This window comes from Marmota flaviventris, chromosome 1 (genome assembly GCF_047511675.1).
Source record: "Marmota flaviventris isolate mMarFla1 chromosome 1, mMarFla1.hap1, whole genome shotgun sequence".
Classification (NCBI taxonomy): domain Eukaryota; kingdom Metazoa; phylum Chordata; class Mammalia; order Rodentia; family Sciuridae; genus Marmota; species Marmota flaviventris.
The window spans coordinates 112,209,599-112,786,314 of NC_092498.1; the positions used below are offsets into that span (position 1 = coordinate 112,209,599).

The 576,716-nt window shown below is 39.4% G+C and overlaps 4 protein-coding genes, 2 long non-coding RNA genes, 1 other non-coding gene and 1 pseudogene across 20 annotated transcripts; 4 read left to right on the top strand and 4 right to left on the bottom strand.

Annotated features, from left to right (window-relative positions):
* Positions 1-111,163: 111,163 nt before the first annotated feature.
* On the bottom strand, positions 111,164-201,976 carry LOC139706514 (tetratricopeptide repeat protein 28-like). Of its 3 annotated transcripts, none has more exons than XM_071614826.1 (3): positions 201,798-201,976; positions 168,199-168,477; positions 111,164-114,623 (listed from the first exon to the last, which is right to left on the bottom strand). In XM_071614826.1, exons 1-3 carry the CDS (start codon positions 201,897-201,899, stop codon positions 114,564-114,566), a joined length of 441 nt encoding a protein of 146 aa, XP_071470927.1. In that variant the 5' UTR covers positions 201,900-201,976; the 3' UTR covers positions 111,164-114,563. The 3 variants fall into 3 exon arrangements, with proteins under 3 accessions (XP_071470927.1, XP_071470924.1, XP_071470933.1); XM_071614823.1 differs by lacking the exon at positions 111,164-114,623 and adding an exon at positions 153,423-153,618; XM_071614832.1 differs by lacking the exon at positions 111,164-114,623 and adding an exon at positions 163,185-163,318.
* Positions 113,442-120,006, top strand: LOC139706528 (uncharacterized). Of its 2 annotated transcripts, none has more exons than XR_011708145.1 (3): positions 113,442-113,518; positions 116,001-116,091; positions 119,946-120,006. It is a non-coding gene; the product is annotated as an uncharacterized lncRNA (long non-coding RNA). The 2 variants fall into 2 exon arrangements; XR_011708146.1 differs by lacking the exon at positions 113,442-113,518 and adding an exon at positions 115,459-115,513.
* Positions 123,475-137,652, top strand: LOC139706498 (uncharacterized). 3 transcript variants are annotated; one of them, XR_011708124.1, is made up of 7 exons: positions 123,475-123,934; positions 126,741-126,854; positions 127,537-127,608; positions 127,791-127,974; positions 135,598-135,788; positions 136,408-136,458; positions 137,523-137,652. It is a non-coding gene; the product is annotated as an uncharacterized lncRNA (long non-coding RNA). The 3 variants fall into 3 exon arrangements; XR_011708123.1 differs by lacking the exon at positions 127,791-127,974 and having other exon boundaries at positions 123,484-123,934; XR_011708125.1 differs by lacking the exons at positions 127,537-127,608; positions 127,791-127,974 and having other exon boundaries at positions 123,482-123,934.
* On the top strand, positions 146,297-346,012 carry Lancl2 (LanC like glutathione S-transferase 2). Of its 9 annotated transcripts, none has more exons than XM_071614820.1 (11): positions 146,297-146,824; positions 197,693-197,786; positions 223,440-223,588; positions 271,207-271,324; positions 277,120-277,327; positions 278,958-279,105; positions 280,366-280,512; positions 287,429-287,611; positions 295,231-295,407; positions 297,615-297,687; positions 300,885-301,224. In XM_071614820.1, exons 4-11 carry the CDS (start codon positions 271,264-271,266, stop codon positions 300,977-300,979), a joined length of 1,092 nt encoding a protein of 363 aa, XP_071470921.1. In that variant the 5' UTR covers positions 146,297-146,824; positions 197,693-197,786; positions 223,440-223,588; positions 271,207-271,263; the 3' UTR covers positions 300,980-301,224. The 9 variants fall into 9 exon arrangements, with proteins under 9 accessions (XP_071470921.1, XP_071470915.1, XP_071470911.1 ...); XM_071614814.1 differs by lacking the exon at positions 146,297-146,824 and adding an exon at positions 179,102-180,410 and having other exon boundaries at positions 197,693-197,790; XM_071614810.1 differs by lacking the exon at positions 146,297-146,824 and adding an exon at positions 179,102-180,410.
* Positions 206,718-239,016, bottom strand: LOC139706523 (serine/threonine-protein kinase Chk2-like). The gene is given in 14 exon segments (XM_071614840.1): positions 206,718-207,318; positions 209,632-209,712; positions 213,771-213,856; positions 215,007-215,122; positions 215,345-215,508; positions 216,234-216,320; positions 219,335-219,434; positions 221,491-221,552; positions 226,597-226,611; positions 226,613-226,651; positions 230,914-231,022; positions 234,206-234,296; positions 238,633-238,780; positions 238,897-239,016. Coding segments are annotated over 14 exon segments (1,239 nt in total). The 5' UTR covers positions 238,948-239,016; the 3' UTR covers positions 206,718-207,228.
* On the bottom strand, positions 232,329-232,403 carry Trnav-cac (transfer RNA valine (anticodon CAC)). Its single transcript has one exon. It is a non-coding gene; the product is annotated as a tRNA-Val (tRNA).
* On the bottom strand, positions 327,612-425,069 carry Vopp1 (VOPP1 WW domain binding protein). Its single transcript, XM_027956076.2, has 5 exons — positions 424,843-425,069; positions 374,661-374,719; positions 353,488-353,565; positions 347,907-348,043; positions 327,612-330,131 (listed from the first exon to the last, which is right to left on the bottom strand). The coding sequence occupies exons 1-5, from the start codon at positions 424,894-424,896 to the stop codon at positions 329,941-329,943; spliced, it is 519 nt and encodes a 172-aa protein (XP_027811877.1). The 5' UTR covers positions 424,897-425,069; the 3' UTR covers positions 327,612-329,940.
* Positions 425,070-502,259: 77,190 nt separating this feature from the next.
* On the top strand, positions 502,260-528,797 carry LOC114108432 (tripartite motif-containing protein 44-like; annotated as a pseudogene).
* Positions 528,798-576,716: the final 47,919 nt, after the last annotated feature.

A 576,716-nucleotide genomic window follows, 5' to 3' on the forward strand; every position in this document is an offset into this window, starting at 1 on the left:
CTTCCACCATGCCCAATAATTCTAGCTGAAGCTCATGCAGACAAAATTTCAACCTGAAGTATTTTGCCCTTAGGCCAATTATCTTATAAGAGCAATTATAACTATCTGGAGAAAAAAATATTTTCTAAGAAGAATGGAAGTGTCTAAGACAGAGGACTGAGTTGCTCCTCCTGTTTTGTCTTGGGTTTTCCCTTTGGTCAGGGCTTGGATCACCTCTTGAAGGCAAGTACCCAGGCTTTGAGATGTCATTCCTTTCCAGCCAGCGAGAACCTTCCATCTCTCCCAAAAAAGACAATTAAAACTTGGGTGGATACTGGATGCAGCGACTGGGAGTCTGTAATCCCAGCAACTCAGGAGGCAGGGGAGATATTACAAAGATGCCAATTCTCTCTGAATATTACATAAATTGAATCGCATTCAAATGAAAATTCTGGTGGTTATTTTGGGGAGTATGCATTTTATAACTTGGAATCTAGAAAAGAAAATGTACCTCGGTAGCCAGCAACATTTGGAAAACAATTGAGTAGTGATAGCAGTGATATATAAATACACCATTAAACTATAATAATTAAACTGTGCAATGCCAATGTAATCACAGAAAATCATTAATGGAAAAATTTAGAAATTTGGAAATAAAATGTAGTATATCGTACAAGTAATATTTTCAGATAGTGGGGGGATAAAGAACCATTCAATAAATAGTGTTGGAAGAAAACTTACATTCATTTGAAAATTAGAAGTCTCTTTCCTACCTTATTTAAAGCCAAATTCCAGATGAACTAAAAATCTTTAAAAACCAAAACAAGACAAAAAACACAAAGGCAGAATTTATGTGAATATTTCTTAATCTTAGGATGGGAAGGTGATCTAAATAGATTACACAAAACTCCAAAGGCATAAAGAAAAAGATTGACAACATGGCCATCTAATTTTTTTTCTTAGTTTTTAAAGAAATAAATAAATAAATTCAGTAGAAAAATAAAAATGTGTATGAGGAAAAAGGCTTTGAGATATATTGAAAATAGCCTAAAACACAAAGAATTCCAGTGAATCCATAATAAAAGTTCAAACATCCTACTAAAAATAGACAATTTACAGAAAAATACAAATGACTAATAACACTTATGGGTATGTATTCAACCTTAGTAGCAATCAAGATAATACTACACAAAACAGAATAATTCTCTTTGCCACACATTTTGGTGAGAATTTAAATTGTTAAGTTTTTGGAGAACAACTAAAATTTTAAACATATATATCCTTTGATATGGCAATTTCACTTGTAGAAAGAAATTATACTAAAATATTCACACAATTATATACAAAGAGAGATGAATGAGAACATTCATTAAAAATTACATTAATATGACAAAAAGGATTATTTATAATGGGAAGAAAGGGAAATTTTTAGTATCTATCAAGAGGGAAATTATTAAAACATGGAATATCATAGTATGGGATTTTTTTACAGCAGTTAGAAATAATGAGATAAATCCATATGCAAAAGATATATCCTACAATATAGTTTTTATTTTTCTTTTTATGTATGGTACTAAGGATCAAACTTAAGACTTTGTGCATGACCAGCTGGAGCTCTACCCACTGATCTACAGCCCTAGCTCCCCAAAAGCAGGTTTCCAAACAATATTTTTTGTCATTTAAAAAAGCTTATTCTTATATGTATACCTGCATGTGTGTGTGCTTGTGTACATGCACACTTAATCTGGAAACCATCTGGAAATGTTTATGAAAACTCATTAATGGTTGAGACCTCTGATGAGAAGGAGGTGAAATATGAAATAATGGGGTGGCAAGGAGGGAATCTTGCCTTTATATATTTCTTGGTGTTTGAATTCCCGTAACAAGCACAATACTTTTGGAGTTGTAATGGGATAAAATTTAGTAGGTGTCAATTCATAGCTTTTTCCCTTCCCTCCACCCAGAATATTTATCAATTCATTATTTAATTTTCTTTTCCTAATCTCTCTCCCCAGAATGAAATCCTTAGGGCAGTGTCTCTTGGGACAAGCCATCAGTAGAAGAAGAATGCAGTCCTAGGGGAATAGAAGGACAGGAAGGATTTAGGAAGTTAGGAGCATTTGGAGCAGAATGTGTGTTCTTGGGATGACCAAGGATGGCACATGTAGGCACAGGGTCCCTCTAGAGCCAGAGTGTACTGCAGCTTAGGTTGCCATGATAAAATACCAGAGACTGGGTGACTTATCCAGCAGACATTCGTTTCCCACATTTCTTTGAAATTGGAAGTCCAAGATTCACTTCCTACTGAGGACTCTTTTCCAAGTTTGCAGATGGCCACCTTCTTGCTATTTCCTCATATGGCCTTTCCTCTTAAGTGTGAGCTTGGAGAAAGAAAGAGATCACAGCTGCTCCTTGTTGTCTTTTTTTATAAGGACACTAATCCTAATATAAGGACCCCAGCCTCAGGAGCTCATCTACTTCACAAAGACCTTATCTCCAAATATCAACATCAAATACCACTAGGGCTTCAACACATGAATTTTGTGAAGACATGAACATTCAGGTCTTTAACAGAGAGGCTTCTTTGCTATGTGAAAGAGAATAGAAAAATAAATGAGAACTTCAATAAGAGTATATATACTCTGTTGTTTGAATGAGATCTCTAAAATTTCAGTTTCAATCTTGTTTCTTTAAATAAAATGCTCTTCCAATTCTTGGCCATGATGGGTCAAAGTTTCAGCAATCACATTTTAAAATCCAAGAAACAAAACAAAACAAAAAATAGGTGTATTGTTTAAAGTTTGGTTAGAAAGAGTTTCCTTCAATATATTCACTTCAAGTCACTTCAAGTAGCACATCCTAAATCCATTCTCAACCCAGTTTCACAAAAGAATCTAGCCAGGACACATGTAGGAATCTATAATATACAATTAACAATTTCTTTCCTACCCTTTTAGAATTGTGCTAGTTATATACCCCTCCAGGAAGAATAAAGATGATAATCAATTGTTTTCTAGGAATTAATTTTTTTTCTTATACTCTGTTTGAGAAAGGCATTAATTCTTTTTTTGCACCTTGTTTGAGAAAGGCCTGTTGGTATCACAGATGTTTCCAAACCTCTTCCATTACTTTAACCAAAAAGAATACACACAATAATTCAGTGAAGTTCTAATTAGTGCTTGGAACAATCAAAGAGTAATAATTGATAACATGTATTGATTTTTACATAGATCAATGTGATGAGTACATGCTTAAAAGAGAAATTATTTGTCCCATTTTACAGATACAGAAACATTCAAAGTGCAATATTGCACTGCTATTTCAGACACAGTATTATAGGGCGACTGTATTGGTATTATGTCTTTCTAAAAACCTCATTGGGGGAAAGTTGGCAACCTTGCTCTAAAGTCTGCATAGCTGGCATGTTCCTAAAGATCAGCTACCATATCACATGGGCTTCAAACATAAATCAACATCAGAAAACCCCGGGATAGGCTAAGTTCCAGGTCTTCCCAAGTGTTTGCAGACCCACAAAATTATAACCAGCATACAATGAAGAATCTTTAACTCCAAAACATATTTGTTGACCTTCTCTGTGACAAGTTAGTGGTTACCACTATGATACCAAAGGCTAATGTCCAAAACAAAGCTTTACATATATACACACTTGCTCTCTCACACACACACATACACACACTCCAGAAAGATGGTGGGGGAGTCCTGTGTATGGGCCTCTGTACCCTCAGTTGTCAGAGGATTACCAGATTGTCTGAGGACAGCCAGGCTAATGAGCAAGCAAAAGGAGTGGCTTCTTCCATGTTATAGAACAAATAAACAAAAAACTTAACATGGAATCTAAAACAGTATTCTCAATTATAAAAAGTACAGAATGTAGCATGATGATACAGGAACAAAACACTTTAAAAATATAAAAATGTCTCCTTGATGACATCCTCGAAAAGGCCAAACTATGGAGACAATAAAAAGATCAGTGGTTACCAGGGATTAGTGGAAGGAGGCTTGAATAGGCAGAGCCCAGAGAATTTTAAGAGTAGTGAAACTACTCTGTATGACATTATAATGGTGGATGCCTATCTCTATACACTGTCCAAACCCATAGAATGGAGTTTGGACAACACCAACCATGAACCCCAATTTAAATCACAGACTCTGGGTGACGATGATGTGTCAATGTTGGTACATGAGTTGTTACAAATGATAATGGAGGTTGGTAACCTGAAAGGCTGTGCAGGAGTAGGGATGGAAAGCGGGCACATGAAAATCTCTATACTTTCTTCTCAATGTTTTTGTGAATCTAAAACCACTCTTTTTAAATTGTTTTTAAAAGATCTCCTTAAAGGCAAAATATATATATATATATATATATATATATATATATATACATTTTAAACAAATTTTCTTTTGTACTTTGAGGGGAGACTTCTAGAACACTCCTTGCCCTGCTCTTCCCCTCTTCTTATCATGTGGGAGAATTTTACTTCCTCTGACTCCATGAGTTGGCTGGGGTCATGTGACTTGCTCGACCAACAAGCAGTGAAGGAAGTGACATGAAACTTCCAGGAGTTTAAGTACATTGATGTAATTTCCCTAAATTGCAACACAGAACTCCACACTTGCCCTGGTGATAGGGCCTGTTGTGGACATGGACTCAAAAAAAGATCCATTTCAGGCTTCTTTCCACCAATAAATTAAAAATCTATGCCTTGCAGAGTTCATCCTTTAAGACCTAATACACAAGTGCATACAATCCCTTCACTCCACCTAATTCCATTCCATCATATTCCATCAGTCTCTTATTTTCAATTCAAAACCAGGGGTGGTGTTGACTTGAGGTTGTTATCTTTCAATACCCATCCACAAATAGCAATTCTTTGTTTTCCAAAAATAACTTCAAATATCCATTTCGTTCCTTTTTTGTATTTTCCACCATACTCAGGATTGAGCCAGGCTAAAATTATGTTTTCAGTTCTTGCCACTGGGAAGTTGTTTTTTATTCATTTCTCTACAAATATTTCTATACACTTACTATGTGTCAGGATCTGTGCTCAACACTGGCAACTTCATTGGACCAAAGCTCCTTCAAGAGCTGACAGCTTATTTCTGCCGTCTTTCTATTTTCTTTGATGATACATACCATTTTTTTTAAACTCTGAATTTGAAGTCATTAAAGAGTTTCCAGGACACACATGTTGGTTTTTCCAGATGGTCCTCTTTAACTCATATTGAGTCACAACCCTCCTTGGTTTACCTTTGTTCATTTGAAAAGAATTCCACCCTCACCAGGCCTAGTGTTATATAACTAAGCCCCTACTTCCCATTGCTGTTCATCACAAAGCCTAAGAAATACTGACCTTATGTCATCCCTCATGGTAGTCCTCATCTCCTTCAAACTGCACTACCCACAGAAACAATGCCCAAGTTTCTTGGCATGGCCTCACTTCACACACTGCTAAGCTGCTTCACACCACCTAACTTACCACTGTCTGCACCACTCTTACCATCTTTGCTACCTGATCCAGCTCTCACTCATCGACCAAGGCCTAGCATGGGTTTCGTCTTCTTCAATAAGCCACCTCTGGACCGCCAGGTTGGGTTAAGTGCCCATTTTCAAATCTCTCATATCACACTGTGCAAATAACCCAATCAATAAATGGGCCAGGGACCTGAACAGACACTTCTTAGAAGAGGATATACAATCGATCAACAAATACATGAAAAAATGTTCATCATCTCTAGTAATTAGAGAAATGCAAATCAAAACTACTCTAAGATATCATCTCACTCCAGTCAGAACAGCAGATATTATGAAGACAAACAACAATAAGTGTTGGTGAGGAAGTGGGGGGGAAAGGTACACTCATACATTGCTGGTAGGACTGCAAATTGGTGCAGCCAATATGGAAAGCAGTATGGAGATTCCTAGGAAATCTGGGAATGGAACCACCATTTGACCCAGCTATCCCTCTCCTCGGACTATACCCAAAGGACTTAAAATCAGTGTATTACAGGGACACAGGCACATCAATATTTATAGCGGCACAATTCACAATATCTAAACTGTGGAACCAACCTAGATGCCTTTCAGTAGATGAATGAATAAAAAAATGTGGCATATATACACAATGGAATTTTACTCGCAATAAAAGAGAATAAAATCATGGCATTTGCAGGTAAATGGATAGCGTTGGAGAAGATAATGCTAAGTGAAGTTAAACAACCCCCCAAAAACAAATGCCAAATGTTTTCTCTGATACAAGGAGGCTGATTCATAGTTGGGTAGGGAGGGGGAGCATGGGAGGAATAGACAAACTCTAGATAGGGAAGAGGGGTGGGAGGGAAATGGAGGGGGTAGGGGATTAGCAAGGATGGTGGAATATGATAGACATCATAATCCAAAGTACATATATGAAGACAAGAATTGGTGTCAACATACTTTATATACAACCAGAGATAAGAAAAATTGTGCTGTCTATGTGTAATAAGAATTGTAATGCATTCAGCTGTCATTTTTTTAAAATCAATAAATTTTTTTAAAAAAAAACAACACTGTGCCTCTCTATCCCCAAACATCACATTAATATTGAAAATTTCATTGTATGGATTTTTCCTCTTAGTAGAAAAAGGCATCTTGAATCAAGGATTATGCCATTTTTGTCTTTGTTTCTCTAGTACTTAGAATGGTAACTGACACATAGTAAGTGCTCAATAAAGACTTGTGGTGAAATGAACTACATTACATCCCTGCCTATATCATTCTTCTCTTTTTCACATAACAACCAATCTTGCTACTTACATCTGAAATGGGGCAGTACCTAAATTAACTTTCTCCTTCACTGGGAAATTAATTTTGATTGATTAGTTAATTAATTAAAGTAATGAAAATGAGAGCTTATAGCAGAATGAAATGACCAGCAATACTCTAGTTGAAATCCCTTATCAGGAGAGGTTCTGAATCATGTCTCTGTATTATGACCTGTATCAGGAGCACCTCATTCATTTGTTCCCTGCACTCCCTACAAAGGGGAATGATTTCTATTTTTCTCCACCTCTAGCCTTTCATAAATAGTGCAATACTTGTATATATCATTCAATATTTATATCCATATAACAAAAGTTATACATGAATACACCCTTCTTTTTTAAACTAAAATATTACAGATGGCACCAGGCATGTTTTAATATGGAAGGATAATGACTCTGCTTCAGTCATATATCTTTGAGACTTCTCTCTATTGTGACATAAAATTCTAGTTTATTCTTTCTACATATTGTATGGTATTTTAAAATAGAAATTTCCCTGTTGATAGACCTTTGATAGTTTGTTTTCTTTCTTCCACTATTATAAATAATTTTTCAATGAATATTATTTTGCATGCCTCCGATATAGCTCTGTATATTTTCCTCAGGAATATTATAATGAAGATGTGCTTTGACAAATGGTATGGGAATGTTGTACTTTAAATAGACACTGTCAAATTTCCAGAAGAATATGAGAAGACCCATTTCTTTAATCCTTTCCAGTTCTTAATATTATCATATTTTAAAATTAGTCCCCACTCAATGGAGGTTTTGTTTTGTTTTTGGTCTTTGCATATTCTTAGTGAAAGGGGGCATTCTTTTTTGTTTTTCATATAAAAGTATGCTCAATTTATATAAAAATATATAAATATAAAAATTTTAAAATATGTGCTTTATTTTATTTCCCATTTAAGTTTCTTTCATGACTGTTCTATTGTGAAGTCTGTCTCCTTTTTTTACCTATAAAAATCTGTTATGTATTCAGGATTCTTATTTTTAATTTTGTAATCACATATTATAAACTTTGTAAATATTATCTTTGGTTTCTTTGGTAAAAAATAATTTTCATTTTTATATCAAATTCAGTTTTTATTTAAGGTATTTGTATATCTTTTTAGAAGGCCTTCCTTTTCTCTCAGTGACATAATAATATTCTTCCATATTTGTGTCTATCTCCAGGATACTTTCATTTTTAATTTTATGATGTGCACCAGAAACATGCCACCTATGTGCTATCCATACATCCTCCTAATGACACCTATTCTCATATCCCAGGCACAATCCTGGGGTGGCATTTCCCAGTCTAGGTCCCAGCCCAACCAGTTAGTTATCATCGTGGCCATCTGGTCACATCTTCCTTCACAATCTTCTTTGGCTCCCAAAGTCCCCAGTCTGGTGAGAAAAATCTATGGACGCATTCCAGTGCCCTGACTGCTTCAGTCTCTCCATCCCAACTCTAGAACCCCTGTGAAGAAGAGCCTCTGCCACCACCCACAGAGCTGAAAACTGAGAAGCAGCTCTGGGACTGAACTGGAAGAGGTCTACGTGATCCTAGACAGCCCTTAAACATGTTTCTCTGGTGTTTCCTGCTAAAATAATCTATCCCTACATGAATCAGCAGCAGTGGGTGGCAGTGAGGGGGGCTCAAAAATCTTGGCAGGGCCTTCTTCATTCTGGACAACCTTTTATAGAAGACCTCTCACAACCCCATTAGCTGTCAGAGCAGGACTCAGCCACTCCATATTAAAGAATCAATCTGCAAGGCCATGACCCTCTATGTCCCAGGGCCAGAAAAAGACTCCTACACACCTCTTATGACCTGGGAATCCTAATAGGATGTTCCACTTCTTTATAGTCTGGGAAAATTTATACTGCTGAACTTTTTCAACAAGAGAGACACATTTCCTTCTATCCTTGTCTCTTTCCCCACCGTGCATTCTGACCCATTCTCCTGGGCTAGGTGAAATGGGCATAGCACCATTTCATTCCCAGAACAACAAGGACGGGAACAGATCACTTAGAAATGACTCTAGTTGCAAATAAAAGAAAACAGTTTTATTTCAAAGACTTCCAAGCTTTTAACGAGATGGGATTACATTTTCCTACTTCTGAGAAGCTCTGAGATGAGCATCCCAGGGCTGCTGCAGTTACTCAAGGCTGTCTTTCAGCAGGAGACCCCCTTTCTACACTAGCATCCTTACTGTACTATCTTCTGTCAACACACTGGTTTGCAAGATGGTGACTGTGCCCTCAGGTAACAAGTTAAAATTCCAGGCAAGATGGGTTAAGAGGTAAAAAGGAATGGCAAATGAAACTAGTCCTTTTGTATTAGGAAATCTAGAAGATTGGTTGTATATCATTTGCCAGAATCCTGATCATAGTCAATAAGAGCACCAGGACCTTTGTATGGTGGTTATGTTGAAGGTCATGGGATCTTGGTCAACTAAACAATTTGGGTTAATGTTAGTAGAAAATAAAAAAGAAGAAATTTTATTGGGTAGATAATATCCAGGGCACACAGCAAGAAGAGATCTATTGGAAAACAGAATTAAGGCAAAGGGGACATATTCATAAGACTAATGATCAGTGGTCCTGTTACAGCAAGACAGGGTGGCAGATTGAGACTTGCCATCACACAGTGCCCAGGTGGGCTTTTCTGTGTTTCTGGAAAGTTGGAAATGCCAGGGATATTGAAATTCTGCAGTTTTACTGCATTCTGTAACCAATGTAGAGCAGAACCCTGGAAACCTAACAGAAACAGAAAGAGCAGAGTCTAACCCAAGGGAAATGGACTGAAGATCTGGACCAATTTGAATGGATTGAAGTGCAAGGCTAGAAAGTAGTCTCAGATGGAAACTGGAAGGCAACTGGGAAAACAAAGTATAGTTACTTAGAAGTCTAGGCAGTTGTAGCACTAAAGGAAATCTGGAACATCATTGACATACAAGGTATCTGAATTTCACCTAGGTGTATTCCAGCAGTGAGAGAAATGAGTTTTAGAGTGGTAGTAGACTCACTCAATGGTTGAAGTAGAGCCTTCATTGTCTGCCTGTCCCTGACCTTCCCGGAAATGGCCAGACTCATTGTAGCTGTACAAGATTGGTAACAATGGCTGAAGTGGGAAGGCCTGGGGAAGTCTAGTTCACACAGTTCTTACAACTCCTATTTATCTACACTCTAGTTGTCACCTGTGTTAGTCAATTTTCATTGCTGTAACCAAAATACCCAATAAGAAAAATTTAAGGATAAGAAATTTCAGAGGGCCCAGAGTTTCAGAGGTCTCAGTGCATGGTCAGCTGACTCCATTGCTTTGGAGTTTGATTGAAGCAGAGAATCATCATACAAGATTATGGCAGAGGAAAGCTGTTCAGTTCACTGCAGGCAGAAAACAGAGGGAGGGGAGGGGACACACGCATACACACACACAAGGATCTAGGGACAAGATATACCCCCTGAGGGCAGAAAGGGTATACCACCTGTGACCTGCGTCCTCCAACCGTACCCCACCTGCTTACACTTACCCTTCAGTAAGCCATTCAAGTTATCGGTCACTTAATTCCACTCCTGCCGCCTCTCTGCACCAGGTGCTTTGCACATGTTGATACCCCTGAGGAAAGGTGGAGAAGGTCCATTATTTCTTTTTCTAAGCATGTCTACTTCCCATCTCTTGACTTGGGTATTCTCCTTAGTGATACTAGATGTGGATATTCTGATTCATTTTTGTACCATCACCTCCATTTCACATGGGAGCACTTCAACTTTGGGATAAACTAGCAAGTAGAAAATCATTAAAGCCCTGTGAATTTCTTATGCCTCAAGTTCCACACAACCACTGGAATCTAAAGCTCCTTACTTTTTTTGTGTGTTCTCCTTCTAAAGGTATAGCAGCCTTTTACACCAGAAGGGATGGCAAGCACCTTAATGTATTTTAATTTTGTTACCTAATGATGTTCTTTTATGACTTTTCTTTTCATTAAATATTGCAGCTCAGTTTTTACTCTCTATCTCTCAGTCTTTCCAACTTGTTCCAGGAGAGAACATGATGCTAAAGAGTACGATGATCATTTACAGCACAGTGAAAAAAACAAGTCACTATGGTATATATTCTCATTTATTTGGGAACTTACCTTCCTAAGCAACATAGAACCAACAGTATATGTTGGTAAATTATTTGAAATTATTGAGATAAAATAAAAACTACAAGACTGCTAAAAATCAGAGGTACTATCCAGAAGTTGATTTATATTTTACCTTTTTGATCCATCACCCAATTTATAAAGTGAATCATCACCAATATCTTGCATCCTCCTAACATATCTCCCTATAGTACTATCAGATATACTCACTATGCTGAATGTGTATATCATTCTCTTCCTTTTTAAAAATGTAGTTTTATCACAAACAAATGCATTTCTAAGCAGTATATTGCTTTATTTTACTTGATTTTTTTTTATTGCTCTAAAATGAAGTCTTAGTTTAGGTGGTTGGTCATCTGGGGTTGCTTTTTTCATCCCATTTTATATTAGTAAGATTGCAAATGTTTTGTTCAATTCAACTATAATGAGTTGGTTTTTTTTTTTTTTTTTTCAACTTTGTAGTTTATTTTACAATCAGGAAAGAGATCTTGAGAATTACAGATCCTAATCCCTTTGATTTTAGCCTGAGTAGCATTCTGTCCTCCAGAGTGATGGCTCATCTTTTACATGCATGGAGTCAGGCCTCACAGGGAGAAAGTTCCACTCTGCCTGAAAACTGAGGTCTGCTCCTTGTGTGAGGGGTGTTATATGATGTGGGAACAAATCTAATAGGTCATTAAAATGTTATTGCTTGGAAGAGCAATGCAGAAAACAAAAATGGGTCATGTTATTTCCCAAGAATGCTGTTAGACTAGTACTAAGATGGCATTATCATAACCTATATTAAGAGAGAGGATGATCCCATGATTTGACTAGAGGACGACCCAACACAGACAGATCTTGTAATCAACCACTTTTTCCTTAGTTTTGAATTCATATAACTTCAACCTTAAATCCCTTTCTATCTGGTCTCAATAAACGAAATTCAACAACAACAAAAAATTGTTAGTGCTTAAAGCACTATGAGCATGGAGCATCCTTTGGAAGAGGAGCTACATGATCTGGTATAGTCCCAGGGCTGTGAGCCACTCACTGTACATCCTTGAGAGGATCTTTCTCATCTGACCTCAGTTTCCCCATCTGTACAATGAGGAGACTGGACCAGATTTTCTTCACAGGTTCCTTCAACTTAGAAAAAAATCAAGACAGTAGAAACATTACTGGTAAACTCCAGGCCAAGAAAAAGCTTGAAGTCACACGGCCTGTTCTACATGCATATTCATGGTGTTCTCAGCAGCCAGAGATGCCCCATCGTTGTATTAATCTGCTTCACTGAGCCCAAGTTTGGGTTGGAGGTAGACCAAGACTAACTGGCAGGTGATGGGAACTTCAATTTTCCTTTCCTTCCAAAAAAACAACAAAATCCACTGCCTGTGCCCAGCCAATCCACATGCATTTTCCAGTAACAAAGACATTTTGAGGCAGCTTCAAAAGCGTGAGCTTCTGATGACTCTATAGATTCTAAAATGAGAAAGTAAAAGAAATAATCTGCACCTATTTCATAATTAAGGGTAGTTTCATCTCACCAATGGACAAGCAACACATCTTCCTGTCCTTGTGCAAGAAATTCATCTGCGACCTACCATTCACCCACCTGGTAAGACCTTGGGCAAATCCCACATTTCCCTGTACCATAAGGGTTGGGCCACAGAGTCTTTGAGATCTCCCCAAGATCAGTCCATCTGTCTCTGGTAAGAGAAACATAAATAGATACCTATTCAGAGAGATTGAAGTGTACAGGAAAGACATTTAGATCCAAATATTGCATTCTCTGTGTCTAATGGTGTTCCTCAAGCATCTGTTCTATGCCTTTCCAACAACACCATGCCAAGGTCAAGATGTCAGTAAGGTAGTTCCTATTTCACAGATGAGGAGACAGCACCTTGAAGACAGTAGGTTACCTTGTTGATAACACACATATTTGTCACACAAACATGACATATCAGTACTAGGATTTGTATGAGACCTGCTCCAAAATACATACTAGTGTGGTATATTCTGGATGACTATACTTGGTGGGGAAACAAAGTAAAGAAATGGTTTATTTTTCATGGTAGGAAACTGCTTGTCTCAGCACAGCATGCTGTCTGAGGACTGCACTTCCCAGCAAGCCAGCTTTCTCCCATTATCCCCACTATAAATAACATAATTGGAAGGGAAAAAGAGACTAAGGAGTGACTCAATTATGTGTTATAGTTCTAGGGTGAGCTTCAGGCAGAGGATGGGAAAGAGTTTTGATTACTTTTATGTTCTTTGAAGAAAAGAAGGAAGCCAAGTTGGGCTGAACCTGATGTGGCCCTTGTAGTCACTGGAGTGATTTTACCAGCCTATGTTAAATAAACCCCAGACAGTCTGGGTTACTTCTAGTCCTATCTAAAAATATGCAGTGAGTCTATGGAAATGAGCTTTTTAAATTGGACATTTTTTTGGTCAGTGCTGGGGTTGGAATCCAGGACCTCATGTGTACTAGGCAAACACTCTACTACTTAGAATTACCCTCACCTCTGGATTTTAAAAAATGTAGGCACAGTTGTTTTCTTACCAATTCCAGGTAAATATTTTATAGAATGCCTATCAGGCTCTAGTCTGTCACCAAACATTGGGAAAACCTAAACCAGAAGGGACCCCCAAGTTCACATATAGTATTATGTAAAGTGAGATTCTTTTCCTAGAAATGGGGAAGAAGTACAGGTTGGAAAGACACATAGATATTTGAATTTCAATTTGGGGAAATGAATATACGGCCTCATAGGACAATTCAAATCTGGTGAAAAGAAGCAGCCAAGTTATGAGAGCAGAACAATGAACTAGAACCAACAAAAATCAAATGTCATGACTGTTTCCTTCTCCTCTCTCTTTCTTCTCCCTCACTACACTTTGTAAAAGACAAATCAAGGGGTGGAGCAGAGGGAGAAAGAGGTGGTCTCAGGCCAAATGTCTGCCCAGAACAGTGCTAAGCCATCGGCTTCCAGGGTGGTGCTAGACCAGCTCTCCAGGTTTCAGCTGGGATTCTGGAACAAGGCTGAACTTCATTAGCAGACTTTCTGAGGTCAGAAGTGTCTCAGTGAGGGGACAGCACAGCCAGGTGGCTCTGTCCATAAAGGGAAGAGGAGCTAAAAAGGCTGAGCAGCAGATGCTTGTGTCTCACTGAACTACTGCCAAGCTTGCACTTGCTGTGCTGTTAAGTATGGAGAAGCCCATAGTCAACATATCAATCTGCTGTGCCCTCCAGCTGTGAGCCTGAAACATACGCATAATGAAATGCCAGGCAGGAGACTCCTGCTGAAGGGCTTTGCAATAGTACACCTGCATTCAATACAGGTGAAGAAAATCTCCTCTGACTCAAAGCAGAAAGATAACTTCTTGCAATTTTTTTTTTAACCACCTACCTGGACACCTTGGTTTTATCCTTTTCCCATATTTTCCTCTTAATCCTTTCTGACCACACCTGCACATGCCTCTGTCCTTCCACTACTCAAATTTTTCTCTCTTTAAAGGAAAAAAAAATACCCTCCATTGGTGTGACACAGAAGAACAATGGCTTTGGACACATAGAAGCTGGACTCTGGAGTCAACCCCCTGGCAATGTTGTGACTACAGACAACTAATCTAACCCTGCTGCACTCAGTTCTCTTGTATATTAAGTACAGATAATAATGCCATTGGTAAGCGATGTGCCAGAATTGTAGGAATGTTCTATAAGAAGCTTTCTTGTCATAGATCTGCCACTTGCACTTCCCCAGGTTCCGTTCCCAAAACAACTGTACCACTCTTTATTCCCATAATAATCCTGCAATATCTCTCACACCCATCCTTGAGCACAAAAAGAAACAATATCTTGAGCTGAAATGCTTCATGGTTTATAAGCACCTGGAGTTACTGGTTCTGATCATGCTCTAGTCACACACGCAAGATCACAGAGGGTATTCCACTTCATGACCAGCCAACCATGCTACCACTGTGGACAGAATTGGCCTCAAGCCAACCAACTGCAAAAGGCACAACAGCCATGTCTTAGACCCAGCTGCGATGATAAATACATTTTTTTTTGTCATAAAACTGGAGGGTTAGGCTCCAATCTATTATAAGGAAGCAATCATTGACACATATTAGGTTTGTAGTGAACATCAAGTGAGATAGCATACATAAAGAGCCCAGCACAGGACCTAGCACTAGTACTAACTGTGCCAGTAAATGTTATTTTCCTTTTTATATTTTGCCATTACTACTTTATCCTTGCCTGTACAGATGTCAATGAAGAATAAATAATAAAAAAGACAAAATAAGAATAAGATACATTAATCAAATATTTTCCTTATTTTTCTGTATCTGCTATGCCTATTTTACAACTTAGATTCCAGGACAACAGGAATTGTTCCATTTGGTTTGCCAGTAGAGGTTAATGCATTATAAATACCCTATCCAACATTAGAATCAGGAAGAGAAATGACAACAAAGGCTCTCCAAGGGAAACTCTTCTATGTATGCAGCCAGATCTTCTGTTGATTATCTGTGAAAATGAAGTTTTTAGTAGTACATGGGGCCAAAATTCTAAAATAATACAACTATTGATCTCCTGAAACAAAAATGTTGTATCCCAAACTAATTCCATTCCAGGCAAAGGCCAAATGAAACTGAAGGCTGAGAAAATGCCAGGAATGAGAAAGAAGAAAATATTGCTGTGCTACATCACTCTTCAAAGCTGAAATGCAGGGAGAACATATCGCAGGCCCAGAGTCCACTTGGCTTTCAGAGTTTTCTACCAGGGAGCAGATCTAGTGACAAAAAGGGATGGGAGATTAAAAACAAGGTAGAGTAGGCAAGTCTGAAGAAAGAGGTAGGAAAATAAGGCAAAAGGAAGTGGATAAGAACCAGCTTCAAGGGATTTCTCTTGAAGCTGGTCAAATTTCTAACTATTTGAACAACAAAATAAAGGATGATAGTAATAGATTATAACCCACCGAATAAAACTAGAAACCATGAGTCCACATTGTTAAAACAAAAGCATAAGAAAGAAGTAGACATGCTTCCTTAAAGTAGAATGCCAACTAATAATAATATAGAAAAAATACGTTAAATGTCATGTGTTGACATTTACCCTTCAGAAGCAATGATGGGCAAAACACTTAAGGCCACCACTCCTAAGTATAGCCACTTCACTACCACACAGTCACATAGTAAATAAATAAACAACAGTAAATAATGTTGGTTCATTGAAGCATGTTCTGATAAAATAGTAAAAATTATTACTTTCATTAAATCTTTGGAAAAACACCTCATTGGGGTATGATTTACACATAAAATGCTGTACATATTTAATGTATACCTCTTGATGAGTTTGAGGATAAGTAAATACCTGAGAAACCATCACCATTTCCAAGGCCACGAACATATTTGTCACCTCTGAAAGGTTCCTCCCACTGTCTTGATTATTATTATTGCCCTCTTCACTCATTCCCTGACACCCACAATTCTACTTTCTCCTTTTATAAGTTTGACTATTTTAGATAACTGCACATTTAAGTGGAATCATGTAATATTTGTTTTTCTATGCCTGGACTATTTCACTTAGGATGCTGCCATCCAGGTGGATACATGTTGTCACAAATAACAGGATTTCCTTTTTTTAAGAAGTTGAATAATATTCCATTAATGCACATACCACATTTCTTATTCATTTATCCATTCACAAAAATTTAGTTTTTTTCCATATCTTGGCTATTGAGTTATACAAGGATTCACTTTTCTCCAGAACCTAGATAACACTTATCTTTTGATATTTTTTAATAATGGCCATCCTAATTGGTGTAAAGTGACATCTTATTGTGATTTTGAGTTGTGATGATTAGTGGTGTTGAGCATATTTTCATATACTTGGTGGAAATTTGTATGTAGTTTTTGGACAAATGTCTGTTTGCTCTCTCTTCATTCACTAAAGAATGTTTTGATAAAGTGAAATTATTAATTTTACTAAATGTTTTTAATAGCATATAATCTGGTTATTTGCTTTTTTGCTTCTTTAAATTTTGACTTATTGATATATGTCCTGTTTTTAATATTCTGTGTGATGAAATATGAAATATGCATAAAATATGCAGCATGCTGAACTATAATGGTAATCTCAAGGAAAAGTGCTCATGCTGGAGTTGACTTTCAAGTTGGGCTAGTTAGATTTGCTCATGGAACATCCCTTTTCTTGAAAAATGACTGACAATTTTATTAATGCATTCTTCATACTTCAGAATTAGGCAGATATTCTCTCAAAAGAAAAAAAAGCAAACTGAGTCTGGCATTTCATAAAAATAACCATTAGGGAATTTAAGTTTTTAAACAAAAACAAACTTTTCTGAGAACTTATATCTGCCACCATGGCTTGACAGTCTCCCAATAACTAATAACATCTCTGACAAGATTGGTGGTGATGCTACTGTGTAGGGGGTTTTGGGTATGATATAATGAAATATGTCAATATTTGGCATAAGTCAAGGATTCAGTATTTTCCAAATGACCAGTGCATTTTGTTGTAAAATCACATATGATTAAAATATCTGCTTAAATTCTAAGATAAAACAATGGATATTAATCTAAGAGAATAGGAAAATTGAATACTCGTGGTTTCAAATTTCACATTGCAACTAAACTTTAAGAAAATACTATTGGTGAGTTTGGCATAATGTTGAAAAATAATATCTGTAATATTTTTCTCTTTTTTCTGGATTTTCTACAAATATTTCAACCATGAGAGCCTAGAGAAACAGACTAAAAATATTTGTGAAAATGTCAAAAAATAACAGGTTTATCACTAAATTTTCTTTTGAAATAATATTTATCATATATTTTCTTCATTTCTGTTAATATGTAATTGGTTTTTGATTATCTTAAATTAATTAGTAAATAATTTGAAAATGTCTTTTAATTAATTTCTACTTCAGTAGATATTGGTAAATACAAACCATACATAAGCAAATGTTCTTTGGAATCCTTAATGATTTTTAACAATGAAAGTATGTCAGACAACCTTTTTTTTTTTTTGTCCTGAAACCAAAATACTTGACAAGAACAACTTTAGGAGGAAAAGTTTATTTTGGCTCACGCTTTCAGAGGTCTCTGTCCAATGACTGACTCCCTTGCTCTGGGCCCTGAGGTGAGGCAGAACATCATGGTGGAAGGGCACAGCAGAGGAAAGCTGCTGCTCATGGCAATTGGGAGGCAGAGAGAGAAAGGGGAATGGGTGGCAGGGAAGATGAACCCTTCCAGGGCATACCTGCAAGTGATCCACCTCTTCCACCCATGCCCCACCTACTGACAGTTACCACTCAGTCAGTTCATTCAAACTACAATGGACTGCTTAGGTTATAGTTCTTACAACATAATCATCTTACCTGTGAATATCATTGCTTTGGGGAAAAACCTCATATCCAAATCATAATTAAAAGGAATTAAGAAATTAAAATGCTTAAGAATTGTTGCATTGAATGGTAGAAAAAAGACTTTCTTTCTGTCCTGAAGATTTCTCAGAACCAGTAATTTGCTAGTGAACTGGAATTCTGCAAAAGGTGGTCAGGGAGCTCCATTCTCAGACTAATCTGACCACATATTCAACACTGGCAGTGAGATACATCGCTCCACAGACAAGAGTTTCATAGAGGCAAAAGTCTCATCTCTGCCATGAGTTTGGCATGTAACCTCAATCAAATCTAAATTATTTCTAAATCTAACATCCTATAACAATAACATAGCAAAGATCCCACCTGCAAGCACACCTATCACAAGGAAAAGCCAACTATTGGAACCTAACCATATGAGCTATTATATACATGTCCCATGGAATGTAACAAAACATGAAACCTGCACTGTTTCCTCAAATGGATGAAGTTTATCTCTAATCAGTATAATTTGTGCATGGTTTTAAATCACATGATATATATAGTGTGTAACAAATACCTGAGATAATCAATTAATAAGGAGAAAAGACTTATTTTGGCTCACAATCTTAAAGATTTCAGTTCATGATCAATTATCCTTTTCATTTTGGGCCTATGGTGAAGCAGCACATCACAGCTGGGAGTGAGTGTTGGAGAAAACTTCTCACCTCACAACCAGAAAGTGAAAAAAGAGAGAAAAGGAGACCAGGATTCCACAACCTCTTTAAGAGCATACCCTCATGCCACCAATGACCTGAAGCCCTCCCACTAGGTCCACTTCTTTTTTAGTTCTTTTTCTATTGGCACATTATAATTATGCAAAATAGTAGGAATTATTGTGTGATATATTTGTATACACACATAACATAATTCGGTCAATTTTATTGCCTGGTATCTCCTCTTTCCCTCCCTTCCTTCCTCCTCCTGATCTCTATCCTCTATTCTACTGGTACCCCTTCTATCTTCATGAAACACCGCACCCCCGCCCCCCTTTTTTTTCTCTTTAGCTTCCATAGTATGAGAGAAAACATGTAACTGTTGATTTTCTCAGCCTGGCTTATTTTATTTATATGATGTTCTAAGATTTCATCCATTTACCTGCAAATGACATAATTTGGTTCTTTGTAACTAAATAAAACTCCATTGTGGGTGTGTGCACACACATATATGTATGTATATGTATATATATATAATCACATTTTCTTTATCATTCATCCATTCATGGTCACCTAGGTTGGTTTCATTACTTGGCTAATATGAATGGTACTGCAAACATGGGTATTCATGTATTGCTAATAGTATGCTGACTTTAATTATTTTGGATAAATACCAAGGAGTGGTATAGTTGGGTCTTCTGATGGTTACATTCCTAGTCTTTAAAGAAACATCCATACTGATTTCCATTGTGGTTGTACTATTTTACCCATCAAAAGGGTATAATTGCTCCTCCCTCCCTGACATTCTCACCAACATTTATTATTATTTCCATTTTTGTTGAATTAGGCCCCACCTCTTATATGTTCTATCCCTTCCCAATAGTGCTAAGCTGGGGTTCATTCCTTTAATTCATGGGCCTCTGGGGGACATTCCAGATCAAACCTATAGCATATAGAGATACATGAGGAAAAACAATTGTCCCTTACCTGCCTCCTACCCTCAATTCTGTTCTCCCACCCTCAATTCTGTTCTCCCAGGGAAACAATAATCATTTCTGATTGAGTCCTTTCAGTAGTTGCTTGTGTAGTTCCTAACAACAAGCTCGAAGAACAATTTCTGGATTTATCAGCTTTACATATTATCCATTAACTTTCTGCTCTACTAAGGAAGATGGGTTTCCACCCCCAATCTCTCTTCATAACACACACATGTGTTACATACATATATATGCATAGAAGTATGTGTTTATAATATTTTTCAATATATCTTCTGCTTCTTTTGTATCTTTAAATTATATCCTTTTAGCTATTTTTTCATTAATTATACAAATTTATTTCCTTTTTAAAAATATAATCACTGATTCTATTTATCAATCAAAGTTGTAAATTAAATATTTACCAAATTACCGTACTAATTTCTTTTCTGCTCTGATTTATAATTTTGGACTCCTAGCTGTCAGAGATAATGGGTAGTCAGTTGAATATTTAGTGTTTTTCCCCCCACTTAGCATTTTTAAATCTGTTGAAAAAAAATACAGTGAGATAATATTATTCTGATGTGCCACATATATGGACTGGCCACTGAGCTCTTTTTAGATCCCCTTCAGGGATCTTCACACTATCTGTAATCTCCACTCAGGGACATTTACCCAGGACCTCCAGAAGCCCTTCTCTTCTACATCAATGAGAACTTTATGCTTTCAAAGACCAGTGAATTACTGTCTCCCAGAAATATCTCTTCAGAGCTCTTTTAACTTGGATCCACTGATCCACAGCTTCTTCATATTTTAAATTTTTACCTGCTAAAGTCTTGAAGAGAGATACAAGAGATAAAATTCCCCTCATTAGCATGAGTAGCTTCCAAGGTGTTTGCCTTAAGTTCACATGATGGTATGTTTTCATAAAATCTTCAAAAATAAGGTAGTTTAACAGCACTTGGTTAGGATAACAGCTCTTCCCTAGTTCCACTCTATCTTATTTCCTATTTTACCAAGTGCTGGTGGATAGTGCACCAGCACATTGAAATGTGCCCAATGGGAGGCTGGCTGGGGATTCTCTGAATTTAGGTATGACCCACAGGCTTCTCTGGGTAGGGGTGAATTCTTGCTGGGAAACCAGAGAGGAAATGCTTTCCTTCTCCTGTTCATTGTGTCTCCTCGCTCCTAGTCAGGTCTTTCCAGAGCAGGGCCAAAAGTCTTATCCCAGTATGAACGCGTCTGTTTATTATACTATGAAAGAAATAACAAAATTTTGGTCAACCATAAGAAAGAACTGAATATTTTTACTCACCCTATAAAATATTACAGAATTTTTACCATATGAAGAAGCAATCAAAGAGTATGCATGTGAGAAAAAATGTATGATAAAAGTGTAACAGAAATGAGTCAAACAGTAAAAATTTTTCTAGATTTTGTAATGTTTGTACAATTGTTCCCCATTATCCAGGGGCATATGTTCTAACATTCTCTAGTAGATATCTCAAACAGCAAATAGTACCAAACTCTATGTATAACATATTTTCTTGAATATGCCTGGCAGCATTGACACCTGGTATCAGAGTTAATTTGTACTTCCTTGTTTTATGTTCTGGTACCTCCTTTGTATCTTGTGCTTTTTAGCCATTTTAAAAATTTAAAAAAGGGTTACAAACACTTCAATATCATGACAGTCAATCTGATACCTGAGATGACTACTACTAAGTGGGGAAGTAGCATATCCAATATAGATACCTTGAACAAAGGGATGATTTACATCCAGAGCAAGATTTTGTCATCATACTTGGAACAATTTAAAACTTACAAGTTGTTTATTTGATAAATTTTCCATCTAATGTTTTCAAACCACAGTTGATTGGAGGTAACTGAAACCTAAGAAAGCAAAACCATGGATAAGGCGGGGACTACTATATTATTTTTCAGCTTTTTAATATCTGTATTTGGTTGTTATATCTTTTATAATTTTAAATAATATTCACTTCTGTATCTTGGTTAGGATAATAACCTAATTCTATAGGACTAATTTTTAATGATTTTTCTTAACAAGGGCTCCCCAAATTATCTTGGCTTCAAGCCCCACAAACCTGAATCCATCACTGCATTAAAGATACATATTTTGAGACCTTGTAAGTCTAACAATAATATATATTTGATAGATAATGTAGCTGACTAGAGTCTTGGGTTGATTTTTTTTTTCTCACACACCCAAGGCAGTGCCTCATATCCTCAAGCATCCAGTGCTGCTGTTGAGAACATTCTGGTTTGGTTCCCTACCTAGTTGGGTGGAGTAGGGTAGGGACAGGCAGGGTGGATCCATGGCTGGTCCACACCCAAACAGCTCCACTCCTCGTTAAAATATGGAAACTCTTCTATAGGACTCTTTTGTTGGTGCTTTTCTTTTATGTGTGTGACAGGATATGGGAACTTTTCACTTCTAAATGTTCTCTGAATTTTAATTTCTTCTGATAACTCAGATGCCTATATATATCACTTTTGGGTTACAAAATTGTACAAAGCTTTCTTTTGCACAAAGAATATTGTTTGCATTGTTTGAAGCCCTCTGGAGAATAGCCCCAGTCTGCTTTCTAGTTTTATATGACCATTTCAACCATTGCTAAAACCACCCATCACCCACTCCATACTGCAGTTACCAGTTAGCTCACTGTTGCCAGAGCCTGTCCCCTCTGCCTAAAATGCCTGTCTTTTATTTCCTCATCTGTACTGGAGGATTTCACTCACACTGTACCTTCTCTAAAGCTTTCCCAAATTCATACATCCTCCTGCTCCCGACTAAATTCATCTCTCCCTTAGCCATATTCCTATCAAGTTTTGTGTGTGTACCTGTGGAAGTTCTTACCTTTAGATTCACTTATGAAACTACCCCTTCTTATAAGATGAGTTTCTGCAGAAAATAAACTGTTTGAAAAATGGTTTGCACGTTAAATAATAATTTCCCATGGAATTTGAACGATTGGCAGGAGATAAGGTTCTGTAAATAGAATCGCTTTGGGTAAAGAGTTTAAGAGGAGCGAACCAGAGCTATGCAACTTTTTCATGGTCAAGATTTAATTTCATTTTGGCTTTGTTGAGAGATTTTGACTCTCTGAATTTCAGAATCCTTGAAGAGGAGAAACTAAAATAGTAAGAGCCTCTTTACTCTGGTTTTACCATTGAGAGTGGTAAAGCCATCTCCTTTTAGATCGTGACCCAAGCTTAAGATTAAGAGGAGGATCAGGTAAAGAGATCTTTCTACATTCCACTGAGTAAATAGTTGTGCAGATTATAAAAGCAGAGGCTTCCCTGGGCCATCTGAGATCTATGGCTGTCTTTTCTCTCCAGACAATTTCAACAGTTTAGGACAACATATCCTCTATCTCTCCCATACTATTCCCCACGTGATTCTTCACCTCTGCAGCTAAGGAGACTTGGCCTGGCTCCTGGGAATAGAAGAAAGGGCAGAATTTTATGATTTTTATCTAATTTTGTCTTTGTTTTTGTCTAATCAGGAATGAGTAGGAGGCCCAGCAACTACCCTTTTAGAAAAACAAAACATGCTATCAACTTCCCCCAAATCAGAAATATGGAAAAGAATCGACTATATGTTCTTCTTCCACTTAAAACATCTTTGAAACCTCCAATCTTGTGCCTCTTTTGCTTCTCACATATGACAGTCAAGGGCTCCATCAAAGATCAACTATTTTACTGGAGAATGGGGCCAGTAACATGTGAGGCTCAACACGAGATTTGAGAAAGAAAATCAGGGATCTAGCATTCCAACATCCTGAATTGGAAATTTTTTTTTTAATAAAGAGTGGAATTTTTTTTTTTTTTTTTTTTGGTAACAGGGATTGAACTCAGGGGCACTCTACCATGGAGCCACATTTCTGGCCCTATTTTGTATTTTATTTAGAGACAGGGTCTCACCAAGTTGCTTAGCACCTCGTCATTTCTGAGGCTGGCTTTGAATTCACGATCCTCATGCCTCAGCCTCCTGAGCTGCTGGGATTACAGGAGTGTGCCACTATGCCTGGCAACAGTGGAAATTTTTAAGAATCAAATGACCAATTATTTTATTTGCTTATTTTCTTCATTGTGTGAAAAATCATGCAAGTCTTGACAAAGTAAAATTCAAAATAGGCCTCAGATTGTGGAAGTTAAGGTTCTCTTCTGATTGTAAAAATACTTTTTTACTTTAAATTTATTTATTTATTCTAATTTGTTATACATGACAGCAGAATGTATTTCAATTCATAGTACACATATAGAGCACAAGTTCTCATTTCTCTGGTTGTTCACAAAACAGAGTCACACCATTCATGTCTTCATAAATGTATTTAGAGTAGTGATGTCCATCTCATTCCACCATCTTTCTTACCCCCATGCCCCCTCCTTTTCCCTCCCTCCCCTTTGTCCTGTCTAAAATTCCTCCATTCCTCCAATATCCACCCCCCATCCCCATTATGAATCAGCATCCACATATCAGAGAAAACATTGAGCCTTTGGTTTGGGGGGATTGACTTATTTTACTTTAGCATTATATTCTCCAACTCCACCCATTTACCTGCAAATGCCATGATTTTCCTCTCTTTTAATGCTGAATAATTTTCCATTGTGTATATATACCACAGTTTCTTTATCCATTCATCTACTAAAGGGCATCTAGGTTGGTTCTACTATTTAGCTAATGTGAATTGTGCTGCTTTAAACATTGAAGTGGCTTTGTCCCTGTAGTATGCTGTTTTTAAGTCCTTTGTGTATAAACCTAGGAGAGGGACAGCTGGGTCAAATGGTGGTTCCATTCCAAGTTTTCCAAGGAATCTCCATACTGCTTTCCACATTGGCTGCACCAATTTGCAATCCCACCAGCAATGTATGAGTGTACCTTTTCCCCACATCCTCACCAATACTTATTGTTGTTTATATTCTTAGCTGCCATTCTGACTGGAGTGAGATGAAATCTTAGAGTAGTTTTGATGTTCTCTAATTGCTAGAGACGTCGAACATTTTTTCATATGTTTGTTGATTAATTATATATCCTCTTCTGAGAAGTGTCTTTTCAGTTCCTTGGCCCATTTATTGATTGGGTTATTTATTTATTTATTTATTTTGGTGTTAAGGTTTTTGAGTGCTTTATATATTCTACAGATTAGTGCTCTATCTGATGTGTGTGTGGTAAAAAATTTGCTTCCATTCTGTAGGCTCTCTATTCACCTCACTGATTGTTTCTTTGGCTGAGAAAAAGCTTTATAGTTTGAATACATCCCATTTATTGATTCTTGATTTTATTTCTTGTGCTATAGGAGTCTTATTAAGGAAGTTGGGGCCTAATTTGACATGATGAAGACTTGGGCCTAATTTTCTTCTATTAGGAACAGGGTCTCTGATTTAATTCCTAGGTCCTTGATCCACTTTGATTTGAGTTTTGTCCATGGTGAGAGATAGAGGCTTAATTTCATTTTGCTGCATATGGATTTCCAGTTTTCCCAGCACATTTGTTGAACAAGAGGCTATCTTTTCTCCAATGCAAGTTTTTGGCACCTTAGTCTAATGTAAGATAATTGTAATTTTTTGGGTTAGTCTCTGTGTCCTCTATTCTGTACCATTGGTCTACCAGGTTGTTTTGGTGCCAATACCATGCCATTTTTGTTACTATTGCTCAGAGTATAAGGTCTGGTATAGTGGTGCCACCTGCTTCCCTCTTCTTGCTAAGGGTTGCTTTGGCTATTCTGGGTCTCTTATTTTTTCAGATGAATTTCATGACTGCTTTTTCTATTTCTATGAGGAATGTCTTTGAGATTTTGATTGGAATTGCATTAAATCTGTATTGTGTTTTTGGTAGTAAGGTCATTTTGACAATACAAATTCTGCCAGTCCATGAGAGATCTTTCCATCTTCTAAGATCTCCTTTCATTTCTTTCTTTAGCATTTTGTGGTTTTCATTGTCTTTCATATTCTTTCACCTCTTTCGTTAAGTTGATTCCCAAGTATTATTTTTTTCATTTGAGGCTATTGTAAATGGGGTGGTTTTCCTAGTTTCCTTTCAGAGGATTTGTCCCTGATGTACAGAAATGCCTTTGATTTATGGGTGTTGATTTTATATCCTGCTATTTTGCTGAATACATTTATTAGTTCTAGAAGTTTTTCTGGTGGAATTGTTTTGGATCATCTAGGTATAGAATCATTTTGTCAGCAAATAGTGATAGTTTGAATTCTTTATTTTCCCTATCCATAGCCCTTTAATTTCTTTCATATGTCTAATTGCTCTGGCTAGAGTTTCAAGAATTATGTTAAATAGAAGTGGTGAAAGAGGGCATTCCTTTCTTGTTCCAGTTTTTAGAGGGAATGCTTTCAATTTTTCTCCATTTAGAATGATCTTGGCCTGAGACTTAGCATAGATAGCTTTTACAATGTTGAGGTATGGTTCCTGTTATCCCTAGTTTTTCTAGTGTTTTGAACATGAAGGGGTGCTGTATTTTGTCAATTGCTTTTCCTGCATCTATTGAGATGATCATATGATTCTTATCTTTGAGCATATTGATGTGAGGAATTACATTTATTGATTTCCGTATGTTGAACCAAGCTTGCATCCCTGGGATGAACCCTACTTGATTGTGGTGTACTATCTGTTTGATATGTTTTTGTATTCAATTTGCCAGAATTTTATTGAAAATTTTTGCATATATGTTCATTAGTGATATTGATCTGAAATTTTCTTTCTTTGGTGTGTCTTTGTCTGGTTTTGAAATAAAGGTGATATTGGCCTCATAGAATGAGTTTGAAAGTGTTCCCCCTCTTTTTTTTATTTCATGAAATAATTTGAGGAGTATTAGTATTCTTTTTTGAAGGACTTGTATAACTCATCTGTGTATCCATCTGGTCCTGGGCTTTTCTTGGTGGTAGGTTTCTGCTGGTGACTTCTATTTCCTTGCTTGAAATTGATCTATTTAACTTGTGTATATCATCCTCATTCAGTTTGGGAAAACCACATGACTCTAGGAATTTGTCAATACCTTTGATATTTTCTATTGTATTGGAGTACAAATTTTCAAAATAATTTTAATTATCTTTTTATTTCTGTAGTGTCTATCATGATATTTAATTTTTCATCACAGAAGTTAGTAATTTGAATTCTCTCTCCTTCCTTTCATTAGCATGACTAAGGGTTTATCAATTTTATTTATTTTTTCAAAGAACAAGCTTTTATTTGTCAGTTTTTTCCAATCATTTCTTTTGTTTCAATTTCAATGATTTCAGCTCTGATTTTATTTATTTCCTGTCTTCTACTGCTTTTGGTGTTGGTTTGTTCTTCTTTTCCTAGAGCTTTGAGATGTAGTGTTAGGTCATTTATTTGTTGACTTTTTCTTTCTTTAAAGAATGACCTCCATGTAATAAACTTTTCTTGCTGTACTGCCTTATAGTGTCTCAGAGATTTTGATATGTTATATCAGTAGTATCTCTACTCTACTTTTTTCTATTTGCTAAGAGTTGCTTTGTGGCATAATATATGGTCTATTTTAGAGAAGGATCCATGTGCTGCTAAGAAAGTATATTCACTCATTGATGGATGAAATATATATCTGTTAAGTCTAAGTTATTGATTGCATTATTGAGTTTTATAGTTTCTTTGTTCAGCTTTTGTTTGAAGATCTATCCAGTGTTGAAAGAGGTGTGTTAAAGTCACCCAGAATTATTGTGTTGTGGTCTGTTTGACTCTTGAACTTGAGAAGAGTTTGTTTGATGAACATAGATGCTCCATTTTGGGGGGCATATATGTTTATAATTGTTATGTCTTGTTGATGTATGGTTCCCTTAAGCAGTATTAAATGTCCTTCTTTATCTCTTTTGATTAACTTTTGACTTGATGTCTACTTTATTTGATATGAGGATGGAAACCCCTGCTTATTTCCACAGTCCATGTGAATGGTATGTTTTTTCCCAACCTTTCACTTCAATCTGTGGATGTCTTTTCCTATGAGATTAGTCTCTTGAAGGCAGTATATTTTAGGATCTTTCTTTTTTTAAATCTAATCTTCCAATCTGTGTTTTTTGATTGCTGAATGTAGGCCATTAACATTCAGGGTTATTATTGAGACATGATTTGTATTCCCAGCCACTTTTGTTTATTCTTGGTATTTAACTTGACTTTTTTCTCTTTTGATTGGTTTTTCCTTTAATGTAATACCTCCCTTTGCTGATTTTCATTGTTGTTTTTCAATTATTCCTCAAGGAATATTTTGCCAAGGATGTTCTGTAGTGCAGGCTTTCTCATTGTAAACTCTTTTAACTTTTGCTTATCGTGAAAGGTTTTTATTTCATCATCAAATCTAAAGCTTAACTTTGCTGGATATAAGTTTCTTGGTTGGCATCTATTTTCTTTTAGAGCTTGGTATATGTTGTTTCAGGGTCTGGGTTGAAAAATCTGCAGAGATCCTAATTGTTTTTCCCCTATATATAATCTGATTCCTTTCTCTTTTGGCTTTTAAAATTCTATCCTTATTCTGTTTGCTAGGCATTTTTATTGTAATGTGTCTTGGTGTAGACTATTGTAATTTTGTACATTTGGTGTCTTGTAAGCCTCTTGTATTTGATTTTCCAATTCTTTCTTCATGTTTGGAAAGTTTTCTAATATTATTTCATTGAAGAAATTGTGAATTCCTTTGGTTTGAATCTCTGTGCCTTCCTGTATCCCAATAAATCTTAGATTTGGTCTTAAGATATTATCCTCTAATTCTTGGATGTTCTTTTCATGGTTTCTTACCATCTTCACTGTGTGGTCAACTTTATTTTCAAGATTGTGTATTTTTCTTCATTATCTGATGTTCTGTCTTCCAAGTGATCTAATCTATTGATGATGCTTTCTTTTTTTTTTTTTTTTTTTTTTTTTTTTTATTGTTGGCTGTTCAAAACATTACATAGTTCTTGATATATCATATTTCACAATTTGATTCAAGTGGGTTATGAGCTCCCATTTTTACCCCATATACAGATTGCAGAATCACATCAGTTACACATCCATTGATTTACATATTGCCATACTAGTGTCTGTTGTATTCTGCTGTCTTTCCTATCCTCTACTATCCCCCCTCCCCTCCCCTCCCCTCCCCTCCCCTCCCCTCTTCTCTCTCTGCCCCCTTTACTGACATTCGTTTGTCCCCCTTGTATTATTTTTCCCCTTCCCCTCACTTCCTCTTGTATGTACTTTTGTATACCTCTGAGGGTCTCCTTCCATTTCCATGCATTTTCCCTTCTCTCTCCCTTTCCCTCCCACCTCTCATCCCTGTTTAATGTTAATCTTCTTCTCATGCTCTTCGACCCTACTCTGTTCTTAGCTACTCTCCTTATATCAAAGAAGACATTTGACATTTGTTTTTTAGGGATTGGCTAGCTTCACTTAGCATAATCTGCTCTAATGCCATCCATTTCCCTGTAAATTCTATGATTTTGTCATTTTTTAATGCAGAGTAATACTCCATTGTGTATAAATGCCACATTTTTTTTATCCATTCATCCATTGAAGGGCATCTAGGTTGGTTCCACAGTCTAGCTATTGTGAATTGTGCTGCTATGAACATCGATGTAGCAGTGTCCCTGTAGCACGCTCTTTTTAGGTCTTTAGGGAATAGACCGAGAAGGGGAATAGCTGGGTCAAATGGTGGCTCCATTCCCAGCTTTCCAAGAAATCTCCATACTGCTTTCCAAATTGGCTGCACCAATTTGCAGTCCCACCAGCAATGTACAAGTGTACCCTTTTCCCCACATCCTCGCCAGCACTTGTTGTTGTTTGACTTCATAATGGCTGCCAATCTAACTGGAGTGAGATGGTATCTTAGGGTGGTTTTGATTTGCATTTCTCTGACTGCTAGAGATGGTGAGCATTTTTTCATGTACTTGTTGATTGACTGTATGTCCTCCTCTGAGAAGTGTCTGTTCAGGTCCTTGGCCCATTTGTTGATTGGGTTGTTTGTTCTCTTATTGTCTAATTTTTTGAGCTCTTTGTATACTCTGGATATTAGGGCTCTATCTGAAGTGTGAGGAGTAAAGATTTGTTCCCAGGATGTAGGCTCTCTATTTACCTCTCTTATTGTATCTTTTGCTGAGAAAAAACTTTTTAGTTTGAGTAAGTCCCATTTGTTGATTCTAGTTATTAACTTTTGTGCTATGGGTGTCCTATTGAGGAATTTGGAGCCCGACCCCACCGACTGTAGATCGTAGCCAACTTTTTCTTCTATCAGACGGCGCGTCTCTGATTTGATATCAAGCTCCTTGATCCATTTTGAATTAACTTTTGTGCATGGCGAGAGAAAGGGATTCAGTTTCATTTTGTTGCATATGGATTTCCAGTTTTCCCAGCACCATTTGTTGAAGATGCTATCCTTCCTCCATTGCATGCTTTTAGACCCTTTATCAAATATAAAATAGTTGTAGTTTTGTGGATTGGTTTCTGTGTCCTCTATTCTGTACCATTGGTCCACCCGCCTGTTTTGGTACCAGTACCATGCTGTTTTTGTTACTATTGCTCTGTAATATAGTTTGAAGTCTGGTATCGCTATACCGCCTGATTCACACTTCCTGCTTAGCATTGTTTTTGCTATTCTGGGTCTTTTATTTTTCCATATGAATTTCATGATTGCTTTCTCTATTTCTACAAGAAATGCCGTTGGGATTTTGATTGGCATTGCATTAAACCTATAGAGAACTTTTGGTAATATCGCCATTTTGATGATGTTAGTTCTGCCTATCCATGAACAGGGTATATTTTTCCATCTTCTAAGATCTTCTTCTATTTCTCTCTTTAGGGTTCTGTAGTTTTCATTGTATAAGTCTTTCACCTCTTTTGTTAGGTTGATTCCCAAGTATTTTATTTTTTTTGAAGATATTGTGAATGGAGTGGTTGTCCTCATTTCCATTTCAGAGGATTTGTCGCTGATATACAGGAATGCCTTTGATTTATGCGTGTTGATTTTATATCCTGCCACTTTGCTGAATTCATTTATTAGCTCTAATAGTTTCTTTGTAGACCCTTTTGGGTCTGCTAGGTATAGAATCATGTCATCTGCAAATAGTGATAATTTAAGTTCTTCTTTTCCTATTTTGATGCCTTTAATTTCTTTCGTCTGTCTAATTGCTCTGGCCAGTGTTTCGAGAACTATGTTGAACAGAAGTGGTGAGAGAGGGCATCCCTGTCTTGTTCCAGATTTTAGAGGGAATGCCTTCAATTTTTCTCCATTCAGAATGATGCTAGCCTGAGGCTTAGCATAGATTGCTTTTACAATATTGAGGTATGTTCCTGTTATCCCTAGTTTTTCTAGAGTTTTGAACATAAAGGGATGCTGTACTTTGTCGAATGCTTTTTCCGCATCTATCGAGATGATCATATGGTTCTTATTTTTAAGTCTATTGATGTGGTGAATAACATTTATTGATTTCCTTATATTGAACCAGCCTTGCATCCCAGGGATGAATCCTACTTGATCATGGTGCACAATTTTTTTGATGTGCCTTTGTATCCGAGTGGCCAGAATTTTATTGAGGATTTTTGCATCTAGGTTCATTAGAGATATTGGTCTGTAGTTTTCTTTCTTTGAAGTGTCTTTGTCTGGTTTAGGTATCAGGGTGATGTTGGCCTCGTAGAATGAATTTGGAAGTTCTCCCTCTTTTTCTATTTCCCGAAGTAGCTTGAAAAGTATTGGTATTAGTTCCTCTTTAAAGGTTTTGTAAAACTCTGCTGTATACCCATCCGGTCCTGGGCTTTTCTTAGTTGGTAGTCCTTTGATGGTTTCTTCTATTTCCTCAATTGATATTGGTCTGTTTAGGTTGTCTATATCCTCCTGACTCAATCTGGGCAGATCATATGACTTAAGAAATTTATCTATGCCTTCACTATCTTCTAATTTATTGGAGTATAAGGATTCAAAATAATTTTTGATTATCTTCTGTATTTCTGAAGTGTCTGTTGTGATATTGCCTCTTTCATCCCGTATGTTAGTGATTTGAGTTCTCTCTCTTCTTCTCTTCGCTAGCATGGCTAAGGGTCTGTCGATTTTGTTTATTTTTTCAAAGAACCAACTTTTAGTTTTGTCAATTTTTTCAATTGTTTCTTTTGTTTCGATTTCATTGATTTCAGCTCTGATTTTAATTATTTCTTGCCTTCTACTTCTTTTGCTGTTGTTTTGCTCTTCTTTTTCTAGGATTTTGAGATGAAGTATGAGATCATTTATTTGTTGGTTTTTTCTTTTTTTAAGGAATGAACTCCAAGCAATGAATTTTCCTCTTAGAACTGCTTTCAATGTGTCCCATAGATTCCGATATGTTGTGTCTGTGTTTTCATTAATCTCTAAGAATTTTTTAATTTCCTCCTTGATGTCTTCTATAACCCATTGATCATTCAGTAACCTATTGTTCATTCTCCAAGTGATATATTCTTTTTCCTTCCTTCTTTTATCGTTGATTTTCAGTTCCATTCCATTATGATCAGATAGGATGCATGGTATTATCTCTACTCCTTTGTATTGTCTAAGAGTTTCCCTGTGACATAATATATGATCTATTTTTGAGAAGGATCCATGTGCTGCTGAGAAAAAAGTGTAACTGTTTGATGTTGGGTGGTATATTCTATATATGTCAATTAAGTCTAGGTTATTAATTGTGTTATTGAGTTCTATGGTTTCCTTATTCAACTTTTGTTTGGAAGATCTGTCCAGTGGTGAGAGAGGTGTGTTGAAGTCTCCCATGATTATTGTATGGTGGTCTATTAGACTCTTGAACTTGAGAAGAGTTTGTTTGATGAACATAGCTGCACCATTGTTTGGGGCATATATATTTATGATTGTTATGTCTTGTTGGTGTATGGTTCCCTTGAGCAGTATGTAGTGTCCCTCTTTATCCCTTTTGATTAACTTTGGCTTAAAATCTATTTTATTTGATATGAGTATGGATACTCCTGCTTGTTTCCGAAGTCCATATGAGTGATATGATTTTTCCCAACCTTTCACCTTCAGCCTATGTATGTCTTTTCCTATCAAATGCGTCTCCTGTAGGCAGCATATTGTTGGGTCTTGTTTTGTGATCCATTCTACTAGCCTGTGTCTCTTGATTGGTGAGTTTAAGCCATTAACATTTAGGGTTATTATTGAGATATGGGTTGTTCTTCCAGCCATATTTGTTTATTTATGTTACTAAACATGGTTTGTTTTCCACTTTGATTATTTTCCCCCCTTTAGTGTCCTACCTCCCACTGTTGGTTTTCATTGTTATTTTCCATTTCCTCTTCCTGTAATGTTTTGCCAAGGATGTTTTGAAGAGATGGTTTTCTAGCTGCAAATTCTTTTAACTTTTGTTTATCGTGGAAGGTTTTAATTTCATCTTCCATCCTGAAGCTTAATTTCGCTGGAAACACAATTCTTGGTTGGAACCCATTTTCTTTCAGTGTTTGAAATATGTTATTCCAGGATCTTCTAGCTTTCAGAGTCTGTGTTGAAAGATCAGCTGTTATCCTGATTGGCTTACCCCTAAATGTGATCTGCTTCCTTTCTCTTGTAGCTTTTAAAATTCTCTCCTTGTTCTGTATGTTGGGCATCTTCATTATAATGTGTCTAGGTGTGGGTCTCTTATGATTTTGCACATTCGGCGTCCTGTAGGCTTCTAGGATTTGGGGTTCTGTCTCATTCTTCAAGTCTGGGAAGTTTTCTCGAATTATTTCATTGAATAGATTGCTCATTCCTTTGGTTTGAAACTCTGTTCCTTCCTGTATCCCAATGACTCTTAAATTTGGTCTCTTGATGTTATCCCATATTTCTTGGATGTTCTGCTCATGGTTTCTTAACAGTCTTGCTGAGCTGTCTATGTTCTTTTCAAGTTGAAATACTTTATCTTCATTGTCTGATGTTCTGTCTTCTAAGTGTTCTACTCTGCTGGTAGTATTCTCAATTGAGTTTTTAAGTTGGCTTATTGCTTCCTGCATTTCTAGGATTTCTGTTTGTTTGTTTTTTATAACCTCTATTTCCCTGTATAGTTGATCTTTTGCTTCTTGGATTTGTTTATGTAATTCATTGTTGAAGTGATCTTTCATTGTCTGATTTTGCTGTCTGATGTCTTCCTTGAGACTCCAGATCATCTGAAGCATGTATATCCTGAATTCTTTATCTGACATTCCATCAGCTGCAGCTATTACCTCTTCTAAAGTTGAGTTGACCTGCAATGCTTGTGGTCCTTTCTTTCCTTGTCTCTTCATACTGTTCGCGTTCCTTTCTTCTTGGTGAAACTGTTGTGCTATTGAATTTTCCCCCTATATATTTATATTGGTCTTGTATAGTTGCAAAGTCTCCCTCGCAGGCACGGGCGGCGGCTCTGCCCCTCCGCCAATTGGGGCAATGTGCCTACCACGCCGGCAGGCCGCTGGGCCTGCTCTGCCAGTCGGTAGCAGGTCCGCCGTCCTTGCAGGCGCGGGCGGCGGCTCTGTCCCTCTGCGGGCCGCTAGGCTTGTTCTGTCGGTGGTCGCCGTTCTGCCTACTTTGCAGGCGCAGGCAGCGGCACTGCCCCTCTGCAGGCCTCTGGGGCTGTACTGCCAGTGGGTCGCAGGTCCGCCTACTTTGCAGGCGTGGGGGGGGGCGGCTCTACCCTTCCTCAGGCCACTGGGCCTGTTCTGTCTCTCAGTTGCAGGTCTGACCTGTTCTGATGGTGGTCTCAGTTCCGACTACCTTGCAGGCGCGGGGGGGAGGGGGCGGCTCTGCCTCTCAGCAGGCCGCTACTCCTCTTCTGCCGGTGGGTCGCAGGCCCGCCTACCTTGCAGGAGTGATTGGAAGCTCTGTCCCACCGCGGGCCACTGGGCCTTTTCTGTCGGTGGTCACCCTTCCCCTACCTGGCAGGCGAGGGGGGTGGGGGGCGGCTCTGCCCCTCAGCAGGCCGCTGGGCCTGCTCTGTGTTTGGTCCCAGTTCCCTCTACTATGCCAGCGCAGGGGGAGGGGGCAGCTCAGCCTCTCAGCAGGCGGCTGCTCCTCTTCTGCCGGTGGGTCGCAGGCCCGCCTACCTTGCAGGAGTGATTGGAAGCTCTGTCCCGCCGCGGGCCACTGGGCCTTTTCTGTCTGTGGTCACCCTTCCCCTACCTGGCAGGCGAGGGGGGTGTGGGGCGGCTCTGCCCCTCAGCAGGCCGCTGGGCCCGCTCTGTGTTTGGTCCCAGTTCCCTCTACTATGCCGGCGCAGGGGGAGGGGGCGGCTCAGCCTCTCAGCAGGCGGCTGCTCCTCTTCTGCCAGTGGGTCGCAGGCCCGCCTACCTTGCAGGAGTGATTGGAAGCTCTGTCCCGCCGCGGGCCACTGGGCCTTTTCTGTCGGTGGTCACCCTTCCCCTACCTGGCAGGCGAGGGGGGTGGGGGGCGGCTCTGCCCCTCCGCAGGCCGCTGGGCCTGCTCTGTCTTTGGTCCCAGTTCCCTCTACTATGCCGGCACAGGGGGAGGGGGCGGCTCAGCCTCTCAGCAGGCGGCTGCTCCTCTTCTGCCTGTGGGTCGCAGGCCCGCCTACCTTGCAGGAGTGATTGGAAGCTCTGTCCCGCCCTGTGCCACTGGGCCTTTTCTGTCGGTGGTCACCCTTCCCCTACCTGGCAGGCGAGGGGGGTGGGGGGCGGCTCTGCCCCTCAGCAAGCCGCTGGGCCTGCTCTGTCTTTGGTCCCAGCTCCCTCTACTATGCTGGCGCAGGGGGAGGGGGCGGCTCAGCCTCTCAGCAGGCGGCTGCTCCTCTTCTGCCGGTGGGTCGCAGGCCCGCCTACCTTGCAGGAGTGTTTGGAAGCTCTGTCCCGCTGCGGGCCACTGGGCCTTTTCTGTCGGTGGTCACCCTTCCCCTACCTGGCAGGCGAGGGGGGTGGGGGGCGGCTCTGCCCCTCAGCAGGCCGCTGGGCCTGCTCTGTCTTTGGTCCCAGTTCCCTCTACTATGCTGGCGCAGGGGGAGGGGGCGGCTCAGCCTCTCAGCAGGCGGCTGCTCCTCTTCTGCCAGTGGGTCGCAGGCCCGCCTACCTTGCAGGAGTGATTGGAAGCTCTGTCCCGCCCTGGGCCACTGGGCCTTTTCTGTCGGTGGTCACCCTTCCCCTACCTGGCAGGCGAGGGGGGTGGGGGGCGGCTCTGCCCCTCCGCAGGCCGCTGGGCCTGCTCTGTCTTTGGTCCCAGTTCCCTCTACTATGCCGGCACAGGGGGAGGGGGCGGCTCAGCCTCTCAGCAGGCGGCTGCTCCTCTTCTGCCTGTGGGTCGCAGGCCCGCCTACCTTGCAGCTTGATGATGCTTTCTATTGAGTTTTTTTTAATTTCATTTATCGTTTCCTTCATTTCAAGGATTTCTTTTCTTTTTTTTTTTTCTTTCAGAATCCCTTTCTTTCCTAAAGTAGTCTTTGCTACCTGAATTTCCTCCCTTATCTCTCTCTTGGTGTGATCAATTTTTTTGCTTGTATTTGCTCAATTAGGTCATTCTTTAATTTGTAGATCATTTTAATTGTATACATTCTGAACTTCTCTGACATTTCATCACATGCGCTGTTCATGGATTCTATTATTGTAGTATCTTAGTTTGGGGCAATTTCCTCCTTTTTTTTTCATATTATCTATGTGTCTTTCTTTCTTGCAGTGTGAATCTGAGGTATTACAGTTTCTACCCTGTAATCTTATAGTGTCCCTGCAGATTACCTGTACCTCTTCTTGGTTTTAGGCTTCTAGACCCTGGCCAGTGTCCCATGATAAATGCTACTGCAACTAAAGGTGGTGGTGGCAATAGAGTAGATAACACAAGACAGCAGTGGGGTGTCCCAATATGGATGCAACTACTTTCAGAGATGGGGCTGAAAGGATGGGCTGTCAGTTCAGAGATGCAGCTGCCTCCAGGTCTTATATGTTGTCCCAAGGTGGAGCCTACTGCATGGGGAGGGCTATGGCAATGGCTGCAGAGTCCCAAGATGGAGGTGGGGTAGACCTGTGTTCCATTGTGGGTCTGCTAGTAGGTGGGAGTGGTCCTGGGCTGGGGCCTGGGTTCCAACATGGGTCTTCAGGTTGACTGGGACATCCTAGGACTAACCTTGTCCTTGGCTCCCACATGGGTCATTGGGGCTGTCTGAGGCCTGGGTGTGTGCTCCGGGGTGGATCTGCAGGTTGGAAGGGTTGGTCCTGGGTTGGGCCTGGGCTCTGCAGTGGTCTGCTGGTAGGCAGGGTGGTCCTAGGTCTGAGCCTGAGCTCTGGTTCAGATCTGCTTGTGGTGGGGGCAGTCCTGGGCTGTGGCCTGGGCCTTGGCTTCTGCACAGTTCAGCAGGACCATCCTAGACCTGGGCCTAGGCTCCAGGGTGGGCTGGGTGAGTCTGCTGCTCAGTGGGGTGCCTGATTATAATAATATTACGTGTAAGAAAATAGAGAAAACTGGGAGGGGGGAATAGAGTTTAGAAAAATGTTGAATCATCCATCAGGAACCTACATTCTTTCTCTTTAGGTGGCCTGCCTCAGAACACACAGCTAGCATACAGCACCAAGATGGGTACCCTAATTCCAGAAATAATATTATAGGAAAGAAGACAAGGACTAAAAAGGTGTGTCTTGCTCTTAAAAAGGTGGGGGGGGGATTTTCAGAAGCTGTGACCAACATTAAATTCCAAGGAGAATCCTTGTTAGCTCATAGAGTGTAAATGAAGACACAAATGGGAGAATATAAAAGAAATTGTGTGGGAAAGTCAAGGTTTGAAGCAACCTCATTAGAGAGGCCCAGAGAGATTTTTAAGAGGAAATATGAAGTTGCTAACTCCAGGACAGAATTCAGTGGGAAAGCAATAGTTAGAGGGTTCTTAAATGAAGATTCAATCTTGGGTTTGCACTGTATGCCTACAAGATTCCTACAAAGTGAACATGCCTAATTAGTGCTGTGGCATAGGATCTGCTTTGGGGATGAACTAGAATTGCTGCCTCCTGCTTTGTGGGAAACACATGGAGTGTACTGAGGTATATGTGAGGAATATTTCAAGTTTTTATGTTATCCCAAGGCTACTGGTACACAGTGGCAATGAATCTTCATTCATTCATTCGTACTCAAATGGAGAGACCTCACTAGACCTGGTCAAAGAACATGAAGACAAGGGTGAGAAATCTTCCAAACCATATTGTTCACATATTGTGGGTTTCTGCTGTCTGGGAATGGAGTTCCCAGGCCTTGGGCAGCAGGGCATTGTGAATACCCGTGTTCTCTGCCTTCTTCATGGTCCTCTTGTACTAAGAAGGAAGGATGCACAATTCTGAATGACAATAATTGGGTGCCATTAACCATAAAATTAGTGAATGTTTCATTGGAAATATTGGGATGTGGTTTTCCATTGTCATCATCCTAAAAGTCTATTTCCATTTGTGGATCCTCCATGGCTTCCTGTGGGAGATAAGGGGCACATGAGTGTGTGTGGCTTGCAATGCTAGCATTGTAGCAAGCTGAGGTCTGAGAAGATAAACTTGACATAAGGAATTGAATTGAGCCATGTGGGGTGAGCATTCTAAGAAGAAACAATAACATTAGTAAAGATACAGAGTTAGAAAGATAAAGACCAAAATCAAGAGTCAAGATCAAAGTGAGCTGGAAAACGGGTTGAAGTCAGAGACAAGCCTGGAAAGATTTGGGGCTCAGTGGATTAATATGCTCTTCCAGGTACCAGCTCCAATCAGCTGAAAACAACCACCTCAAATGAGTCTCAGATTCTGTGGAAAAGGACAACTTGATTAGTGAATGACGTTTGCCCCAAGGGTGGAGGAAAGAGACATACCAGCATAAATTCCATGTATTCCTTATCACAAATCTAAGACCAGGTTGGAAGGGGCTGATCACACACTGAGAAGTCTGAGGCTGATCTAAAGGGGCTTGTTGTATATCACATACAAAAATACATTTAGTGACTTCTGGGTGTCAGGCTTCTTTTGCCTCAAAATTAGGTGGAGACATTGTTTTCTTATGACACTCTTCTTGACACTACTTGGTCAGAGAAGGTGATGGGGTTGAATACAACCCCTGGATTCTCTTTGCCTGAGGAACAGAAGTGCTGAGCATAGACCAATGTAGCCTGCGGGGAGAAGTCCTTCAGTCCCTTCCCAGGATAGTGAAGGACGGGGCCTGCCCTCAGAACCGGTCAGGAAGGAATGGAAGAAGATGCAGATAAGGAATTGCAGTTTTAAAATTCCTTCAAACAGCCCTCTCCACTCCAACTCTGTAGTTACCTGGAGGTTTCTAACCAGCTTTTAATTTCCAAGTGATCTCAGATATCTAAATGACACTTGGCTCTTTCTTATTTGCCATTCATCCTGTGAAGGAATTGCAGTGCCACTAAGGCTGGGCTGATGGCATGTGAGTGTCACTATCTCTCATTCCCTCAGTGTTCTTTTCAAATTCTTAAAGATTTTCCCTCACGTTCCAACAAGTAAAGCAAGTTTTCTTGCTCCATCTTGACCCATGAATCTTACCTCAGTGACTAAGAATTTTGTTGGTCCTCCAACCCTGTGACCATTTCTCAAGGTACTCAGGAGCTCATGAAAAGCCTTTTTCTGGTGATCACCCTGACACCTCAGGCTTTCTGTAGTGCACATTCAAAATAGACCCCCTAACCCAACAGTGTGACTTTAGAAATGTGATAATTTTAAGTTTTTGTATTTTTAAGAATATTTAAATCAATTTTAAAATACACATAGTGACTCCCAAAGTTCAGCTGCTCCATAAAGCTCATAGCTTTTTTTGTTTTTTAAGGGCACAATAAAAGAAGTGATCTTCTGGCCTCTGATCTCCAATTGGTCCAATAAGGCCTTATGTTTTTGAGTCACATTATTCACAAATATCCTACCAACTTCCTAAAGGCTCATTTTCCTCTGTCCCACATCCCCCAGTCCGTTTCTATCTAAGCCTGCTGTCAGACACCGTGTGGTTCATTTCTCCCAAATTCTGCTACCCACTGTACTTCCCACCCCTCGCTCTGATATTACACATCTGTATCATCTTTCTTAATTTAGCATTACCTGGTCATGTCACTGTCACCTCTCATTCATAGGTGATTTACATTTATACCCCTCCCACCCCTGAAGCCATTTTAGTTTATGTTTCCTAGTGTAAAATCAAAGGAGAACCTATCCAAGAACATAATCCAGGAAATTACTAGCAAGTAAGGGGTGGACTGTGAAAAAGAATGTCAATGAAACATGGTGAGAAGAAAGGTCCAAGAAGTAAGCAAGTGAATTTGCAGAGGTTCAAGAAGGAGTTTGCACTCTGGGTCAAACACCAGAGAGATGTCATGGGCGATAAGAACTGAAAAACGTTGACTGAATCATTTTATTAAGAAGGGATGTCTGGATTCAACCAAAGGTGAACTGGCTCAATGGAAAATTGTCCAGACCACCAGACAGATCGCTTCCAGTATGCAACTGCGCATAATGGAAGAAGCTTAGATTTTTAGATCCATTCAAGTTTGTCTAGAAGATGGTTCTACTACTAGTTCTGTGAACTTGGACAAATAACAACTTCTCTGATCCTTGGTGTCTTCTATAAAACAGATATCCCTGAAAGTAATTGTGAGAATGAAATAAAATAGCACTCAGTATTGATGTCGGCTCTTATTCCTTCCATCTTGTTCTTTTAATTGCATTTGTTCCAGTTTAACATTCTGTCTCACTTGTTCACAGTGCCTTCATGTGGTGACTTTTGTTGGGAACTTCAACAAGGCCCAGAAGAGCCTGCCTTTTTTCTAAGGTACATCCCACAAAGTCAGATGGTTTCAACTGCAAATCCCTGTACCTGCCAATAATGACACTACTTAGCTCTTAGTGCTTGAAGTCCAAAGAAAGGTTGTTATGATTTAAATATTAGGTGTCCCCCAAAAGCTCATGTGTAAGACAATACAAGAAAGTTCAGAGGTGAAATGATTGAGTTATGAGACTCTCAACCTAACCAGTACATTAATCCCCTGATAGGGATTACTGGGTGCTAACTGTAGGCAGGTAGGGGTCACTCAGGAAGAGACTTTAAAGTTTGTATTTTTGTCCTTGGTAAAGGGAACTCTTGCTCACTCTTTCCTGGTGCCATGTTCCGAACTATTTTCCTCCACCACACCCTTCTGCCATGATGTTCTGTCTCACCTTAGGCCCAGAGTAATAGATTTGGCCATCTATGGACTGGGACATTTGAAACTATGAGCCCCAAATAAACTTTCCCCCCTCCTTTTTGTCAGGTTTTTTGGTCACATTGACAAAAAATGCTTACTGAAAAAAGGGGAAACCCTGCCAGCCTCCGGAAAAGCTTGTCCTCAAGTTGTCTTTCTCCTTCTCACCTCTGCTGCCTTCTCTACTGTGTCCTGGTCCCCTGATTCCTCCTCTCCATCCCCCTTTACTGTCTTCTCCACCAGTTCCTCCCTCCCCTCTTGGTCCCTAAAGGGGATCTTGTTTCCATTTCAATACATGACCTTCTCAATTTCTCACTTTACACCGCAGAGATTTTATCCATTCTCATGGCTTCATTTATAACTTCCATATGGAAAATAACCAAATCTGTATCTCAAGCCCTTTTCCCCCCTCCTGAGATCCAAATGTGTGTCTACAACATATAAACTGAACATAATGACCCTTTCCTACTCCTGCTTCTGCCCAAAAGAGAAGAATAAAAGACAACAGCTCTGTATTAACCTAAATCTGCAATTGCCATCTTGGCATCATTTAAATGCATTCCTTTTCCCATATCCATCTACCAAGTCTAGCTGATTCTATGCTGCTTCCAAATCTGTTTCTACTAGATTTAATGTTACTCTTTCTTTCGAACTGGTGGAAAAATTAATGGAAAATGAAGGGGAAGAGAAGAAAATAGGGGGGAAGGAGAAAGAAAAGAATGAGCAAAAAGAAAGAAGACCGGAGATGGGAGAAAAGAGAGAAGGAGGCAAGTTAACCTTCAGGAGAGCCCACTTTGGGGCAGATACCTTATTAAGTAATTCCTGAGATCCAACTTTTCATCGGAAAACCTTGGCTTGGCTAACAGTACTACCTGCAAGCTCAGCTCTTCCAGTTCCAAGTCTAGGCATGACCAGAAAGTGCTCATGATTGAAATTCCTGTGAGCACTCATACACACAAATTGGGTGGAGTGGGGCATGCCAGCTCAGGCTGTGGGGTCAGGTCTCTGACCACTGGGCTCGTAGCAGCTGGACCACATGCATGGCACCAGCCTGGGCTTTCATCCCCACTCCAAGCCCACATTTCAATTACCTGTCAAATATACCAAGGTTGTTGGATACCGGCGCTGAATCCTGCCTCCAACCCAGTTGAAATATCAAAGACCCTCACCTATAAGCAGACCTTCTCAGCTTCTATTTATTTTCCACCTGACAGTGCATCCAAAGACTTTCACACAGTGTCTCATTGTATTCCCACAATAGTTTTATGAGATGGTCAAACAGCAAGGATGAGCAGAGTGGGCTCACCCTAGTCTGTCCATTTTGCCCTGCCCAGGAAGCAATGAACTGTGAAAGGGCATATTTGTTCCAATGAGATAATATTGGAACGATCAATTGCTCTAAAACAGGGAATGCATCCAACTTCTCCCCGCCGTTTTATATCAGTACAGTGGCAGTGTATTTCTGTGCCTGAATAACATAGGAACATGTTATTAATGCTTCGTGTCAATACATATCCTGATATTTCATGTGCCTTTATAAGAGATGGTGCCTTCAAATGCTCAGTAACTATTCTTAACACTATGAATGTAATATCCCCAGATTAAATTTTATCAAATTTTAATATTCTCAATTCCTACACTAAAAGCCAAAGTTCTCAAAACACCAACAGATTAATGGTGCCCTCTGCTGGTAGCACAACGGCGTTTAATCAAAGTCAAGATTGAGAAATAGCAGCATGATGTGTTAGAGAAGCATTAACTGACAAACAGAGATGAATTCCAGGCCCAACGATTTTTTGACAGGGTTTCTGACATCATATAAGTTATTTTCTTTTTGGGTCTCAGTGGTTTATTCAGGAATGAAGAGTTTGAATCATGTGATCCAAAATGCTTCAAGACTCTCACATTCCATCATGACAAGGTGTTCAGTTCAAGCTCTCACCAGGCTTTGGGAAACTCATGTTTTAACAATCTGATGTTTGAAGCACTGAAACCCCTGAACCAACATGCCCATTGGGTTGATAAAATGTGGTGTACTTCAGTTTGACTTTTCAACCTCAACTGAGACTGGAAAGAAATGTAGAGCAGAGGAGACAGAGGTACTTGCCACCACCTCACACCGATATTCTAAACCCTACGTTATGAGTCGTGATGCCACAAGTGTAGGTAACAATGAAAATAACTGGGCTTACTGTTCAACTCAAGGCTGACCTACAATATCTAGCATGCTAGAGGACATGAGATATGTAGAGCGATGACATTGTTAGAGAATCGATCCATGCTTTAATGTCAGACTTTTATCTACCATATATTTATTTCTTATTATATAAGGTTGAAGGAGGAAAAGGTATGATTCTGTCCAATGATTATAGTGAATGGTATTCAACTTTGAGTCCCTAAAATATTATTATATGCTACATCTTGTTGTATACATTAGGGTCTTTTTTCAATTAGAATGCATCTCCTTGACTTGAGAACACTGAAAACAGGATCAAAAGAACTACTGTTCCCATGTAAAGTCATAATCATGTAAGAGTGTCCAGCTTGGGCTCCTGTGCTATTCCTTTGATGGGTTTGTTGATTCTTACACCTGGACCACACTGTCTTGATCACAGTAGCTTTAATATTTTAAACGTGCCTTGAAAGTGGGAAGTGTAAGTCTGCCAATTTTGTTTCTTATTTTTCAAAACGTCTTTGAATATTCTAGGTTCTTTCCAATTGCATGTAAATATAGAAGTATTTTGCTAATTTTTTCAAAAATTTCTGTTGGAATTATGACCTGGACTTCACAATGAATGTATACACCTATTGAAGAATACTGAGACTTCCAATCCACCAAAAAGTATCTTTCTCTTTAATCCCTCTTTAATTTTCCTCATCACCATTTTTACTTTTCTGTAGAAGTCTTACACTCTTTTATTTATTGCAAAGTGTTATATATTTCTGTTGCAGCAAATAGAATTTTAAATTGTATTTTCCAATTGTGTGCTCCTAGCACATTAAATTCACATTGATTTTATATGTTAACTGTATAGCCTGCAATCTTTGATTAGTTTTAATACTGGTTTTTGTAGATTCTTTAAAATTTTTCTATTTAAACAATAGCAAGTCTAGATTATAAATGATTAAAACAAAACCAAGCTATATTCATAAAGTTAAGTCTCTCTATAGAATCTGTGTGAAACCTGGAAAAATAAGAAAATTTTAGATGCCTCTTTAATGCACTAAAATTGTTTTTTACATGGAGAAATGAATAATTTCAATAACTCAAATTTTTGCAGTTAAAAATTGACAAAATATCTGAATTAGTCACTTTTCAAAAGAAGCCATTAGATATGTTTATACCATGGTTAAGGAATCTGCCTTGGGCCAGAATAAAAGAACTGGAGAACATAATTGAGGAAAGAAATATTTTTGCATGATAGATTTTCCTCTATGATTTTGTTTTTTTAATATAAGTTTGTGAACATTATTGTGAACCTGTGTGTGCACTAATTTCTCATCTTGGAATGAAAGAAATTGCATGTGATGACCCAGAATCTGAAGACAGCTTTCCAAACCCAGTTCTGCCACTGATCACATAAGTGTTGGTACATAGGTCCCTTTACCTCCCTGAGTGGGACTGCCCTGGACCAAGGCACACAGATATTAACCTCACATGTTTGGGTCAAATGAGAAATTCATTGTGAAAGTCTTATGCTATAAGTCAGCTTAACCTTGTTAGAGGCTGTAAACAAGTCTGGATGGTGCCTGGCATTTTGCCAGAGGGAGTGGTTTGTGAAGTAATGCCATCGAGTCATTAAGTGTGGAGATTCCTTATTGGTTGACTGCTGTATCTAGTTTATGTTAATTAAGATAAGCTGTGTGGAATGTATATATATATCCCTCTGGTCCTACAATAAACGGCTCCCACTCCTGCTGTATCAATGTACACAAGTTGCTCGTCACCCCCCGGTTATTTTGCTGTAGCCGGACTGCGGCAAACCTCATTCACCAAAGCTTCTTGTAGACACAGTTCACCTACCCATTCATTCATTCTTTCATGAAATATTGAGTTCCTCCTATGTGTCCTGATTTCTGCTAGGCCATGCTGCAGTGATAACCAATACAAACAGAACCCCTGGCCTCATGGTGCTTGTGTAATAATGGAGGATAAATAGATTATTCAAATACTTTTATGATCCTGTAGCACAACCACTTTTCTTCCATGTTCTTCTTTCCTAATCCACTCTAACAGCATGTAGTCATCTCCACAGTGGTGTTGGAGAAAGGGGAAAACTCCCACACCATAGCCACTGGAATAACTTCCTCCATAGCAGCAGAGCAGGAGTTTTTTATTATAGAAATTGTATGAAATTTCCAGTATGTGGTCACATGGTAATAAGAACACAAGAACTTTATTCAACTTAACATTCTTCATAAATTCTTTTGAGATAATATGCCCCCTAATGTCTGTACCCAGGGTGGACTATGTCTACATACCCAGGATACATGGATTTATTCCTCTACCACTAACCCCAGTTTGGTTCCATTCTTCTCATCTCTATTAGGAGAGCACTTTTTTTGTTGCACATAAACTACTAGTGCTCAAGAATCCCAAATGAGGCCCAGTCTTACACACTCAAGGGCCTACTGACCCTTGAGTATCTTTGAGAGAGACCATGTTGAATTTTGAATAGAGAGCCCTTCTCTTACCCTCTCAGCTCATTTAATGCAGGGTCAGAAAATCATCCTCCAGGACATACAACAATCCAGTGGCCTTCACCACACATTTTTGTTTCCAGAGCTGTGACATGGTAATCCTGGAGGACACAGCCTATATTGAAGTCCTAGCCCTTCATGTGACTGTATTAGAGATAGGGCCTCTAATGATTATAATAAGGTTAAATGTTAAAGGAGGTCACCAGGTTAGAGCCCTGATCCAAACAAAATAGGTGTCCTTATAAAAGAGAAGAAGCATCAGAGATCAGATCTCTCTCTCTCTCTCTCTCTCTCTCTCTCTCTCTCTCCCCCTCACCCCATCAAATGAGGTCACATTAAGAAGGTAGCACTCTGCAAACCAAAAGAGAACCCTCACCAGAAACTCAATTCAAGTGGTTTTTTGAATTTGAATTTGTCCATCTTCTAGAATTTAAGAAAATAAATTTCTGTTGTGTAAGCCAGCAAGTCTATGGTATCCTGTTATGACAACCTTAAAAGACTAAGGCAAGCACTGTGAATATCTCTAAGCAGACAAATCCTAGAATGATGCACTTTTGACACTTCAGTTTTCTGGAAAAACCTTGAATTCACATATAAGTAACCTGAACTCCATGTTCTAAAAGAATAGAGACTACTGCCTCTGCAGCACTAGCTCAAGTGGTCAGGTCTATGTTCCATGATGCGTAAAGACTTGCAAGGTAGATTTCAAAATTAGGAGTTCTTTTTCTCTCGCTGAGGAACTCAAGGCTACTATCACCAGCCTTGAAGAAAATTATGTCAGGTGAGGTCTTGGCTCAGATCCCACCTTATCAGCTAGTGTCATGGTTTGGGGTACGTTGAGTGGGCATAGAATGAAGAAATTCTTCCAAATGTGTCGATCATATCAGAGGCTGGGTTTCAGGCAAAAGCCTTCTTCACATCACTGGTCAGCAGAGCAGCCATGCTGGAGATTGCATGGAAAATGGCCTTACTCGTCTCCTAGTGCAAGGGAAGGGCCCATTTCTAGTTTTGTTCACTCTTGTCTTTCTAGAGCTGAGAGCAGTGTCTGCACTGAAGGAGGCTGCCTGGCATTGAACAATGCTTGGCTGTTTTTCTCTTACCACCTGCTATGATTTGGATGTTGTTTGAATGTGTCCTCAAGGGCACATGCACCCCAGCATTGATGTTGGGAGGTGGTGGAACCTTTAAGAGGTGAGACTTAGTGCAAGGTTATTAGGTCACTGGGGACACTATACTTGCAATATAGTTCTCATGGGACCCAAATTCATTCCTGAAAGAGAGGAAAGTTATAAAAGGGCATGGTTCCTACCCAATCTCTGGTTTTCAGTCTTTACATGTGATCTCTCTCACATATTCTTCCACTATGATTCTATCTGCCTGCTGTGATGTGACACAGTTAAGGGGTCCTTACCAAAGGCCAAACCCTGTAGGGCTACCTAATCTTGAACTCTCAGCCTTCAAAATTGTGAGCTAAACACATTTTCTCTTTATAAAGTAACCAACACCAGATATTTTATTATAGTAATGGAAAGGGGGACTCATATATCATCATCACTGCAGCTGAGTTCCAATAAACAGTGACAAACCTTCCCCTTTACTCATACACTACAAGATGATCTGTTTTGAATGCTTGTCATGGTTTTCCAATGCAGTAGTTATCTTCTCATATTCTCATGGAGGCAAATTCTTTATTTCATCTCAACTATTGCTTCACAGAACAGCCATCCTGTCAGGGAAAGGAGTTGATCACAAGTGAAACTTACCTGTATTTCCAGGTATGTAACTTTGGCAAGTTGCTATTGCTGATCAGCCTCCTTCTGCCTTTATAACCATAAGTACCAAGGGTCCCACTACATTGTCCAGTGATTCTATACCATTTCTAGAAGTGTTTTGCTCTCTCACTTACCCTGAAATTTATTTCACAACTTCTCAGTGCTCAAACTTCCCCAAATCCCTCTTTTTCTCACTCTCCTCCAATGACATCGCTTCCTACTTTATTGTGTATATAAAAACAATAATCTTCTACCACTGTATCTGGATCTGGAACCATTGACTCCCTGCACTCTCCAAGGAGTTGTTTTCCTCCTTCCCCAGGCAGTCCCTCCTTTATACTTTGGTGCCTATTCTCTCATCAACTGGAAGACTTTTCTCTTATAATGTTTTTCTTCTTCCTCTGGTATCACCAATTTAACCTTCTCTCTTGAATTATTATCAAAAACACACATGTTCTAATATTTCCCCCATGTGTTAGTCAGATTTTTATCACTAAAACAAAATGCCTGAGATAATTTATTTATAAAGATCAAAGGTTTATTGTGGCTTATAATTTTAGAAGGTCCAGGGTATGATTGGTTGGGCTCATAGCTTTGAGCCTATGGCAAGGCAGCACATCATGGTGGGACCATGAGGCACAGCAAAGCTGCTCCTCTCATGGCTGAGAAATAGAAAGGAGAGAAAAAGGCCAGGATACTACATTCCCTTCAAGGCTATGAACTGAAGATTTCTATCTAGGACCCACCTCTTAAAGGCTCTATCACTTCCCAGTTGTGCCCCCCTGGAAATCAAGCCTTTAATACAGGGACTTTAGGGGAGATTCAAGATCCAAACCATTACTTTTAAAAAATGTTTTGCTTCAGCTCCTGCTGGTTCTCATGCTGCTTCCTCCCTTAGTGACAGCTTCTTTGTGGAAGCCCTTTATTGGCTTCTTACCTTCTAAACAGAGCTGCAGAGCTTGGTTCTCAGTCCTAATCTTTATTCTACTTGTAGTTGCACCTTAAATCTTCTGGTCAGTCCCATGACTTTAATGAGATAGCATGCTCAAGATTATGTCTATTTCCAGCCTCCAAATCTTCCCTGAATTATGAATTCAAATATCTCAATGTCTATATGGAAGTACAATAGGTGTCTAAATTTAATAAAATCCAAAGCTCTTACCAAACCCCCTAAACTCATTAATCTCTCAATTATCCCCATGTCAGCAAATGGCACCTACATTTTTCCCATTTTCTTAAGCCAGAACCCTGGGAATCCTTATAAACTCTTCTCTTCCCATATACCTAGACTTCTTGATGGAATTCATCAGCATGTCATGCTCCCTGATCCTTCACAAATCCTGAATCCTGATCCTCCGTACACGCAGAGATATCCCAATAGGCAGAGACTTGTGACCACCTCACTGAGCTCTTATATGGACTGTTATATACCCTGTGAATACTATGAATCCCAAAGCAGACAAGATGATGAAAGATAATCAGTAACGAATATCAGTCCCACACAGGAGCCTTGCTCAAGATGAAGGGCCACAAAAACTGTATTAACTTCCCCTAAAACACATGAGGGTAAGTAGGAGAGGTAGGACCTGAGCCTTAGAAATTCTGCCCCCCAGATCCTGGGCTCTCAACTACTACTCTAAAATACAAGCAAGGGCACCTAAAGAATCCCCAGCTCACCTGTAAACTGTTAGTCTCAGATGGAAGAAGTTAGCAGTACTCAAAATTCTCTCCACTTCCCCACCCCCCACATCCCCATGTGTTGAAGGCCACACATGGTTATAGGCTGGATATGGTTGTATAAGGTCATTCCAAAATAGGGCTTCCTCAACAATTCTTTTTAAGCCTTCAAAAGAGAAAATCTCTTTTATAGGGATGAGATGCTGTTAAATGTCTGAACCCAAGTAAGTGGCCAATTGGGCAACTGGTCAAGTTGGATTAAGAAGGAAATATAGATAAGAGGACCCTGAAGAAGAGCAAAGTACAGGAGAGCAGTTCCTGAACTAGCATTGGACACCTCTCTTGGACTTCAGGGTCCTGGTCATGTAGCCTGGCGCATGGGAGCAAAATATAAACAGGATCCCTAATCTAGGTCAGAAACTAAGTACCAAAATTGTGTAAACCATAGGTTTCCATTGCAATAACTAGATTTGCTTTGGGAGACTTTAAACTACAGATTTCTAGGCTTGATTGCATCAAAACCTCTCAGATGGCATCTTTTAGAAGCTTTCCAGTTCATTCTGTAGATCATCTAAGTTTAGGAACTACTGCTGCAGAGTGGATCTTAAGGTGTATGAAGAAGGAAGAGGTTATTGAGGCTAGGGTGAAGGTCAATCTCCAGGAAACTCTAGGGATTCCCACCACCTGAAATTCATGTAGAGTTGAATTGTGGAGTCTCCTTCCATCCTGAGCTGTTGGACCTGACCTGTGTAACCAGCTGGACATTGCAAAAATTATTTGTGAGGACAGGTTATAAAAGGTCATTACAGCTCTTTCCTCTCTCTATATCACATGCTTTGACACAAATTGTCAAGGGACCACTCTTCTCTGGTAGATTGGCTGCAACTTCATGAAAGACTCCAAGTCAGAACCACTCAATTAAGCCATTTCTGAATCCCTGACCCACAAAATGGGATAAAATAATACATCTTTATAGCTTTAATCAGCTGAGATTAGGGGTAATTTGTTATGCAGCAAGAGATAACTAAGGTACCTATAGTGATCATGAATGAAATTGGACTCTGAGCCCTGATAATAAGAGAGAAGAGAGAATGGCATTGGGTAAAATAAAAATCTGGGTCAGGAAGAAAATATTTCACTGAAAGTGAAATAGGAAAGAGTATATTTATCTGTGCTCATTTTTTTCTTTTTTCCCTGTGTTCCTCTAGGGTACAGGAAGGCTGTCCTCATTATGCCCAGTAATGAGGAAGGCTGTCACTTCTCCCATCTAAATATAAACCAGGCCCAATCCTATTTAGCTTCAGAGATGTGATTAGGTATGTTCAGGGTGGTATGGTTGTAGACAAGGATGGCACTTCTACATCAAGCTGGACTTGTTCCTCACCCTGTCCATCACTCTCAAAGCTCACATGCACATTAAGACCACCTAGGGAATCTTTGAAAATATTAATCCCTTGGACCACACTCACAAAGACTGATTTAACAGGTCATAGCCTAGACACAGGAATTCTTAAATATTTCCCAGGAAGTTCTAATATACAACTAGCCACTGCTCTAGTCTAAAGGCTTTGGTATCTGACTATAACTGAGGCTAAATGTACATGCAGTGATATCACAGCAAACTGTGGCCCTTTGTTTTAATGTCGGCCTGGTGTTCAGGGGTACTGGGATCATGCTTGCTAAAGTCAGGATATCTTATGAAAGCAATAATCTAAAATAGCCAATGAACATTGCTATTTGGTTATCTACAATTGCATGGTGTAAACCACAATAGCCATTTATTATTATAATAATTACTTATAGTTCTGAAGTTTCACTGGACCCAGTCAATGTTTTTTTCTTAGGTGGTTAGGACTGAAGTCTTTTCTAAGACTTCTACACACACACACACACACACACACACACGTTTGATGGATGATTCTGGCTGTCAGCTGGCTCTTTTGTTGGGATTGTTAGATAACATCTACCTGAAGACTTTCCATGTGACCTGGACTTCCTTGAACAATGGCTGCTGGGTTCTAAAAGTGTCTCAGAAAAACCGTCAAATGCTGTGGCACCTTTCCTAAACCAGTCTTGAAAGTCATGCAACATTACCACATTGTTATCAAGGCAGTCATAAAGGCCCAAGCTCATGGTGTTATGCATTACATTATATCTCTTCAAAATTCACATAGTGGAGCCCTAATGCCCATCATGATGGTATTTGAAAATCAAGCCTTTGGGACTTATGTTCTTAGGTTTAGATGAGATCATGAGAGCAAGGTCCTCATTGTGAGATTAGTGCCTTTATAAAAAGAAAGTTTGTTCCCTCTCTTTCTCTCATATGAGGACACAGCAAGAAGGCTCTGTCTGCAAGCCAGGAAGAGAGCTTTCACCAGAACCTGCCCATGCTGGCATCCTGATCTCTAACTTCTAGGATCCAGAACTGGGAGAAAATAAATTTCTGTTATTTAAGCCACCTAGTCTCTGGCATTTTGTTACTGCAGTCTGAGATTACAGACATAGAGAAGATACCACTTTTTTTTTTTTTTTTTTTTTTTGTACAGGGATTGGACCCAGCAGTGGCTTTAACCACTGAGCTACATCCCTAGATCACCATGCTTTTTTTTTTTTTGACTGGGTCTCACTAAGTTGTTTAGGGCCTTGCTAAATTGCTGAGACTGTCCTTGAACTTGTGACCCTCCTGCCTCAACTTCCTAAGTCACAGGGATTATAGGCATGTACCACCATGCCTGGCCCTTGGGCTCCACCTCTTGATACAAGCATCAAAAAATGTATACATAAGGTTAAAAAAACCACCGAAAATAAAATGACATCAATATACTCTCTTGGAGACAGCAAGACTCATTCCAGTGAGCCTAAAGCTGAGAATTATTTCAGATAGAGAGATGACTAGTAGTATAATTATTTTGTAATCCACAGAGTTCCTAGTATTGTGGCTTTAAAATCTTAGAAATGGAAGCAATTGAGATCCACTTGTTAGTCTCAACAGTGAAGCAATGGGATTAATTTACATTCATTTAAAAAATCCCAGCACATAGCACTCTGCCTGGCACACGAATAAATATTGGTGAACTGATTAATTCAGTTCTCAATGGCTATCTCAGTAATAACCTTGGTGACCATATCAGAAGGCTCTGGACTGAAATTACCTCTACCCTATGTCTGCTGTTGCTGTGCTTATGAGAAATGGATAACATTATGTACTCACCTGCCACCAGATGACAGAGATGGGAGCTGGGGGCAGAGGACTGGGACTGTGAGTAATGATTGGAATTGGCTTTGAGGGGACAGCATGGGAATCTGTGGGGGGGGATTAAGCTGTGGCTGAGATGCTGTGATTGGTTTCAGATGTGGATGACAGGACTCAGCAGGAATGAAATCCAGCCAAATTTCTCAGAGCAGCTTCAGCCCTGCAGCTGCTCTGAGCGGGCTCTGTGATAGAATATCAGCTACTTGTGCAGGGTGCATGGCACAGGGCACTGCTCCCAGGACCTCCAACAACAAGATTTTATAATGCAGACAAGATTTCCACAGGCCACACTTGAAGCAAATAAGTTGTCGCCCCTGGGAAGGCAGATGAGAAAGCAGAGTCAGTAGAAGGAAGTCCTGGGGATGTGAAGAATGTGACAGAGATAATGACTGGAGGCCGCACTCCTCAGGGCAGCAGAGCACTGAGAAATGCCCAATAGGGGCACCTGCTATGGAAAGTGTGGCCTGCAGGATTTGGTCTATGGGTGAAGAGTGAAAGAGTCCCAGAGAAGAATTCCTGAGATAAAGTGGGAGGGAATTATCAAGAAGCAGGAGGTGATTGCCATGAGGATCCTCAAAAGCAAGCCCAAGTAATTACTGCTACCATTTTTAAGTGGCTACTATTTGTCTAGCAAAAAAAAAGCTGAACCCTATAACCATCTAGCAGCTGTGGTTTAGCTATGAGATGTGACAGCACGGTCATTAATCGTTATGGTTTCAATGTGAGGTGTCCTCCAAAAGCTCTTGTGTGAGACAATGCAAGAAGGTTCAGAGGAGAAATGATTGGGTTATAAGAGTCTTAACCCAATAAGTGAATTAATCCCTTGATTCAGATTAACTAAATGGTAATTGAAGTAGTAGGGTGTGGCTGGAGGTGGTGAGAATTGGGGCGGGGCTTTGAGGTATATATTTGTATCTGGCAAGTGGAGACCTCTCTCTGCTTTCTTTCTTTCTTTTTTTAAATTGTTTTTTAGTTGTCAATGGACCTTTATTTTATTTGTTTATATGCGGTGCTGAGAATTGAACCCCATGCCTCACACATGCTAGGCAAGCGCTGTACCACTGAGCCACAACCCCAGCCCCCTCTCTCTGCTTTCTGATCATGATGTGAGCTGCTTCCCACTGCCATACTCTCCCGCCATGATGTTCAACCTCACCCAGAGCCCAGAAGAATGGAGCTGGAGTTCTATGGACTAAGACCTCTTAAACCATGAGCCCCTAAATAAACCTTTTCCTCCTAAAACTGTTCTGGTCAGATCTTTTAGTCACAGAAGTGAAACAGCTATCTAAACCATTAATAAAATATTATATTATTCACTCTCCAGCAACATCTGAAGTGATATTATCTTTATTTTGCTTCTGAAGAAATTGAGTGTATTAGTTTCCTCTGCTGCTATAACAAGTTACCACAAACTGAGTGGCTTATAACAACAGAACTTTATTCTGTTATAGTTCTGGAGGCCACAAGTCTAAAATAATAACATTAGCAAGGTGATGCTCCCTTCAAAGGTTCTTGAGAAGAATCTTGTTTTCCCTCTTCCTAGCTATGGTGCCTCCATCAATCCTGGATGTTCCTCCAGCAATCTATGACACTCCTCATAGACATATCAGTTCAATCTCTGCCCCCATCTTTCATGGTGTTCTTCATGTATCTGCTTCTCTGTGTCTCTTCTTTTATGAAGACATCAGTCATTAGATTTAGGGCCCTCCCTGATTCAGTACAACCTCATTTAACCTAATTAATTATATCTATAAATACCTTATTTCTCAATAAGTTTACCATCTCAGGTTCCAGATGGATAAGAATTTGGGAAGGTCACTATCAACCCATTACTTTGAGTTTTAGAGGGGTAGAAGAAATTATCTAAGTGTAAACAACAGCAAGGTAGATGAAATGAGGTTCAAACCCACAGATTAAAGCTTCTTCCCTTGTCCTAGTAGCCCAAAGTTGTCTCAACAACATATTAACAGCTTTTAAGAACTCCTCCAAGAAATGCCATCATCCCTATCACCGTTTTTGAGGAACAGATTGGGAAGACAACAATTGTGTTATTAATGTTAACTCCTAGAAAATAAGTAATTAAACCATAAGGAAAAATGTAAGTAGCACTGGAGAAAATGAGCCTTTGGGTGGCAAGACTTGTTACCACATGTATATGACCTGATAGGATCCACGCAGCCAGTGTCAAGGGAAATTTTGCTCAGTAACCTGAGACTGTGAGAATGTTCCCAGCCTGCTTAACGGAGCTCATCTAACTTGACATCCCTAGTGCCCCTGTCCCTCTACCCCCACCACCTGCATGGGAAATACCAATTACATCTGCAAAGAGGATATCTCAAATTTTACAGGAGATGTCTGATGCGGGTGCCAATCTCCAGAATTCTGTGTGGATTATAGTGACCCCTGGTGGCTGAAGGAGAAGTGCTGGAGAGAGATCTGAAGCTCCTCTAAAGGCAGAAATCAGGAAGGCAGATGAAGTCTTTGGTGGGCAGTTTGCAACTTCATGAGAGACCCCAGAATCATAAAGAGAGGGAGCTGAGGAAAGGCACGAAACCACAGTTACAGGGCCTTTGTGTTACTGGGACAATGGCTCATGAGCATTGGGTAGGTGATCCCTAACAATAAGTAATCCCTTGGTCCAAAGATTCCACACTGGATTCACAGCAAACTATCCAAAAAACAGAAAAGAAAAAAAAAAAGAACTGAAAACAGAATATGGTTTAAAGGCATAATGATGTAAGATCTAAAATCTTACAGGTGTGGAGAATTGTGGTTACAGGGAGGGGTGGGAAAAGGGAAGATGCTGGTCCAGAAGTACGATTTTTCAGTTAGACAGGAGGAAAACATTTTTGATATATTTTGTATCTCATGGTGACTATAGTTAACAATAATGCATATTTCAAAATTGTTGAATGTGATGATCATTATTATCCAAAGTACATGTATGAAGACATGAATTTGTGTGAGTATGCTATGTATACAACCAGAGATATGAAAAATTGAGCTCTATATATATATATAAGAAGAATTGCAGTGCATTCCACTGTTATATATAAAAAGAAAGAAAGAAAGAAAATGTTAAGAGATTTTAAATGTTCTCACCACCACAAAGAAAAAAAATAAATATGTAAGGTGATGGATAGGTTAATTAGCTTGATTTAATCATTCCATAATGTATACAAATATCATATCATCACATTATACCCCATCAATGTGTACAACTATTATTTCCCAATTAAACAGAAAAAAATTAAATGTTTCTAATGTCTTTTTAAAAAAGACCTGCTTTGTGTCCTCAGTGCCATTGACTTTTATAAGATTACATTGGATTTGTGAGGAGTGAATTGCAGAGGCTGCTTGCTGGACAAATAATTCTCTTTGCTGGGTCTCAGCATTCTCCCCAGAGTCCCCCAATATAGAGGCAGACAGATAAATCCTCAGGCTCCAGCCTTGGCTGTGTCACTGGTTAGCTACCTCAAAACTGGGACCTGGAGTCCCTAATCTGCTATTGGTCTCTTCAGTTGCACAAGGGAAGTAATCATCCTCCCGATCTGACCAAATCATAATGAGGAACAAGCACAGATAAGACAATAATCTGTAAGTGTAACCTAACCCACAGCTCACGTTTCAAAGGACATTTTATTGACTTTTTAAAAACTATTTTAGGTAGCCTTATGCAGGGGAGACTGGTGGAGCTGGTAGTTGGTTCCACCTGAAGGGGCCCAAGGTAAAACATAGAGCAGGTCTTGGGAGCAGGAGTCTGGGGGCTGCATGGATCTGCCCTAGTGCTAGCTGGTAGGCTCTTCTCATTCTCCAAGCCTCACGGCTGTTGTGAGACTCAGAAGAATCTCATATAGCTTCCAGGCATCCCTAAAATGTCTCAGAGGTCTCTATGTGTTCCCCAAATAATTGGGTTTCCCCTAAATTCTGTATTCTGCTGCTACCTTCTATTTTTGTGATTTATCTTCTCAAGGAAATCTTTCTATAGCCCTTTTCTCTCTGAATGCCTCACAGTTTCTCTGGCTGTACCTCATCATTCTAAATGGAATCTCTTAATCCTTCTCCCAAGTGCTTAATTCTCCTAATTAAGCAGGTGAGCTCAGTCCAGCATAGCCCCTACCTAAGGAAGGCACTTTTCTAGGATGCCAGATAGACTGTGATGAGAATTTAAATTTTCACAGCAATGTAGACAGCAGATGGCAGTGGTTCCTACATTGGAATTTTGAGATGGGCTCTTTTTTAGTTAAATCGCAAAGAAAAGTAAGACTCCAACTGAGAGATGTAAAGGAATCTGGCATCCCAGTGCCCTGAAGCTGCAGAGCCAGAACTGGACAGTTCAGCATAGGGAGCAGAAGAGAAGGAAAGATTAAGGAAGAGATAAAAACATAGTAAAGCAAGTGTAAGCTGACTTTAGGCTGCTTACTTTTCTCCTCTAGGGCCTCAGGTATATTCCTAAAGAGCCCTTGTAATGCAATGTCACCTCAGAGCAAGGTTCAGCCTCCAGAGAAAGGCAGACCTGTGTGGTAATTACCTGGCAAGATTTTAGGAGCCTGCCCTTTGTCCCCTTTCCCATACACATCTGACAACTTGGCAGTGTCAATCAAATGTCTCAAAACATGTTTTGTTCATCAGATTCATTCATATGCAGGAGTTTATTCTGAGAAAACAAGTGAACATGTCAACAGGAATGTATGTCTAAGGATATTCATCTCAGAGTTTCTTATAACTGTGAAGATAAATGATGTAAATTATAAGGGAAATACTATGTAGCCAATACAATGATCTTGAGGAATAATGTACATATTTAATGTAATTAAAAAATCAAATCACGGCCCGCCGTCCTGCCCCACCACACCACAGCCTGGAGACCCGGAGCCTGCACCTGTGTGGACAGTTACCTGGCACCTACGCAATGAGCCACCCTGTGCCCATGCTGGGATTCCTTATTCACCAAAGCATGGCTCCACAGTCCAACATCAGGGTACATATAGGCTTGAGGCTGCCACAGCCGTGAAACTGGGATATTGCCACTTCTATCAAGGGACAACAATAAGGACCTGGTAAGATGTCACCAAGGTCCCTGTTGGCCTGACTGTACCAGAGGTTTCTCTACCAGGGGTGCTAACAGTTATCCTGTTGTTGAGGTAACAGGGAGTCTTGCATGGGGTTGTCTCTCTCTTGTTTCTCCTACTAACAGCCAACTTCTTATGATTACCCTCTCACTCGTCATATAATCTAATACCTCCATATTCTCACATCCTACCTCATAAACATTTCAGCCACACACACCCAGTTCCCTCTTCTACCATTTGAAACTGTAAACCATTACGCAAACCTATTGACTATATGGTAGAAGATAATTGAACTCACCATTTCTGATTACAGTGACAAAACTGTAAATGTAAAAATAGAATCTAACTGATATAGGGCTACACATTAGATACATTGAGTGCTGTAATATTGATCTTTCCCTTAAAAGTGAGGTATTAATAACCTATAGGAATACTATAAGACAATAAGACAGAAGCTGTAATACCTTGGATCTACACTGCAAGAGAGGAAGACACATAAACATCATAAAAAAAAAAAGGGAGGAAAGTGCCCCAAACAAACCAGGATACTACAACAGTAGAATCCATAGATAGTGCAGCAGGTGAAATGTCAGAAAAGGAGTTCAGAATATACACAACTAAAATGAATTGAAAATTAAAGAATGACATAAGTGAGTAGATACAGGCAACAATCCATCACTCCAACAAAGAGATAAGAGAACAAATACAGGTGTCCATCAATCACACCAACAAAAAAATAAGAGAGCAAATACAGATTGCAAGAGATTATTTCAAGAAAGGGAGAGAGATACTAAAAAAAAAACACAGAAATTCTTGAAATGAAAAAAACAATAAGCCAATTAAAAAACTCAATATATAGCATCACCAACAGACTAGATCACTTGGAAGACAGGACCTGAGACAATGAAGACAAAATATACAATCTTGAAAATAAAGTTGACCTCACTGTGAAGATGTTAAGAACCATGAACAGAACATCTAAGATTATGGGATACCATCAAAATACCAAATTTAAGATTTATTGGTACAGAGGAAGGTTCAGAGATTCAAACCAAAGGAATGCTCAATCTCTTCAATGAAATAATATCAGAAAATTTCCCAAGCATGAGGAATGAATTGGAAAATCAAATACAAGAGGCCTATAGGACACCAAATGTACAAAATTACAACAGATCTATACAAAGACACATTATAATGAAAATGCTTAGCATACAGAATAAGGATAGAATTTTAAAGATGAAAGAGAGAAAAATCAGATTTCCTATAAGGGAAGACCAATTCAGATCTCAGCAGATTTTTCAACCCGGACTCTCAAAGCCATAAGATCCTGGAACAACATATACCAAGCTCTAAAAGATAATAGATGGGCTGGGGATGTGGCTCAAGCAGTAGCGCGCTCGCCTGGCATGCGTGCGGCCCGGGTTCGGTCCTCAGCACCACATACAAACAAAGATGTTGTGTCCACCGAAAACTAAAAAATAAATATTAAAAAAAATTCTCTCTCTCTCTCTCTCTCTCTCTCTCTCTTTAAAAAAAAGATAATAGATACCAAACAAGAATCTTATATCCAGCAAAATTAAACTTCAAATTTATCAATGAAATAAAAACCTTCCATGATAAACAGAAGTTAAAAGAATTTACAGCAAGAAAGCCTGCACTACAGAACATTCTTGGAAAAAATAGTCCATGAGGAGGAAATGAAAAACAACAATGAAAATCTGCAAAGGGAAGAAATATAATAAAGGAAAAGCAAACCAAAGGAGAAACCAAGTCAAGCTAAATACCAAAAATAAACAAAAATGTCTGGTAATACAAATCATGACTCAATAATAATCCTAAATATTAATGGCCTAAACTCACCAATCAAAAAACATAGTCTGGTAGATTGGATTTAAAAAACATACCCAACAATATGTTGCCTTCAAGAGACTCATCTCATAGGAAAAGATGCCCCCAGACTCAAGGTGAGAGGTTGGGATAAAATATACCATTCACATGGTCTACGTAAACAAGCAGGGGTTTCCATCCTCATATCAAATGGTGCAGACTTCAAGACAATGTTAATCAAAAGGGTTAAAGATGGACATTTCATACTGCTTAAGGGAACCATACATCAACAAGACATAACAATTATAAACATATATGCCCCCCAAAATGGAGCATCTATGTTCATCAAACAAACTTTTCTCAAGTTCAAGAGTCAAATAGACCACAACACAATAATTCTGGGTGACTTTAACACACCTCTTTCACCACTGGATAATCTTCCAAACAAAAACTAAACAAAGAAACTATAGAACTCAATAATACAATCAATAACTTAGACTTAACTGACACATAGAATATATCATCCATCAATGAGAGAATACATTTTCTTCTTAGCAGCACATGGATTCTTCTCTAAAATAGACCACAGATTATGCCACAAAACAAATCTTAGTAAATCCAAAACTAGAGATACTACCCTGTATTCTATGATACAATGGAATGAAATTAGAAATCAATGATAAAATCAAAATAAAATATACTACAACACCTGCAGACTAAATAATATGCTATTGATTGGACAATGGGCTGCAAAAGATATCAAGGAGGAGATTTAAAAATTCCTAGAGGTAAATGAGAACATGAATACAACATATTGAAATCTCTGGGACACTATGAAGGCAGTTCTAAGAGGAAAGTTTATTTCATGGAGTTCATTCCTTCAAAGAAGAAAAATTCAACAAATAAATGACCTAACATTACATCTCAAAGACCTAGGAAAAAAAGAACAAATAAACCCCAAAAGCAGTAGAAGACAGAAAATAATTAAAATCAGAGTTGAAATCAATGAAATTGAAACAAAAGAAACAATTGAAAATTTGACAGAACAAAAGTTGGTTCTTCAAAAAAATAAATAAAATTGATAAACCATTGGCCATGCTAACAAAGAGAGGGAAAGAGAAAACTCAAATTACTAACATCCAATGATAAAAATGAAAATATTAAAATGGACACTACAGAAATACAGAAAATAATTAGAAATTATTTTGAAAATTTGTACTCCAATAAAACAGAAAATATCAAAGACATTGGCAAATTTCTAGAGGCATACAATATACCCAAACTAAATCAGGATGATATACACATTTTAAACAGATCGATTTCAAGCAAGGAAATAGAGGATGCCATCAGAAGCCGACCAACCAAGAAAAGCCCAGGACCGGATGGATACACATCTGAGTTCTACATGACCTTCAAAGAAGAACTAACACCGATATTTCTCAAACTATTTCATGAAATAGAAAAAAAAGAGGGAACACTTCCAAACACATTCTAAGAAGCAAATATCATCCTGATTTCAAAACCAGATGAAGGCACATCAAGGAAAGAAAATTTCAGATCAATATCTCTAATGAACCTAAATGCAAAAATCCTCAATAAAATTCTGGCCAATCAAATACAAAAACATATCAAAAAAGATTGTGCACCATGATCAAGTGGGATTCATCCCAGAGATGCAAGTTTGGTTCAACATACAAAAAATCAATAAATCTAATTCATCACATCAATAGACTCAAAGATAAAAGTCATATTATCATTTCAATAGATGCAGAGAAAGCATTTGATAAAAGACAGTATCCCTTCATGTTCAAAATACTAGAAAAACTAGGGATATCAGGAACATACCTCAATATTGTAAAGGCTATCTATGCTAAGGCCCAGAACAACATCATTCTAAATGGAGAAAAATTGAAAACATCCCCCCCCCAAACTGGAACAAGACAGAGATGCCCTCTTTCACCACATCTCTTTAGCATAGTTCTTAAAACTCTAGCCAGAGGAATTAGACAGATGAAAGAAATTAAAAGGATACAGATAGGAAAAGAACTTAAATTATCACTATTTGCAGTTGATATGATTCTATAACTAGAAGACCCAAAATATTTCAACAAAAATTTCCTAGAACTAATAAAAGAATTCAGCAAAGTAGCTGGATATAAAATAACACCCATAAATAAAAGGCATTTCTGTACATCAGTGACAAATCCGCTGAAAGAGAAACTAGGAAAACTACCTCATTTACAATAGCCTCAAAAACCACTTGGGAGTAAACTTAATAAAAGAGATGAAGAACCTGTACAATGAAAACTAAAGCACGCTAAAGAAAGAAATTAAAGAAGACCTTAGAAGATGGAAAAATCTCCCTCATTCTTGGATAGGTAGAATTAATATTGTTAAAATGACCATACTAACAAAAGCACTATCCAGATTCAATGCAATACCAATCAAATCCCAATAGCATTCCTCATAGAAATAGAAAAGGCAATCATGAAATTCATCTTGAAAAATAAGAGATTCAGAATAGCCAAAGCAATCCTTAGCAAGAAGAGTGAAGCTGGTGGCATTACTATTCCAGACCTTAAACTATACTACTGAGCAATAGTAACAAAAACTGCATGGTGTTGGCACCAAAATAGACCTACAGACGAATGGTACAAAATAGAGGACACAGACACTAACCCACATAACTACAGTTATCTTATACTGGACAAAGGCACCAAAAATGTACATTGGAAAAATGATAGCCCCTTCAACAAATGATGCTGGGAAAACTGGAAATCCACATGTAACAAAATGAAATTAAACCTTGATCTTCACCATGCACAAAAATCAACTCAAAGTGGATCAAGGACCTAGGAATTAAATCAGAGAACTTGCACCTAATGGAAGAAAAAGTATGCCCAAATCTCCATCATGTCAAATTAGGCCCCAACTTCCTTAATAAGACTCCTATAACACAAGAATTAAAACTAAGAATCAATAAATGGAATGAATTCAAACTAAAAAGCTGCTTCTTAGCAAAAGAAACAATCAGTGAGGTGAAGAGAGAGCCTACAGAATGGGAGCAAATCTTTACCACACGCATATCAGATAGAGCACTAATCTCTAGGATATATAAAGCACTCAAAAACATTAACAACAAAATAATAAATAAATAAATAACCCAATCAATAAATGGGCCAAAGAGCTGAAAAGACACTTCTCAGAAGAGGATACACAATCAATCAACAAACATATGAAAAAAATGTTCAACTCTCTAGCAATTAGACAAGTGCAAATCAAAACTACTCTAAGATTTCATCTCACTCCAGTCAGAATGGCAGCTATCAAGAACACAAACAACAATAAGTGTTGGCGAGGATGTGGGGGAAAAGGCACACTCATACATTGCTGGTGGGACTGCAAATTGGTACAGCCATTCTGGAGAGCAGTATGGAGATTCCTTGAAAAACCTGGAATGAAACCACCATTTGACCCAGCTATCCCATTCATAGGTTTATACACAAAGGACTTAAAAACAGCATACTACAGGGACACAGCCATATCAATGTTTATAGCAGCACAATTCACAATAGCTAAATTGTGGAACCAACCCAGATGCCCTTCAGTAGATGAATGGATAGGAAAACTTTCATATGTATACACAATGGAACCCTACTCAGCATTAAAAGATAATAAAATCATGGCATTTGCAGGTAAATGGGTGGAATTGAAGAATATAAGGCTAAGTGAAGCAAGCCAATCCCAAAAAACCAAAGGCTGAATGTTTTCTTTGATATGAGGATACTGACTCAGAATGTCAATGTTGGGGGAGCGTGGGAGGAATGGAGGAACTTTAGATAAGGCAAAGGGAGGGAGGGGGCAGGAGGGTAGGAATGATGGTGGAATGAGTTAGATATCATTGCCCTAAGTACATGAATGAAGACACGAAAGGTGTGAAAATACTTTGTGTACAATCAAGTGACTTGAAAAATTGTGCTCCATATATGTAATGTGAAATGAATTGCATTCTGCCATCATTTATAACAAATTGGAATAAATAAATAATTTAATGAAAAATCAAATCACAAGAATATGTATAATATAATGATATTTTGCATTATTTAAACAAGAGAGAAGCAAAAAGAAAGGAAGGAACAAAGGATTCTATTAAGTAAAAAGTCAATATTGATTAGTTCTAGTTTGTGGTACTATGAGTAATCTCTAATTTGTATGATTAGCATATGTATTGAATTAGTAAATTTATGTTCACAAAAAAGAAAAAAAAAACTGAAAAACTTTTACATATAACAATCTCATACTTTAGATATATTTTAAAGTAAGAAAGCCAAAATAATTTAGATTAAAAATTCTATGAAAAAAAGATGTTTAGGGGAAGTAAGGACATCCCTCCTGGCATCCACAAATCTCTTGCTCTTCTTAGACTGAAAATGTTATTAGGAACTGAGAGCACTAATGTTTTATCTATAATATTGCCCCTTCCTAAATCCTACCTATCTAGTTCAGGAATTATCTGCAGAGATATTCAATTTACCAGTGTTAAAATTATTTGCAAAGCTACTAAAAATTGTTCTAGCACAAAGATTCTGCCCACCACCAGGAAGCAGTGAAGCTGATGAAGAACACATAGAGGAGCATACAGTGCCCAGCAGAGAGCTCTGGCTTGGGTGTGCATCAGCTTCCATGGCAGACAGTGGGTTTGAGATCTTCTCTTTCCTTCAGCTTCTACAGCAAACTATTCAGTTCCATCTTATCAACCCTAGGGGAACCAGGATGCCTTGTGCTTTTATACCCTGGACTCCCAAATCCAAAGTTCCTTGTGTTTTCTCCAGTTCCTCTCAGAAGCTGCACTGATGACTGACCCTATTGTCATCTCAGAATACTATTGGATGAAATACTGTCTTCCCTAATGCTGTTAAGTTAGTGATAAAAATTTAAATGCCTAATTGAAGTAGCAGCAGATGATTGATTTCTTTCCTAGTGCAATGAGAGAATGGAAAGATTCTGAGCAACTGAGGTGAAGAGTTAGCAGAGAAGGATTCAATGAGCTTTGAAAAAGACAGTGCTGATGATATCAGAAGCAAACTTCCATCTCAATTTTGCCTAGGATTTGAGCCATGTTCAGGGATGTTCTGTCAAGCCACTGACTTGCAGCTTTTTGGGAACACTGCTGAGCTGAGCTAAATTATGCATTCTGATAGTACATGATTTACGAAGCTTTGTACTTATCATCTTAGTATTGCAAACTTTGTTATAAAGCAGCATTCAGACAGCTCCTTGGTTGAGTTCTTTAAGCTACCAAAAAGCAGATTTATTTTATCATGCAAAGATAAATTTCAGTTTTGTATCTTGTTAGGAATTTTAGTAAAAATCATCCAGTTATTAAGTCCTTCTAATAAGAACATAATAAAGATATCAAGAAACATTTTTAAATATCAGTTGTGCCCTGGCTGAGGTATTCATCTCTAGATTACATATTTAGATTTATAAAGAGTCAGGTGAAAACTATAGATAATATCCAGTTGGTGGAATTGCATTTCTATCTTATAAACTATGGGTATGACATGGTTAAAATACAAAACTCCTGCATTTACTGAGCAGACCTTGATAGACAGTCCCCCCTTCTCTAACTGTAAGTATGTGCAGTAACTTACCCAGATGAAAACAGTTCAAGAGAAAACAGGTGGCCACATCATTCCTATTATGTTTTAGATATTAGGTGTCCCCCAAAAGCTCATACGTGAGACAATGCAAGAAAGTTTAAAGGTGAAATGATTGGGTTATGAGAGTCTTAATCTAATTAGTGCATTAAGCTCCTGATAGGGATTAACTGGGTGGTAACTATAGGCAGGTAGGGTATGGCTAGAGGAACTGGGTCATTGGCTGTGTGCCTCTGTGGTATATATTTTTTTGTTTCTGGAGAATGGAGCATGCACTAGCATGCTCTCTCTCCCTCCCCTCTCCCTCTGCTTTTTGGTGGCCATGTCCTGACCTGCCTTCTTCTGCCACACTCTTCTGCCTTAGTGTTCTGCCTCTGGGGCCCAGAGTTACAAAGTCAATCATTTATGGACTGAGACCTCTGAAACTATGAGCCCTCCTCTAAAATTGTTCTTGTCAGATCTTTTTTGTCATAGTGGCAAAAAAGCTGACTCAAACAATTTCTTAAAATTTGAACTTAAAGCAGAGGTTCTATTCCAGTGTTTTGCAATTTTTAAGGCAGCCGTTTGAACTGCAGATGCCTCCCAGAGAGTCTGAAATGTTTTTCCATTCCTCCTTCAGAGTGAAGGGATGAAAAAGATTATTTAATAATTGTTGACTTGAAACAACTGAAACCTATATTGAGACCTTCCTATAGCTCATATATTTGTTCCTTTTAGATACACATGATAATAGAATGTAATTTGACATATTATACATACATGGAGTATAACATTTTAATTAGGATCCCATTCTTATGGTTGTACATGATATGGAGTTTCACATGAACATAGGAAAGTTGTGTCCAGTTTATTCTACTGTCTTTCCTATTCCCATTCCCCCTCCCTTCCCTTCATTCCCCTTTTTCTAATCCAATTAACTCTATTCCCCACCCCCATTTTTGGTGTTAGCATCTGCATTTCAGAGACAATATTAGGCCTTGAGGTTTTTGGAATTGGCTTATTTCACTTAGCTTGATTGTCTCCATATCCATCAATTTAGTGGAAAAAGTCATAATTTTATTCTTCTTTATGGCCAAGTAATATTCCATTATGTATTTATACCACATTTTCTTTATCCATTCTTGTTGAAAGGCACCTAGGTTTGTTCCATAGCTTAGCTATTGTTATTGTAGCTTATATATTTATTTGCCCAGGTCCTGGGAAATAATTATTTGTGCATGAACCAGAATTGGTTGAAAATTAATTTGAAACACAGAAGAACACCAGAAAATAACACTAAATGAGAAAAATATCTGAATTATCTCAAGATGAAGGCATTGCCTAAACCATAAAGTAATTCTGCTTGAGTTCACCCACTGTAAGAATGAGGGATTGGTATGATCCTCCTAGTTTCATTTATGTTAAATGTATATTAAATTAGACTTATTTTATTTTTTATTTATTTATTTTTTATTTAACAAAAATGGATTTAATGTAATATTGAATATAAAAATCATTATGGAAGTTGCAATGATTTGGTGTCTACTATAATTCTAAAAGTGTGTATTTTTTTTTATTGTTGGTTGTTCAAAACATTACATAGTTCTTGATATATCATCTTTCACACTTTGCTTCAAGTGGGTTATGAACTCCCATTTTTAGCCCATATACAGATTGCAGAATCACATCAATTACACATCCATTGATTTACATATTGCCATACTAGTGACTGTCATGTTCTGCTACCTTTCCTATCCTCTACTATCCCCCCTCCCCTCCCCTCCCCACCCCTCTTCTCTCTCTACCCCCTCTACTGACTTTCATTTCTCCCCCTTGTATTATTTTTTCCTTTCCCCTCATTTCCTCTTGTATGTTCTTTTGTGTAACCCTGAGGGTCTCCTTCCATTTCCATGCAATTTCCCTTTTCTCTCCCTTTCCCTCCCACCTCTCATCTCTGTTTAATGTTAATCTTCTTCTCATGCTCTTCGTCCCTACTCTGTTCTTAGTTACTCTCCTTATATCAAAGAAGACATTTGGCATTTGTTTTTTAGGGATTGGCTAGCTTCACTTAGCATAATCTGCTCTAGTGCAGCCAATTTGGAAAGCAGTATGGAGATTTCTTGGAAAGCTGGGAATGGAGCCAACATTTGACCCAGCTATTCCCCTTCTTGGTCTATTCCCTAAAGACCTAAAAAGAGCATGCTACAGGGACACTGCTACATCGATGTTCATAGCAGCTCAATTCACAATAGCTAGACTTATTTTATGTAGCCAAGTTAAATTAACTGTTTCAGACACTACATATAACTCATTCCATAGTATGAACACTGTCATCTCAATGATGATGAGAAGGAAAAAAAACAGGAAGAAAAATTAATACATTTTTAGTCCAATTGGCTAAGAAACAAAACAGAAATTTGAATGACAAAAAGGGAATAAAGAGTAATACACTGGGGCTGGGTCATTTTATTTATAAATAAATGAATAAATAAAATAAAGGTCTATCGCAACTAAAAAAATTTATATAAAAGATTAATATACTATTATCAAGATTAAAGAAATAAAAAGGATTACAGGGGAATCTTTGAGTAAAACTATTCAAAAATTAAATATCTTGGGTGAAATAAAAAACAAATTCCCAGAGAGGTACAAAACAACCAAAAGGAAAACAAGAAAAAGATGAAACTCCAAAAGATCTATAATAAGTTACTTCAGTTTTTAAGTAACTTAAAAACTCCCCATAAAGAAAATCCCAAATCCAGGTGTCTTCCCTGGTGCATTCAAGCAAACATTTAAAAGGAATTAACGCTAACCCTTCACAATTTTCCCAAAATCTTTTCCTCTTTCTGTGAGTTCATATTGATCAGATATCAAAACAGACAAGGACAGCATAAGAAAACTACTACGAACCTAAATCCCTTAAGAATATAAATATAACAATCCTCAACAAATTACTAGTAGATTCAAGCAACATATGAAAAGGATTGCACACAATGATCAAGTGACATTTATGACAGGAACACATGGTTGGCTGAACATGTGAAAAGTAATCAATGTAATACTTTATATTCACAGAATGGAAGACAAAGATGCAGAAAAGGCATTGACATGATAAAAACAATCAACAAGAAGAGAGTGAACTTCCTCAACCTAATAGAGGCCAATCACGAAAAGTCCACAACTAACATGATATTTAAATGATGGAAAACTGAATAATTTTCATTGTCTTAGGATTAGGAACAAGACAAAAATGTCTGTTCTTACCAATTCCATTCAACATCTTACTACTGAAGGTGCTAGGCAGGGCAATTAGGCCAGAGAAAGAAAGAAAAGTCATCCAGACTGGAAAAGAAAAGAAAAAAATAAAGTTATCTATTTTAAAAAATAAAGTTATCTATTTAATAAAGTTATCTATTCAAGGAATTCACTATAAACTATTAGAACTAATAAATGAGTTTAGCAAGTTCAGCGAGACAGACTCAAAATGATTGAGATTATCTAGAATATTGGTGTAAAGTAATCTCTTATTTTAATGATAGGTTTGTCTATTTCTTCTTTCTCTGTTATCAGTTTTCATTTCATGTAATTTGAAGCTTCTTATTAGGTCCATTAACATTAGAATTGTTATATCTTCTTGTTGTAATTAAACTTTTCTTATTTTGAAATTATTCTTAAACATCTTTCTTTGCTCTGAAAGATTTTAGATAATATTTTGATAATTATAAAGCTGCTCTTTCATCCCATTGTGTTAATATACTACTTCATTTCCATTCTTTTTACTCTGTGTATTTATATTTAACATTGGTTTCTTACAGACAGCATACAGTTGGATCTGCTTTTCTTTATCCAACCTGGAAAACTTTACCTTTTAACTGGTTCCATTGTCCATTTACATTAATGGGATTCCATATCAAGTACATTAGTAGACATATCTGTCATGATAGGCTTTGGCAACAAATTCTAAAACTTCAGTGGCTTGTCTCAGTATAAGTTCTATATTATTCACTCAGCATTCAAAGCAAACAGCAGGCTCTCCTCTATTCATAGACTCAGGAATCTAAACTCTTCCTCCATATTGTGCTGCCAGCTCAAGCAATACAGGAAAAGAAGGACCTGGAAGAAACATATCTGCTTTCAGCTGCATCTCTCCTCAGGGATCCATAGCCTCAGTTGATGTAACTCCATCATAACTGCAAAGGAGGTTGGGATAGGGAGCTCATGGAATTCTGATGAGTACAAATATCTTTGATAATGTTTTGGAGCCATGGATCAGAAAGGAAATGGGAGACATGTTGAAGGTGGTTTAGGGACCAGGTCCTACAGGAGTAAGAGTTAAGGGAATTGGAGAAAAGTGTTCAAATTTCATAAAGAGAGACTAAAACAAAGGCAATTTTTATAAGATCTTCAACCTTTAAGAAAAATGAAAGTATTTTTCAAGTATCACAAACAAGTGGCTTATAACTTTTCTCTGAACATAAAAGATTTTATTTCAATTTTTCCAAAGTTATTCCTTCAGAAAACAGGACTCAAAGAACTTGAGAGTGAAGTAATATGCACTTCAATTCATAATAGTAACTAAATACCACTTTAAAATTATTAAATATTAAATTTACACAGGAACTTAGAAATCATTCAATTCGATACCCCTATATCACCATCAAAGAAAACACAAATGAATGTTGTACTATATTTTTGGCAGAATGGGCTCTACATTACAAGTCTACTGCACTCTAGGATAGGCTTCTTTCTCTTATAGCATCCTTCAAGACAAAAGTCATAGATCTTCAAAATATTAGAAATTTTACTTCTTGAATTCTGTCATAAAGTTTTTTGAGCAGTGCAGATCTAAGCTCATCCCAGATCTCACCTTTTTTGTTATCTGTACGATCTTAAGGAAAATATTTGACCTCTTTAAACACAGTATTGTAAAAGGGTGTAAAACATGCCTTACCTCCCACTCTCTAAATACTATGGTTGCTCTACAAATTAAATTGACATAAGAAAAATTCATAGGAGAAAATGTTTATAAATTTATTCTATGCTTGGGGCAACACCTCACACCATGCTGGCACACACGAACAAATATAATGAAAGCTAAAAGTTTATATAGGTTTTTCTTGAGGCAACTTAGGGGAGAGTAAATGAGTTTGGGGAAAGATGAATGGCCCTCAGAATAGGTGATAATCCATGACAAATTCTATCTGAGCATGGTATCAACCTCCAGTCTCCTCTCCTGTGATATGAGTTTAATTGTTCCTGATTGATAAAATTCTCAAGGAGAGGATTTAAGGTGACAATTGTTTCCCTTTTGAAGGACCTAGACAGACAAAGGGAGATCAGAGCAAGTTCCTTTCTGCTTTTCCTGTTCCCTGGGTGCTCTCAGTTTGAAGCCCAAGGCAGCAAATTTTGGGTGCCATTGCCTTATCCTCAGTATCCTCTTCTGAAAATGGGAACATCCATCCCATGAGATTGTTGTGCACAATAGATGAAATAAAGTATTTGAAGTATCATTGTAGAGTTAATACTCATTAAATGTTTTTTTCTTTACATATCCTTCTCTTCAAATCAAGGTCTGGCTTTAAAAGAAATCTGTAAAATTATAAAATGTCAGAGTTTGGAAGGGACTGCTAAATCCCCCTGATGCTTGATTTGCGGCTATTGAATCTCAATTGTGATCATACAGCCTGTGCTTAAATATCTTCAGTAGCAAAGGTACTCCTTACCTGCCAAAGCAAACAAATTCATTTGGGGTCAATTTGATTTTGAGATGGTTCTTCCATTGGAATTCTCACCAGTTATTTTAGTGTCAACTCCTTAAGATCCTATAAACAAGCCTTCCATATATAATATCCCTTCAAATATTTGAGGACACATGTTATACTTCCTAAACCTTTTCTTCTGTAGACTAAATATTCTCTAGTCTCTCAATAAGTTCAACATTTTGGCATGTTTTTAGTCTCATCACCAATTTAATTCTTGCTTTTGTGTTCCAGATTATTTATAGTCCTTTAAACATGTGGCTGTCAGAAATAAACACACTGTTCCAGGTGTGGTTAACGGGCACAGAGTGAAGTGTAGCCATTGCCTTCTGCCTTCTAACTTCCAATTTCTATACTTGTGTTAACACAGTCTGAGCTCATTTTAGCTTTTCTTGGCAGTTACCTCACAGTGTGATGACTCACACTGAGACAACTGTTTAATAAATGCACTAAAAGTCTATGTCTATGTAACAGGAGATGTCACAAAGCTACAGATTCCTCATTCAGCATTTGAGCAAGTGGGCATGCAAATTAAGATCAGGACTTTTCTTGCCAGCTTCCACTTATTCCTGAATCTTGATTTTTGTCCCGCAGCTCAATGTAATCTAAAAGTGTGACAACCAAGCCTTCTGTTGACCATATCCCAGGATTAGGATAGGAGACATGATGTTTCTTTTTAGCTCCCTGGAGCAGGTAGGGTTCAAGAAAGAGTCAGGACCTGAAATGACCCATAATAAGAGGGTAGATGGAACTCAGAGGAATGCTGATGCACTAAGCAAATAGAGAGGAAAGCAAAAGACAGACCAATTTGTCCATGAATTTGGCCCCAGATGGCTCTAGTATTTCAAAAGAAGGTAGTGAAATCTTATTTAGGGTATTGTGAAGGCAGGAACTGAGAATCTGACAGGCAAGAAACTAAAGTTTAGGAGAATTGTCCTAAGGTTACAGTTGTTTGGAGTATGGAAAGAACTTAGTTCCTGGAAGAAAAGCTAGCCAGGACAAGGCAGGAAGCACAGTAGAATCCTAGGCCAGACCAACTGAGACTAAGCAGAGCTCTGACAGGCATAGTCATGGGAGCATAGGCTTGGTATTTCCTGATCTGAATCCAAGGGTGATAACTTGCTGATCTGTATACCTAAAGGAGATTGATTATGAGACTGAGAGGAGAGGAGGGGGCAATGCTGGGGATGGATCCAGCAAGAAGTGGTTGCAAGTAATGGAAAGCCAGAAGTTGAAAAATGAATGGGAGTGATTCATGCCATCATTGAAGTCTCCAGTGAAAGTATGGGAGAGAATACAGCCAAGGACAGGCCTGTAACTCACACGTTTGGGAACCCATACCACTCTCATCCTGCAAAGTTTGAATTTTCTTTCTATCTATTTTTGTTCATTTTTCTTTAGGATCTGATTTATTTTAAAGCAACTTTCCCTGAAATGTTTTTCTTGATGCTCATTGGACCTTAATATAGCATTTTAGGAGGATATATGCCAAGACTCTGTATTCAACACTTATGCCACACTGCATTTCATTTAACCGACATGTCCCTCTCATTCAAAAGGGTAATATAGAAAAAAATTTAATGCCTTCATAAATTTTAGTGATAATGTTATCCACTCTGCCAATCTCATAACTGGATTGATAAAGGAAATGAAGCTACTTTGGCATAGTTTTTAACTGAAATTAATGCCAAATTCTAGGCACCTATTGCTGTTGGCATAACCTCTATTAGTTTTGTTTTTTCAATGATTAAAGTTCTATGTGGTCTGAGTTCAGACTGGTTTTCTAAGCATAAATAAGCAATTTATTTTCTTAAATATTCTGCAAATATATAATCTATGCTATATAAAATATCCCTTCATTCCCTATCAAGGTAAATGCTTGTCCATCTTTGATCTTTTTTTTAAATATTTTTTAGTTGTTGATGGATCTTTATTTTATTTATTTGTATGTGGTGCTGAGAATCGAACCCAGTGCCTCACTCATGCTAGGCAAGTGTACTACCACCATGCCACAACCCTAGCCTTTTGATCCTTTTTATATACTCTAAATCCTATAAATTTGAAAGACTCCTGGTCATCATTTGGAGAGTTCAGCAGATTAGTGTCTGAAGTTCCTTTGGGCCAGATCTACAGAGCAAACAGATAATTTATCAATAGATGTCTCAAATTAGCAAAATTTGATCATGTTTAGGCCGAAGCTAATTTTGTTTTGCTTAAGATTTGTGGTACTGCAGATTGAACCCAGAGGCACTGTACCACTAACCTACACTCCCAGCCCTTTTTCACTATTTTTATTTTGAGACAAGTCTTGCTAAGTTGCCAAGCCAGCCTCAAATTTGCAATCCTCCTACCTCAGCTCCTGAGTTGCTGGGATGATAGGTGAGTGCTCACAGAGTCCAATTTTTTGGCTAAAACTTTAACTTATTTGCCAACTTTAACTTAGTTGCCAACTCAACATTGAGAACTTCACATGAAATCAGGATTCTTGACTTCTCTTGAAAATTTGGAAGCTGTCATGCTTCTGGGATTCCCTCATGGAACATTGGTCTGGGATTTAGCAGCTGCCAACTCCTTAGGGCATCATGTAGTTTTGGTTTCAAAGTTTTCCACTCAACCCACTAAATTTATTCACCTTGGCTTCCTGGCCCCTTTTGAAATGAAGTTTGTGATTCCTGATTTTAGGTTTTGCCATATTCTGGTGTATTAGTCAACTTTCTGTCATTGTGATAAATACCTGAGAAAATCGACTTACGAAGAGGAAAGGTTTATTTTGGCTCACGGTTTTGGAGGTTTTATCCCATGGTCAGTTACCCCTATTGCCTTAGGTACCATAGTGAGATAGTAAACACATCACAGTAGAAGTGTTTAGTGAAGCAAAGTTACTAACCATAGAAGCCAGAAAAAGAGACAAGAAGGGTCTGGGTCCCATTGTCCGCTTCAAACACACACCCAAATGACCTAACCTCTCCCACTAGGCCGCACCTGCTGAAGGTTTCATCACCCCCTGATAGCATCATGAACTGGGGACCAAGCCTTCAACACATGGACTCTTTGGGAACATTCAAGATCCACACTATATGACCTGGACTCCGCTTATTCCTTCCAGTAATAATCTTCTTAATCTGAAGCTAAAACTCCCCCAAATGAGAACTAAGACACATAGTTTGAGTTGTGAATAAATGCCTTCATAGCAGGTACCCTTGTTGAGATACTCACAACAACCCTGTGTGGTGACATTATTGTCCATTTTATAGGTGAAGACACATGGCTCAGAGATATCAGCCAACTTGTCCAGAGTCAACTGCCTCTCCACACCTTCTGTTCAGTTCACATTTACTGGACCAAATATTCCCTGCCCCTAGAAATCAGATGGGTTTTCTTCCTTGACCCTCAACATTTTGGGTTGTTTAGGGTTTTAACCCTGTAGACATACTTCCTCCAGGATTGTGAGAGTTGGGTGCCCCTCCTCTCCTTCTTTGTGTTGTTCATTTTTAAATTGGGGCTGAGAAGTCACTCTTCCTGTGACTTCTTGGCTGCCATTCTATATAGGCTTTAAGAAACCAGGAAATCTGTTAAACAATTTTTTTAGACACCCAGTTAGAAAACTTACGAATAAAACTGTCCTGTAAAACCAAGCGCAAAGGGGAAGGGAAAATGAAGTGTGGATGGGAACTGTTATTATTTCTCATGAGTCAGGGAGAAGCTAAATTTACTGTCTGAAGTCAGAGCCTTAGAGGATCACCAGCTGCAATCTGGCAGTGAGTAAGTGGTTTTAGCACTTTCACTTGTCATTACAAATAAACTTGAAATTGAAGGAAAGTGAATAAACATCTCTCAGAAGAGCCTGGTGTCTTTGACCTGGATTTCTAGAACAGGAACTACACATGGATTCCTAAAACCTTATCTAGTCAAACTGAATAAAATTTATACTCAAGGACATGCATGTGGTCAGTAATTCATCAAATATTCACTGAGTGCCTACTTGTGCCAGAAATGGCACTAGATGGAAACCCAGGGCTTCATTCATTTTCTAATATTTATTTGAAGGCTTACTAAATGCAAACCCCACACTGGGCTCTGGGGATGCATACTCTTTTGTAGACAATATTTCAGCAGGAGTCAGATTTTCAACAACAAATTACATTACTCATTAATTATAATTATAAATGCTACAAAAAGAAAACTTAATATGCTTCCCAGACAGTATGTGTTCTCTAACAGCTAGTTTCCCTGGTGAAAGATAATTAAGCTGCCATTTGCAAGAGTTAAAGAGCTCAGCAAAGGGAAGTAAGGGAAAGGGTAAGCCTTCCAGGTCAAAGGAACAGGAAGTGCTAAGACCCTAAGGAGGAAAGGAATCACTGTTTTCTAGACCTGAAAAAGGCAGCAGGTCAAGGGGTGTTCTGGTGACCTTGGCAAAGGTCACACCATGCAGGGATTTGGGGCTTGTTAAGAAGCTTGAGATTTATCTTAAGAGCATTGGGAGACCGTTAGGATTTTCAGCAGGATAGTGGTGTCATATTAGTGTATATAAAGATCAGCATGCAGATCTTTGTAGAAAGGTCAGAGGTATGGCAGGGATGGAGGCAGCGCTCATTGGGCTACTTCAAGCGCAAAGGAAAAATGAGGGTTCAGAGTAGGGTTTCTCAACAGCTGCATTATTGACACTTATGGCTGGGTCAGTCTTCATTGTGAGGGCTGCCCTCAGCATTGTGAGTGTTCAGCATCCCTGGCCTGTGGCTACTGGATGGTAGGGTAGCATTCCTCTCCCAATCATGACTACCAATCACCATCACAGACTGTTGCTTGGGAGGTGTGTTAGCTTTCTGCCACTGTAACAAACACCTGAGATAATCAGTTTACAAAGAGAAAAGATTTATTTGGGTTGGCAATTTCAGAGGTCCCAGTCAATGATTGACCCTATTGCGTCTGGGCTCGTTTCTCTCTAGTCATCACATCACGGTGCAGAGTATATGGAGCGAAACTGCTCACCTTATGGCCAGGAAACAAAATGCAACAAGGAGGGGATGAGGATCCCACTATCCCCTTCAAGGGCATGCCCCCAGTGACCTAAAGACCTCCACTAGGCCTCACGTCTTAAAGTCTCCACTAACTCCCAGTGGTGCCATCCTGGAGACAAAATCTCTAGCACATGTGCCTTGGGGTTCGCTTCATATCCACACCATAGCAGGAGGTAAAGTTGCCTGTGGTTGAGAATTGCTGGTGTAAAGTAGTGAGAAGAGAGGTGATAAAATGTGGGTCAATCCAAGCAGAGAGATTGAAGATCCAATCTACCCCTTTAGAACTCAGTCCTGGAAATGACAGCAGGCACTCCTGGGTGACAGACTTGTATCTCTGCAGTAGAGCATTTTGAACAGCTCCTAACCTGGTACCCCAGGGAAGCAACAGTGTTATACTTCGAAGGTCTGGTTGTATATGAATTTTCACATTATCAAATGTAACACTGCCAGCCTCCCCGGAGTTTTGTATGCCTGTAGTGCAGATTTCAAAACATGAAGAGCAACTTCCACAGTGCTGACACTATTCTAAAGTTCCTGGGAACCCCTTTCAAAGCAAAATTATCCATTGTGTCTCCAGGGACCAAATGTTTATAACAAAGAGCAAGCTGGAGGTAAAACAATCTGGAGGTAAAATTTATTTATGAAACTTCTGAGAAGAAAAATGTAACTTGCTCTTCCCCATTACTCGCCCAAAGTATAAATCATCCCTTCTTATCAGTCCAAAAGATTCTTCTATGGCTTAAATGCTGCCTGTTTTGTCACTTGGTCTTGACTTAATCAAAAAGTTTGGGGAAAGGTATAGATGGAGCAGGGTTGCCAGATGAAATATAGGACACTTAGTTAAATTTAAATATCAGATTGAACAGTGTACACATTTGTAGTACAAGTATGTTCCTAATAATGCATGAGACATGCTTATACTAATGCAGTACTCATTGTTTTACAGAAATCCAAATTTACCTGAATATTCTGTATTTTTATTTACTAAATTTAACAACTCTTAAAGAGCAGTGTGAATTTCACTTTCAACTTCATAAGAGATATTTTTAGTGTATTAATTCAGTTATTTAATATATCTTTTCTTGTTCCTCAGAGTATTTGAGGTGGTTTAATAAAGTTGTATCCTTTTAGATGAGTCAGTTGTCACTTATGGTTCACTTATTTTTACTGAGGAAGAGATGATCCTTGGACAATAGTGAGGATTCTTTTCTAAGGCTGTTGAAGAGAGACCTGTCAGGAAATGACAGTGGTCCTGAGAGTTAGTCTGAGTATTCTTCCGTCCATGGGACCTCTCCCTCATGGCATCTATTTTCCCATTGCAAAACTGGAGTAGAATGTATAACAAACATGATACAGGGCATGGAGGTCTGGCTCACCTTTTAGCCCTCCTGCCTTACCCCTTACTCTTTAATCCTAAAGAAAAAGTCAAACCCCTCACCTCCCACACAGGACTCTCATTCATTTTGATCCTTTAGGATGGATTTTCAGAAGATCAACAGGAGCCATCCTTCAAAGCTCTGGAGTCCTGGCAGACAAGTTGAATGTAATGCAGAGCTAGCAGCTCTTCAAAACTGTAGAATATCATGAAGACTTTGGAGAAATGTGTAATGAGAGAGAGAGAGAGAGAGAGAGATTGAAAGCGGTGCCTTTTCTAATACGTTCACTCTCCCTTATCCTTAGCAGCCTTGGCCCTTCCAAACTTTGGAAACTGCTGAGACATGGGGTAAGAAGTACCACCTGCAATTGAAAAGGTATCTCTCAGGTCCAAACTTTCCCTGGTCTTTCTGGAAAGAGGGTGAGGCAGGGACATGAAAAGCAGGCCTGGCTACCCCATGACAAGAAGACGTGAGCAGGGTCATCAGAGTTGTGCACTCACTAACCCCTGATTCAGGCTCTGGTATAAAGACATGTAGCAAGAAAATCCCCAGAATATCATCTTCAGTCATTCATTAGAAAAGTCTAAATAAACACAAAAACCTGGTGGGCTTCAGGTGGCTCAGAGTTCTGACAGGCCATAATTGCCTGAGGAATTTTTATGACTCACAGCTGTGAGGGATGATAAGAGGGTGTAAATATCCTCTTCATAATAGAGAAACAGAGACCTTGAGGATCCTTCAGATCAGGCCAAAGAATACTAGGAAGATTCACAACAATATTTTTCATTTTCATTTTTATTATTATTTAAAAGTTTAAACATATACAAAATAGAATAGTATAGTGAGTCCTCCTTCAACCAACACTTAACTGCAATAATTTTCAGCTCATGGACAATCTTATTTTATCATTCTCTCTTCTCTTTCCTTTTTCTCATGTTATTCTAAAGTAAATACCAATCATTGTATCACTCATCAAGAATGTTTTAGTATGAATCTCTGACAGATATTTTTTTTCTGAATGCAGTCATGTTGCCAATTTCATACCTAAGAAAAAATTAATTTCCCTAGTAGCATCAAACATCCAGTTTTCAAACATCCAATTTTCTCATAAATGTCATATTTTTTAGTTTCTTGAAACTGTGATCCAAATAGCCTATATGTTCAGATTAGCTTAATGTATATAATACATTATTTTTGCTTTTTTTGTTGTTTGGATAGTTCTGGAGATCCATATAGGGTCTCATGCATGTTAGGCAAGTCTTTTATCATTAGGCTACATCCCTAGCCCTTGAAAAGACATTTTTACAAGCACATTTTTTTTTATAATTTTTTATTGTTGGCTGTTCAAAACATTACATAGTTCTTGATATATCATATTTCACACTTTGATTCAAGTGGGTTATGAGCTCCCATTTTTACCCCATATACACATTGCAGAATCACATCAGTTACACATCCATTGATTTACATATTGCCATACTCGTGTCTGTTGTGTTCTGCTGCCTTTCCTATCCTCTACTATCCCCCCTCCCCTCCCCTCCCCTCCCCTCTTCTCTCTCTGCCCCCTCTACTGACATTCATTTGTCCCCCTTGTATTATTTTTCCCTTTCCCCTCACTTCCTCTTGTATATACTTTTGTATAACTCTGAGGGTCTCCTTCCATTTCCACGCAATTTCCCTTCTCTCTCCCTTTCCCTCCCACCTGTCATCCCTGTTTAATGTTAATCTTCTTCTCATGCTCTTCGACCCTACTCTGTTCTTAGTTACTCTCCTTATATCAAAGAAGACATTTGGCATTTGTTTTTTAGGGATTGGCTAGCTTCACTTAGCATAATCTGCTCTAATGCCATCCATTTCCCTGTAAATTCTATGATTTTGTCATTTTTTAATGCAGAGTAATACTCCATTGTGTATATTTTTTTATCCATTCATCTATTGAAGGGCATCTAGGTTGGTTCCACAGTCTTGCTATTGTGAATTGTGCTGCTATGAACATCGATGTAGCAGTGTCCCTGTAGCATGCTCTTTTTAGGTCTTTAGGGAATAGACCGAGAAGGGGAATAGCTGGGTCAAATGGTGGCTCCATTCCCAGCTTTCCAAGAAATCTCCATACTGCTTTCCAAATTGGCTGCACCAATTTGCAGTCCCACCAGCAATGTACAAGTGTACCCTTTTCCCCACATCCTCGCCAGCACTTGTTGTTGTTTGACTTCATAATGGCTGCCAATCTAACTGGAGTGAGATGGTATCTTAGGGTGGTTTTGATTTGCATTTCTCTGACTGCTAGAGATGGTGAGCATTTTTTCATGTACTTGTTGATTGATTGTATGTCCTCCTCTGAGAAGTGTCTGTTCAGGTCCTTGGCCCATTTGTTGATTGGGTTGTTTGTTCTCTTATTGTCTAATTTTTTGAGTTCTTTGTATACTCTGGATATTAGGGCTCTATCTGAAGTGTGAGGAGTAAAGATTTGTTCCCAGGATGTAGGCTCTCTATTTACCTCTCTTATTGTTTCTTTTGCTGAGAAAAAACTTTTTAGTTTGAGTAAGTCCCATTTGTTGATTCTAGTTATTAACTTTTGTGCTATGGGTGTCCTATTGAGGAATTTGGAGCCTGACCCCACAGTATGTAGATCATAGCCAACGTTTTCTTCTATCAGACGGCGTGTCTCTGATTTGATATCAAGCTCCTTGATCCATTTTGAATTAACTTTTGTGCATGGCGAGAGAAAGGGATTCAGTTTCATTTTGTTGCATATGGATTTCCAGTTTTCCCAGCACCATTTGTTGAAGATGCTATCCTTCCTCCATTGCAAGCTTTTAGCCCCTTTATGAAATATAAGATAGTTGTAGTTTTGTGGATTGGTTTCTGTGTCCTCTATTCTGTACCATTGGTCCACCCGCCTGTTTTGGTACCAGTACCATGCTGTTTTTGTTACTATTGCTCTGTAGTATAGTTTGAAGTCTGGTATCGCTATACCGCCTGATTCACACTTCCTGCTTAGCATTGTTTTTGCTATTCTGGGTCGTTTATTTTTCCATATGAATTTCATGATTGCTTTCTCTATTTCTACAAGAAATGCCGTTGGGATTTTGATTGGCATTGCATTAAACCTATAGAGAACTTTTGGTAATATCGCCATTTTGATGATGTTAGTTCTGCCTATCCATGAACAGGGTATATTTTTCCATCTTCTAAGATCTTCTTCTATTTCTCTCTTTAGGGTTCTGTAGTTTTCATTGTATAAGTCTTTCACCTCTTTTGTTAGGTTGATTCCCAAGTATTTTATTTTTTTTGAAGATATTGTGAATGGAGTGGTTGTCCTCATTTCCATTTCAGAGGATTTGTCGCTGATATACAGGAATGCCTTTGATTTATGCGTGTTGATTTTATATCCTGCCACTTTGCTGAATTCATTTATTAGCTCTAATAGTTTCTTTGTAGACCCTTTTGGGTCTGCTAGGTATAGAATCATGTCATCTGCAAATAGTGATAATTTAAGTTCTTCTTTTCCTATTTTGATGCCTTTAATTTCTTTCGTCTGTCTAATTGCTCTGGCCAGTGTTTCGAGAACTATGTTGAACAGAAGTGGTGAGAGAGGGCATCCCTGTCTTGTTCCAGATTTTAGAGGGAATGCCTTCAATTTTTCTCCATTCAGAATGATGCTAGCCTGAGGCTTAGCATAGATTGCTTTTACAATATTGACGTATGTTCCTGTTATCCCTAGTTTTTCTAGAGTTTTGAACATGAAGGGATGCTGTACTTTGTCGAATGCTTTTTCCGCATCTATCGAGATGATCATATGGTTCTTATTTTTAAGTCTATTGATGTGGTGAATAACATTTATTGATTTCCGTATATTGAACCAGCCTTGCATCCCAGGGATGAATCCTACTTGATCATGGTGCACAATTTTTTTGATATGTTTTTGTATCCGATTCGCCAGAATTTTATTGAGGATTTTTGCATCTAGGTTCATTAGAGATATTGGTCTGTAGTTTTCTTTCTTTGAAGTGTCTTTATCTGGTTTAGGTATCAGGGTGATGTTGGCCTCGTAGAATGAATTTGGAAGTTCTCCCTCTTTTTCTATTTCCTGAAGTAGCTTGAAAAGTATTGGTATTAGTTCCTCTTTAAAGGTTTTGTAAAACTCTGCTGTATACCCATCCGGTCCTGGGCTTTTCTTAGTTGGTAGTCTTTTGATGGTTTCTTCTATTTCCTCAATTGATATTGGTCTGTTTAGGTTGTCTATATCCTCCTGACTCAATCTGGGCAGATCATATGACTTAAGAAATTTATCGATGCCTTCACTATCTTCTAATTTATTGGAGTATAAAGATTCAAAATAATTTTTGATTATCTTCTGTATATCTGAAGTGTCTGTTGTGATATTGCCTTTTTCATCCCGTATGCTAGTAATTTGAGTTCTCTCTCTTCTTCTCTTCGCTAGCATGGCTAAGGGTCTGTCGATTTTGTTTATTTTTTCAAAGAACCAACTTTTAGTTTTGTCAATTTTTTCAATTGTTTCTTTTGTTTCGATTTCATTAATTTCAGCTCTGATTTTAATTATTTCTTGCCTTCTACTTCTTTTGCTGGTGTTTTGCTCTTCTTTTTCTAGGATTTTGAGATGAAGTATGAGATCATTTATTTGTTGTTTTTTTCTTTTTTTAAGGAATGAACTCCAAGCAATGAATTTTCCTCTTAGAACTGCTTTCATTGTGTCCCATAGATTCCGATATGTTGTGTCTGTGTTTTCATTAATCTCTAAGAATTTTTAAATTTCCTCCTTGATGTCTTCTATAACCCATTGATCATTCAGTAACCTATTGTTCATTCTCCAAGTGATGTATTCTTTTTCCTTCCTTCTTTTATCGTTGATTTTCAGTTCCATTCCATTATGATCAGATAGGATGCATGGTATTATCTCTACTCCTTTATATTGTCTAAGAGTTGCCCTGTGACATAATATATGATCTATTTTTGAGAAGGATCCATGTGCTGCTGAGAAAAAAGTGTAACTGCTTGATGTTGGGTGGTATATTCTATACATGTCAGTTAAGTCTAGGTTATTAATTGTGTTATTGAGTTCTATAGTTTCCTTATTCAACTTTTGTTTGGAAGATCTGTCCAGTGGCGAGAGAGGTGTGTTGAAGTCTCCCATGATTATTGTATGGTGGTCTATTAGACTCTTGAACTTGAGAAGAGTTTGTTTGATGAACATAGCTGCACCATTGTTTGGGGCATATATATTTATGATTGTTATGTCTTGTTGGTGTATGGTTCCCTTAAGCAGTATGTAGTGTCCCTCTTTATCCCTTTTGATTAACTTTGGCTTGAAATCTATTTTATTTGATATGAGTATGGACACTCCTGCTTGTTTCCGAAGTCCATATGAGTGATATGATTTTTCCCAACCTTTCACCTTCAGCCTATGTATGTCTTTTCCTATCAAATGCGTCTCCTGTAGGCAGCATATTGTTGGGTCTTGTTTTGTGATCCATTCTACTAGCCTGTGTCTCTTGATTGGTGAGTTTAAGCCATTAACATTTAGGGTTATTATTGAGATATGGGTTGTTCTTCCAGCCATATTTGTTTATTTATGTTACTAAACATGGTTTGTTTTCCTCTTTGATTATTTTTCCCCCCTTTACTGTCCTCCCTCCCACTGTTGGTTTTCATTGTTATTTTCCATTTCCTCTTCCTGTAATGTTTTGCCAAGGATGTTTTGAAGAGATGGTTTTCTAGCTGCAAATTCTTTTAACTTTTGTTTATCGTGGAAGGTTTTAATTTCATCTTCCATCCTGAAGCTTAATTTCACTGGAAACACAATTCTTGGTTGGAACCCATTTTCTTTCAGTGTTTGAAATATGTTATTCCAGGATCTTCTAGCTTTCAGAGTCTGTGTTGAAAGATCAGCTGTTATCCTGATTGGCTTACCCCTAAATGTGATCTGCTTCCTTTCTCTTGTAGCTTTTAAAATTCTCTCCTTATTCTGTATGTTGGGCATCTTCATTATAATGTGTCTAGGTGTGGGTCTCTTATGATTTTGCACATTCGGCGTCCTGTAGGCTTCTAGGATTTGGGATTCTGTCTCATTCTTCAAGTCTGGGAAGTTTTCTCGTATTATTTCATTGAATAGATTGCTCATTCCTTTGGTTTGAAACTCTGTCCCTTCCTGTATCCCAATGACTCTTAAATTTGGTCTCTTGATGTTATCCCATATTTCTTGGATGTTCTGCTCATGGTTTCTTAACAGTCTTGCTGAGCTGTCTATGTTCTTTTCAAGTTGAAATACTTTATCTTCATTGTCTGATGTTCTATCCTCTAAGTGTTCTACTCTGCTGGTAGTATTCTCCATTGAGTTTTTAAGTTGGTTTATTGCTTCCTGCATTTCTAGGATTTCTGTTTGTTTGTTTTTTATAACCTCTATCTCCCTGTATAGTTGATCTTTTGCTTCTTGGATTTGTTTATGTAATTCATTGTTGAAGTGATCTTTCATTGTCTGATTTTTGCTGTCTGATGTCTTCCTTGAGACTTCAGATCATCTGAAGCATGTATATCCTGAATTCTTTATCTGACATTCCATCTGCTGCAGCTATTACCTCTTCTAATGTTGAGTTGACCTGCATTGCTTGTGGACCTTTCTTTCCTTGTCTCTTCATACTGTTCGCGTTCCTTTCTACTTGGTGAAACTGTTGTGCTATTGAATTTTCCCCCTATATATTTATATTGGTCTTGTATAGTTGCAAAGTCTCCCTCGCAGGCACGGGTGGCGGCTCTGCCCCTCCTCCAATTGGGGCAATGTGCCTACCACGCCGGCAGGCCGCTGGGCCTGCTCTGCCGGTCGGTAGCAGGTCCACCTACCTTGCAGGCGCGGGCGGCGGCTCTGTCCCTCTGCGGGCCGCTAGGCTTGTTCTGTCAGTGGTCGCATTTCTGCCTACTTTGCAGGCGCAGGCAGAGGCACTGCCCCTCTGCAGGCCTCTGGGGCTGTTCTGCCAGTGGGTCGCAGGTCCGCCTACCTTGCGGGCGCGGGAGGGGGGGGGCGGCTCTACCCTTCCTCAGGCCACTAGGCCTGTTCTGTCTGTCGGTTGCAGGTCTGGCCTGTTCTGTTGGTGGTCACAGTTCCGTCTACCTTGCCGGCGCAGGGGGAGGGGGCGGCTCTGCCTCTCAGCAGGCCGCTGCTCCTCTTCTGCCATTTGGTCGCAGGCCTGCCTACCTTACAGGAGTGATTGGAAGCTCTGCCCCTCCACGGGCCACTGGGCCTTTTCTGTCGGTGGTCACAGTTCCGCCTACCTGGCAGGCGCGGGGGGTGGGGGGCGGCTCTGCCCCTCAGCAGGCCGCTGCTCCTCTTCTGCCGGTGGGTCACAGGCCCGCCTACCTTGCAGGAGTGATTGGAAGCTCTCTACAAGCACATTTTTAACATTTAAGAAAATCAGAAAGAAATCTCAACAAATTTCAAAGTATTCATATCATAATAACAATATCCTGTGACTATATAGAAAATAAGGTAGAAATAGCTGGCTGCAGTGGCACATGCCCGTAATCCCAGTGCTGGGGAGGCTAAGACTGGAGGATCACAAGTTCAGGCCAGCCTCAGCAATTTAGCAAGGTCCTAAGCAACTTGGTGAGACTCTGTCTCAAAATAGATAAATAAACAAACAAATAAATAAATTTAAAAGGCTGAGGTTGTAGCTAAATTGCCCCTAGCTTGAATACCCAGTGCTTGCCCCCCAAAAGAAGTTAGAAATAAATAAGAAAAAATGCCACATAATTATACTGATTAACAATACACTTATTTGACTCATGGATTAAAGTCCATGGCTCATAATGTTAATATTTATACTATGTAGGAAATTCCTTTCTTTGAAACTATTTAAGCCTAAATTGAAAAATGTTAAACATCAGTTTAAAGGTATGTGAAAGTGCTTCAAGATGTTTTTATGGAAATATGAAAGAAAAGAAAGAAGAAAGGGAGGAAGGCCTCTGCTTTAAAGAACAATTGGCTCCTGCAGGCTGTAGAGCCATGCTAAAAGAGATGACTGCTAACCTGTGGGCTGATCAGCAGCAGGAAAAGAAGATGTGGTAAAGCTGGAGTTACCAGAACAACAGACATACTCCTGCTTGCTGGCATCATCTTTCAGGCCAAGAGCAGCTCCACTGGAAGTGACAAGTGTTTCCTGACTTGATGCCACTTGGTCACTAAAACATAGGTGCATCTCCACTGCCTCCTTCACTTCGTATCCATGAAGTCATGACATACACCCCCATAGCTTCTTCTACTTGCTATTCATACAAATTCGAGTCACTTCTCCATCAGCCATATGATATATAAGAACCCTCTCAAAAGTTAAACAATTTCTAGTGATTCTCAATTTCTGATTCTGTGCTAATTCATTATTCCAGTGGTTCCTTTAAGATAATATAAAACTTTCATTTCAACTTGCACTTTGAGCAGCACTAGCATTTACACTTTGTAAGCACCTATAGCAATGCATTTTTGTCTTAAATGCATTTTGTCAGCCAGTATGGATGAAATTTCTAGCAGAACTTTCAATGGCAGAAAGCATGACCACAGTAATAGAATTAAAGGTTTGACTGGTATTGGCAAGCCAAGGAAACCACATTCAGTCCTGTCTGGTTCCTGAGATTCATCTGACTTTGCTGTATTAACGAATGTGGTGACTGTACTCTTGCAAATTCTAGAATATGAAATATTTCTTTGGGAAATAGGGCTGTCATGACTAAGACTGTGTGCAGTAGCTGAGCAGAGCTCCAATAGGATTGTACAGCATGAAAATACCTCTGGAGTGTCCTGTAACTGCTGTTTTGCAAGGATGGTAGTCTTGTCAGAATAGAATGTGCACTGGTGGGGACAACAGCAGTAACTCAGCATCCACAGCATGAGACAGGCAGTGTTGGCAGCAAGTTCCAGAAAGCCATGATTGGTAAACAGTTACATATGCTAAAACACTCTTTGGACAACAAGATAGTATCGGGTCTTGGACATCTAAATCCAGATCCATCTCCTCTTGCTTTACCAGGCCAAAATAAAATAACAAGAGCAATAAAACTCCAGATTCCAGTAACTATTGATTGTGTTAGCAAGAACAGGAAGCTTTATTCATCTTTTCTCTGTTGTCCTTTTTTAGACCAGTGGCCAAGAAAAAATACTTACATATGAAACTCCAAGTTGTTTGAAAATTTAGTGTAATACAGCAGCTAGTAACTTTTGTTTTGCCTAAAACTGCACTGCTAAAACAAATATCAGGTGATAACCAACCAAGCCACCATGTAAGGTTCACAGATGGACAGCTATGAAGCCATTGGCTAAAGGCCAATAGGACATCTGCTCTGGGTCTGTCACAGAGATTGAGCCAAGACAGTCAGATCTTCAAATTAAATATTTTCAATATTGATTTCATCTTTTATTTACAAAGCATAGCATAAACTAGATGAAGAAGAAAATTTTTCCAAGATAAACAACCTGGAAAAAGGTTTTGCTATTTCCTTTGCAGTTCTGGGGATTGAACTCAGGGGCTCACACATGCCAGGCAAGTGCTCTACCACTGAGCCATATCCCTAGTGCATAAATCATACTATTTTAAACATGGAGTACTGCCGGGGTTCAGCCCCAGCAGGGATCCAGGGTTCCTGAAGGAAAAATGGCATTGGTGAAAGAAGATACGGGGTGACAGGCTGCAACTATTAACTTTAAAGCATACCTATGATTATTGGTAAGCTTTCTTACTTCTAAAGTCCCATTAAAATAGTGAAAGTCTATTACTTAAAAGCCTAGTATTCTGAAGTGCCTCTAAAATATATCTATGTTAATTTTACATTATTCTATTTGTAATTTCCAATGTAATTTTCTTTTTTCATATGACCTATTTAACTGCTTTCTTAAAGAGTTTCTTTGATCTTTGGTCAAAGTACACCAAGTCTTACATCTTTGTATTCTTTAACTAAAGGGCAGGTTCTGCACTTCAACCCATTTGCCATTTATATTAACTATGTGTTTCTCATTTTCATCATGAATTCCTGTGTAAGGCAAAGGAGGATCTGTTAGTGGAGGTGGGGAAATGTATATTGCACGAGTTGTGGCTTTAGAACAGGGGGCTTAGTGTAAATTGTTAAGTTTTTCTTAGGAACCTTGATTTGCAATCTTTTTCCCCATACATATCTTGAGGAATAACACTATTGTTTGTATCCTGAGAGATATTGAAACACATCTTGGGGTGTGTCTTAATTGTATTCTTAGTCTCATTCTGAGAATTTTCCTGAAATCTCAGGCAATACTTATTTTTATTATTGATTGACGTATGCCCTGTTATCCATATCATGAGTATCATAAACAAAACACTTAACATTCCCCATGGTTCCAGTTTCCAGATGGTATGGCCCCACTGCAGCATCCCCTACGCTGTGACCCTGTAAGACAGCGGGTACAGGAACACCTTCACCGGAGTACATACAGGAGACTTCCTTGTTCCCAAGATCAGGAGATTTCCCTTGATGGAAACTTTCATGATTTTATGCCAACTCTATCTGATACATAATGCTTCAACATAAGTCTGAAAGAAGATACTAAGCTAAATTGAGCCAGCAAGTAGCTATTCTATGCCCAAGAGAGGTTCCTGAACATTTAGTTTTACTACAATTATGAAAAAGGAAAAGTATCCTCCAATAAACCAGCTTCTGGCTATCATCATTCTCTTCTCTTTTTATTCTCCCATGATTTCTCTCCAGGATAACATATGCACAGACATTTACAAAGTAATGACTATTGTATGACAAAGTATGCAGACTTCAGGGTGAAATCAAAGACACAGTATAATCAAAAACAGTATAAATCAATAATGTACTCATTATTTTAATCAACTCAGCTCATTAATTGTATTAATTTAACAATTGAGGTCCATTACTTTTTTCTTTAATAATGAAGAGATTCTTTTAAAAATACAATAACATAATAAAAATAATCCAAAGTTATATTGATATAAAAATCAATCATAAGTTTAAGATGTGAAAAATTCGAATGACTACCATCAGTGATGACTACTATATTGTAATACTGAGCATAATATGTATACAAATGCATACACACACATTCATTGAAACATTGGCATTCAAAGGTTAAACATTTTCAGCTTCAGCCATTCCCCATTAACTCTAATTTTCACCTCCACATGGTGCAAATTTCAATCTGCTATGGAGAGAACATCATTAATCTAATGCACATATTGCTGAAGTTCCCACCATGAATGCTCAGACCTCTGGTTGTCATAAGTAATGCACCAGACAATCCAAATTTAACCTATGCGAGTAGATTTATTGGAAAGTTCTATTACATATGAACCCTACACTAAGCTTTTGAACTAAGTGAGTGGGGTTAATATATAGACAATCTTATCAATGTGGTAAGAAACAAAGAAAAACACAGGTAGAACTCATAAGGAAGTGAATGGAAAGTTGGGAATCCAAAAATCAGGGTTACTCTCTCTTTTCTGTCTTAAGGATTTCCTTGCCTCTATTTTTTTTTCTGTGCCTCTCACTCTAAGTTTTTTCTACTTTCTCCTCTTGCACATGCATAAAAATTGCCACCATAGCCCCCAAGGATAAATGAATCTTGGTATTATTACCCCAGAACCTGAGTTTCTTAGTCTTAATTTAAGTATCACTGGAGTATCATCAGATTCGCACAACACATCTTTGACTGTCAGACCAACAACCAAGAGCCAGATTTCAGAAAGACTCCCTGGGAGCCTGTTGTGGGAATCAGGCAAGAAGCAGCGAAGGGCACTCAAAGAGTGAGAGAAACCAAAGTTTATTTTACATAGGCAGGCCCAGAGGAGATCAGCACTCCAGACTGAGAGAACCTCTTACTAGTTTTCCACAACATTTATAGGATATCTAGTGTCACATATTTTCAAGTCTAAAATGATACATGGTTGTGCACAAGGTTTCAACAAACAATATATGATTGTGTGCAAGAGTTTGAGTGTGTTAAGAGAAACTGCTCCTCTTATAAGGCTTCTAACCTTGGGCTGGAGAGTCTTCACAAGGGCTCTCACACTTCAAAGGAAAGTAGTTAGATTCTCTGGAAAGTCCTTTATAATCCAAAAGGTAAGAGAAAATGGTGCTAATTAGATTCCTTGAAAACCAGCTTGTGGGGTGAGACTCTCTTTCCCAAGCATTAATTTTCTTGGAGAGTGTCCTTAGTTTGTTTTTGTATTCGGGCCTGGGTTAGTTACCCACTAAAAGTCCAGTACACACTCAGATCTTGTCTCCTGTTTCTGCCTTCTTGCTTAGATTGGGCCATGGTCATGGATGATGTACAGATCCTTAGGCCTCCAAAATCTGGCACTTTGTCTTTAATATGACATTATCATCCTCTTTCTTTCTTGCCATAAAATGGATGCAATTTTATTTCTAGTGTTTTCCATCCAGGTTGTCTGCCTTGAGTTTATAAACTCTATGCATTAATTTTAAGTCAAGCTCAGAATAAGAAATACCATATGATCTCACTCATATGTGGAATCTTAAAAAGGTTGATCTTATAGAAGTAGAAAGTAGAATGGTATTTGCCAGAGACTTGGGAGAATAATAGGGAGAGGGCTGGGGACAAAGTTGGGTTAGGTAGGATGAATAAACTCTAGTGTTCTATGATACAGTAGGGTGAATACAGTTAATAATAACGCAGTAGATATTTAAATGTACTCACCATAAACAAATAATAAAATTTGTGATATATATGCAAATGAGCCTGAATTGATCATTACCCAAGATATACATAAAACAAAACATCATATTGGTGGATTGGGAATACAACTCAGTGGTAGAACCCTTGTCTGGCAGGCAAAAAGTCATGAATTCAACCGCCAGCACCATAAAACCAAAAGTAAAGCACTACATTGTGTGGGCATATGCCTGTTCTTTTAGTCACATCAGTGAAATAGCTGACTAAAACAGAAATTGATACTAAGAAGTGGGGTTATTGCTGTTACAAATCAGACCATGTGGATCAAAAGCTTTTTGAGTTTTCTGGAATTGGTTGGAGGAATTTTGAAATGTTCACCAGTGTACACTGGAAATGCTTTAGGTCGTTGTAACCAGAGCTTAATGGCTTATTCTGGTGGGAGCTCAGAAAACCAGAATGTCAAAAGGACTTTGAACACTGAAGAGAGGGTTCAAGAGGGTTTAGAGAAAAAGGAGGACACTATTGGTAGTTGGACTACAGGCCATTCTTGTTCTGGCTAAGAAGTTGTCTACATTTTGCCCATGTCCTGAGGTTTTCTGTGAGGCTGATTTAAAAAGTAATGGGCTTCTTTATCTGGCAGAAGAAATTTCTAGGCAGCACAGAATTCAGGAAGTGGCATAGGTATTGCTGGTGGCTTTTAGCCAAGGTTTTTCTAATATTCAGGGGCAGAAAAGCAGAGCAGAAAGATTTGAAAAACTTGGATTTGAAGGAGTCCTGACAGAACACTTACTGCCCATCCAACTAGGAACTGGGTCTTTGTTAAGAAGATTGCTGCTATAGTTTTTATTATTAAGCAATATTACTGGCATTTCAGTGGTTTCTAATCTTTGATATGCAAATGATGAAAAATCTCTTCTGGTCTAGACTTTCGTTTTCCAGATACATGAAATATAATAAAACACAGGAAGAAAATCTCAAGCTTTAATGTTTCAGATTTCATTTGAATTTGACCATTGGCTTGCAATTCAGTGATCTATCCTCTAATCAAATCATTGTCATTGGAGAATCTAGGGTTAAATTAACAAATCAAATAATTGTTCTCATTGATGGATAGTAGATTTTTGTTTTGGAGGGTTTGGACAAACTAGGACCCCTACATAAAGAAGCATTCAGTGCACATATTTTGTCATGGCAATTGAAATGGTTTGTCATTTCTTTCTTTTCTGAAACAATATATTTTTAAAGAAACAATAAAATTTCAATAATAAATTTAAATAGTTAATGAATTTTCAACATACTTCATACAAATTGAAATGTTTCCTAATACAAATAGCTTCTTTCTGTTTCCCTCGCTGGTCATCTTAGTTCTGTACATAAATGTATTGAATTTACTTGTGTCTATATGAATGTGTTTTGTACAATTGAGAAAGAATAAATGCCCTGTATTTGAGGCCATCATTTCCATTTTGCTTTTTTCAAAAGGTAGCATCATGGTATGGGGAAGCTCGACTGCTTCCCCACAAATAAAGAAATATAGCTTGCTTTATATTAATTTTAACAGAGGAATCACACAGAAGCAGTGAATTAAAGCTCATTTTCTGGTATTCAAAGCTCCCATGGATACCCAGAGCATCCTCATGGATTTTTGTTTGTTTATGTTGTGCAGGGATCATATACCAGGGCCTCAAGCATGTTAGCCAAGCACTCTACTACATACATCCCCAGCCTGCTTCCTTCAGTTTTGAGGAAGGCAAAAGCAGGTACAAAACAACTAAGCAAAGAATAGTTGTGATTTGAGGAATTTGTTTCCTTACATGGCAAATGATTCCAAATTTCTTTCTAGCATAGTAGTGGTGCCATCATGCAAATTGATGCCTTTGTGTTTGCTGCTGTCTTATACTTTATCCATCTCTTGAGATGGAATCTATTTGATTTCATTTAGGCCTTATGCCAGTGGTTCACAAAAGTTGGAATTATTAAAGAGACTTCTAAGTGAAGAAAACATTTATAGAGATTGGGCAGGGTTAAGGGACAAAGTGGGTATGCAGAGGCTCACAGAGACCAAGACCAATGGGAAGCTATGTCATTTCAATGCTTGATGTTGCAATGGTATTATCAGAGGCTGGGTGAAAAAGTTCTGGATGACTGTATTCATAGAGCAATACATTCCCTGTAGGACCATACTAAAGCAGGGGAAAAGAAGGCAAAATACATACCCTTACCATTCTCTTCAACTCTCTGTGGCCTATTGTCAGTTATTGCCTCCCATTAGCCAAACCCTTTGGGAAGCCTGAGAACAAGAGAGTATGGGGGACAACATTCATAAAAGCCAGAATCCTGTCACATGCAGAATAAAAGGTGGCATTTTAATTTAAATCTTGAATGTCCCGGAAGACTCACATTTTAAAAGCCTAGTCTCCAACCAATGGTACTATTGGGAGGTGGTAGAATCTTTAGGAGGTAGAGCCTAAGTGGTAGGAAGTTAGTTCATTGTGGACAGGCCTGAAAGGGGATATTGAAACCCCACCCCTTTTCTGTCTCTCTTGGCTCCCCAACTGTCATGAGATGAATAAACCTCTTCCTCTACATGCCCTTGCTATGATGTACTTTGCTGCCACAGACTCCAAGTGAACAGGGCCAAATAACCATTGACTGAAATCTCTAATTTCATGAACCCAATTTTTCTTCCTTATAAGTTGATTATTTTATGTATTTGGGGTATTTTGACACATGTGTTTTTGGGGTATTTTGATGGAAAGCTAACAGATAGAGAATAGTTCAAGGGGTTTGAGATAGTATGGAATAGGATATGACCAGCATTGTCCCTTCTACTAGGCTAATTCAAAGAACCAGGTCATGCTGGATTGCTGTGGAATTGGTTTCTCCTCTATGCTAATCATTAGTGATTTGTCTATTGTCTGAGTCCTAATGGTTCCTTGGAGATGTTGTTTGTTCTGTGCTAGGCTGGGGAGTCCTTGCCCAGGTGGAGCACCTCTATAGCTCTCCCACTTCCACACTCCCCATGTTCACCTTGTAAGTGTCCCCTCTGAGATTCTGCTAACTCCGCAGAGACAACAAGGGAATGAGGATGGGTCTTGTTTTTGAGGGTCTAAAAATTAAATTTAAATTAAAAATTCTAATCCTTCTCAGTAATTTTGGGCAAATACTTTTAGTAAATTTGTTAATTCTGTGCTTTCTTTTTTTTTTTTTTACCAGACTTTAAAGGAATATTATTATTATTATTATTATTATTATTATTTAGTTTAAACAGCAAATACGTTTTGGATCTTTTCTTTATGCAAGTATTCTTTTTAAAAATATTTATTTATTTATTTATCTGTTCTAATTTGTTATACATGACAGCAGAATGCATACCAATTCATAGTATATGTATGGAGCACAATTTTTCATTTCTCTGGTTTTACACAAAATAGAGTCACACCATTCGTGTCTTCATACATGTACCTAGGGTAATGTTGTCCATCTCATTCTACCATCTAAAAGGAATTAATTCTTTGTGACAAAGGCTAGAAATTCAGAGATATCTTTTATTGCAAGTATTTTGTGTTGATTGTTAATTATAATTTAGATAAAAGAAAGATATTTCTTATTTATCTCTTTAATAATCTATGAGAAATTGCATACAGTTTTGCCCAAGAATTCCAAGACTCCAGTATTGTTTAACATTGGTCTAATTTTTGCTATTTTAGTTCTTGCATATTCTTCTGTTCCTTTTTCTAACAGTGTTCTAATTATCCATCCAAATATCAGTTCAAAGAGGCAAAATGCTTAAATTTTTGCTTTATCAAACATCTTTTAATCATCAAATATTTAGCATTTAGAAGCTTTCACAATCATTTTTCATTATTTTCAATTTTGATAAATACAGATATGCATGTTCTGGCTTTTCTATATAAGTACTTCAACATAAGCAGTTTCCTAGCTATGCTGTAGTCTGCTAAGATGTGATTTTGGTGGCTGTGTAATATTTTATCTAATGGAGAATCACCTGTATTTGGGGTAAAATTGGGAGTTCATAACCAACTTGAATCTAATGTATGAAATATGATATGTCAAGAGCTTTGTACTGTTTTGAACAACCAATAAAAAAATATTTTATCTAATGGAAACACTCTAACTTAAGTAGCTCCCCTATTTTTGGACTTTAAGTTATATCCAATTTCCCCATGTTATTACTAACACTTAGAATACACTCTTTGAGTTGCTATTTGCATGTCTAATTATTCCATTATGACTATTCCCAGAAGTACATTGAGTGAATTAAATGACATGAAATTCTGAAGACTTCTGAATCATTTTTCCAAAAGATTTCTTTCAAGATATAATTTTGCTTCTCATCAAATACAGACATAAAGGAGAGAAATCATCCAGCATTCTACATAATAGAGCATTTCTGTGATAGCAGCTTAAAAACCATTTAAAGCCGATGTGAGTAAAAGCTCACTTAAACCATTAAAAAACAAAAATCAAAGTAAATGTTACATGAAACAGCACAACTCTCTTAAAGTGACTTTATTTAGAGTTCCTCTGTCCTTTCTGAATTCTCACAAAGCCTAGTGCTTCCCTGGCTCTTGGTGAATATGAGTGCTCTGGAAGGCTCATGACTTCTCTGGTTATTTACTTGCAATCAAAATGCTTAAGGTCACTGTGCAAAATAGCATCCAGGAAATCTGCTTTCAATAAAATCATGAGCTACATACCCATGTACATGAAAACAATGGACACCCATGTATAAATTTGTGTCTGCTCTCCCTAAAGGCTGCTTCAAGGTGATAAGACTGTTTGGAGCTCCCACGCCAGTGTGTGAGCACAGCAAGAACCCAGGAGAGTGAGCATCACTGTGCCCAGCTTTAACTTGAGGGTACTTTCCAGACCTGGTGAACCTGAGCTTTGATTTTCACAGCTGAATGAAACTTGAGCAGTCACTACCAAACAACTGCAGCTGCAGCATAAAAAAACAAAGAGAAAAGAACCCCAGGCACTGACCAAGGTCTCTTCTGCCCTCCTCTTTCTCTACATGCACACACAGAACCAAAACTGAGCCTGGTGACATTTCAAAGAATTGAAAGGAAACAGGTTTCATTGTCTGGCTACAACATAAAAAAATAATAATTAAAAAAAGGATCCCCCAAATCATACAGTTCTAAACCATAATGAAAATTAGAAAAGAGTGTGAACTGAACTATTTTCAGTATTTAGTATGAATATGCTACATATAAAAACTCTTAGCATTCAGCTAAAACCATGCTTATCAGGAAATTACAAACATTTTTTTTAAAAAAAGCTCAAACATAATGCCTCAATTATAATGATTTATAGAGTAAAAAAAATTGTTTCTTTTAGAAGGAATTGTGTGATCTAGCTAGGAAACATTGCTTTAGGTAATGAATTTCACAGTAAAATTAAGGATGGGTTCTTTATGACAATTTGAAACAAAGTGAAATAGTCCATAACTTATTCCTGCTCACAGAATCAAAAATGCAGGAAATGTCAAGAAAACCTTAAGATAACTGCTATAGTTTGGATCTTGAATGTCCTCTAGAAACCCATATGTCCAAGGCTTGGTCCTAAGCTTGGCATTATTATGAAGTAGTGAAAACTTGAGGAGGTGGGGCTTACCGGGAGGTCACTAGGGGTGTGCCTTCAAAGGGAATTATGGGACACTGGCCTTTTCCTCTCTCTTTTTGCTTCCTGGTCACCATGAGGTGAGGACCTTTGCTCTTCCACATTCTCTCACCATTACATACTGCCTCACTACAGGCTCAAAAGCAACAGGGTAAATCAACCATGGGTACAAATCTCTGAAACTGTGAGTCAAAATAAACCTTTCCTCTTTTCAAGTTGATTGTCTTGGGTATTTTTCATAGTAACATAAAGCTGACTACCAATAACTTTATTCCTAAAAGTTTTTCTCAAAGAATAATTAAATACAACACTTTCAACAATTAAATATACAGTTATGCCAAAAGCCTGCTTTCTTTGGTGTGAAGTGTGGTGAGAATGGTTCATCATTCTAGATGAACAAGTGAATGTATCTATAATTGAGAGAACAAGTGGCAGTGAGAAGAGGGAAGAGAGTGGCACTGGGTTATATAGTCATGGTTATTTTAAAAAATGGAAAATAATTTTCTTAAAGGTTCTTCCACCTCTTGATAGTGACATGCTGGGGAGAAAACCTTTACTACAAGCACCTTGGGGGAACACTTAACATTAAAATTATAACACTAGGTGAATATAGGACGAACTCTGTATGACAAATGGTACACTAAGTCCTCTTACTTAAGGACTGCTTTTTTTCTCTTGAGAATAATTATTTAACAGGTTGTGTCTATCTTTTAGTATAAAAGGATGAAATTTCTTTTTGTCTTTGTAGTCTCTTTAGTGGACTGCCTGTGATATGTATCACAATATGGTTTAACATGAATTCCAGAACAGGACTATTTTTTTCTACTTTAATTTTGTGGAGAGGTTTTCTGGACATTTTTGATTTAATTATATTTCCTCAACACTGGAAATGCTCTACATCTTGATTTGAGTGGTGGTGACATGAGTGCAAACACATAAAAATTCTTCAAGCTTTGTGTACACTATTCTAGATAGATTAGATTTTAAATTAAAAAGAAAATGTCAATTCAAACATTGCATTTGGCTTTTCTACGAGTTGAAGAATGTCCTGGGCAGAAGCCTCACCTTTCCAACCTTGCTTGAGAGTAACTATGGCCAAGACCTAAATAATTTAAGTATGGTTTCCCCCTAAAATCCTCCATCCAAATCTCATGCTTCTATGTCACATTGGTAGAACTCAACTCATATCCAGGAATAGGTCTGAAAAACGTAATTTTAGCTTTGTAACTATACTAGACCCTTAATATCTGTGGGTTCTGCATCGGTGGATTCAACCAGCCATCAATCAAAAATATTTGATCAAAACATTTGCATCTGTAACAAGCTTGTACACTTTTTCCTTGTCATTATTCCCTTAACAGTATGTGTAAAAAATATTTGCATAGGATTTATGCTGTATTATGGTTATAAGTAATCTAGAAATTATTTAAAATATATGGGAGGATGTGTAATAGGTTCTATGCAAATACTTCACCATTTTACAGAAAGGCCTTAATCCTCCACACATTTTTATATTTGCAGGGAACCCAGAAACTGATACCTCATGATTACGGAGGATTGGCTTGCATTTCAAATAGATAGTGGATACAAAAAGATTGAGATAACTGCAAATGACTAAAACATAAGAGGAAAAAAAAAAAGATTTACCTCCCCAGTGTAAAAATATAAATGAAGACAGGTAGAATGGGGGTTTATTGTCCTCAGTTACAAGCAAACTTGCAGAGATCAAGGAATATCAAGAGAGTTTGTCCTTCCAGTTACAAAACTATAGTGGGGCCCAACCAGACAAAAATATACAAGCTTATAAAAATACTGAAGTTGCCACGGATTAGAGCCAAACTGCCAGTATCCTTGGATACTTCAGGAAAAGAAACATTGCCTGCGTATTTGGCTTGGATTCATCTCTGGAGCTTTCTTCAATCTGCAAAGATTAGGACAATGTACCTTGGATGACAAATCATGTAGTGGGACTTTTCCATTTGCCCTAGATTAATGGCCAATATCCAAACCAAGGAAAATAAGATGCTCAGTATCTCCACTACCATCAGCATAAGATATTACCCCAAAAGCTCACGTGTGAGACAATGCAAGATGGTTCAGAGGAGAAATAATTGGGCTGTGAGTCTTAACCTAAACAGTGGATTAATCTCCTGATAGGGATTAACTGAGTGGTAAATGAAGTGGTAGTGTGTGGCTGGAGGAGGAAGAAATTGGGGGCATGGCTTTTAGGTATATATTTGTTTCTGGCAAGTAGACATCTCTCTCTCTCTCTCTCTCTCTCTCTCTCTCTCTCTCTCTCTCTCTCTCTCCCCCCCCTCCTCTCCCCTTCTCTCTATCTCTCTCTCCTTCTCTCTTCCCCACCCCCCAGCTTCTTGATCACCATGTGAGCTGCTTCCCTCCGACTACTGAGGAATGGACCTGTCTATGGACTGAGACTCTGAAATGTAAGCTTCCAAATAAACTTTTCCTTTTCTGCAATTGTTCTGGTCGGGCCTATAAGTCACAGCAGCGAAAAAGCAGATTAAAACAACCCCTAACCTCTGGGTCAGAAAAACAGACTCAATCAAATCCCTCCACTTGCCTCACCAGCAAGAGTAGACCAAGGTGGGGAAGTGATGGTGATCACCAAGTTATCTTGTGATTTTTGCACAACATTGACAGCAAAAGTCTTCTTTCTTCTCCTATGAGGAAGGAGATGCCTTCTTCCCCCACTTACCATCTCCCAAAGCCAAGAGAGGAATCATTTATGGAGACTGAGGTGCCTGAAAGAATTATAGACCTCAATCTGCCTGTTGATGGTTTCTGCAAGTTCCCTAAAGTAACCCAGGCTGGTAGGGTGAGAAGGACCCCCTGTGGGGTGTGCCAGAGAACAGGAAGGAGTTACTTCTTTATCCATCCCAGATCTCTGAAACTTGGTAATGTGAAGGGGAGCTCAATCAATCCAGTGGGCAGCACAGATGCTGGAGGAGAAAAGAAAACCGAGGGTCACACAGGTTTAGGATCAAGTAAGTCAAGCCCACCCTTGAGCAAATGTTGTAGACAGAGAGTGCTGGTGTAGCCAATGGTAGACACAGTAGATTTCAGGGGATACTCAATAATAAAGCATAAGTCAGGGTAAAATTGGACATGGCTCCCTCTCAAATAAAACACATATGCCATATTTACATAGAGAACAGCACAAACATAGAAGCCACCAACATAAAATTGAATAATACAAACCAGTATAAATCCAGAGAGAGAGAGAGGGAAGGGATGGAACAGATGACAGCCACATTCCCACTCCAGGTAAGGAAGACTTGTAACATATAGAGATTTCATTTAATTTTTTTAAAAACACTTTTTTTTTTTGAGGTGCTAGGGCTTGAATCCAGGGCTTCTTACATGCTAGGCAAGCGCACTCTACCATCCCCAGCCCTGAAGGCTTTCTTCAGACTTTATTAAGTCCCCATCTCAAAAAATAAAAAGGGCTGAGGATCTGGCTCCGTGATTAAATACCTCTGGACTCAGACCCTGGTACAAAAAAAAAAAAAAAAAAAACTGTTGAAATCTGAAATGCTCAGTATGGCCTTCTTTCTAGAAGTCTTCACTAACTCCTGCTGCTTTGCATAGACCACACCAGCTGTGCTGCGGTTTCTTGGCCTTGCTTGAAATTTTACTTCTCTGAATCTCTGAGTCCCTTCCCTGTTCTCCGTACTGGGGATTGAATCCATGAATCCATGGGTGCTATACCACTTTTAATTTTGAGACAGTCTTGCTAAGTCCCTGAGGCTGACCTTAAACTTGCCATCCTCCTGCCTCAGCCACAAGAGTGGCTACTTCTGTGTTTCTTCCTTTTCCTTCTCCTTCTCCTTCTTTTTTTAAATGTATTTTTTAGTTGTAGATGGACACCATATCTTTATTTTATTTATTTATTTTTATGTGGTGCTGAGGATCGAACTCAGTGCTTCACGAGTGCTAGGTGAGCTCTGTACCGCTGAGCCCCATCCCCATCCCCTTCTAAGTTTCTTGAACTAACAATTTCCTAAGGCCTACTCTGTGCTGGCCACAGTTCTAATTGCCATACACTTTGGGTGAACACAATACGAATAATTCCTCCCAAGTGTCCAAAGATGAGGCAACTGAGACTGCTGAGATGTGGTGATTGGGATGTGACTTTCCCACCTTGGGTCATGCAAGATGATGTCAGGTTCTGTCCGGGCCCAGGGTTCTGGGGGCTGAGCTGGGCGTGGGTGAACTGCAGCTGTAGGGTGTGGGGTGCAGAGTCAAGAGGAATTGGAGTCTGAGCCCTGGATGAGGAAATCCAGGGAAAGTCCCAAGTGTCAAGTTTAGGAAAATAAATATTAAGCAAGAGTCAGATTAGGAGCCAGGGGTGGGCAGCTCAGAGCAAGATGGGCCAGAAGGCCCAGGAGGAAGGGCCAAAGATTCCCAGAGACATAGGGTCCAAGGGGCAGCCACTGTGTGGTACCCAGAAACCATAATATCAAATCACAAAGGGCAGCAGGAAAAGAGGCTGGTCCAGTATCCTGGGAGTCCCCAGGAGTTAGTGGTGGTGGGCAAGATGGTGGGGGACCACCCCCTCTCATTTCTCTCCTCCCTCCTCCCTCTGGGCACGAAGAGCTCTAAAATTAATCTCAGTTTTACTAAGTAGGAAATAGGTATGCAAAATAGTTTTGGGACATGCAATCTGATCATTCTCATTCTGTTTCCCATTTTTAAACCATATATTTTTTGTGTTGAAGTAACATGTGCCAAGAATTTGTTTTGCTTTTAGTCAAAGCAGATTAAAAAAAAACAAAACTTTTTTTTAACTCCATCTGCTATTATTTTTATTTATTTATTTTTATGTGGTGCTGAGAATCAAACCCAGGGCCTCGCATGTGTGAGGCAAGCGCTCTGCCCCAGCCCCAGCCCCACAGCCCCGCAGCCCCGCTATTGCTATTTTTTGTCAAATGCTTCTGTGGACTTTTTTTTTTCTTTTCTTTTTTAATATTAGAAACTGAACCAAGGGCCTCCAACATGCTAAGTACGTGCTCTGCCACTGAGCTGCACCTGCAGCCCACTATGAACCATTTTTGATCACTGTCTAGAGCCTTCCTGCTCCAATTTGGGCTGCTTGTCCTCTCAGGCTGTGGAACAACCTTCCTGGATCTCATGTCTTCTTCTTTCTTGGGATGCTGCCTTGTTTTCCTGAAGCACATCTAGCCTTTCATTTCCTAAACATCTGCAATGTACCAACTTTTTGTGTGTGTGTGTGGGGGGGGGGGGCTGCTGGGGGTTGAACCCAGGGCCTTTTGCATGAGAGGCAGGCACTCTACCAACTGAGGTATATCCCCAGCCCACAATGTACCAACTTTTTTATTTTATTTTTTTTAGTTGTACACTATACCTTTGTTTTTATTTATTATTTTTATGTGGTGCTGAGGATTGAACCCAGGGCCTCACACGCGTGAGCTGAGTGCTCTACTGCTGAGCCACAACCCCAGCCCATGTACCAACTTTTTAATAGTTCTATTTAGTTATGATTCACGTAACACACAGTTAGTCCATATACAGTATGATTTCTTTTTGTTCTTTCTTTCTTTCTTTTTTCCCTTGTAACAGGTATTGATCTCAGGGGCATTTAACCACCGAGCCATATCCCCAGCCCTTTTTTATTTTTTATTTTGAGACAGAGTCTCCCTAAAATTGTTGAAGCTGGTCTCAAACTTGTGATCCTCCTGCCTTGGCCTCCCGAGTTCCTGGGATTATAGGCATACGCCATTTGGTCAAGTGGGTTTCGTGGCTGTGAAACTATCCACACAAGCAATTTTTTCGAATATTTTCACCACCCAAACAGAAACTTCATATCCTTTTTTTTTCTTGTTTATTTATTTATTTTAGTTCTAGTTGGACACGGTACCTTTATTTTATTTATTTTTATGTGGTGCTGAGGATCGAACCCAGGGCCTTGCATGTGCTAGGTGAGTGCTCTGCCACTGAGCCACGACCCCAGCCCCAAACTTCATATTCTTTAGCCACCATCCCCAACCCCTCTTATCACCCCCAAACCCAGTCCTAGGCAACCCCCTATCTATTGTTTATCTCTATGAATTTACCTTTACAGACATTTCATTATATACCAAATCAAATAATATGTGATTCTTTTGTGAATGGGCTCTTTCACTTTTGTTTTTATTCATGTTTATTTATTTATTGGTGCTGGGGATTGTACCAAGGTCCTCGTGCATGCTGAGCACGAGCTGGATCACTGAGGTATGGTCCAGCCCAGCAAAAAGTTTTCAAGGTTCACGTAGATTATGGCATGTATCAGTACCTCCTTTCTTGTTTATTTTATTTTTGTACTGGGGATTGAAACCACTGTGCTCTACCACTGACCTAGTATCATCCTCAGCCCCCATCTCTTTATATGTTTGATTTTGAGATCAAGTCTTGCTAAATTGCTGAGGCTGAACTTGAAGTTGCTATCCTCCTGCCTCAGCCTCCTGAGTTGCTGGGATTGCAGGCGTGCACCACTCCAGATGGCTGAATTTGACTATTTTCAATACTTTCTGTAAGTGAGATCATGTACTATCTGTCTTTTTGTGGCTGGCTTATTTCACATGGCATAATATCCTCAAGGTTTATCAGAATTTCCTTCCTTTTAGCCAGGCGTGGTGGCACATGCCCATAATCCTAGCAACTCAGAAGTGAGGCAGGAAGATCTCAAGTTCAAGGTCAGCCTTGGCAATTTAGTGAGACCCTGTCTCAAAATTTAAAAAGATAAAAATAAAAAAGGGGGCTGGGGATGTGGCTCAGGGATTAAGCACTCCTGGTTTCAATACCCAATACCAAAATAATACTTGTTGGGGTAGCTGGCACAAAGACCCCCGAGAGACAGCTCTGGGTTCAAGCAAAGTTTATTGACTGAGAATATCTTCCAGGCTACCCTTCTGCAAGACACAGTAGCCTTTGTCACTTGAATGGAAGTTTATATATCTTTTGGACCAGAAACAAGAGCAAGCTAGAATTGACCTTGGGTGCAGGTGGTTGGGTAGCAACAGTTTTTTGTGTGTGTGTTTAGGGACTTTGGTGGGGACAAATACAGGAACAAGGTATCTGAAGTTTCTTGTTCTTGGCAGTTTACAAGTTTTGGTTTGGGGTCAAGATGGAGTTCCAGAACCAAACTGGAGTTACTAATGTCAAGGAACCTAACAATAATAATAATGCTATGAACATGGATGGACAGATATCTTCAGTCCTTGCTTTAAATTCTTTTGAGTATATATTCATCTTTTTTGGGTATGTATCGGTGATTGAACTCAGGGGCACTTAGCCACAGAGCCACATCCCCAGCCCTATTTTGTATTTAGAGACAGGATCTCACTGAGTTGCTTGGTGCCTCACTTTTGCTGAGGCAGGCTTTGAACTCAGTATCCTCCTGCCTCAGCCTCCCAAGCTGCTGGGATCACAGACATGAGCCACCTCAGCCAGCCTCATTCATTTTTTGATTACTGAATAATATTCCATTGTGTAGATAGACCACATTTCATTTATCCATTCTTCTGTTGATGGGCCCTGGGTTGTTTCTGCTTCTTGGCTATTATGAATAAGGTAGAAGGAACATTTGTGTACAAGTTTTTGGGTGACGTGTTCATTCCTTCTGGGCATATGCCTAGGAGTGGAATTTTGGGGTTGTCTGGTAACTCTGTGTTTTGAGTTGGAACTGACAGACTGTTTTCCAAAGCAGAGGTATCATTTTGCTTATTAGTTTTTGTGGTGTTGGGAATGGAATCCAGGGCCTTGCACATGGCAAGCATTTTACCACTGAGCTACACCCTCAGCCTCTGGATGTACCATTTTGAATTGAAGGTTGATTTTAATTCCTCCACATTGTCGCCAACACTTATTATTATGTCTTTTGTATTATGGCCACTCATATAGTATCATCACTAGGCATTTTATTTAGTGAAGTGGTATCTCGTGTTTTTAAAATATTTTTTAATTATTGATGGACCTTTATTTTATTCATTTATTTATATGTGGTGCTGAGAATCTAACCCAGTGCCTCACGCATGCTAGATAGGCGCTCCACCACTGAGCCAGGTCTCACTATCTTAGGGCCTTGCTAATTTGCTGAGGCTGCCTTTGAACTCAGGATCCTTCTGCCTTGGTCTCCCAAGCCGCTAGGATTACAGGTGTGTGCCACTGCCCACGGCAATCCCTTTGTTCTTAATCCCGAGTTTTATCTCCATTCTCTGCCATTTCTGGGGTTCTGCTACAGTTTGGATTTGGAACATCCTCCAAAGTCTTGTTCCTGAGCTTGGCAGTATTTGGAGGTGGTGGAAACTTCAAGAGGTGGGGCCTAGTGGAAGGTCTTTATGGGATGGCTTTGAAGGGGATTGTGGGATCCCATGCTCTTCTTCCTCTCCTTCACTTCCTGACCCTCTGGGGAATGGTTTTGCTCTGCAATATGCTCCTGCCATGACGCTTGGCCACAGGCCTGAAGCCATGGGATCAACCAATCATAGACAGGAAACTCCACAACCATGAGCCAAAATAAACCCAAACATGAGCCAAAATAAACCTTTTCTGTTTATAACTTGATTATCTCAGATGTTTGTTATAGTGAATGGAAGCTGACAAATACAGGTCCCCAAATTGACTCAATTTTTCCCTATTTCAATATGGAAGTTTCTAAGGAACCAAATAATAGACTGAAATCTGTTCACTTTTCACCAGACATATCATACCACGTTATCCCTTAAGACTTTCTACCATGCCTCAAACATGGGTTGCTAGGATTTAGTAAATGAATTCCCAATTAAATTTGAGTCTCATGCAATGATGCAATATGTGGGACAGACTTGCACTAAAAATGATTTGTTTCTCTGAAATTCAAATTGAACTGGATGTCCTGCCCTTTATCTGATAGTCTGACACACACAGCCAGCCTTTCTTGCTCCCTTCACCTGTGCGAGCCCAGTGCCAGGGTCTGGGCGCTAATTTGATCCTTCCAAAGATCCGAGGGGGGTCGTTCCCATCTCAGCATTCCGTGAGCAGGAAGTCCTGCCTTGAGGGTTAAGCAATCTGCTCAAAGTCACATAAGGAACAAGTGGCAGAGGCAGATAGATGAGGCAAGAGCCAGGCAAACGGTTGTGGCAGGATGGAAATCCAGGGCCTCTAACTGCAAAACCGCCACAAGTGACCACTGTGTTAAAGTCCCTCCCAAGAGACAGTGAAACTCAACATCATGCTTTGGGAGGAGGCTCCTTCCATTCAGAGTATAAAAGTTCTCTGAAATAAACTGATATAGAAAAGCCCCACATGGGACTAATAATGCAGCCTCCCCTCCTCCAGAAAGTGCATTCATGAAAACAACTGATGAAGGATGGGAAAACAGTTGAGTGGGGTAACACATTTAAAAATGGGGGCAGATGTAGCTCAGTGGCAGAGTGTCTCACACGTGGGAGGCACTGGGCTTGATCCTCAGCACTATATAAAAATAAAATAAATGTATTGTGTTTATCAACAACTAAAAAAATTTTTTTTAAAGAGAGAGAGAGAGAGGGAGGAGAGAGAATTTTTTAATATTTATTTTTCAGTTTTTGGCGGACACGACATCTTTGTTTGTATGTGGTGTTGAGGATCCAACCCGGGCCGCACGCATGCCAGGCGAGCGCGCTACCCCTTGAGCCACATCCCCAGCCCTAAAAAAAATTTTTTAAATGAATGACCAACATGTATTGAAGCATCACATGGTAAATATATTAAAAAAAAAAAAATTTAAGAGAGAGAGAGAGAATTTTTTTTAATATTTATTTTTTAGTTTTCAGCAGACACAACATCTTTGTTTGTATGTGGTGCTGAGGATCGAACCCGGGCCGCAAGCATGCCAGGCGAGCGCGCTACCGCTTGAGCCACATCCCCAGCCCAATATACTCAAATTTTATATCACTTTTTTTTTTTTTGGTACCAGGGATTGAACCCTAGGGCATTCAACCACCAAGCCACATCCCAGCCCTATTTTGTATTTTATTTAGAGACAGTTGCTTAGGGTCTCACCGTTGTTGAGGCTGGCTTTGAATTCACCATCCTCCTGCCTCAGCCTCCAGAGCCACTGGAATTACAGGCATGCACCACTGTGCCCGGCTACTCAAATTTTATATATCAATTAAAAAAAATTTAAAAGGTGGGGGAACCCACTTGCAACTGAAAAAAAATAATAAAAACAGATTGAGCCTAGATACATTCATCAACTAAAATGCTGACCTCTTTCCAGGACACTTCCTCCCCACCCCCACCCCACCCCCAGCCACAGCACTAGGGGTTGCACCCAGGGCTTCGTGTATGCTAGGTAAATTCTCTGTCACTGAGCTACACATCCAGCCCTTTTAATTTTGTTTTAAGACAGTGTCTCAGCTGGGCACTGTGGCGCTTACCTGTCATTCCAGCAGCTCAGCAGACTGACACAGGAGGATCCCAAGTTCAAAGCCAGCCTCAGCAGTTTAGTGAGGCCCTAAGCAACTTAGCAGACCCTGTCTCAAATAAATAAATAAATAAATAAATAAATAAATAAATAAATAAATAAATAAAAATAGTGTCTCCTTATCTTGACCAGGTGGGTTCCCACCTGTGATCCTCCTCCCTCTGTTTCCTGAGCAGCTGGGGGTTACAGGCTGTGCTCTTGTTAAGTAGAACTCTGCAGGAAAACCTTGGATTTGGATTGGGCATCTGTCCTGGGCCCCTAAGCCCAAGCCAACACGGAATTTCATCCCAGTAATTGAGCTCTGGTTGGTTGTGGAAGATGGGGTGGTCATGACCTAATGGACCTGGAAGCCACTAACTAGTGAATCTGTCACCGTTGACAGGGTGATGGAGGGGCGGTCGCTGACTCAGCTGTTTCCTATTTCGCACCTGTTTTTCTTTTTTTGTTCTGCTGAGCTGGGGTGGACCCAGGCTCAGACCCACCTTCAGCCCCAGCCCCTCTGTTTTTCGACAAAGGCTGAAGATGACCTGTTGGGAGTTCTCAGAACCCCCTCTGTTCCGGGGACTCCCAGCTCACTGATGGTCTGTCTGCTGCACTCGCTCAGGGGAGCTCTACTAAACTGAATTGGTCCAGGGATCTTCCTGTTTGCACCCCAAAGGAGGCTTGTCCCTGGGGAGCAGTGACCCTCCCTTCCCCTCCCCCCCCCCCCCCCCCGCACTGGCCACCGCACTCTGCCTTCCACCTGCGGTTGGTTTTTCTATGGCCTGGTAAAATCCCACACCTCTCCACCAAGAAGGAGAGGGAGGAGGACAAAACGCAACAGGAGGTGAGGTCAGATGCAGCCAGAGGATCCCGCCCAGAAGGAAAACATTCCTGAGGACGAGGTGACTTGCCTCCTCCTGTTCGCAGAGGCCCCGCTCAGCCCGTGGTGGGGTGCCCGGGCGGCGGGTGAGCCCCGGGTTTTCCCTTATCAACAAAGCACCATTCATTGGCGAGGCTGAAAGAGAGGCCCCGCAGCTGGCGTCTCTCTACCAGTGACATTGACATAAAGGCCAAAGTAAATGTCAGCATCCTGGAAACCGCAGCAGGTGCTTCAAATGCAAGAAGAGCAGAGGCTGGGGAGGGGGGGCGGGGCACAGCCACCAGCGGCCAAGTAGCACCTACTCAGAATTCATTTGAAAGGATCACAGAACCTGTGATTTCTGGCTTCTGGAGGCCATCTATCAGGGATCCTTTTCTCTTTCTTTTCGTTTCTTTTTCTTTCTTCTTCTTCTTCTTCTTCTTTTTTTTTTTAACTTAACCATATCCTGGCCCTTTTTTATGTTTTATTTTGAGACAGGTTCTTGCTAAGTTGCTGAGGCTGGCTTTGAACTTGTGATCCTCCTGCCTCAGCCTCTCCCGCAGCTGGGATTACAGGTGTGTGAGCTGCCATGCCTGGCTTCATGAATCCTTCTGCTAAAATTTTTTTTTTAATTGCTGGGTTGTTTTGGACAATTTCTGACATTTTCTAACCAGGTTCTTGGTCAGTATCATCTCCTTAGCATCTACTACATAGTGTGGTTTGGCACATATTAGGTGAACAATAAAAAAATTTTGGAATGAGAGCTGGGCTTTTTGGAATGTCACACACTTGTCCTAGTTACTTGGAAGGTCGAAGCAGGAATGTTGCTTGAGCCCAGGAGTTTTGAGACCTGAACAGCAAAGCAAGACCCCATCTCAAAAACAAATAAACAAACAAACAAAAACAATTAAAAGTAAAACAAAAAAACAAAACAAAACAAAAAAACAGAATTAACCATCTGTTATTACTGGTTCTAAAAGTGGTATCATAAAACCACTGTATTTTGCAGAACTAAAGGGAAAGGGGAAAAAAATAACTAATCAGATAAGAAGTGAGCTCCCATAAGTGCTATACCAGGTTGGTTTATATGCACAACCCACATCCCTAATCATCACAATTACCTTAAAAGTTATCATGTTATTGATTTTATAAATGAGAACACTTATGGTCACAGAGGTACCCTGCTATCTGCCAGAACACAGAGGTCCAAGCCTCTCATTTGGAGATTGAGGAAGCAGAAGCCCAAGCAGTTAGGGATCCTTTTTTTATGTTTTATTTGTTATTTTTAGACATACATGACAGTAGGGTATATTTTGACATATTATACATACATCGAGTACAACCATTCTTGTGGTTGTACACATCAGGGATCTTGACCCAAGTGACAGAGCTAGCCTAGTTAGTGACCTTCCTAGAATGTCCCCAGTTCCAGAAGGCATAGTGTAATGATTCTAGAAGCAAAATGATCATTTGTGTCCAAGTCACAACACAAAAACTTTCCAGGGGCTGGGGTTGTGGCTCAGTGGTACAGCACTTGCCTAGCATGTGTGACGCTTTGGATTCAATTCTCAGCACTGCATATAAATAAATAAAATAAAAGTCCCTTGACAACTAAAAAAAAAAATTTTTTTTTAAATTTTTGTACCAGAGATTGAACTCAGGGGTAGTGGACCACTGAGACACATCCTCAGCCCTATTTTATATTTTGTTTAGAGACAGGATCTCACTGAGTTGCTGAGCACCTCGCTGTTGCTGAGGCTGGCTTTGAACTCAGGATCCTCCTGCCTCAGCCTCCTGAGCTGAGCCACTGGGATTACAGGTATATGCCACTGTGACTGGCCATGAAAAAAACTTCTCAAAGGTTGAGTGTTGTTTAAAATAATAATAATAATAATAATAATAATAATAATAATAATGATGATGATGCAGCCTCCCAGGAAGGTTTTAGGCAAATGAGCCAAGGACTCTAGGGGGCTTCAAATCGGCAGCTCAGTGGGTGGGCAGGAATCCAGCAGGACTTCCAGAAGCCTGATAAGGCTGGTGCTGGAGCCACAGGGACTGGCCAGTGTATCTGGCTGTGTCACTTGTATCCTTTCTGTGCTTCAGATGTGTAAGTCATTAGGAAGGGACCAGGTGCCTGCCAGATGCTCTGTCTGGAGAGACACATTCAGTCCAGAATAATCCCTGAGTGCTCACAAGTGGCTTGGAGGGGACAAAGGCACCTAAGGTGAATGCCCTGTTTCTTTCTCTGAAGAGGTGACAAACCATCCTGGCTGGTTGGCATTGTCCTAATGTAAGTGCTAAAACTCCCCCACCCCAGGAAACCCCTCAGTTCTGTCACCTGTGTGGGTCTTGATGGGAGAGGAAAACATTTATGCAATAGTGACATGGTCCGTAGGGTAGCTTGCCATTCTAGCTTGAACACAGAGAGCCCAGCGGACTCAGGACAAGGGTGTTGTGCCATCCATACCAGAGTTGATAGCAAAAAGAACCAGCACCAGCCCCGCTCCCGGGGCTGGTGGTGGAGCTCAGGGTAGAGCATTTGCCTAGCATGTGTGAAGCCCTGGATTCAATCCCGGCACCATGAAGAAAAGAAAAGAAAAATCAGCGCATGCCTGTCTTCCCAGTGGCTCAGGAGGCTGAGGCAGGAGGATTGTGAGTTCCAAGCCAGCCTCAGCAACTTAGTGAGGTACTAAGCAACTCAGTGAGACCCTGTCTCTAAATAAGTACAGAAAAAGGGCTGGGGATGTGGCTCAGTGGTTAAAAGCCCCTGAGTTCAATCCCTAGTACTGAAAAAGCAAACAAAGAAAAGAAAAACCAGGAATACTAATTCTTCCCTGCAGCCTAGAGATTGAATCCAGGCCTTGTGCATGCTACCAATTACTTTACCCTTGAGCTACATCCCAGTCCTTTTCAGACTTGTTTTGAAACAGGCTTTCACTGTGCTGCCCAGGCTGACCTTGAAATTGAGATCCTCCTGCCTCAGCTTTCCCAGTTGCTGGGATTATAGGCATGTGGCACTATGCCCAGCTTAATGGTTCATGGTTTTTCTTTCTTTTTGACCAGTGTTGGGGATTGAGCCCAGGGCCTTGTTCACACTACTAAGCAGTCTACCACTGGGCTCCATCCCTAGTCCCTGCCTTCTTTATTTAAAATTTGGTTATTTTGTTCATCATGGATTTTTTTGCATTAATTTAAAAATACTGTATCAAGTATTATTTATCTTGATTACTAAATTTTCTGGTTTGCTCCTTAAATCCTGCACCTGTACATCTCACCTGCCTTACCCTCATCCCGGTCCTATAGGGCAGCCCTAAGTGCTGCCCATAAGTCTTTACGACCAGGAACAATTGCTTGGCATTTGTCTGAACACCCACTGACAGGACTCCACAGCCTTCAGCTTTCTTCCTGGTCTCATAACTTCCTGTACTTTCATAACTGGGTGTTGTAGAAATAGGACCAGGAGGGCTGGAGTGTGGCTCAGTGGTATGTGTGAGGCACTGGGTTCGATTCTCAGCATCACCACATATCAATAAATAAAATAAAGATCCTTTGACAACTAAAAAATATTTTTAAAAAAGAAAAGAAAGAAAGAAATAGGACCAGGAAGCTGGATGTGGTGGCGCACACCTGTCATCCCAGCAGCTTGGGAGGCTGAGGCAGGAGGATCGCGAGTTCCAAGCCAGCCTCAGCAAGAATGAGGTGCTAAGTAGCTCAGTGAGACCTGTCTCTAAATATAATATTAAAAGGGCTGGGGATGTGGCTCAGTGGTCAAGTGCCCCTGAATTCAATGCCCGGTACCCCACCCCCAAGGAAAAAAAAAAAAGAAATAGGACCAGGAGGCAGATGAGGTCTGAGACAGTTGGCAGGGGAAGAGGAAGTATCAGAGACAGCAGGCAGTGGGAGACAGATGTAGATCTAGATGAAGTAAACTTCAAGGAATTGGCTTATGTGATTGTGGAAGCTGCAAGTCTGAAGCCTACAGGACAGACCAGCAGGCTAGGATCATCAGCAGAAGAGACAGAAATTCTTCTTTTGGGAGAATTCTCAGTTTTGCTCTGAATGAAGAAGGCCTTTTTGTTTGTTTGTTTGGTACCAAGGATTGAACTCAGGGGCACTCGACCACTGAGCCACATCCCCAGCCCTATTTTGTATTTTATTTAGAGACAGGGTTTCACTGAGTGGCTTAGGGCCTTGCTTTTGCTGAGGCTGGCTTTGAACTCGTGATCCTCCTGCCTCAGCCTCCCCAGCCACTGGGATGACAGGCATGTGCCACCGAGCCCGGCTGAAGAAGGCCGTTTCATGACTGGAAGAGGCCCATTCAGTTACCTCCTTGACTTAAAGTCGACTGATTGTAGGTATTAACCACATCTACAAATTACCTTCATGGCACACTTGAATTAGAATTTAATTGAATAACTGGGACTTATGCCTGGCCAGGTTGACACACAGAACCACCACAGGAAGGAAACTGGTCCGGGGAAGTTGTGTAGATTGCTCAAGATGATCCTGAAAATGTGCTACGGGCAATCACAAGGTCCACCTTCTCCCATGTGACTTGCAATGCTCAGGTCTCTGGAGAAATTCCTGGGGTCTCAGAAGAGCAGGATCCTAATCTCACGGGTGACTGTTCCTTTCATGCCATTGTCAATTTGTGTGCACCTCCTACTAGATTGTGAAACCTTCAAGACAAAGTCCATGTGAGTATCTTTTATTGTCTTTGGAGCTAACACAGAGCCCTCTATGTGGTGGGCATTCAGAGCATACTTGCAGAATTCGGGAATCATTAATAGTTGTTTTTTGTTTTTGCTATACTGGGGATTGAACATCGGGACACTTTACCACTGAGCTACCCCACAGCCCTTCTTTTTTTTATTTTTTATTTTTTTGTAGTTGTAGTTGGGCACAGTACCTTTATTTCATTTGTTTGTTTTTATGTGGTGCTGAGGATCGAACCCAGGGCCTCACACGTGCTAGGCGAGCTCTCTACCACTGTGCCACCGCCCCCACCCTCTGTAAGTCCTTCTAACTCTAACTTCTTGATACCCCCAGGAGGTGGGTCCTACTATTAACCTTGGTTTCTGATAGGAAAAAAAGAGGCTCTGAAAAGTTAAAGATGAGTCTAGGATCACCGAGTTTGTAAGGGGTGAATCTCAAACTTGAACCTCGCAATGAACTCCACCGTCTGGTACCTAACCACCCACTGCACTGCCCAGGTGAACTGCCCCTGAAGCCTGGACCACAGACACAGTCGACTTGGTTTCCTCCACACTGGAGTCAAGAAGGGCGAGGTGCTCATGATGGCATCACTGGGACCAGAGCTCTGGGTCCCACACCCCCTGTCATGGCTACATTCTCCTGCTCCTCTCTCCTGGGAGCTGGCGAGCCCTGCCAGGGCCTCCCTGTGCTATTTACTCAGTGAGGTGTGGACTCGGCCTGGTTTCTGGGCTGTTGTTTGCAAAGTAAATGTCACCGAGGCCCCACCAATCTACACTCCCAACCAAGGAATGGGAACAAAGACCGAGAGGAACATATTTTTGCTGTTTTCAGATGCCCCGACTTGAGTTTTCAGTTTCTGTCTCTTAAAATGAAATCAGGGGCTGGGGGCGGAGCTCAGTGGTAGAGTGCTCCCTTAGCATGTGCAGGGCCCTGAGTTTGATTCCCAGCAGAGAAAGAAGCAGGAAAAAAAAAAAAAAGGAATAAAGAGCAAATTGGGGGTGTACCTGAGAAGGGTCACATCTCAGGAACAGTGGAACTGGCTTCTTTTCATGCCTGTGTAAACTCCAGGGCACTGAGCAAGGTCTAACCAGGGATCTAGATTTGAACCTCCATTCTACCACTGACTAGTTGTGTGACCTTGACCTTGGCCTTAACCTCTCCAGGCCTCATCTCCCTTCTCTGGGAAACAGAGCCAGTTCCTAACTTACAGAAATAAAAGAGAGCCCGGATGGATGTGAGGGTTCAGACAGTACATGGCTCACATCAAGCTTCATTAGCCACTGATCCTAATATTCAGGTCACGCATCCATGTGGGTGTCTCTTTACAAATAAGGATGCTTTAGAGTAAAGCAGACCGAAACAGGGCTTCGTGTTCTCTGCTACTCTGATTTCCTAGCTTCTTCCTGGAAAGGGACTCCAAGAACTTTTAGAAATAGTTCATAAACAAGGGAGATTTTAATCTGCAAAACCAGATGGACTTTCTCTCTTTCTGAAGCAGCTGGAAGCAAACCTGCTCCCTCGGTAGCTCTGCCTTCCTGACCAATTTCCAACCGCAGTTCCTGTTCTGAACCCGGATCTGCAAATAAGAGCATTCATTGGAAGGAAGGTTCAGGGCCTCTGGGATTTCATCAGCTGCCAGCTCTCCCAGGAGACTCGGTGACACCCGTCAAGCCAGTGACCAAGGCCAGAAGGCAAGCGGTTCAAGGCCTACCGCCAGGCAACTTCCTTTTGAGTTTTGAAGCCAAGCAGTACACATCTAAAGAAATGCCAAGGAGGAAATATGGATTTATTGTTGCCAAGCCAATTGGGCTGCAGAGAGAAGAATAATACTGAAAGGTCCACCTTCTGGTTGTGCAAAGCGAAGAGGAGGACAGGGGCAGGGAGCAAGCTTGGGTTCCATCTCAGTCTCCTACCCCAAGAGGTAACCTCCCCTGGGATTCCAGGGAGAGCAACAGTGCTGCCCAGGCCCAGAGACCCAGTGTTCCCTCCCACTGCTCTAGGGAGACCCTCAAAGCAGAGAAGTGGGGACAACGCAGAATTTAAAGCTAAAAGAAGGGGTGGGAGCCAGGTGTGGTGGCACACGCCTGTCATCCCAGCAGCTCAGGAGGCTGAGGCAGGAGGATCACAAGATCAAGGCCAGCCTCAGGAACAGCAAGACCCTAAGCAGCTCAGTGAGACCCTGTCTCTAAATAAAATGCAAAATAGGGCTGGGGATGGGGCTCCGTGGTCCAGTGCCCCTGAGTTCAATCGCCAGTGTCCCCCCCAAAAAAAGAAGCAAGAAGGGTTAGGATAGACTCTCTTTCCCTGTCATACACCTGCCCCGTCCTCTCCTGTTATTATTCTGGGGCTTCATACTTCTCAAAAAATAAATATGAGGGTAGGAAAGGGAAAGAGACAGTTAAAATCAGAATGCAGAAATTCAGAAGGGTCTTACACTGTCTTGGGCACAGTAGCAGGTGTTAAAGGTTTTATATATAATATATGGTCAGTTTCAGGTCATTTTTGGCACCAGATAAACATTATTTCCTTATTGAGATTTTATCCCAGGTGCCAGGTGGCATCTAGCTTTTTTAGCAGGGAAAAGGGAGACAGGAGGGAAAACAGAGCTAAATCCTGTGTAAGCCCTTATCCATCCTTCAAAGTCCACGCAAACACGTCCTCTTTTATGAAGCCTTCCCCGATGGCCCTGTGATGGCTGGGTCTGGTTATTCTGCACCGGAACTGTCTACGGGACTTGTCTTCTAGCTACTCCTCCCGGAGAGCAGCATAAAGGCAGCACCGTGTGCAGGATGAATGCATGACCTCCAACCAAGGCCTGCTGGCTGGGACGCTGATCAGGATGCTGGAAATACCAGTTTATTTACCCTGAACACCAAGTCAGAAAGCACTGAATGTGCAGCCGTGAGCACAGGTGCAGGGGAGCATTCAGGAGAAACTCAGGTCAATACGTCATCTTCCCCCTCCCTTCAGCTCCTGGGGTGTGTGTGGAACACTGGATCAAAGGTAGGGGAGTGGGGCCAGATGCCCTATGAAAAAGAGAAAAAAGGGAGAGAGATTAGGGAAGAGGTCAATATTTAATTTTATTTATTTATTTATTTATGAGTATGGGGGATTGAACCCAGAGGCTCTCAGCCACTGAGCCACATCCCCAGCCATTATTTATATTTTATTTAGAGACAGGGTCTCCCTGAGTTGCTTAGGGCCTTGCTAAATTTCTGAGGCTGGCCTTGAACTCACGATCCTCCTACCTCAGCCTCCTGAGCCACTGACATCCAATATTTTTGAATTAAATTTAGATGAAGCACTTTCAGCAATCCTGAGCAAATCTGGTTTTTTTTTTTTCTTTCTTTCTTTTTGGTAGTACTGGGGATTGAACCCAGGTCTTCTGTTGAGCTACATCCCAGCTCTTTTTATTTATTTATTTATTTTAAAATTTTGAGACAGGGTCTGGTTAAGTTGCTGAGGCTGGCCTTCAACTTGGGATGTTCCTGCCTCAGCCTCCTGAGTGGCTGGGATCACAGGTGTGCGCCCCTGCACCTGGCCAAATCTGATTTTTAAGGGCCCTGCAGAAAATTTTTAATATGCAAAATGTTTATTCCCATCCAAAGCTGTGAACGGGCCAGCTACTTCTTTACCCCTTTATGTTCTAGAAGGTAAGAAAAAAATTATATTCATAGACCACTGGAGTTGCCAAGGAACGAGGTCACCTGGCGGGTGAATCTGAAGGACCCCGTCCTTCTTGCAGGTGTCTGTGGGTTATCAGAGAATCTTCGCCTGTTTCTTCTGCGCTTGCGCCCTCTGTACAGAGCCCCCAAGGAGCCCTTTCCGAGGTTCTGAGCCAGAGGTTCTGAGCCTGCATGTGTTCCAGACACCGACTCGTGCGGTTCCTGTGAGCTGAGGGGCTGTTTCTGAGCAGGTGGATGTCTCAAACAGGGGTTCCTTCTAGTTTCTGTCACCTCCTCTCCATATCTCAGCATTATTTCCCAAAGTGAAGTCAGATGGGGACAGGCCACCTTTGTCCTGGAGCCCTGAATTATAAACATTAAACTCTTTCCTGTATTCCAGGCAGGCTCCTCGGCTGTTTTCACACACATTTCCACCTTTTCCCATAAAAACAAATAACAATGGGGGAAAAAAAGAGTTCTTGAGAAGGTTAATGCCTCACTAAATTGCTGAGGCTGGCCTTCAACTTGCAATCCTCCTACCTCAGCCTCCAGAGTCACTGGGATTACAGATGTGTACCATGGCGCCTGGCTGAAAATGATCATTGTATAAAACAACAGTCTCATTTTAAAAGAAACTTTATTATTTGTCATGCAGGGGATGGAACCCAGGTTTTTGAGCATGCTAGGCACAGAATCGCATTTTAAAACTGCAGATCACAACCTCCTCCTCTTTCCCAGATGTGACAGCCGCCTGGAGCCACCGACCCACAGTGATGGTGCAATCCAAACCCCTCCCCTGGAATCCTGCAGTTGCAGCCACAGGTCACAGGTCTGTGTGTTCAGCAAATGTTTGTAGTCCTCTGCTGGGAATTTTATTTCAGGCCACAGTAACAGGGCAGCTAATTGGCAGCCTGTCTCAGGGTCTGGTCCACCCGGAGGCCAGGCAGGCATTCTGTTCTCAGGTGGGGGAGGGGGCAACTGGAGAAAACTCATCTGGTGTCCATCACTTTGACTTGTTTGCTGCTTCATGGACCTCACCCTTGCTTGGGACCAATGATCAAAATTCATATTTACTTAGACTTTATTTTATTTCATTTCATTTTATTTTTTTGGTGCCTGGGATTTAACCCAGGGGTGCTTAACCACTGAGTCATATCCCCAGTCCTTTTTATATTTTATTTTGAAACAGGGGGTTGCTGCGTTGCTTAGGGCCTTGCTAAATTGCTGAGGCTGGCTTTGAACCTGTGATCCTCCTTCCTCAGCCTCCCCAGCCCCTGGGATTACAGGCAGGCGCCACTGCTCCCAGTTTCATTTTATTTTTTAAAGAAATGAGATCTCACTCTGTTGCCCAAGCTGGCCCCAAACTCCTGGGCTTACGAGATCCTTCTCCCTCAGCTTCTTGAGTAACTGGGACCACAGGGGCACACCACTGTGCGCCACATCCCCAGCCCAACCTTTATTTTTATTTATCTTTTTTATGCAGTGCTGAGGATTGAACCCAGTGTCTCACGTGTGCTTGGCAAGTGCTCTACCACTGAGCCCCAGCCCCAGCCCTGTGCCCCACTTCTTAGACATACTTTAAGAACTCGGGGGCTGGGGATGTGGCTCAAGAGGTAGCGCGCTCGCCTGGCATGTGTGCGGCCGGGGTTCGATCCTCAGCACCACATACAAACAAAGATGTTGTGTCTGCCGAAAACTGAAAAATAAATATTGAAATTCTCTCTCTCTCTCTCTCTCTCTTAAAAAAAAAAAAAGAACTTGGATACACCATTGTTCCACTTAGACTGAGAACCCTCAAAATTCTTGGCTCCTGAATATCTACATATGCAGATGAGACTAATGATAGTTTAAGAAGAGTTTGAAAAAGTTTGTCGGCATTAGGGTGGAATACCTTTGGCAATAAAGTAATAATAACAGTAACAATGATTATAACAGTTATATCATGTGCTTTCTCTATGTCATGCACTGTGCTAAATACATTATCTTATTAGATACTCAATTTTAGCCAGGTGTGGTGGGGCACACCTGTAATCCCAGCTACCTAGGAGCCTGAGGCAGGAGGATCAAAAGTTCAAACCAGCTTTCGAAACTTAGCAAGGCTCTAAACAACTTAGTAAGACCCTGTCAAAAAAAAAAAAAAAAAAAAAGAAAGAAAAAGAAAAAATGCTGGGGATATTGCCCAGTGGTTATGCTCCCTGGCTTCAACCCTTGGTACCAAAACCAAACAAAAATCAAACCAACAACAACAACAAAAAACCCCTCAATCCTCATTTTACAGCCAAGGAAACAGTCTCAGGAAGATTGAGCAACTCATTCAAGGTTATCCAACTAGTGTGTTTTTAACTACAGCTGAAAACCTACCCGAATCCATCATTTCACATTCAAACATTCCCTGCCCCCATCTTGCAGTGACAGACATATGGTGTACGATTGGAAGATGAACAGACGGATGATGGAAGGTCTCTTCCAGGGTCCTCTGGGATTTAGATTCAATTCTACTTCCTCCTCCAACCCTGAAACTTTTCTCTTCTCATATCCCTTTTATTCACCAAACCAGAGTTTGGTCTATATTTACCCAGCTGACTCTTGAAACCACATAAATTCTGGGTGTTTTCATAAAAAAAAATTATGAAAGAACTAAAAAAATATGGTTTGCAGTCTTTTTCCACATGAATATTAGATGTGCAAAGTCAGTTATAAATAAAGGGAAGAATTCTTCTCTTTTTCTCTTTTCCCTATGCTGAGAATCCCTAGGCCACTCTCAGGAAATCCAGTCTCCCTGAAGACAGGTTGTGCAAAACTCCCAGCATTACCTAAGGCAGTGTCTTTGTGGGCTGAGAAGGTAAATTTCAGTCCTTTTGGCTCTTCAGATAAATACTGTTTACTGAAATTAATCACAGAACATTTTTTCCAAAACAAATGCTCTACCCAGAACCTAAGCAATCAAAACCAGTGCCAGATCCTGGAATAGAAAAAAGATATTAAGCTGGGTACCATGGAGCACTCCCATAATCCCAGCAACTCAGGAGGCTAAGTCTGGAGGATTGAAAGTTGGAGGCCAGCTTCAGCAACTTAGTGAGACCCTAAGCAACTTAGTAAGACCCTGTCTGTAAATAAAATATAAAAAAGAGCTCTGGATGTGGCTCCATGGTTAAGTGCTCCTGGGTTTAATCCCCAGTACAAAAAAGGAAAAAAGACATTAGGGAAAACCTGGAGAAATCCACACAAAGGCTGGTTTAATTAATAGCAATGTGTCAGTGTTGATTTCTTGGTTTTTGACAAATGGACGACAATAATGTAAGCTGATAACATTAGGGGACCCTGGAGCTGAGTGAGGGGTATGTGGGAATTCTCTGTACTCACTTAGCAAACTTTTTTCCCCCACTGAGCCATATCCCCAGCCCTTTTAAAAAATTTTAATTTGGGGGCTGGGGTTGTGTGGCAGAGTACTCGCCTAGAATGTGCGGAGCACTGGGTTTGATCCTCAGCACCACATAAAAATAAATAAATAAAAATAAAGGCATTGTGTCCACCTACAACTAAAAAAAATTTTTTTTAACTTTTAAATTTTGAGACAGGGTCTTGCTAAATTGCTGAGGCTGGCCTTGAACTTTTGATCCACCCACCTTAGTTACCTGAGTCACTAGGATTACGGGTGCGTGCCATCACGCCTGGCTCACTTGGCAACATTAGAAAATACTTTAAAAATATTTAATTTGGGGGCTGGAGTTGTGGCTCAGCGGTAGAGCGCTCGCCTAGCACAGGCGGGACTGGGGTTCGATCCTCAGCACCACATGAAAATAAAGGCATTTTTGTGTTGTGTCCATCTACACCTAAAATATATATATATATATATATATATATATATATATATATATATATATATATATAAATATTTAATTTGACATATAACAATTATGAATTTATAGGGTACAGCATGACATTTCAATGCATGCATCTAGTGTGTAATTATCAGGTTGGGGTGATTAAAATACCTATCACCTCCAACATTTATCCTTTCTTTGTGTTGGGAACACTCAAAATCCTCTGTTGGACATTTTGAAATATTCAATTAGCTGTTGTCATCCACAGTTCTCCTTCTGTGCTACAGAACATTTCAAGTTATCCCTCTCATCCAACCGCACCCTACCCATTAACTGTCCTCTCTCCACCCTAGTTTTGCAACTTCTCTGTTTATTTATTTATTTATTTATTTGAGAGAGAGAGAGAGAGAATTTTAATATTTATTTTTTAGTTTTCGGCAGACACAACATCTTTGTTTGTATGTGGTGCTGAGGATCGAACCCGGGCCGCACGCATGCCAGGTGAGCGCGCTACCGCTTGAGCCACATCTCCAGCCCCTTCTCTGTATATTTAAATGATGTCAAAATCAAAACTTTATTTGAAGTTGGGCACAGTGGCACACACCTGTCATCCCAGCGGCTCGGGAGGCTGAGGCAGGAGGATCCTGAGTTCAAAGCCAGCCTCAGCCACAGCGAGGCCCTAAGCAGCTCAGTGAGACCCTGTCTCTAAATAAAATACAGAATAGGGCTGGGGGTGGGGCTCAGGGGTCAAGGGCCCCAGAGTTCAATCCCTGGTGCCAAAAAAAAAAAAACCCAAAAACAAACACACACTTTTGTTTAAAAAATTTCAATACCAGTGAACTGATTTTTTTTCTCCTAGGAGGGAAGAGATGGGAGCCTGGAGCACTTAAACTTCTTTCAAACAAGATAAAACTTGTTTCATTTGCTGCTTTTAAACTTGGAAATAAAGAATAGTTACCAGCAATAGAGTGTGTGCTTCTTAAAAAGACAAAACCCAGCACAGAGCCATTTGAAGCTCTGGTCCTTGCCAAGTGGAGGAGAGAGACAGAGTGACGTCTTCGCAGTTTTCAGGTGAAACTTTTCTATTTGTCGTCGTGCCATTTAGTCCCTGTTTGATTGACTGTACAAGTGACCTGCTGCATTTTGCAGAAACCAGAGGTGGATTGAATTTCTTAGAACCCTAATATGCACAAGGGAACTGCAGGAAGTGTCGCAACATTTTCCAGAAAGGGGTTAGCAGCCACAAGACTGAGGAGAGTGTCTGTCCATATGAGCAGGAGGATTTCTTGCCCGTACACCAGCCATCTCAATGTTACTAAATGGTTCCTAAAGGTCCTTCTTTAAGAAATGCTAAGTCTGGAGATGTAGTTCAGGGGTAGAGAACTTGTCTAATAGGGATAAGGCCCTGGGTTGCATCCCCAGCACTTCAAAGAAAAATAAAATTAGATACTGCTGGGCATGGTGGCACGGGTCTGTAACTCCAATGACTCAGGAGAATTGCAAGTTTGAGACCAGCCTCAGCTACATAGTGAAATCCTATCTCAATTAAAAAGTTAAAAGGACTGGAGATGTAGCTCAGCAGTAAAGTGCCCCTGGTTCGTCCCCAGTATCAATCAATCAATCAGTCAATAAAAACATACTAATAAAATTAAACACAGTAGCCCCAGCAGCTTGGGAGGCTGAGGCAGGAGGATCAAGAGTTCAAAGCCAGCCTCAGCAAAAGTGAGGTCCTAAGCAGCTCAGTGAGAGCCTGTCTCTAAATAATATGCAAAATAGAGCTGGGGATGTGCCTCAGTTGTTGAGGGCTCCTGAGTTCAATCCCCAATACCAAAATATAAAATAAAATAAAATAATTGGGGCTGGGGATACAGCTCTGTTGGTAGTGCTTGCCTTACATGCACAAGGCCCTGGGTTCAATCCTCAGCACCACAAATATTTAAATAAAATAATTAAACACAGTAGAATCACTAGTCCAAAATGACTTTGTCCATTTACAGAAGGTAATGAGGTCCTAGGCAGCTAATCGGTTTCTGCATTTGTGGTACTTGTACCCTGATCATTTAAACGATGATGACATCAAGGGAACGGGAAGTGAAAGGAGCATGTTCAGCACTTCCCGCAAGATCAAGACCCAAATTTCATTCCAGGAGGGAAACAAAAACACCCACCCAGAATTTGCCCTTCGCTCTCTTCTGGATCATTTAAGAGTTTTTTTTTTCTTTCTTTCTCTGTAAGATGTTGCTCTAAACGTTTTCCTCTCTTTTTCCATTTCAATGGGTACATTTAGATCCAGGAACAGTGTGACATGTCCCTACTAGAATCTGCCTCTTCACGAAAGCCTGGGAATGGATAAAACGCGACTCCAAGCAAAAGCGCGGGACACGTGAGCCTTTAACAGTGAATGTCAAAATCAGGGCCCTGGGCTGGGCACTGAGGCATACGCCTGTCCTCCCAGCTACTGAGAGGTTAAGGAGGAGCGCTGCTCTAACCCAGGAGCCTGGGGAAAGTCTGGGCAATGCAGTGAGAGCTTGTCTCAAGACGACGCGGTGGCACACGCCTGTCATCCCCATTAGCTTGAGAGCATCGGCGCCCTTCACGTACACCACTGGTCTTTTGAGTGGGTCTTCTGAGCCCTGGTTTAGCTGGTAGATGGCTTCTGGGTTTTCAGACACATCAAAGATGACTGCAGTAGCTCCCCGCTGCACTGCTCGCTTGGCCTTGCCCAGGACAGTGAGGCATGGTTTGGGGTCCAATTCTGGCTGTTCCAGCTTCACCACTCCTACCCAGCCATACTCATACAAGTCCTCTTCATCATTGTTATTACACAGGCCCAGTGGGTGCATCTGCACCATCTCGCCCTCCGCGCTGAGCGTGGCCCCGGCTCGCGAGAAGCGCCCGTGAGGCCGGTGGTGTAGGTGGTGTAGTCGCCGCTCGGGCTCCACTCGAACAGCACCGCCTCCACGAACGCCGTCTCCTTGGCCCGCGCCGCGCCGGGCCCCGTGGCCGCCAGCAGCAGCCCGAGCAGCGGCGGCAGTGGCGGCGGTGGCGGCAGGCGGTGGCCGCGGGGGCGGCGGCGGCCCGGGGCCCCTGGGCGCCCGCCTGAGCGCGGCCTCATGGTCCTGCGGCGGGAGGGCGCGGACGGCGGGCGCGGCCGGGCATAGTCGCGGGCCGGCGGAGGACCGAGCTAGGGCGGACGCCTCACAGCCCCATCGCGGCGGCAGCGGCTTTGTGGGTCGCAGGCTCCACTCGGTTTCCCCGGCCGTCGCCCCGCGGCCCTTTCATCTGCTCCACGTGAGGGGTTATCCCCGCCCCGGCAGCGTCGTGACCCGCTCTCCCCTCCCTCCCCGCGCTCGGCCCTTGGCTTTGAATTATATATTTACACCTGACTTTAGATAAAAAGGAAAATTTAAAGGTTAAAAAAAACCCCAAAATTCAAAGAAAGCAGCCCAAACATGGGATTTTCTGGCTTCCATAAGGAGAGAAAACACTGTGTACACAGGGTACTTGTCCCTCCCAGCCTGCCCTGTTGAAGCCAGGGAGACACTGGATTTTCAGTGACTGTCCCCTCCAGTGTTCCCATTGGAAGTGCAGGAAGACACACAGGCCTGAATCCCAAAGCTGCCACCGCCTGCAGAAGCCGCTCAGTGGGGAAACTTGCTCCCCAGTAGTTCCCCTTGTGTCTGGCCAGGCCCCTGAGGGACAGCAGACAGCCCTCAGACAGCTCTGGGAAGGGCACGGCCGGAGGGATTCCTGCCATTGCAGGAGCTCCTAGTGGTCAAACTCTCCACCGCCTGCCCCCACCTGAGCAAGACTAGACACAAATGCTAGCTCACACTCTCACTGCGACAGGGGAGGACAGAGTGTCGAGTGCCAGGCCCAGTGAGCGAGATCTTGGCAAGACTCACAGCTGCACACCTGCAGGACCAGTCCTGTGCTGGCCCACAGCCTATCACCTGTCATCGCTTCCCCCTTCAGAGGCCTGGGGGTGACTCCCCTCCGCCCCCAGCCCTGCCGTTCAGGCTCCGCCCTCTGCCCTTCTCCACCCTTGGTGGCACCTGGGGTGCTCTTATTGTGGCCCAAGCCACAGCCCACTTTGTCAGAGATTACCACACCCTCCCCCACCACCACCGCCAGGAGGCATGGGCAGCATGTCCCTGTACTGGAGGTGCAGGTACCCCCAGTTGAACACTGTATGTGTACCCTAGTCCCCAACTGCTCCGGGCCCCAAGACCAGCCCTCTACTTGCCAGCCAGAGGCTGCTCAGCCCTCCACTGTCCTCGCCCCCAACGTCCACTGGACTCCAGCCCACTTGTGCAGCTATTATGAGGCCCACTTGTGCAGCTATTATGAGGCCTCTGGAGAGGAGCGCAGCGGGGATGAGGGGGTGTTGCACCAGCTCGACAGGAGGGATCCCTGCCACTGCCATAGCTGCTGACCCTCAAACCCAATTTCTACAACCCTTCCCAGATGATTGGGCAACCTCACTGGGTCAGCTGGTGGACCAGCGGGATTTAGCTCTGCAGCCCCAGTGCCAGGGCTTCACAGTCACCCCAGGACCCAGGCACACACCAAGTTCACAGTTCAAGGGCCTATCCCGCCTGCATGGGGGGCGGGGTGCGCACACAGCCATTGCATGTGCGAGCATCCCTTTGTGATGCAACCCTTTGTTGCACGTGCCGCCTTATCTACTCAAACCTTTAAAAGCTGGGTCCTGGCCAGGGGTCTGACATTGCCCTTTCGCCTCAAGCCGCGCTGGCAGCAGAAGAAGGACCCTTTGTGCTCAGCTCTGGAATCCCTGAATCCCGTCGTCTTCCCTAACCCTTACTGCTGCCATGGGTACTTCTCAGGGTAAGCTTTGTCCCTCAACCCTGCCCCGGCCCTGGCGGGCACGGACCTGCCAGAAGTGTCCCGAATGAAGTCCAGTCACAGAGTCCCCTGACCTTACCTACAGTGGTTGGCCACTCTGGCCAGCCCCGCGGCACAACTCCCAGGTTGTCCTGCTGCCATCCTGGAACTGCACATCAGCAGTTGAGCAAAGTGCCTCCTTGCTGCTGGTCCCAGGTCCTGGGAGACCTGGACATTACCTCCATCCTCCACATGCCTGGTCTCCTAAGAAGATGATGCTGTCAGCTGCACCTTTCACTAACTCCTGCAGCCTAGACCACCCACTCGGCAAACAGATGCCTTGTATGGCATAGGAGCAGAGAGCCACTGCTTGCCAGCTTGTAGCACCATGGTATACCCGAGAGCCCTGCCCAGGGAAGACTGTGCTCAGTGCCCTTGGAGACAGTGGCCAAGGGTGGATGAGCAAGTGGAAGGCCCTGCATATAGAGAACATCAGAGGGGGAGCCCATATCACTGGAGGAGCACAATATGACTTTAGGCTCCTGGTGGCCCATAGCCACCTGCCTTCCTTTGTGCCCAGGCAGGGAATCTTCTGCACCCAGAGTTCCCAAGTCAGAGCTGAGATATCCTGGGCCTTCTGTATGAGCTCCTGCTCCAAGAGAAAGGCCATCAGAGCTCCTATAGCTCCACTAGAGGTCTCCAAACCCTGGAGAGGAGGGCTCCAGGCCCACCCAACAGCAAGCTGCCCCAGGGTACTCTTCATCCCCAGGGATGGCAGCCATTATGAAGTCAAACAACAATGAGTGCTGGCGAGGATGCGGGGGGAAAAAGGTACACTCAATGGAATATTACTCAGCACTAAAAAATAATAAAATCATGGCATTTGCAGGCAAATGGATGGCATTAGAGCAGATTATGCTAAGTGAAGTTAGCCAGTCCCTAAAAACAAATGCTGAATGTCTTCTCTGATATAAGGGGGGTGACTCAAAATGGGATAGGGAGGAAGAGCATGAGAAGAAGACTACCACTAAATAGGGAAGAGAGGTGGAGGGAAAAAGAGGGAGAAGGGGAGTTCCACGGAAGATGGAAGGAGAACCTCATTGTTATACAGAATACATATATGATGTTGTGATGAGAAAAAGAAAAAAAAAGTGTCACATTAGATTGGATAGAGAGAAAGGATGGGAGAGGAGGGGAGGAGTAGGGGGATAGGAAGGGCAGCAGAATAGAATAGACAATATGATTGATGTATGTGCATTCCATGTATATATTATACATCAAATTGCATTCTACTGTCATGTATGACTAAAAAAAATAAGTAAAAATTTAAAAAAAGGTGGCAGACTGGGGCTGTCTACTGCTGAGGCCCTGTGAGTACTGTTGGGCTTTGGGCCCTGGTGAGAGAGTAGGAAGTTCCTACTGGAGTCAGATGGAGGCCCCAGATGTGGGGGAAAGGGGACTGTGAAGTCATAATGGTGTTCATGAGGGTGGCCCCCAAGGGAGCCCCTGGCTGCAGAGCCAAGCCTGCCAAGGTGCTGGGAGAAGGCCGGGGAGGAAGGGCCAAGCAACAGTTGGCAGGCTGTGGAAGAGGGGGACACAAAGTTTGGAGGTGGGAGGGTGTCTCTGGGAGGAGAGAGCAGCGCCCACCCACTTTGGGCGGGGAGGCAGTGCTGGGGTGGTAAGGCAAGGTCTGGCTGAGGCCCACTGATGCCAGAGGCTTGGCCCCTCCCCAGGTAGAGGGGGCCCACATATGGGCTGGGGTTGGGGGGCATGGTATAGCTGTCCCAGATGGCCTGGGACTCACCCATCAGAAGGCAGTGGATGTGCTGCGGAGCTTTCTGTTTCTCCCAGTTGAGGTCCTCAGTGGTGACTGGACAGGCCAGTTCCAGAAGTGGTGGCAGCCTCAGAGGTCCCCCTATTGATGTGACGGCAAAGGAAACTTTCATTTCTGTGGCCTACCTGTATTCCCCATGGATGAGCATTTCTTCCTTGGCAATGGCTGTCCTGCTCTGCCTACAGCCACCTTCTCACACTGGGCCTTCTTTGCCATCCATTTCCCTGCAAATGCCATGATCTTGTTATTTTTTAGTGCTAAGTAATATTTCATTGTGTATAAATGCCACATTTTTTTAAATCCATTCATCTATTGAAGGGCATCTAGGTTGGTTCCCCATTCTAGCTATTGTGAATTGTGCTGCTATAAACATTGATGTGGCTGTGTCCCTGTAGTATGCTCTTCTTAGGTCTTTTGGGTATAGTCCGAGAAGGGGAATAGCTGGGTCAAATGGTGGTTCCATTCCCAGCTTTCCAAGGAATCTCCATACTGCTTTCCAAATTGGCCGCACCAATTTGCAGTCCCACCAGCAATGTATGAGTGTACCTTCCCCCCACCCCCACCCCTGCATCCTCGCCAGCACTTATTGTTGTTTGACTTCATAATGGCTGCCTTTCTGACTGGAGTGAGATGGTATCTTAGGGTGGTTTTGATTTGCATTTCTCTGATTGCTAGAGATGGTGAGCATTTTTTCATGTATTTGTTAATTGATTGTATGTCCTCTTCTGAGAAGTTTCTGTCCAAGTCCTTGGCCCATTTGTTGATTGGGTTATCTGCTTTTTTGTTGTTTAACTTTTTGAGTTCTTTGTATACTCTAGAGATTAGAGCTCTATCTGATGTTTGAGGGGTAAAAATTGGTTCCCAGGATGTAGGCTCCCTATTCACCTCGCATATTATTTCTCTTGCTGAGAAAAAACTTTTTCAGTTTGAATTCGTCCCATTTGTTGATTCTTGGTTTTAACTCTTGTGCTATAGGAGTCTTATTAAGGAATTTGGGGCCTGCCTCCACGAGATGAAGATGAGGACCAACTTTATCTTCTATTAGACGCAGCATCTCTGGTCTGATTCCTCAGTCTGCCATCTTGAAAGGTACCTAAACACGCTCCCTGAGGGAAGCAGCCCCTCATCCCTGGAGCCACCATCCCACCTGGGGTTTCTGACAGGAAGAAGCCCAGAGCCCCCACCTCTGCCAGCTGTCAGTAGTTTGGACACCTGGGATCTCCAGGTCCAGGGGTAGCTCCATTCCCACCATTGATAGCAGGCCCCCCAGCCTGGGCAGCCCAACCCACTCAGCCCTTGGTGCTGACAGACGTAGAAATCCCACCGTGGGGGCCCGTGCCAGCACCCACACACATTTTGCTGGCAGCCAGGCTGCAAGTCCACTGGAGCAACTAGTCCATCAGCCTCTGCAGCTGCTACTCAGAGGCCAGGGACTGTGAACAGTGTTTGTCCCAAGAACAGGCAGCCCCAGTCAGCATGGGACAACCAAGGTTCATCCCCCTTAATGCTGCCAGTGTCAGTTGCCTCAATTGCAACTTGGAGGACAGATTTGTCCCCAGTTCTTCCGTCTCCCATGGCAGAAATGGGCATCTGCTAAAAAAGTAGAGGGACCCCCAAAACCAGAGAACACCATGGGGCAAGTTTGGGATAGAACAGCTCCAGGGCCTTCCCCTAGGCAGAGCACCACCATGAGGACCAAGGGAGAGAAGGCAAAATACAAACCAGGGTAAGCAACCACTGATGTTTGTGCAATTAATGCTGTCCCCCAAAGCCTGACCGTGCAGAACCCCTGAAGCTTTCCTGGGAGGAACCATCACCACCTTCAGAAAGGCCACCTTGACTTGTAAGTTTGTCCCCATGCAATCCAGGAACCTGGGAGCCCAAACTAGCTCCCGGATCTCATATCTGTCTTTGGGGTTCTGTTCATCTCCTCCCCAAGTGAAGGAAAGAGAAGCATGAGACAGCATTTACAGGGTAAATGTGGCTTCGACATATTCAGCGCCACTAACTAGACCATCCCTATAGTGGTCACTTTACAGGGGACAAAAACCAACTCTGTTCTTGGAGCCACGAGGGCCACTCCTTTAAGTGCCAAAAGGCGCCCCCTTACAGGAACCTTGAATTCCACCTCGGAGCATCAATACCTCCATGAACCAGGCTGCATATATTTACAGAGGGAATCATATCACCCATTTCCCTGGTGGTAAAGGTGAGGCTCTGGGAAAGGACATGAATTATGAGTTAGCCAAGGTCCTGCCTGGAAGAGCTGGGACTGGAATTCTGGAAATCTGGCTCCAGAGCCTCATGTGCAGAACCCTGCAGGGGAGGCCTGATGCCGGGAGCTTGGAAGGGGGGGACCCATCAAGTTGGGGTGGGGGGCTCAGAGAAGAATGAAGAGATGGGTGTGGCTGGGGAATTCGTCCAGAGGGGGAGACCAATAGGAGAGGGAGGGGATCGAGTGAGGGGACTGCATGAGCAAGGCCAGGCAGCGGGAGTGTGTGGGTCAGGCAGAGGAATGACCTGTGAGCAGCTGGGGGTGCAGGGATGGAGGGGGACAGGATTCAGAAGGAAAAGAAGGTTGGGCCACACCATGGAAAGAGCCAGGTCTGGCAGGGAGACACCACCCCTCCCTGCTCCATCCTCCAACTGTCTTTGAGTCTGTGCCTTGAACTTCCCCAAACCCTCCCTTCTCACCACCTCCACTGGCCCTATTCCACCCCTCCCAGCTCTCCCCTCCTCCCTGCCTCGCCCAGAACAAGACAAAAAGCTCAAAGCTGCTGGCCATTTCCATGTAGTTCTTCTCCCTGCACCTTGTCCCCACATCTGTCTTCACTTGAACTCCAAGTCGGCTCTGTAGGGGCAGTGGTGGGTGACACACAGGGTCTCCCTGCTTTAGAGCTGGAGAAACTGAGGCCCAGAGAAGTAATTTCTACTTCTGTTTCAGATCTTGGGCCATCACCCCCTTGAGGAAGCCCTCCCTGCACTCTCTACTACCCTGTCAGGCCTGGTTTTTGGTTATTTGTTCTCAGAGGACCAAGGATTTTTGCTGTAGAGAACTGGCCTCAGGTTGTCACTGTCTGTTCATTCACATGGATTAGTTTATGTCTTTCTATGTCACTTGGCATGCAGGGGACACTGGAGAAACACTGAGCGACTGAATGACAGTTTGGGTTCTTGTGACAAGTAACAAGAAGAGGTGTTAGTAGAACGTGGATGGGGCACCACATGGTCCCCACTTGGGGTATAAAAAGTCTAGGAAGCTTCTATAAGGGGGTGATGACCTGGTTGGAGCTTGAAACCTGAGTTGCTGGTAGCAGCTGGAACATGCAGGATGGTACCTGGCAGGAGGTGAGCCCCTGGCTCCTGTCACCTTCAGGAATCTGGGTTCAAGGTCCAGTGGTCTAGGTAGCTGGGAATGTGGGCCTGTGAAGGCCTCTGCCCCAAGCTCCATAACCCCAGGTGACCTTGAGGCAGGCAGGGTGGCACACCCTTCCTCTGCTCACTCCCCTTTGTCCAGTGGTAGCCAAGGGGCATCTGACTCACCTCCTCTTTGCCCCACTTCCCCACAGTGAGATTTATTTTAAAGTTACCTGAAAATCCCTCCAGCCTTCCTGATTCAGCCACCCTGTCCTCTGTGATTCTCTTGTGAAGGTCAACTGAGGGTCCCTGAAGGACTGCAGCCCATGCACCTCACTGGCTCAGCTCACCCACCCCACCCTGTGGCTCTCCACTCTCCCCCACCAGGTGGCAGAGGCTTCTGGAGGTCTTCCCACCAGGAGTCTAGAACAGGCTTATTTATGTAGAATAAAAAAAATTACGTATTTCATCCCATTTTCCTGGTCTTTGACAAAACAATTCTATTTGCATAAGACTAATAATTCAGTGACCTCCTTAAAGGCCATTTTTCTCTTGATTCTGGCCCATACAGAGGCCATGCTCTGTTACAGTGGGAAAATAATTTTTTCTTGGTCACAGATTTATAGCTATAAGCAGAGCACTCTGTGAAAATTCTTTCTAGTGAGTAGTCTGGGCTTAATATTTCCTATACTTACATATTATGAAGGAGACCTTCCAAACATTGTTGTTCCTCTGTGCACCTCATATCCCTTCTCATTATCTGGACCACAAGCCAATTTCAAATTTCCCCATCCAAGCAAATGGCCTAAGGACAGAGAACTCCCAGATGCTCAAACAACAAGGAAACCAGAGAGCCAGGACAGGGCCTCTGTAGTAGTGAGGAGCCTGACCAGTGAGCCAAGTAAAATGAAAGCCTCCTGCTACCCAACTCTGAGGGCAAAGCTGCCAGGAAGTGAGTGGGAAGGGGACATCATGTCTCTGAGCCTCCACTTTGCCCCAGGATCACAGAGGTCAGGGTGAGACCTGTGCTATGCATCTAAGCAGTCTGCCACCAGGTCCCATGTGGGAGAAGGTGGATGTCATCTTAGCAAAAGAGTTTTCTCTTGGACCCCACAGGAGTGGGTCCTGACCTGGAAGAGGATGGTCTGGTGGCTGGTCCAGCTGAGCTGCCAGGTTGAGAGGCCAGCACAGATGTGCACCTAGATGCAGCCTTGCTCATGATGGTGCTGGTGCCCCGAGGCAAACTTGGGCATTTCTGCTTGGGTGGGCCCTTTGGGGATGGCACTGAAAGGAGAGGCCTAGGTGGCTCCAAGATCATGGTTGCTGTTTGTCCTGTGTAACTTGGTCACCATGGAAATACTCTGGTGGTGGGGGCCACAGAGAGTCAGGCCCAAGCTTGCCTCATAGGTCTGTCTGGTGCTCGAGGGTCCCTCCTCTTAGAAAGGAGATGCTCATTACCCACAGGCTGCTCCCAGGTTCTCTGCTCTCAGGTTCCACTGAGGACACTGCCAAGGGCATAGTCATGCAAGTTGGTCTTTCTGGGGTGGTGCTGGCCCCTCGATTTCTGCTTGGGTGGCCTTTGTGTCAAGCATTAAATGGAGGGGCATTGGTGACTCCCTGCTCATGTTTGCTGCTTGTCTTTTGTCCCTTGGTCACTGGAGGTATTCTGGTTAGAGGTGCTGCAGGTTTTCATGCTCCAGGCTTGCTGTCTGGGCTTGGAGTTTCTCTTCTTTTGGAGCAGATGCTCAGTGCTCCAAAGGCCAGTATCACATCTGGAGGGAGGTCTGTAGTCGTAGAAGCCAGTGATTCCACAGCGTGGACTTTCAAGTGTAGGTGGCCTTTCTGGAAATGGTGTTGGTCCCCTGCATTGATCGTAGGGGTTTCTGCTTCGGATGACTTTGGAGATGGCAGTAAAATTAGAAGCACCCATAGCTAGGGTGTCTTAGCAGGTCCTAAGCTGGACCCATGGTGCCCAAGTCCTGGAAAGTCCCACAAAGGAGAATAAGCCAGGGCAGTCCCTGCCAGAACCTGGACTCTCCAGCCTTTGAACCCAAAGGTGCAGGATGCCAGCCTTGCCTGCCTTGAGTGTAGTAGTTGTCAAGTGCTTCACAGTCGTTGCACAGGAGCATTGCTGGCACAGTCAGGCATTTCATTGAGATGAATCCAAACCAGGGGAACAGGTTTTTGAGCAGTATTGGATGTGGGAATATATAATGTGATTGGCTTTCTAGAAGGTAACCTCATCGCCATGGTTCCTGATGGGCACTGCTGAAAATACAGAACCATCCGGAGGACTGAAAATTTGATGAGTCATTCATTTATTTATTTTTATACCAGATATTGAACCTGGGGTTCTTAACCACTAAGACACATCCTCAGACTTTTTTTAAAAAATATGTTTATTTAGAGACAGAGTCTAGCTAAGTTGCTTCAGACCTCTCTAGTTTGCTGAGGCTAGTTTTGAACTCCATATTTTCCTGTCCCATCTTCCCCAATGCTTGGACTACGGGTGTGTGCCTCCAAGCCCTGCTGGGCCTTTCATTTTGGCCAGATCTGAGCCTCTTAGTACTTTTGTTAGGAAATGGCCAGGAGGAGGGAGAGTGGATCTTAAATGGATGGTTTGTTATTGTAAAGGGCTGGGGATTATAGTTTGAATTAATCTAACAGTCTTCTTAATATTGTCCTGAGCATTGAATTTACCCATATTGACCCTACCTCTCCCCCTGCCCAATGCCACTGTGGATCACTGAGGGTTCTCTATGGTCCGAGTTCAGCCACAACCCTTTTCTTGGTTACTTCTCATAATGACACACCCATGAACTGCATATCTTGACTGGTAACTAAAGCTTTCGTTGGTGCTTTCAAATATGAAACTATAAATTTGTTATCAAGTGACTTGTCTAGAAATCATTTTCTTCCAAATTGTTCCAAAGAGGTCAGACTGGAAGAGGACCTAGTCACTTGCCAGGCTGACCTTCTTCAGGTGTTCCAGCCCCTCAGTGATTTCCATCAGTTCCCCCTCTTTGTAAAATCATGCAATAGACTTGTGTTTGGGGAAGCAGCAGGCTTAGGATTGAAGCAGGAGTTCAATAGAGGTTTTCAGCAGGAGGCTAAGATAGGAGTCCTCAGTGCTTCCCCAGTGAGCTTGCCTTTTAATAGCAGGTAACCCTGGGAATGGGACAGCTATCAACAACTAATAGATATCAGTACTCACATGAAACAGCTGATGTGCTGTGTTCACCAGCCTATTCTTTTTTTTTTTTTGATATTGTTTTTTAGTTGTCAATGGACCTTTATTTTATTTATTTATATGTGGTGCTGAAAATTGAGCCCAGTGCCTCACACATGCTAGGCAAGCACTCTACCACTGACCCAAACCCCAGCCCCATCAGCCTATTCTTTAAGAAGAAAGGATGTTCATAACCTGTTAGTGTCAGGAAAGCCAAAGGATCACATGTACTAGTCTCTGGGGAGTAGTAGCCTTCTAGGGCAGGCTCCCTGACTGTGTGTTAATTAAGTGTCCTGGTCCATGTGGGCAGGATGAAAGTCAACCTCAGTGTGAACTGGGAAGCGCAGAGCTGATGACCAAAGAGAGCTGTTCTTTGATACTGCATTTCCTTCATCTATCGTGTTTAGCATGAGGAAGATTTTTTTTTTCCTTGTGGAAATTGAGTTAATAGGTGTTAAATAAATATCTTAGTTGCTTCTGATGTGGCTGAGGAGCACTTTCAAGTGTTTAAAAAACTGGTTTCTGTATATCATTGTATAGCTAATTGCAATTCTTATGAAACCTTCTCATAGGCTGTTTCTGGTTTTATTGGGATTTTTTTCAGCTGCATTGTGAATTGGATGAAGGACATTTTCCCTTCTTATAAATGGTTTTGTGGAATTTTGAGATTTGGGTTTTTATTCACATTTGAAGTGAATAAATCAACCAGCCTTAAGAACATGACATCTTTCTGATGGATAGAAGCAATTCAAGGAAGAATAAGGATGATGTCTTTTAGAAATGCTATAGGAATATTTGTTTGGGGGTCAATAAATAACATGCTTAGAGTTTAATAAATATTTTGTTATGTCATCGTAGTTTCTACATTTTTGTATTCTAGTAGAATTTTATCTAGTTTTAATATTTGTTTTTGAGCAGACATCTTTATCTTGAGAGATATCATTTAGTGTTACTTTTCAAAATTTGCAGCTGTGTAAATCCAGATGCTTGGTGAAGCTGCTCTAGTGTGAGGAAAGCCTCTCCTGTTAGGCCAGGAACCTGTAAGGCACCATCAGCACATATGAAACCTGCTATGTATTATAAGCAACAGGAAATAGCACAGAAGCTGCAAGTGCATTTAGGTCATTTGGAAGTTGAATTCTTGTCATATCTTTACTTTGCTTAACATATCTTCTCCCCTTTAGTTCTTTCTTATAGTAATTTGAAGCTGATGAATTTACTGGTATTTTCAGGAGAGCATATACAATTAAAATATTTTTCAATTCAGTATCAGTTCAAAGAACTTAGCATCACCTGCCACTCACCTTTGGTGGGAAGGTAATGAGCAGCCACTTAGCTCTGTGTGCACAAGGATGATGGTCCTGAGTCTCCTGGGATGGCTAGCTAAATCTGGAAGTTCCTTAGGAGATGGAAAGACATCAGCTCCTCATGTTCCATTCAACAGTGAGCACAGGGCGCTCAGTGAACATGCATTAGGTTTGTGAGTATCCCCTGCAGGGACTGGTCTCCTATTCCCTTTCCAGACCTCAAAGCTGAATTGTCTGTCTTCTCTCTGCTCCAGTAGCCTCAGCTATTGAGTACTATTGCCTCTGAGATGCTTCTTTGTTCATACTACTGGGATCTTGCCTCCAAAGTTTAGTTGGAAGAATAGGAGGAAACTGTTGCTTTAAACTGCACACAAAACAAAAGGAAGTGGCTTTGCCTTTCCCTAAAGACATGGAGATAGAGAAGTCCGTTTCCGTGGTCGTGGCCATGCTATGGAACAAATTCTTGGCCATTCCACACCATCCTTGCTTCTTATATGTTTTGTGCATCAGTGAATTTTTTAGCCCTAGCATTTTCACCTATGGGAGGCGTGTAGAAACGGAGGCACAGAAATGCCACCTCCTTGCCATTTCATGGGGTCCTCAGGTCTCTGCCGGCTGCCCCACCAACTTTCCCCACAAACCTCTGGAATTTCAGCAGTGCCCTCTGCTGTGGGCCTGTGGAGCCAGACTAAGTTAGACTTCCCGTGACTCAAACTTGGAAGTGATACCCCATGAGGCTTGTTGATTTCTGTTTCTTAGAAACCAGATGCTGATGTGGATCCACTGAGAGAGGAGGGAGCTACAGGCTTTGGGCACAGGATGCTGTGGTGTTTGAAATCCCCTGTAGTGTACCCCATCATACGATCGGAAGAGACATTGGGGCAATTTGATTTCGCACAGGAATTAGAATTCTATGGCAAAGGGGAGGCTATCTCTGAAAATAACCCTCCAGTGGTGCAGAGTGGGGACCATGGCCAAGAGAGGAGCTGACTTTCCCTCTGTCACTGTGGGACTCAGGTCATGGTAAAGTTGGATGTCATCCTTTGTCCCTTAACTTCCTATGTCATGTTATCTGTATATTTGTGCATTAGAGACGCATGACTCCTGGATAAGGGTTTCTCAGGGAGTCCATGTATGTGTGGGCACATGTCCCTGATGACAACCTCTAAAGCAGATGCTAGAATGACCCCTGGGAACATGTTGAGAAGCTATGGAGGCCCTGCAAGGCACAATGACTTCCTCAGGGCCACACACATACCCACAAGAAGGGGAAGGGTCTCAACCAAGCTCTGTCTCCCCAAACCAAGGGAGCTGGCTACACCCGGGCCTGTCTGAGGGCCTGATCCAGGGTGTGTTGGTGTAACTGGGTCCACCTGTGCCTATGTCATGGGAAGAATGCAGCCCAGTGGGCCATTGGAACCATCTTGTGTAAGAAAGGGACTCAGCAAAGGACTTCCTGAGATAGTGACCTCACTTCCTTGGCCATGGAACTCACAGAACTTGGAACCCTGGTAGCTAGGCACTCACAGTCCACAAACAGTCCCAGTCTGCTCACTGGTGTTGAGACAGCAAGCCCAGAGCCATGAGTTCTTGTTGTCTACAGATCTGTGGGTGCTTAAGCCTCAGGGCTTTTCCTGAGTGTGGAGGTGCTGGGTCAGCGCTGTGTCCCAACGACTCTGGCAATTTTTCCCAAGGAGACCAGAAGTGAGACAGGACAGGGCACCACAGGTGTCCATAGTTTAACCCACATTCAGATTCCCCTTTCAAAAGTGCCAGATCTCACCAGGTTAGTGTGTGTGTGTGTGTGTGTGTGTGTGTGATGTCTCCTGAGAATATGGAGGGAAAATATTTTGATTTCCCCTGACGTATGGCCGTGATTCCTTTTGCAAATGGCTACCGTTTTCCTGTTGAAATGTCCCTCTTTGATTGCCCATCCTAGGGAGAAGATGACCAAGGCTCATCAGTGGATGTGTCCTGTCTTGTGGAAACCCTCACAGTACTTCTCTGGGAGCTCGAGGATGGCCTGGTGCCTGCCCTGCAGCAGGGTAACACCCCCTATGTCCATGGGGTTTTGTATTTGTACCAAGATTTGGCCAGTACCCAGAAGGCTCTGGAGCTGCTGGGTAAAAGGTGTGTATGACCTCCAAGCCCTGGCCCATGGCCATCTCCTGGCCTGGTGTTGGGAATGCCGGGCATCACTCTGAAACTCCATCAGCTCTGAGGAAAGTAGGGTTTTTCAGAGAAGAACTCTGCCTGGGTGTTTAGAAATCCAAGTAGGTTGAGCCCTAGGAGTGTTTGCCTCAGAGTGGTCCTGGGACACAGGCTGGCGATGGCTCTGGCCTTTCCCTGGGGGCCTGTCCCCTCCCTGAGAGGAAGTTCTCTGCCTCAGACCTCACTCTTCTGAGGCCTCAGGAAAAGCAGTTTCCACATTTGGGAAGGAGTCTGTGGGTTGCATCTGGGAGGGTTCCAACCTGCCTGTAGACAGAACAGGGACCCCTGGGGTCAACTGAGAGGGTCCTGGCCCTGAGGTAGCCAGGCAGCAGGTGGTTGGGTTCATTCATGGCTCAAATATATATGAAGCACCTACCTTTGGCAGGTACTTGGCCTATCATTTAGGAATCAGTGCAGACAAACTCTCCCAGCCCTCCTGAGCTCCCGTTATTGTCAGTAAGTTAGTCAAGTCCACCAGGCATCTCAACAGATGAGGGACACAGGATATTAGAGGTCACAGCCTCCTGGTATTCTCTAGGTATGGACGCCTCCAGCCATATGTTGAGGAGGAGTACCTTCAAGACAAGAAGTGAGTGGTCTTTGGGCCAAGAGGGAGGGCTGCTGTCTCGAGAGTGGTCACTTGGGGGGCTGTTGTAGAGGATGGCTGGGCAGACCTCAGGGTCTACCCTGTTGTTTCCCAGCAGAGGACAGAGGTCTGGGGCTTACTCTGTAGAAGGAACAAAGCAAGCTGTGGTGGGATTCTGGGTACCCAAGGAAGAGAAGCGTGGCTGGAGCCTCAGAGCCAGGCCCTGTGAGGATCCCTCTCCAGCACAGCCAATCCCAGCCTGGATTGCCCGTGCTTTTTTGTATAGAGACTGGAGAGAAAGTGAGGGGAGAATCCTACCCACACATGTGCCTCACAGTTTTGCCCCCTTTGCTCTGCTGCATGTGACCTGCTTGGACACTCTCTGGGAAGCTCCCCATGCAGGGGGCCTTGGGAGGTTCCAGCTGAAGGAGAGGCCCTTTACATCATTATCTTCCAGTTGGTACAGGTGGTGACCCAAGCTGCCATCCCATTCTTTCAAAGTCAGCCATCTTCCCTGGCAGCTACATAAAATTCACACACACACACAAATGCCAGAGGCAGGGGGTCAAGAAACGATTAGACCAGAAGCCTCCACTTCTCCTAGAATGTTTTCTCGCTGCCCTAGTTCTAAAGTCCTTGAGGGCACCTCCCACGTGTGAGCACCTGCGCATTGTGCCAGATGCCCCACCACAGCTATCCGCCTCCTCCCACTAAAACTGTCTATTTTATTTTTTGTGATGGTGGTTTTTTTTTTAAATGTCTGGGATGGCATTGTAAGTATTTTAGTAACAAACATTTATGTTGACACAATAGTGCTCAATCCATTCACCAGGCTGTGCCACCCCCAGCACTGAATAGCTGAAGATGGAGCCCCCTTAGAGCACAGGGGACCTGTGGGGCCCCTGTGCATGGAGCAGAGATGACTGCCTAAAGGGTGGTGAGGATTTCAGGGCATTTTATCCCCTACTGTGTTCTGTGACGTTAACTAGGTTAGATGTCATGTGACACTACAAACCCTGTTCATATAAGACAGCAAACTTAATATGTGTCTTCTTATTGCTCCACAGATCATGACTCACCTTCTTCTCATTCCCTAAGAAACAATATTGAAGTTAGACCAGTTAATTACTCTGTAATGGACTGAACAGTTGGAATAAAAGGAAGAGTTCCATGTTTTGCATTCCAAATAGAAAGCTGTGCCTTCGGCTGGGCTGTAGCTCGGTGCTTGCCTAGAATGTATGAGGCACTGAGTTCAATCCTTAGCACTACAAAAAAAAAAAAAAAAAAAAAAAAAAAAAAAAAAACTAAACAAAGAAAGGCATGCTGTTGATCTAAAACTATTTAAAAGAGAAAGAAAAAAACAAAGAAAAGAAAAAAAAAAAAAAAAAAGCTGTGCCTCTTGAATAGTTAGTCCCAATGAGAATGCAAGGGAAATGTTCATAAAGAAAATTAAAGTGCTGCTCCAGGGCATATGTGAATGATAAGAAAGCAAAACAGCTGATAGGGATCAAGTTTTCATAGTCTGGAGAACAGATGAAACAAGCCACATTCCCTTAAGCCAAAACCGCATCCAGATAAGGCCAAAACATTAGATTTTTCTGATGCCAAGAGAAGGGAGAAAGCTCCAGAAGAAGTCTGAAGGTGGCAGAATTTGGTTCATGATGTTGGAGGCAAGCGGCCCATCTCCATATAAGACAAGTGCAGGGTGAAGCAGCAAGTGCTGATGTGGAAGCTACAGCAAGTCATGAAGAAGATCTTGCTAAGCTATCTGATGAAGACGCGATATGGTTGAGTTTCTCGGTGTCCCCCAAAAGCTCATGGGTGAGACAATGCAAGAAGGTTTAGAGGGGAAATGATCCTGTTATGAGAGCCTAAAGCCAATTAGTGAATTAATCCCCTGGCAGGATGAACAGGTGGCACAGATAAAATGCAGTGCCCACACCCTCCCCAAGCCTGGAGGTGTAGGCGCCACCTATGGAGGAGTCCAGTTGCAGGGTGGAAGCGAACAGCAGTCATCCTCAACGTTCCACATTAGGGTTCCACATTGGAGGTTCCCAGTAACCAGTGGCATCCCTCTGCGGGCAGGGCATTCATCAGCGAGCCTAGGCTCCCTAAGGCCCTTTGGGGAGTCCAGTTGAATCGGTGGCTGCATGGAAATAGGCGTCCAAATAGGAGCATCCTCATCCATTGGCGGTGGCGGGAGTCTGCTTCCAGTGCAGTGGAGGTGTTGGCAGCATTGCTGGTGGCCAGGTCGGGACTCCAGTGGCCACAGTGTGGAGCGCTGGCTGTGGCGACAGCGACAGCGTAGGGCAGCGGGCCTCAGAGTCAGAGGGCGACCAGAGGATGGGGTGCCCTGTGCTGTGGCTGCCCCAGGCCACTTGTCTTGCTCCTGGCAGGGCCTGCCTGCTCAGGAAGCAGGACACGGCAGGCGGCGGTACCCACACAGCCTCTGAGGACCTTATGCTGCGCACGCAGGTGGCACCTGGCACCGGCCCTGAGCCCCCCGGGTGGCAGCTCGCCCCACCCCGGGTTCGCCCTGCCCCTCCCTGGGTTGCGGCCTCTGCGGGGGGAGTAGGCCCGCTGCCAGCCGGGGCAGCCTTTGGAGAGGACACCCACCCTCCCCAGCGACATCTCTCCTGGGCTGTCGCCACTGAGAGCAGAGGCATTGGGGGGTGGGGCTACAAATCCTCCCCCTCAAAGCGCATCCCTGGGGCGGGACAAGAGTGGAGGGCATAGATGGCAGAGGGAACCCCAAGACGTGCCGTCCTTGGTCTTGGTCTTCTGCCACCCTTAGACAAAGAAATGTACTTTAAAAAAATTAATTAGCTCTAATTAGTTGTACATAACAGCAGAATTCACTTTGGTTCATTGTACAGAAATGGAGCACAGCTTTTCATTCCTCTGGTAGAACACGATGTAGAGTTGCACCATATGTGCAGTCCTGCATGTACCTAGGGTAATGATATCCCTCTCATTCCACCCTCTTTCCTACCCCATGCGCATCCCTCCTATCCTTCCCCTTTGCCCCAAGTTCCTCCATTCTTCCCTTGCCCCCCTCATTATGGATCAGCATCCACTTATCAGGGAGAACATTCAGCCTGTTGTTGTTGAGGATTAGCTTTTTTCACTTACATCATATTCTCCAACTCCATCCACTTACCTGCAAGTGTCATAATTTTATTCTCTTTTAAAGCTAAGATTCCATTGTGCACATATACCACATTTTCTTTATTGATTTAGCTCTTGAAGGACTTCTAGGTTGGTTCCACAGTTTACCTACTGTGACTTGAGCTGCTATAAACATTGATGTGGCTGCATCACTCTAGTATGCTGATTTTAAGTCTTTTGGGTATAGATTGAGGAGTGGAATTTCTGGGTCAAATGGAGGTTCCATTCCATGTTTTTTGAGGAAGCTCCATACTGCTTTCCAGAGTGGTTGCACCAATTTGCAATGCCACTAGCAATGTATGAGTGTGCCTTTCCCCCCACATCCTCACCAACACTTATTGTTGCTTGTATTCTGGTTAACTGCCATTCTGGCTGGAGTAAGATGGTCTTAGAGTAGTTTTGATTTGCATTTCTCTAATTTCTGGTGAAGTTGAACATATTTTCATATATTTGTTGATCGACTGTGTATCTTCTTCTGTGAAGTGTCTGTCCATTTCCTTAGCCCATTTATTGATTGGGTTATTTATTCTTTGGGTGTTGAAGTTTTTGAGTTTTTTATATATCCTGGAAATTAGTGTTTTATCTAATGTGCGTGTAGTAAAGATGTTCTCCCACTCTGTGAGCTCTCTCTTCATATTATTGTTTCCTTTGCTGAGAAGAAGCTTTTAAGTTTGAATCCATCCCATTATTAATTCTTGATTTTATTTCTTAAGTACAGGGTCTCTGGTCTAATTCCTAGGTCCTTGATCTACTTTGAGTGTTTGTGCAAGGTGAGAGATCGTGGTTTAATTTCAGTCTGCTACATATGGATTTACAGTTTCCCCAGCACCATTGTTGAAGAGGCTATCGTTTAGCTAATGTATGTTTTCGGCACCTTTGGCAAGAATGAGATAACTACATTTATGTGGGTTTTTCTCTGTATCTTCTATTTTGGACCATTGGTCTACATGTGTATTTTGGTGCCAATAGCATGCCGTTTTTGTTACTACAGATCTGTAAGTATAGTTTAAGGTTTGATATTGTGATGTCTCCTACTTCACTCTTCTTGCTAAGGATTGCTTTGTCAATAAGGATTTCTCTGTGTCTATTTTTCCAAATGAATTTCATGATTACTTTTTCTATTTCTATGAGGAATGTTATTGGGATTTTAATTGGAATCACATTAAATCTGTATAAGGTTTATGATAGTGTGGCCATTTTGACAATATTAATTCCATGAGGGAGGAATTGGAATCAGGTACCTGCTCAAAAGGGGAGGGATCCGATAGCCATGCCCACCTCAAAATGGCAAGGAATGCTTTCCAAGATGTAGTCGGTGTGCTTCCAGAGCCAGGGTGTCTGGTGATGTCAGGGGAACCGATGGCCTTGTGCTGTGGGGAGGTAGCAGCTGAGTGACCTACGTGGGAGTGGAGCGAGTCTCGGCGGTCTGCAGATGTGTTGGTAGGTGGTTCTGCTAAGGCGCTGGCCAAGTCTTAAGTGAACTGCAACTTTGGCTTTGGGTCCTGCTCGGACACTGAGGCCCTGAGTCCTGCGCGAGGTCACAGCGCTGGTCATTTCTGTAGAGAGAAGCTGTACAGGGGCCTCTAACACTCTCAAGAGATGCAGAATTCCTACTAGGAGAGATCTGGATCACAGAGCAACACAGATGCTGCTTCCCTCTGGTCTGCCATCTTTGAAAGTCTTTTCAATTTCTTTCTTTAGTTTTCATTGTATAGGTCTTTCATCTCTTTTGTTAAATTTATACCCAAATATTTCATTTTTGAGGCTATTGTGAATGGGATAGTTTTCCTAATTTCTCTTTCAGAGGGTTCATCACTAATAGATAGAAATGCATTTGATTTATGAATATTGATTTCATATCCTGTGACATTGCTGAATTTGTTAATATTAGAAGTTTTCTGGTGGAGTTTTTTTTGGATCCTCTATGTGTAGAATCATGTCGTCAGCAAATAGGGATAGTTTGAGTTCTTCTTCCCCTATTCCTATCCCTTTAATTTCTTTCATCTACAGCTCTGTTGTGTAGTCTAAGCTGTAGTGGAGTTTAAACAGCAGTATAGTTTAAACTCTGGCTAGAGTATCAGGGACTATGTAGAGTAGAAGGTGAGAGAGGGCATCCTTGTCCTGTTCCAGTTCTGAGAGGAAATGCTTCCAATCAGAAATGCACTTTGAGGATGAAGAGGTCCTAGTTCCTCTGCTCTCTCCCCCCACAGCCCAGGTGGGATGTCTCTTAGGAAGGTGGGGGTCCTCTCCCAAGGCTGCCCCACCTGGCAGATGGCCTAGTTCCCCTGCAGAGGCCACATCGGGGATGGGGCGAGCAGCCACCCGGCGGGCTCATGGCCAGTGCCAGGCGAGGCAGGTGTGGGCAGCCTAAGGTCCTCAGCAGCCGCCTGGGTATTGCCACCCCCCTCGTGCTGCTTCCTGAACAGGCCGCTCAGCCAGGACCAAGACCCAGGGCCTGGAACAGCCACTGCAGAGGCCATTCCAGCCTCTCGTCGCCCTTCCACTCTGAGGCTCACTGCCCTGCGCCCTCGCTGCCGCCACCAGCCTGGAGCTCTTCACTGTAGCCACCGGACTCCCCACATGGTCGCCAGATGCCACTGCAGCAGGATTCCTGTTACCCCAGCAGGATGAAGATGCTCACCACTGGACGCCTCTGTGTCCTCAGCCCCGTTTCCAGACTCTACTGGTGCTGCCGCCACCGTGCAGCAACCAAACTCCCAAACCCCAGCTGGACTATGATGCTGCCCACCAAGGGCCCAACGTCAATGCCCTTCACCCCCCGCCATGATGCCTGACTCCAGTGCCCCATGCCGGCTCCCGGATGAAGCTGCATGTTGCTGCTGCCACCACCAGACTCCATCATGGACGCAAGACAGCGATACTCAGCACTGGATGCCCACTTCACCCACTGCAGCCAGACTCCTGTGGCACTGCAGGACAGAAATGATCATGGCAACATCCCTCTGTTGTCACCACAGCAGCTTCTGGACTCTTCTGCTGCCACCGCCACTGTGAGTATGCAGCAAGGGATCTCCCAAACTGCAGCTGGATGCCAACACCTCAGCTGTTGCCACCCCCACGCCAACTCTCAACTCCGGACCTCCCTCGCCTGATGCCCTACGCCTGAAGCAGCTACATGTTGCTGCTGCTGCCACCAGATGCTACCACTCCATGAGGCCTCTTCAGTGATTCCATCCCAAAGATGCTGCTGTGCTGCCCAAGACCACAGAAGCTGGGAAGTTGGGCAGTCTCCATCCCAGTCGCCTCATCAGTGCCCACCGGTTGCCGCCTGCCTTTCCTCCCCCAGGACCACCCACCAGTCCTTCTGGGCCCTTGAGCAGGAGTTGTGCTGACTCAGGGAACTCATCCAAGGAAAACAAGTGAGTACTTTAAACAAAGGTTGCAGTCCTCACAGCAGGCAGTGGGCGGGGCTAGGTGGGTCCAGCCTGCTGGTGAGGGGGCAGAGGTGGAGCTACTGGCCTCCTCTGGATCTTGACCCTGTGGGGCAAGCTGGAGAGGGATCTCTGGCTGCTCTGGGAGTCCAGCCTGGAAGCAGCTTCCTAACTCACCCTCACACTCCTCTCTGAAGGGGACTCTGGATTCCAGAGAAAGCCATCTGGGCTCTTGGGCTCTGGGCAGTGGTATGAGCCAGACTGGACAGACTCCACCCACCTGGACTTGGGGAAAAGCCCCCTCTTGGGAAAATACCCTCCTAGAACTACCAAACTTAGTCTGACATTGGCTTCTTCCATGAGATTATCAAGAAAGGAAAAATATGTTACCTAGTTTTGTCTTGCAAAGGGTAGTGTGGGGAGAGGCAAAGGCATCAGAGTTGGTAGAGCTGAATTCACATCCCTTTTAACTGGGTGACCTTGTCCAGGGTCCAGAACTAGGTACAACCTTGGTTTTGCATCTGGTAAAACAAAGATGGTGAGGATGATAAGCTATCACCATCTGTAATAGCTGGAGACCTCATGCGTGGTTCATAAATCTGACTATTCCAATAATTTAAGAAAATGACAAAGAAGGCACACAACCACACAGAAGTACCTTTTCAATAATCCGGGGGTGGCTCTGTGAACGTAAGGCCCATGGAAAGACATAGAACCACTGGAATTCTTCATTGTTACACAGGAGACACACAAGGGGAGTTTCCATAGAACATTTTATCTCAAAAAGGGCAAAGGGGTCCGAATACAAGGGAACAGATGAGTGTAACTCAACCCCAGTGGGTGATGCCTGCACCTGGAGCCATGCCTTGTTATCTGAGCTGGGGTGACGCCCACATTACTGCAACCTGGCACTGCCCTGCCAGACTGAATGCAATAATTGTTCAGAACCCGGTGCATCAGGGCTTAAAGGCGTCTGCATCCAAGGCAGCTCCCGACAATAAGCCATGGGCAAATCAAGTTGTTCTGCACTACCTCACCTTGGGAGCCAGGTAGGCATTCAGCAATATTTCCATGCAGAAATATATTCTCAGACTAAAGGTGACACACCTAGAAGTGCACCTTTGGATGACAACTGACCTGTGAGGTAGGGAGTTGAAATTTACATCATGTTTTTAGAGGAAATAATAATATATGGAAGGTCATAAACCAAAGCATGAAATGTTGGGTCAGGCTCATGGAATTAAAAGCTGTTTTCAAATTTGTTTAAAGTTACATTGAGATAAATCTATGTAGTTCAAACCTTCCAGGATATCCCCCACCTCTGCCGCACACACAGGGAGCAGTGTCCACAACTTTTTTACTCCTCTTTACAGTATCACCAAATGTATGTGTGTGTGTGTGTACACACACACACACACACACAAACACATATATACTCGCACACATATACATAGTGTATTATGTAATATTTTGTTCTTTTTGGTTTGTTTTTAGACTGTCTGTAATAGAATCTCATGTACATTCTTTTGCTCCCCTTCAGCTGACCATCAGGAAGAAGGAAACACCAGAGAAGCTTGAGGATCAGAAGGACACTAGCCCTGCTCTGGTCACCCTGGAAGCTGGCTAGCCTGCACACACCAAAGCTTGAGGAAACAGCAGCCCTGCTTCAGCCACTTGAGGGCTGGCTGATCAATGCAAGGAGGAAAATAAACTAAGCAACAGGACAAATGGACTGTTTCATCCTGTAAGAGGGCTCTCATACTATGGTGCATTGCCACCCCTTACTTCTGTCATATACACAGTCCTTTCCTTGGTCTTTACTACAGGACTGACAACAACCAAACACACAGCTAACCCATAATGGGGGGCGGGGCAAGGGAAGATGGGAGGGACTTTGGATTGGGCAGAGGGGAGTGTGGGAGGGGAGGGGATATGGGAGTGGGAAGGATGGTGGAATGAGGTGGATTGTATTAATCTATGTACATGTATGATTGCAGGAATGGGGTGACTGTGCACTGTGTCTAACCAGAGAAATGAAAAGTTGCCTCCATTTGTGTTTAATAGTCAAAATGCATTCTGCTGTTATATATAACTAATTGAAAAAAATTCATAAAGGACTAAGGCTTAAAAGGAAGTCTGGACACTTTAATGGTCATAAAAATATGTATACTTTTCTTATATAAAATTTAAACTTATTAATTAAATTGAAAAAAAAAAAAAAAAAAAAAACAACTAGCACATGTACTAGTTCAAACCTGAAAGGGCATTAAGGCTTGGGAACCAAGCTCACTCTTTGGAGGATGGTTTTTCTATTCTTGGTGGATTCGAAAGTTTAATTGACATAGTATGGATTATGCTATTGTTTATTGCTTTCATGTTTGTCTCCCTTTTACAATGAAACATTGGGTCAACTACAGAAGCAGCTATTGGGGTGGGGAGGGAGTAACAGAGAGAGAAATAAAGATTACGGCATTATATAAAATGTTAAGCCTAGAAGATAATGATGTTTTTTGATTTAAAGGGTTAAATAATGAGCATAGAGGGGGTAACGATGTACCACAAATACTCCAAATGATGTAGTGTCCAAAAGATCCCCACCTTAATTGTAATATATAAGCCTTTCTCCTAGTAAACAAGATATTTTTAAAAAGTCAACAGGATTTCTAGAGAGCTCATTGTGGTTTAGCTCCTCTTTATTGTAAAGGTCAGGTTTCTCTTTCTTGTAAAAGTTAGGTCTGCAGGGCTGGGGTTGTGGCTCAGTGGTAGAACACTTACCTAGCAGGTGTGAGGCACTGGGTTTGATTCTTACACCACATAAAAATAAAATAAGGTATTGTGCCCATCTACAACTAAAAAAAAAAAAAAAGTTATGTCTGCAATCAAGCTTGTTGATGTACAAAAGTTACTCTTTCTCTTTTCTTAGTAAAATCTTGTGAAACCTCTGTCCAATCTAAAAACATGGAATAAAAAGTAACTATTACGTTAACCATTGTGTTGTGTAACCATTCACTGAGTACAAGAACTGAGATGAGGCCCAGCTCTGCGCTCTCAGTATCTGTGTTGTGAGTGTGAACAGGTGGTCTGCTTTGCCTCCTGGGTAGATGTGCAGCAGAGACTATCTCCAACAGTCTGCAGCTGAGTCCCAGTGGGCTCTGGGGAGGAGCTCCCCAGTGAGAGCAGCTCAGACTTGTACACTCTCCACTGCCATTTGTCTTTCTGAGCATTTGAAAGCTGTGGTTTCCGGTGACTAGTGATTTCTGGTAACGTTTTGAGAAGTGCTAAGCTAGAGAAACGTACCCCCATAATGTGGACCAGAGCCAGGGGAAACAAGAGGCAGGTAGGCTGTGTCGCACCACAGGAGCCATAGTAGACTCTCAGTGAAAGGATGTCCCCATGATGCTCCTTGTTCTACAAGCTCTAGGCATTGGACTCTGCCTTCTGTGGAGGAGCCTCTCCTTGCCCCTTGGTTTAGGCATTGACAGCTGTCCTCCCTGTTGCTGGAGGCACCTGGGATTTTAAGCAACGTGACAGCAAGTGACCTGCGAATGGGAGTAAAGTTTGGAAATACTGAGTTACCCCGCTACAGGGAGATACTTCTTCGAATTTGACAAATCAAATGACAATTGTGCAATTGAGCATAGTGCCCTCACTTCCTGGAGCATCATGAGCCCGATAGAAGGTGGAATCTAGAAAATTCTGTGTGAGAGTCGCGCTGAAAGTGCAAGGTACCAGGGTGCAGGAAACAGAAAGCAGAAGAGCTGGAAGGATCTACGGGCAACTACCCTGTGGAGAGCACATAGACGGGCTCGGTAGGTTTCCCTCTCCACTTTGCCTGGGGAAGAAAGTTTCTGAGGCAGGGTGCTCTCTTTTCTGGCTGGGTTTTTCTGGCACCTGCATTCACCTGCTATGCAAGGGCCAGTGCATGCACTGGGTGCACTGGTGTTTGCAAGGGGTCTTGTTTCAGGGGGCAATGCACTGGAAAGTGAGGCCTGCTCTTTAGCCACATTTTCCAGCCTTAGTTTTCTACTCTACTCCCACCCCTAGGTCTAGGCATCTGGCTCTGGGGCGAGGTGGGGCACCAGCAGCACAACTCCACCTCTCTCTGGAAGACCCTCACCCCAACCCCGGTCTCCAGACTGAATGGTGTCTCTCTTTTCTGGGAAACTTGGCTCCTTTGCTGGAGTGTTCATATCACCTTCTCCCAAACCTTAACAGGCCATTGAGGACTGTCACCTTGAACTCTGGACCACGGGGTATGGTGTGCCAGAAGGACTTTGGTCCCTGCTTGGACAGGGGAGACCTTAAACAGCTTTGAGACAGGGAGCTTGGGGTCTGTGGTTTAGGAGACGGGGTTAGAGAGGCACTAGCCGAGTGTGCAGGTCAGGCTCGTGTGGTCTCCAGGGCACCTCGGGTGCCCCATCCTCCCGGAGATCTGAACTTGAGTGGAGTTGAGGAAATGTGGGGGTGTCACTGAAGAACTGCAGTCTAGGTCCAGAAAGAAAAAGCAAGCACAGTAGTTCCCTGCCCAAAGTTCATAAACTAGAAGAGGAGAAAGATGACCACATTGTCCTCCCAGATGCCATCGAACGTGGCACTGGTAAGCAAGGAGGGGCCAGGAATGTTCCTTAGTCTCTCCTGTCAGTTGGGTGCCACTTTTGTGCAGTTCTACCAGACTTCACACCTCACAGAATTCTCCCACTGTCAAAGGAATAAAGGAATTTAGAGGAAACAACTAACTTGTGAACCCAGACCCAAGGGTTCATGGAGGCCATTGAGTTTAAGGTACTAGGGACTTGGTGGAGTCCAGTCTCCAGCTTATTTTTTTTAAAGGATTGTGTCCCAGATATATGCCTGAAGACTGATTTTGGATGGTGAAAATTGTACCTAGTCATGAGTGTTGGACTGAGATGGCCAAGGACCCAGCCCAGCCCACAAGTTCCCCTAAAGGAGCCTCTTCTACAGGTGCCACTAGTTTCGAGTTCCCCAGTGGTATGAGAAGGCTCCTTAGGCATGTTGGGGGTGGGGAGGCAGGTGTGATTGACTGCTGCTCCTTTTGCTTATTGTGGATGAACCAGAAGTGTCCCTAATAGCAGGGCCAGATGCAGAGGGTGTTGGAATGGGGGCTGGGAGGAAAGGTGACAGCAGTCTACTTCCAGAGACTACAGTATGAAATGAGGGACCATATTCCTCCTGGAAGGGCATGAACCTAAGATGGAGAAATTCAAATGTGTCACTGAGCAGAAGTGAAACTGACTCTCTTGCCCTTCTTGAAATAGAGATGGAGGATCTTTTCTGTCTGGTCGAGAGGAAGGTGACTCATATTTCAGCTGCCCCTGTTGTGTAAGAAATACGAAGAAATGAGGTAAAGGACCCCAATTGTGCCCTAATACTGTGAAGAAAGCTCAGCATGGCAGGAATAGACACGTTTCTCTGCTTTTTTTGGATAATGATGTCCCATTAAAACAGTATTTCTTATCAATTTAAACTGAAACAGTTTTGCTTACTTGGCTTCTTCATTGTTCCTCTACCAGGAGTCAAGACTTCTCCTGTAGCCTCACTGTTTTGGGAGCTGTCAGAGTTCTGTTCCAATGCTTTCTTGGAGGGGCCCAGGCCTAGGGGACCCATCTGAATGAATGCCCAGGTCCCAGGATGTCTTAGGACACAGCTCTGATTTTCCAGGCCCCTCAGAGGGCAGGCGGCTACTTTGTTATAGACTCAGAACCAGCAGCCTGCACAGGCCCAGGGTGGAGCCCTGTAATCCTTCTGCCCAAGAGAAGCTTGCTAATGAAAGTCTGATGCAATCCTTTAGGAAATCATTTGATAATACGTCTCCAATTGTTAGTATTTCATCAACTGCTCCAGTAATTCAAACTCCATCAACCACTCACAGTGTGTGTATATACACTTTGTATACTTAATTTAATTCCGAATGTACAAGAGCAGGTAAAACCTCTTGTTTTAGCTTGAGCCTTGATTTCTACATGTCCAGACTGTTTCTTCCCTTATATGATTTTTTTTTTCTGAGCCAGGGTTTCAGTTCTTATTTTCTGCACTCTGGCTTCATTTCTTTCGGTCTGCTGTGGCCTTCCAACCTGTGTCCAAGCGGTTGTTTCTTTATGTGTGAACCACATCTGTACATAGAATTGAAGTACTTAGCCAGGGGACTCTTGGGCTCCATGAAAATTCGATGAGGTCATTTGAATACCCGAGTCTCAATCTAACAGTGCCGATGTCTTAGAATTATTAAAATAAACATTGGAAAGCAACTTCAATTCTCAGGTATACAGGAATAATTACATAACAGTACGTTTATACTACCTATAAAATTATGCAGCAGTTTGTAAGATTTTATAAACACAGGTAATCATTATTTTCCAAAAGTGATTATATAAGATAGGAAGATTCAAAACTTTCTATTTTAGTTTCTGCAAGTGTGACAGACCTTGGTAAACTCTGCCACTGAAAGCTACCATGTTGGGTATGATGTTAGAGGATAGCAAACTAGGATCGATCCCCAACTGATTTTATAAAGAAACCATAAAAGTTGATGTGAACAAAATCTAGCAATGATGTGAAAGTAGAACATGAAAAAGCAAGGAATATCATAAAAACAAATTATTAACAAACTGAATTTATTATTTAAAAATGAGGACAGAGCCAGCAGGATGTTACAAACCTGTAGTCCCAGCTCCTAGGGAGGCTGAGACCAAATGGTTGCTTGTTGCAAGAAAGGCAAGGCCCGTCAGGACAACATAGTGAGGCCTCATCTCGAAAAAACAAAATGGAAAAAAGAAAACAGAAAAAAGAATGAAAGAAAAGAACAATGAGAGGGCTCATGTCAGCAAAGTGGAGACTAGGAAGCTTCCTCCTTGTGGAAACATCCAAAGCAACAGAAACTGACTGAAGTAAAAGTCAGAGGTTTAGAGCAACCACGCAGATGCCCAATCAAGAAGCAGCCACATTCAAACCTGCAGAGAAGATCCTGATGTTTTTTCTTGCCCCTGCCCTTCCTCTCCCTGGCATGGCAAAGTCTCAGGCTGCAGGGGGCAGCAGCACTGTTTGCAGTCCCTTCCCTTGAAGTGCAGGGCCAGAGCAAACCTGATTGGCAGGGTTCTAACCTGCCTGGGCACTGACTGAAGGATAGGTCTCTGGACCACCTAACTTGGATCTCATTTCATGGGGAAGTGTGCCTTCCACTGCATGTGAAGGTTGTAGGGAGACCACATACCGGTGGATGCCTGGGGCAAGAGATTACAGCTGCAGATGAGCAATCCAAGGCCCATGAGAGGAGCAGAGGGTGGTGAAGATTTGGGGGGGGTAATCAAGACATTCAAAAGCAGCTATTTATTAGGAGGAATTGAGAAAACTCCATGCAGAATAGGCAGAGTGAATGCTTACAATATACCTGAGAAGACTTAAACTTTGACCTCAAGCTGGTCCCTGGGATCAGAATAGGATCAGCTCATCTGTAAAGAGCTGCCCTGGCATAGAGCTGGTCTGCAAAGATTGGGAGACATGGTAGTTTTGTTTTAAATGCCCGATTTTCGGCAGAAGCTCTGCAGGCATGGAAACCAGGGGAACATAGCTCATGCTTATGAAGAAAGTAATTTGGCAGAACCTCTCCCTGAGAAAGGTAAGACCCCTGGACATATTTTTAAAAAAAAGGCTGTAAAAAACAAGTGTCTTTATATCCACGTGGAGAAGAGTAAAATAAGACCCTTTTTCTTGCAACAGAGACACAAATCAACTCAAAATAGATGAAAAACTTGTGCAAGACCAGAAACTGAAAACTAGCACATGAAAACAAAGGAGAAAAGCTCTATGACATTAGTTTGGGCAATGATTTTTTTTTTTTTAATAGGTTCCCCAAAGTGCAGATAACAAAACCTAAGCTAGACGAATGGGACTACATCAAATCGAAATGTTTATCTACAGGAAAGGAAACAATCAAAAGATTGAGATAACCTACCGGGTGGGAGGATGTACTTGGCAGCCACACTCCTGATAAGGGCCTACTATCCAAAATATATAAAGAACTCAACACATTGCGAGCCATCAAATAACCTCGTTATAAAATGAACATAATAGACATTTCTCAAATGAAGACATAAAAAGGGCCAACAGGTACTTAAAACTCTGACAGGTCCCAGAAAAACTGAGGCTACAGGAGAAGTCTTGACTCCTGGTATAGATGAATAACCAAGAAGCTAGGTAAGCACAATCGTTTCAGTTGAAATTTCAAACAGTAATTGTTTTAATGTGACATCTTTATACAAAAAAGCAGAGAAAGATGTGTATTCCTGCCATGCTGAGCATTCTCCATAGTTCAATAGGATGATTATTGTCTTTTCCCTCATGTTTTCGCGTACAACAGTGACTCCATGTCATAGCAGTATATTGTGTTCTTGAAAAATTACTCAGAGAGTAGGTTTTAAGTGTTCTCACCACAAAAAGGCACATCAGTAAAATAAACAATATGTTAATTACCTTAATTGAATCATCCCACAACATACACACATTTTAAAACAACCTTTCCTACATTATATACACATAAATTTTAGTCATCTGTTGAAAAAAGATACAAACAGAATCCCACAACTGTCTTAAATTTGTCCAGAGAGCTAAAGGAAATGTATATTAAGAACTAAAGGAATTCAGGAAAAAACATATAAGTAAAATGACCATGTCAACAAATATTTGAAATTATGAAAAGAAACCCAAAGAAGAAATAGAGCTAAAAAATGCAATAATTGAGTTGAAATGTTTATAAGAAGGGTTCAGGAGCCAATTTGAGTAGAAATTGGAAAGGGGAAAAGATCTGTGAAATTAAAGGCAAGAATTTTTAAAATATAATAACTTTTAAAACATTTGTCCTTTAGATATACATGACAGTAGAGTATATTTTGACATATTATACAGACATGACTATAACTTTCTCTAATTAGGATCCTGTTCTTGTGGTTGTACATGAGGTGGAGTTCACTGGTGGCATATGCATATATGAACATAGGAAAATTAGTCTAATTCCTTTTATTGCTTTCCTATTCCCATCTCCACTACCTTCTTGGGGCGGGGGAGAGCAACCAATAGAAGCAAAAAGCTGGAAAAAATCACAAATATACAGAAATTAAATAGCACACTCCTGAAATGAGAAATGAGAAATCACAAGATAAATTAGTAAATATCTTGAGATAAATGAAAACGAAACACAATATACCAAAATTTAGAGATCTAGTAAGAGTAGTTCTACAGGGAGGCTTTGAATAGTGGTAAACACCTACACTGAAGAAAGATCTCAAGTCAACAGCCTGACATTAGACCTCAGAGACACAGGGAAGAAAAAAAGAAAGAACTAATCACAAGTCAGCAGAAGATGGGAAATTATAAATATTAGAGCAGAAATAAGTGAAATAATGGAATAGAAAATAGAAAACAATAAATGAAAGTTTTTTTTTTTACAAAATTCAGCAAATCTTCAGTTAGATTGATAAGAAAGAAAATGAAAGTACTAAAATCAGAAAGGAAAGAAACAAATTTACTAGTGATTTTCTCAGAAATAAAAGATTATCAGTGAGAACTATGAGCAAGAGTATGTCATCAAATTAGAAAATAGAGATGGAATGGAGAAAATCTTAGAAACACAACCCACGTACACTGAATCAGGAAGAAAAAAATGGATTTCACATGGAAAAAAATCTCACATCTCATTCTTTAAAGGGCAGGTTGTATTAAATTTAAGAATATAAGTAAGAAAGCCATATCAAATCTTTCCTACTAGTATATTTTTAAAAGAATGATGTAAAAGGGAAGGTAATGAGAAATCTTTTCTAAATTGTGTGATTTAGCCTATGTTTTGCCTACATAAACCAAATGTAAGAGTTTTTTAATTATCTAGTAAGCAGGAAAGTCATTAGCAAATGCTGGACTTTTGGTAAGTAAGCCTTTAGAATCACCTCATTTGAAAGGAATGCTTTGCTTAGACCCCATTTGTAAACTTCTAAAATCAGCTTGGCACTACGGTTCATAAATTCACACAAAAGCTGCTCTGATTCTGATGGGATCCACAAAATCCAAACAACAGCCCCTGAGGGATTCAAATGAAATGAGGCTGTGGTTCCACGTCAATTATTAGGCTATAGATTGAGATTGAATATGGTTTTTTAAGTATGATGAGGCATAAAATGTTCTACTTCAATTAAATACTAACCCACAAATTAAAAGTCATTCGTTCCTTGACTTCTTTGGAATAAGAGTAAAAATCCATCCCTCAGAATATAGCAAGTTCACAACCAAACAACTAATTTCAGTTCTTTAAAAAAATTAAAACATTAAGTTGTCAGCCACAATTCTTTCATTTTTCCTTTCAACAAATATTTATTGAAAAAATATATATATATATAGTTATTGAACACTTAAAACACACCAGGTACTTAATATTTTAATCACACTACAACAGTTTACAATTGCCTCAGAACCTTCATATAAAATAACAATATAGGGCTGGGGATGTGGTTCAAGCAGTAGCGCACTCGCCTGGCATGCGTGCGGCCCAGGTTCGATCCTCAACACCACATACAAACAAAGATGTTGTGTCCGCCGAAAACTAAAAAATAAATAATAAAAATATTCTCTCTCTCTCTCTCTCTCTCTCTCTCTAAAAAAAAGCAGTATAAACATTGTCATTCAGCCTCTCTAAGAATGATATATATTCAAGGACATACATCTCAATGAATACATTAATTAAATATAATAAATACTAATATCGAATATACAAAAGTAAATGTAAGGAATATAATCAGAGAAACACTTAAGTGTTTCTCCAATTGTACAGTTCTACAAAGATAATATAAGAGGCTGGGTATTGAATATTTATCATTAATAGCTCAAAATTTATAATCTCTTCAAAGAATACATTATAACAACCCAACCTATCAATCTAGACAAGAATACCAACAGCCATGTAACATACAGCTCTAACCATAGCTGAACACAAGAGGGCGTATGAGACTGGAAATTCTTCATAAAGCCAAAGGCTCAACAATTCACAGCTCTCTCTCTTTTTTTTTTAATACCTTTATTTTATTCATTTATTTTTATGTGGTGCTGAGGATTGAATCCAGTGCTTCACACATGTGAAGCAAGTGCTCTACCACTGAGCCACAACCCCACCCAATTTACAGCTCTTACTAATGCAGGGTCACGTGGATTGATAAAGGATTCTTCCTGCATGTACATGACACATAATATACTAAAAATGTTTCCTTTTCTAAATATACTTTCCAGAAATCAAATCATTGCTTCCCTGAAAACCCAATTACTTATCGAAATTGACTTTAAACTTAAATTTAATATTTTATCATTAAGAAAAATTAAGGGGCTGGGGTTGTAGCTCAGTGGTAGAGCGTTCGCCTAGCACGTGCGAGGCCCTGGGTTCAATCCTCAGCACCACATAAAAAACAAATAAAATAAAGTATTGTGTCCAACTACAACTAAAAAATAAATATTTTTTTAAAAAAAGAAAAGAAAAATTAAGAGGAGCTGGACATAGTAGCGCAGACTTGTAGTGCTAGCCACTTACTAGGCTGAGGCAAGATGATCACTTGAGCACAGGAATTTGAGAACAAAAAAAGTATACACATATGTGTATATAGGTATGTATATATGTGTGTATGTATCTTTGTTTATATATAAACATACACATATATATGTGTACATACATACATGTATCTGTATACAGATATATATACATACATATTCATATACATAAATAAATTACTTTGAGTCAGAAGTTCATATCACTTTTTAGTCTAAATTCTTCTGGAAATACCTCTACAGAAACTGGCCAACTCTTAAAATGTTTATTTTTTAATATCAGAGCTTAACCACTGAATGACTATAGTTATAATAAATGTCTTATAAGGAATAATTTCTGACTTTTAGAAATGTAAGTAAATGCATATCATAATAATATCAGCCATTTAATTCTTGAGCAGTGACTATTCTATCTTTATATTCTAAGAGTTGCCAACTGATCTCAAATGGTAGACAAGAATTGTATTAGTTTACTCCCTCATAAAATAACAAGCCACCACCTAAAATTATATACTAGGATCATAAAATCTATTGGCTGAAACATAATCCAAAATAATTCAGGAGTACAATACACTAATATAAGATTCACAGAATACTATGTATGTATACATGTACACACACACTCTCACACATATACATGTATACATAAGTTCCAAATGTGTACCTCTCTTCATTTTTGCATAGTCCTAATACTGGCTGGACATGTAAAATTATTCTGAATGCCAACTCCTACTCTGTCATATTCTGCCTAACCCCTGCAGAGAAGAGGCACCTGGCATGAGGACTCCAGACAGACACACACAAAAAAACATCACTTATCCCTTCATATTATCAAGCTAAGGAAACAAAAGAAAGATGAATTGGCCGCTAGGATCAAGAATTTCAAAAAGAATCCCAACCATCAGCAAGGAGCTACATATTAGGTAGTGTTATAGTTTAGATATGAGCTGTCTCCCCAAATCTCCTGCTAATGCAGGAACATTCCGAAGTAAAAATGATTGGATTATGAGAGCTGTGATCTGATCAGTTAATCCTGATTTGAATGGACTGACTATGTAGTAACTGTTAGGCAGATGGGTTATGTCTAGAGGAGGGGTCACTGGGGGCACGTCCGGTGGCCCCTTCCTCCTCCCATTCTCACTCTGCTTTCTGACCCCACCAAGAACTAAGCAGCTTTCCTCTACTAGGTCCTTCCCCATGATGCGCTGCCTCAACTTGGACCCAGAGTAATGGAGTCTATGGACTGAAATCTCTGAAATAGTGAACCCCAAATAAACTTCCTCTAAGTTGTTCTTGTCAGTTGCTTTGGGCACAGTGATGAAAAAACTAACTAAAACAGGTAGTATGAGCAAAGACTTACACTCAAAAACAAAGAATTAGGAATACAACATTAGAATAATCAAAGGCAAAGGCACCAACCAAAGAAATAACCATTAGAAGCCAAAGAGTGCTCAAAACCAAGACAATCAAGTAAGTTACTTAAAATGTGGGCAGGTGGTACAGATCTGGTACCTCAAGCTGACTATCTAGAGATTCCTTCTTGTAGGGTAAAATGGATCCTGGACCTGAAAGACGGAGTATCCATAAAGAACATTACTGAAGAAGTCACTGAAATCTGAATGGGATCTGTGGATTAGATAGCAGCATTAAACCAATGTTAGAAGAAGTGATTTTGAGTGATAAGACATCATATCTGCAATTTAATCTCAAATGGTTACAAAAATAACAATAATAATACAAGCAGAGAGACAATTATAGGACACACATGGTAAAATGTCAACAATTGCAGAATCTAGAGGAAAGGCATACAAGAGTCCTTGTACTAATCTTGCAATTTTTCCTCTACTTTCAATTTTTCCTTTTTTTTTTACCATAGTTTGAATTAGAGGCACTTAACTACTGAGCCACATTCACAGCCCTTTTTTTGTATTTTATTTAGAGACAGGGTCTCAATGAGTTGCTTAGCACCTCACTTAGTTGCTGAGGCTGGTCTTGAACTTGAGAACCTCCTGCCTCAGCCTCCAGAGCCTCTGGGATTACAAGGGTGCACCACCACACCTGGCTCAAATTTTAAAAATGAAAAATATTTAAAAAAAATCTTAAATGCTTTGACAATGAATATAGTACATTTTAGGAGAAATATCTAAATTGATAAATGCAAGAAATTATTTCAAAATAAGTTAAAAACTAAAATAGATATAATACTTTCACAATTCAATGTAATACATTTCAAAAAATGTCTAAACTAATAAATACATGAAGCATTCTAACTTTAGTTCTTCAAAGCCTCACCCGACTTTAATTAGCAAGAGATAATAACTTTCTCAAATTAAATTAAAAGGTACTCTTTTCCAGAGAATTAAATGAAGGTAATAATGTAAACATCCTACAAAGTTATCTACAAGTAACTTTTAAAATATGATGTAAAAACAATGCTTTTGAGATCTTTCCTCAAAACTCAAACAGTATAATTAGTACTTCTGAAATAAGCCAATCTGTGTAACAAAAGAATCACTAAATTTAACCTTACTAAATTTTTCCAGTGGCTTTCAGTATTGCTATAACAACACAAACAAAATGAATGTTTCTGTTTTTGTATTAGTAATACTTCAATTTCCAAGATACTAATTTTATTTAAGTATACTGATCATCTACCAATCTTATCACTTTAAAATATTTTTTGGAAAAACTATTTCTTTGCCAGCATTTCTGGAGTTTTTTGTAACTTCTAATCTGAAATGCTTTTTTTGAGACCACTGAAAAACATTTTTATAAAACAATTAGAAATATCTAAGGTAGTTTCCTCTGTTTATTGAGACAGAAAGTGCTACCAAACTTTATAACAGGAGAAAAGACCAATGGAAACCTTTAAAAGTTATATGATCTAATGAATTTTAAATGTCACCCACAAAGCACATATCTGCATTTCAATCAATGCCATTGGCAAGCATAAATGACAAAAAAATATGCAAACAAACTTTTACTTAATTTTAAACAATACATCCAAACTCTTTAGTGATAAATTCATACCATGTAGGAGCCAGAAGTCAAACTTGTTACTTATCGTATATTTATAATATGATCGTTAGGACAGGTCATTCTTAACATGAATAACGACAAACAAACCTGAGCATTTAAATAATTGAGCTGCTATTTCCCGAATTTCCTTAATAGCAAGACTTCCCTTCTTGCCAGACTTCCTGAATCATTTCCTAGGACACAGAATCCATCTTAAAGCAGTTGTTTCTATCCCACAAAAGCCTGGTTTCCAAGGAGATACTGTGGACTCTCACATTACTTCAGGCTGACATTTATGAGAAAAATCCCTGTTGGTAAAATACTGTGACTCTCCTCTTAGATCAACAAAAGTAAAATAAATGTATAAGAAAATAAACAATGAGGAATAGGCTTAAGAAAGAATCACTTCAACAACAAATTGAAAAGCTACCAATCCAATGGTGGCAACTAAAAAACATACTTTTGTTTAAATAACAAAGAAACAAAGACCACTTTGTGTCTTCTTATGTGTACTCAAAAAAAGACAGAAACCTTTCAACCACCTTCCACCTCATGGCTTATCATAGGATTCAGCAGAAGAGAACAGCCTTCCCCAACAGGAGGACCCTTCTCCAGCCAAGGGTGCAAAAGTCACTGAGCCGTCCCCCCACCCCAGACAGACCCTCCAAACAAGCCCTCATCTCTATAAATTTTCTCTTCTTTTTCAATAAAAAAATCAAAAAATATTAAACTGGTATATTTATAACATGAAATAGTGTGTAACCATTAAAAATAATTAGGCACGTAAACTGACAAGAGATAAACGCACTGCAAATCCAACATCTTAAAAGTTTCCCTTTTCTTAAAAAAAGTATGTAGGTGGATATATTTGAATGTACATGGGTGTGTAAAGACATATTACAAAAGGTCTTAAAAAATACTTGTTATGGTTTCAGTATGAGGTGGCCCCCAAAAGCTCTGGTTAACGAAGGAATGTTCAGAGGTGAAGCAATTGGGATTATGAGAGTCCACCTTAGTTCAAATGGACTGACTGGGTGACAACTGCAGGCAGGTGGGGCATGGCTGGAGAGGTGGGTCACTGGGGGCATCCCCTGGAGGGGGCAGGTTCCCACTGGTCCTTTCGCCACTTTTCCTCCACTGGGACTTTCCCCCATGATGTGCTGCCTTGCCCAGAGCAATAGAGTCGGCCATTCAGACTGAGACCTCTAGAACGTGAGCCCCAAATACACTTTTCCTCCTCTAAGTTTTTCTTGTAGGACATCTCGGTCACAGGAATGCAAAAACTTACTAAAATCAATACTAAAACAGGTTAAAAGAGTTAACTTTAAAGACTAAAATGGGGGAAATAAGAAGTAGTAGAAAACAGAGGAATATATTCTTATTTGAAAATATTTTAAAAGTAACTTTGAATTCATTTTGTGACTGGAAAAATGTATAAATTTAATTTATATATTAGCTCAAAAGACCTGAACATGGCTTCAAGTGCATACAAATCATAACTTTATCACAAAATCATTTATTTAAGCATATGAAATAATGGCCTATATTAATAAAAATAAATAATTTATTTTCAAAGACAAACTAGTAATAAAAATTGTTTTAAAGAAATTTATGACAAACTAGCTATTATGTAATTAGCTTATGTTAGTGACAGGGTTCAGGACATGCTACTCCTAAATATGGCACTTTGGCAAATTAAAATTTTTTTGATTTATATATGACAGCAGGATGTATTAAAATTCATATTACACATATAAAGCAAAATGGTGGAATGTGATGGACAACATTATCCAAAGTATGTGTATGAAGACACGAATTGGTATGAATATACTTTGTATACAACCAGAGATATGAAAAATTGTGCAAATTAAATATTTTAAGATGAAGGAATCTGAGAAATCACAGGCACAGGAAGACTTCTCTGACAATCCTCTGAACCAAGTCATAAGGCCTTCTCTACTATGAGGAAAGGATTACCCTTACCTCCAAAGAAGGAGGGACAGTGAGAAAAATCCAAAAAAACAGACCTTAGCTAAATTTCCCCCAGTTTATTATCCTTAGCTCATAGACCCTTTATACTATCATGTCTTTCTATGATTTTTTTGATACTCTTTATCAAACCTAGCATAAAAACACTGGGATTTAACCATTCATTTTATGAAGGCTCCCATACCATATAAAACTTATATTAAATAAACGTGTACACTTTTCTCTTGTTAATCATCTTTTATTGTGGGGAGGGACCCTACAGAGAACTTGGGTAACAGGAAATATATTTTTCCTCTCCTACAATAGAATATAAAGTTCAACTTCAATTTAAGTGGATGTGTCACATTCTTACATATGAAAAATCCTCTTTCTTGATGATCATTCCAAAGGTCTACAAAAAGCTTCTGAATAACTAAATTTTTACCTCCTTAAAAACAAGAACAGAACTAACAAACCTGGGAAAAAGAGGAATTTGATTTCCAAAGTTGCCACTTTATATAACTTAAAATGTCCACTTTTTCATGAAAAAAAATCGTACAAATATAAACAGGTAAATATGGCCCATACACTGGAGAAAAAAATAGTCAACAGAAACTGAAAAAAATCAACATGTTACACTTACTGGACAAATTAAATCAGGAGGCAGAGATGTAACTTAGTGATACAGTAGCTGCCTAGCACATATGAGTTTTATTAAGGAGGGCAAGCGGAGAAGGAGGAGAAGGAGAAAGAAAAAAATCAATCAGCCAAAATGTATACATTCAACGACCTATATATATATATATATATATATATAGTATCTATCTATCTACATATGTATAGAAAGAGAGAACACTGAAGAAAACTGTAAGCATGATGTCTCACCAAATAGAAAATATCAATAAAGAGATATAAATTGTACATATTTTACAAGGAACAAAATAGGAATTATGATATTTTTAAAACATAATAACTGAAAATAAAAATTCACTAGAAGGGATCAATAAATTTCACTAGATAGAAGGCTAAGCAAACTTTAAATAGGTAAATTTCTGAGAAACAAAAACAAAAAGTAGAATATCAAAAATAAACAGAAATTCAAGAGAACAGTATAACAAAATCAAGCTACCAACCTATGCATAACGGGGCTCTGCAAAGAAAAGAGAGTAAGAAAAGGGCAGAATATCTGAAGAAAAAATACCCAAAAACTCCCCAATTTTCATCAAAAACATTATTCATCCAGTAAGCTCAATGAACTCCAGGTGGGATAAACTCAAATCCACATCTAGACTCATGATACTCAAATGGTTAAAAAAAAAAAAAAAAAAAACAGAGAATTTTGAAAGCAGCAAGAGAGAGGTGACTCATCACATACCCAAACAAACAAACAAAAACCCTTATAATATTAACAGTTGATGTCTCATCAGAAACCAAAGGGTCCCTACTAAGATTTAAATACACGACCAGGCCACATTATGTACAACCACAAGAATAGGATCCTAATTAGAATGAGTTATACTCTATTAATGTATAATTTGCCAAAATACATTCTACTATCTTGTATAACTAAAAAGAATTTAAAAAAAAAAAAAACCTAAGGGTCTAAAAGTCAAAGGAATGACAAATTCAAAGAACTGAAAAACAACAATTCTATATCCAACAAAACTATCCTTTAAAAATGAAGAAGGCGGGCATGGTGGCACACGCCCATCGTCCCAGCAGCTTGGGAGGCTGAGGCAGGATGATCGCGAATTCAAAGCCAGCCTCAGCAACAGCAAGGCACAAAGCAACTCAGCGAGGCCCTGTCTCTAAATAAAATACAAAATAGGGCTAGGGTGGCTCAGTGGTTGAGTGACCCTGAGTTCAATCCTCAGTACCCCCCCCAAAAAAAGAAAAATATCAAAAAAATATATTTATATGAAGAAGAGATTGCACAAATGGTGTGACCCTACTTCATGTTCAACCAGAGAAGTGAAAAATTGTACTCCATTTGTGTACAATGAATCGAAGAACATTCTGCTGTCATGTATAACAGATTAGAACAAATAAGTTTAAAAAAATTTTAAATGAAGAAGAAATTGAGATGTTCCTAGGTAATAAAAACAAACTATTTGGGGCTGGGATTGTAGCTCAGCAGTAGAGTGCTTGCCTAGCATGTATGACACACTGGTTCAATCCTCAGCACCACATAAAAGTAAATAAAGAAAATAAAGGTGTTGTGTCCATCTACAACTAAAAAAAATTTTTTTTTAAAACAATTTGTTGCTAGTATGGATGTTCTACAAATAATATTAAAGGAAGTCTTTCAGGCTACACTGAAACACTAGAGAGTCACTTAAATCCACATTAAGAAATAAAGAGGACCTGTAAAGGAAACTGCATAGATAAAAGATAATACAAATATGTTTAGTTTGAAGCTTTGTTTTTCCTCTTATCTGATTTAAAAGAAAATGGCATACCATAAAACTAAGTTGATGGGCTCATAATGTATAAAATGTAATTTTTATGACAATAGTAGGACAAAGGAATGTAGAAGGGAATAGTTATACTGGAGTAAGATTTTTGTATACTATTTAAATTAAAATGATGTAAAGGAAGGAAGAATAGAGCTATATGGAATGTTTTTGCATACCATTTTAAAGTTATATAAATTCATACTACATTGTTTTAAAGTGAAACATTAGTTATAATCCCTAGGCAATCACCAAGAAAACTTAAAATATATACAGTTGTTGGGCATGGTGGCGCACACCTATAATCCCAGCTACTTGGGAGACTGAAGCAGAAGGATCAAAAATTCAAGGCTAGTTTAAGCAACTTAGTGAGACCCTAACCCAAAATAAAAAGTAAAAAGGGCTAGGGGGGGTGTAGCTCAGTGGTAAAGGACTTGCCTTGCAAGTGAAAGGTTCTGGGTTCAATCCCTACCACTGAAAAATACACACACACACACAGAGAGAGAGAAAGAGAGAGAGAGAGAAACAATTGAAATGATATACTAGAAAATATCTATTTAATACAGAAGAAGGAAGCAATGGAAGAACAGAGAGCCAGAGAAGCCATAATATATACAGAAAACTAGAAAAATTGCAGGCATAAATCCATCTCATCAACAGTTACATTAAATACAAATGGATTAAGCATTACAATCAAAAGAAAGAGATTAGCAGAAATGGTTTAAAAAACATGAAGCAACTATATGGTGTCTGCAAGATACTCATTTCAAAAACACAAATAAGTTGGAAAGAAAAATATGGGAAAAGACATACCACACAAAGTAGTAACAAAAAGAGAGTTGAAGTGGCTATATTAATATCAGACAAAATAGATTTTAAGATAAGAATTCTTACTAGAGACAAATCATATTTTGTAATGATGAAAGAATCAATCTTTCAGGGAAACATACATTTACAAAAACCTATGTACCCAACAACCCACCAAAAAATACATGAAGCAAAAACTTACAGAACTAAAGAGGGAAATAGAAAATTCAACAATAATATCTGGAGACTTCAGAACTTCACTTCTAATGATAGGACAATTTATAATGTAAACAAAGAGAGCTGAGTGGACTGTCTTTATTGATCTGGGCTTGTGGTCAACTAGAAGTTAGGTTCTATAATCTGGGACTATCTTATTCACATTTCTGGTATTGGTGTGCTGTTGGCCAGGGAACAGCAGCAGCTGAGTCAGGTGTCTGTGATCATCCAGCAGGCCTTCCTGGGCTTCTTGGAAAAGGAAAAAAAGAGATAAATATTCTAATACATGAAATGACCTAAATGGGGACAAGGACCCTAGTGAAAGAACTCAAAATATCAAGAAGGTGACCTGGGCGGGGTGCAGTGGCATACACCTGTAATCTCAGGGACTTGGGAGGCTGAGGCAGGAGGAACATGAGTTCAAACCCAGCCTCAGCAATTTAGCAAGACTCTTAGTAATTTAGCAAGGCCCTGTCTCAAAATAAAAAACACTAAAAGGGCTGATGATGTGGTTCAGTGGCCAAGCACCCCTGGGTCCAATCCCCAGTAACAAAAACAACCTGAGAAGGTGACCTGGTCCTGGTCCAAGGAGACAGGATGAGTTTGTTGGGAATCCACTGGTCATGAGGAACCTTAGGTCACTGAATGATATCAATTCTGCTTCTAATTATGACTAAGCAAGATCCTACTGGACTCACTCTCACACAGAAAACAACCATAAAATCTAGATGTGATTTTTTAAAAAAGCTCCCTGAATGCAACGGACAGTAAGGGGAGGGCACGTTCTGGAGGAAGGAAGCCATGAAGTGCATTTCCATTTTTTGCAAGGATCACATGCAGTCAGAGGAGGAGCAGTATGATGGGAGTACTGGTAGGGGAAAAAAAGTCTTTCTGGCCTGGGAAACCAGAACAGTGAAGTCCAGGAAACTACAGACTGACCAAGGAGATGGAAAAGTGAGAATGGGATCCCAAAAGGAAAAGAGAAAAAAAAAAAAAAGGATGATACTCAAGTCACATAATGCATGGAACAATCCAAAGCACTTCAACAAACAACAAAGTATCTGAACTGAGATTGAGCTACCACTAAAAGAAACAGTTCATAGTTCTATTCTAAGATAATCATCTGCCAAATAAATCGACCACAATCAAAAACTATGGAAAACCTTCTCAAGAGAAAAAAAAAATCAACTCTAAGAAGTATTCAAATAAGCCAACAAATGGCAGGAAAAGCAAAGAAAAGGGAAGACAAATTTAAAAAGAAATAATAAAACGGTAGATGCAAAATCATCACCACCAATAATTACAGTCAGTGCTAGTGAAAAAAATTCCAATTAAATGGCAGAAATTGACAAAATTTATTTAAGAAGTAAGACATAGCTATATGCTATCCAAAAGAGATGAATTTTGAATATAAGGTCACAGAGATTGAAAATACATGGATAAAAATGATCTACAGAGGTTGGGTTGTGGCTAAGCGGTAGAGTGCTCGTCTAGCACATGCAAGGCCCTGGGTTTGATCCTCAGCACCATATAAAAATAAATAAATAAAATAAAGGTATTGTGTACAACTACAACTAAAAAATAAATATTTTAAAAAATGATCTAGAGGGGCTGGGGTTGTAGCTCAGCGGTAGAGCACTTGGCTCGCACATGTGAGGCACTAGATTCTATCTTCAGCACCACATAAAAATAAATAAAATATTGTGTTCATCTACAATTAAATTTTTTTTTTAAAAAAAATGATCTATAGAGTAAAAGACAAAGAGTAAGTAGAAGAAGGCTAGAGTACTTAATATGAGACAAATAATTTTAAGACAAATATTACTACCAGAGAGATTCTTTATCATCATCTTTCATGAAAATAAAATGATCAATGTATCAAGACATAATAATATGTTATATGTATACATTAATAGTATGGACCTTGAAATATAGAAGCAAGTCTGGCGTTGTGGCGCACACCTATAATCCATGCAACTCCGGAGGCTGAGGTAAGAGGATCACAAGTTCAAAGCCAGCCTCAGCAACTTAGTGAGGCCCTAAACAACTTAGTGAGACCCTGTCTCAAAATAAAAAATAAAAAGGGCCAGGCTTGGTGTCCCAATGACTCAGGAATCTGAGACAGGAGGATTGCAAGTTCAAAGCCAGCTTCAGCAACGGCAAGGCACTAGGCAAACTCAGTGAGACTCTATAGGGCTGGGGATGCGGCTCAGTGGTCAAGTGCCCCTGAGTTCAATCCCTGGTACTACTACTACTACTACTACTACTACTACTACTACTAATAATAATAATAATAATAATAATAAAATGAAAAATTAAAAAGGACTGGGGATGTTGTTCTGTTGTTAAATGCCCCTGGGTCCAATTCCTGGTACAAAAAAATAAGTAAGTGAATAAACAAATAAATGTAAACAAAAAACCCTATTTAAAAAAAGAAAATACATAAAGCAAAACTGACAGTATTGGTGTACATGGTTGGCATATCTGTAATCCCAGTAACTTGGAAGGCTGAGGCAGGAAGATCACAAGTTCAAGGACAGACTGGGCAATTTAGTGAGACACTGTCTCAAAATAAAAAATAAAAAGGGCTGGGAATGTAGCTCAGTGGTAGGGTGCCCAGTACCAGAAAAAAGTAAAATTAATAATATTAAGGTGTTAAATAGAAAATTTCAAAATCTTAGTTGGAGACGTTAACTTTTTATTGCAGCAATTGATAGAATAACTAGGCAAATAAGTCAGCAAAGACACAGAAGTTCATATGAACATTAGCAATCATCTTGACTTAACTGATATCTACAGGACTATACCTGACAACCACAAAATTTATATTCTTTTCAAGTACTATGGTAGACCCTCCAGTATAAACTATATGCTAGGCAATAAAACAAGCCTCAGTAAATTTTTTTTACTGATAAATTTTTTTACTCTTTATGACAATTCATAAGGAAATTTTGATATTTCACAAAGGATATGTTGTTTGAATGTAATGAAATCAAACTAGAAATCAGCAATAACAAAATAACTAAGAAAATACCAATATTTGGAGATTAAACAGCATTTATTAAAAATACCAAGGATTGAACCCAGGGGATGCTTAACCACTAAGCCATGTCCCTAGCCCTTTTTTTGTTTTTGTTTTTTTAATTTTGAGACAGGGCCTCACTAAGTTGCTGGGACTGGCTCTAAACTTGCAATCTTCCTGCCTGCCTCAGCCTCCTGAGCTGCTGGGATTATAGGCATGCACCACCATGCCCAGCTAAACAACAAATTTCTAAATAATCCATGGATCAAAAAGGTTCTTAGAATGAAAATCAGAAAATATTCTTAACTGAATTATAATGAAAATATTATGTTAAAACTTGTGGAATGGCTTGGGGACATAGCTATGTTGGTAAAGAATGCTTGTTTCACATGTACAAGACCCTGGGTTCAATCCCCAGCACCACAAAAAAAAAAAAAAATCTATTGGCCAAATTATATTGTTGTATTATGTGCTTGTATAATATGTAACAACAAATCCCATTATTACCTACAACAATATTCAAAAAAAATTGTGAAAAGAAAAAAAATCTGGGAATAAATAAAAACAAAACATATGTAAGCCTGAACTGTAAAAACTACACAAAGCTACAAAGGGAAATAATAGAAGGCATAATAACATGTTCACAAATTGGAACACTCAAGAATGTTAAGATGGCAGTTCTCTCCAAATTTATCTAAAATTTCAATGCAATAATTTTAACTTCCCAGTAGACTTTTTAAGAAATCAAGTCTGCAACTTTATATAGAAATGTGAAAACATAGAATAGCAAATATAACTGAGAAAAAAAATGAACAAGGTTACAATACCTGATGTTAGACTTTCTGTAAATCTGCAATAACTAAGGCATCATGGTTAGGGCATAAGAATAAATACATAGATCAATGGACTACAACAGAAAATTCAATAATAGTCTATAGGGTCAAATGGCTGGATAGTCCCCAACTTACTTACAATGGTTTAACTTATGATTTTTCAACTTTCTAATGGTACAAAAGTGATATAAATTTGGTAGAAAACAAACTTGGAAATTTGAATTTTGATCTTGTCCCAGGCTAGCAGGAATGGGCTGCAGACCCATGTGCACAAAACAAAGATCATGCAGTAGGGATCATGCAGTAGGATGCCATCTAATGAAGCTGAGCAGGGGCAGTACACCACAGTTCTTATCAGCACACAATCACAAGTGTCTAACCGTCTGCAGTGTGTTGTACAGTGTAGCTAGTGTTTTTTTATATAGAAACTTAATAAATTACATTAGATAGTCAACATTCTATTATACAACAGGATTTAATGTTAGATAATTTTGTCCAACTTAGACCAATGTTTAAGCGTTAAGAGCACATTTAAGGGAGGGTAAGCTAATCTATGATGTCTGGTAGATTAGGTGTATTAAATACATTTTTGATTCATGCTGTTTTCAACCTAGGATGGGTTTATTGTGACATAGCCCTAGTGTAAGTCAAGAAGCATTTATGTGCCCAAAACAAAGATAACAAAGCAGGCACAGTACACCCATAGTCCCAGCTACTTGAGAGTCTGAGACAGATCACTTGAGCCCAGGAGTTTGAGAACAGCCTGGGCAACAAAATGAGGACAAAAAGAAAAAAAAAAAAAAAAAAAAAGTAACAACTCAAGCCTTTCAGTATTCAAGAAAATATAGATAATTACAGTGATTTATTAAAAATATGAAATATCCCTGATTAAATAACATTCTGAAAACAAGTAGGTACTGACAAAATAAAATTAATTAATTTTAAATTTAAGGAGAGAAACATGACCTCTGTACCCCATCCAAAACATCTGCCCAAAAAAGGACGTCAAACAATCCAAATAACTAGAAGGAATCCTATCAAGAGGGTGAGAGAAAAAAATAAAATTCCAAACATACAGAAAAAGAATTAAACTTGGAAAGAGAAAGCATATTTCCAAAGCATTAAAAAGGAATCCAGTCACCAGCATACAAGCTCAATGAAGTCATTCATTCTACATTTTGCTAAAGTACAGATTATTTTACTAATACCTGTACTGAATCAATAAATATTACACTGAACTACAAAAGATTCTGTGAAATTCAATAAACTTCTACCTTTGGCCATTTGGGATTGAGAAGCCGGGCTTTGATTGCGTCATCCAGTGCCTTGTCATACTGCTGGATTTTCATGTAGGCTGCAGATCTATTGCTGTATAAAATGCAGTTCTGAGGGTCAACAGCCAGGGCTTCATTGTACAGGACAATAGCTGTGTGGAAATCGCCATCGTGACAAGCCTGGTTACTCTGACGAACTTTCTCAACAAATTCAGCTTTGCTCAGTACTGGTTCATCAGGACTTCTCCGGCCAATAGTCTTAGCACCAAAAAGAGAAATCTACAAACAAAGAAATTGTCAAACACAGTTCAGATAATCCAGTCAAGTTCCTTGTTTGAACCTCAATAAAACATGGATATTCTTCCCAATCTGCTTTACATTATACTTGACTTTTGTCCCCTGAAATATAGTAAATTTTCCATGAAGCAGCCAACACAGTGCCTTGAATACATACATATATTTGTGTAACAGTTATATACATTCATATTTGTATGAATATTTGTACAAATTTATTGACTTGACAGGATGGAGGAATGAATGGGTTGAATGAATGAATAAATAAATAAATGCAAAAAAAAAACTGAGGTTTTCCTTAGCAATTTAAAGTTAACTAGGGAAAAACCAAAATAAAAACGTACATAGACAACATGATTTCAACATGTTAAGATCGTTCTACTTCAAAAAATAATGAAAGCATAAAATCAAAATACTAACAATGCTAAGCTGTTACTTACTTGATGTAACATTATGGAGCATTTTTTACTTTCTTAAATTTTCTTTCCTATCCAAATGTAAATAATGAGTACATGCAAGTTTAAAAAAAATTAAAGTATCTTAATGTACGATTCAATCTTTTTGGACTGGCAAATTTGGTAACTGAATTTGACTACTACCATGAAATTTCAGCATCAGATTAGGGAGACCACACACAAAAAATTCAGCTGTGAAGTATATCCTGCAATCTGAGATCTGTTTTTCAAAATCCCTAAATTTTCTGTGATTTGATAACAGTGACCTTAAAACCAAAGAGAGTGAATGAGTCGAGTTTTAATTCATTTTTAAAACTGCATTAAGTTTAAAGAGAAGAAATTTAACACAATAGTATCAGGAGAGATATTTCATAATTCTAAGCAAACCTGACCTAAGCAAAAATATTTTTTTAAAAAAGTATAATTTTCTACCCCATGTCTTCATTTAAGACCAAGTTCAATACTGTCCTTCAAAAGAGGATGAATCTGGGTCTGGGGGTTGTGGCTCAGTGGTGGAGCGCCTGCCTAGCACATGTGAGGCACTGGGTTCAATCCTCAGTACCAAACAATACATAAATAAAAGAAAGGTATTGTGTCCATCCAAGTGTGTGAGTGTGTGAGTGAGTGAGTGTGTGTGTGTGTGTGTGTGTGCGTGTGAATTTAAAAAGAGGATGAATCTGATTTGATATAGTACGCCAATGTACACAACATAATAGATTCCTCACCAAAATGTCTATACTAAAAAGAACAATTTCCACAAAGACAGATCTAATCTACATTTGTGACCATTGTTCTTCTCCTCATAAGGATAGTATATCCTAGACTTTCAGGATAATTCAAATTGCTAAAATATTCTAGAAGTTTCAAATATCTGTGTTTAAGGTATATCCTTCAACTTCCTCACACTGGAAGTAGCTAATCAATGATGTATTATTAAAGGTTTTTTAAAAATAATGATCATGAAACATATTGTTTGAAAGTGAATGAACTATGTAATGTTTACTAAACAATAAGGATTTCCCTAAACAGTTTTGATTTTTAATTACTTTATCCCATCGTCAAATCAATGTACAAGACATTGAATACATGTAAAACTGATTTCACTTGGAAAATACAATCATCGTGACTTTGCTTAAGGCCAGAATTAGCCACAAGTTGTAGAAATAAATTCTATTTCTGGGTATCTAAAAAATAACTAGCAAGAGGTCATGAAGATTTTCCCCTATGTTTTCTTCTAGGAGTTTTAGGGTTGAAAGCCTTAGTCTAAATCATCAATCATTTGAGTTGATTTTTGTTTTTGTGTTTATTTTGGTTTTGATACGGGGGATTGAACCCAGGGCTGCTTTATTACTGAGCTACATCCCCAGTCCTTTCAACTTTTTTATTTTTGATCTTGCTAAGTTGCTGAGGGCTCACCAAGTTGCTGAGGCTGACCTTGAACTTTCCATCCTCCTGCCTCAGCCCCTCAAATCACTGGGATTATAGACAAATCCCCATATCCAGCTTGAATTGATTTTTGTACATGGTGTAAGATAAGGATTCAATTTCTCTTTCTTCTTTTTGGCCTGTGGATATCCAGTTTTCCCAGCACCATTTATTGTAGACCATCCTTTCCCCATTGTGTATGAATGTAAAATAAATTGTTATAACTATGGTTTATATGAGCCTTATGATAATCACAAAGCAAAAACCTATAGTAGGTATACAAAAGTTAAAGGAATCAAAGCATACTAAAGAAAATCATCAAATCACAAAAGCAGATAGTGAGAGGAAGAACAAAAGATCTACAAAAGGGCAAGAAAACAACTAACAATACCAAGTTCTTTACCTAACAATAATTATTTTTGATGTCAATGCATTAAATTTTCAAATCAAAACACAGAGTTGTTGAGCAAGTAAAAAGACAAAATCCAACTGTAGGCTGCCCACAAGAGACTCACTCCAGCTTTAAATACAGACTGAAAAGTAAAAACAGAGAAAAAGATATTCCACACAAATGAAAAACAAAAGAGAGCAGCGACTGCTATACAGACAGCAGCAATCATAGACTAAGTCAAAAACTGTTACTGGAAGCAGGGCGCACATTGGGGTCCCAATGGCCCAGAAGGCTAAGGCAGGAAGATCACAAGTTTGAGGAAAGCCTCAGCAACTCTGTGAGACGCTCAGCAACTTCGCAAGATTTTGCCTCAGAATAAAAAATAAAAAGGGCTGTAATTTGGTTCAGTAGTAAAGCCTCTGGGTTCAATAATACCCAGTACTCTTCCTTGGACCCTCCAAAAATAAAAGTAACCGGAGACAAGGTGTTATGGTTTGGATGTGAGGTATGCCCCAAAAGCTCATGTGGGAGACAATACAAGAGAGTTCAAAGGGGAAATGATTGGGTTGTGAGAGCCTTAACCCAATCAGTGAATTTATCCCTGATGGCTGGAGGCAGACAGGGTGTGGCCTTGGGGTATATATTTGTATTTGTCAAGTGGAGATCTCCATGCTGCCTCAACATCATGTGAGCTGCTTCCCTCTGTCACACTCTTCTGCCATGGTGTTCTGCCTCACCTCAAGCCCTGAGGAAGAGAGCTGGCTGTCTATGAACTAAGACCTCTGAAACTGTGAGCCCTAAAATGAACTTTTCCTCCTTTACAATTGTTCTAGACGAATCTTTTAGTCACAGCAGCAAAAAAGCTGACTAAAATACAAGGTTATTATGTAATGATAAAAGAGTCAACTCACCATGAGTGTATAATAATTATAAATATATATGCACCCAACATCAGGGCCCCAAGATATATAAAGCAAATATTAACATTTAAAGAGGAAATAAACAGCAATGAAAAAATAGTAGGGGATTTTAATACCTCACTTTTAATAATGGACAGATCACCTGACAGAAATCAATAAGGAAAATGTTAGATTTGAACTATACCTTAGACCAAATGACCTAACAGACATATAAAATATTCCATCCAAGAACAGCAGAGTACACATCTACTGTTAAAAATATTAATGCAAATGATGTAGGAAAAAAACTTTCCACTTTTATATCAAAAATATAGGTCAATAAAAGAATTAAATTTTAAAATAAAATTATAAAAGTTGCAATAGGGAAAAAATTTAAATATTAAAAAATGTTTTTAAGCTGCCTACAGAGTTATTGTGTCCCAGCAGATTGGTGGCATGCCCCAAATCCTTGGGGGTTAGTACAGAAATGCCATCAGGCCTAATTCACTGAGACATGAATTCAATCATGGTGAAATTGGAAACTGTTAAGCTTTTTGCAAGCAGATTTTGTAATATGTGTCTGTGTGCAGCCTTTCTCCTCAGTCAGAGGGGTTTTACTTACCATGAGTTGTACCCTCCCCTCTCTCCAGCTCTAGTCCCACCTTTCCAAGACCTAGCTATTTCTACCTCAGTGGGTAAGTCATTTACCACTCTGTGCCTCAGTTTACTCAGTAGTTTACCATTAGACTGTGACTCCTTGAGGGACTTTGTCATAATCATTATTATATCCCAGCACCTTGCACCATGCCTGGCCCATGGGAAGTGCTCAGTGAATGTCTGACAGATCAGTGAGTGCATGATTGCAGAATGAGGTGGATAAAACCTGGCTTGTCTGTCACACAGGATTCTGTGAGCATCTGAAGCCTCTCTTGCTTTCAAGGAAAAAAATTGAAGCAACTTGAAATTAAGACCGTGTATAAAAAGATTTACAATAGGGATCCAAAATCAAAATATTACAAAATAGTGGATTCACATACTCTGAGCTCAGCAGCTTTGCCAATCCTGACCTCTGCTGGACACCAGCTCCTCCCCCCACAGTCCCTGCTTTTTAATTTCTATATGCTTGGGGACTGCTAGCCTTGAGGCATCTTCTCCCTCTGACTTAGACAAAAAGTTGTCTTTTGAAATCAGCCAAAGAAAAGCTACAGGGGGCACTGGTCACTGGACTAGTTGGTGATATGGTTTGACAAGATAGGGAACACAGGAGGAACAGCAAGGGTGGGATAAAAATTTCAAAAAAGTTGTGGACATGAAAGTGAGAATTCAGGCAGGAGGTTGTATATGTGTAGGTCAGGTGCTCTTGGAAAGATCTGAGCTCTGTGTAGTAGATTGGGCAGATATTAGTTGACACGTGATCTTGTAAATCATGAGAGTAGAAGAGGTCATCTAAGGAGAATGTAAAGAGGAGAGGCCCAGGAACAGCTGTGTTTAAGGGGAATACAGAAGAAAGAGCCTTTCCTGAGAAGAAATAACAGGGAAATAAAACTAAAGGAGATAGTGTCCCAAAACCAAGGAAGCATTGCCAAAGGTGAGCAGCAATTCCTGACTTGTGAAATGTGATGAATGTTCTGCCTTATACATTGTTCTGAGGGTAAAATGAAATCATGTCAGCAAAAGTCTTATGTAAATTGTAAATGTGTTACATAAATGAAGTAGCTCCGCCACTCCAAAAAAAAAAAAAAAATGTTTTTAAAAAGTTCCAGCAGGAAATATGGAAGAAATTTTTATTACACAGAACCGTGGAAGGTCTAAGTACAACACAAAAAATAACAAAAAAACATAAAAGACCAATACATATAATAATATAAAATAGTTATCTGCATGAAAAAAATAGGTTTAAAAAAAGACCAAAAAGATGAGTAACAAATCAACTTTTTTGGTTTTGTTGGTGCTGGAAATTAAACCCAGGGCCTTATACATGCTAGGAAAACATTTTACCAATTGAGCTATAATCTCAGACCCAACAAATCAACTTGTTAAAAAAAACAACACATAAAGCTGGGCTTGGTGGCACATGCCTACAATCCCACTGACTCAAGAGGCTGAGGCAGGAGGATTGCAAGTTTGAGGACGGCCTCAGCAATTTAGCAAAGATCTACACAATTTAGCAAAACTCGGTCTCAAAAAAAATTAAAAGGGGGGCTGGGGTTGTGGCTCAGCAGCAGAGCGCTCACCTAGCATGTGCGAGTCCTGGGTTCGATCCTCAGCACCACATAAAAATAAACAAGATAAATTGTGTACAAATAAAAAATATTTTTAAAAATTTTTTTTAAATAAAAAGGGTTGAAGATGGTTCGCTGATTAAGTGCCCCTGGGTTCAATTCCCTATACTTAAAAGAAGAAAAAAATAATAAGTAACACATGATAAAGGGCTAGTTTCTTTTATATAGAAAAGACCCCTACAAATCAATGAGAAAAAAGAATCCAATGAGAAAATGGCTAAAGGGTATGAACAGACAGATCAAAAATAAAGAAAGAAAAAAAGGGAGGGAGGAGGAAGGAAGGAAAGAGGAAAGAAAGAAATACATAAGGCTTTTAAACATATTTTTTAAAAATGTATGATCTCAATTTAAAAAATAAATTAAATATCAATGATAGTATATTTTAGCCCTCCTACTAATAAAAAATATTAACAATATACTTTGTTGCTAAGGAGTAAGGAAAAAGTTACATTCACATAACTGGTGGAAGTACAACTGAATATAATTTCTTAAAAGAACAATTTATAATACCTATAAAACGTAAAAGTTGCATATCCTGTGAAGTCTAGAAATTTTTCCACTTCTAAAAATTTATACTATAGAAACACCTGTATATACTAAGTCATCCAGACAAGAATATTTATACAGCATTTAACATGAGGTTAGAAATAACCTGAATGTTAGAAAGTAGAAAAATGGAAAACTTTTAATAGATCCATATAGTTGACACTGTTATGGTTTGGATATGAGGTGTCCCCCAAAAGCTCCTGTGTTAATGCAGGAACGTTTGAAGGTGAAGTGATCGGATTGAGAAAGCTGTAATCTAGTCAGTACATCCTAGTTTAAAAGGACTAATTGGGTGATTAAGCATAGGCAGGTGGAGCATGACCGGAAGAGACAGGTCACTGGGAGTGTACCCTAGAAGGGTTCATATTCTCTGACACCTCTTCCTATCTCTTTCTGCTTCCTGGCCACCATGAGTGGAGCAGCACTCCTCCTCCTCACCCTTGGGCCTCACCTTGGGCCCAGAGCAATGGAGTCAGCCAACCATGAACCAAAACTTTTCAAGGCTGGGGTTGTGGCTCAGAGGTAGAGTAGAGGCACTGGGTTCTAACCTCAGCACCACATAAATATAAAATTCAGATATTGTGCCCGCCTACAACTAAAAAATATTTTTAAAATAAAATAATCTTTTCCTTCTCTAATTGTTCTAGCCAGGTATTTGGTCACAGCATCAAAAAGCTGACTAACCTAGATACTATGAATCCAATCCAATGAATGAGGCAGGTTTTATTTATGGATATGGAAAGAAAAAAAATCAAGATGCAGAAAGGATGTTTAGAATAAGTTATATTTCATGAAAAATTGGAAGTAAATAATGTACACCAGTATACACATTTATGTGCTTAAACAAACATGGATTAAATAGACCAGAAACAATAAACTACTAGACTGCCTCAAAAGAGAATTATTAGAAGACTGAATAGCAGGGTGAAAGGAGACTCTACTTTTGTTTATCTGATATTTCAATAGATGCATGTATTACCTACTTTCTTTAAAATATAAAATCATTCTGAAAACAGAGCATAGCTGGCTTTTTTATTTATCAGTGTACTCATATAGAAGTGTAAGATCTGTTCATTCTCTTAAGAGTATCTGGCTGAGACACTTGCCTTTGGATTTTGGCCCAGAGCTGAACAAGACTAGAGAAAGGGCTTTCATTTTCTAAATCACACAAAGTCACTCTCCACTCACAAGTTAGTCTGCCTAGGGAATAGGCCATTTTCAAATTCACACAAAAGCACCATATGGGTCAATAAAGGTCATATGTTAGTTATCTACTATTAAAACAAAACAGGCGGGCCTAGGATTGTGGCTCAGTGGCAGAGTACTCGCCTAGCATGTGCGAGGCCCTGGGTTCGCCTTGGCACCACATTAAAAAAAAAATAAAGGTAACGTGTCCAACTACAACTAAAAAATAAATATTTTTTTAAAAAAATTTTTTAATTAAAAAAAAAAAACAGGCCAGGTGCAGTGGTAGTCCTAGTTACTCAAAAGAGGCCAAGGCAGGAGCAGGAGGACAGCTTGAGCCCAAGAGTCGAGGCCAGCCTAGCAGGGCCCTATCAAAAAACATTTTTTAAAGCCAGGTGCAGTAGCATACACCTGTGATCCCATTGACTTGTAAGGTTAAGGCAGGAAAATCTCAAGTTCAAGGCCAGCTTGGGGAACTTGGCAAGACCCTCAAAATAAAAAATAAAAGGGGCTGGGAATGTAGCTCAGTGAAAGAGCAACCCTGGGTTCAATCCCCACAAGATAAAAAAGAGAGAGAGATGACATGTACAAATTTCACTAGAGAATTGACCACGGAATAAAGAATTCAATGTACCTTGCTAAACTAAAATATATAATACCAGAAATTAAAAACTATATGAATGGATTTAGATTTAGCAAGATTTTATGCAACAGGATTAATAAAGTAGAAGACAGGTCCATAGAAAATACCCAAACTGAACCACAGAAAATAAAAAGAGAGTGGGTAAGATGAGCATACTAAAGACATAAGTAACATGCTCAAGAAAGAGGTGTAATACATATATGACTGAAATTCTGGAAAGAACGGAGAGACAAGGTAGTAGAACACTGTTTGAGTATCTTTTTTAATGTTTTTATTAGTGCATTAAGGTTATACATAATGGAGTTCATTTTGACATAATACATGCATAAACTCTGAATAACTTGTGACCAAAAATTTTCTAAAACTGATGAAAGACAACAACTTTAAAGCAATATTGAACACATTGCTTTAAGAATTTCATCCAACCCCAAGATAACACAAAGAAAATCACCACTGCACACGTCACAGTCAAACTGCTAAAACACAAAAATAGAGAAAATATTAAAGCCGGGGGAGATGCATTTCCTTCAAATAAGCTATAAGCTGTGTACTCAACAGAAAAGATGGAAACTGAAACAGGACCTAACCTAAAATTCTATACCCAGAGAAAATATTCTTCAAAAACAAAGGTGAAATAGGGACACTTACACATTGTTGGTAGGATACACAATAGTGCAACTGCTGTGGAAACCACCTTGGCAAGTCCTCAAAAGATAAAAGTTATCTTATGACCTATTAAGTGTACTCCAGGACATCTACTGAAATGAACTGAAAATATAAACTACATAAAAACTAGTAGCCAGGTGCGGTGGTGCATGCTTATAATCCCAGCATTTCGGGAGGCAGAAGCAGGAGGATTGCAAATTCAAAGACAGTCTCAGCAACTTAGCAACTCGGCAAAGATACTGTTTCTAAATAAAATATTTAAAAAGGGCCAGGGATGTGGCTCAGTGGTTAAACACCCCTGGGTTCAATCCCTAGTATCAAAAAAAAAACTAGTACACAAATGTTGAGAGACATTACTTATAACAGTCAAAAAGTGAAAACAATCCAAATGTCCATCAACTGATGAATAAACAAAATGTGGCAAAACCATACAATGGAATATTAAATCAACCACAAAAAAATGAAATACCAATATATATTACAACATGTAACCCTGTAAATGTCAATGTGAAGTGGAAGAAGCTCTAGACACAAAGTATGCAGGACTGCACATATTCTATGATTCTCTTTGTGTTAAATATTCATAATAAACAAACCTACAGAGACAGAAGGCAGACTAGTAGTTGCCAGGGGTTAGCAAAAGGGAGAAATGGGGGCCCTGGGATTGTAGCTCAATGGTGGAGCGCTTGCCTAACACACGTGAGGCACTAGGTTCAATCCTCAGCACCACATAAAAAATAAATAAATAAAATAAAGATATTATGTCCACCTAAAACTAAAAATTTTTTTAAATATTTATTTTTTAGTTTTAGGTGGACACAACATCTTTAGTTTATTTTATGAGGTGCTGAAAATCGAACCCAGTGCCTCACGCATGCTAGGCAAGCGCGCCACCACTTGAGCCACATCCCAAGGCCCTAAAAAAACATTTTTAAAAAGGCAGGGGAGGAATGGGGAATGACTCCTAATGGCACAGAATTTCTTTTAAGAGTAAGCCAATGTTTTGGAATTAGATAGTGGTGATTGCTGTATATCACTGTGACTACACTAAAAACCACTGAACTGTACACTTTAACATGGGTGCATTTTGTGATATGTTAAATATATCTCAATTTTAAAAATAAAAGTAAAACAAAACTTGATGAATCAAAAACAGGAATTAACAGTAGGTCTACATTAAAAGAAATATTAAAATAAACAATGAAAGAAAACTATCCCAGGGAGAAACATGGAAATGATTAATACTAGAAAGAATAAATAAAAATGAATATCATATATGCAAAATAATAACTGTAATGTGAAGCTTAAAATATTTATAGCACAATAAGTAGGAGGTGGGAAATAGAGCTAAAGTTCTATATGGTTTCTCAAGCCTTAATATATAGGTAATCACTTGAGGACTGTGTTAAAAGGCAGATTCAGATTCAACACATTCACAGTGGGGCATGAGACTCTGCATTTTATAAAGTCCTGATGATGTAGAACTATATGCCACATTTTATCAAGGTTCTAAGGTTTTACCAGACCCAAGTAAAGAGTAAAATATTAATTTTATTAGACTATATTAAATCAAGGATTTGCATTGTAATATAATCAAGTCAAGGAAATTATGACTGAAAACGTAATTAGCAAGTTAACAGAAAAAATAATAAAATCATATTAAAACTTGATTCATCTAAAAGAAAGTGGAGTAGAAAAAAACAAACATTTTTTAAAAGGGGTTTGCCCTGCAGTGCAACCTAGCCAACAGTGAAAGAAAGATAATAAGATAGGTGGAGGTAGGGAATGGGTCAAATATGTTAAGAAATAAAACTTAAGGCCTTAGGTTAGGCAAATACTCCAGAGCTAGAATACAATAAGATTATTTTTTAATTTTTTTTTTTTTTAGTTGTAGATGGACACAATACCCATGTTTTATTATTTATTTTTTATGTGGTGCTGAGAATCTAACCCAGTGCCTCACACATGCTAGGCAAGCACTCTACCACTAAGCTATAACCCCAGACCCATAATAAGATTATTTATATGCCAGGTAAGCTCCTAGGCACTACAGAATAAAAATCCAGAGAAAAAACAAAGTAAGTGGCTTGTTAAAAATCAATAAATAAAACACTGACTCCATCTGTGAAAATTAGGCTTTAGGCAGTTCTTTATGTCTTGCAAGCCCTGAGCTTCCATAGGGGAAGAAGTCCTCCTACACAGGCTGCACCTAATTAGACCAGTGATCAAAGACCAGTTCAAAGAGTAACTAATCAGAAGGAAGTAAAGTTGGCCATGCAGATAGAAATGGATTTAGGTGTCTAAAGGTAGGGGGGAGGCAATAAGGACTAGCCATGTTGGAGAAAGGGCAGAAGTCAGTGTAAGTGCAGAATAGAAAGTAAAAGTGTGTAAGGTAAGAAAAGTAAATGGGATCCAAATTATTTACCAATATGGCAGCCACCAGGTATATGTGGCTCTTTAAATTTTTATTTTACCAAATTAAAATTAAAGAATCAGTTCCACAGATGTACTAGTCACACTGCAAGTGCACAATAGCCACGCTTGATAGCTAGTGGCTAACAAACTACAGTGCAGATGCAGAAATGTCCATCTTCACAGAAAGTACTATTAGACAGAGCAGGTTTAGAGCTTTATAGGCTGTCAAAAAGAAACAGAGAAGCTACATCATCAGCCTAGACCAGAGGTCATAAGCTCTTACAAGGCCAAATCCTAAAGCAGAACTGCCACTTATCCTTTAATAAATTCCCAGGTCCCAGGACACTAGGCAAGTACTTCTCAAACTCCCTTAAATGATCTTAACAGGCATTCTTGAGAATAGAGGAAAGGCACCCGGGAAGGAAGAGAGGGTGTAAGGATGGCCTTAGGCCTTAGCCTAAACAACTCCATCTTAAAATAAACTGCAGTCTCACCCAGCAAGCCACAGAGCCCTCCGATATGTCAATCAGGCACAGCCCGATAAAAGCAAGTCACTTTCCATAACCCTAACAAGAGTCAGGGTGAAATCACATGTCATTTGTCATAATCCTGATAAGAGATAGAGGGGTCTCAGGGCGGAAACCACCAGACCACATGTCCTCTTTAAGACATAAGATGTCACTAAGAAACCTGGTAACAGCTGATAGGGACCCATAGAGCGAGCAGAAGCTCCCAAAATTTAGTAAAAATAATGGAACAAATGAACGGACACTTAGCTAGCCAATACTGAGGCACACATGCTGGACAGCTTGATGAGGACCTGGACTGACATCCCAACTCTCATCATCATCTGCCTGATCCTCTGTGTTGTCCTCACTGCTCTCAAACTCTACAGCAGTCTCCTGACCCTGGTGAGAAATGAGACTTCTCCTTATAACCGTCTCCTCAGCCAGCCATCAACTCCATACCAGGAGAAGCCTCCATCAGTTCTTGAGAATCCCTGCATTCTGAGTGAGTGCATCTGCTGGACTTAAGGCCTAAGATTTAAGACTTTAGCACTTAAGCTTAGCATGCAGAGGGAATGTCTGTAATAGGTCTGCCATAATTAAGAGTGTTTGAGGTGCTTAGAAATAACTTAGAATTTGTTTGCTTCAAATTAGTTGTGTTTATTGCTTTTATCAGCCTGAATTATTTTGTTTGTAGTGCCCAGCAGTAAGGACTGTCATTTTCTTGATTAAGAACCTATAAAGTAAAATTGTATTAAGTGATTTGAGTGAATAAAACATTAAAAAGGGAATTAGCACATGGACATTCTTTATTTCTCCCCTCGACTGCATATGTTGCACTTGTGACTATCGCGACAGGGAAATGGAAAATACTGGGGAGTGATATTAACCAAATTATATTGTTATATTGTGTGCATGTACAAATATGTAACAACAAATCCCACCATTATACACAAGCCTAATGTACCAATTTTTAAAAAATAGGAAAAACATAGATTTTAAAAAATAGGCATACTGGGCTGGGGTTGTGGCTCAGTGGTAGAGCGTTCACCTAGCACGTGCGAGGCCCTAGATTTGATCCTCAGCACCACATAAAAATAAATAAATAAAATAAAGGTATTGTGTTAACTTCAACTAAAAAATATTTTTTAAAAAAAGGCATCCTTGGGGCTGGTGTTGTTGCTCAATGGTAGAGCGCTTGCCTTGTTGTGTGAGGCACTGAGTTCGATTCTCAGAACCACGTAAAAAATAAATAAGTAAAATAAAGATACTGTGTTCATCTACAACTAAAAAAATATTTTTAAAAAATACGCATCCTTGAAAAGCTACTCCATGGTCAACTTGGAAGGAATTAATGTAAATAATTTGAAATTCCTCACCCACACCTTTAAAAGTTTCATTTCTTAAGATACGAAAGCCTTAGCTGATTCCTGATCAATTCTTGCCAATACTTTATAATAATTTGGAGGAAGATAGATTTGGTTACTGCATGACTTCATTAGAGCCTTTAATATGCTTATATATAGTGTGAGCCTCCAAAAATCAGATAGCATATACAGTGTTTCCCATTAAGAATAATTATTGTGGGGGCTGGGGATGTGGCTCAAGCAGTAGCGCACTCACCTGGTATGCGCAGGGCACTGGGTTGGATCCTCAGCACCACATAAAAATAAAGATGTTGTGTCCACCAAAAACTGAAAAATAAATATTAAAAAAAATTCTCTCTCTCTCTCTCTCTCTCTCTCTCTCTCTCTTAAAAAAAAAGAATAATTATTGTGGGGCTGGGGTTGCAGCTCAGTAGTAGAGTGCTTGCCTAGCATGTGTGAGGCACTGGATTCTCAGCACTGCATATAAATAAATAAAGTCCATTGACAACTGAAAAAAAATTTTTTTAAAAGAATGATTATTGTTATAATCAATGAACAATTAGTATGTGCCTGTCACTATTCTAAGTGTTTTATAGATGTTCACTTGTTTACTATTCAAAATCTCTATGAAGCTGTACTACTGCAAAGGAAGACAAAGGTTAAATAACAAAAAGGGAGGAAGTGAACGTATCAAGGGAATTAACTGTAGGGCTATAATTCAAATCCAGTTTGTCTGGCTCTGAAGTCCCTACTCTTAACCATTTTATACCTCCTCTCAGAATTATTTGAAAACACAATATTTTATGCACTTCTTGGATGCCTATTAAGATCTGATAAAACATTGTCCCTGTAGTTTGGGAAATGATGAAAGACTACTCAGGCCTATCTTTCTTATAGCCTGAACAAGCCATGCTAAAACTATGTCTAAAACTACTTTTGCTCATTTAAAAATGTTCCAGTTCCAGCCAGGTGTGGTGGCACAGGCCTACAATCCCAGAGACTTGCAAAGGTTTGGCAGGATGATCGGAAGTCTGAGGCCAGCCTCAGCAAATGAGCCAGGCTCTAAGCAACTTAGTAAGACCCTGTCTGGAATTTTTTTTTTTAAGTAAATAAAAAGGGCTAAGGATGTAGCACTACAGTAAAGCACCTCCTGGTTCAACCCCCAGTACAAAAAAAAAAAAATTCACTTCCCAGTTTATAGTTTTTATAACACTAAAATTGCATTTATTTGTTAATTCCCACAGTCTCAATCTGTCAATAACAGAACCTACACCACAAATATATACTCACAATCTAAACTAATTTGGAGATTTATCACAACAAAATTCTGATATTCATAACCTCTGCATCTTTACACTATTGATTTTACTTGAGATAGTTATAAATAAATCATTACTATTTTATTTGGTAAATAGCCAGCTTCCTTCTTTTAAGTCTAATGGAGAAAACAGTTTGCTTCATTTACATGTAATAACATATCCAAATATAGAGGGTCAAAATTAATTATTAAAAGTTTAAATTCAATCATTACAAATAAATGCAATTTAAACATGTAACATAGATATGAATACTTTATATCACATGCCATTCGATTTTTAAAAGCATTATCTTCAGCAATTGTGAAAAATAAAAATCCATGAGGGTATTACTGATTTCTGAACTTGGTACTTTCATCCCCTCCTTTGCTGATAGGCTTTGAGAGGGGAACCAGTGAATAAAATCTACTAAAGAACCCTGTTCCTATTTTCATAATGATAAGATCATAACTCTCACACAAATATCAAATGATCCCACATCAAAGACTTTAACTCATCAAAAACTTTCACTCCTTAATGAGTGACCCAGTAAAATACAACAGCCAGTTCAGAGGAGAACTCAAAGGACAACACATGTACAGACAATCAGGAATGCTGAAATTAATTTTTGGATATATGCAAAACTGGCCTTTTTAGGAGAGGAAGAAAATCAATTGCCCCTCCGTATGGAAAGAATCATTTGCATGTCCAGGGACAAGAATCACTTGTATTACTATCCGTTATCTAGGAGCTTCCCTCAATAGTAACTTCTGGGAAATGAGGCTATCACAAATTCCCTTTTCGGGGCAAGTTTAACCCCAGGAAGAAATATGAAAATAATCCTTCCATAAATACCCTTTTATTTCACGGTCCTGGATGAGATGGAGAGATCACTGGTACCTGTATAAACAAGAGATTTCCACAAACTTTCTTATTTCCCTTCAATTCTAAAAACTCATTTGTTTTGTCTAAAGAAACCTATTTCTTCTCACAGAAACTGTATCTCCCTATTCTTTTTTGCCTACTAGTTAGGGATATAAGGCTTTAACTTTATGCATTTAATAAACCAGCTACTTCTTCAGTCAGCTCCCATATGCATACTATAAACCTTTTTTCTCTGTTAATGTCTCATCAGCTTAATTTGCAGACCCCCTTCACTTAATTAAGAGGGTAGAAGTTTTTCCTCTCCTACATCCCCTAAAACACCATATTAATTATTCTGCTTGAGATACTGTTCACTGCTTTCACATCTTTTGTTTGCCTCTATAGCTTCTGTGGTTTAGAACTGTTGTGTGCTAAACTTCTATCCTTGTAAAGTTACCTATTTACAGTAAAAAGAAGATTGATCTACTGATAGACAGATGGATAGATTGATAGACAGACATAGAGATATACACATACACACCAGTCTTTCTCCCTTCCTTCACTGTCCAGTGTTTTCTCAGGATATCCTTTAGGGATTTTTTTTTTCTTTTTTTTTTGAGACAGGTCTCACTATGTTTACGCAGGTTGGTTTCTAACTCCTAGGCTCAAGTGATCCTCCAACCTCAGTCTCCTGAATAGCTGGGATTATAGGCATTCTTAGTATATCCTTAAAAAAAAAAAAAAAGAAGAAGTTATCACAAATTTGTCACTTTAGCCATCTGCAGTGACAGAAAATCCTTAGGTAAGAAGTGGGAAATGTTTCCTAAGCTATTTAAATACCCCAAGTTCCCTCAAATGTTCATCCCTTGTTCTAGCCATGTTTTAAGATGCTCTGTAGTTAACTAATACATTCCTCTAAAAATATGATTTCCAAAAGTAGACTCAAACTCAGAACCAAGAAGCAACAGCTATCAGCTTTCTATATTTTAATACTCTATATTCTTTAATGAATACTACGGCTGTATTCATCAGTGATTGAATATCGTTACTTCTTGTTACAGTTACAACCTCTTTTCCCACAAATTACTGATAAGTAAACTTGTTCACAAATATTAGAACCCAAATGCAGAACCTCATTTATGATTGATGAATTTTGCCTTAATTTGTCAATATATTTTTTAAGAGAGAGAGAGAATTTTAATATTTATTTTTTAGTTTTTCGGCGGACACAACATCTTTGTTTGTATGTGGTGCTGAGGATCGAACCCAGGCCTCACGCATGCCAGGCGAGCACGCTACTGCTTGAGCCACATACCCAGCCCATTGATTTGTCAATATATTCAACTACAGAGCACATACTTCTGTACCAGGCATTTAATAGAGACTGGATGTAAGTGGGTGTGGTGGTACATACCTGTAATCCCAGCATCTCAGGAGGCTGAGACAAGAGGATCACAAGTTCAAAGCCAGCCTCAGCAATTTAGCGAGGCCCTAAGCAACTAGCAAGATCCTGTCTCAAAACAAAAATTAAAAAGGGTTGGAGATATAGCTCAGTGGTAAAACACCCTAGATTCAATCCTGGTACCAAGGGAAAAAAAAAAGACTGGACATAAAAAAAGAAAATAGACATGGTTCCTGTCTTCCAGATCATAGAATATTTTGGTGGTTTCATCATATCATTCTAGTATGTCAGTACTACTTTGAATCCTAATTCTTTCGGTGTAATATCTATCTCATATTTGTGAAAACTATAAATTCAACAAACATGCCTTCATCCAGGAAACAGTATACTATTACATAAGATTCGATTTTTTTAAAATAGAGTCCTGCATCTTGGTGCAGACTTCCTACAAGTTTCTATCACATATCATAATTTATTATGTAATTCAGCTTTACTATCATTAAATCCAAAAGATTCATATTTTCCATAAGATTATCATGAGATAATATATCAAATTACTTAGAAAAAATAAACTATCATCTTAGAATTACTCCTTCAAAAAAAAAAAAAAAAAAAGGAATCACAAGTGTTTAAGTGAACCCACATGGACTCCTACTTATTACCACCTCTATCAGCCAGAATGCAGTCAGAGGACAGAAACCACACCAGTTATTTGAACAAAGAGAATTTAATACAAGATTTTGTTAACTGAATTTCAAGTTTTTCAGTACACGGCTAAAGGGGAAAAAAAAAAAAAAGAACTCTTAGCAATCATAGTCTTGACAACTGCAGGAAGCAACTACCACCCCTAGCACAGGGCTAACAAATGCTTAGAGGAAGAACTCAGGAACTCAAACTCAGACTTCTGGGAAGGCACTGCTCAGCTGGTGCTGATGTCTCAGATTTCCAAGTAGGGGACCAATGTGCCTGTGACCCAGGCCTCTAAAGAGCGGTGCTGGTTGGCGCTAGTGGTCTCTGAAGAACGCTTGATGAAACTGGTCCTTGGAAAAACTGCAAACTGGATCCAGCAACTGCTACAGGAAGGTACTGCTGCTGCAGGGATGAAGAAGTGTTGTTAGGGCAGCAGTCACAGGAATGGCAAGCAGAGCAGAAAAAGCAAGTCCCTCCCTCCTCTTCTAGGCAGTCAATGCCGTTGCAACAGGGAGCAGGTAGCCAAGCAGAAATGTGACTTGTGGAGTCTGGGCCTCAGGATCACAAGGCAGAATAAATAAATGGATCTGGAGCTAAAAGAACAATAATTTAACTAGCAAAACATTCTCTATTCTAAGGTCAGACAAACTGTTTAATAATCTAACACTCTGTGTAAAGGATCACAATCAATGACATCAATCCCTATCTAACATTTAATCACCTCCTCCTACTCTGAAGAGTAAAACAACCACCACATCTAACACTTGCTTAGTACTTACTTCATGCCTGGAACTGTTTAAAACAGTATACATGTATGAATTGATCCAATCCTCACAGCAACACTGTGAAGTAGGCCATAGCAATATTTCCACTTTATAGACAGCAATAAGGTGAAGAAAAATTAAATACCTTATCCAATATTGCAAAGTTGTGAAAGATTTTAGACTAAACCCAGGCAATCACACTCCAGTGCTCATGCTTAGGATCACGACATGTGTTACAATGCCACAATAGGCAATGCTCTCTAAATCTAAAGAAGCCTTTGAAATGCAACTTCAGTTGAACAAAATTTTCTTACATGTTTTTAAAAGTTCATATCTGATGAGGTGCAGTGACACCTGCCTGTAATTCCAGCAATTTGGGAGACGGAGACAGGAAGATTGCAAGTTTGAATACAGCCTCAGCAAGTTGGCAAAAATCTAACTCAAAAATTTTTTTTTAATTTTAAGAAAATGATGGGGGTGTAGCTGAGTGGTAGAGAAACGCTGACTTCAATTTTCAGTATGAAAAAAAAAAAGTTACATCTGTATTTGTAGCCCTATGGAATATCATATTGTCACACACAGACATTTTTCAAGACTTTGCAAAGAATCTGCAATATACTTCTCATGCCCTAAACAATAAAGGAGAAAATGAACAGACGAAAGGCAATGAAATAATCTTCCACTTACAAAATGAAACTACTACCTTCACTACTATCTCACTCAGAAATCAGAAGTAAATCTATTCATGGTAGATGTATGCAGTTTATTTTGAAAAACCATTATTTCTATTGACTGAAGCTCAAAAACATGCTGGGTTGAGAATCTAAAACTAAAAATAGCTAGGCAAGAGGAAAAAAAAGAAGCAGCAGCTAGGTATGGTGGTGTATACCTATAGTCCCAACTGCTGGGGAGGCTGCACAGGGGGATCACTGAAGCCCAGAAGTTTGGGGCCAGTCTGAGCAAAATAATGACACCCTGTGTCTTAAAAAAATAAACTGGGGCTGGGCTTGTGGCTCAGCAGTAGAGTGCTCACCTAGCACATGCAAGGTGCTGGGTTTGATCCTCAGCACCATATAAAAATAAATAAAATAAAGGTATTGTGTCCAACTACAACTAAAACAATATTTTTAAAAATAAATAAATACATAAACTGGGCATGGTGGCACACACCTATAATGCCAGCAACCCAGGAGGCTGAGGCAGGAGGATCACAAGTTCAAGGCTAGCCTCAGCAATTTAGCAAGACCCTAGGCAATTTATCAAGTCAACAACTCAGCTGGAGATGTAGTCCAGTTGTAAGCACCCCTGGGTTCAATCCCAGTTCCCAAAAAGATTTTTAAAATTTTTAAAAATAATTTTAAATAAATAAATATATTAACCAGATGTGGTGGCACAAGCCTATAATCCCAGCTACTCAGGAGGCTGAGGCAGAAGGACTGCAAGCCCCAAGCCAGCCTTGGCAATTTAATAAGACCCTGTCTCAACTATAAAAATAAGTGTCTGGAGGCCTGGATTCAATACAAAGAACTACAAAAAAAGGGGGGCTGAGGATATAGTAGTAGAGCACTTGCAAGAAGTCCTGGGTTCAATACCCAGTACTGAAAAAAAAATTTTATTTAATAGTCCATGAGGACTGTGGATATGGCTCAATGGTAGAATGCTTGCTTAGTATGTATAAGGCTCTGAGTTTGATCCCCATCACTGCAAAAACAACAATAATAAGAAACAGTATCAATACCCATTCTTTTTAAAATTTTATCTTTTAATTTGTTTAAAATACTCTTTTTATAATATTTTTTTAACTTTAGTTGGACACAATACCTTTATTTTTTTTTTTTATTTTTTTTTTATGTGGTGCTGAGGATCAAACCCAGGGTCTCGTGCGAGCTGGGCGAGCGCTCTACCGCTGAGCCCTTGTTTCAAATACTCTTGAATCATCCTAGATTCAAATTCTAGAATACCATACCAACATAATCTTAAAACTCACAAAAACTAGGTATTAACAAAATCCCCACGGGAACTGGCTGTGTCATTTTCCAGCAGTAGGCATTTATAATTGATCACTATTGTTAGTGATCATACAAATCAAAGACTATCTAGTACAATGGTTAAGAGCACAGACTCCAGAGTCAGACTGCCAAATCAAGATCTGGGGCAACTCATCTCCTTAGCTGAGTGATCTTGAGCAAGTTAACTTTTCTGTAGCTCAGTTTCCTTGTGTGTAAAAAGGGGATAATAATAGTATTTACTTCATAAGGTTGTTGTGAGTATTAAATTAGTTGATAATATGAAGTACCAACAGAACCTGACAGAGTATGTTAGCAATAAAAATCTGAAACACACTTATGAAAGTAAGCTGTTCTACACAATACTTTGTAATTTACATGTTCTTCCAAATATGTCTAATAAAAATTTTCATTTTTCATAAAATATATTTAGATTTTGTAGTTAATATATGGAAAAGTTTGTTGTTGTTGTTGTTGTTGTTTGGTACTGGGAATTTAACCAAGGGGCAATTTACCATGGATGGAGCCACATCCCTAGTCCTTTTTATTTCTTATTTTGAGACAGGGTCTCACTAAGTTGCTTAGGGCCTCACTACTAAGTTACTGAGGCTAGTCTTGAACTTGCAATCCTCCTGTTTCAGCCTCCTAAGCTGCTGAGATCACAGATTTGCACCACCATGCTCATTCTGGAACAATGTTTAAATAATTTTCATAAATCTCTATGGAAATTGGAAACAATGAATTTAACAAAACATTATTTGGCAGTGGAGCAACAATCAAAAATTCAGTTTCTACATAAGCTAAAACCACATGGATCTAAGACAAAAGCCAATGCAAAAACATACATACTGAATGGAAGTAACTATGGCTGTGTTTTTAGTGCCTTCTCAGCAAACTGTTCAACCTTCTGCAACATAATTTTCCTCATGATAAGAAACTACACACAAGATCAAATGTCTAACACAAGTGCCTGAATTCACACTGGTAACATGCAAATTCCTGAAGTAAAAGAAAAGTATTCCTAGATGTTTGACCAGTTAATTCCAAAATATAAGTTACAATCCCACCTAAGTGCTTGGCCTTATTACATACATACTCTCTAATATCACACTACATTAATAAAAAAATCAGAAAACTCAGCTCCTACAGAGGGCAAGTCACAGGGAAAGCCTTGTGAAATTGACAGTTTCCTCTGTTCTACGAGAATGTACAATAATCTCATAAGCACAAGAGTTAACATGCTTGTACAAAAAAATGTTCATTTATAGGCCTGTTGCAAGGAAAGCTCAGATATCCTAATGTGTTCACATGACATTTTTTTCAAATTCACAGAAACTTATCCATTTTAATATCAGGTATTTTCTAAATAAATGGTGGATATTTGCTTTCTAGAGACAAATCTTTATTCCACTATTTCTTAAATACACTGTGCCCATTTATTGGCAAAATGTTAATAATTTTATCAAACTGAAGTGATGAGAAAATATAAAGGTTTATTGTTGGATTTACTCTTATTTTTCCATGTGCTTGAAATTTTTTATATGTATATACTCTAAATAAACTACCACAGTTGAATTTAGATTTTAACTTCATAATACAGCCACAGATAACAGGATCAAGAAATTGTTCATTTTATCACTTATTAGTGAAAACAAAACTGAAGAGGGTAAGGCAAACAAAGATTTTATGAGAATACCTTTCATGATGTTTTAAGAATAAGACGTATTCCTTTCATTTTCTAATTCTTTGTATACCACTACTGACATATATATCACACATCATAAAATTCACCCATTTAACCTGGTCAGTTCAGTGGTTTTCGTTGTTTTGCAACCAGTGTCACAATCTAGTTTTAGAATACATTTATCATCCCATGCAAGTTAGCTGTACTCCCAGCCAGCTTAAGGCAAACACTGATCCACTCTCTGTATAGAGCATAGAGGCATATGTATAGGCATATGTTGAATTATCTCACACAAACACAATATGTGATCTTTTGTGATTTTTTTTTTTGACTCAGAATGGTTACAAAGTTCACCTTTGATGTGTCATGTCTCAATCAGTACTTCTTCCTTTTATGGCAAAAATAATATTCCACTATTTAGGTATGCTACATTTTGTTTATTCACTAACAGCTGTGGGCTGCTTCCATATGGGGGTTATTATGAATAACAAAGCAATGAACATTCAGGTACAAGTGTTTGTGTGAACAAATATCTTCATTATCCTCAGATACATACCTAAGATTAAGAATTAATTAATTGGGCTGGGGCTGAGGCTCAGTGGCAGAGCGCATGTCTAACATGCATGAGGCACTGGGTTCGATCCTCAGCACCACACACAAAAAAATAAAGGCATTCTGTCCATCTACAACTACAAAAAACTATTTAAAAAAATAATTAATTAAGATTAGAATTACTGGGTCACATGGTAAGTTCATGCTTAACATTTTGAGCAACTGTCAAATTGTTTTCCAAAGTAGCTGCATCATTTCTCATTCCAGCAATGTATAAGGGGGTCCAATTTCTCCACATCCTCACCAACACTTGCTACTGTCTTTTTCATTTAAACCACCCTAATAGAAGTGAAGTGGTATCTCACTATTTCACATTTTAATTTCCCTATGACTAACGATGCTGCACACTGTTTTATTTGCTTTTTGGTCATTAATATATCTTCTCTGACAAATGTCTATTCAAATTCTTTGTCCATCTTAACTGAGTTGTTCATCTTCCTATCACTAAGTTGTATCCTTTATATATTCTTACAAATATCTTCCCCATTTTCTTAGTTTTCTTTTAATTTTCTTGATTGTACCCTTTTACATTTTTTTCTAAGAATTTAACCTTTATTTGTTTATTTTTATGTGGTGCTGAGGATCAAACCCAGTGCCTCACCTATGCAAGCAACTACTCCACCACTGAGCTACAATCTCAGCCCTCTCCTTTTAATTTTGATTAAATCCAAATTAACCACTTTTTTCTTTGTCTGTACTTTTGGTAAATCTAAAAAATCGATGCCTAACTCAAAATTTATTCCATAAAAATTATTACAGTGTTTCCTTCCAAGAGTTGTATTGATTTTGCTCTTTGTTATTTCTTTTAAGTTAATTTGCAGGGAGGGTTGGGATGGTGCTACAGAATGAACACAGGGCCCCAAGCATGCTAGGCAAGCCTTCTACCACCAAGTACATCCCCACCCTTTCCTAGATTTTATTTTGAGACAGGTCAGCCCAGGCTGACCTCAAAACTTGTGACCCTCCTGCCTCAGCCTCCTGAGTAGCTGATTACAAACATGCACCACTGTGACTGGCTTGAGTTAATATTTGTGCCTGTATGAAGGAAGGGTTCAAATTCATTCTTTTGCAGGTGGATATCAAACCGTACAGAATCATTTGTTCCCCAATTGAATGATTTCTGCACTACAGGATGAACACCCTTAATCTGACACTCCAAGATCTAAACCCTTCTGAGCACCATCATGACAACACACACAAGTGGTAAATTTGACACTTGACCTCACAGCACAACACAGGCATACTAAAAATACTGTATAAAACCCTTCTGTCAACGTGTATAAGCTATATATGAAACCTGAATTACATGTTTAGACTTGTATCCTATCCCTAAGACATCTCATTATGTATATGCAAAAATTCCAAAATCCAGCCAGGTGTGTTGGCAAATACCTGTAATCTCAGCTACTCAGGAGGCTGAGGCAGGAGAATTGCAAGTTTGAGAACAACCTAGGCAACTTAGCAAAACTCAATCTCAAAATTTAAAAAATAAAATAAAAAGGATTGGGGATATACTCATGGTAGAATGCCCCTAGGTTCAATTCCCATTACTTGCGGGTAGGGGGTGTCAACTGACTCTCAGTTCTATTAATCTATGTATTATCCTTATGCCATTAGCACACCATCTTGATTAATGAAAATTTGCAGTAGATTTTGATATTGGAAAGTATGTGTCCTCTAACTATGTTCTTTTTCAGGACTAGTTTGGCTATTCTGGAGAGCATGAATTTTTATATGGATATTAGAATCAGCTTGTCAGTTTCTGCCAAAAAAAAAAAAAGGCAGATGTGAGTTTGATAGGGATTGTATTTAATCTATAAATCATTCCATCTTAATATTAATTCTTGCCCATGAACATGGGCAGTCGAGTAAAATGTATTTCTGTTTTAAAACTAAATTTGTGGGCTGGGATTGTGGCTCAGCAGTAGAGCACTTGCCTAGCACGGGAGGGACCCAGGTTAGATCCTCAGCACTACATAAAAATAAAGGCATTGTGTTGTGTCCACCCACACCTAAAAAATAAATAAAATTTTAAAAAAAACTAAATTCGTGAGCTGTGTACATATCTGTGATTAAAGCATTTGCCTGGCATGTTAAAAGCGCTGGGTTCAATACCCAGCACTACAAAAACAAAAATAAAGACAAAAGACAAAAACTACATTCTTTAAACAACTCAGTCAGCCCAATTGCTAAAAACAAAATAATCAAACACCCTGAAACCTAAGGAACTGAATGCATCCCAGCTTCATTTAATGCCACAGAGTTCAATCACAAAAGAGTAGCCCAATTAAAAAGAGATTCAAATATTTTGTTAGAATCTCTCCTTTAATATAACCAAGCCTGGTGCAGTGGTACATGCATGCAGTCCCAGCTACTCAGGAGGCTCAGGCAGGAGGAGTGCTTGAGACTAGAAGTTGGGGTTCTCCTGGACAAAACAAAGAGATCCATTTCACAAAAAAAGTGGGCTGGGAATGTGGCTCAATTATAAAGTATTTGACTAGCATGTTCCACGATCTGGGTTCAATCCTCAGCACCACAAAAATAATAATTTTAAAAAAACTAATAAAACTAAATATGTAAATCTAATTATCATCCTCTTTTCTTCTCCCATCTCCATTTGCTTCTGCTTTCTACTTATTTGATTATTTTCCAACATCTTTTTCTTTTCACTTACTATATCATTTTTCCCCTTCTCATCTACAAAACTATTTTCTTCTAGTCTATAATCTTCTAAAAATAAGAACTAATCTGTTTTCCATATGTACAATTTGGCAAAATATAAGTAGTGCTAATTCTATTTTCCTTTTATGTAGATTGACAACATTAATCTTAGTAATTTCATCTTTTTTAATATCTTTATTTTATTTATTTGTTCTTATGTGGTGCTGAGGATTGAACTCAGGGCCTCGCACATGCCAGGCAAGTACTCTACCACTGAGCCACAACCCTAGCCCCAGTAATTTCATCTTTATTAAAGTAATATTATTCATGCTATTCTGTAATTGCAAAAATTATTGGTACCAAATTTGGAAGAATATTGATATTGAATGGAAGAAAATATTTGCAAGAATATATTTAAAAAACTCTTACAACTCAATGATGAAAAGGTGAACAACTCAGTTAAAATGGACATGAATTTGAATAATTTATCAAAGATATACAAGTGACCAACAAATTTCTGAACTAGGTCCATAGTTAGCTGAAATAATACCACAGCAATTTTTTAACTACCCCTAGGTCAAACTTAGCTGGCGATAGTATGGAAATTACAAGTACACAATGTGTACATAATGGTGCCTTCCCTTAGTAACATTCAGAGCTCACTTTTTTTTTTCTTTTTACTCCTAAGAAGTTAAGGTCAAGTTTGTTGTATTATTTAGACCAGTTTTCAACTGCAATTTCTAAGTAATCCTAAATATTTACCCACAAAATAAATCATATCTAATAATAAATTATCGACTATTTGTCAAATGGAATCTCAAAAAGTCACAATGTAGATTATTATACATTAACTTCATACTATTAATCATTTAAAATACCATAAGGCATGTGTTTCAGACTAAGATGCTTGCTCCTAAAAGCAGTGTAACTATGAGACAAAAAAGAGGGTTTTAGTAGAGGTCACAGTGAAACCATTCTATGACAACTACTCCCCTATTTCTTCTGTACTACCAACTAGATACTATTACTACCTATTCAATCCTCCCATTACTACTTTTGCTCTAGTAAAAGGGACTTGTCTTTGGTCAGTAGTCAAAGAATTAAAGAATACTTTCTCAAAAATAAGAAATTGCTAATGATTTTCAATGATTAAAACGTTCTTAGTGATAAAAGCCTTATTTCTATTTTTATCTTTGTGATAAAAAAAAAAAACTTTATGTTGTATTGATAAGGCTTTAAGTAATAAAGTAACAAAGCCTTATATTGAACCATTTAGTAGATATCACCAATACTGGAATCTAACCAAAGAATATTTATCTTGAATTCATCAAGTCTTTTTTCCTTTTTTCATACTGGGGTTTAAACCCTGGGGTGATCTACTACCAACCTACAACCCCAACCCTTTTTTATTTTTACTTTGAGACAGGGTCTGAATAAGTGCCCAGGATGACCTCAAATTTGTGATCCTTCTGCCTCAGTCTCCAAGTAGCTGGGTTTATAGGCATCACCACCACAGGCCCCATCAACCCTTATACAGCTTTCAGTTCATAGGCAACAGAAGAACATGATAAATGACACCACAGGGCAGTTACTAGAGAAGCCCAGAAGGAAAGATACTCTGCAGGACAACTGTTTTGGTCTTTCCATTGAGTCTCATGCAATGTGTTGTGAAAAAGGGGACCATGCCAGATTAAGAGACTTGTACATTAATTAAGGCATGGTCTATGATTTAGACAGACCCAACAGCTTTAAAGAACATTTTGGGGTTGACCAGAAATTCTGAATATTGTCTGCACATTTAATAACAGGGAAGTAGGACAAATCACTGACTGAAAAAAAAAAAAGACTCAAGTTTCTTTCTATATTTGCATTGGTATATTATAATTATATATAATGTTGGGATTAGTTGTTACATATTCATAAGATTAGGCAAAGGGGAATGAAGGGAACAAAGGGGGATGGGAACAGGAAACAGTAGAATGAACTGGACATAACTTTCCTATGCTCATGTATGGATACACGACCAGTGTAACTCCGTATCACGTTAAACCTCGAGAATGGGATAAAAATTATAATGGGTTACACCCCGTGTATGTATGTCAAAATACACCCTACTGTCATGTATATCTAAAAACAATTTAAAAAATTAAAATAAACATTTTTTAAATAAAAATCTCAGTTTCAAAAGAGTATCCATATGTGATGCAAACCAGCAATGCCACTTTTAAGTATTCACCCCCTCCCCCAAAAAAGAAACACAAAACAAAGACTGGTAAGTAAATGTTCATAGCACCTCTAGTCACAGCTCCAAAAAATGGAAAACAACCCAAATGTCCATCAATTCATGGGTAGATGGCTCATGAACTGTAGTATACACATATAATAGAGTAATACTGAGTAATGAAATGGAATGATCTATCATTTCTATTGACTGTGGTAGTAACTATACAACTGTATATATGTCTGAATTTGTAGAACCACATACTTTAAATTGGTAACCTCTGTGGCACATAAACTCTACCTAAATACAGCTGATTCTTAAAAAAATTGAACATACTTTGTAGTTTTCTTATTTTATTTAAAATGCCAATGTACTCTTCTGTATGTGTGTTGCTGGGGACTGAACCCAGGGCCTTATGCATATGAGGCAAGCCCTCTACCAACTGAGCTATATCCCAGCCCCTAAAATGCCAGATTTGATGGTTACAATTGTATGTACTCTCGTATGTATAAAAATATTGATAGAGGGCTGGGGTTATGGCTCAGCAGTAGAGTGCTTGCCTCGCATGTACAAGGCCCTGGGTTCAATCCTCAGCACTACATAAAAATAAATATACAAATAAAATAAAGTTAAAAAATATTGATAGAAAGATGCACAGAGAGGAGCTGAGGCTATAGCTCAGTGGTAGAGCGCTTGCCTCGCATGTGTGAGGCACTGGGTTCAATCCTCAGCACACATGAAAATAAATAAAGATACTGTGTGTTCATCCACAACTAAATAAATATTTTTTAAAAAAAGAAAAAAGAAAAGAAAGATGCACGGAGAGAGTTCCAGCGCGGTATGTATTAAGGTACTGATGGCAGTAATCACTGGGTATTGGCAAGTTATGAGTTCTAATGGGAGCATTTTGCTTCTTCCACTTTAGAGTCTTATACAATGTAGTTTTTATAATAGTAAGAAACTTTTTAAAAAAATAACTATCAGCTTTGATTTTTAAACTTAAAGTTTTCTTATATTAACATCCATGGACTATCAATTTGTGGATTTGTAGGTTATCAATATACTTACAATGGTAGTTTTGGAGGTAAATTTTTATTGCTAAAGTAATATTTACAAAATAGATATTTTAGCAAAAGTAAATATTATTTTAGCAATAAAAATTTACCTCCAAAATCACCATATTTACAGAGTAAATATTATTCTCTTTGGTCATAGTGAATACACATTCAATGAACACAATTTGTTCCAAGCATCATATTTGAATCATATTATATCTCTGGTTTCTTCCCTTAAAAATTAACATTCTACCTCAGCTACTATACTGATACCAATTAAAAATACTTGCTCCCTCTCCCCATGCTCTACCAATGAGTTACACCCCCAGCCATTTTTATTTTGAGTCAGAATCTCATTAAGTTGACCAAGCTGGCCTGAACTTGTGATCGTCCTGCCTCAGCCTCCCCAGTAGCTGAAATTACAGGTTTGAACCACTACACCCAACCCAAAATAAAATTACTTCTAAATTTAACTTCACAATAACATCAGCATTTTTTTAAGAATTTTTTTCACAATACCTTTATTCTATTTATTTGTTTTTATGTGGTGCTGAGAATTGAACCCAGGGCTTCACTTGTGCTAGGTAAGTGCTCTACCACTGAGCTACAGCCCCAGGCCAAACATCAGCATTTTTAAGCATTAGCAATAAGTATGGTGGCTCAAGCCTGTCATCTCAGCTACTCCAGAGGCTGAGGGAAGAGAATCACTTGAGTCCATGAGTTCAAAATCAGCTTGAGCTGTTAACATAGCTAGACTTAATTTTTAAATTAAATAAATAAAATAAAATAAAATTTAGCAAAAAGTCAAATGAAACAAGAATTGTAACCATCAAATCTAATTTTAAAAATGCTACTTCAGCTTTTAAGAGAAAAGTGATGGAAAAAAGCACACTAAATAAGAACTGTGGAGTAAAAATGAATAGCTTTGAATCACACTTTTATTATTGTTAATAATATTTGAAAATACAGTATCAAATATCCTATATAGCAGCCTGGATTTATCATGCTTTTATAACACAACTATGTGGTGTGTGTGAGACTTTGTCTTCTATCTATCTCCATCCCTCAAGCACTCACCAGGATTTCTTGGGTTACAGGAAAGTGATGGGGATAGGAAGAGGTTTGTGGGTTTTTTTTTTTTTTTAATATTTATTTTTATTTTTCAGTTTTTGGCGGACACAACATCTTTGTTTGTATGTGGTGCTGAGGATCCAACCCAGGCCGCACGCATGATACTGCTTGAGCCACATCCCCAGCCCGGTTTGTGGGTTTTGTTTGTGGTTTTATTTTTTTCTGGGTTTTGTGTGGTGGAAGGGGGCCAGTGGTTTGGGAGGTTTTCTGTTTGTTTGTTTGTTTGTTTGGGTTATTTTCAGCTTTGTTTTTACCTTTGTGTGTGTGTGGGGGGGGGGTATCCTTAACTGGAGTTAATTACCAGAAGGGAAACAACAAACATCAGATCCCTGACACATGCCAGGCAAGGTTCTAAACAACTACCTACATTCTTTTATTTAACAAGTCTTTGAGATGGATATCACTGTCTCATTGTATGTACGGAGAACACTGAAATGCACAACAGTTCAGCCTTGTGAATACTCATACAACTAGTTAGGAACACAGCCAAACAAAGACATATGAATCTAGATCTGTATTCAGACCATTCTTCTTGTTAATTTTAGGGGAAAGATTTTAAAAAGAAAACTAGAATAAACAACAACTAAATGATGAAGTTAAAAGGTATATCCAGGGCTGGGGCTGGGGTTCAGTGGTAGAGCACTTGCCTATGTATGAGGCACTGGGTTCGAACCTCAGCACCACACAAAAATGAATAAATAAAAGAGATGTTGTGTCCATCTACAAAAAAAAAAAAAAAAAAACACAGTGAATCCAAAGTCAACTGTATTTTTAGCAATGTGCAATATAAAATTTTAAAAATAGTTTCATGGCGGGTTGCAGATTTAATTTGGTTGTAGAGTGCTTGCCTAGTATGTATAAGGTCCTAGATTCCACTCCCAGCATCTCTCTACTCCCCAAAAAAGTTCATGTACAATCCACATCAAACAGAACAAAATATTTTTGAAAATATTGTTAAGTGCAATACTTGCACACTGAAATAACACATCACTATAAAAAATCCAAACTGTCTTTTTTGCAGAAATTGATAAAATGAACCTAAAACTCATATAAAAACATAAAGGACATAGAATGGCTTAACAGTCTTGGAAAAAAAATGTTGGAGGAGTTACAATTAATTTCAAAATCCATCACAAAGCTACAGTAATGAAATCGTGAGGTGCTGGCATAAGGACAGATATATAGATCAACAGAATAGAATTCCGAATTCAGGAAAAAAAAAACTCACATATGGTCAACTGATTTTCAGTAAGGGGTATAAAGACCATTAAATGAGGAAGAGAACAGTCTTTTCAATATATGGTGCTGGGAAAACTGAATATCCATAGGTGAAAAAAATGAATTTTGACCACTAACTCATACCATACACAAAAATTAACTCAAAATGGATCAACAACCTAAATATTGGTTAAAGGCATAAACTCTTAGAAGAAAACATAGGAATATATATTTCATGACCTTGTATTTGACAATGGATTCAGATATGACAGCAAAAGCATGAGCAATAAAAGAAAAAACTGGACTTGGTTGAAATTAAATACATTTTTACATCAAAGAACATTATTTAAAAAATTGAGTCGGGGCCAGGGCTGTGGCTCAGTGGTGAAGCATTCGCCTAGCATGTGTGAAGCACTGGGTTCAATCCTTGGCACCACATAAAAATAAAATAAAGATATTGTGTTCACCTAAAACTAAAAAATAAATATTAAAAAAAAATTGAGTCATGTGTGGTGGTGCACACCTGTAATTCCACTGACTGAGGAGGCTGAGGAAGGAGGCTGAGGCAAGTTCAAAGCCAGCTTCAGCAACTAATTGAGACCCTGTCTCAAAATAAAGAATTAAAAAGGTTTGGAGATGTGGCTCAGTGGTAAAGCACCCTTAGGTTCAATCCACAGTATAAAAAAACAATTACTACCACAATAAAATACCATTTCATACCTATAAGGATGGCTAAAGTTAAAAATACAGACAGTAACAGGTATTGGTCAGCGGTAGAGAAACAGCAACCCTGGTGCATTACTAGCGATGGGATGTAATATGCAGTAGAGCCTCAGAAAACAGTTTGACAGTTGCTCAAAATGCTTAACAGAGTTATGTGACCTAGTAATTCTACTCCTAGAGATACACCAAGAGAAATTACAAAATATGTCCACACTAAGACTTGTACACGTTTATTGCTGCATTATTTAAAGAGCCCAAAATAGGGGGAAAATATATATCCACAGACGAATGTACAAACGATATCTGGTATATCCATTCGAAAGAATATTATTCAGTAATAAAAAGGAATAAAGTTCTATACATGCTACATCATGGTTGAACCTCAAACACTCTGTGCTACATGAAAAAAGAGTCAATCACAGAAGACTATAATAACCCATTATATAAAATTTCCAGAATAGCTAATTTCAGAGACAGTAACATTAGTAAATGGCATAGTCTGGTGGAATGGGCAATAAGGAAAGGACTGCTAATGGGTAAAGAATTTTTTGTAGGGTGACAAAATGTTTTAAAAGTAGATAATGGTGATGGTTACACAACTATGAAAATATTAGAACCACAAAATTACACACAACCACGGTTAATTTTATGGGAGGTAAATTATATCTCAATAAAAGCTTTTTAAAAGATTTTTTAAAGACACTTTAAAAAGACACCCAAATAAGCTACAAAAACAATACACTGGGAGACTACAGCACCAAATTTTTCAATTTTCTCCTTCAGATGCATTCTCAAATCTGAAAGTCAAGTCTTCCTACATTTGCATACTTTGTTCAGTGAACAACAACAAAAACCCTACCTTAGTGAAACCAACTAACTGAAATTCAACTTGATGGAAAAAAATGCCTCTGAAATATAGAACACCTTTATTTTAGCATCGACTCTGAACTAAACATAAATCTGAATTTTGATGCGTCACATAAAAACTAGACATACTCAGAGTTTAAGCAAATTGCCAACTTTCCAGAAAAGATAAACAGTAATTCAGATTTCCTTTGATGCAAATATAAATGTTTACCTGCCTCAAAGGAACAAAATCTTGTAAGCCTAGTGTTCCCAAGTGAAAGAAATACGTATTTTTTAATTCAGAACTTTGTTTTAGAATCAATTTTAACCTAGCTAGGGTATACAGAGTTGATCCTTTATACTAACCAACAAATACCCTGCTCTTGAGTGGAACATACTGAAAACACAGCATTATAACCAGACAAAAGGTGGGAGCTGAGAAAAATCACAGTACACAATAAAAATAACTACTCTCAAGAAGCTCCTGAAAATGCCTCAAGAGTTCCAATGTTGCAAACTCCTTAGTCATTTAGTCTTCCTATAACTATTTACCGAACATATACCATTTGCCAGGCATGGTGCAAGGTACCAGGATGCCACAGTGAGGTATAAACAGAGCAGGTCCCTGGTTGCAGGAAGCTTGTTCTCTACAGCCTGACAAACCTTTCTGATTTCAACTTCAAGAGCCTGCTAAAAATTCAGTCTTGTCCCCTACATTGAGGAGCCAGGGCTCGTGGGCCTGCGGTGGAGCATGCAAGCTGTATTTTTACAAAGTGCTCCCAATTATTCCTCCACTGGACCATCCCACCCATCCTGCAGGAGCCCCACATTCAAAGTCCGCTCAGCAGCCTTCACCTTGACAGGCACCCCAAACACACCTCGAGGACAAGACGGACGGAAGGCTTTCTGGTATCACTCTGGTGAGCCACCAGCAGCTTGTTGCCCTCCCGGGTCGGAGAGCTCACTCCCTCCCAACCTCATCTGAGGCTGGCAGCACCTGAGCCTCCCCAGCGGCAGACACCTGTCTCCAGGAGGATGCAGTCTGCCACTTAAGTGGACCGTGGTCCCAAGGTTCCGCCCCCCGGGGAGGGGTCAAGGAGGCGGCGCGCGGGAGTTAAGCGCGGACTGCATACCGCCGGCCCCGCTCCCGCACACACTCACAACACTCCCGCGGAAACTGAGGCAGGCGGCGGACCGGATCCCGCTGCACAGCGGCTCGCGAAGGGGCTGGAACCCCGACGACGAGGTGGCTTCCGCCTCGCGGGCACTCGTCAGCCGCGGAGGCCCGGCCCGGCTTGCACCGACGGAGTTTCACAAAGAAAGTCTCCCGGCCCGCGCCCCTCACGCACTCACCGGCGCTGGCGCCGGCGGAGACTCGGGCTCCCGCCGCCTGCGGCTCCGGGCCGGAGTCGACGCTGGGGTCGGTTCGGACGCTGGCGGCAGCTGCTGCTCCATCCCCACGGGACCCGGGCCGCGTCCGCCTCGAGCTAACGGTCCCGCCAGCTAGGCGCGCGCACCGCTCCCTCGCGCCGTGTTCCCGCCGTGCCGCGCGCCGCCGAGGCAACCCACAACGCCCCCCCGGACCGCGCACGCGCGCGCACGCGGCTCCCTCGCACACACCGCGCACGCGCGCGCTCGCCGCGCCCCCCCTCCCTCGCGCCCCGCCTGGAGCCTGGAGAAGCCGGTCGCTGTTCCCGGCGTCGCGTTTACCCCCGCCGTGCCTGTCCCGCCCGGGAGGGAGAGCGCGCCGTTCCCGGCTCTGCGCCGCCGCCTGCCGCACTGCGGACCACCCCAGCCAAGCCCATTTCTCCACTGCCTCCAATGTGTCACCCGCATCGCGGGGCCTGGGGCGAGGGTGCGCCCAAGAAGTGCCAGACGAAGGACGCCCTTCGGTTGCTGAGACCCCACTCCTGGAGGTGTGCAGGCACGTGCGCGAATGGAGGTGGCACAGTGAACTCCAGTATCCTGGGGAGAGCCAGACTCTGGAAACCTGAGTTCAAGTCCCGCCTCTTCACTGACCTCGGACATCAGGCTCAAAATCCAGCACCACCCCAAGTGCTTAAGAGGTGGGCTCTCCTTAAAGGGTTCAAGTGCCACCTCCATCTCCCAAACTGGGAGACTGGGCATGTCACCTGACCGACCCAGAGAACCTCGATTTCTACGTGTGCAGCAGATTTCCCAGGGTTGACAAGGCATCCACACCCCTCAGCACTCTGCCTGGCGCACAAGCAGCCTTCGAAGGCTCCGTATTGTAGCTCCTGCCCTATCCGTCCAAGACTCCTAAAAGTTTAATGAAAGGGGTTCTGTCCCAAACTCTGCGGTATAATTAGCTGGGAGTTCACCCAACCTTGGGGCTGCAAGAGACTCTTACTTCCCACATCTTCACTTTCCATACTCTGCCTCAAAACCCTAAAGCTGGCACCAAAACAATAGCAGAGAACATTTTCCCTACTAGAAAAAGAAGTTTTCAAGAGTCTCTTGGAATTTGTAAATGGTTGTGCTTATTTCTCTTGGCATTTTTCAGACACAAGTGACACAAACAACCTGGAGGGGGGAAAAAAGAGAGAAATTTACCTGCTCCCATAATTGGAAAATTCTGGCTGGAGCCTCACTTCTGGCATAGCGGAATCCAGTACCTCAAACCAAACTCAGCCTCTCTGACCTGTTGCAGGTTTCATTTGCTCTCTAATAACTTCATTTCTATACAGTTTCTTTCACTTAAGTAGCTTCATCTACCAAGAAAGCAGGGGCTGTTTCCCAGTACAGGTCGAGTATCCGTAATTCTAAATGCTCAGAGGTGTCTCAGATCTTGGATTTTGGAATATTTGTGTACATATAATGAGATATATTGGAGATGGGACCCAAACCTAAATATGAAATTTGTTTATGCGTCATACATACGTTAAACACAGAGCCTGAAGTTAACATTATACAATATTTTTAGTAGTATTGTGCATGAAACCAAGTTTCATATATGGAATTTTTCATAATCCATCATATCACTGCTCAAAAAGTTTTGGATTTTGGAGCATTTTGAATTTTCAGACTAGGGATGCTTCAACCTGTAGACCCAGCCAGAGTCCCAAGGTTAACTCATCATTGGACCCATTTGAGCTACATGCCCTTCCTGAGCCAATCCATATTGGCTAGAGCTGGATGTATGGGAAGAGATTGAAGTCAGACCCTCCAGAAGGATATAAACAGGAAGGGTAATTGGGAAAAAGGATGCTTCCACCTGAACAGAAGAGGCATTGGGCACAGGGCCAGCACAAACAAGAGATATCCAGGACACCATCAAGTAGGCATGCAGTAGGTCCACCATAGAACCAACTGCCTGTTCTGCAAAAGGGAGTGGCAGTTACTTCCTCCGCCAATGAGAAACGACTCTCCACCTCTCCTCCAACTGCCAATCCCAGGCCCAGCATTTGCCAAGTCTACTTAGTCAAAGGTATCCCAATGACCCCACAAGTGCCCAAGCAAGAACTGAAAGATGATGATGCTTTCAAGAACTGACTACTTACATGGCTATCCTACCTCATGATGGAAGACAACCCTTACCACATAACTGGGCACTTTATGGACCTTATTCCACTGAATCCTCACAAACAGCATCAGAGATGGTTATTCTTACTGAACCCATTTTAAAGATAAGGAAGCCAAAGCTTATCAAGAAACTTAACCAAAATTCCAGCAAATAACTTACCCAAAAGCCAATGTTCTGTAAGCACAATATTGTGCCCATCATGAATGTTGCCATCCCAGCTCCTTTTGCTCATATTTCGAAGTCCTGTACCCATCTCCAGCTAGATGACCAGCTATCAGTTCCATAGCAGAAGGAACTTCTAGGACTTCTTCAGCTTCCACAGTTGTCTCCCCACCTCACCTTGAAGCTCCATGCCATGATTTCATGTAATAGAGGAAAAAATTCTCCTAAAAGGAAATTACAGTGAGGCTAGGAAGAGAAAATCAGTGTCAAGTGGCCCTCATCAGCAGTCAGTGTCTCCCCTTTAGTAAATGTATTAGTCTCCTATGGCTGCTGTAACAAGTTATCACAAACTGCACAGCTCAAAGCAAGACAAAATTACTTATAGTTCTGTAAGTCAGAAGCCTGAAATCAGTTTCAGTTGGTTCAAGTCAAGTTGTAAAGGACCAGTTCCTTCAAAGAGCACTGAAGGGAGAATCCATTGGCTTCCTTTTTCAGTTTCCATGGTTGTTTATAGTCTTTAGACCCCTCCTTCCATTTTCAAAGCACATCAATCCAATCTACGTTCAGTTATCACATCATTCATCTGATTCTGGCTTCTCTTGGGTCCCTCTTAAAAGGATCCTTGTGATGACATTGGGCCCACAGGATAAGACAGGATAATCTCCCCACCTCAAGATCCTTAATCATGTCCATGAAGTCCTTTTTGCAATGTAAAGTAACATTCACAGATTCTGGGGATTAGAATGAGGACACCTATTGAGGGTCATTATTTAGTCTATCATGGCAGGTATCATCAGAGGGAGCCACAATGTGCCCCGGAAACAGGGAAGGGCTGGCTAACTGTGCCCAAGAGGGAAAATGCCCTAAGAAACCTCAACCTCCACATTATTCAAATGAACTAAAACCCATCTAACTTGGCAATCTCAACCTCATTCCTTTCAATATTCAAACCACCTAAATCCCATCAGCCCCCTGCACCAGGCTAGCCAAACCTCAGAATACTTGCATACCTTTCTAATAGAAATTGCCAACCCCACTCCCATCCCTAGTGCCAGGGGCAACAGCTGTGTGCCCTTGACACTGTCCTAGCTGGTAAGTAGCATTCGAACCATGGTATGGCCAGTGAATTACAATATGATCTAGTGTCAACCAGGCAAAATTGAAAAAGCAGCAGAGGAGTTAGGGCTGGGGCTCAGTGGTCAAGCGCTTGCCTCACCTGGGTGAAGCACTGGGTTCGATCCTCAGCACCATATAAAAATAAATAAAGATACTGTGTATTCATCCACAACTAAATAAATATTTTTTTAAAAAAAATAAAAAGTAGGGCTGGGGATGTGGCTCAAGTGGCAACATGCTTGCCTGGCATGCGCGGGGTGCTGGGTTTGATCCTCAGCACCACATTAAAAAAATAATAATGATGTTGTGTCCACCGAAAACTGAAAAATAAATATTAAAAAATTCTCTCTCTTCTCTTTCTCTAAAAAAAAAAGAAAGAAAGAAAGAAAAAGCAGAATCAGAGAGGAAGCAGGCATTAGAAATGCCTGCATTCCTGATGGCTCCAGATCCAGGCATCTGTGACCTCGATACACATCCCCTCCATGAAATGATGTGAGTGGTCTGTTTTCTGCCAAAGATGTTCCAACTTCTACAGATCATAGGGCTGTCCCTGAAGCCAGCCTGGAGGGACTGATCGCACTTGATGGTAAACAAGGATATATGCTCCTTTGGGCAGTTCACTGAACATGCTGACATTTGAGTTTAGACATCAGTTGCTTGTGCATTTTGTCAGCAAGTCACCATCCATGAGTCTGAACATGAAACTAGGAAGATAGACATTAGTTCTGGATTCAGAAAAACCTAGGTTGGGTCCCAGCTCTGCCGCTTATCAGCTGTGTGATTTTGGAAAAGTTACCTTACTTCTCTAAGCCTGGATTCCTTACCTGTAACATGAGGGTGGCTGGGTGACTTAGCTTATATGATCACTGTGAAGACAAGATCAGCCAAGAATAGGGCTTTTTGCACAGGGCCTTCCTAATCATTACTGGGTCAATGTAACATCCCCACATGCCTAAACTCCACTTCTAAAATAAGTCATCCCTAATTCATTTGGGAGAAAAGTTTGACATGCATTAACATGGGACAACCTTCATCTTTCTCTTCCCCTTTTGCTGTGAATATTTGCTGCAGAAATATCAATGAGTATGGTTATGGGACCCCCCCTGGGGTATTACACATAATATACAAGAGAAGTGAATCAGCTGCCTAACCTTGGAAACATTTGAATTTCACAACTTATCTAGTCCCAAGGTTTCAGACTGCGAAGACATGTATCTTTAACACAAAGGATGAGAATTTAAAACTGGCACATGATACATACACCAATGTACCTACCATCTCTTGAAATTTCTGAGTGTGAGTCACTACAAATGCCACCCCCAACCTCCCTGTGCCCCTTTCCCTGTAACTTTCTAAGGGGCCTTTAGAATTTGTATTTAGCTGTCCCTGGCTGAAACCAGGTGACATCCAGAGAAACCGCCTGGTAACAACAACCCAAGTAGGGCTCTAGATGAAAAAGCACACATAACTTTTTTTTTTTTCATTTTATTTCTTTCTTTATTTTGGTGTTGGGAATCAAACGCAGGGCCTTACATTTGCAATGTAAGAATCCAGTCACTGAACCATATCCCACCCCTAACATTTTTTTTTCTTTTAACATTTTTTTAGTTGTAGATGGACACAATATCTTTATTTATTTTTATGTGGTGCTGAGGATAGAACCCAGGGCCTCACACGTGCACGGCAAGTGCCCTACCACTGAGCCCCAGCACCCCCCCCCAACTATTTTTTTTTTAAGAAAAAAAAATTTTTTTTTTTAAATAAAAGGCATTCAACCAAAAAGTTGGTTGAAGCATAAGTACAAAGCCCACATTCCATCAGGTTTTTAATTGAATTAACAGTGATTGTGGAAAAGCAATTATTCCCATAATTAAAATACAAATGATTAAAAAAAAAGATTTAAAGAAAAGGAAGATGACAGCAGAGTGAAAGAAGTACATTTCTTCAGGTTCACTCCAGTGTTCACAGCATAGCCGCACACACAGCCCGGCGCTTCGAGGACTCTGTGTCTTCGGCTTCCCCTTCCAGGGGCCGCTTTTGACTAGTGGAAGGCTGCAAATAAAGAAAAAGGGAGAATGTTTAGAAGAAAATCACCAGCTTCTATTAAAGTTCCCCAATTAGCTATCAGTCAACCAGGGTCACTTCATGTAAAGCGTGGTACCAAGAATAACTGGTGGTCACTGAATCCCCACTGGACTCCAATACACTTATCTAACATTTCTCTTCTTGTGGCTTCCAACCACTTAATGATGTAAGGACAGTTCAACTGCAATTTTGCTTTTATAAGAAATCTTGCCAGGCGTAGTGGAGCGCACCTGTAATCCCAGAAGCTCAGGAGGCTGAGGAAGGAGGATCAGTTGCCTCGGCAACTCAGAGAGACTCTGTCTCTAAATAAAATATATTTTTTTAAAAAAGGCGATGTGGTTCAGTGGTTGAGCGCCCCTGGGTTCAATTCCCATTACAAAAAAAAAAAAAAAGAAAGAAAGAAAGAAAGAAATTTGTAAGGGTATTGTATTTTTTAAGATGTTTATTTATTTATTTTTATGTGGTCTGATGATCGAACCCAATGCCTCACACATGCTAGGAAAGTGCTCTACCACTGAGCCACAACCCCAGGAACACCCACCACCCTTTTTGTTGATATTGGGAATTGAACCCAGAGACACTTAACCACCGAACACTTTTTGTATTTTATTTAGAGACAGAGCCTCACTAAGTTGCTGAGGCTGGCTTTGAACTTCAATCCTCCTGCCTCAGACTCCCAAACCACTGGGATTTACAGATGTGCACCACCATACTCAACTCAATTACAATTTTTTTTCAACTACAATTTTTATATTTTACAATGGTGCATAAGCAAATGCAAACAGTAGAAAGTAAACTTTGAATCTAAATCTAGATATCTTTTTTTTTTTTCAGTTGTAGGTGGATACAATACCTTTATTTTATTTATTTTTATGTGGCACTGAGGATTGAATTCAGTGCCTCACACATGCCAGGCAAGCGCTCTGCCACAGGGCCACCACAACCTCAGGTGCAGACTCTGAACATCTTTTTGTAGGCTAGCAATATTCTCTCTTGATGTGAGGCAACTATAGCTCCTGGTCAGCAAGATCACAAACAGAATCCTATACACTAGTGTGCAACTGTTGCCAAGCTCAGTAGATTTGGAGTATTAAATGGAACTGGGCTTACAGCTTAGTGGTAAAGTATGTGCTTAGCCTACACTAAGGCCCTGCATTTACTCCCTAGCACCAAAACAGAGAGCTACTTGGGAGGCTAAAGCAGAAAAGACAGACAGCTTGAGGCCTTCAGGACAACTTAGTATGACTCTGTCTCAAAATAAAATAAAAAGGGCTAGGGGGTATAGCTCAGTGGTAGAGTACTTGCTTAGCATGTGTGGGGCCCTGGGTTCAATGGTCGATATCACAAAAAGTGAGAAAGACTAAAACCTCTCACTTAGAGCCCCAACTTTTACTCTTTTATGGAAAAGGCAATCTTGCCTTGCTTGCTTCACCATTTATAAAACTGGGAGGGAGAGTGGGAAAAAAGCAGAACTTTTGCAGTGCTTGCAATAGTGCAACCAGTGGTGCCCGTCTATAATCCCAGCGGCTCGGGAGGCTGAGGCAGGAGGATCATGAATTTAAAGCCAGCCTCAGCAAAAAAAAAAAAAAAAAAAAAGTAAGGTGCTAAGCAACTCAGTGAGACCCTGTCTCTAAATAAAATACAAAATAGGGCTAGGGGTTTGGCTCAGTGGACAAGTGCCCCTGAGTTCAACCCCCAGTACCTTAAAAAAAAAAAAAAAAAAAAAAAGGCAGAACTATCATTAACCAAAAGAAAGCTAGACAGGAATGAAGTGATATTTATTTATACTTACAAAGAATTTTAGAAGAATAAAATTATAACCAAGAAATCATCATTTGTCCAAATTTTAAGTTTTCCAACGAATTTAAAATCAAGCCTCTAACAGATGGTTTAGTCTTGCCCTGAGGAGAACTTTCAAGTGACAGGCCCTACGTGTGCTTCACTGACATATTAAGCAATCTTATAAGGATGCTAGAGCAGATCAAGTTGAAACGTAACACCTACTACATAGATCTTTAAGAATGTGAAGCAACTGTCACCCTCAAGACTCTTCAGACCTGGGACTGGGGTTGTAGCTCAGTGGTAGATCATTTGCCTTGCATGCGTGAGGCACTGGGTGTGAATCTCAGCACCACATAAAAATAAATAAAGATACTGTGTCCATCTACAACTAAAAATAAAATATTTAAAAAATAAATAAAAGAGAATCTTTAGACTCATTAGGCTCACTCATCAGCTCTTTAAACCTAGTCTAGATTTATTAATCATTAGTAGGGATACCTGGGTTAGGATCAGGGATAGAGCGATTGATTTATTTTCCTCGGCCAGTAGCTCCTGAAACTTTCTCTTCATGTCCTCATCCTGTGAAGAAATGAAAAACATAAGTAGGCTGTGTCTGGGGAAAAGAAAACTCCTTTAGAAGGACAGGGCAAGGCACCCCTGCAAGGATGGCAAGTGTCTGCTAAGAATCACCCCCTTGCTCAAGTTCCCGAAGTGAAGGGCCCATGGGTGCTCACCTCTGCCTTCTGAGTAGTCTCATGAGCAGTGACAGCTCAGTCAACACTGACTGAATCAAACCCATGGTCCTAAGAGCTCAGTGGGTAAGAGAACCACAGACTCCAGATAACCAGCAGATCCTGAGAGCCAAAGGCTGGGGCTGACTCCATGCAGCTCCCTGAATCCTTCCACATCGCCCCCTTGCCCTGCCATCAGCAAGGCCATTTACCCAGATACCAACCGAACGACGGACTCAGCACCCTAAGAAAATTACCCAGCAGGTGCTATACAAAGTGCCACATGGTCTTGAAGCCCAGTCCCAAGCTCAGCTCTAATGAGAAAGGACAACAATGAACACGACATAGCATTACAGGTGCTTCATGCTGCAGGAGGAAAAGGTGGGGCAGAGAAGGAGTGGGCAAAGAGAACAACTGCCCAGATGTGTGAGGTGTGAGGGTAGCTCTACCTCTCCAGATGCTAAGCTCTATAGGGTTCAAGGATTTGCATTCGAGAGTCTTGATGGGTGGCCTGGTCCGGTTCTCCCCATCTTCGAAAATGCAAAATATGTCAAAGAATGTGGGCTAAGCTCAGCCACTCACCAGTGAAGTGTGCAGTATATAGACCTCAAGCAGTTCGATTCCAAAGCCCCACATACTTTACCAAGCAACCCACCTTCTCCCTACTCTTCCCCGTAAGCCACCAGAGGGAGAGGACGACGGGGTCTCCACCGCTCAGCAGCTGCATGATGCTAGAGGACTACCAACTGCTTCATCTCTTCTCTATCTAGCAACTGGAACTACCACCTGCTTCCATCACTCTGCCTAGTCCCTCAGCCTATCTTGGTAGGGTCATGCTCACCTGGATTCCCCTCTAGACTCTCCCATGGCTAGAGGATGTCACTTCTCACGTACTGTCACTTGCCAAAGCCCATCCATTCTTTCCCCCCATACTGAGTTCACACCACAGCTCCCCCAGGAATGTCCTCCTTACCTCCCTGCAACCTTCATAGCCCACCTTCCTTGTTCCAATCAGAGAACAAATTCTTCCTGAGCATCCCCTAGATACCAGTCACTCTCACAGGCACAGGGGCCTTCCTGGCAGAGGGACCCAGTAAACATTTGAGAATGCTGACACTCACCCCCGACACTGTTGCCAGATCATGCAGGCTTCAGTCCTGTTCACACCAGAGCCCTGTGGGCAGTGGCCCTGCCTCCTCCTGGTTAGCACTGTATTCTGCACCTACCCCCACCCCCACCCCGCCAACAGATACATCACACCACACTGTAGGACTGCAGTCAGCAACTGTGATGCAGACGTCAGCTCCCTAGGCAAGGACTTATCTTATTCCTCTTTATATCCATGCTGCCTAAGAGTATTTGACACAAGAGCTCATTGACTATTCTGAAGGAATAAATGCATGAACCAATGAAATTACAATGGAATAATGGTAGGATTGTGTGTCTCAGCACTACTGTGAGAGGGCGGAGCCTCAGAGAGGTGGTGCCTAGTGGGAGGAGGTTAGGTCATTGGGGGCATTCCCCAAAGAAGACTGTGGAAATCCAGTTTCTTCCTCTTCCTCTCTCATATTTTTCACACCAGCCATGAGACAAACAGGTCACCACCACACACTCCTGCTATGATATGCTGCCTCACCACATGCTCAAAGCAATGGGGCCCCTTTGGTCATGGTCTAAAATCACCAAAACTGTGAGCCAAAATGGACTTTTCCTCTTTTTAAGTCAATTTATCTCAGGTATGTCATAGTAAGAGGCTGCTAACACAAATGCCCTTCTCCTTTAGACCTTCAGTGACCCAAGTCTATTAAGTATATTTACAAGTCATCAATTAGCTTACATAAAAAAGAACCTCATTGTTGACGCAAACTGTAAAGTTTTTTATTATTATTTTATTTTGTTTAGTTTTGTTTTTTGCAATGCTGGGGATTGAAACTAATGCTTCACTTATGCTAAGCAAGGGCTCTACATCCTCAGCCCCCTGGTGGCAGAGTTTATCTGTAAATGTCCTTCCTTTGAGATGTCCACAACCTATTCAAAAGTATTAAATTATCCCTTGAAGTCAAGCAGGAAGGAATCCTCTCAGGCACTCAACATGAGGCAAGAAGAGGACGTGAGGGGGGCTGGGGCTCAGTGGCAGAGCGCTTGCCCAGCATGTGTGAGGCACTGGTTTGATCCTCAGCACCACATAAAAAATAAATTAATAAACAAAGATATTGTATCCCTCTGCAACTAAAAATGTATTAAAGAAGAAGGAAAAATGAGAGATGCTCCCCAAACCAGACACTGCTAATGACAACACAGAGACCACGATTCACATTCCCAGTGTTCAGCCCAGTGCCAAACCCATAAAACCATTTGGCTTCTGAAAAACAGAACTTTCCCAAAATAAAAACCTAACCATCACTAACTGATGTTTTAGATAACCCATCTGCAGCCTTGTCCTCTCCACCTTTGGCTGCAAAAACAAAATGTGGATAAAAGAGTATTGACAGGAGACCCCTGTGGCAGAGTTGAACTTCACCTTCTTAGTTGTAAGTTTTCTTTTGAGACAAAAAGTACAAGAAAAATAGGCTGTGCTGCCTCATAAATTTCAGGCAGATGCAAATCCTGTCCCTAGGACTTGCTGGCCAGCTCTCTATTTTTTTTCCAAGCCCAACACAGCTCCTCCAACCTCTCCACATGGGGACCCCAAGAGTTTCCTTACTAGGATACATGAAAAGAGCCAAGAGGCGTGTTTCTCTTTTTCATCAAAATTAAATCCCTACATCCATAGGCACCCTTTGTTTCCAAACTCCTTTTCTCCAAGGTCCTGCTGTCTCAAATCTGTGTGGTCTATTAAATGCTAAATCATCTGACAGATTTCTTCTGGGGAGATTGCTGTTTCCATGGCAACATCCCAAACACATATATCTGGGCTTTTTTTTTTTCCTCCATTAAGGATTTGTTGTTCTCAACCTGAGCTGGCCTGAGCAAAACTGTTAGGTGTAGAGGGTTGGAAAACAGAATGGGGAACAGCCTTCCCTGAGAGCCTTAAATATAGAGCTGAGGCCAGACTGCCCAAGGAGTTTGTGGACCAGTAATCCCCAAGAGTAACAGTCTATTGCTCGAACTACCTGATTAGTAAGTGCCTAATCCCCACAGAAAACAGATCAAAAGAAAATTAATAGAAAGAGGAATGGCTGTGCTGAATGACGACACAGGAAATGGAAGATCAGACGTCCATCAAAAGTCTGCCTGGCTGGGCACAGTGGTGCAAACCTGTCATCCCAGCAGCTAGGGAGGCTGAGGCAGGAGGATCGCAAGTTCAAAGCCAAACTCAGAAAAAAGCAAGGTGCTAAACAACTCAGTGAGACCCTGTCTCTAAATAAAATACAAAACAGGGCTGGTGATGTGGCTCAGTGGTCAAGTGCACCTGAGTTCAATCCCCGGTACAAAAAGAAAAAAAAAAAAAAACCTCCCCACTGCTGTAGCTAATTCTAACACCAAACATGAATCTGACAAATCCACTAAAGACTTCCAACTCTGGCAACTCTGAATGAGGTCCATGCACGATCTAATGGCAGCCACAGTTCCCAGCAAGAACAGAGAAGTAATGCAGACTTGAAAGACGCAGGTGTCAGCCTGCAATACAGCAAGCCTACTCACCAGGAATAAGAAGTGAGACCCTTCACACCCAATCACATGGAACTGAGAAATGGCTGGATTCTTCCCAGGGAGGCTGTCATCCTCCTTTATTTAAGGTGAAAGATGGCTGGAATGAAGCCTAGCCTAGCTCACCTGTTGGGTGAACCTACAGTTCAACCTAAAACAGACCCAACATTGCAAAGGTTATGTTTCCATCCTCTTCCTCGCCTAGCTCAGGGCTCCCTGTGCATTTCATGCAAGTGGGTACTGCCCCACACCCACCTGAAGCCACGGGTGACTTAAGGCTTCTTCTGTCGTAAACCGCGCCTTTGGATCCACGACCAACAACTTCTTGACGAGATCCAGAGCTAAGGTAACAAGAGAATTGGCAAACTATAGTGAAAAAGGATAAACACATCCAATCAGCAATATTAAGGTATGCAGAATGACAGGCCACCATCCAGAAAGAGATCATTATGGAGTCAGCAGACAGTGGGCAGGACCCCAGGTCCTCCTCCCTGTGTGCAGAGGACTCTAAACACCAGGAATGATGATGATGCTCCCCATCTCCCCCTCTGGAACACAGCTTCTTAGCTCCCTGCTCCCTCTCTTGTTGCTGGACTCAAACTAATTAAACTGACCTTCTACCCAGTTCTGAGATATTCAAAATGCTACAGCCAACTCTCCCTGACACCCCAGGACTGGTAATGAGAGTCCCTCAACCAAAGAGGGGCTCTGTGAAAATCTGGCTTGTCAGAAATAAAGCCTGACTACTCCAGCAAGCAATGAAGGCTGGCTTGTATACTGCAATAATATTATTCCTTAAAGAGCACCCATGCTTAGCACGATCACCTATGTTACACTACTGGATATTTAGTTTTAAGTTTCCACTTTTTCTTCTGAAAATTATAAGGTTACATTTTTAAATTATAAAAATACAAAAAAGTAAGGGGCTGGGGTGGTGGCTCAGTGGTAGAGCACTAGCCTAGCATGTGTGAGACACTGGGTTCGATTCTCAGCAACGCATATAAATGGATAAAATAAAGGTCCATCAACAACTAAAAAAAATTTAAAAATATACAAAGTAACTTACATTGAGCTTTTTATATGGGGCTAACTCAAAGGAAAGTTTGTAACTAAAAAGTTACTTATTCTTTTGCACACTAAAATAGGTACCAGTCACTTGTGTACATTACACTTAGCACTCAGAAAAACCATTTAATTTAAGGTGAGGACTATCAGAGGAGGATCTTTACAAATAAAGAAAATAGAAACTCAGAGAAGTTCAATAACTTGCTGAAGGTCACACAGCTAGGAAACAGTAGACTAGGAACTTGAGCTCAATGTGCTGAATGAACAATTTGATCATTTGTTCTAATTTTCAAATTCTGTAAAAACTAATCAAAACTAGAACAGACTAATAGGAGAAAACACCACAGAGTTTGAAAAGACACTCCCACCAAGAGCATACCCGCATCGTAGTAAACCACATACTCTTAACCCTTTTCGTATCCATACCCTTCTCTGAAACATCTGCCCAGACTTCGGGAATGAAGTTGTATTTTCCACTGGTGATCTGATCCTTCAGTGACACTTGAGTCTTATGCTCAGAGAAAGGTGGATACCCACTAAGGCTTTATATTGGTAGAGAGAAAAAGGGAAAGAAATCAAATGGCATTCTCAGAGGCATTCAGATATACAGATTTCTTGGTTTCAGCATCATGAAAAAGCAGGTTTTTCTTTAAATCAGTGGTCGAAAAGTGACCTAAATGAAACATGACCTTGCTACCTGAATATGGTTAGCTTTCATCTAATTACCTCCAACCAGATTGTGTAGCAATGAAAACTTTTCTTACCAGATAAAAAGAATAACTCCTAAACTCCAGCAGTCCACAGCACGGTTATACCCGGCAGTTCCAATGGAAAGAAGAACCTCGGGAGCCAAGTAAGTGGGGGTACCACATAAAGTTCTCATGAGAGAGGTCTCCCCCAAAATCTTGGACTGCCCAAAATCAGTAATCTAAAATTAAGGACAAAAGGAATAATTTTTAACAATGTCCTAAAATAAAAAGAGTATCATAGTCTGCTGGTCCCACATCAGCTACATCAGCTTTCATTGTGTGCTTCATACCTGAGGTTCATCTGAAGTCTGCAAACTCATGGCTTGCAAGTTCCAGTACTAAATTTTGCTTAAAATCCCTAACTTAAGAACTTCAAGAATTAGGTTTTCCAGTTTACCTATGTTCTTTGTAACCTTATAGAAAGTTTGTGATCCCTATGACAAACACCCGAGGATTCTAGTTAGTTACACTATTCTTCTTAGACCCTAGGCTCTCAAATTTGATTAACTGTGGAATATCTGGGGAGGTTGAAAAAAATTCTTGCACCTGGGTGCCACCCTCAGATTCAGAGATGCAGCCTGGGTCTTTTGAGATATAGTTTATTTTCTTATTTATTTTTAAATTCTAACAGGAGATTCTAAAAGGAAGCTTGAAAAAGAGGTCCAGGCAGGATATGTAATTCATTCATCTGTTTAGACCCCTCTGCACAAAGGTGGATTGTATACAATGGAGCTGATAAATGCTCATTAGACTCCAGAGAGACAGGATATCACCTGATCTCTACAACAAATGCTGAGTGCAAAAATCAGATTCTCAGTCTTTTTTTTTTTTGCTCCCATTTTTCACACGAGGAATTAAAAGACAGTTTCTACCCGAATGCTCACATACAGAACATAACTTTTACCTTTATAAGACAGTCCTCTTCTTGAGATGACAGTAGAACATTCTCTGGCTTTAAATCCCGATGTATAATGCCATTTTCGTGAAGGTACTACACAGAAAGGAAGGCATAGCCCTTAGATTTATATTTTCTAGGAAGTCCTTTTTTTTTTTTTCTAAATGTGAAATCAATTTTGTTGGTCATTTAAAACCTGCCCACATTGAAGAAGATAAAGAAGATAGACTTAAAAAGAAGATAGACTTCAGTGACTTATAAATGGAATTTCAAAAGTACAGTGGGGTCAACACTAGGCACAATTTAGTCAAGGACCTGGTTCCTTTTCTCTCTTTTCTACTACATTATCGTGTGTGTTTGTGTGTGTGTATGTGTGTGCATGCGTGTTTGTGTGTGTGTAGATTTGTCTTAAGAATGTTCTTACCTATGAAAGATGACTACCAGAAAAGAACACTTTCTATCTCATTTAGGAAGAGAAAGAATGGTATCCCATCTCTCTTTAAGGGACAATACAGAATTTTTCCAGAAAACTCTAATTATTCTCGCCTCTGAAATGGGACCAAGCCTATCCTAGAAGAATTACTGAAAAAAGGAATAATACTTCCCTCAGGAAATCACACTCTATCTTTAACGTGAGGTCAACTGCAAAAACTACACTGCTCTTTTTTATGGTGGAGGGAGAATATTAAGAAGTTAATCACAGCATTCAGTAAACTTTCACAATTCTCTAAAAAAACAAAAACAGCAACTGAGACAATAAAGCTTGCATTTCACAATTCAAGAAAACACACATCCTTTCACATTGGCGGAAATATAAGGTATTTAATTCAATAAAACTTAAATGAGTGATATAAAATATTTTGAGAACATACCAAAATAAACATAAAAATTCCATCAAAATGATATATTTACATATATACTAAAAATGTCTCATAGCAATTGCTCCATATACTCAATCCACTGTAATATTCTTTTTTTTTAAACATATTTATTTATTTATTTTTTTAGTTATTGGCAGACACAACATCTTTGTTGGTATGTGGTACTGAGGATTGAACCCGGGCCGCACGCATGCCAGACGAGCGTGCTACCACTTGAGCCACATGCCCAGCCCGTAATATTCTTTTTTAAAAAAAATTTTTGGTAGTTGTAGATGGACAGCATGCCTTTATTTTATTTGCTTATTTTTTTTGTATGCAGCGCTGAGGATCACATGCCAGGCAAGAGCTCTGCCACTGAGCCACAGCCGCAGCCCCTCACTGTAATATTCTTGATCAGTAAATATAAGAAAGGAAAAAACCAATAAGGGAGATAAGCACTAGGTAGGTGACAGCCACCATTAAAAAGACTTTGAGGACTGGTGTGTAACTCAGGGGTAGAGCACTTGTTCCCAGAACAGAAAAACAAAACAAAACAAAAAAAAGGGGGTTGGACAGAGGGGTGGGGGGCTTATGATCATGAACTTCAGCCTGCTCTGGATGTCCCTCTGGGCACTTTCAGTGGGAAATTAACCTGATGAAACCTTCAAGGCCAAACCCAGGTGGACCTATCCCAGAAAAATCTCCCTCAATCCTCACCCAATACAAGAACAGCTCCCAGCCAGACACAGTGGCACACACCTATAATCCCAGGGACTCAGGAGGCTGAGGCAGGAGGATCACAAGTTCAAAGCCAGCCTCAGCAAAAGCGAAGCCCTAAGCAACTCAGAGACCCTGTCTCTAAATAAAACATAAAAAGGGCTGGGGGTGCTGGGGTTGTGCGGCTCAGCAGTAGAGCACCCGCATAGCACATGTGAGGCCCTGGGTTCGATCCTCAGCACCACATAAAAATAAATAAATAAAATAAAGGTAGTGTGTTCCAACTGAAAAAAAGGGTTGGGGATGTGGCTCAGTGGTTAAGTGCCCCTGAGTTAAATTTCCAGTCTCCCTCCCCCATAAGAAATCTGCTCCCTCCACTGCATTTACTACAATGAATAGGAATCTTGGTGGGGAATCACCATAACCAATTCTGCTTGGAAAATGGTGGTATTCCTCAAGGCAAAGTGCCACCAACAGCTTCTCTATCAACACTTTCACTGAATAGAGAAGGCCAGGCACATGCCTCACCCACCTGTCCACTCCCATGACCAAGATGCTGCATCTGGAGGGAACTGAGTAAATGAGCCAGGAAGAGCACGCCCGTCCCCCTCGCCCCAGCTTGCCCACCGGCCCCTCAACTGTGCCCAGTCCCAGTTCACAGGAGGTTTTCTACAAAGATAAGGTAGCCGTAGTTCTATGGTTTAGATATGAAGTGTTATGTGTGAGACAACACAAAAAGTTCAAAGGTGAGAAGATTGGGTCATGAGAGCCTTAACCTAATAATCAACCATTAATCCACTGGTAGGGGTTTACTGGGCGGTACCAGCAGGCAGACAGGGTGTGGCTAGAGCAGGTAAATCGCTGCAGGCATGCCCTGGGTATGTGTTTTGTCCCTGGTGAGCACAGCTCTCTTGGCTTCCACGTCTTGAGCTGTTTGCCTCCTTCACACCTTTTCACCATGATGGCTTGTGGGGTTTTTTTTAATATATATTTTTTACTTGTTGATGGATCTTTATTTATTTACTTGTGGTGCTGAGAATCGAACCCAGTGCCTCACATATGATAGGCAAGTGCTCTACCACCGAGCCTCCAACCCAGCCCTCGCCATGATGTTTTGCCTCACTTTGGGCCAAGAGTAATTGAGCCTGTGTTCTGTGAACTTTGACCTCCGAAACTGTGAGTCCCAAATCAACTTTTCATCCTCTAAACTTGTTCTTGTCAGGTCTTTTAGTCACAGGGTAAAAAATCTGACTAAAACAGGTAGAAATCAATTTCCCTCCAGGAAGACCTCCAGGCTAAAGAGAGGAGACTTGGGGGGTGTTGGTTTTCTAGTTCCCTTCCTTACTGTCTCTTAACTTCACAGCAAGAGCTTTGTCATCTGAGTCAAAGGGGTAGGATGTTTTTTCCAAGAACACAACAAACACAGGATCGCTTCAGAGTTTTAATTCTCAGTCCCTCAGTTTCTCCCTAACCCAGGTAGTAATTGCACCGCACAGAAAGTAGGTTGGCACAATAACTGAGGACTTTTCTCACCTGTACAGCCAAGAGCATCTGGTAAAAATAGAGTTTGCAGGTAGCTTCTTTCAGCCGTTTATTCCCCACCACCCTGTCAAAGAGCTCTCCTCCTTCCATCCTGAAACACAGACAAAGGAAGGTGTTCATTCCTAGAGGAAAACTCACTTGCATGGTATAAAAGACAGAGCAAACTCATTCAGACTAGCACAGAGTTGCCATTTTTATTCACCTTTGACTCACATTATTAGAGCTAATGAGCTAATAAGGTTCATCTACAATCTGATGTCCCCACCAGAAGTAAGGAATATGAAAGAAGGAACGTGCAGTGGGAATTGGTAATACTTGGGATACTTTAAGATCTGATTCACTACCGGAGTGGGCCCAGGAGCCTGCGCGCTTATCACGTACCCTGCGTGATTCGGAGGTGATGAGGAAGAGCAAGCCAGAACTAACAATCAAGTCAACTCGGGTCTAAACCCCAACTCCACTTCTTCCTAGCTGTGGGACTTTGGGCTATTTAATCTCTCTAAGCTTAAAAAGTGGGAGTAACACCACCTGCTGTGATGGTTGGTATAAAATAAATGATTGACATAGGTAAGGCACCTGGCACAGGGCTCAGCAATGTTATTCGAATTCTCTGATTCAGTTTCCTTTTCTTTAAAGTGGGTCTAAAAATGGAAACACACCTGTGACATGTAAGTAACCTGTAAGATTATTATGAAGTCCACAGGAAGTGCTAACCTAGCTTGCAGGTAAGGGCTTAATAAACACCAGCTACTATACTGTACTATTATGACCATTATTCACTGGGTCAACCAGATCCAGTCAGATAACAATCTCCTATTTGGTAACAGCAAATATTCCCTGAAGAACCCTAGGACATTCATCTCTCCCAGGGTTATAATCAGGATTACTGTTTATTTTATTTTATTGTATTTTTTGCAGCACTGGGCATTGAACCCAAGAGCACTCTACCACAGAGCTACCACCCCAGTCGGTTTCATTTTTTTATTTTGAGTCAGGGTCTCGCTAAGTTGCTCTTGCCACTCAATCTGCATAGCCTCCATTTTTCAGCCAAGAACAAAGCATTCCATGCCTGTCACAACAGCTGCTTAAAAAATGTGAATTTATGCAGGAATAGATATAAGACAGGCCTCTTCCAGGAATGACACAGGAAATTATTTTGGTTATACCAAAGAAGATAGGACATTCTAACCACGAAGTAAAGCAGCAAGATAATGAAAGATACTTAGGCACCACCATGCCACCAGATCCCATCACCTTAAGTAGAAAGGACCACCGAAAGCAGATATTTTTAAAGTAATAACATCAACACACGTGGAAGCTGGGCACAGTGGCACACACTTGTAATCCCAGCATCTCAGGAGGCTGAAGCAGGAGGATCACAAGTTGGAAGCCAGCCTCAGCAATTAGGCAAGGCCCTCAGCAACTCAGTGAGAACCTGTCTCAAAATGAAAAATAAAAATGGCTGGGGCTGGGCACGGTAGTGCATCCCTACAATTCCAGCAGCTCAGGAGGCTAAGGCAGGAAGATCGTAAGTTCAAAGCCAGCATCGGCAATAGCAAGGTGCTAAGCAACTCAGTGAGACCCTGTCTCTAAATAAAAATACAAAAAAAGGGCTAGGGGTGTGGCTCAGTGGTTGAGTGCCCCTGAGTTCAATCCCTGGTTCCCACCCTCCCCCCCAAAAAGAGGGGCTGGGAATGCAGCTCAATGCTCTGGGTTCAATCCCCAGACCAAAAAACAGGGACCCCATGTCAAGCGCCCACATGTGCCAGGTACTCTGCAGGGCTTTCCATCCCTCATAGCATGTAAACTTCTCCAAGACTCTGTACTATTATCTGCATTTAACACTAAGAAGATGAAACTCAGAGGGATGAAAGAAACTCACCCATGGGTGGTCAACTAGTCACCTGCAGAGTAGTGTTTAAACCCAGGACTCAGATGCAGGGACTAGAATCCCCTGCTACCTGCCTGTGGAAATACTGCACGACTTCTAGAATTAACACTACCTAGACATGCAAACACACTGTGGATCCCACCACCACATACTTAGGGAGGGTCCCCAGCATGAACAAGGCAAGTCTACATTCAAGTCTATGTTGGCTTTTGAGCATTTAAATGAAAATGTCAAGTTTAAAACATGTACTACTTACAATTCCAAAACAATGTAATAATCTTCTGCATCAAAAAAGTTTTTAATCTTGATGATGCAAGGCTGAAAAAAAAAAAAAAAAGAGAGAGAGAAAGGAAAGAATGAAAACAAGTGAGAAACTCCCAAGAAGGAAACCACAAAAGCCACAGAATTTGAGACATCTGCCCAGGGAGTCGGGGAGCCCAGGCCCAGGCTTTGGGCCCACTGATTCTGGTAGCTTTGAAGTTGGGGGTGGGGGTGTGGAATCTGACAGACGACTCCTCCGTGAGAAAATGGAATAAACAGTCCACACCCTGCCATGTCAGTGAGGAGCAGGTTCATGTTTCACATGAGGATGTCCTACCGAGGAACAAAGGCCAGTCTCTTCCCAGCCTTCCTCCTCCAGCCCTAAAACAGAGGCACTGAAGGAACCGGGTGACACTCTGAAGAGCAATATGAATGAAAAAGCAGGCCAGGTGCAGAGCCAGGCCATGCTGCTAGACAGAGATCACCCAGCTCCAGTTCTAGAAACAAAGGGAGTGTGACCCCATGTGACAAGAGCCTCCCATTGTGCCAAAGAAAGAGGAAAATTCTAGTTTCATAATAATTTTATAAGTTAAATTATTTTTTCCATTATATTTTAGTTGTAGATGGACACAATACCTTTACTTTATTTATTTATTTTTATGGGGTGCTGAGGATGGAACCCAGGGCCTCACACGTGCCAGGCAAGCGCTCCACCACTGAGCCACAATCGCAGCCCCGTAATTTCCTAAGAATTTTTAAGCACACTTGGAGGTAGGGGACAGAGACGCAGTGGATGAGAGCTGTGACCTCTGACCACGGCAGAGAGCACAGAACACTGAGGGCAAGGGAGCAGTACTGTACGTTTTTAAAAGTCCATATTTAATATTATGACTTCATACTTAGCAGAGCTTTTGTTTCACAGTACATAGCCAACTTCAGGTGGCTGTCAACACATGCCTGTATTCCCAGCTAATGGGGAGGTGGAGGTCGTAATCCTGAGCCAAGTTCGAAACAAACCAGTTCCCCACTCCTGTACACTACTTGACTCTACATGAGCAATTTTATTACACAATAATGAAAACACTCAAGGCTGGGGTTGTGGCTCAGTGGTAGAGCATTTGCCTCACATGTGTGAAGCACTGGGTTCAATTCTTGGCACCACATAAACAAACCAATAAAATAAAGGTCCATCAACAACAACAAAAAAAAATTTTTTAAATAAAATACTGACTACTCCTTGTAAGAAAAGAAAGAACAGCTAAAATCTTCATATCCTATAACAGGAAGCCAACAGGCTATTTAAAGTGGATAAACCAAGAGACAATGGTTTATACATATTATGTAGAAACATGGAGGCAGATTCTAGCAAAAAGCCAAGAAAGAGTTTTTAAATATTTATAGAGAGGCGGATTAGAGGAATGAGAAGTTGCTGGTTTGTGCAAAATTATTAATACTATTTGACTCTTTAGATTATGAACTTGTGATGTGTTGGCCAAATTATTTTTTAAAGGAGTAGCAGAAGAAAACTCATAAATGGAGAAGATGACTAGATTAGAAGGGAAAATGGGAACTGCTTGGTTCCTCTTGGCATCAAAATGTGCAGTGCAGCGGGCTACGGTTGTAGCTCAGTGGTGGAGTGCTTGCCTGGCACATATGAGGCCCTGGGTTTAATCCTCAGCACCCCATAAACATGAAGAAAAAAGTAAATAAAATAAAGGTATTGTGTCCATCTACAACTAAATAAATAAACAAATAATGGGCAGGAAATGCTCCAAGAAACTACTAAGAAATATATCAGGGACCTAATCATTTGGGAATGGTTGGGGCCAAGAGCTGACTGAATGTAAAGAGGTCCCCAAAAATCAGAGCAATCAACTGCCTCTAGTCTTTCCTACCCAAGGTCATTGGCTAGGGCTGTCACACATAAAAGTGTCTCTCTAACAGGAACCAAAGACTATTAACCCAGACTTTCCACTTAAGTCACACGGGGAAAAGAGCTCAAGGAATCCAGCTCACGACCTTGATCCCAGCCTGCTCTCTGTGCTGAAAGCTTTAGGAGCAGACCCACAGAAGTCTCACACTGACCTTGTGAGGTGAGTATCCTTATTATCTCCATTACTCAGATGAGCAAACAGTGGCTCTGAAAAGTGGATGACCTGCTCAAAGCCAGGAGGCGGCAGAAATGAGCTGTGAGCTCAGGTCTGTCTCCACACTAGACAGAAGACATGGGGGAAGGGGTGAACTGCTCCATCTTGGCTCAACACTGCCTGGGCCTAGAAGATAGTCTTGGCCCACTAAGTGTTTGACAATTGACCAAATCGGTGTTGGACTCCTAAGGCCAGGTTCTTGGGCCATGAGACATTGTCCCCAAACACCCAAATGTTATCCATGGATCCATGTTGAATTCCCAAGGTTCCAAATGCTCCAGGAAACTGCTAAGAAATATGACAGGGACCTAACTAACTGTTAGTGTTCTAAACAGCACTGGACACTGGATTTGTATATGTTATGTTTGAGGATCATCTGACATCAGAGAAACTCCTCTGAGAATTCTTAGTGTTTATTTTAAGGGTATGTTTGATGCAATCCTACCCCTAGAAAATTAGATGGCTCTGCTCTTCCCCCTACCACCCCCCGCAGGACTGGAGATTGAACCCATAGGTACCTTATCACTGAGCTACATCCCCCACCTTTTCTATTCTTGATTTGAGATAGGGTCTCACTGAGTTGCCAAGGGTGGTCTTTTTTTTTTTTAACCTTTATTTTGTTTATTTATTTTTATGTAGTGCTGAGCAGCAAACCCAGTGCTTCACACATGCTAAGCAAGCGCTCTACCACTGAGCTACAACCCCAGTCCCCCAAGGGTGGTCTTGAACTTGCCATCCTACTGCCTCAGCCTCCCAAGTCACTGGAATTACAAGAGTCACTGGGACTTTAAACATACCCCACATGCCTTAAAGAGAGCTGTGCTCTTTAAAGAGGCTTCCAGGCTCTTGGAAAAAAGACCTGGCAAGCTGGGATTCAACACTATAGTCCCAGCTACTTAGGAGGCCAAGGCAGGAGGATCACTTGAGCCCAGGAGTCAAAGGCCAGGTTGGGCAATATAGAGAGACCCCATGCCCTCCACTCACCACCAAAAAACAAAATTCAAAGAGTACATGGAAGAAGTTACAAAGAAATTATTAAAAGATGGGGCTGGGGTTGGTGGCTCAGTGGTAGAGCACTTGCTCAACACGTGTGAGGCACTGGGTTGAATCCTCAGCACCACATAAAAATAAGAAAGTTAAAATAAAGGTATCGTGTCCATCTGTAACAACAACAACAAAAAATCAAAAATGTTTAAAAAAATTATTAAAAATAGCCAAGCAAGAAGATCAGTCCCTCAGATTCCCACGGGTTACCACTCCTTGCACAGGATTCTCGAGGAGCCTGTGGAAGTATTTTGTCAAGGTAATGATTGTATTCTTGTTCTTGGTTTCTCCCTGTTCTTTGAGGAATTTGGGGAGGTATAAGGAAAGAAATTTTGTTGTTGTTTAGAGAATAAAAACCAGAATAAGATGATCATAGTCAAACAGTAGACAGAATACAGGATTTGTTTCAAGTGCAGGGACTACTGAGCTTATGACATGGATGATGCTCATGAATTAATGAGGAAACTGAAAGAACCAATAAAAAGAAAAGCAGGATCAGACCACATTCTAATTTTTCTTCTCACCTTTTTCAAGTGAGAAACACCTTCCGCTGACACTGAGCCAAAGTCTTCATCGAGACAACGTCATCATTGTACAAAAGAGGGAACTATCCATACCCAAAGAGGCGACTGACACACCACTTTTATCAGATATAAGGATAGGATGTTGTCATTATTTGATTTATCTGGGTCACTCCAAATAAAATGTATTTTAAGGTGTTAAAACTTCAGGTATAACCAGGCACAGTGGCACACACCTATAATTCCAGCTACTCAAGAGGCTAAGGAAACAGGATCACAAGTTCAAGGCCAGCCTGGGAAACTTGGGAAGAGCTTCTCTCAAAATAAAAAATAAAAAGGGCTGAGGATCAGGCCGGGGTTGTGGCTCAGTGGGCAGAGCGCTTGCCTAGTATGCATGAGGCACTGAATTTGATCCCCAGCACCATATAAAAATAAACAAATAAAACAAAGATATGTGTCCATCTACAACTAAACAAAAACAAACAAACAAAAAACCGGCCGGGGATGGAGCTCAATGGCACAATGCTTGCCAAGCATGTGTAAAACTCTTGGGTTGGGCTGGGCATGGTGGTGCACGCCTGTAATTCTGGCAGCTCCGGAACCTGAAGCAGGAGGATCATGAGTTCAAAGCCAGCCTCAGCAAAAGTGAGGCGCTAAGCAACTCAGTGAGACCCTGTCTCTAAATAAAATACAAAATAGGGCTGGGGATGGGGATCAGGGGTTGAGTGCTGCTTGGTTCAATCCCCAGTAACCTAAAATAAATGAAATAAAATAAAGCCATGGGTTCAATCCCCACTACCACCCAAATAAATAAATATTTTAAAAATTCAGGTATTATTAAATTTACTAAAATTAGCATTGTCTTTGCAAACATAATCAGTTGATCAATTCTCTATAAGATAGAATAATTTTATTTTATTTCTCTACAAGAATAACTCAGGGGGCTGGGGCTGTAGCTTAATGGTAAAGCTCCTGCTTTGCATGTGTGAGGCACTGGGTTCGATCCTCAGTACAACACAGAAATAAATAAGGATACTGTGTGTTCATCTACAACTAAAAAATGGAAAAAAAAAAAAGAATAAGTCAGGCTAGGCAGGGTGGCACACATATGCAGTTCAGCACTCATGAGGATGAGGCAGGAGGAAGGTTTGAGCCCAGGAGTTCAAGAGACCAGTGTGGGCAAGAGAAGAAGAAGGAGGAGGAGGAGGAGGAGGAGGAGGAGGAGGAGGAGGAGGAGGAGGAGGAGGAGGAGGAGGAGGAGGAGGAAGAGGAGTAGGAGGAGGAGGAGAAGAAGAAGGAGGAGGAGGAGGAGGAGGAGGAGGAGGATATTCTTCCATATTTAGAGATAAATGAATTTAAATATGAGCCATGTCTTACAGCAATACTTACATGATTTAGTTTTTTTCAAGATTTCTATTTCAGTTTCAACATTGAGAGCTGGATCCTTTAATAAACAGAAAAACATTAGAGTTTACTAATAATAACAATAATGGCCAATATTTTAAAAATGTTACGGTTATACTTAATTGACTGCCTGAGATCCAAACCAGGCTGTATTTAATACAAAGAAACCCAGACCCAAAATACAATGAATTAAATAACTCACCTAAAATCATTCTGCAAAGTGCTTCACAAATTATAAGCATTCAATAAATGCCCAGGCCCTGTGCTAAGCTCTTTATTCATTCGAATCATCTCACATAAGCCTCATAATCCTCAACTGAAGAGGATTCTATAATTACCCCCATCTTACAAATGGAGCAACTAGGGTTCAGAAAAGAGAAGACATGGGCTAGGGCTGTAGCTCAGTGGTAGAGCACTTGTCTTGCATGTGTGAGGCAGTGGGTTCAATCCTCAGCACCACATAAAAATAAATAAAGATATTGTGGGTAATGTCTTCCCTTTATTTTTTATTAAAAAAATAAAGGGAAGACATTACCCATAGTTCCACTGCCAGAGAAATGTGTTTCCATCTGTAACCAGTAGCCAGTAAGCTATACTTATCTCATTAACTATGGAGTTATTTACATTTATAAAAATGATGACAGAGGGGCTGGGGTTGTGGTTTAGCGATAGAGTGCTTGCCTAGCACATGCAAGACGCTGGGTTCAATCCTCAGCACCACGCAAAAATTAATAAATAAAATAAAGGTAGTGTGTCCAACTACAACTAAAAAATATTTTTTAAAAATGATGGGGGCTGGGGCTGTGACTCAGCGGTAGCGCATATGCTTGGCATGTGTGAGGCACTGGGTTCGATTCTCAGCACCATGTATAAATAAATAAAATAAAGATCTATCAACAACTACAAAAAAAAAATTAAAAAAAAAAAAAGATGATGAAAGAGCCGGGTGTGATGGCACACACCTGTAATCCTACTGGCTCAGGAGGATCATGAGCACAAAGCCAGCCTCAGCAACTTAGTGAGCCTTAAGCAACCTAGTGAGACCCTGTCTCAAAATAAAAAGTAAAAATTGGGGTTCAGCCCCTGATAAGAAAAAAAAAAAGAAGAAGAAAATAAAGAAAGAAAGAAAGAAATGAAGTCCATGAAGAAGCAGATGTTCAATTAAACTGTATGAAAAAAATGTCAGGTAAAATTTCTGAGCAGACAAAAGTTCCAACTTCAACCGTAAGCTGACAATGTTCACTGGAGAGAAGCCAGACAGCCCCGGCTATTCAGGAAGCTAAGGCAGGAAGACTGCTGGAGCCCAGGAATTCAAGGCCAACCTGATCAACATGGTGAGACCTTGTCCCATCCCATCCCCCGCAAAATTAGAGAGCAAGTTGAGTTAAATAACCCCACTTCCCAGGTTACACCCTTCACAAGCAAAGAGGATATAAAGTGACATATTTATGTAGAATGGACTTCTGCTAAGAAATCCCAGATGTTTAATTTTTAAAGCCTGCCTCTTCCTGTAATCCATTACTCATTACCACACCAGGGTGTACATACTCTGAAAAGAGAGAGGTCACGAAGAGTCCAATTTGACTCAAAGAATGAAACTAAGAAGTAAAATTTTACTCTCAGTTCTAACAATCTGGTAGATATTTTCTTCTCCCCAAAATGGGAAGCAAATCTAGAATCACAAGGGAAAAGATCCATAACAAAGGGAACACAGAAAGGAAATTCCTCTTGCTATGCAAGAACAGCATTGTCTCCAGGGGAAGAAAAAGATCTTTAAAGAATGTTAAAATATAATACCCAGGGGCTGGGGATAGAGCTCAGTTGGGTAAAGTCCTTGCCTCACATGCACAAGGCCCTAGGTTCAATCCCCAGCACTACAAATAATAATAATAAGACCACCCAGAAACAATTGACCACAAAGAAAAATATTATTAGGGGCTGTTTTTCTATCACTTTGTCCAGTCACATGTGGACAGATCAATCAATGTATTTGGCTACTTCACCTCTACAGTGAATGTGGACTGCAGAAAATGTAATAAAATGAATAGCTACTAGGCTGGGGCTGGGGCTCAGTGGTAGAGCACTTGCCCAGCATGTGTGAGGTACTGGGTTCAATCCTCAGCACCATATAAAAAAATGAATAAATAAAATAAAATTATTTTTTAAAAAAATTTAAATGAATAGCTACTATGGAGAAATAATTTCAATATTTTAAAATTAAAAAATATGAAACTCAGAGCTGGGATATAGCTTCAGAGATAGAGCACTTACCTAGCATGTGTGAGGCATTTGGTTCGATCCCCACCACATAAAAATAAATGAATTAAATAAAGGTATTGTGTTCATCTACAACTAAAATATATCTTTTTAAAAAAAGGAAAAAAAGGGCTGGGGATGTGGCTCAAGCGGTAGTGCGCTCGCCTGACATGCGAGCGGCCCAGGTTCAATCCTCAGCACCACATACAAACAAAGATGTTGTGTCCGCCGAGAACTAGAAAATAAATATTAAAAAAAAATTCTCTCTCTCTCTCTCGCTAAATAAAAAAATAATACATTAAAAAAAAAGGAAAAATAAATTTAAAACTAACCCATAAATAACAAGATACTCACTGGCACATTACCCAAAAGAGCAAACAACTAGGAATTACCTAAATGACCAACCAGAGAAACGACTGAGTAAATCATCATAAGTTGGGACAGCTCCTTCTTTGTGGATGACTTTGACAAAGTCTACAAATCTGTCCCCAGGATCATCCAGAGCACCTTACAGAGTCCTCCTCACAGCCTCCCAACTTCAAGTTAAAGGAGGCAAAGCACATCTGCACATCCCTTGCTGCTCTTCTGCAGACACTGGACAACCCCAGTACCTTCTGGGTCACACAAGGTGGGAAAGGTGTGGGTAAAAAACCAGCCTTGGGTAAACACATACACTGCTACTGCTCTTTGCCTCCTGGTTTTTTATACTTCAAAACTTGGAGTCAGAAAGAAGATCACCAATTTGTAGAATGAGCCACAATGATACATTATTTTGAGGTTGCTGGGGATTTTACATTTTTGACCTCTGTTGTCAAAATCAGTGGTCAGAATGGAGTGTAGCACTCGTGACAGGCTCACACTGAGGTTTTCTGAGGTTTTTATTTTAATTTCTCATTAGAACCCTATAACCCTCAATAATTTTCATTTGTCCTATGAACATAAGAGTTGCTTAATTAGGGGCTGGGATTGTAGCGCAGTGGTACAGTGCTTGCCTTGAACACGCAAGGCCCTGGGTTCGATCCTCAGCACCTCATAACATAAATAAATAAAAATAAAGATATTGTGTCCATGTACAACTAAAAACAAATATTAAAAAAAAAAGAAGAGTAGCTTAATTAACCCTTTGAAAGGACTGCACACCAAAAGTAAAAATCAGGATAGAAGCTGATGAAATGAGCCAGGAGCAATGGCACATGCCTATAATCCCAGAAACTTGGGAGGCTGAGACAGGAGAATTGCAAGTGCAAAGACAGCCTCAACAAGGGCGAGGCCCTGAGCAACTCAGTGACCCTGTCTCTAAATAAAATTCAAAATAGGGCCGGGGATGTGGCTCAGTGGTCGAGTGCCCCCAAGTTCAATCCCTGGCACCAAAAAAAAAAAAAAGTTGATGAAATGAAGAGTCAGTTATCACAAGGGATGAATGTGCTAAGGGAAAAGTCTATGCTATCCTGCATTCATGGAAAAGCAGAATACCCAGCTGAATACTACACAATTGAACCACTGAGAAACATGAATTCATATGAACCAAGAAAGAAGAGAAAGGAAAACTGAAAACAGCTATAAGACTGTAACAGTCACTCTCTAATTTCAAATATGGTAAAAACAATCTTGCAACAACTTTGAACTGGAATAAACAATAAAAAATTATTGGAACAAAATTATCTATAAGTAACAATTTCTAGATTAATCAAAAGATGCTTAAATTTTTCAATGTTCTTTGACAATCACAAATTACTGTCTGAGCAGTCAGTTGTTCCTGAGACTGAAAACAGTCATCTCACAATGATTTGGGGGATGTTATGAAGAAGCTATAAAAAGCTGCAGCTGGGCGCAAGGGCGCACGCCTGTCATCCCAGCATCTCGGGAGGCTGAGGCAGGAGGATCGCAAATTCAAAGCCAGCCTCAGCAACTTAGCCAGACCCTGTGTCAATATAAAAGATAAAAAGGGCTGGGGATGTGGCTCAGCAGTCAAACACCCCTGGGTTCAATCCCAGTATCAAAAAAAAGAAAAAGCAGAGCTACCCAGCCAGAAACCCAGGTACTTACTGCCTCTCTCAAAGAGCCAATAGCAAATTTCCTTTTGCTGATGATCTTTATGGCAACTTTCTTACATGTTTTCCTCTCAAAAGCCAGCTTTACCTCTCCACAAGCACCACTAAAAGGAAAAACAGAGTGATATGGGGGATGTTTTTAATCATGAGACCCACCGTGCCCAAATCTTCCTCTACCATTAGAAGTTAAGATAGTCTGTATAAACAACCCTTTTACTGTCCCTATTTTCAGAGGACACAGTGAAACCTCACCAAGGTGAAAGGTAAGTGGGGCATCCAACCACACTAAGTCAGCTCCAAATACCAGTTCTGAGCTGATACAGAATAAATCTTATTACAGCCCCAAATTGTGAAATGATCAGAAAGACAATAAAAAAAATGAGAAATTTATCTCAGAAGTCAGAGACATCCACTGCAAGAGTCATCGCAGGTCAAAAAGGAACCCCCCAAACAAGAAAACAGAATCTGTACATGAATTACTTTCGTTGGTACATTTCTCTGTCCTCACTATCTGTCTTAAAAGGAAAGTGAGGGGCTGGTGAGCTGGCTCCATGGTAGAGCACTTGTCTAGCATGTGTAAGACCCTGAGTTCCATCCCCAGCACCAGAAGCAAAAAAAAAGAAAAGAAAGTAGAGTTGGGCATAGGTGGCACATGCCTGTAATCTCAGCAATGGAAGGCTGAGGCAGGAGGATCACAGTGTGAGGCCAGCCTCAGAATTAGTAAGACCCGCAGTAACTTAGTGAGGTCTCAAAATAAAAAAGGACTCATGATGTAGCTCAAAGATAAAGCCCTTGGGTATGAGGGCAGGTGTACATAAACAGTTGATTTAGCAAGAACTGCTTTCTACATCAAATTCAAAAGTATTGCACAATTAACCTGCTTGCTCTCCTAAAGGATTTCAAATTAATTGGGATACTACTAATAAGGAAGCAATGCTTATCCAGGATGTCAGGCAACACACTCTTAATCCTAAGTAGGATCAGTTCTCCATAGTCTGGCTCAGCCCAAGGTAACAGCCATCAAAGTATCAATTATCCATTATCTGCCTGAAGTGGATTATTAGACTACTATAACTACCGTTGGTTCTGAAGGAGTGAGGTGAGGGGTTTACCAAGACACTTTTTTGTTTTATTAAATATACATGACAATTTACCAGTTGTTTTATGTCTACAACTTGGTCACATGAAGTATATTCACAATGCTCTGCAACCACCACCATCTAGTTCCAGAACTTTCTCATCAGCCTAAATGAAAACCCCATACCTGTTACACAATGAAGCAGTCACTCCCCATTCTCCCCATCCCCAGCAACCACTAATCTGCTGTCTCCACTGATATGCCTATTCTGAATATGTCACAACGATGAAGTCATATCCTGTGTGGCCTTTATGTATGTATGTATGTATGTATGTTTGGGTACTGGGGATTGAACCCAGGGCCTTGTGCATGTGAGGCAAACACTCCACCAACTGAGCTATATCCACAGTCCCCTGTGTGTGGCCTTTTGTGTCTGGCTTCTTTCACTTAACATATGCTTTCAAGGTTCATCTAGGCCTTGAAACATCTATCAGCAAGTTATTCTTTTTTTCTCTCTCTTTTTTTTTTTTGAGACTGGGTCTCACTATGGTACTCAGGCTAGTCTCAAACCCATAACTCAAGTGATCCTCCCAGGGAGCTAGGACACACACTCAGGCCACACACAGGCATAACATAGCATCGGGCTACTTCCTTCCTTCTTTTTTCCTTTCTTTTCTTTTTTTTTTGGTACTAGAGATCGAACTCAGGGGCACTTGACCACCGAGCCACATCCCCAGCCCTATATTGTATTTTATTTAGAGACAGGGTCTCACGGCTGCTTAGCGCCTCTGTATTGCTGAGGCTGGCTTTGAACTCACAATCCTCCTGCCTCAGCCTCCCTCCCCAAGCTGCTAGGATTACAGGCATGCGCCACTGCCCCCAGCTTCATTCCTTCTTATACCTGAATGATCTACCATTATGTAGAAATACCACATCTGGTTTAACCAGCTATCTTTTGATAGACATCTATTTGGGTGTTTCTACCTTTTGTGAATAGTTCCTTAAACTCTAAGTACAAGCAACAAAAGAAAAATGAAAAAATGAGAATTCATCACTGTGATAAAGCTGTTATAAACATTTGTGTACACGTTTTTGTTTGAACACCTGCCCATAGTGGCCTCAAACTTGTGATCCTCCTGCCATGGCTTCTCAAGACGCTAGGAGACAGGCGTGCGCCACCATGCCTGATCTCAATTTCAACTTCTAGTACAGGAAATATCAGTAGATTTAGGCCACACAAACCAAGCTCTTTGTGCTCCTTAATGGTTTATTTATTATTTTTTAATTATTTTTCAGTGCCTGGAATAAAACCTTGGGCCTCGTTCATGCTAGCTAAGTGTTTCCCTCTGAACCACATTCACAGCCCTTTCCTCAGTAATTTTTAAGAGCATAAAGGGTCTGAATCTGAAAATCTTGAGAACTTTGCCCAAGGTTACATTCAACAGTTGTATTACTTCATGTCCCAAGATGGTACAAATTCTGAACAGTGCAGAAATATACACTGGGGAAAGTGATAGAAATGTTCTATAACTGATTATGGTGATAGTTTCACAACTCTGTGAATATAGTAAAAATCACTAAATGGTACCCTTTATCATGCTGGGAATTGCACCTAGAGTCTCATGCTAAATTGTACAACCAATTTAAAAGGATGAATTAGGCCTGGGGATACGGGCATGGTACTGAACTATGGTGTATCAAGGAGCCCAGGACTACAAAAAAGAAGAAAAAAAAAAAAAGGACAAATTACATGGTATATGAATTATAGTTCATTAAAAGCTGCTTTTAAAAAGTTATCATCAAGCCTGGTGTGGTAGTGCATGCCTGTAATCCTAGTGACTCAGGAGGCTGAGAAGGAGGATCACAAATTTGAGGCCAGCCTCAGCAACTTAGTGAGGCCCTAAGTAACTTAATGAGACCCCTATCTCAAAATAAAAACCTTAAAGGTCTAGGGATGTAGTTCAGTGGTAAAGTATCCCTGAGTTCAATTCCCAGAACCCCCCCAAAAAAGTTGTCAATAAAATTTGTAAGGAAAGAGTTCATTTCAATTGATCATCATCATATCAATCAATAATATACCTATCACAAATAGTTTCCCTACAACTATATTATGAACAGATTATGAATGTCATAAAATCAGGAATGAAAAACTAATGACAAACGTATAGGAAAAAAGTGAACTTCAATTTATATAAGAAAAAAAGTTTACCTTCCAAGAGTTTTTGACATGATGTATTCATCTCTTAATTCCTTAGGATAAACTGACTGATCATCTACAGTCAGATCCAAAAATACAAAAACTAAGGGGATAAAAAGGGCAGAAATGTGCTTATTAATTCATAACAACTAGAAAATTAATTAATTCTAAAATATAGTTATATGGAATAGTAGACAAATGTTTTTGATTATATTTAACACATAACCCTGAAGGAATTATTTAGCTAGGCAAAGGCATGTTATAAAACCCTTGAGAAATGATAATCAAATATCATCCTTCAATGGAAATACACAGCATTGAGCTCACAATAGTATAGGAAACCTATAACATAACGGCTGCTCACATTCATCGACCTCAGAATATTAATTAATTGCACTAATACAAAATACCCATGCAGATTACCATAGGCCCAGAACCAAAAAGCAATTAATTTAAAAACAGGCCAGTACTGACCACACTCATATTATCCTCTCTCAGACATCTCTACCTTGACCTATCTGGTATTTTATGGTACAAACCATCTTGAACCTATTTGTAAAGTTAAATAGCATTGTCTAAACTAATCCCTTTTATTTCTACATTTTTAAGGCTGTATCTCAAAAAATAAAATCACTCATTTAGGGAGATTCGAATGGCAGATTAGAGGATGCATTCCTAGTTGCCCAAGATTCAAGCCGCAGGAGTACTGCTTCTCAAGCGCTTGGGATTAGACCCGGACTTTGTGCGTGTGCTGACAAGCACTCTCACTGAGCTACATCCCCAGGCCTCACATTTTACTCTGCCTTAATATATAATTTATACTAGTTTGTACATAAGAAACACATAACACTACATTTCCACTTGTCCCATCCACACTTTGTAGTATTATCACCGTATATTTTAAAGCTACATGTTGAAATGCCCTCAATATAACATTTGCATTAAAAATAAAACTGTTCATTTAATAATTCAACAATCCCATCAATGCCAAATATGCATTCAGTTATGAGACATCTCATTTCTACAAAGCCACCAATCATAAATTTGTACCTGCCTATAATGTTGTGTTGTTGTATTTTGTTTGTTTTTTAATACTGTTAGTTATGGATGGACACATGCCTTTATTTGGTTTATTTAGTTTTTGATGTGGTGCTGGGGGTCAAACCCAGTGCCTCCTGCATGCTAGACAAGAGCTCTCCCACTGAGCCACAACCCCAGCCCCCTATAATGTTTTCAAAGAGTGAAATTAGTTAAGACCCTTGAGTTTCTGAGATTTCAGGTGAAGGGTTTGGCCCTCCCTACACCAACCTAAAGACCCAGCCTCTGGCACAGACCCCAGTCACCGGAGTGCACGTGATTCCAGGCTGAGGAAAAGACAGTGGAAGCTGACACTTCCCTGATGTCCACCCAGGGATGAATCCCCCTTTATACCTGTGGCTATTTATGAACTTATAGGTTCCAGTGGCATCTGAAATAGGGGAATTTGAGGGATTCTAAGAATGCTTTTCTCCTCAAATGTCAAGGTCTGCTTCAGAGACTACAGTTCCCCACACAAACCAGGAAGGGAAATGCACCCAAGTTTAGCTGGGTTGAGTTTAAGGTTAAGATGGAGAAGTGAGGATTTTAACAGGGAAACAAATCCCCCAACCAAAGGAGGCAGCCTCTACTCAGTGCCTACAGATCCCCAGGTTGCAGGTCTGTAGGCTCGCCACGGCCAACTTTAAAAAAAAAAAAATCTAAATTTTCAAGTTATAAAAATTGGCAAACACCTAATAAAATGTCTGTGAGCCAAGAAATAATAATAAAACAAAATTAGAAATAAAATGCAAAACAAAAAAGGAAGAAAGAAAACATCTGTTGGCTAAATGCAAGTTCACAGAGCACCTGTTTGGTCTACATTATCAGGGCCACCTTTGACCTATATGACCTCTTTGTTCAAATTAGAAAAAAAATGAATCGATCTGTTCTACAACAACCATAGTTAATAATGACATGCTATCTTCTTGAAAATCACTAAAATAGATTTTAAGTATTTTTATCACACACAAAAATGTTAATAACGTGAGGTAATTGTGGGGGTCAATGTGAACTAAGTATATTCACATACTTTTTTTTTTTAACAACCAGAGCTTGAAGCCAGGGGTGCTCAACAACTAAGTCACATCCCTAGCCCTTTTGAATTTTTTTACTTTGAGACAGGTCTCACTAAGTTGCTGAGGCTGGCTTTGAATTTTAAATCCTCCGGCCTCAACCTCCTGAGCTGCTAGGATTACAGGCATGCATAAAAACTGTACATACATATGGGATACCATGTGATGTCTCAATACATATATACACCATGCTGTATACATATACTAAAACATCGTATTGTATGTGACAAATACATACAGTTTTATGTCAAATAAAACAAATTAAAGTTTTTCTCATTATTTAAAAAAGAGAAAAAATTTTAAAAGGTGTCCCTTAGATGACTGGGCAAAACGTGGCACACTGCCTGACCAGAAGAGACCCAATGTTGTCCCAACTGTTCCTCTGCTAAGTGACCAAAAAAAGCAAAAACTGCAGTTGCCCCAACTATAAGAATCAGACAGAACACAAAGTAGTCAGAAACAGGGAAAACTGTCAATCATAAAATGCAGTTTTGGAGACTCGGATAGCTCAGTGTGTGCTTACAAGCACAAGGTCCCAGGATCAACTGCACACACCAAAAATAATTAGATGCACTTTACAATGCTTAATATAGTTACAGTTCCCAGATGTCAGTCTGAAGATGACTGCACAAGAATCACCTTTTTAAGGACTCCCCCCCGACCACCACCACAGTACTAAGAATCAAACCCAGGGATGCTCTACTACAGAGCTACACTCCCAACCTCTCCTTAAATTTTGAGGCAGGGTCTCACTAAGCTGCCCAGACAGGCCTTAAACTTGTGATCCTCCTGCCTCAGTCTCTCCAAGTAGCTGGGGTTACTGGCATGTACAACCATGCCAGGCTTTGTTGAGATTTTTCAAAATATTTTTTTTAGTTGTAAATGGACAAAATACCTTTATTTTATTTATTTGTTTTTATGTGGTGCTGAGGATCAAATCCAGTACCTCACAGGTGCTAGGCAAGTGCTCTACTACTGAGCCACAACCCCAGCTCCTGCTATGATTTTTTAAATATCTAGAACTACTGAATCAGAATCTGTAAGAGTGCTTATGTGAACCTCTATATTTAAACTCTCTCTCTCTCTCGCACACACACACACAAATACATACAAATACTCTCTCTCCAAATCATTCTGCTCTCAGATGGTTTCTGGGAAGTTCTGTGGTTTATTAATTAAAGATTTAAAGTTTTCCTGATCTAGGGCTGTGGCTCAGCGGTAGAGCTCTCACCTAGCATATGTGAGGCCCTAGATTCGATCCACAGCACCACAAAAAATAAAATAAAGATATTGTGTCCATCTACAGTTAAAAAATAAATACTAAAAAAAAAAAAAAAGAGTTTTCCTCTTGCTCCAAGATTTGAAATCACTATGAGCTACTTTTAATTCTGCAGGTCAATTATCAATTTTTCTTATCAATCATTCTTTCCAGACTCTGCCCTAAGTGACAACTGTTTGTTTTAGATATGATATTCATGAAATTTCATAAGTAAATGTTTTTAAAATGTCTTATAAAATTTATAAAATGCTACCTGATAACAATCAACAGCTTCAGTTGCACAAGACAACTATGTGGTATTCAAGAAGGTGGGCTGCGGGTGTAACATACTGGCAGAGTATCTGCATGGACCCTGGGTTTTGATTTCCAGAATCACAAAAGAAAAAAAGAACAGAAAGCTGAGTGCTCTAAATTGAGCTCTTAGAGAAACACTCAGCCTAATGCCTGGCATGTAAAAGGAGCTCAAAGAATGTATGCAGAAATGCATAAATGGAAGAAATGAAGAAAGAAAAGATGGGACCGGAGTTGTGGCTCAGCGGGAGAACACTTGCCTAGTATGTGCGAGGCCCTGGGTTCGATCCTCAGCACCACATAAGAATAAATAAACAAAATAAAGGTATTTTTAAAAGGAAAGAATGAGGGAGGAAGAGAGAGAGGAAGCGAGGGAGGAGAGAGGGAAGGAGGATGAATTAATAGCCTCCAACAACAATAACACATATATCTAAAGCAGATATGGCATAACAATCAATCTAAGAACTGTAATTTATTTTAACCAATAAGATAATTCAATTGACAACACATGGCTTTAAATAAAGCCAATCAAACCTAAGAAAATCTGTCTGGATAGAACTTTTTCATGGTTTAAAAAGGCAACTAGGGCAAAAGAATTAAATCTTGCATGCTAACTGAATTTTACTCACTTAAATGGTGTCCTATAAATTCACAAAATTAATTTTCCTTTTACACAGGAGGGGAAAGAAAATCCAGTAAACATAAGATAATAATGTTACCTTTATTTCTACATAGTGAAAGAGCAATTTCAGAATTGTTACTCAAAGGACGGCGTTTTCCTTTCCCTACAAGCTCTGTGTTTACAAAGGTTCCATTCCCACTGTGATCCTCTAGGTAGGCGATGTAAGAGTTTTTAGGACCCATTTCCTAAAATAGAGAACATTTTATTTCAAAGTTTAACAGCGGGATTTATAGTTGGAAGACATCCAAGAGCAATGACCAGATTACCAGCTCTCCCAAGTACACGAACATTTGCCACTTACCCTGAAAATCCGGAAGTGCTTCTTGCTATACGTCCGGTATTTATTTGTCATTTTCAGCAGTGGTTCATCAAAACAATAGTCACAGCTTTTATCCCTCCCAAACCAGTAGCTGTCATTAACACACTCTGCAATACAAAAGCACATGCTGGAGCTGTTACATTGCAAGTATCAACACCTTTAAAAATTGCCCACAAAATCTACTTGTAGGAAAACAGCCTGAGGTGGCAATCTATAAATTTGATTATCAAAAGTTTATAAGATTAAAAATTCGAGGGGAGGAGCCAGAGGTTATAGCTCAGTAGCACAAGGCATGCTTAGCATACTCAAAGCCCTGGGTCAATCCTCAGCAGGACTCCCCACCCCCCCAAAACAAAATAATTAAAAAACTTTGCATGGGTGGGGAACATTTAATAAGGGATGGCTAATCTATAACCATGAAGCAACATGCAGTCATTAAAACTTAGTAATTTTAATGACTTGGGAAAATACTATATAATAACTTCTGCTCATTCCCGTCCTAAGGCTTCCTACCACATTTAATATAAAAACTATACTCTTCCTTATGGCCCGATTGATGCCCAGGGTCTGGCCTCGCCTCCATTCCAGCCTCACCTTGGATTCCTATTCCTTTGCTGGCTACACCCAGCCCCACTAGCCAGGAGAAATTTGTTCTGTGGCCTTTCCCTAACTACTCAAAAGGCTCATTCCCTATTGCCTTTTGTGTCAGGTCTCAAATATCATCTCTCATTCAGTTTTCTATATAAGCAGCCTCCCATTTCACCACCCACTTGTTAGGATAATGTACCCTGCTTTATTTCACTCTACATACAGGCCATGACTGGAAGTTACCCCCCCTTCCCCTGGGACAACATAAAGCCTAGCGGGCAGCATGAGACTCTTGATAGGAGCATAGCTCCAGCTAGGTGTGATCCTGTCACCTGTAATCCCTGAGACTTGGAGGATTGCAAGTTCGAGGCCAGCCTGGGCAATTTACTGAGACCCTCAGCAATCTGATAAGATCCTCAGCAACTGAGCAAGTCCTGTCCCAAAGTAAAAAATAAAAGGACTAGGGATTGTGGAAAATTATGCCTGGGGGGCTGGGGATGTGGCTCAAGTGGTAGCACACTCGCCTGGCATGCGTGTGGCCCGGGTTCGATCCTCAGCACCACATACAAACAAAGATGTTGTGTCCGCCAAAAACTAAAAAAATAAATATTAAAAATTCTCTCTCTCTCTCTCTCTCTCTCTCAAAAAAAAGAAAATTACGCCTGGGTTCAATCCCCAGTGGTTCAAAAATAAATAAATAAATAAAGCTCCAGCACCTGGGACAATGAGGAAATTATCAGCAATTAATATCACAAAGGACTAACTTCCCCAATGAAGCTATTGATTCTATAAATCAATAAAAGACAAACCTGGAGAAAATGAGTAAAGGATATGAAGAAACAATTTATAAGGAAAAAAATACAAAGGGCACTAACATGAAAAGATGGCCAAGTTAACTCAAAATTGAAACTAAAAATATATTAAGTATCTATGTTTTATCTACTAGATTAATAAAAATCCAAAAGTCTCATGCTACAGTTTTAGCGAGAAGTCTGGAAGAGCAGGTACTTCACACACTGTGATAGACCCAACTTGATCTTTTCTTAAAATTGGGAGCCATCTTGCCACAAAGCCATGAAAAGATAATTTCGGCTTTACTATAAATTACTGCAAATTCTGAACCTGCTTGGAATGCCTGCCCGTGCCTTGAACTCACCCATGCCTGGCTCTCTGACCAAATAGCAGCCCTCTCTGAAACTTTAGTGACACCTCATAAATATTGGCCTTCCCTGGCCAGACAACGACCCTCTCTGAGGCTCTAATGGTCCTCATAAATTCTGATGTTGGGGCCAGCAAAACATGTAAACTACCATTAGTGTGATGCTTGTCAGAGTTCTGTTATCTGTAACGCCCCTTTGTGTAACTTTCTGGGCTATAAAGCTGGGCTGCAGGAAAGCTGGGGTGCTGTCTTGTTCCCGCCGTTTTGGGAGGGAGAGGCAGCCCGGCCAGTTGAAATAATAGGCTTGCTTTAATTTGATTTTAATTGGAGTCAGTGGTCTTTTCTTGCGTCCTGGTCTAACAACTGAACATAGGAAGAACATAATTTATACAAATTATATACAACTGTCTAGCGAGAATAATTTGGAAAGATCTATCAAAATTACACATGCAGTCACTTCACATCCACAAAGATGGCTATAATTAAAAAAAAAAAAAAGCTGGGCACGGTGGCACACGCCTGTTAAACCCAGCAGCATGGGAGGCTGAAGCAGCCCCTTGTGCCAGTATTTGATAATTTTTATCTCTTTAGACTTCTGTGTATTTCAATATCTGTTTCACCTAATTTTGTTGTACAGTTGTTCATATTACTCTTTTTTTAATCCTTTTAATAAATTTGTAAATTTGAGTGTTTTTTTCTTTAGTTGTAGATGGATCCAATACCTTTATTTTATTTATTTTTTCTTAATGCAGTGCTTAGGATTAAACTAGTGCCTCATATGTACTAGGCAAGCGCTCTACCACTGAGCTACAACTCTAGCCCTTGTCTTTTTTGGTACCAGGGATTGAACTCAGGGACACTCAACCACTGAGCCATATCCCCAGCCCTATTTTGTATTTTATTTAGAGAAAGGGTTTCACGGAGTTACTTAGCACCTCACTTTTGCTGAGGCTGGCTTTGAACTCATGATCCTCCTGCCTCAGCCTCTTGAGCCACTGGGATTACAGGCGTGCACCACTGCACCTGCCTCACAGAAGAAATTTTAACAAGTCCAACAGCCCTTTACAATGAATGAATGAATGAATGAATGAATGAAAAAGGAAAGAAAAGAGACGAAAAAACTAGAAATAGAAGAGAGCTTTGTCAACTTGAGAAGGGGCACTCATGAAACACCCAGAGACATCATCACACTTCAGGGTAAAAGACTGCAAGCTTTCCCCTTAACATCAGAAACAAGGCAAGGATATTTGTTCTCACCACTTTGATTCAACATTCTACTAAAAAAGATCAATATACAAAAATCACCTGTACTTCTATATATTAGCAATGAACAAACCTAAAATGCAATTCAGAAAAGAATTCCATTTAAAATAGTAAAAAAGTAATAAAACATCTGGAAACAAATTTAACAAAAGAACTGCAAATCCTATAGTCTGAAAACTACAAAACGCCACTGAAAAATAATTGAAAGACCCATATAAATGTTCACAGAATGGAAGACTTAATATTGATGGCCTGGGGATCTGGCTCAGTGGTAGAGTGCTTACCTAGCATGTGTGAGGCCCTGGGTCAATCTCAGCACCAAGAGGCAAACTGGCTAATCTATTTTTTTAAACCTTGCAACATGTTATTAGATTCCAGAAAAATTGTTCTGTCTGGTGGATTCAGTTCCCTACATGATGTCTATGTAGTCACGTATCCCTGCCAGAAAAATCTGTGAGGCTTAGAAAAGGGGTTTTGTTCTCCTTTAGTCCGTTCTGGGCACAATTTTGATTTTTATGTTATTACATGAGATCAGCCATAATCTCTTTTGAATTTCCACCACCTCAGCAAGCTACACTGATAATCAAGCCTTAAGCACATGAGCTTTGGTGGGACACACTTAACCCACATTGAAACCATAGCACGTGAGCTAGGCAATGTGTCCTAAAACTGAACCCAGATAAAACTAATTATAATAGGACTCAGTATATCAACATTTGGATTACTTTAATGACTTAAAGTGATCAAAAAGCTATGGAAAATTAGAATACATAATAATATGTTAATAACACTAGCAACTACCGTTCAATGAGCATTTACTATATATAAACATGCTATTAAGTTTAAAGTGCTTTTTCTAGTTTAACCCTTATTTAAACTAGAAATGAGGATGAGGATGAGGAAAATGAGGTACAGAGAGTCTAAGTAACTTGCTCAAAGTTATTTAGATTGCTAATAAGTAATAAAGCTACTACTCAGACCAGTTTGACTCCAGAGCTCCACACTCTTTATAATTCCAACTAAGCTCTATTAGAAACATTGAATCTTTTTAAAAAAATTTTATTTCGGTTAGATGGAAACAATACCTTTATTTAATTAATTAATAATTTTTTATGTGGTGCTGAGGATCGACCCCAGTGCCTCACAGGTGCTAGGCAAGCACTTTACCACTGAGCCAAAACCCCAGCCCAGAAACATTGAATCTTATATACTGTGGGCATTTAACTGTTATGCTGATGATGAACCTGAAGAGGACATATAGGGTACTATTGTGCAAACATATCAGGAGCCACTGGATCCTCTCAGTGCTATATTATCAAAAGATGAAAAAGACAACAAGACTTTTTTAAGTGTACTGGGGGAATTTCCTAAGAATAACCCTCTCAGTCTTCAAGTGTTCCAATCATGTTCCTGCCTGTTATCCAAAGGTATAGGTTTAGATTGTTATAATAATAGGAAAAGGTTTTTTAGATTTAACTTAGAAGGCAATTTTTCCTTGGATTTTAATAAATAAGCCTAGCATTATACTAGGAGATAACTTGTCAGTATCAGTCAATAAAATGTCTGAAGGATCTGTGAACCTAAAAAAGCCATGGGCACCCCAGCGATAGTGATAGCAATAAACTTTACATTACTGAAATCCACAAACATCAAACTATAATTTTCCTGTTGCATGCTACTTTATTAATTTAGCTGAGTCATATTATCTCACTGTCTTTGTTTTTGTTTTCATTAAAAACAAAACTGGTTCTGGGGAAAGGGCAAATCCCAAATTTCACAGAGCCCATTAGAGATGAATTGAACCTTAGTAAGTTCTCAATTCTTTTTAAGAACTCAATCTGGATAAGGTCTACAAAAAATAATAATAAAAGACTATAAAGAGAGACTTTCTGCCCAGGCAGTTAGAATGTTTATGATATTCATATTGCATGGGAAATAATACAAGACTAGAAGAAATTATAATCTTATGAGTCACCCCTACCCTGGCTAATTGTTTCCCTGACAGAGGGAGAGGTAAAAGATCTAAAACTGTGTATATGAGGGATTAGTATTCAAAAATTTAACTTCTCACAGGAATATAATATTAACACTCATTAGAATAGACAACACATTAAGGATTTTGCTTATGGAACTCCAACTGGAACCATCTGAACATCGAGTGTTAACAAGAGGCTGTGTCTCCTTGTTAGGATTATGGATAGACTTTCATTTTCTTCTCTGTTCTCTTCCAAATTTTTCTCTATAAACCTCTAAGCATGTATAATCAGGAAAATAAATTAATATAAACAAATAAGCAAGGAAGCAAACATTTTACTTGCTAAAGAGAATTAAATTAGTCTGATTTTAATAGCAGCTGCTGCCATCTACCTGCCAATTTTCCTTCAGAGAAAATTTCCTCATCACAGTTTGGGTCTAATCCAACCAGCATTTAGCAAGTACCTTGTTGTGTTCCTAAGGTTGGGCATTGTGGTGGAAGAAGTGATATTTGTTCTGAGGGGTTTAATCCAACAGGATTTTGACTGTGACACAGCAACCAGCGTGAACACGGTAATCTTCCTTTACCGGTGCTATTATTTCTGAAGTTGGAAAAAGGCACTCACACCTTAGGATATGTAGAGCATAGATAAATATATTTTGCAGAGCAAATATTTATATAAACAATATGAATCATCATGAATTAGTGTGACAGTGCCCTTGTTGCGGCCAATTCTTTCTTGAGGTCACTGTCCTGGAAAATTCCACAGGTTTCAGCCCTAGAAGCCCCAGGAAAACAAACCTTGAAGCAATTGTGGCATCTTCAGGGGTGGGTGGCACAGTAAGAAGATGGAGAATTTTCTGAAGGCAAGAAATGAGAACAAGTCCTTGGATGTCCCATCAGATCTTGGGGCATCCCCACCTAAATGGCATGCCAACGCTTGGCCAAACCTAGGCACAAAAGAAATTGGAAATTTTTGAGGAGGGGCCTAGTGGGAGTTTATGGCATGATCTGTCTTTTCTGCCATCATTCTATCTTGTCCTCTGCCCATCTTGGAGGACTAAGGCTCACAGGTGTCAGGGTCAGAGCACATTTGAGTGAAGACTATTGGTGCCAGTTCCCAAAGTTTTCTTTTTGGTCAATAACCAATAGGTCTATGTCCCAACAAATAAGCCAGGTGTTTTGAGTCTTCATCCAGTACAAGTCAGACAGTCATTTTTTCCACTCATATTGTTAGAACTTTAGATCATAATATCCAACTTTGGATATGTTATGGTTTGGATCTTAAATAAGTCCCCAGCTTATAGTGCTTTTGGAAGGAGGTGAACCTTTAGGTGGTGGGGCCTAATGGAAGGAAGTTAGGACATTGAGTGTGTGCCCTTAAAGAGATATTGGAATCCCAGGTACTTTCTCTTTCTTTTAGCTTTCTGTCCACCATGAGGTGAACATCTTTGCTCCACCATGAGTTCCCAGCCATGGTGTTATACCTTTCTACAGACCTAAAGGAGTGGAGCCTAGGGACCATGGACTGAAACCATTAGCCAAAATAAATCTCTTCTTCTTTTAAGTCATTTATTTATTTTGTCACAATGATGGCTTGCCAACTAACACAGATGCTCTCTAGGTATTGGCCATCAGTCCATCAATCTCTTTTGTGTACAAAACAGCTTTGAGATATAATTACACAGCATATAATTCAACTACTTAAAGTACACTATTTGATGGTCTTTAGTGTATATGCTGAATTGTGCAACTGTCACTATAACCAATTTTAGAACATTTTCATCACTGTAAAAAGAAACCTCATACCTTCTAGCCATCAGTACCCAATCTTTCCCCCCACCCCCCTCAGTCCCAGATAATGAGTACTCTTTCTGTTTTTAGAGATTAGCCTATTTGGGACACATACTATAAGTGGAATTGTAAAATTGCAATCTTTATGACTGATTTCTTTCACACAGCATCATATTTTCAAGGTTCATCAATATTATAGGATGTATCAATATGTCACTCCCCTTTGTGTGGTAAAATAAATATAAAATTCACCATCTTAAATATTTTAAATTGTGCAATTGAGTGGCATTTGTTCTTCACATTGTTATGCAACCATCATTACTGTCTACTCCCAGAATATTTTCATGACTAAAGGAAACCCTTTACACATTAAGGAGTCATGCCCCATTTCCTCCCAATACCTGGAACCCCCTAATGTGGTTTCTGTTCCTACTTATTTAATTATTCTGGACATTTGAATGGGCTCAGATATTATTTGTCCTTTTGTGACTGACTTTCTTCACTAACATGTTTTCAAGGTTCATGTGTGTTGCAGAACACTATTCCTTTTATAAATATATCACATTTTATTTTCCCAGTCATCAGTTGAGGATATGTTGGCTCTTTATACTGTTAGCTACTATAAATAATACTGTTCAACATATTGGCTCAGGAACTGACATCCTTAAATTAAAAAAAAATTGAACATTCATGTACAATTTTTTTGTGGGCATATGTTTTCATTTCTCCTGGGTATCTACCAAGGTATGGAAACTTTCTTCTTTTATAACATTTTCCTTTGGGTCTTTTAAAAGGAAGAACAATTTGTGGCCTACCCTAACAGAACCACTTTTTTTCTCCTTTCATGTAACTTTTTTGGGGGGGCTTTTCTTAGTTATACATGGCAATAGAATCATTCTGATAAAATTCAAGCATGGAATGTATCTTATTCTAAGTAGGACCCTATTCTTGTGGGCTGGCATAATGAGGGGGATTCACTAAAGTAGTTTCCTATGTGTGCATTGGAAAATTACGTTAGATTTATTATACTGTCTTTCCTATTCCTTTCTCCCCTCCCTTCCTTTCATTCTCCTTTGTCTAATCTACTACTCTTCTTCCCCTTCCCCCTTTATTGAAGTTTAGCTATCACATATGGGTGAAAACATCTGACCTCTGGTTTTCTGGGATTGGCTTATTTCACTTAACATGATTGTCTCCAGATTCATCCATGCAATGGTAAATGTCATCAAGTTATCTCTCTTAATAGCTGAGTAATATTCCATAAAAACACACACTGGATAAAAGATAGCCTCTTCAACAAATGGTGCTGGGAAAACTGGAAATCTGTACGTAATAGGATGAAAGTTAACCCCTATCTCTCATCTTGCACAAAAATCAACTCTAAGTGGATCAAAGACCTCGATATTAGATCGGAAATTCTGCACATAGTTAGAAGAAAATGTAGGCCCAATAATTCAACACATTGGCTTGAGAACTGATGTCCTTAACAAGCCTCCTAAAGCACAAGAAGTAAAATCAAAAATCAATAAATGGGATGGCACCAAACTAAAAAGTTTCTTCACAGCAAAGGAAACAATCAAGAGCATGAAGAGAGAGCCTACAGAATGGAGAAAAAATCTTTTCTACCTACACCTCAGATAGAGTGTTAATTTCCATGATGTACAAAGAACTCAGAACCACTTTTTAGTTGGATAATTTAAGGGAACCCACTTTATCCTTTAATTGGCCAGGACAGAATCTCCAGACACTAAAGAAAGTGGCAAACCACTTCATGGGAAGGAAACTGGATCTATGACTCCTGGTTCCCCCAAATTTGCTTTTCCTTGGTAAGCCATCATTACCTTCCTCTGCTGACCCGATGCTGACTGCAGACTGGGTACAGCTTTTCACTTTAATGCTCTGACCCTGGATGGGCTCAATTTCTGTGATATGAATAAAAGCAGTCTGCAATTGTTAAACCAAAACTCTCTAAATTCTCAAAATAAGAAGGGAAATAGATAAAGATACATATACACAAATAATATGATTAAAAGGTACAGCATAGTCCCCTTAAACAGGGATCGATACATGGCTACTGTCCAGCTCAGTTCCAGAATTGCCTTCATGAGGTAGAGGCTATTTTTCCAACTACCCAAGTATGTCCCCTCAGACAAATGAGTTCCTCTACATATGGACGAGAGGATGGGGCTGAGAGAGGCAGGTCCACTCTGTCTACATGACCCAGCTGGAACACTAGCAAGAAAAACATCCACTCATTTAAGGGGAAATCCCACCTATTCATAGAGGGGCCTTGCCTATGGCCTCAGCAGAGGAACAATGCCAAAATACTTCATGATAAGTCTAACATCCCCTGAGAGATGGACATGTGGAAGAGAAGGGAAATGTTTCTGAGTCAATATCTACTTAGAAAGTCAGGTATTCAACCAGATGGCCAGTTCATTCTTTATAATTGGTGGAGCTGTCCCCAATGAATTTTAGCCTGTATCAAAAGAGGCCTATATCTTTGCTTGAAGAAGTCAGGAAATAATCACAGGTGGAGGCAGAAGCGCTGAGTAGAGAAGGTACTTGTTATGAAAAAAAATACTACATCTTTGATAGGAAAGATCTTGCCGTTTTTTTTTTTTTTTTTTTTTTTTTGAGACTGGCTCTTTCTATACCAACTCAGTCTGGCCTCAAACTTTTGATTCTCCTGTATCAGTCTCTCAAGCAATAGAGATTATAGGCATGTGCCATCATACCTGGCTAATATCTCACTTCTTCAACTGCCCACAGGCCCATACTCTCCTCCCCATCTGTTTGGTTGCACTTACTCCCTTGTATCAAGTAAGGGATACCTGATATCCCTCTTTACCAAGTAAGGCAGATTTCACCCCTATAAATAAGGTCATATGAGCAGTAGTAACTTATATTTAACTGGCTCACTGCATGCAAATGACACTCCTCCCAAATATTTATGGGAGTCCTCATAGTGTGTTTCAGATGCTTATAAGCTATTTGTTCCCCAGATGCTGCCTATACTTTGCAGGATACCATACTGACTCTGCTGTTCTGACAGGCATGATCATGAGGCACCAGATCTCTATGAGTTCCCTCAAGCCTGGTGGTCTACAGTAAAATAGAGGAATGCCCAGTTATCCGTGAAGTTTTCTCTTCCTAGGACCCTTCCTCAGTTCAAACTAGGGTCAAAGATGCTGTTTTGTATTCTTTCGTGAGATTGTCCGTCAGATGTGGACATAGGAGGGGACACAGGAAAGCACAGAAAAAAGAATTTTATTAAATGTACTCATAGGTAAGATAGTCAATGCATGCCATGAGAGGGCTATATAAAGGGATCCAAGGAAGTAAGTACAACCAAACAGGTGGGGAGGAGAGTAAGGACCTGTGGGCAAGTGCTAATATTGGGGGTCAAGGTGGAATACACAAACAAAAGGTATGCAGGGATTCCACTGAAATGTCTGGATATTACTACTGTTAGAGAAAAAGTGATTCAATAATAACTGTTAAAACTCAGAGAGGCCTACTTTATTCAGGACTATCTCCATAGGCAAGGGACCATGGCAATGAAGTGTTGCATTGGAGAGAGACTGGACGACTCAATTCTGAACATTGCAAGAGCAAGTGGAGATGTATAGTCAAGTAATAAGGTGGGGGAAAATTACTAAGAGGAACCATCAGGTGGTAAGGAGGAAAAACTGACTGCCATGGTTTGGGTATGAGGTGTGAAGCAAAGACCCTGTTAACAAAGGGCTGTTCAGAGGTGAAATGATCCAATTGTGAAAGTTGTAATCTAATCTGCACATTCTAGTTTGAATGAACTGATTGGGTGTTAACTGTAGGCAGGTGGGGCATGCCTAGAGGAGGTGGGACACTGGGGATATGCCCTGGATGAATTCCATCTTTTCTGTGGCTTCTTTTCCCACCTCTCTCCTCTGTTTCCTGCCTGCCATGAGGTGAGCAACTTGTCTTGCCATGGCCCTTCTGCTTTCATGTTCTGCCTCATGTTGGGCCAATGGAGTTGGCCATCTATGGACCTCTGAAATGGTCAGCCCAAATAAACTTTTTTTTTTTTTTTTTTTACTTCTAATTTGTTCTTGTTCGGTCAGCAACACAAAACCCGTCTAATGGGATGCTGAAGGCAAGCCCTGGTTATCAGCTATCACCTGGGGCATAGTGGATTGCTGATCAGCAATCAAGGGTGATCACATAGTGAGGGTAGGGGGTTCTTGATAAACTGACTTTGCAGAAAGTGGATTTCATAAGGAAGTGCACAAACTAACATAGGAAAAAGTTAGGAACCTGGCCAATGTTTGACCAAGCAAAGTATCTTTGCCACTAGGTCACAGACAAAGAAGGACAAGAAGAATTTGTGGCAAGAGCAGCTTTGTCATGGGTGTACCTGGTCCACTGGTCAGGGGGTTTACAGCTTGTTTGTGGGGATTTTTTTTTTTTTTTGGTGTGGGAGCAGGATATTGAGGCAGGAGAAAAATACAAAATTTTAAACTATGCTGTACAGATTTCACATTGTTCTAACTCAGCCCCACATTGTTGCACGGCACCTGTGCAAACAAATGGGGCTTTGCTCCTGGACCAGAGGGTTGTCTTGATCTCACAGAGGGAAGACAAACTGCAAATAGACTGGGGTTGTAGCAACCTGCAAGTCCCCAGATCTTTTCAGACATGGCTGAAACTCAGCCACAGAGATTCCTCCTGTACCTCAGATTTCCTATCTGAATAAGCCTTAATATCTCTTATATTCTGAAACACTTTAAGATAAACCTGTCCTGAGAGCACACTGCTCTTTTGGTATTCTCCAGGCAGGGTTAAAAAGGACAGCAGGAGTTGTCCCAGAGACCTGCCCAGGTGGGTAACTGGTGTGGGGATAGATGTTATCAGAGCTTCTGGTTTCTAAGTCTTCCATATGAGGATGTGTTTTACATCCACAGCCTTATGGGGTTGGGCAAGAGTGGGAAGCCAGGTCTTTACTCACATCAGCCCACTCTAAAGCCACAGAGGCAGCAGTGATTGGTAAGGTATTCTCTATCATGTCACCATGTACATAATTTCAGAAAAATGTACCCATTATGCTGTGCTGTGATTTTTGCATTTCTCATCCACTAGCTAGACATTCTCAGAAACTTTTTAATCTCTTATGTCCTCATGGCCTAGCACCAATATTTGTTAATTGGAAGAACACTAAAATAAGACTTTTCTCTTAAGGAGGACAAATCATATTGATTTGGTTCTAAATAAATAGCATGAAGAATAAAAGAGAATCAATAAAAGACTGAAGTTAATATATTATAATTATATAAATGCAAAGTTCTATTTGCTTGTGTCCTTTTTTTAATGATACTTATTGTGCTCCAGGGCATTTATAGTAATATCGAAGGGATCTCTCTGGTCAATAAAATATTTCGATGATTAAATATGCTTTCACATTATCTCTTGTTACCAAAGATGTCCATTTTTTTTTCAAAACAAAGAAACTGAAAATAAAACACAAGATTAAAAATAAATAAATAAAGACTGTGGCTCCTCCTCCAAGACAACCCCCCCCTCCCAACAGTGATGAATAGGAGGGACTGTATTCCTCGCCCCTGGAGACTATCCTTGCAGATAGTCTGTTTTGAAATTCTTTTCTTTAGAGGAGATTTTTTTTTCTCTCTCTCTCTCTTTAAAAATATCAAACAAAGCTGCTGTTTGCTATTCCTGTGGCTGGCGCACCACCTGGGGCTGAGGACATGGGCGGCATCGCTGGGCTGGGGAAAATGCAGATTGATGATGGAGCGTCGGGGGATGCGCTTTTCCTTTTCTGCGAACAGCACACTCCTTGAATGACAGCAAATCCTCTACAGGTTTTCCCTGCGGGAACGTGCCTCTCGCGGTTCATTCGGTTTTCTCTAGAAAATCGGCCACCGGAGAGGACCGGGGCGCGGCATTACTGGAGCGGTTCCAGACCCGGGGGCTCCAGCCCAGCCTGCGCGTACCCGCGGACAGGCTCTGCGGGCTACTATCCTGGTCCCAGCAAGACCAGGGCCGGCGGATGGCGTGAGCGTATTCCGAACCGCCGAGGGCTACGGAGGTCCCGCCGAGCCCACTTTTCCCGCCGCAGCGAACAGCAGCCGCGCGGGGCGGAGGCACCACGTGCAGCTCACCGGCTGCATCCAGATGTACAGGCACCCCGCGGTGAAGAAGGCCACCAGGCGAGGCTATAGCGGGTTCCAAGACTCCGCTCATCCAGCCAGCTCACAGTTTCGCGCTTTCTAAAGGAAGCCCTTGGCTCCGGCTGCGGGATCTTCGGTAGGTGACTGGCGCGCGAGACAGCGCTGCTCCAGCCGGAACGCCCCGGCAGGAGGTTTGTCCCCGCCCGCGCGCCGTGCCGCGCGGCACCTAGGGTGGGGAGAGGGCGCGCGGCGGAGATGGGCGAGACCATGTCAAAGAGGTTGAAGTTGCATCTGGGAGGGGAGGCGGAGATGGAGGAGCGCGCGTTCACCAATCCCTTCCCGGACTACGAGGCCGCCCTCGCCGCCGCGGGGCTCACTACCGGAACCTCAGAAGAGTCGGGCTGTGTTCGCACCCAATCCACCACAGATGAGTTCGGCCTTCCTTTCCACCACGACGGCAAGGTGAGTCGGCGGCCCTGCCTCGGGAAAGGCCCGGCGGGGGTGGGGGGGGGGGCGCCAGCGGTGGTAGCGTCCACCCGTCGCGGCCGGCGGCGCGTTGACGTCACCCGCGCGCGTCGCTGCTGGCAGTCCAGGGCTAGGCACAGTGTGGTGTGCATTTGTCGTCCGCCGGCGCCAGCCTGCGGAGCGAGAATGGCCTAGGGGCTGTGAGCTTTTATTGCAGTGGCCACTTCAACGGCAATATACGCCTCCTGGGCTCTCCGGTCTTTAAAACTCTGATGGAGCGCTTTGTTTCCTGGCGCCTAAAAGTGATATTAGGGTACTAGTGGCGATTGGGTATGCAGATTTATGTACCGAAGGAGGCTTGCCTCCTGGCTTCCTTCTCTAAAACTGATGAATTTAATGTCAAAAACCTATTTGCATTTCTCCCTAGCCTGATTGTGTGTGGATGTCATACTTGGTTGGTTCCCCACCCTTGGACCTTACGTCTGACGAATAGTAGCAGAAAAGCATTGTTCATAAAATCAAGTCTTGTCTTTTTTTTTTTTTCCCTGCGTGCCCAGCAATTGAAGACGGGATTAAGAAGAGAAACTTTACTCTGTAAGGTCCTCGCTGGGCCAGAGAATGAAATTAACATAAACAAATTAGCAGAAAGCACATAAATTTATTTCATGTTTTATTGACATAGGAGCCTCATAAGGAAATGAAGACGAAAGTGGCAAAACCAAATGCATTTATATTAGGCCAAACAACAAGAGACAATTATTGGAAGGGAACTAAAATACTGTTTATACGGAGAATAAAGGAATGTGATTATTTTAATAAATATAAAATTCTTCTGTCTTCCACACCCTGTCCCTGGTGATAAGAATGTTTCTCCTGGTATTGGGGCAGGCATCTTTTCCATGGAAGTTTTATCTCCTACTTTCAGGAGGTTTTGAACACCTACCTGCTGTTTCTCAAGTGCTTTTAGCTCAAAATAATCCTTTTGCCAAAATGATGTGTTTTACTGGGACATATTCTGCCACTTTTCTCTGGAATGTGAATACAATTTGTCCATGTTTGGTAAAACCACACATTTACCAGGTTGTCTTTTTCTCTATGTAATTGCAAGGCTCTTTTCACTTCCCTGGCTCCTCATGCATTTTATTTTTGAAAAGGGAGAAGTTGGCCAAAACTAGGAAGGTAAATTTGAAAGAGCCATTGGTCTGAATATGAAATCTAATGACTTCTCTAAGCCTTTTGTCTTACTTGTGATTAAAAGTTGGATAATCATTCCTAACTCAGGGATGTTAGTGATGAATTAAAGAATATAAATTGCCCAGCAGAATGCCTGATCTGCTACCTAGTAGGCTCTGAATAAATGTTAACTGTTTCTTAGCAATTTAAATGCTATGCTTTAGAACTCATATGTCAATATTGTTTTTCTCTGTTTCCTCTCTTTTTCATATGTCTGTTATATTTGTGACTTAGTGTTCAATTTTTTTTACAACAAGTATCTCTAGCAAACACTTTTTTAAATCATTTATAATTAGTTGCTCTTTCAATACTTCGAGGTTTAGTGAAAAATGAAGTGAACTCTTGATAGCTTTTTGATAGGGGCAGGTGAGCATCATTTTCAACCTCACAATAAATAAGATAAATACTGGGACAACTTACAGTACCAAAATTACAAATTTTTATTTTTACACTTTATATTTCAATAACTGTGATTTTGATCTCTGCTTTACACGAAATCAGTTTGTTTAAAAATCCACAAATAATGAATGTGTCTTGTGACCAATTGTCTATGCAATTAAAATAGTAATAAATTGTCTTGGAGACCTATGCCAGTGGTTGTGATTATATACTTAAGGGGAAATGGAAAATGTGTTCTTGAATGTGAAAATGAGAGAACATTGAAGGGAGACAGAAAGGGGGTTAAAAAGGTAGAAAGATTGGTTTTTGGTTATGGGAAAGTCATAAGATAAAATGAATATGAATTAAGCTCCACTGTCTTTTGTATAGACACTTTATCATGGATAAATTTATTATATTTGTATTCTTAAGACATGTTAAGAGGCAATTAAGATAGAAGACATAAAACTATGCATTTGTTTTGATAGACATGAGATTTCCTGAAAATGAATTGTTTCACCCACAAAGATTGTGACTGAATTTCTAACCACTGGAACCTCAAAATGTGATTTTATTTGGAAATAAGGTCATGGCACATACAATTAGTTAAGATGAGGTCATATTAGAATAGGGTAGGTTTTTAATCCAAAATGACTGGAATCTTTTAAGAAGAGAAGTTATAGACACACAAGGAGAGAGAAAATGACTGCGTGACAATGGAGGTGGAATGATGCATCTCCCACACAAGGATTACCAAGGATTGCCAACCACACCAGAAGCTAGAGGTGAGAAGGATGTTTTTGAACTTAGAGCTTTGAGAACAGAGACGATCAATTTCTGTTTTAAGCCACCCAGTTTTGTGGTACTTTGTGACACCCCTAGGAAACTAAAGGCAGGGAGTAATTTGTTAATTTGTAAGTTAAGCATTGCATAAGTTTCTCTTGACAATGTGTGCTATGAGTAAAGATTACATAAAATCTACCAACGCAATTATTTTATTATTAGTATTCTTTAATCATTTACACATTCTCATTTTAGATTAACTGCATATGTATGTGGTATAGTTCTTAAGCCACTCAAACCTGCTTCTTTGAATTATTTCCATAAGTAGGCTTTTATAGCACTTTTTACAGTATTGGCCAAAATATGAAAAACAGTGAATCAAGATAATAGCAGGTTTTAAACAATGGGAGATTTCTATAGCAAATACTCTCAATACTTTACAGTCATTTCCTCCCTAACTTTTACTGGAATTTACTGTGGCCATGGACTTCAAGGGAATTGACTTCAGTTCCAGGAGCTGAATCCTTAGCTGATTTAAGCTAGTAGTTCTTTGACCAGTAGAATCAGCTTTATCTGGCATATTGTCAGGGTTCAATCAGGATAGAAACCACCCAAAGTTTGATTTTTCTCATTATAAATGAGAGTTCTAGAGAATATAGGAATAGTGGAAATAAGGAGCAGCCTCATCCATAGGACCGAGAGAGTGTACAAAGAAAAGGTACCTGTGCTAATAACACAGGGGGTGCTATACTGTGTATAAAATTACCCCCAAATTTAGCCACTTTGTAAATATTTAATGTCTGAGAGTCAGGAATACGGTTTCCACTTAACTAAGTCATTGTAACTTGTTGAGGAAGCTGCAGTCATTTTAAAGCTTAAGTGGGGCTAAGAGAATCTGCTTCCAGGTTTGTTCACATAATAATTGTTGGCAGGGCGCTTTAGTTATTATTTGGAGGCTTCAGTTTCTTACCACACATAAGCCTTGCCGTAGGGCTGTTTTAGGACATAGGGACTGGCTTCCTTCAAGGTGTACAAGAACAAGATGGAAGCTGCTATCTATTTTATAATCTCAGAAGTGACCTATCACACAAATGAAGGGATTATACAAGCATATAAATATTAAGTGGTTTGCAGCCTTGCAGCCAAGAAATGAACTTGTTGGGGGAAGGCATGGCCATTGGCTGGCAGAGAAATGGGTGTGATACTGTACCACTGGAACTTGCTGGAAGTGTACCCTCTGGAACCATGCAATGAATGGTATAGTAAGTGAGAATATACAAGTGATATAATGAAGGCACAAGAAAGAGATTACTTTTGCCCACTGGCACCAGGAAAGGCTTTTCAGATTAAGGTGATATTTTTGAGGTCCTTGAAGATTAAGTAGGACTTGCCAGCCTAAGGTAGAGAACTACAAGAGCAAGGACTTCGGAGATGGATGCAGTACTAAAATAGTAGATTGTCAAGGAGTAAAACATGGCTGGAGAAGAGGGAGCATGAGTGACATGGGAGTTTGAGACAGAAGGTAGAGAGGGGCTGATTTTGATGGATCTGAAGGATTTTAGAACTTTTTCCACAGAAAAATGAAATCAGGAAAACTTTTACTTTGGATCCTTAATTTGGTATAATCTTGAGTTATTGGAATGCTTTATTTTAAAATTTTCTTTAATTTTTCATATTTTTGTTTAAAAGTGGATAATCTTTCTTATAAAAATTTGTTTAACTTTATATTATATAAACATAAGGAAAACAGCACTTTTCAATTGCCCAGAGAAATGTAATTCCTTTTTCTTCTTTCAAAATGAAGAGGTGTATTCCTATAGTTCCAGTTATGTGGGAAGTTGAGGCAGGAAGATCATCTTGAGCCCAGGAGTTGGAGTCTGCCTGAATAACATAGACTCTGTCTCTTAAACACACATGTATATATGTTTTTATACATACATAACAAAATGAACTGTAGTGGTATATGGGTGTAGAGTAGAGGGATAAACTCTATAGCCTTTCTTCTCAAAATGAGGTTTGTGGACCAAGAGCACAAACATTTCCAGAAAACTTGTTAGGAATGTAAATCCCACCTCAGATCTAGTGAGCCACATTTTAACAAGATCACCAGGCCCAGGGGATTCCTAAATGTGAGAAGTAATATTCTTTCTCGCTCTATGACATTGTTGAATTTTCTTTTAATGTGATCTTAACCACCAACCAGTTTTTAATTCCTAATATGGAAAGTTATTGACAGAAGGGTGATGGGAAGATTATGGAGAGGAGGCTAATGAAATAGTAAATTAACATTTCTCATTTTGTGAATAAACTGAAGTATAGAGCAGTTAATTACTTGGATAGACTTATTTGCTACTTTTCTGTCACTTACTTGCTTTTAAGTTGGTGCAGGTTACTTAACTACATTGAAACTTGGCTTTCTTACCTCATCGACTTGTTAAAAGTTTAATTGAAGTTCTTAATATAGTTATAATATGTTTGTTAAAAGCTTGTAGTAATGATAGTTGTAATACCCCATTTTTATATAATTTTTATAATGGTTAATTAAGTTAATACATTTAAAACGTTCAGAACAATGCCTGATATAAGTGGTAATTAGCTATACATAGTTACTGATGCATAGGTAAGTAGAGAGAATTTAGTTAATGGTAGCTATTAACATGCATTTTATATTATAAAATGTGATAATGACAATTTACTTTAAAATTTATATTTTCAGTAGAATACACAAAATATTACATAACCTTTGCTTTTATAAACTTCTTGCAGTTATTAACTTTCTTGGGATTATGACATATTTGCCTTAGAGATTATACATAGGAGATCATCAATAACTTTTTTATGTCACACATCAAACTGGATTGAGATTTGTTTAGGATAGGTAATCTACAATATTTTCTACTCATAATAGAGTTTGAAATAAGAAAAACAGAATCAGACCTGATTACATAAACCAATCCTTATGTTTCTGGAGAATGAACTATTTTTAAACATCTAAGCAAAGAGCATTTTCTTGATACAGATTCAGTTTAGGTAAGGACCTATTTATCATAAATATCACTAGTGAAGGTAGATGTTTCCATAGCCATCTAATTCTTTACTGTAGAAAGATGCAGTTCTCCTGTCCACTTTCCCCTTTCATAATCAGCTTTGAGGTAAGGATTATGGGTTGTTTTATTCATTTTTGTTTAACAGAATGGAGTGTTAGAAAACCAAACCCAAAGCCTTTCAAATGTGTAAGACATCACAGAGCATCTTACTTACAAGTAAGATCCTTAAAGATGTGAGATTATGGAATGTACTTTCTTCTAACAAAAAGTTTTGTAAAACCTTTCCTAAGAAAGATCGACTGGTGTATATACATTAGAAACTTTTTATATATCCTCACATAGAAGATGTGGGTCTTATCTGCAAAACTTGTAGGCAAGTCTTTCTCTCTAGTTTTTTCATCTATTCCATGGTAATGATAGTACTGTTTTTAGTATTATCCAGAGGGTTAAATTAGATGAAGGGTCTTAAGTGCTTATCATATATCAGGAATGTGTGAATTATCTTATTAGTAAGTACTCCTAGTACATTTAAACTGTTATTCATACAGCAAATTTGATTCATGCATAACTGTTCAGAAATTACTGTTGTGTTTTTAGGAGTTATTTACATTAAACATTGATTTTGGAACTTTTTACTAACCTCTAGTTGAAATCTTAATTTTTTAAAAAGTTTATCATCAATCTTTTTTACACTTTCTGTATTTTTATATATGGTAATTGTATTTCTTCAAACCAGCATTAAATTTTCATTAAGAAAATACAGGGAACATTATTATTTTAGAAAAAGAATGATTGCATGTTTCTTACTTTTCAGATAGAACTACTTATTTCTTCAGGAAATACCATGTCTTTCACTAAATACCTTTTTTTTTTTTTTTGGTACCAGAGAGTGAACTCAAGAGTGTTTAATCACTGAGCTACATCCTCAGCTCTTTCTTTTGTATTTTATTTAGAGACAGAGTCTCACTGAGTTGTGGGTCAAAAGGCTACTTTTATTGTCTTCAAAACTTGTAGGCAAGTCTTTCTCTCTTAACTTTAGTTTTTTCATCTATTCCATGGTGATGATAATACTGTTTTCAGTATTATTCAGAGAGTTAAATTAGATGAAGGGTCTTAAGTGCCTGCCATATATCAGGAGTGTGTGAATTATATTATTAGAGCCACACCAAGTTGCTGAGGCTGGCTTTGAACTCTCAATTCTCCTGTCTCAGCCTCCTGTGCCACTGGGATTACAGGTGTGCACTGCACCTGGCTACATTCCTTTTTTATGTCATCTTTGTACTTCATCACAAAACATTACCCTTGCTACTTTCCTCATAGCAAACTCCATAAGATGCATGCTAGATGCTTTTTTTCTCCTTGAAGCTGAATTGTTAACCATGCTGAAGCCATTTGAGGGGTTAAATAAGTTAGTTGTGTTAGTTTTCTATTGATAACATTATAAAAATAATATCATAAATTAACTTTGATTGGGCAAAGGGGAGGGAGGGTAGGGAGGGTGCATGGGGGCAGGAAAGATAGTGGAGTGAGATGGACATCATTACCCTAGATACATGTATGACTGCACATATGGTGTGACGCTACATTGTGTACAACCATAGAAATGTAAAGTTGTGCTGCAGTTGTGTACAATGAATCAAAATGCATTCTGCTGTCATATATACCTAATTAAAATAAATAAATTAATCAATTAAAAAAAAAGAAGGCTGATGATGCTCTGATCCTTGATGCAAGGGCTGGGTAATTAGGTGTTTTCAGCTTATGAAAATTCATTATGTTTGAGTCTGTATGTTTGTAATTCTTCAATTAAAATGAAAAACAAACAAAATTAGCAGCTTAAAATAGCACCTATTTATTTTCTCTGGGTTCTGTAAGTCAGAGTGTAGCTCAGCTGGTTCCTCTGCTCAGAATTTCTCAAGATGTTAGTAGGCCTGTGTTCTTTTCTGGAAGCTCTGAAGGATGGACTGCTTCCAATTTTAGTTCCTGTGGTTGTCCGATTGTGGTGCACATTTCCTTGCTGGCTGTTGGCCATGGTGGTCTCTCCCCTACCCCCCAACCCCATGTTGCCCAAGTCTTCATGATTTCTATGTGGCTTCTCTAGCAACAGTACATTGAGTCTCTTTCATATTTGACATTTTTTTTTCTCATTACCTTCTGTTATAGCTCTCAGTCAGAGCTCTCTGCTTTTAATGACTCATGAGATTGAATTGGTCTCACCTAGATAATTCATTACACTATCTGTTTTAAGGTTTGTAATCTGTTTCAGGTTTCAGGGACTTAGGCATATTTTGGGGTGGCTATATTGTAAAAGTCCTTAGTTTATCAATCTTGAGCTGGATACCTGGGTTCAAACTCTGACTCTGCCACTTCCTATTAGCATCACTTTTGGTAAGTGACTTTTCCTCTCTCCCTGTGCTGCATACTTTCATTTGCAAAATATGTGAATGATTGCCCCTTTACCTTAGTTTTTTTATGATGACAGTGAAGGACAACAACAGACTCAGAGGACATATAGTCTCTTAATGAAGTATAGGATAAAATTGAATGCACACAGCTCTGCAAGGCAAGCTCAGCAGCATTTTCCATTTGAGGAACAAGCTTTCGTGGACTTCCAGTCCATAAAGTGCCCCACTGATGATACTTCCTTATTGAAGTAAGGGTCTCTTAGGACCTATAAGAAACCCCTTCCCAGCCTGACAAAGGTTATTAATGCCTTTCCATCTTCTCTTCACCCTTCTAAATATTCTGGCTACTCGCCTACCTCCAGGAGCAATAATAACCCCAGTAAATTCCTGAATACCCTCTACAAGGGTGAATTGAAGATTATTTTTCAAGATGCACCACTTTCCTAGTTCCTCTAGACTGTAGACACGTTTGAAGTTTTAGTATCATTCTACATATCTTTCTGAATATTTCATGTTGTATGTTGCTAAGTCAAACATTTATTATATGTACTCATAATTATTCTTATGATTGTCTTATTAGATTGGGAACTTGAGAGGGAAGATTCAATCTTATCCAACTTTTTATTCTAGTAATAGTGTCTGGCAATTTGATTATTTTTTTTAAATAACTGAATAAAATAATCTAATTTTAGACTTACAATTTGCTAATGAGCCACATTTTTTATTTCATTTTTCCCCCTCAAGTATTTCCTAGGTGTCTGAAGATTTTATATATATATATATATATATATATATATATATATATATAATATTCAACATTTTATCATATATTAATAAACTATTGTATTACACTTTCTGAGCCTTATGCCAAGATAAAGAAAATTTCAGTAAAACAGTGAATAATTTCAGTAATAGCTTTTTAGCATTCTTATCAGCTATAAATTTTATAAAATTATAAAAATTTGTGAAATCAACTTATTTTTTCCATATTCAATATAAAAAATGGGGTTGGGAGGGAGAGCAAGGGAGATTACCTCTAGATAGAGAATAGGGGTGGGAGGGAAATGCAGGGAGAAGGGGAATAACATGGATGGTGAAAAGACACCCTCATCATTATACAAAATACATGTATGAAGATGTGAATTTGTTGTCAACATTCCTTATATACAATCAGAGATATGACAAATTGTGGTATAAAGGTGTACTAAGAATTATAATGCAAAATAAATAAATAAATAAAAACATAGCTTTTGAACATGGTGATTTTCCATGCCCTTTTTTAAAATCTAGAGATGGGGCAGAGAGATACAGAATATATGCATATGTTCTAGGAAATAAGAAATTTGGAAATAAATTATTTCCCTTAATTATTCTTATGAAGTACATGGCAAAAAGAGCATGGATAATGAGGGATATAATTTCCCCAATTTTTTTTTGAGAACTTAACTGGGTTAAATGTCACCCAGAGTTTGCCTGTCTCTTTCACTTTTTCTCTCTTTCTCCTGCTCCTATCTTCATCTCAGTTTCTTTCTCCATCTCTGTCTCCTTCTTCATCTCCCTCTCCCTTCTTTCTCCTTCTCTCCTTGCTCCAGGAGAAAAAGCTCTCCCATCTGAATTCTAAGATTTATTATCATGAAGAACATTGTGAAGAAGGAAATGGGCACCAGTTATAAGCCACTTTCCTGCCTCTGCACCTTGTCTCTGTGTCTCCTTTATTATTCCTTATAATATCTTGCCATATACATGCATTGTGCATCCTTTGTAATAACAAGTGTAGTGATGCCTTACAAGGAATTTTACAACCAGTGATTAATAGCTACTCCATTATATTTTTGCTTTATAACACATCTGGGCATTTTGTATGGGAAAACAAACCTCCCTTATTAGAATAGAACATTTTCTTTCTGATTGCAATGCCTTTGCAAAGGATCAATCTCAGATAAAATCTCAGTGATAAAACCTCCAAAGTTTTTCCCTTATGCATTTTACAGGTATATTTGTACAATGTGAGTAAGTGAGTGAAGGCTATAGGTCTTGAAAATCTTAAAGGTAAATTGTAAATTCAGATTCCCGCAAAGATTTGTACAATAAGAAGAGAGCATAGGGAGCCCAGGAACTCTGGAATTAATAATCTACTCAAAGCTCCAAGAGTTTTCTCTCCTTTTGCCTTGTGACCTCCAGTGAGCCTTACTTTTCTCATCTAAAAATTGAAAATTAATGGATGATGAAAAGAGTGACTGAACTATGATGTAAGGCCCATAGTGCCAGGTACATAATAAATGTTTAATAATTGTTATAATAATACCATTATTAAATGAGATGAACCAGTTAAATTTCTCTTGGTATAGTAATCTCCATCAAATGCAAATAGAATTTGTAGAATAAAATAGCATTACCTGTTTTCTTTGTTCAGGAGATTTGGATCCAATATAGAGATTAGAAGTCTCTTTTATATAAGATAGTTAGAAAAGGAGGAACTAAAAAAATGTACCTTAAAGTAAAGTACAGTTCTCGGCATGTTGGTATACACCTGTAAACCCAGCTACTAAAGAGGCTGAGGACAGAAGATCATTAGGTTTGAGGCCAGCCTATGCAACTTATTAGCAAGGCCATCTCAAAATAAAAAGGGCTGAGGATGTAGCTCAGTAGTAAAGTGCCTGCTTATATGCGTGGAGCACTGGGTTCAATCCCTAGTACTGGGGGGTGGGAGAGAGCACAGAGCAGAAGAATGATTTTTGCAGTAAAATTTTGGACTATATTAAACAGAATTCACATTAAAAATATACATCATAAATATGAAAAATGAAAACTTAGTAGTGTATGCTTTGGAATAAAGTTCATTACTCAGCCACATATGAATGTGAGTTAGGTTTACATTCACAATAATAAACAGAAAACTCTTATTTAAAAATATCTTGATTAGATTTTATTTGCCTTATAACAAGAAATCTAGAGGTAGGCAATTGATAAGGTCTTGATAAGATTGAATAAGATTAGGGCCAGGATTTCTGCTGTTTATTTTGGTCTTTCTCTCAAATTTTTTCTGTTATAGTACCAGATGGCTGCTGTAGCTTCAGATATCATGTTCAGGTTTTCAGTAGGGAGAGAAAGGAAGAAGTACCTATTCTCTTTCTCTCATTTATCAATAAAAATATCAACTTTTGAGATCTGGGAGATTTGCACTTAGGTCTCATTGGTCAGAACCATGTCATATGACTTACCTTTTTTATAGAAAATCTGGAAGAATAGTAGCTCTTCTGGGGATGGATATATTGTTGTTATGAATATAACCATAATTATTATAATAAGGAGAAAGGGTGTGGGGAATAGATGAACCTACCGTGTAGGTTCTGCCACACCAGGTATTATGAAGAGGTATTACCCACATTTTTTTCTTCATCTGCATCTCTTTGATTATAGCAGAAAACAAACATTAGGACTCGGGAGGCCTAAGTTACTAATTTGAAGTCAGAGTTATCAGTCAGTTGTATGGTGAATCAGACAATTATTCTTTTTGACACATTTTTCAATATTTATTGTTGGAGTATCCTCTAAAAGACCATTGGGAGATAGTGGTACCTTTGAGAGGTGGGGCCTTGTTGAAGAAAGTTAGGTCACTGGGGGGACATGTCCTTGAGGGGGATATTGGGAACCTAGCCACTTTTCTCTCTCTGCTTCTTCAGTTCATAAGGTGAGCAGTTTTGCTCTATCATGGACTCCCACCATGCTATAGCGTACTATCAGATGCTCAGAATGACAGGGCCAAGTGACCATATACTGAAATCTCTGAAACCATAAACCAAAATAAATATTTTTCCTTATAAGTTATTTATCTTGGGTATTTCATTACAGTGATGCAAAGCACCTCAGCTAACTTAACATAGCAACAAAATAAAATACATTTACAAGTATATTATCAAATAATAGGAATTGGCAAATCTTGAAAAATTTTTAGTAAGCAAGGTTTGGTAAAATGGAGTCTCTTTATATTACATCACCTCTGAAATATCATTGATATTGAATTTATTGGTGTGCTATCTTTATCATTTTTTTTGCGAGTAAGCATATTTGTAAAGACGTTTATAAAGTTGCTGTTTGTGTTAGATTTTTAGCTTACCTTTTAAAATAAGAGAATGTATTTTACCACCATGATTGAGTAGGAATTGTTGTAATTTACTACTCTAAATAACATTTAATTAAGAAAGATAATTTTGAAAGCTAATATTATGTTTTAGATACTGAGTAGAATCCATAGTCTACTTGCACATTTTAATCTTTTGCAAATGATAAATATGATAAGGAGGAAAAAAGCATACTCAATACCTACATGATAGTTGAAATATATACTTATTAATGTAAATCGTCTTTGACAAAATTAGTTGGCTGTAACCACCTCAGCTAATACTTACTGAAGATTAAAAATGTGGGCAGGGATGGGGATTTTAAAAGAATTGCAGGCATACATCATTTTATCATAGTTCATCGATAATGGTATTTTTAGCACATTGAAGATTTGTGGGAATCCTGCATTGAGCAAATCTAGCTATACCATTTTCCAACATGTGTTCACTTCATTTTTCTGTGTCACATTTTAGATATTCTCATAGTATTTCAAACTTTTTCATCATTATTGCATGTTTTATGATGATTGTTGAGACCTTTGATATTTCATCATTATTGCATGTTTTATGATGATTGTTGAGACCTTTGATATTACTATTGTAATTGTTTGAGACACCATGAAATGTGCCAGTATAAGATGGCAAACTTAAGTGTATGTTCTGACTGCTCTACCGGCCATTCCCCTATTTCTTTCATTTTATTTAGACTTCTGTATTGTCTGAGACACAAAAAATATTGAAATTAGACCAATTTGTAATCCTACAGTGGTCTCTAAACTGATTTAAACTGAAATTTGTGTGACTCTTACAGTGAATGAAAGAGTCACACATCTTTCAGTTTAAATCAGAAGCTAGAAATTATTAGATTTAGTGATGAAGGTGTTTCAAAAGCCAAGACAGACCCAAAGCTAGGTCTCTTCTGCAAAACAGTAGCCAAAGGAAAAGTTCTTGAAGGAAATTAAAAGTGCTTCTCCATTGAACACAGAAATTATAATAAAGTGGTAATGGAGAAAGTTTTAGTGAACAGGACTGCCACAATATTCCCTAAAGCTAAAACCTAATTCAGCGCAAAGCCCTAAATCTTTTCAGTTCTGTGAAGATCGAGAGAGGGAAGGAAACTACAGAAGAAATCTTTGAAACTAGCATAGGTTGGTTCATAAGAGGCCATCTCCATATAATAAAAGTGCAAAATGAAGTAGCAAGTGCTAATGTAGATACTGTGAAAAATCATCCAGAATATTTAGCTCAGATAGTTGATGAAGGTAAGGTTACATCCAACCACAGATTTTCAAGGCAAACAAAATAGCCTTCTCTTGGAAGAAAATGCCATCTAGGATTTTCAGAGCTAGAGAGCAGAAGTCAATGCTCCACTTAAAGCTTCAAAGGACAGGCTGAGACTCTTATTAGGGGCTCATGCAGCTGGTGGCTTTATGTTAAAGCTTATGCTCATTTACCATTCTGAAAATCCTAGAGCCTTTATGAATTAGTTATGCCAAATCTACTTTGTGTTCTGTAAATGGAACAACAGAGCCTGGACAATAGCACATCTGTTTCTGATATGATTTACTGACCTTGGGAACAACTGCTCAGAAAAGAAAAAATCATTTTAAAATACTAATACTTATGGATAGCACAGTACAGGTGTGCACCACCACACCATGGTCACCCTAGAGCTGTTATGGAGATGTACATGAGACTGTTTTCATGCCTGCTAACACAACATTCATTCTCCAGTCCATAGATCAAAGAAATTTCAACTTTCGAGTCTTATTATTTAAGAAATATATTTTGTAAGGCTGTAGCTGACATGGATAGTGATTCCTCTAATGGAACTGGGTAAAGTAAATTGAAAACTTTCTAGAAAGGATTGTTCATTTCAGATACCATTGAGAGCATTTGTGTAATGAGGTCAAACTATGAACATTTTGGGGGTGGGGCACCTGGCCACTGAGCCACATCCCCATCCCTGTATTGTATTTTATTTAGACACAGTCTCACTGAGTTGCTTAGCTCCTCACTGTTGCTGAGGCTGGCTTTGAATTCATGATTCCCCTGCTTCAGCCCCCTGAGCTGTTGGGATTACAGGTGTGCACCACCGCACCTGGCCAAGCTATAAATATTAACAGGAGTTTGGAAGAAGCTAATTTTCACCCTTATGGGTGACTGTGAGGGATTCAAGACTTCAGTGGAGGACTGTGAATGTGGTAAAATAGAAAGAGAACTAGAAGCAGAGTCTGAAGATGTGACTAAGTTGCTGCAACCTCATTATAGAACTTAGAGTTGCTTTGTATGGATGACCAAAGACTGGTTTCTTGAAATGGAATCTTCTCCTTGTGAAGATGCTCTGAGCATTGCTGAAGGGACAAGAAAAGATTTAGAATACATAAACTTAGTGTTAAACAGTGGCAGGATTTGAGAGGATTAACTACAGTTTTGAAAAAAGTTCTACTGTAGGTAAAATGCTGCTAAACAACATCACTTGTTACTTAAAAATTTTTCATGAAAGAATTGGTGGCTATCAAAGACAAGGGGGAAGTGAGATGAGTCAGAGAAGGGATCCCTAAATTTTGTCTAAATGTACCTCTAACCAAATTTTGATTACAGACTTAAAGATATTTAGCTAAAGACAGAAGATCTGAACTGATATAGAGCTGCTGCCCAAGAAACAGAATTTGCAATTCAACACTAGTGGAATAACAGACTACAAATTTGCATTCTAGTTGCCATACAAAATTACCTGCTCTATGAAGAACCAAAAAATTAGGGGAGAAAAATAATTTTCTCTTTGGGAGTGCTTAGTTGGGATAGACAAAAGACAGATTAACAAAAGAAAAACAGAGGCTTTTTAATTTGTACAGTGTATTTTCCATATGAATGGGAGGTACCCAGGGAATGAGTAAATCTCAGATTTGGCTTAGAAATCTGTTTATATTGCATCTCTAACTAAAAACAGTAAATTTTTAGAGAATACAGAAAATGAAGGAAAAGAAATTTGAATTTTCATGCATGCTAATTGCAGGAAGGCAAATAAATGAAAATTTATTATATTGATTTCTCTGGTGACTTCTCCAGGCTGATTGGTGTCTAAAGTTGTCTTTACTTGTTGAAAAGGGAAGACTGACATTTTTGTAAATTTATGTCCTGCTTTTAGGCCAGTGGGGGAATGCAGAAAGCTGTTCTTGTATTGCTCCTTCTGAGTTGTCTTCAACTCAGAGTAAATAATTCTTATGTCAAAAAGACATGTTTTAGGGTGGCATATTCTACTCTTCTACAATAGAAACACATTTTCAGGAGAAAAGAAAATTTGCTGAAACCAACCTTGAAATGAACCAGATAGTGAAACTAGCAGACAGGATTTTAAAGTGAGTATTGTAACTGTCTTCCACAAAGCACAGCAAAAATTCTTTCAGTGAATAAAAAGACAGGAAAAATCAGCAGGGAAATGGAAAGGCAAAAAACAACATTATGGGTAGTCTAGAATTAATATAGACAAATCTGAAATTTAAAAGCTACTGGATGGATTTAGAGGAAAAAAGTGACTGAACTTAAAAATAGATCAATAGACATTTATCCATTTGTGAAAAGTAAAGAAAATATTGAAGAGATAAAAAGCAACAGGGCTTCAAGGACTTATTAGATTATATGAAGCAATCTAACATAATTGAAATCATAGAAGGAAAGCAGAGGAAGGATGGGAAATAAAAATAATCTGAAGAAATAGTGGGAGAGAATTTATAAATTCAATGAAAGATTAAAATTTGAAGAGCAAATCTTGAATAGAGCAGGGAAAAACAACACATTATGTATAGATAATTGATTAATGATGATTAATTAATTAATATGATTAATGGCTGATTTCTAGTTAGAAAATCATGGAGAACAGAGGAGAGTGAAAAAAAAAAACATAAAAGTACTAATAGAAACTGTCATCTAGAATTCTTTATTCAGTGAAAACATCCTTCAAGAATGAAGGTAAAATATATTTTCAGATTAAAAAAAAAAAGAATTCAAGACCCCTGAGAGAACTTGTAATTGCAAACCCGTTCATTGAAATAGTGACATTTAAGAGGATATAGGTAAAAAAAAAAATTTTCTACTCTTTTATCTCTGAATTTGTTTACAAAACAGGTTGTACGTGAAAATTGCATTATTATCTTGTAGGATTCATTGCTCATGTATTGGTAATACAGATATCAGCTGTAACAGAATAACTTGGGGTAGGACCTAAACCTATAAGATTCAGAGTTTCCGCATTTTACATGAAGTGGCACATTACTAACTGCAAATGGATTGTGAAAAGGTGTGGATATCTCTTGTATCCTCTAGAGCAACAATTTAAACTAATTTTCCTGCTAAAAGTTCAGCAGGAATATTAAAATACCTTTCTAAAAGTATTCAAACAATCCAAAAAGCAGGAGAAACAATAACATAAACAAAAATCAAACAAACTGAAGAAGTTAAGAATGTGCCATCTCAAAATATGCTGAATTGGTATATTGATTATTTCAAGCTGAAATTACTTGAGAAACTGTAAGTTCCATTTGGCATCTCTTTTCCTACATGCAGCAAGCCATAAATATTCTTTGGGGAGAGAAATCTTTGTGCCAAGGCAGGAAAATAGTTTTTTATCACCAGACATTGGTGTGTTAGTCAACTTTCTGCTTCTGGGACAAAATACCTGAGATTATCAACTTATTACAAAGAAAGCTTTATTTTGGCTTCTGGTTTCAGAGATTTTAGTCAATGGTCAATTGGCCTCTGTGCTTTTGGGCCTCTGGTGATGTAGCACATAGTGACAGGGAACATGTGGTAGAGCAAAGCTGCTCACCTTATGGTGCTAAGGTTGCAAAGAGAGAAGGGAAGGGGCTGGGAATCCCAAATGCCCTTTCAATGGAATGCCCTCAATGGCCTAATTTCCTTCCACTAAGCTCCACTTACTAAAGATTCCACCACCTCCAAATAGCACCACAAGCTAGTGACTAAGCCTTAGCATATGGGTTTTGGGGAGATATTTAAGATCTGTGATTGGGACCGTAATGAAGCCAAATAAATAATTTTATTGAGTTAACCCTTATTTTACACTAGATTTTACATCCCTTTCATAAATCACTTAGTGACATTCTGGAATTTACTATTTGTAGTTCAGAGATAAGTCTTTTCTTCCTTTGCAAATTATTGTTGTCTAAAAATAATAAAAACATTGATTTGAACATTTTCTTAGGACTTCACTCTGTTGTAAAATTCCCATGTAATATGCTTTTTTCTTGCTAATTAGCTCTTGTTTTAATTCAGTTCCTAAATCCAGCCAAAGAGCCCACATAAGAACTAAAGAGTGATAGAAGGGAATTCTCACTCCCTACCAAAAAAAAAAAAAAAAAAAATAGCTAACGCTGTGCTATCCAAGATATTTACTTTAACTCTGAATACAGAGAGACTGAAAATAAATGGACAGCAAAAGTAATCATCAATAAGAAAACTGATGTGACTATAATATCACATAGGATAGATTTTATGACAAGAAGATAAAGAGGGTATTAGGTTTTAAATATTTACCTTTCATTAGTTTTGTTCTGAGTGTACACAAAAATTTCTTGGATCAGAGATTTTTTTTTGTTTACCAGACAGCACATAGCAGGTGGTTCCCTGTGACTCAGTTCTTAATGGCGGGGGTGATGCAGTGAAAGTGGGGTCTGCTGTCCTACATGCACAGAGTTGTATTACAGGCAAGAATGAAGAAAAAATAAATTTTCTGCACTTTTTATAAAGGGGAAAGAGGCAATGTCTACCCTTCCCCTTCTAGGAGAATCTTATTATAAATGTCTTACTCTAACCCTTTGGAATGTACACTAATTTCTATATGAAAAAGACCAGCCCGTTGTCCAGTTTTACCTTTTCTCATCCCTTTTTGAGATGTAAACATATATTTCCAGGGGTTAGCCACTTGGAATTTTCATTACATATACAGTGGCAAATTAATTCTTAGTGTTTGATTCCAGAATCCCAAATTTCAGTAAAATTTGCTTTGACACCTCTAATTGTGCAATACAGGTTCTTTTCTATAGTCCTACAATAGGAGCATTTCATTATGAAAGTGAGTCAATTTTTTAGGAAGATTTAATAGTCAAATTTGTGTATGCCACATAACAACTTCAAAATACACGAAAGAAAAATAATCATAAAAGACAGAAATGAAATTCTATAATCATAAACTGTTTTTAAGACCCTTCAGCAATTGATATAGCAAATAGACTTTTAAAAATCAACAAAAGTATAAGAGATTCTACTATGTATTTAAGAATGTTGTATATTTCTCTTGGGAATGACTGCCAGAAATGAAAAAAATACCTGTTTCCTTTGTTCTTAGCAGCCTTAGAATTTAATATTAAGAAAAAAAGTATTCTCTATTAGTCTGACAGGGAAACTGTGGTACTTGTAATGATTTGCAATTCATGAATCATCTCCGGATTGGACATTTTGCATATGCTTTTCATTTGATTTTTCTTTTGTGTAAGATGCATTAATAATTTGGGTTGTCTTTGGTATTATGTTTTTGTTTATTTATAATATCTTATATTGCAAGTATTTTCTATTTGTCATTAATTTTTAAATCATCTTATGTGTTTTACCTTATAGAAGCTAAAATGTTTGTGTAGTCAAATCTATATTTTTATGTTTATTTATTTATTTTTTATTTTATACCAGTTATTTTTTGTGAACCTACTTGTGAGTTGTAATACCCATAGAGCATTATCTCAGTAAGATACTAACCCTGTAAAAGTCAAGGTAGTGTCCAGGTAGTCAGACATTGAGATGGGCCACATAAAATAAGTTCTGTTATGTTCATGTGACTTACACTGTCATTATGACATTGTCCTATTCTTGTGCAACTTCAATTTATCTTTTCTTTTGCTTCTTAGATCATTCACAATTTTGTGAGGCGGATCCAGACCAAAATCAAAGATCTTCTACAGCAGATGGAAGAAGGGCTGAAGACAGCTGATCCTCATGATTGCTCTGCTTATACTGGTTGGACAGGTGAGAATATGGAGTAGAAGCAATTAATATTTTTTTCTTATATTATGAGATGTAAGACTTGGCTTTGAAATTTTCTTTTAAAGTGGTAAAGTTTTATACTCTTGAAGTCTTAAACTATGTCTTCATTGAGAGATTCTTTGGAATTTTATTTCTAAAGAAATATCTTCTGCCTGAAGTTTGACTTTTAATGTATATAGTATGTGATATTTTTACATTTAGTTAACCTAATATGTAGCTGTGAAATGTGTAATAAAAGTAAACTTGCATAAGGGGTCAGGTGTATTTTGTTTTGCTTGGTTTGTTATCATTCTTGCTTTACGCTTTGTGATAGGTTGTGATTGAATGATTTCTCTGGTCTGTTTCATAAATCATTTACCCTTACTGCCTGAACTCAATTTGACTCATTTGTACATGTAAAGATTTTTATTTAAATTTTAATAATAATGGTTAAACAGGCAACCAGTAATATACTTCACTTTTTAAAAAATATAATTTCAAAATTAACTTGCTTTAACTAATATTTATATTTTTATTGTTTTTACCAGGTAGCCAGAACATTATAACAGCTATTTGGGGTATATAAAGGAAATAAGACAGACCTTGTTCTTAGGGATTAGACTAAAGGCTGATTAAATTGCTAATGACAGTTTTTATAACCTTCTTGTTAAATTGTTGTAGTTGAATTTCCAATTAGCATAGACACAGGTATATATGTTAGAGCTACCGTGAACCCAAAACCTATTTTTGCAATGCACAGCCAAACATGGCAGCCTTGATAATTATGTACTTATATTTATTTCAGTGATGTTTTATTTATTATTTGCCTTTTATAAGTACAACAATTATATGGTGACATTAAAATTTATGTTTCAGACTTGTAAACCCAGATAGATATAGACCAAGTTCAATTACAGTGCGGAAAAAAAAATATATATATATATATATATGTATATATATATATATATATACATATATATATATATATCCTAAATGTAAAATTAGATATTTGTGGTTAACCAGAAGAAAAATACAAAGAATATTTTGAGAAGAAAACTATATTCAGGAAAGAACAATAACATAGCTGTTAATAGCATAGGTTTCCCTTAAAAAGTCTTTTACTTACAGCATTTCCTCTTGCTTTTGACAAATATTTTTAACTCAATAGTTAGGTTCCAAACCGACTATGCATAGAGTCATTCAGAAAGCTATATAATAAACTAAGAGGACAACTGCAGTAGGAACTCTGGGAATCTGTATTTCTAAAGAATCCTTATCTATTGCCATCTTTTGGAATCATGGTAGAACCACTGTGGAGGTATTTGGTTTCAGTGATATAAAATAGTACTTAGGGCTTTAGGGTTTAGGAAAAAGTATGGAAGGTGCCTTTCCATCTTTTCTCTTAAAACCATGCAAGAGGAATGAATAAAGTATTCATCACTTATTCCCTTTTGCAAAACTTTGAGACAGACCAAAAAAATTCATTCAAATAATTTTGGATAAAAAACAAACAACATATAGAATGAGTGTGGAAAGCTGTGCACGACATAGCAGGAAAGGAAAGCCACAGGGCCCAGGAGTCGCAAAATCCTGCTTTTCTCATTCTCCATATTCAACAAGGAGTAATTCCCAGAAGGAGTGGGCCACACCCTCAACAGGAACATTTGTGGGCACATCTGAGTGCAAAGTGAGTAGGCAATGCTGGGCGAGCAGAGAAGAAGAGGCATGGCAAGTGTACAAGGAAAGAGTACAGACCTTCAAAAAGGGGGTAGCGTCCTTGGTGGCACCAGCTAATGGCTTAAGGCAGGAAGGAAACAGCAATGACTGACACCCTCCTGAAACAGGAAAAGATATGGGAATCAATGGAAATCTGGCCACCAGAAGTCATCACTATTAAAGAAAGAAACTGTTGTTTATTACTTAGCAAGAAGAGGATGCCCTTGAGAAAAAGCAAAAACAACTATGAAAGCTACCCTAACCATTTTTTTTTTTTTTGGCTAGGGAATCTTCCTGTCAATAATTGCTCTAGAAATATTTAATATATTCACACTTAAGAAAAAATTTGTTATAATATAAGGGAAAAAAAGGACTCTCAGAATGTCATAAAAGGAATTCTGAAAAAGGAAACATAAGGAAATGCCACTGCAATGTGAAGAAAAATTGGCAATACTTTGAACATGAATTTTGTAAAACTTTTTAAAGTAGTAAGTTCACAAAGCAGAAATAAAGGCATTTGGAGAAGAGAGGGCCAGAAAACAAGAGCCTATGATAAAGAATTGACAGAACCAAGAAAATAATTGAAAAGGTAAGAATTGACCCACAAAAGTCATTTAAGAAAACTGAAGTACAAGAAGCTGAAGTAACACTAAGATGACACCATGGAATTGTCAGCAGCACCATGAAAAGCCAAGTATCTTTCTTGTCTAGAAAAGTTTCAATACATACTTTCTGAATAAATACATTGCTAAATCAAACCATTAAGGGGGAAAAAAGCAAAGAAAAAGAAACAAAAATCAACTAAGGAGAAACTCCTGGTTTTCAGTCCGGAATGTACAGAGTTGCTACTCCATCCTAACAAGGGAAAAGCTGAACAAACTGAAACATCACCTCTTCTTAGATCTATCAGAGAAGTTAGGTCACAAGGTGAATTGCTTTACCAAAAGTTGGAAGACAGGTGGATGCAGAGAATTAGAACTAACAGGAGCTATTGCCAGTTACTGCCAACACACAAGGTTAGAACAAATTTAATTATGGATTGTGTTAGTCAACTTTTCATCGCTGATAAAATACTTGAGAAAATCAGCTTAAAGGAGGAAAGATTTATTTTGGCTTATGGTTTCAAATGTTTCAATTCATGGTCATTTGTCTCTGTTGTTTCTGAGCCTGTGGTGAAGCAGAACATCACTGGAGTAGGGAAGAGTCTGTGGCAGAGCAAAGCTATTTACCTCATGGTATCCTGGAAGCAGAAAAAGTGGGGAAGAGGCCATGGACAAAATAGATACTTCTGGAACCTGCCCTAAGTGGCCTTCTTCTTTCAACTTGGCCCCACCTCCTAAAAATGCCATCATCCATGAACTCATTAATGGATTTATCCATTGATGAGGTCAGAGCCCTCATGGTCTAATTACCTTCCAAAAACATTGCTGCATTGGGGACCACACCTTCCACATATGAGCCAAACCATAAAATAGATCTAATTGACCTCTAGTCATAATTCATGAATTGAGGCAGCCTGCATTCTACAAAATAGATGGAGAGCTCCCTCCTGGCAGTGGCAGAACAATGGGTTTTGTAAGGTCGGAACCAGGAAACAAGAATAGTACAAAGATGATTGGTTAAGATCAAGTTACTTCAGCTTATTATTATTTTGTAAGGGTTAAAGCAGAAGAGACTTCCTTATTATACTGACACTAGCAGACTGAAATCTGTTTTGGGGAAAAACTGGTCTTTTGGAGGTCTTTCTACTTCCTTGAAGTTTCAGTTTATGTAACATTTATCAAGAGTGACTCCATTTTGGTTAATTCTGGTCTGCTGGGGTCTCATGCAACAGTTCAATCTACAACAATGGGCTCCTATAATTTTTGTTTAATAGTAGGAAAACCTAAATTGTACTTTGATTAATCCTGGAGGCTTAGTGTGAACAAATCTGAAAGAAAAATTCCAGGGGGACTTAATCATAAGAGGACCTCATACAAATACATCTTGCCTCCAAAAGCTCTACTGGGGCTTCACAGTGAATATTGAAGAAACAGTCAATCAATCTTTGAGCAAAAGGAGGGGAATGGAAACCATTTTGAAATACCTCGGAGTACTTTGTTCTTTTTTTTTTTTTTTTTAAGAGAATTTTTTAATATTTATTTATTTATTTATATTTTTTTAGTTTTCGGCGGACACAACATCTTTGTTTGTATGTGGTGCTGAGGATCGAACCCAGGCCGCACGCATGCCAGCCGAGCGCGCTACCGCTTGAGCCACATCTCCAGCCCCTAGTACTTTGTTCTTAACAAAGCCCACCCTCTGAAGAAACTTTTACCAGAATCTGACCTCCTAGAGTTTTAACATAGCCAAACTACCTGGGAGAAGGAAAATACCCAAGTCTAGCTGGCTGTAAACCTTCAATATTGGGGAAGTGAAATAATTAACTCCAGCTCCCTCTGGACATCCAGGCTCTCTAAGGGAACAGGAGGTGAGAGGCACTGGTGAAGTTCAACAGTTTAGGGACCAAGACTTGCCAGAAGATGGAGACCACGGTACTATGGACCATTTCCTCTTCCCACACTTACCCTACATCTCTAAAGGCCTGTTTACCACAGTGCCTTTTACCCAGTGCGTGTCAACATTTTAACAAAAAAATTACTCAGCATGATGACTGTTTTCTTTTTATTTGTCCTCATGTACTTTAAAATACTCAAGCATTAAATATAAGTTTTTAGGTCCTCAGGTTAACCAGAGAGTATTCTGTTTAGAGGTTTCTGAGTCAGTCAGGGAGTATTTATTTGTAAACTTTTTATAATGATTATTATATTCGAAATTTATCTGTATTTAGCTTCTAACTCTTCTCTAATGATTACATAAATTTACATTTACTTACTGGAAGAGATAATAAGCAACTCATACAGAAGACTTTTTTTTTTTTCAGCTTCCAGATAAATGTCTTTTTACAGAAATGGATAAGGACAAAAGAAGGATTGCTCAAAAAAATAAAGTGTTGAGCATTAATATGAAAGAGTCATGGGATACCCTGAATAGGAAAATTGAACAAAGCAGAATTAGATATTTAGAGAACTTTCAAAAGCAAAATAAAAAACAGTAAAAATCAGAGGATGTTATTAGATAAAGACCAGAATATTGAAGAACATAAATTCTACATTAACAGGATGTTTTGTTTGGCCATTTCACCATCATATCACTTCTTTCAATACTTTTTTCTATAATATATTTTATTAAATAATAAAACACTTCACTGTCATACTGACTTCTTTTTGTTAACACATATTAATTGCACATGTTGATGGGGTCAGTGTGGTAATCCCAGAGGTTCATTCAGAGCGCATTAATCAAATCCAGCCACTCTTCTGCCCTCCTCTTCCCATAGCAACTTCTTCCACCCAGGCATTAAACTATGCTTAAGAAGCTATATACATCATCCTCCAAAGGTAGCAAAGCCCCCTCTCTGGTTCATGTGAAGATCTGGGTGTGTTATTCAATCTAAAATAGGAGGATTGTGTAGGTGATAGTCCGTACATGTGGTGTCCTATAAATGTTAATCTGACTCACTGATCAATTGTATGGGTTGATCACTAAAGAAAATTGAAAAACTGTGCCAAATAGAAAAATTAGAAAAAGCAATAAAATCCAGAAAGGTAATCATTTAATTTGGGTAACATTGGAAGAAATAATTGAATAAGAATTTAAAAAAAAAAAAAAAGGTAACTTGAGATACAAAAGAGACTGAATATAACCTTGAAATGAATAAAAATTAACAGAATGAGTAGGACTATCCTCTGTATTTCAGCCTTGGTATTTCATCTCTTGTTTAAGAGCATAGAATCACCATGCCATACCAGTTAGCAAGATAATCGATTTACATGTGTTTCTTTTTTTTTTTTCCCAGCTCTTTATTTCTGTGGGGTTTAATTTTCATTTTTAAAGAACTATTTGACATAATTTTTTTGATGTTACCCCTTCAGAAAATGTAGTGGTGACGTAGAAGAATTTATATCATGTAATTTAAAAATATCTTGAAGGTAAAAAGGAAAGGTAGTAATATTTTTCTTTTGGGGTGGGGATCATTTCAGGCATAGCCCTTTTGTACCTGCAGCTGTACCGGGTCACTTGTGACCAGACATACCTGCTTCGATCTCTGGATTATGTAAAGAGAACACTTAGGAACCTGAATGGTCGCAGGGTCACTTTCCTCTGTGGAGATGCTGGGCCCCTTGCTGTAGGAGCTGTGATATATCATAAACTCAAAAGTGACTGTGAATCCCAGGAATGCATCACAAAGTAAGTTTTTAGTTCTGGAAACATTTTCTTTAAATTCTTAGCTGTAGAAAAATATACAAAAAAGAAATTATTTTTAACTTACTCTCCTGTTGCAAACAGGTCTCCCTAAGAAGTAAAAGGGTTTGTGTGTCCACTTTTTTTTTTTTTTTGTACCAGACATTACTCCCAGGAGTGCTTAACCACCGAACCACATCCCCAGCCTGTTTTTTAATTTTTTATTTTGAGATAGGATCTCACTAAGTTGCTTAAGGTCCCCCTAAGTTGCTGAGGCCAGCTTTGAACTTAGCGATCTTCCTGCCTCAGGCTCTGGGCCCCTAGTATTACAGGTGTGTGCCACTTTGCTTAACTGTATGTCACTCTTGAGCATTTTAGTGAAAACATGTTATTTTTCTATTCAAGCATGAGTATTTCTTAATTTCAGAGGGACTTTAATCATTTTTCCTAAATAATTTTTGGTTGCCCTCAATGCATGAAAATTAGCTCACAATGCTGTAGATCCACAAGAATAAATTAATCATAGTTTAACTTTTAACTGATTAGTTATATTAATGAAGAGCAAGTAAGGAATATGTTTCATTGTACTTATTGGTTTATATTCCTTCTTGAAGAAGTAGAAATCAGGGCTTAGTTCTAGGACCTGATCTAGTATATGTTAGTTAATGTCTGTTGAAAGTTAGAATGATTCATACTCATTCCTAAGCACTGGCAGCATTTCAGTGCCATTTTTATTTAGATTTTAAATCACTTTGTTCTAATGCTAGATGAATTATGTTACATGGTTTAGAATAAATATAAAGGTATACATTTTGAACAGAAAGATTTTTTTTGTTTCTTTCTTTAATGGTGCTGAGGTTGGGACCTAGGGTCTTGTAACAGAGGCCTGACTCTGGGTATCCAAAAAGTAGGCGTAGCTACTTGCTAAAAAGCTAAGCAGGAAAGGTAATTATAGAGTGTGAAAGGAACTTTAATCAGTATAGCTACACCAGGAAGACAAGGGGACCCATGGCCTTAGTCCTGTCTTTGAGGGACTGACAATTACTTTGAGGTTTTATAGAAAGAGGAGTAAGTGCAAGGTTGTTTACACTGTTGAAGGCTTTTCTTAACTTCCAAATAGGTGATCTTGATCAGGCGTGCTTTGTCCATCATTATCTCATGACTGGTCAGGCTGGGCCTTTTCCAAATAAGAAAATTGCACTTGACGTTGCTGGGCAAGGGATGGGGTGAAGGAAAGCTTCAACTCATTATAAGATGTTTATCCACCAGACTTAGATAATGGAGGCAGAGAGGCCAAATCTTCGCTTCTGCTTTTAGTCACCCATGGGGCATTTGCAGACAAAAGTGAAGTCTAAGTTGAAGTCTAAGTCCTTGTTACACTTGTACATGCTAGGCACACACTCTACCACTGAGCTATATTCTCAGATCAGGTTTTTTTGCTCATAATTTTTACATTTGAAAGAAGAATTAGTAAAGTGGAGAAATTCTAGTTGTTTTGGGAATTTGGGGTGCTTTTTTAAATCATAGTTTTAAATTTAAAAATAAATACATTTCTAAAGTGATGAGTTACTTGTTTCGGAAAGAAGCATTTTAGACATGCACATTTGAGAAAACAGAATTTTTTCTTGTTGCTTAGACTTTTGCAGCTGCACAGAAGCATTGTCTGCCAAGAATCAGAGCTTCCTGATGAGCTGCTGTTCGGTCGAGCAGGTTATCTGTATGCCTTACTGTACCTGAACACGGAGATTGGCCCTGGCACTGTGTGTGAATCAGCCATTAAAGAGGTATTGTGGGATTACTGACACCTGTGGGTATTCAAAGCTATCTGTTAGGATGGAGTTATGTTAGTATTAAGGCTCTGCTTCTAGGTTGAATTAGCTTTTTAAAACATCTCATAAAAATTACAAATTAGCTGCTTTTCTTTTTAGGGATATTTTTTTAAAAACTCAATATCTGCTGGGTGTCATGGTGCTCGCCTATAATCCCAGCAGCTGGGGAGGCTGAGACAGGAGGATAAAGAGTTCAAAGCCAGCCTCAGCAAAATCGAGATGCTAAGCAACTCCACCCTGTCTCTAAATTCAAAATAGAGCTGGGGAGGTGGCTCAGTGGTAGAGTGCCCCTGAGTTCAATCCCCAGTACTAAAAAGCAAAAATCTATATTCTTCTTCATCTTTTATTGATACAACTGGTTTTACAGGAACCAAGCAACAACAGCAGCTTCAAAAAGTTTGAATGTTTATTTTTCTTTTGTGAGTTCTCTGAGGTGACTATATCTGGTGACCTATCTTCTTTTTACTCTGCTTTGCTAAAAGCGTATCTTTACCTGTATGACCAATGCTAGTTTGGTACCCTTAGTCCTAGGAAGAAAGGAAAGGGAGAAAAAGCATCATCCTTTGTAAGGACTCCATCTGTAAGTTGCCCATCTCATGTCTGCTCACATCCCTTTGCCAGAAATTAGAAAAAATGACTGTGTTCAGCTGTTTCTAGGTAGGAGACCAGATGCCAGCTAAAACTTGGAGTACTCCACCAAAATGATGAGAAGAACATGGGTTTGAGGAAACAATTAGTGTCTTTGCCACATAGTCATTCCAAACATGATGTTCTTGTGATCTGACTAAAATCCTTCAAGCCACAACTGACCACATTGCATGAGCTTTTCATCAGTGAATCTAAGTCCTACAGTCTTTCCTGAAAAGTGTGTTTGCCAGTCTTTTGGGCAAAACATTGCAGCTACAAAGCAACTAAAAAGTCTGGGACCATTTTTAATGGGAAGTTTTTCCAGATTTTAGTTGACGTTTTTTATAAAGAACTTTTGATTCCTTTCTTAGACTTTTTTTTCTTTTTCTACTCTGATGTTGTCTTCTAAGTCCTCTCTGCCCACATTTATTAATTTATGAGATAAAAATGACTATGTTAGCTACTAATTGTTTAAAGAGTTTTAGATTAATAATCTCTCTATGTATACATAAGTGTTAATGTTAATTAGACCAGAACAAGCATGCATGTACAATTTTTTAGATTTATGGAATCTCATTGCCTCTGTAGGTAGTCAATGCTATTATTGAATCCGGTAAAACCTTATCAAGAGAAGAAAGAAAAACTGATCGCTGTCCCCTATTGTATCAGTGGCACAGGAAGCAGTATGTTGGAGCAGCCCATGGCATGTCTGGGATCTACTATATGTTAATGCAGGTAAATAACAAAATTCTGAAATACTAATACAGCAACTATATTATAATATATTAGGTCAAATACAAATGGGAAATGAAATTTTTAGACAAACCAAGCTGGCTAAATTGAAACAAGCTCCTCCTTTGAATCACAGTTGCTTAAACTCTGCTTCCCAAGAGTACATTTAGTTGTTTTTCACCCATGCTTTTCTTCTTTCCTTGTCCTCCTGCTGATTGAAGTGGAAACTTTTTTAATACAGATGGATCTTCAGGGAGTAAAAGGGCCTCTTGAATCCAAACTGAGGTAGAACTTTTGTTATATTCAGATGCCCCCAACTTATCAGTCATGTTCTGAAATTTTAACAAGTTTATTGCTATGGTTATGATCTTGTCTCTTAATTATCCTTGTCACCTACTGAATTAAGAACCTGTACTTCTGTGAAGTAGTTAGAAACCCATCCCAGGTATTACCTCGACGGATGCTTCTAGCTTCATGGCCTAAGGCCCTCTTCTGTGCTAAGTATACAACCTCCTTTTTCTTTCTTAAAATTATGCCTTTCTTTATTTTACAGAATCACAAAGCTAGTGAGTCAAGGAATAAGGATTAGAATTTAGATATCTTTTGACTGAAAGCCTATTTTAAATTTTTTTATTTTCCTTTTTGAAAAAAAGTACTACACTATGCCTAAAGGAAAATAGAGAGCTGGGATTGTGGCTCAGAGGTAGAGCACTTGCCTAGCATGCATGAGGTACTGGATTCGATCCTCAGCACCACATGAAAATTAAATAAGGGTATTGTGTCTACCTATAACTAAAAAATAAATGCTAAAAATAAAATAGAAAATTCATATCTAAACAGGACCAAAACTTTCTTTTCTGGTAATTAGCAGTCTTTGTTAATTACTATAAAAGTAAACTTGCATATATTCCAGTTGTGGATTTTCTTTAAAGTGCAGCATGCATTTCTAAAATAACCAGAATTTCATCTGAATTTTGAAATAACAGTTACTTTTTTTTTTAAAGAGATGTTATAGTGTGATGTTTGTGTGTTAAAGTTTTCTAGAGAAACAGAACCAACAGGAGATGTAAATACACATACACATACACATACCTGAAGGAATTTATTATAGGAATTGACTTTGTGCAATTATGGTGGCTGAGAAGTCCCACTATCTGCCATTTCTAAGCTTGGGACCTGATGGTGTAAATCATAGTCAAGGGTCAGGAAGAGACTGATGTCTTTGTTCTAAGTAGGCAGGCTGGTGGGAAGGTGCAACTTCTTCCTCCTTTGTTCTACTTATGACTTCAGTGGATTAGATGAAGCCTACACACATTGAAAAGGACCACCTACTTTACTGAGTCCAGCAATTCAATTGCTAATCTCAATCAGAAAGACACTCTCAGACATACCCAGAAATAACGTATTGGGGTACCTCATTGACCTAGTCAAGTGAACACACAAAATTAAACATCACAGGATATACTCCAGAAAGGTGTTTTAACTGGTAGCTCAGGAACCTGAACTCATAAAACCATTAGGAAAAACATAATAATGTGAGATCCCCACTGATGTGGTTTAGATTCAGATGTTGAGGTTGATTTTGTTGCATATTAGGAGTTTCTTTGAGAGAAATACAAATCATGAAATTTTCCCCTCTTGTGCTTTTAAAATGAGAAACATGTTTACACTATTTAGTATTCTATTTAGAAATCCTTATCTTTTTAAAGAGATGTTAAGCAGTGTGATGGCACTGGCTGAGAGCTGACTTTGAATTTCTTTCCCCTGTTCCACATCTCCTGCTGGTGTGGTAGCATTGTCCTGTGGTGGTATTATCCATTGTGTGCTGTCACTTAAATAGAACTTCAAATTCATAATGGCATAACTAAAACAATTCTTCTCTTGAAAATCCTTTCAAAATAATAATAATAATAATAATAATAATAATAATAATAATAATAAAGTAGAAACTCACATTCCAAAATGAAACTAGAAGACACCTAGAGCCCCAAACTGTGAATATATAAACTGGAAAGAGGTGAATGAATGACAAATGTCCTAACAGGATAGAAGAAGATCACACAAAAGTGCCTTAATAAATTAGAGGCTGCCAGAAGGAATCAAGCCAGTTTCTCTTGCAAACCCTATGACTAAGGAATTTCAAGTGACATGTACCATAAAAGTGGCATGAGACATGTGTCTATATGGCAGTGAGGGCAGGTCAGCAGAGGGCTCTACAAACATTTTTATAAGGAGCCATTGGTTCTTTGTAAGTATCTCCATCCAGCAAAGTGAGATGACTATTTCACCTCTTAACTCCTGCTGGAAACAAAGAGGATTTAGGTCTGTTTTAGTCAGCTTTTTTGTTGCTGTGACCAAAAGACCTGACAAGAGCAATTAGAGGAGGAAAAGTTTATTTTTGGGGTTTATAGTTTCAGAGATCTCAGTCCATAGATAGATGGCTTTATTCCTTAAGGCTCAAGGTGAGGCAGAACATCATGGTGGAATAATGTGACAGAGGAAAACAGGTCAGGACATGGCCACCAAGAAGCAGAGACTCCACTTTCCAGGGACAGAACATATACCCCTAATACATGCTCCCAGTGACCCACCTCCCCAAGCCACATCCTACCTGTCATCCTTACCACTCAGTAAATCCCTATCAGAGGATTACTTCACTGATTGAGTTAAGGCTCTCATAACCCAATCATTTCACATCTAAACCTTCTTGCATTATCTCACACATGAGCTTTTGGGGGACACTTCATGTCTAAACTGCAATAGTCTGAAAGAATTGAATCTACTATTCTGATTAGAGATGCCAGGTATAGAGGTTGGTGAAGGGGGCTTGAATGAAAGTCTAAGTAGTTGTATGATGAGATCACCCTTTGTCACAGCCAGCCTCAGACATATCCTCAACCCCTGGCCAATGAAAACTCCACCCATACACCAGATGAGGGATTGAAGTCTCCTTTTTTTGAGAAAACAAGCTCAGATAAAAGATTTACAGACATAGGTATTTGAAAGTTCCCATTAAAAAAGTTAGCTAGAAATCTGTGATGATCAATTATATGTGTCAGCTTGGCTGAGCCATGGTACCCAGATATTTGGTCAAAAATTATTCTGGATGTTTCTGTGAGGGTGGTTTTGAATAAGTTTTACATTTAAATTGGTGGACTTTGAGTAAATTGTCTTCCATAATATGAGTGGGGACCTTTATCCAATCAATAGAATGTTTAAATACAACCAAAGGCAGAACTTCCCTGCTAAGTAAGAGGCTATCTTCCAGCAGACTGTATTTAGAATTCACTTCATCTGCAACATTAGCCCTTTCTGGTTATTTAGCAGACTGCCTTTGGATATGACCTGCAACACTTTTGAGTCTTCAGCCTTCTGATAATGCCATTCATATTTGGACTCAAGACTCTTAAATATATTGGTCAGTTTCTTAAAAGTCTTTTTCTCTGTATAATATACCATATTGGTTCTGTTTTGTTTGTAGAATCCCGATTAAAAAATTATCCTACAACTCTAAAGTGATTTCTACTATTGAACAAATCCCCCCGTGTTTAGAGTATATTCAGTGAGCTTTGTACTACTTTATACAAAATATAGACAAACAGCCAAAGAATTTTCAGACATTTGAAGGAAGTCTCCAACTTGAAAGATGAGAGACCTAATAAACAAGTTGAAAAAAGAAACTCAGAACATATATTCTAGGAAGAAAAAGAAAACATTCCAGAAATCAAATTAATAATTAATGTCTTTAGGCAAATAAGAGAAGCAGTTGCATACAAGAAACATTTGAGGAATAAGAAAGAGCTCTAAAAATTAAAAATATAATAGTTGGGGCTGGGGATATAGCTTAGTTGGTAGAGTACTTACCTCTCATGCACAAGGCCCTGGGTTCAATTCCCAGCACCACCAAAAACAAAACAAAATAAAACAAAAACAAGACACACACACACACACACACACATAAAATAGTTTTTGTTTTTTTTTAATTATAACAATGTTTGGAAATCAAATATCTTAGCAGACAGAAATAAACAGTGGGAAAAGAAAATAATAGGATTAATTTAGGAGGTCCAACATCTGATTAATAGGACTTCTGGTAAAGGAGAGTACAAAATAGCAGGGAGGAAATTTTAAGAAATGTAGTAAAAGAATATGTTCTAGAACCAAGGGACATGAGTTGCCATATTGGAAAAAACTTACCAAGTTGTTATATAATAAATGGGGGAAATTATCCGTACCACATTATTGTGAAAACTTAAAGAGATATGTTAAAATTTCAAGAGGAAAAAGGTCATATACCAAGGTTGGACATCAAAATAGCATTGGAATTTACAGCAGTTTCATTGAAGCTAAAAGAGAAATGGAAACGCCTTCATGTTCTGAGTAAAAATGATTTTCAGCATTGAAAATTATCAATTAAATGTGGGCTAGAACAAAGACAGTTTTAAATATCCCAGTCTCAAAAAATTAATTCCATGGGCTGGGGATGCGGCTCAAGCGGTAGCATGCTCGCGTGGCATGCGTGCGGCTCGGGTTCTATCCTCAGCACCACATACAAAGATGTTTGTGTCCGCCGAAAACTAAAATAAATAAATAAATATTTAAAAATTCTCTCTCCCTCTCTCTCTCTCTCTCTCTCTCTCTCTCTCTCTCTCTCTCTCTCTCAAAAAAAAAAAGAAAAAAATTAATTCCCCTGCATCCTATCTCAGGAAGCTACTAGAAGGGAGTTAACTAAGAGAGAAATCCAGGAAAAGAGACCCTGTACAAGAGAGAGGGAATGGAATCTCCATGAAGTTGACAGGTGGCTGTCCCAGTACAGCAGTTGTACACAAGTCCTAGAAAATAACTGATTAAGAATGGAATGAGAAAATTGCAGGGAAAATTGCAGGGAAGGAGACCCTCATTGTTACATAAAATTACATATAAGAGGTTGTGATGGGAAAAAAAAAAAAAAAACCAAGGGAGAGAATTGAAGTACAGCAGATGGGGTAGAGAGAGAAGATGGGAGGGGAGGGGAGGGGGGATAGTAGGGGATAGGAAAGGTAGCAGAATACAACAGTCACTAATATGGCATTATGTAAAAATGTGGATGTGTAACCGATGTGATTCTGCAATCTGTATTTGGGGTAAAAATGGGAGTTCATAACCCACTTGAATCAAATGTATGAAAAATGATATGTCAAGAGCTTTGTAATGTTTTGAACAACCAATTTAATAAAAAAAAGAATGGAATGAGATTGAAGAGCTTTCTCCATGAGGAAAAAAAAAATCAGCAGTTTTGACTTTGTGGAAAATTAAATTGAGAGACTTTGCAAACTGTGCATGAGAAAAAAACTTAGATGGCAATTCAAAGAAAACCAACTAAATAAAAGAGTGAGAAAGTTACTAACTTTTGGAAAAACTGAAAGTAATAAAACTCTTAAGATATGTACTTTAGTATGTTCCTTGTCTAAGCAGCAAGAAATATTTACATAGTTCAGTCTGTAAAGAGCACAGTGAATATGAATGTAACAAAAATTGGTGATGGAATAAAATTCTCTTGGGATGATTTGAAAAGGGAAATTATAATCATCTGCCTGCCACAGGAGAATCCCATAGATGAAGTCTAGAATTAGTAAGTCTACACTATGCAGGCATTTTTAGAAATATTCAGGAAATATGAAGATACAGCAAAAATACAAACAAAATCACAGTTGTATCCTGGGAAGAAACACTGAATGTTGCTTTTTGAAATAAGCTTCCCAAACATTTTTTTGACATGTAAAACTATTTGATTACATTATCTGTGTAAAATAACTTTTTAAAATTACTGGTTAGCCTTTTTGGAAATATATTGCATGACCTGTAGTTTGAAAAACAAAAATCTAATCTCTAAATGTGTGTCAAGGAAAACACTTAAAGATTTTCTAATATGTAAATTAAATTAAAAACATAATAAAGTAGTTTTACTTATGTGAAATTTAGAAACATTAATGATCCTTAAAATTATCTCTTTTCTTTGTGTTTAACAAAATTAACTTTTAAAGAAATGAGGTTTTCATTTTGTGTTATAGAAGAAAACATCATGTTGTAGATTTTCTTTGGCTTTAATAGAACAATAATAATAACAATTGTAAGTAGTATTTCACTTTACCATTATAATTTATATTACCTCTGGATAATTGGGAGGCTGAGACAGGAAGATGGCAAATTTGAAGTCAGCCTCAGCAGTTTAGCAAGATCCTCAGCAACTTAGTGAGATCCTGTTTCAAAACAAAAAAATAAAAGGGATTGGGGATATAGCTTAGTGCTAAAATGTCCCTGGGTTTAATTCCAGTACCAAAATAATTAATAATAATAATAATAATAATAATAATAATAATAACAACAACAACAATAACCAGTACCAAAATAATTAGTAATAATGTAATAACAATTGTATAATATTATATAATAATAAATACAACAATTTTTCTATAATAATATTATTATTGTTATTTTGTTGTTATTTTTATTATTTGCCTGCAGTGACAAAGCCAGTTAATAGATTTGGGAGAATTGGGATAAGAGCCACATGGGAAGAAATCAAGGATCAGTTTTTGGACCAAAAAAACATCTAAATAAAATCCTTCATAGTCCTGGATTCATTAGAGATTCAGCTTAGTCTTCTCCCTTGCTATATAATGACTTCAAGTTGACGATCCTAATGCATCAAAGTAAAAATAAAATATATCTTTTCTGACACTAATAAATTTTAGAGAGATTTTAAAGAGAGTTGAAATAAACAAAGGTCCGCCTAAGTATTTAAAACAAATAATTGAATTAATTCTAATTTTATATGTTCCTCAGTATTCCAGGTAATTTATGCTTTATTATATTAGCCATTGATACAAAGATTTTTTAAAAAATTCAGAAAAGTTGTTTTGTTTTTGTTTCTTTAAAGCCTGCAGCAAAAGTGGACCAAGAAACCTTAATAGAAATGGTGAAGCCTAGTATCGATTATGTACGCCACAAGAAATTTCGATCTGGGAATTATCCATCTTCATTAAGCAATGAAACAGATCGATTGGTCCACTGGTGCCATGGTGCCCCAGGTGTCATCCATATGCTCATGCAAGCATATAAGGTCAGTATTTCAGTTGGTTTCATAAGCTTCCACTGTACAGGATCCAGTTCTCACCAAGTTTCAGTTTGATTTTGGTAAGCCCATTCAACCGCACATGAAAAGCCGTTTTGAATTAATATTTTTATAAAATAAATAGAAAATGTCTTTATTTCACTATTCACTGCTGCTGTGACCAGTATTGTGAGTGTGTTTGCATGTTTAACAGAGTTTACATTCATGTGTAAAAGAAATACATGATAAGACTGATGATTTTCATTCTAATGAGTGTTAGTATCCAAGAAAACAGTAGAAAGAATGAGAACCAATTATTTTTTTGTCTTCACATTATATTATACCCTTGCTTGCATAAGCATTTATTGCTGGATTATAATAATTATCATTCAAGGGCTTTTAAAATTGTTAACAAAATTATTCACAAGAAATAGGAGTGGCGTTCAAGTTTTGTACCTCTGGGGTATTATGGGAAAATAGGCAGTATCTCCACTGATTAATTTATTTTTATTTTAATACATCTTTATAATAATTGATGTTGGAGATTATTGCTCATTTAGTAACAAAAGTATACAAATATAACTACAATAATTACTCTAATCAATGCAATATTTTAATAAGTTCTTTTGTTTTGAAGAGATAGATAGAATTAATGGAGCAGAATTCACATTGCTACATGAAAATAACAAAAACTGTTAACTGAATTCAATTCTTTTTTTCCCTTTATGACTAACTATAATAAATTCCTTAGAAAAAAATTGTGGTAAATTAACTTATGATATAGAATAGTTTCTCAGAATTCTTTTAGTTCTCTTTCAACAATAGCACCCCAAATTTTTAAATAGTATAAAAAATATGAACGTTCAGAAATGACTCAGTTATGGTATTTGTTGAGAGCATAGATAATATTCTTCTGGAAGCTTTTTGGTTTTAGACTTTTACTCTTAAAAATCAGGAGAATTTAATGATTCATCTTAACATTATTCTAGCTTTAAAATTAAAACATAATTCTGTTCAAATCACTGTCTCTTCTTATTTGTATATTAGAGCAATTGTAACATCAGTGACATGATAATATATGTATTAATATTACAAAATTTTCAGTAGTAGGGTGTTAGCATAATATTGACAGTACAAACATGTATCCTTTATTATTCATATCAGATGTAAGACTACCAAAATTCAAAGTTTTTATTTTTAAAACTCCTTTTCCCCTTTCACCTTTAAGAGTATCAGCTTTTGTAGCCCAGTCCTCCTGGTGACTCCCTGCTGAGGGGCTGCTTTATTATTGAGTTATAAGAATTCTTCATATATTTCTGATTTTTTTGTAAGCTATATATTTCACAAATAGTCTCTCCCAGTCTGAGTTCTTCTAATCATTTTTGTTAGTCAGCTTTGTGTCACTATGATCAAAATACCTGACAAGAACAACATATAGAAGGAAAAGTTTATTTTAGGCTCATGGTTTCAGAGGTTCGGACCATGGTAGGCCAGACTCCATCTCTGTGGGCCTGACGTGAAGCAGAGGCAGAACATCATGGTGGAAGGGAGTGGTGAAGGAAAGCAGCTCAACTCATGGCAGTCAGGAAACACAAAGGGGTGTGGGGGAGGGAGTATGAGCTTGCCTGTGAGAAGGCCAAAGGATATAATCCCCAAGGGGATGCTGTAGTGTCCTACTTCCTCCAGCCCTGCCCTACCTGCCTACAATTAGGACCCAGTAGTTAATTCAGATTATTAATTCATCAAATGGATTAATCCACTGATGAGGTTACAGCTCTTGTAATGTAATCATTTAACTTCTGAATATTCCTGCATTGCCTAGCATGAGATTTTTTGGGACGCCTCATGTCCAAACCATAATAATATTCTTTCTGGTATCTGTTGATTAATAGTGTTTTTAATTTCAGTAAATTTTATCACTCTTTTGTGGTAATTAATTTTGTGTGTCTTGTCCAAAAACCTGTCTACCCTCAAGTTATACAGATAATATTCTTCTGGAAGCTTTTTGGTTTTAGACTTTTACATTTAGGCCTATTTCAAATTTTGTTTATTATATTATGAAAGGAATGAGTTGCTTTATTTTGATCTTAAGGATTGTTCCTGCATTATTTGTTGAATATTCTGTGTTACAATTTCTCCCACTTGATTCATTTGGTGCCTTTATAAAAATATGGAATGACCTAAGAAGTATGGACTTCTTTTTATTTAAAATTTTATTTTGTTATTTTGACTTGTCTTTTTGATACTGTCTTATTATAATGCTGTTTTGCTTACTTTAGCTTTAAGTTTTGAGTCTGGTAACTTAAGACTTCTAATTTTGTTGTTATTTTTCAAAACCAATTTGAATATTCTAAGGTTCTTTTTGAACTCCTCTATAAATTTTAGAGTCAGCTTATCAACTTCTAAAAAAGAAGCCTGTTAGTATTTTGAGTGAGAGTGCATTGAATCTAAAGATCAATTTAGACAGAAGTGTCATCTTCATAGTACTAAGTTTTCCTATCTACAAATATTTTATCTCTCTCCATTTATTTATATTTTATAGTGTTTTATAGTTTGTTTTTTTTTTGATGTAAGGGTCTTCCACATATTTTTTTAAACTTATTTCTAAGTATTTCATTTATTTACATGTTTTTAACCATTCATTGCTTGTGTATAGAAATAGAATTGATTTTCATATATTGACTTTATATTCTGTAAGCTTGCTAAATTCACATAGTAATTCTAGTAGCTTTCTGTAATTCCTCAATACTATCTATGTATACATATAGACAGTTTTACTTCTTTTTTTCCAATTTATGCTTTTTTCCCCTTTATTTATTGCATTGCTTAGGATCTATAATACAATATTAAATAGAAAGGATCCCACCCATAGAGAAAAAATTAAATATTTCATCATCAAATATACTTAACTGTTTTTCTTAAATGTTATTTATCAGATTGAGGATTTTTCTTTCATTACTGTTTATCATGAATGGATGTTGAATTTTCTCTTTTTTTCCCTTCAGTTATTCAAATGCTTCTATAGTTGTCCTCCATTTATTTTGTTACTGTAGTGGGCTTATGTTGACTGCTTTTCGAAAGTTAAGCCAATATGTGTTCTTATTGCAAACTTCAATTGAACATGATTTTTATTATCCTTTTTAATATGGTCAGATTTAGTTTACTAATATTTTGTTAAAGATTTTTATGTCTCTGTTAGTCTATAATTTTCTTTTCCTTTAACATTTTTGTTTGATTTTGATGTCTGATTACATAATCAATTATAAAGGGTTTCCTCCTTTTATATTCAGAAATATTTTATATAAAATTCATATTCCATATATTTGTGGCATAATTTTTATTAGAAATTCAGTTTCTTTAATTGAATTCATTTTGTATCAGTTTTAATTTTTTTCAATATATCTTCTCATTTACCTAAGTTGTGAAATTTACTGGCACAATGTTGTTCCTAAAAGTCCCTTATTATCTTTTTACTGTCTGTAGAGTCTGTAGTGATGCTTCTCTTTCATTCTTGATATCGATAATTTGTTTTCTCTATCTTTCCCTCTCCCCCCACTTCCCCTATCAGTTTTGTTAGTCTTTCAAACAAACAGTGTTTAACTCTGTTAATTTTCTTTGGGTTCTCTTTTTTACCTCATTTTGCTTTTCTTCTCTTTCCTTTAAAACTTCCACCTGATATTAATGTTCTCTTCTTTTTTAAATTTTTAAAAAATAGAACCTTAGGTCATTGATTTTTATACCTTTCCTATTTTCCCCTGAATACAGCATCTAAAACTTTACATTTCCATTTAAGCAGTGCTTTAGCTTCATCTCTGAATTTTTTTTTCTTTTTTATTTAGTTTATGATTTCTCTTCTGGTCCATGGATTATTTAGAAGTACATTATGTATTTTCAGAGAGTTGAAATTTGTCTAGATATTTTATTTTATTGTTATTTTATTCCATAGTTGTCAGATCACATATTTAAATTTTTAAAATTTTATTTAGACTCATTTTATGACTCAATATTTAGTCTGTCTTGATGAATGATGTATCAGGCACTTTGATCAGAGTGTATATTCTTTAGTTACTTGGCATAGTTTTCTTCAAATGTTAATTAGGTTAGATAGTTGAAGGTTTTATTCAGTTATTTTGTGTTAGGGGTCTACATACTTTCTGTAAAGACTTGGATAATACATGTTTTAGTCTTGGGGTCCATACCATTTCTTGTGCAATTACTCAGTGCTGTCAGTAGAGCACAAGAGCAGGCATAGATTATATAGATGAATGATCATGACTATGTTCCCAGTAAATTTTATTTACAGAATCAGATCATATGGGCTTATAGTTTGATAACCCTTGTTCTATGGCCTTTTAGATATGTTTAGTCAATTTTTTTTTCCTCTCGGTTATGGAGAGGAGGACTGCTACAATCTTTAAATTTGTCAGTTTTTGCTTCATGTATTTTGAGACTCTCTTATTAGACATATACAAATTTATGATACTAATGTATTCCTAATGAATTGGCTCTTTTATCAATATAAAATATCCCCTTTATCTCTGATAATATTCTGTCTTAAGTCTGCTTTGCCTAATATTAATATAGTCATTCCAGAATTTTATAACTACTGTTTGCATGATATATATTTTTGTTTTCAACCTATGGACTTATATCCAGTCTAAATATCTCAGCCTTTTATTTGTAATGTTTAGTTCATGTATGTTTAATGTAATTATTCATATAGTTAGATTTAGCTCTAACATTTTATTTTTCATGGAGCTAAGATATATTTGCTGAATATTTTTTAGAATTCCATTTTAGTTTCTCTGTTGACTCTTATCTATTTGAACATTTTTAATTTTAGTGGTTGCTATAGGGATTGCATGTATATCCTTAACATTTCACACTCCATGTAGAATAATATATCACTTCACATAGGATGTAATAACTGGTAAGCTTATAGTTCTATTTACTCCCTTTCTTTACACTGTGCCATATATACTACACCTACAAATATTATAAACCCCAGTATAATTTAAAATTATAAATTTTAAATTAGAGAACAAATTATGTTTTTTATTTAAATATTTCCTAAGTATTTAAAAGAAATTAAGGTAGTTTTGGTATTTATTCACATATATTTTTAGTGTATTGCATACTTTCCTACAGGTTCAGATTTGTGTTTCCTTTCGCCTATAGACCTTGCTTTAGCATTTCTTGTAGTCCAGGTTTGGTGACAACAAATTGATTTTCATTTATCTTAGACTTGTCTTTATTTCACCTTCATTTCCTTTGCATCCTTTAAGATATTTTTAATCGGTACCTAAGACTCTTATCTCTGTTTGCAACATTAGAGTCATCTCAGAGTTAATCAATTTTGTAACGTAAGCAAACAGGGCCAGAGAAGTCACATGACTTGCCCAAGATCACAATATTAGTAGATATAGAAGAATGACTCTTAAGTCTCCTGACTCCAGATCCCTTATGATTTCTTATGCATTGCTGTCTCATTTATCCTGACACATCTCAGAAATCTACCATCAGGAAAAAGAATATGGCTAAGTCAGTGGATTTTCCCATCTAATTATGATTGCTACAATGTAAAGATCATGAATCTGTGATTAAATCTGGGAGCTTATTTTCTATAATACTTAATTTTTCAAATGTCTCATTATTAAAAATTGCTTTTCACATAGAGAATCATCAGAGTATATGATGGGGGCAGGGAAACTAAAAGTATAGGTAGCATTATGGGCCTTCCATAGCATCCTCAGTCCTACCAATACAGCAGGACAGTGAAGAACACCTAACTGATTTCTCTTTCAATCTTCACATGCCCCTAGCAACCACTAGAAAGAGGTTTAGGGTTTCTTCACACACATGATTTCAAGACATAGCCTCTTAGTGTCTTTTCAGCTGTTAGCTTTGACCTAGTATTTCTTTAAAATAGGTTAAGGTGTTTCATTTTACAGTTAATTCTCAAGGGATTTAAGATGCAGCTAACAATGTAAAGTAGTCATGCTGGCAGGATAACAGAAAAAATAATGGTTAATTAAAGATAGGAAGTAGTTAGTACATGCTATGTGCCAGGTGCTGTTCTAAGAGCTTCTTGTACATTATCTCTTTTTAATTCTCACAACACGCCTTTGAAGTGAAAAAATGTTGGTGGAACTGCAAATTAGGGCAACTACTTTGGAAAGTACTGTGGAGATTCCTCAGAAAAACTAAGAACGGAACCACCATTTGATCCAGTTATTTCACTCCTTGTTATATGTCTAAAGGAGTTAAAATCAGCATACTATATTGACACACCCACATCAATGTTTATAGCAGCATAATTCACGATAGCTAAGCTATGGAACCAACCTAGGTGCCTATCTACAGATGAATGGATAAAGAAATTGTGGCTTACATACACAATGGAATATTACTCAGCCATAAAAAAGAATGACTTTGTGATATTTGCTGGTAAATGGATGAATCTGGAGACTATCATGCTAAGTGGAAATAGCCAGTCTCCCTAAACCAAAGGTCAAATGTTCTCCTGTTATGAGGATACTAACCCACATTAAGGAAGGCAGACAATAGAAGTTCATTGGATTAGACAAAGGGGAATGAAGGGAAGGTGGATAGGAATAGGAAAGACAATGGAATAAATCTGACATAACTTTCCTATGTACATATATGGATACTCCACAATGAATCTCCACATCATGTACAACCACAAGTCTGAGATCCTAATTAGAATAAGATATATTTCATGTTTGTATATTAAAATAGATTCTACTGTCATGTGTAACTAAAAAAAAACAAATAAAAATAAGGAAAGGTTATCTTTTTACAGAAAACTAAGACATGATGATTAAGTGACTTGTCCAAATTGAAAGATGACAGAAGTAGGATTCAGAGTCAGACAGTCTGACCCCAGAACCTGCCTTTCAGTTGCCATCATGGTGAAGAAATGGAATCTTGCTTTTGACTCTGGCAGCCTAATTTTGGAAACATTTAATTCCCTTCATGATTAGAAGTGCCTTTCCCTGCCTACAGCCTCAGAGCTCTTCTCGGCCTAGTGCCAGTACTCATTAGTCATTAGTAGATGGATCCTGTATGCCACCATAAGTAGATCATGTCTAATGGCCTTCATGTCTTTCATTGTCCAAACTCATTTGTACTTAAATGGCATGAGTTCATAAGCTGTTGAAATTATTAACAGACTCTGAGAAAAGGACCAGGGAAGCAATAAATGAAAAATAAGAAAAGAGAGAAGAAAATTTATAAGGGAGTCTGGGGAGTAAAAACAAACAGCTTCTTCTGTCAGTCATTTGCCTTCACTGTGCCTGTTTGTCTCTGCAGCTGTTCATACTTTAATAACTAATTTTTTTGGGTAACTTTAATAACTAATTTTTAAGCTTAATTTTAGGATTACTTATGCCGAACTACAAAAGAGGAAGCCAAGAAGAATAGGCTGATTGGGACTGTAAGAAATGATGCACTGTTAGTGCTATTGGTTTTTTGTTTGTTTGTTTTTACCCTAGTGCCATTTCTGTTTTCCTAACATTGTGTAATTTTCTAACCAGGAAGGAAAAGGATTTTACTAACTCTTCATTGAGACCATCTTATTAACATTGTTTTGGTTTTTTACTGCCCAGGTTTTTAAGGAGGAGAAATACCTGAAAGAGGCCATGGAGTGTAGTGATGTGATTTGGCAGCGAGGTTTGCTCCGAAAGGGATACGGGATTTGCCATGGGACCTCTGGGAATGGCTATTCTTTTCTGTCTCTTTACCATGTCACAAAGGATAAAAAGTATCTCTACCGAGCTTGCAAGGTGAGGACATCTGAACACCCCAGAACTTGTACAAAGTCCCCAAACAGTTCTTTTTCTTCTTTTAACCTGTTTTTCCCACCTTACACATGTTTACTAAAACTTAATTTGCTTTCTACCTTCCAAATCTGCTTCCTTTTTTGATCACAAGGGAAAACCCCTGGTTTCTTCTGGCAAAGTTTTGTCCCTGGCCTCCCTATACTGTGGTGTACTTGTCTATAAGACAGGAATAACACATGTAAATGACCTCTGAAGAACAGGAGTTTTGGAGTCACACTACTTGGTTAGAATTACCATCTATACTGTGTTTATTTGTTATAAAACTGTGTAATTTTATGAATTTAAGCACATTTCTTCAAGCTTCCTTTTCAAATAAATATTTGCTAGTATATTCATTATTATACGCATTTCATAGAATAGAGGTCGGAAGAAAATATTTACCATGAGTCTTGATAGATGGAGTCCTTATGGTTGATATATTCTTTATACCTTTTGATCAATGAACATCTGTTACAATTATAGTCATTTTCTTAACTGAAATAGAATATACCTCTTGTTGGTGCCTCTGAGTAAACACACACAGAGGATTGTGGATACTGTAGAAGCACATTAAGAGGTTAGGGCCCAAACTGGGTGTGGGAGTTCAGAAAAAACATCCAGACTAGTACCTACAGAACAGCTAGAAGTTCAGCAAAGAGGTATGAGGTAAGGTATTAAAAAGAGAAGAAACTGCTCTGGAGTTGTGAGGCACACAGGGTAGCTGTGTGAAGTTTGTGGTAGCTGCAGCTTGGAGTGGGGAGGCCAGAACAGGAGAGACAGAGGTATAAAGCAGCTAGGTTCTGCAGGCTGCATCAGCCTTGATAATTATAATTGTAGATGTTTAAGTAAATATGGGGACTTTGAAGACTTTAGTAGGATTAAGATACAGCTGGTTCTTCAATGATGAAATCTCAGGTGGACCAGGAGCCAGGTGGCTAAGGGGTGGAATACATTCCTGATAGGGAGAATAACTTGTATAAAACTGCCAAGGCACAAAATAGCTCTGTGTATTCTGGAAACTCTGAGCACTTCAGTGTTGTGGGATGTCATAGGAAGAGTGGTTAGTAAGAGATAAAGTTATGCGGGCAGAAGCCAAAGAAAATAAGTCTGTTAGCAGTTTTCAACCTCAGTAACACCTGACATCACAGGGCCCACTGTAGACCAATTAAGTGAGAGAGTGTGTCACTAATAGTTTAAAGCCTCTGCAGGTGATTTTAATAATCAGCTGGCATTGATTACTGATTTGAAAGATGGGGGTCCATTTTGAGACTCCTCTTTTAGAAAGATGGCTTTAGTTCCATTCGGAAGGATGAGGCAGAGGTTGTGTTTCCACACATTAATGCAAGAAAAAATATGGTAGAATGGAGAGTTTAGGATGTAGAACAGAATTTAGTGCCATCTTTTTTTTCTTTAGGGTGGAGAGGATGGAAATACCTGAGTGTTTTCCTATTGCCTAAGAAAACCAGGTAGATGCTGATCAAACAAGGGAAAAGAGGAAGCATATTTGGAAAATACAAAACAGAACAAGTGTTATTAAACATGTGCTAAATTTGATATTGTTACCTTAAGAAAATAAATGGAAGTTTATTATAATATAGAAAAATCCCATTGAAGAGGTTTGAGAACTCAATATTTCTCAAAAGGAAAGCACTGACAAAGCTAAGGGATGAGGCATTTTCAAGGTGGAACTGTCAAACAATGGTGCATAAGAAAGTGGAGGAATCGGAGATAAGAAAAGTGAGAGTATAGATTATGTTTAACAAGAGTGTGACTGAGAATGGCCCTGGCCAGGGCTGATGCTGCTGCCACAGGAGATCACCAGGGGGAGCCAGCAGCTGATTCTGCAGGCAGCTTCCGAGCCAGGTTTTTTAATTCAAAGCAAGTGTTTGGAGTTACTTTGGAAATGATAACTGGGTGGGCAGCTGCAGATGCCTAGAAAGGACAGACAATGGATGAGGTAGATACCACCTTGCAGATGAAAAAACAGGTGAAGAGAGGTGCATAACATAACTTGCCAGGACTCAGCCCTCTGAGAGGAAGTAGCACTGTTGTCCAGTCCTGAGCCTTTGCTCCAAAACACTGTCGGTTCTGGTGAATTCATTGTAGTATCTCATTTATTGCCTTTCACCAAATGAAAATTCTGTTCTTAAAAAGAAATGCTTTCTTTTTAGTTTGCAGAGTGGTGTCTAGATTATGGAGCGCATGGATGCCGCATTCCTGATAGACCATATTCCCTGTTTGAAGGTAGGAGAGTAAAAAAGCAAAAAAAAAAAAAAAAAAAAAAAAAACTATAGATTTAAGCATCTGGGTGAGTGAAATTGATCTCCCTGTCTCTGGGGATTAGCAGTAGTATATTTGATCTTACATGAGTAAAAATTCCAAAACTAAAATAGCAGTACACAGATTAATTGATGCCTGAAAATGATATTGAGTATGTCTTTATGTTGCCTTCTTTTTGTTGTGAATATCATCCAAGTATCTGTAGATGTGAAGTATATGCAGACAAAGTATGGAAGTGATTATCTAGTGATATGGATACAGTATGGAAGGCTTGCTACTGAGCAGTAGGAGAGATAAGCATCTGGGTGATACCTCTTGCATTTCACTTGTAATATTGTAATATTAATGTGCTCACAGGAAGCTTGAATAGTTAAAAATAAATATATTTATTTTATATAAACTTAAATTATGTATTTATATTATATATTTAGATTATATGTATATATAAATTATATAAGGAAGTATTAATAATTAATTGGAAGTATTAGTAATTAGGAATACTAGTGATTGGGAAAAAAATAAACAAATATTGAAGAACTTTCTGGAAATGAGCAATAACAGGCCATCAGTAAAAGCAACAAAAATTATCAGTCTGCTCTGGGCACAACAGAATGTAACTTAAGGAAAAAAAATAACAGTCTTACAGAGGGACTTAACTTCTTTTTTTATATTTATGTGTGTATTAACTTATAAGCCACAAAAATCAAAGGACAAAGACTAAAAGGTCAGTTGAGATAAATTCATAATAAAGTAACCTTTAATTACTTTAGAGCCACATCTTATACTTATCCCAAAGTAAACTTCAGAACTAATAAAATGATTTCTACTGAAGGACATTTGGGCTTTTCCCAGGCTTCCCGACAAGTTTTTGTTAGAAGAAAGTGTTCCAGAAGCTAGCCTTATATAATAAGAATTTTACATCTGTATTCATGAAGGGTGTTAATTTCTAGTTTTCCTATTTTGCACTGTCTTTATCTTATTTTGGTAGCAGCGTAATCGTGATCTAATGAACTATCCTGAGAACTCTCCTCTCTTCTGTTTTCTGGGACAGGCTTTGTATTTATTGGTGGAAAAATTAGTGTAAATCAAATTTTAATGTTTGGTAGACTTCTCTAGTAAACATTTCTGGGTCTGGAAATTTCTTTTTCCAAGATTTTAAAATAATTTCAATTTCTTTAATAGTTATAGGGCTGTTTCCTTTTTCTGTTTCATATTGGGTGTGTTGTAGGAGTTTCCTGCTTTTGAGAAATTGGCCCATTTTATCTATGATGTCAAGTTTTTATGTGTTGAAGCTATTGGTAGTATTCCTTTATTGTTTTATTTGATGTCTAAATCACCTCTAGTGATATATGTTATTTTATTCTGACCTTGGTGATACTTTTAATCACATAATAGAAATATGAACAAAAATAGAATATTTGTCAGATCTTTTGGGTAATATGATCTTTTTAATATTCAAAAACAACATAGAGGGCTGGGTTTGTGGCTCAGTGGTAGAGCACTTGCCTAGCATGTACAAGGCACATCGTATAGAAAGAATATTTCTCAATGAGACTTTTCCTTATGTCATAAAAATGTGGTATATTTTCATCAGATATGATATAGTTAGAACCTGAAGTCTAAATGGAGGTCATTCAGGTTTAGAAATTCAAGTTTATAATAGCAACTTCAAAGCCCTAGTGAGTCAAAATTGTTCAATGTACAATCCCCTGATGTCTGGGAAGTTAACTCCCTGCCTTGGGTCTTTCCAGTGCCTGTCAGACACAAATAGTGGTGGGTGTTAACGAAACTCTTGTCAGATGGACCAAGAAATAGTTATATTGAATGTCTATGTGGCAGGTCAGGCAGAGGAGCTACTAGGATGCTGGGGTTGCTGACACCTACGACCCCTCATGATGGAGCATACTCCTGCTAATGTGCTCCGTCCAGTGAGTGTGGTATCCTACCCTTTAAAACCAGAAAATGGGTCATTGCAGCATGGCCTTCTCTAGGGTCCTCCCAAAGGTGTCAAGTATTCCTGTTTACTTCTAATAGGTTCCTATATAGGTTACTAGTTTTTGAATTTTTAAAATAAACTCTGGAACCTTTTCTTCAAGCAAAACTTGTAAGGGAGGCTGTAAACAACTGAAATGTCCTCCAGTAGGAAAACAGGGAAACAATCTAAAATGTACTACTCAGCAATAGGAAGAAACCAACTACTGACATACACATGAACAAAATGGAGAACCCAGACACAGAAGGCTGTATTGTGATTTATGTGAAGTTCCAAAATGGGCAAAATTCAACTGTGGTGATTGCTTCTGTGGGATGTAGCGGGGATGGACTACAGATGGACACAGGGGACTGATTGGGAGTTATAATATTCCAGATCTTGACAGGGTTTGTTTTACACAAGTGTGTGCATTTGTCAAAACTCTTGAGGAAATATGCTTAAGATTTGTGTTTGGTTTTATGTGATTTTTATGGCAAAAGAAAACTTAAGCAAACAAATCCTGTAGGAAAGGTATCGTTCTGATTGGAGTGGGAGACAGAGGCCTTGAGACTTTCAGAAGCTCCTGTCAGGGAAGCGTGAAACCTGAGGTTTAATTGATTTAGAATGGGGATTTTGACCAAAGCAAATAATGCTTGTTTGAAAATTACTGTCTTAAAACCTAAAGAAGATGTAAAGTACAACTGTTTTTTTTGACTTAAAATATAAAAGCTCTGAGAGGGGAAAATTTTATGTATTGAAATATAATTGACAACATCTGTAACTTTTATGTGTGTGTGTGTGTGTGTGTGTGTGTGTGTGTGTGTGTATGGTGCTGGGGATGGAACCCAGGGCGTCATGCATGCTGGGCACGCACTCTGCCACTGAGCTACACCTCCAGATTAGCATCTGTAGCTCTTTGGTAGTGATTCTGTAGTATTATAGACATAAGATGAAAGCTCATGAGCCAGCTGTAAAAAAAAACTTAAGAATGAAGAATACTTGCTGGGTATTAATATAAGGATTTTCTTTTCTTCCTCTTTTTTTTTTTTTAAATGAAATCATCTTTGAAGTCCCCAGTACTTTTTCTCATATCCTTAGAGCCCCCAGTAGAGGAAAAAATTGAAGGTTACTTTGTTGCAGATACAACCTTCATGACTATTTGTAAAAAGATCCACATTTTGCTTTACAGGCATGGCTGGCGCTATTCACTTTCTCTCTGACATCCTGGTACCAGAGACATCACGATTTCCAGCATTTGAACTTGGCATTTCACAAAGAAATTAAAAAGGTGCAAAGATAACTAAAATACATGTTGGACCAAAAGCCACCAGATTGCATAGTGCCTGACATAGAACTACCTGTAACTCCTGAAAGAGAAGAAGAAGATGAAAAAAAAAAAAGCAAACACCTTCACAGGCACCCTTCTGTTGCAAAGACCCTCAAGTTAGAGCATGAGTAACAGAAACCATCCCATCAACATTTTGTAACAGTGTCCCCTCATTGTGTAAAATATGAAGTCTTCACCTTCAGGTTCCCTGTGGTGTTTGCATGTTTCTTGGTGTTTGTTGTCTGTAGGTGTAAATTGTTTTAAATGGAAAGCCCTTCTCTTCACATGAGCTCAGAGATGAGCGTGCATGAGCGTATGGGGGCAGCCATACCTTTCTGTATATAACATAAAAAGTGGAGTGTCATCTCTGTTGACAGATAGGGGAGCAGTCAGGTGATGTCTCTCTTATGTATCAGAAAGATAATATAACCAGGTATGTTGGTACATGTCTGTAATCTCAGTGGCTAGGGAGGCTGAGGCAGGAGGATCATGAGTTCAAAGCCAGCCTTAGCAAAAGTGAGCCCCTAAGCAACTCAGTGAGACCCTGTCTCTAAATAAAACACAAAATAGGGCTGGGGATGTGACTCAGTGGTCGAGGGCCCCTGAGTTCAATTCCCGGTACCAAAAAAAAAGAAAAAAGAAAGATAATCTAGAGTGATATCCCACTGACTATCAGCATTTTCCCTGGGTATTTTCAGAAGACTATGAGAGAAAGACCACTCCAAAACCTAAACAGAAACAGCAGACAAGAGGGCATTTGTTGGGAACTTTTGGGGAGTATACAGTTGAATACTGTTTATTCTTTGTGTTTTGTGCTCACTTTAGTGTTTCTAAGAAACCCCAGGAAGTGCATTAGAGCTGTCAGTCTAGCAAGGCAGAGATTTCAGGAACTTTGCCTAAAGTTCAAAAGCTCTTTGCAATTCAAGTAGCTAGTGCTCTGAGGAATGTATTTCATAATACCAAGAGTAAATTTAATGACCACATTGTAAGTAGTAATGACTGAGTGTTGGCAATTCTAGAACATGTACCCAGATGTATATTATTAAAATAGACCCCACCTTGGGCTTGGGATGTTGCTCATAGTAGAGCATTTGCCTAGCATGTGCGAGGCCTTGGGTTCAATCCTCAGTATCACAAAAATAAAAACAAACAACAGACCCCACTTCAGTTTTATCAATATGATAACTTATTGGTTATGTGGATACAATTCCAGATGGGTGATAAACAGGAAGATCCTCAGTTGGACCAATGTCCCTGCAACCAAACTTATTTCAAAAATTTAGTTTAAGTGATCAAAAGTGTAAATTTGGGATGAATATATTCCTTTTTGTACACTTTTGGGTAGTTAAAAGTACTAGTCTGCATTTATGCATATGGGGAACAACATAAGGTTCTAGACAAGAAAATTATGGTATTATCCAGATGACTATTTTTTTTAAAAAAAAAAGGGGCATTAATTTGGATTAGTATATCATTAGTAATTCTATTGTGTAGATTTCCGTTTTTAGAAGGGCTTTTGTCATCATGGTACAAGAGGTCTAGGATTTTCTAAGTAATTCTCATTAGGCAAGGTAAGGCATTGTCACAAAAGACAAGATAGGACTCTGGAATGGTCTAGTCCTTGTCTACAGGGGACTGTCTAAATATCAGCCCAAGTTTCCACTCCTTTTATAAAGGATAAATAATAATATCAGTTTAGAAGATAAGTCTCCTTCATGCTTATGCAGTTTTTAGGGCGTTGCTGAGCCTTATTTGAGAGTCTGGTGCCCTAAACATGTGACCTTCAGTTTCTAAATGATGCCTAGTGACTGTCTTCATTGAAGACGCTCTTGCTTCTAAGTCATTATTATTTTTGTTCATGTTAGGGTGATGACTTCCATGGGTATAAGTCTTCATAATTATGCTTAAACTGGGTCTCTCCGGGAAGTCATTACCTAAAGGCAGGATATGCCATCATGAACAAGCCAACGGGAACTGTTTTGTAGAAGGCCCCACATAATATTCAATCTCTTCCAAACAACAAGGTTCCCATCTTCCCTATCCATTTCATAGAAGAATAATATACAACCCAGCTTACCAATGAGGCCCTGCCTGTCTTGTTTCTCAAGGGAAACAATTGGGGCTTCCAGGAATTCCCTGGGGCTCTCTAGTACAGCTTTTTGCAAGGAGGAGTCAGCCAGTAGAATCTCTGATTCTGACCAGGGATCTCTAGTCCAGCAGCAGCAAGGGTGACTCTTAATTTTTATCAGGATGCTGGATGTGTTCACGTATGTGCATGTTCAAAAAATACTTACTAGTCTTTCTAATTAACGCACTAAGGGAAAGAAAGTATTCATGGAATAAATGGAAATATTATTTAAAGATTTTTCTAAGCCAGCTGGGTTGACACCTTCCACTAGATATTAACAGATGTACAGTTCTTTGATTCTATGTTAACATACTTCTCATGTCTGTTACATGGGCTGCTGTGTGATCTCACCATCATGAAAAGCAGAGGAAAAATGGCACATACTTCACAGGACAGGATTCACAGACATCAGTTTAACAATTACAAGTGTTTGAAATCAGATTTCAGAACATCTCATTCATTTCTTGTATTTCTTTGTGTCCACAACTGTGTTCTCCAAATGTACCTAAATTTAAAAATATGTACATGCACAATACCATTTCAAAATCTGAAGGAAAAAAGCTAAAGTCCACAAAAAGTATTTGAAGTTCTTTGGTTTTATTAGTAAAAGACAGTTTTGTGTGATAACTTGTGGAATCTTCATTTCTTTCCATTCTATCTGTGTGAGTGATGCACTGGTAATTATTCTGAAGATTTGATTTTTTTAAAATATTTTTTTAGTTGTAGATGGACATAATATCTTTATTTATTTGTGTTCATGATGTGCTGAGGATTGAACCCAGTGCCTCACACATGCAAGGCAAGTGCTTTTAACAGTGAGCTACAACCCCAGCCCTGAAGATTTGATTTTTTATGTGAATGTGGTGGTTACCCATTATGTTATATTTAATGGGCTCTATACATGCACTTTTTTTTTTAATTTCAACAAGACCTTCTGATACTTGGATAATAAGAAGAACAATCACAAATGTTGAACTTCAATTTTGTGACAGACCCTTTATTTTCTCAACATCATGGGGAGATGGGCAATATTATTGTTACCTTCTTAAAAAATGAGAAAATGCTGAACTCTCCCAGAGTCTCACACCTACTTCATGGAACAGTCAGGGTTCAGGAGATTCTTGCCAGTGGTCCTAGCAATTCTAAGCTGCACTCAATACTCTTCCCCCACATGCCGGATGCAGAGGTAAGCCAATGAAACCCAAGAGGCTCTGGGACCTGGCCATATGCATACAACTAGAAAATGGAAGGCAGGGCCGACCCATGCAGGGATTCTCTCTATGTCCTCATCATTTCCATTCCCCTACAACCTGCTCTGCAGGGAGGAACTCTACAACCATTTGTTATAATTGGAAACATCTTTAACTTAGGCTGTTTCACACCCATAGTTTCATTTGCTAAATCAAAAAAGAAAACAATTATCTAAGTTTAAAGTTTAGCTTCTCAAAAAAACATCTTTAAAAACTGTCCCCTCTTCACCCCAGGCTCCTTGCTGCAGCTTGTAGGGAATCTACCTTTCATGAACCTCTACATTTGGCAAGAGTCTGCATGTGTAGTAGGGATGGGGACTTAGATGATCTTCAGGAAGCTATGAGCCCACTGAATCATATATAAAATTTTATGTCTTTGTCTGAGAGAGGGTTACTAGTTTTCATCAGAGCCTCAAAGTGGTTTGTGACCAGAAAAGGTACAGGTGTCAGGTTGTGGGTTAAAGAATGTATATTGGCAAGCTGGGCCACAAAGCAGGGAGCCACAGATGCTGTGGGAGATAAGCATGGCAGAGGAATCTAAAATCAGATACCATGCTCATTTAGGAAGACCCCCAAATACACAGTGAAAGATGTCACCTGCAGGTCTCAATTTTCCATATCAGATTTTCTTGATGAGAGCCAGGTGTCAATTCCAATTTGACTCAACTGTTGGTGCCTATCATTTACCTGCTCAGCCACTGTTTCAGACTGCATAATTGGCCATCAGGCTTCTGGAAAGCTGTGTTCTATTCATTGCCTATTCTGTTCAGGTAGTCACTGGGTACATGCTTTGGGGTTTATAGTTTGTCCCTGGTGAGTGGAGCTTGCTCTCTCTCCTGCTTTCTTATTGCTATGTCCTGACCTGCTTTCCTGGGGCACACTCTTTTACCATGATTTTCTGCCTCACCATGGCTCAGAGCAAAGTAATTGGCCTTCTATGGACTGAAATCTCTGAAATTGAGACAAAAAACTTTTCCTCTTCTAATTGTTCTTTTAAAGGCTTTCAGAGATGAAAAAAAAAATGATTAAAACACCATTTTACTGCTAGGCTAGTGAAGTGTAGGTAAAAAGTGGGGGTTTTTGATGCTTGTGTTGACCTCTTAGCTCGACCACTTACTTAGTGTGAACCTAAGCCGTTTCCTAAGGCTTGGTTTTATTTCTATAAAATCAAGACAATTGCTGGGCATGGTGACACATGCCTATAACCCCAGCAACTAGAGGCTAAGGCAGGAGGGTCACAAGTTCAAAACCAGCCTCAGCAACTTAATAGTGAGATCTCTGTCTCAAAAAATAATTTAAAAAGGGGGGCTAGGGATGTAGCTCGGTGGTTAAGCACTCCTGGGTTTATTCTCCAGTACTCCAATAAAAAGTCATGACAAAGAGAATCTGCCATATTCAGTTGCCAAAAGAAGTAATATGAAAAAGTGTGTGTGTGGGGGGGTATCCAGCACATGTAAGTGCTCCATAATAGGGAGCTGAAAGTGTTGATGTATTATAACTTTTATGTGGAGAAACAGGCTCACTTGCCTAAAGAGTACAATGAAAGCACCTATCTGTCCAGCATAAAAATCCTATACTTGGGCTGAAGTTGTAGCTCAGTGCAAGAACATGTGCTCAGCAATGTACAAGGCCCTGCGTTCAATCTTCAGGACAAATAAATGACTAAATCCCTTGTATCACCACAAGCCTTCATCACTGCTCTGCTTGTCAGCCCACAGCTGTTGGCCAGCTGTATTGTGCATGCACATTGTGTGGGTGGGGATGTGTGGGTAGGGAGTAAGATTCTCACTGACCCAAAGTATTTCAAAGGGAAAAGTGCCACAGAAATGAGGATATCCATGTCCAATTTTAGGTGTGCTCAAAATTTGAGAGCTCAGAGGCTGAATTGTCAGCTCCTTTGGCCTTTTCTGTGTTGAGTTCCTTAGGAAATCTCCCTGGTTCTGTGCTACCTCCCACCCTTAACCCACAACTGTCCAAGATAATGTTGTGGCTCATAGGACCAGTTATCAGATAAAGTGCAGGTCACATAGGATCTTAGCCTACCCTTCAAAGTATTGCCCATAGGAGGATAAAACATGTACCAAACAGCATATCATATATTCACCCATAATCAAAGATTTTATTTTTTTAATAGTTCCAAGAACCAACAAGGCCATCTTTGCAAACAATTTTCCAGTGGAGACTGTAATGAAGTTATCAAATACTTCACTCTAAGCTTCTAGAAACAACCATGGGGCACAGTGGTACACACCCATAATCGCAGTGACTTGAGAGGCTGAGGCAGGAGGATCACGAGTTCAAAGCCAGCCTCAGTGAAAACAAGGCACTAAGCAACTCAGTGAGACCCTGTCTCTAAATAAAATACAAAATAGGGCTTGGGATATGGCTCATTGGTCAAGTATCCCTGAAGGAAAAAAAAAAAAGGAAGGAAACAACCTCCACATTTCTCCAGTAAACCAGTCCAGCTCACCTGGGTGCCCCCAGGATCCCTTCTAGAGGCTGACAGTAGCTGAAAGAAGGGTCGTGTCCATCTGCAGTGCTGTTTCCTCGCTGCAGCTGAGGTGAATGTTTTGAGTTCTTGCTTGCCTGAAACATATCTTTACTGTGTCCTGACACTTACGTCACAATTTATCTACAGAATTCTTGGTTGGAGATCCCTTTCCTACTGGAACTGCAAAGCATTATTCTATCTGCAAGCATTCAGTTTTGCCACTGGGAATTTCCCAGCCATGTGTTATTTCTTTGTACATGATCTTATGTTTTTTACAATTGTTTTGTAAGTTGTAGGATTTTGTTTTTCATTTGTCATGATAATAGGACTAGTCCTGGGTTCTTGGTAGGCCCTTCCAATCTGTGAACTTGTATTTTTCAAGTCTAGAAAATTTTCTTAATTTATTTCTTTAATGTTTTTTTCCTCTCTGATGACCTTGTCCCTTTTCATTGAACACCTGTTATTTGCATGTTAAACCTTCAACTATGGTCTCTGGTTTCTTCTAACGTTTTATACCACCTCTTTGTTCTTTTGCTTTACTCACTTGAGATTTCAGCTTTATCTTTCAGTCCTCTTATTGGCTATTTCATTTTTTCTTTTCCTAGAGTTTTCCTTATTCTCAGCCTATCTTTTATATTTATGGTATCCTATTTTTATTTTTTTGGTTGCAGTATCGTTTCTTTCTGATGATGTTGATTTATTCAACCAATATTCACAGTGCTTACTCTACACCATACCCTGTTTTAGGTGCTTGGAACCTATCAGTGAACAAAACAGGCAAAGATCATTACCAAGCCAGTGTGGTGGTGCACACCTATAATCCCAGTAACTTGGGAGGTTGAGGCAGGAGGTTTGCAAGTTTGAGGGCAGCCTCATCTACTTAGTAAGGCCCTAAGCAATTAAGCAAGACCCTGTCTCAAAATAGAAAGGGCTGGGGATACACAGCCTCTAAGCTGAATCCCCCATGTCAAAAAAGAAAAGAAAGAAAAAAGAAAAACATTACCATAAGGAATTGGTAGTCTGGTGGGGAGACACAAAATTAACAAATAAGAAAATTTTCTCATACATTGTAAAATAATGATATGGAAACAAAACGAGGGTTGAGCTTTAAATATGTTGAGTTTGAATAGACATGGAGTAGTCTGGAGCATGAAGCAAAATCTGAAATAGAGTTGTCACTTTGGTGTTATTTGTATATTGACATTATATAAATCCATGAGACCAGATGAAATCACCAAAGAAATGAGGGTAAAGAGAGCGGGGGGAGGAGGGGCACTGAAGACAGAGCCTTAAGCAGAACAGTGAGAACACTGAACCTATGTGCAGAAAGGAGTGATCAGCTGTTTCTTATGCTTTGACAAGTAAGATAAAGACTGAGAATTGACCTTAAGATTAAGCTGCATGGCAGTCATTGGCTAGTTGGTCCGCGATATAGACACACTTGAAAGGAAGTTTATTACAAGAGAGGAAAGAAACAGCCATAACTGGTGAGAGCAATGTGATCAAGAAAACACTTTTAAGTTTCAAAAAATAACAGCATGTTTTTAATTGATGGGAGTGCTGTTATGGGCAGTTAAAAAATGATGATGTAGGACAGAAAGGGGAAAGTGCTGGTTTGCTGTCCTTGCATAGGAGAGGAGGGGTGGGAACTAGTGTCCAGTGCTGAACTGCTTCAGATGGGAGCACGGACATTTGATTTAACTTTGGTTAACAGATGCTGGTGGGCGGTGGGTGGTGGTAGGAGCTGTGGAAATTCTCTCCTGATTGCTTCTGTTTTCTCTGAAGTGAAGTCGAAGCAAGCAAGGCAGCATCTGCTAAGTAAGGATGGAGGAGGAGGAGGTGTTGGGATTAGAAGAGAGAAGAAGCAGTGTGAAATACTATCCAGGAGGATGGGAGAACAAGTGAGTGGTTCTCCAACTTCAGCATGCTTAAAAGATCACTTGAAGGACTTGCTGAAAGACAGATTGAGGGGCGAACCTCCTCCTCTTCAGTAGGTCCGGGATAGGGCCCAAAAGTTTATATTTTTAACATAGTCCATAGTAAGCTGTTGATCCAGAATCCCACGTCAGGAAAACAGTTTCTCCCTTGGGTCCTCTCGTTGCTCCAGAATGGCTGGTCTGGAGGCAAGCTGCCTGGAGGTAAGATTGATAGCATCCAAGGCCCACATGGTTGGGCATATAGCTGAGACCAGTCAACTTCTGGCCACAGTCAGCTTGCTTTTTAGTGCATCTGAATTGCCTTTTCCTGTTTGTTGGCTTTGGTTTTCATCCATAAATATTTGTCTAATATTTATTTTTCATCTATACTTATTTAGCTTTGATATTAAAGGGTTCACACAGTGACATGCTGCAGAAGGCTGCAGAGTTATGAGTGGGAGGATAAAGTGGATGGAAAATATTTGGCCATAGATGAATCATGGCTATGTAGTGTGGTTGGGATGGACCTTTTAGTTGGGAACCACAAAGGTCAGTTTCTGGGATTCCTCAGTTCCTGCTGAGCCCACCCAGTTCCCTGCTTGCGACAAAATAGGAAGGAATGGGGGAAGAGAGCTAAGAGGCCACCATTTCTTCAAGATGGTAATCTGTGTGTATGTACTGCTCGGGATTGAACCCAGGACCTAACACATGCTAGGCAAGGGCTCTACCACTGAACTACACCCCAGCACACAGGATTCACTCAGACCTTAATGTTGGGTCAAAACCTCTCTGGTTTACTTTATCCAAGAAAAAAAAAAAGCCTCCAGTTTTGCACTGGGCTAAGGGAGGGCACCTAGATCGTTGTCTAAACCTACTTTGACCTGACCTCCTCACTGCCATCAAAGGTGCTCAGCCATGGGCTGGGATTCTAAGTAAATGATAGGTTCTCCCTTATTCTCCTTGTTCTGGCTCTTGTTCTCCTTACTGTGTGCTCAGGGCTCACTTGTGTTCCTCTATCCTCCTGTTACCATGTTCTGCTCGGTCATTTGTCACCCATTTATCTGCTTCTTGGCTTCCCCAACTTTGTGCCTGTTTCTTCTCCTCTCCCGTGGGGCGGGAGGACACCTGGGTGGGGGGACAGCCTGGGCTGTAGGGACTTTGGAAGGAAGCCCAAATGTGCCTAGTCACAAGCTCTTGCCCAGGCTCCTCAGAAACTCACTGTCTTAGGCTCCTGCTTAAATTTGAAGGGCCAGAGAGTGGCCAGATATTTTTGAGCCCATAGGGGTTTTAATGTCGGTAGTCTTCCTGTGACTCTTCCTGTGTCACTCTAAGCTCTGCACAGCCATCATCACCACATATTGAACAGAATTTAAACATCCCTTTGCTCCTTGTCTCCATTCTGAACATCATGCTCTTATGTTGAAACCAGACTCGGGGACTAGTCAGGGGAGGGCGCTATTGTCTGCACTCTACATTGCCAGACTATTCTGGGTTCTTTGACATTCTCTCACTTTGAATGATTTTGCAAATGTCTTTTTATTTATTTATTTATTTTGTCTCATAAGGAAAACCAACTAATTTTTTTGTCAAAGGGAAAAATTCACAAACTAAGAACATTTAGTGTTGGCAAGATACTGCAGTTTCTCAATTGTTTTGTGTTTCTCTTAGTTCTCTCTGGGAGGACAACTTTAGGGGTCATGAAGACCAGAAGGAGGTAGCTGGGGGAAGAAGGAAGACAAAGGAAGCAGAAATTGCAGTGGCCTGTGGTGCAACGATAAGACAAAGGCTACCATCCCTCTTTCCCCAGCTTGAGGAGTACTAACTTCACAGATGCATTATACCGATGCCTGAAATTCCTTGATTCCTCACCCAAATAATTTTACAAATTGTGAAATTAAAGCATCTTGGGGAAATATAGGCATGGTTTATTCAGTAACTCAGCCTACATATATGGAGACTATGACAAGAATGATGACTGACATCCGAATTCTCTCGGTTTCAATCTGAGTTTTGCTACTTTCAATGCTAATTTAAAGAGTTGTTGGAAGGATTAAACAAAATAATCTGAGTAACACACCTGGCACTGTGCACATGTTCAATACATGCCACTTTCAAATTAATAGACATCAGATGATTTTTCTAGGAGAAAAAGTATTTTATAATGGAATTGGTTGCTTCTGCAGCTGGCACTCCCCTCAGAGAGCAGTAGGGCAGCTTCAGTCCCAGGTAAATGAGCTTTTATTGGTTCTTTCTGCCTATACAACACCATTTTCCTGTTTCTCCTGGGAATAACAACCACTTCCTTCAGAGAACAGCTCTTTCCACTTAGACACTGCAGTTTCAGCACACACACCCGACATATGGCTAGCTCTTTTAGAGAGATGTGATATTTAATTTAAAATTAGCACATCTTGAGTCATTGGTAATGTTCCCAAGGGCCTACTCAAGGGACACAGCAACAGGGATTCTTCACGTTCTTTATTCTAGGCTTTCATACATTTAATGGGTTTAACTGCTTGAGTGCATTTCATTTCTAATGTATAATAATAATATCAACCATTTACTGAGCTGAGCACTGTGCAAAGCAACTTGATAAGCATCATTGCATTCAATTATCCCATTTTGCCCTGCTGAGGCTTCTGCATAGGCTTATCAGCCACAGTTTACTACCTATTAGGCTGGGAAGGTTGGGAGAATTACCCAAAGTCATATTGCCAGTGAGTTGTGGAACAGATGTTCAATCAAACACAAGTTTACCAGAATAGCATTCAGATGTTTCAAGGTCAAAGATAAATATGAAACTGATCTCTATTCTTATTGAAGAGTGAGGGTAGGGGAAGAAGATGAGCCATTTGAATGGGCAGTAGTGTGACATTACGACATCTAGAGCCTAGTGAATAGAGACAGTGAAGCAGCAGTGAAAAGCTGTGCTCAAGTCGAAGCACAAAATCATGTACATGAGCTTTATTTCTTTTTGGTACTTTTTTCAAACAAGTATGGGTCTCAGAGTTATAACCTATGATACATTTGAAGGAATATTAGAGGGTAAATGGAACTGCTTTGTCTCCTAATTATGCAGTGATCATCCATGGCTCTTTGGAGATCAGTAGACATTGTGTGCCTTCTGATGGAAATATACCCACTGCTGAAGTAGACCCTTAAAAAGAAAAAGAAAAATCTTACATGTGGACTTTTGTTGCAAATTGCCATTATATTTGCTTTTCTGAATATTTTTTAAAAGGAAAAAGAAGGAGGAGGAAAAGAGAAAGAAAGAAAAGAAAGTAAACAAAAAGAAAAAAGCAACTGAATATGATCTTTTTTTTTTCTTAGTTTGCAAGAAATCCAGAAGCACAGGGCAAAGAAACATGTTAAAGATGGATGCAGTCAGCAAATTCCAGACTGTTGGTAAACCTGCAAGACAAATGACCCAATTTCTTTTCCAAGAAAAAAAAAAAAAAAAAGCAAAAAGATAAAAAAGAAATAGAGAAACTTATATATTCCAAGAGATACAGAAATCAATTTTATGGTTTGGATCTTACTTGGATCCTGACACAATTTTTTAAAAAGTTGTGAGAGAAGGAAATTGTAGATACTGATAAGATCTTTAAAGACATTAAAAAATTATTGTTGATTTTTAACTAAGTGTGATATGCTATATGCAGAGATATTTTTGGAGGAAATGTCTGAAATTTACTTCCAAATAATCCAGGCAAAGGCCAGAGGGATCTGTGTGAAACAAGATTGACCATACACTCTGATTTGTTGATGCTTGTGACAAGCACATAAGAGTTCATTATGATAATCTCTGTTCTTCTGTACTAGTTAAGGTTTATATGTGAGGTGTCCCCTAAAAGCTCACGTGTGAGACAATGCAAGAAGGTTCAGAGAGAAATGATTGGGTTTTAAGAGTCTTAACCCATCAGTGATTTAATCCCCTGATGAGGATTAACTGAGTGGTAACTGAAGTGGTAGGGTGTGGCTGGAGGAGGTGGAAATTGGGGCATGGCTTTGGGTATATATTTGTTATCTGGAGAGTGGAATCTCTGCTTTCTGATCACAATGTGAGCTGCTTCCCTCTGCCACTCTCCCACCATGATGTTCAGCTTCACCTCAAGCCACGAAGAATGGAGCCTGCCTTCTATGGACTAAGACCTCTGAAACCATGAGCCCTCAAATAAACTTTTCCTCCTCTACAATTGTTCTGGTTGGGTCTTTTAGTCACAGCAGCTAAAAAAAAAAGCTGACTAAAATAGTACTCTCTGAAATTCTTCAAGATTGGGATCATGGGAATCTAATGTCCTAGAAAAGTTTGTATGAAACCAATACTCTGAGAGTAGGACTAGGGGCCACAGGCAGTGGGGAGGGGTGGAGAAGATGCTGTGTCTTAGTAGAATCTGGAAGCAAAGGAAAAAAACCAAGAAGTGTTCAGTGCTGGGGTTTGGTGCTCTGCAGACTGAAGAGCAGTCTTCCAAGCACTTCTAAGGCCATGCTGCTTTGCGTTACCTTCCATCCCAGTTCAAGTATCTCCAATGTCAGTTGATAACTCAGGACAAGCCTCCAAACCACCATCAAAGCTCTAGACTACAATAGATAAATTATAAAATAAAGAAGTCAATATATTCATTCATGCCTAGGTATAGCCTTCCCCTAAATTTCTTGCAGTACTAGTTATCTATTGCTGTGTAACAAATTACCCCAATACATAGTGGGTTAAAATAATAATAAACATATCTGTTTCTGTGTGAAAGAAATTTAAGAGCAGTCTAGCTGAGCAGTTTTGACAAAGGCTCCCTCCTGAGTCTGTGGTTGTGATGTCACTGGACCTGGAGGACCACTTCCAAGATGTTCACTCACAGGGCTTGCAGTTTGGTGCTGTTGTGGCAGAAGGAGTTCTCTACCTTAGGTTTCTAGGACTGTCATAACAAAGCACCACAATGTGAGGTGGCTTGAAATGACAGTTCTGAGGGCTAGAAATCTGAAATCAAAGTGTCAGCAGAGTCATGCTGTTTCTAAATGCTCCAGGGCAGGGTCTGTTCTGTGCCTTTCTCTTAGCTTCTGGTGTTACCAGCAATTCCTGGTGATCATTGCCTTATGGATGTCTCACTCCAGTCTCTGCTTCTATCCCCTTAAGTTGTTCTCCAGTGTCTGTCTCTTTTCCTCTTCTTATGAGGAAACCAGTCATACTGATGATGGGCCCACCTTACTCCAGCAAGATGTCTGCAATGATATCTTAACCAGTGACGTCTGCAACTCTATTTCCAAATATGATCTCATTTTGAGTGGCTAGGACACATGTGAATTTGAGGGTGGAGACTCTGTCCAATCTAGTACATTCTTTTTGTGGCCTTTTTTAGTGTCCATATGATATGGTAATTGGATTCCCCCAGAGCAAGAATCTAAGACAGTCCAAGGCAGAAACTGCAATCTTTTATGGCCAAACATTTGAAGTTATACACCATCATCTCTACAGTGTGCATTCGGTGACTACACAAGCACACAAATATCAGGTGGCAGGGACCATTGAAGGCATCTTGAAGGCAGGATACCTGATTCACATCCTTCCACCTACAGAAGATGCTCACCCCTTCCACTGCCCCTACCCCAATGCCTGTCCCATTACAGCATCAGCCTCTGCTAGGCTGTTCAGCACATTCCTCTCAGCTCCTTTGAAGCTTCTTTTTTTTCTTTTCTTTTGTTTAAATCTGAACAGTTGCCTTGGAGATATGACCCCAGAGTGTCCTCTCTCATTTTCTTTTTCTTTTTCTTTTTTTTTTTTTGGACACAATATTTTTATTTTATTTTTATGTGGTGCTGAGGATCGAACCAAAGGCCTTGCACATGCTAGGCAAGTGCTCTACCGCTGAGCCACAACCACAGCCCCTCCTCTCTCATTTTCTTATTTTTAATTTTGTAGTACAGGGGATTGAACACAAGGGTGCTTTACCTCTGAGCTACATTCCCCATCCCTTTTTATTTTTTATTTTGAAACAAGGCCTCTCTAAATTGCCAAGACTGGCCCCAAACTTGAGATCTTTCTGCTTCAGGTATCCGAGGTAGATGGGATTACAGGTCTGCACTACCACACCTGGCTGAGTTTTCTCTTAGCAAAACTAGTTAACAAAGATTTTATAGCTACACCTTTTACTTAATACCATACTTTGCTGACAGTACCCTAGGTTTTCTTTTTGCCTGGAAGACATTTTTAAATTTTACTTGTTGGCTATCTGACTCTGAGAATTTTTAAATTAACAAGACTTGATTCTCTTGTGTTTAATAGTTTTCTCTTTAGCTTTTCCATCTTCTTACACATTTTACTATAAAGAACAAAAATACAGACAGTATTTTTAACATTCTGCCGGGGAATCTCCTTTACGGAATTTGGTTTATAGGTGTATTTTTTGCTTTCTTTCTCAAAAGAAGTATCATAAGTATCAGACAAGACAGAATTGAATAGGACAAAAGTAAATAAAAACATTTTGCTACTTTATATCTTTCCAGTGTACTCTCATAAACTTTCCTCATCTCCCTCTTCTCCCTCTTCCAACTCTCTCTCTCTCTCTCTCTCTCTCTCTCTCTCTCTCACACACACACACACACACACACCCCACATACACACACCTGCTGCATCATTTGAAAGGAAGCTGTAGGCATTATGACTCTTTATTTCTAAACACTTCATATACATTTTCAAAAAATATAATTGTCATATAATCACAATGCCAATATCAAACCTAAAAAAACAAATAATACATATTTCAAAACACAATATTATGTTGCAGCCAAATCATATTCTATGTTCACCAATTGACCCAAGAATATCTCTTAAGTCTGCATTGTTTTATCAATTAGATTAGAGTAAATGTTTTAGATTTTTCTTTCATCTCTTCTACTTTGGGACAATCCCCTCGTGCTGTTTCTTTGTTGTCTTAAATGGCATTGTCTTTCTCGGGACCCCAGGGCTGTTGTCTTATAGAACCATTCCCCACCTGGCTTTATCTGATTCCTTCCCATTGGTGTCATAACTTTTTCTGCTGCTTCTCACTTCCTTTAACTAGAAGTTAGGTCTGGATTCTAGAATTATGCTGAATGTGGTGATCACTGGCCGCAAATGGGTTTTTAAACTTAATTTATAAAGATTGACTTACATTTAAAATAATGTTCCTCATTCTCACTAGTCTCATTTCAAGTGCTGGACAGTCACATGTAGTGGCTACTATATTGAAAATTCAGGCCTAAAACATTTCCATCATCATAGAAAATACTACTGGATAACACTTCTCTCAAGGCCGTCAAGTTAAGCTGGTATCCAGGTTAAACATGTGTTGTTACTTTTAGTAGATATTTGGCATAGCCAATTACATCACACAAAAAAGCTGGCTGGAAGGTACAGGGTGCTCTTGGGGGACTATTTTAAACTTCACGCATGTAAATTAGAAATATTATTCTCTTCTCCACTCAAGATGTCCTTCTCTGGTTCTGTAGTCTGGATCCTATATCATAAGACAGAAACAATTTCTTGTGAAAGAAAATAGAATCAAAGAATTTCAGGGCTGAGTGGGAATTTTGATATTATTTTATAAGCAGCTGAGGAAACCAAGACCAATAAAAGTTCATGATTTGCCCAAGATCACTGATAGCTATTTGGCAGCAGAGAATGATCCTCAACAATCATCTTCTTACCTGTGAACCACTTTATACGTCAGAGTTGAAATACTTGCAGAAATTGAGATCAGTGTACTGCTATAGCTACTACAAATAATGTTCATAAAATATGTTTTGTTGAATCTTTAACGCTGCTAGGCATTTTGATTAGCCTTTAGGAAAACCATATCACATAATTCTCAAAGCCATCTTATGAGCTAAAGTTAGTAACAGAACATTTAATCAATAGGAATTTATTTATTTATTTAGGTAACAAGAAACCTAGAATTGGCTCATTCAGAGGTTCAACAGTATGAAAGCTGGTGTTCCTAGATTATGTTGGCCTTTCCCTCTTGGTCACAGGACAGCTGCTGCAGCCCCAAATACCACATCAATGATCATAACAAGGTGAACAGGCATGTGGCAATGCCAACAACTTCAGTTCCATTTTTGAGAAAAAGAAATCTTTCTCAGAAGTCCTAGAGAGGAGTTCTGCGTATTTAATTAGCCGGAACTATGTCACATAATCTCCCTGAACCCCTAGTACAAGGGAGAATAGGAAAATTAATATGATGTGTAGCTTTTCCAGATCCTGTCGAAGAGACAGGCAAGAAATAGGTTTAGGAATGGGGTTGGATAAGCCAAGCAACAGTAGAGTTCTTCTGTACTCATGATTCCAACGAGGGAACTGATGGTCAGAGTGGTAGAATATGGTAAGTGGCAGAACTGCTTTCACTGCAAAGCTCATGAGTAAGGTTTATTCACTGAAAATCTGTGATGAGGACTTTGGTGTTACTTGAGTCTGGGGCTGGTTCAATTTACTTGCAGAATCAGTGGGGTCTGCATGTCCTCAAAGAACAGAAGAAGCCAACCCTGGACAGAGATTTAGCCACCTCATTAAAGAACAAAAGGCAATTTGAGTGGAATTGCCTGATGGTATGTTTGTGATGTGGATTTAGAGAATTTCTGTTTCTACACACACAACATATATATGCAAGGCTAAGATGTATGCTATGTACGTTCAGTGCTATATCACATACGTTTCATAAATATATAATTAATGTTATAGCCTGTGTTTTCTAACTCTCCCTTTTTTGGAGAGCTTAATCTTGTCAGTCTTGGTTTTGCCAACAGCAGACCTTTTCAAGAAAAGTAATTTCCACAAGTGGTGAGAGATTCATTAAGAAAAGAAAGAAAGATGGGGTTTCTTTTTCTCCCTTCAAATTAGCAATTACACATGGACTAAATCATTATAGTTATACCTCATTGTAATTGTAACAGTCGTTATAATTAATTCAAGATCATTATTATTCATTTTAATTCATTCAAAATCATAATTATTATGATTTTTTATTTGTAATTGACAATAATACAGTGTTGGAAAAGGCTGGAAAAATAAATTAGTATATTCTTTTTGAAAATGATGTGTTCAAGGCCCTAAAACATGCACATATGCTTTGATCCAGCAATGAGATCTAATATTTTATTCTGAAGAAATAAATATAGATGTATATAAAAATAGACAAACATACTCAGCACAGCATTATTCATAATGAAAAAAATTAGCAACGACTTGAACTAAAAAAAACAATTGGATAAAATATAATAATCTCACAAAGTTCAAAATGAAACAAAACAAGACACATGTGATGAAGAAAATCAAAGGATTTATAAACACAAAATGTGAAATAATGGTGGGAAGTAGAAGGCAGAAGAGATCCATGGGGATCTCAGTTCTGTTTCTTAAGTTCTGTTCATGTTAGTATCATACTTGTTCTGCATCTTGCACAGCCATGAGAACAAACCCAGACATCACAATGAAGATTGATTATTTGCTGGAGCCATAACCCTGGGGGTTGGCAAGAGATCTCTGTTCCACAGTCATCTAGGAATCCCATCACCTCCCACAACCTTCAAGTCCTCCACTGGACCTCCTATTCCAGGATCCAGAAAGGGAAGGGACAACTTTTAGGACCTGGCAGTATTGCAGGGCCAGACCTGGAAGTGCTTGGTTCACCAGTGTCTTTATTCAAAGAAACAAAACAAGACACAAATGCGATCTGGCTGCTGGGGCTGGGAAATGTGGACCCACAAAATAGAGAAAGTGGCACTCCTGAGTGGCTAGTCAGTATCTGCCACAACGTCTTACTCTTGCTGCATTCATTATTGTGAATGAATAAAATATTTGATTATTTCAAAATGAAAACCAAAATGGAACTACCTAAAAATTCTATCAGAAAAGGGGTTAAATAAAATAGACTGTAGAACGATTATATAGCGGAATATTAGCTAATCATTATCAGAGAAGACATAGGACAATATTGAAAAGCCTTAGAAATCCAGGCTTAAAAAAAAAAAAAAAAGTCCTATTTTGATCCAGGGTGTCTGTTTTTGGAGCAAGACAAGGATTAAGCAATGGAAATAGACCCAATTGTCATTCTAACTAGGGATTCAGGTGCTTTTCTGCAGTCTCCCCACCACCACCACCCCGCCTTTTTCCTCGCACTGAACATTATTATTTTCATAATTAAACTAGAAACAAAAATCCCATAGTTTTGGTTTCGAGTAAAAACTGCACAGTGGTAGGTGCCCCGCTCTAAAAACACCGGGTTCACCTGCTCTTGACGCCCCGCCCACGCCCCGCCCTCCGCACGCGGGTGTAATGCTCGCAGCCGCTGCAGGTGCGGGAGGCCCAGACCGCCTGAGAGTGCGGCGTCGGGGGAGGGGGGTAGGAAGGACTCGAAGGGCCCATCCGCGCACTGCCTGAGCTCGGCTCGGCTGAGTGGGGGGGTCAGCCTCCTGCCAGACCACTATGCCTCACGGCCTGGCTCGCCATCGGTCCAGCGGCGGCCGGGTCTCCGTTGCTGAGCTGGGCGTTCCCATCGCAGCGACTGCGCGCCCCAGAACAGATCCAGTCTCGCGCCTTCCCTGAACTCCTCAGGGCGGGTTTGATGCTCACCGCACCCCTGCGTGCCTCCCAAATCGACTTTCTGGATGAGGCAATGAGGTAACCAGGAGGTTCCCCGCCCCTGCGTTGGGTGACGACGCCAAGTCAGGCGCCAAGGGACTGAGCCTTGCCCCCGCGCAGCCTTGGTCTCCCTGGGCCCGGCCTCTCCAGTACCCAGGGCGAGCTCTGGGCTCAACAAGCAGCGGAGACGTCAGTCTAAATATCAGCTGGCATCTCAAGGCTTTTCTGTGTCCAGGTTCTGGCTTCTCAACTTGAGTGCAAAGCCCTCCGTGCCCAGGCAAGGAGGAGACAGGAAGATGGTAGGGAAAGCTGGGAGCAGAGCAGGGAGAGGAGGTGAGCTGAGCATCTACTTCTTTCCCCAGGTTCTGGGACTAATATAATGGGCGGCGCCTGAGAGGAGGTACAGAGGGCCAAAGCTGCAATGAGGTGACCTGCCCTCCCCAGGACTTCCACCAGAAGTGAGCTGTCTTCAGGGCACAGGGGCATTTCAGTGCCTGAAGTATAGACAAGGCATACCTGCTGGTCTCCCAGCGCCTGTGAACCACTTGCCTCCCAAACTAGCAGGAGGGCCTTGGCCTTTATCTCCCCAGGCCAACGCAGAGAAGGGCCCTGGAGAGCAGAAATATTTTTTTAGGCAAAAGTTTTACACAGGGTGCCCTGGGCCTGGCCTGGTTTGTGGGAGCTATCAGAGAGCCAGAGAGACCACCTGCCTGCCTCCTGAGGCGACTCTGCTCTCAGTGAATGCTGTCAAACTCCTGTGAGACCTCCACTCACTATACACTTCTATATCTGGGTTGTAGGACTGGTCTTGGATGCTGTAGGTGGTCGGGCCTTAGAAATCTTTGAGTGCAACCCTATCACATTTGAGGGGAAATATTTCTCTGAAACACTTGTGTGGTCAGAAGGTCTTTGGGGATGCTGATGAGATGACACAATTTATGCAACCTTTGTATTTCTTGAATCTCTCTGTGAACCCTGAGAGGGTTGAGGAAGTTCTTCCTGACAGTGATGACGATGAAAAAAAATTTAAAAAGAGGAATCACCGCATCTTTGCCTACTCTCTTCTATTTGCTCTTCTATTACTCTTTCCAGGAATACCTGAGATTTGGAGAACTTGGTGAAAACCAACAGTGACAGATTTGTGGCTGGGAGACATTTGGGGGAGGAGACTTGAAGGCTGGCTCTAGCATTATCTCTGAGACATTGTGCACCAAATCCTGTGAGCTCTCTTGAGTCCTGGGATCTCTTCCCCAAGGTATTCCTCAGGAGCAACTGGATTCCATTTCCACCACATAGCACCTTTGAAGGCTGGAATAAAATGCTGAGCTACAATGGGACATAGCAATCCTCACTCTCAGCTACAGTATCAGGATGTCACTCACCTTTTGTTAATCAAGCCTAAGATTCAATTTCTGACCTTAAAAGTATTACAACAGTCTGCAGGATCAGAGTTTGAGAGAATTGTGTTGGTTCACTAGAAAATTGTAAATGGTATTATCACAGGAGTTTGAATTTTCTCCTCAATCAACCTGTCTATAAATAACTTTATTTTAATCTCCCTTGATCTTGTTACAAGTAACCAGCCAGAACATAGGAACTGCACATTTTCTTATGCTTTCCAGACCTGCAGTATGCAGTTAGAAAAAATAAAATAAAATCATTAGCCCTGATTAGTTATCGAGCACTTGAAATGTGCTCCTCCAGGTGAAAATGTGTGTTAATGAGTATATGCATGCCTGTAATACTCACTACTTAGGAGGCTGATGCAAGTTCAAGGTCAACCTGGGTAATTTAGTGAGACCCTGTCTCAAAAAGGGCTGGGGATGTATCTCAATGGTAGAACAATTGCCTAGCATGTGTGAGGCCCTGTGTTCAATTCCTGATACTACAAACAAAGGGAACAAACAAAACAAAATAAAATGAACATAGTATGGGGACAAGAATAACATTTTTTGTTAATGTATTTTATATTGTTACATGCAGAAATAACATTTTGACATAAAGGATGAATACATTATTAAAATAAACTTCACTTTTTTATTTCTAAAGTAGCTAATGAAAATTTAAAACAACATTTTCATATCTTTAAAGGACAGTGACTGGTCTAGAACTTATATCTAAAAGCATTTCTCTTAAAGTTTAAGACAAGTTGCAAAGTTCTTTTTGCATTAGTGTGTTTTCTGTTGCTATAACAAAATACCTGAGGCTGCATAATGTATAAAGAAAAATGGTTTATTTAGCTCACAGTTTTGGAGGCTAAAAGGTCAAGACCTGTTAGCTCCATTTGTTTGCCCTTTTGTGAAGACTTCATGGTGGATAGAATCACGGTAGAAACATGTACTAGAGGGAGAGGTACTATCCAGAGTCCTATTAAAACTATATTAATCTCTTCTAAGGGTAGCACCCCTAGTGACCTACTCATGTTATTATATGTCCCACTTCTTTTTTTTTTTTTTTTTGTACCAGGATCTGAACCCAGGGGCACTTAACCACTGAGCCACATTCCCAGCCCTTTTTTATTTTGAGACAGGGTCTTGCTAAGTTGCTTAAGGCCTTGCTAAATTGCTGAGTCTGGCTTTGAACTTGTGATTTTTCCCTAGCAGTTGGAATTACAGGCATGTGCCATCACACCCAGCAGGTCCCACCTCTTAAAGTTTCCACCACTTATCACATTTCCCTAATGAGGAACAGCTTTCAACACGTGAATGCTTAGCAGACAAAACACATCCAAATTGTAGCACCTTTCTACCACAAAAACGGGGGGATAATTATAAGGGCTGCGCCCAGGCAATTTTCACATGTATTGGCTTGTTATCAATTTTTTGTTCCTATGTATGTACGTGGGTTTGGGGCACATCACTCAAGCTTCATGACATCAGGACTGTCTCTAATTTCTGACGTCTAGAGAGGAAGACAAAGGCAGCCTTCTCCAGCATTCCAATTATTGCTGAAAACAAATCAAGTCTTTTTGCTGCTCCTTCTTTATACTCTTGGAACCTACACAAGAATATAAGCCCCTTTCATAAAAGTAAAAACCAGATCGCCAGGGCTGTTGTCAGAGGAAGGCCTCCTAGTAGGAAGATGCAACAGGATCCAACTCATATTCCTGTTACCTTCCTCTTGGGTGGAAGGGGCTGGGGCAGACTCTTGTCTTGATAATCATTCCTACATCCACCAGGCCACATGTGGGATGACGATGTTGCAACCTTCAACACTGTCACAGGTGTGCGGCAGGATCCCCCTTCCACATGCAGCACAGTCCATCTGTAAGCCAGCTTTCCATTGCTGGGAAGAAAGTACCTGAGATAATCAATTTTCAAGGAGGAAAGACTTATTTTGGCTCATAGTTTCAGTCTATGGTCAGCTTTTGAGCCTGTCTCCAGGGAGAACATCATTGTGGAAGCACATTGTGGAGCAAAGCTGCTCATCTCATGGCAGATGAGCATCAGGGCGAGAGGGGTGGGGGGAGAAAGGGAGGGAGGGAGGGAAAGAAGGGGCCGGGTCTTAAGGGCATGCCCTCAGTGACCTGTCTTCCTCCCTAGGTCCCACTTCCTAAAGGTTCTACCACCCTCTGTAGTGACACAGGTTTGTGAATCATGGGCCTTTGGAGGCTCACGGAATATTCAAACTATATCATTGTTTGAGGATGATGATGATGGGGACAAAAGAAATACCAAAAGAAACATAAATGTACGAAATATTGTTTACCATCTATGGCCTGTTCTGGGATGCTCACAGATCTCATTTCAGATAAATGGTGGGGGAAAGATGGTTGCCCAAGTTTTCTCCTTGCTCTGATTGGCTGAACACCCTGCACTGGGCAATGCACACCAACTTAGTCAGAAAGGGAACACAGTAAGGTACCCACAAGTAAGTTAGGTCATTGGAGGTGGTGTATGTGAAACTCCTTGGCTTCCTTCCCTGCATAATCATGGTCCCAAAGACAAAGAACAACTGGAGAAGATGTTGAAGAAGTCCCCCCCCCCCCGAGTCTTCTGGTTACACCAGAGAGGGAGACTCCTCACAGATAAGCAAAACATTGAGCTGGAGTTTATTCCTCTCCCACTGTTCTTATTTCTTCTGCTTGGACTAGTGTGAAATAAGGGCACAGAGGATTTTTAATGTTTGTTGATTATCCACTATGTGTAAGTCTGGTATAGGCAATAGGTAATATCATCTTGATTTTATACAGGAGGAATCTGAAATTTGAGATTAAATCAATTGCCTGAAGACAGCTAAAAATTAGTAGACTCAGGACTGAGCAAAGCTGTCCATTTTCAGTGCCCTTGGCCTTCCCATGACATAAGCATGAATAATACAGATTGCTCTCATATATCTTTCATGTTCTCATCTTTGGCAAAGAATATTAGAAGTTGAGAACTTCTATGGATGAAGGTGTGTCTCCTCCTTCTATGGATGTGTGTCTTCCTATGCTGAAACCTAATCCCAAGTGGCAGTTTTGTTGCTCGTGGCAGAGGACTGGGGGCATGATGAGGCTATGAGGCAGGAGCGTTTATGAATGGTGAATGGGATAAGCAGTTCCAGAGATCCCCCACCCCTCTGCCAAGTGAGGTTATAGCGAGAGGACAGGAACTGAACCAGGAAGCAGGCCTTTGCTAGACACTAACACCTTGATCTTGGAATTTCCAGCCTCTAGGACTCTGAGAAGTAAATATTTGTTATTTACAAGCCATCCAGTCTATGCTGGGTGCTTTTTTGTTTTTAAATAGCAGCCTAAATGGACTGAGGCAAAAATTCAAACTACTAAGGATCATCTTAGTAAGAAATGCTTGGTTAATTAGGTAGAAAGGCTAGCATAGTGCAAATCAGGAGACTACTGAAGGACCTCTCTCCCTCCTACTAAGTGACAGAGGGAAGGAAGATGTCTGATTTACTACAAGGTATTCTAAATAGCAGACGACTTTCTGTGGAAGAAGATGCCGTCACCATGTAGACAGAGGCAGAGGAGGAGGAGGTGCCAGCAGAACTGAATTTCTTTCCTCTGATGCCAGAGAAAATATTGAAGTAGGACTGGCATTATTGGTGATCGACTGGGTCATTTTCTTCTCCAGGTCCTCAAGGTCCTACTTTACACAAGATGCACATTGAGTTTTCGTTATTGTAACAAATACCTGAAATAATAACTTATAAAGAGAAAACCATTATTTTGGCTTATAGTGTTACAGTTTTCAGTCTAACACTGGTTGGCCCTGTTGCTTTTGGCCTATGGCAAGAAGGCACATCATGGCAGAAGTGTGTGGTAGAGCAAAGCCATTTGCCTCATGATAGGAAGTGAAAGAAAAAGGAAGCGAATGGGCAAGGGTCCCACTCTCTCCTTTCGATATTAAACTCCCAAAGATTGGAAGTGCTTTCACTAGGCCTCACCTTTAGCAGGTTCCACCACCTCTGATAGTGCCAATCTGGAACCAAGCCTTTAACACACATCTTCTGGAAACAGTCCAGATCTAGGGTGGAGACTCTGGCATGGCTTTTCTCCAGGATGGTTGTTGGTTCACACCCCCATCTGCCCCCAGCCCCTCCTGATCTCCTTCTGAGCTTACTGTGCCATGGAGCTCCTCTGAGGAGCAGCTCTTCCCTCCCCAGCTGCCTTTTGTGCACAGGCTGTCTCCATCTTCTCTGATTTGTTTTCTCCATCCATCAATCTCACAGCCTTCTTTTATTTCAGAAATTACTCAACATTTTTGTTCTTGCACTGTCTTGCTTTGACAGCTGTCACAGATTTCTTGAAGTTTAGTGAAATTTGAGAAGGACAGAAAAAAGTGAGCACTCTACCATCTCAAGTCTCATGACCTTTGATTTGCAAATGACCCCTGCTCCCATTTTACTGAAGTAAGTTGACCTGATGAGATGCCCCCACCCCCTGCCACCTCGCTGCAATGCCTGCCAAGTGGCTAGACCTCTTCCATTTTATTTCCTGTCCCCATGACAAGAGTTTTGAATGAGATTTTTTATTTGCCAAATCTGTCCTTGTAACATACTCCTGTCAAGTAAAACAGTAGTACTCCCATGCACGTAACAAATTAAACTGGTAAATTCTTTTCCCCAAAATTTATAGCTAAGTGCTGAAGAGTTAACAGAAAATCTTGTAAATAGGGAGCCTATTGCTTTCTTCCAGACAGCCCAGGGGTGCAGTGCTGGTGTGGAATTATGAGCTGGGCACATCTGTAGAGGTGCCAAGGAGTTTCTGAAGAAGGCCTGAAGCTGGACCACTTCCCAGCTGAGGTGAAATGTTTTAAGAAATCTCTCAGATGATGAAGACACCTGGGTTCTGCTGCAGATAACACCTCAGAGGAGCTTCAGGGGAAAGTATGTCTGGATTAGTGGCCAGATCTGAACTATGGGTAGAAGGCTGGGCCCAGCACAAATCACCCAGGACTGCACTGGAGTGGAGTCTGGCATGGGAAGTTTGGAGGAGACACACATCCATCCATCCATAGAAAAGCCGCCCATACCAACTTGGAGACATACCTGTACTCTAAGGGCTGAGTGAGACCTCAGGGTCCCATGGGACACTGGGCCTGAGAGGAATATAATACTTTCCTGTTAATATGGGTGGCTGAGAACTCAGGCAGTGCTATTGGATCTGCATTGTCCCCTAAAGGAAGGCACGTTGAAGGATTGGTCCCCAGCCCGTGACATTATTGGGACATGGTGGAACTTTTAGGAGGTAGGGCCTAGTTGAAGGAACTTAGGTCACTGGCTGTATGCCCTTAAGGGAATTTTAAGACTTGGGCTCCTTCTTCTTTTTTTGATTCCCAGCTACCTTGAAGTGAACAGACCTCCTCTGTCACATGCTTCTGCCATAATGTACTGTGCTACCACAGGCCCAAAGCAACAAGGCCAAGTGACTATAAACTGAATCCTTGGAAACTGTGAGTCAAAATAAATCTTTGCTCCGTTAAAGTTGATTATCTCAGGTATTTTGTCATAGTGACAGTTGAGTAACAAAGGCAGGGTTTGGAAAAAGTAGACTGGTATTGTCTCCAGGACTAATGAAAAGGGAGAGGTGAAACTCGGCCATTGAGGACTAATTTTTAAGCTCAAATTGGGACTATTTCCTTATTCTAAGGTCAAAATAATTATCATGTTTTAAAATACAGCATATAAAAATATCGGGAAAAGCACAATAGTTGTTAAAAATAATTTTTAATCATAAATATAGCTGTAGAATCTAGGTAGTAAGCTTAGGGTTGTTCACTATATTTTTTTTTCCAGTTTTTCTGTATGTTTTAAAATTTTCATGGCAAAATGTCTAGAAGTGGGAAAATACATTTTGAGGAACCCATGGTGCCACTGTCAGGATTCCAGACTAAGCCCACATGCTCTGGGGCTAACATGTTTAGAAACTGACATTTCAGTTAATCCTCATAGACATTCTTTTTCGTTTTTTGAGAATGCGGTCTCAATATGTTGCTGCTTGAACTCCTGGGCTCAATCAATCCTCCTGCCTCAGCTTACTGAGTTGAATGCTGCTGTGCCTAGTTATGTTTGTGTTTTTGGGATGGGGGTGGGGGTGAATACTAAGGATTGAATCCAGGGGTGTTTAACCCCTCAGTCATATCCCCAGCCCTTTTCTTTCTTTCTTTTTTTTTTTTTAATTTTAAAAGTTAAGTTACTTGGGCCTTGGTAAGCTGCTGAGGCTGGACTTGAACTTGCAGTCTTCCTTCTTCAGCCTCCCAAGTGGTTGGGATTATAGGCATGTGTCACTGAGTCCAGCACCTGTTTAGTCTTAAGGTCATTTTATATCCACACATTACTTTGGGGCAGCCCCTATACCCCAAGTTAGATTTATCATGAAATGGGTCATTTTACATCACCCTTTAAAGATAAATACACCAGTATAATAATATAAGGAAAAACTAAGGAGACCTTTAAAACTGTTATATGGTGCCATTGCAGCTTAACTATAGAAGTTATATCCTTAGGTAGTATCTATGAGAGAAGTACAATTTTTAACCATGTAGAGTGGAATTTTAAAGTGAAGGCAGACTTACCTAAGGAGAATATATTCATTGATAATAATACCTAATTTCTGGTTCTTCCTTGAATAGGCGCATCATCCACCCTCACCCCCACCGCACATGGCTGAACTCATGACCCGCCACACATCCTTTCCCATTAGAAACTTCATTTCTACACTCTTTTCTACTCCCCAGCAAAAGAACCACAGTACATGCCCAAATTTATTTTTTATTGTGCATACATAGGAAATAGGACCCTATCAAAAGAGAACAAAAAAGGACGTGAGCCAAGTGTTGCAGAGGAAAAGCATGCACAGGTCTGCCTAAAGTTTACTCCTAACCACCCACTCTATAGGACTTCAACGCACCAGGAGCTGGAATCAGTCTAAGAAGTGGTCACCAACCACCAGCAGCACAAAGGAAATGAGAGTGGCCAGGAAATGTCAGAAGTGGAACTTCCATGGACAGTGTCAGTGCTCAATGCACAGGAGTCTAACCCAGGTTCAATGGGAAACAAATCTTACATGAACATGGGAATATAAAATTGTTGAGCCCTCCCAGTTGTTGGAAAAGATAAACAAAATTTAGTTGTGGGCACTGGGTGCCTCACTCAGCTGCACTCTGATCCAATTCCAGGGACAGTGCTGAGTGCTTCTTTATTTAAAAAAAAAAAAAAGTAATGGGAGAAATTGAAAATGTAAAACAAATGACCTGGAGGAAGAGGAATTGTTTGGACCCATGTAGTTGTCTCAGTTGTAAACAGCAGACATTGTGCTTTGTTGCTTCATTGAAATCGAGGACTTGAGCATGGGGAGGTATTGTAGTCAAGGACAGGAGGTCAGAGGTCACACAGGGTGGCAAGGGTCAAAGACACAGGCAGCATCATCTGTGTCCATAGATTGGTCCCCAGGGTGTTGGTTTTGGTCCCAGGCACTTCCCGTGGAATTCCCTGGAGGTCCCCACATTCTCTGTCCTTAGAGTAAGTCCGCACAGTTACTTGAGCCCCACTGCTTTTCCTCACCCTTCATCTCACATAAATACCCCAGCAGAGCAAAGAAACTGTGCTTCTTGATCTGGGGGAATGAAAACCATCCCACATCTGCTCCTGAGAGACATCTTGATGCACAAAGTTCAATGAGTAGCAATTTCTTAAGAGGCTTTAACTAGGTCAATTAAAAAATAAGCAACACCCCCCACCAGCCCCACTCCCCATGATACTACACACAGAGTAATCTAGGTATCTTTGCTACGCTGCTTTGCTCTTAGTACACACGACACGGGCAGGTCTCAATCTGGGTTTAAATACATGTCAACACTGCTAACTACGCAGAGGAACAGAACTCCCTGCTATCTGTCAACAAAACCTGCAACTACTATAAGACTCTGGGGTAAGATAGGATTCTCCTCTGGGGATTTGCATTTTTAACATCTTCTTTATTCTATTTTTGATCACATGGTCAGTAAATGAAATCAGTACTTTTCCCATCTTTCTCAGTAAGCTCCCTATCTTCAGAGCCCAGCACACTACCTCTCAGATCAGACACAGCTGCCGCCCGCTCTGGTTCAACAAGTCTGGCTGTGCCTTGCTGGGCATGTTGGCTGTTTTTGCTCCCTCTGAAGGTTGATGTGATTTCTCAGCCAGATGTGTCCTTCTGCTTTGAAAGTGCCCATCAAATCCACCCACAGCTGCCTTGGGGAAGGATGCAAGAGCCCTCTGGGCACTGGCATCCAAGGAGGACACCCTGCCTATCTGATCTCAAAGGACAGGACACTACATATGTACTTCCAAGAATGCACTAAAAACGGGGATATATTTTTCTCCCCATGTCAGAACAAGAGCTTATAAAATGAAATGTCCCAGTTTGGAGCAGGGATCAATTTCCCATAAATTTAAATAACTTTATTGATCTTCAGATAACCGCAGACATCCAACGTGAGCCTGATTCAGATCCATCTGGAGGTGGAAGCGGCAGCACTCGGCTGTTCCTTGTTTAGGCAGAAGGAAGCCTATCTTCAGGATATGAGAGATAAAAAAAAGTGTCAAGAGTCTTTTTCCCCTTGCACATTTCTCCAACAGCTTCTGGAAGAGGAAAAATGGGCTTTGATGGCTGGCAGCCACCCTGCCCAACCTCATCTGGCTTCATGGGCTGTGCTGCCTGCTGCCTGCAGGACTCGCCTGGGCTGGCTCCTCCATCGGTCCCTCTCACAGGCTGGCTCTGCCTTCCTCTTCCTTTTAGTCTCTCCTGAAGATCTGGCCACACCACCCAAGAGTGTTAACCCTTGGGGCTGTTGCCACACTGCTAGAGAGCACAGATTACATTAGAAACAGAAGCAACAGAGGAGACACAGTGTGAATTCAAATATTGTCCTCCACGGAAAACTTGAAAGGGAGCTGTGCTTGCTTTGAAGATATCAAAGAGGAGTTTGCCCTTGGACCGTCCCTGGAAGTGAACTTCAATGGGGATGGGAACATCCATGGGGATGGGAAGGGCCTGGTGAAGAGCCCTGTCCCACCTCTCCACCTCCCAGGAGCATTCTCTTGCTACTTGTCCTTCACCACCTGTTCATACGGGGGTGGGGGCGTGTTGCAGTAGGAAGGAGGGGGTGGGTAGGCTGTGCCTCCCTGGGGTGAATTGGGTTGGACCTGGAAAGCCATTGCCATGGTATTCCCGACAGGATTCACTCCTAGTCCTCCAGGGTCAGTGTAATATGGCGGCCCCGGCTGCTGGGCTCCTGAAAGACAGACAATCATATGTGAGCACAAAAGAGAAAATCCTTGGCTAGGGGTATAGCTCAATATCATTTACTCAACTGACGTACATCCAGTACTCTATATGCTCAGAGAGAGGGGGCATCTGGTATATGGTAATAAACAAGAGCAACACATGGGGCCCCATCCTCATGGGCCTCAACTCCACTGGAGGGGGACATTGACAAGTGACACATAAACTGTGACAGCATGGGTAAGTTATAAGGAAGCATGACGGAAGGAGGCGATATTGGTGGAGGCTCAGGTTTCTCTAATCCGAAACTAAATGCTGATCTTCGAAGAGCTAGTGAAGCATGTGCTAAAAGATCAGGGATTGAGAGGGCTATTGTACACCTTAGGAGGTAAATGGGTCACAGTAAGGTATACGACATGTTCCCTCATTGCAAGAAGAACTGGAACATCGGTTTCCCAACTCCTAGCACAGGATTAACACAGGCAGCCCCATCAACCCTGTGAATACACAGTTTGCTAGTGACTATTTCTAATATAAGATTTCCATTTTTCCCTGCCTGCGTTCACATTTTATGGGAGCAAGGACTATCTACCTGTTATCTAGCAGAGCCCAAGTTCATAGTCAGGAGAAAACCTACAGGGCACATGCCAATGGCAGGACATCCCCTGGATGCTGCCACAGATTTTCTTCTCCAAGCCTAAGGATCTAAAATGCTGGCTGACACCCCAGCCTGGGTACGATATATCGCTGTCTGGAGAAGGTAACAGCAGCAAACAGGCTGGTCACCCTGCCCCAAACTGGCCCTAACTTAGAGAGCTGGTGTTCAAGAGCCTGGTTTTAGTTCTGATTACTTTGATCATGTGGATAACAATATAGATATAATTACAGAATTAAGAAATCAAACTAGAAATTTTGTGGGTGCAGTCTGGTCTCTTTGAATGAGGCTTTATTTAAGGCAGGGAGATTTCCAAGTATCAGAGAAGCTGTCCCTGTGTAAATATTGTGTAGGTTTTTTTTTTTTTAAAGGGCAAATATCCCTCTGATCATTTAATTGAATAAAAGAGATGATTTCTACAAAGATGCCCATCAAAGTATGTGAGATGTCCCAAACCTCCCAAGCTGGCATTCTGTAGATCTCAGACATCTACAAATGTGCTAAAATAGAGAATGTGGAACAAAAACACAGGCCAAACATATATCTAGGCTGTCATCAAGAATGGCAGGCAACCAGAGCCACCTTTATCAAGGAAGGCCTCATCCTGCACTGGTATGACCCCACGAATGGCACATGCTCCCACTGGTATATCTCATCAGCTGCCTTTGGATGTGTTACTAGCCATGACCATGAGTTTCTCAAAGGCAGAGATTATAATTTATTTATATCTGTATACTTTTATATGTTGTATCATTAAAAAATTAGTGATTTGAAAAAAGAGGCCATTGTAATACTCTGGACTTTGAATATTTTTCAGAAGAAATAGACAGGGCAAGAAAGATAATGGGAAGGGCTAACCAAGGACTTAACCTGGGGCTACCTCAATGTGGAATGCCAGGATGGAGACATGATCTAAAAAGAAAGGACCTTGATTTCTGGTCTCAAAGAGGCAGTTCACCAATACACGAGAAGGGCAGGACAGATGAAAAATTCCACACTGGTTCTGTCAAGGTCAAGGCAGCACTGGAGCTTTTGGTAAAAATGTGCAAAGACACGGGTATGGATTAAAAGCACTACAGAAGTGTATAGGGAGGGATAAAAGATGACAACTGAGGTGAAAGTTGTGGGAAAGATTAACATTCAAGACAGGAAAAGAACATAAAATATTTAAGGTTCATGAAGGATGTAAAAGCAACCAAGAAGAAATGGTAAAAAGTAGGAAACCAGGCATTATGTCATGGAAGCAGATGGAAAGGGGAATTTTTAAGACAGAAATGACCAGCATGCTTCAAGATCAAAGAAAGGTCAAAGAAGAATTTAAAATTGGCAATAGATGGGTATTTGGGGATTCTTGTGTGCTTTACTCAATAGAGCACAGACACAGACCTGCCCCCTCCCCGACTAAGCACAGTAGAAGAAAAGCAATTCAGGGATAAGGGGTTATGAGTAGATAAGATAGGTGATGGTTAAACAAGGACAATGCATTGTTAGGATGGGAAATGTATGAGTATGTTTACAGGGTATAGGACAGATATATAGGAGAGAGAGAAAAAGCATTTTGGGGAAGAATATAAGCTCATGAGTGCAGCACTGGAATCCATCTGCACAGAGCTTTTGGACCCCATTGCTGAGCCCAGACCCTGCTGTACTGGAAGATGCTGAATACATTTCAAATGGGTAGAGAATCTGCATAGGGTATGGTCTGGAGAAGAACAGGTTGAGCCCAGGGGAGCCCACAGTGTGCAGGAGGAAGAATGATGTACTCAGAGCAGACAGCCTCTATCTGGAGTGGAAGTAGGTGCCAGATTATTCATTTGTTGACCACGAGAGGGCAAAGAACAAACAGATTTGTGCAGTCCTCAGAGAAGAAGGGAAGAGTACATAATGGTCACAAATGTTTACCAAAAAAAAAAAAGTGATCAGGAACAACAGCCAACTGGAATGAGATTCCACATGAAAGGGACATTCTGCACGGGGGTGATACATACCCAGGAACCAAGGGACACCACCATCTTCCCTATAGGACATATATTCTGAGAGAAAAGAATTAGCACTTCAGTTTTTAAAGTCTGTGGCAGATAGTTTGGTTATAGAAAATATATAGAGCATTGTGTGAAGAAGTTGGAGTTACAGAGACTGTTTCCCTGGAAGACAAAGGGGAAAGGATTGGGAAAGGGGTTTGAGACAAGGGCAGAGCATGCTGCCCCATCTGTTCCTCACAGAGTAAGTGTCCATAACCTTAACCTGTTTTGCATAGTACTGCAGGGACAGGATACAGATTGTGGGAGATGTTGGGAGTGAGATTTAGTGACGTCCAAGGTCACACACCAGTATTTGAATCCAGCAGTGGATGAAACCAGATTCTTCCACTGTCACATGGATTTCTCATAAAAGGATGGTGAAGTGGGTGAAGCAGCCCAGGCCAGAGAGGGAGAGAGGGTGAAGAACTAGAGAAGACTGCAGACCCATTCAAAGATTAGGGCTGACTGGACTGTGTGACCCCAGCACGCTTATCCACAGCCCATAATGTCCCCAGAAGATGCTCAAGTTGTTTTTTTTTTTTTTTTCATCAGTACTATTGTCTGTTTCCTCATTTTGAGTTTTGCATGATTTGGGAGGGAACTCCAGGTTCAGCAAGGACTGATAAGAATATGTTAAGGAAGTTAATGGACAATGGCCTTCCTAAGTGGGACTCTTCCACCACTGGCCTTGCCAAAGGGATAGCCAGGCAACTCTCCTTCCTGGAACTGACTGCTACTTTTGACCACGGTTGACTGCCCAGACACCAGGGAAGAGAAGGTGGGTTAATTGCTCCCGGGATGTGAAGAATCTGGATGGCAGCAGAGGACTAGATGAAAACAGGAAGAGGAAGAGGCAGCCTGAGAGGGCATGGGGCACGTGAGCGAGGGAGAGGTACCAGCCCAAAGCTGTACCAATTCTCAATGGAGCTCCTATTCCCTTAGGTTTCACCTGTCTTTACAACTAGCCCCGCTCTAAGTTAGTGTGTGATTTTTCACTCTCCAATCTACCCATGTACTCAGTTTGAATCAGGGTCCACCTCCTGACTTTCTGCATCTGTCTCCTGTTGCCCAGGCTGCACCTGAAGATTGAGGCAGGTACTCAACACATCACAGGAGACACTTGAATGCTTCTCTTCCCCCATCACTTGGCCAGCTCATCTTCCTATGCACAGCCCCATTCTTGGTGGTGACACCATATTTACCCAGTTACTCATGGGGCTATTTGAGGGATAAAGACCTTCCACAGTCAAGTTCCTGTCCACTTCAGAGTTGAGTCTTACTTTTCATGGTCCTTCTTTATTCTTTATAACCTAACACTCCTCAAATTGCCTGTAGCCTGTTTGCCCTCCAGGCCTCACTAGAAAGCACCTCATGAGGGCTCAACACCCAAATGCTCCTCCCTCCTGGAATGCCAGTCCCCCCCTGCACATTCCTTCTCCCCAACTTCCCATCAAGCTATTTCTCATTTACCTTTTATGTCCCAGCTCAGAATCACCAACTCCAAGAAGTAACCTCGTACTGTCTATGACCCGCTTCCTGGCTGGAGCAGGTACCCAGCACATCTGGAACAACCTATTTATGTCTTACCACCACAGTCCAGTATGATCTTCTGAGCTTTCAACACATGAGAATAGGACAGGATATATCCTGGTTCCCTCAGAGCCAGAACAGCACCTGGCATATGGCAGATGTCCATAAATATAGAGGATGAATGAAAAAGGGATGAAAAGTGATTTGGATTTGGGCTTTTGTCTCTGCTGTATTGTGCTGGGCACACTTGATAGTTCTTGAGACACACCTGCTGCTATGACAGGAGGAACTGGCTCCCATCTATACCAAGCCTGTTGCTCCCAAGGACCAGATGAGTTCAAGGAGTCACCCCATCTCCCCATCATGGATAAGGGTGGGGAAGACTGTGGTCTTTGTACCAGAGATGTTGCTTGGACTGTGTCTGTAGTATCCCTGCAGTACAGCCACTCACTCATACTGGAGTCATGACTCATGGATTTTGCAGGAGTGGCAAGATGGGATTAAAATATTTGAACATGGAGAAACACTTGGAATACAAAAGAAACAGAATGGATAGGAGGTGGGTAAATTATGTATTTGTCAAGAACATGAACCCTTTAGTGAAAAAATTCAGCAGCCATGGGGATGGAACATGCTGAAATGCTGGAAAACCTGTGATTGAAGATAGAGAGCAGCAGAAACAGATGCTGTCCCCCTGGGGTAAGCAGCTGAGGGATCCTCAGCCAGAGGTGGGCAATAAGGCAAGAAGATAATCAGCTCAGACACAGGCAGTGGCTCTTCAAGAAGATGTTCATGATCCAGGGATTGACCCGATTTCTTCTCATTTGACTAAAAGTAGAACTCTGGACAAGACACTGGCCAAGTTTACCATTCAGGTCCCACTGAATGGAGAGAAGATGGACCTAGTTCTTGCTTAGGCAGAGACTCATTTAGAAGTAAAGGCAGGAAACCTTCATTGCATGTGTAAAACCCATGGAGATAGGGCCAGTGAGGCCTCTAGGTTTCAGAGAGTACATTTCAAAGACATTCCCCCAAACAGAAATGATTCTGTGGCACATAACTCTGGAACCAACAGCACCTTAAAAATCACCTTTAGTCAACTCCATATCACAAGAAAAGGAAGGTAAGAACAAAAACTTGAACAATTTCAAATTAAGCCCATGTATTGATTCTAAAGGACAAAATTGTATAGTGAGGTTAATGCCAGAGACAAATACAACTGTCACGAAAATAAAGTCCCAGGGATCTGAAGCATGGAGAAAGACTAGACAAAAACAGGTTCCTATTGTTTGCTTGGAAAATAAGATAAATGGCAAAGAGAAGGGCCTCAAATCTTATTTTTTGCTAAAGAGAAGAATAGTTTGAAAACTGAAGGAAAGAAAATGGGTGAGGGAAAATAAAAGACTCACCCAACTAAGAACTGATTGGTTTGAGGGAGAGCATTCAGATTGCCTTAACTCTAACAAAGTGCCTCTCAGAGCAGGAAGGAAGGACAAGAACCAGTACTTAGTGAAGGTCCTACTTGCTAAGGACAGTCTCTTGACAAATACAAGTGTCTCACAGGTATCATGTCATTCAGACCTATATAGTAATATGAGATTCCTATTACTTATTCCCATCTCACAGAGTCAAAAGCTGAAGCACAAATAAATTTCACAACTCGCCCAAAGCAGTCTTCTTCCACTGGGCATTGCTGTATCTGTAAGAACCAAGGCAGCCATCCTTCAGCTAGGGAGGAGACTAGTGAGTGAAGAGCTGGGGCAGTCAGCATGGACAGATGGAGGGAACTGGGGGCACTGAAAATGCTGCTAAGCCATGGGGTTAGATCAGGAGCCTTATTCTTTTTGACTTTTGATCACAAGAAATAAGTCTTCCTTATTTCTCATACCAGCTGAATTGGGGTATCTGTTACTTGTAGCCCAAAGCATCTGAACTAATTCTCTCAGAGAATATTTTCATTATCAGTTGACAAATTTCCCCCTTTCTAACTGGTCCCTTTCTTTCCTCTAAGCCTTGTATTTTGATCTGGTTTTATGTTATATCTATTAATGTTTACAAAACTGTCTCAGCTATTAATAATGTTTTTCATTTCATTGAAATCTCAAGAATTTTCTTACCTGTATTGAAATACTGTTTCCAAACATAGATAGCTTTATTTTTCTTTCCTAATGGTTCAATATTTTTTTCATATTAATACTTAGGTCAGAAATTCTGTAATAATGTTAAATATTACTGATATTAAGCATCCTAATTTTCAGGGGAATTCTTATGGTTTCTTTAAATGTAATGTTGGCAATGGATCAACATATGTAGTTTGTTCAAAAATTATTTACAAAAAAATATGTACTGAACATTTCTATTCAAAAGGTACAGATATCCATCAGTGGCTGCATGAATAAAGGAAATGTGGTATATATATATATACAATGGAATACTATTCACCCATAAAAAGAACAGAAATCCTGCCATCTGCAACAACATGAATGAAACTGGAAGACATTATGTTGAGTGAAATAAGCCAGTCATGAAAAGACAAGTACCACATTTTCTTACTTATATGTGGAAGCCAAAAGTTGATTTCATAGAAGTAGTGAGTAGAAAAGCAGTCACTGGAGTCTAAAAAAGGTAGGGGATGAGGTAAAAAGGAGACTGAATGATGGGTATCAAATACAGTTATACAGGAAGAGTAAGTTCTAATGACTATGTTTATAACAACTTATGTATGTAAGTTGAACTTACATACTAAGAGTTGGGAGAACTAGAAGAGTTGGGAGACTTCAAACATAAGATAATGATCATTGTTTAAGAAGTTGGAAGTATTAATTAGCTTGATTTGATCACTGCATATTATATACATGTATTGAATTTTCTTACTCTATCTCATAGGGAGGTACAATTGTATTAATTAAAAATAAATAAAAAAGAAAAAGTCTTGTTACTACATTTATAAGTTTTGATAAGGTACATATATTGAATTTTATTGACCGTTTTCAGCACCTATTAAAATAATTATTTTAATAGCTTACAATGTTAATAGCCTGCCTAATATTTTTTTGAAAAATATTTTTTTTAGAAGTAGTTGGACAAAATACCTTTATTTTATTTATCTTTATGTGCTGCTGAGGATCGAACCTAGCACCTCACACATGCTAGGTGAGCGCTCTACCGCTGAGCCACAACCCCAGCCCTAGCCTGCCTAATATTAAATATCTTTTCTTTCTTAGATCATGTGTAGTTACGATGGTTTATCCTTTTAAAATATTATTTAATGCTGTTTCCTGATTTTGATCTGTACTTACTAAATATAGTACAATATTATTTTATTTTGAGGTTTCCAAGTTATACTAGCTTTACAACATTAAGTAGAGTTCCATAGATTTGCATGCTCTATAGTAATCCATATATTCATGAACTTTTTCTTACAAGTTTTTAAAAACCCCATATGAATGTAATCATTCAAGCAGATAATTCTTTAGAAACTTCTTCAAGTTTTTGCTTGCTTTTCCATTTACTGAAATTTTCAGTACTTTGATTCATCTTTAGTAACATACAATTTCTCATCTTACCAAGATTTTCCAATTCATGAATGTTTCTTAATTTTTAAACTCCTTTGGATCTGTAGTCTTTTAATTTATATTTATATTTTTGCTTTTTTCTTTTATTGATTGGAGTTATCAGGGGTGGGACATACAATGTTATTTTATTATTTTTTGCCAAACACTAGCACTTTCAGATATTTTATCTTTCTGTTTTATACAATTAATTTCTATTTTCATTTTATGTTTTCTGCTTTCTATAAATTTATTTGATTAGTTTCTAAAACTCTTGAGGACAGCCCAGCTCATTTGCTTTCATATTTTAAATTTAATGAAGAATAAGATTACAAATCTACTTCTAAAAGTCAGCTTAACATGCACTGCATCTGTATTTGTAGTCACATATCTGTTGACTCCTCTCTTCATTTTTATATTCAAAAGATACTGAATTCTTGCTGAATGCCACCAGTTTTGGGCACTAAGAATGTAGCAATAAAAAAAAAAACAAAATATTTAGTTCTTATGGCTCTTGCAGTTTAGAGAGACAAGAATTGAGGTAAATATGAAAAATATGTTAGTTGGTGATAAGTAGTAAAAATGAAAATGTGTATCTAGTGAGAGGGTGATGAAGAAGACTGTCATGAGCAAGGGGTGTGTGTGGATGGAGAAAGAACCTTTCAGGTAGAAGAACCACAATGCCTAAGACACCAAAATGGTAGCCTGGAGAATCTGAGGAAAACAAGAGGCCATTGTGTGGAAGGAGTGGAATGGGCCAGGTGGGGAGCAGTGGGAGAGGTCCAAGCCTGCCAGGCAGCATGGGAGGACATGAAGCTGAGAAGGATGTTGGCCATGCAAAGAACTTTTGATGTCCATAATATGGGTAACCTCTGGACACCTGGAAGCAGAAACTCTGACTTAGTTTTTGACTCTGGGTGCTTTGTAGGAAATAGATGGAAGCAGGGAAAGGTGAACACAAAAAGACAGGACCAGTTAGGAAGAGCAGAGGTGTTTTTAGTGAGATGGGGAGACTGAGTACAGAAAGGGTAGAATTCTGAGGAAGGGGACTGGGAAAAAGAGACTTTGTGTGTTTGCTCTTAAGGTGAATAGATTATCCACTAGAGAAAAAGACCTTCTTCTATTGCTTTTTGGGGAAGAGGAGAGGAAGGGAGTGAAAAGACATATCTGTATTAGGTTGCAGGCCTGTATGGCTGGCTCATCAATGTTTGTAGATGTTACACATTTGAAATACTGCTGAAACACACATGGACGTTGTTTTAAGATACCAAGGTCCTTCTAATGTCCCACAAGAAAGGGCAGAGAGACAAACTCTGTGAACAAGGCAAACAGGAAGTAAAATTCCCCCAAGAAGAGTTTTCACTTTTTCATTCCTGGTTTTATAAATCAGAAGTTGAATAAAAAAATAGCTTTAGTTTTATTCACTACTGATGATGTTTCAAAACAGAAGCAAAAATAACTATGCTAATAAAATAATTCCATGGAACAGATCTGGAAGTATATGCCAGGAGTTAAAACTATAGCAATAATGTTACTCCAACAGATACAAAGACTAAATTCCACATTGGTCCTGTGGGTTTCAAAGGTTCTCATGTTATTTTTAATGTTTAACCTGCAGGATATGTTACTATTGCCACCAAGGCCCGTCCTTCCTTTTTTCTTTGTTGTTCTTTATCAAAAAACTTATCTGTGCAGACACTATTCTGCATTATTGGGGGATTGTGTTAAAATATAGATTCTGATTCAGCAGGTCTGGGCAGGGCTGGGGGTTTTGCAAGAGAGTCTGCCTATATAACAAGCTCCCAAGGACCATGTATGTCTGTGGCCCACACTATGAATAGCAAGAGAAAGAAACTTCATAAGTGCCTACTGATCCTCATGACATAATATTATTAGCATTACTCCTTACAAAAGAGATATCTGAATCATAAGAAGATCAGGTACTTCCCTTTCACCCCAATGCTTTAGTAGGCCCTACTGGTTCCTTCAGAATCCCATCCAGCCCTGAGATTCTTTTAAATTTTTTTTTCTTTGAAATATTTAACAAGATAAACATGCGAAAAAACTAAGAAAAGGGGAGGGAAAAAGGTACCTTAAAGCAAAAAGAAAAGGGAGAAATATCTAAAAAGGTAACTGTTTCTTTACAAAACTTACAGAATAGTATAGACAAGTACATGTTAATTTTCTCCAAACAGAACCAACCCAAATGACACCCTGGTTTTGGACTTCTGGCTCTAGAACTGTGGGAAAATACATTTCTGTTGTTCTAAGCCACCATGTTTATAGTAATTTGTTAGAGCAATCGGAGGAAATTAACACAATATATATCTTCTTCGCAACTACCTATAACACAAGCTTTCCTAGCCTATAACATGCACAGGTAGCACTATCAAAACACCAATAATGCTAACAAAAATTTAGTTAATAATTTAAACAATTTGTAGGGCTTCTTTTTGTTTGTTTAGGACCAGTCCTAAATGATTTTATAATTTTTTTCCCTCTCCTTCTGTCTATAATAGATCAAAGGGAATTAAGAAAACATCTCTGTCAGCTACATTTCCAGCTGAAAGCTCTCTCTCTCCCTCTTTGTTTTCAAAAATAATAATAATCTTTACAGGTCTCATATGAGTAGCCAGGCCAGTTTCCCACTGGACAGATTTTCCTCCATAGAGAAGCAAGGTCTAAAATATTAATACACAACAAATAGCAGACAAGAAAACAGGACTTCCTATGTTTTTAAAGTATCTTCTCAAGTCACTAAAAGTCTTCTTAAAAAGAGAAAATTACATCACAAGAAACTATAGCTTATCAACTAAGAAGAAAAAGGAAGATAAACTAGAAAACATATTTTTGTTAAAGTTTCACAGATAATCTGAACATATAAATGAAATGAAAAGGATTTCAAAATTCAGTTTTTATTTTGGGCTTTATAACATCTATGTTTTTCTATTAGAGCAAAGGGGTTAGACGTTTTTATTAGAAGCAAAGGTCAGAACCTGGGGGTAGGGGCTGCTGCTCTTTATCACTACTGTATGCCCCGTAGCTAAGCACAGTGCCAACACACAGGACACCTGCTCACAAAACATTTGGTGAATGACTGAAGGGTGTACACACATGTCCATCACTTGGAGGAGCCATAGGCCTCACTACAATACATGAGCATTCAGTACTGTTTGGTCCAAGTTTCCCCTTTCTCCACCTGTGGAAGAACTAATAACAGTCATTCTAAATGGGGCTCAGACTGTTTTGCTCTATCATTGGCAAAACAGAGAACAGTTATCAGGGGACTTACATTTATTGTAAGTTTCTGCTCCCCTAAACAAAGATTATGGGTCTAAAAGCTCTTTGTGATTAATTCTAACAATAGGTAAAAAGTTCTGTCCTCTGTGGCACATCTGTAATCCCAGTATTTAGGAAGCTAAGGCAGAAGAATCTCTTGAGCCCCGGAGTTGAAGGTCAGCCTGAGCAACATGGCAAGACCCTGTCTCAGAAGATCAAAACAATAACAAAATCCCTTCTTGTATGAAACAGACTGTTTAAGAAATGTGTTATCTGTCCCTCTTAACAAAAAACCTGCTCACTTTTGTACAGCAGAACATTCTATGTGTCTACTTTATGAGAACTGGAGAGTGCAAATAAATTATAACAGTAATTGAGCTGTTGGAGAAAGGGAGGGAGGATGTCCAGGTTGAAAAGAGAACAACTAGAGTCAGAATGACAGAGGGAGAGACACAGAAAATCAGACTGACAGACAGCACTGAACTCTGAGGAGAAATACTCCCAGGCAGCAGGAAACACGTCATGTTGTGAGGCAATGACAGACTGTGGGCTTCTCCAAATGAAGCCACTGTCACAACCACAAGCTTTTTACCTTAATTCCATTGCCAATCAGTCACCTTTTGCCATCAGGGGTAACTGGTAAGAAATAATCTGGTAACCATGAAAGTGTTACTAGGAGATAGCCACCTATGCTTTTTCAACAAATAATTTCAAATACTTCCACTTAATTTCTTTCACTAAAACCATAAAATCTAAAATAATGCCACTCTGAAGAAGGCCATTGGGAGCCATTTAAGTGGAAAAACCATGGAAGTGAGACCCCATGAAGCACAGGACTCCAAAAACCCACCCACATCCCCGAAACCCACTGTTCCTCTCAGGGGGGAAAAAAACTCCAAAAAACAAGAATGGGAATTTAAGAGCCACAGGGGTTAGAGATGGGGAGAGACTCCTCCACAACCATCTCTGCAAAGCTAAAGTTCCATCATGTAGAAAAATGATTACTGTAGGCCCTCATTGTATACTTGGGTTCTACATCTTCAGATTCAACTAATTACAGGTTGAAATATTCATGAGAACACCACATCTATATTGAACATAGAACAGACCGTATTGAACATAGAAGAACAGACTTCTTTCCCCTGGAAATTATCCCCTAAATAATACAGGCTAATTATTTACATGACATTTGCATCATATTTATAGATCATCTAGAGATGATTTAAAGTATATGGAAGGCTATGAACAGGTTATGTGCAAATACTACACCATTTTTAATTAGGGACTTGAGCATCCTTGGATCCACAGGAGTGGGCGGTGTTCTGGAATCAAGCTCCCATGGGTACCATGAGATGACTGTTCACTGTGGAAGCAGCCCTGTTTGTATTTCAGCAATCATTTGGAAAGCAATTAAACTGTCAAAACACCCTCCCCCATTTCCATTTTATTACAGTTGGTGTCCTTTAGTTAGGTGGCCACCATCATTGCGAGCTGACAGATTTATTATAGGATTGAGACACTGGAACAGTCAGCAAACCATCAATGAAATCGTTACAAATGTGCAGCTGGAAAGAAATGAGACTATCTCCCAATGAGCATGTTCCATATACTTCCCCCCCCCACTGCTTCTTTTTAGTTGTACATGACTGCAGAATCTGGATTTAAAATCAGCATACTATAGTTTACAGCAGCACAATTCACAATAGCTAAGTTACTGAACCAACTGAGGTGTCCTCCATTTATTTCTAACTACTTCATTAAAACAAACAAACAAAATAACAAATAATTTTTTAAAAACTTAAATAAAAATAACATCAAATATTTCATTAACATTATGCCCAATCTCTCTACGTATACTTGTGTGATCACGCTGGTGATGATGTGGCCATTCTTCTGAAGATATTACCTACCTCTCTCTTTGCTAAGTGTGTCTTTTGATTTTCTTGCCTTACAGTTATGTAGCCTTGACCTTGACTATCAGCTTCAGTAGCTATATAATATCACGTACAGAAGACAGACTATAATTTAATTTTCTTTTATTTTGTAGCTCCCAGAACTACCCCTTCCTCTCATTCAACCACAAAAGCACTGAGTTGAGTGGAGGCCACCTCTCAGGTTTTCCTGAAATCCAGTCCTTCCTACCCTACAGGCATGGCTCTGCCTTAGCCTGGGTTTCTAAGTTTGATTTCTCCACTGTTTGTGTTCCTACAGGTTAGTGAGCATATTCCACTCAAATCCTGGCCCCTGGTGTTAGTTAGCTAACGCTTCCTGAGTGAATTATTGAAAGAAAGAATGAATGAAATCTGTTTTTTCTCTTTAACATGGAGGGCACATGGATGAGGCCCTCTCAGCAGCATGATGGGGAAGGATGTGGGAGTTATAGCATTCAGGATTCTCTGACTTTCTCTTGCTACATAAACTTAAAAAAAAAAAGAGTGATATGCTTTCAGGGGTACTCAACAGAGGTAGTTGAGATTTTTTGTTATTTCTCTTGGCTTAGATTTTTTCCTTTTTTTTAGTAGTGGGAATTAAAACCCAGGGTGCTTAACCAATAAGCCAGATCCCCAGCCCTTTTTGAGACAGAATTGCACTAGGTTGCTTAGAGCCTTACTAAGTTGCTGAGCCTGGCTATGAAATTGCCATTCTTATGCCTCAGCCTCCTGAGCCATGGGGATTATAGGCATGTACTCCTGGCTCCTGACTTAGATTGTTAAATTTCTCTTTTCTAAAGAATACTACAGTTATCACTGTAGCTTCTGGGACTGACAGCAGCTGTTTGGAGCTCTGTAGCTTAGGAGACTCTTGTGGGCATTTTAAAAAGGCTGATGAGACAGGATAGGACCCCACCTTCCAGTTCTCAGTTTCCCACCCCTTCCCCCACTTCAATCTTGGTTAAATGATGCTACTTACTCTTCAGTCCAAATAACCTTTCTATAGGAATCCTCCTGGATCTGAGCACCAGATGGAGTTTTCCATTTACATGGTTTCTAAGCATCCTCAACTTTGTGCAGTAACTATATATATTATGGTCAGTATGGTCATTATGGTCAGTAACTATATGTAGTTATCCTTGGGTTCTAAGACTCCTCTTGAATACTCAAATCTGCAGATATTCAAGTCCCTTACACAAAATGGCACAGTATTTGTATATAACCTACACACATCCTCCCATATACAGTACATTATTACTAGATCATTAATAATACCTAATATGATGCAAACAATATATAAATATTTATTATACTCTATTTATTATACTCTATTGGAATAATGACAAGGAAAGAAGTCTCTACATGTTTAGTACAGATGCTTTTTTTTTCAAAAATAATAAATACTTGGTTGAATCTGCAGATGTGGAACATTCAGATATGGAGGGCAGACTAGTTATTTTTGTGCTATGGGCTATCACACCAGTGAGAAAGCTATGCAATGCACACAGGGCTGGAATTCAGGCTGTGCACTGGTATCCTACACACCTGCAGGTATCTTAGTGGGTTTAGAGTAAATATGGGCCAAAAGAATAATTCTTACAGGTCTGGGCTCCTCTAGGCTCCAAATATGGCTCCCTGTATTCTAAGCCCAACTTTATCAGGCTGTAAACCCAGGAGCAACTGCAGTTCACTTGGCCCACAGACATGGGCTGGGCATCTTCTTGGTACCTGAGACCCGAGTACTACACACAGCTGAATTGGGGAGTCTATTGTATACATGAAGGACTAACGATGCTATGATTTGAATGTGTCCCCTGTAAAAGCAAGCTGGAAACTTAATCTGCAAAGCAGTAATGTTTGGAGGTGGGCCTAATTGGAGCCATTTAGGTCACTGAGGTCTCCTCTTTCAAGAATGAATTACATGCCAATTACAAATGGGCTTAGGACCATGAGTTCAATCTCTTAATAGTTCTCACTCATGTGATAGCTTATGCCACATTGTGAAATAGCAAGGAGGCCCCAATCAGATACTGACCCCTCAATCTTGGACTTCCCAGCCTCCAGAACCATGAGAAATAAATTTGTTTTTTATGAATATCTGGACTCTGGTATTCTGTTATAGCAGCACAGAACAGACCAAGACCAAAGCCCACCATAGTAAAAGCTGTTAGAGCAGGAGGCAGAACACCCAGGGAAGAAAGTGAAGGAGAGAGACTGGCCAGGGGTGATCTCACCCTGGGGGCAACACAGAGCAACATCTTGGAGGAAGAGTGAGTGTTTTCAGGAAGGTGTGGGACCCGTGGGATGGCAGGACTAGACGGAGGAGGTCACTCAGCCTAGGCACAGAGGATCAGATGTAGAGGTGTAGGGAGAAGTCAGGTGAGATATGAAGTGGCCTGGGTCCTTGGCTATGGAGTCTAGACTTGCATCTATGAGCAAAGTAAGCCAACAAAGAGTTTGAGGCAGAAGAATAACACTAATTACATTCTTCTTTTTCTTAGAACTTTCTAATGGATATGTGGAAGACAGAGAAGAGCTAGTGGAGACCCATGACTAGGAAAACTTGTAATAGGAGCTGCTCAGGGTGAGATAAGGGTCTGAAGTAAAATTCAGTAAAATCTAATGACTTATTTGTTGGATACAGTTGGCAAAGGAGACAAATGATTCCACCAAGAGAAATGGTGCATGGCTACACAGAAAACAGAGACCAGCATGAAGAAGAAGAGCAAACAGGGATGCATTCTCTTCTGCTAATACCCAGATGCCATGGGACATTCAAGGGAAACTATACAGCTAAAATGTGGATCTAATAACATCACCTGCTTATGTTTGTCCCAGTGCAGATGAATGGAGGAGCAACATATCCTGACACTCAGCTAGCACAAAGAACCAAGGACACATGCAACTTGCATCTGTGGGGCCAGTGTGGCCATGTGTGCCAAGGAGGGCCTGGGCTGCTTCCCCTGTATCAAAAATTCTCTAATTAATCCAGATGAAAATTCAATGAATGATGGCTTTGGCTTTCCAGTTTAGCTGAAAATTTGGATTTCACACTGTGATCAAATATGAATTCAACACTAATAAGGGCTGGGGTGTAGCTCAATGTGCCTCCACTGGGTAGAGTGCTTCCTTAGGCCTAGGATTCAATTTCCAGCATTGCCAACAAACAAATAACCCAAACCCAAAACAAACAAACAAAAAACATGAAAGAATAAAATTCATGTGTACTTACAAAATGGTACTAGCCTTGAGTGACAGTTTAATGTATTTCTATATTCATATCTTTCTGGGTAACATTTTAAAAAATAATCAATAAAAGTATAATTTTGGGGGGGAAGTAGAGTTGAACTGGGGATTGAACCCAGGGGAAGATTAATACTGAGCTATATCCCCAGTCCTTTTTATTTTTTAGTTTTGAGACAGGGTCACAATAAATTGCCAAGGCTGGTCTCAAACCACCATGCCCAACCCAGAAAATTCTTTTTTAAAGGAAAATCCTGCAAAATATCTGGTAGAAGAAAACCATGAAAAAGCAATGTGTAAATGACCATCTCTGTTCTTTTTGCATCTTGAGGACAGTCTGTCCTTTTTACATTCAATCCCCCATATTCTCTCTTTTATTTTAACTACTCTCTTGAGGTGTGACTGATATGCAAAAAGCTGTATGCAATGTATAAAACATGGGTTTGCCAATGACTAAATATCCATGAAATCGTTACTATAATGTATAGCATAAACATATCTATCTCCTCCAAAGTTTTCTCTAGCCTCTTATTTACTATTAGTATTTTTTGTGAGTGATAAGAACACTTAATATTAAGACCTACCCTCTTAACAAATTTTTAATTATTATATCACAGTTTATTCATCCTAGCCTGGATGCTCTAAGACTAATTCATTTTGTTTAACCAGAACTTTGTAAAAGCAAGGTAAGAACTGCTCCAGGAATTCTGATAATCCACTTGCAGTATGCAATCAACTAGTCATCACCGCCCGCCCCCCCCCCCCAGTCTCTCAGGTAGAAACTGGGAGAAGAGCAGCATGAACACAAGCCACAAACCTACCCCTTATCCTCACTGCACACCTGTTCACAAGCCCAGAGCTCTAATGAACAGAGCCTTACCAGCCCTCTGAGGCTCTGGGCTCTCATGTATTCTCAGAAAGCTCCTTCTAAGGAAGTGGGACCTCACATACAATGTCAAAACCAGTGCACCAGCCAATGTCTAAAGCCAATGCTGCCCACCATAGTAGATAAGAGATTCAAAGTTAAGGCAAAATGTTTTAAAATAACTAAGAAATAGCTCATTCTCTTGGACTCTGACACATTGCTTTAGGTGATATGCTCTAAAAAGACCAAATATAACTTGAAGAAAAATGTTTACAGCAGCACTTATAATACTAGTAAGTGCACATTAAATACATTGAATAGATGCATAAATAAAAGGTAAAACCAAAAATTATCAGCAATCATAGAGGAATTAGGCAAGTTCTATTTAGTAACACAACAGTAAATCCAGAGGCATTAAGAATGGCAGGGAAATTACTGTTCCTACCCAGAAACTTATACATGAAATAATTTTTAAGGAAAAAGGAATAGAACAAAATAATATGCATATATGAACTGTATACAAGTCGTACCAATAATGATGTAAGAATATGAGGTAATGAATATATAATCTTGGTCATCAACATTTAAATGAATAAAATGGCCTGAATTTTCTCTCTCAAGTCATACTCTGTGGCAGTACCCTTTATAAATGTTTATAGAAGACAGGAAAAACTATAGGGAGGAGAGACAAGGACAGGGGGCTGGCTGACCTGGAGCCGAGCTGGGGGGCTGCCTGGTGTAGGACACGTTGAAAGCAGGCTCCTCGATCAGCGGTGGGGGATACATGCGCCTCCGGATGAAGAAGCCCGCTCCACAGCAGAAGAGCACACCCATCATAAGGAGGAACCTGAGGAGAGCCAGATATGAGGCTGGAGCTCAGAGCAGGCAGGAGGTTGAGAGGAGGCCCCAGGGTTCAGGCCTGTGACTTGCAGGCTTCATGGTCTCCCTGGGGATCCAGGGATGGGTCAGAGGGCATAGTGAGATGGGGCCACATGGATTCTTGGCCTGTAGACTCCTGGGAGGTCCTTGGATGGAAGCCATTGATACTGAGGTGCTCTGTGAGAAGTCTGTCTCAAACAGCTCCAAATGGTTAGCTGGGTTCAAAGCACTGATGCGATTACCTTCTGACGTCCATGGCTCTGACATCAGGTTAATATTTTAGTCTGAACAGAAGATGCTGTCTTAATTCTGTCTCAAAACCACACCAGATACAGACTTTGCCTGTTTCCCCCATTTTCCATTCTTCACTGTCACAGCCATGAGAGTGAACATGTTTAATCTTTCCAACAGCTGTCTCCATGGCTATATGAACATCTATATAATGAAACAAAACTATGCTTCTTAGAGCATACCTTAATTATAGAAATACTACAAGAATAGAGAAAATATAATTAACAGAAAAGCTGACAATTTAGAAAACTTCAGGTTCTAAATACGGATAAACATTTGACCCTAATACCTAATTGACTGTGGTGCCAAGTGCCTTAAGTGCATTTCATGTAAAAATTCTCATTGACTCACATTATCAGCATTCAGCAACTGATTACAGGATGACTGAATGAATGACTTCTTTCCATAGACCTTTTGTTTAACAGACAAAATTGAGAAACTCTTGCCCATTTCATAACTTAAATTGTGATGGAACCTATAGAATCTACCAGAACCTCACACAACATATCACATTGTTGGAGGAAAGCCTATTAATGATACCTTTGCACAGGGTGAGCTGGTCATGGTCAATGGCACCATTATATATATATATATATATATATATATATATATATAGAGAGAGAGAGAGAGAGAGAGAGAGAGAGAGAGGGGGGGGGAGGGGAGGGAGAGAGGAGCTGATGGTAAGACCTTTCACTTAATAAGATGCTAAGTACAAGGTCAAACAACAAGAACCTACTGGATAACTTTGGAACATTGAGCAGTGAGAACAATCAGAGGTAGGGGACAGAAAATGATTGAGGGAGGAACTGCATGTGTTGCCTTTGTGTTGCCTTCTAATTCATTATTCATTCAACAAGCAATTGTTAAGTTCCTGAATGCCCCTGGCACCATGCTGAGAATGACAGTGAAGAAAAGTAGGTGGGGTTCCCCTACACAACTTAATTTCTAACGGGGAAGGGAGACAGTAAACAAAAAATATACACAATTACTTAAACTCTGATACGAGAAAGTATCCTGCCCTTCAGTGACATTTGAACTGGAGCCTACGAAATAAGAAGAGACAAGCTGGAGAGGAGGGAAGGAGCATTCTGGGTGGAAAGAACAGTGCATGTAAGGGTGCCATGGCAGGAAAAGTTCAGGGGAGAGACCCAGAAAGAAAGGCTCTGTGGCTGGAGGTGTGGACAGTGGGTACAGACCTGGTAGTCAAAGATTCAAATTGCAAGGTGTTGATGAGTAAGGCAACTGTCGGCAATAAGAATGCTGAGATTGCAGAGAAAAACAAATTTGTCTCTTAAAACGAATTTCCTACTGGTGCAATGGAGCACACCTGTAATCATAGTGGCTCCTGAGGCTGACCTGAGGCAGGAGGATTACAAGTTCAAAGACAGACTCACTTAGCAACTTAGTGAGAGCCTGTTTCAAAAAAAAAAAGAAAAAAGAAAGAAAAGGCTAGGGATGTGGCTTAGTGGGTTAAGTACCGTTGGGTTCAATCCCCAATCCAAAACAAAAAAGAAAGAAAACTAATTTCCCTTGGGTGGAGTCAGACCTTCAACACTCAATGCAACTGAAAGTATCTAAGTGGTACTATATAAACCATAGAAAGGCTGAGTGAGTGTATGCAAGGGTTTACTTTCCCAAATACTATGACTGCTAAGAGAACAATTCCCAGGATTGCAAAATACAGACGTCATCTGAGATATTGGTCTCTTCCATGAATAAAGCCAAAATGTTGATTCCATTCCCAAGTGGATCTTTTTTAAAAAAACAATTTTCCTTGAAGAAAAATGACCTTGTACCTCATACTGTAGAGTGACAGATAACAAGTATGAGGCAAACATATAGCACAGAGTCACATGGCAGGAGATCAACTCCTAGTTGAGGTATCAATCACCACCTGACTCATTCCTTGTAGAAATTCATTAGTCTGAGAACTTATTTTAGAAGAAAGGAACTGATAAAAGGGCAGAAGAATGATATGAAGGAGGTAAGGGAGGCCACAACAGGTCAGTTAAGAGATAAAGGTATGATACATAAAGAAAAATAGTTCTTAAAGAATTAAGAGCTACAAGTTGATTCACTATATAATCTTTTGTTGCTTGGTAGGGTTTGGAAACTTTCCAAGGATTAAGAGAGGAAGTCTTGTTCCTTTTCTATCATTAGAAGCAATTTAGTTTCTTAATTTTAGTTTGTTTTTGCAACACTTCACAGTGTTCCCCCTAGGCCTTAGTATAGCCATTCTCAACTCTGAGAGCCACGGTGGCCAGGGTGCAGCTATTACGCAAACTCTGTTGCCTGAAACCCACTCCAGAACCCAGCACGGGAAGCCCCAGCAGCAGGCTCACCCATAGAGCTGGACCTGCCAGTCTCGGACCCTGTGTGCTTTCCAGTTGTAATTAAGGGTGTCACCAGCCCACCCATTCCTAACCCTGACAATTTCTTTCACATCTACTTGGCTAAAGATCAAATTGAAGCCTCCCATCACTCTCTTCCTATGTGTACTCTTCTTATGCTCCTGTCCCTGCACTGTGCTGTCTCTTTGATGGGGACACCCTCTCTGAAGATCTACCTACTCAAAAGTTTTCTAGCTTTTCTCAACCTTCATCAGAGGATCTGTGAGCTATTTGCAGAACACTGGCTTAAAATTATCTACCTGTACTTATCTACTTAGTCATCTGTCTTTTTCAGAAGCCTGATTGCCATAAGAGCCCCTCCACAGGACCCACAGCAGAACACGTGGTGTGCATTAGGCATCTGATATTTACTGAGAGAAGGAAGACATGAGGCAGAAAGGATACTTTAGTATCCTTTGCATTTTAGCTGGGGCACCTCAAACTCACATAGCAAGGTGTTCTCTGGCTCTACCTCAAATTGAACCTTATGTCAGAACCTCAGTTCTAGCAACTTGATGAAACCTTCTGGCAGCTGGCACTCTGATCTGACCTTGCAAGTGCTTGACCTCATTCAACAGGACTCACATAGCTTCTGTGTGTATGGGATCCTGGTAAGTAACCATGTGCCACCATATCAAGGGATCCTGCTTCTGACAGGTGACCCCAGCCAACAGCTCTAGAGCACCTGGTTGCCAGTTCAGGTAAAATTTCCCAGGAAGACCAACGGAAGCTGCCAAGCCTTATCAGTTTTTGTGGATGCTCATTTTTGTTTTTTCTTTTTTAATCACATAACAATCTTTGACATTTGTTTTGTCTGTTTCCAGGGCATTCCCACAAACTCATCATCTTTCATCTTGTGCTTCAGACAACTCGAATACTTCCAAATCCTTTCAAGGGATCAGGATTTCATGCTGTTGACAGTCCTGCCTCCATCTGCCATGAGGTCCCACGAAGATAATCCTGGGTAAGAGCATGTCCTCAAGCTAGGTCACTTTCTGAAATGCCACTTCCCACCTGTCCTCTCCCACTTTGGTTCTAGTCCTCTCCACTTAGAAATTTACATAAAGTTGTTTACATTTGTGAAGTCTTGGGCTAAAACAATCCAACCTCCCCTATAGATTTAGACACTAGCAACTGTGAGGTGGGGGAAGCAGGGCGTCAACACTCCCTCATTCAGTAGGGTGCAGCCATCCAGTCAAGGCTGCCTATGGTGATCCTAAGGGAGGCCTGGCCAGGTGCTAAGGGTACAGGTGAGATTCAGTTTCCAAACGTCTAAAGTCCAATCAAGGAGCTATTGCTGTTAAAGAAAAGGCTCATGTGACAAGTGCAGCCCCCACTCCCTGTTGGCTTATCTGACCACACATTGGGAAGAATTGTTAAAGAAAACCTCACAAAAATTCAAGTGGCTGCTATAATGTTCTCAGTAAGGTTTTAAAATCTTTAAAGTGTCAATAAGGTCAGAATCTTAAAGTCATAAAGGAGCTTAAGTCAGGAAGAGCATGAAGTCTTAACCCTTAGTGGAGTTCACCTGAGGATATCACCATCACATGAGAACAGAGAAATGGGTGGGTCTAAGAAATGCTCTTTTGGTTTTAAAGAAATTCCTCCCCATGGTGCTCTGCCATATCTGACATGGTAAGCAAAAACTACTGTGGTTTGGATAGGAGGTGGCTGCTGAAAAGCTAATTTAGGTAATGCAGGAATGTTGAGAGGTGAAAAGATTAGATTAAGAAAGTTATAACTGAATCAGTGGATTGATCCATTTGATGGATTTGTAATTTCAATAGATTACTGGGTGGTAACTGTAGGCAGGTGGGGCATGGCTGGAGGAAGCAGGTCATGGGGGATGTGCCCTTGGGGATTCTATTTTGTCCCTGGCTCCTGCCCCCCGCCACCCCGCTTCCTGGCTGCCATGAGCTGAGCAGCTTTCCTCCCCCACACCCTTCCACCATTATGTTCTTCCTCATCTCAGACCCAGAGCAATGAAGTCAGCCAACCATGGACTGAAGCTCTGAAACCATAAGCTCTAAATAAATTCTTGTCAGGTATTTTGGTCACAGCTATGAAGAGCTGACTAACATACCTATTATCAACAGTGTCAAATGGATTCTCAGAAATCCCCAAAGGGGCATCCTCTGGGGATTGTTAGCCAAATTGAGGCTTCTCTCTGTAGTAGAAACTCAGCATCCTATCCTCCTAAGTCCAATTTGATAGATTTCACATGGCTCTTCAAACTTCCCCCACCACGAGGTGGAGGAGGGATAAGGATGCAGGCTGCCTATCTTGAAAGCTAAGATTCAGCTGACATAGGGTGAATGGAGAGAATTTCCTTCCAGACAGCAGAAACTTTATCACAAGTCTCAATCTGCTGATTCTGATTCCTCAAGATAATCAGCCTTAGCTCCATTTCCCAAAAAGAGCTCCATTCATTCCTCAGCTGATGAAGGGAGAGGCTACTGTCCAGCCCCCTCTCCAAAAGCATAACTCTTCCTCCCCAGCCAGGAGCCTGTGGAAGTGGAATGAGCTTTCCGCAAACTCTGTGAGCATAACCAACTCTCAGGAAGCCAACCTATGTACTGGTTTCGTTGGCCTAGGCCATCCCAAATGCCGTAATCCAAGGTGAAGGTGACAGAACTGAGGTAGTAACAATGCTGACAGTAGGCAGAGCTCTTGAGGATTGGGGGCAATGATAGAGACCAGCACTTGGGAACAAGAAAGAATCGCAACCTACCAAAAATACCACAGCCTCTGTATGGAGAGGGCCCGCACACAGCACCTGGAGCCACAGCAGTCCTCATAGGAGCGGCATCTGCAAGAGAGAGAGAGAGAGAGAATGCACAGGCTGGTTGGTCACCATTCTGGGTCAGAAGGAAGAGCCAAATCAGTCACATGGTCCTGGCCAGGTTTCAATGTAAATATTATTACAAGGAAAAAACAGATGGGTGAAAGGACATTGCTGCCACCACTGCATTTCATACAACTAGCAGAGCTGCCTATTGTCGGTCTGGTGGCCCAAAGGAAAGGTAAGAGATGGATGCAGCCCACGTAATTCAAAGTTCTGTGTTTATTATGTATTTCATGTGCCAATTCACAGTGGGATCCTCTGGGAAGGCATCATGACTCAAAACCTGCCACATTTTCACCCAGAAGGAAGCTCCACCACAGACTATTAGCAATATGCACTGATCTCTGATCAGTTTACAATCCTGATCATGGGAAAAGGTGGAACTACCCCCACTAAGTTCACTAATGCCTAAAGAAGAGATAATGGAGCCCAAAAGTTAGAAGGCTTAGTCCTGATCTTGCCACTTCCTAGTGGTGGGGCTGCTAGCAAGTTAACCTCATGAGGCTCAGTTTCTTCATTTGCAAAATGAGTGGAATGGTTGGGGCCCTTTGTTAAGGTGAGATTGCAATAAATCACCAAGTGAATCTTAAAGCAAGAGACAGAAACTTTATTCACCAGGTGGTTTGGATCCCCCAGCTGGCAGATGAAGGGGTAGGTTGTAAGTCTACACCCTTTGACCCCCTTCCAGGGTTTGAGTACCCCTTTTATAGTCCAAAATGATGTTAAAGCATACGTGGCCGTTGCTATGATTCAAAACCACAAAAAAATGTCATGAGATCCAAAAATCATAACAGAAAAGAGAGTGGGCCAAAACATCCCTAGTTGTGTGCCACAGTCCGGCTGCAGCAAAATAACCGGGGGGTGACGAACAACTTGTATAGATTGATACAGCAGGAGTAGGAGCCGTTTATTGCAGGATAGGAGCAGTATTTATACATTCCACACAGCTTATCTAATTAGCATAAACTAGATACATCAATCAACCAATAAGGAATCTCCACACTTAATGGCTCGCTGGTGTTACTTCACAAACCACTCCCTCTGGCATTTTGCCAGGCACCATCCAGACTTGTTTACAGACTCTAACATTTCTCTGGCAAAATGCCAGGCACCATCCTGACTTGTTTACAGACTCTAACAGTTGTGTACAAGTTAAAGAATGGTTACTAACATCTGGACAATCAAACTCTGACAGGTGGTAGATTACTCCTCAATAATGTAAAATGATAACCTAATTGTGAAAATTTTTTTTTCTTTAAAAAAGTAGCTGGAAGAAACATACAATTCCATGAAGATTTTTGGCACTGAATTTGCAATACAGACAGGCTTGTTTTAAGTTAAAAAACAATGTAGAAAATATTAGTTAAGAAGGATAGTTGCCTGGAAGTCAGCAGACCAGATCTCTAAAGCTACTTCTCTAAGGTTATGTTTGTTCTGCTTTTTCTTTTTCTTTTTTTTAAATACAGTTCAAATTTCTTATATTTATTAGCAGGTTTTATGTATTTTTTTCTTAACATATATTAATTGTACATATTAATAGGGTTAATTTCTAGAAGCTGTGTGACATTTCAACACACGTATGCCGAAAATCAAAGCAGTATAGGTAGGAATTTTTAGCTTTGTTTTGCCTCTTTGTAAACACACAGCATGGACTGAAGCTAAATCCTATATTCTTCAAGGATCAACTAAGCTGAGAGGCACCCCCAACAACTACCACACCCTCCATACACACATACATACACACACACACACACACACACAAACAACAACAAAACCCACAAACAATATGGATGTTTTTTACAACTAGTTTTCCCAAGCACTTCTCTACCTAGTACCCAAATTGTCATGATTTCAATGAGATGCTCCCGTAAGGCAGTGACTTGCATCAACTAACATGTAGCAGAGACCCCTAAAGAGTGTGCATCAGATGAGCTCCCTGCTGAGTCCTGGGGTGGAGAAATCAAACCTAAATGGGAAATGCCTGTGGAGGACCTTTCTTTCTAAAGGAGGGAGACAAACAATAAACAAGAAAAACAGGTCCTGTTTTAGATGGTAATAAATTCTACTGCAGTGAAAAATAAAGCAGGTGCCAGCCAGGCAGGTTGAGAGAATCAGGGTGATAGGTAACATGATTTTAAATAGGGTGTTCAGGGATGACTCTGAGAAGGTGACATCTGAGCAGAAACCACATTAAAATCTAGTCTCAAGATGACCTGTGCTAGCAGAAGGGACTGTGTTTGGGAGCAGGGGGACCCTCCAGTTGTTGGTCCATAGGCCCTGCAGATGCACTATGGAGAAGGGTGTTTAAACACAGAATGTGAGAGAATGAAATGCCCAGTGGAGTGGGGGGCACTGAACCAGGACTAGGCAAAGGGCCCAGCACCATACAAACAGCAACCTGTAATTGCTTGGTGTTCTTTTTTCTCAAAATCTTCTTGCTCTTTGGTAAGAAGTGTATGTGTCTGTCTCTGTGTGTGTGTTTGTGTGTGTGTGCACATGTGCGCATATATGTGTGGAGGAAGAGGGGGAGCATTCAAGGGAGATATAGGATTTCTTGCTTTAGGGTCAGTGGTATTCAGATATTTCACTGTAAACTAAGAGACTGTTCCCTATCACGGGTTTGCAGGGTGAGTGTTCTTGATGATATGATAGTATGATAGGCAGAATTCAAAGATGGCCCCAAGATTCTCCCTCCTTATTGAATATGCCCTGCATAATCCCCTCCCCTTAAATCTCCCATCCCATGCACACATTGGGCCACTTCCATGATTATGGAATGGTAAATAAGCAGATTATATATATACCTGATACCGTATAGATGGGAGAATTATCCTGTTGGTTTGAGGAGTAGCTGCCATGTTATAGGAAAGCCACGTGGCTAGAACTGAATGTGATTTCTAGTAGCTGTGAATAATCCCAGCTGTCCTGAAACCATAAGGAACTGAACCCTGCCAACAAACTGAAGGAAGTGAAGTAACTTGAAGGAGGACTCCAAGGGCCAGATGAGAACACAACTGAGCCAACCCTTGATTTCTGCCTTATGAGATCCTGAGCAGAGAATCCATCTATGCTGTGTCCACGTTTGTGACTTACAGAATCTGTGAGATAATAATTATGAATGTTATCCCAATCTGCTAACCTTTTAGTAATTTACTAGACAGCAACTGAATAAATAAAAACAACGATTCCAAGTTATGAGTCTTCTTATATAACAGACACCGGGTTAAGTGCATCACAAATGTCTGGGATTCATATGCAAGGTAAATATTATTAGTGGCGTGTTTTAAATAAGTTTAGAAAACAAGACACTGGGGATGTTGTACCCCTTAATCCAGGTCACTGCCCGCTGATACCAAGAATGGACTTGGCAAGCATTTCAGGAAACTTTAAAATTTCAGGGCTTGGAGTACATCCAATACTGATAACCATAACCTGGTATAAAAAAGGACAACAGGTATACAGTACTAAATTTAGTAGCTGAATTGTCTTTCCAGAGCTGAATTTGCTAAAATACTTCACTTTCACGGTTACACTTATATAGAAGCATTTGCTGCTTTGAGACCTAAGCTCTGCAGCATCCTATTTCCCATATGAGAAGAAGCAGGCCAAAATCTGTCAAAAGCTTTTAGACACATTTAGAGCCCCTCATCTTAGATTCTAGGATGCATATGTACACGCACACACACATATACTCACCCTTCAGCCTGAAAGTACTCTACACTACAAGTATAATGGATTGTGAGTTCCTAACTGAAACTCCTCCTTGTTGGCAAGATTCAACACCTAAGTGCTTGAGCTCACTTTTCAGGATCCAATTTTGAAACACCAGCAGCAAATACATATTGTCAACTGATTATCTGCTCTCTTCTCTCAAAACACAGAGCATGCTTTATGCTCCCTTGTTCAGCTGAAGACCCATTTACTATAAGCATCCTTGAGGCTCATCTGTAGTTCTGGCCCAGCTCCCAGTGTGGATGTTGGCAAGTGCCAGGCACTCGAGGGAGCACACAATTACTCATGGGGTGACATTCTTACCCCTTTTCCCTTGGCTGCTTTCTTCCAATGAAGCTGCTGGTAAATTGGGGCCCAAAGCACACACCTACTGACATTGTAACTAGCTGAAATTATAAACAAAACATTAACTGTAACATTGAGTTTAATTAAAAGTAGTAAACATTTACAGGCAGTCTAGCACACTAAATAAGCCCATCATTCAACACTTCAAGTCCAGTGCTCCTAGTGCTGTAAGCCTCCAAAAGGCACTTGTAATTTCAATGGACTTCTGCAAAACTAAGCTGGATGCAGAACAAATAAGGATGGAGACAACAGACTGGGATTTTCCTTCTTGTTCTACTATGTGCCAGATGTAAAAATTCTCAGGCTCACAATAGAAAAGAACAAACATCACTCATAACCAAATCCGCCCTTCAGCACATCTAATTATAGGTCTGGGACTCTGAAATGCACATGATCCTTAAAAAGAGTGGAAAGAGTATGTACTTCAGTGGAAACGGTCTCTGGAACTGCTTTCTGTTAACCAAGTACTGCTGACTGTATGCCAAGATCCAAATGTAGATTTCGGATAAGGTCAGAGAATGGGTCAGGTCCACTGTGAGTAGGTGTTAATTTGTAATTCAGTATATTACAAAGATAAAATCAGAAGTGTCTAGCCCCTTTCTCCTAAATGATAGGCAATCCTTAAGATGCACAATGTACAAGGAAGCACATGTCTGGAAGCATATGGGCTACAAGTGAGAAATATGTCACAACAGTGATTAGATGCAAACATAACTGGATGGTCCTTTGGGAAATGTTGGAGCTTGAGAAATAAGTACGTCATTCTTAGTACTGCCCAGGAGTGAAGAGTGTCTGGCTACCAGACACATTTATTCTTAGCCTCTAGGTCATGTGTATCTCAAGAGTAGAAAATAAAAACAAACATAGAAAAGAAAAGAAAAACAGATTAGGTCAGGGAATTTCAATGTTAATAAAGTCACAAAATATTTCTATTTTAATAACAGTCAAATGTTGACATGTAAACATTTTCATGTGATATCATTGTGGACTGAATGTTTCTGTGCCCTCACCTTCTGCCAGATTCACTTGTTGAAACACTAATTCCCAATGGAATGGTATAAAGAGGAAGAGCCTTGGGAGATGATTAGGTCATGAGGGTGGAGTGCTTTATAACAAGAGGCAGAAAAGGGCTTCCTTATCTCTCTGCTCTCTACCTTATGAAATTACAGTATCTCCAACCTAGGACCCCAATCTGCCAGCACCTGGATTGTGGGCTTTCAAACTCCAGAATGGTGAGAAATAAATGAATGTTGTTTAAGCAATTTATCCTTTGGTATTCTTATAGTAGTCCAGAACAAGACAATGTTAAATAGTAATTAGTCATATTTAAACTGATCAGTAAAAATTTTCTCTGCATCTGATGGGACAACTATAATGTAAGTATTCAAGGTGCATATCTAGCGATAGAGTGTGTAGGAGTTGTAAATAATTATAATAATAATTATGATTATAATCATTAATATTATTGGTGTTAAATAAGAGGGTATGGCTAAAAGGAAAAACTCAGAATTTCAAGTGAATTCCTTTCAACATCATTCCATTTACTATCTAATCCTGAGCCAGGATGGTGGCATGTATCTGTAGCCTCAGTTTCTTAGGAGGATGAGGCAGGAGATTCATTTAAGCCCAGTTCCAGGACAGCCTGGGCAAAATACTGAGACCCAGTTTAAACAAACAAACAACAGCAAGACTCCAATCCTTTCCCCTGTCTGCAGGATTAAGTCTAAGTAGAATGCTATGTTCCTGCCAGGACAATACTTTCTTTTTCCTGTCTAATATCAAGATTTTTTTAGTTTGATATCTGGGCCTACCATCTACATTATTCTTATTAATATCTGAATTTCCCACAGAACTAGGCCTACCTACATCAGATGTTTCCATGCTTCCTGAGTTAGGATCAGGAAATACAATGAGGTTTACCATAGGCTTATCAATTAAGTACCTATAAGAAACTGAGTGTTCTAGAAAAATGAAACACAGAGCTCTGTGACGTTTCAGTAGAAAATTCCAAATGCAAAGCCACAGTTTGGAGAAAGATTGATCCTTAGCTCATCTAACATACTAGGAAAATCTCTTCAGCCTGGAAAAAATAATGAGACCCTAAAGAACTCGGCACCATCCCTGGAACAAGGAATCCATTCCAACTACATTCAGTGAAGGAACTTTCAACCTACCCACACAGAGACTGTCCACTGCCAGACAGAGAATCCCCAAGGCCTTGTGTCAGTGGGCATTCCTCTTGTTCAGAATCCAAGACTGGCCCACAATTGGTCTGATTCTCAACAGACAAAGCCATTCCTCTTAGTGTCTGAAGGGACTCTCATGAGTTCCTCAATCTTTACTCCCCTAAGAAACTGTCAAGTTTGGGTACAATGTTGGTTTCCCATCATTAGGAAGAATAACCAGTTTGCTCCCATTTCCACACTTACTGCAGCCTCAGACAGTATTAAACTTTTTTTTTTTTTTTTTTTAAAGCAACCATGACATAGGTGAATTGTAATGAGCCTTCTATCAGCTAAAACATCCAAGATTTTCTCCATAAGTTCTATCTCCCATCCTGTACTGATCCGGTAAGGTTTAGTATCTTACACTTGTCCATATTTTTTTAATGTATTAAATCTAACCAATTATTTTCACCTGTCAACAGCTTTTGGATCCTACTCTATCACTCAAACATTCACTGTTTCTTACAATTTCTGTCATTTAAGGATAAGAGTTAAGGTTTTGTTGGGAGCCAGGAATTCCAAATGCCACCCAGTCAATTCTGTTCCTCCTTCAGCAGTGATTCTATGGCAGATGCCTTAGCACAATGTCTGAAGCCTCCAGAGTCTAGTCAGATGGACATGAGACTTAGGCCTGAAAATGAAGTAGAATCTTTCCCTGATCTAAAGCTGGTGTATAAAACAGGAGAGCTTCCTAAAGTCAAAGCAGGTTACCTGTAGTAAGAAAATCAAAGAAAGAAAGATGCCACATAACAGAGTGAGTCCACTTAGCTGTACGGAGTATCAGAGAGGAAGACACCAGGAGTGTAGATGGCAAGGGAGGGTGAGACAGGAAGAGGAAGATGAGTTCATAAACATGGCCTAGCCTACAGCTAGACATCTGTCTTCTCTGCAAATGGAGCAAACCAGTTTCACCTTGATAAAATGAATGGGGAAATAAACTCTCTGATATGTGAATTATATCTCAATTTAGGAAGGAAGGAAGGAAAAGAGAGAGGGAAGGAGGGAGAGGGAAGGAAGAATGGACACCACCTCTTTTCCTGATGACTGTCATAGCATGCCTTCCATATTTTCATTCAAATTGAAGCCAGAATTAGAAAGGCAGTCAGTATAAATAGGTAAATAGAATCAGGTCGGATCAAGGAGGCCAATTTTGACTAAGTCTGGGAAGTTGGAGATTGTCCCCTGAGAGACTGAAATGTGAATTCCTTCTGAGCCCTTCCTCCACCCTTATCAAGAACCTCCCCCTGCTCCAACCTGTTGACAAGGTAACCTGTCCCCGCCCCTCCCTACCGGGAGCTATAAGGTTGTTAATGTGTTCTTCACTACTCCATCCTGCCCTTCCCGTCAGCCCACCAGTTTCCCACTTTTGGGCCAACCCAGCAAGCATTCCTGGGTCTAGTACAGGGCCTAGTCAGGTATGCAGGAAGGAGAAAGATAAGGGGGGGAAGGCAGGAGAACAAAGGAAGCCTAGGACATATAAAAAGGGCAGAACTCCTCGTTTCTTGGGATATCAGGATACCAGCTATGGCCCGCTTCTCCCTCCTGGGAGAAGTCTATGTTATCCCTTTTAAATAAACCCTGCTCTATATGCTTGCCTCGGCGTACTTCTCTAATGTTCAAGCCTCAAAATGTGGGGACGTGGGGCTCATCATTGATAACCTGCAGTATCAAAATCAATGATAAAATGTCAGTGATGGAGCCAATGGTGAATTCCATTAGAGACCTTCCTGCCATGTTGGGATTTTACTTATGGTCATTTGCTGTTACCAATCCACCTAACTAGCCTAGTTGTTTAAACTAGAATTCTCTATCTGTCAGCTGAGATTTGAGTAAGATAATATCAAATAACTCCATGCCATGTCAGAGATGTCCCAGTCTTCTGGTCCCATTGGGGTGGGAAAAAAAAAAAAAACCAACTTGATTTAAGACTAGAGGGACAAACCCCAATTAGTTCCAAATGATCACAAAGCATCCCTTTCGTAGTGGTCCCCACCACTCCCGTGACTTCCCACAGCAAAGAGCTTGAATTCCATTTTTCACACATAAACTTCTGAAATGTCAGCATGGTGTGCTGCTTGCTTCCTGAGCATACTGGTGTCCTGGGTATTCCTGTCTTTTCCATCCACAGAAAGGTTATTTGTCAGCATTGTGACATTTTCCCACTAACTAGCTTAAGCACTTTCCTTTCAGGTGGACATCAAAGAGTCACACCCAAATCTTCCCTAATACTGAGTCTATTACTTAAAAATCTACCACTCACTATTAATTCTGACTTCCTATTACAAGCTTTTTCATTACACAAAAATGTAATTATTTCCAGTCTTATTAGGGCATCACTTATAGAGTACATCTCCAGTATTTCTTTTAGGACTCCAATCTACCATGGGAAGGTTCTCTCCATTTGAACCAGGCAGCAGTGAATCCCACCCCTGCAGAAACCTTTATATGTGGGCATAACTCAGGTAGGGAGAAGGAGGTCAGGTGGGACCTCAGCAGCTTCAGATATTTTTGCTCCATGATGAGCACTCTGGCAAGTGGTGTTCTCAGCATTGAAGACACATTTATTACCAGAAGACACATTAGAATCACCAGATAGCTTTACAAAATACCTCTGCCTAGGCTGGCTGAGTGGCGTATGCCTGTCATCCCAGTTACTTGGGAGGCTGAGGGAGGATGACCATAAGTTCAAAGCCAACTTGGGAAACTCAGTAAAATTCTGCCTAAAAATAAAACATAAAAAGGGCTGAGGATGTTGCTTAGTGATACAGCAATTACCCAGCATATATGAGGCCTTTGTTCAATCCTAATTCCACAGTAAAAACAAAAACAAAAACAAAACCCAAATAAAACTCATGCCTGTTGATTGGTAATCATTCCTCAATTCTAGTACACAATCAGGGCTGCAAATCAATTACCTAAATTCGGAGGCTTTTTGCCCATTATTATTCTCAGGGCACCCAGCAGGTATATGTGGGGTTTGGAGTGGGAAATGTTGTTTTTCTTTTATGATCATTTTTTTAAGCTTTATTGAGATATAATTAGTATACCAAGAGCTTGAATATATGCAAATGCCATGATACCACAGCATTTGTGCATATTTAATGTGTAATTTTTTTTTTTTTGGTATGGGAGGATTAAATTTAGGGGCACTGGACTACTGAACCTCATCCCCAGACCTATTTTTGTATTTTATTTGGAGGCAGGGTCTCATTGAGTTGCTTAGTGCCTCACTTTTGCTGAAGCTGGCTTTGAACTCATAATCCTCCTGCCCCAGCCTCTCCAGCTGCTGGGATTACAGGTATGCACCACTGCACCCAGCTAAGGGGTATATTTTTAAAAGACTTTGGCAGACACAAAGTTTTAGACTTTTAATCTATTAGTCTAAAGCTTTGCAGACTAAGGATGAACTGACACTTTTTTTTATTTCTCAACTTTGACAATGCATACATTAGAATCTTCCTTCCTAGTTTGATGTGGTTTCCCTGACAGGCAGAAGTGTACTTGTTTATTTAGACATACAGGCATATTTTGATGATCTTTTAATTTTCATTTGGTCAACATGTCCCACGGAAAAGTCAAACACCTCTGAGCTCTAGGAGGGAACAACAGTGGCTCTGATGAGGCCTGACAGTAACTTTGAGGGGAGATAAGGCTTCCCTGCCAGTCCTTCCTTTGAAGACATATTTATTACAGAAGACACTTTCTCAAACTAATATAAACCCAAACTGCCTGTATTTAGGGTGGCATATTGGATTTATCTAGGGAAATTTTATTTTTATTTCCACCATGGAAGAAAGTACTATAAATGCTTATTAGAAACCCTATAATTAACAAACCAAGTGGATTAGAAAGTGCTCATTTTCTTGCCATTTTAACCCATTGAATAGCCCAGCTGCAGCCAGAGCCAAGGTGAGGAGACGAGATAAGATGGACTGACGTGCTTTTAAACTATAGCTGTACTTTGCTAACTCCAGTTTTTGAAATTCTACCCTAGTGTTTCTGGGGTACAGATTTTTGTTGTTGTTGTTTGTTTCAGTAACTTGTTGGTTTCATATAAAAATCAGTTCTATCTAATTCTATACTGAAAAAAAAAATCCTTCTAATTTTCGGCTGATTACATATAAGATTAAAAAAATAAACCCTGGCCAGAATAGTAAGATAATATAGTAAAAAACAACAATGACAAAAAACAAACAACAAAACAGCCATTCTATGATCTTACAATATTTTAATTTGACAATAATGTTCCTATATTTGAAATCATACAGGCATGATAAATATGAACAGAATAATATGAGTTTAGCAATGAGATCTGCAAGGGAGACAGATTCTAGTACCCCCAAATCTGGGAATTTAGAATCAGGTTGACACCTGGCTCACTTTCTTAACTCTACTTCTGCTTGAGTCAATGTCTTAGTCCTTTCAGGCTGTTTTAACCAACAGTACAGGCTGGATGCTGTGCAAATAACAGAAATTTATTGCTGACACTTCTGGAGTCTGAAAAGCCTAAGATGAGGTATTAACAAATTTCTATCTGGTGAGGTCTTCATAGATGATGTCTTATTGCTGTGACTTCACAAGGCAGAAGACAAGGTAACTCTCTCCAACTTTTATGAAGGCACTAATCACTTCCCAAAGGCCCCAACTCTTGATGTATTATACTAAATACTAGGTTCCAAAGTGCAAATTTAGAGGGACATACACTCAGAGCATAGCAGTTGGTTAGCTATTATTTACCTGCCCAGAACTCTTAAATCCACATCCTAGCTTTGACTCCCTCCTGAGTTACAAAAGCAAATTCTCCAATGGCTCTACTTTCTAGATATTCTGCAAGAACTTCTACACCATAAACACAAATGATATTCTCCACTCACTCTTCTGCTAAAGCCTTCCTTCAACCTGCTTTTTTCAAGATTTCTCTCTCGTCTGCCCAACCAGAGACCTCTGAATTACTTGACTCCCTGTATCTTCATATCAGTTATCTTGAGAAATGCTTTTCAAACCCATAGCCCTCTTCCTCAGCTCCCTTCCACTGAAAGATCAGACAATTCATATTTTATCCTCCTTCCATCTAAGTACCACCCTGTTTCCAAACACCCTTCTCAAAGACCAAGCTGACAGTGTTGCCTTGCTCAGTGCAAAAGGAAGTACTGTTTCCTCAGAAGGCCACTCAAGACCCTTCTGGTTAAGCCTCACCTTCCTTTCTCCTGCCATCAGCCATCTTCCAGGCACCCTGCAATCATTCTAGCCTATAGTTCCCCAAAATTACCATTCGTCTCCATACTTTCATGCCTTCCATGCTTCTTACATGCTCTGAAACTGCCCTTCATGCTTCAAAGGTTAGCTCTGTGGCCTTGGAGTTTAGCTCAGTGGTAGAGTATGCCTAAACTTGCCCAGCACTGAAAAAAAATATTATATATATATATTTAAATCAGCTCTGTGAAGTCTTTCTCAACACAAGCCCCATGTCCTCCCCCATTCATTATGTTTTTTTTTTTTTTCCTTTTCAGGATTCCAATTTATAATTTTCACCATGCATGATTTTGTCGTGAATTGTTAAAGGCATCCATCATCCACATCAGACACAAGCTGAAGAGCTAGCTCGTCTCACTCCTCTCTGTCTAGTCAGGGGCCTACCATGGTTCCTGGCACATCAAAACTGCTTTGCCTTAAGCACAAGTGATATTGTAGCAGAAAAGAGAATCACCACAGATGGAAACACTTCATTAATTTACATGAACTCAAAGAGTATAAAGCACACTGTGATTACAATGTTAACACACAAAGCTGGTGAAGATGGTTTGAAACAGGTGCTTTCACACAAGGATGGGTCATTACCTCATGGCATCCTTCAGGGAGAATAATCTGGCAGTATTTATTCAGAGATAAAATAAGCATAATCTTTGATTCAGCAATTCTACTTCTGCCAACCTAACCCATGACAAAAAATAAGTTCTAGTGCATAAAGACAGTATGTAGGAAGATGCCTTTATTAAGTACTGGGGCATACTGTAATCCCTTTCCAACTTCTTGGACTCAGAACTGATTCACAAACGATATGAGATGAAACACCATGTGTTATATAATACCACCAGCAGGATCTTCCTTGAAATATAGAAAACATCATTCTAAATAGAATTTTGAAAAGCTTCATGTCTGTTCGAATCTGTTCTAGCTGCCAAGTGAATACTGAAAATTCACTTATGAGCACTGCTTTAAATTTCAGGAATACAGTTAAGGAACTGTGAACCTCTAACAGTAGAAAACAAACAAGCAAACAACAACCTCCAAAGCTGTTTCTTCCTGAATTGACAATAATCATAGGGGAATGTGAAAATAAATTATGGTATATCTCTATCACTACCAAAAAAGATGAGGTTGCTTTGCATACAGAATTAGAAGAATTTTATTATGCATCATTAATTTAAAAAAATCAAGATATATATATAAATGGTCACATTTTAGGGGTCAAGCTAGTGCTCTTGAGTGGAAGATTACAAGTGAAATATTCCTCTGTTATGAAGCAGAAAATATCTCTTATACCAAGAATCTTCATTGATAAGCTCAACAAGAACTTGAAAGTGAGAAATGAATTCCTGCTTTAGAATATCTGTTTCCCAGCCTGCCTCTCCAGGCTGCTAACTAAAGGCAGTGCTTAACCCTTTCATCACTTAGAACAGAACAGCAGAAGTTTGGAAAGGGACATGTGGAAGAATGCAGAGTGAGGCAAGCACTCCTCCCCTCCCCCACCCACCTTTTCCACCCTGTACATCCCCAAAGTTCTCCATGCTAGAAGGAGAGCCTGGTAGATGGCATCCATCAGGCCCCAGTGTCTGACTATGGGACCCTGAGGGGAGCTCACACCTATGTTTCCTACTGGTCAAAGGTGGCCTTGTATCTGGGGACACTGGATCTGATCCTGGCACCTCCTATTCTAGGTAAAGTGACCCAGCTGGGCACTGGCTCTGCAAAGCTTGTTTGGGGAACCTAATTTGATACCTGTGAACATCACTTCAGCCATTCATGACATTATTTATTCACAGCAGAGAAATGAATCCAGAGAGAGACAACCTCACAGGGTAATATAAGTCTTTTAAAAGAAGTTTCACACTCCAACAAGGGATTTAGAAATATGGTCTGAGAATGGTTTGGTTGAAATTAATAAGCGGAGAAGAGTAATACTAGAAAGAAGAGCCTCTTTCCACTGCTGAATAAGCCAGGGACCAGGAGTGCCCAAAGGGCAGGCCCTGCCTTCCTGGTCTTTGACTCCACACCATCTCTGCTGGCTCTCTCCCTTTTAATGGTAATCTGGAAATAACAGGTCCTCAGAAATGCAGGACCTTGATGGACCTATTCCTTATTTGCTTAATGTACCCTATCTTTCTGTTATCTTTACTAAAATGCCGTCCATCTGTTTGTTCCCTTCCGTTCTCTCCCTTCAACAACAGAGCATGCAGATTCCCTATAGTCTCGATGAAGATGAAGCTAACTTCAAAAATGATTCTCCACATTCTTTTTTTCAGGGCACTTATAGCTGAACCAACAACTAAGATATGCGAGCCAACAGAACACCAAGAATTCATTTGAGCCCTGTACCTCTGCTCCATCCACGTGGCAACCAGAAATGTGGTCCAGTCATGTAAGACTGCTGATCATACTTCAAGCCCAGGGAAATGATGAGCCTATCTTGGTGTCATTCGTTAGTAAAATTAGATTGTAATGGTCTTAATGGTCTCAGCATTCTGAGAATAAAGGTAAGTTAGGCATCATCTTTGGGGTAAAATCTTTTCTACCTGCCAGCTCCTTAGAAGGCATTAGGGTTTATTTACTCTTTTAAATCACTGATATCCAGTCCAGAAAGCTCAACCATTTCTAATCTACCCTTGATTGTCTGGGTGATGACAGAGTCTCTTCTATTTCATTAAGAGAACAAGGAACTTGCACATCTAGATCATCAGCATTCTCTGGCATGAAGAAAAGTCGTTGTTCAAATTAATATTTATGTACCTGATAGTTTGAAAGCTCCAATTCAGATCTAATATGATGTTTAAGGAATTTCAACATCTGGACCAATGAGTAGGCACAGGCTCACAGACCCGCCCAACTACCCAATTGTGGGATTCACACCCTTTCCTACTGTTGTGTCAGTATGCAGACCTGCAGAAGACTCACTGCTTTGAAAGGAAAATATAAGGTGCTAGATTTGTATTTGGCAAGTAGGTTGGACCCTTAATGAGCTAAAATCCATCTCACATTTGCTGCTTGTCTCAGCTATAACACATGCACCATTTCTATCATTTGTCTTTTAATCTCTAGGCTATAAATTATTGTGAGCAGCCAGCTAGCGTGTCATGGAACAAGCACAATGAATCCTTGAGGACTATGCAGCATAGGGAACTGGGGCCCAGAAAGGTTAGGAGATTTGCCCAATACCACAAAGCAACCTGATGGCAGAGCCGAACCACAAAAGTCTCTTGACTTCCAGCCCCTAAAACATTCTCCAACACCCAAGACTGCTGCCTGAATCATATCTCCATTTTCCATTCTTCCTCCAGGCTACCATTTGCCTGAGTTATTAAATATATATTGAATATTTTCTATGGGCCAGGTCCTGTGTTAGTGCATAAGATAGGCAACTCAGCAAGACTGAACCTGTGCCCTTGATGAACTCCCAGTCTAGGGAGGAGACAATAGACTTTCATTTCACCAACAGTGAGTCATGTGAAGAAACATGGTCTGAGGTCTTCTTAGACACACACAATCCTCAGCTAGAACAGGGAGAAAGAAAGAGAGAAAGACCCTTGTCAAAGGATTTCTAAAGAGCATTACATATTTATGATCAGTAGGAAGGTACATTGCACAGAGTTGGTGCTCTGTAAACATCACCTCTTCTTATTCCTGGGCTTTGTGTCATATCATATGCCTGACATACTGACATGGACCAGATCACCTCTGCCTGCTGCTGTTTCCAAGCCATCTTCCAGACACCAGATCTTTCCCTGGATATGACTATGGACAGGACAGCCTCTGGAGAGCTCAGACCACAAACTTCAGCTTTTAGAAAGTATATTTCTTGTAGACAAGAGACACTGCTCTTTATCTAAAAGGTGACTCCACTGTCGGGAAGGGGTCAGTTACTGCCATGTGGTATCAATTCAGGCACCAAGGGGACTTCCAAATAACCTCTGGCAGATGCTGTAAATGGCCCGGGTCTCTCAGAATTATCAGTGCCCTACAATGATGCAGGTTTGTCCTCGGGGCAGTAGTCCCCGATTCTTTTTTTTAAAGAGAGAGTGGGGTGGGGGGGAGAGAGGGAGAGAGGGGGAGACAGAGAGAGAGAGAGAGAGAGAGAGAATTCTTTTTTAATATTTATTTTTTAGTTCTCGGCGGACACAACATCTTTGTTTTTATGTGGTGCTGAGGATCGAACCTGGGCCGCACGCATGCGAGGCAAGCGCGCCACCGCTGAGCCACATCCCCAGCCCAGTCCCCGATTCTTAACAGTCAGAGTTCCATCCTTTCCTCTTCAGCCACAAACCCTGCCTCTCCAAGCTTCAGTGTGTGAGAATCTGATATAATGAAATCACAAGTGTTACCCACAGTACAGATATTACACATTGTTACTGAGTCCTTCCTCTATATGTCACTGTACAACAACCCAAGATGGTAGGTAATATGAACGCATAGTACCTTATAGTGGCTTCTGCTCTGCACATGCAGAAGCACCAGATGCAGAACCTGCAAGGGGTGGGAGCTCCCTATTGCATGATGAGAGAGAAGGTCACAGTGCTTCCTGCAGCTACCTGGGTGTGGAAGTGAGCTCCCGGATATGAAACTGTATTGAGCCTCTTCTCTGATAAATGCCACTTTTGTCTGCTATACTTTCTGGATGGGGAGGAAAGAGTACTCCTTTGGATCCATGCCTGCAGGGCCCTTGGCTGTGCTCCTTGGCAGGGCCTTTCCTTATCTTCTCATCTCCTGCCTCTTGGCAGCTCACACTGTGTTCTAAGCCTTGCACACAAGGGGTTGAGTGAGGGAATCCTGGGTGGAAGGAAAACTCAAGTACAGAACTTGAGCAAAGGAACTGGATTTGGGGAGGCCACATGACCAGCTGCTATTTTTAAACCACACTGTTGCTAAGAGGAGACATCTAGTAAGCCCTGAACCAAAGTACAAAAAAAAAAAAAAAAAAAAGACTCCATTTTAATTAAGAGCTTTCTAAAGGGCAGCTGCAACAGTAAAGAAAGGTTATGAAGTGAAAAGTAGGGAAAGAAAAAAAAAGAGGAGAGGCTTGAAATATGTGTTTCTCTATGGATCAAAGGACAAATTTTTTCTTCAAAAATAAGATTTTTTTTGGTACATATACATATGTAGTCTCTCAGCTCAACTCTTTTAAAATATCAAATGGAAATAAAACTTGCTAAGGAGAGGGCAGAAAGAGTGATAAATTTAACATAACAAAATCCGAACAGGTGAGAGTGATATATGTCTAGGTATCTCCAATGGAAACTTAAGTATCATAAAAAAAATTAGCCTCTATGAGCTTAGAACAGTGAAATGAAATTCAGAGACATGCAGAGAGGCAAGAAGGAGGAATGTCAGATGGGATTTCTGGTGAGACAAAAAGAAATTAGATTTTCAAATATAAAAGCAAAGTTTCCAAGACAAGTTTGCAACCTAGATGTCTTTCCCCCAATGAATTCTACATGGTAAGTTACAGTCACAAAACAGCAGTGTTATTTGAAATATATTTCCTGCATGGGAAAAAAATTAATCTATAACAGCGTGGAAGGATGCCAACTTGAATCAACATATCTTTAAGGAATTATCCATTTTGGAGAATCTTATATAAAGCACTTTACCCAGAAGAAATGAAAGGAATAATACATTGGAAATGTATTTTTAAAATGAGATCTGCTATAACTTGTAGGTTTTTAAATGTAATGTTAGAGTTGCTTCAGAAATAACCAGTCAGTCTCACAGTATTACACCATAACCCTGAGGCCCAAGTACCTTCCCTGTCCTGTATAGCACAGCAATACACAAATGACACGTGGCAGACACTCAACAAATACTTGGGTTTGAGAGAATGAAGAGCAGCTGTCACTGCTTCAGGAGAGCACCTTACACATAAATGTGTAGAGAGGCCAGGTCAGGGGCAGTGTAAAGAAAACAGATGGCTAGTCCAGAGAGAGGCTTGATCCTGTCCTGGTGCTGAGTAACACAGTGAGCCCAGGCTGGCTAGGAGTCTTCCATTACCTGCACCCAGTCAGGTTCAACTCCAAAGAATCCCCAGAATTGGCTTAATTGGACAGACATGTCTTCTGCAGTCCCAAGCACTTCTAGTATACGTTGTGAGCCTTCTGGGGTGACCACATGACCTGCAGCAAATCTATCCTTGGGCAAGAGCTTTGATATGGAAGCAATTTCTCCTTACTCCCTTTGGATAAAAACATTTCATTATCCAACTTGTTAGAGATCAGGGAGAACAGCTTTTGAGTGTTAACTATCCCAAGTGCTGGTTGCCTGAAGTTAAGTAGCTCTTCTTCTTGGCATCATGATGGGCTCAAGGTTATATCAGGACTCTGACATTCCTTAAATGTGCACAGAAGTAGCAAATTTAGTCTGTGGAAGAATTAATCACATGAACCTACACAGTAGAAATGTATGTTAGCATTAAGTATGTAGATATTCACATGTGATTTCAATTTTGACCATGATCCAGAAGGTGAGAACTTCACGTTTTAGAGAGGAGGAAATTGATGAGGTCAAAGAGCTGGTAAATAATAGGATGAAGTAATGGAGCTATTTAGAACTGGATAGAGGTGGTGAACAGTAGTACAGAGGATATTCCTCTGTGCTACTACATAGCTCACCTTAAAAGGGTTAATTTTGCTGAGTTTCACCTCAAATAAAAAAATTGAGCAAATATTTGAGTCCGGATCTTTTTTACCTACTTAAAATCTATGCTTAGGGAAAGGATACCAGAATATAAGAAATAATAACAGGGACAGAAAGCTGCACAAATCAGAGGACAAACATTGACTTGTTTCAGGCATTGGACAAAGTTATGTATGTAAAATGTTTACATTTCACTGCCACTTCCTGGGAGCCCTCAGGGGACACACCATGTGTTTGACTAGTGTTAGTGAGGACTATTCAGGGTGCTAATATCAGAACCAAATCGGGAAGGAGGAAGAAGTTCTGACTTAAGGGAAGGGGAACTGAATCATGGAAGACTTCAATAAAAAGTCACCTGCTGAGTGCATAGTGGGGACTGGAGGGACAGGCATTGCCTCAACATTTAGGAATGTGCCAGGCACTATTCTAGGCACAGGAAATTCCAAAAAGTGTAAGTCATAGCTCTGATGGAATTCAAAATAAAGAAAGAAGATATTTTAAAAAGAAAGAAAGAAAGATCAAGCTAGACAAGTATCAAGTATCTTGGAAATCTACTGTTTAAAGATGGATTAAAAGTTGAACTTTGTCCCTAATGTTTGTATTCATAAAAGGAACATAAAAATTTAGAAGACATGAGATCTGGAGGAGAGAAGATGCATTCAAAAGTTTCTGTATTGGTTTCACATGAACATTTAGAGAGGACTGGGTTCAAATGAGGGCACTATAAAGAAGATCAGAGGTAGAATATATACAGGAAGATCAGAGGTAGAATCTAGAGGACGAGTGGTTGTGGCTTGGGTTTTCCAATGGCTATGAGATTAACGGCATTAATTCATGTCCAGGGTATGCCTAGCCTGTATTAGGTGCAATAAGTATTATTTGTTATTATTTCTATGTTGAGTGTCAGTATTTTAATGTCAGTATCCTAAATCATTAAAGTGACTTGACTTTTCATCTTTTGAGATAGTACATCTGGATCCTTCTCACCACTGGAGAAGAGGAAAGGAAACCAAAGCAGCAGGTCTGAATGATGAAAGCAGGACTTGTCTTTGTGTTCTCTCTTAATGCAAAAATACTCTCAAAATATGTAGTAAAAATAAAGAAAGAAACAAATGAATGAGTATAAGAATAGCTGCTGACTCTCACAAATTGATCTACAAAACAACTGGAGAAATATCTGTTTTCAAGGAAGAACACATTTGAAGAAGCAGGTAATGCACCTTGATGCAAGAAGCTGAATCAAGGAAAGAAGGCAGACTAATGGATATTCATTAAACAGAGAAGAAACAAAATATTTGATCTCCCTGTTATCTCATAACAATTTTTCTTCAACCTGATAGCTCTGTAACTAGAATCAAAGTCCTTATGCTGCTGCTTTATTTTACAAGTGGGTTTTGTCTTTCTACAGTTGCAAAGGCTTTCTTTCTGCCAGGACCCCTGCAACATGGGGTGTTAAGGACTCCTGCTTTTCAGTATGAAACCAAGACAAGACATTGCCAATTTCCCTGTGCTTAGCCTTCCTCCTTTCAGATTGGTCTCCCTAGATAGGTAAGAATAACAGAAAAAAAAATGTACAACCTGGACAAATTAAGAAACAACACTTTTAGTTATTACAGTTGTCTCCGGGCACCTAAGGGGATTGGTTCCAGTGCCCCTACAGATACCAAAATCCAAGGATGCTCAACTCCCTCGTAAAACATACCCTAGCATTTGTACAGAGCTCTTGCATATCTCTCTGAATCATCTCTGGATTACTTATAATACCAAATATGATGCAAATTCTATGTAAATAGTAGTTACATTCTATTGTTTAGGGGAAAATGACAAGGAAAAAAGTCTATACATTTAGAATAGATGCAATTTGGGGATAACCTGTGTATGGCTGGCTGTAGTATGCATTTCCTGTCTAATTAGTCTACATACTGGACTGTACTGTGCTTCTGCTATAATATAATTTATGTATATTATTGAAAAAATCTGATGTTTTACAGAATTAAATTAAGATATCAGAGCTTTTGGCAAAAATTGATTTGGAACAGTCCACACAAAACCTATGGAACTTCAAAACACAAACAAAAACAGTAATTGATATCCTGTAGGGGTAATCCAGTTACCTAGGCAGGTGGCTGTGTAGAGTTTGTGGCTAACCCAGCAGATATTAATAATAGTAATAGGGAGAAAGCCCAGCAACACTTTCATAAGAGCAAGCCTGACAGACACTGAGGAAGGCACAGGAAGGAACAGTCCCTGCCACTTGAGTGGAGAGCTATGCAGAGCAGAGCTATAGCTACACCTGTCTAGGGCGGGGCTTCAGGGAGATGAAGTTGTGATTTCTCTTTCACACATACACTCTCTCTCTGTCTCTTTCTCTCTCTCTCTCTCTCTCTCTCTCTCTCTCTCTCTCTCTCTCTTTCTCTTCTCTCTCTTTCATCCTTCCTCCCCATACAAGTGCACATACTACATGAGCTCAGCTGAAAACTGTTTCTTGTCTTGCTCAAGACATAAATCTATTCCAATTGTTCTTCTCTCTTTGCTTAGGAAAATATAAACCAACATAAGTTTTGCCTTCCAAAAACACCTTGCACCTTTTTACCAATCATTTAGGAGGAGCTCAGATACCTCACAGAGCATGTAGTATTATTTCATGTGCTCAGAGTGACTGGTCTGAGCAGGCTGAATGCCCTCAGGGAGGCCACCTGCTATCCATGAGCACAGGCAGGGCTAAATCCTGGGGTGGAGGTTGGGCCATGCCTGGGCTTTCCCCATCCCATAACACAGGCAACTACATATTAAAGAAATAATTCCCAGAAAAAGAGATGACCCCAGAATCAAATCAACAGAGAGGCAAATACTTACATATAATATGTTGGATAGAGTCCTTCAAAATACCAGCAATGTTTTTTGGCCTCTGTGCACTAGAAACAGAAGCAAGAGAAACTTTGTCAGTGGTGAGTAACTTGCATATCGTTGAGAAGATCTCACACAAGCAACAAGGAAGGAGGAGAGAATATAGCTTAAAAGCATGAAAATCTGGAGTGATCAATCAGGGCAGGCCAAAAGTTAAAGAGAGGCCCACCCCTGTTTCTCATGAATGTTCATTTAAATTTTTTAAAAAGGAAGGAAAACAGGGGTAAGCATTTATTTTCCTATTATTTATCTGGCTTTCCACATTTCTAGATACTGTGACTATTTCAGTAGAAAGGTAAATTTTGTTGTTGTTTTGTGGTACTGGTAATTGAACCCAGGGCCTCAGATGCTAGCAAGCACTCTACTAAGCTATACCTCCAGTCCCATTTTTAAAAAGTTACATGGTATGATTCTTCAGATTAGTAAAGAATGCATGAAATAAAGTACTACAAAGATTTTTATCCCCCTCCCATTTTTTTAATTTGAAAGACATCTCCCACTATTTTAATATTTCTAGATCTTTATATTTCACAATATCCCAAATGCCTTATTTAAACTATTCACCCCACAGTTGGGACTTATGTCTTCCAGATGGTGTAAGTCAGGATTCATGGGCAGCCCCCATGAGGCCCACCCTAGGCCCTCTCTCAGTTGCAGGAAGAGAAAGGTGGGAGAGGGAACATTGGGCTTTCCTAATAAGTCCAACTCCTGACATTGTAGAGATGGGTTTCTAAACAAAAAGGTAGCGCAGCTGAATATGCACAAGCCTTGGAGTAGGAGACCAGATGTCACCCTAGTGGCTCACACCCACCTCCAATGATTAAGAACAAGCCAATGTCACCAACTGCTCAGGGAGATCTCAAATCAGAAATGCTCTGACCTCCCTGAATAAACCTTTTCTAAGATGGCTCCATGGAATGGCATCTATTTTATACTGTACAACTTCTACCTCCAAGATCCAGTCTCTTGGCCCCTAGGTATAAATAAAACTTCCAGAATACTGTAGTGCAAAGCTACCAGTAGCACAGAGAAAACAAAGGCACAGAGAAAACAGGCACAGAGAAAACCAAGCTTTCTTTGGGCAAGGAGGGGCCCAAGGTAGGCAGGCAGCCAGTCCATCCCTTTGGCCTTTCTCCAGCCCCATTAGATGTGTAAGGATGCCCTCCTGCTACGATCTGACTGACAGATATAACAAAGTTAGAAATAGACCCCAAATCTATAGCAGCACACCAAGGGAGGGGTGTGTGCAAATGTTATGGGTTATGTTAGCTAAATTAGGTGAGTTTTGAAAATAGCATTGAAACACTGGGCTTTCTGGAATGTGCTTTAAGACACTCAGAAGCATACTCAAGCAGTCCAGAGTGACCCAGTTTTTATTAATGGAAAATAAGTTTAATTTAGCTTAGGTGAGCTCCTGTCCAGTTCAAGAAATGAAGTTTAGACAGCCGAAGAAATCAATTTATTTTGGTAGGGAAGAGCAATTTCAGGTCTCTGCCCCAAATTACAATTCATTTCACCAGAGTCTTCTGTGATAAACTGGGAGACGGGGTGTTTCTTCCATGTGTCACTTTAAATGGGTCTACTTTCTTGGAACTTGATGCTCAAGCTTGCCATAGTCAGGAAACAGGTTCTCCTAATGGCTGCTGGCCCCAAAGGTCAGGGAACATCAGAACTCTAGTTGAAACCCTCCCTTCCTGTAGCGCTGGCTGCTCCTGTGGAAATCTCAGCAGAGACTCAGTCCACAGGCCAAAGAACAAGGGTCAGTGGTAACAAAAACCTATGTGGAGAAATAAAGACTCCTGTCTCCAGCGTTGCCTGCTTTGGAATTTCCCTTTCAAGAGTTCCCTAACCTAAAGTGGTCACTAATTTGATAGACCAGCCCCATGTCCCCTGGTTCTTCAGATGCCAAAAACGTAGAACTGATGTACTGAACTTTAAAAAGGATTTTTTCTTTCAAAGTACTTTTGCATTTCTGAATTTACATTTTCTCTGGATATGTGAATGTTAGGAATACCATGTCACAAATTTAAACCCTTAGTGAGTGTCCTACTCAGAAAAGGGTGGGTGTTCTGCTCAAAGTTTTTTTTTTTATAATAATGAAATTAACACCCCTTGGCATTGTTTCTCCTGGCCTAACCAACATTACCCTGAGAAGCCTATTTTGTTTGGCTCCAGCTCCCTAGCACTGTTCTAAGACTACAGGATAGCAGAAAGACAGGCACAGGAAGACATTCAGAACTTATGGTACTCCCAGCTCTGTCGCTGGTAGGTTAAAAAATTTGAGGAAAGTACACTCTTCCAGCCTCCACCTTTTTGACCTTCAGCTGCACTTCTGGTGTGTGTATGTAGAGTGTGTATTTGAATTTATGTATGTGGGTGTTCAATAAATGCATTGAACTGTTATATATATGCAGCACAACTCCCAGGTACTCTCAGACATGGCTATTGGTAAAGACATTTACAAAAATGTCAGGAAAACTACTGATGTATTTCTCTTTAATTGCTTATGATCCTTCTTCACAAATATGAAATACCATATGCACAGGATTACTTATTGTGGCATTATTTCTAATGTCAAAATCCTAGGAATGAGGCAAATGCCTGTTCAGAGAAGGCTGAATAATAAATGACAGCTCACTCACATTCCAGAGTACTATGAAGCTCAAAAGAATGCAGTTCTCAGAGACCCCAGATATTTCCAAGTGAATCCACATTATGCAAAAGGGTGCACACCTTGTGCAATCCTCTATGAAAAAGGAAAATGGTACATTTGGCTTTTTACAGAAAAGAATATCAGGGAGTGAACAATAAAAACTAATGAACATGCTTACTCTGGAGTCTGGGTGGGGTGGAAGAAGGGATGAGAATGAGATTTCTCTGAGGATATATTTTATATAGTTTGACTTTTGGATTGAGTATTTTTCACATTAAAACAAAAAGTAAAGTTGAAAGGATTAAAAAAAACACAGTCTTGGGGGCAGGAAGTGTTGCTCAGTGATGGAATACATGCTTAGCATGCACAAAGCCCTGGGTTTGATCCCTAGCACCCCAAAATAAATACATAAAACAATAAAACCCACTGTTCTGAGACTGAAAACACTTACTAAGGGCTATCATGACATGTATGCACATATCACTTCTTAGCAACCAAGTAGCACATACACTGTAAATTTAGTGCTCACAATAAAATCACACACACTCTATTCCTGGGACCCTCCCTTGTGAGGGCATCATTTCTATTCCACTCTTCCTCATACCTCTCAAAACTTTCTTTCTGGCTTTTTTTTTTGGGGGGGGGGTGGGGGCGGAGGGGTGCTGAGGATTGAATCCAGGGCCTTGTACAGGTAAGGCAAGCACTCTACCAACTGAGCTATGTCCCCAGCCCTCTTTCTGGTATTTTTGCTGGGATATTCTGTAACTTCACTGGTGCCTACTCGTTGCTCATTCTCATTCACAGTTATTTGTTGTATTTGTTGATGACTTTTTCTTACCTAAGTATAAACCCCACATCATCCCTTTTTAAAAGCCACTTTTAAGAAAATGGATGATTCTTGGGCTAGGGATGTGGCTCAGTGGTAGAGTGTCTGCCCAGAATGCATGAAGTTCTTCCTGGGTTTGTTTGATCCCCAATACCACAGAAAAATAAAAAGAAAATGGATAGCTACATTTCCTAAAGCAGAAATGGATAGCTATATTTCCTAAAGCAGAAAACACCTCTTCTACTGAGCTACCTAGCATTAAAATACAGCTTGCTTTTGTTGCTACTGAAAATAGTGTAAGCTTTTGAAATTTGCTAATATATAGGAAACATCTTCACTGGTTTGGTAGCTGAATTTTTGCAACAGCTTTCTTCTAAGGAGTGGTAAGATTATAACTAGGTGTACATATAATATCTCACTAAAGTTAATATGTGGCATTATTCCACTTGACAGTTAAGTAATATGAAGACCATAAATTTATAAAGTCTCATTAATTAGTTGAAATTTCAATTAATTAATGAGGCTGGATGAGGCCTCAGAAGTCTGGATTATTTGTATTGTTGAGCCATTCCTTTAATAAATGCTTGCCAACTGAATACTAGATATCAGCCAGTCTGCAGAATGATGCAAGAGAACACACCCTTGTGGTTAGAATGCAGAGTAGTTTCATAGGGGCAGGAGGCAGAGAGGAAAATTCCTACAGGAAACAACCCAGGGTTGAGGAGCAGATAACATCAACTTGAAGTTCACTGAGAAGGACCACTTCACCTACCAGGTCCAAATCTAGGATAAGCTCCAGTATGCAGGGCTGTGGGAACTGTGGAGCTGTGGTCTAAAGGGAAGTTTGTGAAGAATAAGGAAGGGAGGTTTCCTGAGCATTCCCAAACACTAGTGGGCTCTCAGAGGAGGCTTCCAACAGCAAGCAGGGGGCGTGGACTGGGGAAAGTGAAAAAGAAGGTACTGTGTTCAGTCTTACTGCAAGAAGCACCCAGGTAGAAGGACAAAGAAGAACCCACAGAGGAACATGAACCAAAGAACTGGACAAATAGATTCTGGTTCTCACTGACACTTACCAACTACATTGCCATTTAGTCTGTGTCTGAAATTCCTTATTTCTAAAAAAGAATATACTTTTCCCTGCTTAATCTCTCAAATTCCTTTATGAAGAAAATGAAATTAAATATATCATATTGAGACCTACCTAGTTCAATGAATGCCACAGCCAGATAGCATCTCTGTCCTTAAATGTGTATCTTAAAGCAAGCTTTCTTATGTGTCTGGGATAAATGATAATGAATCCAAGGCTTGTTTTATTATAATCAGTTATCCTCTAAGCAAAAACCAATGCTTTCAAAATTCTTGAGGACAAAGATTCTAAATATGGAATACATTATATTCATGCAAGATTTGGTTTCCAAAATATCCTAAAAAGAAAAAAATCCCTCTTAAAAAATAGTCAATTTTAGGGGTTCTTACCCACTCCTAAATTCTACCTGTTTTGCAAGATACCACCATGGTTCCCTAAAGACTGACCATCTACCAAAACAGAACATAAATCTTTAATATCTGTCAGAAGAGGCCAGCTGTTATCTTGCGTCCTCAGTAGTCAGGACATTGTACTAAGTTCTGGGCAAACAACAGGCCCTCTATGAACTTATTGTGTAATATTTCTTTCATAAGTATAACAGAAACAACAAATCTCTTCTTTAAGAGATCATAAAGAGTAGTAATATACAATGTATAGACTATTAACAAAGTATCCAGGATCATGAGAAAATGCTAACATCAGGAACAACTCAACTGAGGGAATCTATGATTTCAACTGGAAAGGTCTGTAATACATCTGTACTCAAAAAAGAATTCAAGGATCAGGATACCTACAGAGGTAGTTAAGCCATCCTAAAAATAGTTATCCATATTTAGTCAGGATCCAAATAAGACCAGAAGAACAAATCCTTGCTAATCTCCAAGAGTAATCCTCAATTGACACAAACTCTTCCACATCTACCTGTACAGAATATGGGAGGACCCAGGACACAATTTCCAAATTAAATAATAAACACTTTTATCAATCCCAAGTTAAAGGAATAGTTGTACCACACTAAGACATGGTTGAATTTGTGAGAACTTGAAGCTGTGACTTTGGGACACCCAGAAATAAATAGCAGGGTCTAAGAGATTCAAATCAATGTGAATTTTGTTTAAATTCTACCTTTCCCCTTTGTTCAATGTAGAAGTTGAGGTGAGATCTTCAGGTGAATTGCAGACAAACTAGCAAACTAGTGATTCACTAACAGAACTAGGCCCCCTGACACCTGAAAGAATCGGCCTTTATTTTACTTATCATGTCCATAGTTTTAGCCAAACAGTCTGTCCTGAGCCAGTAAGTTCCTGATTTGCTTTGAAATGGTGGGACAGCCCAGCAGGATCAGCCCCAGGAGTCTGTCTTTGTCAAAGGTGAGAGGCCCCTGCTAAGCCACAGTGCTGCTTTCACATTCATCAAAAGCTGAACTTGACACACAGGCAATGAGATCCTGGCTGTTCACAGTTCCAACCCAATTAGAGGGGGCACTTTACACTCTGTAGAGACTGAGAACAAAGGGAGCCTCTTGGATGCTGGCCTTTCTGGTACTCAGGACCTGAGACAGAGGCAGAGGGCAGCTGTGAGAGGCCCATTCAAGTCAGGACAGGAATTTATGCAGAAGATGACATACCCCTTGAGGGTAATTATCTAAAGGTCTCTGAATTTCAATTAATAAATAGGAATGATCATACTTTAAATTCCCATGCTGGAATTTTCAACAATTCTCTATGTGCTAATTACTTAATCCCTGGGTTTATGAAAAGAAACACCTCTTGATTATTTTTTTTACAGATAAGAGTATGAGGCTTCTCACAAGCATCACTTATTAAAGGAAAGAACACAGAGAAACTTTTAACATCCTCCACTTATAGAAGAAAACACATCAGCAATTCAGATACTGCCACAAGTAATGATCAGAGTTCTGGTACTGCCTACTTTTGAAGATTCTGTGGAAATTTTTTAGTGTAAGACATAAATTAGTCCCAGCCACATATCCCTGGGAAATTTCTGTGAACTCTCATGACTTACTCTGAATAAATTTTCTTTGATTTTTCTGCTTCAGTTTTTAAGTAAGGGAGCAGGTTTTTTCAAGGTCTCCAACTCAAGCAGGTAAAAATCTCATTCCCAAATAATAAAAATTAAGACACAGTATTCATTAATAATCAAATAAGTGTAAATCATAATGTGGTTTTATTTTTATTTTTTAATTTTATTAAGTATCCACTGTTGACAAAGGTATGAGGCAAAAGCCATGTCACATAATACTACTGGAAAAATAAATGTAATGTCTCAGGAGGAAAATTTTTCAACACCTATCAAAAAAAATCCAGAAATATATATAATTTCAGTGACGTTATGACATTTACCCACAGAAACAGTATTAATAATTAAATAAGCATTACTAAAAAATTTAAAACTAGAAATAACCAAAAATAAAAATTTGAAATTTATATTTTAAGATATAAAATTTCAAATTACACTTAAAGTTTAATTTTGGTTAACAAAATATTACAATCAAAAGATGTATTAGTCAGCATTTGAAATAGAGATACTAATAATATATGCTAAAATGAAAATATACTGCTTTTAAAAGCCAATAAAACAGTATACCTAGAATTAGGGATTTTTGTTATAAATTGTAGGAGGAAGAAATTAAAATAGGTAAGTACCAAAATACTGATAGTTAATTATCTTTTCAGTTATAGTAGAGATGATTTCTTTCCATTGTAGATTTAAGTAGTCTTCACATTTTCTGTATAGAACTCATAGAATTTTATTTTAAATCTCAAATAAATTTTACTTTAAAAAGCAGACCACCTAGTATCCAAGATGGAAATGGAAAGTTGATATGAAGAGATATTTAGCATACAGAAATATAAGTGGTTACAAACAAAAAGAAAACTATCCAACTAGGGATTAAGTAAAAAGTAACAGAGGAGTAAGAAAAGAAAAGAAATAAAGAAAGATAAGAAAAAAATTCAAAAGGTCTGGGGATGTGATTCCCTGGTCCCCCCCCCCCCCACACCAAAATGCATATGTTTAATTTCACTGATGCAATAATACACACACACACACACTCACACACACATATTAATATGAAAAAGAATGTAATCACTTAAGCTAAATTTATAGGGAAAATTATGTTAAAAATATCTCTTGGTTTAAGCCTTAAATTCTTCTAACAATAGCTAGAAATTGTTGTGGCCAAAGCAAGGGGAATATAAGAGTCTTAGATTAATGTAAAAGGTGAGATCCACTGGAAAACCCCATACACACTCAGACATTCAGAAGTCTTACTCATTCTCATGTAGCATAACAGGTCTGAAAACCATGACACCTTTTTAAACAATTATCCATCTAAAGTATAATTCATGAGATAGGTGACTTCAAGCTCAGTTTACTGAGGCTTAATTTATATACTATAAAAGTCATTCATTTTCAATGTACAGTTTGATAAACTTTATGAAATGTATACAGTCATACTTCCATCACCCCAATCCTGTCTTAGAATATTTCCTTTTCCCCAAACAGTTCCCTCATGCCATTCTGTAGTGAACTCCATCTGCTATTCCAAACCATGGCAGTACTTTCCTGCTTTCAATCTTTATAGTTGTGCCTTTTCTACAAGGTTCAATTAAATGAAATTATGCAAGTTATAGTCTTTTATGTCTGCATTCAATCCATCTATCCTGTTGCACATGTCAGCACTTCTTTGCAGTATTCCATTGAATGGATATACTACATTTTTATTTATCCACTCACCAGCTGATAGACATATGGGTTGTTTCTATGTTTTGATTATTGTGAATAATCCTGCTTAAAACATTGCATGCATGTCCCAAACTGCCAGCCCTCATGATAACTCCTCACATAACTTTTCTTTTCCTTCCTTCCTTCCTCCCTCCTTCCCTCCCTCCCTCCCTTCCTTCCTTTTCTTTTTCTTTTTTGTTTCTAAGGCAGGGTTTGGCTATGTTGTCCAGGCTGGCCTTCAGTTCCTGTGCTCAAGTGATCTTCCTGCCTTAGCCTCAAGAGTAGTTAAGATTATAGGCACACACCATTGCACCTGGCTTGCATTTGTTGTTGTTGTTATTGTTTTGTGGTTCTTGTTTTGGTACTGGGGATTGACTTCAGGGGAGCTTTACCACTGATCTACATCCCTAGCCCTTTCTATTTTATTTTTTATTTTGTGACAGGATCTTGTTAAGGTATGCAGGCTAGCCTCAAACTTGTGATCCTCCTGCTTCAGCCTTACAAGCAGCTGGGATAACAGCTGTGCACCACCATGCCCAGCTCATATATAACTTTTTGAGAAACTGTCAAAGATTTCCAAAGCAGCTACACTACTTTATATTCCCAACAACAACAAAAAAGGCTCTGGTTTCTCCATAACCTTGCCAACACTTTTCATCTGTCTTAGAAAATAACCACTTGGTACTACATTAGTATCTCATAGTAGTTTTTTTTTTTAAATTTATTTATCCTAATTTGTTATATAGGACAGCAGAATGCATTTCAATTCATAGTACACATACAGAGCACAATTTTTCATGTCTGGATGTACACAAAGTAGAGTCACACCATTTGTGTCTTCATACATGTACTTAGGGTAATGATGTCCATCTCATTCCACCGTCTTTCCTACCCCCCTGCCCACTTCCATCCCCTCCTAGCTAAAGTTTCCCCCCATGCTACCCTCTACCCCATCCCCATTATGGATTAGCATCTTCACATCAGAGAAAACATTTGGCATCCATCCATTCACCTGAAAATGCCACAATTGAATTCTCTTTTATTGCTGAATAATATTCCATTGTGTATATATACCATAGTTTTTTTATTCATTCATCTACTGAAGGGCATCTAGGTTGATTCCACAATTTAGCTATTGTGAATTGTGCTACTCTAAACATTGATGTGGCTGTGTTATTAAAGTATGCTGATTTTAAGTCTTTTGCTTATAAACCAAGGAGTGGGACAGCTGGGTCAAATGGTGGTTCCAGTCGAAGTTTTTCAAGGAATCTCCATACTGCTTTCCAGATTGGTTGCACCAATTTGCAGTCCCACCAGCAATGTATGAGTGCACCTTTCCCCCCACATTCTCACCAACACTTATTATTGTTTGTATTCTTAAAAGCTGCCATTCTGACTGAAGTGAGATGAAATCTTAGAGTAGTTTTGATTTTCATTTTCTGATTGCTAGAGATGTTGAACATTTTTCATATATTTGTTGATCAATTGTATATCATCTCTGAGAAGTGTCTGTTCAGTTCTCTGGCCCATTTATTGATCAATTTTTTTTTGGTGTTAAGATTTTTGAGTGCTTTACATATCCTAGAGATTAGTGCTCTATCTGATGTGTATGTGGTAAAAATTGGCTCCCATTCTATAGGCTTTATTCACCCCACTGATTGTTTCTTTTGCTGAGAAGAAGTTTTTTAGTTTGAATTCATCTCATTTATTGATTCTTGATTTTATTTCTTGCACTATAGGTGTCTTATTAAGGAAGTTGGGGCCTAATCCCACATAATGGAGATTTGGGCCTACTTTTTCTTCTATTAGGCACAGGGTCTCTGGTTTAATTCCTAGGTCTTTGATCCACTTTGAGTTGAGTTTTGTGCATGGTGAGAGATAGGGGCTAATTTCATTTTGCACATATGGATTTCCAGTTTTCCCAGCACCATTTGTTGAAGAAGCTATCTTTTCTCCAATGTGAGTTTTGGGCACCTTTGTCTAATATGAGATAGCTGTATTGATGTGGGTTAGTCTCTATGTCCTCTATTCTGTACCATTGGTCTACAAGTCTGTTTTGGTGCCAATACCATGCTGTTTTTGTTACTATTGCTCTGTAGTATAGTTTAAGACCTGGTATAGTGGTGCCACCTGCTTCACTCTTCTTGCCTAAGGATTGCTTTGACTATTCTGGGTCTCCTATTTTTCCAGATGAATTTCATGTCATAGTAGTTTAAACTGTCATTCCCCTAATGCCTAATGATGAAGAGCATCTTTTCACTCTAATTCAATTAGAAGGTAAAAACAGTAGCTGTCATATATGTGAAATGCTTATTATCTACAATTGCTTTTCATACAAAATCTCACTTAAAAGCCTAACCCCTCTGAATTAGGAGGCATATCCATTTACAAATAGTCAAACAAAGCTCTCACAGATGTGAATTAACTTACAAAGATAGCACAAGAAACAAGTGGAAGGTTGGGATTTGACTTAAGATCTGCTGGTCTACAATGTCTGCATATTTTCTCTGATGGTGGAGAGATGTCACCAAAATCCAAAGTCCTGTCCTTTGGAATGTCCATGATATCTTACACAAGAAAATGGCCCAAGATTTATTGTAGGCATTATTTCACTAGCTAAAAGAAAACTAAAATGACAACTGAATTCCCATGAAAGACCCTATTACTGTATTACTGTGCCTCTGAAATAAATTTTATAACTTACTAGAAACACTATCTTTCATCATTCCTCACCTCAGCGTAAATAAGGCACAAAGCTCTGATCAGTTTTGCTAAGGAGGCTGTGCTCAGAATGGCCTCTGTGCTCAGAATGGCTAACATATCACAAATAAATCACAAAGGAAAGGAGCCCAAAGTTCATCCAGGAGATGACCCATGAAAAAATTATCTTGTAAGCTCAGAAAAGAGTTTTTAGCTGCTAAAAATATTTAGAGGTACAACTTTGGAACACAGAACAATGTGAAATGATATATGGGCTTCAGCCAAAAAGGTTTATGTGACAAATTTTCCAAATGCCACAAAATAGCATTCATTCAAAAATTGATGACTGGGAGATTTAATTAGAATGGTCTGAAATCAGTGATAACAGATGGAAATAGCAGTGCTACTGTTATTTGCTGGCAACTAATGAATATAATCAACCTTAATTATGGGCCCTATTCCAACAAAAGCACTGAACAGAGCCCAAACCTTTGAATGCTCTTCCTAAGGGCCTAATCCAGAAAATCCACCCTTTTAAATGTAATCACACAGAATATAAGAGCGGGGGTACAGAAAAGTCTCCAGGTCTGCTCTGCAACCATCTGACCTGTAACTAGGGCACCTGCTTTGAATGATATCATAGGAGGTGGCTGAAAACGGTGAAACGCTGGTTGTTTCCAATGACTGTACCCCAGAATGGGACGAATGAAATACACCCTCTTCTCCAGTCGGGCCAAAATCTCTGACCGTAAATCCAAAACTTAATAATCAAAAATAAGGAATAAATGTCAACTTTTCACCCTTTTTGGACAGAAATGCCTAAAAAAATTAAGTATTATAGACAGGAACAAAATGTCAAAAAAAGTGGATAAGAATTTTCTAACAGGTTTTGTATCTCCCTCCCACTTGGATTGCATTTTAGAAGGAGTGCATGTTAGATTCTTTGATGACATAAATTCCTGAATGTCTACATTCTCACTTAAAGATGTACTAGAAATTGAAAAAAGTTGAGATGTGACTAAAACATGACTTCAGGCTGAATCCATGTTGGTGTCACCCACATTTTAAAGGCAATATGACTTCCTGGCCCAACACCTGCTTCTGTGCTTGAGTGGCCTTGGTCAGGTCACCAGATGCCATCTAGCTGGGTTCTTCTACAAAAAGGAGAGGACATATTCCTATCTTGTCTTGAAGTTTAAATGAAATAAGGCATACAAAGTGCCTTGCGTATGTATAACTACTATATGTGTCTTCTGGCAAGTTGTCATATCCAGTACTGTGAGGGCTTACTCTTGAGAGCCATAGTCACAAAAAACTCAACCAAAGATGCAGTTAAAATTCAATGATGTCTCTATGGATAGTGGGAACACAGAACCTATGAACTCAACCATAGTGAATTAGAACAAACTAAAAGTTTACAACTAGACCTGGTTTGATAGGACCCCCTTACTGAGTCAGGCCTCTCGCCTGGGATTCTATACTAAAGTCAAAAAGCTATTTCCAAGGGTCTAGAAGACTGTTTTCTCTTTTGAATAGATTTACTTTTAAAAGTTAAAGGGCTAATTTTCATAGACAAATTTTGGGGTGAAACAGAAAGGCAGTTCTGTGTTGTCCTGATACACTATTATTAAAAAGTATATTCACTTGACTCTTATCTGGGGGATTAGACTCCCAGTGCATGTTTGAAACCATAGCTAGTACCTAAACCCTATATATACTATGAAGTTCCTATATATACATATCTATGATAAATTTTAATTTATAAATTAGGCATGATAATAATAATAAAATATAACAATAATTGTGATAAGAGTTATATGAATATAGTTTCTCTCTTGCTCTCTCAAAATACCTTACTATATTTTTTTTGTACTTTAAGGCTGTGGCTGACCACATGTAACTAAACTGTAGAAAGTGGAACTGAGGATAACTGGATGGCTGAACTCAGATGTTGCACATGTATAAGCTAAAATTTTGAGGGCTAAGAACATTAAGTGTCAGTTCTGTCTCAATCCTGAACACCATCAACTTGATTATTTTCTGTTTAACACCAGCTCACAAGAGTGATTACTTGTGGGAGACCAACCTTGCACGAGACTGAGTCACACTCCCCGGCTGGGTGCTGAGGTGCTCAGTCACAGAAATGTGGCAGAGCTTTCCCCACCCTTCTTGGGTTCGAGGGTTGGTGTCTCATGTGGGTGTGTCTTGCTACAGCCCCATGAGTGAAGCTCTTCTCACCTGTTCCTTTGTAATATAACCCCTTGCCCTGTTTAGGATAGAATCTTCCATGGAAGTGCCTTGTGTGTGTCCCCTCTTCTTACTGTGCCCTTGGGTGTGGCCTACCCAGGTGTCAGTCAACCTGCTGACAGTGGACATCATGAAGATAGACTCAGCCCCCTGAAACCTGACCCCTTGCCTCATTTGAATAGCTTCTCCTCAATAAAAGGGGTCAGTGTATGTGTGTGTGTGCGCGCGCGCGTGTGCTCTCTCTCTCTCTCTCTTCCTGCAGACCCTTAAGGTCAGAAAAGCCATCACAGTGACCCCAAAGAAAAGGTATTTGTGTCTCTTGTGTGGTTATTTTGTGCAGCCCAGTCAGCCCAGTTCAATTGGAGTAACCCCTGAGCCTTTTAGTCGCGAGAACAGAAACCTGGCAATTACTAAAGCTGGTTCAATCAACTACTTCCAGGACAAACAGAGAGGCTTATTTATCTGCACCTTCTACATACGGTGTTCCCATGGGGCAGCACCCAAGGGGACAAGGCAGAATACAACATCCCTCTCAGGAAGGTCACCACTGTCTACCCCTCAGGTAGTTTTACCTCAGGAAGGTCCCATCTAAGGATCTCCAGAGAGCTGTCCCTTACAATACTCTGATTTATAATTTCCCATACCACAAAAGAAAACTCCTCGAGTCAGCTTTAGGGATCAGGATTATTGATTATGTGTTGTTTACCTTGGGCTTCTAGCTACAAAAGAGGAAATGGTAGCATTGTGAGGTAAGATATTAGGGAAGCTTCCGGACTCAGTCTCAGGCCTGGAAATTCCCAACTCTCAGCTTCTGCAGAAATCCTCTTACCGTCCACCCAAAGAAATTCCCTTAAAGGGAGAATGGAAAAGAGGAGTTAGATATAGAATAAACAAAAACAGGATTATATGTTTGCTATGTGGCTGCATCAAAGGGTGCTCATTTTAGACCTAAATCCCACCTGGCCTTCTATTCTCAGTTATCAATGTGGAGATGATGATCATTTATTATGCAAATTAATTCAAATGCCTTAGACCACAATCAACTACAAACCTATATCATACTATTTTAAAATCTCACACCTGATTTTAACACTGCTCACCCACAAACCTCAGCCCCCATCCCAGAGCTCCCAGGATACAAGGCCATACCCTAACCTGGGCCTGTGTCTCTACCTCAGACGCCTCTCTCAGGTCAAGCACCTCCAGTCCCTTCTCCGGCCCTGCAAAGTCCCAGACTATTTCCTGGGGCTTCAATATACCAGTGCATCCCCATTCCAAACCCACGGCATCCTATCTCAATACCACCTAACTGCTATTTAACTTAAATATGAGTTTGTTCCTAAACATGAATCTATCAATGAGGACTTTGATGCCACCTCCCTTCCCCGAGAGAGCCAGACCCTCTCATTCTATACCCCTATACTTCTTCTTTGGTAGCTTTACACAATTACAATGACTTCCAGTTTGATGATGTGAGAGGTGGTGGAACTCTTTAAGAGATGGGAGGTAATTAAGTTACTGGATCATCACCCTTGAAAGAGATGATGTCCAGTTCTTACAGGACCTGGTTAGTTCCTGAGAGGAGAGGCTGTCATAAAAAGAACAAGCATTGCCCTTGACTCCCTCTTGCTTCCTGTCTTACTCTACGGTCCCTTCTGCATATAGCAATGTTGCTTTCTGCAACATTTCACCATGCTGTGAAACAGCCAGAGAGGCTCTTATCAAAGGCCAAAGAGATGGAACTGCCTGACTGATCAGCCCCCCAAACCATGAGCTAAATAAACCTCTTTTGTTCATAAAGTATCCAGCCTCAGGTCCTTTGTTACAATAAAAGAAAATTGATTAATACAGGTAATTTCTACTCACTTCCTCTCATTCTCATAAACAAGAAAACACGGGCATACCATGTGCTCAGCATTTATACACAATGGAGTATTACGCAGCACTAAAAAATGACAAAATCATGGAATTTGCAGGGAAATGGATGGCATTAGAGCAGATTATGCTAAGTGAAGCTAGCCAATCCCTAAAAAACAAATGCCAAATGTCTTCTTTGATATAATGAGAACAACTAAGAACAGAGCAGGGAGGAAGAGCAGGAGGAAAAGATCAACTTTAAACAGAGACATGAGGTGGGAGGGAAAGGGAGAGAAAAGGGAAATTGCATGGAAATGGAAGGAGACCCTCATTGATATACAAAATTACATATAAGAGAATTTGAGGGGGAAGGGGAAAAAAACAAGAGAAAGAATTAAATTACAACAGATGGGGTAGAGAGAGAAGATGGGAGGGGAGGGGAGGGGGGATAGTAGAGGATAGGAAAGGTAGCAGAATACAACAGTTACTAATATGGCATTATGTAAAAATGTGGATGTGTAATTGATGTGATTCTGCAATCTGTATTTGGGGTAAAAATGGGAGTTCATAACCCACTTGAATCGAATGTATGAAATATGATATGTCAAGAGTTTTGTAATGTTTTGAATAACCAATAAAAAAAGCAAAAAAAAAAAAAAATTAAAGGAAATATATACCCCAAACATGCTGGATACATGATCTGAGGGACTTTCTGACCCACCTCTGACTTACAGCTACATTCAGTATATTTCATGGGTTCAGCTCATGATTATTTCTGATTAACACTATTGGTTTCCTCTGACCCTCATTTTTCCCTTTTTGTCTTACTGGTGTGTGGGTTGGTGGTAGGAAGGTGAATGAAAATATAACAGGAAGGAAGATGGTAGAAATCAGTTCTAAAAGCAAAACAACTCATTTAAGTATTGTAAATAAGCAATGGCTTTTCTGCCTTGAACAACTCATTTATGGAATAATATCAAGCAAATATTTTATGACTGTTTCCCATCTCTGTCAGCTACCATTTCTAATTGCCACCTTTGCGTTATTCTTGTTAAAAGGTATATTCGAAATTATTTCATGTGCTCCCCTCCCACCCTTAGGAGAATAGGAGATGGAGAAAAGATAATGTACTACCAAAGTAAAGAAATAGCAAATGTAAGCAGCTGATAAAAATTTCTACAAACACATACAACCCGACAGATATCCTCTGATTTTCTAGTTCAAATACCTAGATTCTGTCGATAAATTCAACTGTCAAAAGACAATCATCTGTTGCTTCATTTCTCATATAATTTTGTAAATCCTTCAGTTTGGGCCAGTGCATAGCCTGGTGATAGCACCTATGACTCAGGCCAACTCTCACTTCCTCTGGTAAGCAGCTGTGTCAGGAAGTTGGGGCTGCTAAAAGCCTCACTCTGATTCAAAGGAAACTCAAAGATATTATCTCAGCATCTGTAATTCAGAGTCCCAATCTCTGTATCTTCCCAGAACTGGGTTTTTACTTTTGAGCTCACTGTAGGGTTTGCCCAGTTCTGATCCCATTCTGGCTGGGCCCACACATTTCTCTAGCTATAGCCTTCTTGCAGGTGTCCTGCTAATGAAAGAATACCAGAATAAGATGCTGCACAGCATTAGAAGGGGTCTCTCTCCTGAGCCAGGGAGACATTTGTCTAGTTGCTGCATAGAATCTTGACCAGGTGTAAGAAAATCTTCCCACAGGAACCTCATACCAGACATCTCCAATGCTGAAAGCCTCTGCCACGCAGTGCTCTTGATTTCAGGGAACAGCACACTACCTTCACACTGGCCAAATGCCATCCCCAGTTCCCCTTCTTCCACTCCATCCATGTGACCATCAAGCCCTGTCTCTCCCCAGCACTTTCCTATCTTGCCATCAAAACCACTACCATCCTTGCTGATAACAGGGGCCAAGAGGTAAGCTTGCTGATGGGAGACAAAGGAGATACAGGTAAAGACTAAGGGAGAAGGGAGAGCTAAGCCAATCCCAGAATCACTCCAGCATCCTAGACAATGCCCATGACCTCTAGTACCTGGTGTCCTGTCTGGGTGGTGGTTGACCCCAAGCCCACCCCCTAACTTCTCATAGGATGCTACAAAGCATAGGGGGCTATGTAGGGCTCTGTCAAAGACCCCAGAAAGAAGCTACCATAGCACAACATCTCCCAGCTATGAAATCTCCAGGGGTTCCCCATTAATTATGGCTTCCCACCTGTTAAGGTCACAAAACCCTTTCTTCTTTTTTAAAAAATTATTTTATTTTATTTTTTGACACATAATATTACAAGGTACAATTTAATGTCTTATCCATATTTTACATTGTGTAATGATGAACTTAGGGCAGGTAGTTAACAAATCCATCACTTTAATCATTTATGATTTCCTTATGGTGAGTACATTCTATATTTTCTGAGATACATAACACATTAATGTTAACAACAGTCACCATTCGATGCCCTCAAATACCCAATCTTATTCCTCCTATCTGACTGTAATACTGGACCATTGACCAAACTCCCTCATTTTCTTATTGGGGCTCCATTACACAAACAAAGGAGGCTCTGACCAACTTCAGAGAACCTGGGGTGCTCTTAGCTTTCTCTTAGAACCCTGATGCCTCACTGAGAGGCAAATTCCAGACTCATTGGCAGGGTTGTGATGGCCTAGTTGTACACCCACTCCACTGAGTACTTCCTGTCTCTGTCTCCTCTCCACCTCTCTCCCTACCCCGACCACCTCTACCCACCTGTCCCATAAAGTCTGGTTCCACCCATCTCTACTCAGATTGCCCTCCCTCACAGTTTCCACCATGAGGATTTAATATCAGCATCACCGACACCTCTACCCACCTGCCCCATAAAGTCTGGTTCCATCCATCTCAGATTGCCCTCCCTCACAGTTTCCACCATGGGGATTTAACATCAGCATCACTTAGACAAAATTTCCCCAATTTCCAGACTGTCAGCTATTTGTTTTCTCCTTGAGGCTCTGAATTTTATAGTAATGACTAGCATTTCACCTTAAAATGAATTTTCACTTACATTATCTCTTTGGTTTCTAGCCATACTGTGTAAAAGAGCCTACTATCAGCCAGGAAGTGTGCTCAGTGCCTAACCAGTTGGAGGAGGACTTTCCTCTGTATAGAAGCCCAGCATGTGGTTTCCATCCCATAGGTGGCCTGCAGCTGCCTCTGTAGGTTGTGTTTTTTCCCTGGTGACAATCTCCTGTGCTGTGCTACTGTGCTATGATCATGCATGCAGGGCCTGGCTACCTTCTGCAGGTCTACATTTTCAGGAGCCTCTCAAGTATGAGGTTCCTGCCTCAATTATCTGCTTAACCCCAGTACCTAAATCAGGCTGCATGTGCAAGAAACATTTCCGTAAAAATGCTCATGATACCCATGCTTGTAGCAGCATAATTCATAATAGCCAAACTATGGAACCAGCCTAGGTGCTCATCAATGAATGAATGAATGAATAAAGAAAATGTAGGAAATGGATAAACATAATGGAGTTTTATTCAGTCTTAAATAAAAATGAAATCATAGCATCTGAAGAAAAATGGATGGAACTAGGGGCTACCACGTTAAGTGAAATAAGTCAAACTCAGAAAGTTAAGGGTCAGATGTTTTCTCTCATATGCAAAATCTAGGGAGGAAAAAGAAATGAAAGGTGGGTGAAAAAGAAAGTCAAAGGGAGATCAGTAGAGGAAAGGGACCAAGGGGGAGGGGAGAAGTGCTGGGGAGTGATAATGGCCAAAATATATTGTTACAGATATTTTGCATGTATGAATACATAACAAATCCCATCAATATGTACAACTATAATTCAACAATAAAAAATTGCAAATTAAATGAAATTAAAAAATTTTAAAATACTTATGCACCCCCTTCCTCCTCTGCCTAATCAGAAATGTTGAATTGATTTGACCAGAAACCCTGGAGATTGGCCCTGACTGCTTCACTTGGGATGACTACAACCCAGGCAAGATTTAGCACAGAAGGGACAGAAAATTCAGGAGCACAATGTGCTAAGGCAGACAATGACAGACACACTTCAATGATGACCATGTCTCTCCAAATGTTTTCTTAGAGCAGAGGAAAGGAAGAGACAGCATTATGGCAAAGCGTGTGGCAGGAAACAGGATTCAGCCATGAAACAGATACAGACACACAATGCTGTTATGTTGAGGAACACTGATCATGGCACAGGGTGAAAGACTGGGATAGAGAGGTTGATCATCGCTCAAGTAGAGTTTCAGCTGCAGGAAAAGGCATCGTGCCCATTTCAGTTGAGACAGGCACCCAGCTTCACTTACCATTAATTGCCCTGAACTATAACAGAAAGTGAACAGAATGGAGTTCAGACAGTATGAAATCCAGAGCTCTTGCAGCAGAATGTGGGGCTACGAATATTGCCTGGAAGCAAACACTGTGATTTGAAGTTATTATGTCTAAGAAGTTTGAAGGATTGCACAGAAATTCTAAGGAAAGGGCCAGCCATTTTCTGGCAGTAGTGTTGATATGACTCCAAACCTCTCAACCTGACCCCATCTAATTCCCTCACACTGTAAGAAATCTCTTTGTAATATCTTGACTCTTTGGAATAGTTTGACTCTGTCTCCCAAAGCCCACATGCTAAAGGCTTGATTACCAACCTGTGGCACCATCAGGAGTTGGCGGAACCTTTAGCAAATGGGGCCTAGTGGAAGTTAGGTCTTTGGAGGTCTGTCTCTGTTCCCAGCCACCATGAAGTGAGCAGTTCACTCTACCTCATACTACCTGCAATAATGTGCTGCTTGATCAAGGCCAAAAGCAATAAGGTAAACAGAACATGGACTAAAACTTTTAAAAACATAAGTCAAATAAATTTTTCCTTCTTATCATTGTCTATCTCTGGTATTTTGTCACAGCAATGAGGAGCTGACTAATACATCCTTCCTGATGTTTACTGGCAGAGAAAGCTTGCCTCAGAGGCTCCAGGTGAACTTCTATTCTCAGCCTCTGCTTCCTCCCTTTTAGCCGGCACTGACACTCTGCCCTCTACCCTCTGTGATTTTTGCTTGTTTCCTTGGGCTGAACACATATATTTTGTACACCAAGCACCCAGAGAACTCAACCACGTCATGAAAGATTAAGTAGAATATCTCATTGAAGTATCTCTGTAACAGGTCCCCTGGGCACTTGAGCTTGTGAGAAAATCTACCTGAACCAAATGCAACAAATAACAGCTATTAGGCCACTCAGACAGCAGAGGTTAAAAAAAAAGTCAGATAAGATAACTTTATGTTCCACTTTTCTGGAGGATTATGTATAACAACTCCCAACAAGGCTCTTCTACCTGAGAACTGAAACCCAGACTTTGGGCTAGGCTTCAGCAAATTCAACCATCAGCCAATCAACCACCTAAGCATGTGAGAATATCCTCTGTGTTCAGTTCAGCTTTACTGGAGCTAAGAACATTATAAGCAAAGAAGCACAATCAGTGGATTATGCCCCAGTTCCCTGTCAACTTAGGGAAATGAAAACAATTATAGCACAAACATAATAAAACCTCTGATTGACTTCAATTTTAGACCCTGCTAATATCCACATCTTACTGAGGAGATAATGTGTATAAAATGTGTCTGTTTCCCTTTCCCAGCCCAGAAATAATCACCTTCTGACAGCCTCACTTTTTCCTCCCACTTCAACTACTCCAAACCATTGAAACAAAAATTCACATCTCAAACCACCCACAGAAGTTCATTCTCCCCAAATCCTTACCACTTACTGAGTACTAATAAGTACCAAATGTTACACCAGAGGAATGGAGGCTGAAAAGAATCAGAGCTGATATCCTTTACCCACATCCCTTATTCCTCTCTACCAGCCAGGGCAAAACAGCAGCTCCATGCTCCAAGCAGGGAAGTGCCTGGCATTGCTGTCACAGCCAGATCCCAACACACTGCCTTGCTCAGCCATGTCAAGCTGTCTTCTGTTTCTATGGCTTTAAGACCTTCCCCTTCCCCCCAAAAAAGACTCTTCTCCAGCTAAAATGAAGAGAACTCTTACTGCTAATCTACTCTAGAGACCATGTCCCCAGGCCCATCTCATTGCAAAAATGTTTCCAGAACACGGATACTGCAAAGTCAATTTCACAACAAACCAGAATGGGCAGCTATTCCCAAATAGTACAGCTTGTGCTCTCTGCACTCTGGAAAGCTACTTGTTTCCTACTTGGACATTTCTTCTCCATTCAAGTTACTACCTCTTATTGTTCTTGAAGCCCAAGGAAGGATTTAGCCAAGGTCCCTCCAGCTCCAAAGCATTACAAATCAATAAAGAGCAAATTCAACACCTCATTTGGATCTATTTCTAAACTGAACAATATGTTGAACTTAATGCTCCAATATGTTCTCAAAATCTGAACACAAGCCTTTCCTGCCAGGCTGAATTCAAACCACACACAATGAAGCACCTGACCATCCAAAGCCTCACTATCCCATAGCCTGGCTGACAATCACCATAAACTGCAACCCTTATGACTTCAAGACAAAAATAATAATCAACCAGTTAAACTTGTAAGTTAAAGCACAAGATAGATACTTACCTAAGAGTTATACAAGAACTTTGTGTGTAACAGCAAGAAACTAGAAACTATTTAACTGTCCATCAAGAGAGAACTGATTAAAATGAGTGATGCTCATTCATATAATAGAATAAAACACTTTATTATTCTGGGGGGTTTGTTATTCCAGTGGGTTTGTTCTGCCAATATGGAAATATCTCCAAGCAACATCTCTTAGGGAAAAAAGAAGAAGAAACAAGATGCAGAACATTGTGCATAAAATGATCCCATCTGTGTACTTTTAACAAAATATTTGAGTACACAAATTAAAAACTTCAGAGGGCTGCACAAGAAACTTAACAGCATCCACCTCTGCAGAGAGGGTTTAGGCTTGAGAATAATGAATTGGGGAGGAAACAGGGTCCACAGATTTTGTTATTCCTTTCTACATATATTCATTTTGTTTAAAAATTCAAAACCATCAAATCAATTATGAAAATAAGGAATAAGATCAATACAGATTAAATCACCAGATGATATAAGAAGGCCATTTCAATATTCCTCCCTGACACACACCTCTGCCTGTCCTTAAAACAAAACTAATGGGCTGTGAAACAGCCAAATGTGAGGCTGAAAGGAAGAGAAACAAAGGATCTGAATAATTCACAACTGAATAATCAGCTCTGCCATGAGTCCATGAGTGAGCTGACAGGCTGACATAGATCCTGACTTGGATGAAGCTCATGTTCACCCCTGACAGATCTTGAGGTCTTGAGGGAGGACCAAGGCCCTAGAGTAGTGTGCCTCCCAGCCATGAACCTGGAACAACAGCAGCCACAGAAAGGTTCCGTAAATGGCTGCTGAGCCAATGATACAGACAATAACTGGGACAAATGGATAAATACATTTATATATATATATATATATATATATATATATATATATATATATATATATATTATATACACATATATGTATATGCACACACATTCACACAAATGTCCCCCATAAAATGGAATAGCTATTGAAAAGAACACTAGTGAATTAACACAAATACATTCCCAACTTTCTGATCATATAAAATTTAGTGCTCATTTTCTCACAGAAATGATGGTGTACATTTCTGGTTAGTCAACAGATCCTGTTTAGCTTATAAAATAACTCACATTTTGGTCCAGAACTGTTTGCTGAGGAGATCTTGTGTCTACACTATTCCCTCTACCTACTTTGACGCAGAAGAGAAATAGCCATGCCTTCTGGAAGGCCACCTGGTCAATACAAGAAACCTGGGATTCTTGTAGGTTCTGTACTTCATTATCCTTAAGGATTAACATTCTGACAGGTTCTACCTGCAGCCCCCTATCTCTCCAGACACTGTGAATGCTGTCCCCTGCAGTTGTTGAACTAAAGGCTGCTTTGCAGCATTTTTATATCTTCACTCTATTGAGACATCCACACATGGAACTGACTACTGAATTCACTACAAACAAAGCATTAAGACAGAGTTGATGCCATTGTTATATGGCTTTGTTTTATTGGCAAGTTCATCTTATAATCCAAAAAGGGACTGAGGATGTTTATAGAAATAAATACAATTAAAAATGCAAGGAGAAAATATGACACCAAATATAAAAGTAACAAAAGACAAAAACAGATGTAATGACAATATCAAAATATAAAATTTGCAGGCTACAAAAACATCAAAAAAGTAAAAATGGGGCTCAGTGGTAGAATAGCTGCTCAGCATGGGTGAGGTCCTGGATTCCAGGAAAGAGACGAATTTTTAAGATATTCATGAATAGAAAAAAAGTATTTGCCAATTGTATAGCTGATAAGGAAACCGTTTAAAGAAATTTCACCACATAATAATAAAAATACAAAACATAAAATGTGGGCAAAGGACTGAATACTAGTAGGAACAGATTCCCTTTGTGAGGAACAAAATATTCTAAAATTGGTTGTATGGCCATGTGAATATACTAAAAAATATTGAATTGTACACTTTAAATTGTTTGATGATTGCATGTGAATTATATCTCAATAAAAGCATTTTAAAAATATAAGAAAACCCAGCATGTACTCTTTTTTATTAATTGATAAAATATGTTTGTTAAAAGATGGCTGCTGACCAAAAGGGAAAAGAGAGAGGGAAATACTATGAAAGTGAAAAAAATTGAATACATAAAATGGCAAGTCTGGTGGTTTGTGCCCACAGGGCTGGTGGAGGAAGGGATGGCCCTATTCTTGGCTCCAAGGTTGCTGGGAACCAAGGCAAAACAGGAAACACCTTCAGTCAAAATATCACAGTATCAGTACCCATCACATGAAAGAAAAAATGAGAAGCAAATAGTTTTTGTGACACTGAAATGTGATGGAAATTTTTCTTAGGGTCTTCCCAAAGAGAACCCAGTCCCAAATGAATGGCATGGAAGAGTGGAGGATTTCAGAAAGGAGCTCACCAGAGGGGGAACTGAAACTGGCAGATATAATCTGACATTTAACTCTGAAAAATTATGTTGAAGGGTTTGTACCATTGGTGCAAGACTTGCGAACTAAGCCACTCATGTGAAATAAACTAAGCTAATTAAAACATAAGGCCACTTTGAACTCAAGGAAAAACAAAAAAGTTGTACAATAAAAGAAGTGAAATGTTGGCATTCTATATACCTCTATGGTCAACAAAGTTTAAATACTGAGTATGGATATAACAAAATATTATATATACATTATACACATACACAAACACAGAGAGTTTTTTATTGTATATTTTGTGATATAACCGAATACACTGAGAGGACAGAGGAAAAAAGATTAAATAAATAATGTCTAATAGTGTTGAATTAACAGTTACAAGTAAATGTATACTATTTTAAAATTTGGAGGTAAACATTAAAAGAGCCAGAGAAAAGAAATAAAAGTAGTTGCCTCTGAGAAACAACACAAATAGCAAGGCATGAAAGGTACACCATTATTTTTACTTTTAAGCTTTGGTACTTTTAGTTTTAAAATCTTCTACACATATGCAAGTATTACTTTCCTGAAGGTAATCTTAAAAAAATAAATCAACTTGTTACATACAGCAAATCAATAAAGAGCAAATTCAATACCTCATTTGGATCTATTTCTAAACTGAACAATATGTTGAACTAAATGCTCCAATGTGTACTCAAAATCTGAACACAAGCCTTTCCTGCCAGGAAAATTCACTTATGATGAACAATACTCATGACTACCATTTCTTTCATAGGACACCAGATGAGCCCTGTTAGAAGAAAAATACTCTTTCATCAGGAGGGTCATCCTGCTGGCCACTGCAGCCTCTGGTGCTCCGAAGTGGGAGCATATGCTGCTGCCAATCAGTTCCGGCCTCCTTCAGAGTCCCACGACCCCAACATAGAGCAGCACATATCTGACACGTGTCATAACTGAGAAACCCAGAAGAGTGGGAAAGGCTGAGAAAGAGGAGGTTTTTTTTTTTTTTTTTTTTTTTTAATACTGTTCCCCTTTCTGGCTCAGCGTGCATAGCTGAATTTGCCTTAAGATAAACACAGGTGTGATTAAACCCCAATGTGACAGGAAAAATGAAACACATGTGACTGAAGTTGGAGATGGATTTGTAGGTCACAATGGTCACATACCTAACAGAGCTCAAGGGGGCATCAGCTGTTCCTAAATACCACCTGATCTTACTGTTTCTAAGGTTCCTGCTCTGACAATATCACATATGCACTAGTCTTCAGTGGTGTACCTTCAAGGCTAAAAGAACTATTGATTGGGGGAGTTGAACCTCTTGTGTTTAAAAAGAGTAGTTGTGCTGTGGGTTGGTGGGACATAAATGAAAAGAGAGAGTTACAGATGCTCTGAATGCTGCTGAGAGGCAGTTGTATCCTATCCTGGTGCATTTCAGCCTTAGACTCATTAACTCCAGCACATGAAGATTTTTTTTTTAAATGGTCTAGAAATTATTAAAAGAAAACTCAAAATTCCTGCAATGACTGCTGCTAAGAATGCAGGTGCTGAAGGATTTTTGAAAGTGAGAAAATTCTGCAAAGCTCCTCAGAAGTTGGTGATGATGTTGTCCTTGGAAACTTTGTAAATGTGGTTGAAAAAGGAATCATTGCCTCAACAATGATGCTTTTATTGGATGCTGCTGGGGCATTCTCTTTGTTAAGTATAGCAGAAGAAATAGTCACAGAAACCCCTAAAGAACAGATGGATCTGGAATGAAAGAAAGAAAGAATAAATGAATGAATGAATTGGTGGCATGGGGATAACAACTTCTGATTCCTAGAATAGAGCTTTTTGGTTACTAATGAACTGTGACAGGGAGCTCAAAGCAGAGTTCCTCACCAATAATTATAGAGAAGTCAGTTGGAGAAAAATGACCAGAGAGAAGGCTGGCTGAGGTTTGAGGAAATCACTGCAATGATCGGTTACTAATTTCAGTTGACAATATGTAATGGTTTATTGCTATCACTGCCCATGCCCAGAGATAATTTCTTTTGCATGTTTTAAAATAAAAAGACATTTGTACATTCTTAATACTGGGTGCAAAAGAGCCACATACCAATGTAGTGCTTTTAACTTAAGTCACTGAAACATTTTTACTACTATTATGCCAAAATGAGGATTTTAGGGTTAGCATCACCAGATGAGAAGCTCAGAAGTAGCCTTCCTGTGCAAAGGAAGAGTAATCAAATAAAGAGAAATATTCTATTGTGTGACAAGCTTTGTGTAATAAAATTGTGTTTAAAGTTTAAAAGCAAATCAACAGTAAGTGGATTTACTGAGTCCAACTGTTGGAGTAGATTCATAGATATTGAGTACTATTTAGTCCTAGAAACTGATGACACAGCAGTGAGCAGAGAGAAGTTAATACCTACATCATGGAGCTCATAGTATCCAAGGAATGTAGACACATATAGAGTCTAACCCATAAACCAAGGTCTAACCCCCAGGGAATTCACTACGTTGGGAATGGTTGTACAAAGAGAATGTTCAAGAAAAGGGAAAGCATTAAGCGTCCATCCTGTAGACCAGGAGGTGACAGGAAGCACTGAATTAAGCTTAAATTCAATATCATATCATGAATTGTATCCCAGAACAGAGAAAAAAGGCCATTAGTATAAAAACCGATGAGATTCAAATAAAGCCAAGGGTTGGTTCAACTAAGTAATAAACCAATATTGGTTTCTTTTTTATGCAAATGTGGCAAGGCAATGTGAGATGCTCCATTAGTGGCAATGGCATTAAGAGCCACGTAGAAACTCTGTATAAGCTTTGCAACTTTTCTGTAAATCTAAAATTGTTCCAAAATTTAAATCTGACTTAAAACTATACAAATACGTTATGCCCTCTACCACCACACAAAAACAAACACCAACAAGAAGTTGAATTATTGCCCTTGGCTTTGAAATGCAGAAAGCAAGGTGGGAATGATGGAGAAGGGGCTGCAGCAGACCTGAGGGCTGAGGTCATGTAGGGCTTTGAAGATCCTATCAGAAGAATTTGAGTCTTTATCCTCAATCCTATGAGAAGTCCCTCCATAAACATAAGCTTCAGGCATTTCTGTCCAGTGAACCTTGGAGACACACAGAGAAAGGCAGCCTTCGGTTTGCAGATGAATGAAACAGCAGAAGTTGAGATTACTCAGCAGATCCCTTGGCCCACATTATGCCAGCTGCTGACTGGCAGAGGGCCAGGCACATTATAAACCCTCTGACCTGGATTTTAACAGCCCACAGGAGCTGTGAAGTCTTGGGAAAAGCTGGCTCTGGGAGGTACTGGTGGGTTGGGTACTGATTGTACTGTCTTCACCTAATGCCTGCTCACATTTAGTCCCAACTCTGTCCCACCTCTGAGGCTAGGAAGAGAGACTAACAAGACTCTGGAGAAGCCAGGGATAATAGGATCCTGGCAGGAACAAGGTGATCTTTCCTCTAGAGGAAAAGATGAATGTGAGGAGGGCTGGGGTTGTAGCTCAGTGGTAGAGTGCTTACCTAGCACTAGTGAGGCACTGGGTTCGATCTTCAACATCACATAAAAACAAAACAAAAAATAAATAAATAATGGGTAAATTCTAAAAAAAAAAAAAAAAAAAAATTACTTGGCTGGAAATGGTGGCACCTGCCGGTCATCCCAGCGGCTTAGGAGGCTGAGAGAGGAGGATCAAGAGTTCAAAGCCAGCCTCAGCAAAAGTGAGGTGCTAAGCAACTCAGTGAGACCCTGTCTCTAAGTAAAACACAAAATAGGGCTGGGGGTGTGGCTCAGTGGTTGAGTGCCCCTGAGTTCACTCCCCAGTACCAAATATATGTGTGTGTGTGTGTGTGTGTGTGTGTGTGTGTGTGGAGAAGCAGGCCAGGTGGCCATTGAGGTTCAAATGATTAGCCACACAGACACTGAGACTAGGAAAGACATTTTGGCTAATTTTAGAGAAGTCCTGTACTTCTCTAACATTTAAATATAGAGATCTATAATACAAATATGTAAGCCTTTGCATACCAATCAATTGTGCCAACTTCTGGGAAGTTACAAAATGTCATGTGAATTAAAGAAAAGGTCTTTGTGCAGAGAAATTTGTACACAAAAACTAAGTGTTTCAGTCATGCAATCCCTTACTATACTGACAGATCTTACTGGAAATTGAATTGGAATGGTGATTTTCAACTGGCCATCCATGAATGTATTTTGTCTAACCCATAATAGTTTAATAATATGAAACTTTACACAAAAATCTAGATGTCCAACTCATTGTGAAAAATCCAAAAATCTGCCAACAATTAACTGCCCGGTTCTCTGTCACCTGCCTGCCACACCTTTCCCATGTGAAACCTTTTCTATTTTACTACATGTCCCTTCACTGCCCAAGATATAGCTTGGCTGGATGTGCATGTTTATGCCACTTCCTGAGCCCTGTAGGCACCTGCATTTGCCACCTTTTGCACAGAGAATTCCTGGCTGGTCACCTTATTAATTTTCTCACATTACTGTCAAGATGGATATTGCAAAGAAAACAGCTGGAAAGAAAATATGAAATGCTAAAGGCTAATGAACTAACCTAAATTAGTTCATATAGGTGCAGATCTAATATTTATCACTCGTATGATTTACACATTCTTAAAACAGGGTGGCTTCTCTGCAGACCATCTAAGAAGATGTGCAGCATGTGGTTTGGTGAGTTTGGTAACTCTCCTGTGTACGACCTCTAAAAGGCTCTAAACATCTTTACTTTTACCAGCTTGTGCTAGGGTTTGCCACCTTCCTCTTGGCCCAAGACCACATATACAGAAATCTGGAAAGTATATTCCATTATTACTATATAGTCATATATTAGAGGGAAGTATACAAAAGATGAAGGAAAGCCAGAATACACTATGGGTTTTGCAGTTTGTATTTCAGAATATTGAAATCCTAGAATTTCATATAACCAACAAAACCTATAACCTTGGGGAAGGGATGTTGTTTTATCACTGTTTGCGTCTATAACAACATGGGATGCCTGTAGTGGGTCTGGGCACCTGAAGACACAGGATCCTGGAGTAGACCAACTATGAGGTATAGGAGTTGGCAGACTTACGCACTGGGGGAAATGCAGGTACAGTCCTGTCTATCAGGAACAATACTGCATACAAGAGGTCTGCCAACAGATAATGGATACTCAGACAGTTAGAGATTAGGTTTTATGAATGGACTATAAATTACTAAAACTTGATAAGGGAGACAGTGCCAGATCATCATAAACCACTCTAAATCATTAAAAAGATACAAGCTCTTAAATCAAAGGCCTATTCCTATACACAGTCACTGGACCACACAAAACAAAACTGTAAGGGGTCCAAGCCTTTTAATCATTTGCCCTTCCCCCAGGGCAACTGACAACCAAGGTCAGGCATATAGACTCCCTTGGAACAGGTAGGTGCATGTAGCCTATGGCTTAATTTCCACTAAAATTCCAAATATGTTGCTAGTCTAGACAAAAACCAAAGAAGGAAGGTAACTTCTAAGCATCATTTTGTAGCTGTAGCTAAACCAGAGCTTGATATTCTTTTTTTTTTTGGTACTGAGGATTGAACCCAGGAGTGCTTAACCACTGAGACACACATCCTCAGTCCTTTTCATTTTGAGATAGAAACTTGGTTAAGTTGCTTAGGTTCTCGTTAACTTGCTGAGGCTGGCTTTAATTTGTGATCCTCCTGCCTTAGCCTCTAGAGTCGCTGGGATTACTGGTGTGTGTCACCTGCTCAGGGCTTGATATTCTCAAGAGCCCTTTTCTCTTTTCTCTACTTGCAGAAAAAGCATCTGCACCAAGGTGACTGTTAGAAGCAAAGACACATTGTCTAACAATTCACAGCAGGGCCAACCATGCACCTGGTACACTGTGCAGTTACCTTGGGAACAGAAACAAAAGGAGGAAATGTCTGCTGATGAGGAGAAGATTTTTATCTACTTCCTTCACCCCAACAGTACTTTCTAAACAGACACACATCCAACTCTATGAAGAATACTTCTTTCCAGTCAAGAGAGCATGGTGTAGTTCTATAAGAAAGTCCCTGCATAGAGGGGCTGGGGTTGTGGCTCAGTGGTAGAGTGCTCGCCTAGCATGTGCAAGGCCCTGGGTTTGATCCTCAGCACCACATAAAAACAAACAAACAAACAAATGAAAGTATTTTTAAAAGAGAGAGAAGAGAAAGTCTCTGCACAGAAAAAAAAAAAAAAAAGGAAAAGAAAAAATATCCCACATATTAAAAAGCTGTTCTCCCCTCTTCCCTGAAGAGAACAGTGCTCCCAAATCAGAAAATGGTTTTTGTTCCCATCACTGCAGAGACTGACTATCCTGACTAGGAAAAGAATCCATGGGTCACGTACATCAAAAGCTGAATCATTCCCCAGAGCATATGGCCTGGATGTTACATAACCTGTGTTCAGGGGACCAAAAAACTATGTCACAGTCACAACTCCCCATGATGAGGGAGGATGCCCCCAAATGCCCGAATGTTTTGGAGGAAAGCACAGCATTTCCTTTTGTACATCAATTCAAGACTTCCTAGCAAAATCCATTTCTTGGAGCAATATAATTCAGCCTTAAGAACTGAAGATGCAACTTCAACTTCAGCCCAAGAGAGCTAGTCTCTAAGGTGTGGGAACAGGCCAAGTGCTGCACTGGCCAGATACTAAATCCACTGCATGAAAACAAGGGCTAAGATTGTAAATCTTTCCTAACACCAGAAATTCTTGTTTCTGCTCAAAGAAGCAAAGATGATATTTAACCCTCATACAGTTCTGATGTAGAAAATCCCCCAAAAGTCCAAGTGTGAAAAGCATGATCCCCACCCATAGCACTACTGGGAGGTGATAGAACTTTTGAAAGGTCAAACCCAGTGGAGGGTAACTTAGGTCACTTGGGTGTGCCCTCAAAGGGATGGTGGGACTCCAGTTCCTTCCTCTTCCCCTTTTTAGCTCCTGACCAATGAGGTGAGCAGTTCTGCTCCACTACACACTCCTGCCATGATGTGCTGCCTCTCCACAGGCTCAAAGTCACAAAGCCAGTCAGTCTTGGACTAGAACCTTTAAAACAAAAATCAAAATAAGTCTTTTTTTCTTTATATATCGATTTATCTGTAATATTTCTTAGAGTAATGAAAGCTAACAATCCTGTGATCTCATATCCTATAGGATGGAATATAAATTGGGTTACAAATATAAACTTTCTGAAAGTTACTCTGTCAAGATGTATCAGATGTCTTTAAATCTGCTGATAAGTTCTGGTTAGTTGTTCCACCCTAGAAGCTTATCCTTTAAAAAACTCCAAAATACACAAAGATGTTAATCTTAGGATTCTTATAGTAGAGGAAAATGTGAAAAAAAAAGCCAAATATTCAACATCAGAAGCATAGGAGAGTCATCCCAGAGCCACTTCATGAAGTATTATTTATATACACTAAAGAAAGGTTTTGGGTAATTTTTAATGCAATGGAAGTGTTTCTGACATAAAAATGCAAAATCAAATATACTTTATGATCACCATATGGAAAATGCAAAGAAAACAGCTGGAAAGAAAATATGAAATGCTAAAGGCTTCTATATTAGAGTGGTGAATTACAAGTACCATGTTTTTGTTTCTTTGTGTATTTCTCTACTTTCTAATTATTCCTTAGTTAGGATGATTTGGGTTTATTTTCATAATAAGGAAACCATAATCGAATTGAAAGTTAGAGATTGCATTGGCTTAAAGGTCCTAGGATAGGCTTCCTGGAGAAGGCTGCATCTGAAATAAGAAATGAAAGACAAGGAGAAAGGATGTCCCCAGAGGGGCAGCAATAGTATGGAAACCCAGAAGGCTCTGATTTGGTTCACAAATCAGTACAGGGAAAACACAAGGCATGCAAGCCCCTTCACCCAGAGCCCATTCCCCTTATCATCCAGTGCATTCTTCCAGACTTCTTTCCAAATAAGCTCTCCAGGCCATCTCTGCCAATAAGATTAACAGCATTTTACATGAAATTTACTTGCCATGCCTGTTGTAGTTTGATCACTTTCATTTAGGTCAGAGTAATGCCCTGGGATATTAGGACATAGAATGCCAGGCTAACCCTGCACCGTAAGCACACCCTTCTATATACCCAGGTAGGTGGAAACTGCCCACTGGATGAAAACAGCTTTCAGTGCTAAATCAGATTACAAGTGCCACCCAAGCAGGGAGAGGGAGGCCTTATTCCTTTCTTCTAAAGCAAAGGAACACTGAGTGGGGAAGGGGTCAAAGAGCTGACCCATTAGGATGGAGGTGGAAGAAAGCCTGTTGCATACCGTGAGGGCAAACAGACACACTGAAGGAGAAAGTTAAAGCTGCAGCAGGAGAATAAACATAAAATTGGTGCTGAGGTTGAGGTTCAGGACCAGTGAAACAGTTGGAAAGAACCTCGTGGACCTGACAGGCTCTATACCTGATCCTATGGCATTCCCCCAGGGATCCACTCCCACCAACTAGATTCTACTTCCTACAGTTTCCACCACTTCCCAGTGGTCCATTCAGCTATAAATCCCTCAATGGATTAATGATGAGGTCATTAACTGATGCGGTCAGAGACCTGAGAGATTTAATCACGTCCCAAAAGTCCCACCTCTGAACCCTGTTGCAGTGGGGCCTAAACTTTCAACACACGAGTCTTTGGAGGAACACCTCACATTCAAACTACAATGGGGGCAAGCTAGTCCACTGACAGTTTAGATGAGAAGGACCAATGCAAGCACCTTTTGGATTTTGAAAGGCAATGAGAGAAATAAGATAAATTGGCTGATTTTAAAACCTCTGCACAAAATGTCTCTTCTCCTAAGAATCTTTAATTGCTTAAAAAGTTGTTCTCATAAGGTCTCTAGGAATGGGGTGGCAAATATTTATTTTCCTTTCTTATCAGAAAGCAGATGACACATATTAAGGACATATTAAATTACCATTTACTACACATGCACTGTGTCAAAAGTACACACTCACAGGATCTCTAAGCTTATATATCTTCTACACAACAGACATGATTTTTCCAGTGTTACTAATGAAATCCAGGCAAAAGCTAGGTGACAAATGTCTCCAAAGAGGAAATGCTGAAACTAGGTCTGTGTGCCTCCAAAGTTGTCCTTTTCCTTCCACATTACACCACCTCCAAACACTGGGCAAGCATTTAGCCCAACCTTCTTCCTACAGAAGGAGTCTTATCTCCATCCAGGTCTCTGGCAAATAGCACTTAGAGAAGTAAGTGATAAGGCACTGTTCTCTCAAGAGACCTCAGTGGCTTAGCCATTCAACTGTTAAAACCAGAGAGGTGATGGAGCACCATGAAAACAAGGTAGGATTTCCTAGACTATATTCTTGAACCCACAGGAAAAAATTATACACTCTGCTGGCTACAAATTACTAACAAAGGCTCAAACACTTTAGGAAGGCAGGCAACCCAAATCTATTACTTGCACTACTCTAATCAAAGTCAGGTTGTTGCTTTGTGTCTGGGTTTCAATGCTGCTACAGCAAAAAATGACAAAAGCTTGACAACATAATTACAACTGTCAATCTTCCTAAAATAAATTACACTTGGAAACATGCAGGGAATAACAGTATAGACACATGAGTTAATTATATCTCATAACCTCATTCCCAATATATGTGTTACCCTAGCAGGAGGTATTGTTCGGAAGAAACAGCAGTTCATCTGTTGTAGAGGCTATTTTTAAATTTTGGATTCATGGATTTTGTTTTTCAAAAATGAGGCATTTGGGGGATAGTTTTCAGTGGAGTTATTGCAGAATTTTACTGGGGCTACATTTTCATTTCCACTTTTGCAGCTCTTGGGAGAAGGAGTTGCCAGTAAGAATTTTTGTAAGAGGTCTGCTTCCCAAAATGAGGAAGACAGAAAAATGTCCTGGAGAGCCATGCAGTTTTCCTTTGACACGGATCCAGAGATGACCAGGGTAAGCTCAAACTTACTGACTACGAAACAAATTATATTTAGAGTACAGATCTAGGCCTCACTTTTTTGGTTTTGCTTTAAATATTTACCTGAAATTAACCAATGAGACAAACTGGGATTCAAAGAAAATACTTTTAATTCTACCAGAAGCTCTCACTCAGTCTTTAACCCCAACAACCTAAGACTACACACACCACAGCTGCTGACCTCATACATCATGACATAAGGAGCCCTACCCTGAGTCCTGCATTCAACTGGTTTTGCTGGGCTCCTTTCTCTACTACTATGAACACACACGAACACACACACACACACACACACACACACACACCCTTCCTATGCCTACAATCAGGAATCATTTCCTTTCAGATCCTGGAGCATAATAGCAGGGATACTCTCAGGTTTGTCATGTTCAGTATAACAGGTTGTGTACTGCACAACTCAGGGGTGCCATTTACAAAGACTATGCTTTGACAGGCATGTCCTGAAAAAGACAAGAAATCTCAAATGCTGAAGAGGATGTGAAGACATAATCTCATACCCTGTTAGTAGAACTTTTAATTAGTACATCTTTTATGTAAAAAAATTCAGAGGTTCTTCAAAAAACTAGAATAGAATTGACATATGATCTAGCAATTCCACAGCCGGGTATGTACATATCCAAAATAAATGAAACCATTATGTAGAAAAAATATCTACACTCACTTGTTTTAACACAACAGTGTTCCAAGAGTGACGAGATGAAATCAATCTAGATGTCCATCAATGAATGAATAGATTAAGAATGTGGTGTATATACACAGTGGAGCATTATTTGGCCATAAACACACACACACACACACACACACACACACACACACACACAGAATTTTGTAATTTGAAGCAACATGGATGGAACTGGAGGACATTTTGTTAAGTGAAATAAACCACACAGAGAAAGACCAATGTCATTTCACATTTATGTGGATGCTACAAACGTGACCTCACAGAAGAATGAAACAGTAATTACCAGAGCTTAGGAAGGGTGCACAGAAAGACAGCAGAACTAACGGGTGCACTGGATAGGAGGAATGATGTTCTATAGAACAGTAGGATAACTATGGTTGATAACAATCACTTGCTTACTTCAAAATATCTAATAGGGAGGATTTTGAATATTACCAATACAAAAAAAAATGATAAATTTTGAGGTGATAGGTATGGTGTTCCCCGGATGTGATCCTTAAAATACATGTATTGAAACATCACATGGTACCCCATTTACATGTACAATTGTTATGTGTCTGTTGAAAGTAAAAATATATTTCTAAAACATATGTGATATCCCCTACCTCCCTGTCTAAGGTAGCACCTGGTTGAGGGCAAGGTTGTGACATCAGACAGGTTCAAGAAGGAACATCTTGGAGCTTTCCGGGCTCTGAAGAGCACTGTGAACTATGCATTATTGGAATGTTTTCTGTAGGCCAACAGCGCACTTAAGGGACTTCGATTAGGCAAATGATGGATTGGGAAAGGGTTCACAGAGGCAGAGGGAGAATAGCCTGGGTTGAGGCAAATGAGAAAATGAAGGCCTGAAAGAGGCATGTGATAGAAACTTTAATAAGGAAGAGTCAGCAGGACTCAGGAACTGCAGCACATGCAGGGATGATGGGGCTGGAATGTCCCTGGTTCCTGGAGTAGCACCCTGGGTGGGTGGCAATACCCTTAGCTGAGATAGAAACCACCAGGGGGATCCCTGAGGGTAAGGGAGGGCTCTGCTTTAGATACAGTGTCTGAGAGGAGATACCTGAGACACGTGAGGGCATTCTGGAGCTCAGCAGGGAATTCTTGAGATAGAAAATATAGATTTGGGAAATATCGGCATAAATAACATGATTGTGGTATATGTGTGTAATAAGAATTTATTCCACGCTCATTTTTTTTAGAATCAATAAAAAAATAAATAAAGTCTGTCATTTAAGATTTAGATGTGGATGAGATGCCCAAGGATCCTTAACATACTGGAAGAGGAGGAAATTCTCAACCAAGCATAGGAGACTGCCATATCTGAGGTTCAAATGAGGTCTGGGAGCAAAATGAAGAAGGCACTGAGTGAAGAAGCACTAAAGAGGGGGCATCGTGCCGCCTCTTGTAAAGGAGAAAATCAAGCGAAAGGTGATCTTCCTGAAGAGGTGCTGTTTCTAAAATCAACCTTCTCACTGGAACGTGCCTCTAAGCCAAAAGAAAAATCCACCCGAGACGTAAGTTACATAGAGAAATATATTTTCAGAAAAAGAAACAGTCTTAAAATAAAATTACCAAACTGCCTGTAGACTTTGGAGAAGTTACAGAAAGAAAGGGAATTAAAGAAACAAAATTCAGGAGCTGGGAATGGAAGGCAGGAAGGGATAAGAAAGAGAGAACAGGCTACTGGTCCCAGGCCTCCATGTTCTACCTCCCAGCAAAAGCTCTGGCCTCTGGAATAATACAGTATCAAAGTTTAGAGGATGACTTGGGACAGTCATTAACCCCCATTGTCTTCAGTTTCCCCAATACATAAAATCTGGAAAGAGGGACTGGAGTGGTGGCTCAGAGGCAGAGTGCTTGCCTAGCATGTGTGAGGCACTGGGTTCAATTCTCAGCACTACATAAAAATAAATAAAGGTCCATTGACAACCAAAAATAAATAAATAAATAAATAGACAAACAAGTAAACAAACAACTAGAAAGAACAGCCCTTGCCAACTCTATTTGCTACACAAATGACCTTTGGTAAGTCAAGTAACTTCTCAGCCTCAGTTTGCCCATCTGCATAATGAGTGACCATATTTATTTTACAGAGTTATTGTGAGGAACACAGATAAGGTGAACACCTAGAACAGTGTCCCACATATTTTAAGTCCTAGATAAGATCCAGCTCTTAGCAGCATTGGTGCCATTTTGGTCCAATGTGTTGTTCTAGAGGTCCTTTTGCTAAACATGAAGTGTAAAGCATCCATGAAGGATGGGCTCTTCCTCATTTCCCTGCTCCAGGCCTCATTATTTTTAAACATAACAGTAGTGGTCAATTATTTTCTATACAAGCAGCATGCCCCTGGCTGAGAACACAATTCCCATGATTAAGTTTTAAAGCAAACCAAACTTTGCTCACATAAGTTCTGTTTCCAAAGGACTTTCAAGGACTAAAATATTATAAAGACTGCTTGTACTGGATTCACTTCAATGAGCTTTACTAATAAACCAAAACCAGAGTAAATAAATATAAATTAATGTATAACACAAAATAGCCTATAAAAAAAAGAACTCACTTGTTTGTTTTCTTTTACATTCATTCTCAGATGTTACCACATTGTCCCTTCCTCATGTTGGGACATGGGTTTGCATACCAGGATTTGCATACCGGGAATGCTTGCACACTTATACAGGGTACCAAGTACTTAGTTTAGGAATTAGAAAGCCATTGTGCTCACCCATTGTCTTTGCAAGCTGCTTCTGGAGATGTCCTCTCCCAGATGGCTTCCTGAACTCCTTCTGAGATCTTCACCAAACCCACAAAAGACTGAGTGATCAGTGTGGGCCCCTGACTTCCGGCTACCAGCAAACTGAGAGGCAGTGGGCAGTTGGCACTCAGTCCAGTGGGAGATGATAATTTGCATTTGGCTTCAAAGGCTGCAAAGACTACTCCTAGGCCACAATGAGCGATGCTGGTTCCTGAGCCACCTTCCAATTGTCAGACCTAATCATCCACATCTGGTTTTTATGAGCCTAAATTCCCATCTTCTGAATTCATATCCTATTTACAATAAAGACTCATCACTTAGGGTAACATGATAGAATTTCTCAGTGCCCAATGAACAGAATGCCTACCACATAAGCCATCATCCAGAACTTTTCCCCAGTCTAAACCATGATGAAATCTCACAGAAGAAAATGCTATGATTAACCAGGTGTGATGGTGCAAGCCTGTGGTACCAGTTACTCAGAAAACTGAAGCTGGAAGATCTCTTAAGCCAAGATCAAAGCCAGTCTGGACTTAAAAAAACAGACAAACAAACAAAAATCTCCACATGATGACAAGAAGGTTTCTAGGTTTGGTTCTATCTGAATCATTGGTTTCATTTTCAATTTGAAAATACTGATCCTTAAGGAGCCATCCAAATACTATCCCACCCAACCTAAATGTCCCTTTGGGAAACAATAGGGGGAGGGAAAAATGAGAGTCAAGGAATATTGCCAGGCCATAATGAAACAAAGCCACAAACATGCTCTAGGAGAGGCACTCTGAATGTTGACTTTGTTGCATTGCATAAAGAGCTGCTGCAATCCACTATGCAACCACAAGGACAGGACTAAGCTCCAAAGAAGAGCAGAACAGAAAGGCCAAAAGGACCCAGGATGGCACCAAGCTACTGAACAAGCCAAGCTTGAAGTAACTCCAGATTTCTTATCAAACTGGGTAATAATCATCCTCAAATTTTATTACACCATTTGAATTGAATTTTCAGTTACTCTAGGTCAAAAGCATTTTAATTAGCACACAGCATAATAAGTACTCCACGGAGTATTATACATAGAGACACATAAGAAAGTCCTTAAGAGACTGGAATGGTGGTTGCCAGGGGTTATGGGGAGGTTTAGTCAAAAAGGCACAGAATTTGTTATGTGAGATGAGTGAGTCATGGAGAATCTGTTGTGCAGCCAAGTGCCTATATAGTTAGCAATATTATTTTGTAAACTTACAAAATTTCCAAGGTATGGGGCTGAGGTTGTGGCTCAGTGGTAGCGTGCTTGCCTAGCATGCATGGGTTCAATCCTCAGCACCACATAAAAATAAAGACAATAAAGTCCATCAGCAACTAAAAAAAAAAAAAAAAAAAAATTTCCAAGTAGGTCATGTGTTATCTGTTCTTATCAGCAACACAAAAGTAATAATAACGGCCATGCATGGTGGTACAAACCTGTTATCCCAGCTACTCGGGGAGGCTGAGGCAGGAGGGCTGCAAGTTCAAGGGCAGCGGGGGGCAACCCAGCAAGACCCTGTCTCAAAATAAAAATTTTAAAACAGGGCTGGGTTTGTAGCTCAGTGGTAGAGCACTTCCTTACCATGGGTGAAGCCTTGGGTTCAAACCCCACTACCACAAAATAATAATAATAATGATAATAAATAAGAGGAAAGGTAGAAATTTTTGGAGGTAATAGATTTATGGAGTATAGATGGTTTCATGAGTGCACAATCATTACCAAACCCATCAAGTGGGTTATGTTAATTATATACACATTTTATACATAGAAAAATTGAATAAAAAGTTAAAATTTTAGAAAAAGAAAATCTTTCCAATTGTTTTATGTTTACTTTAAAGTTCATTCAGACATGAAAGCTCATATAAATAACATGCATGTTTCACACCCACTATCTTACTTACATGTGAACACTGAACAGACAACAGATACTGTGGTAATCTATGAGGGGGTCCTACCACCCAGATATGCTCTGATAATGCCAATTTTTAACAACCTGTGTTCTGCCTCCCGAGAGCCCTCATACAAGACTGCATGAATAGGTCATGTGCTGTAGAGCCCCTCATGTCTTGTATTCACCCATCTATCTTTCCATACTCAAGTCTCAGCTTCCCGGGGCCAAAGATTCCCAAAGACAAAGTAAGAACTTCAGAGTACAGCCTAAAATATACTTCATCTAAAAGGATGACATGAAACCCTGGCATCATTAGAAAAGCCAACTGGCCAAAAAAGAACTATTTTAGTGTTGAGACTTTTTAAGCAATAATAATGCAGACTCACTACAATAAACAAAGGAAAAGTCAGTGTTCAAGGTAGAGAACAGCTAGCCTCAAAGAATGTGTTGTGCTCTTTTAAGGTTCTTCTGAAGACATAACTGTATTGATTATATTTGTGCTCAAACTTCATAAACAACTTAAGTAAATAATTGCCAGGTGGATATTAAAGTATTTCTTTAATCTGGGTCTCTCCTCCTCTGGGATGATAGTTTCAATGAGCTCCTGAACTACTACCAACAAAATTACAAAAACAAAAACAAAAAAATTACACACACAACTGAATTCTAATCAAAAGATTTGCAGCCCAAAATGGTACTGATTCTAGTCATGACAATCATCACCAAATGATTCCACCTCCACTATCAGCAGCCTCACTCAACACATCACCAGGTCATGCTGACATTTGGAAAGGGACCAGAGAGGAGCCTGTCCTTTTTATCTTATGGGAGGAATATAACTTGTCCATCAGCAAGCCTTGGAGAGCAGCCACTGCCCCTAGTACTGACTGTGCCACTGGCAGACCCACAAGCCATCACAGTGGATAGACTCTCACACCTGGCTCAGGTGATCAGAGCCCAAGGGTCATGATTTTGAAGACTCATTTCTTTTCTGCCAGGAAGTGTTCAAAGCCTCAAGTGCATCAATTAACCTGTGGTCTCAATTGGTCCAAGGTTCCCATTATGAGAAAAAGCCTCTGCATACATCTGCAATGTATCTTGTGTAATTCAGAAAGTTAAAGGTGAATCTCAAGCTTCCGCTACTATGACCAGCCATTAATAAAAGAACCAGGTATTTTTACACTTTCTACTAAGAACTCGAAGCATGAAATAGAGCTGGGGATGTAGCTCAGTGGTAAAGCCTTGACTAGTACGAGTGAAGACCTGGATTTCATCCCCAGCACTGCAAAAAAAAAAAAAAAGAAAAAGAAAAAAAAGAAAGAAGAAATTCAAGGCATGAACAGACTTATGTACTGTGTTAGTTACCCTTTCCCCACCCTGCCTTCTGTCCCAGCATCAAGGGAAGTGAACTGTGACAGCATCCACTCACTCATTCACTGTCCACCTGAGCAAGGCTTTGGACCGACTGCACAGTGCCCCTTGGAATTAAATCACAATGTTTTAATAGAGTGTAAAAACCTTTATAACCAGTAACTTAGGGACAGTAATTGCTCCAAGCAATAACTTTTTCAACCTTCTGGTAGGCAGACTAATGCCTCTCCTCCCCACAAAGAGGACTGTATCCTAATCCATGGAACTTGTAAAAAGGGACTCTACAGACATGATTAAGGATCCTAAGATGGGGAGATCATCCTGGTTCATTAGGTTGGCCCAAGTATAATCACAAGAGTCTTTTATTGTAATGGTTTTTTTTTTTTTTTTAGTTGTAGATGGACATTCTCTCTTAGATGTGTTTTCTTAAATAAATATCTGTGCTGCTATTGACAAATGCTGAAGTTTTTCTGTCACTTACTTCAAAGACCCCCACCTATCCTCAGTCAAGGCACCCTTTTCTGGGAACTCCTCTGGTGACAGAATCAAATTGCAAATGGTATTTAGATTCCACTGAATACTTTTAAGAGTGATGCCATGGTTTAATTTTAAACATTTTTTTTTTTTTACAATACATGAAGAACCATATCATTGCAACCATTTAAAGTCAATGATTAAAAAAGGATTATATGTTCAACTTTAAACCATGTAAGAGAGAATGTCGTTTTTGAAAACTCATTAAGAGAGCACACAAACAAAAATCTTTAACTATCTCTGAGCTAAAGAAAATGGTTCCAAAGGAAAGAGGTTAAAAAAAGGAAAGGAAGGGACAGGAATATGGGGAAGAGGGTGGGGAGAAAGCTAGAAAAAGAGAAAACAGGTTTCTGAAAAGATTCTAAAGCTTGTGGAAGTGTTTGGAATTTATCTTGAGGGAAAGAGAGAAAGCCAGAGGTTTTCTCTTTTATCTAAGAGATGCTGTGGTTTTAGAAAGAACCCTTAGGCTATCAGGACCCATACCTGACTTCTCAATCCATCTAGAGGAAGGAAGAACAAGGAACTAGAACTTTCTGCAAAAGTAATCTCTTAAACACACACACACACACACACACACACACACACACACGCATACCCATGCATACTCCCTACTCTTCATAATGGTTTAAGGCCTGTCCTTGCTCTCTCCATAATGCCAAATTATAACTCTTTTGATGACACTAAACACTTCACAAAACACCAAGAGACTGAGCCCAGCTAAAGAGCTTTACTCTTCTTTACTCCCAGTTAATTAAATGTCAAAATGCTATTGCCTTCTGCTCAGCTATCCCAATGGCATGTTAGGGGAAGAGAAGACTAGTTTCTATCCTTTTATTGTCTTAATCCATGGCAGAAATTAGAGCCAGGGATGATGGTAATCATGATCTTCTTTTCCCTTGTTAAGGACATTTATGACCAAGTTTCTTAATCTAACCACTGACATATTAAACAACATAAGCAAGCACAAATTTTAAACAAAAGCGTAATTAGAGCTGTCCATTTTCGTAGATGTGCAGTTTCCATCCTTGCAGGGTCACAGAACATTGTTTATGATTGACAATGCTCAGAATCTCTTAATCCAAACTGTGGCACAAGTTAAATTCAAATCAGGTGATTTTGTGAAAAGCTTCCATCAATGTTGAGGTATTTCTCTTTTTAAAGGTATATGAACCGGTTTTAGAAAGATTAGGCTATCAGGACCCACACCTGGCTTTTCAATCCATCTAAAGGAAGGAAGAACCAGGAACTAGAACTTTCTATAAAAGTAATCTCTTCAAAACATGCACACACGCACACACACATATTCATACCCACACATACTCCCCACTCTCCATATTGGTTTTTGTGTGAGAGCATAAGCACATAATTTTTACTCAGACTCCCTGCCAATACACAAAGAACTGAGATTCTGTAATAGTTGATCATGTTGCCACACAAACAGGAGACCTAACTACCATCTGGATATCCTCTGTGCTTTCAGCAAGGTATTGATTAATTTCAAACTTCATTTCATAAGATATCTCTTTGTTCTATTCAGAAGACATTCTTCTTTTGTCAGAAACTGAAGTGTACAGCTGTACTTCCTGAAACTGTGAAATGCAAACCCACTGCCTCCTTGTCTTCACTAAGCCCTGGGCTCTTTAACCCCAACAAGTGAAGTCATCATTTCCCATCACCAAATACAAGGGCCTCTGGAGGGTTCCTTTTCCATTGTTTCACAGTTTTTGAATGCAAACAACTCCCCATTTTAGAAAACTACTAAACTCTGACTCTCGAGATCTTGTTGGATCTCTTCTCCCCAAAGGCACATCATCACACCCCTCAAAACCAGCATCTAAAATTGAATTCTGACTCCTTAAGGACATTGCTGTTCAAGTCAAAATCTCAAATGCCTCAAAAGGGGGTCTATGTATTTTATTCTGCTCTGCTCAACATTTTTATTAATCGATTGAATAAAACTAATAATGGTCTGATAATCAAATCTGTTTAGGGTATAAAATAAGGTTACTGGATTTAAAAAATAGTATGTAGAGACTGTGACAGACTTAAGAAGACAGAATGGATGAAGTATGAAACAGAGTAAATGTGTAACCGTCAATTTAGTTTCTTAAAAAAATAATAGCTCCATAATTGTTGTAAGCAATAACATATGTAAAAAAAAAACCATGGAAGTCTCATGGCAAACTCAATGTGAATCTCTTGGCTGCAGGGCAGTGGGTGAGGGGTGGGACAACACACAGATATAAACTGCATGATGACAAGGTACAAACAAGACAATGTAATCAGACCACATTTAAAGCACAGAGCATCCTTACTGTTCAAATAAGTGTCAGTGGGGAAGAAATGTGAGTCAATGTCTTCGTGACAAAATTGACTTACCAACAATGAATATTTACCATTCCTTCTAAAACAGATCACCAGCACCCCTCTTAACCCAAGTAACTGTATAATCAATTTCTGCTCATAGGGTCACAGGAAAGTATAACACAGGTAGACAGAAAAATAACCTTCTGATCTCATGAAGATAAAGTATAACCATGAAGTCAATGAAAGGAACAAAGAATACTGCAAATAAGCCATTTATTAGTAACGCAATAGTTGTCCAAAGCAGACTGATACAAACCAAAAGGACTAAGAGAATTTGGAGATGGGGTGAGTAGGAGATTGGCAACTAGAGCAAATAACTCAGAGTAGTGAGGTATGTCATGATAATACCATAGAAATCAAGTGAAAACTCTCTTTTTATGCATCATGGCATTTTGTCAGAAAAATGACACTCTGCCCTCCAAATTGAGACATCATTCTAAAATAATCACTTAGGATAAAACAAATTATTTTTTATAACATGCACTGTATTTTTTTCAAAATAAAGTCCCAACCAAACGTTTTAACCCACTATTCACCATGGCATTTTGAAATTTGGTTCAAGTGGACTCACTTTGAGGCAACTTTTTCTAGGTCCAATTATTTTTAGACAATGAGGATTCTCCACTTACCGCCCAGTTCAGAGTTTTCAAACGCAGGTTTGAGGGTGATGAGATGATTTGAAATCACATCTTGGGAGAAATGACAGCAGGAAATGAATCCTGGGCAAGAGCACACTTATTGGGGACTATAACAGTTGTGCCCAAAGGCTGAAGGGATATTATTGTGATACTTCTGAAAAGGCCAAGAGTGCAGAAGTAGGAACAGGTAGAAACTATGCTGGCCTTTCCCCAAAGTTGATGCTTTATCTTGAAAGAATGAATTTCCCTCCAGAGGTGTTCAAACACAGATTAGATGTGGAGTACAGGCATACCTGGTTTTATGGTACTTTGCCTTACTGTGCTTCATAGATACTGTGTTTTTATGGCAACCATTTTTTTTCAACAGTTTATGTGACTGTTAGCATTTTTAGCAGTATTTTGTGTTTTAGATATTATGTTAGCGTTCTGTTACCATCACAAACACCTGAGACAAATCAACTTAAAAGCAGGAATGGTTTTTTAGGGCTCATGGTTTCAGAGGTTTCAATACATGATCACTTGACCCTGTTTGTTTATATGGCAGCATAGTACTTTGTGGAAGAAGCACATAATAGAGAAGACTTGTGTACCTCCTGGTGGCTGGGAAGCAAAAAGAGAGAAAGAGACTGATATTCCTTCCATTAGGCCCTCCCTCTTTAAGGTTCCAGCACCTCCCAATAGTATCAGGCTGGGAACCAATTTTCATCCCTAGCTGCTTACCTGGTGGAATATAAATTCCATCATATTTTGAAAGTGATGGATACTGGAAAGAGAAGGAGTAAGATGGAATGGGAGGGGAAGTGGAATGGAATTTTAAGTAAGGTAGTCAAGTGAGGTCTCATCAAGAAGGTAATATCTGAGAGGCTTCATCAAGAAGACATGACAAAAGTGAGTTCTAGGAAAAAAAAACATGCATCCTGAGACTAGATAAATAAGGAGCCATTACCCTGATCCTGTCTGTTATGTATTTCTGGAGTCTCTTCCCTCAAGTTAGACTTTATGGTCTGAAGAGCTAAATGAAAACAAAGGCTAAGTAGAGCCCAGCTCTGGGAGATGTCTCCCAGACCTCCTGCCACCACCAACACCTGGCCCCATCTTTGTTCCACTTCAGAGTGAAGTTTTTGCCACCTGGTTCACTGGTTCATTTATTGCTGCCTCTTTCTCAACCATAAGCACCCAGGCTCCCCTGAAGTTTCCAGAGATAAATCCCTATAGTCTTCTTTTTCACTCAAATTGCATGTTGCTTAGATGCTAAAAACTAAAAAAGAGTAGGAGGGTTGAAAGGTTTATTTCAGAAAATTGGCAGCCAGTGGCTGCCACATTTGTTGGAATTCCAGAGCATGAAAAAACATTTGGCAAGAGACAAAAAATACCCTTAAACATAACTTGGTTCTAATTTTGAGATTCCTAGGCATCAAAATACACAGGACTGTAGAAAAATACTCAGTAATCCCTTTTTTCCTAGTTTCAAAGATAATGCTCACTGTCCAACCTTTCAAGAGCTGTTGGTTCTTCTGCAGAACAACTTTGAAGCATGAGGCAGCCTCAGTTAAGAGTGTCCAGTTTTGGCAGGGCATGGTGGCAGATGCCTATACTCCCAGTGGCTTGGGAGGCTGAAATAGAAGGATCACAAGTTCAAAGGCAGCCTAAGCAATTTAGCCAGGCCCTAAACAATTAAGCAAGACACTGTCTCAAAAAAAAAAAAAAAAAAAAAAAAAAATTAAAAAGGGGATGTGGCTCAGTGGTAAAGCACCCCTGAGTTCACTCCTTTGTACCAAAAAAAAAAAAAAAAAAGTGCTTTGGGCTCCAGGGAAATATCAGAAAGATACTGAGGCTGGTCCCTTAAATGAGTTCTTCCCCTCTGTGAATGAACATAATGAACCTATAGCACTTGCATGGGTAAAGGTTATACCAAATAATATACTGGGGGGTGTAAGGTATAATTCAGTGATGGAGTGTTGATCCCCAGCACCCCCCCCACAAACACACAAAATAAATAAACAAACAAATGAAAGTAGTATACTATACATTTCTGGCAAAGGCAACGTGTACTTCAAAAGTATCAATAACCTAAGCCCTAGAAACTCTGCAGTGACAAACTGTGCAATGATAATGTCTAGAAAACAATACATTGTTGAAAAGCCCCAGGGAGGTACATATGCTTGAGGCCTAATTATTCTCCAGTTTCAACCAAAGTACAATCAGGGCTTTCTTTTCTTCTTTTTCCTCTTCTTCCTCTTCCTCTTCCTCCCCCCTCTTCTTCTTCTTCTTTTTTGTTTCTAAGGTGCTGTTGTGGCCCAGTGAAGGCCCCTAGGAATTACTCCACCAAGAATAGCAGGAGACAACTTGGTCTCCTCATTCTTCACACAAGAACCTTCGAAGGAGATCTCATCACCAGAACAGAAACATTCAAAAGGGCTTTGGGTTTTCCTATTTGTGGGAACCAGAACTTGTGGCCAATCTATAAAAAAATCTTCTACATTTGTGACCCAGTCCCTGGACTTAAGCAGCTGGCAGAGAAACTGGGGGAAGCAGGAGGGAGGAGAAGAAATAAAGCCCTTACTAGCTGTTGGCATAATTCATAGTAAATTCTGAGTTAAGAGAAAAAAGGTCACTCCATTAATGAGCTCCAAGAAGCCTCCCTGGGGGAGGGATGGTGCTGTCAGCTGCCTGTTCCTGCTTAGAGCTCTGCCCAGGATGTATGTTCAGGATGAGCACACAACCCAGGTTTCCTGAGACAGTACTATTGATGTCTCCTATTCAGGCACAATTACAAACAATCAATATCCAATTTCACTCTCCAAAGTGTCGTGATTTAAATCATAGGGTCCCTCAATGAAAGGGTGACTGAGTTTCTGGCAGGGATTTTGCTGCTTTACCTGTAAATTAGGTCACGAACCTCTCCCAATCCACTACTGACCTGGGGTTACACAATGTGCAAATTCCTGCATGTCCCCATGTAGACAGAGTATGGAAGAAGAAGCAAATATCATGGTGAAGGCACAGACTGGAGCCAGACTCTCAGGGTTTACAGCTCTAACCCCTCATACTTAAAAGCAGTGAAACTTGGGACTAGTTATTTAACATCTCCCATTTGAAACAAGGATGAGGATGAAAGTAAGTGCCAGAAAGGATTAATGAGTTAACATTTGTCAAGTGCTTAGAACAGTGCCTGGCACCAGGTAATCATTCTATGAATATTTACCAAATAAAAATAAGTATGCAGTTTTGTCTAAGAGGGAAATAATTTTATACAAAGAAATGGTGATGCAAGGCTGGAAGGCTCTTTTCAAAACTTTTTAGATCCCCTCCCTATTCAGATACCCCTCACTGACATAAAAACCCCATGCTTTATCTGGGGTTGTTGCTCAATGGCAGAGTGCTTGCCTAGTATCTGTGAGGCACTGGGTTCGATTCTCAGCACCATATATCAATAAATAAAATAAAGGTACATTGACACTAAAAAAAATAATAAAACAAAACAAAACAAAAAAACATGCTTGATCCTGGATGAAGACAGCTGGCGACAGGGTTACAGGGTTCCAGAGGGTGGAAATAGAACACTCACTGCCACAAGGCCTCCCTTATTACCTTATGATCAACTACACACTAAATTTCTACATTGAAATTGGCTCAAATAGAACAAAGAAACAAAGACAAATGTCCCAGGTTGTAGCTAGCAGTCAGAAAGAAGCCTGAAGCCAACAAATACCTCTCTCAATTATTTTAAAACACTCAACATGAAGAGTACCCTTTGCTCCCCACACACTCCATAATCGCACATTTATGTATGTGATTCACGACTTCAAAAGCATCAAAAGTATGCCAATAAAACACATTTAGAGCAATCAATTTAAGATGAAAAATCACAGATATAAGTCTCACATATAAAATTCCATGTGATAAACTATAAAAAAATCTCCTTAATTCCTCCACCATACATTAGGTACCCAGGATAATCATTGCATGCAAATAGGGTACCTCACACCATCCCACAAACAAAAAAAATTACCAGTTGTATATCTGTATGTTCAGATATACAACTCTATGAAAGCATCCTCTTAGTCATTTGGGTTTTAGTTTTATGTCATGGTTCTGCTTTTAATGATGTTTCAACCTTTCAGAAAGATTAGAACTCCTGATTAAGATGATAAATTCCTACCCAACAAAACAGCTGTTTTGGAAAGAACCAAGACTCCAAGGCTCTTTAGGATAAACACAGACACAAAACCACAGAGGAAAAAAAAAGGCCTGGGAGACAAGGGTGGCACAAATGCAGAGGAAAGGGAAGGCTAGTTAATTATATTAAGCAGCAATTAAAAACAAAAAGGATTGCAAATGTAGACACCCATGCATTAAGGTACACACGTTTGTTTTTATGTAAATAGCGGTCTCTGATTCATTTCTCTGTTGCTCTCTATGTTGAGTCACCAAGGGGATGTGATTCCTAAGGTTTTAAAAGTCTGAACAAATGGAAAGATTTGGAGCAGGGAGGCATTCCACAAAAAACATTAAATACTAAACGAGAGAGATATTTCAAACAAAAACAGGAAGTCTGCTATGGTAGAGCCTGGAGCAAGGAAAAACTTTTCCATCAACCTTCTTTTCCAGAGAACTAAGACTTGCCCTCTAACATTTTCTAACAATTTCTTTTTAATACACGGAAAAAACAAAGTCGTCATTTCCAGTATCACTCAATTATTAAGGGAGAGTTTTTACAACTGTCTAAACTAGGACATTAAAAAAAAAGTATGTTAATCATTTCTCATTTACATTGACTTCATTAATGTAACACAAATTTCTTTCCAAATAAACAGGCTCAGTAGGGAGTTAAGTCCTAATTCAGATCCTCCACACTGGAATTCCACCAGGGCCCATTTTAAAGAACCCGCTTTAGCTAGAAGGGGGTGGCCCCTGTCACAGGATGCAACTTTTCAGGCAGGAGGAGCCGCAGTCCCCACGAGGGTTGTGGTCACTGGGCGCCGCTTCCACCCTCTAGCAGTTCAACAAGTTCCCTAGGCTTCCGATCAGCACCCACCACCCGAGCTCTCGGTGGAATTTTCTTTTCACACCTGAAGACTTTGCGCTTCACTTTCAAAAGCACCGATGTTTCTTCCTGCTGCTCATCTCGGCTATTTTCTCTGGCATTCGCGTGACATTTCTCACCACTTCCCTTCCGCCTACTAGCAACTCGCCCCCTCTCCCGCCCCAGTCGTCCCACCGCAACCCCGAACCGCTTCTCGTCCCGGACTCTCCGCGCCTGCGCTGCTCTGCTCGCGGGGACCCCCGCCCCCCCCCCCAACTCCCACCGATCTCCAGCCCTCCGCAGCAGGGAGGGTGGGCAGACAGGGCACAAAGGTCACTCCCGAGTGCTACAAACCGGAGCAAGAAGCGAAAGAAATAAGCTTTCCAAGAGGGGGCTGGGGATAGGGGACACGGATAGAAGGGGAAGGACAGGGAGAAGCAGCGTAAGGGCCAGGAGAGCTTCCCTGTCACCGGGGTTCCTACACCTTCCCGCACCCGGACATATGCAGGTCCGTGGGGCTGTAGTTCTCAGCCGCTCGACAATTCGACTCCCCCAGGAAGTCTCCCGGGGTAGAAAAGCCTCATAACTGCGTCCCCCCTTCTGTCCTAGCATTGTCCGCGCCACACCAGCGCTTCGGGAGGCGCCGGGAGCGGCTCGGTCCCTACCTCCACCAGCAGCCCCAACAGCAGCGCCGCCACCCTAACGGGCAAGCGGCTCATGGCTCCTCCTTGTCCTCTCCGGGTGCGCCCGGCTGCCGGCTCACAGGCGGGTCAGGGGCAAGTCCCCAGAGCGGTGGGCAGATGGGCTGACTCCAGCCGGGAGCCGGCGCGCGCGGACTGGGCCAGCAGCAAGCTAGACGGGAGGTGGGACGCGCCGCGCAGATCTCGCAGCGCTCCGCCCCCAGCCGGCGCGCGCTCCCGACCTGCCCGCACAGCGCGCGCGTCCGCTGGTACCCGGAATCGAAGGCCAGAGTGGGGCGCGGCTGTCGGGCGCGGGGACCCGAGATGCTGAAGTGCATGAGCCAGGGATGGGTTGAGGAACCCCACGGACCTACCAGTGTGAGAGGAGCTGCCACATGTCTTCTCTTTCGGGGGATACGGTATAGTGTCACCACCTGATAGACCGAAAAGGTTTTTAAAAGTGGCAGAGTCTCCGCGGATGGAGGAGGGGCTGAGGTGGCTGTAGAGGAACCCATTCTTGCCTCCTGGTTTTCTGTTTTCTTTTCTCATTCCTTTTCTTTCTGCACGCCCCCTCTCCGCCCCCTGGTTTCTATCTTCTTCTCTCCTTTCCTTTTCTGCCTACAGCAGGGTGGGGGGTCGAGCACCCCGCCCAAGTGTGATGGGGAGGACAAAGGGCGAGGAAGGTTGACTGTGGAATGAAGGCTCCCTTGCACCTCACCTCTCACTTAGATGTTGATATTTTTCTTCCAGCATATCTTCCTGCCCTGACACCATTGACCCCACCTTGAAGTACCCCTCAAAGCCGTTCGATTTTTTCACAGCACAATTCAGTTGCCATTTATTTGTAAAAATATTCAAGGAACATTTGTTGAGATTTGTAAGATGTATTAAATCCTGAGCTTACGGTAGATTGTGTAGAGGTGGACAAGAAAAACGCTCCTGTAGTCTAGAGGGAGAAACACTTAACTATCAGGGTGCTGAGTGTAGAGTACAGGATAATAGAAGAGCATAAAGGTCAGGGACTACCCATAACTAGAGATGGAAGGAGGAGGATTCATGGAAATAAATGTCACTTGAGGCAAATACCCTTTACCTCACTTTTCCAGTCTTGAGTGCGCCACCAGACTGTACCTATTAGAACTTAAAAGTGAGGCAGAAAAGAACCATACCACAAAGCTGCCAAGGGTCAGTCAGTGTATTGTAGTGACTTGGCCTTAATTACAATTCTTTTTAGGGCAGAAGTAGGACTGAGGATGTATCCCAGTGGTAGAGCACAGTCTCGGCATGCACAAACCTCTGGGTTGGTTCCCAAGCACCACAGTTAAAAAAAAAAAAAAAAAATTAAGGTCAGAAATTAATTTGCAGAAAATAGCCAAAAGTGTGTTGTATGAAAGAGACCAAAGTATTACCCTTTACCCCATGGCAATGTAAATGATCAGTGTCCTGTAAAAATTCAGTGTGCCTTGCTGGGGTTAGAACTTTAATTTTCTAATGTTTCATTCTCTTTCCAAGAATTTCCTTCCCCCAACTTTTCAACTGGCTATATACTCAGGAGAGGGGTGATCACCTGTTTTCTTCTTTGAAGAAGTTTGCCATCCTACTGGTTTAACAGTGGTCCACTTTATGCTTGGACTGTAGCCCTTGCTGCTTTGCCATTGAAACTTATTTTTTTAAAAGGACATGTTTCTTTCTCCTCTCCTTGCTTGTCCCTAATCTCCCCTCCCCAATCTCAAGGGAAATAGGATTACCTTTGTTCCTCATTTTAGGTGGATTTATCTGTCCTTGAATACATACCCACCATAAGAATAAAATAATACAGACTTTGGGTATGGTACCAGAAGATCTCAGAAATGACTATTACAACTCTAACACAAAACATGTGGAATGTAGCCTTTGAATCACTTCTTTAAAAGCCCCTGTTCCTACTGATGGGCAGAATCAGTCTCTAGGACAGAAGTCCCCTGTGTTTCTCCTTTGCCAGCAAAGCAATAAATCTTCTTTTTCTTTTTTTCCCAAAGCTGGCCATGTCTTCATTATTGGATTAGCATTGAGGACGGACAAGGCCCGACCTTTCAGCAACACTGGTTCCTTCTTTAATGGGTTAAGATGGAACTTTGACCTGTGTTCACCATGTGTTTATATGCATGTTATGTTTCTATTACATTTTGAACAATATACTAATACCTGATCCAATCCACTTCCTATATCTGTGTTAGTCAGTTTTTCCTCACTGTGACCAAAATACCTCACAAGAACAACTTTGAGGAGCAAAGATTTATTTTGGCTTATGGATCTCAGAGGTCTCAGTCTGTGATTGGCAGCTTCACTGCATTAGCCTGAGGTGAGCAGAATGTCATGGTGGCAGGGCATGGAGGATGAAAGCTGCTCAGCCCAAGGCATCCTGGAAGTAAAGAGGGAATGGGAGAAAGAAGCCTGAAAGAAGATAAACCTTTCCCAGGGCATGACCCCAATGACCTACTTCCTCCGACTAGGTGCCACCTCCCAGTAATCCATTGAGCATCAGTGGATTAGTCCCAGAATGAGGTCAGAGGCCTCATAATCCAATCACTTCCCTGAAGCCCCACCTCTGAACACATGAGACTTTGGATGGTGGGGGTGGTGGGGGCAGTATTCCAGATGCAAACCAAGAATACTCTTTGTCTCCACCTTGAGAAGATTGTTTTGATGAGTTCAACTTAATATAATTTGAATAAAAATATCCAGAGTGTGAATTTAGAATGCTAACTATGCTTTCCCCCATTCTGATATCCTTCATGTGTCTTTTCTGTCTAGTTTTGAAGGACATGGTGATTGCTTGGTATTGGTGGAGTAAGAGAGTGAGAGGCAAGCCAGGCTGTTTCCTGTTGCACAAATTGTAAGGGCATCAAGTATCACTGAAAAAGTAACAAGACAAGAGAACTGTATTTACCAGAACAACTTTCAGAGAAAGAAATTCTCTGATCAGTTGTTTGGGGTAGGACTGCTCACACCTCAGGTAAGAGCTAGCAAGACAGGACCCAGAAGCTGAGACATTTGTGTTACCAAAGGAAGGGAATAACAGACTGAACTTGAGCTGCAGCTGCCCTGCAAAACTTTCTGGGGTCTACATGAATGGTGATGAACAGGTGATGAATTTTAAATAACAAAGATTTATCTACATCTACTTTGATCAGAACACTAGTCTAGATGTTGATACACTTGAACAAGATAGATAATGCAGTGGGGGAAAAACTGGCAGAGTCACTGCCCTCATGTAGACATCAATCTAAGGAGGGATGACAAATAATAGAATAAGTAAATAAAAGTGTATGTCAGATGGAATTAAGTGCCAGGAAGAAAAATAAATTAAATAAAGCATTTGGGAAGTAGGACTGAGTGTTACTAAACATAGGGGTGTCAAGCCAGATCCCTGTGGCAAGTTGCCAGGAGCAGAGACATTCAGGTAGGAAAGGAAACCTAACAAGATTATCAATCAAAGACTCTGGGATAGGATCAGAGGGGCTGGAGACCTACACTCTCATAAAGATAGTGAGACCTGAATTCAAAGATGAAGTAAGGCAGGGCTTGGTGGCACACACTTTAATCCCAGCAGCTCAAGAGGCTGAGGCAGGAGGATCGTGAGTTCAAAGCCAGCCTCAGCAAAAGCAAGGCGCTAAGCAACTCAGTGAGACCCTGTCTCTAAATAAAATACAAAATAGGGCTGGGATGTGGCTCAGTGATCCAGTGCCCCTGAGTTCAATCCCTGGTACTCACCCAACGCCCACAAAAAAACATGAAGTGGGGGCCTATATTTGTAGTCCATTATAAAGACTTAGGATTTAGTTCTGAGAAAAATGGAATATAATTTTAGTGTTTTAAACTGAAAAGGAATATGAGCTAGCTTAAGCTTTAAAAAGATCATTCTGTGTACTATGTAGAAGGATTGGAAAAGGTTGAGTGAAAGGCAGAGACTGCAAGAGCTGTAAGGAGATTGATATGATTAATGTGAGGTCATCTCAAATTCCCTGGTCTCTGCCCTCAGCATTCTGTATCATAGTGGTTTAAGTGACTATCTCTTCATCTAGGCTCCAGACAAGAGATGAAGGGACTTATAATAGAGATTGGGAGAAGACATTAGATTCTATCCATACTGTATCTGAAGGCTGACACATGGCATTTTTGATTTTTAAAAAAACTACAAAATGTTCAGTGAGATGTCCAGTACAACATACCTGCAGGATATTGTTATCAAGAATCAGATTTCAGGGGCTGGGGTGGTAGCTCAATGGTAGAACGCCCACCTAGCACATGCAAGGCCCTGGGTTTGAGCCTCAGTACCACATAAAAATAAATAAATAAAGGCATTGTGTCCAACTACAACTAAAAAATAAATATTAAAAAAAAGAATCGTATTTCAGGAGCCCCATTCTAGGTGAACTGCAAGAAAAGGGTGATCCATTTAGTTCACTACAGTTATAAACTCAGAATATACCTTAATAATAAAAATGAGTAATGCTGCCTGAACAGGATTGGTAAGGGTCATCTGAAATGCCTTCCAAAGTCATGTAGTGGGGGATGAGGACAGGCAGAGAAGCATTCAGGCATTATTTCTAATTTGAACTCATGTAGAAGTTGTCTTCTCAGAGGTCTCCTTATCTGACTAAAAGCGGCAACTTCTGGCAAATGAGTATGCTATACATTTTCTTTTCAGTCAGGTCTACTCCCAAGAAGAAACCCAAAATAAATTTATCATAACTCCCCTCTCAGGTGTAGTTTCTTGGCTTTAAATAAGATGGAAAGAACACATGGTTTTGGAAAGAACACATGGTTTTGGCATAAATGTGTATTAACGAAAAGTTTTCAAATCTTCTCTTTATTCTCCCCAAATCCCATTTATTTTTCCTTTTCTTTTTTTTTTAATTTAATTTTTTTTAATTTTTATTTATTTTTTTTAGTCATACATGACAGTAGAATGTAATTTGACATATAATACATACATGGAATGTACATACATCAATCATATTGTCTTTTCTTTTTCTTAAGAGGAGGGAAAGTTTATCTTGGTTCAGGATTGGAGGTCTCCATCCATAGGTTGTTGACTCCATAGCTCTAGGCACAAGGTGAGGCAGAGTACCACAGGGAAGGGTTTGGTGAGAAACTGCTCCCCTTGTGGCAGGCAGGATATTTGTCTCTCTTAAAGCAACCTATTTGTGCTGTGTTTTGTTTTGTTTTGTTTTTGAACAGAAATCGTTTTCCCCCCTCTCCTTTTTCTTTACCAAGTTAGAAATAGAAGCTTCTAACTTTGACCATTTTGTGAACTGGCTAATTCTTTTATTAGTTGTCCCTTTCATATAAATAAACCTTTTTCCTTTTAATCTGTCATTTATTAGTTTAATTTGTAAGCCCCAGGTGTTAAACATACGAGGTGTTACGGTTTGGATCTGAAATGTCTCTCAAGGCTTGGTCCCCAGTGCAGCAATGTTCAGAGGTGGGGTTTTGGGAAACTGATTGAATCCTGAGAACTCTGATCTCATTGATGGACTAATCCATTGATAGATGCATGATTTATTGGACTTTTGTATGATAGTGGAAACTGTGGGAGGTAGGGCCTAGTTGGAGGAAGCAGGTTACTAGATGGATGCTTCACAAAAGTATATTATGTCCCCCAGCCCCTTCCTAGCTCACTTTCTCTTTGCTTCCTGGCTGGCTGTGAGGTGAACATCATCCTTCACCACAAGCTCCCACTTCTGCTGCGGCCCAAAGAAATGGAGCCAGCTGACCTTAGACTGAAACCTCAGAAACTGTGAGCCACAATAAATCTTTCCTCCTTTAAGGTGATTTTCTCAAGTATTTTGTCACAGCAATGGAAAACTGACTAGCACAAAAAAGTAGAGGGAAACATTTTATTTCCTGACAAGGGTGATAAAGGGAATTGGTGAATGGTGAATTAAAAAAAATGAAAAATGACAAGATTGGATTAGGCATGGGGAAGTTTGGAGATATTGATTTAGTCAATGATGCTTTCAAGCTTTTAATAATTAGAATAATGTGATAGTTTGGATACTGCATAGATTGGCTTTGTAAGGGTAGCCCTACTAAGATCTTTTAATTTTTTTCTTTCACTAGGTATACATACATTACAATTTTTTTCTTTCTTTTTCTTTTGGTACCAGGGATTGAATCCAGGGTCACTTAACCACTGAGCCACATCCTCAATTCAGCCTCACTGCTTGAATAATTCAAAGAGCTATGTGTTAAAGGGTTGGTCACCAACCTGTTGTACTAGTGGAAAGTGGCAGCAGTTTTTAAGGGATGAGGCCTAGTTGGAGGAAGTTAGATTGTTGGGAGTGTTCGCTTGCAAGGGATACTGGGACCCTTCTGTTCTCCTCTCTCTCTGCTTCCTGGCCACCATGATGTGAGTAGTTTTCTCCACCACTGTCATCCCATCATGATGCTCTTTATTCTTACCACATGTCCCAAAGTGACAGAGACAACTGACCATGAACTGAAACCTCAGAAACAATGAGGCCAAATAACAGTTTCCTCTCTTTAATTTCTCTCAGGTATTCGATATGGTGATAGAAAGCTGACTAATGTGTGCCTTTTTCCATTATATTTTTTTATTAAAACAACATAATTTAATAAATTCTAGTAGCAAGCAAGAAAATTTTCAGTATTAGGTAACATGCTATGCTACCAGTACCTTTAGAAGATGATACAGAACTTAATCATTCAGAAACTGGAAATAAATATCATGGTGCATTTTTCACAGATTAGGCATTACCCCTTGGAGAAAAAAATAATCTTTAAAAACCTGCCAACTAGTGGGAGGTGGGACTAGACTGGGCTTGATCTGTCTCCAAAGCCTATTCATCCTTTTTATGCCAATGAAAAAATTCCCTTAAGAGCAGTAACTAGGAAAGTGTTTCCATACTAATGAGGTTCTCAGGAGTTCACTGAAATACTGATGGGTTTTCATTGAGAAAAACTAAGTAACTACACTGGTTAATAACTCAGTGTGATTCTTTAGTTGGTCATGATTTTAAATCTAGATGAAGGAAGTAGGTTACGAGGGGTATGCTCCAGAAAACTAACTAGACAGAATAATTAAGGCCATACTTTTCACTGGCTTTGTTTGCTTCTAGGAACTTTTCTCCAAAGCTCTTCTTGAGTAAAAACTAGACCCAAGGTGCTCATTAGGACTTTTGTTGTGCTTCCTGAATAAATATCCTTGGATTCATGTTTGATTCTAAGGACCTCAGATGTGTTTTCTAATAATGATAGAAGCTGGTATCTCTGCACCAGTAAAGATCATCTCAGTTCCTAGTGAGTGCTCCCTGATTGCATTTTTACTGAGGTGCCATAGTCACAGACTCTTGCTTCTATAGCCAGCTGCAGTAGAGTCTAGTCAGATGAGGTCCTCTAAGATGTTTCAAAGGACAAAATACATGGCTTTTTAGTGGGTTCCTCTCTTTCATAACTTAGATCTAACACACTATAATCACATTTGTCTTTTTTAATAAAAAATTACAAACAAGCTCCAAACTAAGTTGTGATCACTTTGAGGGCATGCACACATCAGGTTTGTTTTTGTTGCTTAAAATGTGGCACAAGGATAGGATACATTAAAAAGTTATAGAATAAAGTGAACAACAACAACAAAAACTACCACCAACACCAACAACAACAAAACAGAGATAGATGGCTTATGCTATTTTTTTTCTTTGTGTCTTCTTCATTCAGCAGCAGCCTGGAGTGTAGACACTGACATCTGGGACCATAAACATGAGGTTTATCCTTCTAGGAAAGATGGAAGCAGCAAACTGTGGAACCTGGATCCCTGGTCATTTTGTGGATGAAGAACTGCTTTCTGGTCCTTTGTTACCTACATGTGACTAGTAACTTAATTGAGAAACACCAATCTTATTTAAGCCACACTGGCATTATGGTCTCCATTTCTTGAAGCCAAACCTATGCTTACATCAATTTAAGAAGTTAAATTCTCTGACTAAAAGGCAGATTTTTTTAAATTAAATTTTTTGATTTCTATATGACAACGGAATGCATTGCAATTCTTATTACACATATAGAGCATAATTTTCATATCTCTGGTTGTATACGAAGTATATTTACACCGATTCATATCTTCATACATGTACTTTGAGTAATAATATTCCTCATGTTCCACCATCATTTCTAACCCCCTGCTACTTCCCATCCTCTCCTACCCTTCTGCCCTATCTAGAGTTCGTCTATTTCTTCCATGCTCCTGCTCCCACCATGAATCAGCCTATATATATATATATAAAACCCCAAACATTCGGCATTTATTTTTTGGGGGGGGGAGGGGAGGGGTTGGCTAACTTCACTTACCATTACCTTCTCTAACTCCATCCATTTACCTGCAAATGCCATGAATTTATTCTCTTTTATTGCTAATATTCCATTGTGTATATATGCTACATTTTTTTTATCCATTCATCTATTGAAGGGCATCTAGGTTGGCTCCACAGCCATTGTGAATTGTGCTGCTATAAACATTGATGTGGCTGTGTCCCTGTAGTATGCTGTTTTTAAGTCCTTTGGGTATAGACCAAGGACAGGGATACCTGGGTCAAATGGTGGTTCCTTTCCCAATTTTCCAAGATAGCTCCATAATGCTTTCCGTATTGGCTGCACCAATTTGCAGTCCCAATTTGCAGCGTTTGATATATCTTTTTCCCCACATCGTCGCCAACACTTATAGTTGTTTATCTTCATAATAGCTGCCATTCTGACTGGAGTGAGATGAAATCGTAGAGTAGTTTTGATTTACATTTATCTAATTGCTAGAGATGTTGAACATTTTTTCATATATTTGTTGATTTTATATCATCTTCTGAGAGTGTCTGCTCAGGTCCTTGGCCCACTTATTGATTGGGTTATTTGGGTTTTTTTTTTTTTTGGTGTTTAGCTTTTTGAGTTCTTTATATACCCTAGAGATTAGTGCTCTATCTGATGTGTGAGGGGTAAAGATTTGCTCCCAAGATGTAGGCATTCTATTCACATCACAGATTGTTTCTTTTTTTTTTTTTTTTTGAAAAGAAACTTTTTAGTTTGAGTCCATTTTATTTATTGATTCTTGATTTTAATTCTTGTGCCACAGGAGTCTTATTGAGGAAGTCAGCCTAATCCCACATGATGGAGATTAGGGCCTATTTTTTTCTTCTATTAGATGGAGGGTCTCTGGTTTTATTCCTAGGTCCTTGATCCATTTTGAGTTGAGTTTTGTGCATGGTGAGAGATAGAAGTTTAAGTTCATTTTGCTGCATATGGATTTCCAGTTTTCCCAGCACCATTTGTTGAAAAGGTTATCTTTTCTTCAATGCATGCTTTTGGCACCTTTGTCTAATATAAGATAATTGTAATTATGTGGGTTAGTCTCTGTGTCCTCTATTCTGTACCATTGGTCTACAAGTCTGTTTTGGTGCCAATACCATGCTCTTTTTGTTACTGTTGCTCTGTAGTATAGTTGAAGGTCTGGTATAGTTATGCCACCTGCTTCACTCTTCCCGCTAAGGATTGCTTTAGCTATTATGGGTCTTGCACTATTCCAGATGAATTTCTTGACTCCTTTTTTTTATTTCTGTGAGGAATGTCATCGGGATTTTGATCGAAATTGCATTAAATCTGTATAGTGCTTTTGGATGTTTGGTCATTTTAATAATATTAATTCTGCCTACTAAGAGCAAGGTAGATCTTTCCATCTTCTGAGGTCTTCTTTGATTTCTTTCTTTAGGGTTTTGTAGTTTTAATTGTGTAGATCTTTCATGTCTTTTATTAAATTGTTTCCCAAGTGTGTGTGTATGTATGTATGTGTGTGTGTGTGTGTGTGTATATATATATATATATATATATATATATATATATATATATAGAGAGAGAGAGAGAGAGAGAGAGAGAGAGAGAGAGAGAGAGGCTATTGTATATGGGGTTGTTTTCCTCGTTTCCCTTTCAGGGATTTGTCACTGAAATACAGAAATACATGGGTGTTGATTTTGTATCCTGCTACTTTGCTGAATTCATTTACTAGTTCTAGAAGTTTCCTGATGGAACTTTTAGGGTCTTCTAGGTATAGAATCATATCATCAGCAAATAGTGCCAATTTGAGTTCTTCTTTTTTTATGTGTATCCTTTTAATTTCTTTTGTCTGTCTAATTGCTCTGGCCAGTGTTTCTATTATGTTAAAAGTAGTGGTGACAGAAAGCATCCCTGTCTTGTTCCAGTTTTTAGAGGGAATACCTTCAATTTTTCTCCATTTAGAATGATGTTGGCCTGGGGCTTAACATAGATAGTCCTTATGATGTTGAGATATGTTCCTGTTATCCCTAATCTTTCTAGAGTTTTGAACATGAAGGGGTGCTGTATTTTGTCAAATGCTTTTTTTGCATCTATTGAGATGGTCATATGATTCTCATCTTTAAGTCTATTGATGTGATTAATTACATTTTTTGATTTCCGTATATTGAACCAAACTTGCTCTCTGGGATGAATCCCACTTGATCGTGCTGCACGATCTTTTTGATATGTTTTTGTATTCGATTTGCCACAATTTTATTGAGAATTTTTGCATCTATGTTCATTAGAGATATTGGTTTGAAGTTTTCTTTTTTTGATGTGTCTTTGCCTGGTTTTGGAATCAGGGTGATATTGGCCTCAGAGAATGAGTTTGGAAGTGCTGCCTCTTTTTCTATTTCCTGAAATAAATTGGAGAGTATTGGTATTAGTTCTTCTTTAAAGGTCTTCTAGAACTCAGCTCTGTATTCATCTGGTCCTGGGCTTTTCTTGGTTGGTAGACTTTTGATGGCATCTGCTATTTCATCACTTGAAATTTATCTGTTTAAATTGTGTATGTCATCCTGATTCAGTTTGGCAAATTATATGACTCTAGAAATGTGTCAATGCCTTTGATATTTTCTATTTTATTGGAGTACAAATTTCAAAATAATTTCTAATTATCTTCTGTATTTCTGTAGTGTCTGTTGTGATATTTCCTTTTTCATCTCATATGTTAGTAATTTGAGTTTTCTCTTTCCTTCTCTTCATTAGCATGGCTAAGGGTCTGTCAATTTTATTTATTTTTTCAAAGAACCAAATTTTGTTCTGTCAATTTTTTCAATCATTTCTTTTGTTTCAATTTCATTGATTTCAGCTCTGATTTTAATAATTTACTGTCTTCTACTGCCTTTGGTGTTGATTTGTTCTTCTTTTAAAAGGCAGATATTTGCTGAGTATAGTAGCTCATAGTCCTAGCTATTCCAGAAGGCAAGGAAGGAGAATTGCTTGAACCCTGCAGTTCTAGACGAATTTTGAATTATTATCACAAAACCAAAGCTCTGTCTTTAGAGTAAAAACTAATAATTCTTAGGTTACTCTCAAAGGAAAACCAAAAATAGTAAAAATTTTCATTAATTGCATGTTCTGAATCTGCTTACTCACAGATTTGTAATCACTGCATATAATTATCTGCAAACCCAGTTTGAGTTTCTGTTATTGGGTTTACATATGTTTATAATTGTTATATATTCTGATAGATGAGCTCTTTTATAATTCTGTCTGTTTTGTGTCTAGTAAAATTTTTATCTTCAAATTCATTTTATCTAATATTAGTATAGCCATTCTAGCTCTCTTTTAGTTATGACTTGCCAGGTATAGTTTTTCCTATCCTTTTACTTTGGACTACTTTATGTCCTTGAATCTAAAGCCTTTTAGACAGCATATAATTGAATAGAATTATTAATACATTCTACAAGTCTCTGTTTTTGTTTTTGATACTGTGTCTTGCTATATTACCAGGCCGGCCTAGAACTCTTATGCTCAAGTGGTCCAACTGCCTCAGCTTCTGTAGTAGCTGTAATTATGGGCTACCACACCCAGAAAAATCTCTTTTAGTCAGAGAATGTGATTCCTTCCCATTTAATTATCTTCCTGATTCAGAACCTCACACTTATGGCATCAGGATTTTGGCCTTTATTTTTGCCTTTACTTTCAAAACCATATTTTTGAAATAAAATTTCAGAGCTAAATAACTGATCTTGCCATACTAAAATGGTTTATCTGGAAAACATGAAGTCCATATTTTTTTTCTTTCTTTTTCTTTTTTAAACTAGGGATTGAACCTAAGGGAGCTCTACCACTGAGCTACATTCCCAGCCTTTTTAAAAACAAATTATTTATTTTTATTAGGTATATTTGACAGAAGAATGCATTTTTATTCATTATACACAATTACAGTACAACTTTTCATTTCTCTGATTGTACACGAAGTAGTATTGCACCATATGTGCAGTTATACATGTACTTAGGGTAATAATGCCCATCACATTCTACCATCTTTTCTGCCCCCCATATGCCCTCTCCTTCCATCCCTCCCCTTTGCCCAATCAAAGTGCCTCCATTTTTCCATGCCCTCCCCCATTATGGATCAGCATCTACTTATCAGAGAGGACATTCAGCCTTTGGATTTTGAGGATTGGCTTACTTCACTTAGCATGATATTTTCCAAGTCCATTCATTTACCTGCAAATGTCATAATTTTATTTTCTTTTAATTCTGAGTAATATACCACTGTGCATATATACTAGTTTCTTTATCCATTCATCTATTGAAGGGCATCTAGGTTGCTTCCACAGTTTAGCTAAATATTTCATATAAATATTTCATGTGAATTGAGCTGCTATAAACATTGATGTGGCTGTGTTACTATACTATGCTGATTTTAAGTCCTTTGGGTATAGATTGAGGAGTGGGATAGCTGGGTGAAATGGTGGTTCCATTTCAAGTTTTACAAGGAATCTCCATACTGCTTTCCAGATTGGTTGCTCCAATTTGCAGTTCCACCAGCAATGTATGGGTGTACCTTTTCCCCCACATCCTTGCCTATATTCCCAGCCTTTTAAAAAAAAAGGTCTTAAAATTTTGAGGTAGGATCTCATTAAGTTACCCAGGCTACCCTTGAACTTTCTATCCTCTGGCCTCAAGGATTACAGGCACACACCACCAAATTTGAATTTTTATAGCAATTTAACTTAAAATAACATATCTATTTATGTTTAAATCTTATTTGTATAAAGGGTTATGTCCACTGATATTTCATTATTCCATTTTTCTTTTAAGAGCATAATAGTATTATATTATTTACTTTGAAATAATATTTTTGCAACAAAAATGTTATCCTGATCTCCTACCTTGGAAAATGCATTTCCAATGCTTTAGTTTCCTTTTGTTAAAATACAAAAGTTTCTCAGGAACTTAGTAAGGCCCTAAGAAACTTAGCAAGACCCTGTCTCAAAACAAAAAATAAAATTGGCTGGATATGTGGCTCAGGGGTTAAGCATCCCAGGGTTCAATTCCATATATATATATTTTTTGAGAAAATTATGAAAATAAATAAAGTTCTGCAAATGTGATTAATGGTATTTGAGGTAAACTTTGTACATTAATATTCTATATATATATAGAATATTATGTATATTATATATATATATATATTTGAGAAAAGTATGAAAATAAATAAAGTTCTGCAAATGTAATTGATGGTATCTGCAGTAAACTTTGTACATTAGTATCACAATAGTTAACATAAAAGTCTGGAGCACACAAAATTTTCTGTAATTTGTAAATGTCCCAGTTGTGCATATTGTTATATGTACATATAATTATACAAGTTTGATAAAGAGGATAACTTCTGCTTTGTCAAAAAAATATGGTTCATAAGATAGATTTTAACTATGTTGTACTTGGAGGACTAGGGAAGAGATGAAAGCTAGCATTTAAAGAATCCCTGGGATTACTGTGGCCAATAGATGGTCCAAGGCTCATATTCAAAGGTGGGAGATAACTAGTAAGTGAGTAACTGGAACTCAGGGCAATGAAGTCTGCAATGGACTGAGGTTGAGGATTGCGTTTTTCTCCTGGTTCTTCCACTAATTAGCTTTCAGATGTTTGTCCATTTTCATGCTTTCCTGGACTCAGTTCATGAATGGAAAGAAGGACAATGAGCCAAAGAATTAACCATCAATCTTATTCAGCAATTTTTCCTAAAAAATATTCTGTAATACCCTTTTATTAACCTGAAATTCTATTAATAATTTCTATTACCTCCAAAACATAACTTAAAACTATATAAAACAACATGACAATCTGATTACAGGAGAAACCCTATAGAAATTATTTATAGTGAAATAATAAGTATTTTATATAGAATATTTAGTATAGGTTGATGCAGTGAAATTATTTAATGTTCATATATGTACAGAGAATCATAAACAGGAAGACCACAAATGAAGATTGAATGAGGTATGCTGTTTGGTCTCAGATATGGCAAGTGACATTGCTGATGGTGATATGAAATGATAAAAAACTTTTAACACATTTACCAACTAAATATGCTTAACTTTCTCTTATAGTATAGTTGGTTGAAATCCTAGAAAATTAAATATATAAAACATATGGTTCAAAGAATATTTTGTATTCAAACATTATGTGGTTGTAGATGCAGATAATTATAAACAATTTTTTAACCCAGGAAAGCCTAGAAATTTTTCCTAAAGTAATAGTAAAAACTTCTTTATTATATGGAACAATTGGGTCCAACCCCCTTAGACAGTCCACAATGATCCTCACCTCCTCATATTCCCATGCTCATGAAGTATCCTTTCACATTTATTAGTGGAAGCTATGGTGTATAATTTCTAAGCTCAATCTTAAAAGATTGCCATTCTCTCTTTCTTCTCTTAAATCATCTGTCTAGGAGAAGCCAGCTATCAGATGGTGAGGATATTCAGGAAGCTCCACAGAAAGGTCTTGCAAGATGAGGAACTAAAGTTGCCTGTCAACAGCTAGTAACAACTTTCCAACCATGTGAATGAGTCTTTGGAAGCTGATATTCTGTTCCCAGTCAAGTCTTCTTTTAGGCACAGCCAACATGAGTACATGTTGATAGATCCTGAGTCAGAACCACCCACCTAAGCAGCTCCCACATTCCTGTCCCATAGAAGTGTAAGATAATCAGTTTTTATTGTCTTTTAAACCATTAAATTTTAAAATAATATTATGCATCAGTAGATAACTAATACAGATATTGTCCCCCAATACTATGGAATATCTAGCATCCTCATCCTCAACTTACTCAATGACGGATATGCCCCTATGAATTTCCAGAATGCTCCTAAATGATCATTAAGATCTAGGTTGAGATCCACAGGACCAGATCTTCTCTGAAAGCCCTTCTGTACCATTAATCACCTTTCTCTTAAATCATCTTGCTCATCATTCTCCAGCTCAGTAAACCCAGCTATTATTTACCCAGTGACCTTTACTCTCTTTTCCTGAAAAACGTTTACTGTTGATCTTAGCATGATTATCTTCTCTTATCAGTTGGGGTCTCAGTTCAAATGTAACTTACCTACCATTTCTGAGAGGCCTTGCTTTTCTACCTAATACAATGTGGCCCACCATTAATTCCAGATCCCTGTATCACTCTATGGTTTTATTTTCTTCACAGGACTTCCTTTTGTCTGAAATTCTCTTATACCCTTTTTATGTATTTGCTTATTTATTGACTATTGCCTCTGAAAGAACATCAGGCAACATAAAGGCCATGACCCTGTCAGTCTTGCTTATCACTATGTCCCCAGTGCCTGAAACACTTCCAGGAATATAACATATTGTTTTTGTGGAAGAACACAGAGTAAACCCTACTAAGCATTATTTCCTTTCGTATTTGAAAAGGACAAGTTAGTATCCAAGCAACACCACAAAAACCAATACAGGCCATGGTCATGTAGAATATGCATCTTTATGAATATTAAAAGTATTTATTTGTGCTGAGTATTCATTACCTGACAGGCATTAGGCTAAGTGTCTCAAATGTGTAGAAAGGTAGAAAATTAATTCACATAGCACTCTGTGTAAAGAAAATAAATGTTTTGAACTTCTTTATAACTGGTTTTTTTTTTGTAAGTTCCTACCCGCTGGAATTTCCAGTGAAGAGTGCCAGCTTAGATTTAAACTATTGTAATATTAGCTTGATTTATTAATTTTACCTGTCCTCTTAGGTAAATTAATCTCTGTAAAGATGATCCAGACAAATGCCCATCCAATGTTATTCCTATATATGATGGTATCCTGATGTATGTTAGAAATACATTTTTCTATTACTGTATTAAAAATGGCACTAAAATTAAATGGCTTGAAACAACACATGTTTATTATCTCACAGTTTCTGTGAGTAAGCAACAGAAGTGGTGTAACTGGGTGATTCTTGCCCAGGATCCCTCAAAATGTTGCTGACAAACTGCTGGTTAGAGTTACAGTCACTTGAAGATTTAGCTGGAGTGGAGAATCAATCCCAAAGATGACATACTCATACAGGTGTTGATTGAAGGCCTCACTTTCAGGGAAGCTTTTGGCAATAGGAATTAGTAACCTGACACGTGAATGTCATCTGAGAATAGTTAGTGTCCACCCAATGTGTCTGCCGACTTCTTCCAGAATAAAAGATCTAAGAAGGAGAGAGGAGGAAACCATGTTTTCATATAATCACACTATCTCTTTTGCCATATTCTAGTGTTTGGACATGGATTCTTAAGTCAAACTAACTTTAAGGAAAGGGAATTAATCTCCATTTGGAAGAGAGGTCTGGAAATGACTTGTGGACATATTTTGAAACTGTACAGGAGGAGGGTAGCCAGTCTTCAGGATGGATCCCAGTGATTCTCATTACCTGTTGTCAATATATTGTGTGTGTGTGGGCTCTCTCTCATTCAGTGACAAGGTCCATGGAACAGGATAGAGGAGAGTGTGGCTACGGAATTGCTAATCAAGACCTCTGGAGACCAAGCAGGAAGCAGTTCTGATTTTATTGTGCAGTTACCATATATATATATACACAGACAGTAGCTAAGCAGATTTTAGGCAGCCTCCAATACAGTTTCTTGCTAACTGTCTTTTTGGTGACCAATTGAGGAGCAGGCTACCAAGCAAGAGCAGGGACTGCAACATATGGCCTCATGCCCAGGGCTTTGCCTACGGGGTAAATGGTTTGCTGCTCACACACCTAGCATGAGGGGAGAGGTTCACCATTCAGACGCTCATAACATGTGCCATGTATGCAGTACTCCATGCCCTTGTCCCCACACACAGTGTGACTTCAAAGTGTAGGTCATAAAAGACATTGTGATTTCTGCCTTGTCTTCATTGGGTCACTTCCTCTGGGGGAAGCATTTGCCAAGTCGTGAGGTCATTCAAGTTGTTCCATGAAACAATCCATATAGTGAGGGAACAGAGACCTCCTGCCAATAGACTTACTAGCCATGTGAGTGAATCATCTTGGAATTGGATTCTCCAGCCCAATCATGTCTTCAGATGACTAGTTTTGGTTGGCATCTTGACTACATTCTCATAAGTAAGCCTGAGCCAAACTCAGGACCAGCTAAGCCACTCCCAAATTGTTTCTTTCTCAGCTTACTGTGTTATTATGACAATTAAAATTGTATACATTTAAGGTGGACAACTTGTTGACTTGATATACATTGTGAAATAATCATGACCAACAAGTGAACACATCAATTACCTCACATAGTTATTTCCTTTTTCTTTTATCACTTACTTTTCTTCCGTCCTTGATCTCCCTCCTTCCCTCCTTCTCTCTCTGAAAATCTCCCATTTCCACGTAGATTTTTTAAAAATTGTAAGAACTAAACAAAAACCCTAGTGTCCGATGTCTTAGCTCTCATTCCGACCTGTCTCTCCCTCTATAACCCCTTATTCTAAAAGGATAGGATTCCCTTTCTTCTTCCACTTCATTTCCTCCTTCTTCCATAAAGCAAAAAGCCTCTTGGTGAGCCATCATAATGTAAGGGGGATCCTTGCTTCATCATGCAAAATAACTAGACACTTCCTGTCATCACTCTCTTTATCTGTGAGTTGTGGGAATAATTTGGGGATAGTAATTCTTAAAGTGGAAAATACACTGAGGTAACCCCAAATTTTGCCAAACACAAATAATCTACTTAATGCTTATGGTGGCGATCATATTAATATACGTAAGAAAACCACAGCTGAGAGAAGTGAAGTGACAGTCTGGCTTCTGGTTCAGAACTATTTGTTTCCTTCTCAGTACAATATTTTAGGGAATCATTTACTGACTCCAGTACATTTCATCAATAGCAAGTTTATTTTGTAGAAATGCATTTGTAGAAATTTGAGGCTGAAAGTGGTAGCAGTATCATTCAGAGAAAGGCTAGATGACCTGGGAATGATGCTTTTCTTCACTGGCAGGACAATTGCTGAGATATGTTTGAATCTGTTTTTAATGTTATGGGAACAGAAAGCAAAATAATTTTCTGTCTATGGGATTAGATGTACTTTCTTGGATTAAACCATACTGAAAACAAGTGAAAGTAGAACATATTTATCTTAGGAAATACTGCTTCCAGAAGATAATATTGAAAACCAACTAAAATAGGTTATTTATAACAGCTTATTCATTAAGACTCATTTCATGACCTTTTGCTTTACCTTGCCAAAATATAGCTCAGGTCCTAAAACACTATGAATGTTTTCCCTTGACTTTCCTCTCCTAAGACTATTAAGGTGGTGTTTTCTCTTACTGCAATAAGTATAGTAAAATTAGTTTTGCAGAATCAACAGGTTTTTCTAGTTGTATTTCTTAGAAGTCTACAGATAACAGCTATTCATTGAATAAAAAGAAAACAAAGCCTTTGTTTTCCTAGTCTCTGCCCCTTAACTCTGGGGGTCAAAATTGGATTTTGTTTCTACAGAGAAAAACATGTTTCCAACATATAGGTGGATTCATAGTCCTCCTTCCCCACATATCTTTTCTTTGGCAATATAAGGTCTCAGTGGTAAGGGAGGTACAATATGGACTTGGATATGGGGGAGAGTGGAGATGGAAGGAGTATAGAAGAAAAGTAGAGGAGATTGGGATTTAAACCCCATTCCCACATAGCACCTAGTATTGACATGGTAAGTAGAAGGCCCCATAACCTTGAGAGTTAGAGGAAAAGATGTTCTTTTGCACCCTCGGCCCAGTGGGAATAAAGCCATCTGTTCCTGAGTAAAGAAGAACTTACAAAATGAGCTTCATAATAGCTTCCATGATGGAGACAATTCCTACCCTAACTTCTGGGATTCACTCCAGGGCAGGAGAAGGACTCTCACAGGACAAAACTGATCTTATTTCTCATGAACTGGTTAGGAGGAGATACAGAATTTGTTTAAATTTTCTCCCTACTCCTAATAAAAGTAGGAGGGAGGGATGGGAGAATGATTTCACTTCACTAATACTTTTTTCTTGCCTTTGTCCTTCTAATTAGATTCTCTTTGTATAAATCAACTAATAACTATAACTTCTCTAGTCCTCAATTTCTTTCAAGACACTATGGATTAAGATTTGGGGAATGATTTATCTGAGTGGTTCTGGTTTTCAGTCTCCTATGAAGTTGGATTCTAATAAATATATGAAAAGATGTTTAAGAGAATACAAATAGTGCAGATGATTCATAACAGTGTTATTTTGGTAAATGGAAAATTTTAGCACTCTTATCTCTGTATAATGCATTCTGCTAACTCATGTACAAAAGTTGTCTCTAAGAATTTAAGGTGTGCAGGTGAATCAGAACAGTATTGTCTCAGTGAAAAGATGTGCTCACCATTCTTTTTTTTTTCTCTTTCCACATTTTTTATTGGTGCTTTATAGTTGCACATAATGGTGGGATTTGTTGTTATGTATTTGTATATACACACAATATGACAATATAATTTGGCCAGTATCATTTCTCAGCAATATCATTTACCATTTTTAAGTCCATTTTGTAAATACAATAAAAAGAAACATGTAAAAGAGATATCCCTGAGTGCTAGTTGTGTGCATGATTCATCAGTTGTATGTCAATGAATGGAGATGTTCACCACTCACAACTTCATCTAATTACCCTCTGAGATACATGGATAGCCTTCTAACTTATTATTATTTATTTAAGATTTTCTTAAAGAAGGGGTAGTCTTTTTATTTTTAAAATATATTTTATAGTATATATTTAGGGTATACAATGTTTTGATATACATATATAGTATATGATTGCTATAGTCAATCTAATTAACATATCCCTCACTTAGTACAATTACAATTTTTTGAGATTTAGATTGTTGTACCGATAAATGAGGCAAGGCATCGAAAATAGTAGAAAAATAGTTTTATTTGGCTGCAGCCAGGTTCAGAGGGCACAGCTTTTTCTGTAATCAACCAATCCCCTGAACCCCGAGTTCAGGTAGTTTCAGAGTTTTATACCCAGCATGTAAGGGGAGGGGCTCAGAAGTTCACAGTCTGCAGAAGTTCACATAAAAGCAGCTTTTTTCTTTCACTATTTTGGGCAAGTTAACCATTTAAGGACAACACCTGAGAAGGGGAGAGTTTCTTCTCTCCTTTCTTACCGCCCCCTCACCAGCTGTTACCATGGAGCCAGTTGGTCACTTATCTTAAAAATGTAGATATCTCTGTGAAGCCCAGCTCAAGGCCAGAAGTCTTGTTTGCACATTTCTACAAACTGCTAGACTGGATAGGTTTGTGAAACACTAGTAAGGAGGTGTTCAGAACCTGAAGTGCTGGTATCTTCCTGGCCAGTGGCTAAGTAAAACAGGGCAACACAAAAAATAGGAAGTTTATCTACATTGAACTCTTTTGCAGAGACTCTTTTGCTGACAGTCCTAAAGTCAGCCATGGTGAAGATTTCTGGAGGATCCCAGCTATGACTTTTCTATGGAGAAAGGTGGTGCCACTACAAGATCACCTAAAATCTACTCTGTTAGGAACTTTCCAAGATATAATACAATGTTACTAACTACAGCTCTTGTGCTGCACTTTAGGTTGCTAGACTTATTCATTCCATATACCTGCAGTTTTATACCTTTTTATTGAATCTATCCATTTCTCTTCCATCCCATCCTCTACTAATCACAGTCTTACTATCTATATATCAAACTTATTTTTTTTTCAATTCCACATAAAAGAGAGATCATGTAGAAGCTTTGTTCTGTGTCTGATTTATTTCACTTAAAATATTGTCCTGAAGCTTCATCCATGGTGTCACAAATATCAGGATCTCTTTAAGGATGAATAACACTCTGCCATATGTACAGATGATGATTTCTTTATTCATTTATCTGTTGTCAGATGCTTAAATTGTTTATTAATCTGGGCTGTTATGAGTAATGGTGAAAATGAACATAAGAGTGCAGGCATATCTATGAGATGCTGATTTCATATGCTTTGGATATACGCCCAGATCACTGGGTCATATGGTAGTTCTATTTTTAATTTTTTTCAGGAATTTCTGTAATGTTTTACATAATGGCAACACCAATTTATATTCCACAGCAGTGTATAAGGCTTCCCCTTTTACCACATTCTTGCCAACAATTATTTCATGTCTTTTTGATTATAGTCATCCTAACAGGTATGAGATGATAACTCAGCTTGTATTTTCCTGACAATTAATGATGTTGAACATCTTTTCATATACCTGTTGACCACCTTTAAATTTGATCTTTCTTTTGTTGCTATTAAGTTGTTTGATTTCTTTATATATTTTGAATATTATCCCCTTATTAGATATGTGGTTGGCAAATGTTTTTGTTCAACCTGTAGGCTGCTTTACCACAGTGTATTGTAAGACCAAATTAATGGAACATTTTTCTTCTAGTACTTTCATTTTTTGGTCTTAAATTTAAATCTTTAATCAATTTGAGTAGATATTTTGTGTGTGTGTGTGTGTGTGTGGGTGGGTGGGTGGTTACCTTAAGAAATGCATTAATAAGGGCTGGGTTTGTAGCTCAATGGTAGAGTACTTGCGTAGCATGTGTTAGGCACTGGGTTTGAATCTCAGCACTGCAAATAAATAAATAAATAAATGTCCACTGACAACTAAAAAAAAAAGAAATACATAAAACATTTTATAGATTTAAGAGGCTACTTTAGGTTAATAATGACTTAATCTTTATTATAAAAATCTGTACAGTTTTACTCCTTTTCTTCTCAGGTTGTTTTTTTATGTTACCTCATATATTTTTATAATTTATATCCCTTACCAAATTATTACAACTCCATTTTTAATAGTTTTGCTTTTTATCCATTTATATTAGAGAAATAATTGATTTACTCATCACCATTATAATATCAGAGTGTTTTCAATGTGACAATATGAGTTTTACATTTTCAATATTTTCATATTGCTAAGTACCATACTCTTCATTCAACCTAAATAAATCCTTTTACTATTTCTCTTAAGATATATCTAGTGGTACCTAGTTTTTTGTTTGTCTGATAAAATCTTTGTCATCCTTATTTTTTTATTTGCTTTTGGATTGAACCCAAGGAGTGCTTTACCATTGAGTTATATCCCTGTCCTTTGAAATTTTTTTGTTTTGATGCAGAATCTTGCTTTGTTGCTGAGAGTCTTGCTGACACAGGCCTTGAACGTGCTGTAATCTTGACTCAGCCTGACACATCACTGGAATTACAGGTGCATGCCACCAGAGCTGGCTATCCCTATGTTTTTTTTTAATATTTATTTTTTAGTTTTAGGTGGACATGATATCTTTATTTTACATTTATGTGGTTCTGAGGATTGAATCCAGTGCCTCATGCATGCTAGGCGAGCACTCTACCACTGAGCCACAATCCCAGCCCCTATCCCTATGTTTTTGAAAGAGGCTTTCTGGGTATAGTAACTTTAGTTGGCACATTTTTTTTTTCTTTCAGGATGTTGAATATATCATCTCAATTACAAGGTTTCTTCTAAGAAATCTACTGATAATGTTGGGATAATTGCTTGTGCTTGGCAATTTTCTTTCCCTTGCTTAAAATTTTGTCAATTTGAAAATGTCTTGATGTGGGTCTTGATATGTCTTGATGTATGTCTCTTATATTTGGGTAATTTATAATATGACCATCTGTGGCATTTCATTATGTCAGCACAGACTAAGAGTGAAACATATTTTTACATGTGTACATGAATCCATTACTAGATATATAATGTCTATTCACAGAAATAACACTATTTATAAAATACAAGGTAATATATTTTTTAAAATCCTGTGAAAAAAGTATCTTTAAACACTTCTTTGCTTGCATTCCATGTGGTATATATTTCCATTTATTGAATAAACATTGTTGGCTCTATAATGCACGAGTAACATGTATGTCAGATCTTTTAATACATGTCTAAAATTACTTTACTACATATCTACCATATATCACCACATAATCACCACCCCTACATTATCATTGAACCATGTTTTTTTCAGTTCAAAAATTGGTTTATAACCTTTCATCATGTACCGATCCCATGGTATGATGCTATTCATCATGCTGCTTTAAAGGTAAACAAAGTAGCAATTAATTCACCAGTGACATATGGATGAGCACTTGTCTTCTTGCACACTGACATCCATAAGCCTAGAATACTCAATACTCATGCATTGTCAGTATATTTCCAAATGTTGACTTGTATGCTTTGTGTAGGGCGGTGCAGTACTAACAATAAACATATATGAGTGGTGCGGAGGACAGTGGTTCAAATAACAAAACCCAATGATAGTGGCAGAGAAACTTTGGATACAGAAGATTAAATTTTGTAAGTCCATACTTCATAATGCTATTGTAAATTTTCTCAAATATAATATTCATCTATAATTACAAATAAAAACAACTAATGCATTACATTTTTGTTTCAGACTAGAAAACATTTGCTAATCTGTCACAAGAAAATAATTACATTGACTTGTACTATTTAATTTTAATATGTCTTCATTATTATTCTGTGCATGCTAATCTTGCACTAAAGATTGTTTAGTAATAAATGATTTGGGGGTAATATTGGCACAATTTTTTAAAGAGCTCACATAATGGTCAGATCCCACTTTTTTTGCTAAAATGCTTGGCATATAATTTGTGATGTCTATGCAATGAAATATAGTAACATCAATTCAATGAAATAAAGATTTATGACATGTTCACAACATGGTGATTAAGTGATTAAGAAACACATTCAATTTAATTTTTACTTTTTATGGTGCTAGGTATTAAATCCAGGGCCTCATTCATGCATGCTGGGCAAGCACTTTACCACTTGTCTGCATACCCATCCCTAGAAACATATTTGATTTAATTAATTTATTTTTTGGTACTAGGGAATGAACCCAGGGACACTTAACCACTGAGCCACATCTCCAGCCCTTTTTAAAATATTTTATTTAGAGACAGGGTCTTGCTGAATTGCTTAGGATCTCACTAAATTGCTGAGGCTGGCTTTGAATTTGCTATCCTCCTGCCTTAGCCTCCTTAGCCACTGAGATTACAGGTGTGTGCCACCATACCTGGCCTTAGAAATGTATTTTAAACTAACATCTTTACATACTACTTTATATGCATTCTAGTATATTAAACATTTCCCTCACTATATTAACAAATCTAACTTTCTTATAAACATCTTCTGAACATGTGTCTACAAGTACTTTACTACCTACATAATACCTAGTCTTTGAAACAACACTGTTAACAACACAATGATTAATAATGTAAGAAACATCTCTTAAGTAAATTTAAACATTTATTAAATATACTCTTAGGTAGATAACACTTTTTTAATGAACACTTTTGAAAACACTGCATTGTACAATAGCATTCTATAAAACATTTTTAAAATATGTGTCTACAAAGAATTAAATTTATACATGATATTAATTTACAAATATAACACTATTTACAACAAAGAATGTAACTGATATTCTAAGAACCATATCTGAACAAGTATATTTAAATACTTAGATACATATATTTCTAGCATGGTAAAGATTTCAATTTACTGGATTAACACTGTTAACAGGACAGTGTATAAGATTTTTAATTTTTGTTTTTGGTAGTGCTGGTTGTTGAATCCAGGGCCTCACACATTATAGATAAGCACTCTATGAAGGAGCTATGGCCTCAGTCCCCAAGTAACATTCTTATAATTGTCTTTTAATAACACTTCACTAAATCCACAATGTCTATTCACTGAAATAACACAATATATGACATGATTAATAATATACTAAGAAAATTCACTTAAAAATTCTCCTGAAACACTTCATGTATTAAAGTGTCATAACCACTTATATTCAATGAATTAACAGTATTAACAACATACTGTATAAACAACACTCTTAGAGTCATGTTTTTATCATGTTTCTATGACTATTTCACTACATCAGTGACATCGTTACCAAGCTGCTCTAATATTTGCTTGGGAAAGAAGAGGCTAGATCACAATGCTTTCTGCTCCAGAAATATCTGGAGTCAAATTGATAGGAAAATGGGTTTTATTCTAAGTCAGCTTTCAAGGAAGATAGAAGAAACTTAGTTGTTTTAAAGATTTTATCTCTGAAGTTCCTGAAGTTGAGCAGAAGTTTTAAAGAAGAGGCAGTGTGGTGAGACAAAAGGGAAGCAAATATACACATGTAGATTTACTTATCCTGTGTTAGACAGGCCTGAGTGGGCAGTCTCTGGTCCCATCTTCTTTGGTGCCTGACAGGGTGGTGGTCCCATCCCCATTAGCTTTCACTCTCAATAGGAGGAAATAATTCCCAATTTCAGATGGCAAGTGCTCCAAAAGTCAGTCTGTTTCAAAATCCCCCTGTTTAGTGTGTATCTTCAATATTGAGGGAGTTGTGGCTTCCATGTCAACTGACTGATAGTCCACGGTTGAACTGATGTGCCAAGTGTGAACATGAGAGGTCAGATTCTTACTCCTGAGGAGGCAAATTCTGACATATTTATTTAATAGCTCTGCCTGTGGGAAGGACTTCAACATTAGAACTCTCTTTCTATAACCTCACATCTATTTGTCTCTTTGGTGGAGTTTGACAAGTGACTCTGCATGATTTTCCTCTCTGTCTTTGAATGATTTTCTCTGAAAATTTGCCAAAGCATCTTGGCCTCCACATCACAGGCACTTTGCCTTTATTGTTCATCTCAGTTGTCCCATCTTGGAGGGGAAGTTACAATACAGTTTGAGTCAGCATCATTGTGTGGGCTCTCTCTCGTCCAGAGAGGAGGTCCATGGAACAGGGTAGAGGAGAGTGTGGCTGTGGAGTCACTAACCAAGACCTCTGGAGACCAAGAAGGAGGCAGGTCTGATTGTATTGCACAGTTATACATGTATATAAACTCAGGCAGTAGCTAAGCAGATTACAGGCAGCCACCAATACAATTTCTAGCCAACGGTCCCTGCAGCGACCAATCGAGGAGTGGGCCATGGAGCAAACACAGGGATTGCAACACACAGCCTCACACCCAGGGCTGTGCCTACGGTGTAAGCGGTTTGCTGGTCACATGCCTAGCACAGGGGAGTGGCCTGCCACTCAGACGCCCTTAATGTATGTCATGTATGCACTACTTCATACACTTGTCCCCACACATCATAAGACCCCCTTTTAGCTAATTTTAAACAACAGAAGGTTTTGGAAAGATTAGCTGCTAGGCCAGAAATATACAGACTAGTAATAAGGGCAAATCAATTTAGTCTGTGTATGAGACTTGAATTAATAAACACACCCAAAGAAAGCAACTTGTCTGTGAAAATACTTCTGCCAGATATGCATTACAGAGTCCTTATTATCTAAATCAAAATTAAACATCAAATGGGTAAAAAGCATCTTTAGAATTTAGTTATAATATCCAGAACTGTAAAAACTGTGAATACAGGTTGTAAGAATACAGGTTGTTATTTCATAAAAATTAAAACTACATTGAGATTTAATCTCACTCCAGTCAGAATGGCAATTATCAAGACTACAAGTAATAGGCCTGGGGTTGTGGCTCAGTGGTACAGTGCTTGTCTAACATGTGCGAGGCCCTGGGTTCGATTCTCAGCACCACATAAAAATAAATAAATAAAATAACGGTATTGTGTCCAACTACAACTAAAAATCTATTTTTTTAAAAAAAGAATACAAGTAATAAAAGTGAATTTTAAAAGTCACTTCTAATTTTTCTAGAATTTGAGCATTGGCAAATTTAAACATTACTAGACTTTTTGATATCAGATATAGTGCAAAATCCACTTAATAAATGTTGGCAAGGATGTGGGGGAAGAGGTATACTCACACATTGCTGGTGGGACTGTAAACTTGTATGATCACTCTGGAAAGCAGTATGGAGATTTCTCAGAAAACTTGGGACGGAACCACCATTTGACCCAGTTATTCCACTCCTTAGTTTATACCCAAAGGACTTAAAAACATCATACTAAAGTGACGCAGCCACATCAATTTTATAGCAGCTCAATTTTCAGCAGCTAAACTATGGAACCAGCCTGGGTGCTCTTCAACAGATGAATGGATAAAGAAAATGTTGTATATATACACAATGGACTACTACTCAATCACAAAGAAAAATGAAATTATGACATTTGCAGGTAAATGGATGGAACTGGAGATTATATGCTAAGTCAAACAAGCCAATCCGCCAAAACAAAAGGCCAAATGTTCTCTCTGATATGTGGATGCTAACTCAAAATGGGGGGTGGGTAGGGAAGAACAGAAGTAGTTTGGATTAGACAAAGAGGAAGGAAGGGAAGGGAGAATGGAAATATGAAAAATAGTAGAATGAATCGGACATTACTTTCATATATGCATGTATGAATACACAACAAATGTAATACTGAATCATGTACAACCAGAAGAATGGGAAGTTATACTCCACATATGTATAACATATCAAAATACTTTCTAATGTCATGCATTACTAATAAGAATAAATTTAAAAAGTCATTTAATTAGTTAAGAACATATATAATAAAATATACTTTGCAAAGCAAGTCACAACATAATGTAAAAAGTTCAATCAAAAAATCCCCCTTTAAAATAACCAATATTACAGAGACATAGCTTACATTTTGGCCACAGAGAATATAGAAGGCATTATGATTAATTAGAGAACTTAGGATCTTAGCAAAGCAATTTTGTTATCTCTAAAGTATAAGACAACAATCATGATTAACACCACTGTATTTAGACTGTCAGAATTGAAGTTTTAGAGCATTTTATCAATAAATCATGTAACATCATTGTAAAAATAGTAGTTTATTTAACCAGAGGTACAAAGAGATTTTAGAACAAATGAGAATTTGGATAAATTTCAACTCATTTCTTTTAAGCAATTAAAAATGTAATAAAAATTTCAGACAACATAAATTATCTAAACATAAAATCTTTGTTCTTTAAGGTAGTTCTCTTGTAAACTTTGCTAAAAGCAGTTTCAGTCATTGCCAGACTGTTGTAACCTACTTAATAATGCATTTTAAAAGTCACTTCTAATTTTTCTAGAATTTGAGCATTGGCAAATTTAAGCATTACTAAACTTTTTGATATCAGATGTAGTGCAAAATCCACTTAATATCTTAACAACATTTAGGTTACTAAATCTTAATTTAGGTGTAGACAGACTATGATCAATTAGCAACCACAACAAAATCAACAAAAGCTTACAATTTTTAACTCTTTATAAAATGATGTTATTCAGAAATCAGAAACCTAAATCTACGATTTCTAGGTTTGAATTAATTTGTCATAAAAACTACATTTGTCATTTAAAATTTCTAAGAATCAAAAATGCCTGTTCTATATATTTATTTATTTATTTTAATAGCTACCTTTAGATTGTTCATGGAAATCAAACATAGGTAACATTTTGTTATTATCAAAAAGGTCCTAAGAGTTTGCTGTATATAGAAAACTTTGACACTCTATCTCAAGTATCTAAAGACAAATAGTGCATTTAGTTATTAGGTTAGAAAAATAAGTTACTAAAATTTAAAGGCATTCTTATTACGAACAATTAAATTACTTATTATAAATTAACTAACGTGAATAAAAAGGTGTTTGGGCTAATTATAAGTCCATTTAGTACCATGCAGACAATATATAAGCATATAAACATACAGGTGCATACAAGAAAAAATTAAAGCATAGATTATCATTTCCTAGTTTCAAAAACCAGACTTTTACCTGAGTTTGTTAAGTATTACATTTGTATGTTCAAATTTGAGGCCAGGTAGGAAATTAACACTTTAAAAACTAAGGTTAGCAAAACTTGAATAGACAGTTTCCTTTTCAGAGACAAAGAAAATTATTCATATACACACACACACACACATACACATATACACATATATATCTCTATCTATCTATCTATATAAAGATATATATATATATATAATTTAAGCATGCAGAATCAAAAAAGAAGTGAATTATCTAGAGGAAAAAAAGGCATGAATTCAAAAAGCAAGATTGCAGATAAATTTAGTCTACTTATTTATTTTGGAGGGTCGCGGAGATTGAATTCAGGGGCACTCGACCACTGAGCCACATCCCCAGTCTTATTTTGTATTTTTTTGTTTGTTTGTTTTTTTGTTTTTAAATTTAGAGACAGAGTTTCACTGAGTTCCTTAGTGACTTGCTTTGGCTGAGGCTGGCTTTGAACTTGTGATCCTCCTGCCTCAGCCTTTCCAGCTACTGGGATTATAGGCATGTGCCGCCAAATCCAGCAGTCCATTTATCTTGGATAGAGGCCCATCTGATGACTGAAGCAGGGACTATGCTTGGGAAAAGTTTATGGTCAGCAAAATGTGCTGATTTTAGGAATTCCTTTCCACTGTCTCACCCATTAGCTGGAGAGTCCAGTTTATATGTCCCATAAAAAAGCCTCACACATCAAGGGGTGAATGGAATTATATAACTGTCTCCATCCTCAACCCAGCAGGAGGGAACTTCCAAATTTGCTACCGTGCATATGAGTCCCAAGAGAGCCAAGAGTTGAATGAAAGAGATCGTGAGTGACCAAGTCTGAGCCCAGGGAAAGATGGGGCTACCTGGAGCCAGAATGGTGAGAGTTATCTTGGCCCTAGAATCCTATCGTTTCTGTGCCTGAAATGACCCATTAAATTGTGGCTTCCTCTGGACTCTGTCAGGGCAACACCCTGACCAGTTAGCACTTTGAGGGGATGTGCTATAGTCACCAGATCAAGGCATGGCAGTACTCTTTGGTGGGGAGATGGCAGCAGGGAGGTTCGTTAACTTTGGAATCTGCCAATGCCAGCCTCCTAGGTGAAAGGAGCCAGTTTGGGGCTAACAGTGGCAGGAAGATAACTTGGGACAGAGGTAGCTAAGTATCTCCAGGCTTCTCAGAGTGGAAGGTCCAGGTGGGGCCTGGATTAGCCTGAAAAGTCTCCAGGAAATGGGTCCTGGGCCTTGCTTATCACCTCCACCCAATGCTATAGTGTGTCATCAAGCTCAATTTCCTCTACAAGGGCATGCTCCTCAACAACCTGGTGAAGTTAGATATTGTCATGAAGAACTATTTGCATATGAGTAAGCACAGGACTTGAGTGAGGGGTGGAAGACTTGAATTGGGGGTCAGGATTCTGAGGCCCAGGAGGTGCTATCTCCCTGCTGATCCCTGGGCTCTTAGCACTTGTGAGAGCCTCAAAGCCCATCCTGTATGCATAGGCAGCATGCCTTCCTATCTCATGATGTTGTTAGCTGCCTAAATGTAGAGCTGCAGGAGGGTTTGGCCAAGTTTGACAGTGTGTGCCTCAGGTGGTTGCCATGAGCACAAGAGCAAAGCTGGGTGCTCCAAGGTCAAGAAGCACCTTCTTATCTGAAGACTTCTTCTCTATATTGTCCTAGAAAGCATTGGGCAAGAAAACCTTCTCTCATGTCTCCTTGCCCTGTATTTGAGAGCCTGGTATATGTGAACCCTGCCCCTTGGTGGGAATTCATAGCATCACTTCATGAAACAGGAAGCCTTAACAGTGGAGGGGCCACAGGCTGAGCTCCCATGCTGGATGCTGGTTGAGGTCTCTGGGATCACTGAGCAGCAGTTCAAGATGCACAGGGCTTGAGGATATGTTCTCATCTATCCGTGATGCAGAATTTCTTTTCAACCTGGAGAATCAATATGCAGATTAATGAAACTTGGTGGATTCACTACTTATCTCTAAGGCCAAATGACTCCATGTGCTCTACTTTGCAGACATAGGCAGATGGGCAATTTCCTCATGATCTTCAAAAGTCTTATGCAGATCCACAAACTTGGGTGGGGTCACTGTTAATATTCTGGAATTGGAAAAAGACAAATACTCTCCTCCACAGACATCTGCAGATTTGCCTCCTAGCCTAGGGAAATTTTAAGCAGAACACAAGATCTGGATGAATTCACTACTATTCTACTTGGATCAATCAGGGCCAGATATTCCCCTCTACAAATATTCATGGGCATCACATGCAACCCAAACAGGGGAAGCCATAATCAGAGCATTGCGGATTGATGGGGTCATGGCTTGGTTACCAGGATCAGGAAGAGCCAGATGGTTCCCTCCACAAATACTTGTAGCCATATCCCTGTCTCTCAGCCTAGGGAAGCCTTAAGAAGAGCCCTGAAGCTGGGTGGGAAGCAGACTAGGGATTTGCGCTTGGAAGATCTATTTACCATGCTTCCTGCAGAGTGATGCTGCTGCTTAACCTTTTTGGGGAGTGTCTTCATGGGCTGGAATGCAAAGCTGTGAATCATAAACCACTTCTTTATTTCCAACTAGCTGCAGGTGGTATAGGCTTGCTGTTAATCCCACTGTTAACAATAGAGACAGAAGTGGGCCTCCTACAAGATGTCTCAGTGTTATGGGACAGCTGAATTCCACCTGGGCTCTCTTCTTTCACTGGAGAAAAAATATATTCTGGGGATTCTTTTGTGAAGAATGGAGAAGAAGTGTGCCCTGCAGAGGTTAAGGGAGGGGAAACAGGGTTACAATGGAATTGCTTTTCTGACCCTTCTAATTTGGCTATTCTCAGGCTGTCATTCAAGGGGCTTTTTCAGCTTCATGCTTGTGTTTGGGGATATTCATGCAGGTATTCTTGTCTGGATGGTTGCTAACTTGCTAGATGGATATATATGAAGGAAACTAGAACTGAGGAAAATATATTCAGTCGACTTCCTGATGGCTTCTCCCTAAACAATTCTCTTTCAACACTTATTGACATGTATTCTAGGGTTGTAAGCACTTCCATTCACTGAATTAAAAGGCTTAATCGGGCACTTTTCAAGTAACATTATTAGAAGCTCTGCTAAACGTGTGTCTATAAATACTTCGGTTCATTAAATCCACTCATTGTGATAACACCGTTTACAACGTAACATCTAGCACTGTAGGACATACCATCTATGTGTATATATATATTCATATTTCTTACTTACATGCATTCCAGAGTAGTAAGCACTTCCATGCATTATTAACATGGTAAATAGTGTACAAATGACATGCTTACAAACCACTTTTACTGCATGTATAATACCCGTTTACTGAAATAGCACTGTTCATTATGGAGTAGGTAACAGCCATTGAAGCAAACATCTTTCAACAAATATTTTTTACTCAGTTCTCAACAAAATTATAGTATTATAAACATTCCCATTTACTAAATTAAAACTCTCATCAAGACAGTAGACAAGTAATAGTCTAAGGAACCATAAACATGTCCATAAGCAATTATTATATAAATATAAACAAACACATTTATTGAAATAACGCTATTAATTGTGTTATTTATTTTTTGGTGTTATTTACTTTTCTGGTGTTAATTTTTTTGAGTTCTTTATATATCCTGGGAATTAATGCCTCATCTGGGGTACTGGTGGTGAAGATTTTCTCCCAATCTGTAGGACCTCTGTATATGTTCTTGATTGTTTCCTTTGCTGTGAACCAATAAATATATTTTAAACAAGAACTTTTAGGTGCTTCTTCATAAAAAATCCTGAGTGGTAATCATCTATTTATTATTTACATTAATAACAATATAATGTACTAGTAACAATCTTGAGAGCATTTATTTTTCTGGTACCAGGGATTGAACCCAGGGGTGCTCAACCATGGAGCCACATCCCCAGCACAATTTTTATATTTTATTTAGAGATAGGGTCTCACTGAGTTTCTTAGGGCTGCACTAAATTGCTGAGGCTGGCTTTGAATTTGCTCTGCCTCCTGAGCTGCTGGGATGGTGCCCAGTTTGAGAGCATCTTCTAAATTTCTGTCTACTAACTCTCATTATGTATGTAATATCCAATCAATAAAATAAAAATTTTCAAATATAGTGTGTAAGTAGAAATTTAAGAAACATTTTAAATAACTATCTTTAATCCCTCTCAACATGCATTCCTTTGTTGTAATCATTTTTATTCACTGAAACAACATTATTAACAAGACAGTTTAAAAGAAACATCTTCTAAATGGGTCTATAGTTTATCACATCTTATATAACCTCCATTCTATAAACTCTTTTGTTAAATACACAAGAGTAGGTCACAGAGGTACTACTTTTCACAACACAGAGTATAACCAGCTTTCTAGAAATGATCTTTTAAGCAAGTATCTTTATATATATTTTTCAATGTTTTTCTGAGTAGAAAAAAATCATTCATGAAATTGACATTGTTAGCAAGGTAATATAGAGTAACACTTTTAGAAGCACCTTTAAAATATGTGTACAAATATACTATTGCATATATAACCTCCATTCATGGAAAAACACTGTTCATAACCAGATGTGAAACTAGTATTCTAAGAAAAATATTTTTAAAATTTATTTTTATTGGTGTTTTATAAATGTACATAATAATGAGATTCATTATGCCATGTTAGTACATGAACATAATGTAGTTTGCTCCATCTCTTACCCCAGCACCTTTCATTTCCCTCTCCTCCTCCCTCCCCCCATCCATTTGCTCTACACTACTGATCTACCTTCTATAATTATTATTATTAAATTGATTAGTGCATTATCATTCTATGTATAAGCAGGATTTATTGTAGTTTTTATTTCCTTCCCTGTGCGGAAGCCTTTAAATTTGATGCCATTCCACTTACTGTCTTTTGGGTTTATTTCTTGAGCTTTAAGAGTCTTATTAAGGAAGTAAGTGCCTGTGCACTCAATATTGGATGTTGCCACTATGTTTTGTTCTAGTGTTTCACATTTATAGGCTAATTTCTTGGTCTTGAGTTGATTTTTTTTTTTTTTTTTTTTTTGCAGGGTAAAAGACAGTGATCCTGTTTCTTTCTTCTACATATAATATACAATTTTCCCACCACCACTTGTTAAAGGGCTACTTTCTTCAAGGTATATTTTTGGCACCTTTGTTAAGAATTAGATGACTATACCTATGTGGGTTTGTCTGCGTCTTCTATTCTATTCTGTTGGTATTTATGTCTGTTTTGATGCCAATACTATTTTGTATTTGTTACTGTAGGTCTGTACTATAATTTGTGATTAGGTATTGTGAGGCTTCCAGCAACTTGTCTTTTTGCTCAGTGTTGCTTTGGATATTCTAGGTCTTTTATTCCTCCATATGAATTTTAAGACTGTTTTTCTAGTTCTGTGAAAAATGTCCTTGGTATTTTGATGGGACTTGCTTTGAATCTGTAGATCACTTTTGATAATATGGTCATTTTGACATTACTAATTCTGCCTATTGAAGAACATGTTCTAAGGCCTTTTAAAATTCATTTCTTTAGTATTTTATAATTTTCATTATAGAAGTCATTGATCTCCTTAGTTAGATTTAGTTCCATTAGTCCAGAGTTTTTTTTTTTTTTTTAAGGTTGTAGTGAATGGAATTATTTCCCCAATTTCATTCTCAGCAGATTCATATTTGGGATATAGAAAAGGTATTAATTTTTGTATGTTGATCTTGTATCTTGATACTTTGCTGAAATTGTTTATCAGCTCTAGAATTCTTCTGGTGGAGTTTTTTAGTCTTCTAAGTATAGGATCATGTCATTAGCAAACAGACATAGTTTGAATTCTTCCTTTTGTCTATTTGTATTCCTTTAATTTCCTTCTCTTGTCTAATTGTGCTTGCTAGAGTTTGAAGAACTATATTGAATAGGAGTGGTGAGAATGGACATCCTTTTCTTGTTCCTGATTTTAGAGGAAATGCTTTCCATTTAGTATGACATTGGCTTTAGGTTTGTCGTATGTACAGTGTATGATGTTGAGGTGAGTTTTTATAACCCTAGTTTCTTCATTATTTTAACATGAATGGGTGGTGAATTTTGTTGAATGCTTTTTCTGCCATTATTGAGATGATCATGTGATTTTTGTCCTTAATTCTTTTTGTGTGATGAGTTACATTTGTTGATTTGTGCATATTGAATTAATGTTGCATCCATGGGATAAATCCAACTTGATCATCAAGTATAATCCTCTTAATGTATTTTGAAATGCAGATTGCTAGTACTTTACTAGGGATTTTTACATCTGTGTTCATTAGAGATATTAGGATATAATTTTCATTGTTTGATACATCTTTATCTTGTTTTGGTATCAAAGTGACTTCACAGAATGACTTTGGGAGTGATCCCTTCCTTTCTATTTTATGGAATAATTTGAGGAGAATTGGCATTAATTCTCCTTTAAAGGTCTCATAGAACTCAGCTAAGAATCCATCTAGTTCTGGGATTTTCTTTGTTGGAAGATATTTAACGCCTTCTTTAATTATATTGCTTGCTACTGGTGTGTTTAGGTTTTCTATATTCTTTTGGTTCAGTTTGAATGGGTAATATGGTGTCTAGAAATTTGTTAGTATCTTTTAGATTTTCCAATTTAATTAAATGTAAGTTTCAAATAATCCCTAATAATCAATGCTCTAGGTTTCAGAAACATCTATGGTGATATTTCCTTTTTCATCTCTAATTTTATTGATTTGGGTCTTGTCTCTCTTTGATTAGTTTGGCCCTGTGTTTTTATCAATCTTGTCTGTCTTCAAAAAACCCAACTCTCTGCCTATTGAAGAACATGAAAGATCCTTTTTATTGGTTTTAAATCTCTATATCATTAATTTTGATTCTGATCTTAATTTTTTTCTGCCTTCTACTAGTTTTGAAATTTGTTTCCATTTTTCTAGGGCCTTGAGATGTAGAATTAGATTTTTGTTTGTTCTCTTTTCTCATATTTAAGTTACTTAATGTTATAAACTTTCCTATAACTGCCTTCATAGTGTCCCAGATATCTTGGTACATCATATCACTATTCTTATTCATTTAGGAATTTTTAAATTTGACCTCTCCTTTCTTCTATGATACCTTCCTCCTTCAATGGGTATTGTTCAATATTTGTGTGTTTGTGTGGTTTCTTGCTGTTAATTTCTAATATCATTCCATTATTTTCTGATAAAAATTAACGTATTATATTCATGTTTTGAATGTGTTTAGATCTGCTTTATGAACTATGACATGGTCTATTTTGGAAAAGGCTTCTTGAATTGTTGAGAAGAAAGCAAATTCAGCTGTTGTATAAAACATTTTAGAGATGTCTGTTAGGTCCATTTAATTTATAATATTATTTAAGTCAGAATGCCTTTATTGATTTTATGTGTGGATGATCTCTTAGTGAAAGGGATGTGTTGAAATCACTGAATGTAATTGGTTTGGGTTCTACGTAAGACTTAATGTCAATAAGTGTTTGTTTTATATAATAAGGTTCACTGATATTTGGGGCATTAATATTTACTATTGTTTTTTCTTCTTGTTGGATTTTTCTTTTTACTTCTGTATTGTGACCTTCCTGCCTCTTTTGATTAATTTTTCCTTGAAATCTGCTTTGTCAGATATAAGAATATCTACTCCTGCTCGTTTTTGGACTCAATTTAGATGGAATATATTTTTCCATCATTTTATTTCTATATGGATGTCTTTGTCTATAAAATGAGTCTTTTGCAAAGAGCCTATAGTTGGACCTCATCTTTTAATCTATTCTGTCTGTCTTTTAATTGGAGAATTGAGAACATTTACATTTAGAACTATCATGAAAAGATGTTTATTATTTCCTACCCATTTTGATTTGTTTTATATATTTCATTTGGTATTAATTTCCTTTTCTTAACTGCTCTTTTAGTGAGTTCCATGCTCTTCGTTGTGAGCTTTTGGATTTGTTGTTGAAGTCTTATTTGTGTAGCATTCCTTTAAGTTTGTTCTGTAGCACTGGCTTAATATCAAGAATTATTTTACTTTATCCTTATCTTGAAAAATTATATTATTTGATTCTGAATGATAATTTTGTTGAATATAGCAATCTTCAGAGGCAATTGTTTTCTTTCAGAGTTTGGATATTTTATTTTACACCCTCCTAAATTTTTGAGTCTGAGTTGAGACGTCAGAAGTAAGACATATTGGTTTGTCTCCAATTATGTGACTTTGAATATTCTATCCTTTTTTCTCTATGTTAAAAATTTTGATTATGATGTTTTTTGAAGGATTTTTAAAGAATATTGTCTAGTTTGGGTTCTATATACCTCCTGTATGCAAATGTTCATCTCATTACTAAGTTTTGAAATTTTTTCTGCTATTATTCCACCTAAAATGTTCTTAATGCTATTAGCCTGTATCTCCATACCCTAGCCAATCCCAATGACTGTTAAATTTGGTCTCTTACTGTTGTCCTAGAGTTCTTGTATATTTTCATCATGGTCTTTTAGTATGTTTTTTTCTTAACTGCCTACTGTGACTTTAAGTTTATATATCTTGTCTCTGAGGCCTGAACTTCTGTTTTCTACATAATATATCTGTTGGTGATAATTTTATGTAAATGTTATTTGATTTATTATGACTCTCATTTCTAGCATTTTTAATTGGTTTCTTTTCAGAGTCTCTATCTCTTTATTGAAGTGTTTTTTAACCTATATTTGTACTCTTCATTTATTCTTGTATTTCATTAATACTTTTTATATTAATTTTTCAGTAATATTTATCTGGAATTTTATACCCTTCAATGCCTGTGGGTTCTGACTTTGGGGGGATTATAAATTTGTATGTGGGTAGAGACTTGTTCCCCTGTTTCCTCATGTTTTCAGACATGATACTCTTGCCTATCTGTTAAGATAGATTCCTCTTCCTTGTCTATGAGGGAGACCTTTGGTAAGTATTTTCTCTTATGTATTAAGTTCTGTGCTGCCTTCACATAGCTTCAACACACAGACTCAATGTAATCTAAGAGTTAATTTCCACATGCAAAGCCTCTTAGTTTACCACTGCAGAACTGTCAATTTAAATAATTATTGTAAAGCTGCTAAAATATTGTGGATTCCTCTGAGTCTCTATCTTTAAGCCCCTTTGTTTTTGTTGTTTGGAACAAATGCCCTTTTCTTTCAAACAAATGGGACTCAAGTATTCTCCCCAATACATTCCTACTTGGGCCTGATCATCAGTTTGGGGGTTTCCATCTGTTATTCTATAGTTTAATGTTTAAGTTAAATTAGTTCATGTGTGGAACAAGGTACACTGTCTGTTGGCTGGGTTGTGAGTGTAGCTTAGGAGCACTCTGCACACTGTGAACTTATAATATCCAATAAATTCCCAGAACCTCTTAGAAAAGGGGTAAACAAACAACAGCCACCTCATCACCAAAAAAATATAAAAAATTAAAGTAAATATTTGGTGCCTGCTATTACATCTCCAACACTAATTAACACAAAAAGAGGAATGGTGGGATTAGCAACAACAGTAACAATACACTACCATGAACTAGAGTTAGCCTTAAAGTAAAGAATATGTGCCAACTACACCATCCACAGAACTAATAATAGCAACATAAATGGTAGGAATTATATAAACTTAGTAGTTCAAAAAGATGATAAATTTACAATTCATTTATAGAAAGAAAAATGGGGTAAAAGAATCTTCAGAATCTTCAAAATGTGAACAGAGTAGAACTATAAAGAAAGAGAAAAAAATAAATAAAGGAAGGAGAGAGAGAACAAGAAAATTTGTCTATTAAAGAAAGAATAAAGTAGAGAAAGAGAAACAAAAACAAACACAAATAAACAAAGACCAAAATCCCTAATTCTCAAGAGACAAAAGAAATCAAAATAACAAATGAATGAAAATACTATAAAAATAAAAATATATGTATTTATACAGCAAGAACACAAAAGGGAAAAATTAAAAAAGAACGCAAAAATGAAAGAAATGGAAGCTTTAATAAGACAAATGAAAGAAATTTCTGCTAAGCTGGTCAAAGGTATCAACAAGGATGGCTGTTCACTGCCTATGCCAGGCTGCCCAATGTACCATTTCTTCCTGGCTATGTATCTTTTACAGAGAATAAGAGCTTTGGGTGGTTAAACCTTTTCTTTTTTGTGTGTTGTTCTCCATGCTGCCAGCTGGAGAGGCTTGGAACCAAGGCTGAAATAACTCTTAACTTTCCTTCTCACCAGTATAAATTAGGATTAAACTGGAGGTACTGGCAATTGGAGTTTTTGTCCAGACAAATTAGATTGATGGACTACCAGGGAAGCACTGATGCAGGATTCTAGATAGAAAGTTCCCACAGCTGGAGTTTAGCTTTGACTGGAACTTTGGGACCTTGTCAGGTGGTATCTGCTCCAGAGATTAGATCAACACACCCCTAGGGCTGGGCAGATGCTGATTTATTCTGGACACTAGGATCTCAGGGCTCTCTCAAGAATTCTACTCATAGGGGTTGGTAGTCAATCAGGCACAGGTCTCATATACTTCACCACCCAGGAATATGGCCTTTCCAGGCTCAATTCCCCACTATAATCACCCTGCATGTCCAGGTATTGGACCCTTTTCATTTGATCCCATCAGCCACTGGACTCAATGGAAAAGAGAGCCATATGCTCATTTCTGAATTCCTAACCTGAATCTCCCTGGTACAATTCTTTCTGCACCTTTTTCCAATTGCACCTTGATAGGCACACCCTAGGACACAGAGTATGCACTTGCCAGGATAGTATTGCAATATTTGCTATGATTTTTTGGTCTCCTGTGGTAAGATGCTGGAGTATGGCCTCTTTAAGATGGCTCTCTGCGTCAGCTCTCTGCTTGCCAGTAGAGAAACAAGGAGCATCATTCAAATACCAGCTTGATGTGCAATCTTTATTTTAGCTAAGATCAGACTACTTTTTCTGTTCTGCATGACAAATTTGTCCACCATGTTTGTGTTGTACTTTCGCAGTGCAGTGGACTGGTACCACTGCCTCCATTAGCTTGGCTCCAGTGTACTTTCTTGTTCTTTGTTCAAAGTGTTGAAATTTCTGAGCCTCTATGCTTCTCTGACTATCTGACATTGAATTTTAGTGAATTCCCTCTGTCATGCACCTTTCTGAGAAATAGTACTCCCACTGCTTGACTCCAGAACCTCAGGGAAATTGGAAAGTTCAGCCTTCACCTAACCTGCCGTCTTTTATTCTCTAAAAAAAGTGTTTTTAAACATAATTTTAAATACATATTTTCATCTATCCATTCCAGTGTATTAAACATTTTCATAGGTAGAGAAAATAGCTAGGAAGATATTGCACAAGTAACAGTATTGGAAACATTTGTGTACAAACATTTTAAGCAAATGATATCCTTTCACTAAAATTACTTTGCTCACTAGCATTTGAAGTTGTGATCCCTCAAAGAAACACCTTTTAAACAAGTACCTTTCAGTATTTTTTGCATGCCCCTTAGTGTGATAAGCATTGACTGTAGTGTAAAAGTAAATGCCTTTTAGCTTGTTTCTACATATTTTTTTTTTTTACTACAGATGTAACATCTATTCAATGAAATTACTTACAAGGTAGTTTGTAATTACAATTGAAGATTACATTTTTAAGCAAATACCTTTTAATATTTCTTTGCTGGCATTATAGTGTCAAACACTTTAACATACAGAATTAAAACTTTTTTTTTAACAAGACAGTATAAAACTAATATATTTAGAAGTTCCTTTAACATATGTCTATAAATGTTTTACTATATGCATAATTCCACTTGTTGAAACAACACAGTGTGTCACTTCACAACATAGTGTGTCACTTCCATTCCAATAATCTTTTTTGTGGTACTAGGGATTGAACCCTGGGGATGATCTACAATTGAACTACATCATCAGGTCTTTTTTTTTTTTTTTTTGTGGCAGGATTTTGCTAAGTTGTCCAGGGTGGCCTCAAACTTGCTATCCTTCTGCCTTAGCCTCCTGAGTCACTGGGATTACAGATTTGCACCATTGTGCCCCACTGCTAGAATTGTCTTTAAAAATTGTATTTAACCACTTCTTTAAATTAATTTCACCATGGTAAACACTTTGATTTATTGAATTGATAGAGTTAACAAGGCAGTGAATAAGGAACACTGCTAGAACTCTTACAACATGTGTCTACAAACCCTTCACACTTTTTCAACATCCAGTCACTGAAATGGCACTGTTCACAAGGTGAAGATAGCAGTATAAGATATATATTTAAAAAGTATCTTTAGATACTTATTTACATGCATTTTAGTGTGATAAGAACATCCATTTATGGATTTAAGAAGTTAACAAAGCTATGTATGAGTAAAACTGTTTGAGACACCTTTTAAATATGTTTCTATAAACCTTTCGTTATACACATAACAACTATTTACTGAAATAATACTGTTTATCACACACTGTAAAACTAGTATTCTAGTAAACATTCTTCAAAGAAGTTTCTTTACACAGTTCTCAATGCATTTCAGAGTAGTAAGCAATCTGTAAATTGAATAACATGCTAATAATACATAGTAGATTTAACAATTTTAGAGACATTCTCTAAACATGCATATACAAACATTTCAATATTAATATAACCAGTTTTTATGGAAATAACATTTCTCACAGCACAGGGTATAACTAGCAATCTGAGAAAAATGGTTTAGAGGACACAAGATGACTGAATAGAAGTGCCTGGTGCTTACCTCCTATTCCAAGGGGGAGAACCATATCAACAAATGAATTGCTGCATTTTAAAGTGAGTGGCCAAAGAAGTTCACTGAAACTTGGCAGGGAGAATTCAGGAACGCTGTAAAATGTGGAGGCCTGAGGGGGCATAGAGAGGTACAAAGTATACCACCAGCTGTGACACCATATTCACAGTCAGAGGAATCCTCCATTAAGAACAAAGAATAAATAAAAGAGTCCCAGCAAACCCCACCATTATGCAGGCTGGCAATACTACATACAGAGGAGTTACAAAGTAATCACAGGCCTGGAGCCCAGTTAGAGGAGCCCCTTAGAGCACACATAGCAGCTTGGCTTCAGAGAAGGAATTGGCATTATCGTTCCTCCAAACTCCAGAGCAGAGATTTATGCAGCATGACAGTTGAGAAAGGAGCCACCACTTAGGACTTTATACTGTCCAAGGAGACAGAATCATCTGCATATTTCCATCTTTAGGGACTGACAGACATTCCATCACACTAGTCTGAAAGGTTACAGACTCACAAACTCAACTAGACCAGACAGAGTGACCATCAACCCAGCACCCAAGCCCTGTGCTATGAGACTGCTGCAGCACAATTTGTGTGTTTGTGTTTATGGGGGGAGTTGCTTCCCTGAAGACCTGAGAAGCAAGAGTGCATACCCCTGGGAACCAATACCCATCTCTCAGTCTCCCTACTGGCAACTGCTGTGGTTGAACTGCATGACACCACTGGTCTTTGGGGGGTAGAGGAGTGCTCCACACCAAGATCCTCATAATTGTCTGATCTCAGATAATGTACCAATGCTAGGTTTAGTCATGCATGTTCAACGTTCCTTCCCCTGTTACTGGTCACTGTTCACATGTGTACTATCATTGGACCTGAGGGTGTGAACTGCATGCCCCTGCCCTCACTGCTGCTGTCATCTTTTATAGGGAGACTACACTATGGCCCTCAGTTTCAATCAAAGCCAACATAGTCTACCATATTGACACTCTCAGACACATTGTTAGGAGAAAGTATTTCACTACAAAAACCGTCCTATAAAAGAAGAAGAGATAACTTGTCTGCCAGAGATACAAAATACTGGCATATGAACACACGAAGTATAAAAATAAGGTAATGTGATGCCACCCAAGGACAAAAATAACTCTTACAACAGACCCCAAAGAAAAGGATCCTGGCAAAATGCCGGATAATAAATTCAAAAGAATAATTTCAAAGAAACTCAGTGATATAAAAGAGAATACAGATATTTTGAGAAAATTGGGACAAGAATTCATGATATGAATGAGAAATTCAGTAAAGACATAGATCCAAACAGAAGTCTTAGAACTTAATAAGATATATGAATGGTTAACAGATAACAAAAAGTTCAACAACTTTAATTGGAATTAAAATTAAAACTACAATGAGATATTACTTCACACTTATCAGAATGACTATTATCAAAAAGATGAAAGGTAAAAAGTATGGTGAGGATGTAGAAGAAAAAATGGGTGTGCATTGGTGGGAGTATAAATTATTACAACTATTATGGAAAACTAAAGCAGTGTTACTGCAGAATATATACCCAAAAGATTTGAAATAATTCTGTAGAAGAAATGTCAGCACTCTTATGTTCATTTCAGTACTATTCACAATAGCTAAGTTATGGAACAACCTAAATGTTCATCAATAGAATAAAATAAAATGAATAAAGAAAACATGGTATGTATACACAATGGAAACCATTAAACTTAAAATTTAAGGAAATTTTTTCATTTGCAACAAGGATGGAATTGGAGAACATTATGTGAAATAAATCAAGCCTGGTAAGATCCTGTATGTTCTCACATATATGTGGTATATAAAACAATTAAACCCATAAATATAGAGGTTTGAATACTGATCACTAGTTATAGAGGCTGATGGTGAGGGTAATGAAAAAATGGCAGTTGATGTTATTTTTTAACTGCCCCCAGTTAGGAGAGTAACTTGTTCTTTTTAGATCCATTTCATGGTAAATACAGTTAATAATAGTTATAGTATACTTAAAAATTCCCAAGACAGTAAATTTCAAATATTCTGATCACAAAAATAATAAGTATTTAAGATGACAGGCAGATTAATTAGCTTGATTTAATTATTCAATACTGTATTCATAAATTACAAAAACATTTTGTACCCTACAAATACAGACAATTATAAATTATCAAATTTTTAAAATTTAAAAATTGATTTTATAGCAATATTTTTGATTATTAGCTAGATAAAGTAGAGATTTTGTAGTCCAAATGTGGACTTAAGTGAATGCATGAAAGCATAAGCTGGTGAGTACTGATGACTGGCTCATTTCTCTCTGAAAGGCAACATACTTCATGAAAGCTAGAGGCAAACTTTGATGTAGAAATTAAATTTAAATCATATCACTAGGATAGTCAACTGGGCCAATAGATAGTTGACTTCTTAACCTACAGAAAGTTGGAGTTCAAAAGAAAGAACTTTTAGTAGTAACTATCTTTGTTATCTATTGATTATATTGATGAATAAATCTAGTTCACAATCTTGTGACTTAAATACCATCAATATTGATGTCAGCAAGATGTCAGATATTATCACCCACTCATACTGCCCCTAAACAATAAGAATTCTGCACTCATTTACAGGCAAAAGACTTTGTGGGAGCTTTGGAATATAGGTAGGAGGTTGTAAAATCCTGGTGTAGTTGAAGACATAGGAGGGTTGTTTTGAGAATGCACTCACGTGGCAGAAGTGCTAATCATATTGCTTTGTTTAAATATAGAAACAGCCCCATTTTGCAAAATGGCCCAATTTCTCTTTAGTCACTTTCTTACAAAGTCTGGGAAATATTACACCTGTGCAAGAAGCAGCTGGGAGACTCAACCTTATAAGCCTATTTGACAGGTTGCCAGCCTCCTCTCACAGGAAATCCTGAAGAGGAATTTTAGAACTGAAAGCACCCCTGTGAGTATTCTTAGGGACCACAAAGTCAGTCTGCTCAGAAGTGACAGAAGGCCTACTGTAGAAGAACTGCCACAGATTTCTTTAATGCACAGAGATCAACATGACCACAAGGGATCAAGCACCATCTAGGAATATCACATCACCAAGCAAATGAGGCAATGTATCAATGTCTAATGAAATGGAAATGTATGATATGCCTTAAAAATAATTAAAACAGCTTTTAAAGAGAAGCTCAATGAACTTTAAGAAAATATATAGAATTCAGAAATTTATATGGAAGATTGAAAAAAAATAAAAAGATCAAACAAAAATCTTTGAACTGAAACATACAATGAATGAAATGAAAAAATGCAGAGCGAGGTCAGTGGAATTGATCAAGCAGAAAAGAGAGTGAGTTAGGGGAAAAAAAGGCTATTTGAAAATAAACAAAGGAGAAGAAAGAAAAAGAATGAAAAGATACAAAGAAAACCAGTGGGACTTATGAGACAAAATAAAAGGAGAAAATCTTTGTATCATTCAAGTTTAAGAAGGAGAAAAAAACACATAGGGGTAGAAAGCATATTTAAAGAAATAATTGTATCAAACTTTCCAAACTGAAAGTTTGGAAAAAGTATAAATATCCAGGCACAGGAAGGGTAAAGAGCACCAATAAATCCAACTGAAGATATGAAAATCAAATTGTGAAAACATCAATACAAAGACAGAATTCTAAAAGCAGCAAGAGAAAAGAAGAAAATAACATATAGGGGAGTTTCAGTACACTCACAAGTAGATTTCTCAGCAAAAAACTTATAGGTGAAGGCAATAGAATGATTTCATTAAAAATGCTGAACGTATCTAGTTGTAGTGGCATATTTCTGTAATTCCAGCTACTCAGGAGAACTGGAAGGAGAACCACAAGAGTGAGGCTGATTTGAGAAACTTAGTGAGAACCTGTCTTTAAATAAAATAAATGTTAAAAAGAATTGGGGATGTTAACTTAGGGATAGAGTGTTTGCACAGCATGTGCCAGGCCCTGGTGCAATCCCCAGTAGCACAAAACAAAACAGAAAAAAACTTCCTACCAAGAATAGTGTACTCAAAAAATGTATTCTTCAGAAAATAAGAAGAGATACTTTCCTAGATAAACAGAATCTGAGGGAATTTATTGTCACCAGACCTATTGTACACAAATGCTAAAGGTAGATCATAAAGGTGCAAATGAGGAACACAAAACATCTGAGGTGAAAGTAAGTATGCATTCAAATTCAGAATAATTATAATAATTGTGATGTGTTCCCCCTTAAGTATAAAGATTAAAGACAATATTATTTTAAACAATAACAATTTGTAGGAAATTTTTTAAAAAATGTAAATTATGGTAACAAGACCAGAATGGTATTGGCACCAAAACAGACAAGAAGACTAGAGGAATAGAATTGAAAACACAGAGATAACCCCACATAAATACAGTTATCTCATATTAGATGAAGGCACCATAAACATATATTGGAGAAAAGATAGCCTCTTCAACTATTGGTGCTAGGAAAACTGGAAATACATATGTAGTAGAATGAAATTTAACCCTACCTCTCACTCTGCATAAAACTAAAATCAAAGTGGATCAAAGACCTAGGTATTAGACCAGAAACCCTGCACCAAGTAGAAGAAAATATAGGATCAACACTCCAAAATATCAGCTTAGGAACTGACTTCCTCAACAAGACACCTAAAGCTCAAGAAGGAAAATCAAAATCAATAAATGAGATGGTATCAAATAAGCTTCTTCACAGAAAAGAAAAACAATCAAGAGCATGAAGAGAGAGCCTATAGAATGGAAGAAAATCTTCACCACCCACAGCTCAGAGCATTAATCTACAGGATATTCAAAGATCTCAAAAAACTTAACATCAAACAAAACAAATAATACAATCAACAAATGGGCAAAGGAACTATACAGAAATTTGTCAAAAAGAAGAAATATGAAGAGTCAACAAATACATGTAAAAATCTTTTACACCTCTAACAATTAGATAAATGCAAATTAAAACTACAATGAAATTTCATCTCATTCCAGTCAGAATGACAATTATCAAGAATACAAATAACAATAAATATTGGTGAAGATGTGGGGGAAAAGTTACACTCATACATTGTTGATGGGACTGCAAATTGTTGCAACCACTCTGGAAAGCAGTATGGAGATTCCTCGAAAAACTAGAAATGGAATCACCATTTGATCCAGCTTCTCGGTATATATCCAAGGAGTTAAAATCAGTGTCCTACAATAACACATCCATATCAATGTTTTAGCAGCTCAATTCACAATAGCTAAGGTACAGAACCAACTTAGGTGCCTATCAATAGATAAAGAAAATGTGGTTTACATACACAATGGAATAATACTGAGCCATAAAGAAGACTTACTTTATAACATTTTCTGGTAAATGATCTGAAGACTATCACATTAGGGGGTGAATAAGCCAATCCCTGAAAACCAAAGGTCGAATGTACTTTCTGTTATGTGGATGCTAAGACACAACAAGGAGGTAGAATAGAAGTTAATTGAATGTGACAAAGGGGAATGAAGGGAAGTGAGGGAGAATAAGAATAGGAAAGACAGTAGAATGAATCTGACACAACTTTCCTATGTACATAAATGAATGCACCACAAGACTAGGATCTTAATTGGAATAAGATATATTTCATGTTTGTATAAATACGTCAAAATAGATTCCACTATCATGTATAACTAAAAAAAGATGAAAATAAAAATTAAATAACTATATAAATTATGATATCATAAATTAAAATTGGAAATATGAAGTTAAAGTGTGTGGTTTTGTGTGTATGATTATGAGTTTAAAATGAACCGTTTACAGTATTTTACAATTTTTGTAAGCTTCAGGGTAACCACAAAATAGAAACCGTGTAATAGACAAGATGTAAATATCAAGAAACCAAACTTACTAACAGAGAAAAACACTAAATTATAAAGAAAGAACCAGAGAGGGAGAGGGAGGGGGAGGGGGAGGGGGCCCACAAAACAAGTAGGAAATAATAAATAATAACTAAAACATTTATAAATAAATAATTATCTTGAATGTAAGTGGATAAGATCTTCCAATTAAACAGAATGACTGAATGGATAAAAAACAAAACATAATTAAATGCTGCTCACAGGAGACTCTCTTTGCCTGTAAGGATACATATAGACTGAAAGTAAGAGATTGGAAAAATATAATCCAAGGAGATTGAAACCAAAAAAGAGCAGGAGTAACAATAGTTATTTCAGAAAAAAGAAACTTTAAGTCAAAAAGTATAAAAAAAAGACAAAGAATATAGTTATGTAATATAAAGGAATTCACTCATCAAAAGGATATAACAATTATAAATATATATGAACCCAACATCCGTGAACCTAAATACATAAAGCAAACATTAATAGAGCTACAGGGAGAGGGAGACTTCAATATAATAATGGTAGAAGATTTCAAAACCTCACCTTCACAAAGGACAGATAATGCAGACAGAAAATCATCCAGTATTACATTTAAACTGTTCTCTAGACCAAATTGGTCCAACAGATATTTACAATTGTTTTACCAAACCGCGGTAGAATACAAATTCTTTTCACAAGCACATGGAACATTCTCCAACATAGATTGTATGTTAAATCAAGAATAGTCTTGACAAATTTAAGATCAAAATCACATCAGTATGTTTCCTGGCTACAAAATTAGAAATCAGTAACAGGAAGAATTTCTGAACTTTAGAAATACATAGAAAATTAACAAATGCTCTTCAACAACAATGGGTCATTGAATAAATTAAAAGTGAAATTAACTGGGTGTAGCAGCAAACACACCTGTAACCTCAGCTACTTGGGAAGCTAAAGAAGGAGAATAGTAATTGGAGGCTACTCTGGGTAACTTAGTAAGATCCTTTCAAAAAAAATTAAAAGATTAAAAGGGCTGGGCTGTAGCTCAGTAGTGGTAGATTGTATGAACCCCTCTCTTGATTTAATCCCCAAGACTGTAAAAAAAAAAAAAAAAAGAAGAAGAAAAATTTATTGAAACTGATAAAAGCTCAAGTGATTGTAGAATGATCAAAGAGAAACCAAAAATTATTTTATGAGCCTTATGAACTTGCTGACAGTAATAAAGTGCTACACAGAGACTGAATAAAAAACTAAAATGAAGGGTTTAGGTTGTGGCTCAGCAGTAGAGCACTTCCCTAGCATGTTCGAGGCCCTGGTAAATAAATAAATAAAGAAAGAAAGAAAGAAAGAAAGGTATTGTGTCCAACTACAACTAAAAAATTAAAATTAAAAAAACTTGAATGAAAAAAAAATCCAGAACTTTGTCAATATTTAATGGGCATTTGGAACCTCCAGATGAATAGACTACCTCTGGTATGGATATTTCAGTACACTTGCATATAACCACTCTAATTTGTTGCAGTAAACCTTATTTATCTCCAAAGAATATTTAACTGTATGCCTCACCCCTAAATACTAAGTTGTGTGTTCTGTGTTCTCCTTCCATTTAAAATAAAAGCCTCAGTCCTACCTCAATTCAGAACACCTGTTTGGTTTCTAATGGAATTAGTGTCTCTTGATTTGCAAATGTATTTTGTACCTGAATAAAACTGCCTTTGCTTTAATTTTAACCTCATTTCTAATAGTTCGATTCACAATTTTGCAACCATGAATAGGCCTAGAGACCTACCCCTCTGATTCTCCCCAGCCTCTCAGACCAGTGACAGCAGTTCATTGCTCTTCCATCAATTCCTGGTTGCTCAGGGGAAACCTTGGCTAATTCTCTTAGAATCTAAATCTCCCACTTCTGGTTAGGTTCATTTTGTTCCAGTTGATTTTATTCAGGTTCACTTCTCTTTTGGAAGTGCTTCTCCTTCTCATTAAGGAGAAGGTGGACCTGTTTTAGGCCAGTGGTTTGAATATGAGGTGTCTCCCTAAATCTCATGTGAATAATACAATGCGAAAACACTGCATTGATGCAGCACTGGCCAGAATTTAATTCAAAACTGTGAAGGTAAACTGTCCCCAGCATTCCTGGTAATAACTTGGAGAAGGAAGTTCCCAAGATTGCTCCACTTGGCTGGGATTCCTAGTCATACTGCATTTCAGTTTAATATTATTTGGTTTATACTGACATCTTGTGGTTATTTAAAAAATTGTAACTGGAACACTTGCCTATAGGAGGATATTTATGCTCATATTAGAGACCACTTCTCCATCTGACTCCCTTGGGTGTGTTTTTAGACATCTAGAGACATCACAGTAGTGTTAAAACATTGTTGATAACATATAGTAGTCTCACAGGCCACAAACAAACCCCATTTCTAGGAATGATGGATCAATGTTGGCTCAGCTGTGTGGTGCTCACAAGACTGGTCATCTCAGCACCTTAAACACCTTTGCCCCAATGGGAATTTAGCTTCCTTCCTGAGACACATAAGAAAGTGGCTATTGACCCAGTTGGTGACACTTTGGAGAGAGAACCTTTAAACAGCAAATTTTATAGCTCAAAACATGCATACTGGTATTATTCAACTAAAAGCAGCTTTCTTAAATTGTTAGTGGGCAGCTATTTTCTAAAAATAATACATTTCTTCCTGGAATATTATATATTTGAAATTTATGATCCCTTATCATGCAGGGACCTGTCACAATGGACTTATATCACCAAGAATGATTAAAATTGTCTTGACCAACTTAAGATCTTTTAATATCCCCCTAATTAGTCTATTTGTTTGCTCAATTGGAAAAATAAAATGCCTTGACAAAATCCCAAGATTTCCTGAGAGAGATTATAGAATTTTATTTGCTCTTAAGAAACTGATGAAAAACAAAACAAATTCTAAACAATGAAACTTCTAGAACATGCAAGAAAATATCCTCTTCAGTGACTCCACCTTTATATATTATGGTCCAATCAAGTGTACATTTCACATTTTTTAATCCATGAAAAAATCATTCTTTTAAAATTTTTTTCTTTTAAAGAAATTAGAAGATGAAAAATCTCCCATGTTCTTAGATAGGCAGAATCAATATTGTCAAATAATTCTATTACCAAAAGCACAATATAGATTTAGTGCAATTCCTATTAAGATGTTCTTTGCAGAAAGAGAAAAAAAAAACAGTCATGAAATTTATTTGGAAAAATAAGAGGTTCAGAATAGCCAAAGCAATCCTCAGCAAGAAACATGAAGCAAGAGGTATCACAATACCAGACCTTAAATTATACTAGAGCTATAGTAACAAAAATGGCATGGTATTGGCACCCAAAGTAGACTCATGGAACAGAATAGAAGACACAGAGAAATACCCACAAACATAGAGTTATCTCATACTAGACAAAATCGCCATAAACATACATTGGAGAAAAGATAGCCTCTTCAACAATGGTTCCAGGAAAACTGAAAATCCATATGTAATAAGGTAAAATTAGACCCCTACCTCTCATCCTGCACAAAACTCAACTCTAACTGGATTAAGGACCTAGACATTAGACCAGAGACCCTGTGTCTACTAGAAGAAAAAGTAGGCCTAAATCTTTGTCATGTTGGCTTAGGAACTGACTAAGCTCAGAAGTAAAATCAAGAATAAGTAAATGGGATTATATCAAACTAAAAAATTCCTTCAGAACAAAGGAAACAATTAAGAATGTGAAGAGAGAGCCTACATAATGGGAGAAAATCTTTATCACCTAGACCTCAGATAGAGCATTAATCTCCAGAATATATAAAGAACTCAAAAAACTTAACACCATAAAGACAAATAAGATAATCAATAAATGAGCAAAGGAACTGAAAAGACACTTTACAGAAGAAGAAAGAGGATTGATCAACAAATACATGAAAAAATGTTCAACATCTATAGCAATCAGAGAAGGGTAAATTAAAACCACACTGATATTCCTTCTCCAGTCAGTATGGCAATTATCAAGAATACAAGTAACAATAAATATTGGTGAGGATGTGGGGAAAAAGCTGCACTCACACATTGTTGGTAAGACTGCAAATTGGAGCAACCACTATGGAAAGCAGGGTAGAAACTTCTCAGAAATCTTAGAATGGAACCACCATTTGACCCAGATATCCTACAACTTGGTTTATACCTAAAGGACTTAAAATCAGCATAGTATAATAACATAGCCACATCAATATTCAGAGCACCTCAATTCACAAACAAAGCTAAAAAACCAACCTAAGTACCCTGCAACAGATGAATGGATAAAGAAAATGTGGTATATATACACAATGGCATATTACTCAGCAATAAAGAAGAATGAAATTATGGCATTTGCCAGTAAATAGATGAAACTAGAGACTATTATGCTAAGTGAAATAAGACAATCCCCCAAACCCATAGCTCAGCTATTGTGAATTGAGTTGCTCTAAACATTGATGTGATTCTGTCATTGTAGTATGCTGATTTTAAGTCCTTTGACTAGAGCCCAAGGAGTGGGATAACTGGGTGAAATGGTGGTTTCATTCCAAGGGAAAACACCATTCTTAAGCTGCAATTATAGGATTAACATTTAGAGGCCTTTTAACTTTATTTTTCTTTACTTTGTTCTGTTAACATTTTGCTTATATTAAGATAATTTTGTTATTCAAGTTTGCTTGGAAATTTATTTCAACAAATCTTACCTAATATGTAATATTAAGAGTTATCTCAAAACACATTTGAGACTGAAAAAAACAATAAAATAAAAAAGGGAACATTTAAAACAACCAAGGTGCAATGGGAACAGTTTTATCCCAAATTTTGGCTCATGGCCTTCATAAGTCTATCAAGGCAATGGATCATTTTAAAGTTTCATCATATAAACAGAATGTCTTTACCTTGTTCCATTTTGCCAGAAATATAAATTGGAATGAATTGTCTTTCTATATCCTGGCAAATTTATATTACAATATTTTTTGTTCCATGACTAACACTCTAAAATCACTATATTTGTTTTAAGCAACAATAAATGTGTGCAAGGATGTGAGGAAAAGGTATACTCACACATTGCTGGTGGGACTGCAAACTGGTGCAACCATTATGGAAAGCAGTATGGAGATTACTCAGAAAACTTGGAATGGAACCACCATTTGACCTTGTTATTCCACTCCTGGGTTTATGCCCAAAGGACTTAAAATCAGCATACTACAGTAATGTGGCCACATCAATGTTTATAGCAGCTCAATTCACAATAGGTAAACTATGAAACCAATTTAGGTGCCCTTCAAAAGATGAATGGATAAAAAAGTATATGGTATATGCACACAATGGCATATTACTCAGCTTGAAAGAAGAATGAAATTATAGCATTTGCTGGTAAATGGATGGAACTGGAAAATATCATGCTAAGCAAAATGAGCCAATCCCAAAGAACCAAAGTCAAAATGTTTTCTCTAATATGTGGATGCAAATTCACAATAAGGGGACAGAGCTAGGGAAGACTAGAGGTACTTTGGGTTATACAGAGGGGAGTGAAGTGAGGGGAAGGGGTATAGGGGTAGGAATGATAGTAGAATGAATTGGACATTATTGCCCTATGTGTATATATGATTACATAACCAGTGTAATTCTACATCATGTACAACCACAATGAGAAGCTATGCTTCATTTATGTATGATGTATAAAAATATTGTATTGTCATGTACAACTAATTAGTATAAAAAAGAAAAAGAGAACTAAAGGGGGAAGTAGAGAAAAGGGAAACCCTTAACGAGTGAAAAAGCTTCATAATTAGAATTTTTATATTCTTTTTTATCATTGAAATAAAACAATAGGTTTATTAATAATAAAAAAGAATGATGTGAATTTTCAAAGATAGGAGTGGATCTCCTAAAATCAAAGGGAGATTAGTAGAAGAAAGGAACCAAAGAGTGGGGCGTAAGGAGGGAGGGGAAAAATGCTGGGGAGTGATATTGGCCAAATTATATTGTTATATTATGTGCAAGTATGAATATGTAGCTACAAATCCCACTGTTATGTACAGCTTTAATGCATCATTAAAAATGTGGAAAGAAAAGATCTTCATCTTTCTGTATTTTATGAATGTTACACACATATGTGGCAGTTATATGTTGTGTCTACATAGAAAAATTCCTGAAGAACTCTTGTTAGTTGGCTCACAGATAAATATGCTAATGTAAATTAAAATTATTAAATTAACCCAAATAACTTTTAATTCACTGACTTAGGTAAATCTTTGACAAATAAGCTGTTTTTAAATTTTCTGGTAAATAAAAACTTTATTAATGTCTTCAGAACTCTTAGCATACACTTTTGCCCAGATTTGCTGGCTAGGCAGGATTATGTTTATTTCTCTTTGTTGTAAAAAATCATAAAAATATGTTTGTCCTAAGATCAAATAGTTCAGATAAAAGTACACAATATAATGTCCTTTTTTTTTTGTATATATATATATATATATATATATATATATATATATATATATATACATACATACAGTTAAACTTTTGGGTTTTTTTTTGACAGATAAATAACTTGAAATGATGATTATGCTGCTTTAATATATTCTGATTTTCACAGATGCTCTAAGAATAATTTTCAGAAATAAATTAGTTAACATAAATGATATATACATTTTTAAATGAACTTTTCATGTAATTTAAATCTTCATAGTATGCTGTGTTAAGCTAAGTAATATTGCCTACATATATATTATATATTGCATATATAGATCTGTCAACTCTAAGTTAAAATAAATTTTGTGGCCAGTAGCCTCCATTCCCTATGGGACGAAGGGGCTGGAAGGCAGGGCAGAGGCCAGGTTGTCTTTGTCCAAGTTTATACAGCTCAGGCAGATTATCTTATTTTGTTTTCAAGCCCAGGGCTGGTGTCCCTGACTCACAGCCAGATGATCTGCAGTTGTCTGAGGTCAGGCAGAGAAACTGCTGGGATTGCCAACACAGGTTTTAAATGATTTAAATTTTTTATTTAAACATTTCTTCTGGTGCCCTGCTATCCTTGAATACCAGAGGCAGTGACTTTTTGTATCATCAACTTAGTTTTTGACTGTTCAAAACTCCTTATCACGCAACTACATAATTGTCTGCCCAGGCAAAATCTCTTCCAGACCAACTTTGAATGCAAGATTGTGTATTAATCCAGAAAAAAATATTTAAAGGCTAGTGTTACAGTAAAACATATTTCTCATAGACAGGCTTATACCTATCAGTGACCCATTCAGCCAAGATCTCTCTCTGCAACAGGCTACTGGTAAGATCAACATAGATGCTGGTCCATGTATAAAAGGGCCAGCAACAGATACAATAAAGAAAGAGAGAGAGAAACAAGAGAGGGTCCCTAAAACCATGGCTGACAGACAGGAACTTTGAAACAGAAAGACTTGTATGTACAAGCCAACTTCAACTGCAAGATCATGTAATAATTCAGAAAACTGTTCAATGACTATATCATTACAGTAGAACATTATCTTTTTCTTTGATTTATACTCATAGATGACCCTTTTAGCCAAGATCTTTCCAAAACACTTCTCACAGGATCAACATAGTATTGCCCATAGGTTCATAATTATAGGTGGCCTTTTCTTCCACTAACTTTACCTCTGACCAACAAATTCCCACTGAAATATTTTACAAAAATAAATACAGAGACATACAACCATAAAGGGTCCCCCAAAACTATGGCCAATAGATAGAAACCTTTAAAACACACCAGCCTCCAGGCACAGTGGCACACACCTGTAATCCCAGCAGCTCAGGAGACTGAGGTAGGTGGACCATGAGTTCAAAGTCAACTGCAGCAACTTAGCAAGGCTCTAAGAAACTCAGCAAAACCTTGTCTCTAAATATTAGAAAGGGCTGGGGATATGGCTCAGTGGTTAAGTGCTCCTGGGTTCAATCTCTGGTACTAAAAAAAAAATCAAAACAAATCACCCCAGATATTTCCAAAGAGACTATATATAGGTCAATGCAGTATTGCCCATGTCTTAAAAGGGACAGTAATAGATCCCAACAAAAACACAGACAATCAGAGAGAATTTACAACACCAAGGCCAACAAATAGATAAGAAACTAGAACAGATCAGAATGGAATAAATATCTCTTGGTTATTCTTTTTTTTATTTTTTGTTTTAGTTGGAGACAATACCTCTATTTATTTTTATGTGGTGCCGAGGATCAAACCCAGTGCCCCATACATGCCAGGCAAGTGCTCCACCACTGAGCTACAACATCAGCCCCCTAGGTTCTTGAGTCCCACTTAACCATGATTCTTATACCAGCAGTTACAAAGATGTCCCTACAAAGGGGGGCCAGATTTCCCACAAAGAGGAGCCAGATATGTAGAATCAAGTGCACACTAGAGGACTTAACAGGTGGCCAGGGTGTCATGACTTCACTGAGTTCAGTTTCTTTTTTCTCAAAGTTGACCAAGATGGAGAAACCTGTACTGTTCAAGGAAAGAATGTAGAAGTTCCCTGAAGAAAAAGGAGCTTCAGCAGCTGCTGTGAGGGTCCCTCAATCCTCCCCTTTACTCACAGGATAACTCCTCCTGTTTGACCCAAAGCAAAATCTTCTCTCTCTTATCTGTCCAGTAGTTGGCTGTCAAGTTTTTCAGGCACCTTGCATCCTCAGCAGGGAAGTGGGGTTTCTTGGAGTGCCATGTCTGTCCAAGAAAGCCAGAGCAAGGGCTGCTTTTAGATCTCTTTGTGGGTCACCAATTTTTCTACCAAAATCTTGGTCCTTGTCCCTTAAAAAGGAAAAAGAAGTTTTATTGCTTTGTTAATAAAGGAGAAACACAGGAAATTCCTGTCCCAGAGGCTGTGATTTGGGAGAACAGAGGTGGTCTGTTTGTTTGTTTATTTATTTATTATTAGGGATTGAACCCAGAAGTTCTTAACCACTAAGCCACATCCCCACCCTATTTTATATTTTATTTAGAGACAGAGTCTCAGTTGATTTGGGCATCACTAAGTTGCTACACCTGACTTTGAACTTGCTGTCCTCCTGCCTTAGCCTCCAAGCCACTGAGAATACAGGTATATGCCAGAATACAGGTATATGCCAGCATACAGAGGGTGTTTTAAAAGAGGATTCAAAATTCCTGCTAATGGGCAGTATCACAGCCTCTGGGACAGGAGTGCTGTGTTTCTTCTTTGCTGGCAAAGCAATAAACCTCTCTCTTTTTTTAAATTTTCTCAAATGCATGTCCTCATTATTAGATTGACATCAGGGTAAAGGACCAAGATTTCAGCAACAAATTTGTTTGAGTTAAACCAGAGGAGCTTTTCCTATGAGTAAAGGGAGTGAATGAGAGACCATCCCAGCAGCTACTAAAGTTCCTTTTGTTTGGAGAAGTCCTGCCTTCTCTCCCTGATAGGAACAGGTTTCTTCATCCTGGTCCACTTTGAGAAAAAGGAACCTGAACTCAGTAAAGTGATGACATCTTTGGCCATCTTGTAAGTCCCTGGTTTGCACACCCAAATCCTTGATTCCACACATCTGATTCCTCTCTGTGGGAACATCTGATTACTCTCTGTGGGAATATCTGGTTCCTCATTCTGGGGACATCTGTGTCCCACTGGTGTAGGAGTCATGGTTAAGCAGGAATTGAGAACCTAGGGCATATTTTCTCTGTTTTGATTTGTTCTAGGTTCCTATCTTTTTGTTACTTTGGGTGTTGGAATTCCATGTGGTTGCCTGTGTTTTTTTTTTTTTTTTTTTTTTTTTTTTTTTGTATCTGTTACTGCTCTTTTTGAGACATGGCCAATGCTGCACTGATTTCATAGGTAGTCTCTTGGGAAAGATCTTGGCTTGACAATTTAAAGATTTCTGTCTAGTGGTTGTGGTTTTTGGGTTTCTCCCTTGTTGTCTCTTTTTGGGTTCCACTCTTGTTTGTCTCTGTTTCTTTTTTGTACAATCTTGCAATTGGAGTTTGTTAAAGGTAAAGGAAGTAGAAGAGCTACCTATAAGTATAAGCCTGTCTAAGATAATGTTTTATGTAGGTATTCTGACCATGGAAATGTACAGGGAAGCATTCCTCTTGTGAGCAAACTCCCAGGGGGTAACAGGTGCTCTGTTTTCCACTTTTGGAATGCCCAGTGGTTTCTCCTTGAAGCTAGAAGATAACTATACAGGTACAGTATCTAGCTACTATGGTAATATCCTTAGAGATAAAGGTTCTGTGTCTTATCAGCCTGGACTGTGATTGCAGTTACCTAGCACCTGGGATTAAATGAATACTAAATAATAATATCATGGCACTAACAAACGAATGTAAATTTTGGTATAAATAAATGCAGCTGCTTGGAGGAGCAGCGACTTCTTTTCCTGCCTCTGCATCTTGTCTCTGTGTCTCCTTTTATTTTCATTACAATTGGTGCTCAGTGTTGGGGCATGAGAAGAGTTCTCTCCCCACAGGGCCTCCCAGTCCACAGAGAGTTTGGACTACAAAATCCACCCTAATAGAGACTTTCATGGATGTTTCAACAGGTAATAGGGAAAGGAGTAGCTTACTTATGCCTGGAACAGGCTATTGACGTGCATCTTTCATCAGCTGGTACTGATTGATCCCTAATCAGTAATCTATGGGTAAATCTCAAACTGATGCTCAATGATGTCATTGGGTTGAGCTTTCTCTCCTACTTAGCAAGACTGGACATACTATAAGTAATGCTGATCTTGCTGATCTTGCTGCTTTTCTGACAGAGATAAGCTTTTATTGTCCTTTTTATCCAGAAAGTGGATCACTAAACTTGAAATATTGGGAGAAGATAGGTGAAAGGCTTCATGAGGAGCCATGGGCACTGAAACCTGTGCTACAAGCTTGGTTTCTTTGTCACGATGTTATTGATAAGGCCTCTGTTTCTCAACCTGCCTGCTCTTTTCCTCCTGTGCCATGGTATGCAGCCCTTTAAAGAATCCAGCACCACTCCCACCACAGCAGCACAGCTTTGGCAGCAACAGGATGCCTTAACTGTTCTGGAGCCTCCAGGGTGCAGGTCTCCTTTAAGTAATTCACTGCTATTCCTCCATGGCTGGCTATGGCAGCCACCCCACCCTCTACTAGATCCAAGTTAATTGAATGTTTGGGACAAGCTGTGGAGGAAGGGGAGTATCATATGTTATCTGTCTGTCCTATTAAGCAACCAAAATATGAACAATTACCCTTTGCTGTATTTAAAGAGTTGCAACCTACCAACCCAGGAAAAAAAAGGGAAAATCCATTTTTCCAACCTCCTTCCAAAAAATTCTCTATTGCTCAATTTATTGTAATTTTCCATATTTCAGCTCAACAACCTTTAAATGAAAGGGGAAATACAAGGTTCCACTCTACAGTTATTGGAGCATGTTTATCAGTTACTGAAAGTAGACCTATATTAACTCTTTGTTTAAATGAGCAGTCTATTATGGAGTTATCAGACACAAATATTAATGTCATAGAAATAAATATTTTTATGGTATGGCCTTATGCACAGCCTCAAGAGGGCATCCCAGTCTGGGGAGAGAAAACAAAAACAGACAAGTGTCCAAAAGCTCCCTGTGGCTACCATGCTCTGTTCTTACTGACCACAACAAAGTATTCCTTATATTCAACCATATGTGAAACTATTACAAGATTTGCAAGATTTAAAACAAAAAGAAAAAAAAAAAACTCCCCAGAAAGAATATAAACTACAACACCATGCTTTAAAAGAATAGTCTTATTTTTTTTAAGTTTTACAACAGTTTTCCTTACTTTTTAACTTCTGCAGGATCTCTAACTTTCCTAGCCTTATATTTAAAATAAGAATTATAGGCCCTATATTATTTACTTGGTTATAAAACAACAACAACAACAACAAAACTGTTTACACATAAGAAGGAAAAAAAATGGCTCTTTTAAATCCAAGCCACTTGACTGGTTATCTTCTCTGTTTTCAACCAGCTTTCTTAACCAGTTCCTCCCTAATCTTACAGCACAGAAAGAGAAAAGTGGAAAGATTCCAAATGTATAAGCTTTCTTTTCTTTTTTTAAAAAAATATTTATTTTTTAGCTGCAGTTGGACACAATATCTTTATTTTATTTATTTTTTGTGGTGCTGAAGATCAAATCCAGGGCCTTGCATCACTAAGCCATAAAAACAGCCTCAAGCTTTCTTTTTTTAAAAACATTTTTTTTTTTTTTAAAGAATCTCACAGGCTTTCAACTGACTTTTTACACTCTGACCTGATAAAGAAGTTAGCATTATGGCGATGTAAATTTTTAAATATTCTATGTAAGTTGATGTATTTTTCTGATCAGTCTTGTTTTATTTAACTATAAAAGTTTTTACATTCTGTCTTTATCCAAAGGTCAATTTCTCCAGAGTTAACTGTCAAATACATTAAAAATTTTCTTTTAATATATTCTTAGAAGGATATGAACATGTTTATGTTGGGAATAAGTCTAATAACTATCAAGGACAAAAATTTGGCTATCTGAAACCTTTGATTTCAGTGTCCATCATGGCTGTTGGATTTTATAACTGACATTTCCAATTATGCAGGCCTGTCTTATGTCTATATATTATATACTTGGTATTAAATTGACATTTAAACAAATGAGTGCTTATCAATAAAAGTGAAAAAATTAATAATTTAATTCAAATCAAACAATTAAAAAAATTACATAGATGTCTTTAAAGTTCTGACTCCTGGGTTTTTCTAGGTGGCCAAACAATAAAGTCTTAATTTCTAAAAAGTATCTAAAATATAATATAAATTCCATTACTTCTAAAATTTTTATTCAATAGGAAAGAGATGATTAATACTATTAATCATGTTTCTCTGATATTTTTATTTTACAATTAACATAAGTAAATTAAATTTAAAATAAATGGGATTAATCTTCATAAGTATGGTTTCTTAAATAAATAAACAAAAAATTACAGCTGACACCCAACTGATCTCTCATTTTTTTATAGTTATTAAAGAAACAAGAGGACCCTGTCTCTCCTTTCTTTATTTAACTCCTTCTTTAAAACAGGTTTTACAGAAAATTAAGGATTGTCAACAATAATCGTGGGTCAACTTTTAATATCTAATGTGCCATTGTCATTAATAATTTTTGTTAAAACACCTTATGCTTTTGCAGAGGTAGTTGACAAGTATAATTGTATGTGTGTGTGTGTGTGTGTGTGTATATATATAATTTCTTTTAATAAATTCTTAGAAGGAATATATATACACACATATATAATATATGTATAAATATATATATTTATATTGTCCTCATTTTTCAGGATGTAATTTTTGGCATTTTGCTGTTATGTATGCTCAATTAATTGCTGGTGGTCATACTAAAATTTTATTCTTAATGGGCATGGAAATTCATGTTTTATCCCTTACTTATAAAAAAAAATTATATCTCCAATACTTACAGTTTTCTCTTACTATCAACTTGTATTTACTGACTTTTTAGCACCAATGCCTTTAACATGCCTCTTGATGGCCAATTGCCTTTGTTATATCAGGTTATTTAATTATATCCCTCTTCTTTAATTTCTACAATTTCTCTTGTAGATGGATTAATGGTGTACACAGATAGAGGTAAACAAAGAGGAGTAATATCTATTTTATTTATTTATTTTTTTAGTTTTAGGCGAACACAATATATTTATTTTATTTTTATGTAGTGCTGAGAATTGAACCCAGTGCCTCATGCATGCTAGGCGAGCACGCTATCACTTGAGCCACATCCCCAGCCCCATAATATTTATTTTTATTAATGGTAAATAAAATAACTATTAATCCCTGCCTCAAATCTCTCCACAGCAAGCTGCATTAGCCACCTTTATCCTGATGCTGAGATTATTTTCTACTACTTTAAACATCATTATAGATTCTCAATATAAACTTGTTCCTCATATTTTTACAGCTATGTTATGCCCTCATATGGATTCCAATTTACTATCTCTCTTTTTTTAATCCTTTAAATTATTTTGCAGCATTGTATGTCTCCTATTTTCTTTGCTCATATATGTAGCCACACCAAAATTCCTGGACCTTTGATGGAGGGCAATATTCATGCAGATGAAGCTGTGAAATTCCTTTGTCCTTTGTTTTCAGATGCTGTAGAATCCCATTGATTTTTTTTCATCAAAATGCTAAATCACTAATGAAATTGTCTTCCATCTCTTCTCAACAGGCTCATGCTACAGTTAATGACTATTCTCATTGTTTACTCTTTCAGGCTCCTATTTGGGAATCATTGAATCCATGGAGCCTACGTTCTCATACACTTTGACAAATGGATGTTATTCATCTCCCTTCTTTTCATCCTTGTTCATTTCTTCATATTTTTATTGATACTCACTTTGGGGTTATTTAAGCTAGTGTCCACAGGTCTACAAAAGTATCTGATTATATTTCTTATTTATTACTCTGCTTTGCCACTACAGGCAAGCCTTCTCATTTAGAAACACATAATGCATATACATCATGTGTTTTTGCACAATTTTGTAATCAATGAAATATAATTTTAAATCATAGAATTCCTCAAAATCCTACTGGACAGGCTTTGGTTAAATGAGCACTTTGTACTATTAAAACTTGCCTTTTAAAACAAAAACAAAAAAGGGGATCTAACCTCTCTCATATTAATAATGCTTTAAATATTGTTTTTTTTACAGTTAATGCACACAGTATGCAATACAAAGTTAATGCTAACAATTGGTCATCTGCTTTGGGTAGACATTTTATTCCCAAACAGCCATTACCAAATTTATGTAAAATATAGAGTTCCACCAGACCCAGGATAAAAAGAACCTACGCTCTATTACATGAGGGAAAAGGATAGACTGCTATGCTTACACCAACAGGTTCTGTTTGGATTCCAGCTTAATGCATATGATCTATCAATTAAGACTAGTAGAAGAAAGCTAAAGGAGCAAAGAGGCTTTTCTCATGTGCCTGGAGTGATCTCTGAGGAACCTCAGCTGACTCATAAGAGTAGATAGGAACAAGGTCAGTTTTGACCAACTTGTTCTTAAACACCTGGCAGGAGAGTATAATATAAGCATGGTCCTACATGGACAATTTAAAAGAAAAACAATTTTTTTTCTAAAAAAAAGTAACCTAGGATGTACACTTATGGGCTGAGGCTGTGGCTCAGTGGTAGAGTGCTCACCTAGCATGTGTGAGGCATTGGGTTCGATCTTCAGCACCACATAAAAATAAAGACATAAAAATATTTAAAATAAATTAAAAATTAAAAAAAAAGAAGTACACTTATGACAGCCCTTCCCAAAGTAGGTAAACCTGGAGGCTATAAGGGACCAGACAGCCAGGCACAGAAAGAGAAGAGTAGTGAGAAACTGAGGCCTTATCAATTGCATCCCTACAAAGAAACCAAGCTTGTGACATGGGTATGCAAGCATGTGGCTTCTTATGAATTATTTCACCTATTTCCTCCCAGTCTTTCAAATTTAGTGATCCACTTTCTGGATAGAAGGGACAGTGAGATCTTATCTCTTTCAGCAAGGAAGAGGATTGGGATTATTATCACTTACAGTATGTCTAGCCTTGCAAAGTAGGAAAGAAAGTTCAGTCCAATGATGCATTTGTGCATCCGACAGAAAATTTCTTATGGCATCACTGATTAGGGATTCGTACTAGGTGATGAAAAGATTCATCTAATGCCCTCTCTGGGCCAGTGTCAACCACTCCCTTCCCTCATTACCTCCAACATCTGGAAGGGTTTCTGCCAGGGCTTATTTTGTTTTCCCAAACTTTCTGAAGACTGGGAGGACATGTGGGGTCTCTTGCCCCATGTTGGGCACCAGCTGTAAAGGAACACCTGTGGAGAAAACCTGTGAGGAGATGCACAAAAGAACAGACACAGACACAAAGTATCAGTGGGCAGACAGAGGTGGAGCAGAGAGGAGTGAAGTAAAATGCTGAAGAAGAAGTGTGGAAGTGAAGTGTCTGCTCCTCCCTCCCTGCCTGGGAGTTTATTCTCTCAAAGAACACATACCTCTCATTACCATGACTATATTAGTATTTCTTTAACTGGAGTGCTAGCTAACTGAGATAAGGTCCAGATTAATACAAACACAGAGCCTCTCATATCCAAGGACATTACTATGGAAACCAGGTAGTGTCTGAATAGTTATCTTATTACCTCAGAGGGAGACAACTGGGCATCCTAGGTCTAGGAAGCAGGGTAAACTTGTGAAGAAAAATTCTATGGCAGCCAGGCATCCCCTGCTTTTGCATAGGAGTTTCCCAGATACGAGGTATCTCCTAGCAGCCAGGAATTCTGTGCCTTTACACAGAAACTTCCTAGTCACCAAGCATGTCACAATCACAAAGTTTGTAGACCCCAATCCTAAACACAGAACTCCCACAGCTCCAGTTTTGGTGACTCTCTTTCTGTATCTTTTTGACATTGATTAATCCTTAAAGATGTGGGCTATGCTGCATAGATATTCATGGTAGGACTTGAGCAGAGATCTTGGCTGGATGGGCCATCTATATGTATAAGCATGTCTACAAGAATGATGGTTTACTGTAATGTAGTCTTTGAATAGTTTTTCTGGATAATTATACAATCTTGTCATTGAAGATGGTCTGTCAGCAGTAAAGTATACGAAAGAGATTCTGTATGTATAGCATTTAGGAAATTGCATGATAATGGTTCCGAACCAGCAGAAACTAAGTTAAAGGCATAAAAAGGCACTGCCTCTGGTGTGCATGAATAGCAGAACACCAGAAGAAAGTGTAAAAAAAAAGATTTAAATCCTTTAAACCCAGTCCTAGTAGTCTCTACACTGTTTCTCAGCCTGGCTCCGGGTAGCTGAAGATTATCTCACTGTAGGCCAAGGACACCAGCCCTAAATTGGGGGTGGGAGGGAATTCTAGATAAGTTGCCTTTGTTGTAGAAAAAATGGCCAAAGAGAACCAGGCCTGTGCCCTATATTCCAGCCCCTTTTTTTCATTGAGGTGTGGAGACTTATGGCCACAAAGGATGTTCCAGCACTGTCAGTTTATGACTTGGGGACAGAAATAGTCTCCCCTTTTAAGATCTGACAAGACACCCAATTTGGCAAGGGATGTTGATCACTGGGGCAAAGCAATTCTTGCTACAATAGCCCATTAAGCTACGCCTGAGGAGACTGACAGAATAAATAATTGTACCCAGAAAACAAAACTAAGGCCAACCTGTGTTTTATAGGCAGTCTCTGCAAAGAGACCTCTAAGGAAGCCTAAGGAAAAGAAAGGAAATGGGGCCTCCTTCCATTATATACCAATATGCCTAGTATTTTTAAAAAGGGCTAAAATGGAGTGTCTGGGTACAATTAACAGTGGAGAACTCATTTAAATTTGATGGCATTATGATCAGGATCAGGCAGACCAGTCAGACTCAAAAATGTTCTGTGCACCAAACCCTTGAATGCCATCTGGGAAACAAGATTAAGGCACAATTGTTGTATGTGCTGGATTGTCCAACCCTCTTCTGGGATAAAATTTATTGTGTAAACTAAATGCACAGACACCATTCATAAGGATTTTTTCAGAATATGAACTTAAGAAAGAATCCAAAACTAGAAGAGATAAAAGAAAGTTATTGGTATGGAAGCATATTTTAATACAGAAAATTAGAAGGAAAAAGAAATGTTTCTGGAAGAGAAAGTAGCTAAAGTTTAAGATGAAAGAGGACAAAACTAAGGATGTAAATTGTGAAAAATTAATTGTTACAGAAGGTTTGTGGAAGGTAAATCTCAAAAAATTTGTGCTTGTGATTAATTGGCTATAATTAGCACAATCAGTTAAAGTTATATGAGCTTCAATATACTGATATGAAGCAAAGTCTGAAACATTAATCTGCTCTTATCTAGCAAGATAATTTTCTTGTACTTGTTAGTTTTTATTACTCAGGGAAACTAAGTCTTCAAGGAATTGGGGCTGTGTCTATTTTCAAATCATAAATAATTACTGTGTAACTGGTTAAACAAACAACTAAGTGCTATGTAAAAGTTAAAAAATGAAAGTTTATGTAAGTTTACTGGCAAGATAACCAATAAATGCTCTCTTTTATACATTGTATCTGATATAGAAGGGCCACACTGTCATTTAAAGGCCTATATCTGGGCTGGGGATGTGGCTCAAGCGGTAGCATGCGGCCCAGGTTCGATCCTCAGCACCACATACAAAAACAAAGATGTTGTGTCCGCCAAAAACTAAAAAACAAATATTAAAAAATTCTCTCTCTCTCTCTCTCTCTCTCTCTCTCTCTCTCTCTCTCTATATATATATATATATATATATATATATATATATATATAAAGACCTATATGTTTTTGCTATGATTAAGTCAATTTCTAATCCTTCACACTGTTTTCTATATGTACAAGAGATTTAGGGTTATCCTTTAATTTTTGTTAACCCATGCATACCTGTGATTACTGTTAATATACACTTTGTATTCTAAAATGTACTTTAAAACTTAAACAGTTAAATGTAAAGCTTATGAGAGCACTTTGCCAAGTTGCTATTCTTCAACCTAAAATTATCTGTAGCAAAAGAATTGAATTTGTATAGAAAAAACAAATTTGGTTGGTATTTATTTATGTCATTTGGTGTTATGTAGCTGAGTAAAATAGCCTGTTGTCAATAAGGTAAATATACAATTTTGTGTTACTCTTCCTGGAATTGGAATTTAAATGCATTTTTGAAAGATAATGAGGAGATCCTGATCTGTTTAAAGGTGTCACTATAAAACATGGAAGCATTGTGCCACTTTTTCCACAAAAAGAATGTTAAAAAGTTCTCATAGCCTTTCTTTGATTCATGTTTCAGATGTAATGTTGTATTGTGTTATATGTGATGAGCCCTGTCTTACCTGAGATAAGGCTCTGCCTCCCACCTCACTCCACGTTAGAATGGCTCTAAAATAGTCTAGACTTCAGTGTATTTAAAGTTGTGTTCAAAAGATTGATTTTTGTTGTAAAGATTACTGTGATCTCAAAAAGGGATATAACATATAAATAAGTAAGCTTGATATGTTAAAATCATATATCTTGATTCATAGGTATTACACAAATTGAATATTTTTTGTTCCATTAATTTCATTTTGTATTTTCCCTGCAGACTTTATAACTGTTGCCTGTTAGTGTTTTGCATAAGTACTGCTTCTAAACAAAACAAAACAAACAAACAAAAAACAACACAAATAAGTTTCAGGACAGAAAGTATAAAATTCTGACTTCTAGTACTGACCCCAATTAAAAGAAAGGAGTAAATATAAAATTATAGATATTGAAGTTATAACCTGTTACTCCCTCTTTAAGACTGGTGAAACTGGTTTGCTGGGTGTTTAAGACCAAAAAACTTGATCAAGGAAGAAAGCAGCCAAAATTTTGGCCCTTGCCCTCTAAGATCAGCCATAATCCAGAGAATGGTGGGACCCTCTCTAGGCCCTTCATTCTGACCAATCAATCTGCTGATCAAGGAGATTGAAAGGATCTTAGAGAACAGGAAGCCAACCGGTGCACATTATGAAAAGAGGAGGGTCATTGGAGATGGAAACATTCCTGTTGCTTCTAGGAGAAGCCACATATTGCCAGTGGGACCCTGACCCATTCTGGCTGATGGCACCACTGATAGAGGAAAGCTAAAGGAGCCAAGAGGCTTTGCACATGTGCCTGGAGTGATCTCTGAGGAACCTCAGCTGACTCATAAGAGTAGACAGGAAAGGTCAGTTTTGACCAACTTGGTCTTAAACACCTGGCAGGAGAGTATAACATGAGCCTGGTCCTACATGGACATTTTAAAGAAAAAACAATGTTTTCTTTTTAAAAAATATAACTTAAGATGTACACTTGTGGTAGCCCTACCAAAAATAAGTAAAGTTGGAGGCTATAAAGTAAGAGTTCTTATATGTGAATGCCTTATAATAATGATCACAAAGAATTCCTGAGTTAAATTGAATCTTATCTCATAGACTTACAAATCTTCCTAACCTTCTATATTGATAAACTTGAGATCTGTTTTTCACTGATAAGGTTAAGAGTTACTGACCTTATGGTATTCAGAGATTGGCTGAAATAGTAATTGTTTTGTGGTAATTTTTACAAAAAAGTAATGCTTTGCTGTCTTGTTTATTGCTGGCTTAGCTTGATCACTGTCCTATGTATATCTTTTCCAGTTACATGCTATCTGCCACTGTGGACCTCTGAATTGCTATAATGTTGAAGGCCCTTAGCTGTCCATGCCCCACCTAACAGAGAACAAGGACTTTGAATTACTATCCCCAACTTCATCCCCCTTCATCAGCAAGCAGTATTTGGAGATGTTGTTGCACAATTTTACATAGAAATGGAATGTAGAAATTGACAGTGGGAAAATGTAAGTCATCCACTTTATGCTTCAAATATAACCCTTGCTGCTCTGCCACTGCAAATGGTTTTTAAAATGGACATGTTTCTTTCTCTTCCTCTCTCCTGATCCTCCCTAATCTCTCCCCCTCCCCAATCTCATCAAGGAAAAAGAATTATTATTTTTTTTCCTTGAGTATACATGCACAACAGGCACAATGTAATCCAGACTTTGGAGATAATACCAGAAGATCTCAAAAGTGACTATCTCCCAAATTAACAAGTGAATTACAACTCCATCAGAGATCACATGGAATGTAACCTTTGAATCACCTGTTTAAAATCTATTTGTTCCTGCTAATGGGCAGAATCAAAGCCTTTGGGACAGGAGTCTTCCTGTGTTTCTCCTTTGCTAGCAAAGCAATGAAGCTTCTTTTTCCTTTTTCTCAAAACTGTTACCTCATTATTAGGTTGGTGTGTACTCAGTAGGGGAAGAAAGGGAATTCTGTTTCTCTTGAGAGTAGTTAGAGGGAGAGATTAGGGATGAGCAGGGAGAGAGAAAGAGAAAGAAATATGTCCATTTTAAAAGTAAGTTGGAGTGGCAGAGCAGCAAGGGTTATATTTAAAGAATAAAGTGGACACTGTTATAGAGCCAAGTAATTCAGACTTAGTGGGTGTGGCTACAGAAGATCTAAGGTATGGCCTTCTCCCAAATTAACATGTGAATCACAGTTTTCCTACAAGGAATACCTAGAATAAACCACTTCATCAAAATCCCTCTGTTCTGGAGAAGCAGAATCACAGCCTCTGGGACAGAATTCCCTTGTGTTTCTTCTTTGCTAGCAAAATGATAAACCTTCCTTTTCCTCTTTCTCAAAACCATTTTCTTGTTATTGAATTGGCTTTAGTTACAGGACTAAGATTTTGGTAAGAAATTAGCAACCCAAATGGGACTTGAGCATAGCCCCAGCTCTGGCTTTCTTGGGCAGACCTGGCACTCTATGTTCATGTTGAGGATGTTAGGTAAACTTGTTGAAGGACAACTGCTTGAGAGTTAGGAGATGTGTGAGTTGGCCTTGGGTCAAACCAGAGGAGCTATAGTTGTGAGTAAAGGAAGGGAGTGAGTGACTTTCCCAGCAGCTGCCAAAGCCCCTTTTGCTTGAGGGAACTCCTGCCTTCTCTCCTTGAACAGAACAAATTTCTCCATATTGGTTCACTTTGAAAAAAAGGAACTAAACTCAGCAAAGTCACAACACTTTGGCCATCTATTAGTCTCCCCTAATGAGCACACTGGAAAACCTTGATTCTACACATCTTTTCCCCCTTCGTGGGAACATCTCATTCCTCTTTGTGGGGATATCTCTGGTGCCACTGGTGTAAAAATCACAGTTAAGTGAGAGTTGGATATTTGGGGAATAATCTCCTCATCTGGTCTGTTTTAAGTTTTCTGTCTGTTAGCTATGGTATTGGAGATTCTCTCTGGTTGTCTGTGTCCATGTTTTTCTGTTTGCATCTGTTACTGACCCCTTAAGACATGCACAATACTGCATTGATCCTGTAAGTCTTCTCTTAGGTAGAAAGACCTTAGGTAAATGGGCCACCAGTAGGTATAATCTGCCTAAGAAAAAAATTATAATGTTTGACTATAACAATCTGGCCTTTGGATGGTTTTCTAAGCTGTTGCACAATCTTGCAGTTGAAGTTGATTTGTCAGAGATAAAATAAGTGAAAGAAGTCCTGTATGTACAAGCATTTATACAATTGCATTATAAGAAGTTTGAAAGTTAAAAAGTAAGCTGAGAATGCAAAAAGGCAAAGTCTGTGTGTGTAAGGACAGCAGGACACCAGAAGAAAGGGATAAAAAATGTAAGCCCTTTCAATCCAGTGCTGGCGGTCCCAGAACTGCTTCTCAGTCTAGCCCCAAGGAGCTGCAAATTATCTTACTGTATGTCAGGGACACCCATCCTCAGCCAAGGAAAACAAATCCCAGGGAAACTGCATGGGATGTAGATAAATGGGCAAAGAAGACCTGATCTCAGCTCTGCCTTCCAGCCCCTGTTTGCTCAGGGAAATAAAACCAGAGTTAAATCACAAGGGTCATTGTACCACTTTTGCTGGTGAGTGGCTTCTCAGTGGACTGTAGGCCTCACTGAATTCTTTCTGATTTCTTGTCTCATGGGTTCAAATAATAAAATCCACTGATTTATTTGAATAAGAGGAGAAAAGATGGAACTCCTGTGATGTGAGAGGAAAACTGTCAGAAGGCTTTTTCATTTGAGTGTAGTGGTTTAGGAACTTACAGCCTCTGCATGAAGGCATTGATCAGAATTCATGATGAACAGACATTCAAAAGTGCTGGGGCTAATTGCTGGAATCTATATTCTAACTGAATGTATTTTTTTTTAGTCCCATCACAAAGTCATGAAAAGTTAATTTCTGTTTTACTATAAATTACTATGATTTCTAAACTTACTTGGAATGCCTGCCCATGCCTTGAACTCATCCATGCCTGGCTTTCCCTGACTGGATAACAACTCTTTCTGAAACTTTAGTGTCACCGCATAAATTCTGGTGTTGGGATCTAAATTTATTTGCTAACTTGAAATGTTGAATCATTTAGATCATTAACCTACTATCTGCCTTGTATTATGCTTGTCAAAATCCTGTTATCTGTAAGTTCTCAAGACACCCTCCCTTTTGCAACTTTTGGTGCTATAAAACCATGCTCCTAAAGAGCTGGGGCACTTTCCTCTAACCCAAGGATTTTGGGAGAGACAGTCCCAGACAGCTGGAATTACAAGCTTGCTTTAATTTGATTTAAAATTGAAGTTGGTAGTCCTTTCTTTGCACTGTGGTTTAACACTCAAGTCTTAATTTGTAACCTCTACTTACACTTTCCTGCCTGATAATTAACCTATCTAATTCAGGAGATAATACTGTAAGGGTCCCGCGAAACGTCGGAGAAAGAGACCACCAAGTGACCACTCATGCAATTGGCAGAAGGGGGATTTATTGAACCAGCATGCTGGGGCTCCGTGCCCACTCAAGAAGGGAAAGCAGCCCAGAGCCCCGAGCAGGGGCTGAGGATTGCTTAAGTACACTTTTTGGGGAGGGCGGAGGGCTTTGTATACATCAGAACAAATCATCATGAGGCGCGGGAAAGTTGAACAACAACTCCTAAACATGATTGGTTCATTCATTGGCGGGAACAGGTCAGGCTGGAGTGATAGGTCATTCCTAAGGAGGGGGTTACATTTAAACTGATTGGTCCAGACCCTGCAATGCCTGCGTGCAACCACACAGACCCCTTCAGTTATTAAACAACCAATCAGGGGAAATGTTTACTGGGTGGTTCTAAGCATTGTCTTAACAGCTAACTCAGACCTTGCAGCTTAGAAACTTTTACAACACCCGATCTTTTACCCTTTAACTTTTATGCTTTAACTTCAATTTCTTTTACCCTTACATTCCCCACTCCTTTTTTTCTGACTACTTTTAATCTTAAAATTAATGCATCACGATTATTGAAGGGTTTCACATTTCATGAGTTGTTTTGCGTTCCCTGGAATCATTTTCAGCATGGCCTCCATTTTAGATTCCACTCGGTATTAGACCCCGATTTATCTAACTACACTGACTACCTAACTTAAAATCTGGCTTTATTCCCCCCTCTAATTTGGGAACTCCTTACTGCTGTAAGGAAGGGGGGGCGAAGAGAATCTTTCTGGCTTCTTCAGGCTGAAAAGGGATGGTGTGGGGCAAGCAGTTTGGAGTCCCCCTTTAAAAATATCGGGTCTATCGAGTGGTCCATGATAAAAGTTCAATTGAGAAGTATTAGGCTGGAGGGCCATTCGAGTGATAGGTGGTCTATAAGAGAAACAAGAATTTATTAATTTACTGGAACCATATTGATGCAGCAATAAATGTCACAGCACAGGAATATGCCAATGAGTATAATGGCCAAGACAGAGACTAACAATGTTTTCCACCAGGAAGTACCAAGAACCAGAAGCTAAGATATTGTTTCCACGACAAAGTTGCTGAGGACATGGCTTCTATCTAAGCATGTAAATCTTTAAGGATATTTGTCACCTTGCCAGAAATGTCAGGGATGTAAACACAACAACTAACATTTAGGTTTACAGATGTCCTTTTTACTAGTATGACCTATGTCTAATAGAGAAACCTTTAATTTTGCTACTTAGGGCTGGATAACCATACTAGCAAACACCAAGCCTACCTGTGTAGGTTAGGAATATCTGTGGGCCTTAAACTAAAAACTACTTTGGTAGTTCCTTTTAATAGTTATCAGACATTCCTGTCTGAGAATCTCTTTTGTAGCCTCCAGTTTACTTATTTTTGGAAGTTACATTTAATTATTATTTAATTTAAAATGTCTAGGAACAGCTGTGCTTTGGCTTTAACTATCTTTGCTAAGTGTTTAAGATGAAGCAAGTCAAACTGACTTTTGTTCTTATCTATTGTCAACAGTCAGCTGAGTTTCCCTGGGAGTCCTCGGGGAACTTCATAGCAGCTTCTCAGTTCTGCTAGTGCCATTTACCTTAGGATGGGTCCAGGCCTTGCTTGACCATGTGGCTTCCCTCGGAAGCATCAGGGATGTCTCCCCTTTCTAATGACCCTCCTCTTTACAGCAAATGCACCGATTGGCTTTCTGTCCTCCACTGGTCTCATTAATCTCCCTGCTCAGGAGGTTATGTGGCCTAGAGTTGCAGAGCCCTTTGGAGAAGTCCCCTATTCCCTGATTCAGACTGACTCAGAGGGCAAGAGCCGAATATTGGTTTTCTTGGCCCTTTTAATTTAACTAATTTTAAAAACTTGATCTTAAACATCCAGCAAATAAGTTAACAGCCTTATATTAAGAGCACTGGGCTTTAATGTCTATCTCTCTATCCTGTAGGTGATAACTCCTTATCTTATGTTGACCCAGGTTGTGTTCTTAAAGCAATACCTCTTTAAAACATTAACAGGCAATCCTTAAACCATCTATAAGCAAACTACAAAACAAAACTAACTAGGGTAAAAACACATTTAGCTTATATAATAGCTACCTTGAATTCTGGCAGGGTTATACATCATAATTTCCTGTTTGAGATCCTAGTAATCTTGGCAAAAACCTACTTTTGGACACAACTTTAACTGTACTGAAATCTGGCTTACTTCTTTCATAGCCACTTTCACATGTAGTGAGATGGGACAGAGCCTTATCTCAAGTAAGGCAGGGCTCTTTATAAATCTCAAGTACTATAGTTCTGAAGCTGATCATTTTACAAAGTTTACATAAATTGTTGTTCAAGTTTACATGAACATTAGCTAACACAACATAATATCACACCTAAAACATGAATTAAAGGATGAAAGCTTTTAACCTCTTGTAGAAAAGTAGCAATGTACTTTTGTGTTTTGTAATAAAACCTTCACACAGATTAGGCTCTCATTAACTTAAAAATACATAAATTGTATCTCAGAGTAGAAAGTAACATGGAACCGTACATATCTTATTGATAACAAGTCCGGTTGTAGAACACAAATGATATGAATAAATCTCCGACATGTTTTTTTTTTTTTTTAAGCCTAAAATTACCATACAACTTTAGAACACCAGCTTGATACAATGTTCTTTTGAAGCTTCTACCTTATAGACTTGTATACCTGGAAGATATGAACACATTAATAGCACCATAATTACATTGATGTTTTTATATTAACCGAGGTTAGCTTTTAAAGTAACAACATTACAATATTGAAAAATAACAGCTGTTGTTTAACCATAGTTGTATAATATTTAATTTCTTTAAGATTATTTGCTCAAAAACTTACACACATAACCAACTTACACAAACCTTTTTTATCACTTACTTAAACCTTCTTAATTACTTAATCACATAGACTCTCTTATCCAGAAACACATTTTCCCTCTATTAAATCCATACCTAAAACTTTCTAGTTTTTTTTTCCATCTGTTAACCTCCTTTTGTTCACACTTTAAAACAATATCTGTAAATTTCTGAATTTAAGCAGATTATTTTATAGACACCATCATTTTATCTGTTTACCCAATTTAAATTGAACCATTTGAATCACGTGAATCAAAGATATTTGGATCCATTTTTAAATTTTTTTATGAGTGCTCCTCATCTGTCAATTGTCATATCACTGCAGGATATATGGACATACACACATACAGACATACCGACATACAACACATAACACAAGTGTAACACCCTTGTAGCTTTTTCAGGTGAAATCTCCATTGCAATGTTTAAAAACTCCACAGTTGATCAGAAATAGAACTGATCAGAATTAAAATCATGAGCTCCAAAAAAAAATGCAGAATCTAAGAAAAAGCAAGAGTCCTAAAAAAGATGACTGGCCAGTAATTAATAAATACCATATAATTTTACTTTTTGGTTGGGTCTAGTTTGAGTTCAGGTAAAAAGACACTTTAACCTTTTTTTTTTTCCTTGGGCCTGAAATCTGCCCTCTGTTGAGCCCCAGGCTTCTTCTATTTGCATATCAGCTTAAGTCCTGGCTGAGGTCTGGAAGGAACTGGGAAAACTGGAATTCTGAGCAGAAACCTCATGCCTAAGGCATTTTAGCTATAAGTCATAATTTCTAGATTTAAGATGTAATTTTCAAAATTTTATATCTTTATATCTTTTTACATTAGAAACACTTGCTCACGCAAAACTGAAAATAGGATCTTTTTCTGATAATATAAAGGCCACCATCAGAGGAAATTCCCTCAGGATCATTAAGCTGCTTCCTTTGTTCTGAAGTTTCTAAAGTAGTATTAAGTTTTATCATGTATATCCAAAATCAAGCCTTAAAAATTTCCAAGACTGTTGCTAATTAATGTCATTTCAATAAGCCAGACCAACATTTTAGTTAAGCAAACAGAGGTGGGGTAATCCCTAAAGTGCAAGTAAGGAAGGAGGAGACTCCCCAAAGCAAAATGGCTTTGGCAGCTGCTGGGAGCCCCTTAGTTCCACCTTTTACTTATAGGATTAGTTCCTCTGGCCTGGTCTGACCCCAGGCACTAGGCATTTCTCACATCTTCTAACTTAAAGTAGTCAGCTTCCCAAAAAGTTCATCTTCTGCTTGCAGTTGTTTCGAGTTTGAGAAAAGTTTAAGCGAGATATCAAAGTTTTTAGACCCCAGGCATTTCCCTCTGCAGTGGGCGTGCTCAAGCCAACTACGGGAAGAAAAGAAAACACTGCTTCCCTAATCTCGCTTAACAAAGGGGGGTAAAGTCTATCAAAGTTCTTTAAAACACAGCTAAGAGAGGTGTAAAAGGTGAGAACAGAAAAGCTGGCAGTTCTATTGACTTTTGGTCACTCACAGGAGAAGCATTAGGTTAAAATTTAGCTAAAGTTACTTCCACACATCAGACCTTATAGGCTCAGGATTCAGATTTGAAACCTATGTTCAATATGTAAACTGCTTTTCATAGGAGATGGGAAACTGTATTTGGAGGGAGGTTGTAGAAAAAGTATCTTGCAAAATGCTCCAAGCGCATTAAGAAATTGTATATCACGAGAGCAAAGCCTTCATATTGATCTTAAGGGCACTTAAGGCCTAAACTCAATGTAGCTGAATATGTGCATTTTGAAAATGGCTTATAAGAACAAGAATGAAATAAAAATGGCAGGCAGCTTCCAGAAACAGATTTAATTCACAAAGGGGTCTTACTGAGTCTGATTTTTCTGCAACAAAGGCTTCATATTCTTCCCAAGGGCTTCCTAGTTACCATGCTCAAAAGGACTGAATATCTGCCATTGGAAAACAGCTACAATGAACAGAAGGCAAAAGTTATGTTAAGAAAGCTGCACTACATAAGATCAAGCTGAATTTTTAATTCTTGCATTTAGAGTTACTCCTTTGTTATCTATAATGTTTCATAGATCTCTGGGGCCCTATATGCCCAGAACTTAGATTTAAATCCCAGGTTAAATTTGTAAACTGATTTTACTAGGTTTAAGAAAATTATACTTGGAGGGATTTTTTAGAGGTAGTTTCTTCTGAAATGCTCCAGGTGGCATTAAAGAATCATCTTTCATCACACACAGATGTTCACATTTATCTAAGGGCACTCAAGGCCTGAAGTCTGTACAGCTGAATATGTCCACTTGGAAAACAGGTTATAGGAACAGGAGTAAAACGAAAGTGGCAAACTGGGCATAGTAGCATGTTCCTGTCATTCCAGCAGCTCAGGAGCCTGAGGCAGGAGGATCATGAGTTCAAAGTCAGCCTCAGCAACTCAGTGAGGCCCTAAGCAACTCAGTGAGACCCTGTCTCTAAATAAAATATAAAAAAAGGGCTGGGGATGTGGCTCCACGGTTAAGCACCCCTGGGTTCAATCTCTGGTACAAAAAAAAAAAAAAAAAGAAAGAAAGAAAAGAAAAAAAAAGAAAGAAAAAAGTGGCTGGGAACTTTCATTAACAGATTCATCCTTAGTTCAGAAAAGGGTCACATTGAATGGGCTCCTGCTGCAACATAGGATTAACTTTATTCCCAGGGGTTTAGTAGGTGCAGTGCTAAACAAGGTCGAATATCTGCATTTGAAAAACAGCCAGAATGAGCAGAAGTGAACTGGTACATGTAGAAATATAAAAGTCTTCACAGTAGAGGATCAAACTTAATTCTCAATTCTGGTAATTGGAGTTGTCTCTTTAATAAGTACAATGTTTACAAAGTTTAATAAGTACAAAAGATGGAAAACTGTAACTGGAGTGAGTTTGCAGAGGTGATTTCTTCCCTAATCCTCAGGATGATATTAAGGAATTGTCTTTCAACTCATCAGAACATTAGCTTTCCTGCTAAGGGCACCTCAATACAGCAGAAAATATGCATTTTGAAAATGGTTTATTAGAACAGAAGTAAAATGAAAGTGGCAGGCAGTTTCTAGAAGCAAACTAAAACTAAATTCACAAAAGTTATCACTGAATTGACTATTGTTGCAATACAGGCTCACTTTCTTTAAAGGGGCTTCCTAGTTACAGTGCTCAAAATGCCCAGATATCTTCCTTTGGAACAACAGTAGAACAAACAGAAGGGAAATGCTACATATAGAAAGCTTCACAAAACTGGAAGCTGAATTCTCAATTCTTGCTTTGGGATTTATCTCCTTTATTAAGTATAATCTTCTTATTCTTCACTGGGGTTCATTAGGCCAGGACTAAGATTTGAAGCCTGTATGTAATTTGTAAAATGCTTTTTGTAGGATATAGAACAGTGTTAATGGAGGAAGTTTCTAGTGGTAATTTCTTCCATAATGCTCCAGGTGGCTTTAAAAGGCATTGTCTTCACTGGCAGTACAACAGATTAATTTGTCTCACCTGGGAGTGAGGGGCTGGATGAAGAGTCCTGCTCTGGGTTTACTGCTAGAAGAGAAATAGGGTGAACTGATATTGCTTCCCTCCCCCGCCCCCCACCACAGAAACAGGGTACAACCTGGATGGAAGGGTGCCAATTTCAGGCCGTTTGAGGCCATCCCTGGCAGAACAGTGAGGAAGAAATTTCTGGGAGGAAGGGAAATGTTTCTTTCAGGTGGTGTCCTTTACACACACACACATACACAGAGCACAGGAAGCAGGTGGAGCCAGTGGGGAGGCACTATGCTCTAGGTTCTGCACCAGGAGCCCACATAGCTCATCATGGTGTAAACTCCCGCTGAGGGGACCTAGCTCCAGGAGAGGGGAAGCTAGAAGCCTGTGGCCCAAGGCCTAGGCCACTGAGGCACAGCACCCACCAGGCCTCCTGAATAGGCTTGTCCTTGAAGAATCTGCCCCATGATAGCACATGACAAGTGCCACTCAGAAAAGGTTCTGGAGCAAGAGTGCAGAGAGTGTGGCTTCTGCTACTGCCACCGCAATGCCAAAGGCACAGGCAGAAGTTCCTAGGTCACTACCTGGCTAAGCACATTTATGAAACCCAGGCCTGGACCTTGCCAGCCAGCGGGGAGGGACCTAGAAGAAGAGTTCAGGCCAAGGTGGAACAGGAGGGGTGTGTGCTCACACACACAAAAGTGTTAAGTTTTGCTGTGCTTAGCAAAACAAAGGGGTTCTGTGAGAAACTATAAACTCTTTGAACTGTGTCCTTGTTGCTGTCTTAAGAATATAAGAGAAAGAATATAAGAGAAAAGAAGGTTTTGCCAAGTTTAATATATATATATATATGTGTGTGTGTGTGTGTGTGTGTGTGTGTGTGTGTGTGTGCTTGCCAAGAAATTAACTAACTACAAGTCAGATAATAAGAAGTATGGAGCACTGTGACCATGAACAAAGTTATTCTGAGAATGTTTATCCATGCTTGAAAAGATTAAGCTGCAGAGAGGATGTGTTTCTTTTTTGCTGTATAAAAGAAGCAGGGAAAAAATAAACGTGCTGCTCATTTTCTACTGGATGTGTGTGTGTGTGTGTGTGTGCACGCGCATGTGTCTTTCTTTATGCATTTCTGCTGTACCAGGAATTATAGATTGTCAGCAGGTTCTGACTGAGGGGAAGGTAGCAAGCAAGCAGGAGGGGGACAGTGACTCAGAGGATGAGAGTGAGGCTGAGGAAGAGAGTGAGGACAAGAGCAACACAGAGAGTGAGGAGGGCCCTGAGAAGGAAATGGAAGATGCACAAGAAAAGGAGGCAGAGGAAGACAACCAAGGAGAGTCTGAGGAGGGAGGAGATGCCACCAATGCAGAAAGCAAATTTCACCCAGAAATAGAATAGGAAGCAGAGAGTGTCCCAGAGGAAGTGTCCAGACCAGGAGTTGATTTAAGCCCCAATTGCTAGAAAGATAGGCAGCTCATCTGTTTCCTGTGTCTGGTCATTGAGGCTCACCAGGGCCACCAGTTCTCCACTCTAGGTGAAGCCTTCAAAGAACTCAGAGTAAGTATTGGGCATTGAGAGCACAGGCCTAGGAGTCAGGACAGCTGGGTTTCAATTGAGATGACCTAGCAGTGACTACATGGACTTGTCCTTCAAAAGCTGAACTATTCAACTTGTTGGGAGCTGTTCTTTTTCACAGCTGTTCTTTTTGGTTGAACAACTTTGAGAATCCCATGAAGGTATGAACTTTAATCTGAGAAAAAATATAGTACATACAAAATCTAGTATATAATTTCTAAAATATCACAAGCCTCTGGTCTCTGGATCCCAGGCAAAGCAATCCTTGAAAGTTTTTAACCCCACTTTTGTCAGTGTAAAAATCATCACCATTTTTAAAACTAGTGCCTTGACTGAGAGTTCTTGATAAGGGGATCTCTGCCTACTTACAAACAGGAAACCATGATTTTATCAAATTAATCTAAGGGGTGATTCCTCCCTAGGATAATGGTTTTGATAATGACTTGATGTGTGCCTTGGATTGCTGCTTTTAGGTTCTAGGTATGTGAAACTTGGTAGAAGAGTAAGAAGACCAAGGCCAAGTGGGAGTGAAAATGAAAGTTCTCAGGTTCTCTGGCCATTTACTTATCTTGGACCTTACTGGAACCCTGAAAACAGTGTATGGCAAGCCTTAGATATTGGTAAACATTTGTTGAAGGGATGAATTTGCAAATGTGTTTGTGAAAGCAAAGTGACCACAATACTCAGAGTGACCAAGAAATCTTTATTGCAGCAGTGCAAAAGAGGAAAGAGAGAGAGAGAGAAAGAGAGAGAAAGAGAGAGAGAGAGAGAGAGAGAGAGAGAGCCTGGCAGGGAAGGTTTTTATAGCCCTTCTGCTGTGCTGCCTAAATCTAATAGGGTCTCTGTGTTTGCAAGCTGCCTTGTTGGCACAAGGTTGGTTAAGCGTTCAGCCTTGAGCAGGGGCTTGAGCATTTGGACTTGATGCAAACAGGTGATAAAGAACCAGACAGAGGTGGTTTGAGTGGCCGGGTCATCCTGCAGCTAACACTTGTTTAGCATGCCCTGCAGACAACTTAGTTCAGCCTGTCCTGTATGTAACATTCCTCCTTTTTTTTTTTTTCCCTAAGTGATATGGGGTGGCATAAAATCATCTGGCAACTTCCTGCTTAATGGTGGGGCAGTGTAGGACCTATAAGGGAAAGTGGAGGAATGTCCTGGGGATAGGTCTGGGAACACCAGGGCAGCTAGTAATAACACCCAGTGGCTATACACAGTTATTTCTGCAGGGGTCAAGACCACAAAATTCCTTGAAGTCATAAGTCATCAATGGCATCAAACCAGTCCTGGGTGGAGGAGATCCTTAGTATCAGCCACTGGTCCTGTTTCAGGGACTCTAGGAAGTATTGAAAGTGTTGTCTCCATGTAGTGTCACCAGCACCTGAAAAGGATCAGAGCGAGGAAAAACAGCATGAGGATTAAAGCAAAAGTCAGTTTTGGCAGGAGTTCCACGCTGCAGGACTAGCAGAGAAGAGGCCAAGGGCCATGAGGAGGCTTAAAAGGGCATAAAGGCTTAAAAATCCAGGGTGGCAGGATAAGACATTCTCTGGGTTCTTTGTCTCTCTTGCTGTCAAATGGCCATAGTTTTTGCATTGTCAGCATTGGGTGAAAGCTCCTTGAGAGGAGATGGAGTCATCTAGGTCGTGAAGCAGTTGGCAGTCCCTGAAAAGAAACTGGTTAAAGGTATGGTTAGAAATGGTGTTCATCTGGTTTTGGAGGAACTATATTATGCATGGGAGGAAAGTGCAGAAGAGTATTATGCCTATAAGAGAGACTAAGAAGGGCATGACAAAGAGATTTGAAAAGAAGTTTGGGTAGTAGTTTTAGTCAGTTGGGTTGGAAAATCAGTGAGTTTGTTAACATTCTGTTCTACTAGGCCTGATTCATTCACATAATGGCAGCACTCTTCCCTTAGAAATAGGCAAGTACCTCCCTTTTCAGCTGTCAATAAGTCTAATGCTCCTTGGTTTTAGAGAACCACCTGAGCCAGAGTGGTGACCTGTCTCTGGAGGGAGGAGAGTGACTCTGCTGTAGCATCGAGAGCTGCTTGAAGCTTTTTGTGAAGGTCATCTTCAGTCCAGATAGAGTGCCCTGCAGCTCCACCTGATACTCCAACTGCTACAGTTGCAGTTACAGAGATTCCTATCAGAATAGGCAGGAAGGCTGCATGCTTACTGCGTGGAGAAGTAGAGTGAGAGAAAAAGTGTTCAAATTCTGTGGCCCTATATAAAGTAAGTTGAGGGGTTACTTGGACAACAAACAGGGAGTGGTTATATTGTCAGGGATGTATGTCATTAAGGTTCCATTATGTCAAAGATAGTCCCCAGCATTTGTGTGTGTTTGTAGAAGCAATCCTGTAATGTCACCATCTGTCATGTTGTGTGTGTGTGATGAGGGGCTAATGCAGAGCCATGGGGGCAAGGAAGAGAAATTGGTGTTACTGGTGTGGGTTCCCACAAAGGGATGTTTGAGGCAGATTGCATTGTACTGCCTGTGGGGGAGAGATCATATGAGGAGAAGTTGAGGGGGACTGCAGCCAGGAGGGGCCTTTCCAGGGAGCACAAAGAAAATATTTTGGGGGATTTAGAGTGGGAACCATTGTGTTTAAAAATGCCAGTGTGTTTTTGATGATTTTGATCCAAGTATTTATCTGGGAACTGGGTTTGGAGGGGTCTGAGGAGGAGAGACCTTGGAGTTTCTCTGTTTAGTTAGAACCTTTTCAGAGTGCTCTATGTCTGAGGTGAAGATTGTTGACTTGGAGGGGGCCTGTGTTACTATACTCCTCCCTTTTCATAAATATCCAGAGGATCTGGTCTGGTAGATGGCTCAAAAGGGGGCCCCTGTGACTCCTGAGGCCCATTGTGGGTGGGCTGGGTCATAGATTTTTAGTGCAAAATGGTATTTTTTCTGACTGCCATGTGCTCTGGACTCTTGCCAAGTCTCCTCAGGTATCAAATGGAACATACTGGTATCTAGTTTCCTGTCATAATTATGGATTCTATATGACCAGGAAGGACAGCCTTTATAAGTGTCTAGCCACCATGTACAATAATCTTGGGTCTGATTGAATAGATAGCAGAGATAGAGTCCTATTGAGGCTGTTTTGTAGAATCAAAAATTTACAAGAGAAATGGTAATAGGGGCAGTTGAGTTGAGGGGCTTGTCAAAAGTGACACTTTGTTCAGTTTTTGATATGGATCCATCCTTCCATTGATCAACTACTGTGAATCTCCATATGTAATATCTGAAGGAGATATGGAAAAGGGTGGTGTAGGCTAAGAGGATGTAAGGGAGGTGGACCCAGATCTGGAGGTTACTCATTGTTTTTGGGGGGACCTGGCAAAATGAAGTTTCAGTGGGTTGGTGGGAGAAGGGCTGCAGACATATGCCAGTGAAGAAGAAAAGGAGGTATCCACAGACTCAGGTTCAAGAGCTGATGCATGTTTTAACCTGGAAATATGAATCCAGGGAGTTAGCTTTGTTGGAGACTCCTAAAGCCTCACAGTGGTGGGAGGACATAGGGTAACTTGTAGGGGTCCTTCCCATTTTGGTGACAAGAAAACACCTTGGTGTTGTGGGGGAGAGAATAATACCCAGGCTCCTGGCATTAGGGGAGAGAAGCGTGAGACTTCTGGAGGTCTGGGAGTAGGGTTTCTTGGTTTTTACAGAGTTGAAAGTGTATAAAGAAGAGAGAGGGAAAGAGAGACTTTCTGGGAGGGTCCACAGAGAAGCTATGACACCAGGGGAAAGGGCAGGATGGCCATACATGACTTCAAATGGGGAGAGAAGGGTGGGTTTTCTTGGTGATACTCTAAGACGGAATAAGGCAAGCGGAAGGAGTTTGGCCGAATCTAGGTGAATTTCAAGGGTAAGCTTGGTTACAATTTCTTTTATTGTTTGGTTGGTTCACTCTACCTTTCCAGATGATTGTGGATGATAGGGGATGCGCAGGTTCCATGGGATGTTAAGAGCTTTAACAATATGCTGCGAATCTGAGAAATGAAATTGGGTCTATTGTTGGACTAAAAAGATGTGGGTATTCCAAATCTGGGTATAGTCTCAGAGACAAGGATAGAGGCAACTGTGGTAGCCCACTTGTTGGCAGTTGGGAAGGCTTCAACCCACCCTGAGAAAGTATCTACTAGAACTAGTAGGTATTTAAGTTTGTGAACTGGTGGCATGTTGGTAAAATCCAGCTGCCAGTCAGCTGCTGGAATGTGCCCCATGCTTGATGTGTGGGGAAGGCTCCAGGTTTGAGGATTTCTTCTTTTACAGATGGAGCAGTTAGAAGTTAGCTGTTTCAGAAAGTGAACATCCTTGGGACTGAGTGTGAGAAATGAGCTTGTAAAAGCTTTTAGGCTTTGGTAGTTAGTGTGAAAGATGAAATGGAGGTATGAGAGCATGGATTGACACTGGTGACTTGGGTTGTGGGATAACTGGTGCTAGGGTACAATATGGGGCAAGGGCTGCTTGTCAGTCTTCCTGATTAGCCCTTGAATTGCCTCTTGTAACAGGTGAAGAGTCATGTTGGTGTGAGCGACAATGTGAGATTCTGATTTTAGTGGGAAAGAGTGAGGCTCTAAGCAGATCAGCATTGGTGACTGTGGCATCCCTAGTTGTAAGAAGTCCTCTCTTTCCATATGGCAGAGTGGGAGAGGATTATGTGATAAACATATTTAGAGACTGTATATAAATTTAGGGAATGGTCAGCTGCCAGGTGAAATGCCCTAGTGATGGTTATAAATTCAGCTTGCTTGTTGATGGTGTGTGGAGGTAGGGATTTTGCCTATATTGTAGAAAATTTTATGCTGAGTGGGTCAGTCAGGGAGATAACAGAGTATCCTGCATGATGATGGCCATCTAGTGTGAAGGCGCTGCCATCAATAAACCAAGTGTATGTGGCATTAGGCAAAGGCCCTTCATGGATATGAGTGAGGCAGGGGATAAGTTTTTCTAGTACTTCAAGGCAGTGATGGGAGGGAGGTTTTTCAGTTCGGGGAAGAGGAGTGGCTGGGTTTAGGGCTGAGCAGGCCCTAAAGGAAATGGGGGGATCATGGAGGAATGAGACCAGAAGGAAAAGGATGTGGCAGGGAGTAAAGGTCTTTAAGCTTTTGTAAGTGAGAAGATCCTCCAGAGTGTGAAGGGAAATGATAATATTTGTGCTCCAAAAGTCAGTTTATTTGTCTCCTGTAGTAAAGTGTGTGCTGCAGCTAGAGCACTCAGGCATGGGGTCCAATCCCTAACAGTTGGTTCTAGTTGTTTGGAAAGATAAGCGACAGGAGCAAAGATGGGCCCTTTATTTTGACCTAAAACCCCAAGGGCTAAGCCTGTTTTTTCAAACATACAGAAGAAAGTTTTGTTGGAAGTCTGGGAGATATAGGGCTGGTGCTTGGAGGAGGGCTTGTTGTATGGAGAGAAAATAAGATTTAGGTGATGAGGGGAGGGGCTCCTGTTTGTGTCCCTTGGCCATTTCATATAGTGGTTTGGCCAGGAGTGAGAAATTGGGACTCCAGGCCCTAAAATATCCTGCTAGACCCAGGAAGGATATAATTTCCTCCTTATTTTTTGGGACGGGGTACTCCCGAATTAGAGCTTTTCAAGTTGGACTCCAAGGTAGGTGACCTGGGGTTGTGATAATTTTACTTTTCTTGGAGACACCCATTAACTCTTGTCAGCCAGAAAGTTAAGAAGCGTGGTGGTGTCAGTTTTGGAAATATTGAGGGAGGGACTGCAAAGGAGTAAGCCATCTACATATTGGAGGAGAGTCAAAAGAGGGAGGTTTAAGCCCTTTAGATTGGCAGACAATGTCTGACCAAAAATGTGTGGGCTGTCACTAAAGACTTGAGGGAGGACAGTCCATGTTAATTGCTGAGATCATTGAGTATCTGGATCTGTCCAGGTAAAGGCAAAGAGGTCTTGAGAAGGTGGGACCAAAGAAATGTTCAAAAAAGCATCCTCTAAATATATAACAGAAAAATAGGAAGTTGAGGCCAGAATAAGGGACAGGACAGTATATGGATTTGGAACTAGAGGGTTGATAGGTTTGATTGCCTCATTCACAAGACAAAGATCCTGGAACAAGCAGTAAGTCCCATTGGGTTTCTTGACTGCAAGAATGGGAATATTATATGGTGAATGTGTGGGGTTAAGAAAGCCTTTTTTGAGAAGGCTGGAATGACGGGTTGTAGTCCCTTTTGACTGGACATTGGGAGGGGATACTGAGGCTTATTTGGTATGTGATAGGTATTTTTTAAGTGTACCTCAACTGGGGGGCATTGAGCCAGGGATGGAGTCTCTGTGTCCCAGACTAATGGTTATATTTGATCTTGTGGATGCAGAAAGGGTTGATCTGGTGTAGCCTGTAGGGCAGCCATGGCTATAATTGAGGTGATGGAGGATGGTGAAAACATCAGAAAGGAAATAATGGCCTTAAATTTAGATAGAATATCCCTGTCTAATAGGGGAGTGGGGTATTGGGGCATCACCAGGTGCCACAGTCTGGCTGGGCAAAATAATCGGGGAGGGGGGGGTGGTGACAAGCAACTTGTGAAGGTTGATACAGCGGGAACCATTTATTGTAGGACTGCAGGGGTATATATACATAACTGAATACACAGCTTGTTTCAATTTAGCATCATGCAGTTACAGCAATCAGTCATTAAGGAATTCTCATTATCTTAATAATTACAGACAGTTTAACTCAATCAACACCATCTAGACACAGCAGTCAGTCATTAAGGAATCCTCATCATCCTAATGGCTTGCTGGCATTACTTCACAAACCACTCCCTCTGGCAAAGTGCCAGGTGCCATCTTGACTTGTTTACAGACCCTAACAACCAGGAAGGAGTGTGAGAATGGTGGCCTGAATAAGCAGGGTAGGGGTGGGGTGGTTTTGGGATATATTGTTTTTCCACCTACCCCAACATTAGGGGACTGAGAGGAAAGTAAGGATCCCCAAAGCTGCTGTAAGACCAAGAATGTTGCTTCAATGTCTATTAAAAAAAGAATTTTGTGGCCATCAACTCATTTGGACCCTGGATTCCAGCATGGTGATTGGACTTGTTAGGACAGGAGCATTGAAGCCCTATCAACCATCAGTGGCCAGTCCCATGAGATTATGGGGGATAGGGCCTGGCTGGGCACCCCTTCGGGTATGAGGACAGCCCAGTTCCAAAGCCTATTGTGGATCATTGTGGGCACGTTGTGGTCTGGTAGGCCTGTCCTGCACCTAACAACTTGTATTATGAATTCTTACAACAAGCAAGAGAAACTGCTGTTGTTAATCAAGTTGAGAAATTTGTGAGGTTAGCATTTAGTGATTAGCACATTAGTAAATGTCTTTCATGATGGCTTTTGCTCCTAAGCAACCTCAGAGTTGCAGGCATTGGGATCAGAAAAATTGTTCTAGTACTTGGAATTGCACCCAGGGGAGCTTTACCACAGACCCACACCCCAAATTTTTTAATTTTTATTTTGAGACAGAACCTTGCAAATTTGCTGAGGCAGGCCTCTAACTTGTCATCCTCCTGCCTCAGCCTCCTGAGTTTCTAGGATTGCAGGCATGTGCCATTGCACCTAGCTGGATAACAGATATTTTGATAATGAAGATGCCTTGTATAAAAACATGTACAGTAATAATTATAAAGCAAATAGTGATATAACGTCCACCCAGGTAAGAAGTAGAATATTACTAGCAATGTTGACACCACCCATGTCATTTTCCAGTTACATCCATCTTTCTCCACATAATAACCATTCTTCTGACTTTGGGGTAGTTTCCTTGATTTTCTTTATACTTTTACCACCTATGTATGCCTTCCTAAATTTATTTGAACTTGTCAGTATTGGTCTTATGTTTTTATTATGCATTCTTTTGAGTGTTGCTTCATTTTTAAAATGTTTGTGAGATTCCTCAATTGGGTGTGGTTCGTTTTTATTGCTATATTGAAGTCCATTGTATATTTAAAATGGATGATGAATCTAGGAGTGAAATTGCTGAGTCTATCTTCAATAGTACTAGATGCTACCAACTGTTTCCCAAAGTGGTTGTACCGATTTGCACCATCATGAAGAGTATGAGTTCCTGTGGCTCTATATCTTCACCACCACTTGCTGTTGTAGAGTTTTTATTTTTTGTCAATCTCAAGGGTATTTAATAAATGGTATCTTATTGTGTTTTTCATTTGCATTTCTCTGGTTACTCATAACATTGAGAAACTTTTGTATTTCCTCTTTTTGTGAAGTACTGAGTCAGGTCTTTTGCATATTTTCGATTAGATCATGTATCTTTTATTCTCATTAATTTACAGTTGTTTTCCATGCATTTGTTTTTTTTCCTTTTTTTACTTTTTTGTTGTTTTATGCGGGTTTCAAATATCTTCTAATTTGTGTTTTTTTAAAAAAAGATTATTTCTTGAATGAAGATTGTAACATGCTAAAATTTATCAATACTTTCTGTTTATGGTTTGTGCTTTTTTTTTTTTTAAATCTTATTCCACTTATTGTCAAGAAAGGCTTGAAAATTTAACTCAGAGGTAGAGCACCCATGTATTCAGACCCCAGTATTGCCTCCCACCAAAAAAAATCAATTTATATACCTGATATATATATATATATATATATATATATATATATATATATATATATATATACCATCTGCTGTGGAATCTGTGATATATCAAGTATTTGTGAACATGTTTGTAGGCTCTTCTTTTCTGCACTGTTGTAATATATTTCTGTGTGAACAAGATGTTTTCCCAGTTACTGTAGCTTTTAATATCTGTAGAGCAGATCCTTCTACTTTGTTTTTCTACCAGAGTGTCTCAGTCAGCATTATTCTTTACATTTTGTAGAATAGAACTATAAAACATTTTTTTCCAGGACACTTTGGGGGTATTTTTTAAATATTGTATTGAATTTATAAACCAATATAGGGCAAATTAGTACCACTACAATAATAAGTCTTCTGATCCATTTCTTTATGTTTCATTGCTTCACAATAATATATTATAATTTTTCCTGAAAGATCCTTTACCTTGTGAAGTTTATTTATTGATATTTCATAATTACATAGTATTTTAAAATGTTTTTAATTTGTTTTCTAATTATATATGGGAATTTAATTAAATTTTATTTTGGTTTTTATATTAAACTATCTGCTAAACCCTCTTACACATTCTAATAATTGTAGAATTATTCTACATATGTGATCATAGTATCTGTAGACATGGGCAGTTTTTGTTTCTTTTCAATCATAATACCTTTTATTTGTTCAATCAACAAATTGAAAAAAAAGACAGTTGGATTCTTAAACTTCCTTTTGTATTTACTTTTTCAAAACTTCATATCATGCAACCTTTGGAAACTCCAGTTTACAATGCAAAAGACAGCAAGTAGAAAGATGACAGCTTAGAATTATTTAAAAAAATAGCTTAGACCTTAAAACCCTTTCAATCAAATAAGGAAAACAAAGGATTAACATTTATTAAGCACCTTTAATACAAAACTCTATGCTGTGTGCTTTACATATTCTTCTTTGCTTCTTGAAAGAGATGTTATTAGTATTTCTGTTTCACAGTTGACTGAGGGAAGTTAAAGAAGCACACAGCCAATAAGTGGCCAAGCTAAGATCCAGGTCTCTCTCACATGTTTCTGCTGACCTTGAACAAATTACTTATTTTTTCTGTTTTCCATTTGTAAAGTGAGAGCAATTGCTCTTCAGGGGCTCTAGGACAATGAAATAATGAATATTAAAGCTTCTAAAACACTCATTCAACCCTAACATCCAATATTTTCTCTTAATCATTCCTGTGGGTGGTATTATATGCCCAGAGGCAGGATAACAGAATGGATTAAGAGCACATGTTCTACAACTCAGTTGTTTGCATGCCTTTCCTGGCCATGTTATTTACCAACTGGATGATCACTTTGATCTCTTTGAGGGTGGTTTTTGTTAGAGTTGACATTTTTCTAGTTGTAGCTTACTCCTAAGATAAAGTCCTCAAATCTGAGGCCGAAACTCAGATAGTGGTTTTGACTTGTAGAGCCTGGCTCTTACTCCTAGGTTATACCCATACTTCTAAGTAAGTAGTTCTTCTGAGACTTCAGCTGATAACCTAGGGCATTTAGCAAGGCCTCTACATCTTGACAAGGCTTGAATCCCCACCTCTATTTTCCTAGCAGTGTGAAACTGTTCATATCCTTGCTCAGCTCTTTAGCAATCATCTGCTGATTTCCGCTTGGTTTCTGAGAGTCTTACTCTGCTTGTGCACAGCTTAGGATTTTGGCAATGCCTAAAGGGGAAATCACACTAGAATTTTGGGCTAATTCTTTGTAATTCCCTCTACCCTTTATTTTTATTTTTTTCCTTCTATCCCTCGAAGTACCAGTCCTGTTGGCAGGCCAAAATCCCACCTCTTCCTCCTTTATCTTTCTCACCTTTTGGTCCTTCCCTTCTTTTGGAACCATCTCCAGAAAGGTTTCCAAACCAACCATTCCACTGCAATTTTCCTTTTCAGATCATGAATACCTTTCCATTGCTAACTCCAATGATCAGTTCTTAGTTCTTTCCTTACTTGATCTTTTAGCAATATTTGACATAGTAGATCACTACTTCTTCCTACAAAATTTTTCTTCCCTTGTCTTCTAGGGTGCTGTACGCTCCAGGTTTTTCTTATTTCTGTTCCTTTTTCTTCTTTCTGTTCCTTTACTAGAGGCTCACTCCCTCATTTCCTCAGGACTTTGCTCAGATATCACTTCAGGAAAACCTTCTCTAATCACCTTATGATTTAAGATTCCAACCCCATTCTTATCTCACATGATATGTATTTTATTTATTTATTTACATGTTGCTAATTTTTCCAATTAGAAGTAGTAGGCTTCATGGAAGGAAGGGTTTCCCCCGCTCTTTCTTTGTGCACTGCTATATTCTGGTGCCTAGAGCTGTGCTTGGCACAGTTAAACATATAGTAAATATTGGGTAAGTGAGCAAATGCAAGAACAACTTATCCCCTGAGAATTCATTTATTCATCAGGTATTTATTGAGTATGACCTGTGTTTCAGGTTCTGTGCTAATATGTAGTGTTATTGTAAAGGCTACAATTAAAATGCCTCCTCTGCACCTGAAGATGCCATAGTGAAATCTAGTATAGGTTGGTCACATGGAGAGGCATGTAACTGAATGAAGTAATATTCAAAGTCATTTAAGATTGTCCTTCAGAATTCTAAACAAATTTATTACTTATAACTTTTTTTGTAAAATATGAAGTCTGCATACTTCAAATGGAATCCCACAAAATATTGACATACATTTTTTTTTGTGTGTGTGTGTGTGTGTGTGTGTCTTACTTTCACCAAACTATTGAGGAGAGAAAGGTTATATCTGGATATATTTCCACTCAAGAAGAGCTACAAAGAACATCAGCACTGAAGAGTGAAATTGATGAAGTGAAAGGACAAATCTCAGATGACATGTCTGAAATGGTGATTACACCTTCTTTTTAGTTTCTTTATTATCTTCTACTTCTGTAAAACAGATGTTTTTGTGTTTGTTTTATTTTCCGTGAAATGTTCAAATTTTCTTCTCTGCACAGTTTGTTTTATGTTCTTTCATCTGTTCTTGTTAATCTCTCTCTCTCTCTTTCTCTCATCTTTTTTGGGGGTGGGGGTACTGAGGGTTGAATCCAGGGCTGTTTCACCATTGAGTCACATCCTCAGGCCTTTATAACTTGTATTTTGAGACAGGGTCTTGCTCTTCTCTGGGACTGGCCTTGAATTTGTTGGCCTCCTGCCTCATCTCCTGAGTCTCTGGGATCACAGACATATGCCACGGTGCCAGCTTTATTTTGTTAATCTCTTTTGAATTTTTTTATTTTAATAAGGCGTTCAGCTTATAATAGTTTATGCATAATGTGACTTTTATATATATATATATATATATATATATATATATATATATATATATATATATATATATCTCCAACATTAAAGAAATTTTTACCAAAAAAGTAAGTTTTTCCAAATCACACACCCCGGCCTGATGAAATTATTTCTTTTTCATGTATGTCCTTGATATTAGCGTATATTCAGGGCTGCTGTTGAACCATAATGCACCTCTAAGCCAATGAGGTGAAGATTTGGGCCTACTTTTTCTTCTATTAGGTACATGGTCTATGTTCTAGTGTGTAAGTTCTTGATCCATTTTGAGTTGAATTTCTCAAAGAGTAAGAAATATGGGTTTAATTTTATTTTGTTACATATGGATTTTCAGTTTTCCAAACACCATTTTTCAAGCACCACATTTTCATCAGGAATTGTAATATTGAACTTTTTTCTTGTCAGTAAATAGCTGCTGCCCCAAACTCTCAGAGTAAATTTGTCTACATTGGACATTCTCCTACAACATTCTGTATTTTACCAAAATCTACCTCCAAAAAGAAAAAATATATATATATCATTTAGTATTAAAGCAACCTCCAGGACTCTGTTTGTTCCTATAACTGGTATCTATTCTAATTGATCATTAGTTATGCTATTCAGATTATTAAGTATTTTTAATATTACTCTATTCACATTTATGTATATTTTATATAACTTATATAACCATATACATTTAAATAGTACAACATGCAACTATATATGCAACTTTGGAATATAATTTATTCATTCAATGTTAAGGTTTCATATGGTTTTAAAAAAACAAAGTTTTTTTTTTTTTTCCGATTAAACTCAGGTACAGATCAAGTGGGAGACCCTCTTCCTATCTGCTTAGTATTCTGCCAGAGGTCATATGCAATGTTGGACACCTCGTAAACCAGGCAGTTTCCTTGAATTTCCAACATTATTTACTCAGTGGTAAAATGGGGACAAAAGTACTTATTTAATGGGTCACTGAAAGAATGAACTGGGTTGGGGCTGGAGTTGTGGCTCAGGAGTAGAGCACACACCTATCATGAGTGAGGCTCTGGGTTCAATCCTCAGCACCACGTAAATAATATAAAATAAAATAAGGGCATTTAAAAAAAGGAATGAACTGAATCAAATGGCAAGTGCTATCTGAAAAGTGCCCTACATATGAAGATCATCCTGCAAATTGTGACTCCCTGATCCTGGATCCTTCCATCAACACTTTCAACCCATTCTCGTTTATTTCACCCTAAATTCCTAGAATTTGAGTCACTGTGACACAGGACTTTTAAAAATTATTTATTTATATTTATGTGGTGCTGAAGGTCTAACCCAGGGCCCTGCACATGTGAGGCAAGCACTCTACCACTGAGCCACAACCCCTAAGCCAATGTGGTGAAGATTTGGGCCTACTTTTTCTTCTAGTAGTTGCATGGTCTCTGTTCTAGTGTGTAAGTCCTTGATCCATTTTGAGTTCAGTTTCTCAAAGAGTAAGAAATATGGGTTTAATTTTATTTTGTTACATATGGATTTCCAGTTTTCCTAGCACCATTTGTTGAAGAGGCTACAATTTCTCCAACGTATGTTTTTGGAGACTTTGTCAAGTATGAGATAATTTTATTTATGTGAGTTTGTCTGTGTGCCTTCTATTCTGTATTATTGACCTACATGTCTGTATTGGTGTCAATACCATGCTGTTTTTGTTACTATCACTCTATAGTAAAATTTAAGGTTATTGATTTCCATATGAACATCACGTTTTTTTTTTTTGTTTTTTTTTTTTTTTTGTACAAGGGATTGAACTCAGGGGCACTAAATCACTGAGCCACAATACCATTTTGTATTTTATTTAGAGACAGGGTATCACTGAGTTGTTTATTGCCTCCTTGTTGCTGAGGCTGGCTCAAACTCACCATCCTCCTGTCTCAGCCTCTGTAGCTACAGGGATTACAGGTACATGCCACCATGCACAGCTAAACATTACTTCTTTAGGGATCCCTTTCCTGCCTTGCTCCTTGGTGGCTCCCACAGGCCCCGAGAGTGCTCTGCAGCATTCATCACATGAATCTGTCTTCTCACACCTCTTCTCTCCACAAGGACAAGTATTCTGGCCTTGTATACCTAATGAGGTGCCTGGCATGGAGACGGAGCTTCCATTGTTATGAGTGATATCCTCATATGTAGTTAAAGGTTCTTCTCAACTGTAAGTAAGTGAGCAGATGACCACATACATGAATGAACAGTAAAGATACCACTGCAGAGATTCCATTAACCATGGATGCTGGGGTTCTTGCTTCATCAGAGCTGATCCCTTCCATAGAAACAGAACTTGGTCAGTTAATGCCACTCCAGACAGGCCTGACAGAGCCAGGAAGCCAGGTTCCCAGGTTAACAGAAGAGAACACAGGAGGTATGGAGCAAATGTGTGGCAGTGCTGGGAACAGGAGGGTACCCAAGGGGAAGGAATGTAAGTGGCTTGCCCTCTGGCCCTGGCAGCTCCCCACCCAGTCTTCCCCACTAAGACCATCTGGGCAAGACATGAGTGATCCAGTGCCCTGAGAAGACCAATGCAGGCCTGAACATGGGGGTGGTTTCTTTTTTTGTGATCTTTGTGAAATAAAATACAAAGTACATGAAGTGTATCTGTGGAGACTGATTAATTGTACCATGAGTGTGGCTGACACCCACCTCCCCAACCAGGACCTTCAGCATCCCCACAACCATGGAATCACACACATATTCTCCCTGACTTTTTGGTGACTCCCCCAAGGTGGACTTGGCCCTGGCTTTTGTCATTACCATGTCCTCACACCCCAAATAATACTTGTATGTCTCTTGATTTTGAAGGATTTAAGGATCAAACATACAGCACATTTTGTTTTTTCCATTCAGTATTTTGTGAGTCATCATCTGGTTGTATGGAGCCTGTTTACTCACTGTGGCTGCATTAAATCCTATGCCTGAGAGTCTCATAAGCTGTGCATCCTGTTCTGTTGATGGACAGTTGTGCTAAATCTGGCTTGTGTACACTCTGTGTCTTAAAGTGAGGATATTCTTCTAGATGGTTTGCAATATCAGTGGGATTTTGGAGGGGAGGAAAAGGGAGAAGACGTTGGAAGTAGCTATGGTGATGGAGACAGGACAGGTAAATGGTCTGGCAACAGAAGTGAGAGTGGGCCCATGGGGCACCATGAAGAAAGGGTACTGCAGAACTATTTTGATGTTTGCTCCTATCTGAGACTGGAGGGGTGTTCTTCACCTAAAAATGGTTTGGATACTATGGGTAGCCCTCTGGACTGGGCTACCTGGTCCCCTGCAACCCTCTGGGATATAAGCTAGTTCTGTGTACATAGAGGAGCCAGGCAAGACAGTTTATTGCAAAACACTGCCCATGAGGCACAGAGGAAACACCTCCAACCGGCCAACAATTGTGTTTCCGTTCCTAGGATGGCTGTTTGGGAGGTCTGGGGAGTAGCTGTCACACATCCAGGTGCTGGCCTACTTGGAGATAAGGTAGCTGGAGGCCTGGACTGAAGAGGTTTACACAGCTCACCCCTCCCCTCACCTCAGCTGTCCCAGGAGCCAGGCTGCTCAGTGGAACCCAGTTCTTGGAGACTTCTGACAGCCCAGGGCAGAGCTCCCCACCTTTGCAAGAAAAACTGTCTGTGGCATCACCCCATATCTTGAATTTCATGCTTGAGACTGTCCTATCCAAAAATGACCAGGAGTCTGTCCTGTCATAGGAGAGTGGGGGCTGAAGGTCCAAACCCCAGTTCTTGGGTTCAGAAGAAAGAAAACTTAGAGACAGATGCTGAAAACTGTAAAAGAGAATTCACTCTCAAGAGTCATCTCTTAACAGAGAACACTCTCAAGGTCGTCTCCCAGCAGAGAACAACAGGAACCAGTGCTGTCTCTGAATTTATTGGTGTTTTGTGGTTGCCTTGAGAACTGGGTCTAACTTCAGCACACTTGGCCAATCAGGTGTTCACCCTCTTCATGTTGGGTGGTGGAGTTTTGACACTAGTTGGCCTTCTCCAGAACTCCTATGGTGGGCTTCTTGTTCAGAGGACTCCATCTACAAGTCATATGTTAATATGAATATTCAGGTTAATGTCCAGGCAGAATTTACCTTACTGCCCCTGCACTACTAAGAAAACTTCTCTTCTGAAGTATATTGAGATACCTGTGACCATAAATTCTAGCTTTACAATGACACCTAATGATCCTGTCAAGAGTTAGTAATAGCCCCATTATTCTTCTTTTCAGGATATATATTTTAATTAGGTCTCTTTTCCCTATTTATTTTTCAAGGTTTCCACACCTGTTGTTTTTCTGTAAGTTATATGATTGCCCATTTGCCTTAAAGGTAACTTAAAGAAAACCTTAAAAATAACTTTAAAGAAAACCCATGACATTGCCATGTTATTGGTTTGCATTTCACTTTTTACTACTAACTGCTACCTAATACCCCCTGCCAAGGTTGGAGACCCTAAATCAAAGGGGGGACAATGGTGATTAAATCAAATCATCACCTACTTTCTGCTGATCAGGGTAGGTATCTCCCATACTTGCAGTCAGTGAAATGCCCTTGATTATGAGTTAAGGTCTATCCAGGGGGCCACAACATCTGATATAGGAGAAACAGATTGTAAAATCATCTTAGAGGCAAATGCCCTGTGAAAAAACAAGAAGACACAACTATAACAAAAAAATTGATACAACAAGAGACAGAGAAACATTAGATAGAATGAGTTATTCCAAAACCCAGCAATTTCCTCCACCAGAAAGTACTAGAAAACAACCAAATAAAAATAGTCTCCATGGCAAGGGTGGTGAGGACAGAGTATCTTCTGGGGAATGCAAATCTGGTTTTTATGGTGGGGTCACCAGAGATTAAGCCCAGGGGCAACTCACCACTAAGCAACATCCCTGACCATTTTTTATATTTTATTCAAGCACAGGGTCTTCCTGGGTTGCTTAGGGCCTTGCTAGTTTTCTGAGGCTGGCTTTGTACTTGCAGTCCTCATGCCTCAGCCTCCCCAACCACTGGGAGTAACGGAGAGGTACTTTCCAGTGACCTCTCCTGCCACATATAGGGCAAGAAGTCTTTGGAAGCTTGCCCTTAATTGTGTGGTCTTTCTTCTACTGCCCTCATTTCTGTAATGATGATAGACACCTAGGCTTAAGGGTCCTGTTGGGGGTGGGGGGGAAGAGGGTGGCCATGAAGAGCTGCAGTCCATACTTGTATTGGTCTCTTGTTCCTCTTCTCTCCTTTTTTAGGTCCCTTAGTTTCCTCCTGGTTTGATCATAAAAGACCTGGGTGGCTACCTTTAGGGGAAGTCCCAAGGCCTGATACCAATTTTGTAATTTCTAATATCTGGAGCAAGTTGAAGAATGAAATACCCATTTGCCTTAAAGGTAACTTAAAGAAAACATTATCTTTTAAAATAAGTTGCCTTTCAAGAGATGTAGGGTCTAAGTGTGCATAGTTTACTAAGCCTTCCTTTAATCTGTCTACAAAAGCCCTGTGATTTCACTCCAGTGAAATCAGTGATCCCTCTGCCACCTTCCAAGTGATTCATCATAATTCCAATGAGGATGCTCAGTTTGAACAGCAGAAGGGCCCACAGGGTATAAAGTGTTCGTATGATGTCAATCATCCTCCACACCTTAGCAACTTCTGTCCCCTTATGTCTCTGTTTGTTAGAGTTTGACTCTAAATTACTGTTATATGTCTCCAGATTACCTTAAAATCCTGGGTTAAATGTTGGAATCCCGCTATATATTTATCAGGGTCATCAGTAAGCCTTCATAATTCCTGTTGGGCTTGCATTAGATCTTGCATAGAAAAAGTACCTGCACTTTAATCAGTCATGATTCTCCATTTTTCTCTTGTGATGGGTGTAACCTGGCAGTGGGCTGAGTAGGGACAGACTCATAATGAGGGAAACCAGGGTTGCAGGAAATAGGAGCAGGTAATGGTGGGTACAGAGGAGAGTGGGAGAATTCAATTTTGACAGATTAGAATGGTAAGTACATTGCTGAGAGGAAGGGAGGTGTGGTTTGGGGATACTCTAGGTCAGTAATGTTTTGACTCATCATTGCTAGAAAGGCCTCATCAGTGCTCCACATAGCACATAATTTTTTGAATCCCTTAGTAAAAAGAAAGCCTTATTTAGGGGACTTCTGGCCATTTTCCTTGCTTTCTGCAACATGAATCTAATGGGGAAAGAGTATTGTAGTTTAGACTGCCTGAAGATAAGTCTGTCAATACCCCCAGGAGTCCCTAGTAGTACTGACAGGCAAGAGAAATGAAGGACTGAATGTGTCCCTCTCATACATTCCATGTTAAACCCAGAACCAGGAGTCATCCCTGTGTGGTTCCATAGAATGCCTTTCCAGATTCATCAACTCGTGCCTCATTTGATGAACTCTGTTGCTGAAGCCTGTAATCTTATTGAATATTTAATAACCTTATGCCAGCCAGTTGATATAACTTGGGAAGTGACCCTTAATCCATTTAAGAGTAGGATGGGCATGATTTTGAAAAGTAGGGGAGGGAAAGCAGGGGGTTTTGTGTCACTCTGGTGGAAGCATAGATAGTCCAAAAATAACAACAGGATAAGTGACATAGAAAAGAGCAAGAGTCATTATATTCTTTGGCTTTCCTTTGGAATAATAAATGTGAGGGGAGATAGGGTCCATTCAGTCACTGTAGAGTAAGAACCATAATTACCATTTTGGTGAAGAAAAGATACCAACTGAGAAAAGGTTTCTTAGTTGTGAGGGATCTTCAACTAGTGCCCCATGAGATGATTTGTAAGTAGGTAAAGGTGGTGAACTCATTGCCCTCCAGATTCTGAAAGCAGCCTCTAGAAAATGGTGGTATGATGCTCATTGCTGAAGAGAGTCACGGGGACACCATAAGGCAACAGCCATAACAGTGGAGCCTCATTGCCTCTCAATGACCTTGCTCAAAAGGATGACACAAAAGCAAGAGACAGTGTACATCAACATATCAGCAGGAAAAACAAAAGGTGTCACTACAGTTATTAACAGGTAAAAAGGATGAACAGTGACAACATAAATGACATCAGGTATGCGTGTGACATATGAAAGAGATTTCAGCAGAGGAAAGTGTAGACAGAGAAACCCAAAGTAAACTGCAAGTTATCAGGGGCTAAGTTAGACATCATTTCAACCAAAGTTGGGAGAGGAACAAGGTGAGGTTCAAATGCCTTCCTGTAGATGGCTGTCAATCTGAGTTAAGGCACCTGGTTAGATGTCACTGGAGAGTGGGAAGTTGAAGCTCCAAACCTCACTTCTTGTGTTCCAAAGAAAGAAAATTTGAAGTCAGACACCAAAGGCAATGCAAGATAACTTTTTCTTAAAGTAAAGTAATGTAAGGCTCAAATAAGGAGCATTCTCTAGAGAGTGGGTCAGCTGCCCGAAGAGAAAAAGGAAGGAAAGAGTGCTGTCTCCAAATTCATTGGTATTTTATGATTCCCTGAGAATTGGGTCCACTTTCTCCACTCTTTGCCAATCATGTGTTCAACTACTTCATGTCAGGGGGTAGAGGTTTTGACCTTAGTTGGTCCTCTCCGGAACTGTCATAGTGGCCATCATATTAAGTGGGAGGGGGCTTCATTTACAAGTAAATACTATGTTAGTGTGATATTGGCGTCAATGACCAGACAGAACCTTTTTCTCCTGAAATTCTAAGAAAATTTCTCTAATAAAATTTATTGAAACTCCTATGGCCATAAATTCTAGCTTCACAATGACCCCAACTGATCCTTCCAAGAGTGAGTAATAGCCCCATTAATCTTTCTTGGTGTATTTCTTAATTGACTCCCTTTGTTCTGATTATTCATATATCTATTGAGAGAGCATGGAGAGGGTGGGGGTCAGTCACAGAGTTACCTTTGGCAGGATGTCCCTCCTCACACTGTACAGCATCCAGTCTTCCTTAAACTTGATGAAGCTCCTCACTGATCTTCAACAGCTCCATGGGCAGAATGGACACAAGTCCTCACAGAGAAGAAATTAAAGCAGAGCACAGCTGTGCAAGTTGCCCCAAGATAAGCACTAAGGGGGTTGGAATTCAGGTCCCACCACCCTCAGTCAGGGCTCCTATCTACTGGGTGGCAAAGAGCGAGGCACACATGGGCACTTGCTTGGGCAGAAACCAAGTGGTGGCTTCACCAGACTGTGGTTCTGATGGAATTGGTGTCTGGTGCAAAACTTTAATTCAACTGTTAGCTCTGCTTATAATCAATAAATTTTTCCCTTTTTGACAATATTATGCTACAAAATTCTGATGTCTTTTTCAGATTTAAAAAGTGTAATGATGTTATCAAATATTATTACAGTATAACATTTAAAACAACACAAAATGCAAGCATGGCTTTCAGATTTCTCACAAAACATATTTTCCCCTGGATTAAAAATTTTTATTCATTTCATTTGTATATCTTTATGGGTATATCACGGCAATTCAATATAGGTGTACAAGTTTTATCATGCAAATTTGATGTTGCTTCCAGGAAGTCCCTATAGTGTAACCTGCCTTTAGTTTTTTTTGTGATGAATGACTTTTCATAGAATTCATATGTGACACAGTCTGAGAGACTGTCTCTGTGTGCCCTTCAAGAATGGGGACACTCTAGCATTTCAAGCAGGCATTGATGTAGGATAGATGAGGCTGGACACCTGAGGAATTTGGAGGAAGCAGATTTATTTAAGCTGCAGCAATCTAGAAGGCCTAACGCCAAACAATCTCTGGACCCCAGGTCTGGAAATTCTCAGAGACTTCAGTGGGTGGTTGTACAACACAATGGTTAACATAACAGTTAGATTTTATTCTACGTTCTTAGGTTGGACAGAGGTTTCACAATTTTTTACTATGGAAACAGATCTTTTACACATCAACATACATGATTGGAGACCTTTTTTTTAAAATTGTAGATGAGAATAATACATGTATTTTTTTTCTATTTTTATGTGGTGCCGAGAATCAAACCCCAGGTCTCACATATGCTAGGCAAGTGCTCTGTCACTGACCACAGCCCCAGCCCTTCAGGCCTTTACAAGAAACCCAGCCTTCACAACAAAGAGGAGCTCAAAGCACAATAAGTTCTCTAGAAATCCTGCTCACTTCTTAAACAATATCTTCTTGACTAGGAGAGAGGCTTACACCTTACAATGAATTGGGGGTTTTCTGTGGGCTACATCATTACCCCCTTTGATGTTCACTATTTAATCCTCTTAGTCAAAAAGCATTATTATCTTCTTGGCTTTAAGCTTTATATAATGTCACATCATAGTTGTTGTTTTTTTTTTAACAGCTGCTTCTATAGTAGACCCACTAGTTGTAAAGAGGAAACAAACATGGAAGAAATGAACAAGTTCATAGCATAATCCCTGCTATGTCAATTAAGATTTGAATCCATCAAGAATAGGAAACCATCCACCAAATAGTGAGCTTGGATGCCAACTGTAATACCCTTTCAGGTTTGAACTGGTCCATTTGGTAGTTTTCTGATATTGTTAACTATGTGTTTGATTGTTATCAGTCCTAGAGTCAAGACAAAAGAAAGGACTCTGTATATTAAAGAAGTAAGTGGTGGCAATGACAGTATAAGAGCTGTCTTAGAGGGAGAAACAGTCCATTTTCCTGTTGGTGAGTTTATCTTACACCTTGTGTGGATCATCCAGTCCACAGTGGTTGAAGCAGGGCTGATGTTTCCTCTAGCTTTGGGCACATGCAGGCTAGTCAGCTTCCAGAGTGACTTGAGCAGGGTTGGTGTCCTTCTGATCCTTGAGATTGTCAGGTGTTTCCTTCTTCCTGATGCTCAGCTTAAAGGGTGCAAATTAAGGAGACAAAGCTGCAAAAGAATGTACGTAAGATTTTATTTTCAGGAAATTCCAAAAGGAACAAAATATTACATAATGTATATTTCTGCATGTGTACATACATGTATTGACATATTTGTTGACACTCTAAAGAAGAGTAAGGGATTGTGGACAGTGCTCAGTGTTGGGGTGTGACAGAGGTGGGGGATATCCCAGGAGGCTTGAACTATGTAGATTTATTTCAAAGTAACTTTAAACAAATTTGAAAACAACATATAATTTCAGAAGCCTGACCCAACATTGGCTTATGATCTTCCATATATTATTATTTCATCTAAAAATTAAAAAATAAATTTTAACCCTCTGTCTCAAAGGTCAATTGCACTTCAAAGTGGGTTAACTTTAAGCTCAGAATATATTTCTGCATGGAAATTATGTCATATGCTTACTTGGATCCCAAAGTTTAGGCAGTGCTCAGCAGCTTAATTTACCCTTGGCTTATCCTTCTCACCATCTTTACTTTACCAGATGCAAACCCAAGGTTGTACCTAGTTCTGCACCCTGGTCAAGGTCACCCAGGGATTTGAATACAGCTCTACCCATTCTGAAGTCTTTACCTCTCCTCACACTACCCCTTAGCCAGACAAAATTTGCTAACTTTTTCCTTTCTTGATAATCTCTTGGAAGAAGCCAGTGTCAGGCTAAATTTGGTAGATCAAGGAGGGTATTTTCCCAATAGGCTGTTTTTCTCCAAGTCTAGGTATGGCCAGTCTGGCTGTCCCCAGCCTGTTGCAATGTGCTCAGGCCTCACACCACTGCCCAGAGACCCAGTGCCCATATGGCCCTATGTCCAGGACTCAGAGTCCCCTCAAGGAGGAGTGGGGGATAGGGGAAGAAGACGTGGTGGGAAGTTTAGGAGAAAGGACCAGAAGGTGCTTCCAGGGATGGACTCTCAGAGCATCCAGAGATCCCTCTCCAGCTTGCCCTATAGGATCAGGTCCAGACCAGGTCAGCAGCTTCCAGGCCCTGAAACTGCTCCCTCAGCAGTGAGCTGGACCCACCTAGAGCCACCCACTGCCTGCTGTGAGGACCCCAGCCTTTATTTATTGTGCTCACTAGTTTATTTGGATGAGTTCCCTGAGTTACAGCAATAACTCCTCAAGGGTCCTGAGGACTGGTGGCTGGTCCTGGGGGGGCGGGTTTGCGAAAGGCAGGCAGCATGGTGAGGTGACTGTGATAGAGAATGCCCAGTTTCCCAGCTCTTGTATATCTTGAGCAGACCAGCAGCCTTGGAGTCAATTCACTCCAATGACACAAAATGAAATGGGGGCATCTGGTGGCCATAGCAGCATCCAGCCACTTTTAGCATAAGACATCAGGCATCAAAAGTCAGGAGTGGAGGATTGGCATGGGGTGTGGGTGTCTGTGGAGGTGTCAGCATGCAACTATGTACCTTGCTTCCTACTCATGGTGGCGGTGACTGTGGAAGAATCCAGAAAGAGTGGTTGTGACAACAGAGGCATCCAGTCCTGAGGGTTGTCATCCTGCCATAGTGACAAGAGTCTGGCTGCAGTTGCAATGAAGTTGACATCCAGTGCTGAGTGTCACTGTCTGGTGTCCATGTTAAAGTCTGGTGGCAGCAGGGTGGAGCTCCAGAGTCTGGCAGGGGTGAGAGCAACATGCACCTGCATCAGGGGTCCTCAGTATAGGGGTCGGATATCAGGCTTGGGGTGAAGTGCAGTGACGTTGGGTCCTAGGTGGGCAGTGTCAGAGTCCAGCTGGAGTTTGAAAGTTCAACTGCTGCATGATGGTGGTGGCACCAGAAGAGCCCAGAAGCAGGGGCAGCAACAACAGGCAGTGTCCAGCAGTGAGCATCTCCAACCTGCAGCAGTAATTGGGGTCCGGCTGCAGGGTGGTGAAGGTGGCATCCAGTGGCCATGTGGGGAGTCTGGGTGGCTACAGCAAAGAGCTCCAGGCTGGCAGTGGTAGTGAGGGCATGGGATAGTGGGTGTCAGAGTGAGAAGGTGACCAGTAGCTGGGATGGCCTCTGGAAGCTCCAGGCCCTGGTCTTTCTCCTGGTGGACTTGGCCAGCTCAGAAAGAAGCATGTGGGAGACAGCAGTACCCAGGCAGCTGTCCAGGAACTTGTCTGCCCTCAGCTGCCATGCCTTGCTCTGGCCATGAGCCCACTTGGTGTCTGCTCACCTCATCCCCCGGTACAACTTCTACTGAGGAACTAGGCTGTCTGCCAGGTTGAGATGGCCTTAGGAGAGAACCCCACTGTCCCCAGCCACATCCTGCATGGGCTGTGGGGACAGAGAGCAGAGGTCCTAGGATATCTTCACCCCCAAAGCACATTTCTGTGGCTAAGGGCAGCAGAAGACCAAGACAGAAGGCTCTGCCCCCTTAGATTCCCTCTTCCACCCGTGCCCTCCACTCTTGTCCTGCCCCAGGATGTGCTTGGAGGGTGAGGATTTGCTAGGCCCCCCCACCTCCCACCTCTGCACTCTGCTGCCACAGCCCAGGGGAGATGTGGCTGGGGAGGGTCGGTGTCCTCTCCAACGGCTGCCCCAGGTGGCAGATGGCCTACTCGCCCCTTAGAGGCTAAAACCCAGGGAGGGGCTCAAGGATCAGGCGAGGAGCCAACTGGTGGACTCAAGGCCAATGCCAGGCATGGCTGGCCTGGTCAGTATAAGGTCCTCAGCAGCTCACTGGGTACTACCAGCTCCTGTGTCCTGCTTCCTGACCAGGCAGGCCCTACTAGCATCAAGACCAGTCACCTGGAGGAGCCACTGCAGAGACCATCACAGCCTCCAGTTGCCCTCTGACTCTGAGGCCCACTGTCCCATACTGTCACCATAACCACTACCAGAGCTCCACACTGTGGCCACTGGAGTCCCCACATGGCCACTACCACTGCATTGGGACCAGACTCCCACCACCGCCAGAGGATGAGGATGCTCCTGTCTGGATGTCTGGCTTGCTGCTGCCACCTCCAGACTCCTCAGTTGCCTTTGCCACCACTGCCATAACTGAACTCCAGACACTGACACTTCCACAGAGGCCCAACGCCAAGGCTTCACTGCCCTGGCTCCTGCTTGTGGCTGTCCTCCAAGCCTGAGGCCAAGTCTCCATCCTGCCACTGATATATCTGGGCTCCCCAAACTGCCATGGACTCCTGTTTGACATCCTCCTCACAGATGGATGCTCCTGCTACAGAATCCTGACACTGCTCCTGGTCACTGGGAAACTCCAATGTGGAACCCTGCTGTGGAATGCTAAGGCTGGCCTCTATAAGCTTTAGTCCTGGAAACCAGACTTATTTCACAGCCACTGGACACTTCCACATGTGCCACCTGCACCCCCAGGCTTGGGAAGGGTCCATCACATGCCCTTCCATGACTGTTGCCTGTTCATTTCTGTCAGCGGATTAACTCACTGATCTCAAAACTGAATCATCTCACTGATAAACCTTGCATTGGCTCACCCATGAGCTTCTGGGGACACCTACTACCCAACCCACAAAACATCTTCATCAAATAGGTTAGCAAGACCTCCTTGATGACTTGCAAGAGCTTCTGCATCAGCACTTGCTTCTTTGCCTTGCACTTTTATTTTATGGAGAGGAGCCTCTTGCCAAGAACATCATGGACCAAACTCTGGCACCTTCAAACTTCTGCAGCTTTCTCACTTCTCTTGTCAGTAGAACAATCTAAAGTGATGGCCTTATCTGGATTTGGCTTTGGCTGAATGGAATGTGGGTCGTTTCTTCTTTTCTCCACACTATGAAAAGATTTTTCCAAATGAGAAATAATGCTGTTATTTGCTTTCTTGTCATTTACATATGCCCTGGAGCAGCCCTTTAATTTCCTTCATGAACATATCCTTTGCATTCTCAGTGTGACAACGTAGTGCAAGATGCACAACTTTTTATGTGAAGTGCAAAGCATAAGACTCTTCCTTTTATTTAAATAGTACAGACCATTACTGATTTATTAATGGTTCTAACTTCAATAGAGTGTCTAGGAGAATAAGAGGATAGTGAGCCATGATCTGTGGAGCAATAAGAATGCACATATTAAGGTTGTTATCTTATATGAACAGGATTTTTAGTGCCACATGACAGTTAAAATAGTTAATATCACAGATCACAGTATGAGTTATAATAGCCTGAAATCACCTCTGCTCCATACACAGGGGCCTCTATCTCACCTTCTCCAGGATGGCCTGTTTGTGTCCTCTCCTACAGCACCATGAGCTCTACATGGGCTCCATCAGCAGCTACACAGTGCTGATGGTGGCACAGCCTGGGGAATAGATGAGCATTTTTAGGTCAACATAAAAGACTGTCACTAAAAATATTTACAATGCCATCCTAAAAATGAAAGAATTACCATCACAAAAAAATAGACAATCTCAGAGGGAAGTGGAAGGAGAGCTGAGCTGGGGGGTCCGGCACTGGGTAATGCTCAGAAGCTCACATGTGGGAGGTGCCATAGAAAACATTAGAACTTGGGTGGTGAGCATACATTCCAGGAGAAGTGGAGGGCTGCTGGCCTAATAGTTTCTTGACTTTCTGTCTCTGGTGTTTTGGTGCCTGAAATTTATGTTACTGCCAGGAAAGGTGGCTCTCTTTCAAAGGATGGGATGGCAGCTTGGAGCACCATATGTAATTACATACACATACATATACGTATACATATATACACATACATATACGTGTATATATACACACATACATATACGTGTATATATACACATACATATACATATATATATATATATATATATATATATATATATATATATATACATACATACACGTATATATATATACATACATACACTATATATATATATATATATATATATATATATATATATATATATATATATATGATATGAGTATATATATATCAAGTGGAGGATAATGTTCAATGTCCACTCACTTGCTTAGTGGCAGCTAAGCTGTCTCCTCTTCCTGAAGGTTTACAGTGGCCACTCATGGCTCCATAAATTCCTGTGTGGTCAGTGCTGGTGTAGTGGTGTAGGGCCAACTTCAGTTTTCAGGGCTATTCCTCCTCCTTCACAGGGAATGTGATAATATGCTCCCCAAAATGTAAGCAGGTAAATTAGGCCATGGCTGCTGGAGGCAATTACATCACTTGGGGTGGTGCTAGAGCTGCAGGAGAAAACACCTAACATGACTGACTTTCCTTGGGCCTTTCCCAATTCACACTAGAACCCTGCCTCTGAGAATAGCCTAGGCCCTCCCCAGTAGGACATCTTCCCAGACTAGGTTCCATCAGCTGCAGGATGTGAGCCTTGTGTGTCTTGGGACCATATGGCAGATCCCAGGGGCACCAGCAGAGATTCCTCTACACACACCTTCAGTCATCCACCCCAGGCCCCATCCCCATAATCAGAGAGCTCAGACTCACAGGATCTGTGTTCTTCAGCTGGGGAAGGACATGGAAGGTCCCCTCTGATTCAGGCATAATGAGTAACAGGAAGGCCCTGAGATATTTCAGGTTGTCCAAGTCTTGGGACCTCAAAAATATTCTGGATAGAGGCACAGCCACATTTCAATGATGGAGCAGAGGGTTCTGTGGAGTGTGGAGTGAGACAGGGAGTCATGAGGGACTGGGCCTGTCCTTTAGGTAGCACCTCCCAAGGTCCCTGCATTGTGGGCTTCCCAATGAGTGGCCCATGCACCACATCAAAAGGGCAACATTTGAGGCACATGTATGGGTAAGGGGATCCCCACACTTGCTGTCCAGTCTCTGTACAGAAAAGTATGGGCAACCCAGGCTGGGATTGGCTGTGTTGGGATGGGATCCTCACAGAGCCTGGTTCTGAGGCCCCAAACACTCCTCTGCTCTTTGGGTGTCCAGAATCCCATTGCAGCACACTATGTCCTTTCTACAGTATAAGCCCCAGAGTTGAGTCCTCTGATGGAAATCACACAGGGTGGAAATTGGGGTTTACCCAGCTATCTTTGACAACAGCCCCTCAATTGGCCCCTCTTAGAATCGGAGCCCTCCCGACTGGCCCAAAGACCATTCACTTCTTTTTTTGAAGCCACTCCTCACAAACATCTGACTGCAGGTTTCTATACCTAGAGAAGGTGAGGAGGCTGTCACCTCTAACATCCTGTGCCCCTCATCTGCCAAGATGGCTGGTGGGCTTGACTAACTTCCTGACAATCATGGAAGTTCCGGAGGGCTAGGAGGTTTGTCTGCATTTCTTCCTAAATGAGAGGCCAAGTGCTGGCCAATAGTGGTGTTACATATACATTTGAGCGATGACTGAGCCCAACCACCTAATGCCTAGCTACCTCAGGGCCAGGACCCCATTCCTTTCTCCCCAAGGGTCCCTGTTCTGACTACATGCAGGTTGGAACACTCCCAGATGCAATCCACAGACTCCTTCCCAAATGTGAAAATTGCTTTTCCTGAAGCCTCAGAGTAGTGAGGACTGAAGGATAGAGAACTTTCTTACAGGGAGGGGACGTGCCCACAGGGTAAGACCAGAGCTTCCTGAAACAATAGTATTAAAAATGAATGCTTTTTCAAAATAAAGGAACATAATAGCAATCATGTATATACAGTTGACCTGTTTACATATGAAATTTTCACATTGTCTATTGATATTGTACATAAGGTAGAAAAGAAACAAGCAACACCATTGTGCTCAAGCTAATGGATGAAGACAGCATCTCTCATGCTTGCAGACAGACAAAGGACAGGAAAATGTTAAGTGCTTCCAAGCAAAGAGTAGGAGATGATCTCCCAGGATAATCACCCAGGCGTCCTAAATTTGCGGGGGAAAAGAAGACTGATTATCACATGTCTCACAGGAATAGTTCTCTCAAACAAGCCATATTGTGTGGATATGTAGGTACTAGGAAGCAGGGGAGGGGAAGAAACTATAGGAGAGATTGAAAATCTTGCAATAAGAGAAGGGATTTGCTTTCCTGTTCAGAACTCTGCTTCAGAGCTGAAGTGAAGACATCCATGCCCAAGTTCCACGAATCCAGCCAAACATCACAGCAACTGTAAGGCTTCCAAAACTTCAGCAAGCCATTGCAATCTTGAGTTTATTAAAATTAACTCAGGGTGGATATAGTGCCCTGGCAACCCCTAAGAGGGTTCTGATGTGATCACATGATTGTCTTTGTTCTATGTTGAGTGACTGAGTTAACCCCAGGCAGGCCTGCCTAGTTAGGTTGAACAGCTTCTTTCCTTGAAAGGGACCCTGGAAGAAGAATGATCCCTCTGTCCCCTGGAATTGGCCAGTTCCCTTTTTATAGCCCTCTCATTTACTTTTCCCAGATATCTCTGCTCCCAACTAAAACAGATACCCAACGAGTGAAGAGCAGTCCAAAAGAGTCCACCAGTTAATAACAGCATTTAGAGAAGAAGGATAATATGTATCCCCTTGAATTAAAGATAAAGATGGGAAGAAAACCAGCTTGGTGTTTGGCAGATAATAGCTGCATGACAAATGGCTATGGATTACTAATCCAATAACCTCTTTCTTTTGCAAAACAAATGTACTTGCAGCTTGAAAACTGATTTCTGCACTCAAGCATCCATCTGAACTGGAACCAAGAAGGTTCAAGAATGGTGACAGTTTAGTAAAGGACATACTCCCCCACTTAACATCCATTTCTTCTTTGGGCTAATAATTAACTCTTAATTTATATACTTCACTACACACATGGACATGGGCCCAAGAGTATCCAATCTCCAAAACTAAAGCACCCCATAATATAAAAAATATTTATCATATCCAATTTTTATGAAGAAAAATCGAGATTTTATTCTTTTAGTTATTGAAGAGAGGAGTAATTCTTTAATTCTTGAAACTTCTATATAATTCTCCCAGGATTTGGGGATGTAGCTGTGCCAGTTACTTGCAGAAGATGTCCATATTTCACAACAAATGCCTTAAGGAGAATAGAAATTAGCCTAAATATTAAGAGCCTTTATGTGGTTTTAGGCCTGACATTTGTACTTTGCTTTTGCATCCAGTTTAGATATCGTAAACCATTATAAACATTGGGGAAAATGACCAATATAATTAAATTTGTGAAAGAGTTTCCACTATAAGCTTTGATTTGAGGACACTTGAGAATTTTTAAATAATTCCCCTTTGGTTAAAATTTTCCATTTTCAGTTTTTGCCCAAAGGTAATTTCTTTGTTTTTGTTTGCTTTGGAAAAAAATTGAGGGAATTTAACAGTTTGAGGGTTTGAATATATTTATTTATGATTAATTTTCATGAATACTTTTATAAAGTATATTCTAAATGATGTAAATTTCCTGAATTTAAAATTACAAACTTGGAAAGTGAAATGATCATTAGGAAATTTTAAAATATAGTAAATAATTGTAATGAACACTTGACTTAAGAAAAATGATCATACACACACACATGCATAATTTTATATTAAATATAAAGAATTCAGGTCAAATGAATTTCAGTTCACATTCTATCTTGTACTTACAAAATCTGAAGAATGTACCCTCCTGAATTTAATTAAAATTCCATAAGAGAAAATTCAACCTTATTCTGTCAATTTCCCTATCTCATTATATTAGAGTAAGGAAAAAAATCTGTTCCTCTTAAATATTAGTTTTTTATTTTTGTTTAAAAAACAAAACAAAAACCTGTCCTCCCTGGATGCTTCCACCAATGTAAATTTCAGTAGTGGAGATATAAGGGTTTTTTGTTTGTTTTTTGTTTTTTAATGAATTTAAGGATGTCAAGTTCCTATATACAAAGATCCTGTATTTTGTCATCCCTATCTTACAATAAGGAAAAGCAGATTACAACTAACAAATAAACTCCAATAATTTTTCTTATACAAATCAGAAAAACAAATTTCCAGGGCAAACTGCCTCCCCCAAATCTGAAAAAGCCGGGGATTCAGAGAGTCCCAACAGAGACTTTGTTGCCCAAGATATGAAGCAGAGGTCACTATAGCCATAAACTGGTGGAAAGATTTCAGTAGCAACTTTGAGAAACTGCTGGAGGCTTAGTGTGAACTATCAGGAGATGATTAACTCCTGGTAGCTGCAGCCTGAAGGTTTGGGGTTATACCTCTATGTTTTCTATGAGGTTCTCATGGTAAATATCCAAGAAGATCCCTTCATGGCTCTGACAGGAAAATATTTTGAAAAATCCTTGTGAAATTACCCTAGAGTGTTCTCCCTAACAGTCTACTCTTCAGGGACTGGAAGGGCAGGGGGTTGGTTAGAACAGAACAGAAAAGAAAATGGAAACACTGTCCTTGCCACAAAATCTCAGGTAGAAGAGGAGCACACTCTCCATTCAGCCCCTTTGGCATTTCTATTTCACTTTAGAGAAGAAAAAATAGTGTGAAGGTCAGATTTCATGGATATGGACACACTCATGACTGGCACTTAGTTTTAAGATTAAGGATTCATTACCATCACAGCAACAGAGCTCTAGTATAGTGGGCTACAACTTAAGTGATTGAAAGATCCAGACTCCCTGAACAAGAATATTCAAAAGAGGTCAAAATCAAGACAGGATATGAAGGTAAGAACCAAGGAGTAACTTAAACTCTTGCATGCACAGCGAACAAACCTTCAATAAATTCAAAGCCTGAGAGACTAGCAACAATTTTCACACTATCTGCCTATTAATAAGTGTTTATCATTCAATGAAAAAAATGTATAATAAGGATTAAGACAAGAAATAAATAACAGTGTGAAGAGAAGAAGCAAGTAGCAGAACCAGATTCAGATACATCAAAGGCTCTAGTATAAAAGGCAGACAACAGAAATGCAAAAACAGACAGAGCATGGAGATGTGAACTCAGAAATTGTTATGGTTTGGATGTGAGGTGTCCTCCAAAAGTTCATGTGTGAGAAAATGCAAGAAGGAAATGATTGGGATATAAGAGCCTTAACCCAATCCATGGATTAATTCCATTGATGGGATTAACTGGTTGGTAACTTAAAGCAGGTAGGGAATGGATGGAGGAGGTTCCTCAAGACCTGAGGAATGGAGCCAGCTGTCCCTGGACTGAGAGCTCTGAGACAGTGAGCCCCCAAATCCTCTAATTGTTCTTGTAAGATCTTTTGGTCATAGCTGCAAAACTGCTGACTAAATCAGATCTCAAAAATTCTCCCTCTCTGTCTCTCTTTCTTAAATATAAGCAGAGATGAACTCCAGCAGCCAGATACAATATCAAAAACTTTTCACCTACATATATTCACCTCAAACTACAGAAAACAAAAGACAAAGAGAAAATCTTGAAAGAAGTCTAATGGAAGAAATACTGCACCTATGGAGAACAAAGTTAAGAATTATAGGGACTGAAGTATAGTTAAGAATTATAGCTCACTGGGGTATAGAACATGTGCCTAGCATATCTGAGGCCCTGGGTTTGACCCTCAGCATAACTAAAAAAACCAAAACAGATGAATTATTTGAACTTATTTCTTCTTTCCTCTAAAATTATATGCAAGCAAATGAAGAGTACAGTGAAACATCTAAAGTGTTGCAAGAAAAAAATCCAAATTAGAATTTCATATCTAGAATTAAACAAAAACTTCCCACTGTGTACAGTGACTTTCTTCAAAATATTAAATAATGGATTAGGATTTAAAAAAATAATACTTTTACATCAAAGAAGCTATATGTACCACTCATATGATGTATGAAATGACACTTTATATCTGAGATTTTCCTGGTAAACACCCACAATCCTGACTTAATCATGGGAATATAGCAAGAAAATACCAGTAAATTGGCATTTTGAAATAATATTTGTATTTTGAACTCTTAATACATAAAAATGAATAGATCTTTACTATTCAATATAGTTACTTCGGGCCACATATGATCACTGAATGCTTAAAATGTGACTAGTATGAGTTAAGATGGACTATACATGCAAAATTAACAGGTACCAAAGAATTAAAAGAAGGGATACAATTAGTCATTAAACACTGATTATGTACTGAAATAATAATTTTTATATTTGAGTCAAATTACATTATTAAAATTAAATTTGTTGATTTTTATTTTTTACTTTAAAATGTTTAATCAGCACATAAAACTATATATATATTCAGGTATGCAAAATGATTGTATGTATGTATACACACATATATGTGCACATATCATGTATGTATCATGTATTGATCACCATGGTCAAATTAATTAATATAGCCATTACTATGATTTCCAGCATTTTATATGTAGTAATTGGAACATTTCAAATTACATATGGTCCATGTTCCATCATGGACCATATCTATTTGATAGCTTTATACCTAACTTATAAATCCTAATTTTCTTTTACCATGTTCATCGGATCTTTATAGAAATCTCATAAAACATCAATCAGTATAAATGTAAAAATATCAATACCTTAAGCATACCATATTCAAACTGTGGATAACCAAATATAAAGAAAAATAAATTGAAAGAAGTTCTATTTTAAAAAAAACACCTTAGCTCTTTAGGAGCTAGCATAGAATTTATCAGACATTGCTAAGAAACCTTACAAATAAAAAATGCAGCAAAATATTTAAAGCATTGAAAGATAAAAACCACCCACCTAAAAATTCCGTATTCAGTAAAATTATCCTTCTAATGTGAAGCAGATATCAAGACTTTCTCAACAAAAATTGAGGTATTCTTTGACAGTATACCTGCCCTTCAAGAAGTATTAAAAGGAATGCCTCAGAGGAAAAGAAAATAACACAGCTCAAAAAACAGATCTACATAAAGACATGATGAGTATTAGACAAAGAATAAGTGAAAAAAAAATACATAAACAAATTTTTTCTTATTTTTAATTAGTCTGACACCATTGTGCTAATGCTAATTAGCTGTATTTAATTCGCATCTATACAATTATACATTTTGCTCTCCAGCCCACATGAAACACCAGCCAAATCAAACCACATTCTGGACCATAAAATACACCTTAACAAACATACAAGTAGAAATTACAATGCCTAATTTCAAATCACAATGAATAAACTAGAAACTGACAATAGGAAGATAGTGAAAAGCCCTGAATACTGGAAGGGTAAAAAAAAAAAAAAAAAAAAAAAGACTTCTAAAGTGACATATGAGACAAATAAGAAATCTCAAGAGAAATTTAAAAGCATTTCAAAATAATCAAAAATCAAATTACAAGTTATAAAAATTTGTGGGGAACATTAAAAACAGCAGGAAATTGATAATGAAAGATCTGAAATCAATAACCTAAGATTCTCACTTAGGAAACCAGAAAAAGGAAAGCAGATTAAATCTTAAATAAACAGAAAAAAATAAATAATTAAAATTAGAGCAGAACTCAATGAAATTGAGAGCAGGATACCAAAAGAGATAATGAATGAAAAAAGATGGTATTTTGAAAAGATAAAATTGGTAAGAATCTAATCAAGGTAGCTAAAAGGGGAGGGAGAGAGAGAGAGAGAGAGAGAGAGAAGGAGAGGAATCATAAATTACTAATATTGGAAATGAAAAAGAGGCCATTCCTAAATATTCTCTGAATGTTAGAAGGATAATAAAGTAATATTATGAATAGTTATATAATCAGAAATTTAAAAACCTAGATGAAATGGAATAATTTCTTGAAAGACAAAATCTACCAAAATGCCTACTACAAAAATAAGTAGATGATCTGAATGGTACTGTATATATTAAAGAAATTGAATGAATACCAACAAAGGATTATTGTATTTTAAAGTTAAAAACAATATATTTCTCCATTTTTCCCATGTCTAACCCCTCTCCGCTATGGATCAACATCCACTTATCAGAATATTCTGCCTTTGGTTTTTAGGGATGGACTTATTTCATTTAGCATGATATTGTCCAACTCCATCCATTTACATGCAAATGCCATAATTTTATTCTTTTTTAATGCTGAGTAACTTAAATTTTTGAGGCTGGGGATATTGCTCAGTCTTTGAATGAAAGAGGTAGAAATGATACTTCATCACTTTCTATGGGGACACACAATAGAGGCCAAGATCCTGGAAAGTAAGAAACTGCATAGACATCTACCTTTCTCACTGGTGCCACAGGATAATTTTATCTTTGAAATTATCAAATCTTGGTCAGAATGGCATATCCCATTCATGAGAACCTTATGTGATAATTCAGTCAAGTATATGAAAAAAACATTCCTTCATGTTCTCAAAATAATAAACTAAATATGAGGTAAAGGAAAATGCAAAAGACATGGGAAGAAAATGATGAAATGAATAGATGAAACAAGGAGGAAAATATTAAAATTATTTCTAGCAAAATTAGTTATTACATTAATTATTCAATGACTATTTAAGTTCAAAGCCAAATAAGATACACTTTAACTTGTGAGGAAAAATCCTGATAAAACCAGATTTAAAATATTTGGATTAAATTTTAATCATATGATGAAAAACCTGTTTATGTGTGTAAGCACATGTAAATCAAGACCTGACAGGTTACATTTTTCAGGGCTTCTTTTTGTCTTCCCTGCATATTTTTTCCTGGTTCCTCCTGAACTTAGTAAAAGCTACCCTACGTTTTCTTACATCAGGATCCGGAAGCCCAACTTACAGATACCTCAACCATAGATATACTGGGTTTTGAGAAAAACAATTTTCACAGGAAAGACAAAAACATCTTTTAGATTTGTCAATAACAAGAACAACTACAAAAAAGCAAAAACTCACTATAAGAACGTTCAAGACTTGGGGTGTGGGGGGGCTTGGGTTGTGGCTCAGCTGTAGAGCGCTCACCTGGCACGTGCTAGGCCCTGGGTTCCATCTTCAGCACCACATAAAAATAAATAAATAAAATAAAGGTATTTTGTGCAGAGCAGCACACCCCAGCAACTCACCCTCAACGTCTTTTTCTTTTAAAGGTCTTCTCCCACAAACGCGAAGAATGGAATCCTCAGGCCAGATGAAGCAAGTATTTGTTGAAGATCAGTGTAGAAGACTCACAGTTCAACACACTGCGTGAGGATGAGTCTTCTTCTCTTTAGCCATAGTTGCAGTCTTTCCTTTCGCCGCTGCCTTCCCTTTCGCCCCCGCCTTCTGTGAAGTGTGTCTGGCAAGAAGTCTTATATAGCCCTTGGGTTACTGTGATTGGCTCAAAGTTATGCTAATTAGGGTTTGAAAAATATACCAATGCTATTGGTCCAGACTTTGGCCAATCAGGTTTGGAAATTATCTAATGCTATTGGTCAATTCTGTATTCCCACCATTCATTCATGTCTGCCCCACTTCCATTTTCTCAATGGAGGTTGAGTAGCAGGAAGTTGAGGTTGTGGACCCAGCTGCAGTGATGCATGGAATGGGCTTCTGCAGCAGGCCTCCCTGCTGTGCCAAGGCCTGGCTGCTGCAGATGACAGGTCTGACAGGTCAGGGAGCCTTGACTCCCTAGGCACTGGCTCCAGGCAGCAGCAGGGCCGCTGGAACTCTGACCCACCCAGGCCAACACCCCACCTCTCTTGCTTCTTGGCAGGGATTAGTAGACAGGCTGTGTGACTTTGTAGCCAGGACCAATCAGTGCTTAAATACACAAATAAGGTAGACTTTAATTGCAGGGGGAAATCCTGATAAAACTGGATTTAAAATATTTGGATTAAATTTTAATTATATGATTAGGTGTATAAGCACATGTAAATCAAGACCTGACATGTCTTGCAGAAAATGAGCAACAACACTGGGGACAAAGCCAGGCACAGTATTGGTACTCAATAAATTTGAGCTATTGGGTATGCATGTGTATCTGGAATGTTTTCCCACTAGAGGAGAATGTTACAGTCAGCTCTTGCTGCGTAACAAGACAACTTAAATTTTCAAGGCTGAAAACAAGAAACTTTATCATTTCTTACATTATTGCTTCTCATAATTCAGTGTGTCTAGAATTCAGGTAAGGCATAGCTAAACAGTTCTGTCCCATGTGGCATTGGTGGGGTTCACTCACTGCCCTCAGCTGGTGGGACCTTCCAGGTCCCTCTGGGCTAGAAAGTCCAGGAGGCTCCCTCACTTGCCTGACCCCATGGTGTGTTTCCATGTGGTTACCCCTTCTTCATGGATGTCTCATCGTTCAGTCATGGTGTGAGTTTCTTCACAGCATGACCTCAGCTTCCAGAAAGATGGTGGGAAGGGCCAACCCTGTTCAGAATGAGGCCCCAAATTGGCAATTTGTCAATTCTGCTGCATTCTGTTGCCCAGGAAGCCAATTGATCCAAAGTTCCAGAAGATGTAGCCCACCACTCCTTGGGTGGAGCAGTGAGTGTGTTAAAGAGGAAGTCATCAACTGTGAGTGTCTTGGAAAGCCACATCCCACAGAGAGGATCCAGAACTTTCCTGACTATCTAAATGCTCCAACCTATCATGCCTCTAGCTCTTGGAACAAGCCTTTCTCTCCCCCTGCCTCGCTTGGCCGACTAACTTGTCCTCACTCTCCCTGGTCCTGATTCAACCACCCCTGGCTCTGGCAAGGCTTCTGTGTTCCCATAGATTGACTTGGTGCTCAATAGCTACTTCTCAAACATCCTGTCCTCTCTTCCTGAAGTAAGGTTAGCACTCCTGTCAGTAATTATAAATCTGGTACCTGGAACCTTTCAAACATGGAAGACATGGAGTACAGGGTCATCTGTGAAGGACTTCATTCCCAGATCCTGATTCAGGGCCCAACACCATAGAAATAGACCACAGATGTCATCATCAAGAGTGTTGGCTCTTGTGTTCTAGCCTCACCTTGGTCCCTTCCTCCTGGTATGGGCTGGAGGTTGCAGATTCCCCAGGAAGCAACTTCTGGGATGGAAAATGTTCAGGGCATTTAGTGGGATGGGAGGGAGGAAAAGGATTGGGGCTGGAGGCTGAGGATGTCACTCAATGGCCGAGTGCTTTCCATGTGCATGAGGTCCTGGCTTCTGTACCTAATAGCAGGACCCCCCAAAAAAGCAAGTATCATAGTGAGAGAGACTGGGCTGTGATGAACATGAACAAAGCCATCAGTCACCCCTGTGAGGACTCTGAAGATGGGCCATCAATCTGATTGTGGCCAGGGTCTGTGTTATTATTACCAGGCTTTACCAGGCTTTGGAGGCCTGCTGTTTTGGAAGAAGATGTAGCCTTGAGCAGAGGGGACACTTCAGTGGAAGCCAGTGCCTGGAGAGGGCTGGAGCCGAAAATATCTCTCTGACACCATGAGTGCAGGGGAATATGTCCTTTGTCCTGAACTGGATCTGCACAGCCTGCAAGAGTGACACTGGTCTAATATCTCTGGACTTCCTGTTGTATTTCGGTGATGAAGAGAAAATCAGTACACCTTCTTCCCCAACTCCCAAGAAGGTCTTAACAAATGAACCTGGAAATGCCACCAAGTTTCTTGGGCTGCTGTGCCAACATTTGCACAGACAGGCACCATCTGGCTTGGGAGGAGGCACTGCTGCTCCAGGAAGGGACACCACACCCTACAAACATGAGGGGAAAACACAGTTTTATCTTGATGGGAAGCCCCTCTGCATGGGTTCAGTACCCATTCTGAGTTCTCCAGGCTGACAGATCACAGTGGAAGAACTGAGCCTCCTGCTTTCAGATCTATGGATTCTTGCTAAGTCTTCTGCTTCTAAGACAATGATATAGCCAAGGTGCTTTGGTGGATATTTGTGTGACAGTGACAACGTTTCCTGATCACCAAGATGCCAGGGGCTATTGGCCATTCCCTGACATGTCTATCCAGGCAGCAATGAGAATGAGAAGTTTAGATCATGGGGAAGAATCTGGGCAGGAGAGGCTTGTAAGAGGCCATCCATGGGTGATCTGTAATAATGGCAGCTTTCCCAGGCTGAGACCAGTCTGTTAGTTTTTAATGATCATGTGCTATGTACCAGGCTCTGGGCAAAGTCCTTCAAGTACTTTGCCTTGTTGAATCCTCAATACCTTCCTCCCATTTTGCTGACAATAGAGCCGAAGCTCACATGACCTCACCAGTGGCAGTGACTTCAATGGGATTCAACTTTTGGAGATCTGGATCTCCAAAGCCTAGGTTAGCTCTCAGTCACTAGATGCGTCATATAGCCTGGCTAGCATCTGTACATTGAGTAAGTTCTAAAGTGAACTCGGCCCATCTTGTCTTTAACTGGCTGGCCATGTTAAATGACAATAGCATTGTGACACAGATAACAATGCTATAGATGATTCCCCTTCTTCCTGCACACTCTTTCCTCTGCCTCTTACTCTCTCCCTCTCTTTCTTCTCTGCTCATTGATTGAAGGTCTATGTTATGGGAGACACTGCAGATATACAGAAACTGAAGCCACTTGTCCTCTCCTCTCTGTCTTCTGGGAGCTGCCATCCTAGGAAAACCAGACACACAGGCAAATGTTTGCAAAGCAGTGAGAACTGTGAGAATGCAGAAATTCAAAGAGAGGTCCTCAGGAACATGCAAAGGCAACTTAAATGCCTGGAAAAGCTTAAGCAAGGAGCCTCTTGAACTTTGACTTGACCTGGGTAGACAGAGAGCCCACTGGAAAAAACAAAGGAGTGGGGGAGACCTAAGCCAAAGGAAGGCCCAGTACCACAGCAGGTGTGCATCCATGTAGAAGCAAAGGAACTGGCAGGCTGGGGGGACCTGGGCTTGGGTGGAAGTCTCAGATGTGAGGGGAAGATGGCAGGGCTCCAGAGAAAGCTCTTCTGGTTATGACAGGACTGGAATGCCATGCTCAGGTGACCAGACTTAGGACTGGGGATCCATGACAGATATTTAAGTGAGAAGGGATCAGATGGGTTTCATGGCTTGGAAAGCTCAGTAAACAGGTGTGTGTAAGCTGAACAGAGGACAGAAACAAGCTGGGGAGAAACTGGAGGCAGGGAAAAGAAGCCAATGATGGCTCAGGCAGAGGGGGGTCTTCTGTTCCCCATGGACCTGGCCTCTGAAAATCAGTGTGTGCCAATGGGTTCAGCAGGGCCTGCTTTGCCCTCTGCAAGCACTTGCCTGTGTGAATAAGATGGGGCTAGGCAGCCCTGGAAGAAGCCATCCTAGGGTGGGCTTTCAGGCTGCCCAGTCCATAGAGACGTTTCAAAGTTCTTTGAACACTCTCAGAGACCACCACGTCTTCCAAGCTGACCTTTCCCGGGTTCTCTGTGTATTTAACTTTATTTCCATCAAAGACCTTCACTAGGGTCAACAAACAGGTTGGGCCAAGATGGAGGCTAACCCGTTATCTTATTGAGCAGCCCCATAGCTGGTTTGTCCCTAGCAGCAAAGAAAGTGTCTGGCAATAGTTTCTGTCTTCCATCCTGAAATAAAAGACAATGTGGTTGTTGTTTTTCTGCTCTCAATTTTTCCAGCCACCCTCACAAGCCAAGCCTCAGTCTATATTAATACTATTACTCGGGATGACATTTTCTCCTACTGTCGTTCTGTCTTTTTTGTCTTCCTCTTTCATTCCCTAATTTGCCTAATGTGCATAATTCAAGCCTGTGTATCAAGTCATCCACAAAACTATCACATTACTAAGTTCCTTCCTCTCTATCAACCACATCTCTGTCTCTCACAGAAATTAGAGGGAGGTGACTGCAAACATGCAAGGTCAGGAAATAGAATTATGACATGTGTTAATTGGGACATCAAGTCAGCTTTTATTCCAGGCACATCCATCCCTAAGCCACTTTGAAGCTTACCCTTGTGTCACTGATTCTCATTAGATGGTGCTGTTAATGGTGAGTGGTACTTACACATGGTATACATATGTCATGCTTAGGCCTTAAGACTAGTGGATCCAGATGATTGGTGGGTCCAACAGGAGGACAAAGACAGCCAAGAGGGTCCAGGTAGTAAAGAGCAGAGATGGCAATGAGAATGGGCATTAGGGAGAAAACATGCTGGGGAGGTGAGGTGTGGGCTACAGAGATTCCTCCAAAGTGCATTGTTTTAAACTTTCCCCTTTGCATGAAGTTCAGGGTCTGGAAGTTCATTGGCAAAATACATTACTTTATTTTCCTCCTTCTTTTGTGTTCTCCTCATGCTCTTCCCAGCCTGACATGGAACTGCTGCCTGCTAGGCTTCTCAGGAGTCTAAGCTAACACCTTGCAAAGTGGTTGAAATGAAAGTTTGTGCACATTTAAGTGGGTGGGGGTTTCCCATGGAGCAATGGGATTTACAGTCAGGCATAGGATAAAAGCCTTTCTCTCTGTCTCCTGGTAGGGCTTAACATTTTTCCATAAACCTACAGTCATGGCAAAATGACAACAAGACTCAGCCAATATGGTGCCAACTTGATGCTCTGTGGAGAAAACTGAACTCTTCCCTCCATTTGCTGCTTAGCACTGGGATGTGGCTCTCTCTTCAGAATGACTTTGACAGTCACAGAAGGCACCTTACAGTCTCTAAACTCTGGAAGGCTAAAAGTAGGAGACAGCTAAGCATCAGCAAGGTGACCAGAACTAGATAAGAGCTGACAGTGTATCTGTTGGAAACCTTCCTCAGGATTGTGATTTGTTACTTATGTTCAACTTCACTTAATAGAAGGTCCAAGTGGGCAGGAACTGTTTTTGCTTCTTTCACTGTTGTGTCTCCAGAGCTCCTGGCCCCAGTGCTGGTTCTTGGTAGATGATCTAAAACTACTTGTTAAATGAATGCATCAATATATATGTGCCCGATTGATGCTCCCAGCAAGATCAGGTATTATTGTTCCAATTTTCCTATTTAAAATATTAAATATTTTAAATAATGCTGATCCTCTCTGTCTCTTCTCTTTCGCTGACAATGGTAGACGAGGGTGGCTTCATTTATCATTTCATAAGCTACAAAGTATTGAAACAGGATCACAAAAGGATAGAAGACTAAACAAGACCCAGGAAGTATATGCATTTGTGGCTAATTGCATTCATTGACAAGATATGGATTATTTCCCTTCAGGGAGAAGGTGGCTGTCTCTGTTGGAACAGGAAAATGTGGTTATTTGGGAAGAACACATTCAAAAGTATAAATATGTAATATATATATATATATATATATATATATATATATATATATATATATATATATATATATATTTTTTTTCAAGCTGGCAAAAGGGTTGGCTCCATTGGTTAAACATTGTGCTTGACAGCCTGTTATTTACTATGAAATTAAAGTGTGTATCCTCCCAAAATTTATATGTTGGAATCATTACACCTGATGCAATGATATTAGGAAGCAATGGCTTTGGAATGTAATTAGGTCATGACAGTAATAAGACCCCAGATAGCTTTCTTGCCCTCTTTCTCTGAGATGAGAACATAGTGAGAAGGAGGTCATCTACATGCCAGGAGAGAACTCTCATCAGAACTTAACCATGCTAAAACTTTGATTGGGAATTTCCCAGCTTCAGGAACCATGAGAAATAAGTTTTATTGTTTAATCAAACCTATCCATGGTATTTTCTTACAGCATTTGTTGTTTCTTCCTAGCTACATTCTATCTTAGGTTTCCCATAAACAGAACCAGAGATGGGAAGTTATGTACTGAGGATATGTTCTCAAGCAGTGAGTGAAGAAAGCAACATAGGAGATGTTATGGTTTCTATATGAAGTGTACCCCTAAATCTCTTGTTCATACAGAAATGTTCAGAGATAAAATATTTGGATTATGAGAGCTATAACCTTATTAGTACATCCAAGTTTGAATGGAGTGACTGGGTAATGGCTATATGCAGGTGGGCATGGCTGAAGGAGGTGGGTCCTTGGGGCATATTCTGGAAGGGTTCTTCTTCCAGTAGGTCCCTTTCTCTCTCCATTTCTCTCTTCTCCTCTCTCTCACCATCTCTCCTCCACCCTCTGTTGACCTCCCCATGAGCTGAGCACCTTTCCTCTGATGGGCCATTCCGCCATGATGTGCTGCCTCACCTGGTGCCCAGATCAATGGAGTCAGGCATCTATGGACTGAGTCCTCAGATACCACCAGCCTAAATAAAATTTTCGTCCTCTACAATTGTACTTGTTGAGTATTTTGAACACAGTGACACCAAAGCTGACTAAAACAGAAAGAGAGAAACAGAAAAGGTGTGTTTTCAAGAGCAGTGTCACCTCACCTGTTCTTTGGGGAGCTCTGGAGTATGATCTGCACCACAGGGCCATTTCCTCTTTGAGATAAAGGAGAGAGATCTTTTGACTAAATACCTAAGATGTGGCTACATGTCATGCCAGGGAGTGGGAGATAAAGAAGGACATGTCTCCCAAATACCTCAAGGGGAGACAGTGTACATCACTATGAACAGTTCTCTGGGGAAGATGACAGGTGGGGACATGAACAATAGCTCCCCCAACAGACAGTTCAAAGGCTCTCCAGGGGTCTGGGTGGGACAACATATTTGTTACATTTTGCTGGGTAATAGCTCATTCCCAAACTCAGCTTCTTAAAGCAATAGTACATATTTATTTTGTCTCACAATATTTGTGGGTAGATTTTCTGGGAGTGGCTCAGCAGAGGTTCTGACTGAGAGCCTTTCATGAGGCTGCAGCTTTGGTGCCACTGGGGCTGCAGTCTCATGTGGAAGCTTGGTTGGGACTGGGGCATGTATTTCCACAGTGATGACTCTCACACGACTGGTAGGTCCTTGCTGGAGGAGGCCCCAGTTTATGCTGCCATGGGCTTCTCCACATCTGGCTTGAACATCTTATAAGAGTACACGTACTTCTTCATGAGTGGGTAACAAAAGAGATCAAAGAAGAAGAACAGTGCCTTCAGAAGCCACATAACCTTTACTGTGCCATCATCCATTGGTTGTGCAAATGAGCTCTGGCTCAGTGTTAGAGTGACCTATGTTAATAGCCTAAATACCTGGAGGTAAAAATCATGACTCATGGGTATCCTCAAGGAGTGTGGTTGCCACACCCAAATTTGATTTCAAGTCCTTACCTTATGCATGGGTGACCAGGTAAATTTCAGCTTTCTTCCTTTCTCTACAGGAATTAAGAAATATAAATAAGCAGGAAATAATCATATGCCCTCAGTCCAGCCAGTCAGAAACCCTCTCACAAGATTCCACATCCTGATGGGTTAACGATGCAAAAAAAGAAGAGTTCCAAGCTATGGGCCACAGAAGACAGAAGCTGAGAAGAAACTCCTCCCACTGTACCTAAGGCTCCAGCTCCACCACCTCCTATGGCTTCTACGATTCATTTTCACTTTCTAAACCTAGTTTGCAAATCCTCCTTCCAATTCTGGGACATATAGGCTATGTATTGAAAAAATTAAATTTTGCTTAAACCAGTTGGATGTGGCTTATCTTTCTTAACAGTCAAACCCCCTAACAGGGAAGCTGCTTTTTTCATGTTTTCTGGAATGAATATGTGTTTCTTTTATACTTGGGTGGGGGCAGGATAAGGAGAAAAGACCTTTGAAAATACTAAAAGACTCAGACCAAATTAAAACTCTTCCTAAACACATCTTTCTTCTTGCCTGAATAATACATTTCTCACCTCATTCAGATGTAGATACACACAAGTCCACCACCTTAGGAAGAAGACAGAGGGTGTGAGTCCTGTGCACTTTTGGCAGTGTGTCAAATTCCATCCAGTCAGTTAATGGTCACTGTGCTTCTTTGAACACTAATAGACATTGCCATACTAATGGCTAGAGATGGGACTAGATCCCTGAGACAGGAAAACAGTCTCTTGCCCAGTTGTCTACCTTTCAGGATTCATGTTGTTCATAAGTCCAAAGCCAGAAGATCAACTGAAGGAAGATGTAAAGTCAGTGGCACACTGAGATCTGGGTGTTAGAAAATTAAGTACAGTGGTTTCATATATAAGAAAATATAATATAAGAAAATCCATCTCTATGCTCTGGGACAGAGGAGAAAGGAGAAAGAGCTGGAACAACCCAGCCTGCCTTTCTACTGGCAGCAATACAAGCTCCAGAGTCAATGTGAGATGGGAAGATGAATTTGGTCCTCACTCAGTCAGAACTAATTCCAGAAAGGCCTGATGTGTGACCATCCACCACATCAAACTTTATTCTGGTGTCTAATATATTTGTTTTGCATGCAATGTGAGTGTGAAACACATCCAGCCAATTTTTCTGGTTCTCAAATACAGAAAATGGGCAAATAAAACTGTATCCTCTGGGATTACTGAGAGAAGAGTTGCTGCTCTTTAAGAAGTCTCCTGAGGGAGACTTAGGGATGCCTGTCCTCTATGCAGATTATACTGTCTCTCTACAGGCTCATACATGTGCAAACAGAAAATTCACCTGTATTTTTCTTATTTGTTGATTTTCCATAAACTTCTGTTGTGACTTCAGTTCCTCAGAGACTACACATCAAATGAAGTGAGATTGAATATTGGAGGTTCCCTGTTAACTGAAAGTACTGATATCTCTCTCTCTCTCTCTCTCTCTCTCTCTCTCTCTCCTCCCAATGCCCCCAAGGAGATGATTTTAATAAAGAAAGACATTTCTGCCTGCTGGGATGGTACACTGTGAAAGTTGAGCAGCTATAAGTAGGAGAGAGAGAGAGAGAGAGAGAGAGAGAGAGAGAGAGAGAGAGAGAAATTTAATAGTGAGAGGAAGAAATATAAAACTGAATGCCATCAATTGAACACCATCATTCAAACATATGAAAATCTTCCAGATAGTTCAGTGATAAGCAGGAAATTTCTAATAAAGAAAAAAAGAATACCAACCATCATAGAGGAGAATATTGCAGTTAGAATGTTTTTTTATTGTTTTTGATAGTTGGGCAGGTAAGCTAATAGCAATAGAATTTACTTTAAAGATCAACACTACAGATGCTGCTGTTTATTATTGATAGTAATGTGGCTCCAGTAAGGGGAATGTTAAGTCTCATAAAAGCCATTGCAGCAGTCCATTTAGGCCCTGTCTGAGCTGCACACACATGGGTTTCCCACTGTTGGTTCACATCTCTGGCAGGAATTTTGTTTGGATTATACCAGGACATCTGCTCCTTGAAAATCTGTGAGAACCATTTCAGCTGCCGGTTTCAGTTCTCTGGCTGATGGAACTGGGGGTGACCTTTCTCAGAATTCTTTTAGCATGGAGTGATTAACTAACTCATCTGGATCCTGAATATATTTGTGTGACATAGGTGGGAAGTCAAGTGTGATAGATGGGACATCCATCCCTCTGGAAATTAGTGAGAGATAAAAGAAATGATACATTAAGGCACTTGGCTCAGTGCCAGGTGAATCCTGAAAAAATGCCAGCTATAGAGGGAAATGGTAAATGTAGCAGATGGTGCTGGATTTTGCACTCAAAATGTCAGGGTTAAAAGCCCCAATTCTTGTGTTCTCATAGTTCCAATATACCCACAAGATACTTAATTACACATGGAAAAAATAATCACTTTGCAGTGGAGGAGTATGCAGGCACCACCTGAATGGTAGGGTCAAAGCTCCCTGAGCAATCACAGTGCTAACCATGCCTCCAGATACAATGCACTGAATGGGACACATGACTGTAATGCCAGCAGCATGGGAGGCAGAGGCAGAAAAATCACAAGTTCAAAGCCAGCCTCAGCAACTGAGGAAGGCCCTGAGCAACCCAATGAGACCCTTTCCCTAAGGAAAATATAGAAAGGGCTGGGGATATGGGTCAATAGTTAAGTGCCTCTGGGTTCAATGCTCAGTACCAAAAATTTAAAACAACAATGTGCATAGCAGAAATCCTGTGTGAGGAATCTACATTGATAAATATTCTACCAAATAACCAGCTTGTGCTCTTCAAAGCTGTCACAACACCCAACAAGAGGACTCTTCCAGATGAGTAGACACTCAAAAGTCTTGACAATCGAATACATGGTGCAATTTGCCATTCCCCTTCTTCTCATTCCTTTTACTTTTTTTCTTTCTTCTTTCTTTTATTTTGCTTTTCTCTTCCTTGTAATTATTTTAGTGTAAAATACAGTATTGGAACTATGTGTCAAATGGTGAAATATGAAAAAAGTCAAGAGATGAGATTATGCTAATGTCTTTACCAATATTAATCTTTTCATTAAACAGTGATATTCATGTTGTGCAAGAGACTATTCTTATTTTAGGAAATAAAATGTAATTCAGAGGTAAAGGTGCATAGGACTTAGCTAATCTTCAAAATGGCTTAGGGGAAAAAAATCAGAAAACATAAAGCAAATAGGCAAAACAAAAACATTTGGGGAAGATGTATAGGATATACATGGTTTTGTTGAACTTTTGCACAAAGTATAAAAATTATAGCAAAATGAAAAATAATGCTCAGCCGTATTGACTCAGACCTGAGGATGACTTGGCTTCTGTGAACCTCAGTTTACCTATTTCAAAATGGGGACTTGGTAACAGCATATAGGACATTCTGTCTCTGGAGATGAACAAACCAGAAAAGCGTTAATTCCTTCTGGAGTTAGGTGATGGGTTGCAGAGTTAAGAATACGGAGTGGTCTAGGGTACTAACTATCCATGTTTTCTAATAATAAAAACCATGATCTGACCTTGGCCAATTCTCTCCAAGAAGTATTAAATTGGATCTATCAGAGAATCCTTTTTGAAATCATTTCTCCCTTTCAAGGTTGTTGTGGGAATTAAGTGGGATCATCTCCAAAGGGGACTTAGTGCAATGCCTGGCACATAGTAGGGGTTTGAGTCACCATGGTAAATCTCAGGGCCCTGACTGCCCTTCTCATTCATTGATCAGTATCATGCATGTTTGACCCATGATTCCTGGAGGGAAGGAAACTTACACTGTCCCTCAGCACGGTAAAGACTTGCCTGCTGGTCAAGTGGAAGTTCTTTCTAGAAAGTCACATGTGCTCAGTGAATGCTATTCTGGCCAGAGTGCCAACCCGAGGGTGCCACCTACCAGCCTTACCAACTTTGAGCTTGGTGGCTATTTTTCTTTAATTGTACTTGTTTAGTTTGTTTCTCTCAGTCACTGTCCTGCAAATAAAATATTACCCTCATTTCTGTCACCATACCTTAGTGATTCTTGATTTTTTTTTTAAATTTTCCCTATTCAGAATCATATTTTCATAGACTTTTTTGTCATTTGCTCAATCTTTGAATTCAGTTTGGGGCATAGCCTTAGTGAATTCACTTTCCTGCTTTGCTTAGTATTTCATTGTAGTGAATTTAACATGTTCCATTGTAGGTGTACATTTGGGATGTTTCTAGTCTTGCTATTACTCATAGCTCCACTATAGATACTCTTGTGCACATGTCTGCTCTGCACGCGTGTATGTGTTTTTGTTGGGGATACACCTGGGAGTAGAATGTTCAAGGTCATTAAATACTATTAATCAGTGTTCCAAAATAGTTGTACCTACCAGTGTTTACATCCACAATCAGCTTAAAAATTCCTGTTGCCAAATGTCATCTTCAGCACTCAGTGTAATTAATCTGGTTAGTTCTATGTGGTGAATGTTCAAAATGTAACTTGAACAGCCTTTTCTTGATAGGTCCTGGTCTTCAATTTCTCCACTTCTTCCTCTAGGAGGTGTGTCAGTTTCTTTAAATTCTCCCAGCCACATGTACTGGAACTGGGAGGTACCTTGGGAAATCACAGCCTCACTTGCTGAGATCATCTCTCTGAGTCCCTATTCTCTCTTATCCTAGCCCTTGATTCTTTACTGGTTGTAAATTGGGTTGAGCCTTAAACACCCACAATCTTGTACTTTGATCCAGCTTGGCTCTGTCTTCTCAGGAGGCAACAGGGCCAGGCTATTCAAAAAACTGCAATCTTAGGTGGCTTCCAAGGAACAGCTATATTAGAGATTACTTTAAACTACCCATTGGAAAGACAACTTCAAACTGAAAGAGCATGAAAGTGCTATGCATCACAACTCTGTAGGCCACCAGGGCAATTCGGCAAGACCCTGTCTTAAAATACAAAAGGCTGAGGTTGAGGCTCTAGTTTAACCTTCTGGGTTTGATCCTCAGTACTGCAAATAAAAGGAAAACAACAAATTGAAGGCTAGTTTTTTGAAAATATTGCATTTGACATTGTCAAGATGGAAGAGAAAAAGAATATGAGAGTCAAATAGAATTCATTCTTATGAAACTTTAAAAAAACGTCACAAGCTACTATGTGCCATAATTTAAAACTTGAAAAAGTTAACTTTTCTAAAAAAAAGAATGATGTTTAACTAATGTGATGAGTAGCAGGAAAATTATTAATCTTGATCAATTTAGACAATATAGTTGAAATTTTATATCCTTTCTAATGAAAGGAAGAAAAATTCACTTAATATATTATTAAGTTTATAATCTTATAAGAAAATGTTTCCCAAAACTTCCTGTACGTATCCTTATGGTAAAAAAAAAAAATGTGTTTTTTTTCTTTCTCATTAAATCAGGAACAGACCAAGTGGGAGCCCCTCTTCCTAACTGCTTAGTGTCCTGCCAGAGTTCATGTGCAATGTGGGGCACCTTGTAAGTCAGGTGGTTTCTGTGAACTCCCAAGATTGTTTGCCCAGAGTTCAAATGGGGACAATAGTACTTATTAGTGGGTCTCTAAAAGAATAAATTGGGTCAAGAAAAGTATTTAGCAAGTGCCCTACATATAAAGGTCATCCTGCAAGTGGTGACTGTCCTAATCCTGGTATCCTTCTGTCAATACTTTCAAACTATCCTGGTTAACTTCACACTAACTTCCTAGAAATTGAGTCATTGGCACAAAGGATTCTGCACACTTAAACATTGGTTGCACATTGCCAAATAGCCAATCCCATAGCCTTTTTCTTTCACCCCCTCATAGTTATGGGATGGAATGTGATTCTACACCATCTGCTTTCTTAGACTCCAATAATCACTTAATAGACACTAGTTTGTCAGTGTTCCACCTTGAGATGGTTTTCAGTTCTCTTATCATTACTCAGTCTTAAAGATATTGATGTCTGCTTACTTTCCAGGTGGTTTGTATACTGTCCAATGGTGGGAAAAACAGGTGTGATGAAATAAAAATATATACTTATGTGTTCAATGCCTGACTCAAATCCAGTGTGTGGGAGTACATCCCATGGACAGAACCTGGTCATTACTGACTGTGGCCACAAATGTTGCCTAGCAGATGATTTGCAAGATGGGAGGAGCTTTCCTGAAGGTGGAGACAGATATGTAGGAATTTCATTAACTTCTCTTCTATTTGTGCATAGTGAAGTTTAAATGTCTAATTTTTAATCTAATAATTAGGTTTTGTTCATATTTCTGTTCTGAATTTACTTTTTTTCTGAAAAAAGTTGGAAAAACAACGTTCATTGCTATTGATTGTTTCTATGATATTGTAAATCAGTGGAAGTCAATAGCAGGATTTGTGGCAAGCATGGATGAGGGATTAACCAAATAAGTAAGGCTTGGCAGACATTTAGTTGTCAGCTGCCTGTGTACCAAACAGAAGAGGTGGACCTGACTCATAGTTGTTGGGGTTTCATTCAAGTAGTTCTTAGCCATGAACTGTCCCAAATTTCTAGCAAAGTTATACTCTCTACTTCAAAAATATTTTGCAGGAATGATTGGGTCCATGTTTGTTTTTGTTATTGCTGTGCTTTTTTTTTGTTTTCTAACAGAGTGCAAAAGTAGCAGCTGACAACTCCTGCTTCTGTGTAGTACTTTATGTGAGACAGTTGTTACCACAGGACTCTCAGGACATCATAAAATAGAAATTAAGATGTCAGGCAAGCCACAATCTCTTCTAGAGGCTTGTGGTTCTCTTCCAGGCTCTTCTAGGTGTGGCAGAAGCCACTTCCTTAAGGAAGTAGCACAGAGGTCCCATGCTTTGCTGTCTGTCAGCTACAGACCAATCTCAGCTCTTAGATGTTGTCCATGTTCTTTTCCACACACCTCTCCCATCTTCCAACGTGCCAGGGCACATCAAGTACTTGTTTTTCTAGAGGCCTGTAGGTATAGAATTTTGGCTTCTTTAGGCCTTTCTATGCAATCTACCCATAAATGAAGATGTGCCTCTATTTTCTCACCTTTCCTTTTCTCCTGGAACTACTTTTCCTCATCCTTAGAGTGGAAAACACACCATACCTTAAAATGAGTTTGTAGTCCTTGAGTATTTGATAAATGGCCCTCATAGATGCCCCTCCCCATTGATGTTTTTGGCCCAATTGAGGATAATTCCAGAGTGTTCTTTAGGGAAAATATATCTTCCATTTCCACAGAAGGCATAATTATCCCTATTCTCTATTTGAAAAGAGTAAAATTATTTGGTACAGCTTTTTTCTTTGAAATTAGAAAACAATGTTGCAATAATGGGACAACAGTGTCACCATGCAATGAATGGACATTCTGAAGTGTTTTCTAGGTTCAGCAGTGAACACATAGAACCAAATGCTGAATAAGGTATCTCATGAAGGTTAAATTTTGATAAAGAGGCAGACAAATAAATATAGCACATAATGTCAATGGTCAGGTGTGCTAACTCTGAAGTAAACTTGAGACATTTTATAATTTTTGTTTTGGACATGTTGAAGTTGTCATAATAGCTGTCACTCTTGCAAAGCAAGATGCTTCCTCATATGATTATCATGGATGAGCCCTTGCCTAAGGAACTGACCCCAAAAGAAGAATCTCTGGGAACAGCATCTTCAGTTGGTTCCATTCCCCAGGAGGCAAAACTGCAGTAGTCATGCATGTTGACAACATCAGTAATTTGTAGTAATTTAAACAGTTCTTATTTGTGTGTATTCAAAAACCGTTCTAAGATGCTTAAGTTATCAGAAGAGACTGATACCTTGATCAAAGTAGATATGTGAAAGGATTGATCCTTAGTTGGATTCTTTGGCTACTGCTGTGTATATATATATGTCTGTATAAATACACATGTACACATGTACATATTTTTGTCATGGATTAATTCAGAATCCAAATGATTCTGAAATTTTAAGATTTCACCTAATTTATTTTTTTCTGCAAATAGGTGGTACTCTGAATGTATCTTCCAGGAACTGGGAGAGGAGATTGTGGATAGATTGAAGAGCTGTTTGCAAGGTCAGCCTTGGGGTTGGTGTACCAACTGTACATCCGTAGTCCTCCACAAGTGGAGACAATGCCCACAGAGACAATTTGTTTGTGACTGAAAATACTTTTTTGTTGACACACTGGGATGGTGGTATGCTGGCATGTAGTCCAGTGGGTAGAGAACAGAAATGATCCAAAATACCCCCCACACAACACAATGATACAATCACACACACCACCAAGGGTTGTCTGTCTCAAATTTCAGTGGTATTATCATTGAGAACCCCTAGACTAAAATAAATAAATAAATGAAAGAGACCTCTGGACTAGTCTGAATTTGGAGTCTGTGAGTGAAACTGTCCTGAAAGCTACAGTAAGGTGAACCCTGATATTGTAAAAAATAGCAGAGGGCAGTTTGTCCCAAGTTGAGGTTTACTTACATGTTTCCAGGTTCCCTTCAAGTGCCTTGAGTTCCTGGTTTAGAAGCATACCACATGCAACACAGTCTATTGTGGTCTATTAGGATAGAGTGGGAGGTGGTCCGGTTCAAGCTATGCTTGACCATGATTGCACACACAGGTGAATACATAAATTTAGATGATGTAAGCTGTACTGTTTAGATGATGTAAGCTGTAGTGTGAAAAATCTGTTCTCAGGGAGAAGAAAAAGCCCTAAGTGACATGTGAAGAGAAAGAAGGAGTTTGTAGGCTTCTGTGGCTGGGTGGGCAGATAACAGCCTCAACCCTTTGACTTTGTGGTTTACACTGAGTCATGGTACAGATTGGAGTGTTATGGCAATATCTTTTTCCTTTTCCTTTCATGGAGTGCTGTGTGGAGCTCTTTTAAGCCTTAGAGATTCACAGATGTCCATGAACACACTGTCAGTGTTTTGCAGATATCACTCCTTTGATCCCAGAGTTTTTAAGTCTCTGGGCTGGGGTTCCCTCCCAGCTGTCTCCTCAGCCTCATCTGTTTGTAGGGCTTGCTGCCCAGGAGAGACAGCAGGACTCTTCCTGAGGTTGAGAGGAATGTCCCTTATCATAGGATATGGGTGGCTCTGAAGAGACTCCTCCTCTTACTCCCCTACTTTGGTACATGCAATCAAGACTATAAACTGTGCTGTATGGATGGGTGTCCAATGTCTTCAAGCTTTTAAACAGGTGCTAAATGTGTGATGTTCTAGCACTCTGAATCCTTCTGAGATGAGATTGAGTAAACATCTTATCCTAATTTTTAAAATATCAAGCTAACTTTCATTCTGGTGAAGAAATGAATAAATTTCAGGGTTTTTTTTTGTTGTTGTTGTTGTTCTTGTTGAAAATAATAATCGACTTGGAAATCCATCTCCAGGAACTGTTATTGACATGGTGTTAACCAGGGAGCAGTGGTGAGACAGTTTTATTTTGCCATCTGCATCTATAACATTCTCAGTTCACCTTGGCAAAATCACTTAATCTCAGGTAACTTCACCTTAGAAACATTTTCTGAACCTTGAAGACTAGTTTAGTCTATCTGTTTTTCACTCTTGGACAGGGACTCTTCATTAGGATTTAGAAATTGAGATTGCTTAATTTTCTTAATCAAGTATTTGTGTCTGTAATAAATAAAGGTTAATTTTATTGTGGCCCTAAAATGCTTTTAAGTATGAATATGAAAGTAGCAAGTTATGTGTTTGATAGCTTGGAGCCATCACAAAATTAATATGAAATATGCCCTATCAAAATGCTTATTTATATAATAGCCTGAAGAAGTTTTCTGTTTTTAAAAACATTTTTCTGCTTTTAAAGGGAACAATATTTTAAAAACCAGTTTCTCTTATGACACTTATCCTGTAAGAACCTGGACAAATGATGCATTATGACAACAGGATGAGACATCCAAAATTCTTAGAAAATGAAATGGTTGCAAAAACTCCATATTAAAATATGCTTAGGGCTGGGGATGTGGCTCAAGTGGTAGTGCACTTGCCTAGCATGCATGAGGTACTGGATTTGATTCTCAGTACCCTGTAAAAATAAAATATTGTGTCCATCTAAAAAACTAAAATAAATATTAAAAAATAAATAAATAAAATATGCTTACAGTGGAAGATTATTTTTGTAGTTGAAGATTTGCAGCATGCCTATATTTTATTTTCATATTTATAAGTGGTGCTAAGCATCAAACCCAGTGCCTCACATATGCTAAGCAAGTGATCTGCCACTGAGCTACAGCCCTAGACCTGGGGAAGACTATTAAAGGAATAAAAGTCATTAGAAAAGTAAATAAGAAATACTGAATTAAAACATCAATTTAAATTTGGATAATTAATAATGATAAACTTTACAAAAATGAAGAAAAATTGGAGGAAGTACCAAAGAGCAGTTTACACAGAAAGAAAATGGTTAAATAGAAAATACATTAAAATGTCTGTAATGCAATGGTGAGCCATAAAGATATAGAACATAAGAAAAAAAAGCATTCAGGAAATTGTAAGTCAAAATAAGACTTGTATATCAAATAAAAGTTTCTGTATGAAAAATGTGGGAAGGAATAATAATCAAAGACAGTCTCTGAGGTTTGGATGAATACTCATGTTTGAAAATACTCATGTTTGAAAAGAGTCTCATTCTTGTGGTTGTGAGTGTGTTTAAAAAAACAAACAAGGTAGATCTCTGACAGTATAATAACATTTACACAGGAAAGGGCTATAAAGTTAAACATTTTAAGGTTCCCAGTTATTGGGGGAAAAAAAAGATTCTGGTTAAGTTTACAGTTAGGTGTTTCATTTGCATAACTGATTTGTGTGAAATCACAATGGGAAATAAAATATGATATATATCAATAAAAGGGAAGAAATGAAGTAGCATTAAGGAAGGGCAGAAACATGGATCTATATAGTCAAATGCAGGAAAAACTATTTTTAAAAGCACAAGTAGAATAACCAACGCATTACATAAGACTCTACATGTAAAAATAAAATTCAGTATTTACAACAAATGAAAATAGATTAATCTTACTAGTGATGTCATTTACTGAGTTTGAGTGTATTCCACCAATTCTTAGGGAGAAACAAGAAGCCTCATCTTTGAAATTTGCAAATAATTGCCTATTGCCATGCAAATATGCCAATTCTATTTCTTTCCCTAAGCATCAGTACCTACATTTCAAGTCTCAATCTCAGGAGACTTATTTTCTGCCTGCACTTAATTGTCCTTTATGGATTTGCTTTATCAAATCATTGTTAGTTAGACAGGCTTCTAAATCTGTCTATAAATCACATTTCTGTAAATCAGCAAATGAAAAATTTTCATCTGATACTAGGATTACCGTATTTCTTCTCCGAAATAAGCTGACACCCCCATGTTCTGTAATTCCAGTTATGACTTTTACATTGTGATTCAGTCTTCAAAATCTGGTACTTTACTTCTGCTCATTATTGATGTTTTCTATGACACCATCTGCTTGGACCTGGATACAGGACAGTGTTTAACTTACAAACTGTACCACAAAAACTACAATTTGCCAGTGAGTATTTTGTTACTGATTTGCCTTCAGATCTCTAAAATGTGTTGTTCAAAACTGAGCAAATTTCAACCTCTGAATTGATATCTATGACAGTGTAAACTTAGAGAATGTTAATGCAAGTTTGAGATGTAAAGTATAATTTTTTTTTCTCTACTAAAGGCATCATCTGAGTTCCTGTTCCTTGCCACTATACCCATAAACTGGCTTACCTTGTGGGCAAGAATAGTCACCAAGAACCAAATAAATCACAGTCCAACTCTTTTACCTTTGAGCTGCAAAGGAAGAAAGACCTGATGTGATGTTGAAAACCACAGTTTGTACTTTGTTTGTTTGTTTGTTTTAATTTTTTACTTTTGGATATCTGAAATAGATTCTTAGCAAAGTTGTAATCATTTTTTATTGCACATGGGAGAATGTTGACTAGCAACAGAGATACAAAATCAAAGAAAAAAACAATATATACCCAAAGGAAATTCAGAAATATGACTCTGATATTTGGGATTGCTTTTTATAACACATATTCCACAGGAGGCAATTGAGTGAGAAGCTGGATGTATGTTGACAGATATATAGGTCTGTGTTGAGAAGATGGGGTCCAAATCAGCAGTGCTTTCTACTCGAAATATTACCACTGACCTGACCCAAGACTAACTTTGCAGCCTGCAAAGAACAAAGTATTGTCTTGCAATTTCCTTTTCAAATGTTGACAAGCTTATGTAACTAAATTTGCCCAATGGGTGCATTCCAAGTAGTGCCACTGATAATTGAAACGAATCAGACATTTATCATCTACGGATTGTATCTTGAACAAATGTATATTTAGAGAGGTAATAAACAGAACCTGGCAGATTGGAAACATGGAAATATTTTCCCAAATTTTCTGCAAAGGATGGAATTATTTTATGTCTCTTAGCCTTTTTATTGGGTTGATGTTCCAAGTGTGATACCATGTTAACCGCACCATCATCAGCAGAAGTTTTGAGTTCATGGTTTATGTGAAGCTACATGCTTTTTCTGGAACCACACAGGTTGCTCTTTCCACTTCAGAGGATTATTTGAATAGACTCAGGAAACAACATATAAGAACTTTGTTTTCTTTTACTCCTCTAAAGATAGTAGTATTTGGGCAGGGAGCAGACACTAGTTTCAAATATAACTATACTAGGAAATAATTTGCTTTGATTATATGGTAATTGATTTAGGTTTGCAACTTGTGCCTATCTCATGAAAAATGACAAAGCATTTAAGAAATTTTTTGTAACACAGTTAAAATCCTACTGAGAAACAAGGCCAACAGTGATGAATATAATAGAGGAGAAAGGCCCATAATTATACAAGAGCTAAGGCAATTAGAATTAGAAATTGGTTTATGTTAAGTGTCTAGAAATATAAACGATTAATTTGGAAGGAAACAGTGGAACATTTTTATAAAAAAAACTTTCTGAATGTTCCCCATAAATGAAATAGATAACAAATATCATTCTTAATGCTATCAAACTTAAATGTCATTGAATTGAGTGTCTTAAAATATGTTCTACATATTAAATTGATGTTTTTCTAACATAAAAAATGGAAATATTACTGAAACGAGGGCACTGTCTTATTCCAATATCCTATTAGTCTTCTGTAAAGGAAGTTGGATATGGCTATTATACAATGATAGGACTGGAATGGGGAGGTAACTCTCCCTCGACCCTCTTGCTGAGCTGCTCACGGAACTCCCTGTAATGATGAACATCCTTCCTCAGATAGTTACATACTATAAACTTCCAGCAGTGAACTCAGAGCATCCTTCCTCAGCTAGCGACTCCCACTGTGAACAGAAATCTTTCCACTGCTGAATTTCAGTATTTTCAACACTGAAGACAAGCAGTGATGGATCTTGGATTCAAGGAAAATAGTTATGACCAGCAAATATCTAATTGCCATTGCTTTGTTTTTTATTGATTTGATCATACTGGAAATATTTTAATTTTCACGAAGCAGAATGCAAAAAGATAACTTAAACGCTGGTGTTTCAGGCTTGATGAGGACTTTTTGTCTATCTCAGGAAGAACTTTGAAAGAAGTTAAAATCTTCCAATGTGATGAATTGGTAAGACAAGATTTTCATGTCATGTAGGGCTAAGCTAGGACCACAAGTCAGGTTCCCCTATCCCCCTAGCTGGTACCAGAAGATCTTCCATCCTGGGGAGAGCTGGGTGGCAGTTGGGGCTTCAAGACTCAGACTGGGATCACTTCATCACTTCTCCCTGTGCCTCCCCAGGGCTCCATGTCATATTTAAGCAGCCCATGCTCCCTACTTGTAACTGAGGGCCACCGAAATTGAGAGCAGCCTTCACTCTAAGCCATTAAGAAATGATGAGGCACAGTTAATAGGCCATACTTTGATATTTCTGTATTCTGTTCCCAAGGGTTCCCTCCTAAGTTATTACCTAGGAAGAAACATGAAATTGCACATAAGACTGTGTATTTCATAGAAACAAAAGAATAAGCTCTTTTTTCCCTGTACCTCCTTGTAATTTAAGGCAGTGTGTCTTCCTAGCTAGAAATGAGGTTGCTACTCACAGATCACAGATGTTGCCTTCATTGGATTGTACCATTAGGATGTGGACATGTGTACAGGGCTGGCTGCAGAATTTGTGTGTCCTGGTGCAAAATAAACATGTGGGACTTCTTGTTAAAAATCTAAGGAATTTCAAATCTTCAGCAGATGATCATTAACCAAAGGTGAAGAATTTCTGAGTAGATTGCTGGGTGGCTGCAGAGATGGCATGTCTACAGAGCCAGATCTGCACAGGCAGGATGCTCTGAGGATCAGAAGGTCAAGGCCTCCAAGCAGACTCTTGCCTTTGCCTGGCCTCTGCAAACAATGGAGATTGTAAGAAGATGAGGAGAAAGTTTGGGGTGGCTTCTTTGGGAGATGGGGGGTGGCCAAGGACAGATTCCTCCCTAGTGGTTCTTCTGGTCCTGATGTGCCTGGAGTTGGGTACTAGAGGGCCCAAAGATCAGAAAATAGATAATGACAGGAGGATATTGGAAGGAAGAAAGGATCTAATATGCAAGAGCATGCTGGGATTGAAGAAGGGGTAGACACAAGGCAGGGGTTCTGGGCAGGGAATTATCCCCACTGTGTTTTCATTGAATCAACTATATATGTATTTGTGTGTGTGTTTATTTGATACACACACACACACACACACACACACACACAAGCACACACACATTATTTTCTTATTATTAATGAAGTACAATGCATCAAATTCAGATAAATTAATTTAGAAAAATCATTTTTTCCCTCTAACCTACTCCTCCCATTTCTCTACCTTGGTAATTTTTAATCATTGTCCTCCTCATTGATCAAGGCAGAAACAGGGAGTCATCTCTGACACCTCTCTAATATCCTATCACTTCTACTATCAGTGTCTCTCTTTAGCCAAAACAGGTACCTTCCATGGATGCCACCATTATTCCTGGCCATGACTGACAACACATTTTTCAATTCTTACCTTTTGCACCATGCAGACAGAAGTTTGAGTCTTCCTTTTGCACATATTAGCTGGGTGACTTCACTGAACCTCAGTTTACCCTTCAATAAAGTGAGAATAATACTACTTATCTTTCAGTGTTATTGAAGAACTTGAAATGAGAGTAGGGCTTTACCATCATCCTTGCTTTTGTATCCTCAGGCCATAGTTTAAATGTAACTTTTTTTTTAACTCTTAATAAAAAAATAATATTACCACTTGATTTTGTATTGAAATTATAGTTGTAAGCTATTAGTATATTAGGACTTCATTTTCCATGTCTCCCTTTATTTTTCCAGATCATTTCTGCCAGCATTGGAAATGTTGGCCTTGTCCAACTCATTGTGTTAAATCCCTAAACAAATTTTCAGGTATGAGAATGACCTGGCTGTATGCCAGACTGGAGTCTGACATCATTGGCCTGTACAAGGTACTGGATGAGCTGATCCTGGCCAGAGTGACCTGGAGATGCAGATTGAGAACCTGACTGAAGAGCTGGCCTATCTGAAGAAGAACCACAAGGAGGTCAGAAGTTGTTTCTTTCCTCCAAGACCCCACAATTACAGTTTCAAGTTTACAAATCTGGAGTTAAAATATGTCCTGTTAAAGTGGTCACTTGTTTTAGATGTACCTGTGTGAACATTGCTGCTGGTGCTGTTGATAATGGTTCCTACTAAGGTTTAACAAATTAGAGGAACTTTCTGATTTTATCATTTTCATTATTAGGTAATGAATTAGGTAATGAGAATTCTAATTATCTTGATTTAGTGATTTTGAAAAAAAAATATATATGTATGGTATTTCAAAAGTTAGAAAATAAACAAGTCTATCAATAATACAAAATGCTATCTATGCCACACATGGAACTCTGATTGGCCATGGTGTATATTAGGGGCTGGTGTAGAGAATGGACACTGGCAGTAAATTCCTAAAGGACTCCACTCAATTTTCAATGACTCTGCAAACCCTGCAGGCCTAGGCGCTGTTTTCAGCCCTCAGTTTGACAACTGTAGTTGAAATCCTTCCAGCAACATGCTTACCAGGCCTCCCCTTCCTGTACAGATAGTGGACTCTCTAGAAAAAGGCCAACTAACCCTTCTGGGCCATAGGTGCAGCATGTAGGGTCATAGTCACTAAAAGGACCAGTGAAATTATCTTAAGTTTTTTTGGTTTTTTTTATCGTGTTCAAATATATTGCATTTTTTTGTTCTAAATAGTTACATATGAGAGTAGAATGGATTTTGGCACTTCATATTGTAAGGGTAAAAGAAATTGAAGTTAAAGCATAAAAGTTAAAGGGAAAAGACCGGGTGTTGTAAAGTTTCTAAGCTGCAAGGTCTGAGTTAAAATGTAAAGGATTAGGTATTGTTAGGTTTCTATGCTACCTGCAAAACCTGAAATTTCTGTAGCTGTTAAGACAATGCTTGGAACTGCCCAGTAAATATTTCCCCTGACTATTTGGTTGTTTAATAAGGGCTCTGTGTGGTCACACGTAGGCATTGCAGGGCCTGGACCAATCAGTTTAAATGTAACCCCCTCCTTAGGAATGACCTATCACTCCAGCCTGACCTGTTCCCGCCAATGAATGAACTAATCATGTTTAGGAGCTGTTGTTCAGTTTTCCCACGCCTCATGATGATTTGTTCTGATGTATACAAAGCCCTCTGCCCTCCCCAAAAAGTGTACTTAAGCAGTGCTCAGCCCCTGCTTGGGGCTCTGGGCTGCTTTCCCTTCTTGAGTGGGCACGGAGCCCCAGCATGCTGGTTCAATAAATCCCCCTTCTGCCAATTGCATGAGTGGTCACTTGGTGATCTCTTTCTCCGACGTTTCGTGGGATCCTTACAATATATCATGGAGTATAACTTTTCATTCTTCTGACTGTATATGACATAAAATTACAGTGGTTGTGTTTTCATATTTACACATGAGGTAATAATGTGTGATTTATTCTCCTAACCCACCTACTTCTATACCCCGTCCTCCTTTCATTCCCCTGTATCTAATTTAAAGTGTCTCTATGCTTCCCTAGACACCTTCCCTTACTGTGAATTTGAATCTACATATCAGAGAAAATGTTGGGCCTTTGATTCTTTGGGATTGGCTTATTTCACTTAGCATAGTATTCTCCAGCTGTATCCATTTACCAGCAAATTCCATCATTTCATTCTTTATGGCTCACTAATATTCCATCATATATATATATATATATATATATATATATATATATATATATATATATATATATATATATATACCACATTTTCTTTATCCATTCATCTGTTAAAAGGCACCTAGTTTGGTTCCATAGTTTAGATATTGCAAATTGAATGGCTGTAAACTTTGATGTTGCTGTGTTACCTTGGATATAACTGAGAAGTGAGATAACTGGGTCAAAAGGTAGTTCCATTCCATTTTTTTCTGAAGAATATTCATACTGCTTTCCATATGGTTACACCAATTTCCAGCCCCACATGCCCTGTATGAGTGTACCTTTTTCCCCACATCCTCAACAAAATTTATTGTTGCTTTTATCCTTGATAGTTGCCAGTCTGACTGGAATGAGATAAAATCATAGAGGAATTTTGATTTGCATTTCTCTAATCTCTAGAGATGTTGAACATTTTTTTCATATATTTGTTGATTATATTTATTCTTCTCTGACATGTCTGTTCATTTCCTTTGCCCATATATTGACTGGATTATTTGGTTTTTAGGTCTAAAGATTTTTGAGTTCTTTATATATCCTGGAGATTGTGCATATGATAACTATTTTCTCACATTCTGTAGAATCTCTCTTCATCTTAATGATTGTTTCCTTTGCTATTAAGAAACCTTTTACTTTAATTCCATCCCATTTATTCATTATTGATTTTACTTCTCATGCTTTAGGAATCTTGATAAGGAAGTCAGCTCCTAAGCCAAAGTGGTGAAGAATTGAGCCTACTTTTTCTTCTATTAGGCACAGGTTCTCTCATCTAGTGTGTAAATTCTTGGTTCACTTTGAGTTGAGTTTCTCACAGGGTGAGAAACATGTTTAATTTAATTTTGCTACATATGTGTCAGGGACTAGAAGGAAAGTCTCCTTCAAAGATTAGCCTGACACCCCCCTGGGAGACATCCTGCCTGGAAGGCATCCTGCAGCCACCTATCTCCCTGGAACATCCTGCAGTTATCAGGATCATCAGACATCTTGCACCTGGCAGTTTTACCACCCACATCCAGCAATTGTTGATTAGAGAGCTTCCCCATCCCCAGCATATAAATACCCCTGTGTGAACAATAAAAGTTTGCAGCTTGATCAGACACCTGTCTTGCTGTCACCTTTCAAGTCTCTTGTCCCTTCATTCCTCCCCATCTAGGTTCGCTGCCCATATTGATGTGTCCTGCCAGACGGGACAATATGGATTTCCATTTTCCAAACACCATTTGTTGAAGATGCTATCTTTTCTCCAATATATGTTTTTGGCAACTCAGTCTAGTATGAGATAACTGAATTTATGTGGGTTTGTCTTTGTGCCATCTATTTTGTACCATTAATCTATATGTCTGTATTGGTGCCAATACCATGTTGTTTTTGTTACTATCACTTGTAGTATAATTTAAGGTTTCTTGATTTCCTATAAACATCATTTTTTTAAACCAGGGATTAAACTCAGGGGCACTCAACCACTGAGCCACATCTTCTGCCCTATTTTGTATTTTATTTAGAGACCGAATCTCACTGAGTTGTTTAGTGTCTTATCATTTCTGAGGCTGGCTTTAAACTCAACATCCTCCTGCCTCAGCTTCTATAGCCACTGGGATTATAGATGTTTGCCATTGTGCCCAGCTAAATATCACTTCTTTAGGGATCCCTTTTCTGCTGTGCTCAGTGATGGCTCTCACAGGCCCCCAGACTGCTCTGCAGCATTCATCACATGAATCTGTCTTCTCATACCTGTCCTCTCCAAAAGGACAAGTATTCTGACCTTGTATACCTAATGAGGGGCCTGACAAGGAGATGGAGTTACCATCATTATATAACTGATATTTTCATACATACTCAGCTTTAAGTAAGTGAGTAAATTCACACTAAAATACCACTCAGGAGATTCCATTAATCATGGATGCTCAGGTGCTTGCTTCAACAGAGCCAATCCTTTATAAGAAACAGAACTTGGTCAGAAAATGCCACTCCAGGCAGGCCTGACAGAGTCAGGAAGCCAGGTTACCAGGTCAACACAACAGAACACAGGGTGTATGGAGCAAATGAATGGCAGTGCAGAGGGCAGGAGGAAACCCCAGGGGAAGGAAGGAAAGTGGTATTAGAAGGTTCCTTGGCTCAGGGACACGTGAGTTGTTTGTCCTCTGGCCCTGGCATCTCCCCACCCTGTCTTCCCCACTAAGACCATCTGAGCAAGACATGAAGGGACTAGTGCCCTGAGAAGACCAACACAGGCCTAAAGGTGGGGTGGCTTATTTTTGCGTGATCTTTGTGAAATAAAATACATACGCAAAGTACATTAAATGTATCTGTGGAGATTGATGAATTATAACATGAGTGGGCTGACACCCACCTCCCCAGTCAGGACCTACAGCATCCCCAGCACCATAGAATCACACACATATTATTTCTGACCTACTTGCTGCATCCCTATGGTGGCCTTGGCCCTGGATTTTGTCATTACCATGTCCTCACACCCCAAAGAGTAATTGTATGTCTCCTGGTTTTGAAGGTCTTAAGGATGGGAACATAGAGCACATTTTGTTCTTTCCACTCAGTATTTTGTGAGTCATCTTCTGGTTGTATGTAGCCTGTTTACTCACTGTTCCTGCATTAAATTTTGTGCCTGAGAGTCTCATAAGTTATGCATCCTGATTCTGTTGATGGACAGTTGTGCTATGTCTGGCTTGTGTGCACTCTGTGTCTTAATGTGAGGCTATCCTTCTGGATGACTTGTAACATTGGGGGGAGTTTGGAGGGGAAGGGAAGGGAGGAGACACAGGAAGCATCTATTTTCATGGGGACAGGGCAGGTGTGAGAGGCCTGGCTATAGAAGTGAGAGTGGGCCTATGGGCACCATGAAGAAAAGGCACTGCAAATCTCCTTTGATGTTTACTCCTGTCTGAGACTGGACTGGTATCTTTCTCCTAAAAAGATTTGGTTGTTATGGGCACCCCACAATCCTCTGGACTGGGCTACCTGACCCCTGCAACCCTCTGGGGTATAAACTAGTCCTATATGCATAGAGAAGCCAGGCAAGACAATCTTTTGCAAAACACTGCCCATGAGGGACAGAGGAAACACCACCAACTGGCCAACAACTGTGTCTCTTTTCCCAAGATGGGCATACTTCAAGAGGTTTCTGTTTGGGAGATTCAGGGATTCACTGTCACACATCCAGGTGCTTGCCTGCTTAGAGATAAGGTAGCCAGAACCCTGGAGTGAAGATGCTTACACAGCTGGCCCCTCCCCACACCTCAGCTGTTAGAGTCTGTAAACAAGTCAAAATAACACCTGGCATTTTGCCAGGGGAATGTTAGAGTTCATAAACAAGTCTGGATGGTGCCTGGCAAAATGCCAGAGGGAGTGGTTTGAGAAGTAACAAAAGCGAGCCATTATGTGTGGAGATTCCTTATTGGTTGACTGATGTATCTAGTTAATGCTAAATAGATAAGCTGTGTGGAATGTATAAATACTGCTCCTGTCCTGCAAAAAACGGCTTCCACTCCTGCTGTATCAATCTACACAAGTTGCTCCTCACCCCCCCCCACCCCACCCCACCCCCGGTTATTTTGCTGCAGCCGGACTGTGGCACTCAGCTGTGCTGGGAACCAGGCTGCTCAGTGGAACCCAACTCTTGGAGACTTCTGAGAGCTCAGGGCAGAGCTCCCCACCTTTTCAAGAAAACCTATCTTGGCATCACCTCAAATCTCCTATTTCCTACTGGGGACTCTCCTGGCCAAAGATGTCCAGGAGTCTCTCCTGTCGTAGGAGACTGGGGGTGGGGGGCTAAAGCTCCAAACCCCAGTTCTTCTGTTCTGAAGAAATAAGACTTTGAGTCAGTCACTGAAAACCAGAAAAGAGAATTTTATTAGTAGTAAAACTAAATTAAGACTCAAAGAGCACTCCCAGCAAAGAACAACAGGAAATACTGCTATCTATGAATTTTTTGGTGTTTTGTGGTTGCCTTGAGAACTGGGTCTACCTTCAGCACTCTTTGCCAATATGGTGTTCTCCTCCTTCGTGTTGGGTGGTGGAGTTTTGTCCTTAGTTGGTCCTCTCCAGAACTGTCATGGTGGCCTTCTTGTTCAGAGGACTTCATCTACAAGTCAGTTTTCTGTTAATATGAATATTCAGGTTAATGACAAGGCAGAATTCACCTTACAGCCCCTGCACTACTTATTGAGAAAATTTTTCTTCTGAAATATATTGGGACACCTATGGCCATAATTTCTAGCTTTACAATGACCCCAAATGACCCTGTCAAGAGTTAGAATAGCCCCCATTAATCTTTCTTTCTGGATATATATCTTGATTGGTCCTCTTTTACCTGTTTATTCTTTAAGGTTTCCACACTTGTTGTTTTTCTGTAAGTTATCTGTTTACCCATTTGCCTTAAAAGTAATGTAAAGAAAACCAAAAAAGTAACTTTAAAGGAAACCCATGACCTTGCCATGTTATTGGTTTGCATTTCACTGGTCACTACTAACTGCTACCTAATACCCCCTGCCAAGGTTCAAGATCCTAAATCATATCTGGGACAAGGGTGACTGATAACTACTTTCTGCTGATAAGGGTAGGTATCTCCCATACTTGCTGTCAGTGAAATGCTCTTGATTATGAGTTAGGCTCTATCCAGGGGGCCTCAATATCTGAAATAGAGGAAATCATTTAGAGGCAAATGCCCTATGAGAAAAACAACAAGATACAACTATCACCATAAAATTGATATACCAAGAGACAGAGAAATATTAGATACATTGAGCAGTTCCAAAAACCAGAAATTTCCTCCACCAGAAAGTGCTAAAAACCCCCAGCTAAAAACTTGTCTCCATGGCAAGGGTGGTGAGGACAGAGCATCTTTTGGGGAATGCAAATCTGGTTTTTATGGTAGGGGTTACCAGAGACTGAAGTCAGGGGAAACTAACCACTAAGCAACATCCCCAACCATTTTTATATTTTATTCAAAGACAGGGTCTTCCTGAATTGCTTGGGGCTTTGCTACTTTGCTGAGGCTGGCTTTGTACTTACAATCTTCCTGCCTGAGCCTCCCCAGCCACTGGGGTTCAGGCATGTGCTTCACTTTCCAGTGGATTCTCCTGCCACATACAGGGCAAGAAGTCTTTGGAAGCCTGCCCTTAATTGGGCTGATTTTCTTCTAATGCCCTCACTTTCTGTAATGATGACAGACACCTACAGAGGCTCAAGGGTTCTGTGGGGAAGAAAAGAGGGTGGCCATGAAGAGCTGCAGTCAATAATTTTATTGGTCTCTTGGCCCTCTTTTCTCCTTTCTTAGGTCCCTTCATGTTTCCTCCTGGTTTGATCATAAAAGACCTGCATGGCTAACTTTAAGGGAAGTCCCAGGGCCTGCTACCAATTTTGTAATTTCTAAAATCTGGGGCAAATTGAAGAATAAATATATGTTTTAAAATAAGTTGCCTTTCAAGAGATGCAGGATCTAAGAATGTATGTGTTACTAAGCCTTCCTTCAATATTTCTACAAAAGTCCTGGGATTTCACCCCAACCCCTGATCAATCAATGCGAATGTCATAGAATACATTTCATCCTATTATTTTTAAGTGCTGCCTTGAGACAAATGATCAGGTGATCTCTGTATCACCTTCAAAGTGAATCATCATAACTCCAATGAGGATGCTCAGTTTGAACAGCAGAAGGACCCACAAGGTATAAAGTGTTAGGAAAATATAAATCATCCTCCAAACCTTAGCAAACTGAGGTCTCTGTTAGAGTTTGACTCAAAATTATTGTTATATCTCTCCAGATTACCTCAAGGCCTGAGTTTGATTCCCTCTATATATTTATCAGGGTCATCAGCAAATCTTCCTAAATCCTGTTGGGCCTGTTTTAGATCTTGCATAGAAAAAGGTACCTGCATTCTTACCAGTCAATATTCTCCATTTTCCTCTTGTAATGTGTATAAACTGGTAGTAGGCTAAATAGGGACAGACTCATGATGAGGAAAATAGGGTTGCGGGAATGGGAGCAGGTAATGGTGGGTACAGAGGAGAATGGGAGAATTTGATATTGACAGATGAGTGTTAGGTACATTGTTGAGAGGAAGGAAGTGTGGTTTGGGGGTCCCTAGGCCAGTAATGTTTTGACTCATTTGACTAGAAAGGCCTCATCAGAGTAGGATGGGCATGACATTGAAAAGTGGGGGAGGGGAGCAAGAGTTTTTGTGTCACTCTATTGGAAACATAGATAGTCCAAAAATAACAACAGGATTACTGACATAGAAAAGAGCAAGAATCATTGTATTCCTTGGCTTTCCTTTGGAATAATAAATGTGAGGGGACATGGGATCCATGCAAAGGCACTATAGAGTAAGGACCATAACTACCATTTTGGTGAAGAAAAGATACCAACTGAGAATATATTTCTTAGCTATGAGGGATCTTCAACTAGTGCCCCATGAGAAGATTTGTAAGTAGATAAAGGTGGTTAACTCATTGCCCTCCAGATTCTGGAAGTAACCTATAAAAATGGTGGTGTGATGCCCATTACCGAAGAGAGATAGGGGGACACCATAAGGCAACAGCCATAACAGTGGGGCCTCATTGCTTCTCTGACGGCCTTGCTCAAAAGAATGCCACAAAAAGCAAGAGAAAATGTACATCTATATGTCAGCAGGAAAAAAAAATGTCACTGTTATTAAGAGGAAAAAAAGATGAACAGTGACAACATAAATGACATTAGACAAAGCAAGGGTGTGACATATGAAAGAGGTTTCAGCAGAGGAAAGTGTAGAAAGAGAAACTAAAGCAAACTGTAAGATATCAGAGGCTAAATTAGACATAATATCAACCAAAGCTGGGAGAGGAATAAGGTGAAGTTTAAATTCCTTCCTGTAGATGGCTGTCAATCTGATTCAAGGCACTTGATTAGATGTCGCTGGAGAGTGGGGAGTTGAAACTCCAAACCTCAGGTTTTGTGTTCCAAAGAAAGAAAATTTGAAGTCAGAAAACAAAGATAATGCAAGATAACTTTTTCTTAAAGTAAAAATAAAGTAAGGCTCAAACAAAGAGCATTCTCCAAACAGTGGTTCACTCCAAGCAGAGAACAATGAAGGAAAGAGTGCTGTCTCCAAATTCATTGGTATTTTATGGTTGCCCTGAGAACTGGGTCCACATTCACCACTTTTTGACAATCAGGTGTTCAACTCCTTCATGTCAAGGGGTAGAGTTTTTACTTGGTTGTTCTTCTCCAGAACTGTCATATTGGCCATCATATTAAGTGGGGGGGGGGGGGCGCTTCATTTACAAGTAAATACTATGTTACTGTGAGTACTGGGGTCAATGACCAGAAAGAACTTAACTTTTTTCTCCTGTAATGCTAAGAAAATTTCTCTTCTGAAATTTATTGAGACACTTATGACCATAAATTCTAGCTTCACAATGACCCCAAATGACCCTGACAAGAGTTAGTAATAGCCCCATTAATCTTTCTTGGTGTATTTCTTAATTGACTCTCTTTGTTCTGATTATTTGTGTACCTGTTGTTTTTCTGCATTATCTGTCTACCCACTTGCCTTAAAAGTAATTTAAAGAAAGCCTTAAGAGCAACATAAAGAAAACCCATGACATTTGCTGTTATTTGTTTGCATTTCCGTGCTCACTACTAACTGCGATGTAACATCTCTCACCCACTGAGAGAACTGACAATGGCCTTCTTTGGTTTGGCAGGTAGAGGTCAGAGGAGGGTCCCTTTGCCTTGGAGCTGGCAGGCCACATGGCAGATGAACAAAATCCCCCTGCCTTCCACATAGACCATGAAGGAAAGCAGGTAGAGGGTGGGGGTCAGTCACAGAGCTACCTTTGTCAGGATGTCCCTCCTCACACTGTACGGCAGCCAGGCTTCCTAAAACTTGGTGAAGTTCTTCACTGATCTTCAACAGCCCCATGGGCAGATTGGACACAAGTCCTCACAGAGAAGAAGTTAAAGCAGAGCACAGCTGTCCAAGTGGCCCAAACATAAGCACTAAGGGGGTTGGAATTCAGGTCCCACCACCCTCCATCAGGGCTCATATCTATTGGGTGGCAAAGAGCTAGGCACACATGGGCAGTGGCCTGGGCAGGCACCAAGATGTGGTTTCACCAGACTGAGGTTCTGATGGACTTGGTGTCTGGTGCAAAACTTTAATTCAACTGTTAGCTCTGAAAACTGGAAAGCATATGCTCTAATCAATAAAATTTTCCCTATTTGACAATATTATGGTACAAAATTCTGATGTCGTTTTCAGATTTAAAAATGTAATAATAAAATATAATGTTATTACAGAATAATATTTAAAACAACACAAAATGCAAGCATGGCTTTAGATTTCTCACAAAACATATTTTTGCCCAGATTAAATTTTTTTCAAATATATCATTTATACATCTTTATGGGGTATATTAAGGCAACTCAATAGACATATACAAGTTTTATCATGCAACTTTGATATTACATCCAGGAAGTCCCTATAATGAAACCTGAATTTGGTTTCATTGTGATGAATTACTTTTCCTAGAATTCATACTATGACAGAGTCTGAGAGACTGTCTCTTCAGGCCCTTCAAGAATTAGGACATTCTATCATTTCAAGCAGGCATTGATGCAGGAAAGATGAGTCTGGACACCTGAGGAATTTGGAGGAAGCAGATTTATTTAAGCTGCAGCAATCCAGAGGGGCTAACACCAAACAAGCTCTGGACCCCAGGTCTGGAAATTCTCTAAGATTTCAGTGGGTGGTTACACAGCACAATGTTTAATATAACTTAATTTTGTTCCACATTCATAGGTTGGACAGAGGTTTCACAATTTTTTACACAGAAAAAAGAAATTTTCGCACATCAACAAACTTGATTGGAGACTCTTTTTTTAGGTTGTAGATGAGCACAATACCTTTATTTTTATGTGGTGCTGAGAATTGAACACCAGGCCTCACATGTGCTAGGCAAGTGCTCTATCACTGAGCCACAACCCCAGCCCTGCAGGCCTAACTCTTACAAGAAAGAGAAACCTGGCCTTTACAACAAAAAGGAGCTCAAAGCACAATGAGTGCTCTGGAAATTTTGCTGACTTCTTAAAATAACCTCTTCTTGATTAGGAGAGAGACTTGTGTGTTACAATTAAGTTGGGAGTCTTTTGGGAACTACAGCATTACCCCCTTTGATGCTCATTATTTAACCCTCTAAGTCAAAGGGCATTATTATCTTCTTGGCTTAAAGCTTTATATAATGTAATATCATAGTTGTTGTTTCTCTTTAAAAAAAAAAAAACATGCTTCTACTATAGAACCACTAGTTTTAATGTAAAGAGGAAACAAACATGGAAGCAATAAACAAGTTCATAGCATAATCCATGCTATGTCAATTAAGCTTTTGAATCCACCAAGAAAAGGAAACCATCCTCCAAATAGTGAGCTTGGATCTCAACTGCAATGCCCTTTCAGGTTTGAATTGGTACATGTGTTTGTTTTCTGATATTATTAACTATGTGTTTGATTGTTATCAGTCCTAGAGTCAAGACAAAACAAAGGACTCTGTATATGACAGAAGTAAGGGGTGGCAATGACAGTATAAGTGCTGTCTTAAAGAGTGAAACAGTCCATTTTCCTTTTGGTTAGTATATCGTTCACCTTGTACATCCAACCCAGAGTGGCTGAAGCAGGGCTGATGTTTCCTCAAACTTTGGGCACATTCAGGCTAGTCAGCTTCCAGAGTGACTTGAGCAGGGTTGGTGTCCTTCGGATCTTTGAGTTTCTCTGGTGTTTCCTTCTTCCTGATGCTCAGCTTAAGTGGTACAAATTAAGGAGGGAAAGCTGCAAAAGAATGTACATGAGAATAAGAGATTTTATTTTCAGGAGGTTTGAAAGCAGGCTAAAAGGAACAAAGTATTACATAATGTATATCTCTGCATGTGTACATACATGGATTGACATATTTGGTGACACTCTAAAAAGAGTAAGGGATTGTAGATAGTGCTCTATGTGCGGGTGTGACAAGAGGTGGGGGATATCCCAGGAGGCTTGAACTATGTAGATTTAACTCAATGTAACTTTAAACAAATTTGAAAATAGCCTATAATTTCACAAGCCTGACCCAACATTGGCTTATGATTTTCCATGTATTATTATTTCATCTAAAAAATGAAGTAAATTCAACCGCCTGCCTCACAGGTCAGTTGCCTTCCAAAAGTGCACCTCTGAGTGGGTTGACTTTAATCTCAGAATATATTTCTCATGGAAATCATGTCAAATGCCTTCCTGGTTCCCAAAGTTCAGGTACTGCTCAACAGCTTAATTTTACCCCTGGCTTATCCTCCTCACCAACTTTACTTTACCAGATGCAAACCCAAGGTTGTACCTAGTTCTGCACCCTGGTCAAGGTCACCCAGTTAAGAGGGATTTAAATCCAGCTCTACCCAATCTGAAGTCTTTACTTCTCCTCACACTACCCCTTAGCCAGACAAACTTCTTATATTTTTCCTTTCTTGATAATCTCTTGGAAGAAGCCAGTGTTAGGCTAAATTTGGTAGATCTAGGAGGGTATTTTCCCAATAGGCTATTTTTCCTACAAGTCCAGGTATGGCCAGTCTGGCTGTCCCCAGCCTGCTGCAATGTACTGGGGCCTCACACCAATGCCCAGAGACCCTGTGCCCAGATGACCCTATGTCCAGGACACAGAGTCTCCTCAGGGAAGAGTGGAGGAGTAGGGGAAGGAGACACCATGGAAAGTTCAAGAGAATGGACCAGAAGGTTCTTCCAGGGCTAGACTCCCAGAGCAGCCAGAGATCCCTCTCTATCTTGCCCTACAGGATCAGGTCTAGACCTGGCCAGCAGCTCCCAGGCTCTAACCCCACCATCTCACCAGTGAGCTGGACCCACCTAGTCCCACCCACTGCCTGCTGTGAGGACTGCAGCCTTTATTTAAAGTGCTCACTTGTTTATTTGGATGAGTTCCCTGAGTTAGAGCCACAACTCCTCAAGGGTCCTGAAGACTGGTGGCTGGTCCTGGGTTGACAAAAGGCAGGCAGCATGCAGTGGAACTTGGTGAGGTGACTGTAATGGAGAATGATGAGTTTCCCAGCTCTTATATATCTCAAGCAGAGAAGCACCCTTGGAGTCAATTCACTGCAATGGCACCATCATGAAATGGTGGCATATGGTGGCAAGAGCAGCATCCAGCTGTTTTGGGCATAGGGCATCAGGCATCAAAAGTCAGGAGTTGAGTATTGGCATGGGGTGGGGGTGACTGTGGTGGTGTCAGCATGCAGCTGTGATTTGGGAGTTCCTTGTTCCTACTCCAGGTGGCGGTGACAGTGGAAGAATCCAGAAACAGTGGTTGTAACAACAGATGCATCCAGCCATGAGTGTTTTCACCTGCCATAGTGACAAGGGTCTGGCTGCAGTTGCAATGAAGTTGGCCCCAGTACTGAGTGTCACTGTATAGTATCCATGTTAAAGACTGGTGGCAGCAGGGTGGAGCTCCAGAGTCTGGCAGGGGCAGGAGCAACATGCAGCTTCATCAGGTGTCCAGCCTCAGTATAGGGGTCAGGCACCAGGTGTGGGGTAAAGTGCAATGACATTTGGGCCTTGGTGGGCAGTGTTGGAGTCCATCTGGAGTTTGGAAGTTTGAGTGCTGCACAATGGTGGTGGCACCATAAGAGTTCAGAAGCAGGGGCAACAACAACAGGCAGTGTCCAGCAGTGAGCATCTTCATCCTGCAGAAGTAACTGGGGTCCGGCTGCAGGGCAGTGAAGGTGGCATCCAGTGGCCATGTGGGGAGTCTGGTTGGCTGCAGCGAAGAGCTCCAGGCTGACATGGAAGCAAGGGCATGGGATAGTGGGTGTCAGAGTGAGAAG

Coding starts and splice junctions, on each gene's coding strand:
- LOC139706514 (XM_071614823.1), bottom strand. CDS start 201,899: ATGGAGCAGCAGCTGCCGCCAGCGTCCGAACCGACCCCAGCGTCGACT. Junction 168,478..201,797: donor CTCCGCCGGCGCCAGCGCCG/GTGAGTGCGTGA, acceptor CTTTGTTTGTAG/ATTTCTCTTTTTGGTGCTAA. Junction 153,619..168,198: donor TCAATCCCAAATGGCCAAAG/GTAGAAGTTTAT, acceptor TTTATTTTTTAG/TTTTCGGCGGACACAACATC.
- Lancl2 (XM_071614803.1), top strand. CDS start 252,113: ATGGGCGAGACCATGTCAAAGAGGTTGAAGTTGCATCTGGGAGGGGAG. Junction 277,328..278,957: donor TCCCAGGAATGCATCACAAA/GTAAGTTTTTAG, acceptor CTTGTTGCTTAG/ACTTTTGCAGCTGCACAGAA. Junction 287,612..295,230: donor TGCTCATGCAAGCATATAAG/GTCAGTATTTCA, acceptor TTTACTGCCCAG/GTTTTTAAGGAGGAGAAATA.
- Vopp1 (XM_027956076.2), bottom strand. CDS start 424,896: ATGAGCCGCTTGCCCGTTAGGGTGGCGGCGCTGCTGTTGGGGCTGCTG. Junction 353,566..374,660: donor CTCTATCCAACATATTATAT/GTAAGTATTTGC, acceptor TCTCTCTTGCAG/ATGCCGCTCCTATGAGGACT. Junction 330,132..347,906: donor GCCCCCCAGCTCGGCTCCAG/GTCAGCCAGCCC, acceptor TCTGTCTTTCAG/GAGCCCAGCAGCCGGGGCCG.